The 570501-nt window shown below is 41.1% G+C and overlaps 10 protein-coding genes, 2 long non-coding RNA genes and 2 pseudogenes across 17 annotated transcripts in view; 5 read left to right on the top strand and 9 right to left on the bottom strand.

The window, feature by feature from the left end:
* The window catches only part of LOC306826098 (polypeptide N-acetylgalactosaminyltransferase 18-like), a 135166-nt gene extending 125056 nt beyond the window's left edge, over positions 1 to 10110 (bottom strand). Inside the window, exon 1 of the mRNA XM_079347206.1 lies at positions 9561 to 10110. Coding sequence (XP_079203332.1) covers positions 9561 to 9804 — 244 coding nt within the window. The 5' untranslated portion in view covers positions 9805 to 10110. The remainder of the gene's footprint in view (positions 1 to 9560) is intronic.
* A 69516-nt stretch (positions 10111 to 79626) lies between these two features.
* LOC306825958 lies at positions 79627 to 80652 on the bottom strand. Its single transcript, XR_013779323.1, has 2 exons — positions 79919 to 80652; positions 79627 to 79827 (listed from the first exon to the last, which is right to left on the bottom strand). It is a non-coding gene; the product is annotated as an uncharacterized lncRNA (long non-coding RNA).
* Positions 80653 to 91781: 11129 nt separating this feature from the next.
* LOC306825682 lies at positions 91782 to 92368 on the bottom strand. The gene is made up of 2 exons (XR_013779305.1): positions 92072 to 92368; positions 91782 to 91967 (listed from the first exon to the last, which is right to left on the bottom strand). It is a non-coding gene; the product is annotated as an uncharacterized lncRNA (long non-coding RNA).
* Positions 92369 to 96029: 3661 nt separating this feature from the next.
* Positions 96030 to 301154, top strand: slc12a3 (solute carrier family 12 member 3). Its single transcript, XM_079345595.1, has 26 exons — positions 96030 to 96502; positions 97193 to 97327; positions 100064 to 100139; positions 100274 to 100369; positions 100535 to 100674; positions 100766 to 100876; positions 101438 to 101549; positions 101618 to 101748; positions 101905 to 101989; positions 103080 to 103237; positions 103485 to 103592; positions 103768 to 103891; positions 104637 to 104738; positions 105559 to 105714; positions 105805 to 105904; positions 107571 to 107682; positions 107823 to 107960; positions 296878 to 296984; positions 297087 to 297169; positions 297358 to 297435; positions 297611 to 297709; positions 298073 to 298184; positions 298307 to 298393; positions 299919 to 300057; positions 300202 to 300269; positions 300469 to 301154. The coding sequence occupies exons 1-26, from the start codon at positions 96221 to 96223 to the stop codon at positions 300608 to 300610; spliced, it is 3081 nt and encodes a 1026-aa protein (XP_079201721.1). The 5' UTR covers positions 96030 to 96220; the 3' UTR covers positions 300611 to 301154.
* Positions 301155 to 301365: 211 nt separating this feature from the next.
* On the bottom strand, positions 301366 to 315519 carry cetp (cholesteryl ester transfer protein, plasma). Its single transcript, XM_079345712.1, has 17 exons — positions 315143 to 315519; positions 313845 to 313959; positions 313584 to 313715; positions 312164 to 312234; positions 311717 to 311804; positions 311551 to 311620; positions 311335 to 311395; positions 310931 to 311022; positions 310221 to 310320; positions 304602 to 304681; positions 304405 to 304455; positions 304141 to 304293; positions 303642 to 303709; positions 303123 to 303165; positions 302730 to 302790; positions 301683 to 301768; positions 301366 to 301592 (listed from the first exon to the last, which is right to left on the bottom strand). Exons 1-17 carry the CDS (start codon positions 315288 to 315290, stop codon positions 301515 to 301517), a joined length of 1497 nt encoding a protein of 498 aa, XP_079201838.1. The 5' UTR covers positions 315291 to 315519; the 3' UTR covers positions 301366 to 301514.
* Positions 315520 to 319282: 3763 nt separating this feature from the next.
* Positions 319283 to 330270, bottom strand: herpud1 (homocysteine-inducible, endoplasmic reticulum stress-inducible, ubiquitin-like domain member 1). Its single transcript, XM_079346697.1, has 8 exons — positions 329360 to 330270; positions 327946 to 328023; positions 327100 to 327162; positions 325841 to 326055; positions 324676 to 324786; positions 324192 to 324563; positions 321722 to 321842; positions 319283 to 321449 (listed from the first exon to the last, which is right to left on the bottom strand). Exons 1-8 carry the CDS (start codon positions 329501 to 329503, stop codon positions 321270 to 321272), a joined length of 1284 nt encoding a protein of 427 aa, XP_079202823.1. The 5' UTR covers positions 329504 to 330270; the 3' UTR covers positions 319283 to 321269.
* A 6290-nt stretch (positions 330271 to 336560) lies between these two features.
* hydin (HYDIN axonemal central pair apparatus protein) lies at positions 336561 to 414972 on the bottom strand. Its single transcript, XM_079345818.1, has 92 exons — positions 414863 to 414972; positions 414164 to 414282; positions 412544 to 412669; positions 410947 to 411066; positions 410417 to 410551; positions 408607 to 408806; positions 408103 to 408227; positions 400320 to 400521; positions 399765 to 399972; positions 398921 to 399020; positions 396404 to 396522; positions 395435 to 395658; positions 395200 to 395267; positions 394833 to 395047; positions 393536 to 393636; positions 392157 to 392292; positions 389726 to 389890; positions 389476 to 389628; positions 386217 to 386455; positions 385810 to 386104; positions 385550 to 385693; positions 385081 to 385224; positions 383675 to 383767; positions 382624 to 382844; positions 379326 to 379383; positions 377930 to 378139; positions 376664 to 376906; positions 376315 to 376489; positions 375775 to 375908; positions 374357 to 374484; positions 373436 to 373572; positions 372488 to 372615; positions 372243 to 372356; positions 371678 to 371758; positions 371383 to 371532; positions 371073 to 371312; positions 370658 to 370787; positions 370466 to 370579; positions 370090 to 370260; positions 369725 to 369895; positions 369361 to 369545; positions 369037 to 369111; positions 368048 to 368231; positions 367802 to 367943; positions 367007 to 367163; positions 366780 to 366873; positions 366558 to 366661; positions 365657 to 365788; positions 363281 to 363490; positions 362968 to 363168; positions 362599 to 362819; positions 362317 to 362499; positions 361951 to 362070; positions 361703 to 361862; positions 361382 to 361554; positions 361072 to 361270; positions 360672 to 360765; positions 360386 to 360479; positions 360019 to 360187; positions 359540 to 359622; positions 359117 to 359272; positions 357751 to 357832; positions 357406 to 357610; positions 356595 to 356827; positions 356347 to 356495; positions 356001 to 356196; positions 355718 to 355826; positions 354754 to 354993; positions 354441 to 354583; positions 354037 to 354255; positions 353784 to 353944; positions 353425 to 353516; positions 352998 to 353226; positions 352616 to 352810; positions 352398 to 352524; positions 351921 to 352086; positions 350408 to 350555; positions 348951 to 349152; positions 348628 to 348849; positions 348272 to 348441; positions 347935 to 348133; positions 347189 to 347341; positions 346944 to 347114; positions 346557 to 346666; positions 340119 to 340341; positions 339269 to 339478; positions 338996 to 339159; positions 338272 to 338422; positions 337963 to 338193; positions 337638 to 337862; positions 337158 to 337439; positions 336561 to 336955 (listed from the first exon to the last, which is right to left on the bottom strand). The coding sequence occupies exons 2-92, from the start codon at positions 414263 to 414265 to the stop codon at positions 336746 to 336748; spliced, it is 14772 nt and encodes a 4923-aa protein (XP_079201944.1). The 5' UTR covers positions 414266 to 414282; positions 414863 to 414972; the 3' UTR covers positions 336561 to 336745.
* Positions 414973 to 418432: 3460 nt separating this feature from the next.
* pnp6 (purine nucleoside phosphorylase 6) lies at positions 418433 to 428345 on the top strand. Of its 2 annotated transcripts, none has more exons than XM_079345825.1 (7): positions 418433 to 418812; positions 420887 to 421056; positions 421161 to 421264; positions 424317 to 424492; positions 424595 to 424785; positions 425957 to 426126; positions 427102 to 428345. In XM_079345825.1, the coding sequence occupies exons 1-7, from the start codon at positions 418778 to 418780 to the stop codon at positions 427174 to 427176; spliced, it is 921 nt and encodes a 306-aa protein (XP_079201951.1). In that variant the 5' UTR covers positions 418433 to 418777; the 3' UTR covers positions 427177 to 428345. The 2 variants fall into 2 exon arrangements, with proteins under 2 accessions (XP_079201951.1, XP_079201952.1); XM_079345826.1 differs by having other exon boundaries at positions 418435 to 418812; positions 427105 to 428345.
* A 3457-nt stretch (positions 428346 to 431802) lies between these two features.
* Positions 431803 to 451625, top strand: calb2a (calbindin 2a). Its single transcript, XM_079345707.1, has 11 exons — positions 431803 to 432011; positions 436249 to 436325; positions 436411 to 436500; positions 437774 to 437854; positions 440322 to 440378; positions 443641 to 443718; positions 445055 to 445110; positions 445231 to 445270; positions 445477 to 445530; positions 449261 to 449332; positions 450859 to 451625. Exons 1-11 carry the CDS (start codon positions 431918 to 431920, stop codon positions 450973 to 450975), a joined length of 816 nt encoding a protein of 271 aa, XP_079201833.1. The 5' UTR covers positions 431803 to 431917; the 3' UTR covers positions 450976 to 451625.
* Positions 451626 to 460431: 8806 nt separating this feature from the next.
* Positions 460432 to 467562, top strand: LOC306825224 (C-signal). Its single transcript, XM_079345827.1, has 6 exons — positions 460432 to 460757; positions 460847 to 460898; positions 461371 to 461558; positions 463803 to 463976; positions 464939 to 465049; positions 465234 to 467562. Exons 1-6 carry the CDS (start codon positions 460605 to 460607, stop codon positions 465345 to 465347), a joined length of 792 nt encoding a protein of 263 aa, XP_079201953.1. The 5' UTR covers positions 460432 to 460604; the 3' UTR covers positions 465348 to 467562.
* A 99-nt stretch (positions 467563 to 467661) lies between these two features.
* Positions 467662 to 480039, top strand: syt19 (synaptotagmin XIX). Its single transcript, XM_079345824.1, has 9 exons — positions 467662 to 468381; positions 470504 to 470742; positions 470857 to 470930; positions 475713 to 475829; positions 477485 to 477670; positions 477816 to 477965; positions 478051 to 478170; positions 479430 to 479541; positions 479656 to 480039. The coding sequence occupies exons 2-9, from the start codon at positions 470535 to 470537 to the stop codon at positions 479961 to 479963; spliced, it is 1275 nt and encodes a 424-aa protein (XP_079201950.1). The 5' UTR covers positions 467662 to 468381; positions 470504 to 470534; the 3' UTR covers positions 479964 to 480039.
* A 7096-nt stretch (positions 480040 to 487135) lies between these two features.
* LOC306825219 (myosin heavy chain, fast skeletal muscle) lies at positions 487136 to 512782 on the bottom strand. Of its 3 annotated transcripts, XM_079345819.1 has the most exons (40): positions 512561 to 512782; positions 512345 to 512488; positions 512088 to 512244; positions 511961 to 511988; positions 511781 to 511877; positions 511582 to 511674; positions 511425 to 511488; positions 511247 to 511345; positions 511052 to 511155; positions 510794 to 510932; positions 510544 to 510662; positions 510306 to 510455; positions 510034 to 510204; positions 509628 to 509928; positions 509409 to 509473; positions 509226 to 509313; positions 509015 to 509132; positions 508810 to 508933; positions 508509 to 508645; positions 508170 to 508425; positions 507843 to 508085; positions 507584 to 507760; positions 507361 to 507506; positions 507183 to 507273; positions 506703 to 507092; positions 506485 to 506611; positions 506274 to 506392; positions 505994 to 506190; positions 505615 to 505798; positions 505349 to 505514; positions 505131 to 505255; positions 504717 to 505025; positions 504425 to 504628; positions 504203 to 504328; positions 503952 to 504122; positions 503750 to 503854; positions 503569 to 503664; positions 503063 to 503194; positions 487247 to 487327; positions 487136 to 487168 (listed from the first exon to the last, which is right to left on the bottom strand). In XM_079345819.1, the coding sequence occupies exons 1-40, from the start codon at positions 512765 to 512767 to the stop codon at positions 487151 to 487153; spliced, it is 5868 nt and encodes a 1955-aa protein (XP_079201945.1). In that variant the 5' UTR covers positions 512768 to 512782; the 3' UTR covers positions 487136 to 487150. The 3 variants fall into 3 exon arrangements, with proteins under 3 accessions (XP_079201945.1, XP_079201947.1, XP_079201946.1); XM_079345821.1 differs by lacking the exons at positions 503063 to 503194; positions 503569 to 503664; positions 503750 to 503854; ... (33 more) ...; positions 512345 to 512488; positions 512561 to 512782 and adding exons at positions 487835 to 487930; positions 488007 to 488111; positions 488199 to 488369; ... (32 more) ...; positions 497315 to 497458; positions 497531 to 497755 and having other exon boundaries at positions 487247 to 487378; XM_079345820.1 differs by lacking the exons at positions 487136 to 487168; positions 487247 to 487327; positions 503063 to 503194; positions 503569 to 503664; positions 503750 to 503854 and adding an exon at positions 488330 to 488356 and having other exon boundaries at positions 504072 to 504122.
* A 21753-nt stretch (positions 512783 to 534535) lies between these two features.
* On the bottom strand, positions 534536 to 545655 carry LOC306825225 (myosin heavy chain, fast skeletal muscle-like; annotated as a pseudogene). Its single transcript, XR_013781746.1, has 38 exons — positions 545431 to 545655; positions 545215 to 545358; positions 544958 to 545114; positions 544831 to 544858; positions 544649 to 544748; positions 544450 to 544542; positions 544293 to 544356; positions 543920 to 544213; positions 543662 to 543800; positions 543412 to 543530; positions 541845 to 541994; positions 541573 to 541743; positions 541167 to 541467; positions 540983 to 541047; positions 540792 to 540879; positions 540581 to 540698; positions 540376 to 540499; positions 540112 to 540248; positions 539772 to 540027; positions 539445 to 539687; positions 539186 to 539362; positions 538963 to 539108; positions 538781 to 538871; positions 538301 to 538690; positions 538080 to 538206; positions 537870 to 537988; positions 537591 to 537787; positions 537187 to 537370; positions 536921 to 537086; positions 536703 to 536827; positions 536296 to 536604; positions 535995 to 536198; positions 535777 to 535902; positions 535515 to 535685; positions 535333 to 535437; positions 535157 to 535252; positions 534646 to 534777; positions 534536 to 534568 (listed from the first exon to the last, which is right to left on the bottom strand). The product of XR_013781746.1 is annotated as a myosin heavy chain, fast skeletal muscle-like (transcript).
* A 4622-nt stretch (positions 545656 to 550277) lies between these two features.
* Positions 550278 to 561738, bottom strand: LOC306825226 (myosin heavy chain, fast skeletal muscle-like; annotated as a pseudogene). Its single transcript, XR_013781772.1, has 38 exons — positions 561517 to 561738; positions 561301 to 561444; positions 561044 to 561200; positions 560917 to 560944; positions 560735 to 560834; positions 560536 to 560628; positions 560379 to 560442; positions 560006 to 560299; positions 559748 to 559886; positions 559498 to 559616; positions 557931 to 558080; positions 557659 to 557829; positions 557253 to 557553; positions 557069 to 557133; positions 556886 to 556973; positions 556675 to 556792; positions 556470 to 556593; positions 556206 to 556342; positions 555860 to 556115; positions 555533 to 555775; positions 555274 to 555450; positions 555051 to 555196; positions 554869 to 554959; positions 554389 to 554778; positions 554168 to 554294; positions 553966 to 554084; positions 553687 to 553883; positions 553113 to 553296; positions 552847 to 553012; positions 552629 to 552753; positions 552222 to 552530; positions 551930 to 552133; positions 551707 to 551832; positions 551446 to 551616; positions 551088 to 551192; positions 550907 to 551002; positions 550394 to 550525; positions 550278 to 550315 (listed from the first exon to the last, which is right to left on the bottom strand). The product of XR_013781772.1 is annotated as a myosin heavy chain, fast skeletal muscle-like (transcript).
* Positions 561739 to 570501: the final 8763 nt, after the last annotated feature.

Raw genomic sequence — 570501 nt, 5'->3', positions numbered from 1 at the left:
GTACAAGTACCAATTAGTACTTACTAATGCCACTGAAATGGAGGCAGAACTTAGTTTTTAAGACAGACAGACAGACAGACAGACAGACAGACAGACAGACAGACAGACAGACAGACAGACAGACAGACAGACAGACAGACAGACAGACAGACAGAAATAAACGTAGACTTTACCTCGGCTGGAGTACAGTAAGCAAACAAAGTGTCTGTGATGTGATGACGGATGGAGACTACTTTGGCTCCAAAACACTTACAAGAACACAAGCTTCTGTTATTTTTACCGCACACGGGTTGTCTCCTAACATTCTCTAGCGTTAGCTGCAAAGTTAGCTGTAGCTGTCTCACATTGCCAGCGAGTGCGTTCAGTGGTCGTCCAAACCTTTAGACATTAACTCTTAGCAGCGTGCTGTATCAGGGCTCTGAGTGCGTGCAGCCAAGCACGAGTGTGTCTGTTGTGAAAACGATCCGAAACATTAAGATTCCACGTTTATAGAAGTGTACTAATGATTGCATTCTTGTATCTGATGAACACTTGGAATGGTAATATAACAACTGGATCAAAATTGTTTTTCAGAAAAGGCACCCTGATCGGAACATCCCCACTGTTGGCTGAGAAGGTTTTGACACAGGCTGAACTGAATACAATGAAGCAAATAAGTGAAAGAATAAGTATGTAATAGGAAATAAAAAATGGGACCAATAATATTTTAAAAACACAGTATTAGTATTTGTGCTGTGCCAGCTGCACACATGCTTTTTTGATAAATGATTTGTTTTAAAGATAACACTTTGTGTTGATGTAGAAAATGAGTCTACAGGTTTCACACATGCCAAGATGCTGATACAAGTTTAGAATTACAAGTTTTGTTTGTTTTTTTTTAATCATTTTTAAGCTCCAATGTGTAAGATATCTACTGAATAATAAGGTCAGAAATGACCTTCCTGTATCATCAGACATCAAGGACACACTATGTTGAAGTGCTGGCTGTCTGTCAACAACACAGCAGCAACAGATTTTTCTGGCCAGAGAAGGTAGATTGTTTTAAGTCACCTTCACACATCCATTGGTCGCCGCTCTGATTCTACCCAACTCAAAAAAAAAAACACTTTTCTTAAAGGCTTCACGACCAGAAACTCTCAAACATTGGAGCTCTACCCAATGTTTTACATTTAGACTGCAGTACCCATTTTGGGCACTAAGTGTCAGAGCTACTTATTGCTTCTTTAACATCCAAGAAAAAAATATTAATATTAATGTGTTTAAATACACATTTAAATGCAAATAAAAACAAAAAGACAAATCATACGTGCAGTTTTAAAAAAAATCTAAATTTAAAACAAATCTCAAGAAGAAGGGATTCATTTTAGCAAAATGTAAGGTATTTTTTTTTTATACAATATTAAATTGAAATGAATCCAAATGTCTACAGACTCTTGTGGTTGAATTTTAATTAATTATTTTTTAATTGATACAAATGAATGCTGCTCTTTTGAGAAACTGAATAACAAACAGGATGTTTGTGTTCGTCGTCTTACACTGTCTGAGGCCTCAATCTCACTTCCTGTCCTTGTTTCATACAACAACATTTTATTTTAACAAGATGCGTACAATTCTAAGCCATGTCCTTGAAAACTCAACCTGAACACAGTCAACAGAGTGGCTCTACTCTGTGCAGCACAGACACAAACTCCTGAAACTCTGATTCCATCTCAGCCTCTGGTGTTTCCCTTCTCTGTGAAACTCTCCAGAAAGAACTTCACATACAAAACAGCATTGCATCAGATTCCTGCTCGATGACAAGGGAACACTTGACAGGTTGGCCCAGAACAACAAACTTACAAATGCTACAGAAATGTGACAAAATGTTAGAGGAACGAACGTCTTTCATCTTGATATTGTTATGCTTTACTTTTTTTTATGGCTGTTTTAGTTGTCCAACACTAAATCAAGCAGTGGCAGCTGGTCACTCCCATCAACAAGAGTGACAGACTTTGACTGAATAAGATTTAATCAAGTTTTAAATATATTTATATACATGTTAAATTTTAAAATGTAGTTTTTGAGAAAAAATAAAAACAATAAAAACATTGATTGATCAGTCACTGATTGGTGAATTGTTTCCAGTCTGCGGTTAAAAAAATGTTCCACCACCCAAGTTTGAGACCTGCTTGTTGCATCTTTCTTATTCCTCTTATTCGCACACTATGTTTTGTTTGGCCTGACTGTTGATGTTGTTTTTGTCTCATTGAGTTCATGTCTGTGCTTTATTTGTCAAAACTCTTTGAAAACATCTATTTTTAAAAGTGCTGCATCAATAAATTTATTAATATTTTTAAGTTTGCTCTTCTTCAATACAACACTCAATTGTCCATTGTATGGAGTACAAGTATCACTGAATATGGTGTTGTTTGTCAAGTTGAAAATACTGCAATGGTGATGCTTATTTTGTCAGCCAGGTGACTACATTTTCCATTATGAGTTAGCATCAAGCTAATGAAGTTGTAGATTCTGTTCATCTGTGAGATATAGAATCATGCACCATTCACCACAGGGATCAAGTTTTATTTTATTTTATATGCTTGAATTGACCCTCCTAGAAATCACACCACTTCTTTTATATCATCCTTTGCAGCTCAACTGATAACATCTTTTCAGAATATACATATTCCAGGTGGGAAAAGGCCTGGGAGTCTAATCTGGCTCTGTAAACAAAGGAGACACTGGTTTCAAGCAGCCTAAGGGCAAAAACTAAATACAAATTACAGCAAAATGGCTGCAGCTGTCAGATCTTATTTATTCACAATACAGAGTTTCCAAGGACCACGTGTGCCTGTTCTTACAGACAGCAGGCAGAGCAGAGGGTAAGGTTAAACTTAACATATTGTAACCTAGAAGAGATTGATTAATGGTCAGTATGATTAAAAATATTTTTTTCATTTTCAGGCATACTGTTTTGAATTTTTTTTTTTGTTATTGATTTTCTTACACTTTAGACGATTTTTACGGAAGAACCTCCACTGCAAGTCATTACGTTCTAGAAATGAAATTAAAATCTCCTGGGAAATAATCGACTTGGCCTGCCAGAAAAAAATGGAAGTGATTCTAAAACACAAAAAACATTTGTGTTGTACAGCTTACCAAGTCACTTTGCATCTGATGTATGGTAAGGAATAAAGATTGTTTTTGTTTTATGGATGAAAATTACATCTGCAATAATATTAAAAAATATATTCCAATCTTATTTATGAACCAACCTTATATTTATACTGTTCGTCCCATTCAGGTTGAAGCTGCTTATCAGTTCAGGGCAAGTGTGGCAAAAGTTCATTTTGGATCTTAACTTGCAATCCTCAAACACGTTGTGACAGCTATGTAAAAATCAAGACCCTTCTCTTGTAAGATTTAAAATAGCTGCATAAAATCAATGATTCTTATTGTATGTATGTATGTATATATATATAGTCATTTTACATTCATACATACATACATACATATAGTCGTTTTGAATCTAAATCAAATCGAATTGTGGGACACAATTTCCAGCCCAAGTGATAGTGGTTAACTCCCCTGAAACACAACTTCATCAGCCGCATAATGCTGTGAAAGAAATGAGCAACACATATGGATGAGATGCAACAAAGTCATTTTGGTTCAATCTGATCAAAGTTACACCTCAAGAAAAAAACCTACAGACAAAAACAGGAATATAGCTGTGAACTTTATGGCACCTTTCAATTGCTTCTCAGTGTTTTTGGTTGAGGGCAGATGCAAGCGAGGGAGGAGTTTTTAACATTAACACAAAGCGAAGACACACTTGATCTAATATGTAAGCCGCGTATCTCTAGGGATGATTCTGCAGTTTTCAAATGTCCACCCACATCAGTGTTTTTTCTCTTCACTTTCTATACCTGCATTACTTCGTATCATCCTCAAACATCTTACATTGCAACTGTCAGGGGAAGAAGGATTGATTTCTCGGTGTAAATGTCCCAGTGCACCTGTGTGCTACAGTGTCATGTCAGCAACAAAAGACTGATGCAAGGATAGTTGCTGTGACGGGATATTCTCCACACAGAGGCTCTTAAAGAAAACAGTGACATCCACATCAGATCTCACACCACTGCCATGCATCTTTAATGACACACCATACACGCAACTTACACTCTGCCGCCACACACACACATACGCAGGGTCTCAGAGGTCCAACCTCCTCCAAATACACTCCTCCTCTTCAGCATACTGTCAACATAGATCAACTTACATTGACTCATACAGAGACTACTAAAAATAAGACTATTTCTTGGCAGGAAAGAAGCAAACAATGCATGACACAGAATAAAACACATCATCACATGTGAGGCAACAGATCCTCTCCAGATTTATAAGACTGAGAGACAACGTAAGAAACGGGCCAATAATCTGTTTTGTGCCCTGGAAACAATGTCTTTCATGCTTTTAATCAGTGTGCTTCTCACATCTATGCAGCCACGTTGTTTGGAAATGAGTGGCTATAAACAAATGTGTTAAAACATGCGCTGTTTCATAACCTAAATCTCTTCCTGACTAAGCCACTGCTTCGGCACAGCAGCATTGTAACCTGGCACCGGTCAGAGGAGTCACCTGACGCCTTCAGCAGAGCCAGGACTCCTCATGCTGCTTAGCAAGAAAGCTCATTGGAAAATCCACTCTAAAACACAATTCAGAAATGACGTTCTTTATGGCTCTCCAGCATATTCAGTAATGAACAAATACAACCCGACATTGGCCATTGACTAGGGCTGGAAATCTTTGGGTGTCTTTGGGTGATTCTTGGGCTAACGATTCAATTAAGAATCTTTTTTTTTTCTTCAAAACAATTCTGGATTCATTGATTCATGGATTGAAAGGGTTTTTGAATTAGTGCATGTTCTTGCTCATTTCTTTCACAACAGGAAGCAACTGATGAATTTGTGTTTCAGGGGAGCTCACTGCTGTCACTCCGGCTGGAAATCTTTACGTATCTCACAATTCAATTTGATTTACATCCATGGGATAACTATTCAATTCAGAATCAATTTTGATTCAAAACGATTCTGAATATCTGGATCCATGAATTCAAAGTCTATTTATGAATTAGTACACTGCAGGATCGACTGCAGTCATCTGTGAGAGTGGCTAAATTTCTTGTTGCCCTATTTAGCAGATTCTACTGATTTAAAGAGCAGGGAGTGACAGATGAAAAGACAGTCAAGAATAAGAAAATGTAGGTTTTGGCAAGAAACCTGAATAAATACAAATACTTGGAGAAGAAATATTTTTGTCTTCAAAGAAAATATTTAATAATATTATTTATTTCCCATCCAATAATAGAAGAAGTACGAGTATTGGTATGAATAAAGACTTGGATCATGAAGGAATCTCACAATGGTACCAAAATCATCAAGAAAAAATCTTTGCTCAGCATCACCAATTTATTAAAAAACATTCCAACATTTTGGTCCCTCCGAAACCTTGTGTTTCCTATACACACTTACTCAATGAAAAAGTTGTGCAAACCCTTCCTTAAAAATCTGCATTAATTTAAAAAATGGACGCCTTTCCGTACTTAATAGAGAAGTTTAACACAACATGGATCTCATCATTTTAACATCATTGTATTTTCATATTCTCAGAGAACACTCTTTCAGTCAGTCTCCAATTCAATGCTAGTCCAGAACATTTTTTTTTTTCCTTCAAATAAATGGAACGCTATATTTTCTCTGCTGCCTACCTAATGTTGTATTATCCTGCATGTCAGTTCTGCAGTCTGGTCTTTTTGTATCAGTGACACAGCGTAAACAAACACATAAACACATCACCCTGTAGCTCATAATGAAATCTGGCACCAGCTCCGAGGACCGAGCAGAGTGAAGGGGAGGAGTGTGCCAAACAATCCGGCAGCTAAATTTACTCACCCGCTGTAACCCCGCGGCCTATGCAGATTCTATTAGTACGACTGAACATTTCCGTAAAGCACCAGTCTTACGTCCTCCATTTTAAAAATGTGAGTGCTTTGTCACACAAAAATATTTTTGCACAAAGAAGAGCTGAACTTTGAAAACACAGACAGTATGATAAAAAGCCAGGTGCATCTTGATCCACATCTTATCCTTAACTGCTACAAACAATATACACACACACACACACACACACACACACACACACACACACACACACACACACACACACACACACACACACACACACACACACACACACACACACACACACACACACACACACACACACACACGTTCAACTCAGCGTGTGCCATTTGTATGAAACTAATGCTGAATTACTGAGCATGTTAACATGGAGTTAGAACAAGTTGACTTTAAAATGTGGCGTAACATGCTAAATGAGTTATGCATGTTTCCACAGTTAGACTTGCTAACTTGTTGGTCAGGTGAACCGGAAGATGGTCCAATAGCAATGACAGTCATCTAACTGAATGGCCTACGAGATATAACTGTACATTAGCTCTACTTAACTGGGCATGTGGAACAATGCAACCTAACAATCGGTATCAGGTTCGAATCAGAACACCCTTTAGTTAAAGTATAAAACTGCCATATAAGCTCCCTTTTTCTACAGATTTGATTTCCCCCCTATTACCTGAGAAGCAATGCAAAAGGAACACATGTAAGTAACTGCTGTTTGCCATCAAGCCCGGCTTCACACATATGTAGTAGCATTTATAAAATGCAGAATATTTTCCATTTTAAATGCTCGACACAACCATAGACTGAAATTCATTAAGACTAGGGGTTTAATTAAGTACATGAGAGGCAAATACCCTGCTGTCTATTTGATGAATGAAATGTCCATTCATTTGCATGTATTAAAAATACTTTGTATAAAATGACTGCTTAAGCATTACTTGTTGAGTTTTGAGGAGGATCTTCGGGGCTTTGTTATGATCCTCTTCTAAAGTCAGCTTTAATATATCTTAAAACCAAATTCAACCTTCTTCTTTTTTTTTACAGAGTGCAGAGGTTTGAACACCAAATATTGATGCTATAGCAAACATGACAAAGGGGTAAAAAAACCCATTATTGACAGCCTCATATTGTTTGTGTCTTTGTCCAAAGTTAAAGAGAATGCACAAAAACCTACAGTATGTTCTGTAAGTTTGCTACGTGCATCTCAGGCTGCAAGCATCAGCTTGAATGTATTATTGCATGTGGAACAAGGATTTCTTCCTCAGCAGTATTAATACAGTCTCGGTGATTAAAGTCTATTCTCTCCGAGCTCATCTGAAACAGTTCTTCTCTGCAATGTTTGATAAATTACGGCCTTATCTGTCAAAGGAAAAGCGTTCTCTAACAGTGGATCAGGCATCAGAGAGGAGCTCTTGCCGTAAATCGTTGTGGTGTTAATCATCTCAGCTCGCCGACAAAATGCATATTTTTCCGAATTCTGCAGTTAAGTAGTGAGTCGTGTACTGTCCCATTTAGCACAGGATGGAGACAGAGTTTGTCCCACTTCTTAATGCATGTTGACTCACTTGATGTATAGCTCTGAGGAGGATAATTAAAACATGCAGGTCCTGGGGGGGATACTATTAGTCGGACTCCGATGTGTGTGAATCACTGCAACAATTTATCATTGAACTAAACTAACCTCTCCCAGTAATGGTGAAAAAACTCACACACTGTAAGTGGTGATCTCCTGCCTGGAAGAAAATGTTTGCACAACCAGACTCATGTGAAAAAACTGATCCAGCTCTGACCTGAAAAGTGTTGCTACATAAATGACCTAATCTGATTTCTGAATTTGGGTTGGACTTTAAGGAATTGGCCAGCAAGGACTATAAATGGAGCAATGATGCAAATCTTACATTGAAATAGGACACTTGCTATCAAAGGACGGGACTTTACTCACTGTATTCAAATACAGCCACAACCAGCACAGCTCATACAAGTCTGTGTGGAGACTGTGGTGACTCTTTTACCTCACTTTCTTTTAAGCCCCGTGAGCATGTCGCTGTAGTATCCGTGCTTTCACCCATTAGTGTGGTTTCTCCTTATTTGTCACATCCGCCTCTTTTTTTTCTTTTTACACTAAAAGACCGAGGCCTGACAACGCCAGTGCCATTGCCAATTTTTTATCAGACATTATCTAAAGATTTTTATTTTTGGCTTTTTGCCTTTATTAGAGAGAGACAGTTGATAGGGTGGGAAGTCAGTGTGAGAGAGGGGATCGATGCGGGAAAGAGGCCACAGGCTGGAGTCGAACCCGGGGCGCCGGTGTCGAAGACTTTACCTTCATACATGGCGACGCGTGCGCTATCATTGCGCCCCCTGCAGACACATATATCTGATGCATAACTGTTTGTTCAGCTGGATAATCTTTACAGATGAACAACATTTAAATGAAGTTTGAAGAGTTAACACAGACGATAGAAGTAAAAAAGCTAACGTTATGCTACACACAAACTGCGGTCAGCTGATTTTGATGTCTGAACCGTTACGCTTCATCGATCTAATCAGCTTTTTTTGCAAAGCTAGCAAAAATGTTGTTTATTAAACTAATATTTGCAAGAGCACTGAAAAACATGACGAGAGGCTGTAAGGAGGATTAGTGAGAGATTCCAGCATGATGATGTTTAATGTCCTCGACAACCATTGTAGTCTCATTTAGCCATTTGTTAGCAGTTTTAAGCACGCTTAAAAACTTCAAAATTCACAAGTGGGGGTCTTAGCTAAGGTAGTTTATGTTGTGTAACAAAACGTCAACATCTCTTAAGCTTGTGTTAACCACAGACCTTATTTCAGATGTCTAACCACAAACCCATTCAAAATCCCCATTGACTTTTAGAGTTAGGAACCCGTGAAGCTAAAATGCTAACTCACTTCCAGGTTTTAGGGACTCATTCCTGTGCAAGTCTACAACTGCTCTTCAGCAGTGTAGTTGCACTAATCCTACTAATTGTTAGCAGACTTTGGTGTATAAAACTGGTGGAGATCCACTTAATGCAAAACAGATACCAAAAAAGCTTCTCTGAATTATTTGTTTTCATATTCCTCCATATTTGTTATGTGTTCAGCTGTAGGCTTATTCCCACTCAGATCATTCCAGCATGTTAACCTATTTGTTCCCAAAATATGATAATAAATGTGCCTTTTGTTACTCAAATTATAACCTCCACCACTGAACAGAGAATTTAGTTTTCTCTGTGCCTGAAGGAGGAAAGTTTTTTAACACATTGAATCTAATGCAACTAAAAGTGAGGTTATTGCTGATAAATAAACAAACAAACAAACAAAAGGATTCCAGAAGTCTTGAATATTAAAGATTTTACTTCAACCGATTATTGGAAATTCAGCTTTAGCTGTTTGTTCTTTTTTTTTCTAAGAAAATGAAGTGCAGACTTTTGAGCGCCATAAAAACCGTAGAATATGTTTATGCATACATTTCCAAATGAGTTAAGATGAATGTTTTGGTGAAGTCCAGTGTGTTTATTAAACTTAGATTGACCCTAATCTTCTCTGGAGGTTTAAGCAGAAACTATAATCAGAAAAACACCACGCTGTGCTGACCTTTAATGTGCTCGTTGACGACGCTTTCCAGCCGGTCCAGTCTCTGGATAATCCTCAGTGTTTCCCCTTTACTGTCCTCCTCCAACTTTCTCTCCGCCTCGCCACCGCTCTCCGCAACTTTTGGACCCCCGTTGTTAACGTAGTTGGTGATCCAGCCGACATACAGGAGACACACGATGTTGGTCATACCGCTCAGGATCACACATGTCGACACCAAAGTTTTAGTTCTCCTTGTGCACAGCATCACGACATCCCTCCATGGGCTTCTTGTTCCCGACGCGCGCAGGCAGGTGGATTGAGGAGAAGACGCACTCGAGATATGTGTCCAAATGAAAGTAAGGCGCGATGCTGTGGAGTCAGTCCGCCTCTGTGAGTCTCTCAGGTCCCGGCTGAGGCATTGCTGAATCCTGGGGCTGAGGCTGTAAAAGCTTTTCTGCCGTGATAATAATTCTGATAATAACACCAAGAACGAGAATCCCCGCTGAGTAACCCGGCGAGTCAAGCTGTGCTCAGCCGCTGCAAAGCTGTCAGACGCAGCGCTGCAACCCCCCGCCAGCCTGTAGTCTTCATACAGGCCAATAGGAGAGTAGGGGGCGGGCTCTGCCGCCCCCCTCACAGCGTGAGTACACTGAGAAGGAAGATGGTGAGTAGGGCAACCCAAGGAAGCTGAACTGCATGGACTCAGACAGTGACTGATGCTGTGAGGTAATTGAAAAGAAACAGGTGCTTTTATGCACAGAATGAATTGATTTGAATGTGTGTAGTTTTTGAGAGTGCTTTAACACTCCAGCTTCATTTGTGTTACAGCAGGTGCAGCACCTGATAGGCAAAGTTACAACTTGGGCTGACCTTTTCAGAAAAGCTGTTGACAGTCTTATAGAATCTTTCTTATGAAACTAAAATGAGATACAAACTTTGGGCCTGGTTACCCCCTTGCAGTTTTGACTTTCAACAGGTCTATAGATTATTTTTTAATTAAAGGAGAGGTGTGAAAGGAATTTACAATAAAACTGTGGCTTTTTGCTTTTTGAAAATGACATATCTAATAGGGATTTTAAGAAAAACTCTTGAAATTTCCCCGAGCAGCTGTATGTGACTGCGAACAGCCTAATTTTTCACAGTTTCCCCCAGCTTGAATTTCCCTCGGGATCAATAAAGTATCTATCTATCTATCTATCTATCTAGTTCCTCCTGCAAGTCCTATCGTATTTTTTTCCGCAGCAAGTCATAATGAGCTGATGTTGTTCAGGATTTTTTTATGTGAACAGCCACTCTTGTGTGTCAGTGTTAGAAGCCCAGGAGGCCTTGTCCAGGCAGCAGAGGTCTCAGACGCTTTCAAGTAGACTGAGCTCCCCTAACTTTCAGTGAAGTGATCTGGCACTACTACAATCATACATCCATAACGCCCAGCCACCACCACTGAACTGTGTCGTCCCTACAACCACCGCCATCCTCATTATTGCACGGCATGCTCCGACATCCACCTCAGCGGCAGGAAAGTGTGGACACCAGGAGCGCGAGGAATACAAAGGAAATCATTTCCTGTCTTATCCTATCTCCTCCATCACATTTTACTTAACAATGAGTAAGGTCTTTTACCTGCTCTTTTGTAAGTCGTCTTAGGATGACACTATGAATTGGCGCAATACAAATAATCATTGATTGATTGATGTGAGAATGCAGCGGGAAATTATCCACATAATTCACCACAGTAAGAGATGATGGTGACGTTCATATGCTGTGACTGTAGTGTATTTAAGCGACCGCTACTCTGGACACCCCTCTCTTTCGTTGATAGTGTGATTTTGTTGAACGACACGTAGCAATGATATGAAGTCAAATATTCTCATTATAGCATCATCTATCAGACTCTGTTGCTTTGTCTGCTACCCCCACATCGGTTTACTTACGTCATGTCTAACCTTTGGAGACCCCCCGACCCTGGTCGCTGTGAGGTTCATATGTGAAGGTTAGATCCGGAGCAGTTCTAGATGTGTGTGAATGATAGCGTCTGAGTAAATATCTGTACTTCATGACTTTGCTTTAAGACGCCTCACACCTGCTTTACTTTCACCCCACCTTGATTTTCAATGAACACACATCTTATCGCTGACCACCTCGGGGACCTACCTGTGAGCTAAAGTAACTTCAGAGCTTCACACCACCAACAGATGGATCTCACAGTTTGAGCCTCTGGGCGGCTGCTTTCATCTTTGTCTTTCATCCACTGCTCCACCAATCGCACACACACACTTGCGCAGATACACACGTACACACACTTACGCAGATACACACGTACACACACGTGGCTGTGAATCGAAAACTCTCCATTCACCCAAGAGCACTCTGGCAGATTCAGCCGGCTCGCAGAGAGTATAAATAATGCATTAGATTTGAAATATTAAGGCTCTCTGCTCTCTGCTGCTTTCAATCTTGTCTAACGGACTCTCTGTCTATTTGTCAGTCAGTCTGTCTGTTTCACTTCAGCATTTATCCTCTCTTCTGTTGTCTCAAAGACAATTGAAATGTGCAGAATTAAAAGGTTTTTTTTTTTAATCTGAAATATAATTTTAACACCAGTCTTAATGAACATCTACCTTGGTGTCAGTGAAATAAACCCAGTGAACTTTAAGTAGATACTCAACGTATATCTGATGAAAAACAGGGTGAATTCTGAATGTCCAACAACTTTTTTAACATTGTAATTACAGTGATAGAATCAACGTTTCAGAAAACAAGACTTTTTCTTTCTTTTTTAAATTAATTTTAATAACTCGTTCACTTTATTATTGAAGGAGAGTGAAAATGATGGTTGTTTCGGCATTTCTTTAAATTCCTTTTGCCCCTATGAGTGAGTGAGTATTGTTTTTATTTTTTTCTCCAAGATCACAAACACTGTTTTGATGGGATATGATGCACTAAAATGTCCTGAGACTTCATAAACAGTAAACATTTATGGGCACCAGTGGTCGAGAGTGTCTCCATTTACACAGGCTGAAGTCCTCGAAGGCATCCCAGGTTAAAAACTGGCCTGTGGCTCCTTTGCCCCATGTCATCTGTCACGCTCTCTGTCTCTGATTTGTGACTGTCTTTGTCATTGTCCTGTTTCTCCAATGGAGCTATAATTAAAAAAGGAAGTTACTTAGACTGCAGCTCTGACCTTGGTGCTGATGTAGTTTATCAATATCTTATTGAATAGTCATGTTGGGGAGAACTTGGTGGCTGACAGGTGAGCAGCGGCTTTCTAAGCACACAATTCAATTCAACTGAAGTTAGTTTATACTGTGATGCACTGCTCAGTATTACATCCATAACAGCCACATACAGTATGTGACATGTCTCACTGTTGAAGGCAGGGTAGGTAATTTTTTCCAGATCCACTTTTTAAGATTTTAGTTAAAATTGTCCTAATGTCCTGAAAGAAATGAATAATTCATGTGCTCTGAAAAAGAAACAAAGAAAATCCTTCATCTGTATTTGTTGTAAACTTGTAAAAACTTCAACCAATGTCTGCACTCGGTACACTGTTTTATGAACCAATCATGCCTCCCTGTCTCCCGGCTCGTTCTCTACCTCATGCATGCATAAGCCTACACGAAAAGCATGAGCTGAAATCTGTTTCTGGACCAATGGCTCTACTGCATGTAAGCAAAGGGTGGAGCTTTTGATGGAGCACAGAGGGGAGGGGGTGGGGGAAGACAGCGCACGAAGAGAATGTTACTTTCAAAATCATGCTAGTTATAGAAAATGACCAACCCTGCCTTTAATATATTTATGTGTGATGAATCTTGTTGTGGAAGCAGATTTCCTGGTGAAATTTTTGCTAAAACATGAAATTGTTGTTGAATAATCTGTGATTTTTTTTTTAAAACCCTCTATCACACCTTTGCACTTTTTAGTGTTTTTGACTTTTTGTTTCTTACATATTTTATCCTTTTTTCATGCATATTGTTGATGATTTATTCAAGGTTGTGCATTTTTGGGTGTTCTATAATTTTGTCATGCATTTTCTATTTTTAGCATTTTGTAAACAACATAGCATGAAATACTCACGTTGAGCACCCTTCGCACTAAAACGTGCGCTTTGAAACCCATTCAAATCACTATTTTTGATCCTGCTTGAATATAAAGTATAAAACATGCATCTTCTCATTTCTCCCCTTAATTTGAAGCATGGGGCTTTAAGTGTGTGCTCTTAAGTGTGTGGGAGTCTCTTCCTGATGATGTAATTTTTACCATATATGGTAAGGGTTAAGGTTACATAGTGTGAGTATTTGACACTGAACAAAAAATAAAAATGCATATAAATAAATGTTGCTGCTAATCTTTCACATATATCAGGCTGCAATAATCAAGCCATAAATAATCAAGTTGTCATGAACTATATTGAAAATTTATAATTTATTGTGAAATTTAGACCATAAAACAGGGTTGAGTCATGACAAAAACATGGCAATTTAAGGGTTAAAAAATAAACACATTTATTAACATTTGATATGTATGATTAGGACTGATGCAGGTTCATAACATTATAAAAAAACACCTAAAAAAACCCTATAATTTATAAAAATTTTAGAGCTTGAGTTTTTATTTACACTTTTTAGTGCGAAGGGTACTTAACGTAAGTATTTTAAAGGTGCATCTAAGGGTTGAACTTTTGAACAAGTTTTGATTGTCTAACGGCAGCAATCATTTTTCAACCATCTTTTAAAATATTTATTTTTGGACCTTTATGGGAGAGATGGGACAGTAGAGATGGAATCAGGGAGAGAGAGTAGGGATTGACATGCAGGAAAGGAGCAGTGAGCTGGAATCAAACCCTGGCCGCCCGTGTTGAGGACTATAGCCTCCATATAATGGACATGCACACTAACCACTGCGCCTCCAGCACCCCTTTCAGCCATCTTTTTAATCAAAAATGCTCAAAGCAGCATTACTCAAAATATAGCCACCCAGTGCTTCAGGGTTAAACTGTTAGCAGCAAATGGTGCTGTTCCTGTAATGGGGTTATTCTACAAAGTATGACGTACGCCAGAGTGAGGTAATAGTGTGACTTCATTTTTTTGGCTACTGTCAGAGAGGGCAGCTAGACCCCATGAATGACATTGTGGTACAACAGCTTTTTATCTGCTTGGTGGGAAGTTAGGAACACAGCCTCTGACAGGAAGTCAACTGCTAAAAGTTTTAACTACTGTAAATAAACAATCACAGGAAGACATCAAGTTCTGAATTTATTGTTAAAACTGTATGAAGTTTCCATAAAGACACTGTTGTTTGTTGTTATTCTGTCACCAATGGAAGAGAAATGATCTCACCTGGTTAGAAATGCACATTTGTGTGCTTCACAACAAAGAGTACATCTCTAGCATGCAGCATTCCAGAGGTGTAAAAGACTGAATACACTATACCTTTTGATGTTAACAAAATGTCAGGAGCTGTAAACACTACCACTACAATCAGTGAGCCCAGGAAATAAGACAAGGACGGAAGAGACTTCCTGTTCAAGAAATTAAGTTTTGGTTTATCCAGATAAGTATAAGAAAACCAAAACAACATTTAAAGTTCAGGCATATGAGAGAGTGATTCTGTGTTGAAAATACTTGAGATTGACTTTGCAGCACTTCAGAGATTTTCTATAGGTTTGTCAAGAATATTCATGCAGATCCTCCCACTAACTTAGGGGGTCTCTTTCACGGTGATTCAGTGCCTCCAATCTAACAAGATTGTAGGTTTAAGCCACAATTTGTTAGAGTCAAAATGACAGCTAAAACATCATGAAACTAAGCTCATGCCAAGTGCAGCCTACATTTGTATCTCTGGAGACATGACACACTTCATCATCAGAAAACTTAAAGAAGGCTGCCAGGGGAACACTGCCAAAATATCCTTGTCATTTGGCATAACATCTCAGTCTGATTCCAGCGGACACCATCCGAAAGTTGCTTAGACAACATTGAGCTCATTATGTCGGGGCATGCCTAGCTGCAACAAGGCCTTTATTAAATCAGTTTGCGAGTGGATCAATTGAAAATACTTTTGTGTTGACAAGTTTTTGCTTTGAAGGAAAGATAAGTGCCGCGGCCCCATGTGCTGCAAGCTAATAGCACAATCAGCTCAGATAAACTGTAAGAAAATCCTGGCACGGGTTGGATACTCAGAATACCAAAAGTTAGCAGAAGTACTCATCTTTTTATTTTCCTGGCTTATATTCAAGACTTTTCAGTTTAAAACAGTTGTAATGTTAAATCAAGACAAATTTAAGAATGAGCCTTGCATCATATAACTGCTGGACAAGTCCAGTACATATTTGAGGTAATAAAGCTGATGTTTTATTAAAAGAGTAACTCGTAACTCTAAAACCTAGTATTTAAAATTGGTACTGATGTTCAAATTCAAAACACTAGAGAGGTGTCCTCCTCCCTAGATTCAAGGTGCACGCAGGTTGCTTTGCCATGGACTTGGAAGCTTCAGTGTTTAGCCAGTTCTGCGTCAGTCTTGAAACTTTTCTGCATTCTAACCTCGCTCACTTTTTCTAAAGCATCTCAAACATTTATCCTGGTGAGACCACATTTCTGGTGTACAAGCTTATTAGAAAAATGCAGAGGCTTTTTAGGTGTGGTAGAATTAGTTATATCTGAACCACCAACACCTTTTGGTATGCCATTTGCCTGGAAAATTGAGGGGTGTCCAAAATGGCTGCTACATCACCAGTAAAAAAAAACCCAGACCATTCTGATCCTGCTTCAAAACCTAAGGAGGACATAGTAGCGTCTGCATGCTATGTTGAAGTGCTGGCTTAAACATAGCATGCAGACGCTACTATGTCATTTTATGATTCTTCAGTATATGTCTTATATATTGCCTTTTTACTTTGACAAAAAAGGCTTTTCCTTCAGTGCAGTCTCACTGCACTTAAAAGACTATTTTCTTTGTAACCTGCTGAACCGAACAATTAAGCTCTATCAAAGCTTTTCCTTCTAAATGTGCAGTGCTACTTAAGGAGGAGGACAAGGCGCTCTACAAGAACATTCAAAATGAAAGTGGAAGCCCTGCTGTGACTCAGTTACCTGTCTAGGACCTGAAGAACAAGTGAATTTGATTAGAGTACTTGGTTTTGCACAGGCATTTTTGAGGTTTTTGAAGGTGGAAAAAGTTAGGAAAAATACTTGGCAAAGTCACCCAACAGGTAGTGCACAAGGGCAATGCACAGGCTGTATAGAAGATGTTTTTCTTCCAAAAACCCAACCCTGGTTTTCTTTAAACTTTGGCTTTATTACTCAGGGAAATAGGCTTGTCACTGATGTAACTCAAGTTCAATAAGAACGTGTGAAGCCACTGAGTAAGAGAGACACAAAGACAGTAGTAGGCATGCACTGGCCAATGGAGCCATAAACCACTATATGCCTCAATTGATGTTCTTAGCCTCAAGACAGTTCATTAAACTTTAGTTAAAAATAAAAATAAAAAACTAGCAAGAAAGGGAGAAATAGACTAAATCACAGTATGCAAAGGGTGAAATATATTTGTAATGTATATTAGCAACTTGATCATTGAAAGGCACAACAACTGCACAACCAGAATAAATATATCTTCTTTTAATCAAATGTGTATTTGTAATTTATGTCGGTTCTTCGGATCATTTATGATAGCCTAATTGTTGCAAGAAAGCTATGTAAACATATTTCTCACTGTATGTCTCAATGAAGGGACAGGGAGAACTCTGCAGAACAAATATACTAGCATTTCATCCTGATGAATTCCAATAAACATTATGACCTCTGCTAATGAGTTTCAGTTAGCCACAGAGCGCCAGGTTAAGAAATTTTACAGCACGAGCGCTTGAGGTCCTTTGTGAATATTTTATAAATCTCTTCATCCCAGTATCGTCATCTCCACACAAATACCACAGTTTTATTAATCTCTTACATCGTTACTGTTTAATGTTGAATATTTGTCAAATGCAACATTCTGAATACAGAAAAGTTCAATTCTGTAATCATCTGCTTCTTTTTTTTTAGATTAAGACTTCAAATTGAAGTACCATTTAATCTATCGTAGAGATTTTCATTAATCATGCCATGACAGCTTTTTTTTTCTAAATTTGGTGCCTGAGATTTTGCAGGGAACTTTATTTTATAGACGTGCAGTCCCTGCCAAAAAGAGTAATTTGTGAAACTAAAAGTCAATCAGTCAGATAGACTAATGAAATGGAGAGCTCTTGCTATACAGGCTGGATGGGGTTGCATTACGGCTATACAGTATATTTGACTTACTGGCATTGATACATTCAACAGATGCTTGCAGTGAAAAGTCATTTTTCTCCACTAGGTCTTCTTCAGTTTCCTGTAAGCCTAACTGATTCTTTCTTTACATGAATCGTAACAGCTTTATATGTTAAAAAAGACAATAATGTCATCTTGCGATTGATATTTCAGGTATATGTATAGTCTTCTGACTATAAGCACTTTTTTACACAGCAGGCCACACTTACTCAATTACACACACATTCACACACTGACGGCAGTGGCTGCTATGTAAAGAAACCAACACCATAACAAAATTCATAGACAATTGCACACCCTTGATGGGAGTGATTTGGGGTTCATTGTCTCCTGCCGATGGACAGTTTGACAGTGCAGAAGCTGGGCTCTGATCGTCCGGTTGAAGGGCCTCCAACTCTGCCAGTTTCAATGTTTTTGGCCCTGTAAGTACCAGCATCATCAACTGTTTTTTCCCCTCAGAACAGTAGATGCTCAACTTTTCAGAGAGGGCACTCTGAGATTTCGTGTTCCCCATGCCAGTTACCAGTTCAATTTCTACTGCAACGTTTGCAAGTCCGCGACACATGCTTGTAACATTATGTGGTAAACACAGGGCTCAATATTCCGCCTTCAGAATATACATTCACAAGCCTACCTCACCTCATCATCACCTGTATTAGCAATATTAGGTTCATGACACTCGTTTGCAGGTTTGGATTGAGTCTCCGTCAGTTTGAATTGAGTCTCTGAATCCACACATGGATGTTAGGAAAACATTAGGAATACTCCTTTGCTAACGGAACATACAATTGCACCCTGGAACGGTCTTGTATCCCCACTGGGTCTATTTCTGGAGCAGCTCACCCATGATCAGCTGTCACAGAAGAACTATAAAATCATGCAGGAATAAATTGATAAACATGCAAACATGTTGCTTTGTCTTTCTGATGACGATTTGTTGTTCATTAGGTGCCCGCTTTTACGTAATGTTGATAAAGTGGAAAGTTATAAACGCAAGTCCGTATATTGTGGATTCTGTTTAGCTTTGCGCGAACCTGCTGCTGCCTTGCGGCATTTCAGCAAAAGACTATGTGTATTAGTATTAGTGTATTTCAAAGAGAGCAGAACAGAGAGAGAGCTGGTAGCACGCTCCGGAGACGGACTGTGGCGACCCCTGTGTGAAAGAGAAAGGCAGTGCACTACGGTAGATCAGTGTGTATTGGGGAAAAGTAGAGCGAAGTTAGGATAAAAGTTCAAAGTTTGCTTTGCCCATCGGCCAAATCAGCTGTCATGGTTATAGGTTAATATTCTCAAATATGTCTGTTGTATTTGTTGTAATGTTGTGTTCCAATTATAAATTCTAGAAATCGCATTTTGAAAAAATTAAATAAACCCTACAAATATCTTGGGGGTGGTAGGGAGTTGCTATGGCTATTCTAGGGGTAGCTACAGCAACCCTTAGCCCCTCCTTGGCACGCCCATGAATTTGAATTCAGGTTCATGTCTAGCCAAAGTAATGTTGCTGCATTCCTTAGCTGCTTTTTCAAATTGACACTCAGCTGCCAGTCAGAGGCTTTGTAGAGGACGACTGTCCTTCTGTCTGTTTCTGGACCAAATCTTTAGTCCAGTTTAGATGATGCTGGACATGGTAGGGACAAAGCTTGAAAAAGAAACCAAACACTTTGGGAGTCTGCCTACATTATGTTTAACCAGGTAATCCATCGCTGCTCAACACTATCCAATTTTAGTCATGCTTCCTGCTGTCTTAAGCCTTTAGCTCTGCTCTGTTGCTCTTTCTCCAAACTTGGACTGTCTCGAACTGCATTCACCTCAATCTCTAAGAAACCAGTCAAGAGTCTCAGAGAGCTTTTTGACTCAACTCAGATGTATTAATCCAATCCTTATTATTGGTGAGGGAAGGTTGTTTACAAAATCTGCTTCTCACTGTCTGGAACTGCCATAACCTCCATCTCCAATAAACGTGTCAGTACTGTCAGAAAGCTTTTTGACTCAACTCTTAAAGACTCTGCTGATTAAAGGCTTCACCAAAGGCGAAGAAACCTTGCTCAACGAGGTTGATGACTCAAGCCTTCCTGGAAGACTCAAAGGGATATTTAATTCCATCCTACTGATAGTCCTGTGGCCCCTGCTGATTATTTTTTGTTCCAATGACAACCGTTGAGTCCCTTGAAAGAAATATCATTGCTTTCTGCAAAAGTGTCCTTTCAAGGAGCCTCAGTAGTGCAGCCCTCTAGAGGGCTAGTGTTGCTTCAGGCAGCTGAAGGACTACTCCACTTTGGAAAGGTTTCCCTTCCCTTCTTCCGCATCAATGCATTGGAGTTGGTGTGCTTGGAACCCATTCTTGCCCAGGTGATGAGTTTCTCAGGCATGGTAAGGGCGTCCATTTATAGGGATGTGAAGGGTTAATATACTTACAACATTATCAAGTCTAATTAATGATCAGTTGATCAGTCTATAAATCTATCAATAACACTAATAACAACATGGCTGATGTGACAGAAACCCCTGCAACATAACTAAGAGGTACCTACTACTACAAAAAAAAACAAACAAACCATCAGATCTATAGTTGTTTTTTCCGATGAAAAATTAACATTTCTGCTCATTCAGGCATGATCCAGGAACGCTCCTGGCTGATTGATTCCCACTCTCCAACAGTGGGAAAACAAACTCCTTGAAGAGTTAAAAGAGGCTTGAACACATGAAGCTGTGAAAGAGATCAGCTATGGCATGTGCAGTGTCTTTTTTTGTTCACCATGTTAAGCATGATAATCATTTGGTTAAGGATGTTGAAACTTACAATGCAGAACAAATAGTTTAAGAAGGAGCTTTGGTCTGTTGGGATGGGATGAAATCTCAACATACTGTGTATATCAGAAAATAGGGAAATTCAGCTGTTACATACCTGTACAATAAACGGCAAGATTATTCAGGGGAGAGGGAACAAGAGTACGAGTCAGGTAATAGTTGTTAGAATGGGGTCACATATGACGAAAAAACAGTTGGTTGCATAATTAGAAGATGAGATTATCAGATTTTTGTGATGGTAGCACACAACAGAAAGACAGAAAAATTAGAAATAAGAGTTTTCTATATACATCTTACACTAAAATGGCAACAACAACAAAAAAAGCCAGAATTAGTCGTCTGTAAAGGAGATAATTTCAGCATCAGGGTTTCAATTCCTAGAGCTCAGTCTGGGCTTCTAATCTCTGCTGTTGTATCCTTCAAACTCCTCCTGTCCTTCCTTAATGGGTCTTCTATTTTTGTCCTCTGGCACCATTGCTTAGTAAAGGTTTTTATTCCACTAAACCTCCTTTATTGGCAAACAGCTACCAAACCTGTTTGTGTTAAGATGGTGTGAGGAGCAGGGCATTATAGCCTCCTAAATGAGCACAGCAGTGTGTCATCAGTGATGCTAAAACTCAAGCCTGTTTACCTGTCCCAATCCTCTGCCCATTCATCCTCCCTCTAAATCTGTTCTGATGTTCTGGCTGTAGTGAATGTAATGTGACAAGCGGCACAGTGGTGGCTATCATTGCCTTTCACCTATTATAATTCAGTTCTCCATTGGAACTGCTGTCCTCACCACTTTTTCTCTAATTTTGTAAAGTGCAAGTGAGCAGACAGACTGTAAGCCAAGCCTCTTAGACCTCCATTAACTGGTCGCCACATCATCCGGTCACCCTTTGACAGCTCAGAGCAAAATGGAGTTTTTGATATACGATGCATTAGGGCCAGTGCACCACAGGGGCTTCCAGCCTGTATTCCCTCCATTCCCTCCATATTCCTAACACAGCCTTCACCATCTATTTACCTTTGTTAGCCTATATGTTACCTTCAAACCTTCAGCTTTACAACCATGCGTCAATGAAACATAACATGAAAAATCAAGAGATACCCCATCACAATTATATATATATACAGTATATATATATATATATATATATATATATATATATATATATATATATATATATATATATACACACACACACACACACACACACTATATTTTATATATACACTATATTTTAGTTTGTTTTCCACAAAATTGCATACAGGGAGCAGCTCTTTCCTGGGCTCAGGTTAGACACCTCCATACAGATTTCATCTGCCTGTCATCAGCCTGCATGCTCCTAACTTTGTGTGGATGAAATAAGTCACATCATCTGGTCTCTTGAGGTTTACGGATTCTTTATGTACTTACATCTCCATTCTTTTGTCCAGCAATTACACAAAGAAAATGTCTTCTCCATATAGGGACAGTGTCATGGATTCTGCTGGAGTTTTCTGCTCCTAAATACCCGCCTTCCTGCACTCACTCCTCTGCTCACCTTCCATTCAGCACCTGCCAGCCTTCCCTCCAATTCATAGTCTCCACCCATTTCCTGTACCATCTCAGCCAATCATCTGTCAGCCTCCTAGATCCTGCCACACACCTGTTGCTCATCGGCTCATTACCCTCAATATATAAACTTGGTCAATCTCCCCGTTGGTTGTCAGATCGTCGTATGTGTTTGCTGCCTGCCTTGTCTCCAGCCTGTTGATTATTTGCCCCTTTTGGAATCCTCCCTGATGACTCTGGACTGGTTCTCTTGATTTTTGTTTTTCATACTTTGGAATGGACTTATGGTACTCTGCCTGAAAGATTAATTAAATGTTCAGTTTTTTTGCCTTACTCCTGCCTCTGCCCTTTTACTCTGCATTTGGGTCTTCGCTGAACTGTGACAGACAGTGTGAGCTCTACTATGTGGACACCAAAGTCTTGAATGAATGCTTTTCCCTGCTGCTGATGTGATTGTCCTCTCTCTTGGTTTTGCTGTGTCGTAACCTCTTCGCATTAGGCTCAGGTGTTGTGATACAGGACAAAAAATTGTATTGTTGTGTTTCATGGATTCCTCGAAAGCTAATGTAGAAAAATAGAAAGCTGCTCCCTCTGTCTTTCCCTCTGTTTCTCAGGCAAGTATGATAGTCATCCAACTGTCCTGACAAAAATGACCGTATGAAAATGTATCATGTTTAAATGTTCACACTGCCAATCTTACGTAGGTGGGGGAAAATAATCCATTCAAAGATGCGTCACAATGTTTTGTTGAAAGACTCTGCATCAATGCAGGAAAGTCCAGGATCAATTATTAAAACAGTAGAATGGCCCACTTCTGGTTCCGGGGTTCCTGCTACTTAGGCGTGTGTGCAGTGTTTATTCGAGATTGAAAACGGAAGCTACAGCCGAGAAACTATTTTAAGTATGCTCATGTATAGTCTTATCAGGAGGACTTTGAAAAAGAATATTATATTTTTGCAAAGGGGCAGCTCTTTATGGGATTCTTCTTTTTTCTTTTTTTTTTTTTTTGCAAAGATTTCGATTAAAAGGGTTTAAATTCACCTGTGTTAGGGTTTACAAGAGCGAATACCTGATCAACAATTAGGTTGGGTTTTATAAAATAAAAATTGGTTATCAAATTAACATTAACTTTATGTAATTATTAATATAAATCAAAAATAATAATTTTTTGTTTATTAAACCTTGGGGCACTGCTCTGAAATCAGAGAAAAACCAATCAGTCTCAAATTTGTTAATGAAATACCAATATTAATAATCAACAATCTGTATTTAATTGAAGGTGTGATATCCGAACACAAAGCCCTTTCACCCAGCCTATTTCACAATGTAAATACACAGTAATGACAACAAACTGCTCTTTAAATTATAACACAATTTATTTAACAAAGAAACATCCAGTTAATCAATGAAACAATCAAACAAATAACTATTATAAACTAAACTACAGAAAACAAACGTAAACAAGCACATGCCTGTGTGTGTGTGTGTGTGTGTGTGTGTGTGTGTGTGTGTGTGTGTGTGTGTGTGTGTGTGTGTGTGTGTGTGTGTGTGTGTGTGTGTGTGTGTGTGTGTGTGTGTGTGTGTGTGTGTGTGTGTGTGTGTGTGTGTGTGTGTGTGTGTGTGTGTGTGTGTGTGTGTGTGAGTGAGAGAGAAAGGAGGGGTAACAAGAAGACACAAGACGGCGGCATAACCACGTGTGATCATGTGATGGCGGACACTGACCAAAGGTCTCCCAACCTGGTCTATGGTCTAGAGACCGAGTAAAACTCTCTCTACCTGATCTACTTGATCAGCGTCTGAAACGACAACAGATCTCTGTGTGTGCGTCTGCCGGAAGGTGCGTGTGTGTGCGTAAAGGGAGAGAGAGATCAAGTCACAGCATGTCTGAAAGGCTGGATCAAAGTCTGAAACTCACGCACAACTCAAGCATAGATTGTTTTATCATCAAAAGCCAAATTTAGACATGTTTACACTGGTCTTTCTAATGATGAGTTCTATTACAAAACAAAAGAGGTTTAACTCTCCTAAAACCAAGATGCAATGGTCAAATACAAAGCAAATATTATCACAGTTTCACAATAATAACTTAGTTTTTAAACTAAAGCTAACTTCCCAGACCTATAACTAAGCCTCACCCGTAACCATTTGTCCGCGGTTGATGAGAGGAAGACGGTCTATTGCTGGAGTGGTCTTCACCGGTTCTGGGAGTACCTGCAAGGCATGCTAAGATTAAGAGTCTTTTGTCATGGTTGTCCAAAGGGACACAGCCTGAACTTTGTCTGGCATTCTGGCTGGACCTCAACACCTGATTGTTTGTAATGATGGGTAAAAATTAAGCATGTACTGTATATGATCCAAAATTGAGAAGCACTGCAATGCATCATGATCGAGAATCGTTAGTTGATCAAATCGTGACCCTCTGAATCGTAATCGAATCGTGAGGTGACTAACGATTCGCCACCCCACTTACAAGTGCATAAACAAAACAATTTCATATTATAAAAAAAATTAAAGGGAACACTAAAATACCACATCCTAGATCTGAATGAGTAAAGTATTCTTATTAAATACTTTGTTCTTTACATCTTCTTAACAAAATCACACAAAAATGGGCAATGGAAATCAAGTTTATTAACCAATGGAGGTCTAGATTTGAAGTAAAACTCAAAATTAAAGTGGAAAAACACACTACAAGCAAATCCAACTTTGATGTAATGTCCTTAAAACAAGTCAAAGCCTCTTGCCTGTATGACCTCCCTACATCGCCTGGGAATGCTCCTGATGAGGTGGCGGATGGTCTCCTGAGGGATCTCCTCCCAGACCTGAACTAAACCACCCACCAACTCCTGGACAGTATTTGGTGCATTTTGGCGTTGGTGGATGGAGCGAGACATGATGTCCCAGATGTGTTCAATTGGATTCAGGTCTGGGGAACTGGCGGGCCAGTCCATAGCATCAATGCCTTCATCTTGCAGGAATTGCTGACACACTCCAGCGACATGAGGTCTAGCATTGTCTTGCATTAGGAGGAACCCAAGGCCAATCGCACCAGCATATGGTCTCACAAGGGGTCTAAGGATCTCATCTCGGTATCTAATGGCAGTCAAGCTACCTCTAGCGAGCCCATGGAGGGCTGTGTGGCTCCCCAAAGAAATGCCACCCCACACCATTACTGACCCACAGCCAAACCGATCATGCTGGAGGATGTTGCAGGCAGCAGAACGTTCTCCACAGCGTCTCCAGACTCTGTCATGTCTGTCACATGTGCTCAGTGTGAACCTGCTTTCAAGAGCACAGGGCGCCAGTGGCCAATTTGCCAATCTTGGTGTTCTCTGGCAAATGCCAAACGTCTTGCACGGTGTTGGGCTGTAAGCACAACCCCCACCTGTGGACGTTTGGCCCTCATACCACCCTCATGGAGTCTGTTTCTGACTGTTTTAGCAAACACATGCACATTTGTGGCCTGCTGGAAGTCATTTTGCAGGGCTCCTGTTCCTTCTTGCACAAAGGTGGAGGTAGCAGTCCTGCTGCTGGGTTGTTGCCCTCCTACGGCCTCCTCTACGTCTCCTGATGTACTGGCCTGTCTCCTGTCTCCTGTCTCCATGCTCTGCAGTACCTGAGCCGCTTGGGTCAGTTGTAGACTCCGTCTCATGCTACCACAAGAGTGAAAGCACTGCTAGCATTCAAAAGTAGGGATGTCCGATAATATCGGAGGGCCGATATTATCGGCCGATATTGACTTAAAAATGTAATATTTGGAAATATCGGTATCGGATTTTTACAACCGATATTGGAACCGATATTGGAATCTCCGAGTCTGCATGAACGCAGCACGAGACGTTTATGGGTGCGCGCTTGATGACGTTAACAAAAACAAATACGACACGCTGGACTCGTAGCTAACAAGTTAGCTCACCCGGTGAATGAGGTGTCCGTGGTTTGGAACTATTTCCAAGTGTCAACTACGGACAATAAATTTGCAATTTGCAATGACTGCAAAGCGTCGGTTATGCGAGGAGGAAACTTTAATCTTCCTTTAATACATCAATTCTAGTAACCCATGTCAAGAAGAATCACGCGGAGTTGCTACATTTGCGCAGCAAAGTGATGAAAAGAAGCAACAGCTGAAACCGAAGAAAACCACACAGTTGTCGCTTAAAGAGTCAACTGAAATCCTTGTACCAAGAAATCCTTGCAGAGAATGAAGTTGCAGCTCAAGCACCTACAAGCGAGACAGCGCAGGTGAGTAATTGATTAACTCTAATCATCAAACTAAATTTAATCTGCTGTGCTGAGTGTGTCACATTAAAAATATACATTACATGCAATGAATACAATAACCATTTGGCAGTCAGTGCTTCAAAGAAAAATAAATAATAGAAATTCTATTAAAGAAATGGAGGAATTCTATTATATATTTATTCCCTGTCTTTTTTATTCTTTCTTTAGGTGCATGCATACCTAATAGAAGCCATCCCCTCGAAAGGATGCCCTTTGGAGTACTGGAGGCATCAGGAGAGAGGATTTTGTTACTCTTAAAAGAGATTGAGCCCAGTTTGAGTATATTATTTGACAAGTTATGGCCAGTCATTCATTGACTATGTTTGTTTACAACTAATGGACTGAAGATATGCCTCTTCCTTTTTTTAAATATTGTCTGTGGTGTTGTTTGAGGCTGTTTGTTGTTGAGGTTTCTCTCTAACACTAAATAAATATGGCACTTTTTTCCATAATTTAAGTTGTTCTCTTATTTTTCTCAGTGTGTACATTTGGAAAGCCATGTTTCATTCACATATGCATCCAGTGGGGCATCACAATAAAATTAGGCATAATGTGTTAATTCCACAGGAGATATTTTATGTTGTTGTTACCTAACAGTTTTGATGTAAAAAGCCTGCATATATCGGTATCTGTGATATCGGTATCGGTGATATCGGTATCGGAAATTAAGAGTTGGACAATATCGGAATATCGGATATCGGTAGAAAAGCCAATATCGAGCATCCCTATTCAAAAGTGACCAAAACATCAGCCAGAATGCATCAGAACTGAGAAGTGGTCTGTGGTCACCACCCGGAGCACCACTCCTTTATTGGGGGTGTCTTGCTAATTGCCTATAATTTCCACCTGTTGTCGATTCCATTTGCACAACAGCATGTGAAATTGATTGTCAATCAGTGTTACTTCCTAAGTGGACAGTTTGATATCACAGAAGTGTGACTGACTTGGAATTACATTGTGTTGTTTAAGTGTTCCCTTTATTTTTTTGAGCAGTGTATTATGTATCAGCTTTACATAGAGGCTACTTGTGGGCCAAAGAAACTTTGCAGTGCAGGAATAGTGCAGAAGAACTCAAATCCACATTTCTGAAATTATTTTATGAATGCATTCCTTATTGTGTATAAGAGACAAACAGGAACAAAATACTAGACAACAATAATAAAGTTCGTCAGAAAAGACACAAATTGCGGAATAAAAACTGACTAAGAATGCAGGAAAAGGTTACAGTTGTTTAGTAGAGTCACCTACAAAACAGCATGTCGTTATAATTTTACTTTTAAATGTATTTTATTTGTAGGTATTGTTTGCGCAGGAATTTAGCATGCCCTGAATATGCCTAGAATACAAAAAATTAAGAGAAAATTAAGGCCAGACATTAAGCCCTTGACTTCAAACAACCTTTATTTGGTTTTGCAATGGAATTACTTTCTAGCATTGTGTGATTTATGACTACCCTTTCACAGAGACAGAGGTCAAAGGAGTGCAGCATGGTTACAAAGTCACACAGCATCTTCAGAAAAAGTTCAAGGTGTTTGGTATGTGAATAGATTCCCATAAAGAACCTTATTGGATTCATTCAGCAATGGCAGTTATTTTTTTCCAAGCTGCTCTAAACTGATAGTTTGAATTGTCACAACCAGCTTCAAAAACATTTATATATTACATATTATTTTCTTTAAAATTGTTGGAGGCTATTTCATACTTAAAACAACCTTAGTATTGGTATAGAATTGTGTGTCTGGCCACCAGTATCTCCAATATATGATCTCCTTTTACCTTTCTTTTTAAACTTATCAAATAATTAGTTCTTGAACTGCTTTATTCTCAAACTCTGTTTACCAGTTGTTTAGGGGAGAACTTTTGGATGAAAACAGAACAATCAATTATTTAAGTTACAAGCTATCAAACCAAAACAGTGAGATGCAAGATGATGACATGCTTTATTGGATCAGAATCTGCAGAATCAGAGTTTGTAATCCAACAAAGACAAGGGGTAACCTGCTCTAATGGTGTCCTAGGAACAAAGTTGAAAAAGCAACGGCCAAAGGGCAAACTTGAATACCGAGGAAGGGCAATAGTGTAACCGCTATTTTGATGTTCTGTTGTGGGTATTTGCCATAGATTGGGAATATTAATGAACAAAGGCTGAGTGACGTCATCCATCTGTTTCTGCAGAGGGTTTGGAAGGCCATCATTGACTGTCATGCTGGAAATGCTGTCCCATCCAAACTGTCAATGTAACAGCAGACTAGGAGCTGGAGTTGAGGCGGGTTTTAATCCTCTCGTCTTCAGTCTGAAGAAGAGCTGTGCTCGAAACGTCACTCGCTCACGGGATGTGCTCTTAATAAATGCACTAAAAGGGAGCAAGTGTGCGGTCTCCTTCTTTTATTCATTGAATCCTCTTGACAAACCATTTAAAACTAATAATTTTAACCTTTATTCAGCTGTTAAACAAGCCTGGAAAAACAGCACACACCTTTGTTACAGCACAGCTTCATTCCCAAAGAGAAGAAAACGCATTAATCATCACCTCTTCTTATTGGATATAATTTTAATTAGATACAGTAAAGGATGCTCTTACCCTGCACATCTATCATCAACAGCTTTGTGTTTAATAAGGACTCACAATCGATCTCGTGTATTTAAACCAAGAGGACAGCGATAAAACAAAGTTCTTTAAATAACTATGAGCTTACTTAATATCCTAATGTCTTCAGTTTAAATGTGGTCACTGTGGTCTTTCTCCGATGCCTGCAAGCAGCGTCACTCTGCTCTGCTGAAATAGGCAGTGAGTCTAATATTGACATAGCCAGCTGCAAGTAAACATGAAGCTGAACATGTCAAACAGAATAGTTTGACATGGACAGGAAGTTGGTCAAGGAAATAGCTCTTGGCAGCCTAGGCATAGGCAGCCTCAAGTGGACACTGAATGAACTACAGTTTTTAACACCTTTGTTTTGGCATTAAATTGAGTTTGCCGCTTGGTATTGTGACGACCCTGCCTCTCGTAGTTTTGTTGTGTGTGTCTTTGTCTTGCAGCCTCCTGGAGGTGTGGCTGAGTGGAGATTGGGAACACCTGGGCCCGGTGTTCTCAATCTATTTAAGGTGGCCTCACGTCCTCGTTCGGGGGAAGACTGGAGGAAGAGACTGAGGAGAGAGGCTGCACGTTGCTCTCTTGTCTGACTTTGGTTGTTGCTGGTGTAACGGGTTTAATAAACTGAGAATTGTACACTGTTAACTCCGTCTCCTCCAATACTTTGTTGCGGCTCTGAGCTGGCCGTGACAGTATTTACTAAACATCAATATGATTCTCCATTGATAACATTTACATGATACTGCTGATTAATCAAACAGGCTCAGTGTAACATACTCAGCCTAAGATTGCTGAAGCTATGAAACACTGATGTCGGATATTACATCATTACATGAAATGCTGCAGCATCTCCCATTAAAAGTGTTTTTCTGCTTTCCCCTCCCCTTGTCTGCACCACTGAGCAGATAATTTGCTGTCAAATGGCTTCATGAAGTGGCTGCATGATGCTGGCTGGACGTCTGTCACTCCAGCAGACCTTGAAAAAGTTACCTTGGGAGATTCTACATGACCATAATCTTAGTCTTCCCCAGAGCTGTCAACTTTTCTAGCAGTCCTGCTATGACTAACCACAAGGAGCCTAGGGACTGACAGGAAACACAAACTGTGGCTGGATTCTATTGAACAGCCATTTTGACACGCTGGTCAATACTGTCAAAAGAACTTTGTTTAGGCTCTATATATGTCAATACTGTCTACTTGTTCTCACAGCTGCAGACCTGCCTGTAAACAGCGCACTGCAATATTGCAGGTCTTAGAAAGAGCCATAAAAATCAGATTTGAGTACAAGACCTTCAAAATCCCCTTCATCCATATCAGTTAGAACTAGAAACATACTTTTTTCACCATTGACAGTTTTTATCAGTTTAGAGACACCCAGCTCAAGCCCGACTCAGGCTCCTTGTCTCACAGCCATCGACTGTTGGCAGAAGCTGCTTCGCCACTATATTGCATCTCGTAGAAAGAGCCACAAACATCCAATTCGAGCACAAGACTTTCAAAATTCCACTCATCCATATCAGTATATGTTGTTATCAGCTATTATCATCTCTCTTCAAAAAGCCTCCAAGCAAGATGGTGAACGTTGAGTTTTGAGGTCCTGCCCACAGAGTTTCACCTCTGCTAACCAAAACAGCCTCTGATGATGCAAAATTATGATTTTTGTGTCATCAGAGGCTCCTTTTCAGCTAAGAAATAAGGAGCTCATTCATATCCACAATTTAAACATTTAATGAAAAATTATTAATAATTATGTATCATTTGAATTTTAATTACAAGAGAATAATTATTGAATTAAAGAGAATAAATATAACATCTTAACTGGTAATATGTTTGGCCTTCTCTGACAGTCTAGAAGGTTCCCTTCTGGTATTTTGCTGTGTGTGGTTGTGTGTGTGTGTGTGTGTGTGTGTGTGTGTGTGTGTGTGTGTGTGTGTGTTTAAATTACTATCCTGCAAGAATCTGTTTGAGTTTTCATCATAATTGTCACTTTTTGATATCTTTATTAAGTCTTCCATCCATAAGCTGAAGCTTTTGTTCATGCACAAAATAATAGCGGCAACTGTAGCTAGGTCTACTTCAGACATATGTCACAATAAGAGTTATTGTTAAAGAATTTCACTTGAATCTTTATTCAGCTGTCAGACATAGCTGAATAAAGCAGAATACGCCTTTTTTATAGCATGGCTTCATTCCCACAGAGAAGAAAAAGCATGAATCATTACCTCTTCTTACAGTATATCATTTTAATTAGATACAGTGAAGGATGCTTTTACCCTGCACATCTATCATCAACAGCTTTGTGTTCAATAAAACCCCACAACAGATGTCCTGTGTATTTAAACCGTGAGGCCAAACAGATAAACCAATGTTCTTTCAATAATTGTTTGTTTAAATGTTTAAAGTCATTGTCAACTTTAATACAGTTCAAAATGGTAAAACAAAAAAAAAGGCTGACCTCACGAGACTGTCCCCATTGAGTTTTCTCTCATATTGTAATTAATACAAACCTAGTCCTGCACATTTTTAGTTTTGTGTGATCATATCAAGATGGACATTCCTCTTTCCAGGTATATAAAAAGGTCATTCAGTGGAGCATTGTTTCCTCCAAACAGTAAAAGTCACATTAAGAACATTTTTAATTATTTTGTTTAAATGAGGTCGAAGCAAGGAAACTCTTAAACTGGATGCTCTTAAACTGGATTGCTTACAACCACCTTTTCTGATATGTTGCTAATGGATAGCATTACCTTACTTTATTGAACACTTTTTGTGTCACTGTAAGAAATAAGCCTACATTTCCTATTTTAATACGATATGCTGTTACTTATACTTAAAAACATCTCTTAGAGAAGGATTTTACAACTTCTTCCATCAATTTATTGACTATTGAGTTTAACAATACATTATTTAATTCATAATTTCCTTCATATTCATCGATTTAAACATTTAAATACTCAGTAAGACTGGACTTGGAGAGACATTCACAAGCTAATCAACTTTTCCAGGATTGCTATTGTTGTATTTTTTCCTGTCAGCGTTTTCACTTCTCTATAGTTTGAAGTCTTTAGAATATGAATACCAGGGGACAGCTGGCTGTGTCGTAAAGTCATAAAACCACTGAAAGCCAGATGTTGAACACAGCTGTAGGTTAGGCCAGCCACCCAGAAATTAAGTTTAAAACAAGAAATATCAGTTTAGTTTCAAAGCATTATTTACAATTACAGAGGCTATGGTGGCCTTCTCTGTAACTTGTGTTTTATGTCTTGATTTTGTTTTTTATAAAAGATTCCCTGTTGCTTAAAGTGCTTGTAACTTTGTTTGGTTGTTTTTGGCGCTCCCTGTGGGGAAAAAGCAATTTCATCCTTCAGCAGGAGTTTCAAGTATTAAAAAAAAAAAAAAATGTCAGAAATGTCCTTCTGATATTCGGGTTTCTCAAATAGAGGCAATCAGTACTTCTCAGAAGAGCTTTACATCCATTAACACAAGTCCTTATCCAGCCATCTACACAAGTTCAGATTGCTGTACAGGCCTTATGGAAATGAAAATGATCTTGATGAAAATCTTTCTCATTTGAATCCTGTTTCTTTGGTCCTTCAGATTAAGCACAGATTTTTCCTCAATCAAATGATAGAGAGAATGAATCCAACCTAGATCTATCAATGTAAAATACCTTACTGTAGTAGTAAGCATTTTACTTTAACAACGATTTGTCTGTTGACTGTTCATAAAGTAGTTAGACTGAAAAGCACATCGAAAAATGGTTAAAGTCTCTTGTTAACAAATACTTGGGAGCACACCAATTGGGAATGTTGAGTAACTTGTCTGGAGTGTGTTGTATTTTGGCTGGCCATGTGCTCTGAACAAAGGACTCAGGCCTGTATCCCCTTTTGAAAGCCGAAAAACGAAGCTTGCAACAATCACTAGGAGTGATCCACAGTAAGAGATTTTGGTCTGGGCAGAAATAGCTTTTAGAAATAGGCAATAATTGCTGCTGCATTTGTTTTATTGTGCTGAACCGATTATTGATTTATATTAATAATTAAATAAAGGTCTTGATTAATGTTAATTTGACAACCAACATTTTACTTCATAAAACCCAACCTAATTGTTGATCAGGTATTCGATCCTGAAAACCCCAACAAGTGCAAAGTCTCAAATGTCGGGAGCCCCTGCCAACCTTTTATTTGCATGATAGTATTTAGGATAATGATTTTCATTTGGAATGTGTCTCAACTGGCTGAGCCCAGTGATAGTCCCTCTAGTGTCGCCTTTCCACTGACTCTCTCTTCAGACACACTGTCTCATCCAAATTCATCCTTCCTCCTGCAGTCCTCGAGCTCCGAAAGAAATGCTGCACATGGGACTCCTTTCTCTCTCTCTGCTGTATCGCTCTATCACTGTCACTCTCACATGCACATGAAAACACAAGTCTCGTCATCCTCCATCTTCATTCTCAGACACCAGAGACTCCTCTGTTTCATTCCCTACAGGCTCTGACACTGGCAGTCATTGTGAGTCAGAGGAGAAGCTCTTTAGAGTCTCATAGAAATGGCTGACTGAGTTTATAGTAAAACTCTGTCCCTCTCTTTTCTTCTGTCTCCCTCTCACACACCATCTGTCTCATTTTACCCTTGTCACTCTTAAAACTCTCCTTTCCCCTCTTTTATAGCTGTTCTCTTAGAGCACAAACAGTCAGCTTTCATACACACAGACACACACAGAGTGATGGATCAGATCTAAAAAATCCTGCACAGGTCCCCCAATCTGAAGTGTAGAGGTGAATGCTTACATTAAGACAATGACAATGATTACAACAACTAATATGCAGAACATATGTTGATTGCAAACTAATACATAATAATTACAGTATATCCATAGCAATGACAAATCTTTACTTATTGTGCATATAAACTAGAAGGACTGGACCATCATGTGCTCTATCAATACGTTAGTATAGTAGGGGTACTCAAACACAAATCTTAAAGAGCCACAAATATTATCAGTGACTCAAAGGTCCAGGTCAGGCCACATGCAATGATACTGTAATAGTCAAAACTCTAAAAATCTATTTTTTCATTCAAAATGATAAGAAAAATACAAACTTAAATAAAATGTAGAACTCCATTTAAAATATACAGTTGACCTAAACAAAACATTACCTCTGTCAAGAAGCCACCCCCCCCCCCAAAAAAGGTGGGGGTTTAGAACACTTTTCTTTTTAAACATAAACACAAAGAACCACAAGAAAGAAGGAAAGATTTATTTCTGTCCAAAGGTGAATTAAGTCTCTCAGAAATTACAAAACATACATGCTAAAAGGAAACCATATGTCTCTTTCAGTTTTTAAAGGTTGTTGTTGTGTCATAGATGTGACAAGAATCCAACTTACAGCTTGATATGTTGATTTTTTTTTTTGAAATTTCAAAATTCCTATTCTTCATCTCATAATGTGGTTTTCACAGCTATAGTCTCTGGGCATGCTAAGCGCATGGGTCTTGTGCTGGTTTGAGGGAGAATTAATGCAAATGTTTCAGTCCATTCTTTACTTTTTTTCAAGTGGTGAACTTGGAACACGCCACTTTTGTTCAATCATGGCTCCTATATTGCCGACAAAATGTCAATATGCAAACTGATCCATAAACGAAAGTGAAAGTTAAAAATTGCGCTTGCAACAGTGAGTGACCCAGTGACAGGCTGTTTGTGTATCATTGGCATGGAGACAAGTCCAGGTATAGTCCCCACATAAGACAGTCAGAGTCCATCTCCACCTTCAAATCTCAACTCAAAACCCACCTGTTTAAAATGGCATACTCACTGTAACTGGTCACTGCACACTTCACCTGTCTTTCATTTGTTTTATGTTTGGTTTTAATCTTCTGTATTGCTTTCATCCTCTGTAAGGCAACCTTGGGTGGCTTGAAATATATTATTATTATTATTATTATTATACACTTGCTGACCCAACCAAAACACATTGTTAATGAACAACATAACAACATCATAAACTAAAGTTCCTTATCAGAGCTTTCACTGAATAGAAGATTTATTCTAAAGCCCTATTTGCACTTTACTAGTATTACCTGGGGACCTCTTGTGATTTAGAAATCACCCCACCACATCTGTGTTTCGTGCGGTGTCTTTGACGGGACAAGCAAAGTCTGTGTTTTAACTCAAATTTAGTGAAGCTCAGGAAGTTCAGTCAGGAAGACTTATTCACAATCAGGTATTTCTCATTCACCCTTTCTTTTTTTTTGCTCGCACACTCACTCGCTTTCATTCTCAAGCTGTCAGCTTTGTAAGCAGTTGTTAGTGGTCCTCATCTAACCAATGGCACAGCGTTCCCCCATCATTTTCAGCCTATCATTGTTCTACTCCCCTTTTATATATGATTCTTTCTCTCCCCGAGTTCTTTCATGCTGGTGTTTTGTGCGCCTCTCCACCCTCCATCACTGCCATCTTCATCAGCAGATTTTTCATTCATCACTCTTCACCCATTTCATTCTCCAAACACATAAACCACCCCCTAGAGTCCAAGCGTCAAAGACTTTCTGTCAACTCACATTTTCGTATTACTCATTGTAATAAATAATTTTCTTAATATCGCTTGTCTGTCCTGATTGAAGTGACATTATCCTCTGGATATGATGTCAAGGGTCTGCACCGGAGCCCTTGTTGGAATGGCACAACAGAGAAATATTGATTGGAATGTGTCTGATCGATAACCGACGTTCAAGGCCTGACATTACCACATAATAACTGTTGAGCCTCTTTAAAGATATGATCATTTCCACATGCTGCCATGTATGTAATTCATCTCATAATATTTCAGGATTTTACTATTCTGACTGATTTGAGCTTGCTTTTTCTGGGAGTGGGTCTCCTTGCAATATAGATAGATGAGCCTGCACCCAAAAAACTGTCAAAGCTTTCATTTATAATTGCTAACGCAGCCCCCATAATTCTCGACCAGAAAAAGGCACAAAAAACCTTAAAGAATGAACAAAAAAAAGACAGCAAATGACAGGGATGCCAATTCGCACGGGACGAACCTCTGTTTGGTGAAATATGGTAGGTAATTTGCAGTGGACTTTTTACTCTACAAATTATGGACATGCAAGATTTGTACGAATTTAAGATCAAAGACGACTTCCGCATTTAATAAAAATTACTAGAGGTCCCCAGGTAACACTAGTCCTGTGGAAATAGGGTTTAACACTGATTAAATACAACACGTTGACATGAACATTACTCCAAGTAATGTCGCACTGCTCCCTATCTGATAGATGTACATATCTGTGGTTTTGAATCCCATGTAAATGAGCCATGTCTGTAATTTGTAAAGGAAATATTCCAGGGCAAATTACTTGCCACATTTAATAAACACTAAAGTCCTCTGTTAATAGCAAGCCAATCAGATTCAGCATCTCAGTAATTAAGTATGGTAATATATCTTTAAGAAGATTTGACGTTTTCTCCCCTTTCGTCTGACGAAGTTCAATAGAAACTAAGTCTGATATTAGGAAAACAAATTTTGGGTTAAAAATCTGCTGGCTTGGAGACCATTTTGCAGAAGAACCAGACCAGATGTCAGTAAGATGGATCTCATACTTTGCCATGCAGCACCATAGCGTATTTTAATCAGAAATGCTCGTAAATTCATTAAATTATAGACTTCAGTCATCCAGTGTGAATGGATGACAGGTTGAGGATAATTCCCAAATTAGCAGAAGTCTCGATGTGATGATAATCCTATGTGAGTAGGGCTTCAAGAAGAATCTTGTAGTGTGAGTTTTGAAAAGAAATAGACTGTTCCTTTTGAATCCTTCTGCCATGGAGTACATTACCGTGGTAGATCTTTAAATTTGCAATTAAAAATAGAGTTGGTGGGATTGATGTAATAATGTAATTAAGCTCAGCTAAATTTGCCTAATTTCAACATGTTTCAGCACCATTTAATAGATGCAACACCAAGGATATTATGGAAATCAGACCAACAGGGAAATAAAAATGTCAGTCGAATACTGGAATAGCTAGCGTGCTTTAGAGAAAAACATGTGTGAGTATGAACTAAAGGTGACAACAGTGACCAGAGGTATAGTGAAGGGTGCATGTCATTTATTTAACTCTTGGAGGGTCTATTTAAAATCTTGTGCAATGGTCGAAAGACATAGCTTAAACAAAATAGTCCACAACCACTCAACTATTCAGGATTTGTGGGTAATGGTCTAATGAATGTAAGGTTGCCAGTGCAGCATTTTATTATTTGATTTTTTTTTTTATCATTTTAGTGATTTGAGAGTTTCCCACTATGGTTCACGGGTTGCTCCTGAAATTAAGTTTTTGCAAATGCTGATCAAGGGAACCTTTATATAACAGGGACTTGTTTGAAGAGATTGAAGGCAATCAGCCCTTCTTGCTACCTATTGGCTGTTCCAACCAAGCATTACATTCACACTGTGAGAGGGGAGAAAATGTGCAATTACTTTTACATCATTTCATCGGAGAGGAAAATTGGTCCTGCCAACATGTGAAAGGAAAATCAAGTCCCCCATCTTGTCGGAAACTCAAAGTGAGAGTAGATGTCACAACGATGAGACAGACAATCAATCAAAGAAAGTAAAAATGAAAGAAAGAAGATAAAGAACGCACATTTGATTAAGCTAATGACAGTGGATATGAAGTGGCAAGGAAGCAGAGGCTAAACGAATGTGAGTGGGAAAAAAAGTATAGAGTTGGGTGAGTATTATGTGTGATATAACAGAGCTCTGATAAGCTAAAAGTATCACTATCTTTTATCTTTGCACCTTGTATCAATATCTAATATGTTCCTCGTTTGATTTTGACTGCAATGATATCATTTAAATATTCAAATTCAACTACTACTTTTATTTACAATTTGGGGATTGACCAGGCAGGTAAATATAAAGTATGCTTTAACAACAAATTGATTCCTACCTCAGTTTTGGTCTCAGTGCAAGTTTAATTCAACAGGAAAAGAACAACAAAGAGCAACGAAGACTTATCCACCAGAGGGTAAATTCAGAGCTCAGGGTTAGACTGAGAGATTGTTGAACCATCAAATACAAATGTGAAATCAACAAAATGGAAGGTTATACAATTGCACTTGAAATAGTTTAAGTGAGAGTGTTTATTCTAAATTATTGCTGTGTGATAGCTAATCATTATAGGGTTTTTTTTAAAGAAAAATACAGGTACCCAATGTGTTAGGGAGAGATAGAGGAGAACAATAGATAGATCAACAGCTATAGAGAGTTAATTAACAAGCAAATTATATTAATTACAACAAAAATAAAAGAATAATTCAACTGAGTTGTTGTTTAATGGCAATCAGCACACAGTTAGATTGAGCCTGGATATGACGTGTGACTGTCTCTCGGACATATACTTCATATGACTGCATGCACAAAACTGATACGTCCGAACAGTAATGGTTTTGGGGGAATACAAATACCACTACACCCCTTAATGACTTGCCAAAGGTAAACAATGAACAGCTGCCGACAATTATTCCAAATGATCTTGAATACCCATAATGCAGCTCTATGGATTGCTCACCCCTGCTGAGTCAGAAGAGAGCAGATAGAGGCTGGTACTTCATGGTCTGATAGGAAACATATTGACTGTCCCATTCTGGCACTCCAGACCCTGAAAGCTATCAGATCACACACGCACACACACACACACACACAAATAAAACTTGAAGGTCACTGATTTTATCGACACAGCTTTTAAAATGTGTGATGTTATCCATGGCAGTGGCAAACCCTCTCTCTCTCTCTCTCTGTGTGTGTGTGTGTGTGTGTGTGTGTGTGTGTGTGTGTGTGTGTGTGTGTGTATCTATGTGTGTGTTTTTATGTGCATGAGAGTCTGATTAGGCGGGTGCATCTGTGGGTTGCACTCATGCACTTGGGATCATGAGCTGCTGGTTCTGTAATTAGAAGGCTTCTTTTTAATTATGAGGAGAGGGATACAGTGAAAAGGTTTGAATAATAAACCTGTACGTATATTTATTTGTACGCACAGAAGTTTGTGTGCAGTATTTAGAGGGGTGGTGATAGATGAACTACCTAGAGTTCACACTGTCCGTTTCAGCCTCCCAGGATTTCTGAACCGCACAAGATAAATGGATTATTTAAAATGTGGTTATATAGCCCTTAATGTTACTACATTGTTAAAAAAAGACCTGATTAACATTCTGCCTACAGCATCCTCTTTTCTCCACATTTTGAGACTTTCTTTTAACATTATAATGGATACTTGAAGGCATAACTCTATAATGGATCGTTATACTAAGTTCTGTCGCTCATTTCTTATGACTCATCTTAAAATTGAAAGATTAAAACCTATATACAGTATATTATTACACATTACACAATATATTATGTTGTTGCTGTTTCCTGAATCAGGTGCCCTGTTATACCCAAGCGGCAATCTCCGGTCTTGAAAAATGAAGCCAATGCAGAAGTGCAAAATCTTGCGGCTTCAAGTTTCAGCTTGAGGCTGTCATGTATCTGTATATATAACAGGCAACAAAGTTGTTTTTTACTGCTTAAATTGACATATTTACAGCCTGGTAAAGCAACAAAATAGGTCTGATCAGTTCATTACAGGAACACACAGTATGTTGGTGATTTTTTGATTTTGAGAATAATACATGTCGTAACAAATGACTGACATCGATCAGGCTTCGTCCATAAATATCTAAAGTTTATGTTTATGCCTCACCTTTATTCTGTTTAAGGCAGAGACAGAATGGTGGCGCGAAGTCATTATGCCCCTGATTCGTCTTTAGAAAAAGTAACATACACAAATCAGGGGGAAGACAGGGGCAATGCTTAATGTTGTAGCAGGCTGGCTGTGCGTCCCTGAGTGTGTGCATGTGAAAAACCTGCTGTGTTCACATATCGTGCCTCCCTTAGTATTGAAACACAGTTATTCAGTGGAAATTCACACACTGGAACACCAAGGATATGCTGTTACGGACATCGGGGGTGATTCCATTTCACTGATTCGCTCTCCCTCACCATATGTATGCGGTTGTGATGTCAGGTTTACTGCTACTTAGGGGCTTGATGGCAAGTTAGAAACTCATTAATCGTTACGTTATTTTAGGAATACAGAAATTAGAATGTGACGAATGATTAAAAAACATAAACATCTAGCAATGTTACCGTTTCCCCCAGTGCCAATGCTTCCAATGAGTCAGCTAACACAAGTGAGGAAAACTGCAGCAAAGATGGACTGAAGAAGGGCCTGATGTTTCAAACTAGTTATGGCCTATGGTGCTGCTAAAAACAAGCATGACAAACAAACAACACACACTAACTGTCCCTGTAACGTCTTGGACTTCAGAAAGGTCCATTTCTGGCCTGCGGTGCCTGACAACCTGTCTTTGATGCACAATGGGGCCATTACAACTAAACAGTGTGGCTATACTGAACTGTGACAAGATCTTGGCACACAATAGGTTCCCTGATCAAAAATGAATAGCGTTGGACGAGAGTTACAGTTTACCGACTTTCAGCACCACGGGCAGCGCCACATTCAGCTGCGCTTATAGGCCTCAGTTTTCAGGCTTGAAATAGCCTATACCTCTGTACATTTGGTATTTTGATGTCGGTAATTTTGATGTTGTTGTACAACTGAAACATTTTCTGAATAACAATATATAGGAAAACAACTTCACCTGGACTTTCTTTAATGTACATCAATCTGCCTTAGCATGGAGTTCTGATTACATTTGATTTACAGTTTCTTATTAATCAAGGTCATCCATCAGAATCATACAGCACACTCTAATTTATTTAATTAATTAATATGTTAAAACATGATTTGAAAACCTAAGTGCGGACAATGCATCCCCTATGCCTTATCTATGGGGGATGCTTCATATTTTAGAAAAAAATCACTCTTTCATTAAACTAATCACTCTTTAATTTTTAACCCTGGGGCGTAGCCTGATAAATACATATGAGACCACGAGTTTAAAAAACAATGACAATATGTCGGAAGAATTATTGCTCGGAACGAAACTCCATAAACCAGCGTGAAGGATCTCCAGCTGCTGCAGCAGCTAACCTCTGGCATTGAGCACAGTGTTTATTCTTTGTATGTCACACTTTACGACAGTCTGTTCAGCCTCTGAGTATTTATGTGGCAGTTCTTATTTTGTCAGGATGCTTGGACACACATGCACACAAACATGCAGAGTCAAATGCTTTTTGCTGCAGACTCCCAATCCCTGGATTAATTACAGCGCTGTCCTTGACTTAAGCAGAGATTTATAGTTGGGCTGTGATCCTGACTGGTACTTGATGAGCTGAGAGAAAGAGGAAGAAGAGGTGAGGTCAGACGCTATCTGAATCCATCCCGATCAGAAGCACTTACAGGTGCTACATTTCAAAAATATAAGTTTGGTCGAAAATGTGCAGAGAAGCCTTAATGATGGGGCTGGTGCTGTGTTTAATAATAAATGAGAAAATAACTGTAGCCTGCAATACAACTCCTCTGTGTCTTAGCTGTAGCACTGCATCCACAACATTTTATAAATGTAAGAGTGATAATTAAACTTAATGCCAAGTTTGTTCCCTTGTGCTGTTATTATTTTACATTTACCCCTCGGCTATAATTCAGCCTCAGGTCGATTCAGTCTTGGGTTGAACTGAATATGTCAGATAACAAATCCCCTACAAAAGCTCTACAAAGTCAAACAGAGAAAGAGATACTTGGCAAGACACATGGTCTAAAGATATTTGTTTAGTTAAACTGTATTTTTTGATGGGGTGTTCAAAATGTTTATTCTTAAAAATTAAGTATTGAACTCATTAACAACACCTTGAGGAAAACTCTATTATAGATGTTACAATGGAAGTCCTCAGGTAAAAACTTCCTTAACTGCTTGCAGTGTTTGCAGAAACTTAAGGACAGGAAAACATGGCGTAACAACATATTGATGTCTTTTTACTTGTTGGGACTGTAGGGGCTCCATAGTAATGTGCTTTTTGTAACAATAAATGTCTTTAGATGCCAAAGAAGAAAGGGCCTGATTCACTGAAGCTTTGTGTAAGCTTAACAACACCGGCAAACAAATGTGCTATCTGATCTATAACGGCGTGCAGTGAGGATTGCGTCTTACATATGAACAACACTACATGTATTGTCCATTTACGTTTTCCTTAATCAATGCAATATGGCGGCGTTTCTGCTCTAAAGTGCAAATACTGAGAGGAGAAGATGCAAAGAAGTTGATTTAGTATACATGCATTGTGATTTACCAAGTCTGACAAAAACTGTAGCAATTGTGACAGTGTCTGTATTCCACAAACTCCTCCCTCTACGGCCCACTGCCGTTACGCTGTAGGATGCTTAGATTGGGGGACGTCACCACTGCTTTTATCTCCGTCCTTGATCCCTCTTGTCATTTATGGTTGTCTGACCAGACACTGCGTTGAACAGCTCGCTTGTGTGCACCTCCTGCACAATGTATGACAATTCATTCAAAAGACGGAGGGAAAGGAGAGAGAGGCCCTGTTTAATGCCGAGGTTTTTTTTATAAGCCACATTATCTTTCAGTAATATTCAAATTTGATTGGCGTCTTTCACTAATATCTATTTTGCAATTGAACTCATTCTGATTTCTGTCCAACCTCTCCACAACATAAATCCGTAAAACAAAATCCTATTAAAAAAAATACTACCGCCTCCACAAGGTTTGCACCTGTTATCATTCACACAGTTTTTCTGAAGTGATCACCCATACTGAGCACACATGCAATTTTTTTGGACTGAACTTGTATGAAGTATTACTTGGGATCTTATAAAACCAGGCCTTAAAGGTGCAGTTGATCACTTTAATCCTTTTATGCAAGGTATTTACTACAGTCAAAATATCATAAAATGTTCATAGTTTTGCATGTGTGAACGCAAAAGGAAATATTCAGGATGAATTGATAAACTTCTTTTTCTTGTCCATCTTCTTGTTACGTTGTGTTTACATACATCTTTCCTCTTTAGACCCTCACCACCCGCCCACACAGTTTGATGGGGAAAACCCCCACATATATGAGGCACAGGTGTGGAGAACAAAGTTTTCAGAAGTGCTAGTGCAAACAGTTTAGGTGTTCTGTAATCTCTGTTTCTATTGAAGATATAAGCAGACAAAAGTGACTTCTCTTGAGACTGTAGTTAAAAAAGCACATCATCAAAATGGTTTATAACTGGAATTTCAGCTTTCTACCAATGTCTCCTTAAGCTACTCATTTTTTTTCAAGTTTACACATTTAAAATATATACAGTATTGTATTTAAGAAGAATATTTATTGTTTTAAATGTATGATATTGTTCTTTAAAAAAAGCTGATTATTTTCTATCAGCTTTATACTAACCTGCCACAGAGATAATGGATCTGAATTACCTCATGAATGGCCACTTCAGTCACAACGACCAGCTTAATGGACTGAGACAGACTGAAAACTGGCCATCGTAAAAAATAGTCATTACCCATGAGTCAACAATAAAGGTTTAACCTCACCTACAAAGACTTCTCAATACATCAGTAAATACTCTCCATAAGGCAAAACAATTTAAAACTGAAACTGCGGAAAGAAATAAAGAGTTCTATTTCTTCCCTTTGTGTTCAGGTCTTCAAGCTGCCTGAGTTGTGATAAAATACCCTACACTAGTTTCATAATTCACGCTTATAACACCTTATATTTATAGATTTGTTTCCCTGCACCAGGGGTGGCCAACCTGTCAGAGACTAAAAACATTTTAAAAACATTTTTTACTGTGTTACTTTGAAGAGCCACATCATTGTTGCCTTCTGCCTTTCTCTGTCCCTCCCGCACTCTCATCCTCCTCCACCACCACCTTCCTCTCTTCTCTTTCTATTACACACGCAGATTTCAAATCTAAAAATTAACAATAGCATTGACACACATACACTCACACCCTCACAAAACAGATACCTCTGCTCAGCCACATTTACAGTAAATATCACACACTACGATATTGACCATAAATTTACTTACAGCTAAGACCACAGGCCAGTCATTGTCAACATTGAATATTTTGTGCACTAACAAACAAAAACTCTCAGTTGACTAAATTCCACAAACAAAAATGTACAATTTAAAACAGCGTTCCATATAAACAAAATGCATGAAACTAATTGTGATTCCGTATACTGTATTTTGTTTTCAAAATTGTCTTTGTCTGGCTTCCTGTCCAGGTTGTCATATTCTGTCCAGCTTGATGCGTGCCTGCAGCGCACTCTGTCGAAAGTAGACTTTCAGCGTATTTGAAACGGAGCAGGGTGCAGTGGCATGCTCTGGAGACAGACCTCAGCTCTCGCTGGGTGAATACAATGATTGACAAGAGTGGTAGCTGAGTAGCCTACAGCATAGTGCAGGCACTGACAGACCACGGTGCGCTCGGATTATGTGTGAATTACTGACTTGCAAGGGCAATGTTTAACACAAACACAACAAAAGAACACACAAAATTCAATATGAACTGAGAAGCTGCATGAGATCGGACAAAGAGCTGCATGCAGCTCGAGAGCCGCGGGTTGGACACCCCTGCGCTACACTAACAATGTCAGTTGGTGCTGCCACTATCACATTGGTTATACGTGTGAAAATGTTCACAATGCCATTCAGTAAATGGAGCTCAGTGTAAGTAGGAAGATGGTTATATTCACTTTAAGTTTCATTCAACTTAGCCACTCCCTCTTAAACGTTTTCTCCATCTCTGGTGATCAGCTGATTTTAGAGTGTTTACTCCTTCACAGATTCTCTCAACCAATCATCCTGCCATTTTAACCTGTTTTGCTCTCTTCCACAGTCACCTACATCCAGCTCAGAGTTCAGATCCAGTCCCCGGAAAACCCACTTCTCATCACATCCTGCATACTTCTATCACCACGACCACTAGGGTCTAGACCAGGGTTTCTTAACCTTTTTGACCTTGGGGCCCAACATTTTCAGGGCAAGGTAGTCTGGGGCCCAATCGAGTGAATGGTTCTGATTTAACTTTTGTGGTCATTTTTATTTAATAGCTATTTGTGTCACTATGTTGTAATAATGAATACTGTTCTTCATTTGTATGTTTTTTAATCAATATATCAACCTATACATTGGCTAATTATGCATAAAACCTTGCACAAGTTAAGATCATTTAATTAATTTTGCCCATATAAAATCATGTTTTAGTGCATGTTTGTCAAATAAGTAACACAATATAAACTTAGCAACAAAGCAATAAAATTAGGTGCTCAATGAAGTTAGGTAGATTTGGTGAAATTAAAATGAGCATTCTGTTTTGTGTAGCGCTGCCCCCGTTGCTGTCATTATTTTTTCGTTTTAAGAACCTCTCCATTACGTTTCCATTCAGATTCAGGCCCCGTTTACACGGAGACGCTGTGACAGTAAGACGAAACATTTGGACATGCGCAGTAGTCGAGAACAAACAACAATGGCGGCGGCTATGTGCTTCAGCAGCTATTGGCGTTGTATCGTCTTTTAAAACAGAACCTTGATATGATACATCGTGTGTCACCGCCGAAAGAGCAACGAATACTTGCGGCAAATAGTTCAACCTATACCCAAGCACAGGGCGACCATACGCAGCATTTAGGTAAGACTTGGGAGAACTAGCCGTTGAGGAGGATGTAGTGGAGGAAGTGGTTATACTGCTGAGTGTCACGTTGTAAAGTTCCACTGCCCACTACTGGCCGGGCGTGACAACTACATTGTTTTCACTCAGGCAAGACCTGCCGTGTAGACGGTCTGAACTTCGAATCCGGAGTGCGGTCGTTTCGATGCATTTCTGTCATAGCGTCTCCGTGTAAAGGGGGCCTCAGGGTAGTCACCTAGCAGAGTTGAGACTTCTCCGTAGACGTTAAGCTAAATATTCTGCTCCTTCTCGTGATGTAGGCCTACTTCTAACTGATGATACTGCCTCTGGTGGTCGGAGAGTATATTGCAGGCCAACGATCACGGCCCTTACGGCCCACAGATGCAAACATATTATCCCCTCGCGGCCCTGCAGGTGGCGCTCGCGGCCCTTCGAAGGGCCGCGGCCCCATGGTTAAGAAACCCTGGTCTAGACCCTATTATCCTATGCTGCCGTTGCTGTCATGACCGCTTAGAGTACAGTAAGTCGTTATGATGCAGTCTAATCCCCAAAGGCTTTGCACATTTATTTCCTATACTGTTAAATTAGTAATTGTTCATTCTTAAATAAGTCTCTCCTGATTTAACTGAATTTAATTGATTGACATTGTGCCTGTACATCATGGTCCATATGCTTCAGCCACAAAATCAGCGTGATTGATTACCTTAAGAGTAATTCATCAGAGTATACACAGGGACAACATACTGTTCAATCTCCACGCAGAGGAGTCCCTACTGGCTGAAAGACTTGAACCAGGAACCTTGTTGCTGTGAGGCAACAAGTTAAAAGAATTAAAGGGTAAAAAGCTCCACCCATCACTGCCAGGAAGGAATGTGCAATAGAACCACAGCTCACATTGAAAAGATGGTACACTTTAAGTATCTTAAAGTGTTTCTTTGTGTCCTTCACATGTTTTTTTTGCATTGTACTACCTTACAGCAAGAATACATGGATAGGTTCTATTAAACCATACATATTTATTTTCTTAGAAAGTTTCATAACTGTCTGACTCGGACTGACCTTGTGGTACCCAAGCTTTGACCTTGCTGGGGGGGGGGGGGATTATATGAATACATTCCCAGCCTTGAATCAATGTCCAAGACACCTAACATAAAATGATTACAGACCCATGCTTTAGCCTTGAGGGTCCATACACACATTTTGTGGTTGTCCTGTTGATATAGCCTGATGTATCTGAGCATCATATGAAAGCATTGCCTGATCACAGGGTCAGCTGTCAGTCACCTTTAACAGCTCAAGGGACTTTTGATAAACTTTGCGTCTGCACATGGTAGAAAGTGCTCAGTACTAATACTAATAAGGCACACAGTTATCAGTGCCAGAGCAGGAGTGTTTTCTCTCTGGCCTGGTAATGTTTGAGAAACACCTGCATGTGAAGAACTAAAAACAATGTGCAGCTAAGGCTAATGAGAATGTAATTAGTTTTGTTAGGATTTGTCATAGATTGCTATGTGCTATTTATTGGAGAAAATAAAACAAGGTGATTAAAGTCATAATTTCATTGTTTTTTAAGACTTGTGAATTCCTGAAAGTGGTCAAGATACTTAATTCAAAGGCATAGTCAAAATGCTTTTACACCTCCAGTTTAAAAGACAGGGCTGCATCCTCAATTTCACAGCTGCTGACGCTTACGATATTATTGGAATTCATTTGCAGTCATTGTACTAATTTTTATCTTGACAAATTTGAATTGATTAATGATGATTTTACAATTAATTTCTACATCCCTACACATTGACAGTTAACAATTAGAATTAGTTAGTAATTCAATAGTTAGCCTAGTTTTCCACAGACAGGCTGACGTAAGCTGCCACTGCCACTATTTAGTGAACAATTATTTATTTATTAACTACTTCTTTACTTTTTGTTCTTGTTGTGTTCAAGGTCAAAATAGTTTTGTTAAGAGTAGCTACATTCAACGTGGCTTCAGACTACAAGGCTGGCCAAGCATTTGCGCGGTTGGCCAAAAGTCCGGTGCTCTCCACATGTATGTGTAACGGGTATGGAGTGAACCCAATTGCAGCACAAATGAACCAGTGTTTCGTTCTTAAACTGTCTTTATTTAGCAGGTTAACGTATATAGACAACTGACCAGAAGAAGTCAGCTGGTCTGGCAGACCAGGCAGACAAGGAGCAGAGAACAGGCAGGCAGAAACAGGAGGCTAGTAGGTTTACCGGGGCTGAGACAAGAGACGATGGTCAGAGGTAGGTCGATAACAGGTAGGCAATCCGGGATTAAGTGCTGGAGAGTCGGGCATGGGAGCTAAGACAATCTGGCAAAGAGTGAGTGAAGTGAAGCTGCATATATACTGGCTTGATTGAAGATGACGAGCAGGTGAGAGCAGTTTGACTGATGGGTGTGGCTGAGCAGCAGGTGAGGGCTGTTAGACTGATGAGGTGTGTGACTGAGCAGCAGAGCAGGGGAGGAGCAGAGCAGACTGTGACAGTATGGGTTCCATTGATGGCTGCCATGTCCAAATCAAGACCCAAGACTCACATCTTCCCATCCATACAACTACAGTATGTGATGGGAAGGGCTTCTTCATAAACATCTTTGTGGGGTATCCTAGCTTCGTCCATGACACCTGGGTACCAAAGAACAGTGGCCTCTACCAAGAGGCTCTGTATCCTCCCTCAGGTGGGAGTAAATTAAGTGAATACAGCAGTATCTATGGTATGAATTGCTACCCTCAGGCAGACGCTACAGAGTTCAAGTTAAAAATAAGACAAGATATCTGAACAGGTATACATTTTCATTTATCCCACTATCCATTTCTCTGTTGAACTCAGGCCGTAAGTAGAGGTTTCTGTTCCTGTAAAGGAATGCCATATATGTATGTATGTAGGTATGCACTTTATTGCACTGTCAGCACTTGTGTGCTATGCACTGTTTTACTGTATTTTTCTCTTCTGTCGTGTTATGTGTTATGCAGCAGCCTGTACGTCCAAGGCAAATTTTCTTCGGGACTAAATAAAGAAATCTTGAATCTCTCAATAACTGTCAAGTAATTGATGGTTTCACTATCTTTGCAGGATACATTATTGTGGATGTTGGTGGCCATCATCATCTCATACATAAAGAGCCACTGGAAGGTAAGATGCAGAGCTGCTTCAACAAGCATCATGCCAGGGCCTGGTGCATTATTGAGCGAGTCTTTGGCAGGTTGAAGACCTACTGGAGATTGCTGTTCTTCAAGGCTCTGGAGGTGGGCCACACCTTTGCCCCCTCTGTCATCACTGCCAGCGTGCTATTACGCAACATCTTCCACACAGTAAAAGACATCTGGAAGCCGGTTGAGGATGTTGGGATGAGGGGGGATGATGTGGACATGGCCGTCAAAACTGACTGGCAGGGCTGCTTTCTGCTCAACGTGTCCAGCCTATGGAGTTGTATGATCCTGATTAGACTTTTTTTTTAAGTAAGGATAATCAAAGGATCAGGGTCAGAACTGTTTATGTGTAATTGAAATTTATTTTGATGAGTCAATCAATCAACGAAAAATAAACAACAAATGAAATGCATGAATCCAACTAAAACATAAATTAATAGATCCAAAAAATGTTTTGAGTTCTCCTCTGGAACTGGAACCTAGTCTCTTCCCTTTCGGCCTCCTCTCTCAGGAGGGCCATCAAGGCCCCCCTGGCGGCACAGGATCTTTTTGGTTGCCAGATCATTCAGGCTACTTCTGTGGTATTACATTAAGGCCACTTAATAGCTCTTGTGCAAAAGGAAAGATAATTACCTGGTGTGCGTCAGCCAACTAATCTCTTTCTCTTTCTGCTCAAGAAGAACTCTGTCACCCAACTGTCAGCTTCAGCTCACCAGACTTTGGATCAACAATTCAGCAAATCTTCAGCTTCCAATTCTACCTCTCAAAATGATCACCTGAAACGATTATTCATTAAAATACTTTATTACACAACATCTGTCTTCGGCAATTTGGGTCAAGGAGAAGGAAAACTGCCATCGGCATAACAAGCCTAGAAACACTGCAATAACAAGGACAGACTTATAAGTAAGACAGTCCAGTTGTTGGAATCAACAATGTCTTCCCATTGATCCTGAACATAACAAGAGCCATACATCAAACACTAACTGATTCATTCACCAACAACCACAGTCTCAACTATTAAAATGTTGAGAGTGTTAAATTCATTCTTAACACACCTCACTCCACTGTAGAATCTGACAAGATTATCTTTGGATCCATCTAGTTAAGCCTTAGCTGATTTTGGTTGTAAAGGGGGAAACATCTTTTAGTGTGTACCCCGCTTTAGGGGTTAAATGAAATGTTTTAAAGAAAAATGCATTTCATGAAATTCTCTAATATTTCGATTCTCAAGTAATGTATCTTTTTTACTGATGGGTCAGGATGGTTGAGCTATCATCTTCAGCGTTCTACAGCAAAGAAAACATCTCCAAAATGTTGGCGCTGTCATGATTTAGTTCTGATTTCCTGTCTTGTTGTTTTAGTTGTCAAGTGTTTTCTGATTTATATTGTAGTTCTAGCCTTCAGTGTTTCCTGTGTGTGTGTGTGTGTGTGTGTGTGTGTGTGTGTGTGTGTCCTTCTATGTTGCCTGTAATATTGTTTCCTGTATTACCCGTTAAGGTTCCTAGTTTGGTGTTTGGTGTTTTAAAGTCTAGTCTTTAGTGTTTCCTGTTTTAGTTTGTGATATCTTGTTTAGGTGGTGTCAGGTTTACTTTTACTTGTTCTCATTGTTCTGGTCTTGTGTTTTTTGTACCACACAGATGCTTCCTCGTGTTCCCTGCTCCTGTGTCTTTTCATCTTGGATTATAACTTAGTTTCTGTTTTTGACATTGCCTTTTGTTTAAAGAAATCAGTGACAGACGCTTCTTTTCTTTGCTGACCTGGAGGTTATTTTGATCATCTCACTACTTTCTATCCCTGCCTTAAGAGTACATCTTATGCCTCCAGCTTTTCTCTAAACTCAACAACCCAAGTGGGATTTAAGTGATGCTAATAACAGGAAGCAAATCATATCGTGTTAGCATCTCTAACCTGGTGACCCAATAGCTGAAAATTTCCCCTGAAGATTTTATTGATCGTTTTCAAAGCTTTGCTATTTCGGGTTTTAGAGCTATTCTTATTCTGCTTGAATTCCCCAAGGTCTGTGTTTTAACTTCCATCTTATCGGTTTAAGAAATTGGTGCTTGTCCTTTTTCAACACAATTCACTGCTTGTTGATTTAATAGCAATAGGATTTTTTTATAAAGCACATAAAACACAGACACACACACACACACACACACACACACACACACACACACACACGATACAGAAATTAAATCAATAAAAGTATACACACTGCGAGGCAAACCTCAATAACCACACAACCACTCATGATACACATGCAAATTCAGGCCATTCTGTGAAGATAGGTTCAGAGGTCCGTGCAGGTCTGAGGTAAAATGCTGATTTTGAACTGTGGTCATAGGGTCTCAAATAAGGTAACAGTTAAGGAGATGCATAAAAGACATTTATTTTCAGCTGTGTGTGGCCCAGGGGTGTTTGAGAAAGATACAATTAATAACATTTCCTCACTATCACACTTACTGCCCACTTTAATAAGATGGTGTGCCAGCCTTGGGCCTTTCATGACATTACAGTTCAAACAGTTGGATCTGAAAGTCAATATCAAACCAAAAACTTACTATAGTAGCATTTTCTCCAATGGTCGAATGTAAGCAACTTGGAATCGTTTAATTTAGTGACACCATCAGGATGAATCTAATTCATCTGATGTCTTTACAACTTAGGATACATCCCTTTGTAAATCTTTGTGTTTTCATCCAGTGTAAGTACACTGCAAAAACTGAAAACTGAGCAGGTGTAATAATCACATCTCTCATTAAAAATATACAAATCATGTCGTGAGCCATATTTACCTGAATAGTCAAAGTATTAAAAACAAGCATGAGGCCTGCTTGCAGACTTGCACTCTCCCTGTTTATCGATTGCAAGTAAGGTTATGTACTGCTGAGCTTATAGCTTAATTAGGACAAGAAAAAAGTAAGAAAAGGTAAATAAAATATAGTCATGCAAGCCACGTGTGAAAGAGGTGGACAGCAGAAGAGTAACATCTGGAGACATGTAGCAACTGCAGTGTTTTCACAACACAGGCGTAGTTCGAGTCACTCATGGCGACTCTTGCTTGCTTACCAAAAACAATGAAGGAAAATAAACACACAGCAAGCTTGAATTCTACTTGAAATGGATCTCACTCAGGAAGAAAACATTACAGACACACTCATTGACAGAAACACATACCTGAAGTACAACAGAACAGAAATCAATTTCTCATAAGTGAAAGTACGTTTTTGATGTTTGTTAACAGGAAGGAACATCACATTTTGCTTCTATTTTAGGAAGTTAAGAGCGGCATCTTTGCTAATGTTGGTGTGGTTTATTCTGATTAATATTTATTTATATTCAGATTATGTTTAATTACAATTTAGACATATCTTTAGGTCATAGACAGCAAGTTCTATTTGTTGATACATTCTGCTCTTTCAAGGTCATAATAATGAGTTGACAAGCATTGATTGAAATTTGTTTGACAACTCGAAGACCATATTTGCCTCTGCATGTGGCTCTAGCTCTTATGGTCTGCATCAACACTTTTTTTTAATCATTAACAGAGTTCCACTTCTGCTGACAGCTCTGCTGTCACTTTCCACATTGCCTCATTAATGGAGTGACAAAGTGTCACTGACAGAGCTATGATTGGAAGCAAGCATCACCATGTTGGAGATTAGAGCTGAAATGCAAAATGATGTGATGATTCTGCAATGAGAAAACCTCTTGCTTGCTCTTCTGCACATACAAACAAATTGCATTTATCAGATGATTTTTCACTAAAAAGATGTGACGCAGATTCATTTACATTATATATAATACATATACTGAAACATATTATAGTCTATTTTTATATTTGAATATACACTTAAGATTGACTCAAACACAGCATGCACAGAGGGGGGAAAAATAAGGTCAGCAAAAAAGACATCAGTCAAAGAACATTAATTGCCCTGACTCAGGCAAGAACAAAGCCATTTCCAGCAAACTCTTTCTGCACTTTCATGCTTTATGTATCTATGCACTATAATCATAGTCTACATATATGCATCATATCTATAGCTTTAAAACTTGAGGAATTAAACAGAAAGTGCACACAGGCAATTTAGAGAGAAATCAAGTGATTGCAAGGAACAGTTTCAAAGTAAATTCCAGCACTAGTTTGCACTTTCATGCTTGTGACATGTTTTTTCTTGTTTAATTTAACATTTTGTTAATGTCAGTTTTTATTTCCTTTATTTATATGCATCTCTTTGTAAATCTGTGACATATGTTTATGCTTCCTGTTTTATATTTTCGTTTGCATCTTCTTGTTACTCTTTTCCCTGTTTGTGCATTTCCCTAGTTTAATCTGTCGAGCTCTTTTTATTTTGTAATTTATCTTGTCTCACTTCTTCCCTTTGTGTGTTTCCCTCCATTTTGGTTTCCCTGATTGTTTTCACCTGTGTTGTTAGTCTCATGTTTGAATGTGTTGCTGCTATTAGCTGTATGGTGCATCAAGAAGAGGGTGGTGATGTACTGTATATAAGATAGATTATTGAGAATTTCTAGCATGTAGCTTAGATCAAAGACGTATTAGTTATTTTGACAGATAATCCACATTTTTACTGATTTGAGGTTGTATGAGACAAGACAAAATACAAATTGGGAAGAGTTTGTAATCTAAATAATACAATTTTATTTAAGGAAGACATTGAGTTTTTGTGTTTTTTTTCCTACAGTGAACAATATAAATATGTCACATCAACACAAACATGATGAAGACTGGACGTCCCAGCATTCTTTAACGGACAACGCACAAAAGCTACCTGTGTCGTCCTATGAAAAGTGTATTTTGCATGGCTGCATGGCCACAGCAATGGATAGTTTGGTGTTTAAACCAGAAAGGGTGTTCAATGAGAATGAGATTAAGCTGTTGTTAAGCGTCTCATGGCAGAAACAGCTTGAAGCCTGTGCGTTCAATAAACGAGTCATCGTCTACCACGTTTTGCTCTTCATCGTCTTTCACTTAACAGATATTACATCCCTTTAATTCTTTGAGACACAACAGATGGGTATATCCATTTTTCTTCCAAGGCACATTTAACTACAAGATAAAAGATGCTGAAAATGCACAGCTCCCTTCTCCTGGCCAGTCTCGCCCTAGTCTGTTCATTCTATGTGAGCAATGTGCCACAGATAATGAAGACCATATCAGAGCGCGTCTTTAGGAGTCTACCAACTGCAGCTGAAACTCTTTTCACAACTGATACTTATGTTAACCATCTATATCCACTAAAATCAGCCAAGAGAGATCGCAGAGGAAGTGTTGAGCATGTAATAATGAATGGTTTGAATGTTCATCGACCTGCAGATCGGAAAGCTTTCCTCACAAGTGATGGAAACAAAAATCCCTCAATCATTTACTTCTTGAGCACTGGAGCTCTCCAAATATAAAGCAAAAGATCTTTCAACAACCTGTCATCTTTGTAGAGGCTGGTCAAGCTTTCAAGATAGAATCTAATGCTGGTGGGATGTCAACAAATCTTCTGCCCGAGATCTGTTCAAAAAATGAGGAAACTGATGTGAGGGTGATCATCTACATCAATTATATCCAAACCCAAATGCCTCACATCAAAGTTGTCAATCAGGTCAAATTACGTCAAATCATTCACAGTGGATCTCATCTATGACACAGGAGACAAGCTTAGAAATATCAATCAGCTGGCTAACATTTTTTCACAAAAACACATTTCAGCTCTGCTTGTCTTGCATGCCTGCACTTCAGCGTTCAAAGGCAAAGGAAAGGTGAGACCAACCAAGTTTCTCAATGAGAATCCTCAGTTCATGCAGATGTGTTTTTCTGGAATTGGGAACTCATGGGAGCTTGATGAGCGTGTAATTAGGGATGCTGAATAATTTACCTGTCATCTTTATGGATTTGGGCCGAGAATCAAACAAATGAAGGACAAGAGATTACAATCAGGAAAAAGTGTGGTTCAGGCCTCGAACTCTGACCACATCTCTCAATAGAGCATCCAACCTTTCCACCTTGTAAAAGTGTTCTCCATAGAACATAAAGAGACAATTTCAAAGTATGTATCTGGAAAAGGGCTCATGAAAATAACCCAGAAATCCCATTCCCTCTTGACCATGGCTATGGTTTGAGGGTGATGTGATTCTCATTAATGCCTTGGTTGAAGAAGGGACAGATAAGGAGGACCTATATGAATGATTTTACAACAGTGCATAGATCTAGAGTTAAAGTTTTGTGAGCTGTACTTGATAACGTTTAGGTGTGTAATATGATTTTCCTGTTTTTACCATTGAACAGGGTTAAGGCCTGTAAAGAGTCCTTAGCAAAAGACAAAAAACCCCTAAATCTCTGCAAAAACTAAATGTGTTGTAGCCCCTACCAAACAATTGTTTGCCTTTTACATATAATGTGCTGAACTGAAAGTCCTTGAAATAATTTCTGTTTTCTGCAGCTTATAGGGGGACATGCACTCTAACTTCTTTATAGTTTTGCAGTGTAATGCACTTCATCTTAACAGAGGTAATCTTCACCTGCCAGTTCACTCCCTGTTTTCTGTGCTTCCAAAGGTTGTTGTGAAGTGCAGACTGGAGCTGTGCTGGGACTTGAACCTGCTGGATGTGATAAAAATATGATAATCGAACAAGCATGATTTTCATTCCACCAAGTTTTCTCTCTGGATTTATCTGCAGTGAGGAGCTTAAGAAAAGCCTTGGGTACACACAGCTATACAGCAATGAAGAGATTAACAGAGATGGTCCTCAGAGAAAGAGGATTACCTGGCATGGGGCAATAAGGTGAAAGATAGCATCTTTAACACTGCCTGGAAAAGCTGAGTTTTATAATGAGCTTTTGAGTTCTTGGACTCACATTTTGAAGAAATAATAAAGTGAACCCTCATATTTTTTTAAACCTTTTGTTGTATGGCAACACAACACTTGTAGAACATTTAAATACCGTCACTTGGTAAAACACAGTTTCTCACGCATTCCAACACATTCTAGCAAGGTGTCATTATATCATACTGGTTTGTCATGGACAAAGCACAAAACTCCACTTAAATGTGTGTTTGTATTCTTATTTAAAGACAGAGAATCTCATACAAAATCAAGTGCATACAAAGATTCTGCTTCTCATGTGCTTAAGCACAAAATATTGACATGGATAGTTTAATTGATCAGTCCATGTTTGCAAGACTTCTACAGGTCACAGGCTTCTGATACAAGAGAAAGATCCTGGTGGGGTTGATTGCCATAAAGCTCAGCACAATCAGATTCAAACAGAGTTATGAAAATCTAATCAGGGTGGTCAAATAGTTTAATCAAGCATTTATGTACTTTCATCGGAGACCAAATGAATTACACAGCAGGGGCACTTATTAAAAATAAACTGAAGCTTAGAGGGATCATGTTTTGTTTTAGTAAGTGGGGTTCTATGAGGAACTTGTCAATATTAAGGATTAGCCACAGGAGATGCCGGTCAGCATGGCTTCTTAATGAGAAATCAGCTTGAGGGAATTGACATACTTTTTCAAATTGTACTCTTTTGTTAGGGTTTATTTAATATTAGGTTTGTATTTATATTAAATCTGTTTTATCTCTAAATATTTTTTTTAAATAAACAACTTTGATCTGCTTAACTTATCCACACAGAAAAACAAAAGGAGAAGGCCTACACTTTGCGTTTTGAAAGGTTCCACTCCATATTCTATTTATAGTTCATAGGAGTTTATCAGCAGCAAGCAGCTATTATTTATTATTAAAACAAAGCCATAAACACCAGCAACATGGTAACAATGGCTTCAAATGGCAAAGCAAGTATGAGAGGGAGACATGAGGGCTTTGTGACTTTACAATAAAAATCCCTGGATCCAAAACCACTCAGCTGTCTCTGCATCCTACACCAGGGGGCACTGTGCGTATGTGGCAGTGATTCACCTCACATTCAGATGGTAAATAAAATATAATAGCAAAGGGCTTAAACCACCGTCAGTTCCGTGCACTGCTGGAAGAGGCCTACAGCACATATTCGGACTTCTTGCTGCATGACTAAGTCCGGTGGCTGTCCAGAGGTAAGGTGCTGAAATGTGTTACATGTGTGGAAACGTTTCTATAGAGTAAAAGCCTGGTTTATCATGAACTAGACGGTACTGAATGGTTGTGCTTCAAGTTGGACAGAAGAAAATCACAGAAACAGGCTGATCTTAAGACCGCAGGGAAAGGGGAGCACAGCTCTGCACCTGCTGGAGGAGGTTTTAGCGTTTTTATTTTACATAATGTTTCACATTCTTTTATTTCCCTTCTGTGAGAGAGTTCAAAGATGGACAAAATCACAAATTGTTATAATTTACATCGTACAATAACCGGAATACAGGTTTAATTTGGGGAAAGATAAAGCAAGTTTGGAAAGGAAAAATCCACACTCTTCTTTCCCATCCCACCTGAATACACAACTGTTGAACGTTCGGCATTTATCAAACTGTGGATGTCCAAGTTTAAGAGCCTTGCAGCTGAGCTCACAGATGTTGCCCATCAGAAAGCAACTCTCGCACAAAACCACAAATGGAGCAACATTTAAAATCTACTAAAAACTGACAAACTTGTCTTTGAAACATGGAGTGCCATTCCAGACAGTTGTAAGAACCTGAAAAACTATGCATTTGGAGTCCTTTCCATCTTTGGGTTAATGTACGTGTGAGAGCAGGTTTTCACAAACATGAACTATATTAATTCAAAATACAATTGCTCCCTCCTCACAGATGATAGCCTGCAGTCTTGAGGGAAGATTAAAGTTACGTCCTACAGCCCCGACATGGAGAAATTGTGCAGTGACATTTAAAAGCAGAAATTGCATTAAACGGTTCACGAAGGCAACTATTAATCGGCTATTTTGGACAAAATATCCTTTTAGCAAGATGTGATGTCAAAAGTAACCCAAAGCTGATGTTATCTTTCATGTTTACAACTATTGTTTGATTGTTGTATTTGGCTGATGAAAGATAAGGGGATTAGCCTACCTTGCACTGAACTATTATGTATTCCAAATTAAGTTAATATCGCTCTTTTTTTATACTTAATATCAGCTATTTGCTGCACATTTCAGAGGACTATGTCTGCATTTTGAGTCTACTTTTTTCCCCTCTCAATTAGTATTAAAGCAGGACAGTTAATTTTTAGCACAAAACTGTAAGTAGACTAAATGACATTTAGGCTTCTAAAAGTAAGCTCCATTTAAATTAATTGTTTGCACAAAACATGACTAAGTAAGCTTGCAGCTCTTCATTGCACTATTTCCAAATTGGTTTTGTGTTATTACCAGTCATTTTAATTATCCAACGATAATGAAACCCAAACATCTAATAGCATTAAGTTCAAAACAAAACTTTGATCAATTCTACAGTTTTATCCATGAATGTTTGGACAAAGAAGATTCAGACGTGAAGTGACAACAAAGCACATGAGACTGTTTCCATTTTCATAAAATAAGAAATATGATTTATGCAACCTTAAAATGCTATTAAAATGAAACGTGAACAAGCCTTTTGTTTTAATGATACAGTCATTGTAGGCAAACATGTAATAGGCCTATTCATGGCTCCGGAATGATATTTGGAGAGGGGCCGGCAAAAATGGCTCTTTGCAGGGCGTTTGGTTTACGTCTGATCAGGCAGCACTGGACAGCGGTCTGGTGTGAAACAGTGGTCTGAGTGTCGTACCTGTGCCACAGAAGATGACGCTCACAACTCCTGAGCAATGTATGACAATTCATTCAAATGAACTGAAGAAAAGAGAGGTCCTGTATAACACCAAGGTTTTTCTTATAAGCCACATTTTATTTCTGTTATATTTAAATGCATCTGCTATAACTTAAAATACTGTACTTTTATTTGCCTCTTTCAAACCTGTAAAAACCTAACTTAAACCTGTATAACCTGCAAAAACATGACTTAAATACTACCTCCTCCTAACTGAACAACCAAGTGAAAGAAATTAGCTTTACATGCCACAATTAAGCAAAATATGTATATATTTTGTTATATTAAGTTACAAGACTAGTGTGACAGTTCATTTATGATTAAATTTAAATGTAATTACCTTCTCAGTCGTGTCTGTATCAATCAATCAATCAATCAATCTTTATTTGTATAGCGTCAATTCATAACAGGCGTTATCTCGAGACACTTTACAAAAGCAGGTAAAGGACCTTACTGTTTGTCTGTTAACATTAACGAAAGGGCAGGTAACAAGACCATGCTCATCATTATGTTTACAAAAAGCAGGTAAAGGACCTTACTTATGGCTATATTACAAGAGCCCAGCTTAATCCATCAAAGCGTGGCAAGAAAAAACTTCCTTTTAACAGGCAGAAATCTTCAGCAGACCCGGGCTCATGACGGAACAGCCATCTGCTAAACTGTGCTGGGCTTGAAAATGGGATGGGGGAGATGGGACAAGATGCAGAAAGAAGAATAGGATAGGATAGGTTTGGGGTCAAGGGTTCAGCGCCAAAGCCATGCAGTAAGGGACTGTTTGAGTTGAACCTCTCTCTCTTTCTCTGTCAGCCATACTGCTCTCTATTTTTTCTGCCTCGTCTTAACTTTGACAATCCAATTTACCTGAAAAAAGCTAATTCATTAGAGGAACAAGGTTGCCTTGGACTGCAGTCATAATTACTGCTTCTAAAACTGCCTGAGGCAATTTCCCAACGGATATAGTGACAGGTTGAAGGATTATACAAGAAAAGGAAATCATAGTGTTTGTAGAACTAGTGTAGCTACAACGACATGACAAGGACAAGGCAACAGCTTGACCACAAGTTCATGCATATAGAAACATTTCTCAACTTTTTAGGGGAGGGAGGAGCTCAGTTTCAGTGACTGATTTGTTGTTGTGATGTTAGGTCAATACAGGGTACCCACACAACTTCAATTCATTTTTCTACCTAATAATATTTATTTAGAAATATTAAAATACATATTCATTTGAGTTGGGCTTTAACAAGTACAGTGTTGAAAGTAAAATAGCATATTCGTATGCTGAGTTGATGTCGGCATGTGATCATATTAAAGACAGTTTAATTTAGTTTGTGCAGAAATAATACAGCCTGAACTGACCTAACCCCTCAATTCCACCAGATGCGTGTACATTGCGTGTCCGTTCTGTTGCATCAGGGCTCGGTGCACCCTAATCCGTCAACACCCTCCGGCACCCTCACACACACACACACACAGCTACACCTGACAGAGTGACAATGCCCAGCAATAAGTGGGGAAAATATGGAATAAAATACAATAAAGAGTCGGAGAGAGAGACGAACCAGACTGGCTCAGTTTTGAACCAGAAAGCTCACATTTAGCAAAATGTAAAGTCAATAACTTTGTATACTATAAACAAACAAAACCCCCTTTAACTTGAAATAAAAGTTGCTTTACCTGAAAGAAAATACAATACTAAACTCCCTGACGTAACACAAAACAGGAGAAAACTGATTTAAAAAATGGCAAAGAACCCCTACGCTTCCAACTTTTGCTCTTAAACCTCTGGAAGCACACAACATACAAGTGACGGTATTCACTTGCAACAGAATGAGAGAGGAAACCAGTAGCCCTGTCAGTGTTGCCAGATTGGACGTTTTTCCGCCCAATTGGGCTATTTTTGATTACATCAGGCGGGGAAAAATATACATTAGGCTGGTGATAAAAATTTGGGCTGCTTTTGTCCACATTTGGGGAATTTTTAATATTGTGAAAACAGCTCTCTCTCTTTGATATATAAATAGCCTGAATAAATAAATAAATAATTGATGTGAGTTGTATTCAATTGGCACCTTTTTTTCCCCCCATCTGCATTATTTCATTTGCCAATGTAAGCATGACGTCAGTTCACCTGTGCTAAATTTGAACCGGATGGCCAAAGTGGGGTAAATACAAAAAAGTTTACAGGAAGGATTGGGAGACTGGCCATTCCTTTGAACTGAAAACCTGGATCGCGTCTGTCCCAGGAGACGACTCTAAGGTATTTTGCAAATATTGTAACACAGAAATAAGAGCTCATCTTCATGATCTAAAAGAACATGGAGCCACAAAAACACAAGTTCTGCTGTGTGGAGTTAAAGAAAGATATTGGTGAGTCTCCATATTCCCTCTATCTGGACGAAACCACAGATATTTCAGTTAACAAGCTCCTCTGCACATGTGTGAAGTGCTGATCACAGAAACACAATAAGTTTGTCAGTAGTTACCTGGGGTTTGTTGATCTTCTCAGCGTTGATTCTCAAGGCATATCAGATACCATTCTTTCCTGAGTTATTGTGGCCTGGACATCAAACATATGGTGGGAAGTGTTATGGTCGGAAAGAAACACACTGCTCAAACAGAAGTGGCCTCGTTTGCAGCTTATTCGCTGAATTTGTCACTCACTGGATATTGTGGCTGATAAAGCAATGCAACTTCTTCCAAGCAATCTGAAATACATGATAAGAGAAACCTACAACTGGTTTGCACATTCAGCAAAACGCCAGAGTGACTCTAACAGTGTCTACAAGGCCATCAATGATGGTGGTTGTCCTCTGAAATTAATATCCCACCTGCTCAATCCCTTGGTTGGTGATCTCAGATTGTATTGAAAGAATTTTGGAGCAGGAAGATGCCCTCAAGCTGCACTTCAGTTTGGCTTCAAGTGCCGAACACTGCTATGCAGCCGGGCTTTAAATGAAATGTACAGTGACAAAACAAACCTCCGGCCCGTGTTGATGGAAAAAAATATTTCCAACTGGAAAAGGAGATACACTGGTTGTTTTTATGGATCTTGACAGGCTGTACATGTCGAGATTGAAGAGAGTTGTGAAGCCCAGCGTACACCGCAAAAACAACGACACCCATTTCAGGGAAATTAGACTCAAATCTCCCAGCCTCTACCCTCTCACACCTGGACACAGACCTGGGCTCCTTCCAACAGCAGCTGGAAGCCAGCACATTAGCGCTGGAGCTGAAGGAGAGAATTTCCGCACACTGTTTGGATTTTCTAAGAAGTGCTGGTGCAGTATCGAATGCATCTTCCTGCCTCACTGGAAATGTCCCACAAACTGGAACTATTTTGTCTGAAGATGGTGATATCAACGGTAAATAGACCAGGAGTAAAAGACTTGCCCATTGAGTTTTTCTCTTGTTCTGTGGACACCTTGGAGGGCCAGTGGAGAAGCATTGCATCAACTGGCTTCTCAAGTGATGAGGCCATTGACTCCTTTTGGCTGGAAGTTGAGGCAAGATGATCGGGAAAACCTGTGTTTCAAGGACTTAGCACTGGGTGTCATCAGATTGCTCACTCTGCCAATTTCAAAGGTCAGATAATTTTTATGTTACAGTATCTTACTTGCACTGGGACTGATTTTGGTAACTGTAGCCCACTTATTCTACGGCATTTGTTCGTTGAATTGAAAACTCAATCAGCTGCTTTGCGGCCAGGTTGTTGTGCTTCTTTCAGCACCACAGGTGTGGAAAGTGGCGAGGGAAAAAATAGGAGAGGAGGGAGGGAGGGAGGAAGGGGGGGAGATACGCTGTATGTGGTAATTTAGTAATTTGTGAAAAAAATAACAAAATATATTAGGTCTACATGTCTTAAAAGTGCACATTTTTATGTGCAGTTGGCATTATTACCAATAAGGGCCTAGGATGCCAGGTGTTCATTTTGCAATTTCTGTAGCCTATGGTTGATTTACTTCGCACTTTTTTTTAACAACACTTAAAATTTTTTCACATATAGAAACAAATAACAATGACTACATACCCACAAAATAATGTATGATATATTACAAATTTAAAACAATAAGTAAATTGAAACAAAAGCAGTGGTAGCGATGATTTTCAAGTTAGTGCAACATTCTCATCCTCCAAAAACTCCAAAAAAAGGTTTCACACCTTAACAAGGTCTTTTCCCTCAAACAATATATAATGTATGCCTTACTTGCCTTTCCAATGCAAGTCATTTTGCAATATCTTTCAACCACAACTTTACACCCAAATTGTTCGGGTATGTACCAAGAATACAAAGTTTGGCTTGCAGGGGAACATTCTTACCCACCATCTAGGAAATGGCCCCCATCACACTCAGCATTCCCAAACACAATGGAACAGTATTCCTTTTTCTTCCAAAAACTTACAACAAATATCTGGAATAGTTGGATAGATTTTATTCAGCTTTACTGGAGTAATATAGGTACACAATAGCCATTTATTTTGGAGCAATTATTATTATCAAGTATTTTGTTGTGCCTTTAAGCATGCCACTTCCCAGTCTTCTTCAGGTATATTCTATTCAATATTGACTATGCTTCTAATGTGTCTTTTGATGATTACTTTTCAAAAAACACCACAGTCCCAAACACAAAGATAATAGACACCTTTTAGCCAGATTGGTAATGATTAGGTTTTCAAGATTTGTCAAAGGTGGCTCAGACATTAGCTCTTTATTAATCGATGTCAGATTCGATGAGTCGATGTTCAGTTGTAAACATTTGAAGAAACGTTTTTTTGGTATGCCATACTCCTTACATATTTGCTCAAAGGTGAGAAGTTTGCCATCTCTGTATAGGTACCCTACACATTGCACACCTTTAGTTGTCACGACTGGACACAGGGAACCCAATAGCTACAACTCAGAGTCGTCAGTCAGTTTCAATCCGTTTAATTAGTCCAATAGTCGATACACAAAAATCCAGGGCAAAAGTACAAAGACGGCGGGCAGAAATCGTGGTCAAATACTAACAAGGTTCAGATCAAAATGGCAAGACAGAATAACGTGCTGGACCGCTGATGCTATGAACGAGACGACCTGGCACAGAGTGAATGGGAAGCAGACATTAAATACTGAACAGGGGGTGGAGCTAACAAGACACAGGTGAGACACATCAGGTAATCAGCAGGCAGGGAAACACTGGGGGAAGTAACCAAGTAAAACACAAACACAAGACATGAAACATGAGGGAAACAGAAATAAACAGGACACTTAACCCGGGGATGTGACATTAGTTGCCCATAGTTTAAAACCACCATCCCCTCTACCTGTTATAAAATCATTGTATCCCCATACAGGAGAAAAACAAGATAAAGCAGGGATTTCTCCAACGTGCTGGTGTACACGATACCAAATGTCGATGACATTTTTAAGAAGCTAGCTTTTTTATTGTTCCAAATTAATTTGGCAAGAATGTTAACTTTTTAAACAACCCCCCCCCACAAAAAAAAAAAAAAATAATAATAATAATAATTTAGGAAGCAGGAGTGGGATTGATTGAAAGAGAAACAGACATTTTTGCAGTATGTCCATTTTGATTTATTTCTGTTAGCGAGTCATAATTTGAAGATACAATAGTTTTCAGGTGTAATTTGAAGCCCTAAGTAAGTAAAAACACTTTTTGCATTTGAAAATGGTGTCTTTATAGCTGGTGTCAGATGTTCAATTGTTGAATTAATATGATTAGACTGGGAAAACTGTCCTGAAGCCTGGTCAGAAAAAGGAGGACGTCATCGGCATACAAAGATATATGTTCTTGTTCACCTATCATGATGCCTGTGAGGCCATCATGAGCTCTAACAGCCATAGCGAGAGGTTCAACCATAGACATAATACACGTAGATGCCTCATAGACTGATGCTGTCTATTGTAGCTCTGCATATATATATATATATATATATATATATATATATATATATATATATATGCAGAGCTACAATAGATACACTATATACATATATATACATATATATATGTATATATATGTATATAGTGTATCTATTGTAGCTCTGTATATAGAGCTATATATATATAGCACTGCATTTGTGCAGACACACATTCTTATTTGTTACTCATAATATTAGCTATGACTATGGAAAAAGAGAAAGTGTGCACACGTGTAAGAGAGTGTCAGTGAAGGAGGGTGTTTATGTGTTTATAATATAATACATAAGCACCTTTCAGGATGATACACAAGGACTGTACAGCAATCAAGTATTCACGTGTGTATTTAACTATAATATATAAAACGTTATGTGAGTATGCCTAAAAACAGTTGCAAAAAGAAAGGGAGAGATGTTAATATGACCAGAGCCATGATGTTCACACTGGTTAAGGATGTTAAATCACAGCAAACAGAGGCGTGTGGTCGGTCACAGCCTGGAGTCTCATTTTAACTTTGTGATTTATAAATAACAGTAAAATAAACAGGGGCTCAAGTTTGATCATACATGACTATAAACACTTCAAGTAGGGATGAAAATAAAATAAAACATGTTGTTAAATGCGTTTCTAAGTAACGTTGGTTACAATGACAAAACATTATATATGGTAAAAAAAAAAAAAAAAGTATTGTTCAATCTTACTTGTGAAAGATGATCTGACTCGATCTGTTATCAGATGCACCAGTTATTGCAATTAAAAGCTGCATAAAATACTGGCATAGTGACTCGCTCTCCATTGATTCCTATAGAGTCTGGTGCTAGCGTAGAGCGAAGAGACCCATCCAAAATGGCGGTGACATGTCATACGTTCCAGCACGTAATGAGGCTTCTATGTATATTATGTCTATGGGTTCAACAGCTAAAGTGAATAGCATTGGTGATAAAAACAGCCTTGCCTGTAGCTGAGCGTCTAATGATGCTCAGCTGATAATTGTTTTAATTTTGCAATTTTCCAGAGCCCCCTGACATTCCAGCTCGTTATTTTTATGTTAGATGAGTTCCTGCTATGATACATACTTATCTATACAAATAAAAAAAAGGAACGAAGAAGGCTGCTGCAAAAAAACAGAACAAAAATAAAAAACCGACAAGAAAGAAACATACATATACACATACCTGGGGAGACTTGAACGACATCCTCCCACAACACTGTGGACCCTCCTAATCCCCCTTCCCCCTTTCCCACCCTCCAAAACCTGTAACACTTGCAGGACTTAACACTGATCCACATAACTGAGAAGCAGCTTAACCGATAAACTCATCCCAGGCAAACAACAATGATGTCCACAAACCATGCAGTCAAAAAGATCACAGAAATATCCCTGAACTGAATAACTTAATAGTTATTGCAACTAAATATGTCTAACAAAAAGAGCAGAGTAGCTTGATGATGACAACAATAAAATAAACAAAAAAAAGTTATTTCTTAATTCTGTCATTAAAAGAAATTAACTAAGACTTTTCCCTTTTCCTTAAAATAAGATAAAATGACAGTATTTAAAAGAAAAATAAATCAAAATGTGCTTTTCTTTCAAGAACACATTATAATAAGAAGTCACCTATTTGTTGAAAGATAAGGCTCAAACAAGTAACATTAAGCTAAAAAGTTCTGGGCCTTTTGCCCAATAAATCAGGTAATATTTTAGAAAATACAGTCCAAACTTTTCTAGACCTTTTTTTTCCAATATTTACAGTAATGGCCCATCAAAAGGCATCAGCTGTTTAACCCGATGTGCAAACAAACCCAGCCATCCATCTATGATAGCATCTGTAAGGTTTAAAGTCGAGTCTTGAAAATAATTTTGTTCAAACAAAATATAGTACCCTCGTACACCATACCATAAATGAAAATATTTGAATGACATCTTGTTAAAAGAGTCCGGCCGGATAACCATAAACAAAAGGTTTCCCAGGCTCCTTATGTAATGTCTGTCCTTATGTCTTCTGTATAGAGTAAGGTAACCTGTTCATGGATATGACAGTAACTTTAACATTATTCAATGCAGTACCTCTTCAAAAGGCATCAGCTGATTTCCCGTTTGTAAAGAAACCCATGCCGTCTTTTCAAAGTCTGCAATAACAGAAGAAGAGGTGAATTTTGCCATTATTTAGTACTCTTGTCCTGCATGGATTTTGTTGAAACCTTCGTAAGGAGCCAGCATCAAGAAACTCACGTCTATCTCTCATTGTTTCAGCGGAGATGTCTTGGCAAAGGAGAGTTTGTTTCCATAATGTTTAATGTCACGTCCTTTGGAGCCAAGTTGTCGGTCCTGGAATTTCAGAAAGCGGATAGAGACTTCTTCCTCATTCTCAGTTGTTGGCTTGTTTTTCTGCTTTTGCGGATTTTTTGCATGCTTAAAAACTCTCCTTGTTCGACATGTTTTTTGACATGATTGCTATTGAACTGATAAATATAACTCGGGATAATAATTAATAATTAATTAATTAATTAAATTCTGCAAGGCTGTGTGGAGCAATCCAGTTATGCCGCCATATCTGTCTAAGCCCACCGGAAGTCCTCTATTGCGCTCTTGTTTGTTGCAATTTGCAAAAAACAATTTATCTATCATTTATATGTGGTTATTTGATGCAGATATGACGCTCTGTGTGTGCTTTCTTTTGCATGTGATATGGTTTTGCGGGTTTGCACGGGTGTCTTGCAACTTCGTGGTTTGGGCTGGTTTTTTTATTGGAATGGGCAGGTTCTAATGTGTTTGGGCTGGAAACTGTGAATATGATCTGGCAACACTGAGTCCTGCTTGAGGTTTAATCTCCAATTGATTAGAAGAGTTGCAGAAGGTGAGGAGTTCTCAGGTGGGTGTCATTGTAGAGTAGGAGGGTGTGGCAGACCTGCAACACAGACATGGTGAGGAAAAGACCAACAACACCAAAACAAAAACACCAGTCCAAGCAGGACGTAACGCTCTTTTACATAGCAACCTACATGCCCATTGACTCTATGAAGAAGGGCACGGTGGAGACAGCTTTCTCCATTTGAGTTGAAAATGCAAGAATTCAAAGCCATTTGTAGAGAACTTCTTCGTAAAACTTGTGCTCCTTATTTTCACACAGCTGAGCACTAAAGAAATAAATATCAAGTATCTTAACATCAGCATATGTTGTGATAGGCTGCTGTTAAACTGTTAAGCTGCAAGTGTGAGTGTTAGGTGGAAAGCAACATGTCTGAGTTACATTAAAAACTCATTAAAGGTAAACAGAGTGTGTGCATTCAGTCACACAGAATGAGGCCATCAGCAACTGTTTGCACCCTGCACTCTGTGTCTTGCACTCCAAAGAGGTAAAGAGATGTGCAAAACTGAGGGAGGGAATAAATAAATAATCGTAAACTGAAGGAAGGAGTCATTTTACTCTGTGATGTCACTCTCGCAAAAGTAAAACTAGACTAAAAGTGCTGTCTGTGCATGCGGAACTGTAGAGTTAAAGAAGTAGTGGGAGAAGTGGGGGAGAAGTAAAGACAAAAAACTAACCCTCTTGAAATGTTTCTCTGTGACGCCAGGATTTCCAGCTTGGGTTTATTTTTGCTTCACCTTTTCACTGTCAGGCTTTTCTTTTGTGCTTGTGAGTGTTAGGGGCAAAGATTTAAATCGCTCAGTTTTAAAGTGAAGTTATCTCTTCTTGCCCCCATTCTGTATCTCCTTATTCTTCCTGCTCTGAGAGTTTGCTTTACTTTGTTTTATTTCACTTCGTTTGAGAGCTATGTTCCCCCTCTGCGTGCTCTGGCTTCTCTGTCGCTCACCATCAAATCACTTAAACCTCTGTTTGAGGGTGTAATTCATTATAGAAGCACTATCCTCTGATGAAATAAAAGGCACACTTCAGCCAAGAAAGACAGATGTTTCTCATCTGTGATGTTCTGGTCAAGTGTGAATATCACTGAATGGCAGGGGTCTTTGGATTTTGGTCTTCCAGTTTGACCCCCTGGCGTTTGAATACACACCCAGCTGTTAATGAGGAACAACCAATGTGTTCATTTCTCAGAAAACAACACACTGACTGTGTTTAAATAAAGAATTAAGCTCATCAGAGTCAATTCAGCACATTAGTTTTGACCTTCTGTTCCAGAGCTTTATCAGTCTAACTCAGAACTGCTCTCTAATCAGCAGTCGACAGTTTCTAATAATGAGCACTGAAAAATGAACTCTGGTTAACACACAAACATACTGCTGTGAGTCTGTTTGTTTGTTTGCACTGAGCAAAATGTTGAAACATACAAATAGTTTATCCTGTATTGGATCAAATTCCCCAATCTGACACATTTAATTTCTCTTTTTACTTTGTTTTAAGTAACATAAAATGTATAATTATTAAAGGAGTCATCATGTCAATTTAGGCTGGTAGCAAATTAAGAAAAAATGTTTGAAACGTGTGTAAGGAAGCCCTTCCAAGACAGTAAATAAAATATGGAAACATGTTTAAAAGCCTCAGAATAGAAAGAAAGCCACTCACAGATTGACATGACACCAGGGCTTCCCTTTGTATGAGGTTAAAGAATTGTTAGTTTTGTAAATAATTTACAACAAATTGTTTAAAATATTGGTTGAACTTAGGCAAGCAAATAAACCTCAAGAAAAACAATTAAACAAATATTTGAATTAAAGCCAAAGCACTATACACTCTTCCATGCACTTACAGTGTGAATGAGTGAATGATGTCCTGGCAAGCCCTTTTGATCTGCAGATGATTTGAGCATATAAATTCAACCCACAGGTCACCAACTATGGACCAATGACACAACTGTAGCATAACAGACTATCGCGATACTAAGAAATAATAAATAGATAGTACAGATATAATATAATAAAGGTAACATGATAACATTGTAATAATTTTGTATACTAGGGTGCAATGAGTAGAGAATATATATAAATACAGACTAGCTCCTGCTGTTATACAGCCTGATGGCTCTGGGGACAAATGAGCGTCTGAAGCGTTCTGTTTTGCTCCTGGGGGGGAGGAGGCGTTGGCTGAAGGAGCTGCTCATCTCCCACAGCTCGTCGTGGAGAGGGTGAGAGGAGTTATCCAGGATGGAAATGATTTTGTCCTTCATCCTCCTCTCAGCCACTGTCTCCAAAGAGTCCAGTTCTAGGCCAACGACAGAGCGGGCCTTCTTGAGCAGTTTATTGATCCTGTTTGCCTCACCAGTCTTGCATTTTCTTCTTGTCTTTTAGCACACAGCATAGCACACCCATTTCTTTTCTTATTCTTTTTTTTTATTTTTTTTATTTTTTTTAACCAATTCAGTATTTTATCAATACACACTGTTTCCAAAAGTCACAACCATTCAATTTGGCCTGCACTTTTGTGGCTGCTTAGACTATATGTTTGATATATTTTCTATATTATTAAGAAACATTCATGATGTCTAGCCTTATTTGAAGAGGAATCAGTTATTTTCCCTGTCTATCAGGTCTTGAGATCATGCTATGCTGCATTTCGGCCAAAGAAATTTGTTCCCTTGAATTTTCATCCTATCCAACATATTCCATCGGTGTTTGATCCTTCTCAGTATCCTGCTTTCAAGACATGATGTAAGGCAATCAAACAACTTTGACAAACACCTATGAATTCCTTGAACATTGGGTAGTTTTGGCAGCTCACTGACAGCACTTACCTTTCCTGGGTCGACTCTCAGTGTTTATGCTGTCAGCAGGTGTCCGAATTCTTGGCACCTCCTGCTGACACAACCTGAACTCCTCCGCCTTCAGTTTGATGTTTTTTCAGAAGTGTTACTTATCATCCCTGCTGACTACCCCTAATGATCCACCATCTTTTGGAATCGACCTGTCACCTGAAATTATACACAAGAGCATCAGATAAACCAACTGAAGTCAGCTTTTTTTGACAGATCTCAAAAATGATGTTTCACATAACAGATTGTGAACACTTTGTTTTGACAGATCAGAGAGGAGCTCATCAGTAACGGAGGGGAACATTGGAGGACACGGACACACAAGTTAAATCCTTGTGCAAAGGTCTATGGACCTTTAGTTTGATAGTTTGAGTGCTCTGAAGTAAGGAGATTCAGACGACAAATAAAGTACAAAGAGGCCCTGGCGTGCTAGGAAGAGATGTGCTTCGGCATTGTACAGTTCATGTATGAGAACAAAATGGACAGCCTTCGGTTATTGAGAAATCCCAGAGTTGCCTGGCTCTATCTGACTAAAACGACTCAAAATAAGCCACAAAGTCATGTTCTCTGTGTTACTGCGTTATATTATGACCCTGTACAAGAGGTAACGGTGCTCAGGTCTGGTTAGTCCTGGAGCAGTGTGAGTGCAGGCCAGTGGGGAAAAGGGTAGGGGAGATAATTGTACTTATGGACAACTGGGACCGGTGTGGGTGTGCCCTTCTTGACTTCTGAACTTTTACAGCCAACCTCAAGTGGGCACTCGAGGAACTTCAGATTGTTGCATTGGCCTCCTTATTCAACAACTGAGGTTGAGCCTTGATGCCTATACAGCCTCTATAAAGAATTCATCATGAAACATTACACAGATCATGAAAGAGAAAGAAAATGTTTTGTTTGAAAAAAGTTGTTTGTGGTTCTTTTGTTGTAAGACCTAGAATAAACAAATTTGATATGGGGAATCAGAAGAAAAATAAAATACCAAACCCGGGAGTGATTGAAAAGTTTAAGTTTTTTATTCTTCTTTGAAACTTCAGTGGTATGATGTTTCAGATCAGTGTCATCAGCAGCTTCTAATCAATAAAATACATTGTTCCTTTCATCTTGTTTATCAGAGAGAGAAAAAAAATGTATATACACACACACACACACACACACACACACACACACACACACACACACACACACACACATATATACCTATATACATACATTAGTTAAGAGGAAAAAATGCAAAACAAAAACTTACTGGTGACAAAGTAAGGATCACAAGGAAGACTAATACACCACAGGCGTACGACAGAAACATACACCAATGAAATGACACAGAGGGTAAGACACAGACTAAATAGACATGGGGTAATCAGACACAGGTGAGACCAAGAAATTCCTCAATATTTAAACAAATGTGCTTAATTTCAAAACAGTACTGTAAACTCTGTACAGTGTGCAGAAAAGGGGATTAATCAAAGCTTGAAATGCCTTTTCTTTTTAGACAGACTGAAGAAACTTTATTGTTTTACTTTTTGCAGCAGTTTTACCCATTCATGTGGCCTCAACACATTCACATCTGATTCAAATACACAAGTTGGAGGAAGGTACTAGCTTTGTGGTACATCAATAGGGGGAAAAATCCTATAATAACTGAGAAACAAAGTTTAGCTGTGTTGAGCCTCTGCCTCCTAGTGGCTGCAAGGGAAACAACAGGTTAGGTACAGGATACAAAGCAGCACAGTATGCATCTGTTTTTAAACACATTACTGCACAAATGAGGACTTAAAAGCAAAGCTACCTTCAGGCATGCTTAAATGCGAAATTTTCATCACCTTTAAGATTCATGATTTCAAGATAAAGTGTCAACTGAAATGATTATCATCAAGGACAGTAACTGTAGATATATAAAAAGCACACATAAACAAATCTACACATACAGGGTGAAAAGTGATGATCAAGAAAACTTTGAAAACAATTTCTAAACTTCTTGATGTTCAGGACCTCATGTATCATATTTAACAGAAGTTCATTATTTGTTTACATTAAATTTGGATTAGTTACTTCTCTAAGAACAAGGTCTCTCTACAGAATCATGTAGAGTGGGAATGTGAAGACTACTTCCTTTAGGTCACTCTTGTAAAAATACAGAACTACTCTTGATAGATGTACTTTTTGGAGGAAGAGGCTAATATTGCTGTGATATCTCTTCGTATCATTGTTATGTAATCTAAAAAAAATTCTGGATACACAGGGAAACTTTTGATTAAGAAGTTTGGCATGATCACACATATGTTGGAGCCCTTTGGATGTGAACTTTCCCCTCATGTAGACAACAGAAACTTTCCAAACATAGATCTCAACTCACATACAGTAAGTAATATAATAATAAGAAAATAACAAGTAATGTACAATGGGAACAATCTTACTTACTGGGGCACAAAACATGGTTGAACACAGCTTGTATCGCTTCTGATAGCACATACATTTGAACATTTCTTACATAATTCTGTAGATTCTTTTCTCTTTTTGTGACAACTTGGGCGATATAATACCACTAGACAGTTAGTCAGCATAGCTTTAACAATAAAGATTTGGCAATCCAATGAATTTCTACACATATATTTTGTAAGTTGACAGTTTATGTTACGATTTCTGGATTTCAACCAGGCCCAATAGCAAAAGCAGCAGACATGGAAAAAAGGGAAAAGAGAAATTTATTCTAAAAATACTGATGAATTGCCCTGAAGACTTGATTATACTGAGGTCTGACAGGGATAGGCACATCATGTGAGGCTGGCGGAGAACGGCTAAGGCGCTGAGGGGACGCTGGGACTTGTAGCACTGAGGTGGCAGATAGGGAAAGCCATGTGGCTACAGCGTTGGAAGGGAAGTCTCAGGCTTATTACTGCTCAGGTGAACAGAGGCTGGGTGGTGTGGCTGAGTTTGGAGGTGGAAGTCACTGGAAGAAAATAAAAAAACACAAAAGCAATGTAGTCAAAGGGGACAGAATGTTTTTTAGAGAACTGAACTGTTCAAAGGCCTATAAGTTATGCAACATTAAATACCTAAACTTATTGTTTTGCTGTCTATGTTTCAAGAGGTGCAGGTAGGGTAGTTTTTCACTTTGTTTTTCACTACTATGTGTTTGTCTCCAGCTCTACTCTTCTATGTGTCATGATTTAGTTTGATTTCCTGTCTTGTTTTATAGTTCTAATTTTTTCCGTGTTTCCTTGTGTGTGTGTGTGTGTGTGTGTGTGTGTGTGTGTGTGTGTGTGTGTGGGTGGGTGGGTGTGTGGGTGGGTGTATCTTCTGTAGGCTGTAGTCCGTAGTTTGTCTTCCTCTGATCCCTGGATTTTCTTTATTTTTCTGCTTATGGCTTTTTTGGATGTTTTTGGATTTATTATTCTGAGTGAGTTTTGCTTTTGCCTTTTGTTTAAATAAACATTTTTTTTTATGTTTTTACATGCAATTGGGTCCTCCTTCCCTGTTTTCAACACGTGATCTGTGACACTATGTGCTCTTTGACCCAACAGTCATGAGGCAAATGAGGTAAATACTTTCATCTGTCTTTTGTGAAACAAAAAGAAGTCATTTAACAAGTTTACGAAAATTGCTTATTCCGTTGAGGCATTATACCTTCCAATCAGCCTCATTGGTGGATAAATGTCCAGAACCCTAACCTTAATGACTACATAGTAGTCTAAAGGTGTAGATATCACAAAATGTGAATGGAAGCTGGCGTGCTAACTGTGTGTCGGGTAATGTTGGGTATAAAAGGTGTGCTAGGGACAAATTACTGAGAACAACAGTGGGCCTGTTTATCTCTGTTTATTATTGGAGTGGTCTCTGAGGCGATGAGGCTAATATGTATCAGCTTTTTCCACTGTTTTTCTTACGTTTCCATCTTAACTTCTCCCACACAAGTGTGCTGTAACTGCTTCAGAGACCACACTAAATGGAGGTGAGCTGGTCCATTTTTGTTTTTATCAGTTATTATATTAATTCACCTCCAAAATGGCCTCAAAAAGAGCTTCATCAGTTGCAAGAAAACATGTGCAAACCTCTAGCGTCCTGATTCTTATTCTTCAACGCACACTTTTTTTTTTTTTTTGCAAAAAAATCTTAATCTTAATCTCACTGCCATCTCACCATCATCACACAGGTATCCCACACCATTTTATTTTCTCATCAAGTTTTCTCTCTTTCCCTGCCGCTACATGGGGATACTCAACATGTTAAAAAAAAAAAAGAGTTCCAGAACTTCAAGAGTTCAAGAGCTCTTAATTCTGCCACCTTCCACTCCTCCTCTCTCGCCCACTGACCTGATTACTCATTTAGTGTGAAATGACATTCTGAGAGAGCCTGAGCTCTGACAGGTGGCTCTTTATCATCATTAATCCAGAGTAACACACACAGACCTGCTCATTATGTTGTGCTGCTACTTGCAACAACTACAATACCGGGACTAACAGAAGTCAGCGTGAATATATGATTATTTTAATGAGGATGAGGTTGATATTGTTGGAATAGTTAGCCTTGAAGTAATTTGTGTTTAAGAAGAAATACATAATGAATCCAAACAGAAAGCACACAAAGGCTAACATCCACACACACTGAGGCCACTGAAAATGAAACAAAATGAGGTATTGACTGTTGGTCACAGAGACAAACAACATCATTCATCCACAGCAGAGTGACACAAAGCTCAGAAGAATCAATAAGAAGCAGGAGGAGTTGAGGGGAATACATAAAGGGAGAGTAAAGGCCAAACAAATGACTGTTAAGCGGCAGAAGGTTGATAAAGTGAACATAAAGAACTTTAGTTTTATCTCTTGTGTTTTGAGGTGTAGCTTAGCTTCTTTATATCAATGTATCTTGCTTCAACTCAACAGTTGGTTGGGATTATAGGGATAAACCATTGTGAGAATCAGGGCTAATACTGACACCAATGTTTCAAATATTAATATCAGATTGCTGATTTTTTATTACTTTTTCTCAAGTAAGACACTCCAACATTTCCTCTTTGGTTTGACCATGAAAATAGATAGAGTTTGTCTTATGGTGACTTCATCTCCCCCACCCCCAAATCCCATTTCTTATCTGCATCAGTTGTTCAGTAGGTAGGCTAACTTCACCAGACTTTAAATGTTAATGGACAAAGCCTGAGTGACGTCAGCCATCTGTTAGGTGCAGGGGGCTCCTGAGGCTCATTGGCGGGAACCGCAATGCTGCTTCGGCCTACAACTTTCAGTCAACTGAACGCTCGGCTGAAAGCTGGAGCTGAGGTTAGTTTTAAGCCTCTTAATGCACTGTTATACTGCGCCCACCTGTCAATCACGCATCTTACTGAGGACAACGCATATTGTCCATAGAATGAAAATGGAGCCATTTAAAGAAATGTCCCCTCTAGATGTGTTTTGTTTTTTTCGCACCAGGCTGTGAACATGTTTATGCTGTAAAAAGTGTCTTTTTTGCCTGTTGCTTGTATGACGTTGTTGAACTGCAGGATTTTGCACTTTTTCAACTTTCCCATTATTAAAGTTACGAAACAATTGACCCTGAGTGTCAGTTTAAAAAGTCCAGGTTTAAGTTTTAAACAAACTGTGCTTTTCAAATCCCAAAATTGCTGATACTCTGTTTTAACCCATATCTGTCTCCTTGAAAGCAAGTACAAAGTAATTTGCAAAAATTCATAATCTGATGTATATTTTTTTTACGTAATTAGGAAACATCACCAAACTGTAAAGATTTACAACCAGTGGCTGAAGAGACCTTTGATAAAGACTGACCACAGGTTAAATCAGGTAGAAACGCTCATAAGGCTCTTTGCTGCTCTTAAAAGATGTTAAAAGGGCACTGACTGTGCTGGCCTTTCTCCTTTCTTCTAACTATTTTTGTGGTCATGAGTGTGCCCCTTTTTCTATTGTTCAAAACGTTCAATTTCTTTCAGTACTCATTGTTCAGCCCAAACACATTTATACTTTGAAGTATGAGATTTAAGAAATAACTGGAGGAGGAGGTGACAATATGTATGAAAAACTATCCAAGGTAAAAATATTTCTTTGAGGATTTATATGTTGAGGATTTTATGCATTTATTTAGACAGGATTGCACAATAGGAAACCCATGATTAAATTTTAGTACTGTTTTGACACAGAAACTGTTTTGGTTAAATGGTTTACATTCCTTTGATATTCTTCATCAACCTCTGCAAATACTTTACTTATACAATAACTTCTGGAAAACAAGTACACACAATCTCAGTGTTATGTTTTGAGACGAGTGGAATTATAACACTAAGCAGGTCTTAGTTTAAACTTTGCATGTAGTCATATTGACTGAATGTTTCAATATGAAATACATGTGCAACTTTTTCATACAGTCATGTTTACTGATTCTGTCATCACAACTGTTTCTATCAGAACATTTAATCCGTTCTCCTCCTCCAACACTTCACTCTAACTAGATCTTTTTGAAAGACAGATAGACCGTGTGAGGAGGTGCAAAGAAACTGATGGGCAGGAAGAAAAAAAAATCAATTTTATTTGTTCCGTTATTTTTCTGCTACTACACAGTGGAGGCTAAATGTTAGGCTCCACCTGCAGCTATGAAGCAATGCTGTGTCTCTCAAAATCAATCGCTTTAATCAAGCAAGTTATCATCCCTGCAACACCACTGACTCTGCTGCCTTGCACCCTTGAGAGTAAACACACAAATAAATAAACAAACAAGTAAACACCTTGAGGACATCAATCTTCATTAGGCCAGGGCGGTATAGTGCTTGGCTTATTGGGGTAGAAAGCCTAACCGAGGGTTCAATCTTTAATGCTCCACTAGCCCGTCATGTTGTGACTAGTATACTAAACACAGACTGTTCGACTAGCATGCATGCAAATGTTATTACATCTCGAGGCAAGTCTGGAAGCTGTGAGGGCTGCTCTGTAACTTCGGATGGATGAGACATTATTTTCTTTTAAAACACTGCATACAAACCTGTCACTCTGAAAGTGATGTGAAGGAATTTAATACTGCTCAGCTGAATAATGTTTCCCATTCAAAAAAGGAATTCACTTTTGGAGTCCTGATATATGTGGGTTTTTTCCTCATTAAAATACATTACTGAGATTTATTCAATGTTTCCAGGTTAAAGCCTTTATATACATTAAGCTGATCACAAAGTAAAAAAAAATGAAATTCAGAGCAGTATTTACGTGCCTTAAATTATGTAAGCCTGTTGCCTACGCTTTGTGCGTGCGCCCATGTACACAGTCTACAGTCCTGTAAGCCAAATAAGGCCTGAATTTTAATTTGACCTCTGGATCCTTTTTTATTCATGTAATTTCACTCTATTTTCTCTCTCTCTCTCTCTCTCTCTCTCTCTATCTATCTCTCGTTCATATTTTTGACTATCCACTTTCATCTCAAATTAAAGCAGCAAAATAAGTCTTAAACAAAATATAGCTTAAACCTCTTGAGCTGCAAAACAGAATTAGCATAGGTCAGGACAGATTAACTTGAACTCAGTACAAATAGGAATTGTTTATTATTTAAAGCCAATAATGTTAACCATGTGCATTTTTTTTAAACATTTCTGTGAATTTTTGAAATGTTTATTTAATAAAAAAATGTATGCACAGTATGCAATTAGAAATGAGACCGATCTTGTGGAATGTGAAGATGGTTATAGAAAAAACAAAAACAAGCACCGGAGGAAAATAAATAAAAATAATCTACAAAGCTGAAAATTGAACTTCTATCATCACAGATTCCTCAGCTTCAGATTCAGTTTTTAATTTGTGAAAAAGAAGATGAAAAAAATAAAAAAACAGCAACCTTTTTTATATCTACTGTCCTTTCTTCCACTCAGGGTGATCTCACGACCTTTACTGCCTCGACCAGAAACACAGCAGTTCTTTATTGAAGGACAACAAGCTAGATTCAGTAAAAGTTTTTTCTCTGTCAATTATAATTTATGAGTGAGTTAACGTTAGAAAAAAACCTGACTTTTCCTTATACCAAGAAAATAATCTATCCAATTGTGATAACACAGTTGTGTGAAACCCCCCCAAAAGTTTCAGGGGTGCATCAGTGTCTCTGAATGAGTGCCTCTATCATGATTGTATGTGATGTTTGATAAAAATATCTGATATTGTGGCGACACTATTCTGAGGTATCACACACTAACTGACACTTTATTCTGAAGGGTCAGTTTCCGGGGTGGGGGTGTAAATAAAGAGATGGTTCCGGTGCCACGAGGTTATGATTCTGTATGTGAAGTGAGTTGCAAAATAAAGCAGTGGAGACTCAGAGATATTTTCGGCTTTTTCTCCTCGACCTCCACAATATACAGACTTTTAATTTAATTTAAAAGTCATTTGTGTGTTTCTGCTGACTGAACCGCTTGGGTACACTCTGTAGATTCACTCCGTCTAGCAAGAATCAAACCCAACAAAGACGATTAGTTGTCAGCCTTAATCCATATTCTAACAAAAACATTGTCCATGACACTACTTTGAACTTGTGTTTGAGGAAAAAAAAAAAACACCTCAACTCATCTAAGAGCGGCGTGAAATAACACAACAAGATAATTGCCGTTGCTTTTATAAACACACTTTCGTGTGTCTGGTTTTAGAGTTCTTTTCAGAATCTTTGCAGCCTCTTCCAGCTGATTCACTCTCAGACAATATCAGGAGCTTTGAATTATGAACTTAATCAAAAGCAGGTCGTTTATGTAAAAGTAGCTAAAGATGCCTCTCAGTCCGAGCAGCAGAACGAGAACAGGATCAGAGGAAGTGGAGGGTTCTATATTTGTTGAGAGAATGTGCTAGAAGGATAGAGGGAGATGAGGTGGGAGTGAATAAAACATTGAGAGATGCAGTCCATGGGTACATCTCACTTTTCTTATTTGCAGTCTCCTCGGTCCTCGGCCGAACCGGAAGTAGTTCCAAAGCCGCCATGTTGAGGATCGTCCCAAAGCTCTAATAGCGAACGGAGGAGAGAGGATCGAGGAGAGAGGAGGCTGATCCGAGGAGCGATGACCGAGGAGACACGAGAGCTGACTTCACGGAGGTCTTTTCACTGACAGACACGCCCCCTTCTCGTATATCACTCACTGATTGGACGTTGCACAGGATCAGACTTCAGTGAAACTTCTCACATGAGCAGAGTTTAATACGGGAGAAAAGACGGACATTAAAAAGAGGCTAAACGGAGCGTGGGACATTTAAACAGATGATGAACATCAGTGAGTTTGTAAAGAGTCGCTCTGTGATGAGCTGGGATTAAAAAGAGTCTGATGAAGAGGAGTCCGTGTTACGATCTCCGACTGGATCGGACCCAAAAGCACCACTCGTAAAACAAGTTCAAGCAAGTGTCCAATTTAATAAACAATTAAGTGACAGTGAGGGGGAGGGGGTGATGAATCCAGGAATCCCAATGGTGAGGTGAACACTCGGTCCGAGTGTGATGTGAGTCTCCAATCCCGTGGTGCAGTTCCTCCTGAGAAAATCAGCAGGCAGTGAGCAGGTAGTGAAGAACACACACGAATCCAAACAACGACGATCTAAAGTGGGGAAGCACAGAGGAGTTAGTTCCCAGCTTAACCAAGCCAGATAAACAAGCAAACAAGGCCGTGATCCACAAAACACTACTACCACACTGGTAGACGCAACGATCTGGCGCCGAGGCAGAGGAATCACAGGTTTAAGTGCAGCCAGGGTTGATGAGGAGATTCGGTACACCTGGTGCAGCCAGCACCCAGTTAGCCACGCCTACAGCCACACACACAGACTAACAGGGGAAAGAAACATGAGGATCACAGACAGGGAATACAAACAACACAACGGGGAAGGAGGGACCTGCCATGATGGGATCATGACAGTACCCCCCCCTTAATGAGCGCCTCCAGGCGGTCCACCAGGCTTGTCAGGATGAGCTTGATAGAAATCCCTGATCAATGAGGTGTCGAGAATCAGAGCCCGAGAGATCCAGCTCCTTTCCTCTGGTCCATACCCCTCCCAGTCAACCAGATACTGAAACCCACGACCCCGACGTCGAACGTCCATGACTCTCTTTACAGTATAAGCCGGATGGCCATCAATGAGTCGGGCGGGTGGTGGGGTGACGGCTGGAGGGCATAAACTGCTGGAGGCTACTGATTTTAACTGAGACACATGGAAGGTGGGGTGGATCTTGAGAGCACTGGGAAGCTTAAGGCGAACAGCAGAGGGATTGATGATTCTTTCTATGACATAAGGACCAATAAAACGAGGGGCCAGTTTCTTGGATGGAACAGAGAGTGGAATGTTTTTAGAGTTAAGCCAAACCTGTTGACCTGGTCTAAAGTCCGGAGCAGGAATCCGATGACGATCCGCCATCCTGCAGTTCAGCTCACGGCTACGAAGAAGAGCAGCCCGAGTCTCTCTCCAAATTCTGCGGCCTCTGCGCAGGTTAACCTGGACAGAAGGTACGGCAATCTCTGTTTCCTGAGCAGGGAAGAGAGGAGGTAAGTACCCTAATGAGGCCTCAAAGGGCGACATACCCGTGGCAGCGCAGGGGAGGGAGTTGTGGGCGTATTCCACCCATGATAGTTGAGAATACCATGAGGAGGGATTGCGGGCGCAGACGCATCGTAGCGCTGCTTCAAGGTCCTGGTTGGCTCATTCAGTCTGGCCATTAGTTTGAGGATGATAACCAGAAGACAAACTCACAGTTGCTCCCAGCGCCCGGCAAAACTCCTTCCATACTTGAGAGGTAAACTGTGGACCACGGTCGGAGACTATGTCGGAGGGAATCCCATGGAGGCGGAAAACGTTGTCCACAAGGAGCCTAGCCGTTTCTGTGGCTGTTGGTAGCTTGGGAAGAGCCACAAAATGAACTGCTTTGGAAAAACGATCCACAACCGTTAATATGGTATTGTTACCTCTCGACGGTGGCAGACCAGTCACAAAGTCTAGAGCAATATGGGACCAAGGACGGCCAGGCACAGGGAGTGGACGGAGGAGACCAGCCGGAGGACGATGTGAAGCCTTTCCACGGGCACAGACGGTGCAAGCCTTCACATATTCCCTGGTGTCTGTGGTTATGGTGGGCCACCAGAAATGTCGACGGATGAGACACAGGGTTCGAGCAATGCCCGGGTGACATGCAAATTTAGAAGTGTGTCCCCACTGAAGGACCTGGGAACGAACAGTGTCAGGTACAAACAAACGACCAGGTGGACCTCCACCAGGGTCAGGGTGTGTCTGAAATGCTTCTCTCACCTCTGACTCAATCGCCCAGGTCAATGATGCCACCAGGCAGGATGACGGCAAGATGGTGTCCGGAACGGCTGGTTTGTCTTCCAAGTGGATGAACTGCCTGGAAAGAGCATCCGGCTTCACATTTTTACTACCTGGACGGTAAGTCAGGGAGAAATTAAAACGGCCAAAGAACAAAGCCCATCGAGCCTGTCGGGAGTTTAGTCTCTTAGCTGTTTGAATATAAGCTAGGTTCTTGTGGTCAGTCCATACCAAAAATGGGGTCTCAACTCCCTCCAGCCAGTGCCTCCATTCCTCCAGAGCCAGTTTTACTGCCAATAGTTCACGGTTGCCCACATCGTAGTTTCTCTCAGCAGTTGACAATTTTCTGGAAAAGAAGGCACATGGGTGTAATTTATTATCACCTGCTGAACGTTGGGAGAGCACCGCTCCTACCCCAATATCCGAGGCGTCCACCTCCACAATGAACTGTCGGGAGGGATCAGGCTGCACCAGAATGGGGGCTGACGAAAACCTCCTCTTTAACTCCGAGAAGGCCTTCTCCGTCGCACAAGACCAGAGGAAAGGAACAGATGGAGAGGTGAGTTGAGTGAGTGGTGCTACTATCTGACTGTAGTTACGCACAAACCGTCGGTAGAAATTGGCGAACCCCAGGAATCTTTGTAGCCGTTTCCTGGAGGAAGGGGTTGGCCACTCTGTCACCGCCTTGACCTTATCTGGATCTGTCCTCACCTGCCCACTCTCAACAATGTACCCAAGGAACGAAACTGAAGACGTGTGAAATTCACATTTCTCGGGTTTAACAAACAATTTGTTATCCAGCAGTCTTTGAAGGACTTGGCGGACATGGGTTATATGTTCCTCCAGGTTACGGGAGAAAATAAGAATGTCATCCAGGTAGACGAACACTGACCTGTTCAGGAAGTCTCTGAGATCATCATTGACCATTGCCTGGAAGACAGCAGGGGCGTTGGTTAGACCAAAGGGCATTACTAGATATTCAAAATGCCCAAGAGGTGTGTTGAATGCTGTCTTCCATTCATCTCCCTCCTTGATCCGGACCAAATGATACGCATTGCGTAGGTCCAACTTTGTGAAGACTGTGGCGCCAGACAGGGGTTCAAAAGCAGAGTTGATTAGAGGCAGGGGATACTTGTTCTTGACAGTGATGTTATTTAAACCTCGGAAATCAATGCAGGGTCTCAGGGTCTTGTCTTTCTTAGAAACAAAAAAGAAACCTGCTCCTAGAGGAGATGATGATGGTCGAATGATTCCAGATTTCAGTGAGTCATTGATGTACTGTTCCATTGACTCACATTCCGGGGCAGAGAGATTGTATAACCTGCTGGTAGGTAATTGAACATTGGATAGCAGGTCAATGCCACAATCATAGGGACGGTGTGGAGGCAGAGATGAAGCTCTTCGTTTACTGAATACCTCAGCTAAGTCATGGTAAATGGGAGGCACAGAGGTGACATCAGGGGGTTCTGGTGGTACAGCACAGACTGAGCTAGTATGCAACGGCTGAGCTGACTTAAGGCATGAAGCATGGCAGAAAGTACTCCAACTCACAATCTTACCAGCAGCCCAGTCGATAACTGGGTTATGTCGTTGGAGCCAGGGCAACCCGAGAACAATGGGAGCATTAGATGATGGCATAATGTGGAAGGAGATCTCCTCATGGTGATTACCAGCTAACAACAGGGGTAGGGTACAGGTCTGATGAGTTATGCGAGCTAGAACGTCACCATTAAGTGCATTAACAACCAGGGGAGTCTCTAAACGTTCAGTGTCAATGAGAGTTTGTTTGACTAGCTCAGAGTCAATGAGGTTGGAGTCAGCACCTGAATCCACTAGGGCCTGACGATGTACACTGGTACCGTTAACACAAATACTCGCCTTGAGATTAATACGTTGTCGGGGAAGAGTGGGGACCACTGTATGACTCACCAGAACCCCGACTTTGACTGGTGAGGATTGTAGTTTAACCGCTGGGTGCAGTTAACCAGTTGGTGCCCCTGTTCGCCGCAGTAGAGGCAGAGTCTCTCTCTGAACCTTCGATTTCTCTCCTCCACCGAAAGACGGCTTCGACCCAGTTGCATGGGTTCCTCCAGATGTTGAGTAGACTGCCCTGGTGGTACACTGGACTTGTTAGGACTTACAGGCCAAGGAATGGTTTGGGTGAAAGGTGTGTTAGAAGCTAAGGGTTTAGCTGGACCTGACTGCACTCTCTCTCTGCGACGCTCTCGGAAACGGTTGTCTATTTTAATGGCTAAAGCTATTAGCTCCTGCAGGCTCTTAGTCTCCGTCCTCCCAATAAGACCATCCTTTACTGACTCGTTAAGCCCTTTAAAAAAAATGCTTTGCAATGCCTTGTTGTCCCATCCCAGCTCCGCTGCTAATGTGCGAAAATCTACCGAGTAATCAGCAGTGCTTAAAGAACCCTGTCTAAGACTGAGTAAGCGGTTACTGGAATCACTACTTGTGACTGGGTGATCAAAAACAGAGATAATTTCTGAGGTGAACTCGGCGTAAGAAGAATTAGCTTTACCAGGACTATTCCAAAAAGCAGCTCCCCATGATCTAGCCCGCCCCGTAAGAAGACCTAGCACATAGGCTATCTTAGTAGCATCGCTAGCATAAGTGAGTGGCTGCTGACCAAAAACTAAGGAGCACTGAAACAAAAAAGACTTACACTCCCCTAAATCCCCATTATAGCGCTCTGGTGCTGGGACGTAAGGTTCGCGAGGCTGATAACTACTCCCAGATGCCGCAGAGAGAGGAGCAGAATGAGGCAGTGAAGCTGATGCTAGCCCAGGCTGAGAAGACATGTGGAGTTGGCTTTCCATACGGGAGAGGCTTGCCGATAGAGTGGAGAGGGACTCCATAATACTATGCAGGGTCTGGTCATGATGGCCCAACAGAACTCCTTGTGACGACACAGCTTGTCTCAATGAGTCCACCTCTGGCTCCGAGTGTGCTGGGTCCATGTTGGCCAGATCGTTCTGTTACGATCTCCGACTGGATCGGACCCAAAAGCACCACTCGTAAAACAAGTTCAAGCAAGTGTCCAATTTAATAAACAATTAAGTGGCAGTGAGGGGGAGGGGGTGATGAATCCAGGAATCCCAATGGTGAGGTGAACACTCGGTCCGAGTGTGATGTGAGTCTCCAATCCCGTGGTGCAGTTCCTCCTGAGAAAATCAGCAGGCAGTGAGCAGGTAGTGAAGAACACACACGAATCCAAACAACGACGATCTAAAGTGGGGAAGCACAGAGGAGTTAGTTCCCAGCTTAACCAAGCCAGATAAACAAGCAAACAAGGCCGTGATCCACAAAACACTACTACCACACTGGTAGACGCAACGATCTGGCGCCGAGGCAGAGGAATCACAGGTTTAAGTGCAGCCAGGGTTGATGAGGAGATTCGGTACACCTGGTGCAGCCAGCACCCAGTTAGCCACGCCTACAGCCACACACACAGAGACTAACAGGGGAAAGAAACATGAGGATCACAGACAGGGAATACAAACAACACAACGGGGAAGGAGGGACCTGCCATGATGGGATCATGACAGTCCGTTTTATATTCTCACTTATTTATCTTCTGAACGTTTCATCATTTAGATTCTAATCAATCATTTTCAGTATCCTGACACATAAATATCTGTGTTTATAAAATACAGAGTTGGTTGTCTAAATACAGGCTAGGTTAAGTCCAAACTGTTTAATAATAATCAATAATTATAGACAATTCAAAATGAAATCTTTGAGTCAGTAGAAACTGTCCTTTTGGTTTGAAACAGACTGCAGGTTGTTCTTCAGGTGTTTTTTTTTTATCAGGTAAAGACACTAAACACTGTAACTGTGTGTTTGATGAGAAATAATACAGTGTGTGTGTGTGTTTGATTAGAAATAATACAGTGCGTGTTTGTGTGGACATAAACAGCTGTTCGGCTGATTGACAGCTGAACGCGATCAGCTGATGTGGCGTCATGTGACGCTGTCGAGGAAACGACGTCTCAGGTGTCTTAAAGCTGATTTCCTCGGTCCTCTCTCCTCGGCTTCGTTTCCTCCGTGCATCTCTGGTGGGCGGGACTAAGACGCAAGTGGAGGAGACAACTCGGAGGACACTCGGTGCAAATAAGGGAACTGAGAAAGGCCCCATGTGTCATATAAAAGGTCCAGAACTCCCTGGACCAATGAGAGACGAGGAAGAAAAGGAGGGGGATGTAACACAGATCAAAGAAAAGAGAAGGTCAATAGAGGTCAAAAAAGACAGAAAATTGGAGAAAGACAGATGAAGGAACTGTTTATTAAGTGTGACATCGAGCAGTCAGGAGGTAAAGGTGTAACATGAAGTCAGTGCTCTTACCAGAATGGCTCTGAAAACAGTGGAGCTGATGCCATCGGCCACCTCAAACTCTCCTTTCTCATTGGGTCGAGTGAAGTTGTTGTCCCGCCCAGAGTTCTTACAAACAACCAAGCCAAATAGAAACAGGATACAACATAAGGGTATACTAAACAAATAGGCTGGCTACTAGGCTGGCTAGACTATTTTTTTAATGAAGTATTTCTCTATTCTCAGCTTGCCTCTCTCATCAGGATTAACATTACGCATCTTAACAAACAGCGTCTTCTTCTCTTTTTTTGTTTTTGTGGATCACAAACAGTTTAAAGGTGCATACTGCCACTTAGAGTACAAGAGTATGTAGCATCATGTAATTTACCTCAACTTTAAATTCTGCCTGCCAAACTTTTATAAGAATGTCAAGAGAGCCCATTGAGTGTGTTTACATGGACTTATCACAACCACACAAGAGACTCAGACACACAACTCAGGGGTAAAGGCAGTATCACAATCTGTTTATTTGCAGGTAGGGTTCGGTACACAGTAGTCAATCAGTCCAAGCAGAAGTAGAAAAACGGCAGGCAGAAACTCGAGGTCAAAAAACACACTAGGTCAGATCAGATAGGCTAAACAGAAGAATGCTGGTAACGCTGCTACGAGGGGAAGGCAGACATTAAATACTGAACAGGGGGTGGAGTTAACAAGACACAGGTGAGACACATCAAGTAATCAGCAGACCGGGAAATACTGGGGGAAGGGCATGCAGCCAACAGACCTGATACGAGACACAGGGTAAGTAACAAAGGAAAACACAAGCACAGGACATGAAACAGGGGAGGGAAACAGAAATAAACAGAACACTTAACCCGGGGATGTGACAGGACTTGAGTCTCCCAGTTAGAAATTGGGGTTTTAAATATCCTGTGTTTGTATTTGTGCATGTAAACATTATATCCCGATTTCAGAAACAGTGATACTGCAGTATCCCGTTTTCTGAGGAACCTGGTTTTGCTACCTGGAGAACTCGTATGTATATGCCTTACCCTGTTTTCTGACAGCTGTAACACCTGCACAGGAGCAGACTCAGCCAAGTGGCATACACATAAAACAAACCTGACAGCACCAATGAAAGTGTCTTTTTCTGAAGAGAGGAATAACTTTTATATTTCGCTAATAAAACATAAAATATAATTGAAGGTGGGCTATAATATAGAGCACAGGGGCAAAATAAATATGGCCCAATCTCTCACACATCCTGGTGAGATCGCTTCTTTTTTATTCTGGTATAGCAGTGATCGACCTTTGTTGGATTGCTTTTTTTTAACTTTTTGGATGGACTGAGTTTGTTTTGGATGAGAAAATGGCCACGTTGGTGGATATCTTCCTTCTTTTTCTGTGGACTAGAAAGACAATTTAAACGGAACTTTCATTTTCTTTCAGAGTTTGTTTGGGACTTTTAGTTTATTTTGGATTCATAAAGGGGTAAATTGAAGTTATATTTTTGTTACAAGCCACAGTGTTTTCATGTCTTTTATATTTATAAATGTCTGCGGTGTTGTGTTGTAGAAAATAAACATCATGTGCGCCTGCGGGATATTATTGATCATGTATACAGGAATATAAATAACTGAGTTTCTCTGTGAGCATGTAAACGTAATATCCCGAATACGATCAAAACCGGGATAAGGCTCATAACCGGGATACTGAAGTCCATGTAAACATACTCATTGACAGACATTTTCCCAAATTTAACCAAACAGTTCCTGTTCTTTTTTTACAGTAGTTGTCATGTTGGTGTGTTACTGCCACTGTCTGTTGCAGAGTTTTGGCTCTGATTCTGCACTTAATTACTACTCCACATTATAATTAGAAGAACAATAAAATTATAATAATTAAACCTTACATTTAATCAACATAATTCAACTTTCACTATACTCCCTCTTAACAATTTCTGATAGTGCCCTCCCTACTCCTACTTATCCATTACACTTTGTAAAAACCTGTGTTATACACTGTATTCCTTATGTACTATAACATTACCTTTTTCTGTGCCCGCTCACACATGAAGAGAATTAATCCCTCTCTGCCTTAGCAATCACACCAAGTGATCACAACTGAGTGAAGCAGAGTTTATTGGAACCTCTGTGGTCTTTCCTGCTTCAGCTCTGATCCTCGTTAAGGGGCGTTATTGATAACACCTGAGGGCTAAAAGACAAACTGAAAGCAAACTTCTGTTTCTTTGAAGAGCACAACAGTAGACCACACACTTGAATACTAAAAAGCTTTCATGTGTTTGTCCAGCCAGTAGATGTATTTAATTAAAAAAGCGTCTGCTCAGAAAGAGTATAGTAGCTCTCGACCTGACAGGGTTGTTCTGCATGCACTCTCCAACTAGACCACAGTAACTGGAGGGTTTACAGGACAGACTGAGAGCACCTGGAGCAGTCATGGTTTGTGATTTCCTGGTTAAAAGGAAAATTGCAGGCAAATGGAAAGTAATGCACAGAAATTTGAAGCTGCTCTGTAAAGATTACAATGTAACTAACCTTCTCTGATTTTGTTAAGACATTGTAAGTATAGAGTCTATGATGAAATTAGCAAAAAGAAATCCTGTTTGTCTTTTCATTAATGTTTAAAATGACTAATGGTCAAAGCTGTCCATCTTATGGAAATGATTCTGATCTACTCAAGCCCCCCTGCTTATCTGCAGAAGATATTTATCACGCCCACTGATATGATTGGTTTGTATTTACAATGTGTACATTTCTGTAGAAATAGAGTTACTGTGTGCAACATCAAAGGCGACGAATGAAAGTTTTTTTAGGAATGTGCTTTTTAACATGCACCGAAAACTTCAACTAACTTAGTTCTTAACTAATTTAAATGCACAATTTTATAAGATTGCTGCAGACTTGCATGGGCTTTTGTACATGCTGTCTAACAATGAAAAATACCTCAAGTGAAGGAATGTTTTACCTGGGGCACCAATGGACTAGGTTAATGTGCGCCCCATATATAGTACAGCAGTTTCCGTCTCTACCCATTATTATTTTAAAAATATCATTCCTCGATATATAACTGTGTTTAGGCAAGACAGCTAATATTTAGACATAGGTCTGGTTTCACCTAATTAGAACAGTAGAAAGGAGCACGCTAACAAAAATAACAACTCTTCAGATGCACAACGACCAGAAGAGTTGTAGAAAAGCCGACGCACTGAATGTACTTTAACATCTTTTTAATCTAGGTAGAGCAGCAACGCATCGTACAGACCAGCGTATTTCAGCATAGCACCTTCAAAAGCATTTTTACCTCATTTAACCTGTTGCTGACTTTCATTAAAGAGCGTTCTGGCCGTAAGGATGCAGGCACTAACTTTAGAAGTTGAAATCTCAAACATGAGATATGTTTATATGGCAGAGCTTTTGATTTTACCAAAAAATCCATAATCATAATTTCCAAAGAGAAAATGATTTTTCTGAGAAATTTTATTTCACAGCTATAGTGTACCTTGGAGTAAATATTTCAAAAGATTTTTTAGAGATAACTGTGAAAGAAGCGTCACTTAAGTTAACATTCATGGTCCTTCTTTTTTTTACTGTCTTGTCTCTCTCAGGCGAGGTTCTCCCGATTTTCAAATCAAGACCACAAATTTAAAGTTGTGAACATTTTCTTGCCCCCCTGTAACAATTCTTTTGAGACAAAGGATTTATATTGATGGGGTAGGCAGAAAAGTAGTTGAGCAGGGCTGAGGAAGTAAAAACTGAAGAGCTAAACTGAAAAGTTTGAATGAACACTGAAATTCTGTTTTCTCACAGGCAAACGTCCCGAATCATTGCAGGGTGCAGTGGTGAACCAACAAGCAGGATATGGCTATGGGAATCGACTCCCTCTTCATTACATCCAGGCTCTGAAGCAGATCAACAGAAGACTCCATTTCAATGACCAGGTTCAGGGCAGAACCTTGAGGAAACCTAAGGAAAATTCTTTGGCTCGTCCCATTGCTCAGACCTCAAATATACTAAGTCCCTCACGCCAAACCCAGAGCTTGTATCGTCCATGGTCTCAAGTTCTCGCCAAAAGGACAAAGGAAATGTCACCATCCCTGTCTGCACGACATGGCAATGAGCCTGCTTCCAAGCCCAGAAGCTTTGAATTCAACCATAAAATTCCTTTTGTCAAATTCCCAGGTCTTAAGGGAAACCCTTCAACTACTGAAGTGTCAGATTTGGGCAGTAAAGTAAAAGGTGGTCCCAGGGACTATTTTCAATCACACAGGCCAACCAGTGTTCAGATCCAAAGCAGTGTCAACAGCCCTTCTGGTTTAGATGTTTTTTCAAATAAAAGCCCCACCAAAAACCAAAATAAAGGAACAGACACTCCAGAAGTTGTCAAGCCAACCTTTCATTTGGTCATGTCTGTGCCTATTCCCCCTTCTACTCCATATCCAGCACCATCCAAAAGCAATGTTGATGTTCCTGTAAACTTAAGGATACCAGCTGGTAATGCTTTTGTTCATGCCATTACTGGGAAGCCTGCAAATCAACAGTCAAAATTAAACCAAGTTGAGTCGGAACGGGTTCTCTTACCTGCTGATTCTCTCCAGCAGCAAATAGAACACAAACCTGCTAAACCAGTTCACACAAAATCTGCTGATATCAACAACTATGGCCATCATCAAACCTTGCAGTCAGTCGGTTTTCAACTTAACTTACCTCCTGAACCGTACCATTATGGCCAGTTTGAGCAATCGATTAGTTATGGACAGAAAATTGGGACTGAACATCTGGGTCCACTTAGCCCTTCATCTCAAACTACTGACCAATCCCACTTTATTATAACCAACAGTCTACTAACAGTGATTCTTATGGAAGAGACAATTTGGAGCAAAGCGGGCAAACAGATTTCTCTTCAGTACAGCAGAGATCAAAGTGGACAAAATGTGTTGCCTAATTATCCCACTACTTCAAATTTCCAGAGTCTGTCAAATTATCATACCTAAGTGGAAATCCCAGGTCAGTATCATGGCACAGAATAACTGAATGGAAAACCCAAATACACAAAACTCCTTATTCATATGGATGATACAGAACAAGATGGACAGCGTCACTCCTTTGCAGCTTCAAAAGTTAAGAAATATTCTCCTGATGGCACTTCAACATCCTACATGCCTTTTTATAGCCAGACTGGCATGGACAGAGAAGGTCAACATGCATACCAGCCTCAAGAACAAATGGAAACTGAGCAAATGCAGAATCCTAACTATGCTCAAAATGTTGGGGCAAATGCTGGCCCTGTTCGAACAAACTTTTTTTTACCTATAATGGTCAAAACCAACCTTCCACAGCATGCGAGATGTTTATCCCAATAATGGACAATATTCTATTGACCAATATCAACTTCAGCATCCATCCCAAAAGAGCACAGAGAAAAAATATTGATTTACTGATGGTTTAATACAGCTGCTTGATGCATATTGCCACAATCGTAACACAAACCCTTCAACATCTTCTGTTCATGGTCAGTACTAATTCCAGCTCCTTGAAATCAAATTATCCTTTACAGAACATGACCACACAAAGCAGGCCATTCTTGGCTGTGTTGGTAAAACTCCAAATCCTAAAGCTGCTCCTTTCCCAGTGTGAGCAAGTCTGTCTTAGTAGCCAACCATTAATGTTTCTACCCTTTACGTTTACCAGTGACTCTATTGAGAAGAACAGTGCATAGGCAACGCAAGAACACAAATATAAACCCATATATTGTCAGCTAAATCCTTCTTGTTAACAAGACTTCAATTCCTGTCAATCTCATTATCAAATCCCTGTGACTAAAATATGTTGTCCAGCTTACCAGTGACATGTCTAGTCACATTAACCATGTTTTTTTTTATTTATTTATTTTTTATAGTTTTGTGGTTTAAGTGCAAAGGGTTATACACCAGCTTGTTTTCTCAATTTATCAAAACAAGCTCTTGGCCCAAGATGGGCATTACAGATGGTGACTCCATTCTCATGAGGCTCCACTGTGGTCGATTTGGGTTGGAGATGTACGCACTCAGAGCAGACCAACAGGCAAGGGGGCAAGGTGGGTTTCCTCTGATCTATTTTAATATGTACTCTGAACACATCCACATCTGTTGTTTACTCAAAATATCATTATGGTGCTTTTCTAATGTTTTCTTCCTTACAGTGTTGAACTGAAGCAGTAAATGGAAATGGTTCATTAAGTGCCCAAGCCCCATCCTGTTTGACTCTTTAATGAATGGCTCCTGGACTTCTGTCAGGAAATGTAAATAAATGGTTGAATGTTTTAGTAGATTCATATTCTCTCTCGTTCCATTTCTGAATGGTCTCTGTATTTTACCTACTGAAACTTAACATAGGTTTAAAGACGGGAAACATAACAAATTGCTACACAGCATGGTTTAGCCAAAGACCATACATATCAATGTATAAGGCAAATCCAAACAAGCTCTTTTTTTAGCTGGTGTTTGGTTTACAGAAATTAAAGAGGACATATTATGAAAATCTACATATACAGTGTATTTGAACATATTTTTGGCTAACCTGAGTGTCTACCGAGCCAGAATTTTAAATAAACTCATCCACTCCTTTTGTATGGTCTGTATAAGTGTTACAACACGGAGAAGTGCTCTGTTTCAAGCTTTTCCCTACTTGTTGGATTTGGAAGAAAAAACCCTCCCACTGCTTCTCCATTCATGGGCTCCACTTCCAGCCTAGTGCAAAACTTTTGATCAGGCCTGTAATTTTTATTCTCATTATAGAGGCGCAATGTCTACTGGGCAGCCTCAGGGAGGACTCGTGGCATTTAAAGAGATGCACATCAGTCAGAGCATTCTAAGAGAGCTGGTGCTGGACACTGTATTTTGACCAAAACACAGCAGTATTTCAAAGATGTCCTGGTTCTTATGTAACTCCCAGAAAGAGTAGGAAAATATATAGTGTATAATATTGCAGTCTATAATGGTGTTACTGTAAAAATCTAAATCCTGGCCTTACATGCAAAGTCTCAAAAAGGAAAAGGTTTGTCTTGAAATAAATACACTTTTAAAACATCTTTCGGATTGTGGTTATGCTACAGTGTACAGCCTAAAATGGCATCATCTCACAAATATAATGCTTGTTCAAATCCTTGATCAATAAAGCTCCTTGTGTAAATGTCTCATGAGCGAAGAGTTGTCACTTCAAAAGGCTTCAACACTATTTGCCATTTGAATTTTTGCTTAAAGGTACTGTCAAGGTCATTATGGTGTACAACTCGACACATAACCACACAATTAATTTGCTTTGTTTTTTTACATGTTTTTTTTTTATACAAGAAACAACTTGTTTCATGCCACGGCCACCCCCAGAATCTCATTGGCCACTCCAGTGGCCACCCCAAGAGCAGACCCCACTCTGATTGGTAGTTGGTCAAGTCCATCAACCCATACAGCCATACAGGGACAAACGCTGAACTACTGATTCAGAGTCAGTTTGTCATTTCCAGCTACTGCACTAAAACTAAACTGAGTCCTTAAGAACTGATTTGTGGTCAGCAGAGCTGTGGCTGATAAGAGCGCAAAGTTTTTCACCGCCTTGGCAGTGGTTTCGTCCATTGCTGAAGCTCCGCCCCCCCAAACACCTCAGCGCATGTTAGAGTGTCGGTGGAGAGTGAGTAGGTGACGATCGCCAACTTTCTCCAAATATTCACCGACGAAAGTCAATACTGCTCCTGAACCGTTTGGACTACAAGCACAAAGAAGGTATCTTTAGAAAGCTGAGACTCTGCAGATTCAGAATATATATAATTTCATTATCCTCATAAAGAAGAAAACACGCAAAGTACTGTTGAAATAAGATCGTCCATAGCCGTTTGGAGATAGAGACGCTCCTCTCTGCAGATTACAGTTCTCTGTCTCTGTGATGGATTTCTGTCAGTTTCACATCGATGATATTTACCCTCCGTGTCAATCAGAGAAAAAAAATGTAGAAGAAATGAGTCTCAAAATGTTCCAAAAAGCTTCATTTACACGTTACAACAGCTATTTTTTTTCTCCTGGGGGAGAATCCCCCCAGACCCCCCTCCTGTAATTACTTTAGTCTCTTACATATTTCACATCTCTAAGTTTGATGAAACAGATGACCAACTGACAGTTCATTATTCAGTAGAGTTTATAAATAGGAGACGGCATGTCCTCTTACAGCCTTTTATAAAGCACTTTCTTGATAAAACAGTAGTTTTTATGGCAGCTTTGGTGTCCCCTCCCAGGAAGTATTCCACTATAATGAAATGGCTCAGAGACATTGTGTAACGTAGCCTATCTGAACATAATTACTGATTATTAAAAACAGACATGGTAGACTGTGATGGATGAATTGAACAGAATGGCAGTTTGTTGTTAGTGCTGTTCAGATTGTAATATCATCTTTAGGTTTTGTGGTGGTGGTGAGCATGGCACTGTTCATTAATTGTGAAGGTGTGAAAAGTGTGAAGGTGTGAGGAACATGATGTCCATTGTTGTGTTTGTGTCGGTCATTCCAGATGTGTTTGTTCACCACCTTATTTGCCTCTATGAAGGTTTATCCTCTGATGGGCCCACTGCCCAACAGAAATGTAGTTTTGCTTATGTAAATTATGTAATCTGAATTTTTTTTTGCTGAAGATTACAATGTATGTTTTGAAAATGAATTATGATTCAACTACACATTGGTTAAGGCAATGCGACGCATTACACATTTTGATCACCTGACATTCATTATGGTTCACTGTGCCATGGCCACCCCACACTAGCTGTATGGCCCACCATGGCCACCCCACTAAAAATATCCTGGACACACCACTGGGGACTGTGTCATGACTATGATAATTTTTGAGTTTTTAAAATCAATGATGACTCACTGTTGCCATTGTACCAATTATAATTACCACTTGAAAGACATAGCACAGAGGTATTTAACCCCATATCATGTGAATGATTCAGAGTAATGATGCCCAGCAATTTCCAGGAACATTTCTGCTTAATGTCAACCCACACACTGACAGGACAGACAGGTTGGAAAATAAAATAAGAGGAATAAATGAAAATTCAGAAATTAATCCAAACTGATCTGTTAAAGACAATTGTATTTGGGAAGTTGTGTATGGTTGATTTTAGTACAGTTATAGACCAATTCTTGGAAATGGTGACCAGAAAACAGTGACCTTGGTCTCTCCTTAAGACTGCTGTGAAACTATGTTCAGTTTACCTGGGAAATGTTTCAAGGTCAGCTAGACATTGTCGTTAATGGCTTTGTAAACAAATGTCTCAGACCATTGAACAGCTTGAAGAGTACTATGAGCCCACATAACATCTAAGCTTGAATGAAAGGACACCGCATTGATCATACATTTGCATAAGAAGGGGAAACAACACATACAGAACGTTTTTGAGAAACTGTCCGAGAATGAAAAGAGTTTGCTGTTATTTTATAGTGTTTTAAAAGTTTATTTTTTATTAGTTATTCAAATTATTTATCCCCCATGTTAAAGGCTCACACAGCTGCAGAAATAAAAGACTGGTTCAATCATTTAGCAGTGTCTGAAAACTAGACGCATCTTTGTTTGTTACTTTTGGGTTGAAAGAAGATTTTGATCTTTAAATTTGTTTCACTTTGTTTCAACAAGATCATTTGAACACATTATTATGACTTTTCTGTAATCTCATTTTTATTGTAGTGAAATAACACCTGTCTTATACATTTGTTTTAATCATTTATATTATCTGAATTAATAGATGATGTGATGAATTTGATAGAGAGATTATAATATTATGGCTTTCTTACAGTTCATTCTTCGTGTTTGTAGTAATTTATGTGAACAACATTCCTAAAGTTCCTATTATTATTATATTAGTCATAAATAATTGTCTTTTACTCTGAGCACGTTCGTCCAAACTATGCATAAATGTTTTTTAGTCACTCAGAGAACGAAGCATAGGTCTTTTGAAATCAATACCGGGGCTATTACACCTAACTGCTGTTAACTCTGGATTTGTGTGTCCTTGGGCAGCTCACAGCAAAACGATGCTATAGTTGACCCTGTGTTGTTAAATAGGCATGTCATGCTTACATGCTCCTGTAATGAGTCTTGTTTGTCTGCTCACTGAACCTGCCTTTTTTCATAGCCTCCGGCTTTTCCTGCTTGGTTAAGGTCAATATAAAACCTGCCTCCCTCATTCGTCTCAGAATGCAGAAAGGCTCCATCGCTGTCACAGATTGACTCGTGAGGACAAATTATCTATTTTTACAAAACATTAAACAACATTTTGACTGTTTTAGTTTAGTCAGTACATTCTGCTTTCTTGAATGGAGTCATCAGTATCCAGTGACGGTGTTAACCTTGCCACATATAGAACAAGTCTTCCTCCGTCAGTGACAAATAAGAAGGAAACTCCTGGAGGATTTGCTGAGTCTGGTTGTTACCAGTGTTACAGTGATGGAAGCAGTATTGCTTCCCATGGATCTGTTCAAACTGGCTATGACACTTTGGACGCCCCACCACATTATGACTTCTATGCCAACACTGTGGTTTGGGGCCGACGGAGGCGCTTCAGACCATCTCTGTACGAGCTGCATGCAAACTTTGAGGTGAAGAATTTCCTGTTTTATGAGATTATATTATTTTCATCTTTTCATACAACAATACAAATTTAGCTTTAATTGTCTATCCGCCTTTGACTTGGAGTTGATGTAAATCCTGTGTGTTTTATCTTAAAACCTGCTGTTTTCTAGAAGTTTAATGATTTATTTATAGTGTAGATATTTTAAAAGGGGTAGCACAACTGCAGTCCTCTTTCTGCTGCCACAGGATTGTTTGTGTGTCTATTTTTGGAATTTTGATTTCACACAGCCATTTCCACACAACAATTATGTTGATTTGTATGATTGTCCAAAAACTGCTGAAGGCAACATTTACAAATTGCCATGAGGTTCAAATGTAATGACTCTGAATCTTTTCATACCGTCCAAAAAGTCATATTTCTGCTGAAATGTATGCTCACTTTAATTTACATGTCAACTAAACAACTAGAATTGAACTCAACTGACATAAACTTAGACTTCTATTGGTCCAAAAAGGAATGCCTTCATAAAATGAAAACAAAATCCATAAAATTATCATTCATTGCTCTGTATCTGGTTGAATGACTCTTCCTCTCTTGCGTTTTCCACATCTTCCCTTTTTTCCACTATAAAAGAGTTTTGAGGGTTAAACAGGGTGTTATTGGCTTTGCTGTTAACAAACAGATTGATGATTTGGGGATGTCTTTTCTTTCCTAGAATGACACCAGACCTCCCATGTATGAGGAGACAACAAATGGACAGATGGAAGGAGGAGACAGCTCTGGGGAAGATGAAGAGCAGAAGGAGCCGCCATCTGAACCTACTCGCTTTGGCTGGGTGCAGGGGGTCATGGTAAATTATGTTGGACAAGGTTGGGTGTTAGAAAGAGCTGTAGACTGTCTTTACTGTTCACTAAAAAATCAGGGCCTGATTAATGAAAGGATTACTTGGCTTTGCACCAGCTTAACCTGTGAAAATGAATTACAAAGACACAGTTCACAATTCACAACCCATAAAAAACAGCATCAGTGGTTGCAAGATGTAATACACATGAGGGAAAATTGGCCCTAGTCTAAGCAAAAAAAGCTTCAATGAAAGAAATAATTTTCACAAACACCGATGTTTAGAGCTATGAGCAGTTAGAGTGGGTGCAGTTGAGACCAAGTTGTGACAGTCAGGAGCTCCACACTTCATCCAGATGTGTGGAGTTTTACACAGAAGCTTTGTTTGAAATGTTGAAACTCATTTAACATTTTTGGATGTCTGGCTCCAAAATAACTGTTCCCCTCCCCTCCTAGTTCATTATCTTTAGAGGAAATAAGAGCTCTGTCAGGATTTGTGTGCAGCTCTGCAACAGATTGAAGGTGCACACAGCTTCTCTCCACATTCAGTTGAAAAAAAAAACAAGAGCAAACATCACACAGCAGGACAACTTAGTGGGGCATGTTTGGGCACTTTATGCTTTGTGAATTACACCATAGAGCAGATAGTGGGATCACGTATGGCAGCAATCAATTGCTTTAATCCATTTATATCCTACTTTATAGTAGGGATGGGTACGAGCATTTGAGTACTCAAGTACTCGCCGCTGACTCCGTTGTTCGAGTTGCAATTCGTTAATCGCGCACCTGTGCAAGCGCTGCTTTTGGCTCATACGGCGTTATTCTTGTGACCCAGCTTTTTATTTTCATCTCACTAAATATACTAGCGAGGAAAATAATGAATGGAATACAAACGTATGACCATGGCTTCAGCTTTCGCACACAGGGTGTGTCAGATGTCAACAAAAACAATGGATAAATTAGACAGAAAGCAAAAGCACAACAAAATAAGAACTGTATGCTACACCTGTGATATGTCAGTCAAGAAAAGTGATAACAAAACAATGAAGTGAATGTTCAATGAGAGATTTGTGGCGTTAAAATTGCATACTATAGAAATATTAGATTATGCTTAAAAACCAATTGGAAAACAGCGGAGACTGAAACAGGCAGTCTCACATCACGTCATTAGCTAGCCAGGTTAGCACACGCCGGTAGCCTACTAATAACCAAAACGATAACTGGAGATATACTTTCATTCAGTTTCATAGCAGGAGCTTAAAGACCTCAGGGTGTTTGTGGAGCCGGAGTACAAGCTACCATCACGGAGAACAACCGGTACGAGGCTGTTCTTTGAGAATGTTAAGCAACACAGTACGAAGTGCATATAGCCCACACTGCTGTCGAGACATGACGATCGCTTTCTGTTGCTGGCTATTTATTTATATTGATCTTTAAATATTGTATGTTGACGTCATTTTACATGAATAACAGGCATACAGGCATTTGCTGGAGGTTTATGTTATTTTACAGGCATAAAGATTTTTATATGACAAAAAATAATAATCATGCGACTACCAATAATCTCAGAGTACTCGAGTACTCTTTCTTTAGTTAATTTGAGTACTCGAGTATAGAGACGACAGTAAATTGCCATCCCTACTTTATACAGTCTGCAGGTCTTTATAAAAGCAAACATTAATAAATAGATAAAACTATGTCACTATAATTCTATAATTATGTAAAAAAATATGTTACATACTTTCTTCCTAATATTTTGAAAAAAAGCTTTAAAGTATTATCACCTTTTCATCAGATCACAAACTTTCTCCTGACTCTACGTATATTTAGCTTACGTATCTACGTATCTAATTTAGTAACAATTTCAACTGGACTTGGTTGTGTCTTCAGTTTTAAACGTACTTGAAGATGGAGCTGAAAAAAACCCGATATACCTTCAAGAATGTGGGTGTTTCCAGAAAGGTGGCCAGGGTTGAGATGGGCCACCCTCAAAATCTGATTAGCCACCCCAGGTGCCTACCAAAAAACCTACGCTGTGATTAATTATTTACCCTGTCAGAAGGAGAACTTATGTTAAACCAACTCTGAGGTATTTTTTGTATAAGGCTTCAAGCACTTTTCTCAACATGTCAATGGAGCATATATTATTTAAAATTGTAAATAAATACTTTGCACATGTTTTTTTCATAAAACAGGTGCATGGTAAAGTGATGCACAATGTCTTACTTGAACTACCTGGCTTTTCGACATTATCTTGTTTTATACTATCAATCATATAATATTGATGAGTTTAGAAAGGATAGATAACTAATCAAAATTTGTGTTTGTGCACACATCACACTTCTAACCATCCCTGCATGAGTCAGTGCCTGAGTGGGCCACCCCAATCAAAAAAGTCTGGACATTCCCCCCGTCCAAGAGCCATGAGTATGCTAATACTTATGCTTTTAGATATGAGCACAGCCATTAATCTGTTAGGACCAGGATGACTTAGGTCCTCGACAGATCCCCAAGTTTATTTTTCAGATGCTTTCGTTCAATGATGTTTGCAAAATTCTTACAGATTACAGAACTTTATTTTTTAATCGATAAAATACCACAATTGTGTTGGTGAATTATTATATTCAGGGAAACGTATTACCAGAAATTTTACAAATAAATGAAATGCAAAATTAGTATCAGTAAGTATTATCTGCTAGGCCTTTAATAAATGTAGTAAGCGTGCCTCTTCATGACTTTCTTTTAGATCCGCTGCATGTTAAATATCTGGGGGGTGATCTTGTTCCTAAGGCTGCCTTGGATCACTGCTCAGGCTGGTATAGGTATGCCCAACAACATTTTTATTTTATTTTCCAATTTTCAATCTATCTCCATCAATGCAACATAATGTATATAATTCATTTGGCAGCTTCTGTATAGCTTTCGTTAATCCTTTTTTCTTTTGTCTAAACTTCAGGTCTGACCTGGGTGATTATCCTGCTGTCCTCTTGTATTACTGGGATAACTGGTCTCTCCACCTCAGCAATTGCTACCAATGGGAAGGTCAAAGGAGGTCTGTACTAACAGCAACACATGTTTATGTTTTTTAATTCTATAAACGATTAAAACCTTTATCAAAATATGGAGACAAATACAGTATGTCTTTAATATTGTATTTCCTCCTGATCGATTTCCAAGACATCTTTCTCAGCGGCCCGCCTTCCCCTCTCATCTTTAGGTGGCACTTACTTCCTGATCAGCCGCAGCCTTGGCCCAGAATTGGGTGGATCCATCGGTCTGATTTTTGCTTTTGCTAATGCTGTAGCTGTTGCCATGCACACTGTGGGCTTTGCTGAGACTGTTGTAGACCTTATGGGAGTATGTTGAGTACCTATGAACAACAATATTGCACAGTCATAAATTGTTTGTTCTGTTTATATTCACCTAAACTTTTCACAACTTCCCTTAGGAACATGGAGCTGTCATTGTGGACAGAACCAATGACATCCGTATCATCGGCATCATCACTGTCACATGTCTACTGGGCATCTCTTTGGCTGGCATGTCCTGGGAGTCCAAGGTACAATAGGCATAACAGAACAAATAAGACTATAGTGGTTAAATTGTGAGTGTGGCTGATATAACATGGTTGTGACTACATTATTTTTGTCTTCACAATGCATTAATTGATTAAGAGCTTCGGAAATAAAGTTGTTTTGTCTTGCTCCTTTTCTTTGTTGTAGAGTTACATGAAAAGAATTATAATCAACAACTAAGACACTTGAAGAGTTTTTTTGTGTTTAGATGTCAATTTAAAGATTCGTATAACACTTTAAAAAAACATTCAAGCTAATTGTGTCCCATGGGATTAGGTTTAGAGATTGTGGAGATTCTGTTACATTGCATTGAAATACCATTACATTCCTCTTATCACAATTTGGTAATTAAAACAGAAAAAAGTGATCTTAGATAGTACATTAAGTTTGTTATAAGGGTTCTTAGATAGCCAACATGTTCATCCATATCTACCATAATAAACCTAAGATATTTCAAATGCTAGGTGAGAGGCAGTAGCTAAATGTTTTGTGTAAATATCTGTATGCAATCATACAATATGTTTAATGTATTCTTCCTTCCACAGACTCAGGTTTTGTTCTTCCTGGTCATCCTCGTGTCCTTTGCCAGTTACATAGTGGGAACAATCATCCCTGCCTCGCCAGAGAAACAAGCCAAGGGTTTCTTTAGCTACAAAGGTGATTATAAAGTCCCCATTCTTTAAAGGCAACTTTATATCATTCATTAACTATTTCAACCCCAACAGCTGATATCTTTGCTGCTAATTTTGTTCCAAACTGGCGAGGACCAGAGAGCAGCTTCTTCGGTATGTTCTCGATTTTCTTCCCATCTGCCACAGGCATCTTGGCAGGAGCTAATATCTCTGGAGATCTAAAGGTATGGTAGTTTTTAGTCTCTGTTGTTGATGGTCTCTCAAGTTTTGTGAAATTGATTTGACATCATTATTCTTGGTGGGTTTAAAAATCCTTCCTTATTGCTAAATAGACACATCATAGGGCTTTGTATAAACATCTTTTGTCCTCTCCTTTCCAGAATCCCACAGTCGCCATCCCCAGAGGAACATTAATGGCAATATTCTGGACCACAATCTCTTACCTTGTCATCAGTTCAACCATTGGTATTGTGAATCTGAAAAACGATTTCTGTGGTAGAGGAGATAGAAACTATATGTCAGATATATTTTGGATGAATGACACCTTCATGTTCGTGTTGCATGTTGGCAGGCACAACAGCCTTGAATGAAGGTATTGTGTTTTTGCTTTGCAAATCTGTCCCTATGGTCAGAGCCATATGGGGATTATTTCTAGGATATGAAAAACTCCATTGACTTGAGCTTGTATAGAACATTTCTTGTCTTTAGACTCCTCAAAGAGCGTTTCCCAACATGTCACACCTACACATTCACACACTGATTACACTATGTAAAGTGTCCATCAGTAATAAGTAATCCAATCTAAATACTTAAGTGGCTCCTGCAGCCACATCGAAATAAGGAGAGGATCGAATCCCCGTCCTTCGGGTTTATAGACGACCGACTCTCCACAAAAGAATTTCTTAAACATGCACAACACAGCTAGATTGAATCAAGAATGAACAGATTAGATTTTAATGATCAATTTGATCTCATAACTGTTCTTTTATGTTAAACACAGTATCTCAGGAAAACATTGAGAATATTTTCTTACATCAGGCAAAGACCTCCACATTGAGCCCAGAATGAACTTATTAAAATATGCTGGTCAATGTTACTGTAACCAAAAGCATGTTGTTGTTTTTTGCTCAACACAAGTATTTAAATACTAATTATGAACAGCAATGTTCACAATTCGTAAATTGGCTGCTGGATGCAGCAAAAGCAAAAATGAAGGAAATCAAAAATGCTTCAATAGATTTTTGAAGAGAATATGCTGCTCTAAGAGCTGGGATTGCCTCCAACTGTTCTTGATCCTGAATGGTTGGATGAATGTATGGATAGCTGGATGTATGGATGGATATCCTTCTATAATCGCAACATGCAAACGTAGTAGTCATTATAGGAAAATGTTTCTGCTTGATTAGGGAACGTATTTTATTTGCACCATTTCCAATAGCAAAAATATGAACATACAACATAAATGAAACAATATGTCAACAAACGGTTTCATTTTTCATATTTTAGGTTGTGGTTTATACACATTCAAATTATTTTTTGTGGCTTTGTATTTCAGCATCTTGTGTGGTTCGTGATGCGTCTGGCCTGTTAAATGACACACTGTCTCTGACCTCCAGCAGTAACTGTGTTAGTTTAGCTTGTAAATATGGATGGGACTTCACCGAGTGTATCAACAATAAGACATGCACCTACGGCATCAGTAACTACTATCAGGTAAGCACAAGGTCACCCACTCATCAGACATGAAAGTTGTTCATAGATATTGTTACTCGACATTTTGTTTCCTAATATGAAGTCTTGCTTGATATACAATTGTATAAATTCCATCTTTTTTCCACTTTGGGAGATCAGAAGCAGAAAAAATATGAAAGCATATACTCAGTGGGAGTAGGTTAGCGTGTAGACACAGTTTCTCTTGTGAGCAAGTAAACAGTTAATAACAGTATAATTTTATCCCTAGTCAATGAGCATGGTGTCAGCCTTTGCCCCTCTCATCACTGCTGGTATATTTGGAGCAACACTTTCTTCTGCTTTAGCCTGCCTGGTGTCTGCCCCCAAAGTGTTCCAGGTACGAACACACACACAAACCTGCATCAAAACACATCAGATATCATGCATTGTCTCAAAATCTTTTCAGTGTATATAACATTTTTCATCTTTAAACATGCAAGTATATGTATACCTTTTTGCTAGATGTGAGGATTAAATATTTATTTTGTTTTGTCTCACATTTTTTCTGGTAGTGTCTGTGCAAGGACAAACTCTACCCTCTAATTGGCTTCTTTGGCAAAGGTTATGGGAAGAATAATGAGCCACTCAGAAGCTACCTGCTGACATACATTATTGCTGCCTGCTTCATTCTCATTGGTGAGGCCTTATAGAAATCATTTGACCTCTGAAGATGACCAACAGGAATGGTAGCAGTTATAGTCTGAATAAAAAGGGAAATATTGTTATGGACTAGAAGCAGGTTTGGAAAATTAAGCAAACTCCAAAGCAAGATTGGAGTTTGAAAAATGACAATATAAATTGTGAACTGTCTTGTTCCAAGCACAATTGAAATTATAATTCTTCAGGTAGAAATTATGATTTGTACTTTATTTAAAAGTGTACTTTTAAATGAAGGGTACTTTAATAGGCTTCAGTTAACATAAGTTGAGTTAGGGCGTTCACATTTTCCTCTGACAGTTCCCTGTTTATTCCAATATCATGAAGTAACATCACAAATAAATCCTTAATATTGCAACTACTGTACTACATATTTTGACAGTAGATAGTCTCTGTAACACAACAGTATAGGTTTGTGTTTGCATTAACATGATGCAGCTTTGAAACCAGGAGGAGAGTAAGCTGTAGTGAAGCTTATATTAATAAGATGAACGAATAGTATCCCTGGAGTGTTTGATGCATCAGTTCTTGTCAATCCCTTATGTTCACATTGGCCCCTTGAATACAGCGTGGGATTTGTGGACCCTGCCACTAATATGTTAAAGTCAAGTATATAATGGACATTAAATACATTTGCCTATTATTGCAAAATAAAATATATAGCTGACCATAATTTCTCTTAAAATTAGTAATCTCCCTCCCCATGGTTCTTTTTCTCCACCAGCTGAGTTAAACACCATCGCTCCGATCATCTCCAACTTCTTCCTCTGCTCATACTCTCTGATCAACTTCAGCTGCTTCCACGCCTCAATCACTAACTCACCAGGTGAAAACTCAGCAACAACATATGGTGTATTGACGTATGGACACACTAGATGAATCAATATAATCACTACCGTAAATTCCGGACTATTGAGCGCACCTGGATATAAGCCGCATCGGCTAAAAGTAGTTAAAAAAATGTATTTGTACATATATAAGCTGCACTTGATTATAAGCCGCAGGTGTCCACGTTATAACAAGAGCTATTTACACAGAAAGACGTGACACAAAGACATTTTTTTAACTTTTAATGAAATACGTACTACTGGTAACATCCGCAAATATGAAGCCTACTGTAAATCCTTTGTCAAACAGTGTCTGTAACGCGGCTGATGAAAAAGATTACCGTAATATATTTCACAGGAAAAAGTCCATCCATTCACTGCCTCAGAATGACTTCATTACTCACTTCCTCAGTGTCTTTTTCGTTGTCGCTGTCAGTTGCAACTTTACGTGCAGCAGCTCTATTAGCTTCTTTGACAGCCAGCTCGATCGCCTTTAACTTGAAAGCTGCATCATATGTATTTCTCCGTGTGTTTTCCATGATGAGGGTGCGTGCATAAAGCGCAAAATGACTGATATTAAGATCCGATGTGACGAAGTCAAATGTTTTTGCGGCACAAGCTCATTGTCCCGCAAGAAAAATCCATAAATAAGCCGCAGTGTTAAAAACCGAGACAAAAAGTAGCGGCTTATAGTCCGAAATTTACGGTAATTAAATATAAGGATCAGAAATGAAACAGAACAAATGAACATATATCATTAGGTTCATAGAGTTATGCCTATACATTTTAGTATATTGTTGTGTCTATGTTTGTCCACAGGTTGGCGTCCTTCTTTCAAATTCTACAGTAAGTGGCTGTCGTTGCTGGGGACCATCTGCTGTGTCGTCATCATGTTCCTGCTGAACTGGTGGGCAGCCCTCATTGCCTTTGGTATTGTCTTCCTGCTTTTGGGATACACACTCTACAAGAAGCCAGGTAACCTCTTACACATGCATACAGAAAAAACAAACACCAAACATACCTCCTCTTTTCTTTCCTAACTCTGTTTCTATCCTCTGTTGGTAGCTGTAAACTGGGGCTCCTCAGTGCAGGCGAGCTCCTACAACATCGCTCTGAACCAGTGTGTAAGTCTCAACCATGTCGAGGACCACGTCAAAAATTACAGGTCAGTTAAGAAGCAGTGTTGTTGTAAGTCTTGAAAGTCCTAAAATTGGGATTTGTGCAGCACTGGTAATTCTTGAAAGGAAAGCAAAAAACGTTTTTTCAAGAGTTCCACCTGAACCTTTTGATGTCTTTTGATTTACCGACCGATGGTAACCACTCCTTTAAACCTGATAAGAGATGTGACCTAAAATATATGATGTTACCTACATTGATGTGAACCTGGAAACAACTGATATCAAAATTAATGTATGGTGATTTATATATATATATATGTATATATATACGGTATGTATATATGTACATATGTGTATGTATGTATATATATATATATACCGTAAATTCCGTACTATTGAGCGCACCTGGATATAAGCCGCACCGGCTAAAAATAAGTAAATAAATGTATTTGTACATATATAAGCCGCACTTGATTATAAGCCGCAGGTGTCCACGCTATAACAAGAGCTCTTTACACAGACGTAGGCTACCGGTAACATCCGCAAATACTGTAGCGTCCGTACGGACGTTAAAGGACGACGAGAGCGTTCAAATAATAACTTTTAATAACCCGATCACTGTCGGCCGTGACCACGCCGTTTACAGCAGAGAGCAACACATAACTTGCCATAACAATCCAACTCTCTCCCCCAGCGTTCTCTCATACAGCCACACAACACGTTCTCGCTGGTGCATTCACTGACTCTCCACATAATCGGAATTATGAACACATTATCAACTACTGACTTTACAACATTAACCGTTACAATACGAAGCCTAGCCGACGGTGTCTGTAACACGGCTGATGAAAAAGATGACCGTAATATATTTCACAAGAAAAAGTCCATCCATTCACTGCCTCAGAATGACTTCATTACTCACTTCCTCAGTCTCTGTTGTCGCTGTCAGTGTCATCTTAACGTGCAGCAGCTCTATTAGCTTCTTTGACAGCCAGCTCGATCGCCTTTAACTTGAAAGCTACATCATATGCATTTCTCCGTGTGTTTTCCATGATGAGGGTGCGTGCATGAAGCGCAAAATGACTGATATTAAGATCCGACGTGACGAAGTCAAATGTTTTTGCGGCAGAAGCTCATTGTCCCCCATAAAAAATCCATGCATTAGCCGCACCGGAGTAGAAGCCGCAGTGCTCGAAGTGTGAGAAAAAAGTAGCGGCTTATAGTCCGGAATTTACGGTATATATATATATATATATATATTAGTGTTCGAGGTATAACATCCCATGCTCATTCCATTCCATTATATCTGTTTTATATGTTGTTTTATTTCATTATTATCACTTATTAAACTTAACATAAAATTCAGTAATGTGTTCTGTGTCTCTCTTGATAGAAACGGCTCTAGAATTCACAGTTCTAATTTGAGATTGATTTAATTAATAATTAATAACTGATTAATTATTCATAATTATTATAGTTATTCCTGGAAAGCCAGGTGGTGTCCTATCAACGAGGAACATATTAGACTTATGTTTGATACACTTATTTAATTTCTTTTACATAAGCAAACAGTCAACTCAAGATCATGTCCAGTCCTTCTCAATGTTGTCAATGTCCACAGTCAAATTAAAGGGAATTGTTGTACCTCAATTTAGGAGTGTGTCTGTGTGCAGAAACTCTGGTGGACTAGCTGTAATGTTTCTTACCCATCAGGCCTCAATGTTTGGTGCTGACAGGTCCTCCCAGCAGTCGTCCAGCTCTGGTGGATCTGGTCGGCTGTTTCACAAAGGGTCTCAGTCTCATGATGTGTGGCAATGTGATCACTGTGAGTATTAGTCAACATGCACTTTGTCTAGTTTACATCTTTGTTTTGATTTTTGAATGAGAAAAAACCCAAGACTTTTTAAAAAATATCCTTGTTTCACAATTCACACCGATTTTTGTCTCTCTATTTCTTTATGTTAGACTGATCCCTCATCATCATCAGTTGACAATGCCAGCAGTGACGATCACATAAACTGGTTGAACCAAAGGAAGGTTAACTCATTCTACAGAGCTGTGGAGGCCACAGAGCTACGATCAGGCGTTAACATGATGTTACAGGTAAGAAAGCCACCCCAGCTATTCTTTTCTGTGCTGCTGTAATAACCAGTTTGATTATCAGCCCCTGCAGTCAGAAACAACTAGATCATAGACACTTATGAGCTCCAATTGGTTACCAAAAACATAGCCTTGATCAGAACTGGTGGATAAACCTTGAGGGATCAGAACACTGGGAAAACATTATTCCAAAAAAGTGCAGTTCATTTAGTAATTACTGTAAATATGATTCACGTGTGTGGGCCTGTTTCACAAAGTCTGCTTAATTTAAGGTTCACCCTGAGTTTTTATTCTCTCAAGAATGGCCAATATTTAGCTATCATGTCAATGTACAAGAAGCATGTGTTGGAGAGAATACATAAAATCATCACCTCTGACAAATCCGATTTCACAAAAAAAGTTCTACTTTCTTAAAAGATGTTAAATGCAGGGTATCAGTGACAAGATGGATTAGTGGTTAAGGGAGGTATTGTGCTCTCTACATATTTTTTCTCTTTCAAGTACCACTCAATGTGGTTCAACTCCCATCCTCGTCATTGCAAGACTATCAATTTTCTGTTCGGTTTGCATTGGCACAAAACAAAATCCTTCATCCACTTCTCAGCATTTTCACTTGGAATGACCTCAACCTACTGTACAAAGGAATGTCTTGTGGAGAATGTGGGCATTGATCCCACTACCTATCACATGCGAAGCGAGCGCTCTACCATTTGAGCTAATTCCCCTTCAAAGTCCATGCATCAACACTGTTTACGTTCTCCCACCCTTGTCTTTGTAAGAGTTCATATTCAACTTTGTTTTCAAGCATACAGAACAACATATTTATTCTCTTTCAAGTACCACTCAATGTGGTTCAACTCCCATCCTCGTCATTGCAAGACTATCAATTTTCTGTTCGGATATACATAAACAATGTATATCTTCCAGTAAGTTTAGAGCGCTCGTTTCGCATGTGAAGCGAGCGCTCTACCATTTGAGCTAATTCCCCAGCAAAACCGAACGGTTACAGTCTCCCAGGCGTCTCATTGTGAAATAGGCCATGTTAAACTTTGTTTGCAAGCATACAGAACAACATATTCATTCTCTTTCAAGTACCACTCAGTATGGTTCGACTCCCATCCTTGTCATTGCAAGACTATCCATATTCCGCTCTGATTGCATGGTTACTAAAATCTTCTCTAACGCATTGGTCAACATTTTCACTTGGAACAACCTAAACTTACTGTACAAAGTAACTTCTTTTGGAGAATGTGGGCATTGATCCCACTAACTCTCACATGCTAAGCGAGCGCTATACCATTTGAGCTAATTCCCCTTCAAAGTCCATGCATCAACACCGGTTACAGTCTCCCACCCTTGTCTTTGTAGGAATTCATATTCCGCTTTGTTTGCAAGCATACAGAACAACATATTTTTCCTCTTTCAAGTACCACTCAATGTGGTTCAACTCCCATCCTCGTCATTGCAAGACTATCAATTTTCTGTTCGGTTTGTATTGGTACAAAACTAAATCCTTGGACCACCTTTCTCTACCTAAACATACTCTACTAAGGAATGTCTGGTCGAGAATGTGGGTATATCCCACGACCTGTCACATGCAAAGCGAGCCCTCTACCATTTGATCTAATTCCCCTTTGGTAATGTATACATGTCCATGCAGCAACACGGGTTGGATTCAGCATGCTCATTGTCTGCTGATGAGGCTGGTTGGCTTTCTAGTACTGGTAGCTGCCGTGGACGAGGTGGCCGAGTGGTTAAGGCGATGGACTGCTAATCCATTGTGCTCTGCACGCGTGGGTTGGAATCCCATCCTCGTCGTTCTGAGAGCCTGTTTCTTTGCTTCTACAAGAAAAACATGTTCCGTTACCACAAGTAACACTCAGTGTCACTCAACTCCCATCCTCATCATTGTAAGACTCTCCATATTCCACTCTGTTTGCATGCATACAAACAACAGATTCATTCCATTTCATTAAGGACTACTAAGTGTGGTTGGTCTCCCGTCACTGTAAGACTATCCATCTTCCGCTGTGTTTGCAGGGACACAACAAAACATTGTGGAACCGTTTGTCACCATTTTCACTTGGAATGACCTAAACTTACTGTACAAAGTAACTTCTTTTGGAGAATGTGGGCATTGATCCCACTACCTCTCACATGCTAAGCAAGCGCTATACCATTTGAGTTAATTCCCCTTCAAAGTCCATGCATCAACACCGGTTACAGTCTCCCACCCTTGTCTTTGTAAGAATTCATATTCCGCTTTGTTTGCAAGCATACAGAACAACATATTTTTCCTCTTTCAAGTACCACTCAATGTGGTTCAACTCCCATCCTCGTCATTGCATGACTATCAATTTTCTGTTCGGTTTTCATTGGTGCAAAGCAAAATCCTTCATCCACTTCTCAGCATTTTAACTTGGAATGACCTCAACTTACTGTACAAAGTAACGTCTTTTGGAGAATGTGGGCATTGATCCCACTACCTTTCACATGCTAAGCGAGCGCTCTACCATTTGAGCTAATTCCCCTTCCAAGTCCATGCATCAACACCGGTTACAGTCTCCCACCCTTGTCTTTGTAAGAATTCATATTCCGCTTTGTTTGCAAGCATACAGAACAACATATTTTTCCTCTTTCAAGTACCACTCAATGTGGTTCAACTCCCATCCTCGTCATTGCAAGACTATCAATTTCCTGTTCGGTTTGCATTGGTACAAAACTAAATCCTTGGACCGCCTTTCTCTACCTAAACATACTCTACTAAGGAATGTCTTGGCGAGAATGTGGGTATATCCCACGACCTGTCACATGCAAAGCGAGCTCTCTACCGTTTGATCTAATTCCCCTTTGGAAATGTATACATGTCCATGCAGCAACACGGATTGGATTCAGCATGCTCATTGTCTGCTGATGACGCTGGTTGGCTTTCTAGTACTGGTAGCTGCCGTGGACGAGGTGGCCGAGTGATTAAGGCGATGGACTGCATGCTCTGCACGCGTGGGTCCGAATCCCATCCTCGTCGTTCTGAGAGCCTGTTTCTTTGCTTCTACAAGAAAAACATGTTCCGTTACCACAAGTAACACTCAGTGTCACTCAACTCCCATCCTCATCATTGTAAGACTCTCCATATTCCACTCTGTTTGCATGCATACAAACAACAGATTCAATTCATTGAGGACTACTAAGTCTGGTTGGTCTCCCGTCACTGTAAGACTATCCATCTTCCGCTGTGTTTGCAGGGACACAACAAAACAGTGTGGAACCGTTTGTCACCATTTTCACTTGGAATGACCTAAACTTACTGTACAAAGTAACGTCTTTTGGAGAATGTGGGCGTTGATCCCACTTCCTCTCACATGCTAAGCGAGCGCTCTACCATTTGAGCTAATTCCCCTTCAAAGTCCACCCATCAACACCGGTTACAGTCTCCCAGCCTTGTCTTTGTAAGAATTCATATCCCGCTTTGTTTGCAAGCATTCAGAACAACATATTTTTTCTCTTTCAAGTACCACTCAATGTGGTTCAACTCCCATCCTCGTCATTGCAAGACTATCAATTTTCTATTCAGTTTGCATGGGTACAAATCAAAATCCTTCATCCACTTCTCAGCATTTTCACTTGGAATGACCTAAACTTACTGTACAAAGTAACGTCTTTTGGAGAATGTGGGCATTGATCCCACTACCTCTCACATGCGAAGCGAGCGCTCTACCATTTGAGCTAATTCCCCTTCAAAGTCCATGCATCAACACCGGTTACAGTCTCCCACCCTTGTCTTTGTAAGAATTCATATTCCGCTTTGTTTGCAAGCATACAGAACAACATATTTATTCTCTTTCAAGTACCACTCAATGTGGTTCAACTCCCATCCTCGTCATTGCAAGACTATCAATTTCCTGTTCGGTTTGCATTGGTATAAAACTAAATCCTTGGACCGCCTTTCTCTACCTAAACATACTCTACTAAGGAATGTCTTGTCGAGAATGTGGGTATATCCCACGACCTGTCACATGCAAAGCGAGCCCTCTACCGTTTGATCTAATTCCCCTTTGGAAATGTATACATGTCCATGCAGCAACACGGGTTGGATTCAGCATGCTCATTGTCTGCTGATGAGGCTGGTTGGCTTTCTAGTACTGGTAGCTGCCGTGGACGAGGTGGCCGAGTGGTTAAGGCGATGGACTGCTAATCCATTGTGCTCTGCACGCGTGGGTTCGAATCCCATCCTCGTCGTTCTAAGAGCCTGTTTCTTTGCTTCTACAAGAAAAACATGTTCCGTTACCACAAGTAACACTCAGTGTCACTCAACTCCCATCCTCATCATTGTAAGACTCTCCATATTCCACTCTGTTTGCATGCATACAAACAACAGATTCATTCCATTTCATTAAGGACTACTAAGTGTGGTTGGTCTCCCGTCACTGTAAGACTATCCATCTTCCACTGTGTTTGCAGGGACACAACAAAACAGTGTGGAACTGTTTGTCACCATTTTCACTTGGAATGACCTAAACTTACTGTACAAAGTAACGTCTTATGGAGAATGTGGGCGTTGATCCCACTACCTCTCACATGCTAAGCGAGCGCTCTACCATTTGAGCTAATTCCCCTTCAAAGTCCATGCATCAACACCGGTTACAGTCTCCCACCCCTGTCTTTGTAAGAATTCATATTCCGCTTTGTTTGCAAGCATTCAGAACAACATATTTTTTCTCTTTCAAGTACCACTCAATGTGGTTCAACTCCCATCCTCGTCATTGCAAGACTATCAATTTTCTGTTCGGTTTGCATTGGTACAAAACTAAATCCTTGGACCGCCTTTCTCTACCTAAACATACTCTACTAAGGAATGTCTTGTCGAGCCCTCAACCGTTTGATCTAATTCCCCTTTGGAAATGTATACATGTCCATGCAGCAACACGGGTTGGATTAAGCATGCTCATTGTCTGCTGATGAGGCTGGTTGGCTTTCTAGTACTGGTAGCTGCAGTGGACGAGGTGGCGGAGTGGTTAAGGCGATGGACTGCTAATCCATTGTGCTCTGCACGCGTGGGTTCGAATCCCATCCTCGTCGTTCTGAGAGCCTGTTTCTTTGCTTCTACAAGAAAAACATGTTCCGTTACCACAAGTAACACTCAGTGTCACTCAACTCCCATCCTCATCATTGTAAGACTCTCCATATTCCACTCTGTTTGCATGCATACAAACAACAGATTCATTCCATTTCATTAAGGACTACTAAGTGTGGTTGGTCTCCCGTCACTGTACGACTATCCATCTTCCGCTGTGTTTGCAGGGACACAACAAAACAGTGTGGAACCGTTTGTCACCATTTTCACTTGGAATGACCTAAACTTACTGTACAAAGTAACGTCTTTTGGAGAATGTGGGCGTTGATCCCACTACCTCTCACATGCTAAGCGAGCGCTCTACCATTTGAGCTAATTCCCCTTCAAAGTCCATGCATCAACACCGGTTACAGTCTCCCACCCCTGTCTTTGTAAGAATTCATATTCCGCTTTGTTTGCAAGCATTCAGAACAACATATTTTTTCTCTTTCAAGTACCACTCAATGTGGTTCAACTCCCATCCTCGTCATTGCAAGACTATCAATTTTCTGTTCGGTTTGCATTGGTACAAAACTAAATCCTTGGACCGCCTTTCTCTACCTAAACATACTCTACTAAGGAATGTCTTGTCGAGCCCTCAACCGTTTGATCTAATTCCCCTTTGGAAATGTATACATGTCCATGCAGCAACACGGGTTGGATTAAGCATGCTCATTGTCTGCTGATGAGGCTGGTTGGCTTTCTAGTACTGGTAGCTGCAGTGGACGAGGTGGCCGAGTGGTTAAGGCGATGGACTGCTAATCCATTGTGCTCTGCACGCGTGGGTTCGAATCCCATCCTCGTCGTTCTGAGAGCCTGTTTCTTTGCTTCTACAAGAAAAACATGTTCCGTTACCACAAGTAACACTCAGTGTCACTCAACTCCCATCCTCATCATTGTAAGACTCTCCATATTCCACTCTGTTTGCATGCATACAAACAACAGATTCATTCCATTTCATTAAGGACTACTAAGTGTGGTTGGTCTCCCGTCACTGTACGACTATCCATCTTCCGCTGTGTTTGCAGGGACACAACAAAACAGTGTGGAACCGTTTGTCACCATTTTCACTTGGAATGACCTAAACTTACTGTACAAAGTAACGTCTTTTGGAGAATGTGGGCGTTGATCCCACTACCTCTCACATGCTAAGCGAGCGCTCTACCATTTGAGCTAATTCCCCTTCAAAGTAACACTCAACACCGGTTACAGTCTCCCACCCATGTCTTTGTAAGAATTCATATTCCGCTTTGTTTGCAAGCACTCAGAACAACATATTTTTTCTATTTCAAGTACCACTCAATGTGGTTCGACTCCCATCCTCGTCATTGCAAGACTATCAATTTTCTATTCAGTTTGCATTGATACAAAACAAAATCCTTCATCTACTTCTCAGCATTTTCACTTGGAATGACCTAAACTTACTGTACAAAGTAACGTCTTTTGGAGAATGTGGGCGTTGATCCCACTACCTCTCACATGCTAAGCGAGCGCTCTACCATTTGAGCTAATTCCCCTTCAAAGTCCATGCATCAACACCGGTTACAGTCTCCCACCCTTGTCTTTGTAAGAATTCATATTCCGCTTTGTTTGCAAGCATTCAGAACAACATATTTTTTCTCTTTCAAGTACCACTCAATGTGGTTCGACTCCCATCCTCGTCATTGCAAGACTATCAATTTTCTATTCAGTTTGCATTGGTACAAAACAAAATCCTTCATCCACTTCTCAGCATTTTCACTTGGAATGACCTAAACTTACTGTACAAAGTAACGTCTTTTGGAGAATGTGGGCGTTGATCCCACTACCTCTCACATGCTAAGCGAGCGCTCTACCATTTGAGCTAATTCCCCTTCAAAGTCCACGCATCAACACCGGTTACAGTCTCCCACCCTTGTCTTTGTAAGAATTCATAGTCCGCTTTGTTTGCAAGCATTCAGAACAACATATTTTTTCTCTTTCAAGTACCACTCAATGTGGTTCAACTCCCATCCTCGTCATTGCAAGACTATCAATTTTCTATTCAGTTTGCATTGGTACAAAACAAAATCCTTCATCCACTTCTCAGCATTTTCACTTGGAATGACCTAAACTTACTGTACAAAGTAACATCTTTTGGAGAATGTGGGCATTGATCCCACTACCTCTCACATGCTAAGCGAGCGCTCTACCATTTGAGCTAATTCCCCTTCAAAGTCCACCCATCAACACCGGTTACAGTCTCCCACCCTTGTCTTTGTAAGAATTCATATTCCGCTTTGTTTGCAAGCATACAGAACAACATAATTTTCCTCTTTCAAGTACCACTCAATGTGGTTCAACTCCCATCCTCGACATTGCAAGACTATCAATTTTCTGTTCGGTTTGCATTGGTACAAAACTAAATCCTTGGACCGCCTTTCTCTACCTAAACATACTCTACTAAGGAATGTCTTGTCGAGAATGTGGGTATATCCCACGACCTGTCACATGCAAAGCGAGCCCTCTACCGTTTGATCTAATTCCCCTTTGGAAATGTATACATGTCCATGCAGCAACACGGGTTGGATTCAGCATGCTCATTGTCTGCTGATGAGGCTGGTTGGCTTTCTAGTACTGGTAGCTGCCGTGGACGAGGTGGCCGAGTGGTTAAGGCGATGGACTGCTAATCCATTGTGCTCTGCACGCGTGGGTTCGAATCCCATCCTCGTCGTTCTGAGAGCCTGTTTCTTTGCTTCTACAAGAAAAACATGTTCCGTTACCACAAGTAACACTCAGTGTCACTCAACTCCCATCCTCATCATTGTAAGACTCTCCATATTCCACTCTGTTTGCATGCATACAAACAACAGATTCATTCCATTTCATTAAGGACTACTAAGTGTGGTTGGTCTCCCGTCACTGTAAGACTATCCATCTTCCGCTGTGTTTGCAGGGACACAACAAAACAGTGTGGAACCGTTTGTCACCATTTTCACTTGGAATGACCTAAACTTACTGTACAAAGTAACGTCTTTTGGAGAATGTGGGCGTTGATCCCACTACCTCTCACATGCTAAGCGAGCGCTCTACCATTTGAGCTAATTCCCCTTCAAAGTCCACGCATCAACACCGGTTACAGTCTCCCACCCTTGTCTTTGTAAGAATTCATAGTCCGCTTTGTTTGCAAGCATTCAGAACAACATATTTTTTCTCTTTCAAGTACCACTCAATGTGGTTCAACTCCCATCCTCGTCATTGCAAGACTATCAATTTTCTATTCAGTTTGCATTTGTACAAAACAAAATCCTTCATCCACTTCTCAGCATTTTCACTTGGAATGACCTAAACTTACTGTACAAAGTAACATCTTTTGGAGAATGTGGGCATTGATCCCACTACCTCTCACATGCTAAGCGAGCGCTCTACCATTTGAGCTAATTCCCCTTCAAAGTCCATGCATCAACACCGGTTACAGTCTCCCAGCCTTGTCTTTGTAAGAATTCATATTCCGCTTTGTTTGCAAGCATTCAGAACAACATATTTTTTCTCTTTCAAGTACCACTCAATGTGGTTCAACTCCCATCCTCGTCATTGCAAGACTATCAATTTTCTATTCAGTTTGCATTGGTACAAAACAAAATCCGTCATCCACTTCTCAGCATTTTCACTTGGAATGACCTAAACTTACTGTACAAAGTAACGTCTTTTGGAGAATGTGGGCGTTGATCCCACTACCTCTCACATGCGAAGCGAGCGCTCTACCATTTGAGCTAATTCCCCTTCAAAGTCCATGCATCAACACCGGTTACAGTCTCCCAGCCTTGTCTTTGTAAGAATTCATATTCCGCTTTGTTTGCAAGCATTCAAGAACAACATATTTTTTCTCTTTCAAGTACCACTCAATGTGGTTCAACTCCCATCCTCGTCATTGCAAGACTATCAATTTTCTATTCAGTTTGCATTGGTACAAAACAAAATCCTTCATCCACTTCTCAGCATTTTCACTTGGAATGACCTAAACTTACTGTACAAAGTAACGTCTTTTGGAGAATGTGGGCGTTGATCCCACTACCTCTCACATGCTAAGCGAGCGCTCTACCATTTGAGCTAATTCCCCTTCAAAGTCCACGCATCAACACCGGTTACAGTCTCCCACCCTTGTCTTTGTAAGAATTCATAGTCCGCTTTGTTTGCAAGCATTCAGAACAACATATTTTTTCTCTTTCAAGTACCACTCAATGTGGTTCAACTCCCATCCTCGTCATTGCAAGACTATCAATTTTCTATTCAGTTTGCATTGGTACAAAACAAAATCCTTCATCCACTTCTCAGCATTTTCACTTGGAATGACCTAAACTTACTTTACAAAGTAACATCTTTTGGAGAATGTGGGCATTGATCCCACTACCTCTCACATGCTAAGCGAGCGCTCTACCATTTGAGCTAATTCCCCTTCAAAGTCCATGCATCAACACCGGTTACAGTCTCCCACCCTTGTCTTTGTAAGAATTCATATTCCGCTTTGTTTGCAAGCATTCAGAACAACATATTTTTTCTCTTTCAAGTACCACTCAATGTGGTTCAACTCCCATCCTCGACATTGCAAGACTATCAATTTTCTGTTCGGTTTGCATTGGTACAAAACTAAATCCTTGGACCGCCTTTCTCTACCTAAACATTCTCTACTAAGGAATGTCTTGTCGAGAATGTGGGTATATCCCACGATCTGTCACATGCAAAGCGAGCCCTCTACCTTTTGATCTAATTCCCCTTTGGAAATGTATACATGTCCATGCAGCAACACGGGTTGGATTCAGCATGCTCATTGTCTTCTGATGAGGCTGGTTGGCTTTCTAGTACTGGTAGCTGCCGTGGACGAGGTGGCCGAGTGGTTAAGGCGATGGACTGCTAATCCATTGTGCTCTGCACGCGTGGGTTCGAATCCCATCCTCGTCGTTCTGAGAGCCTGTTTCTTTGCTTCTACAAGAAAAACATGTTCCGTTACCACAAGTAACACTCAGTGTCACTCAACTCCCATCCTCATCATTGTAAGACTCTCCATATTCCACTCTGTTTGCATGCATACAAACAACAGATTCATTCCATTTCATTAAGGACTACTAAGTGTGGTTGGTCTCCCGTCACTGTAAGACTATCCATCTTCCGCTGTGTTTGCAGGGACACAACAAAACAGTGTGGAACCGTTTGTCACCATTTTCACTTGGAATGACCTAAACTTACTGTACAAAGTAACGTCTTTTGGAGAATGTGGGCGTTGATCCCACTACCTCTCACATGCTAAGCGAGCGCTCTACCATTTGAGCTAATTCCCCTTCAAAGTCCACGCATCAACACCGGTTACAGTCTCCCACCCTTGTCTTTGTAAGAATTCATAGTCCGCTTTGTTTGCAAGCATTCAGAACAACATATTTTTTCTCTTTCAAGTACCACTCAATGTGGTTCAACTCCCATCCTCGTCATTGCAAGACTATCAATTTTCTATTCAGTTTGCATTGGTACAAAACAAAATCCTTCATCCACTTCTCAGCATTTTCACTTGGAATGACCTAAACTTACTGTACAAAGTAACATCTTTTGGAGAATGTGGGCATTGATCCCACTACCTCTCACATGCTAAGCGAGCGCTCTACCATTTGAGCTAATTCCCCTTCAAAGTCCATGCATCAACACCGGTTACAGTCTCCCAGCCTTGTCTTTGTAAGAATTCATATTCCGCTTTGTTTGCAAGCATTCAGAACAACATATTTTTTCTCTTTCAAGTACCACTCAATGTGGTTCAACTCCCATCCTCGTCATTGCAAGACTATCAATTTTCTATTCAGTTTGCATTGGTACAAAACAAAATCCGTCATCCACTTCTCAGCATTTTCACTTGGAATGACCTAAACTTACTGTACAAAGTAACGTCTTTTGGAGAATGTGGGCGTTGATCCCACTACCTCTCACATGCGAAGCGAGCGCTCTACCATTTGAGCTAATTCCCCTTCAAAGTCCATGCATCAACACCGGTTACAGTCTCCCACCCTTGTCTTTGTAAGAATTCATATTCCGCTTTGTTTGCAAGCATTCAGAACAACATATTTTTTCTCTTTCAAGTACCACTCAATGTGGTTCAACTCCCATCCTCGACATTGCAAGACTATCAATTTTCTGTTCGGTTTGCATTGGTACAAAACTAAATCCTTGGACCGCCTTTCTCTACCTAAACATACTCTACTAAGGAATGTCTTGTCGAGAATGTGGGTATATCCCACGATCTGTCACATGCAAAGCGAGCCCTCTACCGTTTGATCTAATTCCCCTTTGGAAATGTATACATGTCCATGCAGCAACACGGGTTGGATTCAGCATGCTCATTGTCTGCTGATGAGGCTGGTTGGCTTTCTAGTACTGGTAGCTGCCGTGGACGAGGTGGCCGAGTGGTTAAGGCGATGGACTGCTAATCCATTGTGCTCTGCACGCGTGGGTTCGAATCCCATCCTCGTCGTTCTGAGAGCCTGTTTCTTTGCTTCTACAAGAAAAACATGTTCCGTTACCACAAGTAACACTCAGTGTCACTCAACTCCCATCCTCATCATTGTAAGACTCTCCATATTCCACTCTGTTTGCATGCATACAAACAACAGATTCATTCCATTTCATTAAGGACTACTAAGTGTGGTTGGTCTCCCGTCACTGTAAGACTATCCATCTTCCGCTGTGTTTGCAGGGACACAACAAAACAGTGTGGAACCGTTTGTCACCATTTTCACTTGGAATGACCTAAACTTACTGTACAAAGTAACGTCTTTTGGAGAATGTGGGCGTTGATCCCACTACCTCTCACATGCTAAGCGAGCGCTCTACCATTTGAGCTAATTCCCCTTCAAAGTCCACGCATCAACACCGGTTACAGTCTCCCACCCTTGTCTTTGTAAGAATTCATAGTCCGCTTTGTTTGCAAGCATTCAGAACAACATATTTTTTCTCTTTCAAGTACCACTCAATGTGGTTCAACTCCCATCCTCGTCATTGCAAGACTATCAATTTTCTATTCAGTTTGCATTGGTACAAAGCAAAATCCTTCATCCACTTCTCAGCATTTTCACTTGGAATGACCTAAACTTACTGTACAAAGTAACATCTTTTGGAGAATGTGGGCATTGATCCCACTACCTCTCACATGCTAAGCGAGCGCTCTACCATTTGAGCTAATTCCCCTTCAAAGTCCATGCATCAACACCGGTTACAGTCTCCCAGCCTTGTCTTTGTAAGAATTCATATTCCGCTTTGTTTGCAAGCATTCAGAACAACATATTTTTTCTCTTTCAAGTACCACTCAATGTGGTTCAACTCCCATCCTCGTCATTGCAAGACTATCAATTTTCTATTCAGTTTGCATTGGTACAAAACAAAATCCGTCATCCACTTCTCAGCATTTTCACTTGGAATGACCTAAACTTACTGTACAAAGTAACGTCTTTTGGAGAATGTGGGCGTTGATCCCACTACCTCTCACATGCGAAGCGAGCGCTCTACCATTTGAGCTAATTCCCCTTCAAAGTCCATGCATCAACACCGGTTACAGTCTCCCACCCTTGTCTTTGTAAGAATTCATATTCCGCTTTGTTTGCAAGCATTCAGAACAACATATTTTTTCTCTTTCAAGTACCACTCAATGTGGTTCAACTCCCATCCTCGACATTGCAAGACTATCAATTTTCTGTTCGGTTTGCATTGGTACAAAACTAAATCCTTGGACCGCCTTTCTCTACCTAAACATACTCTACTAAGGAATGTCTTGTCGAGAATGTGGGTATATCCCACGATCTGTCACATGCAAAGCGAGCCCTCTACCGTTTGATCTAATTCCCCTTTGGAAATGTATACATGTCCATGCAGCAACACGGGTTGGATTCAGCATGCTCATTGTCTGCTGATGAGGCTGGTTGGCTTTCTAGTACTGGTAGCTGCCGTGGACGAGGTGGCCGAGTGGTTAAGGCGATGGACTGCTAATCCATTGTGCTCTGCACGCGTGGGTTCGAATCCCATCCTCGTCGTTCTGAGAGCCTGTTTCTTTGCTTCTACAAGAAAAACATGTTCCGTTACCACAAGTAACACTCAGTGTCACTCAACTCCCATCCTCATCATTGTAAGACTCTCCATATTCCACTCTGTTTGCATGCATACAAACAACAGATTCATTCCATTTCATTAAGGACTACTAAGTGTGGTTGGTCTCCCGTCACTGTAAGACTATCCATCTTCCGCTGTGTTTGCAGGGACACGACAAAACAGTGTGGAACCGTTTGTCACCATTTTCACTTGGAATGACCTAAACTTACTGTACAAAGTAACGTCTTTTGGAGAATGTGGGCGTTGATCCCACTACCTCTCACATGCTAAGCGAGCGCTCTACCATTTGAGCTAATTCCCCTTCAAAGTCCACGCATCAACACCGGTTACAGTCTCCCACCCTTGTCTTTGTAAGAATTCATAGTCCGCTTTGTTTGCAAGCATTCAGAACAACATATTTTTTCTCTTTCAAGTACCACTCAATGTGGTTCAACTCCCATCCTCGTCATTGCAAGACTATCAATTTTCTATTCAGTTTGCATTGGTACAAAACAAAATCCTTCATCCACTTCTCAGCATTTTCACTTGGAATGACCTAAACTTACTGTACAAAGTAACATCTTTTGGAGAATGTGGGCATTGATCCCACTACCTCTCACATGCTAAGCGAGCGCTCTACCATTTGAGCTAATTCCCCTTCAAAGTCCATGCATCAACACCGGTTACAGTCTCCCAGCCTTGTCTTTGTAAGAATTCATATTCCGCTTTGTTTGCAAGCATTCAGAACAACATATTTTTTCTCTTTCAAGTACCACTCAATGTGGTTCAACTCCCATCCTCGTCATTGCAAGACTATCAATTTTCTATTCAGTTTGCATTGGTACAAAACAAAATCCGTCATCCACTTCTCAGCATTTTCACTTGGAATGACCTAAACTTACTGTACAAAGTAACGTCTTTTGGAGAATGTGGGCGTTGATCCCACTACCTCTCACATGCGAAGCGAGCGCTCTACCATTTGAGCTAATTCCCCTTCAAAGTCCATGCATCAACACCGGTTACAGTCTCCCACCCTTGTCTTTGTAAGAATTCATATTCCGCTTTGTTTGCAAGCATTCAGAACAACATATTTTTTCTCTTTCAAGTACCACTCAATGTGGTTCAACTCCCATCCTCGACATTGCAAGACTATCAATTTTCTGTTCGGTTTGCATTGGTACAAAACTAAATCCTTGGACCGCCTTTCTCTACCTAAACATACTCTACTAAGGAATGTCTTGTCGAGAATGTGGGTATATCCCACGATCTGTCACATGCAAAGCGAGCCCTCTACCGTTTGATCTAATTCCCCTTTGGAAATGTATACATGTCCATGCAGCAACACGGGTTGGATTCAGCATGCTCATTGTCTGCTGATGAGGCTGGTTGGCTTTCTAGTACTGGTAGCTGCCGTGGACGAGGTGGCCGAGTGGTTAAGGCGATGGACTGCTAATCCATTGTGCTCTGCACGCGTGGGTTCGAATCCCATCCTCGTCGTTCTGAGAGCCTGTTTCTTTGCTTCTACAAGAAAAACATGTTCCGTTACCACAAGTAACACTCAGTGTCACTCAACTCCCATCCTCATCATTGTAAGACTCTCCATATTCCACTCTGTTTGCATGCATACAAACAACAGATTCATTCCATTTCATTAAGGACTACTAAGTGTGGTTGGTCTCCCGTCACTGTAAGACTATCCATCTTCCGCTGTGTTTGCAGGGACACAACAAAACAGTGTGGAACCGTTTGTCACCATTTTCACTTGGAATGACCTAAACTTACTGTACAAAGTAACGTCTTTTGGAGAATGTGGGCGTTGATCCCACTACCTCTCACATGCTAAGCGAGCGCTCTACCATTTGAGCTAATTCCCCTTCAAAGTCCACGCATCAACACCGGTTACAGTCTCCCACCCTTGTCTTTGTAAGAATTCATAGTCCGCTTTGTTTGCAAGCATTCAGAACAACATATTTTTTCTCTTTCAAGTACCACTCAATGTGGTTCAACTCCCATCCTCGTCATTGCAAGACTATCAATTTTCTATTCAGTTTGCATTGGTACAAAACAAAATCCTTCATCCACTTCTCAGCATTTTCACTTGGAATGACCTAAACTTACTGTACAAGGTAACATCTTTTGGAGAATGTGGGCATTGATCCCACTACCTCTCACATGCTAAGCGAGCGCTCTACCATTTGAGCTAATTCCCCTTCAAAGTCCATGCATCAACACCGGTTACAGTCTCCCAGCCTTGTCTTTGTAAGAATTCATATTCCGCTTTGTTTGCAAGCATTCAGAACAACATATTTTTTCTCTTTCAAGTACCACTCAATGTGGTTCAACTCCCATCCTCGTCATTGCAAGACTATCAATTTTCTATTCAGTTTGCATTGGTACAAAACAAAATCCGTCATCCACTTCTCAGCATTTTCACTTGGAATGACCTAAACTTACTGTACAAAGTAACGTCTTTTGGAGAATGTGGGCGTTGATCCCACTACCTCTCACATGCTAAGCGAGTGCTCTACCATTTGAGCTAATTCCCCTTCAAAGTCCATGCATCAACACCGGTTACAGTCTCCCAGCCTTGTCTTTGTAAGAATTCATATTCCGCTTTGTTTGCAAGCATTCAGAACAACATATTTTTTCTCTTTCAAGTACCACTCAATGTGGTTCAACTCCCATCCTCGTCATTGCAAGACTATCAATTTTCTATTCAGTTTGCATTGGTACAAAACAAAATCCGTCATCCACTTCTCAGCATTTTCACTTGGAATGACCTAAACTTACTGTACAAAGTAACGTCTTTTGGAGAATGTGGGCGTTGATCCCACTACCTCTCACATGCTAAGCGAGCGCTCTACCATTTGAGCTAATTCCCCTTCAAAGTCCACGCATCAACACCGGTTACAGTCTCCCACCCTTGTCTTTGTAAGAATTCATAGTCCGCTTTGTTTGCAAGCATTCAGAACAACATATTTTTTCTCTTTCACGTACCACTCAATGTGGTTCAACTCCCATCCTCGTCATTGCAAGACTATCAATTTTCTATTCAGTTTGCATTGGTACAAAACAAAATCCTTCATCCACTTCTCAGCATTTTCACTTGGAATGACCTAAACTTACTGTACAAAGTAACATCTTTTGGAGAATGTGGGCATTGATCCCACTATCTCTCACATGCTAAGCGAGCGCTCTACCATTTGAGCTAATTCCCCTTCAAAGTCCATGCATCAACACCGGTTACAGTCTCCCAGCCTTGTCTTTGTAAGAATTCATATTCCGCTTTGTTTGCAAGCATTCAGAACAACATATTTTTTCTATTTCAAGTACCACTCAATATGGTTCAACTCCCATCCTCGTCATTGCAAGACTATCAATTTTCTATTCAGTTTGCATTGGTACAAAACAAAATCCGTCATCCACTTCTCAGCATTTTCACTTGGAATGACCTAAACTTACTGTACAAAGTAACGTCTTTTGGAGAATGTGGGCGTTGATCCCACTACCTCTCACATGCGAAGCGAGCGCTCTACCATTTGAGCTAATTCCCCTTCAAAGTCCATGCATCAACACCGGTTACAGTCTCCCACCCTTGTCTTTGTAAGAATTCATATTCCGCTTTGTTTGCAAGCATTCAGAACAACATATTTTTTCTCTTTCAAGTACCACTCAATGTGGTTCAACTCCCATCCTCGACATTGCAAGACTATCAATTTTCTGTTCGGTTTGCATTGGTACAAAACTAAATCCTTGGACCGCCTTTCTCTACCTAAACATACTCTACTAAGGAATGTCTTGTCGAGAATGTGGGTATATCCCACGATCTGTCACATGCAAAGCGAGCCCTCTACCGTTTGATCTAATTCCCCTTTGGAAATGTATACATGTCCATGCAGCAACACAGGTTGGATTCAGCATGCTCATTGTCTGCTGATGAGGCTGGTTGGCTTTCTAGTACTGGTAGCTGCCGTGGACGAGGTGGCCGAGTGGTTAAGGCGATGGACTGCTAATCCATTGTGCTCTGCACGCGTGGGTTCGAATCCCATCCTCGTCGTTCTGAGAGCCTGTTTCTTTGCTTCTACAAGAAAAACCTGTTCCGTTACCACAAGTAACACTCAGTGTCACTCAACTCCCATCCTCATCATTGTAAGACTCTCCATATTCCACTCTGTTTGCATGCATACAAATAACAGATTCATTCCATTTCATTAAGGACTACTAAGTGTGGTTGGTCTCCCGTCACTGTAAGACTATCCATCTTCCGCTGTGTTTTCAGGGACACAACAAAACAGTGTGGAACCGTTTGTCACCATTTTCACTTGGAATGACCTAAACTTACTGTACAAAGTAACGTCTTTTGGAGAATGTGGGCGTTGATCCCACTTCCTCTCACATGCTAAGCGAGCGCTCTACCATTTGAGCTAATTCCCCTTCAAAGTCCATGCATCAACACCGGTTGCAGTCTCCCAGCCTTGTCTTTGTAAGAATTCATATTCCGCTTTGTTTGCAAGCATTCAGAACAACATATTTTTTCTATTTCAAGTACCACTCAATGTGGTTCAACTCCCATCCTCGACATTGCAAGACTATCAATTTTCTGTTCGGTTTGCATTGGTACAAAACTAAATCCTTGGACCGCCTTTCTCTACCTAAACATACTCTACTAAGGAATGTCTTGTCGAGAATGTGGGTATATCCCACGATCTGTCACATGCAAAGCGAGCCCTCTACCGTTTGATCTAATTCCCCTTTGGAAATGTATACATGTCCATGCAGCAACACAGGTTGGATTCAGCATGCTCATTGTCTGCTGATGAGGCTGGTTGGCTTTCTAGTACTGGTAGCTGCCGTGGACGAGGTGGCCGAGTGGTTAAGGCGATGGACTGCTAATCCATTGTGCTCTGCACGCGTGGGTTCGAATCCCATCCTCGTCGTTCTGAGAGCCTGTTTCTTTGCTTCTACATGAAAAACCTGTTCCGTTACCACAAGTAACACTCAGTGTCACTCAACTCCCATCCTCATCATTGTAAGACTCTCCATATTCCACTCTGTTTGCATGCATACAAATAACAGATTCATTCCATTTCATTAAGGACTACTAAGTGTGGTTGGTCTCCCGTCACTGTAAGACTATCCATCTTCCGCTGTGTTTTCAGGGACACAACAAAACAGTGTGGAACCGTTTGTCACCATTTTCACTTGGAATGACCTAAACTTACTGTACAAAGTAACGTCTTTTGGAGAATGTGGGCGTTGATCCCACTTCCTCTCACATGCTAAGCGAGCGCTCTACCATTTGAGCTAATTCCCCTTCAAAGTCCATGCATCAACACCGGTTGCAGTCTCCCAGCCTTGTCTTTGTAAGAATTCATATTCCGCTTTGTTTGCAAGCATTCAGAACAACATATTTTTTCTCTTTCAAGTACCATTCAATGTGGTTCAACTCTCATCCTCGTCATTGCAAGACTATCAATTTTCTATTCAGTTTGCATTGGTACAAAACAAAATCCTTCATCCACTTCTCAGCATTTTCACTTGGAATGACCTCAACTTACTGTACAAAGTAACATCTTTTGGAGAATGTGGGCATTGATCCCACTACCTCTCACATGCTAAGCGAGCGCTCTACCATTTGAGCTAATTCCCCTTCAAAGTCCACCCATCAACACCGGTTACAGTCTCCCACCCTTGTCTTTGTAAGAATTCATATTCCGCTTTGTTTGAAAGCATACAGAACAACATATTTTTCCTCTTTCAAGTACCACTCAATGTGGTTCAACTCCCATCCTCGACATTGCAAGACTATCAATTTTCTGTTCGGTTTGCATTGGTACAAAACTAAATCCTTGGACCGCCTTTCTCTACCTAAACATACTCTACTAAGGAATGTCTTGTCGAGAATGTGGGTATATCCCACGACCTGTCACATGCAAAGCGAGCCCTCTACCGTTTGATCTAATTCCCCTTTGGAAATGTATACATGTCCATGCAGCAACACGGGTTGGATTCAGCATGCTCATTGTCTGCTGATGAGGCTGGTTGGCTTTCTAGTACTGGTAGCTGCCGTGGACGAGGTGGCCGAGTGGTTAAGGCGATGGACTGCTAATCCATTGTGCTCTGCACGCGTGGGTTTGAATCCCATCCTCGTCGTTCTGAGAGCCTGTTTCTTTGCTTCTACAAGAAAAACATGTTCCGTTACCACAAGTAACACTCAGTGTCACTCAACTCCCATCCTCATCATTGTAAGACTCTCCATATTCCACTCTGTTTGCATGCATACAAACAACAGATTCATTCCATTTCATTAAGGACTACTAAGTGTGGTTGGTCTCCCGTCACTGTAAGACTATCCATCTTCCGCTGTGTTTGCAGGGACACAACAAAACAGTGTGGAACCGTTTGTCACCATTTTCACTTGGAATGACCTAAACTTACTGTACAAAGTAACGTCTTTTGGAGAATGTGGGCGTTGATCCCACTACCTCTCACATGCTAAGCGAGCGCTCTACCATTTGAGCTAATTCCCCTTCAAAGTCCACGCATCAACACCGGTTACAGTCTCCCACCCTTGTCTTTGTAAGAATTCATAGTCCGCTTTGTTTGCAAGCATTCAGAACAACATATTTTTTCTCTTTCAAGTACCACTCAATGTGGTTCAACTCCCATCCTCGTCATTGCAAGACTATCAATTTTCTATTCAGTTTGCATTGGTACAAAACAAAATCCTTCATCCACTTCTCAGCATTTTCACTTGGAATGACCTAAACTTACTGTACAAAGTAACATCTTTTGGAGAATGTGGGCATTGATCCCACTACCTCTCACATGCTAAGCGAGCGCTCTACCATTTGAGCTAATTCCCCTTCAAAGTCCATGCATCAACACCGGTTACAGTCTCCCAGCCTTGTCTTTGTAAGAATTCATATTCCGCTTTGTTTGCAAGCATTCAGAACAACATATTTTTTCTCTTTCAAGTACCACTCAATGTGGTTCAACTCCCATCCTCGTCATTGCAAGACTATCAATTTTCTATTCAGTTTGCATTGGTACAAAACAAAATCCGTCATCCACTTCTCAGCATTTTCACTTGGAATGACCTAAACTTACTGTACAAAGTAACGTCTTTTGGAGAATGTGGGCGTTGATCCCACTACCTCTCACATGCTAAGCGAGCGCTCTACCATTTGAGCTAATTCCCCTTCAAAGTCCACGCATCAACACCGGTTACAGTCTCCCACCCTTGTCTTTGTAAGAATTCATAGTCCGCTTTGTTTGCAAGCATTCAGAACAACATATTTTTTCTCTTTCACGTACCACTCAATGTGGTTCAACTCCCATCCTCGTCATTGCAAGACTATCAATTTTCTATTCAGTTTGCATTGGTACAAAACAAAATCCTTCATCCACTTCTCAGCATTTTCACTTGGAATGACCTAAACTTACTGTACAAAGTAACATCTTTTGGAGAATGTGGGCATTGATCCCACTACCTCTCACATGCTAAGCGAGCGCTCTACCATTTGAGCTAATTCCCCTTCAAAGTCCATGCATCAACACCGGTTACAGTCTCCCAGCCTTGTCTTTGTAAGAATTCATATTCCGCTTTGTTTGCAAGCATTCAGAACAACATATTTTTTCTATTTCAAGTACCACTCAATGTGGTTCAACTCCCATCCTCGTCATTGCAAGACTATCAATTTTCTATTCAGTTTGCATTGGTACAAAACAAAATCCGTCATCCACTTCTCAGCATTTTCACTTGGAATGACCTAAACTTACTGTACAAAGTAACGTCTTTTGGAGAATGTGGGCGTTGATCCCACTACCTCTCACATGCGAAGCGAGCGCTCTACCATTTGAGCTAATTCCCCTTCAAAGTCCATGCATCAACACCGGTTACAGTCTCCCACCCTTGTCTTTGTAAGAATTCATATTCCGCTTTGTTTGCAAGCATTCAGAACAACATATTTTTTCTCTTTCAAGTACCACTCAATGTGGTTCAACTCCCATCCTCGACATTGCAAGACTATCAATTTTCTGTTCGGTTTGCATTGGTACAAAACTAAATCCTTGGACCGCCTTTCTCTACCTAAACATACTCTACTAAGGAATGTCTTGTCGAGAATGTGGGTATATCCCACGATCTGTCACATGCAAAGCGAGCCCTCTACCGTTTGATCTAATTCCCCTTTGGAAATGTATACATGTCCATGCAGCAACACAGGTTGGATTCAGCATGCTCATTGTCTGCTGATGAGGCTGGTTGGCTTTCTAGTACTGGTAGCTGCCGTGGACGAGGTGGCCGAGTGGTTAAGGCGATGGACTGCTAATCCATTGTGCTCTGCACGCGTGGGTTCGAATCCCATCCTCGTCGTTCTGAGAGCCTGTTTCTTTGCTTCTACAAGAAAAACATGTTCCGTTACCACAAGTAACACTCAGTGTCACTCAACTCCCATCCTCATCATTGTAAGACTCTCCATATTCCACTCTGTTTGCATGCATACAAACAACAGATTCATTCCATTTCATTAAGGACTACTAAGTGTGGTTGGTCTCCCGTCACTGTAAGACTATCCATCTTCCGCTGTGTTTGCAGGGACACAACAAAACAGTGTGGAACCGTTTGTCACCATTTTCACTTGGAATGACCTAAACTTACTGTACAAAGTAACGTCTTTTGGAGAATGTGGGCGTTGATCCCACTACCTCTCACATGCTAAGCGAGCGCTCTACCATTTGAGCTAATTCCCCTTCAAAGTCCACGCATCAACACCGGTTACAGTCTCCCACCCTTGTCTTTGTAAGAATTCATAGTCCGCTTTGTTTGCAAGCATTCAGAACAACATATTTTTTCTCTTTCAAGTACCACTCAATGTGGTTCAACTCCCATCCTCGTCATTGCAAGACTATCAATTTTCTATTCAGTTTGCATTGGTACAAAACAAAATCCTTCATCCACTTCTCAGCATTTTCACTTGGAATGACCTAAACTTACTGTACAAAGTAACACCTTTTGGAGAATGTGGGCATTGATCCCACTACCTCTCACATGCTAAGCGAGCGCTCTACCATTTGAGCTAATTCCCCTTCAAAGTCCATGCATCAACACCGGTTACAGTCTCCCAGCCTTGTCTTTGTAAGAATTCATATTCCGCTTTGTTTGCAAGCATTCAGAACAACATATTTTTTCTCTTTCAAGTACCACTCAATGTGGTTCAACTCCCATCCTCGTCATTGCAAGACTATCAATTTTCTATTCAGTTTGCATTGGTACAAAACAAAATCCGTCATCCACTTCTCAGCATTTTCACTTGGAATGACCTAAACTTACTGTACAAAGTAACGTCTTTTGGAGAATGTGGGCGTTGATCCCACTACCTCTCACATGCGAAGCGAGCGCTCTACCATTTGAGCTAATTCCCCTTCAAAGTCCATGCATCAACACCGGTTACAGTCTCCCAGCCTTGTCTTTGTAAGAATTCATATTCCGCTTTGTTTGCAAGCATTCAGAACAACATATTTTTTCTCTTTCAAGTACCACTCAATGTGGTTCAACTCCCATCCTCGACATTGCAAGACTATCAATTTTCTGTTCGGTTTGCATTGGTACAAAACTAAATCCTTGGACCGCCTTTCTCTACCTAAACATACTCTACTAAGGGATGTCTTGTCGAACCCTCAACCGTTTGATCTAATTCCCCTTTGGAAATGTATACATGTCCATGCAGCAACACGGGTTGGATTCAGCATGCTCATTGTCTGCTGATGAGGCTGGTTGGCTTTCTAGTACTGGTAGCTGCCGTGGACGAGGTGGCCGAGTGGTTAAGGCGATGGACTGCTAATCCATTGTGCTCTGCACGCGTGGGTTCGAATCCCATCCTCGTCGTTCTGAGAGCCTGTTTCTTTGCTTCTACAAGAAAAACATGTTCCGTTACCACAAGTAACACTCAGTGTCACTCAACTCCCATCCTCATCATTGTAAGACTCTCCATATTCCACTCTGTTTGCATGCATACAAATAACAGATTCATTCCATTTCATTAAGGACTACTAAGTGTGGTTGGTCTCCCGTCACTGTAAGACTATCCATCTTCCGCTGTGTTTTCAGGGACACAACAAAACAGTGTGGAACCGTTTGTCACCATTTTCACTTGGAATGACCTAAACTTACTGCACAAAGTAACGTCTTTTGGAGAATGTGGGAGTTGATCCCACTTCCTCTCACATGCTAAGCGAGCGCTCTACCATTTGAGCTAATTCCCCTTCAAAGTCCATGCATCAACACCGGTTACAGTCTCCCACCCTTGTCTTTGTAAGAATTCATATTCCGCTTTGTTTGCAAGCACTCAGAACAACATATTTTTTCTATTTCAAGTACCACTCAATGTGGTTCGACTCCCATCCTCGACATTGCAAGACTATCAATTTTCTATTCAGTTTGCATTGGTACAAAACAAAATCCTTGGACCGACTTTCTCTACCTAAACATACTCTACTAAGGAATGTCTTGTCGAGAATGTGGGTATATCCCACGACCTGTCACATGCAAAGCGAGCCTGCAAAGCGAGCCCATTGCAAGACTATCAATTTTCTATTCAGTTTGCATTGGTACAAAACAAAATCCTTCATCCACTTCTCAGCATTTTCACTTGGAATGACCTAAAGTTACTGTACAAAGTAACATCTTTTGGAGAATGTGGGCATTGATCCCACTACCTCTCACATGCTAAGCGAGCGCTCTACCATTTGAGCTAATTCCCCTTCAAAGTCCATGCATCAACACCGGTTACAGTCTCCCAGCCTTGTCTTTGTAAGAATTCATATTCCGCTTTGTTTGCAAGCATTCAGAACAACATATTTTTTCTCTTTCAAGTACCACTCAATGTGGTTCAACTCCCATCCTCGTCATTGCAAGACTATCAATTTTCTATTCAGTTTGCATTGGTACAAAACAAAATCCGTCATCCACTTCTCAGCATTTTCACTTGGAATGACCTAAACTTACTGTACAAAGTAACGTCTTTTGGAGAATGTGGGCATTGATCCCACTACCTCTCACATGCTAAGCGAGCGCTCTACCATTTGAGCTAATTCCCCTTCAAAGTCCATGCATCAACACCGGTTACAGTCTCCCAGCCTTGTCTTTGTAAGAATTCATATTCCGCTTTGTTTGCAAGCATTCAGAACAACATATTTTTTCTCTTTCAAGTACCACTCAATGTGGTTCAACTCCCATCCTCGACATTGCAAGACTATCAATTTTCTGTTCGGTTTGCATTGGTACAAAACTAAATCCTTGGACCGCCTTTCTCTACCTAAACATACTCTACTAAGGAATGTCTTGTCGAGAATGTGGGTATATCCCACGATCTGTCACATGCAAAGCGAGCCCTCTACCGTTTGATCTAATTCCCCTTTGGAAATGTATACATGTCCATGCAGCAACACAGGTTGGATTCAGCATGCTCATTGTCTGCTGATGAGGCTGGTTGGCTTTCTAGTACTGGTAGCTGCCGTGGACGAGGTGGCCGAGTGGTTAAGGCGATGGACTGCTAATCCATTGTGCTCTGCACGCGTGGGTTCGAATCCCATCCTCGTCGTTCTGAGAGCCTGTTTCTTTGCTTCTACAAGAAAAACCTGTTCCGTTACCACAAGTAACACTCAGTGTCACTCAACTCCCATCCTCATCATTGTAAGACTCTCCATATTCCACTCTGTTTGCATGCATACAAATAACAGATTCATTCCATTTCATTAAGGACTACTAAGTGTGGTTGGTCTCCCGTCACTGTAAGACTATCCATCTTCCGCTGTGTTTGCAGGGACACAACAAAACAGTGTGGAACCGTTTGTCACCATTTTCACTTGGAATGACCTAAACTTACTGTACAAAGTAACGTCTTTTGGAGAATGTGGGCGTTGATCCCACTACCTCTCACATGCTAAGCGAGCGCTCTACCATTTGAGCTAATTCCCCTTCAAAGTCCATGCATCAACACCGGTTACAGTCTCCCAGCCTTGTCTTTGTAAGAATTCATATTCCGCTTTGTTTGCAAGCATTCAGAACAACATATTTTTTCTATTTCAAGTACCACTCAATGTGGTTCAACTCCCATCCTCGTCATTGCAAGACTATCAATTTTCTATTCAGTTTGCATTGGTACAAAACAAAATCCTTCATCCACTTCTCAGCATTTTCACTTGGAATGACCTAAACTTACTGTACAAAGTAACGTCTTTTGGAGAATGTGGGCATTGATCCCACTACCTCTCACATGCTAAGCGAGCGCTCTACCATTTGAGCTAATTCCCCTTCAAAGTCCACGCATCAACACCGGTTACAGTCTCCCACCCTTGTCTTTGTAAGAATTCATAGTCCGCTTTGTTTGCAAGCATTCAGAACAACATATTTTTTCTCTTTCAAGTACCACTCAATGTGGTTCAACTCCCATCCTCGTCATTGCAAGACTATCAATTTTCTATTCAGTTTGCATTGGTACAAAACAAAATCCTTCATCCACTTCTCAGCATTTTCACTTGGAATGACCTAAAGTTACTGTACAAAGTAACATCTTTTGGAGAATGTGGGCATTGATCCCACTACCTCTCACATGCTAAGCGAGCGCTCTACCATTTGAGCTAATTCCCCTTCAAAGTCCATGCATCAACACCGGTTACAGTCTCCCAGCCTTGTCTTTGTAAGAATTCATATTCCGCTTTGTTTGCAAGCATTCAGAACAACATATTTTTTCTCTTTCAAGTACCACTCAATGTGGTTCAACTCCCATCCTCGTCATTGCAAGACTATCAATTTTCTATTCAGTTTGCATTGGTACAAAACAAAATCCGTCATCCACTTCTCAGCATTTTCACTTGGAATGACCTAAACTTACTGTACAAAGTAACGTCTTTTGGAGAATGTGGGCGTTGATCCCACTACCTCTCACATGCGAAGCGAGCGCTCTACCATTTGAGCTAATTCCCCTTCAAAGTCCATGCATCAACACCGGTTACAGTCTCCCAGCCTTGTCTTTGTAAGAATTCATATTCCGCTTTGTTTGCAAGCATTCAGAACAACATATTTTTTCTCTTTCAAGTACCACTCAATGTGGTTCAACTCCCATCCTCGACATTGCAAGACTATCAATTTTCTGTTCGGTTTGCATTGGTACAAAACTAAATCCTTGGACCGCCTTTCTCTACCTAAACATACTCTACTAAGGGATGTCTTGTCGAACCCTCAACCGTTTGATCTAATTCCCCTTTGGAAATGTATACATGTCCATGCAGCAACACGGGTTGGATTCAGCATGCTCATTGTCTGCTGATGAGGCTGGTTGGCTTTCTAGTACTGGTAGCTGCCGTGGACGAGGTGGCCGAGTGGTTAAGGCGATGGACTGCTAATCCATTGTGCTCTGCACGCGTGGGTTCGAATCCCATCCTCGTCGTTCTGAGAGCCTGTTTCTTTGCTTCTACAAGAAAAACATGTTCCGTTACCACAAGTAACACTCAGTGTCACTCAACTCCCATCCTCATCATTGTAAGACTCTCCATATTCCACTCTGTTTGCATGCATACAAATAACAGATTCATTCCATTTCATTAAGGACTACTAAGTGTGGTTGGTCTCCCGTCACTGTAAGACTATCCATCTTCCGCTGTGTTTTCAGGGACACAACAAAACAGTGTGGAACCGTTTGTCACCATTTTCACTTGGAATGACCTAAACTTACTGCACAAAGTAACGTCTTTTGGAGAATGTGGGAGTTGATCCCACTTCCTCTCACATGCTAAGCGAGCGCTCTACCATTTGAGCTAATTCCCCTTCAAAGTCCATGCATCAACACCGGTTACAGTCTCCCACCCTTGTCTTTGTAAGAATTCATATTCCGCTTTGTTTGCAAGCACTCAGAACAACATATTTTTTCTATTTCAAGTACCACTCAATGTGGTTCGACTCCCATCCTCGACATTGCAAGACTATCAATTTTCTATTCAGTTTGCATTGGTACAAAACAAAATCCTTGGACCGACTTTCTCTACCTAAACATACTCTACTAAGGAATGTCTTGTCGAGAATGTGGGTATATCCCACGACCTGTCACATGCAAAGCGAGCCTGCAAAGCGAGCCCATTGCAAGACTATCAATTTTCTATTCAGTTTGCATTGGTACAAAACAAAATCCTTCATCCACTTCTCAGCATTTTCACTTGGAATGACCTAAAGTTACTGTACAAAGTAACATCTTTTGGAGAATGTGGGCATTGATCCCACTACCTCTCACATGCTAAGCGAGCGCTCTACCATTTGAGCTAATTCCCCTTCAAAGTCCATGCATCAACACCGGTTACAGTCTCCCAGCCTTGTCTTTGTAAGAATTCATATTCCGCTTTGTTTGCAAGCATTCAGAACAACATATTTTTTCTCTTTCAAGTACCACTCAATGTGGTTCAACTCCCATCCTCGTCATTGCAAGACTATCAATTTTCTATTCAGTTTGCATTGGTACAAAACAAAATCCGTCATCCACTTCTCAGCATTTTCACTTGGAATGACCTAAACTTACTGTACAAAGTAACGTCTTTTGGAGAATGTGGGCATTGATCCCACTACCTCTCACATGCTAAGCGAGCGCTCTACCATTTGAGCTAATTCCCCTTCAAAGTCCATGCATCAACACCGGTTACAGTCTCCCAGCCTTGTCTTTGTAAGAATTCATATTCCGCTTTGTTTGCAAGCATTCAGAACAACATATTTTTTCTCTTTCAAGTACCACTCAATGTGGTTCAACTCCCATCCTCGACATTGCAAGACTATCAATTTTCTGTTCGGTTTGCATTGGTACAAAACTAAATCCTTGGACCGCCTTTCTCTACCTAAACATACTCTACTAAGGAATGTCTTGTCGAGAATGTGGGTATATCCCACGATCTGTCACATGCAAAGCGAGCCCTCTACCGTTTGATCTAATTCCCCTTTGGAAATGTATACATGTCCATGCAGCAACACAGGTTGGATTCAGCATGCTCATTGTCTGCTGATGAGGCTGGTTGGCTTTCTAGTACTGGTAGCTGCCGTGGACGAGGTGGCCGAGTGGTTAAGGCGATGGACTGCTAATCCATTGTGCTCTGCACGCGTGGGTTCGAATCCCATCCTCGTCGTTCTGAGAGCCTGTTTCTTTGCTTCTACAAGAAAAACCTGTTCCGTTACCACAAGTAACACTCAGTGTCACTCAACTCCCATCCTCATCATTGTAAGACTCTCCATATTCCACTCTGTTTGCATGCATACAAATAACAGATTCATTCCATTTCATTAAGGACTACTAAGTGTGGTTGGTCTCCCGTCACTGTAAGACTATCCATCTTCCGCTGTGTTTGCAGGGACACAACAAAACAGTGTGGAACCGTTTGTCACCATTTTCACTTGGAATGACCTAAACTTACTGTACAAAGTAACGTCTTTTGGAGAATGTGGGCGTTGATCCCACTACCTCTCACATGCTAAGCGAGCGCTCTACCATTTGAGCTAATTCCCCTTCAAAGTCCATGCATCAACACCGGTTACAGTCTCCCAGCCTTGTCTTTGTAAGAATTCATATTCCGCTTTGTTTGCAAGCATTCAGAACAACATATTTTTTCTATTTCAAGTACCACTCAATGTGGTTCAACTCCCATCCTCGTCATTGCAAGACTATCAATTTTCTATTCAGTTTGCATTGGTACAAAACAAAATCCTTCATCCACTTCTCAGCATTTTCACTTGGAATGACCTAAACTTACTGTACAAAGTAACGTCTTTTGGAGAATGTGGGCATTGATCCCACTACCTCTCACATGCTAAGCGAGCGCTCTACCATTTGAGCTAATTCCCCTTCAAAGTCCACGCATCAACACCGGTTACAGTCTCCCACCCTTGTCTTTGTAAGAATTCATAGTCCGCTTTGTTTGCAAGCATTCAGAACAACATATTTTTTCTCTTTCAAGTACCACTCAATGTGGTTCAACTCCCATCCTCGTCATTGCAAGACTATCAATTTTCTATTCAGTTTGCATTGGTACAAAACAAAATCCTTCATCCACTTCTCAGCATTTTCACTTGGAATGACCTAAAGTTACTGTACAAAGTAACATCTTTTGGAGAATGTGGGCATTGATCCCACTACCTCTCACATGCTAAGCGAGCGCTCTACCATTTGAGCTAATTCCCCTTCAAAGTCCATGCATCAACACCGGTTACAGTCTCCCAGCCTTGTCTTTGTAAGAATTCATATTCCGCTTTGTTTGCAAGCATTCAGAACAACATATTTTTTCTCTTTCAAGTACCACTCAATGTGGTTCAACTCCCATCCTCGTCATTGCAAGACTATCAATTTTCTATTCAGTTTGCATTGGTACAAAACAAAATCCGTCATCCACTTCTCAGCATTTTCACTTGGAATGACCTAAACTTACTGTACAAAGTAACGTCTTTTGGAGAATGTGGGCGTTGATCCCACTACCTCTCACATGCGAAGCGAGCGCTCTACCATTTGAGCTAATTCCCCTTCAAAGTCCATGCATCAACACCGGTTACAGTCTCCCAGCCTTGTCTTTGTAAGAATTCATATTCCGCTTTGTTTGCAAGCATTCAGAACAACATATTTTTTCTCTTTCAAGTACCACTCAATGTGGTTCAACTCCCATCCTCGACATTGCAAGACTATCAATTTTCTGTTCGGTTTGCATTGGTACAAAACTAAATCCTTGGACCGCCTTTCTCTACCTAAACATACTCTACTAAGGGATGTCTTGTCGAACCCTCAACCGTTTGATCTAATTCCCCTTTGGAAATGTATACATGTCCATGCAGCAACACGGGTTGGATTCAGCATGCTCATTGTCTGCTGATGAGGCTGGTTGGCTTTCTAGTACTGGTAGCTGCCGTGGACGAGGTGGCCGAGTGGTTAAGGCGATGGACTGCTAATCCATTGTGCTCTGCACGCGTGGGTTCGAATCCCATCCTCGTCGTTCTGAGAGCCTGTTTCTTTGCTTCTACAAGAAAAACATGTTCCGTTACCACAAGTAACACTCAGTGTCACTCAACTCCCATCCTCATCATTGTAAGACTCTCCATATTCCACTCTGTTTGCATGCATACAAATAACAGATTCATTCCATTTCATTAAGGACTACTAAGTGTGGTTGGTCTCCCGTCACTGTAAGACTATCCATCTTCCGCTGTGTTTTCAGGGACACAACAAAACAGTGTGGAACCGTTTGTCACCATTTTCACTTGGAATGACCTAAACTTACTGCACAAAGTAACGTCTTTTGGAGAATGTGGGAGTTGATCCCACTTCCTCTCACATGCTAAGCGAGCGCTCTACCATTTGAGCTAATTCCCCTTCAAAGTCCATGCATCAACACCGGTTACAGTCTCCCACCCTTGTCTTTGTAAGAATTCATATTCCGCTTTGTTTGCAAGCACTCAGAACAACATATTTTTTCTATTTCAAGTACCACTCAATGTGGTTCGACTCCCATCCTCGACATTGCAAGACTATCAATTTTCTATTCAGTTTGCATTGGTACAAAACAAAATCCTTGGACCGACTTTCTCTACCTAAACATACTCTACTAAGGAATGTCTTGTCGAGAATGTGGGTATATCCCACGACCTGTCACATGCAAAGCGAGCCTGCAAAGCGAGCCCATTGCAAGACTATCAATTTTCTATTCAGTTTGCATTGGTACAAAACAAAATCCTTCATCCACTTCTCAGCATTTTCACTTGGAATGACCTAAAGTTACTGTACAAAGTAACATCTTTTGGAGAATGTGGGCATTGATCCCACTACCTCTCACATGCTAAGCGAGCGCTCTACCATTTGAGCTAATTCCCCTTCAAAGTCCATGCATCAACACCGGTTACAGTCTCCCAGCCTTGTCTTTGTAAGAATTCATATTCCGCTTTGTTTGCAAGCATTCAGAACAACATATTTTTTCTCTTTCAAGTACCACTCAATGTGGTTCAACTCCCATCCTCGTCATTGCAAGACTATCAATTTTCTATTCAGTTTGCATTGGTACAAAACAAAATCCATCATCCACTTCTCAGCATTTTCACTTGGAATGACCTAAACTTACTGTACAAAGTAACGTCTTTTGGAGAATGTGGGCATTGATCCCACTACCTCTCACATGCTAAGCGAGCGCTCTACCATTTGAGCTAATTCCCCTTCAAAGTCCATGCATCAACACCGGTTACAGTCTCCCAGCCTTGTCTTTGTAAGAATTCATATTCCGCTTTGTTTGCAAGCATTCAGAACAACATATTTTTTCTCTTTCAAGTACCACTCAATGTGGTTCAACTCCCATCCTCGACATTGCAAGACTATCAATTTTCTGTTCGGTTTGCATTGGTACAAAACTAAATCCTTGGACCGCCTTTCTCTACCTAAACATACTCTACTAAGGAATGTCTTGTCGAGAATGTGGGTATATCCCACGATCTGTCACATGCAAAGCGAGCCCTCTACCGTTTGATCTAATTCCCCTTTGGAAATGTATACATGTCCATGCAGCAACACAGGTTGGATTCAGCATGCTCATTGTCTGCTGATGAGGCTGGTTGGCTTTCTAGTACTGGTAGCTGCCGTGGACGAGGTGGCCGAGTGGTTAAGGCGATGGACTGCTAATCCATTGTGCTCTGCACGCGTGGGTTCGAATCCCATCCTCGTCGTTCTGAGAGCCTGTTTCTTTGCTTCTACAAGAAAAACCTGTTCCGTTACCACAAGTAACACTCAGTGTCACTCAACTCCCATCCTCATCATTGTAAGACTCTCCATATTCCACTCTGTTTGCATGCATACAAATAACAGATTCATTCCATTTCATTAAGGACTACTAAGTGTGGTTGGTCTCCCGTCACTGTAAGACTATCCATCTTCCGCTGTGTTTGCAGGGACACAACAAAACAGTGTGGAACCGTTTGTCACCATTTTCACTTGGAATGACCTAAACTTACTGTACAAAGTAACGTCTTTTGGAGAATGTGGGCGTTGATCCCACTACCTCTCACATGCTAAGCGAGCGCTCTACCATTTGAGCTAATTCCCCTTCAAAGTCCATGCATCAACACCGGTTACAGTCTCCCAGCCTTGTCTTTGTAAGAATTCATATTCCGCTTTGTTTGCAAGCATTCAGAACAACATATTTTTTCTATTTCAAGTACCACTCAATGTGGTTCAACTCCCATCCTCGTCATTGCAAGACTATCAATTTTCTATTCAGTTTGCATTGGTACAAAACAAAATCCTTCATCCACTTCTCAGCATTTTCACTTGGAATGACCTAAACTTACTGTACAAAGTAACGTCTTTTGGAGAATGTGGGCATTGATCCCACTACCTCTCACATGCTAAGCGAGCGCTCTACCATTTGAGCTAATTCCCCTTCAAAGTCCACGCATCAACACCGGTTACAGTCTCCCACCCTTGTCTTTGTAAGAATTCATAGTCCGCTTTGTTTGCAAGCATTCAGAACAACATATTTTTTCTCTTTCAAGTACCACTCAATGTGGTTCAACTCCCATCCTCGTCATTGCAAGACTATCAATTTTCTATTCAGTTTGCATTGGTACAAAACAAAATCCTTCATCCACTTCTCAGCATTTTCACTTGGAATGACCTAAAGTTACTGTACAAAGTAACATCTTTTGGAGAATGTGGGCATTGATCCCACTACCTCTCACATGCTAAGCGAGCGCTCTACCATTTGAGCTAATTCCCCTTCAAAGTCCATGCATCAACACCGGTTACAGTCTCCCAGCCTTGTCTTTGTAAGAATTCATATTCCGCTTTGTTTGCAAGCATTCAGAACAACATATTTTTTCTCTTTCAAGTACCACTCAATGTGGTTCAACTCCCATCCTCGTCATTGCAAGACTATCAATTTTCTATTCAGTTTGCATTGGTACAAAACAAAATCCGTCATCCACTTCTCAGCATTTTCACTTGGAATGACCTAAACTTACTGTACAAAGTAACGTCTTTTGGAGAATGTGGGCGTTGATCCCACTACCTCTCACATGCGAAGCGAGCGCTCTACCATTTGAGCTAATTCCCCTTCAAAGTCCATGCATCAACACCGGTTACAGTCTCCCAGCCTTGTCTTTGTAAGAATTCATATTCCGCTTTGTTTGCAAGCATTCAGAACAACATATTTTTTCTCTTTCAAGTACCACTCAATGTGGTTCAACTCCCATCCTCGACATTGCAAGACTATCAATTTTCTGTTCGGTTTGCATTGGTACAAAACTAAATCCTTGGACCGCCTTTCTCTACCTAAACATACTCTACTAAGGAATGTCTTGTCGAGAATGTGGGTATATCCCACGATCTGTCACATGCAAAGCGAGCCCTCTACCGTTTGATCTAATTCCCCTTTGGAAATGTATACATGTCCATGCAGCAACACAGGTTGGATTCAGCATGCTCATTGTCTGCTGATGAGGCTGGTTGGCTTTCTAGTACTGGTAGCTGCCGTGGACGAGGTGGCCGAGTGGTTAAGGCGATGGACTGCTAATCCATTGTGCTCTGCACGCGTGGGTTCGAATCCCATCCTCGTCGTTCTGAGAGCCTGTTTCTTTGCTTCTACAAGAAAAACCTGTTCCGTTACCACAAGTAACACTCAGTGTCACTCAACTCCCATCCTCATCATTGTAAGACTCTCCATATTCCACTCTGTTTGCATGCATACAAACAACAGATTCATTCCATTTCATTAAGGACTACTAAGTGTGGTTGGTCTCCCGTCACTGTAAGACTATCCATCTTCCGCTGTGTTTGCAGGGACACAACAAAACAGTGTGGAACCGTTTGTCACCATTTTCACTTGGAATGACCTAAACTTACTGTACAAAGTAACGTCTTTTGGAGAATGTGGGCGTTGATCCCACTACCTCTCACATGCTAAGCGAGCGCTCTACCATTTGAGCTAATTCCCCTTCAAAGTCCACGCATCAACACCGGTTACAGTCTCCCACCCTTGTCTTTGTAAGAATTCATAGTCCGCTTTGTTTGCAAGCATTCAGAACAACATATTTTTTCTCTTTCAAGTACCACTCAATGTGGTTCAACTCCCATCCTCGTCATTGCAAGACTATCAATTTTCTATTCAGTTTGCATTGGCACAAAACAAAATCCTTCATCCACTTCTCAGCATTTTCACTTGGAATGACCTAAACTTACTGTACAAAGTAACATCTTTTGGAGAATGTGGGCATTGATCCCACTACCTCTCACATGCTAAGCGAGCGCTCTACCATTTGAGCTAATTCCCCTTCAAAGTCCATGCATCAACACCGGTTACAGTCTCCCAGCCTTGTCTTTGTAAGAATTCATATTCCGCTTTGTTTGCAAGCATTCAGAACAACATATTTTTTCTATTTCAAGTACCACTCAATGTGGTTCAACTCCCATCCTCGTCATTGCAAGACTATCAATTTTCTATTCAGTTTGCATTGGTACAAAACAAAATCCGTCATCCACTTCTCAGCATTTTCACTTGGAATGACCTAAACTTACTGTACAAAGTAACGTCTTTTGGAGAATGTGGGCGTTGATCCCACTACCTCTCACATGCGAAGCGAGCGCTCTACCATTTGAGCTAATTCCCCTTCAAAGTCCATGCATCAACACCGGTTACAGTCTCCCAGCCTTGTCTTTGTAAGAATTCATATTCCGCTTTGTTTGCAAGCATTCAGAACAACATATTTTTTCTCTTTCAAGTACCACTCAATGTGGTTCAACTCCCATCCTCGTCATTGCAAGACTATCAATTTTCTGTTCGGTTTGCATTGGTACAAAACTAAATCCTTGGACCGCCTTTCTCTACCTAAACATACTCTACTAAGGGATGTCTTGTCGAACCCTCAACCGTTTGATCTAATTCCCCTTTGGAAATGTATACATGTCCATGCAGCAACACGGGTTGGATTCAGCATGCTCATTGTCTGCTGATGAGGCTGGTTGGCTTTCTAGTACTGGTAGCTGCCGTGGACGAGGTGGCCGAGTGGTTAAGGCGATGGACTGCTAATCCATTGTGCTCTGCACGCGTGGGTTCGAATCCCATCCTCGTCGTTCTGAGAGCCTGTTTCTTTGCTTCTACAAGAAAAACATGTTCCGTTACCACAAGTAACACTCAGTGTCACTCAACTCCCATCCTCATCATTGTAAGACTCTCCATATTCCACTCTGTTTGCATGCATACAAATAACAGATTCATTCCATTTCATTAAGGACTACTAAGTGTGGTTGGTCTCCCGTCACTGTAAGACTATCCATCTTCCGCTGTGTTTTCAGGGACACAACAAAACAGTGTGGAACCGTTTGTCACCATTTTCACTTGGAATGACCTAAACTTACTGCACAAAGTAACGTCTTTTGGAGAATGTGGGAGTTGATCCCACTTCCTCTCACATGCTAAGCGAGCGCTCTACCATTTGAGCTAATTCCCCTTCAAAGTCCATGCATCAACACCGGTTACAGTCTCCCACCCTTGTCTTTGTAAGAATTCATATTCCGCTTTGTTTGCAAGCACTCAGAACAACATATTTTTTCTATTTCAAGTACCACTCAATGTGGTTCGACTCCCATCCTCGACATTGCAAGACTATCAATTTTCTATTCAGTTTGCATTGGTACAAAACAAAATCCTTGGACCGACTTTCTCTACCTAAACATACTCTACTAAGGAATGTCTTGTCGAGAATGTGGGTATATCCCACGACCTGTCACATGCAAAGCGAGCCTGCAAAGCGAGCCCATTGCAAGACTATCAATTTTCTATTCAGTTTGCATTGGTACAAAACAAAATCCGTCATCCACTTCTCAGCATTTTCACTTGGAATGACCTAAACTTACTGTACAAAGTAACGTCTTTTGGAGAATGTGGGCATTGATCCCACTACCTCTCACATGCTAAGCGAGCGCTCTACCATTTGAGCTAATTCCCCTTCAAAGTCCATGCATCAACACCGGTTACAGTCTCCCAGCCTTGTCTTTGTAAGAATTCATATTCCGCTTTGTTTGCAAGCATTCAGAACAACATATTTTTTCTCTTTCAAGTACCACTCAATGTGGTTCAACTCCCATCCTCGACATTGCAAGACTATCAATTTTCTGTTCGGTTTGCATTGGTACAAAACTAAATCCTTGGACCGCCTTTCTCTACCTAAACATACTCTACTAAGGAATGTCTTGTCGAGAATGTGGGTATATCCCACGATCTGTCACATGCAAAGCGAGCCCTCTACCGTTTGATCTAATTCCCCTTTGGAAATGTATACATGTCCATGCAGCAACACAGGTTGGATTCAGCATGCTCATTGTCTGCTGATGAGGCTGGTTGGCTTTCTAGTACTGGTAGCTGCCGTGGACGAGGTGGCCGAGTGGTTAAGGCGATGGACTGCTAATCCATTGTGCTCTGCACGCGTGGGTTCGAATCCCATCCTCGTCGTTCTGAGAGCCTGTTTCTTTGCTTCTACAAGAAAAACCTGTTCCGTTACCACAAGTAACACTCAGTGTCACTCAACTCCCATCCTCATCATTGTAAGACTCTCCATATTCCACTCTGTTTGCATGCATACAAATAACAGATTCATTCCATTTCATTAAGGACTACTAAGTGTGGTTGGTCTCCCGTCACTGTAAGACTATCCATCTTCCGCTGTGTTTGCAGGGACACAACAAAACAGTGTGGAACCGTTTGTCACCATTTTCACTTGGAATGACCTAAACTTACTGTACAAAGTAACGTCTTTTGGAGAATGTGGGCGTTGATCCCACTACCTCTCACATGCTAAGCGAGCGCTCTACCATTTGAGCTAATTCCCCTTCAAAGTCCATGCATCAACACCGGTTACAGTCTCCCAGCCTTGTCTTTGTAAGAATTCATATTCCGCTTTGTTTGCAAGCATTCAGAACAACATATTTTTTCTATTTCAAGTACCACTCAATGTGGTTCAACTCCCATCCTCGTCATTGCAAGACTATCAATTTTCTATTCAGTTTGCATTGGTACAAAACAAAATCCTTCATCCACTTCTCAGCATTTTCACTTGGAATGACCTAAACTTACTGTACAAAGTAACGTCTTTTGGAGAATGTGGGCGTTGATCCCACTACCTCTCACATGCTAAGCGAGCGCTCTACCATTTGAGCTAATTCCCCTTCAAAGTCCACGCATCAACACCGGTTACAGTCTCCCACCCTTGTCTTTGTAAGAATTCATAGTCCGCTTTGTTTGCAAGCATTCAGAACAACATATTTTTTCTCTTTCAAGTACCACTCAATGTGGTTCAACTCCCATCCTCGTCATTGCAAGACTATCAATTTTCTATTCAGTTTGCATTGGCACAAAACAAAATCCTTCATCCACTTCTCAGCATTTTCACTTGGAATGACCTAAACTTACTGTACAAAGTAACATCTTTTGGAGAATGTGGGCATTGATCCCACTACCTCTCACATGCTAAGCGAGCGCTCTACCATTTGAGCTAATTCCCCTTCAAAGTCCATGCATCAACACCGGTTACAGTCTCCCAGCCTTGTCTTTGTAAGAATTCATATTCCGCTTTGTTTGCAAGCATTCAGAACAACATATTTTTTCTATTTCAAGTACCACTCAATGTGGTTCAACTCCCATCCTCGTCATTGCAAGACTATCAATTTTCTATTCAGTTTGCATTGGTACAAAACAAAATCCGTCATCCACTTCTCAGCATTTTCACTTGGAATGACCTAAACTTACTGTACAAAGTAACGTCTTTTGGAGAATGTGGGCGTTGATCCCACTACCTCTCACATGCGAAGCGAGCGCTCTACCATTTGAGCTAATTCCCCTTCAAAGTCCATGCATCAACACCGGTTACAGTCTCCCAGCCTTGTCTTTGTAAGAATTCATATTCCGCTTTGTTTGCAAGCATTCAGAACAACATATTTTTTCTCTTTCAAGTACCACTCAATGTGGTTCAACTCCCATCCTCGTCATTGCAAGACTATCAATTTTCTGTTCGGTTTGCATTGGTACAAAACTAAATCCTTGGACCGCCTTTCTCTACCTAAACATACTCTACTAAGGGATGTCTTGTCGAACCCTCAACCGTTTGATCTAATTCCCCTTTGGAAATGTATACATGTCCATGCAGCAACACGGGTTGGATTCAGCATGCTCATTGTCTGCTGATGAGGCTGGTTGGCTTTCTAGTACTGGTAGCTGCCGTGGACGAGGTGGCCGAGTGGTTAAGGCGATGGACTGCTAATCCATTGTGCTCTGCACGCGTGGGTTCGAATCCCATCCTCGTCGTTCTGAGAGCCTGTTTCTTTGCTTCTACAAGAAAAACATGTTCCGTTACCACAAGTAACACTCAGTGTCACTCAACTCCCATCCTCATCATTGTAAGACTCTCCATATTCCACTCTGTTTGCATGCATACAAATAACAGATTCATTCCATTTCATTAAGGACTACTAAGTGTGGTTGGTCTCCCGTCACTGTAAGACTATCCATCTTCCGCTGTGTTTTCAGGGACACAACAAAACAGTGTGGAACCGTTTGTCACCATTTTCACTTGGAATGACCTAAACTTACTGCACAAAGTAACGTCTTTTGGAGAATGTGGGAGTTGATCCCACTTCCTCTCACATGCTAAGCGAGCGCTCTACCATTTGAGCTAATTCCCCTTCAAAGTCCATGCATCAACACCGGTTACAGTCTCCCACCCTTGTCTTTGTAAGAATTCATATTCCGCTTTGTTTGCAAGCACTCAGAACAACATATTTTTTCTATTTCAAGTACCACTCAATGTGGTTCGACTCCCATCCTCGACATTGCAAGACTATCAATTTTCTATTCAGTTTGCATTGGTACAAAACAAAATCCTTGGACCGACTTTCTCTACCTAAACATACTCTACTAAGGAATGTCTTGTCGAGAATGTGGGTATATCCCACGACCTGTCACATGCAAAGCGAGCCTGCAAAGCGAGCCCATTGCAAGACTATCAATTTTCTATTCAGTTTGCATTGGTACAAAACAAAATCCGTCATCCACTTCTCAGCATTTTCACTTGGAATGACCTAAACTTACTGTACAAAGTAACGTCTTTTGGAGAATGTGGGCATTGATCCCACTACCTCTCACATGCTAAGCGAGCGCTCTACCATTTGAGCTAATTCCCCTTCAAAGTCCATGCATCAACACCGGTTACAGTCTCCCAGCCTTGTCTTTGTAAGAATTCATATTCCGCTTTGTTTGCAAGCATTCAGAACAACATATTTTTTCTCTTTCAAGTACCACTCAATGTGGTTCAACTCCCATCCTCGACATTGCAAGACTATCAATTTTCTGTTCGGTTTGCATTGGTACAAAACTAAATCCTTGGACCGCCTTTCTCTACCTAAACATACTCTACTAAGGAATGTCTTGTCGAGAATGTGGGTATATCCCACGATCTGTCACATGCAAAGCGAGCCCTCTACCGTTTGATCTAATTCCCCTTTGGAAATGTATACATGTCCATGCAGCAACACAGGTTGGATTCAGCATGCTCATTGTCTGCTGATGAGGCTGGTTGGCTTTCTAGTACTGGTAGCTGCCGTGGACGAGGTGGCCGAGTGGTTAAGGCGATGGACTGCTAATCCATTGTGCTCTGCACGCGTGGGTTCGAATCCCATCCTCGTCGTTCTGAGAGCCTGTTTCTTTGCTTCTACAAGAAAAACCTGTTCCGTTACCACAAGTAACACTCAGTGTCACTCAACTCCCATCCTCATCATTGTAAGACTCTCCATATTCCACTCTGTTTGCATGCATACAAATAACAGATTCATTCCATTTCATTAAGGACTACTAAGTGTGGTTGGTCTCCCGTCACTGTAAGACTATCCATCTTCCGCTGTGTTTGCAGGGACACAACAAAACAGTGTGGAACCGTTTGTCACCATTTTCACTTGGAATGACCTAAACTTACTGTACAAAGTAACGTCTTTTGGAGAATGTGGGCGTTGATCCCACTACCTCTCACATGCTAAGCGAGCGCTCTACCATTTGAGCTAATTCCCCTTCAAAGTCCATGCATCAACACCGGTTACAGTCTCCCAGCCTTGTCTTTGTAAGAATTCATATTCCGCTTTGTTTGCAAGCATTCAGAACAACATATTTTTTCTATTTCAAGTACCACTCAATGTGGTTCAACTCCCATCCTCGTCATTGCAAGACTATCAATTTTCTATTCAGTTTGCATTGGTACAAAACAAAATCCTTCATCCACTTCTCAGCATTTTCACTTGGAATGACCTAAACTTACTGTACAAAGTAACGTCTTTTGGAGAATGTGGGCATTGATCCCACTACCTCTCACATGCTAAGCGAGCGCTCTACCATTTGAGCTAATTCCCCTTCAAAGTCCACGCATCAACACCGGTTACAGTCTCCCACCCTTGTCTTTGTAAGAATTCATAGTCCGCTTTGTTTGCAAGCATTCAGAACAACATATTTTTTCTCTTTCAAGTACCACTCAATGTGGTTCAACTCCCATCCTCGTCATTGCAAGACTATCAATTTTCTATTCAGTTTGCATTGGTACAAAACAAAATCCTTCATCCACTTCTCAGCATTTTCACTTGGAATGACCTAAAGTTACTGTACAAAGTAACATCTTTTGGAGAATGTGGGCATTGATCCCACTACCTCTCACATGCTAAGCGAGCGCTCTACCATTTGAGCTAATTCCCCTTCAAAGTCCATGCATCAACACCGGTTACAGTCTCCCAGCCTTGTCTTTGTAAGAATTCATATTCCGCTTTGTTTGCAAGCATTCAGAACAACATATTTTTTCTCTTTCAAGTACCACTCAATGTGGTTCAACTCCCATCCTCGTCATTGCAAGACTATCAATTTTCTATTCAGTTTGCATTGGTACAAAACAAAATCCGTCATCCACTTCTCAGCATTTTCACTTGGAATGACCTAAACTTACTGTACAAAGTAACGTCTTTTGGAGAATGTGGGCGTTGATCCCACTACCTCTCACATGCGAAGCGAGCGCTCTACCATTTGAGCTAATTCCCCTTCAAAGTCCATGCATCAACACCGGTTACAGTCTCCCAGCCTTGTCTTTGTAAGAATTCATATTCCGCTTTGTTTGCAAGCATTCAGAACAACATATTTTTTCTCTTTCAAGTACCACTCAATGTGGTTCAACTCCCATCCTCGACATTGCAAGACTATCAATTTTCTGTTCGGTTTGCATTGGTACAAAACTAAATCCTTGGACCGCCTTTCTCTACCTAAACATACTCTACTAAGGAATGTCTTGTCGAGAATGTGGGTATATCCCACGATCTGTCACATGCAAAGCGAGCCCTCTACCGTTTGATCTAATTCCCCTTTGGAAATGTATACATGTCCATGCAGCAACACAGGTTGGATTCAGCATGCTCATTGTCTCCTGATGAGGCTGGTTGGCTTTCTAGTACTGGTAGCTGCCGTGGACGAGGTGGCCGAGTGGTTAAGGCGATGGACTGCTAATCCATTGTGCTCTGCACGCGTGGGTTCGAATCCCATCCTCGTCGTTCTGAGAGCCTGTTTCTTTGCTTCTACAAGAAAAACCTGTTCCGTTACCACAAGTAACACTCAGTGTCACTCAACTCCCATCCTCATCATTGTAAGACTCTCCATATTCCACTCTGTTTGCATGCATACAAATAACAGATTCATTCCATTTCATTAAGGACTACTAAGTGTGGTTGGTCTCCCGTCACTGTAAGACTATCCATCTTCCGCTGTGTTTGCAGGGACACAACAAAACAGTGTGGAACCGTTTGTCACAATTTTCACTTGGAATGACCTAAACTTACTGTACAAAGTAACGTCTTTTGGAGAATGTGGGCGTTGATCCCACTACCTCTCACATGCTAAGCGAGCGCTCTACCATTTGAGCTAATTCCCCTTCAAAGTCCATGCATCAACACCGGTTACAGTCTCCCAGCCTTGTCTTTGTAAGAATTCATATTCCGCTTTGTTTGCAAGCATTCAGAACAACATATTTTTTCTATTTCAAGTACCACTCAATGTGGTTCAACTCCCATCCTCGTCATTGCAAGACTATCAATTTTCTATTCAGTTTGCATTGGTACAAAACAAAATCCTTCATCCACTTCTCAGCATTTTCACTTGGAATGACCTAAACTTACTGTACAAAGTAACGTCTTTTGGAGAATGTGGGCATTGATCCCACTACCTCTCACATGCTAAGCGAGCGCTCTACCATTTGAGCTAATTCCCCTTCAAAGTCCACGCATCAACACCGGTTACAGTCTCCCACCCTTGTCTTTGTAAGAATTCATAGTCCGCTTTGTTTGCAAGCATTCAGAACAACATATTTTTTCTCTTTCAAGTACCACTCAATGTGGTTCAACTCCCATCCTCGTCATTGCAAGACTATCAATTTTCTATTCAGTTTGCATTGGTACAAAACAAAATCCTTCATCCACTTCTCAGCATTTTCACTTGGAATGACCTAAACTTACTGTACAAAGTAACATCTTTTGGAGAATGTGGGCATTGATCCCACTACCTCTCACATGCTAAGCGAGCGCTCTACCATTTGAGCTAATTCCCCTTCAAAGTCCATGCATCAACACCGGTTACAGTCTCCCAGCCTTGTCTTTGTAAGAATTCATATTCCGCTTTGTTTGCAAGCATTCAGAACAACATATTTTTTCTCTTTCAAGTACCACTCAATGTGGTTCAACTCCCATCCTCGTCATTGCAAGACTATCAATTTTCTATTCAGTTTGCATTGGTACAAAACAAAATCCGTCATCCACTTCTCAGCATTTTCACTTGGAATGACCTAAACTTACTGTACAAAGTAACGTCTTTTGGAGAATGTGGGCATTGATCCCACTACCTCTCACATGCTAAGCGAGCGCTCTACCATTTGAGCTAATTCCCCTTCAAAGTCCATGCATCAACACCGGTTACAGTCTCCCAGCCTTGTCTTTGTAAGAATTCATATTCCGCTTTGTTTGCAAGCATTCAGAACAACATATTTTTTCTCTTTCAAGTACCACTCAATGTGGTTCAACTCCCATCCTCGACATTGCAAGACTATCAATTTTCTGTTCGGTTTGCATTGGTACAAAACTAAATCCTTGGACCGCCTTTCTCTACCTAAACATACTCTACTAAGGAATGTCTTGTCGAGAATGTGGGTATATCCCACGATCTGTCACATGCAAAGCGAGCCCTCTACCGTTTGATCTAATTCCCCTTTGGAAATGTATACATGTCCATGCAGCAACACAGGTTGGATTCAGCATGCTCATTGTCTGCTGATGAGGCTGGTTGGCTTTCTAGTACTGGTAGCTGCCGTGGACGAGGTGGCCGAGTGGTTAAGGCGATGGACTGCTAATCCATTGTGCTCTGCACGCGTGGGTTCGAATCCCATCCTCGTCGTTCTGAGAGCCTGTTTCTTTGCTTCTACAAGAAAAACCTGTTCCGTTACCACAAGTAACACTCAGTGTCACTCAACTCCCATCCTCATCATTGTAAGACTCTCCATATTCCACTCTGTTTGCATGCATACAAATAACAGATTCATTCCATTTCATTAAGGACTACTAAGTGTGGTTGGTCTCCCGTCACTGTAAGACTATCCATCTTCCGCTGTGTTTGCAGGGACACAACAAAACAGTGTGGAACCGTTTGTCACCATTTTCACTTGGAATGACCTAAACTTACTGTACAAAGTAACGTCTTTTGGAGAATGTGGGCGTTGATCCCACTACCTCTCACATGCTAAGCGAGCGCTCTACCATTTGAGCTAATTCCCCTTCAAAGTCCATGCATCAACACCGGTTACAGTCTCCCAGCCTTGTCTTTGTAAGAATTCATATTCCGCTTTGTTTGCAAGCATTCAGAACAACATATTTTTTCTATTTCAAGTACCACTCAATGTGGTTCAACTCCCATCCTCGTCATTGCAAGACTATCAATTTTCTATTCAGTTTGCATTGGTACAAAACAAAATCCTTCATCCACTTCTCAGCATTTTCACTTGGAATGACCTAAACTTACTGTACAAAGTAACGTCTTTTGGAGAATGTGGGCATTGATCCCACTACCTCTCACATGCTAAGCGAGCGCTCTACCATTTGAGCTAATTCCCCTTCAAAGTCCACGCATCAACACCGGTTACAGTCTCCCACCCTTGTCTTTGTAAGAATTCATAGTCCGCTTTGTTTGCAAGCATTCAGAACAACATATTTTTTCTCTTTCAAGTACCACTCAATGTGGTTCAACTCCCATCCTCGTCATTGCAAGACTATCAATTTTCTATTCAGTTTGCATTGGTACAAAACAAAATCCTTCATCCACTTCTCAGCATTTTCACTTGGAATGACCTAAAGTTACTGTACAAAGTAACATCTTTTGGAGAATGTGGGCATTGATCCCACTACCTCTCACATGCTAAGCGAGCGCTCTACCATTTGAGCTAATTCCCCTTCAAAGTCCATGCATCAACACCGGTTACAGTCTCCCAGCCTTGTCTTTGTAAGAATTCATATTCCGCTTTGTTTGCAAGCATTCAGAACAACATATTTTTTCTCTTTCAAGTACCACTCAATGTGGTTCAACTCCCATCCTCGTCATTGCAAGACTATCAATTTTCTATTCAGTTTGCATTGGTACAAAACAAAATCCGTCATCCACTTCTCAGCATTTTCACTTGGAATGACCTAAACTTACTGTACAAAGTAACGTCTTTTGGAGAATGTGGGCGTTGATCCCACTACCTCTCACATGCGAAGCGAGCGCTCTACCATTTGAGCTAATTCCCCTTCAAAGTCCATGCATCAACACCGGTTACAGTCTCCCAGCCTTGTCTTTGTAAGAATTCATATTCCGCTTTGTTTGCAAGCATTCAGAACAACATATTTTTTCTCTTTCAAGTACCACTCAATGTGGTTCAACTCCCATCCTCGACATTGCAAGACTATCAATTTTCTGTTCGGTTTGCATTGGTACAAAACTAAATCCTTGGACCGCCTTTCTCTACCTAAACATACTCTACTAAGGAATGTCTTGTCGAGAATGTGGGTATATCCCACGATCTGTCACATGCAAAGCGAGCCCTCTACCGTTTGATCTAATTCCCCTTTGGAAATGTATACATGTCCATGCAGCAACACAGGTTGGATTCAGCATGCTCATTGTCTCCTGATGAGGCTGGTTGGCTTTCTAGTACTGGTAGCTGCCGTGGACGAGGTGGCCGAGTGGTTAAGGCGATGGACTGCTAATCCATTGTGCTCTGCACGCGTGGGTTCGAATCCCATCCTCGTCGTTCTGAGAGCCTGTTTCTTTGCTTCTACAAGAAAAACCTGTTCCGTTACCACAAGTAACACTCAGTGTCACTCAACTCCCATCCTCATCATTGTAAGACTCTCCATATTCCACTCTGTTTGCATGCATACAAATAACAGATTCATTCCATTTCATTAAGGACTACTAAGTGTGGTTGGTCTCCCGTCACTGTAAGACTATCCATCTTCCGCTGTGTTTGCAGGGACACAACAAAACAGTGTGGAACCGTTTGTCACAATTTTCACTTGGAATGACCTAAACTTACTGTACAAAGTAACGTCTTTTGGAGAATGTGGGCGTTGATCCCACTACCTCTCACATGCTAAGCGAGCGCTCTACCATTTGAGCTAATTCCCCTTCAAAGTCCATGCATCAACACCGGTTACAGTCTCCCAGCCTTGTCTTTGTAAGAATTCATATTCCGCTTTGTTTGCAAGCATTCAGAACAACATATTTTTTCTATTTCAAGTACCACTCAATGTGGTTCAACTCCCATCCTCGTCATTGCAAGACTATCAATTTTCTATTCAGTTTGCATTGGTACAAAACAAAATCCTTCATCCACTTCTCAGCATTTTCACTTGGAATGACCTAAACTTACTGTACAAAGTAACGTCTTTTGGAGAATGTGGGCATTGATCCCACTACCTCTCACATGCTAAGCGAGCGCTCTACCATTTGAGCTAATTCCCCTTCAAAGTCCACGCATCAACACCGGTTACAGTCTCCCACCCTTGTCTTTGTAAGAATTCATAGTCCGCTTTGTTTGCAAGCATTCAGAACAACATATTTTTTCTCTTTCAAGTACCACTCAATGTGGTTCAACTCCCATCCTCGTCATTGCAAGACTATCAATTTTCTATTCAGTTTGCATTGGTACAAAACAAAATCCTTCATCCACTTCTCAGCATTTTCACTTGGAATGACCTAAACTTACTGTACAAAGTAACATCTTTTGGAGAATGTGGGCATTGATCCCACTACCTCTCACATGCTAAGCGAGCGCTCTACCATTTGAGCTAATTCCCCTTCAAAGTCCATGCATCAACACCGGTTACAGTCTCCCAGCCTTGTCTTTGTAAGAATTCATATTCCGCTTTGTTTGCAAGCATTCAGAACAACATATTTTTTCTCTTTCAAGTACCACTCAATGTGGTTCAACTCCCATCCTCGTCATTGCAAGACTATCAATTTTCTATTCAGTTTGCATTGGTACAAAACAAAATCCGTCATCCACTTCTCAGCATTTTCACTTGGAATGACCTAAACTTACTGTACAAAGTAACGTCTTTTGGAGAATGTGGGCATTGATCCCACTACCTCTCACATGCTAAGCGAGCGCTCTACCATTTGAGCTAATTCCCCTTCAAAGTCCATGCATCAACACCGGTTACAGTCTCCCAGCCTTGTCTTTGTAAGAATTCATATTCCGCTTTGTTTGCAAGCATTCAGAACAACATATTTTTTCTCTTTCAAGTACCACTCAATGTGGTTCAACTCCCATCCTCGACATTGCAAGACTATCAATTTTCTGTTCGGTTTGCATTGGTACAAAACTAAATCCTTGGACCGCCTTTCTCTACCTAAACATACTCTACTAAGGAATGTCTTGTCGAGAATGTGGGTATATCCCACGATCTGTCACATGCAAAGCGAGCCCTCTACCGTTTGATCTAATTCCCCTTTGGAAATGTATACATGTCCATGCAGCAACACAGGTTGGATTCAGCATGCTCATTGTCTGCTGATGAGGCTGGTTGGCTTTCTAGTACTGGTAGCTGCCGTGGACGAGGTGGCCGAGTGGTTAAGGCGATGGACTGCTAATCCATTGTGCTCTGCACGCGTGGGTTCGAATCCCATCCTCGTCGTTCTGAGAGCCTGTTTCTTTGCTTCTACAAGAAAAACCTGTTCCGTTACCACAAGTAACACTCAGTGTCACTCAACTCCCATCCTCATCATTGTAAGACTCTCCATATTCCACTCTGTTTGCATGCATACAAATAACAGATTCATTCCATTTCATTAAGGACTACTAAGTGTGGTTGGTCTCCCGTCACTGTAAGACTATCCATCTTCCGCTGTGTTTGCAGGGACACAACAAAACAGTGTGGAACCGTTTGTCACCATTTTCACTTGGAATGACCTAAACTTACTGTACAAAGTAACGTCTTTTGGAGAATGTGGGCGTTGATCCCACTACCTCTCACATGCTAAGCGAGCGCTCTACCATTTGAGCTAATTCCCCTTCAAAGTCCATGCATCAACACCGGTTACAGTCTCCCAGCCTTGTCTTTGTAAGAATTCATATTCCGCTTTGTTTGCAAGCATTCAGAACAACATATTTTTTCTATTTCAAGTACCACTCAATGTGGTTCAACTCCCATCCTCGTCATTGCAAGACTATCAATTTTCTATTCAGTTTGCATTGGTACAAAACAAAATCCTTCATCCACTTCTCAGCATTTTCACTTGGAATGACCTAAACTTACTGTACAAAGTAACGTCTTTTGGAGAATGTGGGCATTGATCCCACTACCTCTCACATGCTAAGCGAGCGCTCTACCATTTGAGCTAATTCCCCTTCAAAGTCCACGCATCAACACCGGTTACAGTCTCCCACCCTTGTCTTTGTAAGAATTCATAGTCCGCTTTGTTTGCAAGCATTCAGAACAACATATTTTTTCTCTTTCAAGTACCACTCAATGTGGTTCAACTCCCATCCTCGTCATTGCAAGACTATCAATTTTCTATTCAGTTTGCATTGGTACAAAACAAAATCCTTCATCCACTTCTCAGCATTTTCACTTGGAATGACCTAAAGTTACTGTACAAAGTAACATCTTTTGGAGAATGTGGGCATTGATCCCACTACCTCTCACATGCTAAGCGAGCGCTCTACCATTTGAGCTAATTCCCCTTCAAAGTCCATGCATCAACACCGGTTACAGTCTCCCAGCCTTGTCTTTGTAAGAATTCATATTCCGCTTTGTTTGCAAGCATTCAGAACAACATATTTTTTCTCTTTCAAGTACCACTCAATGTGGTTCAACTCCCATCCTCGTCATTGCAAGACTATCAATTTTCTATTCAGTTTGCATTGGTACAAAACAAAATCCGTCATCCACTTCTCAGCATTTTCACTTGGAATGACCTAAACTTACTGTACAAAGTAACGTCTTTTGGAGAATGTGGGCGTTGATCCCACTACCTCTCACATGCGAAGCGAGCGCTCTACCATTTGAGCTAATTCCCCTTCAAAGTCCATGCATCAACACCGGTTACAGTCTCCCAGCCTTGTCTTTGTAAGAATTCATATTCCGCTTTGTTTGCAAGCATTCAGAACAACATATTTTTTCTCTTTCAAGTACCACTCAATGTGGTTCAACTCCCATCCTCGACATTGCAAGACTATCAATTTTCTGTTCGGTTTGCATTGGTACAAAACTAAATCCTTGGACCGCCTTTCTCTACCTAAACATACTCTACTAAGGAATGTCTTGTCGAGAATGTGGGTATATCCCACGATCTGTCACATGCAAAGCGAGCCCTCTACCGTTTGATCTAATTCCCCTTTGGAAATGTATACATGTCCATGCAGCAACACAGGTTGGATTCAGCATGCTCATTGTCTCCTGATGAGGCTGGTTGGCTTTCTAGTACTGGTAGCTGCCGTGGACGAGGTGGCCGAGTGGTTAAGGCGATGGACTGCTAATCCATTGTGCTCTGCACGCGTGGGTTCGAATCCCATCCTCGTCGTTCTGAGAGCCTGTTTCTTTGCTTCTACAAGAAAAACCTGTTCCGTTACCACAAGTAACACTCAGTGTCACTCAACTCCCATCCTCATCATTGTAAGACTCTCCATATTCCACTCTGTTTGCATGCATACAAATAACAGATTCATTCCATTTCATTAAGGACTACTAAGTGTGGTTGGTCTCCCGTCACTGTAAGACTATCCATCTTCCGCTGTGTTTGCAGGGACACAACAAAACAGTGTGGAACCGTTTGTCACAATTTTCACTTGGAATGACCTAAACTTACTGTACAAAGTAACGTCTTTTGGAGAATGTGGGCGTTGATCCCACTACCTCTCACATGCTAAGCGAGCGCTCTACCATTTGAGCTAATTCCCCTTCAAAGTCCATGCATCAACACCGGTTACAGTCTCCCAGCCTTGTCTTTGTAAGAATTCATATTCCGCTTTGTTTGCAAGCATTCAGAACAACATATTTTTTCTATTTCAAGTACCACTCAATGTGGTTCAACTCCCATCCTCGTCATTGCAAGACTATCAATTTTCTATTCAGTTTGCATTGGTACAAAACAAAATCCTTCATCCACTTCTCAGCATTTTCACTTGGAATGACCTAAACTTACTGTACAAAGTAACGTCTTTTGGAGAATGTGGGCATTGATCCCACTACCTCTCACATGCTAAGCGAGCGCTCTACCGTTTGAGCTAATTCCCCTTCAAAGTCCACGCATCAACACCGGTTACAGTCTCCCACCCTTGTCTTTGTAAGAATTCATAGTCCGCTTTGTTTGCAAGCATTCAGAACAACATATTTTTTCTCTTTCAAGTACCACTCAATGTGGTTCAACTCCCATCCTCGTCATTGCAAGACTATCAATTTTCTATTCAGTTTGCATTGGTACAAAACAAAATCCTTCATCCACTTCTCAGCATTTTCACTTGGAATGACCTAAACTTACTGTACAAAGTAACATCTTTTGGAGAATGTGGGCATTGATCCCACTACCTCTCACATGCTAAGCGAGCGCTCTACCATTTGAGCTAATTCCCCTTCAAAGTCCATGCATCAACACCGGTTACAGTCTCCCAGCCTTGTCTTTGTAAGAATTCATATTCCGCTTTGTTTGCAAGCATTCAGAACAACATATTTTTTCTCTTTCAAGTACCACTCAATGTGGTTCAACTCCCATCCTCGTCATTGCAAGACTATCAATTTTCTATTCAGTTTGCATTGGTACAAAACAAAATCCGTCATCCACTTCTCAGCATTTTCACTTGGAATGACCTAAACTTACTGTACAAAGTAACATCTTTTGGAGAATGTGGGCGTTGATCCCACTACCTCTCACATGCGAAGCGAGCGCTCTACCATTTGAGCTAATTCCCCTTCAAAGTCCATGCATCAACACCGGTTACAGTCTCCCAGCCTTGTCTTTGTAAGAATTCATATTCCGCTTTGTTTGCAAGCATTCAGAACAACATATTTTTTCTCTTTCAAGTACCACTCAATGTGGTTCAACTCCCATCCTCGACATTGCAAGACTATCAATTTTCTGTTCGGTTTGCATTGGTACAAAACTAAATCCTTGGACCGCCTTTCTCTACCTAAACATACTCTACTAAGGAATGTCTTGTCGAGAATGTGGGTATATCCCACGATCTGTCACATGCAAAGCGAGCCCTCTACCGTTTGATCTAATTCCCCTTTGGAAATGTATACATGTCCATGCAGCAACACAGGTTGGATTCAGCATGCTCATTGTCTGCTGATGAGGCTGGTTGGCTTTCTAGTACTGGTAGCTGCCGTGGACGAGGTGGCCGAGTGGTTAAGGCGATGGACTGCTAATCCATTGTGCTCTGCACGCGTGGGTTCGAATCCCATCCTCGTCGTTCTGAGAGCCTGTTTCTTTGCTTCTACAAGAAAAACCTGTTCCGTTACCACAAGTAACACTCAGTGTCACTCAACTCCCATCCTCATCATTGTAAGACTCTCCATATTCCACTCTGTTTGCATGCATACAAACAACAGATTCATTCCATTTCATTAAGGACTACTAAGTGTGGTTGGTCTCCCGTCACTGTAAGACTATCCATCTTCCGCTGTGTTTGCAGGGACACAACAAAACAGTGTGGAACCGTTTGTCACCATTTTCACTTGGAATGACCTAAACTTACTGTACAAAGTAACGTCTTTTGGAGAATGTGGGCGTTGATCCCACTACCTCTCACATGCTAAGCGAGCGCTCTACCATTTGAGCTAATTCCCCTTCAAAGTCCACGCATCAACACCGGTTACAGTCTCCCACCCTTGTCTTTGTAAGAATTCATAGTCCGCTTTGTTTGCAAGCATTCAGAACAACATATTTTTTCTCTTTCAAGTACCACTCAATGTGGTTCAACTCCCATCCTCGTCATTGCAAGACAATCAATTTTCTATTCAGTTTGCATTGGCACAAAACAAAATCCTTCATCCACTTCTCAGCATTTTCACTTGGAATGACCTAAACTTACTGTACAAAGTAACATCTTTTGGAGAATGTGGGCATTGATCCCACTACCTCTCACATGCTAAGCGAGCGCTCTACCATTTGAGCTAATTCCCCTTCAAAGTCCATGCATCAACACCGGTTACAGTCTCCCAGCCTTGTCTTTTTAAGAATTCATATTCCGCTTTGTTTGCAAGCATTCAGAACAACATATTTTTTCTATTTCAAGTACCACTCAATGTGGTTCAACTCCCATCCTCGTCATTGCAAGACTATCAATTTTCTATTCAGTTTGCATTGGTACAAAACAAAATCCGTCATCCACTTCTCAGCATTTTCACTTGGAATGACCTAAACTTACTGTACAAAGTAACGTCTTTTGGAGAATGTGGGCGTTGATCCCACTACCTCTCACATGCGAAGCGAGCGCTCTACCATTTGAGCTAATTCCCCTTCAAAGTCCATGCATCAACACCGGTTACAGTCTCCCAGCCTTGTCTTTGTAAGAATTCATATTCCGCTTTGTTTGCAAGCATTCAGAACAACATATTTTTTCTCTTTCAAGTACCACTCAATGTGGTTCAACTCCCATCCTCGTCATTGCAAGACTATCAATTTTCTGTTCGGTTTGCATTGGTACAAAACTAAATCCTTGGACCGCCTTTCTCTACCTAAACATACTCTACTAAGGGATGTCTTGTCGAACCCTCAACCGTTTGATCTAATTCCCCTTTGGAAATGTATACATGTCCATGCAGCAACACGGGTTGGATTCAGCATGCTCATTGTCTGCTGATGAGGCTGGTTGGCTTTCTAGTACTGGTAGCTGCCGTGGACGAGGTGGCCGAGTGGTTAAGGCGATGGACTGCTAATCCATTGTGCTCTGCACGCGTGGGTTCGAATCCCATCCTCGTCGTTCTGAGAGCCTGTTTCTTTGCTTCTACAAGAAAAACATGTTCCGTTACCACAAGTAACACTCAGTGTCACTCAACTCCCATCCTCATCATTGTAAGACTCTCCATATTCCACTCTGTTTGCATGCATACAAATAACAGATTCATTCCATTTCATTAAGGACTACTAAGTGTGGTTGGTCTCCCGTCACTGTAAGACTATCCATCTTCCGCTGTGTTTTCAGGGACACAACAAAACAGTGTGGAACCGTTTGTCACCATTTTCACTTGGAATGACCTAAACTTACTGCACAAAGTAACGTCTTTTGGAGAATGTGGGAGTTGATCCCACTTCCTCTCACATGCTAAGCGAGCGCTCTACCATTTGAGCTAATTCCCCTTCAAAGTCCATGCATCAACACCGGTTACAGTCTCCCACCCTTGTCTTTGTAAGAATTCATATTCCGCTTTGTTTGCAAGCACTCAGAACAACATATTTTTTCTATTTCAAGTACCACTCAATGTGGTTCGACTCCCATCCTCGACATTGCAAGACTATCAATTTTCTATTCAGTTTGCATTGGTACAAAACAAAATCCTTGGACCGACTTTCTCTACCTAAACATACTCTACTAAGGAATGTCTTGTCGAGAATGTGGGTATATCCCACGACCTGTCACATGCAAAGCGAGCCTGCAAAGCGAGCCCATTGCAAGACTATCAATTTTCTATTCAGTTTGCATTGGTACAAAACAAAATCCTTCATCCACTTCTCAGCATTTTCACTTGGAATGACCTAAAGTTACTGTACAAAGTAACATCTTTTGGAGAATGTGGGCATTGATCCCACTACCTCTCACATGCTAAGCGAGCGCTCTACCATTTGAGCTAATTCCCCTTCAAAGTCCATGCATCAACACCGGTTACAGTCTCCCAGCCTTGTCTTTGTAAGAATTCATATTCCGCTTTGTTTGCAAGCATTCAGAACAACATATTTTTTCTCTTTCAAGTACCACTCAATGTGGTTCAACTCCCATCCTCGTCATTGCAAGACTATCAATTTTCTATTCAGTTTGCATTGGTACAAAACAAAATCCGTCATCCACTTCTCAGCATTTTCACTTGGAATGACCTAAACTTACTGTACAAAGTAACGTCTTTTGGAGAATGTGGGCATTGATCCCACTACCTCTCACATGCTAAGCGAGCGCTCTACCATTTGAGCTAATTCCCCTTCAAAGTCCATGCATCAACACCGGTTACAGTCTCCCAGCCTTGTCTTTGTAAGAATTCATATTCCGCTTTGTTTGCAAGCATTCAGAACAACATATTTTTTCTCTTTCAAGTACCACTCAATGTGGTTCAACTCCCATCCTCGACATTGCAAGACTATCAATTTTCTGTTCGGTTTGCATTGGTACAAAACTAAATCCTTGGACCGCCTTTCTCTACCTAAACATACTCTACTAAGGAATGTCTTGTCGAGAATGTGGGTATATCCCACGATCTGTCACATGCAAAGCGAGCCCTCTACCGTTTGATCTAATTCCCCTTTGGAAATGTATACATGTCCATGCAGCAACACAGGTTGGATTCAGCATGCTCATTGTCTGCTGATGAGGCTGGTTGGCTTTCTAGTACTGGTAGCTGCCGTGGACGAGGTGGCCGAGTGGTTAAGGCGATGGACTGCTAATCCATTGTGCTCTGCACGCGTGGGTTCGAATCCCATCCTCGTCGTTCTGAGAGCCTGTTTCTTTGCTTCTACAAGAAAAACCTGTTCCGTTACCACAAGTAACACTCAGTGTCACTCAACTCCCATCCTCATCATTGTAAGACTCTCCATATTCCACTCTGTTTGCATGCATACAAACAACAGATTCATTCCATTTCATTAAGGACTACTAAGTGTGGTTGGTCTCCCGTCACTGTAAGACTATCCATCTTCCGCTGTGTTTGCAGGGACACAACAAAACAGTGTGGAACCGTTTGTCACCATTTTCACTTGGAATGACCTAAACTTACTGTACAAAGTAACGTCTTTTGGAGAATGTGGGCGTTGATCCCACTACCTCTCACATGCTAAGCGAGCGCTCTACCATTTGAGCTAATTCCCCTTCAAAGTCCACGCATCAACACCGGTTACAGTCTCCCACCCTTGTCTTTGTAAGAATTCATAGTCCGCTTTGTTTGCAAGCATTCAGAACAACATATTTTTTCTCTTTCAAGTACCACTCAATGTGGTTCAACTCCCATCCTCGTCATTGCAAGACTATCAATTTTCTATTCAGTTTGCATTGGCACAAAACAAAATCCTTCATCCACTTCTCAGCATTTTCACTTGGAATGACCTAAACTTACTGTACAAAGTAACATCTTTTGGAGAATGTGGGCATTGATCCCACTACCTCTCACATGCTAAGCGAGCGCTCTACCATTTGAGCTAATTCCCCTTCAAAGTCCATGCATCAACACCGGTTACAGTCTCCCAGCCTTGTCTTTGTAAGAATTCATATTCCGCTTTGTTTGCAAGCATTCAGAACAACATATTTTTTCTATTTCAAGTACCACTCAATGTGGTTCAACTCCCATCCTCGTCATTGCAAGACTATCAATTTTCTATTCAGTTTGCATTGGTACAAAACAAAATCCGTCATCCACTTCTCAGCATTTTCACTTGGAATGACCTAAACTTACTGTACAAAGTAACGTCTTTTGGAGAATGTGGGCGTTGATCCCACTACCTCTCACATGCGAAGCGAGCGCTCTACCATTTGAGCTAATTCCCCTTCAAAGTCCATGCATCAACACCGGTTACAGTCTCCCAGCCTTGTCTTTGTAAGAATTCATATTCCGCTTTGTTTGCAAGCATTCAGAACAACATATTTTTTCTCTTTCAAGTACCACTCAATGTGGTTCAACTCCCATCCTCGTCATTGCAAGACTATCAATTTTCTGTTCGGTTTGCATTGGTACAAAACTAAATCCTTGGACCGCCTTTCTCTACCTAAACATACTCTACTAAGGGATGTCTTGTCGAACCCTCAACCGTTTGATCTAATTCCCCTTTGGAAATGTATACATGTCCATGCAGCAACACGGGTTGGATTCAGCATGCTCATTGTCTGCTGATGAGGCTGGTTGGCTTTCTAGTACTGGTAGCTGCCGTGGACGAGGTGGCCGAGTGGTTAAGGCGATGGACTGCTAATCCATTGTGCTCTGCACGCGTGGGTTCGAATCCCATCCTCGTCGTTCTGAGAGCCTGTTTCTTTGCTTCTACAAGAAAAACATGTTCCGTTACCACAAGTAACACTCAGTGTCACTCAACTCCCATCCTCATCATTGTAAGACTCTCCATATTCCACTCTGTTTGCATGCATACAAATAACAGATTCATTCCATTTCATTAAGGACTACTAAGTGTGGTTGGTCTCCCGTCACTGTAAGACTATCCATCTTCCGCTGTGTTTTCAGGGACACAACAAAACAGTGTGGAACCGTTTGTCACCATTTTCACTTGGAATGACCTAAACTTACTGCACAAAGTAACGTCTTTTGGAGAATGTGGGAGTTGATCCCACTTCCTCTCACATGCTAAGCGAGCGCTCTACCATTTGAGCTAATTCCCCTTCAAAGTCCATGCATCAACACCGGTTACAGTCTCCCACCCTTGTCTTTGTAAGAATTCATATTCCGCTTTGTTTGCAAGCACTCAGAACAACATATTTTTTCTATTTCAAGTACCACTCAATGTGGTTCGACTCCCATCCTCGACATTGCAAGACTATCAATTTTCTATTCAGTTTGCATTGGTACAAAACAAAATCCTTGGACCGACTTTCTCTACCTAAACATACTCTACTAAGGAATGTCTTGTCGAGAATGTGGGTATATCCCACGACCTGTCACATGCAAAGCGAGCCTGCAAAGCGAGCCCATTGCAAGACTATCAATTTTCTATTCAGTTTGCATTGGTACAAAACAAAATCCTTCATCCACTTCTCAGCATTTTCACTTGGAATGACCTAAAGTTACTGTACAAAGTAACATCTTTTGGAGAATGTGGGCATTGATCCCACTACCTCTCACATGCTAAGCGAGCGCTCTACCATTTGAGCTAATTCCCCTTCAAAGTCCATGCATCAACACCGGTTACAGTCTCCCAGCCTTGTCTTTGTAAGAATTCATATTCCGCTTTGTTTGCAAGCATTCAGAACAACATATTTTTTCTCTTTCAAGTACCACTCAATGTGGTTCAACTCCCATCCTCGTCATTGCAAGACTATCAATTTTCTATTCAGTTTGCATTGGTACAAAACAAAATCCGTCATCCACTTCTCAGCATTTTCACTTGGAATGACCTAAACTTACTGTACAAAGTAACGTCTTTTGGAGAATGTGGGCATTGATCCCACTACCTCTCACATGCTAAGCGAGCGCTCTACCATTTGAGCTAATTCCCCTTCAAAGTCCATGCATCAACACCGGTTACAGTCTCCCAGCCTTGTCTTTGTAAGAATTCATATTCCGCTTTGTTTGCAAGCATTCAGAACAACATATTTTTTCTCTTTCAAGTACCACTCAATGTGGTTCAACTCCCATCCTCGACATTGCAAGACTATCAATTTTCTGTTCGGTTTGCATTGGTACAAAACTAAATCCTTGGACCGCCTTTCTCTACCTAAACATACTCTACTAAGGAATGTCTTGTCGAGAATGTGGGTATATCCCACGATCTGTCACATGCAAAGCGAGCCCTCTACCGTTTGATCTAATTCCCCTTTGGAAATGTATACATGTCCATGCAGCAACACAGGTTGGATTCAGCATGCTCATTGTCTGCTGATGAGGCTGGTTGGCTTTCTAGTACTGGTAGCTGCCGTGGACGAGGTGGCCGAGTGGTTAAGGCGATGGACTGCTAATCCATTGTGCTCTGCACGCGTGGGTTCGAATCCCATCCTCGTCGTTCTGAGAGCCTGTTTCTTTGCTTCTACAAGAAAAACCTGTTCCGTTACCACAAGTAACACTCAGTGTCACTCAACTCCCATCCTCATCATTGTAAGACTCTCCATATTCCACTCTGTTTGCATGCATACAAATAACAGATTCATTCCATTTCATTAAGGACTACTAAGTGTGGTTGGTCTCCCGTCACTGTAAGACTATCCATCTTCCGCTGTGTTTGCAGGGACACAACAAAACAGTGTGGAACCGTTTGTCACCATTTTCACTTGGAATGACCTAAACTTACTGTACAAAGTAACGTCTTTTGGAGAATGTGGGCGTTGATCCCACTACCTCTCACATGCTAAGCGAGCGCTCTACCATTTGAGCTAATTCCCCTTCAAAGTCCATGCATCAACACCGGTTACAGTCTCCCAGCCTTGTCTTTGTAAGAATTCATATTCCGCTTTGTTTGCAAGCATTCAGAACAACATATTTTTTCTATTTCAAGTACCACTCAATGTGGTTCAACTCCCATCCTCGTCATTGCAAGACTATCAATTTTCTATTCAGTTTGCATTGGTACAAAACAAAATCCTTCATCCACTTCTCAGCATTTTCACTTGGAATGACCTAAACTTACTGTACAAAGTAACGTCTTTTGGAGAATGTGGGCATTGATCCCACTACCTCTCACATGCTAAGCGAGCGCTCTACCATTTGAGCTAATTCCCCTTCAAAGTCCACGCATCAACACCGGTTACAGTCTCCCACCCTTGTCTTTGTAAGAATTCATAGTCCGCTTTGTTTGCAAGCATTCAGAACAACATATTTTTTCTCTTTCAAGTACCACTCAATGTGGTTCAACTCCCATCCTCGTCATTGCAAGACTATCAATTTTCTGTTCGGTTTGCATTGGTACAAAACTAAATCCTTGGACCGCCTTTCTCTACCTAAACATACTCTACTAAGGGATGTCTTGTCGAACCCTCAACCGTTTGATCTAATTCCCCTTTGGAAATGTATACATGTCCATGCAGCAACACGGGTTGGATTCAGCATGCTCATTGTCTGCTGATGAGGCTGGTTGGCTTTCTAGTACTGGTAGCTGCCGTGGACGAGGTGGCCGAGTGGTTAAGGCGATGGACTGCTAATCCATTGTGCTCTGCACGCGTGGGTTCGAATCCCATCCTTGTCGTTCTGAGAGCCTGTTTCTTTGCTTCTACAAGAAAAACATGTTCCGTTACCACAAGTAACACTCAGTGTCACTCAACTCCCATCCTCATCATTGTAAGACTCTCCATATTCCACTCTGTTTGCATGCATACAAATAACAGATTCATTCCATTTCATTAAGGACTACTAAGTGTGGTTGGTCTCCCGTCACTGTAAGACTATCCATCTTCCGCTGTGTTTTCAGGGACACAACAAAACAGTGTGGAACCGTTTGTCACCATTTTCACTTGGAATGACCTAAACTTACTGCACAAAGTAACGTCTTTTGGAGAATGTGGGAGTTGATCCCACTTCCTCTCACATGCTAAGCGAGCGCTCTACCATTTGAGCTAATTCCCCTTCAAAGTCCATGCATCAACACCGGTTACAGTCTCCCACCCTTGTCTTTGTAAGAATTCATATTCCGCTTTGTTTGCAAGCACTCAGAACAACATATTTTTTCTATTTCAAGTACCACTCAATGTGGTTCGACTCCCATCCTCGACATTGCAAGACTATCAATTTTCTATTCAGTTTGCATTGGTACAAAAAAAAATCCTTGGACCGACTTTCTCTACCTAAACATACTCTACTAAGGAATGTCTTGTCGAGAATGTGGGTATATCCCACGACCTGTCACATGCAAAGCGAGCCCATTGCAAGACTATCAATTTTCTATTCAGTTTGCATTGGTACAAAACAAAATCCTTCATCCACTTCTCAGCATTTTCACTTGGAATGACCTAAAGTTACTGTACAAAGTAACATCTTTTGGAGAATGTGGGCATTGATCCCACTACCTCTCACATGCTAAGCGAGCGCTCTACCATTTGAGCTAATTCCCCTTCAAAGTCCATGCATCAACACCGGTTACAGTCTCCCAGCCTTGTCTTTGTAAGAATTCATATTCCGCTTTGTTTGCAAGCATTCAGAACAACATATTTTTTCTCTTTCAAGTACCACTCAATGTGGTTCAACTCCCATCCTCGTCATTGCAAGACTATCAATTTTCTATTCAGTTTGCATTGGTACAAAACAAAATCCGTCATCCACTTCTCAGCATTTTCACTTGGAATGACCTAAACTTACTGTACAAAGTAACGTCTTTTGGAGAATGTGGGCATTGATCCCACTACCTCTCACATGCTAAGCGAGCGCTCTACCATTTGAGCTAATTCCCCTTCAAAGTCCATGCATCAACACCGGTTACAGTCTCCCAGCCTTGTCTTTGTAAGAATTCATATTCCGCTTTGTTTGCAAGCATTCAGAACAACATATTTTTTCTCTTTCAAGTACCACTCAATGTGGTTCAACTCCCATCCTCGACATTGCAAGACTATCAATTTTCTGTTCGGTTTGCATTGGTACAAAACTAAATCCTTGGACCGCCTTTCTCTACCTAAACATACTCTACTAAGGAATGTCTTGTCGAGAATGTGGGTATATCCCACGATCTGTCACATGCAAAGCGAGCCCTCTACCGTTTGATCTAATTCCCCTTTGGAAATGTATACATGTCCATGCAGCAACACAGGTTGGATTCAGCATGCTCATTGTCTGCTGATGAGGCTGGTTGGCTTTCTAGTACTGGTAGCTGCCGTGGACGAGGTGGCCGAGTGGTTAAGGCGATGGACTGCTAATCCATTGTGCTCTGCACGCGTGGGTTCGAATCCCATCCTCGTCGTTCTGAGAGCCTGTTTCTTTGCTTCTACAAGAAAAACCTGTTCCGTTACCACAAGTAACACTCAGTGTCACTCAACTCCCATCCTCATCATTGTAAGACTCTCCATATTCCACTCTGTTTGCATGCATACAAATAACAGATTCATTCCATTTCATTAAGGACTACTAAGTGTGGTTGGTCTCCCGTCACTGTAAGACTATCCATCTTCCGCTGTGTTTGCAGGGACACAACAAAACAGTGTGGAACCGTTTGTCACCATTTTCACTTGGAATGACCTAAACTTACTGTACAAAGTAACGTCTTTTGGAGAATGTGGGCGTTGATCCCACTACCTCTCACATGCTAAGCGAGCGCTCTACCATTTGAGCTAATTCCCCTTCAAAGTCCATGCATCAACACCGGTTACAGTCTCCCAGCCTTGTCTTTGTAAGAATTCATATTCCGCTTTGTTTGCAAGCATTCAGAACAACATATTTTTTCTATTTCAAGTACCACTCAATGTGGTTCAACTCCCATCCTCGTCATTGCAAGACTATCAATTTTCTATTCAGTTTGCATTGGTACAAAACAAAATCCTTCATCCACTTCTCAGCATTTTCACTTGGAATGACCTAAACTTACTGTACAAAGTAACGTCTTTTGGAGAATGTGGGCATTGATCCCACTACCTCTCACATGCTAAGCGAGCGCTCTACCATTTGAGCTAATTCCCCTTCAAAGTCCACGCATCAACACCGGTTACAGTCTCCCACCCTTGTCTTTGTAAGAATTCATAGTCCGCTTTGTTTGCAAGCATTCAGAACAACATATTTTTTCTCTTTCAAGTACCACTCAATGTGGTTCAACTCCCATCCTCGTCATTGCAAGACTATCAATTTTCTATTCAGTTTGCATTGGTACAAAACAAAATCCTTCATCCACTTCTCAGCATTTTCACTTGGAATGACCTAAAGTTACTGTACAAAGTAACATCTTTTGGAGAATGTGGGCATTGATCCCACTACCTCTCACATGCTAAGCGAGCGCTCTACCATTTGAGCTAATTCCCCTTCAAAGTCCATGCATCAACACCGGTTACAGTCTCCCAGCCTTGTCTTTGTAAGAATTCATATTCCGCTTTGTTTGCAAGCATTCAGAACAACATATTTTTTCTCTTTCAAGTACCACTCAATGTGGTTCAACTCCCATCCTCGTCATTGCAAGACTATCAATTTTCTATTCAGTTTGCATTGGTACAAAACAAAATCCGTCATCCACTTCTCAGCATTTTCACTTGGAATGACCTAAACTTACTGTACAAAGTAACGTCTTTTGGAGAATGTGGGCGTTGATCCCACTACCTCTCACATGCGAAGCGAGCGCTCTACCATTTGAGCTAATTCCCCTTCAAAGTCCATGCATCAACACCGGTTACAGTCTCCCAGCCTTGTCTTTGTAAGAATTCATATTCCGCTTTGTTTGCAAGCATTCAGAACAACATATTTTTTCTCTTTCAAGTACCACTCAATGTGGTTCAACTCCCATCCTCGACATTGCAAGACTATCAATTTTCTGTTCGGTTTGCATTGGTACAAAACTAAATCCTTGGACCGCCTTTCTCTACCTAAACATACTCTACTAAGGAATGTCTTGTCGAGAATGTGGGTATATCCCACGATCTGTCACATGCAAAGCGAGCCCTCTACCGTTTGATCTAATTCCCCTTTGGAAATGTATACATGTCCATGCAGCAACACAGGTTGGATTCAGCATGCTCATTGTCTCCTGATGAGGCTGGTTGGCTTTCTAGTACTGGTAGCTGCCGTGGACGAGGTGGCCGAGTGGTTAAGGCGATGGACTGCTAATCCATTGTGCTCTGCACGCGTGGGTTCGAATCCCATCCTCGTCGTTCTGAGAGCCTGTTTCTTTGCTTCTACAAGAAAAACCTGTTCCGTTACCACAAGTAACACTCAGTGTCACTCAACTCCCATCCTCATCATTGTAAGACTCTCCATATTCCACTCTGTTTGCATGCATACAAATAACAGATTCATTCCATTTCATTAAGGACTACTAAGTGTGGTTGGTCTCCCGTCACTGTAAGACTATCCATCTTCCGCTGTGTTTGCAGGGACACAACAAAACAGTGTGGAACCGTTTGTCACAATTTTCACTTGGAATGACCTAAACTTACTGTACAAAGTAACGTCTTTTGGAGAATGTGGGCGTTGATCCCACTACCTCTCACATGCTAAGCGAGCGCTCTACCATTTGAGCTAATTCCCCTTCAAAGTCCATGCATCAACACCGGTTACAGTCTCCCAGCCTTGTCTTTGTAAGAATTCATATTCCGCTTTGTTTGCAAGCATTCAGAACAACATATTTTTTCTATTTCAAGTACCACTCAATGTGGTTCAACTCCCATCCTCGTCATTGCAAGACTATCAATTTTCTATTCAGTTTGCATTGGTACAAAACAAAATCCTTCATCCACTTCTCAGCATTTTCACTTGGAATGACCTAAACTTACTGTACAAAGTAACGTCTTTTGGAGAATGTGGGCATTGATCCCACTACCTCTCACATGCTAAGCGAGCGCTCTACCATTTGAGCTAATTCCCCTTCAAAGTCCACGCATCAACACCGGTTACAGTCTCCCACCCTTGTCTTTGTAAGAATTCATAGTCCGCTTTGTTTGCAAGCATTCAGAACAACATATTTTTTCTCTTTCAAGTACCACTCAATGTGGTTCAACTCCCATCCTCGTCATTGCAAGACTATCAATTTTCTATTCAGTTTGCATTGGCACAAAACAAAATCCTTCATCCACTTCTCAGCATTTTCACTTGGAATGACCTAAACTTACTGTACAAAGTAACATCTTTTGGAGAATGTGGGCATTGATCCCACTACCTCTCACATGCTAAGCGAGCGCTCTACCATTTGAGCTAATTCCCCTTCAAAGTCCATGCATCAACACCGGTTACAGTCTCCCAGCCTTGTCTTTGTAAGAATTCATATTCCGCTTTGTTTGCAAGCATTCAGAACAACATATTTTTTCTATTTCAAGTACCACTCAATGTGGTTCAACTCCCATCCTCGTCATTGCAAGACTATCAATTTTCTATTCAGTTTGCATTGGTACAAAACAAAATCCGTCATCCACTTCTCAGCATTTTCACTTGGAATGACCTAAACTTACTGTACAAAGTAACGTCTTTTGGAGAATGTGGGCGTTGATCCCACTACCTCTCACATGCGAAGCGAGCGCTCTACCATTTGAGCTAATTCCCCTTCAAAGTCCATGCATCAACACCGGTTACAGTCTCCCAGCCTTGTCTTTGTAAGAATTCATATTCCGCTTTGTTTGCAAGCATTCAGAACAACATATTTTTTCTCTTTCAAGTACCACTCAATGTGGTTCAACTCCCATCCTCGACATTGCAAGACTATCAATTTTCTGTTCGGTTTGCATTGGTACAAAACTAAATCCTTGGACCGCCTTTCTCTACCTAAACATACTCTACTAAGGAATGTCTTGTCGAGAATGTGGGTATATCCCACGATCTGTCACATGCAAAGCGAGCCCTCTACCGTTTGATCTAATTCCCCTTTGGAAATGTATACATGTCCATGCAGCAACACAGGTTGGATTCAGCATGCTCATTGTCTGCTGATGAGGCTGGTTGGCTTTCTAGTACTGGTAGCTGCCGTGGACGAGGTGGCCGAGTGGTTAAGGCGATGGACTGCTAATCCATTGTGCTCTGCACGCGTGGGTTCGAATCCCATCCTCGTCGTTCTGAGAGCCTGTTTCTTTGCTTCTACAAGAAAAACCTGTTCCGTTACCACAAGTAACACTCAGTGTCACTCAACTCCCATCCTCATCATTGTAAGACTCTCCATATTCCACTCTGTTTGCATGCATACAAATAACAGATTCATTCCATTTCATTAAGGACTACTAAGTGTGGTTGGTCTCCCGTCACTGTAAGACTATCCATCTTCCGCTGTGTTTGCAGGGACACAACAAAACAGTGTGGAACCGTTTGTCACCATTTTCACTTGGAATGACCTAAACTTACTGTACAAAGTAACGTCTTTTGGAGAATGTGGGCGTTGATCCCACTACCTCTCACATGCTAAGCGAGCGCTCTACCATTTGAGCTAATTCCCCTTCAAAGTCCATGCATCAACACCGGTTACAGTCTCCCAGCCTTGTCTTTGTAAGAATTCATATTCCGCTTTGTTTGCAAGCATTCAGAACAACATATTTTTTCTATTTCAAGTACCACTCAATGTGGTTCAACTCCCATCCTCGTCATTGCAAGACTATCAATTTTCTATTCAGTTTGCATTGGTACAAAACAAAATCCTTCATCCACTTCTCAGCATTTTCACTTGGAATGACCTAAACTTACTGTACAAAGTAACGTCTTTTGGAGAATGTGGGCATTGATCCCACTACCTCTCACATGCTAAGCGAGCGCTCTACCATTTGAGCTAATTCCCCTTCAAAGTCCACGCATCAACACCGGTTACAGTCTCCCACCCTTGTCTTTGTAAGAATTCATAGTCCGCTTTGTTTGCAAGCATTCAGAACAACATATTTTTTCTCTTTCAAGTACCACTCAATGTGGTTCAACTCCCATCCTCGTCATTGCAAGACTATCAATTTTCTATTCAGTTTGCATTGGCACAAAACAAAATCCTTCATCCACTTCTCAGCATTTTCACTTGGAATGACCTAAACTTACTGTACAAAGTAACATCTTTTGGAGAATGTGGGCATTGATCCCACTACCTCTCACATGCTAAGCGAGCGCTCTACCATTTGAGCTAATTCCCCTTCAAAGTCCATGCATCAACACCGGTTACAGTCTCCCAGCCTTGTCTTTGTAAGAATTCATATTCCGCTTTGTTTGCAAGCATTCAGAACAACATATTTTTTCTCTTTCAAGTACCACTCAATGTGGTTCAACTCCCATCCTCGACATTGCAAGACTATCAATTTTCTGTTCGGTTTGCATTGGTACAAAACTAAATCCTTGGACCGCCTTTCTCTACCTAAACATACTCTACTAAGGAATGTCTTGTCGAGAATGTGGGTATATCCCACGATCTGTCACATGCAAAGCGAGCCCTCTACCGTTTGATCTAATTCCCCTTTGGAAATGTATACATGTCCATGCAGCAACACAGGTTGGATTCAGCATGCTCATTGTCTGCTGATGAGGCTGGTTGGCTTTCTAGTACTGGTAGCTGCCGTGGACGAGGTGGCCGAGTGGTTAAGGCGATGGACTGCTAATCCATTGTGCTCTGCACGCGTGGGTTCGAATCCCATCCTCGTCGTTCTGAGAGCCTGTTTCTTTGCTTCTACAAGAAAAACCTGTTCCGTTACCACAAGTAACACTCAGTGTCACTCAACTCCCATCCTCATCATTGTAAGACTCTCCATATTCCACTCTGTTTGCATGCATACAAATAACAGATTCATTCCATTTCATTAAGGACTACTAAGTGTGGTTGGTCTCCCGTCACTGTAAGACTATCCATCTTCCGCTGTGTTTGCAGGGACACAACAAAACAGTGTGGAACCGTTTGTCACCATTTTCACTTGGAATGACCTAAACTTACTGTACAAAGTAACGTCTTTTGGAGAATGTGGGCGTTGATCCCACTACCTCTCACATGCTAAGCGAGCGCTCTACCATTTGAGCTAATTCCCCTTCAAAGTCCATGCATCAACACCGGTTACAGTCTCCCAGCCTTGTCTTTGTAAGAATTCATATTCCGCTTTGTTTGCAAGCATTCAGAACAACATATTTTTTCTATTTCAAGTACCACTCAATGTGGTTCAACTCCCATCCTCGTCATTGCAAGACTATCAATTTTCTATTCAGTTTGCATTGGTACAAAACAAAATCCTTCATCCACTTCTCAGCATTTTCACTTGGAATGACCTAAACTTACTGTACAAAGTAACGTCTTTTGGAGAATGTGGGCATTGATCCCACTACCTCTCACATGCTAAGCGAGCGCTCTACCATTTGAGCTAATTCCCCTTCAAAGTCCACGCATCAACACCGGTTACAGTCTCCCACCCTTGTCTTTGTAAGAATTCATAGTCCGCTTTGTTTGCAAGCATTCAGAACAACATATTTTTTCTCTTTCAAGTACCACTCAATGTGGTTCAACTCCCATCCTCGTCATTGCAAGACTATCAATTTTCTATTCAGTTTGCATTGGCACAAAACAAAATCCTTCATCCACTTCTCAGCATTTTCACTTGGAATGACCTAAACTTACTGTACAAAGTAACATCTTTTGGAGAATGTGGGCATTGATCCCACTACCTCTCACATGCTAAGCGAGCGCTCTACCATTTGAGCTAATTCCCCTTCAAAGTCCATGCATCAACACCGGTTACAGTCTCCCAGCCTTGTCTTTGTAAGAATTCATATTCCGCTTTGTTTGCAAGCATTCAGAACAACATATTTTTTCTATTTCAAGTACCACTCAATGTGGTTCAACTCCCATCCTCGTCATTGCAAGACTATCAATTTTCTATTCAGTTTGCATTGGTACAAAACAAAATCCGTCATCCACTTCTCAGCATTTTCACTTGGAATGACCTAAACTTACTGTACAAAGTAACGTCTTTTGGAGAATGTGGGCGTTGATCCCACTACCTCTCACATGCGAAGCGAGCGCTCTACCATTTGAGCTAATTCCCCTTCAAAGTCCATGCATCAACACCGGTTACAGTCTCCCAGCCTTGTCTTTGTAAGAATTCATATTCCGCTTTGTTTGCAAGCATTCAGAACAACATATTTTTTCTCTTTCAAGTACCACTCAATGTGGTTCAACTCCCATCCTCGACATTGCAAGACTATCAATTTTCTGTTCGGTTTGCATTGGTACAAAACTAAATCCTTGGACCGCCTTTCTCTACCTAAACATACTCTACTAAGGAATGTCTTGTCGAGAATGTGGGTATATCCCACGATCTGTCACATGCAAAGCGAGCCCTCTACCGTTTGATCTAATTCCCCTTTGGAAATGTATACATGTCCATGCAGCAACACAGGTTGGATTCAGCATGCTCATTGTCTGCTGATGAGGCTGGTTGGCTTTCTAGTACTGGTAGCTGCCGTGGACGAGGTGGCCGAGTGGTTAAGGCGATGGACTGCTAATCCATTGTGCTCTGCACGCGTGGGTTCGAATCCCATCCTCGTCGTTCTGAGAGCCTGTTTCTTTGCTTCTACAAGAAAAACCTGTTCCGTTACCACAAGTAACACTCAGTGTCACTCAACTCCCATCCTCATCATTGTAAGACTCTCCATATTCCACTCTGTTTGCATGCATACAAATAACAGATTCATTCCATTTCATTAAGGACTACTAAGTGTGGTTGGTCTCCCGTCACTGTAAGACTATCCATCTTCCGCTGTGTTTGCAGGGACACAACAAAACAGTGTGGAACCGTTTGTCACCATTTTCACTTGGAATGACCTAAACTTACTGTACAAAGTAACGTCTTTTGGAGAATGTGGGCGTTGATCCCACTACCTCTCACATGCTAAGCGAGCGCTCTACCATTTGAGCTAATTCCCCTTCAAAGTCCATGCATCAACACCGGTTACAGTCTCCCAGCCTTGTCTTTGTAAGAATTCATATTCCGCTTTGTTTGCAAGCATTCAGAACAACATATTTTTTCTATTTCAAGTACCACTCAATGTGGTTCAACTCCCATCCTCGTCATTGCAAGACTATCAATTTTCTATTCAGTTTGCATTGGTACAAAACAAAATCCTTCATCCACTTCTCAGCATTTTCACTTGGAATGACCTAAACTTACTGTACAAAGTAACGTCTTTTGGAGAATGTGGGCATTGATCCCACTACCTCTCACATGCTAAGCGAGCGCTCTACCATTTGAGCTAATTCCCCTTCAAAGTCCACGCATCAACACCGGTTACAGTCTCCCACCCTTGTCTTTGTAAGAATTCATAGTCCGCTTTGTTTGCAAGCATTCAGAACAACATATTTTTTCTCTTTCAAGTACCACTCAATGTGGTTCAACTCCCATCCTCGTCATTGCAAGACTATCAATTTTCTATTCAGTTTGCATTGGTACAAAACAAAATCCTTCATCCACTTCTCAGCATTTTCACTTGGAATGACCTAAAGTTACTGTACAAAGTAACATCTTTTGGAGAATGTGGGCATTGATCCCACTACCTCTCACATGCTAAGCGAGCGCTCTACCATTTGAGCTAATTCCCCTTCAAAGTCCATGCATCAACACCGGTTACAGTCTCCCAGCCTTGTCTTTGTAAGAATTCATATTCCGCTTTGTTTGCAAGCATTCAGAACAACATATTTTTTCTCTTTCAAGTACCACTCAATGTGGTTCAACTCCCATCCTCGTCATTGCAAGACTATCAATTTTCTATTCAGTTTGCATTGGTACAAAACAAAATCCGTCATCCACTTCTCAGCATTTTCACTTGGAATGACCTAAACTTACTGTACAAAGTAACGTCTTTTGGAGAATGTGGGCGTTGATCCCACTACCTCTCACATGCGAAGCGAGCGCTCTACCATTTGAGCTAATTCCCCTTCAAAGTCCATGCATCAACACCGGTTACAGTCTCCCAGCCTTGTCTTTGTAAGAATTCATATTCCGCTTTGTTTGCAAGCATTCAGAACAACATATTTTTTCTCTTTCAAGTACCACTCAATGTGGTTCAACTCCCATCCTCGACATTGCAAGACTATCAATTTTCTGTTCGGTTTGCATTGGTACAAAACTAAATCCTTGGACCGCCTTTCTCTACCTAAACATACTCTACTAAGGAATGTCTTGTCGAGAATGTGGGTATATCCCACGATCTGTCACATGCAAAGCGAGCCCTCTACCGTTTGATCTAATTCCCCTTTGGAAATGTATACATGTCCATGCAGCAACACAGGTTGGATTCAGCATGCTCATTGTCTGCTGATGAGGCTGGTTGGCTTTCTAGTACTGGTAGCTGCCGTGGACGAGGTGGCCGAGTGGTTAAGGCGATGGACTGCTAATCCATTGTGCTCTGCACGCGTGGGTTCGAATCCCATCCTCGTCGTTCTGAGAGCCTGTTTCTTTGCTTCTACAAGAAAAACCTGTTCCGTTACCACAAGTAACACTCAGTGTCACTCAACTCCCATCCTCATCATTGTAAGACTCTCCATATTCCACTCTGTTTGCATGCATACAAATAACAGATTCATTCCATTTCATTAAGGACTACTAAGTGTGGTTGGTCTCCCGTCACTGTAAGACTATCCATCTTCCGCTGTGTTTGCAGGGACACAACAAAACAGTGTGGAACCGTTTGTCACAATTTTCACTTGGAATGACCTAAACTTACTGTACAAAGTAACGTCTTTTGGAGAATGTGGGCGTTGATCCCACTACCTCTGACATGCTAAGCGAGCGCTCTACCATTTGAGCTAATTCCCCTTCAAAGTCCATGCATCAACACCGGTTACAGTCTCCCAGCCTTGTCTTTGTAAGAATTCATATTCCGCTTTGTTTGCAAGCATTCAGAACAACATATTTTTTCTATTTCAAGTACCACTCAATGTGGTTCAACTCCCATCCTCGTCATTGCAAGACTATCAATTTTCTATTCAGTTTGCATTGGTACAAAACAAAATCCTTCATCCACTTCTCAGCATTTTCACTTGGAATGACCTAAACTTACTGTACAAAGTAACGTCTTTTGGAGAATGTGGGCATTGATCCCACTACCTCTCACATGCTAAGCGAGCGCTCTACCATTTGAGCTAATTCCCCTTCAAAGTCCACGCATCAACACCGGTTACAGTCTCCCACCCTTGTCTTTGTAAGAATTCATAGTCCGCTTTGTTTGCAAGCATTCAGAACAACATATTTTTTCTCTTTCAAGTACCACTCAATGTGGTTCAACTCCCATCCTCGTCATTGCAAGACTATCAATTTTCTATTCAGTTTGCATTGGCACAAAACAAAATCCTTCATCCACTTCTCAGCATTTTCACTTGGAATGACCTAAACTTACTGTACAAAGTAACATCTTTTGGAGAATGTGGGCATTGATCCCACTACCTCTCACATGCTAAGCGAGCGCTCTACCATTTGAGCTAATTCCCCTTCAAAGTCCATGCATCAACACCGGTTACAGTCTCCCAGCCTTGTCTTTGTAAGAATTCATATTCCGCTTTGTTTGCAAGCATTCAGAACAACATATTTTTTCTATTTCAAGTACCACTCAATGTGGTTCAACTCCCATCCTCGTCATTGCAAGACTATCAATTTTCTATTCAGTTTGCATTGGTACAAAACAAAATCCGTCATCCACTTCTCAGCATTTTCACTTGGAATGACCTAAACTTACTGTACAAAGTAACGTCTTTTGGAGAATGTGGGCGTTGATCCCACTACCTCTCACATGCGAAGCGAGCGCTCTACCATTTGAGCTAATTCCCCTTCAAAGTCCATGCATCAACACCGGTTACAGTCTCCCAGCCTTGTCTTTGTAAGAATTCATATTCCGCTTTGTTTGCAAGCATTCAGAACAACATATTTTTTCTCTTTCAAGTACCACTCAATGTGGTTCAACTCCCATCCTCGTCATTGCAAGACTATCAATTTTCTATTCAGTTTGCATTGGTACAAAACAAAATCCGTCATCCACTTCTCAGCATTTTCACTTGGAATGACCTAAACTTACTGTACAAAGTAACGTCTTTTGGAGAATGTGGGCGTTGATCCCACTACCTCTCACATGCGAAGCGAGCGCTCTACCATTTGAGCTAATTCCCCTTCAAAGTCCATGCATCAACACCGGTTACAGTCTCCCAGCCTTGTCTTTGTAAGAATTCATATTCCGCTTTGTTTGCAAGCATTCAGAACAACATATTTTTTCTCTTTCAAGTTCCACTCAATGTGGTTCAACTCCCATCCTCGACATTGCAAGACTATCAATTTTCTGTTCGGTTTGCATTGGTACAAAACTAAATCCTTGGACCGCCTTTCTCTACCTAAACATACTCTACTAAGGAATGTCTTGTCGAGAATGTGGGTATATCCCACGATCTGTCACATGCAAAGCGAGCCCTCTACCGTTTGATCTAATTCCCCTTTGGAAATGTATACATGTCCATGCAGCAACACAGGTTGGATTCAGCATGCTCATTGTCTGCTGATGAGGCTGGTTGGCTTTCTAGTACTGGTAGCTGCCGTGGACGAGGTGGCCGAGTGGTTAAGGCGATGGACTGCTAATCCATTGTGCTCTGCACGCGTGGGTTCGAATCCCATCCTCGTCGTTCTGAGAGCCTGTTTCTTTGCTTCTACAAGAAAAACATGTTCCGTTACCACAAGTAACACTCAGTGTCACTCAACTCCCATCCTCATCATTGTAAGACTCTCCATATTCCACTCTGTTTGCATGCATACAAATAACAGATTCATTCCATTTCATTAAGGACTACTAAGTGTGGTTGGTCTCCCGTCACTGTAAGACTATCCATCTTCCGCTGTGTTTGCAGGGACACAACAAAACAGTGTGGAACCGTTTGTCACCATTTTCACTTGGAATGACCTAAACTTACTGTACAAAGTAACGTCTTTTGGAGAATGTGGGCGTTGATCCCACTACCTCTCACATGCTAAGCGAGCGCTCTACCATTTGAGCTAATTCCCCTTCAAAGTCCATGCATCAACACCGGTTACAGTCTCCCAGCCTTGTCTTTGTAAGAATTCATATTCCGCTTTGTTTGCAAGCATTCAGAACAACATATTTTTTCTATTTCAAGTACCACTCAATGTGGTTCAACTCCCATCCTCGTCATTGCAAGACTATCAATTTTCTATTCAGTTTGCATTGGTACAAAACAAAATCCTTCATCCACTTCTCAGCATTTTCACTTGGAATGACCTAAACTTACTGTACAAAGTAACGTCTTTTGGAGAATGTGGGCATTGATCCCACTACCTCTCACATGCTAAGCGAGCGCTCTACCATTTGAGCTAATTCCCCTTCAAAGTCCACGCATCAACACCGGTTACAGTCTCCCACCCTTGTCTTTGTAAGAATTCATAGTCCGCTTTGTTTGCAAGCATTCAGAACAACATATTTTTTCTCTTTCAAGTACCACTCAATGTGGTTCAACTCCCATCCTCGTCATTGCAAGACTATCAATTTTCTATTCAGTTTGCATTGGCACAAAACAAAATCCTTCATCCACTTCTCAGCATTTTCACTTGGAATGACCTAAAGTTACTGTACAAAGTAACATCTTTTGGAGAATGTGGGCATTGATCCCACTACCTCTCACATGCTAAGCGAGCGCTCTACCATTTGAGCTAATTCCCCTTCAAAGTCCATGCATCAACACCGGTTACAGTCTCCCAGCCTTGTCTTTGTAAGAATTCATATTCCGCTTTGTTTGCAAGCATTCAGAACAACATATTTTTTCTCTTTCAAGTACCACTCAATGTGGTTCAACTCCCATCCTCGTCATTGCAAGACTATCAATTTTCTATTCAGTTTGCATTGGTACAAAACAAAATCCGTCATCCACTTCTCAGCATTTTCACTTGGAATGACCTAAACTTACTGTACAAAGTAACGTCTTTTGGAGAATGTGGGCGTTGATCCCACTACCTCTCACATGCGAAGCGAGCGCTCTACCATTTGAGCTAATTCCCCTTCAAAGTCCATGCATCAACACCGGTTACAGTCTCCCACCCTTGTCTTTGTAAGAATTCATATTCCGCTTTGTTTGCAAGCATTCAGAACAACATATTTTTTCTCTTTCAAGTACCACTCAATGTGGTTCAACTCCCATCCTCGACATTGCAAGACTATCAATTTTCTGTTCGGTTTGCATTGGTACAAAACTAAATCCTTGGACCGCCTTTCTCTACCTAAACATACTCTACTAAGGAATGTCTTGTCGAGAATGTGGGTATATCCCACGATCTGTCACATGCAAAGCGAGCCCTCTACCGTTTGATCTAATTCCCCTTTGGAAATGTATACATGTCCATGCAGCAACACAGGTTGGATTCAGCATGCTCATTGTCTGCTGATGAGGCTGGTTGGCTTTCTAGTACTGGTAGCTGCCGTGGACGAGGTGGCCGAGTGGTTAAGGCGATGGACTGCTAATCCATTGTGCTCTGCACGCGTGGGTTCGAATCCCATCCTCGTCGTTCTGAGAGCCTGTTTCTTTGCTTCTACAAGAAAAACCTGTTCCGTTACCACAAGTAACACTCAGTGTCACTCAACTCCCATCCTCATCATTGTAAGACTCTCCATATTCCACTCTGTTTGCATGCATACAAATAACAGATTCATTCCATTTCATTAAGGACTACTAAGTGTGGTTGGTCTCCCGTCACTGTAAGACTATCCATCTTCCGCTGTGTTTGCAGGGACACAACGAAACAGTGTGGAACCGTTTGTCACCATTTTCACTTGGAATGACCTAAACTTACTGTACAAAGTAACGTCTTTTGGAGAATGTGGGCGTTGATCCCACTACCTCTCACATGCTAAGCGAGCGCTCTACCATTTGAGCTAATTCCCCTTCAAAGTCCATGCATCAACACCGGTTACAGTCTCCCAGCCTTGTCTTTGTAAGAATTCATATTCCGCTTTGTTTGCAAGCATTCAGAACAACATATTTTTTCTATTTCAAGTACCACTCAATGTGGTTCAACTCCCATCCTCGTCATTGCAAGACTATCAATTTTCTATTCAGTTTGCATTGGTACAAAACAAAATCCTTCATCCACTTCTCAGCATTTTCACTTGGAATGACCTAAACTTACTGTACAAAGTAACGTCTTTTGGAGAATGTGGGCATTGATCCCACTACCTCTCACATGCTAAGCGAGCGCTCTACCATTTGAGCTAATTCCCCTTCAAAGTCCACGCATCAACACCGGTTACAGTCTCCCACCCTTGTCTTTGTAAGAATTCATAGTCCGCTTTGTTTGCAAGCATTCAGAACAACATATTTTTTCTCTTTCAAGTACCACTCAATGTGGTTCAACTCCCATCCTCGTCATTGCAAGACTATCAATTTTCTATTCAGTTTGCATTGGTACAAAACAAAATCCTTCATCCACTTCTCAGCATTTTCACTTGGAATGACCTAAAGTTACTGTACAAAGTAACATCTTTTGGAGAATGTGGGCATTGATCCCACTACCTCTCACATGCTAAGCGAGCGCTCTACCATTTGAGCTAATTCCCCTTCAAAGTCCATGCATCAACACCGGTTACAGTCTCCCAGCCTTGTCTTTGTAAGAATTCATATTCCGCTTTGTTTGCAAGCATTCAGAACAACATATTTTTTCTCTTTCAAGTACCACTCAATGTGGTTCAACTCCCATCCTCGTCATTGCAAGACTATCAATTTTCTATTCAGTTTGCATTGGTACAAAACAAAATCCGTCATCCACTTCTCAGCATTTTCACTTGGAATGACCTAAACTTACTGTACAAAGTAACGTCTTTTGGAGAATGTGGGCGTTGATCCCACTACCTCTCACATGCTAAGCGAGCGCTCTACCATTTGAGCTAATTCCCCTTCAAAGTCCATGCATCAACACCGGTTACAGTCTCCCAGCCTTGTCTTTGTAAGAATTCATATTCCGCTTTGTTTGCAAGCATTCAGAACAACATATTTTTTCTATTTCAAGTACCACTCAATGTGGTTCAACTCCCATCCTCGTCATTGCAAGACTATCAATTTTCTATTCAGTTTGCATTGGTACAAAACAAAATCCTTCATCCACTTCTCAGCATTTTCACTTGGAATGACCTAAACTTACTGTACAAAGTAACGTCTTTTGGAGAATGTGGGCATTGATCCCACTACCTCTCACATGCTAAGCGAGCGCTCTACCATTTGAGCTAATTCCCCTTCAAAGTCCACGCATCAACACCGGTTACAGTCTCCCACCCTTGTCTTTGTAAGAATTCATAGTCCGCTTTGTTTGCAAGCATTCAGAACAACATATTTTTTCTCTTTCAAGTACCACTCAATGTGGTTCAACTCCCATCCTCGTCATTGCAAGACTATCAATTTTCTATTCAGTTTGCATTGGTACAAAACAAAATCCTTCATCCACTTCTCAGCATTTTCACTTGGAATGACCTAAAGTTACTGTACAAAGTAACATCTTTTGGAGAATGTGGGCATTGATCCCACTACCTCTCACATGCTAAGCGAGCGCTCTACCATTTGAGCTAATTCCCCTTCAAAGTCCATGCATCAACACCGGTTACAGTCTCCCAGCCTTGTCTTTGTAAGAATTCATATTCCGCTTTGTTTGCAAGCATTCAGAACAACATATTTTTTTTCTTTCAAGTACCACTCAATGTGGTTCAACTCCCATCCTCGTCATTGCAAGACTATCAATTTTCTATTCAGTTTGCATTGGTACAAAACAAAATCCGTCATCCACTTCTCAGCATTTTCACTTGGAATGACCTAAACTTACTGTACAAAGTAACGTCTTTTGGAGAATGTGGGCGTTGATCCCACTACCTCTCACATGCGAAGCGAGCGCTCTACCATTTGAGCTAATTCCCCTTCAAAGTCCATGCATCAACACCGGTTACAGTCTCGCAGCCTTGTCTTTGTAAGAATTCATATTCCGCTTTGTTTGCAAGCATTCAGAACAACATATTTTTTCTCTTTCAAGTACCACTCAATGTGGTTCAACTCCCATCCTCGACATTGCAAGACTATCAATTTTCTGTTCGGTTTGCATTGGTACAAAACTAAATCCTTGGACCGCCTTTCTCTACCTAAACATACTCTACTAAGGAATGTCTTGTCGAGAATGTGGGTATATCCCACGATCTGTCACATGCAAAGCGAGCCCTCTACCGTTTGATCTAATTCCCCTTTGGAAATGTATACATGTCCATGCAGCAACACAGGTTGGATTCAGCATGCTCATTGTCTGCTGATGAGGCTGGTTGGCTTTCTAGTACTGGTAGCTGCCGTGGACGAGGTGGCCGAGTGGTTAAGGCGATGGACTGCTAATCCATTGTGCTCTGCACGCGTGGGTTCGAATCCCATCCTCGTCGTTCTGAGAGCCTGTTTCTTTGCTTCTACAAGAAAAACCTGTTCCGTTACCACAAGTAACACTCAGTGTCACTCAACTCCCATCCTCATCATTGTAAGACTCTCCATATTCCACTCTGTTTGCATGCATACAAATAACAGATTCATTCCATTTCATTAAGGACTACTAAGTGTGGTTGGTCTCCCGTCACTGTAAGACTATCCATCTTCCGCTGTGTTTGCAGGGACACAACAAAACAGTGTGGAACCGTTTGTCACCATTTTCACTTGGAATGACCTAAACTTACTGTACAAAGTAACGTCTTTTGGAGAATGTGGGCGTTGATCCCACTACCTCTCACATGCTAAGCGAGCGCTCTACCATTTGAGCTAATTCCCCTTCAAAGTCCATGCATCAACACCGGTTACAGTCTCCCAGCCTTGTCTTTGTAAGAATTCATATTCCGCTTTGTTTGCAAGCATTCAGAACAACATATTTTTTCTATTTCAAGTACCACTCAATGTGGTTCAACTCCCATCCTCGTCATTGCAAGACTATCAATTTTCTATTCAGTTTGCATTGGTACAAAACAAAATCCTTCATCCACTTCTCAGCATTTTCACTTGGAATGACCTAAACTTACTGTACAAAGTAACGTCTTTTGGAGAATGTGGGCATTGATCCCACTACCTCTCACATGCTAAGCGAGCGCTCTACCATTTGAGCTAATTCCCCTTCAAAGTCCACGCATCAACACCGGTTACAGTCTCCCACCCTTGTCTTTGTAAGAATTCATAGTCCGCTTTGTTTGCAAGCATTCAGAACAACATATTTTTTCTCTTTCAAGTACCACTCAATGTGGTTCAACTCCCATCCTCGTCATTGCAAGACTATCAATTTTCTATTCAGTTTGCATTGGCACAAAACAAAATCCTTCATCCACTTCTCAGCATTTTCACTTGGAATGACCTAAAGTTACTGTACAAAGTAACATCTTTTGGAGAATGTGGGCATTGATCCCACTACCTCTCACATGCTAAGCGAGCGCTCTACCATTTGAGCTAATTCCCCTTCAAAGTCCATGCATCAACACCGGTTACAGTCTCCCAGCCTTGTCTTTGTAAGAATTCATATTCCGCTTTGTTTGCAAGCATTCAGAACAACATATTTTTTCTATTTCAAGTACCACTCAATGTGGTTCAACTCCCATCCTCGTCATTGCAAGACTATCAATTTTCTATTCAGTTTGCATTGGTACAAAACAAAATCCGTCATCCACTTCTCAGCATTTTCACTTGGAATGACCTAAACTTACTGTACAAAGTAACGTCTTTTGGAGAATGTGGGCGTTGATCCCACTACCTCTTACATGCGAAGCGAGCGCTCTACCATTTGAGCTAATTCCCCTTCAAAGTCCATGCATCAACACCGGTTACAGTCTCCCAGCCTTGTCTTTGTAAGAATTCATATTCCGCTTTGTTTGCAAGCATTCAGAACAACATATTTTTTCTCTTTCAAGTACCACTCAATGTGGTTCAACTCCCATCCTCGTCATTGCAAGACTATCAATTTTCTGTTCGGTTTGCATTGGTACAAAACTAAATCCTTGGACCGCCTTTCTCTACCTAAACATACTCTACTAAGGGATGTCTTGTCGAACCCTCAACCGTTTGATCTAATTCCCCTTTGGAAATGTATACATGTCCATGCAGCAACACGGGTTGGATTCAGCATGCTCATTGTCTGCTGATGAGGCTGGTTGGCTTTCTAGTACTGGTAGCTGCCGTGGACGAGGTGGCCGAGTGGTTAAGGCGATGGACTGCTAATCCATTGTGCTCTGCACGCGTGGGTTCGAATCCCATCCTCGTCGTTCTGAGAGCCTGTTTCTTTGCTTCTACAAGAAAAACATGTTCCGTTACCACAAGTAACACTCAGTGTCACTCAACTCCCATCCTCATCATTGTAAGACTCTCCATATTCCACTCTGTTTGCATGCATACAAATAACAGATTCATTCCATTTCATTAAGGACTACTAAGTGTGGTTGGTCTCCCGTCACTGTAAGACTATCCATCTTCCGCTGTGTTTTCAGGGACACAACAAAACAGTGTGGAACCGTTTGTCACCATTTTCACTTGGAATGACCTAAACTTACTGTACAAAGTAACGTCTTTTGGAGAATGTGGGCGTTGATCCCACTTCCTCTCACATGCTAAGCGAGCGCTCTACCATTTGAGCTAATTCCCCTTCAACCTCTTTAAACAGTATGTAAACTGCGCTACAAGAGGGAATAAAACCATAGACCTGCTGTATGCCAACGTGAAGGGAGCATACAGCTCTTCTTCCCTCCCACCCCTCGGGGAATCAGACCACAACCTCATCCACCTTGATACCACCTACAGGCCCCTGGTGAAACAACAGGTGGCCAGAAAGATGACTGTGAAGGTTTGGTCTAAAGACTCTGAGGAGGCCCTGCAGGAGTGTTTTAATGTCACAGACTGGGAATTGTTTCAGGAGGAACACGGTGATGACATTGAAGGACTCACTCACTGCATTACAGATTACATCCGGTTTTGTGAGGATACCATAGTCCCTACTAAGAAGGTTCGCTGCTTCTCCAACAACAAACCATGGATCAACAAAGACATCAAAGGCCTTCTTAACAGCAAGAAGAGGGCATTCATGGCTAAAGACCGGGAGGAGCTCAGGGCTGTCCAAAAGATTCTAAAGAAGAAGCTGAGGGAGGCCAAGAACAGCTACAAGGAGAAGATTGAGGCCAAGATGGGCCAGAACAACTCAAAGGAGGTGTGGAATGGCATGAAGCAGATGACTGGTTACAGCAAGCCTGTGACCAAAGCTGAAGGAGACCCAGTTTTTGCTGCTGAGCTGAACCTATTTTTCAATAGGTTTGACTCAACCCCCACCCCGGTGAGCTCAGACAGTGGGTCTGGGTCTTCAACCATCACTCCAACTGCCATTCGCACCTCTGTTGGTGACTCGGCTTGCCCCCCCATCAACGACCGTACTACCTTCCCCTCTCTCAGCTTCTCACCAGCTGCTTCAAAGGACAGCCCTGCCCCAGCAGCAGCTTCAAAGGACAGTCCCACTCCACCCCCCCCACCCCCCAGCTCCCTACTTCCGGAAACAAAGAACAGTCCCCCACACCCTCCCCCCACTCTCACTCTCACTACGAGCCAGGTACAACGACAGTTCTCCAAGCTCTGCATAACAAAAGCCAGTGGACCAGACAACATCAGCCCCAGGATCCTCAAGGTGTGTGCTAGGCAGCTCGCAGGAATCTTTCGGCACCTCTTCAACCTCTCCCTCAGGCTGATGTTGGTGCCTGACCTGTGGAAGACCTCCTGCATTGTACCAGTTCCTAAGACTGGTCGTCCCAGCTCTCTTAATGACTACAGGCCTGTGGCACTCACGTCACATGTCATGAAGACATTTGAGAGGCTGGTTCTCCAGCAGCTAAAGACCCTGCTCACTGCTTTCATAGATCCACTGCAGTTTGCTTACCAGCGGCTCATCGGCGTGGAGGATGCCATCATCTTCCTGACCCATAAAGCCCTGTCACACCTGGAGAAGCAGGGAAGCACTGTGAGAGTCATGTTCTTTGACTTCTCCAGTGCTTTTAATACCATCCAGCCCGGCCTCCTGAGGGAAAAACTGCTGGATATTCATCTGCACCCTGACACCACAGCCTGGATCTACAACTACCTCACTGGCCGACCACAGTACGTCCGAGTGGACGGCTGTGTCTCTGATGTGGTGATGAGCAACACTGGAGTACCCCAAGGAACTGTTCTGGCACCCTTTCTGTTCACTCTCTTCACCTCAGACTTCAGGTTTAACTCTGGTTCCTGCCACCTCCAAAAGTTTTCTGACGACTCCTCCATCGTGGGCCGCATCACTGATGGCAACGAGGACGAGTACAGAGGTCTGATCGAGAGCTTCGTCACATGGTGCAACAACAACCATCTGAAGCTCAACATCGCCAAAACAAAGGAGGTGGTAGTGGACTACAGGAGGAAGAGGTGCCCCCCTGCCCCAGTCATCATTCAGGGGGAGGAAGTGGAGAGGGTGGACTCCTACAAGTACCTTGGGGTTCACATTAACAACAAGCTGGACTGGTCCCATAACACTGAAGTCATCTTCAGGAAAGGACAGAGCAGGCTGTTCTTCCTGAGGAGACTCAGGTCTTTCAGTGTCTGCGACAGACTCCTCAAGGCCTTCTACCAGTCTGTGGTGGCCAGCACACTCTTCTTTGCTGTGGTGTGCTGGTGGGGGGGCATCAAGGCTGGTGAGGCAAACAGGATTAATAAACTGGTTAAGAAGGCCCGCTCTGTCGTTGGTCTGGAACTGGAGACTCTGGAGACAGTGGCTGAGAGGAGGATGAAGGACAAAATCATATCCATCCTGGATAACTCCTCTCACCCTCTCCATGACGAGCTGTGGGAGATGAGCAGCTCCTTCAGCCAACGCCTCCTCCCCCCCAGGAGCAAAACAGAACGCTTCAGACGCTCATTCGTCCCCACAGCAATCAGGCTGTACAACAGCAGGAGCTAGCCTGTATTTATTTATATATATTCTCTTTATATATAGTATACAATATTATTAGAATGTTTTTATGTTACCTTTATTATTATATTATATCTATACTATACTATCTATATTATATATTACATTATTACAATACACTCTTATATTATTATAACTATATATCTATACTCCAGTCAAACTGCACTATATTTATTATGCTTATAACAGTCAATACTGTTTACATAACCCTCTGATCACAATGCCACTTTAAATTCTTTCACTGGTCACTTTAACATGCCATTCACTGCACAGTATTATTAATATCTTTTCCATTGCCCTGCTGAGTCCACCGTGCTATAGTCCTCTGTATATATCCCCCCATTACTACCTGGATTGTATTTATGCTTATGTTGTTACTTTTTTATTCGATTTTGACTTTTGTTTTTGATTCTGCACTGCTGCTGCTGCTGTAACGCCCGAATTTCCCCATTGGGGATCAATAAAGTTATATCCTATCCTATCCTATCCTATCCTTCAAAGTCCATGCATCAACACCGGTTACAGTCTCCCACCCTTGTCTTTGTAAGAATTCATATTCCGCTTTGTTTTCAAGCACTCAGAACAACATATTTTTTCTATTTCAAGTACCACTCAATGTGGTTCGACTCCCATCCTCGACATTGCAAGACTATCAATTTTCTATTCAGTTTGCATTGGTACAAAACTAAATCCTTGGACCGACTTTCTCTACCTAAACATACTCTACTAAGGAATGTCTTGTCGAGAATGTGGGTATATCCCACGACCTGTCACATGCAAAGCGAGCCTGCAAAGCGAGCCCATTGCAAGACTATCAATTTTCTATTCAGTTTGCATTGGTACAAAACAAAATCCTTCATCCACTTCTCAGCATTTTCACTTGGAATGACCTAAAGTTACTGTACAAAGTAACATCTTTTGGAGAATGTGGGCATTGATCCCACTACCTCTCACATGCTAAGCGAGCGCTCTACCATTTGAGCTAATTCCCCTTCAAAGTCCATGCATCAACACCGGTTACAGTCTCCCAGCCTTGTCTTTGTAAGAATTCATATTCCGCTTTGTTTGCAAGCATTCAGAACAACATATTTTTTTTCTTTCAAGTACCACTCAATGTGGTTCAACTCCCATCCTCGTCATTGCAAGACTATCAATTTTCTATTCAGTTTGCATTGGTACAAAACAAAATCCGTCATCCACTTCTCAGCATTTTCACTTGGAATGACCTAAACTTACTGTACAAAGTAACGTCTTTTGGAGAATGTGGGCGTTGATCCCACTACCTCTCACATGCGAAGCGAGCGCTCTACCATTTGAGCTAATTCCCCTTCAAAGTCCATGCATCAACACCGGTTACAGTCTCGCAGCCTTGTCTTTGTAAGAATTCATATTCCGCTTTGTTTGCAAGCATTCAGAACAACATATTTTTTCTCTTTCAAGTACCACTCAATGTGGTTCAACTCCCATCCTCGACATTGCAAGACTATCAATTTTCTGTTCGGTTTGCATTGGTACAAAACTAAATCCTTGGACCGCCTTTCTCTACCTAAACATACTCTACTAAGGAATGTCTTGTCGAGAATGTGGGTATATCCCACGATCTGTCACATGCAAAGCGAGCCCTCTACCGTTTGATCTAATTCCCCTTTGGAAATGTATACATGTCCATGCAGCAACACAGGTTGGATTCAGCATGCTCATTGTCTGCTGATGAGGCTGGTTGGCTTTCTAGTACTGGTAGCTGCCGTGGACGAGGTGGCCGAGTGGTTAAGGCGATGGACTGCTAATCCATTGTGCTCTGCACGCGTGGGTTCGAATCCCATCCTCGTCGTTCTGAGAGCCTGTTTCTTTGCTTCTACAAGAAAAACCTGTTCCGTTACCACAAGTAACACTCAGTGTCACTCAACTCCCATCCTCATCATTGTAAGACTCTCCATATTCCACTCTGTTTGCATGCATACAAATAACAGATTCATTCCATTTCATTAAGGACTACTAAGTGTGGTTGGTCTCCCGTCACTGTAAGACTATCCATCTTCCGCTGTGTTTGCAGGGACACAACAAAACAGTGTGGAACCGTTTGTCACCATTTTCACTTGGAATGACCTAAACTTACTGTACAAAGTAACGTCTTTTGGAGAATGTGGGCGTTGATCCCACTACCTCTCACATGCTAAGCGAGCGCTCTACCATTTGAGCTAATTCCCCTTCAAAGTCCATGCATCAACACCGGTTACAGTCTCCCAGCCTTGTCTTTGTAAGAATTCATATTCCGCTTTGTTTGCAAGCATTCAGAACAACATATTTTTTCTCTTTCAAGTACCACTCAATGTGGTTCAACTACCATCCTCGTCATTGCAAGACTATCAATTTTCTATTCAGTTTGCATTGGTACAAAACAAAATCCTTCATCCACTTCTCAGCATTTTCACTTGGAATGACCTAAACTTACTGTACAAAGTAACGTCTTTTGGAGAATGTGGGCATTGATCCCACTACCTCTCACATGCTAAGCGAGCGCTCTACCATTTGAGCTAATTCCCCTTTAAAGTCCACGCATCAACACCGGTTACAGTCTCCCACCCTTGTCTTTGTAAGAATTCATAGTCCGCTTTGTTTGCAAGCATTCAGAACAACATATTTTTTCTCTTTCAAGTACCACTCAATGTGGTTCAACTCCCATCCTCGTCATTGCAAGACTATCAATTTTCTATTCAGTTTGCATTGGCACAAAACAAAATCCTTCATCCACTTCTCAGCATTTTCACTTGGAATGACCTAAACTTACTGTACAAAGTAACATCTTTTGGAGAATGTGGGCATTGATCCCACTACCTCTCACATGCTAAGCGAGCGCTCTACCATTTGAGCTAATTCCCCTTCAAAGTCCATGCATCAACACCGGTTACAGTCTCCCAGCCTTGTCTTTGTAAGAATTCATATTCCGCTTTGTTTGCAAGCATTCAGAACAACATATTTTTTTCTATTTCAAGTACCACTCAATGTGGTTCAACTCCCATCCTCGTCATTGCAAGACTATCAATTTTCTATTCAGTTTGCATTGGTACAAAACAAAATCCGTCATCCACTTCTCAGCATTTTCACTTGGAATGACCTAAACTTACTGTACAAAGTAACGTCTTTTGGAGAATGTGGGCGTTGATCCCACTACCTCTCACATGCGAAGCGAGCGCTCTACCATTTGAGCTAATTCCCCTTCAAAGTCCATGCATCAACACCGGTTACAGTCTCCCAGCCTTGTCTTTGTAAGAATTCATATTCCGCTTTGTTTGCAAGCATTCAGAACAACATATTTTTTCTCTTTCAAGTACCACTCAATGTGGTTCAACTCCCATCCTCGTCATTGCAAGACTATCAATTTTCTGTTCGGTTTGCATTGGTACAAAACTAAATCCTTGGACCGCCTTTCTCTACCTAAACATACTCTACTAAGGAATGTCTTGTCGAACCCTCAACCGTTTGATCTAATTCCCCTTTGGAAATGTATACATGTCCATGCAGCAACACGGGTTGGATTCAGCATGCTCATTGTCTGCTGATGAGGCTGGTTGGCTTTCTAGTACTGGTAGCTGCCGTGGACGAGGTGGCCGAGTGGTTAAGGCGATGGACTGCTAATCCATTGTGCTCTGCACGCGTGGGTTCGAATCCCATCCTCGTCGTTCTGAGAGCCTGTTTCTTTGCTTCTACAAGAAAAACATGTTCCGTTACCACAAGTAACACTCAGTGTCACTCAACTCCCATCCTCATCATTGTAAGACTCTCCATATTCCACTCTGTTTGCATGCATACAAATAACAGATTCATTCCATTTCATTAAGGACTACTAAGTGTGGTTGGTCTCCCGTCACTGTAAGACTATCCATCTTCCGCTGTGTTTTCAGGGACACAACAAAACAGTGTGGAACCGTTTGTCACCATTTTCACTTGGAATGACCTAAACTTACTGTACAAAGTAACGTCTTTTGGAGAATGTGGGCGTTGATCCCACTTCCTCTCACATGCTAAGCGAGCGCTCTACCATTTGAGCTAATTCCCCTTCAAAGTCCATGCATCAACACCGGTTACAGTCTCCCACCCTTGTCTTTGTAAGAATTCATATTCCGCTTTGTTTGCAAGCACTCAGAACAACATATTTTTTCTATTTCAAGTACCACTCAATGTGGTTCGACTCCCATCCTCGACATTGCAAGACTATCAATTTTCTATTCAGTTTGCATTGGTACAAAACTAAATCCTTGGACCGACTTTCTCTACCTAAACATACTCTACTAAGGAATGTCTTGTCGAGAATGTGGGTATATCCCACGACCTGTCACATGCAAAGCGAGCCTGCAAAGCGAGCCCATTGCAAGACTATCAATTTTCTATTCAGTTTGCATTGGTACAAAACAAAATCCTTCATCGACTTCTCAGCATTTTCACTTGGAATGACCTAAACTTACTGTACAAAGTAACATCTTTTGGAGAATGTGGGCATTGATCCCACTACCTCTCACATGCTAAGCGAGCGCTCTACCATTTGAGCTAATTCCCCTTCAAAGTCCATGCATCAACACCGGTTACAGTCTCCCAGCCTTGTCTTTGTAAGAATTCATATTCCGCTTTGTTTGCAAGCATTCAGAACAACATATTTTTTTCTATTTCAAGTACCACTCAATGTGGTTCAACTCCCATCCTCGTCATTGCAAGACTATCAATTTTCTATTCAGTTTGCATTGGTACAAAACAAAATCCGTCATCCACTTCTCAGCATTTTCACTTGGAATGACCTAAACTTACTGTACAAAGTAACGTCTTTTGGAGAATGTGGGCGTTGATCCCACTACCTCTCACATGCGAAGCGAGCGCTCTACCATTTGAGCTAATTCCCCTTCAAAGTCCATGCATCAACACCGGTTACAGTCTCCCAGCCTTGTCTTTGTAAGAATTCATATTCCGCTTTGTTTGCAAGCATTCAGAACAACATATTTTTTCTCTTTCAAGTACCACTCAATGTGGTTCAACTCCCATCCTCGTCATTGCAAGACTATCAATTTTCTGTTCGGTTTGCATTGGTACAAAACTAAATCCTTGGACCGCCTTTCTCTACCTAAACATACTCTACTAAGGAATGTCTTGTCGAACCCTCAACCGTTTGATCTAATTCCCCTTTGGAAATGTATACATGTCCATGCAGCAACACGGGTTGGATTCAGCATGCTCATTGTCTGCTGATGAGGCTGGTTGGCTTTCTAGTACTGGTAGCTGCCGTGGACGAGGTGGCCGAGTGGTTAAGGCGATGGACTGCTAATCCATTGTGCTCTGCACGCGTGGGTTCGAATCCCATCCTCGTCGTTCTGAGAGCCTGTTTCTTTGCTTCTACAAGAAAAACATGTTCCGTTACCACAAGTAACACTCAGTGTCACTCAACTCCCATCCTCATCATTGTAAGACTCTCCATATTCCACTCTGTTTGCATGCATACAAATAACAGATTCATTCCATTTCATTAAGGACTACTAAGTGTGGTTGGTCTCCCGTCACTGTAAGACTATCCATCTTCCGCTGTGTTTTCAGGGACACAACAAAACAGTGTGGAACCGTTTGTCACCATTTTCACTTGGAATGACCTAAACTTACTGTACAAAGTAACGTCTTTTGGAGAATGTGGGCGTTGATCCCACTTCCTCTCACATGCTAAGCGAGCGCTCTACCATTTGAGCTAATTCCCCTTCAAAGTCCATGCATCAACACCGGTTACAGTCTCCCACCCTTGTCTTTGTAAGAATTCATATTCCGCTTTGTTTGCAAGCACTCAGAACAACATATTTTTTCTATTTCAAGTACCACTCAATGTGGTTCGACTCCCATCCTCGACATTGCAAGACTATCAATTTTCTATTCAGTTTGCATTGGTACAAAACTAAATCCTTGGACCGACTTTCTCTACCTAAACATACTCTACTAAGGAATGTCTTGTCGAGAATGTGGGTATATCCCACGACCTGTCACATGCAAAGCGAGCCTGCAAAGCGAGCCCATTGCAAGACTATCAATTTTCTATTCAGTTTGCATTGGTACAAAACAAAATCCTTCATCGACTTCTCAGCATTTTCACTTGGAATGACCTAAACTTACTGTACAAAGTAACATCTTTTGGAGAATGTGGGCGTTGATCCCACTACCTCTCACATGCTAAGCGAGCGCTCTACCATTTGAGCTAATTCCCCTTCAAAGTCCATGCATCAACACCGGTTACAGTCTCCCACCCTTGTCTTTGTAAGAATTCATAGTCCGCTTTGTTTGCAAGCATACAGAACAACATATTTTTTCTCTTTCAAGTACCACTCAATGTGGTTCAACTCCCATCCTCGTCATTGCAAGACTATCAATTTTCTATTCAATTTGCATTGGTACAAAACAAAATCCTTCATCCACTTCTCAGCATTTTCACTTGGAATGACCTAAACTTACTGTACAAAGTAACATCTTTTGGAGAATGTGGGCATTGACCCCACTACCTCTCACATGCTAAGCGAGCGCTCTACCATTTGAGCTAATTCCCCTTCAAAGTAACACTCAACACCGGTTACAGTCTCCCACCCATGTCTTTGTAAGAATTCATATTCCGCTTTGTTTGCAAGCACTCAGAACAACATATTTTTTCTATTTCAAGTACCACTCAATGTGGTTCGACTCCCATCCTCGTCATTGCAAGACTATCAATTTTCTATTCAGTTTGCATTGGTACAAAACTAAATCCTTGGACCGCCTTTCTCTACCTAAACATACTCTACTAAGGAATGTCTTGTCGAACCCTCAACCGTTTGATCTAATTCCCCTTTGGAAATGTATACATGTCCATGCAGCAACACGGGTTGGATTCAGCATGCTCATTGTCTGCTGATGAGGCTGGTTGGCTTTCTAGTACTGGTAGCTGCCGTGGACGAGGTGGCCGAGTGGTTAAGGCGATGGACTGCTAATCCATTGTGCTCTGCACGCGTGGGTTCGAATCCCATCCTCGTCGTTCTGAGAGCCTGTTTCTTTGCTTCTACAAGAAAAACATGTTCCGTTACCACAAGTAACACTCAGTGTCACTCAACTCCCATCCTCATCATTGTAAGACTCTCCATATTCCACTCTGTTTGCATGCATACAAACAACAGATTCATTCCATTTCATTAAGGAACTAAGTGTGGTTGGTCTCCCGTCACTGTAAGACTATCCATCTTCCGCTGTGTTTGCAGGGACACAACAAAACAGTGTGGAACCGTTTGTCACCATTTTCACTTGGAATGACCTAAACTTACTGTACAAAGTAACGTCTTTTGGAGAATGTGGGCGTTGATCCCACTACCTCTCACATGCTAAGCGAGCGCTCTACCATTTGAGCTAATTCCCCTTCAAAGTCCACGCATCAACACCGGTTACAGTCTCCCACCCTTGTCTTTGTAAGAATTCATAGTCCGCTTTGTTTGCAAGCATTCAGAACAACATATTTTTTCTCTTTCAAGTACCACTCAATGTGGTTCAACTCCCATCCTCGTCATTGCAAGACTATCAATTTTCTATTCAGTTTGCATTGGTACAAAACAAAATCCTTCATCCACTTCTCAGCATTTTCACTTGGAATGACCTAAACTTACTGTACAAAGTAACATCTTTTGGAGAATGTGGGCATTGATCCCACTACCTCTCACATGCTAAGCGAGCGCTCTACCATTTGAGCTAATTCCCCTTCAAAGTCCATGCATCAACACCGGTTACAGTCTCCCAGCCTTGTCTTTGTAAGAATTCATATTCCGCTTTGTTTGCAAGCATTCAGAACAACATATTTTTTCTCTTTCAAGTACCACTCAATGTGGTTCAACTCCCATCCTCGACATTGCAAGACTATCAATTTTCTGTTCGGTTTACATTGGTACAAAACTAAATCCTTGGACCGCCTTTCTCTACCTAAACATACTCTACTAAGGAATGTCTTGTCGAGAATGTGGGTATATCCCACGATCTGTCACATGCAAAGCGAGCCCTCTACCGTTTGATCTAATTCCCCTTTGGAAATGTATACATGTCCATGCAGCAACACGGGTTGGATTCAGCATGCTCATTGTCTGCTGACGAGGCTGGTTGGCTTTCTAGTACTGGTAGCTGCCGTGGACGAGGTGGCCGAGTGGTTAAGGCGATGGACTGCTAATCCATTGTGCTCTGCACGCGTGTGTTCGAATCCCATCCTCGTCGTTCTGAGAGCCTGTTTCTTTGCTTCTACAAGAAAAACATGTTCCGTTACCACAAGTAACACTCAGTGTCACTCAACTCCCATCCTCATCATTGTAAGACTCTCCATATTCCACTCTGTTTGCATGCATACAAACAACAGATTCATTCCATTTCATTAAGGACTACTAAGTGTGGTTGGTCTCCCGTCACTGTGAGACTATCCATCTTCCGCTGTGTTTGCAGGGACACAACAAAACAGTGTGGAACCATTTGTCACCATTTTCACCTGGAATGACCTAAACTTACTGTACAAAATAACGTCTTTTGGAGAATGTGGGCGTTGCTCCCACTACCTCTCACATGCTAAGCGAGCGCTCTACCATTTGAGCTAATTCCCCTTCAAAGTCCATGCATCAACACCGGTTACAGTCTCCCACCCTTGTCTTTGTAAGAATTCATATTCCGCTTTGTTTGCAAGCACTCAGAACAACATATTTTTTCTATTTCAAGTACCACTCAATGTGGTTCGACTCCCATCCTCGTCATTGCAAGACTATCAATTTTCTATTCAGTTTGCATTGATACAAAACAAAATCCTTCATCCACTTCTCAGCATTTTCACTTGGAATGACCTAAACTTACTGTACAAAGTAACGTCTTTTGGAGAATGTGGGCGTTGATCCCACTACCTCCCACATGCGAAGCGAGCGCTCTACCATTTGAGCTAATTCCCCTTCAAAGTCCATGCATCAACACCGGTTACAGTCTCCCACCCTTGTCTTTGTAAGAATTCATATTCCGCTTTGTTTGCAAGCATTCAGAACAACATATTTTTTCTCTTTCAAGTACCACTCAATGTGGTTCAACTCCCATCCTCGTCATTGCAAGACTATCAATTTTCTATTCAGTTTGCATTGGTACAAAACAAAATCCTTCATCCAATTCTCAGCATTTTCACTTGGAATGACCTAAACTTACTGTACAAAGTAACATCTTTTGGAGAATGTGGGCGTTGATCCCACTTCCTCTCACATGCTAAGCGAGCGCTCTACCATTTGAGCTAATTCCCCTTCAAAGTCCATGCATCAACACCGGTTACAGTCTCCCACCCTTGTCTTTGTAATAATTCATAGTCCGCTTTGTTTGCAAGCATACAGAACAACATATTTTTTCTCTTTCAAGTACCACTCAATGTGGTTCAACTCCCATCCTCGTCATTGCAAGACTATCAATTTTCTATTCAGTTTACATTGGTACAAAACAAAATCCTTCATCCACTTCTCAGCATTTTTACTTGGAATGACCTAAACTTACTGTACAAAGTAACATCTTTTGGAGAATGTGGGCATTGATCCCACTACCTCTCACATGCTAAGCGAGCGCTCTACCATTTGAGCTAATTCCCCTTCAAAGTCTATGCATCAACACCGGTTACAGTCTCCCACCCTTGTCTTTGTAAGAATTCATATTCCGCTTTGTTTGCAAGCATTCAGAACAACATATTTTTTCTCTTTCAAGTACCACTCAATGTGGTTCAACTCCCATCCTCGTCATTGCAAGACTATCAATTTTCTATTCAGTTTGCATTGGTACAAAACAAAATCCTTCATCCACTTCTCAGCATTTTCACTTGGAATGACCTAAACTTACTGTACAAAGTAACGTCTTTTGGAGAATGTGGGCGTTGATCCCACTACCTCTCACATGCTAAGCGAGCGCTCTACCATTTGAGCTAATTCCCCTTCAAAGTCCATGCATCAACACCGGTTACAGTCTCCCACCCTTGTCTTTGTAAGAATTCATATTCCGCTTTGTTTGCAAGCATTCAGAACAACATATTTTTTCTCTTTCAAGTACCACTCAATGTGGTTCAACTCCCATCCTCGTCATTGCAAGACTATCAATTCTCTATTCAGTTTGCATTGGTACAAAACAAAATCCTTCATCCACTTCTCAGCATTTTCACTTGGAATGACCTAAACTTACTGTACAAAGTAACGTCTTTTGGAGAATGTGGGCGTTGATCCCACTACCTCTCACATGCTAAGCGAGCGCTCTACCATTTGAGCTAATTCCCCTTCAAAGTCCATGCATCAACACCGGTTACAGTCTCCCACCCTTGTCTTTGTAAGAATTCATATTCCGCTTTGTTTGCAAGCATTCAGAACAACATATTTTTTCTCTTTCAAGTACCACTCAATGTGGTTCAACTCCCATCCTCGTCATTGCAAGACTATCAATTTTCTGTTCGGTTTGCATTGGTACAAAACTAAATCCTTGGACCGCCTTTCTCTACCTAAACATACTCTACTAAGGAATGTCTTGTCGAACCCTCAACCGTTTGATCTAATTCCCCTTTGGAAATGTATACATGTCCATGCAGCAACACGGGTTGGATTCAGCATGCTCATTGTCTGCTGATGAGGCTGGTTGGCTTTCTAGTACTGGTAGCTGCCGTGGACGAGGTGGCCGAGTGGTTAAGGCGATGGACTGCTAATCCATTGTGCTCTGCACGCATGGGTTCGAATCCCATCCTCGTCGTTCTGAGAGCCTGTTTCTTTGCTTCTACAAGAAAAACATGTTCCGTTACCACAAGTAACACTCAGTGTCACTCAACTCCCATCCTCATCATTGTAAGACTCTCCATATTCCACTCTGTTTGCATGCATACAAACAACAGATTCATTCCATTTCATTAAGGAACTAAGTGTGGTTGGTCTCCCGTCACTGTAAGACTATCCATCTTCCGCTGTGTTTGCAGGGACACAACAAAACAGTGTGGAACCGTTTGTCACCATTTTCACTTGGAATGACCTAAACTCACTGTACAAAGTAACATCTTTTGGAGAATGTGGGCATTGATCCCACTACCTCTCACATGCTAAGCGAGCGCTCTACCATTTGAGCTAATTCCCCTTCAAAGTCCATGCATCAACACCGGTTACAGTCTCCCAGCCTTGTCTTTGTAAGAATTCATATTCCGCTTTGTTTGCAAGCATTCAGAACAACATATTTTTTCTCTTTCAAGTACCACTCAATGTGGTTCAACTCCCATCCTCGTCATTGCAAGACTATCAATTTTCTATTCAGTTTGCATTGGTACAAAACAAAATCCCTCATCCACTTCTCAGCATTTTCACTTGGAATGACCTAAACTTACTGTACAAAGTAACGTCTTTTGGAGAATGTGGGCGTTGATCCCACTACCTCTCACATGCGAAGCGAGCGCTCTACCATTTGAGCTAATTCCCCTTCAAAGTCCATGCATCAACACCGGTTACAGTCTCCCAGCCTTGTCTTTGTAAGAATTCATATTCCGCTTTGTTTGCAAGCATTCAGAACAACATATTTTTTCTCTTTCAAGTACCACTCAATGTGGTTCAACTCCCATCCTCGTCATTGCAAGACTATCAATTTTCTATTCAGTTTGCATTGATACAAAACAAAATCCTTCATCCACTTCTCAGCATTTTCACTTGGAATGACCTAAACTTACTGTACAAAGTAACGTCTTTTGGAGAATGTGGGCGTTGATCCCACTACCTCTCACATGCTAAGCGAGCGCTCTACCATTTGAGCTAATTCCCCTTCAAAGTCCATGCATCAACACCGGTTACAGTCTCCCAGCCTTGTCTTTGTAAGAATTCATATTCCGCTTTGTTTGCAAGCATTCAGAACAACATATTTTTTCTCTTTCAAGTACCACTCAATGTGGTTCAACTCTCATCCTCGTCATTGAAAGACTATCAATTTTCTATTAAGTTTGCATTGGTACAAAACAAAATCCTTCATCCACTTCTCAGCATTTTCACTTGGAATGACCTAAACTTACTGTACAAAGTAACGTCTTTTGGAGAATGTGGGCGTTGATCCCACTACCTCTCACATGCGAAGCGAGCGCTCTACCATTTGAGCTAATACCCCTTTAGAGTCCATGCATCAACACCGGTTACAGTCTCCCAGCCTTGTCTTTGTAAGAATTCATATTCCGCTTTGTTTGCAAGCATTCAGAACAACATATTTTTTCTCTTTCAAGTACCACTCAATGTGGTTCAACTCCCATCCTCGTCATTGCAAGACTATCAATTTTCTATTCAGTTTGCATTGGTACAAAACAAAATCCTTCATCCAATTCTCAGCATTTTCACTTGGAATGACCTAAACTTACTGTACAAAGTAACATCTTTTGGAGAATGTGGGCGTTGATCCCACTTCCTCTCACATGCTAAGCGAGCGCTCTACCATTTGAGCTAATTCCCCTTCAAAGTCCATGCATCAACACCGGTTACAGTCTCCCACCCTTGTCTTTGTAATAATTCATAGTCCGCTTTGTTTGCAAGCATACAGAACAACATATTTTTTCTCTTTCAAGTACCACTCAATGTGGTTCAACTCCCATCCTCGTCATTGCAAGACTATCAATTTTCTATTCAGTTTACATTGGTACAAAACAAAATCCTTCATCCACTTCTCAGCATTTTTACTTGGAATGACCTAAACTTACTGTACAAAGTAACATCTTTTGGAGAATGTGGGCATTGATCCCACTACCTCTCACATGCTAAGCGAGCGCTCTACCATTTGAGCTAATTCCCCTTCAAAGTCTATGCATCAACACCGGTTACAGTCTCCCACCCTTGTCTTTGTAAGAATTCATATTCCGCTTTGTTTGCAAGCATTCAGAACAACATATTTTTTCTCTTTCAAGTACCACTCAATGTGGTTCAACTCCCATCCTCGTCATTGCAAGACTATCAATTTTCTATTCAGTTTGCATTGGTACAAAACAAAATCCTTCATCCACTTCTCAGCATTTTCACTTGGAATGACCTAAACTTACTGTACAAAGTAACGTCTTTTGGAGAATGTGGGCGTTGATCCCACTACCTCTCACATGCTAAGCGAGCGCTCTACCATTTGAGCTAATTCCCCTTCAAAGTCCATGCATCAACACCGGTTACAGTCTCCCACCCTTGTCTTTGTAAGAATTCATATTCCGCTTTGTTTGCAAGCATTCAGAACAACATATTTTTTCTCTTTCAAGTACCACTCAATGTGGTTCAACTCCCATCCTCGTCATTGCAAGACTATCAATTCTCTATTCAGTTTGCATTGGTACAAAACAAAATCCTTCATCCACTTCTCAGCATTTTCACTTGGAATGACCTAAACTTACTGTACAAAGTAACGTCTTTTGGAGAATGTGGGCGTTGATCCCACTACCTCTCACATGCTAAGCGAGCGCTCTACCATTTGAGCTAATTCCCCTTCAAAGTCCATGCATCAACACCGGTTACAGTCTCCCACCCTTGTCTTTGTAAGAATTCATATTCCGCTTTGTTTGCAAGCATTCAGAACAACATATTTTTTCTCTTTCAAGTACCACTCAATGTGGTTCAACTCCCATCCTCGTCATTGCAAGACTATCAATTTTCTGTTCGGTTTGCATTGGTACAAAACTAAATCCTTGGACCGCCTTTCTCTACCTAAACATACTCTACTAAGGAATGTCTTGTCGAACCCTCAACCGTTTGATCTAATTCCCCTTTGGAAATGTATACATGTCCATGCAGCAACACGGGTTGGATTCAGCATGCTCATTGTCTGCTGATGAGGCTGGTTGGCTTTCTAGTACTGGTAGCTGCCGTGGACGAGGTGGCCGAGTGGTTAAGGCGATGGACTGCTAATCCATTGTGCTCTGCACGCATGGGTTCGAATCCCATCCTCGTCGTTCTGAGAGCCTGTTTCTTTGCTTCTACAAGAAAAACATGTTCCGTTACCACAAGTAACACTCAGTGTCACTCAACTCCCATCCTCATCATTGTAAGACTCTCCATATTCCACTCTGTTTGCATGCATACAAACAACAGATTCATTCCATTTCATTAAGGAACTAAGTGTGGTTGGTCTCCCGTCACTGTAAGACTATCCATCTTCCGCTGTGTTTGCAGGGACACAACAAAACAGTGTGGAACCGTTTGTCACCATTTTCACTTGGAATGACCTAAACTCACTGTACAAAGTAACATCTTATGGAGAATGTGGGCATTGATCCCACTACCTCTCACATGCTAAGCGAGCGCTCTACCATTTGAGCTAATTCCCCTTCAAAGTCCATGCATCAACACCGGTTACAGTCTCCCAGCCTTGTCTTTGTAAGAATTCATATTCCGCTTTGTTTGCAAGCATTCAGAACAACATATTTTTTCTCTTTCAAGTACCACTCAATGTGGTTCAACTCCCATCCTCGTCATTGCAAGACTATCAATTTTCTATTCAGTTTGCATTGGTACAAAACAAAATCCCTCATCCACTTCTCAGCATTTTCACTTGGAATGACCTAAACTTACTGTACAAAGTAACGTCTTTTGGAGAATGTGGGCGTTGATCCCACTACCTCTCACATGCGAAGCGAGCGCTCTACCATTTGAGCTAATTCCCCTTCAAAGTCCATGCATCAACACCGGTTACAGTCTCCCAGCCTTGTCTTTGTAAGAATTCATATTCCGCTTTGTTTGCAAGCATTCAGAACAACATATTTTTTCTCTTTCAAGTACCACTCAATGTGGTTCAACTCCCATCCTCGTCATTGCAAGACTATCAATTTTCTATTCAGTTTGCATTGATACAAAACAAAATCCTTCATCCACTTCTCAGCATTTTCACTTGGAATGACCTAAACTTACTGTACAAAGTAACGTCTTTTGGAGAATGTGGGCGTTGATCCCACTACCTCTCACATGCTAAGCGAGCGCTCTACCATTTGAGCTAATTCCCCTTCAAAGTCCATGCATCAACACCGGTTACAGTCTCCCAGCCTTGTCTTTGTAAGAATTCATATTCCGCTTTGTTTGCAAGCATTCAGAACAACATATTTTTTCTCTTTCAAGTACCACTCAATGTGGTTCAACTCTCATCCTCGTCATTGAAAGACTATCAATTTTCTATTAAGTTTGCATTGGTACAAAACAAAATCCTTCATCCACTTCTCAGCATTTTCACTTGGAATGACCTAAACTTACTGTACAAAGTAACGTCTTTTGGAGAATGTGGGCGTTGATCCCACTACCTCTCACATGCGAAGCGAGCGCTCTACCATTTGAGCTAATTCCCCTTCAAAGTCCATGCATCAACACCGGTTACAGTCTCCCACCCTTGTCTTTGTAAGAATTCATATTCCGCTTTGTTTGCAAGCATTCAGAACAACATATTTTTTCTCTTTCAAGTACCACTCAATGTGGTTCAACTCCCATCCTCGTCATTGCAAGACTATCAATTTTCTATTCAGTTTGCATTGGTACAAAACAAAATCCTTCATCAACTTCTCAGCATTTTCACTTGGAATGACCTAAACTTACTGTACAAAGTAACGTCTTTTGGAGAATGTGGGCGTTGATCCCACTACCTCTCACATGCTAAGCGAGCGCTCTACCATTTGAGCTAATTCCCCTTCAAAGTCCATGCATCAACACCGGTTACAGTCTCCCACCCTTGTCTTTGTAAGAATTCATATTCCGCTTTGTTTGCAAGCATTCAGAACAACATATTTTTTCTCTTTCAAGTACCACTCAATGTGGTTCAACTCCCATCCTCGTCATTGCAAGACTATCAATTTTCTGTTCGGTTTGCATTGGTACAAAACTAAATCCTTGGACCGCCTTTCTCTACCTAAACATACTCTACTAAGGAATGTCTTGTCGAACCCTCAACCGTTTGATCTAATTCCCCTTTGGAAATGTATACATGTCCATGCAGCAACACGGGTTGGATTCAGCATGCTCATTGTCTGCTGATGAGGCTGGTTGGCTTTCTAGTACTGGTAGCTGCCGTGGACGAGGTGGCCGAGTGGTTAAGGCGATGGACTGCTAATCCATTGTGCTCTGCACGCATGGGTTCGAATCCCATCCTCGTCGTTCTGAGAGCCTGTTTCTTTGCTTCTACAAGAAAAACATGTTCCGTTACCACAAGTAACACTCAGTGTCACTCAACTCCCATCCTCATCATTGTAAGACTCTCCATATTCCACTCTGTTTGCATGCATACAAACAACAGATTCATTCCATTTCATTAAGGAACTAAGTGTGGTTGGTCTCCCGTCACTGTAAGACTATCCATCTTCCGCTGTGTTTGCAGGGACACAACAAAACAGTGTGGAACCGTTTGTCACCATTTTCACTTGGAATGACCTAAACTCACTGTACAAAGTAACATCTTTTGGAGAATGTGGGCATTGATCCCACTACCTCTCACATGCTAAGCGAGCGCTCTACCATTTGAGCTAATTCCCCTTCAAAGTCCATGCATCAACACCGGTTACAGTCTCCCAGCCTTGTCTTTGTAAGAATTCATATTCCGCTTTGTTTGCAAGCATTCAGAACAACATATTTTTTCTCTTTCAAGTACCACTCAATGTGGTTCAACTCCCATCCTCGTCATTGCAAGACTATCAATTTTCTATTCAGTTTGCATTGGTACAAAACAAAATCCCTCATCCACTTCTCAGCATTTTCACTTGGAATGACCTAAACTTACTGTACAAAGTAACGTCTTTTGGAGAATGTGGGCGTTGATCCCACTACCTCTCACATGCGAAGCGAGCGCTCTACCATTTGAGCTAATTCCCCTTCAAAGTCCATGCATCAACACCGGTTACAGTCTCCCAGCCTTGTCTTTGTAAGAATTCATATTCCGCTTTGTTTGCAAGCATTCAGAACAACATATTTTTTCTCTTTCAAGTACCACTCAATGTGGTTCAACTCCCATCCTCGTCATTGCAAGACTATCAATTTTCTATTCAGTTTGCATTGATACAAAACAAAATCCTTCATCCACTTCTCAGCATTTTCACTTGGAATGACCTAAACTTACTGTACAAAGTAACGTCTTTTGGAGAATGTGGGCGTTGATCCCACTACCTCTCACATGCTAAGCGAGCGCTCTACCATTTGAGCTAATTCCCCTTCAAAGTCCATGCATCAACACCGGTTACAGTCTCCCAGCCTTGTCTTTGTAAGAATTCATATTCCGCTTTGTTTGCAAGCATTCAGAACAACATATTTTTTCTCTTTCAAGTACCACTCAATGTGGTTCAACTCTCATCCTCGTCATTGAAAGACTATCAATTTTCTATTAAGTTTGCATTGGTACAAAACAAAATCCTTCATCCACTTCTCAGCATTTTCACTTGGAATGACCTAAACTTACTGTACAAAGTAACATCTTTTGGAGAATGTGGGCGTTGATCCCACTACCTCTCACATGCGAAGCGAGCGCTCTACCATTTGAGCTAATTCCCCTTTAGAGTCCATGCATCAACACCGGTTACAGTCTCCCAGCCTTGTCTTTGTAAGAATTCATATTCCGCTTTGTTTGCAAGCATTCAGAACAACATATTTTTTCTCTTTCAAGTACCACTCAATGTGGTTCAACTCCCATCCTCGTCATTGCAAGACTATCAATTTTCTATTCAGTTTGCATTGGTACAAAACAAAATCCTTCATCCAATTCTCAGCATTTTCACTTGGAATGACCTAAACTTACTGTACAAAGTAACATCTTTTGGAGAATGTGGGCGTTGATCCCACTTCCTCTCACATGCTAAGCGAGCGCTCTACCATTTGAGCTAATTCCCCTTCAAAGTCCATGCATCAACACCGGTTACAGTCTCCCACCCTTGTCTTTGTAATAATTCATAGTCCGCTTTGTTTGCAAGCATACAGAACAACATATTTTTTCTCTTTCAAGTACCACTCAATGTGGTTCAACTCCCATCCTCGTCATTGCAAGACTATCAATTTTCTATTCAGTTTACATTGGTACAAAACAAAATCCTTCATCCACTTCTCAGCATTTTTACTTGGAATGACCTAAACTTACTGTACAAAGTAACATCTTTTGGAGAATGTGGGCATTGATCCCACTACCTCTCACATGCTAAGCGAGCGCTCTACCATTTGAGCTAATTCCCCTTCAAAGTCTATGCATCAACACCGGTTACAGTCTCCCACCCTTGTCTTTGTAAGAATTCATATTCCGCTTTGTTTGCAAGCATTCAGAACAACATATTTTTTCTCTTTCAAGTACCACTCAATGTGGTTCAACTCCCATCCTCGTCATTGCAAGACTATCAATTTTCTATTCAGTTTGCATTGGTACAAAACAAAATCCTTCATCCACTTCTCAGCATTTTCACTTGGAATGACCTAAACTTACTGTACAAAGTAACGTCTTTTGGAGAATGTGGGCGTTGATCCCACTACCTCTCACATGCTAAGCGAGCGCTCTACCATTTGAGCTAATTCCCCTTCAAAGTCCATGCATCAACACCGGTTACAGTCTCCCACCCTTGTCTTTGTAAGAATTCATATTCCGCTTTGTTTGCAAGCATTCAGAACAACATATTTTTTCTCTTTCAAGTACCACTCAATGTGGTTCAACTCCCATCCTCGTCATTGCAAGACTATCAATTCTCTATTCAGTTTGCATTGGTACAAAACAAAATCCTTCATCCACTTCTCAGCATTTTCACTTGGAATGACCTAAACTTACTGTACAAAGTAACGTCTTTTGGAGAATGTGGGCGTTGATCCCACTACCTCTCACATGCTAAGCGAGCGCTCTACCATTTGAGCTAATTCCCCTTCAAAGTCCATGCATCAACACCGGTTACAGTCTCCCACCCTTGTCTTTGTAAGAATTCATATTCCGCTTTGTTTGCAAGCATTCAGAACAACATATTTTTTCTCTTTCAAGTACCACTCAATGTGGTTCAACTCCCATCCTCGTCATTGCAAGACTATCAATTTTCTGTTCGGTTTGCATTGGTACAAAACTAAATCCTTGGACCGCCTTTCTCTACCTAAACATACTCTACTAAGGAATGTCTTGTCGAACCCTCAACCGTTTGATCTAATTCCCCTTTGGAAATGTATACATGTCCATGCAGCAACACGGGTTGGATTCAGCATGCTCATTGTCTGCTGATGAGGCTGGTTGGCTTTCTAGTACTGGTAGCTGCCGTGGACGAGGTGGCCGAGTGGTTAAGGCGATGGACTGCTAATCCATTGTGCTCTGCACGCATGGGTTCGAATCCCATCCTCGTCGTTCTGAGAGCCTGTTTCTTTGCTTCTACAAGAAAAACATGTTCCGTTACCACAAGTAACACTCAGTGTCACTCAACTCCCATCCTCATCATTGTAAGACTCTCCATATTCCACTCTGTTTGCATGCATACAAACAACAGATTCATTCCATTTCATTAAGGAACTAAGTGTGGTTGGTCTCCCGTCACTGTAAGACTATCCATCTTCCGCTGTGTTTGCAGGGACACAACAAAACAGTGTGGAACCGTTTGTCACCATTTTCACTTGGAATGACCTAAACTCACTGTACAAAGTAACATCTTTTGGAGAATGTGGGCATTGATCCCACTACCTCTCACATGCTAAGCGAGCGCTCTACCATTTGAGCTAATTCCCCTTCAAAGTCCATGCATCAACACCGGTTACAGTCTCCCAGCCTTGTCTTTGTAAGAATTCATATTCCGCTTTGTTTGCAAGCATTCAGAACAACATATTTTTTCTCTTTCAAGTACCACTCAATGTGGTTCAACTCCCATCCTCGTCATTGCAAGACTATCAATTTTCTATTCAGTTTGCATTGGTACAAAACAAAATCCCTCATCCACTTCTCAGCATTTTCACTTGGAATGACCTAAACTTACTGTACAAAGTAACGTCTTTTGGAGAATGTGGGCGTTGATCCCACTACCTCTCACATGCGAAGCGAGCGCTCTACCATTTGAGCTAATTCCCCTTCAAAGTCCATGCATCAACACCGGTTACAGTCTCCCAGCCTTGTCTTTGTAAGAATTCATATTCCGCTTTGTTTGCAAGCATTCAGAACAACATATTTTTTCTCTTTCAAGTACCACTCAATGTGGTTCAACTCCCATCCTCGTCATTGCAAGACTATCAATTTTCTATTCAGTTTGCATTGATACAAAACAAAATCCTTCATCCACTTCTCAGCATTTTCACTTGGAATGACCTAAACTTACTGTACAAAGTAACGTCTTTTGGAGAATGTGGGCGTTGATCCCACTACCTCTCACATGCTAAGCGAGCGCTCTACCATTTGAGCTAATTCCCCTTCAAAGTCCATGCATCAACACCGGTTACAGTCTCCCAGCCTTGTCTTTGTAAGAATTCATATTCCGCTTTGTTTGCAAGCATTCAGAACAACATATTTTTTCTCTTTCAAGTACCACTCAATGTGGTTCAACTCTCATCCTCGTCATTGAAAGACTATCAATTTTCTATTAAGTTTGCATTGGTACAAAACAAAATCCTTCATCCACTTCTCAGCATTTTCACTTGGAATGACCTAAACTTACTGTACAAAGTAACGTCTTTTGGAGAATGTGGGCGTTGATCCCACTACCTCTCACATGCGAAGCGAGCGCTCTACCATTTGAGCTAATTCCCCTTTAGAGTCCATGCATCAACACCGGTTACAGTCTCCCAGCCTTGTCTTTGTAAGAATTCATATTCCGCTTTGTTTGCAAGCATTCAGAACAACATATTTTTTCTCTTTCAAGTACCACTCAATGTGGTTCAACTCCCATCCTCGTCATTGCAAGACTATCAATTTTTTATTCAGTTTGCATTGGTACAAAACAAAATCCTTCATCCACTTCTCAGCATTTTCACTTGGAATGACCTAAACTTACTGTACAAAGTAACGTCTTTTGGAGAATGTGGGCGTTGATCCCACTACCTCTCACATGCGAAGCGAGCGCTCTACCATTTGAGCTAATTCCCCTTCAAAGTCCATGCATCAACACCGGTTACAGTCTCCCACCCTTGTCTTTGTAAGAATTCATATTCCGCTTTGTTTGCAAGCATTCAGAACAACATATTTTTTCTCTTTCAAGTACCACTCAATGTGGTTCAACTCCCATCCTCGTCATTGCAAGACTATCAATTTTCTATTCAGTTTGCATTGGTACAAAACAAAATCCTTCATCAACTTCTCAGCATTTTCACTTGGAATGACCTAAACTTACTCTACAAAGTAACATCTTTTGGAGAATGTGGGCGTTGATCCCACTACCTCTCACATGCTAAGCGAGCGCTCTACCATTTGAGCTAATTCCCCTTCAAAGTCCATGCATCAACACCGGTTACAGTCTCCCACCCTTGTCTTTGTAAGAATTCATATTCCGCTTTGTTTGCAAGCATTCAGAACAACATATTTTTTCTCTTTCAAGTACCACTCAATGTGGTTCAACTCCCAACCTCGTCATTGCAAGACTATCAATTTTCTGTTCGGTTTGCATTGGTACAAAACTAAATCCTTGGACCGCCTTTCTCTACCTAAACATACTCTACTAAGGAATGTCTTGTCGAACCCTCAACCGTTTGATCTAATTCCCCTTTGGAAATGTATACATGTCCATGCAGCAACACGGGTTGGATTAAGCATGCTCATTGTCTGCTGATGAGGCTGGTTGGCTTTCTAGTACTGGTAGCTGCAGTGGACGAGGTGGCCGAGTGGTTAAGGCGATGGACTGCTAATCCATTGTGCTCTGCACGCGTGGGTTCGAATCCCATCCTTGTCGTTCTGAGAGCCTGTTTCTATGCTTCTACAAGAAAAACATGTTCCGTTACCACAAGTAACACTCAGTGTCACTCAACTCCCATCCTCATCATTGTAAGACTCTCCATATTCCACTCTGTTTGCATGCATACAAACAACAGATTCATTCCATTTCATTAAGGACTACTAAGTGTGGTTGGTCTCCCGTCACTGTAAGACTATCCATCTTCCGCTGTGTTTGCAGGGACACAACAAAACAGTGTGGAACCGTTTGTCACCATTTTCACTTGGAATGACCTAAACTTACTGTACAAAGTAACTTCTTTTGGAGAATGTGGGCGTTGATCCCACTACCTCTCACATGCTAAGCGAGCGCTCTACCATTTGAGCTAATTCCCCTTCAAAGTCCATGCATCAACACCGGTTACAGTCTCCCACCCTTGTCTTTGTAAGAATTCATATTCCGCTTTGTTTGCAAGCACTCAGAACAACATATTTTTTCTATTTCAAGTACCACTCAATGTGGTTCGACTCCCATCCTCGTCATTGCAAGACTATCAATTTTCTATTCAGTTTGCATTGATACAAAACAAAATCCTTCATCCACTTCTCAGCATTTTCACTTGGAATGACCTAAACTTACTGTACAAAGTAACGTCTTTTGGAGAATGTGGGCGTTGATCCCACTACCTCTCACATGCTAAGCGAGCGCTCTACCATTTGAGCTAATTCCCCTTCAAAGTCCATGCATCAACACCGGTTACAGTCTCCCACCCTTGTCTTTGTAAGAATTCATATTCCGCTTTGTTTGCAAGCATTCAGAACAACATATTTTTTCTCTTTCAAGTACCACTCAATGTGGTTCAACTCCCATCCTCGTCATTGCAAGACTATCAATTTTCTATTCAGTTTGCATTGGTACAAAACAAAATCCTTCATCCACTTCTCAGCATTTTCACTTGGAATGACCTAAACTTACTATACAAAGTAACGTCTTTTGGAGAATGTGGGCGTTGATCCCACTACCTCTCACATGCTAAGGGAGCGCTCTACCATTTGAGCTAATTCCCCTTCAAAGTCTATGCATCAACACCGGTTACAGTCTCCCACCCTTGTCTTTGTAAGAATTCATATTCCGCTTTGTTTGCAAGCATTCAGAACAACATATTTTTTCTCTTTCAAGTACCACTCAATGTGGTTCAACTCCCATCCTCGTCATTGCAAGACTATCAATTTTCTATTCAGTTTGCATTGGTACAAAACAAAATCCTTCATCCACTTCTCAGCATTTTCACTTGGAATGACCTAAACTTACTGTACAAAGTAACGTCTTTTGGAGAATGTGGGCGTTGATCCCACTACCTCTCACATGCTAAGCTAGCGCTCTACCATTTGAGCTAATTCCCCTTCAAAGTCTATGCATCAACACCGGTTACAGTCTCCCACCCTTGTCTTTGTAAGAATTCATATTCCGCTTTGTTTGCAAGCATTCAGAACAACATATTTTTTCTCTTTCAAGTACCACTCAATGTGGTTCAACTCCCATCCTCGTCATTGCAAGACTATCAATTTTCTATTCAGTTTGCATTGGTACAAAACAAAATCCTTCATCCACTTCTCAGCATTTTCACTTGGAATGACATAAACTTACTGTACAAAGTAACGTCTTTTGGAGAATGTGGGCGTTGATCCCACTACCTCTCACATGCTAAGCGAGCGCTCTACCATTTGAGCTAATTCCCCTTCAAAGTCCATGCATCAACACCGGTTACAGTCTCCCACCCTTGTCTTTGTAAGAATTCATATTCCGCTTTGTTTGCAAGCATTCAGAACAACATATTTTTTCTCTTTCAAGTACCACTCAATGTGGTTCAACTCCCATCCTCGTCATTGCAAGACTATCAATTCTCTATTCAGTTTGCATTGGTACAAAACAAAATCCTTCATCCACTTCTCAGCATTTTCACTTGGAATGACCTAAACTTACTGTACAAAGTAACGTCTTTTGGAGAATGTGGGCGTTGATCCCACTACCTCTCACATGCTAAGCGAGCGCTCTACCATTTGAGCTAATTCCCCTTCAAAGTCCATGCATCAACACCGGTTACAGTCTCCCACCCTTGTCTTTGTAAGAATTCATATTCCGCTTTGTTTGCAAGCATTCAGAACAACATATTTTTTCTCTTTCAAGTACCACTCAATGTGGTTCAACTCCCATCCTCGTCATTGCAAGACTATCAATTTTCTGTTCGGTTTGCATTGGTACAAAACTAAATCCTTGGACCGCCTTTCTCTACCTAAACATACTCTACTAAGGAATGTCTTGTCGAACCCTCAACCGTTTGATCTAATTCCCCTTTGGAAATGTATACATGTCCATGCAGCAACACGGGTTGGATTCAGCATGCTCATTGTCTGCTGATGAGGCTGGTTGGCTTTCTAGTACTGGTAGCTGCCGTGGACGAGGTGGCCGAGTGGTTAAGGCGATGGACTGCTAATCCATTGTGCTCTGCACGCGTGGGTTCGAATCCCATCCTCGTCGTTCTGAGAGCCTGTTTCTTTGCTTCTACAAGAAAAACATGTTCCGTTACCACAAGTAACACTCAGTGTCACTCAACTCCCATCCTCATCATTGTAAGACTCTCCATATTCCACTCTGTTTGCAAGCATACAAACAACAGATTCATTCCATTTCATTAAGGAACTAAGTGTGGTTGGTCTCCCGTCACTGTAAGACTATCCATCTTCCGCTGTGTTTGCAGGGACACAACAAAACAGTGTGGAACCGTTTGTCACCATTTTCACTTGGAATGACCTAAACTCACTGTACAAAGTAACATCTTTTGGAGAATGTGGGCATTGATCCCACTACCTCTCACATGCTAAGCGAGCGCTCTACCATTTGAGCTAATTCCCCTTCAAAGTCCATGCATCAACACCGGTTACAGTCTCCCAGCCTTGTCTTTGTAAGAATTCATATTCCGCTTTGTTTGCAAGCATTCAGAACAACATATTTTTTCTCTTTCAAGTACCACTCAATGTGGTTCAACTCCCATCCTCGTCATTGCAAGACTATCAATTTTCTATTCAGTTTGCATTGGTACAAAACAAAATCCTTCATCCACTTCTCAGCATTTTCACTTGGAATGACCTAAACTTACTGTACAAAGTAACGTCTTTTGGAGAATGTGGGCGTTGATCCCACTACCTCTCACATGCTAAGCGAGCACTGTACCATTTGAGCTAATTCCCCTTCAAAGTCCATGCATCAACACCGGTTACAGTCTCCCACCCTTGTCTTTGTAAGAATTCATATTCCGCTTTGTTTGCAAGCATTCAGAACAACATATTTTTTCTCTTTCAAGTACCACTCAATGTGGTTCAACTCCCATCCTCGTCATTGCAAGACTATCAATTTTCTGTTCGGTTTGCATTGGTACAAAACTAAATCCTTGGACCGCCTTTCTCTACCTAAACATACTCTACTAAGGAATGTCTTGTCGAACCCTCAACCGTTTGATCTAATTCCCCTTTGGAAATGTATACATGTCCATGCAGCAACACGGGTTGGATTCAGCATGCTCATTGTCTGCTGATGAGGCTGGTTGGCTTTCTAGTACTGGTAGCTGCCGTGGACGAGGTGGCCGAGTGGTTAAGGCGATGGACTGCTAATCCATTGTAAGTAAGTAAGTAAGTAAAATTTATTTATATAGCACTTTTCGCAGGCAGGGGCCACAAAGTGCTTCACAAACAGGGTTTAAAACATCACAAGCAACAAACAGACAGTACAGAGACCATAGCAGCCCTAAAAGAGACCAACCAAAAGCCTGGACAAATAAAAACGTCCCCAGTTGACTCTTGAAAGTGTCGGAGTCACATTGAACGAGTATCCAATAGGCCGACGTGGATTGACGTCTCGGAGGTAGTGTCCGTGTTGCGGAGCGGGACTGGACGAAGGCACATCCAGCGGTCACGTGAGCTCCAGCTGGTCCACGCTGGAAAAGCCGGCATAAACACGGAAGTAGGCGATGGCGATGAAAACCCCTGACCATGGCTCCAGCACTGTGAAGGGTCCAGGACAGTTGTTGAAGCACGGGCAGGCGGCAGCGAGGACACGCTGGCGCACACGTCGAGGAGAGGAATCCGGCGCAGGAACCGAGTGTGGTCCCGGCAGCCGAAGACGACGGAGCCCCCGGCAGCCGCAGCACGCCCTCGCTTCACTTGGATACCGGACCGAGAGCCCCTTTTTCTGGATCTCCTGCGGGTCCTACCCGGCACCCGATACAGCACCAAGTAGTCAGGTGAGACGGGATCGAATTCAAACGGAGGCGGAAATGCCTGTCTGTAACGGTCCCAGGTATGAAACATGTCCTCCAATGACTCTTTGATATGAAATAAAGAGTCCCGATCATAGGTTAGTAAAGCCAGGACACTTCCATTTGTCATCTGGGCTGCTAAGATCACATATAGTGAAACAATAATCATCAATAATCTACAAAACAGAGAGCGAACCGTGGCAATGCCAGTCACAGGCGCCAGTGAGTTTTAGTCTTGTGCTCTGCACGCGTGGGTTCGAATCCCATCCTCGTCGTTCTGAGAGCCTGTTTCTTTGCTTCTACAAGAAAAACATGTTCCGTTACCACAAGTAACACTCAGTGTCACTCAACTCCCATCCTCATCATTGTAAGACTCTCCATATTCCACTCTGTTTGCATGCATACAAACAACAGATTCATTCCATTTCATTAAGGACTACTAAGTGTGGTTGGTCTCCCGTCACTGTAAGACTATCCATATTCCGCTGTGTTTGCAGGGACACAACAAAACAGTGTGGAACCGTTTGTCACCATTTTCACTTGGAATGACCTAAACTTACTGTACAAAGTAACGTCTTTTGGAGAATGTGGGCGTTGATCCCACTACCTCTCACATGCTAAGCGAGCGCTCTACCATTTGAGCTAATTCCCCTTCAAAGTCCATGCATCAACACCGGTTACAGTCTCCCACCCTTGTCTTTGTAAGAATTCATATTCCGCTTTGTTTGCAAGCACTCAGAACAACATATTTTTTCTATTTCAAGTACCACTCAATGTGGTTCGACTCCCATCCTCGTCATTGCAAGACTATCAATTTTCTATTCAGTTTGCATTGATACAAAACAAAATCCTTCATCCACTTCTCAGCATTTTCACTTGGAATGACCTAACCTTACTGTACAAAGTAACGTCTTTTGGAGAATGTGGGCGTTGATCCCACTACCTCTCACATGCGAAGCGAGCGCTCTACCATTTGAGCTAATTCCCCTTCAAAGTCCATGCATCAACACCGGTTACAGTCTCGCAGCCTTGTCTTTGTAAGAATTCATATTCCGCTTTGTTTGCAAGCATTCAGAACAACATATTTTTTCTATTTCAAGTACCACTCAATGTGGTTCAACTCCCATCCTCGTCATTGCAAGACTATCAATTTTCTATTCAGTTTGCATTGGTACAAAACAAAATCCTTCATCCACTTCTCAGCATTTTCACTTGGAATGACCTAAACTTACTGTACAAAGTAACGTCTTTTGGAGAATGTGGGCGTTGATCCCACTACCTCTCACATGCTAAGCGAGCGCTCTACCATTTGAGCTAATTCCCCTTCAAAGTCCATGCATCAACACCGGTTACAGTCTCCCACCCTTGTCTTTGTAAGAATTCATATTCCGCTTTGTTTGCAAGCATTCAGAACAACATATTTTTTCTCTTTCAAGTACCACTCAATGTGGTTCAACTCCCATCCTCGTCATTGCAAGACTATCAATTTTCTGTTCGGTTTGCATTGGTACAAAACTAAATCCTTGGACCGCCTTTCTCTACCTAAACATACTCTACTAAGGAATGTCTTGTCGAACCCTCAACCGTTTGATCTAATTCCCCTTTGGAAATGTATACATGTCCATGCAGCAACACGGGTTGGATTCAGCATGCTCATTGTCTGCTGATGAGGCTGGTTGGCTTTCTAGTACTGGTAGCTGCCGTGGACGAGGTGGCCGAGTGGTTAAGGCGATGGACTGCTAATCCATTGTGCTCTGCACGCGTGGGTTCGAATCCCATCCTCGTCGTTCTGAGAGCCTGTTTCTTTGCTTCTACAAGAAAAACATGTTCCGTTACCACAAGTAACACTCAGTGTCACTCAACTCCCATCCTCATCATTGTAAGACTCTCCATATTCCACTCTGTTTGCATGCATACAAACAACAGATTCATTCCATTTCATTAAGGACTACTAAGTGTGGTTGGTCTCCCGTCACTGTAAGACTATCCATCTTCCGCTGTGTTTGCAGGGACACAACAAAACAGTGTGGAACCGTTTGTCACCATTTTCACTTGGAATGACCTAAACTTACTGTACAAAGTAACGTCTTTTGGAGAATGTGGGCGTTGATCCCACTACCTCTCACATGCTAAGCGAGCGCTCTACCATTTGAGCTAATTCCCCTTCAAAGTCCATGCATCAACACCGGTTACAGTCTCCCACCCTTGTCTTTGTAAGAATTCATATTCCGCTTTGTTTGCAAGCACTCAGAACAACATATTTTTTCTATTTCAAGTACCACTCAATGTGGTTCGACTCCCATCCTCGTCATTGCAAGACTATCAATTTTCTATTCAGTTTGCATTGATAAAAAACAAAATCCTTCATCCACTTCTCAGCATTTTCACTTGGAATGACCTAACCTTACTGTACAAAGTAACGTCTTTTGGAGAATGTGGGCGTTGATCCCACTACCTCTCACATGCGAAGCGAGCGCTCTACCATTTGAGCTAATTCCCCTTCAAAGTCCATGCATCAACACCGGTTACAGTCTCGCAGCCTTGTCTTTGTAAGAATTCATATTCCGCTTTGTTTGCAAGCATTCAGAACAACATATTTTTTCTATTTCAAGTACCACTCAATGTGGTTCAACTCCCATCCTCGTCATTGCAAGACTATCAATTTTCTGTTCGGTTTGCATTGGTACAAAACTAAATCCTTGGACCGCCTTTCTCTACCTAAACATACTCTACTAAGGAATGTCTTGTCGAACCCTCAACCGTTTGATCTAATTCCCCTTTGGAAATGTATACATGTCCATGCAGCAACACGGGTTGGATTCAGCATGCTCATTGTCTGCTGATGAGGCTGGTTGGCTTTCTAGTACTGGTAGCTGCCGTGGAGGAGGTGGCCGAGTGGTTAAGGTGATGGACTGCTAATCCATTGTGCTCTGCACGCGTGGGTTCGAATCCCATCCTCGTCGTTCTGAGAGCCTGTTTCTTTGCTTCTACAAGAAAAACATGTTCCGTTACCACAAGTAACAATCAGTGTCACTCAACTCCCATCCTCATCATTGTAAGACTCTCCATATTCCACTCTGTTTGCATGCATACAAACAACAGATTCATTCCATTTCATTAAGGACTACTGAGTGTGGTTGGTCTCCCGTCACTGTAAGACTATCCATCTTCCGCTGTGTTTGCAGGGACACAACAAAACAGTGTGGAACCGTTTGTCACCATTTTCACTTGGAATGACCTAAACTTACTGTACAAAGTAACGTCTTTTGGAGAATGTGGGCGTTGATCCCACTACCTCTCACATGCTAAGCGAGCGCTCTACCATTTGAGCTAATTCCCCTTCAAAGTCCATGCATCAACACCGGTTACAGTCTCCCACCCTTGTCTTTGTAAGAATTCATATTCCGCTTTGTTTGCAAGCACTCAGAACAACATATTTTTTCTATTTCAAGTACCACTCAATGTGGTTCAACTCTCATCCTCGTCATTAAAAGACTATCAATTTTCTATTAAGTTTGCATTGGTACAAAACAAAATCCTTCATCCACTTCTCAGCATTTTCACTTGGAATGACCTAAACTTACTGTACAAAGTAACGTCTTTTGGAGAATGTGGGCGTTGATCCCACTACCTCTCACATGCGAAGCGAGCGCTCTACCATTTGAGCTAAATCCCCTTCAAAGTGCATGCATCAACACCGGTTACAGTCTCTCAGCCTTGTCTTTGTAAGAATTCCTATTCCGCTTTGTTTGCAAGCATTCAGAACAACATATTTTTTCTCTTTCAAGTACCACTCAATGTGGTTCAACTCCCATCCTCGTCATTGCAAGACTATCAATTTTCTATTCAGTTTGCATTGGTACAAAACAAAATCCTTCATCCACTTCTCAGCATTTTCACTTGGAATGACCTAAACTTACTGTACAAAGTAACGTCTTTTGGAGAATGTGGGCGTTGATCCCACTACCTCTCACATGCTAAGCGAGCGCTCTACCATTTGAGCTAATTCCCCTTCAAAGTCTATGCATCAACACCGGTTACAGTCTCCCACCCTTGTCTTTGTAAGAATTCATATTCCGCTTTGTTTGCAAGCATTCAGAACAACATATTTTTTCTCTTTCAAGTACCACTCAATGTGGTTCAACTCTCATCCTCGTCATTGAAAGACTATCAATTTTCTATTAAGTTTGCATTGGTACAAAACAAAATCCTTCATCCACTTCTCAGCATTTTCACTTGGAATGACCTAAACTTACTGTACAAAGTAATGTCTTTTGGAGAATGTGGGCGTTGATCCCACTACCTCTCACATGCTAAGCGAGCGCTCTACCATTTGAGCTAATTCCCCTTCAAAGTCCATGCATCAACACCGGTTACAGTCTCCCACCCTTGTCTTTGTAAGAATTCATATTCCGCTTTGTTTGCAAGCATTCAGAACAACATATTTTTTCTCTTTCAAGTACCACTCAATGTGGTTCAACTCCCATCCTCGTCATTGCAAGACTATCAATTTTCTATTCAGTTTGCATTGGTACAAAACAAAATCCTTCATCGACTTCTCAGCATTTTCACTTGGAATGACCTAAACTTACTGTACAAAGTAACATCTTTTGGAGAATGTGGGCATTGATCCCACTACCTCTCACATGCTAAGCGAGCGCTCTACCATTTGAGCTAATTCCCCTTCAAAGTCTATGCATCAACACCGGTTACAGTCTCCCACCCTTGTCTTTGTAAGAATTCATATTCCGCTTTGTTTGCAAGCATTCAGAACAACATATTTTTTCTCTTTCAAGTACCACTCAATGTGGTTCAACTCTCATCCTCGTCATTGAAAGACTATCAATTTTCTATTAAGTTTGCATTGGTACAAAACAAAATCCTTCATCCACTTCTCAGCATTTTCACTTGGAATGACCTAAACTTACTGTACAAAGTAACGTCTTTTGGAGAATGTGGGCGTTGATCCCACTACCTCTCACATGCGAAGCGAGCGCTCTACCATTTGAGCTAATTCCCCTTCAAAGTCCATGCATCAACACCGGTTACAGTCTCGCAGCCTTGTCTTTGTAAGAATTCATATTCCGCTTTGTTTGCAAGCATTCAGAACAACATATTTTTTCTCTTTCAAGTACCACTCAATGTGGTTCAACTCCCATCCTCGTCATTGCAAGACTATCAATTTTCTATTCAGTTTGCATTGGTACAAAACAAAATCCTTCATCCACTTCTCAGCATTTTCACTTGGAATGACCTAAACTTACTGTACAAAGTAACGTCTTTTGGAGAATGTGGGCGTTGATCCCACTACCTCTCACATGCTAAGCGAGGGCTCTACCATTTGAGCTAATTCCCCTTCAAAGTCTATGCATCAACACCGGTTACAGTCTCCCACCCTTGTCTTTGTAAGAATTCATATTCCGCTTTGTTTGCAAGCATTCAGAACAACATATTTTTTCTCTTTCAAGTACCACTCAATGTGGTTCAACTCTCATCCTCGTCATTAAAAGACTATCAATTTTCTATTAAGTTTGCATTGGTACAAAACAAAATCCTTCATCCACTTCTCAGCATTTTCACTTGGAATGACCTAAACTTACTGTACAAAGTAACGTCTTTTGGAGAATGTGGGCGTTGATCCCACTACCTCTCACATGCGAAGCGAGCGCTCTACCATTTGAGCTAATTCCCATTCAAAGTCCATGCATCAACACCGGTTACAGTCTCGCAGCCTTGTCTTTGTAAGAATTCATATTCCGCTTTGTTTGCAAGCATTCAGAACAACATATTTTTTCTCTTTCAAGTACCACTCAATGTGGTTCAACTCCCATCCTCGTCATTGCAAGACTATCAATTTTCTATTCAGTTTGCATTGGTACAAAAAAAAATCCTTCATCCACTTCTCAGCATTTTCACTTGGAATGACCTAAACTTACTGTACAAAGTAACGTCTTTTGGAGAATGTGGGCGTTGATCCCACTACCTCTCAGATGCGAAGCGAGCGCTCTACCATTTGAGCTAATTCCCCTTCAAAGTCCATACATCAACACCGGTTACAGTCTCCCACCCTTGTCTTTGTAAGAATTCATATTCCGCTTTGTTTGCAAGCATTCAGAACAACATATTTTTTCTCTTTCAAGTACCACTCAATGTGGTTCAACTCCCATCCTCGTCATTGCAAGACTATCAATTTTCTGTTCGGTTTGCATTGGTACAAAACTAAATCCTTGGACCGCCTTTCTCTACCTAAACATACTCTACTAAGGAATGTCTTGTCGAACCCTCAACCGTTTGATCTAATTCCCCTTTGGAAATGTATACATGTCCATGCAGCAACACGGGTTGGATTCAGCATGCTCATTGTCTGCTGATGAGGCTGGTTGGCTTTCTAGTACTGGTAGCTGCCGTGGAGGAGGTGGCCGAGTGGTTAAGGCGATGGACTGCTAATCCATTGTGCTCTGCACGCGTGGGTTCGAATCCCATCCTCGTCGTTCTGGGAGCCTGTTTCTTTGCTTCTACAAGAAAAACATGTTCCGTTACCACAAGTAACACTCAGTGTCACTCAACTCCCATCCTCATCATTGTAAGACTCTCCATATTCCACTCTGTTTGCATGCATACAAACAACAGATTCATTCCATTTCATTAAGGACTACTAAGTGTGGTTGGTCTCCCGTCACTGTAAGACTATCCATCTTCCGCTGTGTTTGCAGGGACACAACAAAACAGTGTGGAACCATTTGTCACCATTTTCACCTGGAATGACCTAAACTTACTGTACAAAGTAACTTCTTTTGGAGAATGTGGGCGTTGATCCCATTACCTCTCACATGCTAAGCGAGCGCTCTACCATTTGAGCTAAATCCCCTTCAAAGTGCATGCATCAACACCGGTTACAGTCTCTCAGCCTTGTCTTTGTAAGAATTCATATTCCGCTTTGTTTGCAAGCATTCAGAACAACATATTTTTTCTCTTTCAAGTACCACTCAATGTGGTTCAACTCCCATCCTCGTCATTGCAAGACTATCAATTTTCTATTCAGTTTGCATTGGTACAAAACAAAATCCTTCATCCACTTCTCAGCATTTTCACTTGGAATGACCTAAACTTACTGTACAAAGTAACGTCTTTTGGAGAATGTGGGCGTTGATCCCACTACCTCTCACATGCGAAGCGAGCGCTCTACCATTTGAGCTAATTCCCCTTCAAAGTCTATGCATCAACACCGGTTACAGTCTCCCACCCTTGTCTTTGTAAGAATTCATATTCCGCTTTGTTTGCAAGCATTCAGAACAACATATTTTTTCTCTTTCAAGTACCACTCAATGTGGTTCAACTCTCATCCTCGTCATTGAAAGACTATCAATTTTCTATTAAGTTTGCATTGGTACAAAACAAAATCCTTCATCCACTTCTCAGCATTTTCACTTGGAATGACCTAAACTTACTGTACAAAGTAATGTCTTTTGGAGAATGTGGGCGTTGATCCCACTACCTCTCACATGCTAAGCGAGCGCTCTACCATTTGAGCTAATTCCCCTTCAAAGTCCATGCATCAACACCGGTTACAGTCTCCCACCCTTGTCTTTGTAAGAATTCATATTCCGCTTTGTTTGCAAGCATTCAGAACAACATATTTTTTCTCTTTCAAGTACCACTCAATGTGGTTCAACTCCCATCCTCGTCATTGCAAGACTATCAATTTTCTATTCAGTTTGCATTGGTACAAAACAAAATCCTTCATCGACTTCTCAGCATTTTCACTTGGAATGACCTAAACTTACTGTACAAAGTAACATCTTTTGGAGAATGTGGGCATTGATCCCACTACCTCTCACATGCTAAGCGAGCGCTCTACCATTTGAGCTAATTCCCCTTCAAAGTCTATGCATCAACACCGGTTACAGTCTCCCACCCTTGTCTTTGTAAGAATTCATATTCCGCTTTGTTTGCAAGCATTCAGAACAACATATTTTTTCTCTTTCAAGTACCACTCAATGTGGTTCAACTCTCATCCTCGTCATTGAAAGACTATCAATTTTCTATTAAGTTTGCATTGGTACAAAACAAAATCCTTCATCCACTTCTCAGCATTTTCACTTGGAATGACCTAAACTTACTGTACAAAGTAACGTCTTTTGGAGAATGTGGGCGTTGATCCCACTACCTCTCACATGCGAAGCGAGCGCTCTACCATTTGAGCTAATTCCCCTTCAAAGTCCATGCATCAACACCGGTTACAGTCTCGCAGCCTTGTCTTTGTAAGAATTCATATTCCGCTTTGTTTGCAAGCATTCAGAACAACATATTTTTTCTCTTTCAAGTACCACTCAATGTGGTTCAACTCCCATCCTCGTCATTGCAAGACTATCAATTTTCTATTCAGTTTGCATTGGTACAAAACAAAATCCTTCATCCACTTCTCAGCATTTTCACTTGGAATGACCTAAACTTACTGTACAAAGTAACGTCTTTTGGAGAATGTGGGCGTTGATCCCACTACCTCTCACATGCTAAGCGAGGGCTCTACCATTTGAGCTAATTCCCCTTCAAAGTCTATGCATCAACACCGGTTACAGTCTCCCACCCTTGTCTTTGTAAGAATTCATATTCCGCTTTGTTTGCAAGCATTCAGAACAACATATTTTTTCTCTTTCAAGTACCACTCAATGTGGTTCAACTCTCATCCTCGTCATTAAAAGACTATCAATTTTCTATTAAGTTTGCATTGGTACAAAACAAAATCCTTCATCCACTTCTCAGCATTTTCACTTGGAATGACCTAAACTTACTGTACAAAGTAACGTCTTTTGGAGAATGTGGGCGTTGATCCCACTACCTCTCACATGCGAAGCGAGCGCTCTACCATTTGAGCTAATTCCCATTCAAAGTCCATGCATCAACACCGGTTACAGTCTCGCAGCCTTGTCTTTGTAAGAATTCATATTCCGCTTTGTTTGCAAGCATTCAGAACAACATATTTTTTCTCTTTCAAGTACCACTCAATGTGGTTCAACTCCCATCCTCGTCATTGCAAGACTATCAATTTTCTATTCAGTTTGCATTGGTACAAAAAAAAATCCTTCATCCACTTCTCAGCATTTTCACTTGGAATGACCTAAACTTACTGTACAAAGTAACGTCTTTTGGAGAATGTGGGCGTTGATCCCACTACCTCTCAGATGCGAAGCGAGCGCTCTACCATTTGAGCTAATTCCCCTTCAAAGTCCATACATCAACACCGGTTACAGTCTCCCACCCTTGTCTTTGTAAGAATTCATATTCCGCTTTGTTTGCAAGCATTCAGAACAACATATTTTTTCTCTTTCAAGTACCACTCAATGTGGTTCAACTCCCATCCTCGTCATTGCAAGACTATCAATTTTCTGTTCGGTTTGCATTGGTACAAAACTAAATCCTTGGACCGCCTTTCTCTACCTAAACATACTCTACTAAGGAATGTCTTGTCGAACCCTCAACCGTTTGATCTAATTCCCCTTTGGAAATGTATACATGTCCATGCAGCAACACGGGTTGGATTCAGCATGCTCATTGTCTGCTGATGAGGCTGGTTGGCTTTCTAGTACTGGTAGCTGCCGTGGAGGAGGTGGCCGAGTGGTTAAGGCGATGGACTGCTAATCCATTGTGCTCTGCACGCGTGGGTTCGAATCCCATCCTCGTCGTTCTGGGAGCCTGTTTCTTTGCTTCTACAAGAAAAACATGTTCCGTTACCACAAGTAACACTCAGTGTCACTCAACTCCCATCCTCATCATTGTAAGACTCTCCATATTCCACTCTGTTTGCATGCATACAAACAACAGATTCATTCCATTTCATTAAGGACTACTAAGTGTGGTTGGTCTCCCGTCACTGTAAGACTATCCATCTTCCGCTGTGTTTGCAGGGACACAACAAAACAGTGTGGAACCATTTGTCACCATTTTCACCTGGAATGACCTAAACTTACTGTACAAAGTAACTTCTTTTGGAGAATGTGGGCGTTGATCCCATTACCTCTCACATGCTAAGCGAGCGCTCTACCATTTGAGCTAAATCCCCTTCAAAGTGCATGCATCAACACCGGTTACAGTCTCTCAGCCTTGTCTTTGTAAGAATTCATATTCCGCTTTGTTTGCAAGCATTCAGAACAACATATTTTTTCTCTTTCAAGTACCACTCAATGTGGTTCAACTCCCATCCTCGTCATTGCAAGACTATCAATTTTCTATTCAGTTTGCATTGGTACAAAACAAAATCCTTCATCCACTTCTCAGCATTTTCACTTGGAATGACCTAAACTTACTGTACAAAGTAACGTCTTTTGGAGAATGTGGGCGTTGATCCCACTACCTCTCACATGCGAAGCGAGCGCTCTACCATTTGAGCTAATTCCCCTTCAAAGTCTATGCATCAACACCGGTTACAGTCTCCCACCCTTGTCTTTGTAAGAATTCATATTCCGCTTTGTTTGCAAGCATTCAGAACAACATATTTTTTCTCTTTCAAGTACCACTCAATGTGGTTCAACTCCCATCCTCGTCATTGCAAGACTATCAATTTTCTATTCAGTTTGCATTGGTACAAAACAAAATCCTTCATCCACTTCTCAGCATTTTCACTTGGAATGACCTAAACTTACTGTACAACGTAACGTCTTTTGGAGAATGTGGGCGTTGATCCCACTACCTCTCACATGCTAAGCGAGCGCTCTACCATTTGAGCTAATTCCCCTTCAAAGTCCATGCATCAACACCGGTTACAGTCTCCCACCCTTGTCTTTGTAAGAATTCATATTCCGCTTTGTTTGCAAGCACTCAGAACAACATATTTTTTCTCTTTCAAGTACCACTCAATGTGGTTCAACTCTTATCCTCGTCATTAAAAGACTATCAATTTTCTATTAAGTTTGCATTGGTACAAAACAAAACCCTTCATCCACTTCTCAGCATTTTCACTTGGAATGACCTAAACTTACTGTACAAAGTAATGTCTTTTGGAGAATGTGGGCGTTGATCCCACTACCTCTCACATGCGAAGCGAGCGCTCTACCATTTGAGCTAATTCCCCTTCAAAGTCCATGCATCAACACCGGTTACAGTCTCCCACCCTTGTCTTTGTAAGAATTCATATTCCGCTTTGTTTGCAAGCACTCAGAACAACATATTTTTTCTCTTTCAAGTACCACTCAATGTGGTTCAACTCCCATCCTCGTCATTGCAAGACTATCAATTTTCTGTTCGGTTTGCATTGGTACAAAACTAAATCCTTGGACCGCCTTTCTCTACCTAAACATACTCTACTAAGGAATGTCTTGTCGAACCCTCAACCGTTTGATCTAATTCCCCTTTGGAAATGTATACATGTCCATGCAGCAACACGGGTTGGATTCAGCATGCTCATTGTCTGCTGATGAGGCTGGTTGGCTTTCTAGTACTGGTAGCTGCCGTGGAGGAGGTGGCCGAGTGGTTAAGGCGATGGACTGCTAATCCATTGTGCTCTGCATGCGTGGGTTCGAATCCCATCCTCGTCGTTCTGGGAGCCTGTTTCTTTGCTTCTACAAGAAAAACATGTTCCGTTACCACAAGTAACACTCAGTGTCACTCAACTCCCATCCTCATCATTGTAAGACTCTCCATATTCCACTCTGTTTGCATGCATACAAACAACAGATTCATTCCATTTCATTAAGGACTACTAAGTGTGGTTGGTCTCCCGTCACTGTAAGACTATCCATCTTCCGCTGTGTTTGCAGGGACACAACAAAACAGTGTGGAACCATTTGTCACCATTTTCACCTGGAATGACCTAAACTTACTGTACAAAGTAACTTCTTTTGGAGAATGTGGGCTTTGATCCCATTACCTCTCACATGCTAAGCGAGCGCTCTACCATTTGAGCTAAATCCCCTTCAAAGTGCATGCATCAACACCGGTTACAGTCTCTCAGCCTTGTCTTTGTAAGAATTCATATTCCGCTTTGTTTGCAAGCATTCAGAACAACATATTTTTTCTCTTTCAAGTACCACTCAATGTGGTTCAACTCCCATCCTCGTCATTGCAAGACTATCAATTTTCTATTCAGTTTGCATTGGTACAAAACAAAATCCTTCATCCACTTCTCAGCATTTTCACTTGGAATGACCTAAACTTACTGTACAAAGTAACGTCTTTTGGAGAATGTGGGCGTTGATCCCACTACCTCTCACATGCTAAGCGAGCGCTCTACCATTTGAGCTAATTCCCCTTCAAAGTCTATGCATCAACACCGGTTACAGTCTCCCACCCTTGTCTTTGTAAGAATTCATATTCCGCTTTGTTTGCAAGCATTCAGAACAACATATTTTTTCTCTTTCAAGTACCACTCAATGTGGTTCAACTCTCATCCTCGTCATTGAAAGACTATCAATTTTCTATTAAGTTTGCATTGGTACAAAACAAAATCCTTCATCCACTTCTCAGCATTTTCACTTGGAATGACCTAAACTTACTGTACAAAGTAATGTCTTTTGGAGAATGTGGGCGTTGATCCCACTACCTCTCACATGCGAAGCGAGCGCTCTACCATTTGAGCTAATTCCCCTTCAAAGTCCATGCATCAACACCGGTTACAGTCTCGCAGCCTTGTCTTTGTAAGAATTCATATTCCGCTTTGTTTGCAAGCATTCAGAACAACATATTTTTTCTCTTTCAAGTACCACTCAATGTGGTTCAACTCCCATCCTCGTCATTGCAAGACTATCAATTTTCTATTCAGTTTGCATTGGTACAAAACAAAATCCTTCATCCACTTCTCAGCATTTTCACTTGGAATGACCTAAACTTACTGTACAACGTAACGTCTTTTGGAGAATGTGGGCGTTGATCCCACTACCTCTCACATGCTAAGCGAGCGCTCTACCATTTGAGCTAATTCCCCTTCAAAGTCCATGCATCAACACCGGTTACAGTCTCCCACCCTTGTCTTTGTAAGAATTCATATTCCGCTTTGTTTGCAAGCACTCAGAACAACATATTTTTTCTCTTTCAAGTACCACTCAATGTGGTTCAACTCCCATCCTCGTCATTGCAAGACTATCAATTTTCTGTTCGGTTTGCATTGGTACAAAACTAAATCCTTGGACCGCCTTTCTCTACCTAAACATACTCTACTAAGGAATGTCTTGTCGAACCGTCAACCGTTTGATCTAATTCCCCTTTGGAAATGTATACATGTCCATGCAGCAACACGGGTTGGATTCAGCATGCTCATTGTCTGCTGATGAGGCTGGTTGGCTTTCTAGTACTGGTAGCTGCCGTGGAGGAGGTGGCCGAGTGGTTAAGGCGATGGACTGCTAATCCATTGTGCTCTGCACGCGTGGGTTCGAATCCCATCCTCGTCGTTCTGGGAGCCTGTTTCTTTGCTTCTACAAGAAAAACATGTTCCGTTACCACAAGTAACACTCAGTGTCACTCAACTCCCATCCTCATCATTGTAAGACTCTCCATATTCCACTCTGTTTGCATGCATACAAACAACAGATTCATTCCATTTCATTAAGGACTACTGAGTGTGGTTGGTCTCCCGTCACTGTAAGACTATCCTTCTTCCGCTGTGTTTGCAGGGACACAACAAAACAGTGTGGAACCGTTTGTCACTATTTTCACTTGGAATGACCTAAACTTACTGTACAAAGTAACATCTTTTGGAGAATGTGGGCTTTGATCCCACTACCTCTCACATGCTAAGCGAGCGCTCTACCATTTGAGCTAATTCCCCTTCAAAGTCCATGCATCAACACCGGTTACAGTCTCCCACCCTTGTCTTTGTAAGAATTCATATTCCGCTTTGTTTGCAAGCACTCAGAACAACATATTTTTTCTATTTCAAGTACCACTCAATGTGGTTCGACTCCCATCCTCGTCATTGCAAGACTATCAATTTTCTATTCAGTTTGCATTGATACAAAACAAAATCCTTCATCCACTTCTCAGCATTTTCACTTGGAATGACCTAAACTTACTGTACAAAGTAACGTCTTTTGGAGAATGTGGGCGTTGATCCCACTACCTCTCAGATGCGAAGCGAGCGCTCTACCATTTGAGCTAATTCCCCTTCAAAGTCCATGCATCAACACCGGTTACAGTCTCCCACCCTTGTCTTTGTAAGAATTCATATTCCGCTTTGTTTGCAAGCATTCAGAACAACATATTTTTTCTCTTTCAAGTACCACTCAATGTGGTTCAACTCCCATCCTCGTCATTGCAAGACTATCAATTTTCTATTAAGTTTGCATTGGTACAAAACAAAATCCTTCATCGACTTCTCAGCATTTTCACTTGGAATGCCCTAAACTTACTGTACAAAGTAACATCTTTTGGAGAATGTGGGCGTTGATCCCACTACCTCTCACATGCTAAGCGAGCGCTCTACCATTTGAGCTAATTCCCCTTCAAAGTCCATGCATCAACACCGGTTACAGTCTCGCAGCCTTGTCTTTGTAAGAATTCATATTCCGCTTTGTTTGCAAGCATTCAGAACAACATATTTTTTCTCTTTCAAGTACCACTCAATGTGGTTCAACTCCCATCCTCGTCATTGCAAGACTATCAATTTTCTATTCAGTTTGCATTGGTACAAAACAAAATCCTTCATCCACTTCTCAGCATTTTCACTTGGAATGACCTAAACTTACTGTACAAAGTAACGTCTTTTGGAGAATGTGGGCGTTGATCCCACTACCTCTCACATGCTAAGCGAGCGCTCTACCATTTGAGCTAATTGCCCTTCAAAGTCCATGCATCAACACCGGTTACAGTCTCCCACCCTTGTCTTTGTAAGAATTCATATTCCGCTTTGTTTGCAAGCACTCAGAACAACATATTTTTTCTCTTTCAAGTACACACTCAATGTGGTTCAACTCCCATCCTCGTCATTGCAAGACTATCAATTTTCTGTTCGGTTTGCATTGGTACAAAACTAAATCCTTGGACCGCCTTTCTCTACCTAAACATACTCTACTAAGGAATGTCTTGTCGAACCGTCAACCGTTTGATCTAATTCCCCTTTGGAAATGTATACATGTCCATGCAGCAACACGGGTTGGATTCAGCATGCTCATTGTCTGCTGATGAGGCTGGTTGGCTTTCTAGTACTGGTAGCTGCCGTGGACGAGGTGGCCGAGTGGTTAAGGCGATGGACTGCTAATCCATTGTGCTCTGCACGCGTGGGTTCGAATCACATCCTCGTCGTTCTGAGAGCCTGTTTCTTTGCTTCTACAAGAAAAACATGTTCCGTTACCACAAGTAACACTCAGTGTCACTCAACTCCCATCCTCATCATTGTAAGACTCTCCATATTCCACTCTGTTTGCATGCATACAAACAACAGATTCATTCCATTTCATTAAGGACTACTGAGTGTGGTTGGTCTCCCGTCACTGTAAGACTATCCTTCTTCCGCTGTGTTTGCAGGGACACAACAAAACAGTGTGGAACCGTTTGTCACTATTTTCACTTGGAATGACCTAAACTTACTGTACAAAGTAACATCTTTTGGAGAATGTGGGCTTTGATCCCACTACCTCTCACATGCTAAGCGAGCGCTCTACCATTTGAGCTAATTCCCCTTCAAAGTCCATGCATCAACACCGGTTACAGTCTCCCACCCTTGTCTTTGTAAGAATTCATATTCCGCTTTGTTTGCAAGCACTCAGAACAACATATTTTTTCTATTTCAAGTACCACTCAATGTGGTTCGACTCCCATCCTCGTCATTGCAAGACTATCAATTTTCTATTCAGTTTGCATTGATACAAAACAAAATCCTTCATCCACTTCTCAGCATTTTCACTTGGAATGACCTAAACTTACTGTACAAAGTAACGTCTTTTGGAGAATGTGGGCGTTGATCCCACTACCTCTCAGATGCGAAGCGAGCGCTCTACCATTTGAGCTAATTCCCCTTCAAAGTCCATGCATCAACACCGGTTACAGTCTCCCACCCTTGTCTTTGTAAGAATTCATATTCCGCTTTGTTTGCAAGCATTCAGAACAACATATTTTTTCTCTTTCAAGTACCACTCAATGTGGTTCAACTCCCATCCTCGTCATTGCAAGACTATCAATTTTCTATTAAGTTTGCATTGGTACAAAACAAAATCCTTCATCGACTTCTCAGCATTTTCACTTGGAATGCCCTAAACTTACTGTACAAAGTAACATCTTTTGGAGAATGTGGGCGTTGATCCCACTACCTCTCACATGCTAAGCGAGCGCTCTACCATTTGAGCTAATTCCCCTTCAAAGTCCATGCATCAACACCGGTTACAGTCTCGCAGCCTTGTCTTTGTAAGAATTCATATTCCGCTTTGTTTGCAAGCATTCAGAACAACATATTTTTTCTCTTTCAAGTACCACTCAATGTGGTTCAACTCCCATCCTCGTCATTGCAAGACTATCAATTTTCTATTCAGTTTGCATTGGTACAAAACAAAATCCTTCATCCACTTCTCAGCATTTTCACTTGGAATGACCTAAACTTACTGTACAAAGTAACGTCTTTTGGAGAATGTGGGCGTTGATCCCACTACCTCTCACATGCTAAGCGAGCGCTCTACCATTTGAGCTAATTGCCCTTCAAAGTCCATGCATCAACACCGGTTACAGTCTCCCACCCTTGTCTTTGTAAGAATTCATATTCCGCTTTGTTTGCAAGCACTCAGAACAACATATTTTTTCTCTTTCAAGTACACACTCAATGTGGTTCAACTCCCATCCTCGTCATTGCAAGACTATCAATTTTCTGTTCGGTTTGCATTGGTACAAAACTAAATCCTTGGACCGCCTTTCTCTACCTAAACATACTCTACTAAGGAATGTCTTGTCGAACCGTCAACCGTTTGATCTAATTCCCCTTTGGAAATGTATACATGTCCATGCAGCAACACGGGTTGAATTCAGCATGCTCATTGTCTGCTGATGAGGCTGGTTGGCTTTCTAGTACTGGTAGCTGCCGTGGACGAGGTGGCCGAGTGGTTAAGGCGATGGACTGCTAATCCATTGTGCTCTGCACGCGTGGGTTCGAATCCCATCCTCGTCGTTCTGAGAGCCTGTTTCTTTGCTTCTACAAGAAAAACATGTTCCGTTACCACAAGTAACACTCAGTGTCACTCATCTCCCATCCTCATCATTGTAAGACTCTCCATATTCCACTGTTTGCATGCATACAAACAACAGATTCATTCCATTTCATTAAGGACTACTGAGTGTGGTTGGTCTCCCGTCACTGTAAGACTATCCATCTTCCGCTGTGTTTGCAGGGACACAACAAAACAGTGTGGAACCGTTTGTCACCATTTTCACTTGGAATGACCTAAACTTACTGTACAAAGTAACGTCTTTTGGAGAATGTGGGCGTTGATCCCACTACCTCTCACATGCGAAGCGAGCGCTCTACCATTTGAGCTAATTCCCCTTCAAAGTCCATGCATCAACACCGGTTACAGTCTCGCAGCCTTGTCTTTGTAAGAATTCATATTCCGCTTTGTTTGCAAGCATTCAGAACAACATATTTTTTCTCTTTCAAGTACCACTCAATGTGGTTCAACTCCCATCCTCGTCATTGCAAGACTATCAATTTTCTATTCAGTTTGCATTGGTACAAAACAAAATCCTTCATCCACTTCTCAGCATTTTCACTTGGAATGACCTAAACTTACTGTACAAAGTAACGTCTTTTGGAGAATGTGGGCGTTGATCCCACTACCTCTCACATGCTAAGCGAGCGCTCTACCATTTGAGCTAATTCCCCTTCAAAGTCCATGCATCAACACCGGTTACAGTCTCCCACCCTTGTCTTTGTAAGAATTCATATTCCGCTTTGTTTGCAAGCACTCAGAACAACATATTTTTTCTCTTTCAAGTACCACTCAATGTGGTTCAACTCCCATCCTCGTCATTGCAAGACTATCAATTTTCTGTTCGGTTTGCATTGGTACAAAACTAAATCCTTGGACCGCCTTTCTCTACCTAAACATACTCTACTAAGGAATGTCTTGTCGAACCGTCAACCGTTTGATCTAATTCCCCTTTGGAAATGTATACATGTCCATGCAGCAACACGGGTTGGATTCAGCATGCTCATTGTCTGCTGATGAGGCTGGTTGGCTTTCTAGTACTGGTAGCTGCCGTGGACGAGGTGGCCGAGTGGTTAAGGCGATGGACTGCTAATCCATTGTGCTCTGCACGCGTGGGTTCGAATCCCATCCTCGTCGTTCTGAGAGCCTGTTTCTTTGCTTCTACAAGAAAAACATGTTCCGTTACCACAAGTAACACTCAGTGTCACTCAACTCCCATCCTCATCATTGTAAGACTCTCCATATTCCACTCTGTTTGCATGCATACAAACAACAGATTCATTCCATTTCATTAAGGACTACTGAGTGTGGTTGGTCTCCCGTCACTGTAAGACTATCCATCTTCCGCTGTGTTTGCAGGGACACAACAAAACAGTGTGGAACCGTTTGTCACCATTTTCACTTGGAATGACCTAAACTTACTGTACAAAGTAACGTCTTTTGGAGAATGTGGGCGTTGATCCCACTACCTCTCACATGCTAAGCGAGCGCTCTACCATTTGAGCTAATTCCCCTTCAAAGTCCATGCATCAACACCGGTTACAGTCTCCCACCCTTGTCTTTGTAAGAATTCATATTCCGCTTTGTTTGCAAGCACTCAGAACAACATATTTTTTCTATTTCAAGTACCACTCAATGTGGTTCGACTCCCATCCTCGTCATTGCAAGACTATCAATTTTCTATTCAGTTTGCATTGATACAAAACAAAATCCTTCATCCACTTCTCAGCATTTTCACTTGGAATGACCTAAACTTACTGTACAAAGTAACGTCTTTTGGAGAATGTGGGCGTTGATCCCACTACCTCTCACATGCTAAGCGAGCGCTCTACCATTTGAGCTAATTCCCCTTCAAAGTCCATGCATCAACACCGGTTACAGTCTCCCACCCTTGTCTTTGTAAGAATTCATATTCCGCTTTGTTTGCAAGCACTCAGAACAACATATTTTTTCTCTTTCAAGTACCACTCAATGTGGTTCAACTCCCATCCTCGTCATTGCAAGACTGTCAATTTTCTGTTCGGTTTGCATTGGTACAAAACTAAATCCTTGGACCGCCTTTCTCTACCTAAACATACTCTACTAAGGAATGTCTTGTCGAACCGTCAACCGTTTGATCTAATTCCCCTTTGGAAATGTATACATGTCCATGCAGCAACACGGGTTGGATTCAGCATGCTCATTGTCTGCTGATGAGGCTGGTTGGCTTTCTAGTACTGGTAGCTGCCGTGGACGAGGTGGCCGAGTGGTTAAGGCGATGGACTGCTAATCCATTGTGCTCTGCACGCGTGGGTTCGAATCCCATCCTCGTCGTTCTTAGAGCCTGTTTCTTTGCTTCTACAAGAAAAACATGTTCCGTTACCACAAGTAACACTCAGTGTCACTCAACTCCCATCCTCATCATTGTAAGACTCTCCATATTCCACTCTGTTTGCATGCATACAAACAACAGATTCATTCCATTTCATTAAGGACTACTGAGTGTGGTTGGTCTCCCGTCACTGTAAGACTATCCTTCTTCCGCTGTGTTTGCAGGGACACAACAAAACAGTGTGGAACCGTTTGTCACTATTTTCACTTGGAATGACCTAAACTTACTGTACAAAGTAACATCTTTTGGAGAATGTGGGCTTTGATCCCACTACCTCTCACATGCTAAGCGAGCGCTCTACCATTTGAGCTAATTCCCCTTCAAAGTCCATGCATCAACACCGGTTACAGTCTCCCACCCTTGTCTTTGTAAGAATTCATATTCCGCTTTGTTTGCAAGCACTCAGAACAACATATTTTTTCTATTTCAAGTACCACTCAATGTGGTTCGACTCCCATCCTCGTCATTGCAAGACTATCAATTTTCTATTCAGTTTGCATTGATACAAAACAAAATCCTTCATCCACTTCTCAGCATTTTCACTTGGAATGACCTAAACTTACTGTACAAAGTAACGTCTTTTGGAGAATGTGGGCGTTGATCCCACTACCTCTCACATGCTAAGCGAGCGCTCTACCATTTGAGCTAATTCCCCTTCAAAGTCCATGCATCAACACCGGTTACAGTCTCCCACCCTTGTCTTTGTAAGAATTCATATTCCGCTTTGTTTGCAAGCACTCAGAACAACATATTTTTTCTCTTTCAAGTACCACTCAATGTGGTTCAACTCCCATCCTCGTCATTGCAAGACTGTCAATTTTCTGTTCGGTTTGCATTGGTACAAAACTAAATCCTTGGACCGCCTTTCTCTACCTAAACATACTCTACTAAGGAATGTCTTGTCGAACCGTCAACCGTTTGATCTAATTCCCCTTTGGAAATGTATACATGTCCATGCAGCAACACGGGTTGGATTCAGCATGCTCATTGTCTGCTGATGAGGCTGGTTGGCTTTCTAGTACTGGTAGCTGCCGTGGACGAGGTGGCCGAGTGGTTAAGGCGATGGACTGCTAATCCATTGTGCTCTGCACGCGTGGGTTCGAATCCCATCCTCGTCGTTCTTAGAGCCTGTTTCTTTGCTTCTACAAGAAAAACATGTTCCGTTACCACAAGTAACACTCAGTGTCACTCAACTCCCATCCTCATCATTGTAAGACTCTCCATATTCCACTCTGTTTGCATGCATACAAACAACAGATTCATTCCATTTCATTAAGGACTACTGAGTGTGGTTGGTCTCCCGTCACTGTAAGACTATCCTTCTTCCGCTGTGTTTGCAGGGACACAACAAAACAGTGTGGAACCGTTTGTCACTATTTTCACTTGGAATGACCTAAACTTACTGTACAAAGTAACATCTTTTGGAGAATGTGGGCTTTGATCCCACTACCTCTCACATGCTAAGCGAGCGCTCTACCATTTGAGCTAATTCCCCTTCAAAGTCCATGCATCAACACCGGTTACAGTCTCCCACCCTTGTCTTTGTAAGAATTCATATTCCGCTTTGTTTGCAAGCACTCAGAACAACATATTTTTTCTATTTCAAGTACCACTCAATGTGGTTCGACTCCCATCCTCGTCATTGCAAGACTATCAATTTTCTATTCAGTTTGCATTGATACAAAACAAAATCCTTCATCCACTTCTCAGCATTTTCACTTGGAATGACCTAAACTTACTGTACAAAGTAACGTCTTTTGGAGAATGTGGGCGTTGATCCCACTACCTCTCAGATGCGAAGCGAGCGCTCTACCATTTGAGCTAATTCCCCTTCAAAGTCCATGCATCAACACCGGTTACAGTCTCCCACCCTTGTCTTTGTAAGAATTCATATTCCGCTTTGTTTGCAAGCATTCAGAACAACATATTTTTTCTCTTTCAAGTACCACTCAATGTGGTTCAACTCCCATCCTCGTCATTGCAAGACTATCAATTTTCTATTAAGTTTGCATTGGTACAAAACAAAATCCTTCATCGACTTCTCAGCATTTTCACTTGGAATGCCCTAAACTTACTGTACAAAGTAACATCTTTTGGAGAATGTGGGCGTTGATCCCACTACCTCTCACATGCTAAGCGAGCGCTCTACCATTTGAGCTAATTCCCCTTCAAAGTCCATGCATCAACACCGGTTACAGTCTCGCAGCCTTGTCTTTGTAAGAATTCATATTCCGCTTTGTTTGCAAGCATTCAGAACAACATATTTTTTCTCTTTCAAGTACCACTCAATGTGGTTCAACTCCCATCCTCGTCATTGCAAGACTATCAATTTTCTATTCAGTTTGCATTGGTACAAAACAAAATCCTTCATCCACTTCTCAGCATTTTCACTTGGAATGACCTAAACTTACTGTACAAAGTAACGTCTTTTGGAGAATGTGGGCGTTGATCCCACTACCTCTCACATGCTAAGCGAGCGCTCTACCATTTGAGCTAATTGCCCTTCAAAGTCCATGCATCAACACCGGTTACAGTCTCCCACCCTTGTCTTTGTAAGAATTCATATTCCGCTTTGTTTGCAAGCACTCAGAACAACATATTTTTTCTCTTTCAAGTACACACTCAATGTGGTTCAACTCCCATCCTCGTCATTGCAAGACTATCAATTTTCTGTTCGGTTTGCATTGGTACAAAACTAAATCCTTGGACCGCCTTTCTCTACCTAAACATACTCTACTAAGGAATGTCTTGTCGAACCGTCAACCGTTTGATCTAATTCCCCTTTGGAAATGTATACATGTCCATGCAGCAACACGGGTTGAATTCAGCATGCTCATTGTCTGCTGATGAGGCTGGTTGGCTTTCTAGTACTGGTAGCTGCCGTGGACGAGGTGGCCGAGTGGTTAAGGCGATGGACTGCTAATCCATTGTGCTCTGCACGCGTGGGTTCGAATCCCATCCTCGTCGTTCTGAGAGCCTGTTTCTTTGCTTCTACAAGAAAAACATGTTCCGTTACCACAAGTAACACTCAGTGTCACTCATCTCCCATCCTCATCATTGTAAGACTCTCCATATTCCACTGTTTACATGCATACAAACAACAGATTCATTCCATTTCATTAAGGACTACTGAGTGTGGTTGGTCTCCCGTCACTGTAAGACTATCCATCTTCCGCTGTGTTTGCAGGGACACAACAAAACAGTGTGGAACCGTTTGTCACCATTTTCACTTGGAATGACCTAAACTTACTGTACAAAGTAACGTCTTTTGGAGAATGTGGGCGTTGATCCCACTACCTCTCACATGCGAAGCGAGCGCTCTACCATTTGAGCTAATTCCCCTTCAAAGTCCATGCATCAACACCGGTTACAGTCTCGCAGCCTTGTCTTTGTAAGAATTCATATTCCGCTTTGTTTGCAAGCATTCAGAACAACATATTTTTTCTCTTTCAAGTACCACTCAATGTGGTTCAACTCCCATCCTCGTCATTGCAAGACTATCAATTTTCTATTCAGTTTGCATTGGTACAAAACAAAATCCTTCATCCACTTCTCAGCATTTTCACTTGGAATGACCTAAACTTACTGTACAAAGTAACGTCTTTTGGAGAATGTGGGCGTTGATCCCACTACCTCTCACATGCTAAGCGAGCGCTCTACCATTTGAGCTAATTCCCCTTCAAAGTCCATGCATCAACACCGGTTACAGTCTCCCACCCTTGTCTTTGTAAGAATTCATATTCCGCTTTGTTTGCAAGCACTCAGAACAACATATTTTTTCTCTTTCAAGTACCACTCAATGTGGTTCAACTCCCATCCTCGTCATTGCAAGACTATCAATTTTCTGTTCGGTTTGCATTGGTACAAAACTAAATCCTTGGACCGCCTTTCTCTACCTAAACATACTCTACTAAGGAATGTCTTGTCGAACCGTCAACCGTTTGATCTAATTCCCCTTTGGAAATGTATACATGTCCATGCAGCAACACGGGTTGGATTCAGCATGCTCATTGTCTGCTGATGAGGCTGGTTGGCTTTCTAGTACTGGTAGCTGCCGTGGACGAGGTGGCCGAGTGGTTAAGGCGATGGACTGCTAATCCATTGTGCTCTGCACGCGTGGGTTCGAATCCCATCCTCGTCGTTCTGAGAGCCTGTTTCTTTGCTTCTACAAGAAAAACATGTTCCGTTACCACAAGTAACACTCAGTGTCACTCAACTCCCATCCTCATCATTGTAAGACTCTCCATATTCCACTCTGTTTGCATGCATACAAACAACAGATTCATTCCATTTCATTAAGGACTACTGAGTGTGGTTGGTCTCCCGTCACTGTAAGACTATCCATCTTCCGCTGTGTTTGCAGGGACACAACAAAACAGTGTGGAACCGTTTGTCACCATTTTCACTTGGAATGACCTAAACTTACTGTACAAAGTAACGTCTTTTGGAGAATGTGGGCGTTGATCCCACTACCTCTCACATGCTAAGCGAGCGCTCTACCATTTGAGCTAATTCCCCTTCAAAGTCCATGCATCAACACCGGTTACAGTCTCCCACCCTTGTCTTTGTAAGAATTCATATTCCGCTTTGTTTGCAAGCACTCAGAACAACATATTTTTTCTATTTCAAGTACCACTCAATGTGGTTCGACTCCCATCCTCGTCATTGCAAGACTATCAATTTTCTATTCAGTTTGCATTGATACAAAACAAAATCCTTCATCCACTTCTCAGCATTTTCACTTGGAATGACCTAAACTTACTGTACAAAGTAACGTCTTTTGGAGAATGTGGGCGTTGATCCCACTACCTCTCACATGCTAAGCGAGCGCTCTACCATTTGAGCTAATTCCCCTTCAAAGTCCATGCATCAACACCGGTTACAGTCTCCCACCCTTGTCTTTGTAAGAATTCATATTCCGCTTTGTTTGCAAGCACTCAGAACAACATATTTTTTCTCTTTCAAGTACCACTCAATGTGGTTCAACTCCCATCCTCGTCATTGCAAGACTGTCAATTTTCTGTTCGGTTTGCATTGGTACAAAACTAAATCCTTGGACCGCCTTTCTCTACCTAAACATACTCTACTAAGGAATGTCTTGTCGAACCGTCAACCGTTTGATCTAATTCCCCTTTGGAAATGTATACATGTCCATGCAGCAACACGGGTTGGATTCAGCATGCTCATTGTCTGCTGATGAGGCTGGTTGGCTTTCTAGTACTGGTAGCTGCCGTGGACGAGGTGGCCGAGTGGTTAAGGCGATGGACTGCTAATCCATTGTGCTCTGCACGCGTGGGTTCGAATCCCATCCTCGTCGTTCTTAGAGCCTGTTTCTTTGCTTCTACAAGAAAAACATGTTCCGTTACCACAAGTAACACTCAGTGTCACTCAACTCCCATCCTCATCATTGTAAGACTCTCCATATTCCACTCTGTTTGCATGCATACAAACAACAGTTTCATTCCATTTCATTAAGGACTACTGAGTGTGGTTGGTCTCCCGTCACTGTAAGACTATCCATCTTCCGCTGTGTTTGCAGGGACACAACAAAACAGTGTGGAACCGTTTGTCACCATTTTCACTTGGAATGACCTAAACTTACTGTACAAAGTAACGTCTTTTGGAGAATGTGGGCGTTGATCCCACTACCTCTCACATGCTAAGCGAGCGCTCTACCATTTGAGCTAATTCCCCTTCAAAGTCCATGCATCAACACCGGTTACAGTCTCCCACCCTTGTCTTTGTAAGAATTCATCTTCCGCTTTGTTTGCAAGCACTCAGAACAACATATTTTTTCTATTTCAAGTACCACTCAATGTGGTTCGACTCCCATCCTCGTCATTGCAAGACTATCAATTTTCTATTCAGTTTGCATTGATACAAAACAAAATCCTTCATCCACTTCTCAGCATTTTCACTTGGAATGACCTAAACTTACTGTACAAAGTAACGTCTTTTGGAGAATGTGGGCGTTGATCCCACTACCTCTCACATGCTAAGCGAGCGCTCTACCATTTGAGCTAATTCCCCTTCAAAGTCCATGCATCAACACCGGTTACAGTCTCCCACCCTTGTCTTTGTAAGAATTCATATTCCGCTTTGTTTGCAAGCACTCAGAACAACATATTTTTTCTATTTCAAGTACCACTCAATGTGGTTCGACTCCCATCCTCGTCATTGCAAGACTATCAATTTTCTATTCAGTTTGCATTGATACAAAACAAAATCCTTCATCCACTTCTCAGCATTTTCACTTGGAATGACCTAAACTTACTGTACAAAGTAACGTCTTTTGGAGAATGTGGGCGTTGATCCCACTACCTCTCAGATGCGAAGCGAGCGCTCTACCATTTGAGCTAATTCCCCTTCAAAGCCCATGCATCAACACCGGTTACAGTCTCCCACCCTTGTCTTTGTAAGAATTCATATTCCGCTTTGTTTGCAAGCATTCAGAACAACATATTTTTTCTCTTTCAAGTACCACTCAATGTGGTTCAACTCCCATCCTCGTCATTGCAAGACTATCAATTTTCTGTTCGGTTTGCATTGGTACAAAACTAAATCTTTGGACCGCCTTTCTCTACCTAAACATACTCTACTAAGGAATGTCTTGTCGAACCCTCAACCGTTTGATCTAATTCCCCTTTGGAAATGTATACATGTCCATGCAGCAACACGGGTTGGATTAAGCATGCTCATTGTCTGCTGATGAGGCTGGTTGGCTTTCTAGTACTGGTAGCTGCAGTGGACGAGGTGGCCGAGTGGTTAAGGCGATGGACTGCTAATCCATTGTGCTCTGCACGCGTGGGTTCGAATCCCATCCTCGTCGTTCTGAGAGCCTGTTTCTTTGTTTCTACAAGAAAAACATGTTCCGTTACCACAAGTAACACTGAGTGTCACTCAACTCCCATCCTCATCATTGTAAGACTCTCCATATTCCACTCTGTTTGCATGCATACAAACAACAGATTCATTCCATTTCATTAAGGACTACTAAGTGTGGTTGGTCTCCCGTCACTGTAAGACTATCCATCTTCCGCTGTGTTTGCAGGGACACAACAAAACAGTGTGGAACCGTTTGTCACCATTTTCACTTGGAATGACCTAAACTTACTGTACAAAGTAACGTCTTTTGGAGAATGTGGGCGTTGATCCCACTACCTCTCACATGCTAAGCGAGCGCTCTACCATTTGAGCTAATTCCCCTTCAAAGTCCATGCATCAACACCGGTTACAGTCTCCCACCCTTGTCTTTGTAAGAATTCATATTCCGCTTTGTTTGCAAGCACTCAGAACAACATATTTTTTCTATTTCAAGTACCACTCAATGTGGTTCGACTCCCATCCTCGTCATTGCAAGACTATCAATTTTCTATTCAGTTTGCATTGATACAAAACAAAATCCTTCATCCACTTCTCAGCATTTTCACTTGGAATGACCTAAACTTACTGTACAAAGTAACGTCTTTTGGAGAATGTGGGCGTTGATCCCACAACCTCTCAGATGCGAAGCGAGCGCTCTACCATTTGAGCAAATTCCCCTTCAAAGTCCATGCATCAACACCGGTTACAGTCTCCCACCCTTGTCTTTGTAAGAATTCATATTCCGCTTTGTTTGCAAGCATTCAGAACAACATATTTTTTCTCTTTCAAGTACCACTCAATGTGGTTCAACTCCCATCCTCGTCATTGCAAGACTATCAATTTTCTGTTCGGTTTGCATTGGTACAAAACTAAATCCTTGGACCGCCTTTCTCTACCTAAACATACTCTACTAAGGAATGTCTTGTCGAACCCTCAACCGTTTGATCTAATTCCCCTTTGGAAATGTATACATGTCCATGCAGCAACACGGGTTGGATTAAGCATGCTCATTGTCTGCTGATGAGGCTGGTTGGCTTTCTAGTACTGGTAGCTGCAGTGGACGAGGTGTCCGAGTGGTTAAGGCGATGGACTGCTAATCCATTGTGCTCTGCACGCGTGGGTTCGAATCCCATCCTCGTCGTTCTGAGAGCCTGTTTCTTTGCTTCTACAAGAAAAACATGTTCCGTTACCACAAGTAACACTCAGTGTCACTCAACTCCCATCCTCATCATTGTAAGACTCTCCATATTCCACTCTGTTTGCATGCATACAAACAACAGATTCATTCCATTTCATTAGGGACTACTAAGTGTGGTTGGTCTCCCGTCACTGTAAGACTATCCATCTTCCGCTGTGTTTGCAGGGACACAACAAAACAGTGTGGAACCGTTTGTCACCATTTTCACTTGGAATGACCTAAACTTACTGTACAAAGTAACGTCTTTTGGAGAATGTGGGCGTTGATCCCACTACCTCTCACATGCTAAGCGAGCGCTCTACCATTTGAGCTAATTCCCCTTCAAAGTCCATGCATCAACACCGGTTACAGTCTCCCACCCTTGTCTTTGTAAGAATTCATATTCCGCTTTGTTTGCAAGCACTCAGAACAACATATTTTTTCTATTTCAAGTACCACTCAATGTGGTTCGACTCCCATCCTCGTCATTGCAAGACTATCAATTTTCTATTCAGTTTGCATTGATACAAAACAAAATCCTTCATCCACTTCTCAGCATTTTCACTTGGAATGACCTAAACTTACTGTACAAAGTAACGTCTTTTGGAGAATGTGGGCGTTGATCCCACTACCTCTCAGATGCGAAGCGAGCGCTCTACCATTTGAGCTAATTCCCCTTCAAAGTCCATGCATCAACACCGGTTACAGTCTCCCACCCTTGTCTTTGTAAGAATTCATATTCCGCTTTGTTTGCAAGCATTCAGAACAACATATTTTTTCTCTTTCAAGTACCACTCAATGTGGTTCAACTCCCATCCTCGTCATTGCAAGACTATCAATTTTCTCTTCGGTTTGCATTGGTACAAAACTAAATCCTTGGACCGCCTTTCTCTACCTAAACATACTCTACTAAGGAATGTCTTGTCGAACCCTCAACCGTTTGATCTAATTCCCCTTTGGAAATGTATACATGTCCATGCAGCAACACGGGTTGGATTAAGCATGCTCATTGTCTGCTGATGAGGCTGGTTGGCTTTCTAGTACTGGTAGCTGCAGTGGACGAGGTGGCCGAGTGGTTAAGGCGATGGACTGCTAATCCATTGTGCTCTGCACGCGTGGGTTCGAATCCCATCCTCGTCGTTCTGAGAGCCTGTTTCTTTGTTTCTACAAGAAAAACATGTTCCGTTACCACAAGTAACACTCAGTGTCACTCAACTCCCATCCTCATCATTGTAAGACTCTCCATATTCCACTCTGTTTGCATGCATACAAACAACAGATTCATTCCATTTCATTAAGGACTACTAAGTGTGGTTGGTCTCCCGTCACTGTAAGACTATCCATCTTCCGCTGTGTTTGCAGGGACACAACAAAACAGTGTGGAACCGTTTGTCACCATTTTCACTTGGAATGACCTAAACTTACTGTACAAAGTAACGTCTTTTGGAGAATGTGGGCGTTGATCCCACTACCTCTCACATGCTAAGCGAGCGCTCTACCATTTGAGCTAATTCCCCTTCAAAGTCCATGCATCAACACCGGTTACAGTCTCCCACCCTTGTCTTTGTAAGAATTCATATTCCGCTTTGTTTGCAAGCACTCAGAACAACATATTTTTTCTATTTCAAGTACCACTCAATGTGGTTCGACTCCCATCCTCGTCATTGCAAGACTATCAATTTTCTATTCAGTTTGCATTGATACAAAACAAAATCCTTCATCCACTTCTCAGCATTTTCACTTGGAATGACCTAAACTTACTGTACAAAGTAACGTCTTTTGGAGAATGTGGGCGTTGATCCCACTACCTCTCAGATGCGAAGCGAGCGCTCTACCATTTGAGCAAATTCCCCTTCAAAGTCCATGCATCAACACCGGTTACAGTCTCCCACCCTTGTCTTTGTAAGAATTCATATTCCGCTTTGTTTGCAAGCATTCAGAACAACATATTTTTTCTCTTTCAAGTACCACTCAATGTGGTTCAACTCCCATCCTCGTCATTGCAAGACTATCAATTTTCTGTTCGGTTTGCATTGGTACAAAACTAAATCCTTGGACCGCCTTTCTCTACCTAAACATACTCTACTAAGGAATGTCTTGTCGAACCCTCAACCGTTTGATCTAATTCCCCTTTGGAAATGTATACATGTCCATGCAGCAACACGGGTTGGATTAAGCATGCTCATTGTCTGCTGATGAGGCTGGTTGGCTTTCTAGTACTGGTAGCTGCAGTGGACGAGGTGGCCGAGTGGTTAAGGCGATGGACTGCTAATCCATTGTGCTCTGCACGCGTGGGTTCGAATCCCATCCTCGTCGTTCTGAGAGCCTGTTTCTTTGCTTCTACAAGAAAAACATGTTCCGTTACCACAAGTAACACTCAGTGTCACTCAACTCCCATCCTCATCATTGTAAGACTCTCCATATTCCACTCTGTTTGCATGCATACAAACAACAGATTCATTCCATTTCATTAGGGACTACTAAGTGTGGTTGGTCTCCCGTCACTGTAAGACTATCCATCTTCCGCTGTGTTTGCAGGGACACAACAAAACAGTGTGGAACCGTTTGTCACCATTTTCACTTGGAATGACCTAAACTTACTGTACAAAGTAACGTCTTTTGGAGAATGTGGGCGTTGATCCCACTACCTCTCACATGCTAAGCGAGCGCTCTACCATTTGAGCTAATTCCCCTTCAAAGTCCATGCATCAACACCGGTTACAGTCTCCCACCCTTGTCTTTGTAAGAATTCATATTCCGCTTTGTTTGCAAGCACTCAGAACAACATATTTTTTCTATTTCAAGTACCACTCAATGTGGTTCGACTCCCATCCTCGTCATTGCAAGACTATCAATTTTCTATTCAGTTTGCATTGATACAAAACAAAATCCTTCATCCACTTCTCAGCATTTTCACTTGGAATGACCTAAACTTACTGTACAAAGTAACGTCTTTTGGAGAATGTGGGCGTTGATCCCACTACCTCTCAGATGCGAAGCGAGCGCTCTACCATTTGAGCTAATTCCCCTTCAAAGTCCATGCATCAACACCGGTTACAGTCTCCCACCCTTGTCTTTGTAAGAATTCATATTCCGCTTTGTTTGCAAGCATTCAGAACAACATATTTTTTCTCTTTCAAGTACCACTCAATGTGGTTCAACTCCCATCCTCGTCATTGCAAGACTATCAATTTTCTGTTCGGTTTGCATTGGTACAAAACTAAATCCTTGGACCGCCTTTCTCTACCTAAACATACTCTACTAAGGAATGTCTTGTCGAACCCTCAACCGTTTGATCTAATTCCCCTTTGGAAATGTATACATGTCCATGCAGCAACACGGGTTGGATTAAGCATGCTCATTGTCTGCTGATGAGGCTGGTTGGCTTTCTAGTACTGGTAGCTGCAGTGGACGAGGTGGCCGAGTGGTTAAGGCGATGGACTGCTAATCCATTGTGCTCTGCACGCGTGGGTTCGAATCCCATCCTCGTCGTTCTGAGAGCCTGTTTCTTTGTTTCTACAAGAAAAACATGTTCCGTTACCACAAGTAACACTCAGTGTCACTCAACTCCCATCCTCATCATTGTAAGACTCTCCATATTCCACTCTGTTTGCATGCATACAAACAACAGATTCATTCCATTTCATTAGGGACTACTAAGTGTGGTTGGTCTCCCGTCACTGTAAGACTATCCATCTTCCGCTGTGTTTGCAGGGACACAACAAAACAGTGTGGAACCGTTTGTCACCATTTTCACTTGGAATGACCTAAACTTACTGTACAAAGTAACGTCTTTTGGAGAATGTGGGCGTTGATCCCACTACCTCTCACATGCTAAGCGAGCGCTCTACCATTTGAGCTAATTCCCCTTCAAAGTCCATGCATCAACACCGGTTACAGTCTCCCACCCTTGTCTTTGTAAGAATTCATATTCCGCTTTGTTTGCAAGCACTCAGAACAACATATTTTTTCTATTTCAAGTACCACTCAATGTGGTTCGACTCCCATCCTCGTCATTGCAAGACTATCAATTTTCTATTCAGTTTGCATTGATACAAAACAAAATCCTTCATCCACTTCTCAGCATTTTCACTTGGAATGACCTAAACTTACTGTACAAAGTAACGTCTTTTGGAGAATGTGGGCGTTGATCCCACTACCTCTCAGATGCGAAGCGAGCGCTCTACCATTTGAGCTAATTCCCCTTCAAAGTCCATGCATCAACACCGGTTACAGTCTCCCACCCTTGTCTTTGTAAGAATTCATATTCCGCTTTGTTTGCAAGCATTCAGAACAACATATTTTTTCTCTTTCAAGTACCACTCAATGTGGTTCAACTCCCATCCTCGTCATTGCAAGACTATCAATTTTCTGTTCGGTTTGCATTGGTACAAAACTAAATCCTTGGACCGCCTTTCTCTACCTAAACATACTCTACTAAGGAATGTCTTGTCGAACCCTCAACCGTTTGATCTAATTCCCCTTTGGAAATGTATACATGTCCATGCAGCAACACGGGTTGGATTAAGCATGCTCATTGTCTGCTGATGAGGCTGGTTGGCTTTCTAGTACTGGTAGCTGCAGTGGACGAGGTGGCCGAGTGGTTAAGGCGATGGACTGCTAATCCATTGTGCTCTGCACGCGTGGGTTCGAATCCCATCCTCGTCGTTCTGAGAGCCTGTTTCTTTGTTTCTACAAGAAAAACATGTTCCGTTACCACAAGTAACACTCAGTGTCACTCAACTCCCATCCTCATCATTGTAAGACTCTCCATATTCCACTCTGTTTGCATGCATACAAACAACAGATTCATTCCATTTCATTAAGGACTACTAAGTGTGGTTGGTCTCCCGTCACTGTAAGACTATCCATCTTCCGCTGTGTTTGCAGGGACACAACAAAACAGTGTGGAACCGTTTGTCACCATTTTCACTTGGAATGACCTAAACTTACTGTACAAAGTAACGTCTTTTGGAGAATGTGGGCGTTGATCCCACTACCTCTCACATGCTAAGCGAGCGCTCTACCATTTGAGCTAATTCCCCTTCAAAGTCCATGCATCAACACCGGTTACAGTCTCCCACCCTTGTCTTTGTAAGAATTCATATTCCGCTTTGTTTGCAAGCACTCAGAACAACATATTTTTTCTATTTCAAGTACCACTCAATGTGGTTCGACTCCCATCCTCGTCATTGCAAGACTATCAATTTTCTATTCAGTTTGCATTGATACAAAACAAAATCCTTCATCCACTTCTCAGCATTTTCACTTGGAATGACCTAAACTTACTGTACAAAGTAACGTCTTTTGGAGAATGTGGGCGTTGATCCCACTACCTCTCAGATGCGAAGCGAGCGCTCTACCATTTGAGCTAATTCCCCTTCAAAGTCCATGCATCAACACCGGTTACAGTCTCCCACCCTTGTCTTTGTAAGAATTCATATTCCGCTTTGTTTGCAAGCATTCAGAACAACATATTTTTTCTCTTTCAAGTACCACTCAATGTGGTTCAACTCCCATCCTCGTCATTGCAAGACTATCAATTTTCTGTTCGGTTTGCATTGGTACAAAACTAAATCCTTGGACCGCCTTTCTCTACCTAAACATACTCTACTAAGGAATGTCTTGTCGAACCCTCAACCGTTTGATCTAATTCCCCTTTGGAAATGTATACATGTCCATGCAGCAACACGGGTTGGATTAAGCATGCTCATTGTCTGCTGATGAGGCTGGTTGGCTTTCTAGTACTGGTAGCTGCAGTGGACGAGGTGGCCGAGTGGTTAAGGCGATGGACTGCTAATCCATTGTGCTCTGCACGCGTGGGTTCGAATCCCATCCTCGTCGTTCTGAGAGCCTGTTCCTTTGTTTCTACAAGAAAAACATGTTCCGTTACCACAAGTAACACTCAGTGTCACTCAACTCCCATCCTCATCATTGTAAGACTCTCCATATTCCACTCTGTTTGCATGCATACAAACAACAGATTCATTCCATTTCATTAAGGACTACTAAGTGTGGTTGGTCTCCCGTCACTGTAAGACTATCCATCTTCCGCTGTGTTTGCAGGGACACAACAAAACAGTGTGGAACCGTTTGTCACCATTTTCACTTGGAATGACCTAAACTTACTGTACAAAGTAACTTCTTTTGGAGAATGTGGGCGTTGATCCCACTACCTCTCACATGCTAAGCGAGCGCTCTACCATTTGAGCTAATTCCCCTTCAAAGTCCATGCATCAACACCGGTTACAGTCTCCCACCCTTGTCTTTGTAAGAATTCATATTCCGCTTTGTTTGCAAGCACTCAGAACAACATATTTTTTCTATTTCAAGTACCACTCAATGTGGTTCGACTCCCATCCTCGTCATTGCAAGACTATCAATTTTCTATTCAGTTTGCATTGATACAAAACAAAATCCTTCATCCACTTCTCAGCATTTTCACTTGGAATGACCTAAACTTACTGTACAAAGTAACGTCTTTTGGAGAATGTGGGCGTTGATCCCACTACCTCTCACATGCTAAGCGAGCGCTCTACCATTTGAGCTAATTCCCCTTCAAAGTCCATGCATCAACACCGGTTACAGTCTCCCAGCCTTGTCTTTGTAAGAATTCATATTCCGCTTTGTTTGCAAGCATTCAGAACAACATATTTTTTCTCTTTCAAGTACCACTCAATGTGGTTCAACTCTCATCCTCGTCATTGAAAGACTATCAATTTTCTATTAAGTTTGCATTGGTACAAAACAAAATCCTTCATCCACTTCTCAGCATTTTCACTTGGAATGACCTAAACTTACTGTACAAAGTAACGTCTTTTGGAGAATGTGGGCGTTGATCCCACTACCTCTCACATGCGAAGCGAGCGCTCTACCATTTGAGCTAATTCCCCTTTAGAGTCCATGCATCAACACCGGTTACAGTCTCCCAGCCTTGTCTTTGTAAGAATTCATATTCCGCTTTGTTTGCAAGCATTCAGAACAACATATTTTTTCTCTTTCAAGTACCACTCAATGTGGTTCAACTCCCATCCTCGTCATTGCAAGACTATCAATTTTTTATTCAGTTTGCATTGGTACAAAACAAAATCCTTCATCCACTTCTCAGCATTTTCACTTGGAATGACCTAAACTTACTGTACAAAGTAACGTCTTTTGGAGAATGTGGGCGTTGATCCCACTACCTCTCACATGCGAAGCGAGCGCTCTACCATTTGAGCTAATTCCCCTTCAAAGTCCATGCATCAACACCGGTTACAGTCTCCCACCCTTGTCTTTGTAAGAATTCATATTCCGCTTTGTTTGCAAGCATTCAGAACAACATATTTTTTCTCTTTCAAGTACCACTCAATGTGGTTCAACTCCCATCCTCGTCATTGCAAGACTATCAATTTTCTATTCAGTTTGCATTGGTACAAAACAAAATCCTTCATCAACTTCTCAGCATTTTCACTTGGAATGACCTAAACTTACTCTACAAAGTAACATCTTTTGGAGAATGTGGGCGTTGATCCCACTACCTCTCACATGCTAAGCGAGCGCTCTACCATTTGAGCTAATTCCCCTTCAAAGTCCATGCATCAACACCGGTTACAGTCTCCCACCCTTGTCTTTGTAAGAATTCATATTCCGCTTTGTTTGCAAGCATTCAGAACAACATATTTTTTCTCTTTCAAGTACCACTCAATGTGGTTCAACTCCCAACCTCGTCATTGCAAGACTATCAATTTTCTGTTCGGTTTGCATTGGTACAAAACTAAATCCTTGGACCGCCTTTCTCTACCTAAACATACTCTACTAAGGAATGTCTTGTCGAACCCTCAACCGTTTGATCTAATTCCCCTTTGGAAATGTATACATGTCCATGCAGCAACACGGGTTGGATTAAGCATGCTCATTGTCTGCTGATGAGGCTGGTTGGCTTTCTAGTACTGGTAGCTGCAGTGGACGAGGTGGCCGAGTGGTTAAGGCGATGGACTGCTAATCCATTGTGCTCTGCACGCGTGGGTTCGAATCCCATCCTTGTCGTTCTGAGAGCCTGTTTCTATGCTTCTACAAGAAAAACATGTTCCGTTACCACAAGTAACACTCAGTGTCACTCAACTCCCATCCTCATCATTGTAAGACTCTCCATATTCCACTCTGTTTGCATGCATACAAACAACAGATTCATTCCATTTCATTAAGGACTACTAAGTGTGGTTGGTCTCCCGTCACTGTAAGACTATCCATCTTCCGCTGTGTTTGCAGGGACACAACAAAACAGTGTGGAACCGTTTGTCACCATTTTCACTTGGAATGACCTAAACTTACTGTACAAAGTAACTTCTTTTGGAGAATGTGGGCGTTGATCCCACTACCTCTCACATGCTAAGCGAGCGCTCTACCATTTGAGCTAATTCCCCTTCAAAGTCCATGCATCAACACCGGTTACAGTCTCCCACCCTTGTCTTTGTAAGAATTCATATTCCGCTTTGTTTGCAAGCACTCAGAACAACATATTTTTTCTATTTCAAGTACCACTCAATGTGGTTCGACTCCCATCCTCGTCATTGCAAGACTATCAATTTTCTATTCAGTTTGCATTGATACAAAACAAAATCCTTCATCCACTTCTCAGCATTTTCACTTGGAATGACCTAAACTTACTGTACAAAGTAACGTCTTTTGGAGAATGTGGGCGTTGATCCCACTACCTCTCACATGCTAAGCGAGCGCTCTACCATTTGAGCTAATTCCCCTTCAAAGTCCATGCATCAACACCGGTTACAGTCTCCCAGCCTTGTCTTTGTAAGAATTCATATTCCGCTTTGTTTGCAAGCATTCAGAACAACATATTTTTTCTCTTTCAAGTACCACTCAATGTGGTTCAACTCTCATCCTCGTCATTGAAAGACTATCAATTTTCTATTAAGTTTGCATTGGTACAAAACAAAATCCTTCATCCACTTCTCAGCATTTTCACTTGGAATGACCTAAACTTACTGTACAAAGTAACGTCTTTTGGAGAATGTGGGCGTTGATCCCACTACCTCTCACATGCGAAGCGAGCGCTCTACCATTTGAGCTAATTCCCCTTCAGAGTACATGCATCAACACCGGTTACAGTCTCCCAGCCTTGTCTTTGTAAGAATTCATATTCCGCTTTGTTTGCAAGCATTCAGAACAACATATTTTTTCTCTTTCAAGTACCACTCAATGTGGTTCAACTCCCATCCTCGTCATTGCAAGACTATCAATTTTCTATTCAGTTTGCATTGGTACAAAACAAAATCCTTCATCAACTTCTCAGCATTTTCACTTGGAATGACCTAAACTTACTCTACAAAGTAACATCTTTTGGAGAATGTGGGCGTTGATCCCACTACCTCTCACATGCTAAGCGAGCACTCTACCATTTGAGCTAATTCCCCTTCAGAGTACATGCATCAACACCGGTTACAGTCTCCCACCCTTGTCTTTGTAAGAATTCATATTCCGCTTTGTTTGCAAGCACTCAGAACAACATATTTTTTCTATTTCAAGTACCACTCAATGTGGTTCGACTCCCATCCTCGTCATTGCAAGACTATCAATTTTCTATTCAGTTTGCATTGATACAAAACAAAATCCTTCATCCACTTCTCAGCATTTTCACTTGGAATGACCTAAACTTACTGTACAAAGTAACGTCTTTTGGAGAATGTGGGCGTTGATCCCACTACCTCTCACATGCTAAGCGAGCGCTCTACCATTTGAGCTAATTCCCCTTCAAAGTCCATGCATCAACACCGGTTACAGTCTCCCAGCCTTGTCTTTGTAAGAATTCATATTCCGCTTTGTTTGCAAGCATTCAGAACAACATATTTTTTCTCTTTCAAGTACCACTCAATGTGGTTCAACTCTCATCCTCGTCATTGAAAGACTATCAATTTTCTATTAAGTTTGCATTGGTACAAAACAAAATCCTTCATCCACTTCTCAGCATTTTCACTTGGAATGACCTAAACTTACTGTACAAAGTAACGTCTTTTGGAGAATGTGGGCGTTGATCCCACTACCTCTCACATGCGAAGCGAGCGCTCTACCATTTGAGCTAATTCCCCTTCAAAGTCCATGCATCAACACCGGTTACAGTCTCCCAGCCTTGTCTTTGTAAGAATTCATATTCCGCTTTGTTTGCAAGCATTCAGAACAACATATTTTTTCTCTTTCAAGTACCACTCAATGTGGTTCAACTCCCATCCTCGTCATTGCAAGACTATCAATTTTCTATTCAGTTTGCATTGGTACAAAACAAAATCCTTCATCAACTTCTCAGCATTTTCACTTGGAATGACCTAAACTTACTCTACAAAGTAACATCTTTTGGAGAATGTGGGCGTTGATCCCACTACCTCTCACATGCTAAGCGAGCGCTCTACCATTTGAGCTAATTCCCCTTCAAAGTCCATGCATCAACACCGGTTACAGTCTCCCACCCTTGTCTTTGTAAGAATTCATATTCCGCTTTGTTTGCAAGCATTCAGAACAACATATTTTTTCTCTTTCAAGTACCACTCAATGTGGTTCAACTCCCAACCTCGTCATTGCAAGACTATCAATTTTCTATTAAGTTTGCATTGGTACAAAACAAAATCCTTCATCAACTTCTCAGCATTTTCACTTGGAATGACCTAAACTTACTCTACAAAGTAACATCTTTTGGAGAATGTGGGCGTTGATCCCACTACCTCTCACATGCTAAGCGAGCGCTCTACCATTTGAGCTAATTCCCCTTCAAAGTCCATGCATCAACACCGGTTACAGTCTCCCACCCTTGTCTTTGTAAGAATTCATATTCCGCTTTGTTTGCAAGCATTCAGAACAACATATTTTTTTCTCTTTCAAGTACCACTCAATGTGGTTCAACTCCCATCCTCGTCATTGCAAGACTATCAATTTTCTGTTCGGTTTGCATTGGTACAAAACTAAATCCTTGGACCGCCTTTCTCTACCTAAACATACTCTACTAAGGAATGTCTTGTCGAACCCTCAACCGTTTGATCTAATTCCCCTTTGGAAATGTATACATGTCCATGCAGCAACACGGGTTGGATTAAGCATGCTCATTGTCTGCTGATGAGGCTGGTTGGCTTTCTAGTACTGGTAGCTGCAGTGGACGAGGTGGCCGAGTGGTTAAGGCGATGGACTGCTAATCCATTGTGCTCTTCACGCGTGGGTTCGAATCCCATCCTCGTCGTTCTGAGAGCCTGTTTCTTTGTTTCTACAAGAAAAACATGTTCCGTTACCACAAGTAACACTCAGTGTCACTCAACTCCCATCCTCATCATTGTAAGACTCTCCATATTCCACTCTGTTTGCATGCATACAAACAACAGATTCATTCCATTTCATTAAGGACTACTAAGTGTGTTTGGTCTCCCGTCACTGTAAGACTATCCATCTTCCGCTGTGTTTGCAGGGACACAACAAAACAGTGTGGAACCGTTTGTCACCATTTTCACTTGGAATGACCTAAACTTACTGTACAAAGTAACGTCTTTTGGAGAATGTGGGCGTTGATCCCACTACCTCTCACATGCTAAGCGAGCGCTCTACCATTTGAGCTAATTCCCCTTCAAAGTCCATGCATCAACACCGGTTACAGTCTCCCAGCCTTGTCTTTGTAAGAATTCATATTCCGCTTTGTTTGCAAGCACTCAGAACAACATATTTTTTCTATTTCAAGTACCACTCAATGTGGTTCGACTCCCATCCTCGTCATTGCAAGACTATCAATTTTCTATTCAGTTTGCATTGGTACAAAACAAAATCCTTCATCAACTTCTCAGCATTTTCACTTGGAATGACCTAAACTTACTCTACAAAGTAACATCTTTTGGAGAATGTGGGCGTTGATCCCACTACCTCTCACATATAAAGCGAGCCCTCTACCGTTTGATCTACTTCCCCTTTGGAAATGTATACATGTCCATGCAGCAACACGGGTTGGATTCAGCATGCTCATTGTCTGCTGATGAGGCTGGTTGGCTTTCTAGTACTGGTAGCTGCAGTGGACGTGGTGGCCGAGTGGTTAAGGCGATGGACTGCTAATCCATTGTGCTCTGCACGCGTGGGTTCGAATCCCATCCTCGTCGTTCTGAGAGCCTGTTTTTTTGCTTCTACAAGAAAAACATGTTCCGTTACCACAAGTAACACTCAGTGTCACTCAACTCCCATCCTCATCATTGTAAGACTCTCCATATTCCACTCTGTTTGCATGCATACAAACAACAGATTCATTCCATTTCATTAAGGACTACTAAGTGTGGTTGGTCTCCCGTCACTGTAAGACTATCCATCTTCCGCTGTGTTTGCAGGGACACAACAAAACAGTGTGGAACCGTTTGTCACCATTTTCACTTGGAATGACCTAAACTTACTGTACAAAGTAACTTCTTTTGGAGAATGTGGGCGTTGATCCCACTACCTCTCACATGCTAAGCGAGCGCTCTACCATTTGAGCTAATTCCCCTTCAAAGTCCATGCATCAACACCGGTTACAGTCTCCCACCCTTGTCTTTGTAAGAATTCATATTCCGCTTTGTTTGCAAGCACTCAGAACAACATATTTTTTCTATTTCAAGTACCACTCAATGTGGTTCGACTCCCATCCTCGTCATTGCAAGACTATCAATTTTCTATTCAGTTTGCATTGATACAAAACAAAATCCTTCATCGACTTCTCAGCATTTTCACTTGGAATGACCTGAACTTACTGTACAAAGTAACGTCTTTTGGAGAATGTGGGCGTTGATCCCACTACCTCTCACATGCGAAGCGAGCGCTCTACCATTTGAGCTAATTCCCCTTCAAAGTCCATGCATCAACACCGGTTACAGTCTCCCACCCTTGTCTTTGTAAGAATTCATATTCCGCTTTGTTTGCAAGCATTCAGAACAACATATTTATTCTCTTTCAAGTAGCACTCAATGTGGTTCAACTCCCATCCTCGTCATTGCAAGACTATCAATTTTCTATTCAGTTTGCATTGGTACAAAACAAAATCCTTCATCCACTTCTCAGCATTTTCACTTGGAATGACCTAAACTTACTGTACAAAGTAACATCTTTTGGAAAATGTGGGCATTGATCCAACTACCTCTCACATGCTAAGCGAGTGCTCTACCATTTGAGCTAATTCCCCTTCAAAGTCCATGCATCAACACCGGTTACAGTCTCCCAGCCTTGTCTTTGTAAGAATTCATATTCCGCTTTGTTTGCAAGCATACAGAACAACATATTTATTCTCTTTCAAGTACCACTCAATGTGGTTCAACTTCCATCCTCGTCATTGCAAGACTATCAATTTCCTGTTCGGTTTGCATTGGTACAAAACTAAATCCTTGGACCGCCTTTCTCTACCTAAACATACTCTACTAAGGAATGTCTTGTCGAACCCTCAACCGTTTGATCTAATTCCCCTTTGGAAATGTATACATGTCCATGCAGCAACACGGGTTGGATTCAGCATGCTCATTGTCTGCTGATGAGGCTGGTTGGCTTTCTAGTACTGGTAGCTGCCGTGGACGAGGTGGCCGAGTGGTTAAGGCGATGGACTGCTAAGCCATTGTGCTCTGCACGCGTGGGTTTGAATCCCATCCTCGTCGTTCTGAGAGCCTGTTTCTTTGCTTCTACAAGAAAAACATGTTCCGTTACCACAAGTAACACTCAGTGTCACTCAACTCCCATCCTCATCATTGTAAGACTCTCCATATTCCACTCTGTTTGCATGCATACAAACAACAGATTCATTCCATTTCATTAAGGACTACTAAGTGTGGTTGGTCTCCCGTCACTGTAAGACTATCCATCTTCCGCTGTGTTTGCAGGGACACAACAAAACAGTGTGGAACCGTTTGTCACCATTTTCACTTGGAATGACCTAAACTTACTGTACAAAGTAACGTCTTTTGGAGAATGTGGGCGTTGATCCCACTACCTCTCACATGCTAAGCGAGCGCTCTACCATTTGAGCTAATTCCCCTTCAAAGTCCATGCATCAACACCGGTTACAGTCTCCCACCCTTGTCTTTGTAAGAATTCATATTCCGCTTTGTTTGCAAGCACTCAGAACAACATATTTTTTCTATTTCAAATACCACTCAATGTGGTTCGACTCCCATCCTCGTCATTGCAAGACTATCAATTTTCTATTCAGTTTGCATTGATACAAAACAAAATCCTTCATCCACTTCTCAGCATTTTCACTTGGAATGACCTAAACTTACTGTACAAAGTAACGTCTTTTGGAGAATGTGGGCGTTGATCCCACTCCCTCTCACATGCGAAGCGAGCGCTCTACCATTTGAGCTAATTCCCCTTCAAAGTCCATGCATCAACACCGGTTACAGTCTCCCACCCTTGTCTTTGTAAGAATTCATATTCCGCTTTGTTTGCAAGCATTCAGAACAACATATTTTTTCTCTTTCAAGTACCACTCAATGTGGTTCAACTCCCATCCTCGTCATTGCAAGACTATCAATTTTCTATTCAGTTTGCATTGGTACAAAACAAAATCCTTCATCAACTTCTCAGCATTTTCACTTGGAATGACCTAAACTTACTGTACAAAGTAACGTCTTTTGGAGAATGTGGGCGTTGATCCCACTACCTCTCACATGCTAAGCGAGCGCTCTACCATTTGAGCTAATTCCCCTTCAAAGTCCATGCATCAACACCGGTTACAGTCTCCCACCCTTGTCTTTGTAAGAATTCATATTCCGCTTTGTTTGCAAGCATTCAGAACAACATATTTTTTCTCTTTCAAGTACCACTCAATGTGGTTCAACTCCCATCCTCGTCATTGCAAGACTATCAATTTTCTATTCAGTTTGCATTGGTACAAAACAAAATCCTTCATCAACTTCTCAGCATTTTCACTTGGAATGACCTAAACTTACTGTACAAAGTAACGTCTTTTGGAGAATGTGGGCGTTGATCCCACTACCTCTCACATGCTAAGCGAGCGCTCTACCATTTGAGCTAATTCCCCTTCAAAGTCCATGCATCAACACCGGTTACAGTCTCCCACCCTTGTCTTTGTAAGAATTCATAGTCCGCTTTGTTTGCAAGCATTCAGAACAACATATTTTTTCTATTTCAAGTACCACTCAATGTGGTTCGACTCCCATCCTCGTCATTGCAAGACTATCAATTTTCTATTCAGTTTGCATTGATACAAAACAAAATCCTTCATCAACTTCTCACTTGGAATGACCTAAACTTACTGTACAAAGTAACGTCTTTTGGAGAATGTGGGAGTTGATCCCACTACCTCTCACATGCTAAGCGAGCGCTCTACCATTTGAGCTAATTCCCCTTCAAAGTCCATGCATCAACACCGGTTACAGTCTCCCACCCTTGTCTTTGTAAGAATTCATAGTCCGCTTTGTTTGCAAGCATTCAGAACAACATATTTTTTCTCTTTCAAGTACCACTCAATGTGGTTCAACTCCCATCCTCGTCATTGCAAGACTATCAATTTTCTATTCAGTTTGCATTGGTACAAAACAAAATCCTTCATCCACTTCTCAGCATTTTCACTTGGAATGACCTAAACTTACTGTACAAAGTAACATCTTTTGTAGAATGTGGGCGTTGATCCCACGACCTGTCACATATAAAGCGAGCCCTCTACCGTTTGATCTACTTCCCCTTTGGAAATGTATACATGTCCATGCAGCAACACGGGTTGGATTCAGCATGCTCATTGTCTGCTGATGAGGCTGGTTGGCTTTCTAGTACTGGTAGCTGCAGTGGACGTGGTGGCCGAGTGGTTAAGGCGATGGACTGCTAATCCATTGTGCTCTGCACGCGTGGGTTCGAATCCCATCCTCGTCGTTCTGAGAGCCTGTTTTTTTGCTTCTACAAGAAAAACATGTTCCGTTACCACAAGTAACACTCAGTGTCACTCAACTCCCATCCTCATCATTGTAAGACTCTCCATATTCCACTCTGTTTGCATGCATACAAACAACAGATTCATTCCATTTCATTAAGGACTACTAAGTGTGGTTGGTCTCCCGTCACTGTAAGACTATCCATCTTCCGCTGTGTTTGCAGGGACACAACAAAACAGTGTGGAACCGTTTGTCACCATTTTCACTTGGAATGACCTAAACTTACTGTACAAAGTAACGTCTTTTGGAGAATGTGGGCGTTGATCCCACTACCTCTCACATGCTAAGCGAGCGCTCTACCATTTGAGCTAATTCCCCTGCAAAGTCCACGCATCAACACCGGTTACAGTCTCGCACCCTTGTCTTTGTAAGAATTCATATTCCGCTTTGTTTGCAAGCACTCAGAACAACATATTTTTTCTATTTCAAGTACCACTCAATGTGGTTCAACTCCCATCCTCGTCATTGCAAGACTATCAATTTTCTATTCAGTTTGCATTGGTACAAAACAAAATCCTTCATCCACTTCTCAGCATTTTCACTTGGAATGACCTAAACTTACTGTACAAAGTAACGTCTTTTGGAGAATGTGGGTGTTGATCCCACTACCTCTCACATGCGAAGCAAGCGCTCTACCATTTGAGCTAATTCCCCTTCAAAGTCCATGCATCAACACCGGTTACAGTCTCCCAGCCTTGTCTTTGTAAGAATTCATAGTCCGCTTTGTTTGCAAGCATTCAGAACAACATATTTTTTCTCTTTCAAGTACCACTCAATGTGGTTCAACTCCCATCCTCGTCATTGCAAGACTATCAATTTTCTATTCAGTTTGCATTGGTACAAAACAAAATCCTTCATCCACTTCTCAGCATTTTCACTTGGAATGACCTAAACTTACTGTACAAAGTAACGTCTTTTGGAGAATGTGGGTGTTGATCCCACTACCTCTCACATGCGAAGCAAGCGCTCTACCATTTGAGCTAATTCCCCTTCAAAGTCCATGCATCAACACCGGTTACAGTCTCCCAGCCTTGTCTTTGTAAGAATTCATATTCCGCTTTGTTTGCAAGCATTCAGAACAATATATTTTTTCTCTTTCAAGTACCACTCAATGTGGTTCAACTCCCATCCTCGTCATTGCAAGACTATCAATTTTCTGTTCGGTTTGCATTGGTACAAAACTAAATCCTTGGACCGCCTTTCTCGACCTAAACATACTCTACTAAGGAATGTCTTGTCGAACCCTCAACCGTTTGATCTAATTCCCCTTTGGAAATGTATACATGTCCATGCAGCAACACGGGTTGGATTCAGCATGCTCATTGTCTGCTGATGAGGCTGGTTGGCTTTCTAGTACTGGTAGCTGCCGTGGACGAGGTGGCCGAGTGGTTAAGGCGATGGACTGCTAATCCATTGTGCTCTGCACGCGTGGGTTTGAATCCCATCCTCGTCGTTCTGAGAGCCTGTTTCTTTGCTTCTACAAGAAAAACATGTTCCGTTACCACAAGTAACACTCAGTGTCACTCAACTCCCATCCTCATCATTGTAAGACTCTCCATATTCCACTCTGTTTGCATGCATACAAACAACAGATTCATTCCATTTCATTAAGGACTACTAAGTGTGGTTGGTCTCCTGTCACTGTAAGACTATCCATCTTCCGCTGTGTTTGCAGGGACACAACAAAACAGTATGGAACCGTTTGTCACCATTTTCACTTGGAATGACCTAAACTTACTGTACAAAGTAACGTCTTTTGGAGAATGTGGGCGTTGATCCCACTACCTCTCACATGCTAAGCGAGCGCTCTACCATTTGAGCTAATTCCCCTTCAAAGTCCATGCATCAACACCGGTTACAGTCTCCCAGCCTTGTCTTTGTAAGAATTCATATTCCGCTTTGTTTGCAAGCATTCAGAACAACATATTTTTTCTCTTTCAAGTACCACTCAATGTGGTTCAACTCCCATCCTCGTCATTGCAAGACTATCAATTTTCTATTCAGTTTGCATTGGTACAAAACAAAATCCTTCATCCACTTCTCAGCATTTTCACTTGGAATGACCTAAACTTACTTTACAAAGTAACGTCTTTTGGAGAATGTGGGTGTTGATCCCACTACCTCTCACATGCGAAGCGAGCGCTCTACCATTTGAGCTAATTCCCCTTCAAAGTCCATGCATCAACACCGGTTACAGTCTCCCACCCTTGTCTTTGTAAGAATTCATATTCCGCTTTGTTTGCAAGCATTCAGAACAACATATTTTTTCTCTTTCAAGTACCACTCAATGTGGTTCAACTCCCATCCTCGTCATTGCAAGACTATCAATTTTCTGTTCGGTTTGCATTGGTACAAAACTAAATCCTTGGACCGCCTTTCTCGACCTAAACATACTCTACTAAGGAATGTCTTGTCGAACCCTCAACCGTTTGATCTAATTCCCCTTTGGAAATGTATACATGTCCATGCAGCAACACGGGTTGGATTCAGCATGCTCATTGTCTGCTGATGAGGCTGGTTGGCTTTCTAGTACTGGTAGCTGCTGTGGACGAGGTGGCCGAGTGGTTAAGGCGATGGACTGCTAATCCATTGTGCTCTGCACGCGTGGGTTTGAATCCCATCCTCGTCGTTCTGAGAGCCTGTTTCTTTGCTTCTACAAGAAAAACATGTTCCGTTACCAGAAGTAACACTCAGTGTCACTCAACTCCCATCCTCATCATTGTAAGACTCTCCATATTCCACTCTGTTTGCATGCATACAAACAACAGATTCATTCCATTTCATTAAGGACTACTAAGTGTGGTTGGTCTCCTGTCACTGTAAGACTATCCATCTTCCGCTGTGTTTGCAGGGACACAACAAAACAGTATGGAACCGTTTGTCACCATTTTCACTTGGAATGACCTAAACTTACTGTACAAAGTAACGTCTTTTGGAGAATGTGGGCGTTGATCCCACTACCTCTCACATGCTAAGCGAGCGCTCTACCATTTGAGCTAATTCGCCTTCAAAGTCCATGCATCAACACCGGTTACAGTCTCCCACCCTTGTCTTTGTAAGAATTCATATTCCGCTTTGTTTGCAAGCACTCAGAACAACATATTTTTTCTATTTCAAGTACCACTCAATGTGGTTCAACTCCCATCCTCGTCATTGCAAGACTATCAATTTTCTGTTCGATTTGCATTGGTACAAAACTAAATCCTTGGACCGCCTTTCTCTACCTAAACATACTCTACTAAGGAATGTCTTGTCGAACCCTCAACCGTTTGATCTAATTCCCCTTTGGAAATGTATACATGTCCATGCAGCAACACGGGTTGGATTCAGCATGCTCATTGTCTGCTGATGAGGCTGGTTGGCTTTCTAGTACTGGTAGCTGCCGTGGACGAGGTGGCCGAGTGGTTAAGGCGATGGACTGCTAATCCATTGTGCTCTGCACGCGTGGGTTCGAATCCCATCCTCGTCGTTCTGAGAGCCTGTTTCTTTGCTTCTACAAGAAAAACATGTTCCGTTACCACAAGTAACACTCAGTGTCACTCAACTCCCATCCTCATCATTGTAAGACTCTCCATATTCCACTCTGTTTGCATGCATACAAACAACAGATTCATTCCATTTCATTAAGGACTACTAAGTGTGGTTGGTCTCCCGTCACTGTAAGACTATCCATCTTCCGCTGTGTTTGCAGGGACACGACAAAACAGTGTGGAACCGTTTGTCACCATTTTCACTTGGAATGACCTAAACTTACTGTACAAAGTAACGTCTTTTGGAGAATGTGGGCGTTGATCCCACTACCTCTCACATGCTAAGCGAGCGCTCTACCATTTGAGCTAATTCCCCTGCAAAGTCCACGCATCAACACCGGTTACAGTCTCCCACCCTTGTCTTTGTAAGAATTCATATTCCGCTTTGTTTGCAAGCACTCAGAACAACATATTTTTTCTATTTCAAGTACCACTCAATGTGGTTCAACTCCCATCCTCGTCATTGCAAGACTATCAATTTTCTATTCAGTTTGCATTGGTACAAAACAAAATCCTTCATCCACTTCTCAGCATTTTCACTTGGAATGACCTAAACTTACTGTACAAAGTAACATCTTTTGGAGAATGTGGGCATTGATCCCACTACCTCTCACATGCTAAGCGAGCGCTCTACCATTTGAGCTAATTCCCCTTCAAAGTCCATGCATCAACACCGGTTACAGTCTCCCAGCCTTGTCTTTGTAAGAATTCATAGTCCGCTTTGTTTGCAAGCATTCAGAACAACATATTTTTTCTATTTCAAGTACCACTCAATGTGGTTCAACTCCCATCCTCGTCATTGCAAGACTATCAATTTTCTATTCAGTTTGCATTGGTACAAAACAAAATCCTTCATCCACTTCTCAGCATTTTCACTTGGAATGACCTAAACTTACTGTACAAAGTAACGTCTTTTGGAGAATGTGGGTGTTGATCCCACTACCTCTCACATGCGAAGCAAGCGCTCTACCATTTGAGCTAATTCCCCTTCAAAGTCCATGCATCAACACCGGTTACAGTCTCCCACCCTTGTCTTTCTAAGAATTCATATTCCGCTTTGTTTGCAAGCATTCAGAACAACATATTTTTTCTCTTTCAAGTACCACTCAATGTGGTTCAACTCCCATCCTCGTCATTGCAAGACTATCAATTTTCTATTCAGTTTGCATTGGTACAAAACAAAATCCTTCATCCACTTCTCAGCATTTTCACTTGGAATGACCTAAACTTACTGTACAAAGTAACATCTTTTGGAGAATTTGGGCATTGATCCCACTACCTCTCACATGCGAAGCGAGCGCTCTACCATTTGAGCTAATTCCCCTTCAAAGTCCATGCATCAACACCGGTTACAGTCTCCCACCCTTGTCTTTGTAAGAATTCATATTCCGCTTTGTTTGCAAGCATTCAGAACAATATATTTTTTCTCTTTCAAGTACCACTCAATGTGGTTCAACTCCCATCCTCGTCATTGCAAGACTATCAATTTTCTGTTCGGTTTGCATTGGTACAAAACTAAATCCTTGGACCGCCTTTCTCGACCTAAACATACTCTACTAAGGAATGTCTTGTCGAACCCTCAACCGTTTGATCTAATTCCCCTTTGGAAATGTATACATGTCCATGCAGCAACACGGGTTGGATTCAGCATGCTCATTGTCTGCTGATGAGGCTGGTTGGCTTTCTAGTACTGGTAGCTGCCGTGGACGAGGTGGCCGAGTGGTTAAGGCGATGGACTGCTAATCCATTGTGCTCTGCACGCGTGGGTTTGAATCCCATCCTCGTCGTTCTGAGAGCCTGTTTCTTTGCTTCTACAAGAAAAACATGTTCCGTTACCACAAGTAACACTCAGTGTCACTCAACTCCCATCCTCATCATTGTAAGACTCTCCATATTCCACTCTGTTTGCATGCATACAAACAACAGATTCATTCCATTTCATTAAGGACTACTAAGTGTGGTTGGTCTCCCGTCACTGTAAGACTATCCATCTTCCGCTGTGTTTGCAGGGACACGACAAAACAGTGTGGAACCGTTTGTCACCATTTTCACTTGGAATGACCTAAACTTACTGTACAAAGTAACGTCTTTTGGAGAATGTGGGCGTTGATCCCACTACCTCTCACATGCTAAGCGAGCGCTCTACCATTTGAGCTAATTCCCCTGCAAAGTCCACGCATCAACACCGGTTACAGTCTCCCACCCTTGTCTTTGTAAGAATTCATATTCCGCTTTGTTTGCAAGCACTCAGAACAACATATTTTTTCTATTTCAAGTACCACTCAATGTGGTTCAACTCCCATCCTCGTCATTGCAAGACTATCAATTTTCTATTCAGTTTGCATTGGTACAAAACAAAATCCTTCATCCACTTCTCAGCATTTTCACTTGGAATGACCTAAACTTACTGTACAAAGTAACATCTTTTGGAGAATGTGGGCATTGATCCCACTACCTCTCACATGCTAAGCGAGCGCTCTACCATTTGAGCTAATTCCCCTTCAAAGTCCATGCATCAACACCGGTTACAGTCTCCCAGCCTTGTCTTTGTAAGAATTCATATTCCGCTTTGTTTGCAAGCATTCAGAACAACATATTTTTTCTCTTTCAAGTACCACTCAATGTGGTTCAACTCCCATCCTCGTCATTGCAAGACTATCAATTTTCTATTCAGTTTGCATTGGTACAAAACAAAATCCTTCATCCACTTCTCAGCATTTTCACTTGGAATGACCTAAACTTACTTTACAAAGTAACGTCTTTTGGAGAATGTGGGTGTTGATCCCACTACCTCTCACATGCGAAGCGAGCGCTCTACCATTTGAGCTAATTCCCCTTCAAAGTCCATGCATCAACACCGGTTACAGTCTCCCAGCCTTGTCTTTGTAAGAATTCATATTCCGCTTTGTTTGCAAGCATTCAGAACAACATATTTTTTCTCTTTCAAGTACCACTCAATGTGGTTCAACTCCCATCCTCGTCATTGCAAGACTATCAATTTTCTGTTCGATTTGCATTGGTACAAAACTAAATCCTTGGACCGCCTTTCTCTACCTAAACATACTCTACTAAGGAATGTCTTGTCGAACCCTCAACCGTTTGATCTAATTCCCCTTTGGAAATGTATACATGTCCATGCAGCAACACGGGTTGGATTCAGCATGCTCATTGTCTGCTGATGAGGCTGGTTGGCTTTCTAGTACTGGTAGCTGCCGTGGACGAGGTGGCCGAGTGGTTAAGGCGATGGACTGCTAATCCATTGTGCTCTGCACGCGTGGGTTCGAATCCCATCCTCGTCGTTCTGAGAGCCTGTTTCTTTGCTTCTACAAGAAAAACATGTTCCGTTACCACAAGTAACACTCAGTGTCACTCAACTCCCATCCTCATCATTGTAAGACTCTCCATATTCCACTCTGTTTGCATGCATACAAACAACAGATTCATTCCATTTCATTAAGGACTACTAAGTGTGGTTGGTCTCCCGTCACTGTAAGACTATCCATCTTCCGCTGTGTTTGCAGGGACACGACAAAACAGTGTGGAACCGTTTGTCACCATTTTCACTTGGAATGACCTAAACTTACTGTACAAAGTAACGTCTTTTGGAGAATGTGGGCGTTGATCCCACTACCTCTCACATGCTAAGCTAGCGCTCTACTATTTGAGCTAATTCCCCTTCAAAGTCCATGCATCAACACCGGTTACAGTCTCCCACCCTTGTCTTTGTAAGAATTCATATTCCGCTTTGTTTGCAAGCATTCAGAACAACATATTTTTTCTCTTTCAAGTACCACTCAATGTGGTTCAACTCCCATCCTCGTCATTGCAAGACTATCAATTTTCTGTTCGGTTTGCATTGGTACAAAACAAAATCCTTCGTCCACTTCTCAGCATTTTCACTTGGAATGACCTAAACTTACTGTACAAAGTAACGTCTTTTGGAGAATGTGGGCGTTGATCCCACTACCTCTCACATGCTAAGCGAGCGCTCTACCATTTGAGCTAATTCCCCTTCAAAGTCCATGCATCAACACCGGTTACAGTCTCCCACCCTTGTCTTTGTAAGAATTCATATTCCGCTTTGTTTGCAAGCATTCAGAACAACATATTTTTTCTCTTTCAAGTACCACTCAATGTGGTTCAACTCCCATCCTCGTCATTGCAAGACTATCAATTTTCTGTTCGGTTTGCATTGGTACAAAACTAAATCCTTGGACCGCCTTTCTCGACCTAAACATACTCTACTAAGGAATGTCTTGTCGAACCCTCAACCGTTTGATCTAATTCCCCTTTGGAAATGTATACATGTCCATGCAGCAACACGGGTTGGATTCAGCATGCTCATTGTCTGCTGATGAGGCTGGTTGGCTTTCTAGTACTGGTAGCTGCTGTGGACGAGGTGGCCGAGTGGTTAAGGCGATGGACTGCTAATCCATTGTGCTCTGCACGCGTGGGTTCGAATCCCATCCTCGTCGTTCTGAGAGCCTGTTTCTTTGCTTCTACAAGAAAAACATGTTCCGTTACCACAAGTAACACTCAGTGTCACTCAACTCCCATCCTCATCATTGTAAGACTCTCCATATTCCACTCTGTTTGCATGCATACAAACAACAGATTCATTCCATTTCATTAAGGACTACTAAGTGTGGTTGGTCTCCCGTCACTGTAAGACTATCCATCTTCCGCTGTGTTTGCAGGGACACAACAAAATGGTGTGGAACCGTTTGTCACCATTTTCACTTGGAATGACCTAAACTTACTGTACAAAGTAATGTCTTTTGGAGAATGTGGGCGTTGATCCCACTACCTCTCACATGCTAAGCTAGCGCTCTACTATTTGAGCTAATTCCCCTTCAAAGTCCATGCATCAACACCGGTTACAGTCTCCCACCCTTGTCTTTGTAAGAATTCATATTCCGCTTTGTTTGCAAGCATTCAGAACAACATATTTTTTCTCTTTCAAGTACCACTCAATGTGGTTCAACTCCCATCCTCGTCATTGCAAGACTATCAATTTTCTATTCAGCTTGCATTGGTACAAAACAAAATCCTTCATCCACTTCTCAGCATTTTCACTTGGAATGACCTAAACTTACTGTACAAAGTAACATCTTTTGGAGAAAGTGGGCGTTGATCCCACTACCTCTCACATGCTAAGCGAGCGCTCTACCATTTGAGCTAATTCCCCTTCAAAGTCCATGCATCAACACTGGTTACAGTCTCCCAGCCTTGTCTTTGTAAGAATTCATATTCCGCTTTGTTTGCAAGCATTCAGAACAACATATTTTTTCTCTTTCAAGTACCACTCAATGTGGTTCAACTCCCATCCTCGTCATTGCAAGACTATCAATTTTCTATTCAGTTTGCATTGGTACAAAACAAAATCCTTCATCCACTTCTCAGCATTTTCACTTGGAATGACCTAAACTTACTGTACAAAGTAACGTCTTTTGGAGAATGTGGGCGTTGATCCCACTACCTCTCACATGCTAAGCGAGCACTCTACCATTTGAGCTAATTCCCCTTCAAAGTCCATGCATCAACACCGGTTACAGTCTCCCACCCTTGTCTTTGTAAGAATTCATATTCCGCTTTGTTTGCAAGCATTCAGAACAACATATTTTTTCTCTTTCAAGTACCACTCAATGTGGTTCAACTCCCATCCTCGTCATTGCAAGACTATCAATTTTCTGTTCGGTTTGCATTGGTACAAAACTAAATCCTTGGACCGCCTTTCTCGACCTAAACATACTCTACTAAGGAATGTCTTGTCGAACCCTCAACCGTTTGATCTAATTCCCCTTTGGAAATGTATACATGTCCATGCAGCAACACGGGTTGGATTCAGCATGCTCATTGTCTGCTGATGAGGCTGGTTGGCTTTCTAGTACTGGTAGCTGCTGTGGACGAGGTGGCCGAGTGGTTAAGGCGATGGACTGCTAATCCATTGTGCTCTGCACGCGTGGGTTCGAATCCCATCCTCGTCGTTCTGAGAGCCTTTTTCTTTGCTTCTACAAGAAAAACATGTTCCGTTACCACAAGTAACACTCAGTGTCACTCAACTCCCATCCTCATCATTGTAAGACTCTCCATATTCCACTCTGTTTGCATGCATACAAACAACAGATTCATTCCATTTCATTAAGGACTACTAAGTGTGGTTGGTCTCCTGTCACTGTAAGACTATCCATCTTCCGCTGTGTTTGCAGGGACACAACAAAACAGTATGGAACCGTTTGTCACCATTTTCACTTGGAATGACCTAAACTTACTGTACAAAGTAACGTCTTTTGGAGAATGTGGGCGTTGATCCCACTACCTCTCACATGCTAAGCGAGCGCTCTACCATTTGAGCTAATTCCCCTTCAAAGTCCATGCATCAACACCGGTTACAGTCTCCCAGCCTTGTCTTTGTAAGAATTCATATTCCGCTTTGTTTGCAAGCATTCAGAACAACATATTTTTTCTCTTTCAAGTACCACTCAATGTGGTTCAACTCCCATCCTCGTCATTGCAAGACTATCAATTTTCTATTCAGTTTGCATTGGTACAAAACAAAGTCCTTCATCCACTTCTCAGCATTTTCACTTGGAATGACCTAAACTTACTTTACAAAGTAACGTCTTTTGGAGAATGTGGGTGTTGATCCCACTACCTCTCACATGCGAAGCGAGCGCTCTACCATTTGAGCTAATTCCCCTTCAAAGTCCATGCATCAACACCGGTTACAGTCTCCCACCCTTGTCTTTGTAAGAATTCATATTCCGCTTTGTTTGCAAGCATTCAGAACAACATATTTTTTCTCTTTCAAGTACCACTCAATGTGGTTCAACTCCCATCCTCGTCATTGCAAGACTATCAATTTTCTGTTCGGTTTGCATTGGTACAAAACAAAATCCTTCATCCACTTCTCAGCATTTTCACTTGGAATGACCTAAACTTACTGTACAAAGTAACGTCTTTTGGAGAATGTGGGCGTTGATCCCACTACCTCTCACATGCGAAGCGAGCGCTCTACCATTTGAGCTAATTCCCCTTCAAAGTCCATGCATCAACACCGGTTACAGTCTCCCACCCTTGTCTTTGTAAGAATTCATATTCCGCTTTGTTTGCAAGCATTCAGAACAACATATTTTTTCTCTTTCAAGTACCACTCAATGTGGTTCAACTCCCATCCTCGACATAGCAAGACTATCAATTTTCTGTTCGGTTTGCATTGGTACAAAACTAAATCCTTGGACCGCCTTTCTCTACCTAAACATACTCTACTAAGGAATGTCTTGTCGAGAATGTGGGTATATCCCACGACCTGTCACATGCAAAGCGAGCCCTCTACTGTTTGATCTAATTCCCCTTTGGAAATGTATACATGTCCATGCAGCAACACGGGTTGGATTCAGCATGCTCATTGTCTGCTGATGAGACTGGTTGGCTTTCTAGTACTGGTAGCTGCCGTGGACGAGGTGGCCGAGTGGTTAAGGCGATGGACTGCTAATCCATTGTGCTCTGCACGCGTGGGTTCGAATCCCATCCTCGTCGTTCTGAGAGCCTGTTTCTTTGCTTCTACAAGAATAACATGTTCCGTTACCACAAGTAACACTCAGTGTCACTCAACTCCCATCCTCATCATTGTAAGACTCTCCATATTCCACTCTGTTTGCATGCATACAAACAACAGATTCATTCCATTTCATTAAGGACTACTAAGTGTGGTTGGTCTCCCGTCACTGTAAGACTATCCATCTTCCGCTGTGTTTGCAGGGACACAACAAAATGGTGTGGAACCGTTTGTCACCATTTTCACTTGGAATGACCTAAACTTACTGTACAAAGTAACGTCTTTTGGAGAATGTGGGCGTTGATCCCACTACCTCTCACATGCTAAGCTAGCGCTCTACTATTTGAGCTAATTCCCCTTCAAAGTCCATGCATCAACACCGGTTACAGTCTCCCACCCTTGTCTTTGTAAGAATTCATATTCCGCTTTGTTTGCAAGCATTCAGAACAACATATTTTTTCTCTTTCAAGTACCACTCAATGTGGTTCAACTCCCATCCTCGTCATTGCAAGACTATCAATTTTCTGTTCGGTTTGCATTGGTACAAAACAAAATCCTTCGTCCACTTCTCAGCATTTTCACTTGGAATGACCTAAACTTACTGTACAAAGTAACGTCTTTTGGAGAATGTGGGCGTTGATCCCACTACCTCTCACATGCTAAGCGAGCGCTCTACCATTTGAGCTAATTCCCCTTCAAAGTCCATGCATCAACACCGGTTACAGTCTCCCACCCTTGTCTTTGTAAGAATTCATATTCCGCTTTGTTTGCAAGCATTCAGAACAACATATTTTTTCTCTTTCAAGTACCACTCAATGTGGTTCAACTCCCATCCTCGTCATTGCAAGACTATCAATTTTCTGTTCGGTTTGCATTGGTACAAAACAAAATCCTTCGTCCACTTCTCAGCATTTTCACTTGGAATGACCTAAACTTACTGTACAAAGTAACGTCTTTTGGAGAATGTGGGCGTTGATCCCACTACCTCTCACATGCTAAGCGAGCGCTCTACCATTTGAGCTAATTCCCCTTCAAAGTCCATGCATCAACACCGGTTACAGTCTCCCACCCTTGTCTTTGTAAGAATTCATATTCCGCTTTGTTTGCAAGCATTCAGAACAACATATTTTTTCTCTTTCAAGTACCACTCAATGTGGTTCAACTCCCATCCTCGTCATTGCAAGACTATCAATTTTCTGTTCGGTTTGCATTGGTACAAAACTAAATCCTTGGACCGCCTTTCTCTACCTAAACATACTCTACTAAGGAATGTCTTGTCGAGAATGTGGGTATATCCCACGACCTGTCACATGCAAAGCGAGCCCTCTACTGTTTGATCTAATTCCCCTTTGGAAATGTATACATGTCCATGCAGCAACACGGGTTGGATTCAGCATGCTCATTGTCTGCTGATGAGACTGGTTGGCTTTCTAGTACTGGTAGCTGCCGTGGACGAGGTGGCCGAGTGGTTAAGGCGATGGACTGCTAATCCATTGTGCTCTGCACGCGTGGGTTCGAATCCCATCCTCGTCGTTCTGAGAGCCTGTTTCTTTGCTTCTACAAGAATAACATGTTCCGTTACCACAAGTAACACTCAGTGTCACTCAACTCCCATCCTCATCATTGTAAGACTCTCCATATTCCACTCTGTTTGCATGCATACAAACAACAGATTCATTCCATTTCATTAAGGACTACTAAGTGTGGTTGGTCTCCCGTCACTGTAAGACTATCCATCTTCCGCTGTGTTTGCAGGGACACAACAAAATGGTGTGGAACCGTTTGTCACCATTTTCACTTGGAATGACCTAAACTTACTGTACAAAGTAATGTCTTTTGGAGAATGTGGGCGTTGATCCCACTACCTCTCACATGCTAAGCTAGCGCTCTACTATTTGAGCTAATTCCCCTTCAAAGTCCATGCATCAACACCGGTTACAGTCTCCCACCCTTGTCTTTGTAAGAATTCATATTCCGCTTTGTTTGCAAGCATTCAGAACAACATATTTTTTCTCTTTCAAGTACCACTCAATGTGGTTCAACTCCCATCCTCGTCATTGCAAGACTATCAATTTTCTATTCAGCTTGCATTGGTACAAAACAAAATCCTTCATCCACTTCTCAGCATTTTCACTTGGAATGACCTAAACTTACTGTACAAAGTAACATCTTTTGGAGAAAGCGGGCGTTGATCCCACTACCTCTCACATGCTAAGCGAGCGCTCTACCATTTGAGCTAATTCCCCTTCAAAGTCCATGCATCAACACCGGTTACAGTCTCCCAGCCTTGTCTTTGTAAGAATTCATATTCCGCTTTGTTTGCAAGCATTCAGAACAACATATTTTTTCTCTTTCAAGTACCACTCAATGTGGTTCAACTCCCATCCTCGTCATTGCAAGACTATCAATTTTCTATTCAGTTTGCATTGGTACAAAACAAAATCCTTCATCCACTTCTCAGCATTTTCACTTGGAATGACCTAAACTTACTGTACAAAGTAACGTCTTTTGGAGAATGTGGGCGTTGATCCCACTACCTCTCACATGCTAAGCGAGCACTCTACCATTTGAGCTAATTCCCCTTCAAAGTCCATGCATCAACACCGGTTACAGTCTCCCACCCTTGTCTTTGTAAGAATTCATATTCCGCTTTGTTTGCAAGCATTCAGAACAACATATTTTTTCTCTTTCAAGTACCACTCAATGTGGTTCAACTCCCATCCTCGTCATTGCAAGACTATCAATTTTCTGTTCGGTTTGCATTGGTACAAAACTAAATCCTTGGACCGCCTTTCTCGACCTAAACATACTCTACTAAGGAATGTCTTGTCGAACCCTCAACCGTTTGATCTAATTCCCCTTTGGAAATGTATACATGTCCATGCAGCAACACGGGTTGGATTCAGCATGCTCATTGTCTGCTGATGAGGCTGGTTGGCTTTCTAGTACTGGTAGCTGCTGTGGACGAGGTGGCCGAGTGGTTAAGGCGATGGACTGCTAATCCATTGTGCTCTGCACGCGTGGGTTCGAATCCCATCCTCGTCGTTCTGAGAGCCTGTTTCTTTGCTTCTACAAGAAAAACATGTTCCGTTACCACAAGTAACACTCAGTGTCACTCAACTCCCATCCTCATCATTGTAAGACTCTCCATATTCCACTCTGTTTGCATGCATACAAACAACAGATTCATTCCATTTCATTAAGGACTACTAAGTGTGGTTGGTCTCCCGTCACTGTAAGACTATCCATCTTCCGCTGTGTTTGCAGGGACACAACAAAATGGTGTGGAACCGTTTGTCACCATTTTCACTTGGAATGACCTAAACTTACTGTACAAAGTAATGTCTTTTGGAGAATGTGGGCGTTGATCCCACTACCTCTCACATGCTAAGCTAGCGCTCTACTATTTGAGCTAATTCCCCTTCAAAGTCCATGCATCAACACCGGTTACAGTCTCCCAGCCTTGTCTTTGTAAGAATTCATATTCCGCTTTGTTTGCAAGCATTCAGAACAACATATTTTTTCTCTTTCAAGTACCACTCAATGTGGTTCAACTCCCATCCTCGTCATTGCAAGACTATCAATTTTCTATTCAGCTTGCATTGGTACAAAACAAAATCCTTCATCCACTTCTCAGCATTTTCACTTGGAATGACCTAAACTTACTGTACAAAGTAACATCTTTTGGAGAAAGTGGGCGTTGATCCCACTACCTCTCACATGCTAAGCGAGCGCTCTACCATTTGAGCTAATTCCCCTTCAAAGTCCATGCATCAACACTGGTTACAGTCTCCCAGCCTTGTCTTTGTAAGAATTCATATTCCGCTTTGTTTGCAAGCATTCAGAACAACATATTTTTTCTCTTTCAAGTACCACTCAATGTGGTTCAACTCCCATCCTCGTCATTGCAAGACTATCAATTTTCTATTCAGTTTGCATTGGTACAAAACAAAATCCTTCATCCACTTCTCAGCATTTTCACTTGGAATGACCTAAACTTACTGTACAAAGTAACGTCTTTTGGAGAATGTGGGCGTTGATCCCACTACCTCTCACATGCTAAGCGAGCACTCTACCATTTGAGCTAATTCCCCTTCAAAGTCCATGCATCAACACCGGTTACAGTCTCCCACCCTTGTCTTTGTAAGAATTCATATTCCGCTTTGTTTGCAAGCATTCAGAACAACATATTTTTTCTCTTTCAAGTACCACTCAATGTGGTTCAACTCCCATCCTCGTCATTGCAAGACTATCAATTTTCTGTTCGGTTTGCATTGGTACAAAACTAAATCCTTGGACCGCCTTTCTCGACCTAAACATACTCTACTAAGGAATGTCTTGTCGAACCCTCAACCGTTTGATCTAATTCCCCTTTGGAAATGTATACATGTCCATGCAGCAACACGGGTTGGATTCAGCATGCTCATTGTCTGCTGATGAGGCTGGTTGGCTTTCTAGTACTGGTAGCTGCTGTGGACGAGGTGGCCGAGTGGTTAAGGCGATGGACTGCTAATCCATTGTGCTCTGCACGCGTGGGTTCGAATCCCATCCTCGTCGTTCTGAGAGCCTTTTTCTTTGCTTCTACAAGAAAAACATGTTCCGTTACCACAAGTAACACTCAGTGTCACTCAACTCCCATCCTCATCATTGTAAGACTCTCCATATTCCACTCTGTTTGCATGCATACAAACAACAGATTCATTCCATTTCATTAAGGACTACTAAGTGTGGTTGGTCTCCTGTCACTGTAAGACTATCCATCTTCCGCTGTGTTTGCAGGGACACAACAAAACAGTATGGAACCGTTTGTCACCATTTTCACTTGGAATGACCTAAACTTACTGTACAAAGTAACGTCTTTTGGAGAATGTGGGCGTTGATCCCACTACCTCTCACATGCTAAGCGAGCGCTCTACCATTTGAGCTAATTCCCCTTCAAAGTCCATGCATCAACACCGGTTACAGTCTCCCAGCCTTGTCTTTGTAAGAATTCATATTCCGCTTTGTTTGCAAGCATTCAGAACAACATATTTTTTCTCTTTCAAGTACCACTCAATGTGGTTCAACTCCCATCCTCGTCATTGCAAGACTATCAATTTTCTATTCAGTTTGCATTGGTACAAAACAAAGTCCTTCATCCACTTCTCAGCATTTTCACTTGGAATGACCTAAACTTACTTTACAAAGTAACGTCTTTTGGAGAATGTGGGTGTTGATCCCACTACCTCTCACATGCGAAGCGAGCGCTCTACCATTTGAGCTAATTCCCCTTCAAAGTCCATGCATCAACACCGGTTACAGTCTCCCACCCTTGTCTTTGTAAGAATTCATATTCCGCTTTGTTTGCAAGCATTCAGAACAACATATTTTTTCTCTTTCAAGTACCACTCAATGTGGTTCAACTCCCATCCTCGTCATTGCAAGACTATCAATTTTCTGTTCGGTTTGCATTGGTACAAAACAAAATCCTTCATCCACTTCTCAGCATTTTCACTTGGAATGACCTAAACTTACTGTACAAAGTAACGTCTTTTGGAGAATGTGGGCGTTGATCCCACTACCTCTCACATGCGAAGCGAGCGCTCTACCATTTGAGCTAATTCCCCTTCAAAGTCCATGCATCAACACCGGTTACAGTCTCCCACCCTTGTCTTTGTAAGAATTCATATTCCGCTTTGTTTGCAAGCATTCAGAACAACATATTTTTTCTCTTTCAAGTACCACTCAATGTGGTTCAACTCCCATCCTCGACATTGCAAGACTATCAATTTTCTGTTCGGTTTGCATTGGTACAAAACTAAATCCTTGGACCGCCTTTCTCTACCTAAACATACTCTACTAAGGAATGTCTTGTCGAGAATGTGGGTATATCCCACGACCTGTCACATGCAAAGCGAGCCCTCTACTGTTTGATCTAATTCCCCTTTGGAAATGTATACATGTCCATGCAGCAACACGGGTTGGATTCAGCATGCTCATTGTCTGCTGATGAGACTGGTTGGCTTTCTAGTACTGGTAGCTGCCGTGGACGAGGTGGCCGAGTGGTTAAGGCGATGGACTGCTAATCCATTGTGCTCTGCACGCGTGGGTTCGAATCCCATCCTCGTCGTTCTGAGAGCCTGTTTCTTTGCTTCTACAAGAATAACATGTTCCGTTACCACAAGTAACACTCAGTGTCACTCAACTCCCATCCTCATCATTGTAAGACTCTCCATATTCCACTCTGTTTGCATGCATACAAACAACAGATTCATTCCATTTCATTAAGGACTACTATGTGTGGTTGGTCTCCCGTCACTGTAAGACTATCCATCTTCCGCTGTGTTTGCAGGGACACAACAAAATGGTGTGGAACCGTTTGTCACCATTTTCACTTGGAATGACCTAAACTTACTGTACAAAGTAACGTCTTTTGGAGAATGTGGGCGTTGATCCCACTACCTCTCACATGCTAAGCTAGCGCTCTACTATTTGAGCTAATTCCCCTTCAAAGTCCATGCATCAACACCGGTTACAGTCTCCCACCCTTGTCTTTGTAAGAATTCATATTCCGCTTTGTTTGCAAGCATTCAGAACAACATATTTTTTCTCTTTCAAGTACCACTCAATGTGGTTCAACTCCCATCCTCGTCATTGCAAGACTATCAATTTTCTGTTCGGTTTGCATTGGTACAAAACAAAATCCTTCGTCCACTTCTCAGCATTTTCACTTGGAATGACCTAAACTTACTGTACAAAGTAACGTCTTTTGGAGAATGTGGGCGTTGATCCCACTACCTCTCACATGCTAAGCGAGCGCTCTACCATTTGAGCTAATTCCCCTTCAAAGTCCATGCATCAACACCGGTTACAGTCTCCCACCCTTGTCTTTGTAAGAATTCATATTCCGCTTTGTTTGCAAGCATTCAGAACAACATATTTTTTCTCTTTCAAGTACCACTCAATGTGGTTCAACTCCCATCCTCGACATTGCAAGACTATCAATTTTCTGTTCGGTTTGCATTGGTACAAAACTAAATCCTTGGACCGCCTTTCTCTACCTAAACATACTCTACTAAGGAATGTCTTGTCGAGAATGTGGGTATATCCCACGACCTGTCACATGCAAAGCGAGCCCTCTACTGTTTGATCTAATTCCCCTTTGGAAATGTATACATGTCCATGCAGCAACACGGGTTGGATTCAGCATGCTCATTGTCTGCTGATGAGACTGGTTGGCTTTCTAGTACTGGTAGCTGCCGTGGACGAGGTGGCCGAGTGGTTAAGGCGATGGACTGCTAATCCATTGTGCTCTGCACGCGTGGGTTCGAATCCCATCCTCGTCGTTCTGAGAGCCTGTTTCTTTGCTTCTATAAGAATAACATGTTCCGTTAAGACAAGTAACACTCAGTGTCACTCAACTCCCATCCTCATCATTGTAAGACTCTCCATATTCCACTCTGTTTGCATGCATACAAACAACAGATTCATTCCATTTCATTAAGGACTACTAAGTGTGGTTGGTCTCCCGTCACTGTAAGACTATCCATCTTCCGCTGTGTTTGCAGGGACACAACAAAATGGTGTGGAACCGTTTGTCACCATTTTCACTTGGAATGACCTAAACTTACTGTACAAAGTAATGTCTTTTGGAGAATGTGGGCGTTGATCCCACTACCTCTCACATGCTAAGCTAGCGCTCTACTATTTGAGCTAATTCCCCTTCAAAGTCCATGCATCAACACCGGTTACAGTCTCCCACCCTTGTCTTTGTAAGAATTCATATTCCGCTTTGTTTGCAAGCATTCAGAACAACATATTTTTTCTCTTTCAAGTACCACTCAATGTGGTTCAACTCCCATCCTCGTCATTGCAAGACTATCAATTTTCTATTCAGCTTGCATTGGTACAAAACAAAATCCTTCATCCACTTCTCAGCATTTTCACTTGGAATGACCTAAACTTACTGTACAAAGTAACATCTTTTGGAGAAAGTGGGCGTTGATCCCACTACCTCTCACATGCTAAGCGAGCGCTCTACCATTTGAGCTAATTCCCCTTCAAAGTCCATGCATCAACACCGGTTACAGTCTCCCACCCTTGTCTTTGTAAGAATTCATATTCCGCTTTGTTTGCAAGCATTCAGAACAACATATTTTTTCTCTTTCAAGTACCACTCAATGTGGTTCAACTCCCATCCTCGTCATTGCAAGACTATCAATTTTCTATTCAGCTTGCATTGGTACAAAACAAAATCCTTCATCCACTTCTCAGCATTTTCACTTGGAATGACCTAAACTTACTGTACAAAGTAACATCTTTTGGAGAAAGTGGGCGTTGATCCCACTACCTCTCACATGCTAAGCGAGCGCTCTACCATTTGAGCTAATTCCCCTTCAAAGTCCATGCATCAACACCGGTTACAGTCTCCCAGCCTTGTCTTTGTAAGAATTCATATTCCGCTTTGTTTGCAAGCATTCAGAACAACATATTTTTTCTCTTTCAAGTACCACTCAATGTGGTTCAACTCCCATCCTCGTCATTGCAAGACTATCAATTTTCTATTCAGTTTGCATTGGTACAAAACAAAATCCTTCATCCACTTCTCAGCATTTTCACTTGGAATGACCTAAACTTACTGTACAAAGTAACGTCTTTTGGAGAATGTGGGCGTTGATCCCACTACCTCTCACATGCTAAGCGAGCACTCTACCATTTGAGCTAATTCCCCTTCAAAGTCCATGCATCAACACCGGTTACAGTCTCCCACCCTTGTCTTTGTAAGAATTCATATTCCGCTTTGTTTGCAAGCATTCAGAACAACATATTTTTTCTCTTTCAAGTACCACTCAATGTGGTTCAACTCCCATCCTCGTCATTGCAAGACTATCAATTTTCTGTTCGGTTTGCATTGGTACAAAACTAAATCCTTGGACCGCCTTTCTCGACCTAAACATACTCTACTAAGGAATGTCTTGTCGAACCCTCAACCGTTTGATCTAATTCCCCTTTGGAAATGTATACATGTCCATGCAGCAACACGGGTTGGATTCAGCATGCTCATTGTCTGCTGATGAGGCTGGTTGGCTTTCTAGTACTGGTAGCTGCTGTGGACGAGGTGGCCGAGTGGTTAAGGCGATGGACTGCTAATCCATTGTGCTCTGCACGCGTGGGTTCGAATCCCATCCTCGTCGTTCTGAGAGCCTTTTTCTTTGCTTCTACAAGAAAAACATGTTCCGTTACCACAAGTAACACTCAGTGTCACTCAACTCCCATCCTCATCATTGTAAGACTCTCCATATTCCACTCTGTTTGCATGCATACAAACAACAGATTCATTCCATTTCATTAAGGACTACTAAGTGTGGTTGGTCTCCTGTCACTGTAAGACTATCCATCTTCCGCTGTGTTTGCAGGGACACAACAAAACAGTATGGAACCGTTTGTCACCATTTTCACTTGGAATGACCTAAACTTACTGTACAAAGTAACGTCTTTTGGAGAATGTGGGCGTTGATCCCACTACCTCTCACATGCTAAGCGAGCGCTCTACCATTTGAGCTAATTCCCCTTCAAAGTCCATGCATCAACACCGGTTACAGTCTCCCAGCCTTGTCTTTGTAAGAATTCATATTCCGCTTTGTTTGCAAGCATTCAGAACAACATATTTTTTCTCTTTCAAGTACCACTCAATGTGGTTCAACTCCCATCCTCGTCATTGCAAGACTATCAATTTTCTGTTCGGTTTGCATTGGTACAAAACAAAATCCTTCATCCACTTCTCAGCATTTTCACTTGGAATGACCTAAACTTACTGTACAAAGTAACGTCTTTTGGAGAATGTGGGCGTTGATCCCACTACCTCTCACATGCGAAGCGAGCGCTCTACCATTTGAGCTAATTCCCCTTCAAAGTCCATGCATCAACACCGGTTACAGTCTCCCACCCTTGTCTTTGTAAGAATTCATATTCCGCTTTGTTTGCAAGCATTCAGAACAACATATTTTTTCTCTTTCAAGTACCACTCAATGTGGTTCAACTCCCATCCTCGACATTGCAAGACTATCAATTTTCTGTTCGGTTTGCATTGGTACAAAACTAAATCCTTGGACCGCCTTTCTCTACCTAAACATACTCTACTAAGGAATGTCTTGTCGAGAATGTGGGTATATCCCACGACCTGTCACATGCAAAGCGAGCCCTCTACTGTTTGATCTAATTCCCCTTTGGAAATGTATACATGTCCATGCAGCAACACGGGTTGGATTCAGCATGCTCATTGTCTGCTGATGAGACTGGTTGGCTTTCTAGTACTGGTAGCTGCCGTGGACGAGGTGGCCGAGTGGTTAAGGCGATGGACTGCTAATCCATTGTGCTCTGCACGCGTGGGTTCGAATCCCATCCTCGTCGTTCTGAGAGCCTGTTTCTTTGCTTCTACAAGAATAACATGTTCCGTTACCACAAGTAACACTCAGTGTCACTCAACTCCCATCCTCATCATTGTAAGACTCCCCATATTCCACTCTGTTTGCATGCATACAAACAACAGATTCATTCCATTTCATTAAGGACTACTAAGTGTGGTTGGTCTCCCGTCACTGTAAGACTATCCATCTTCCGCTGTGTTTGCAGGGACACAACAAAATGGTGTGGAACCGTTTGTCACCATTTTCACTTGGAATGACCTAAACTTACTGTACAAAGTAACGTCTTTTGGAGAATGTGGGCGTTGATCCCACTACCTCTCACATGCTAAGCTAGCGCTCTACTATTTGAGCTAATTCCCCTTCAAAGTCCATGCATCAACACCGGTTACAGTCTCCCACCCTTGTCTTTGTAAGAATTCATATTCCGCTTTGTTTGCAAGCATTCAGAACAACATATTTTTTCTCTTTCAAGTACCACTCAATGTGGTTCAACTCCCATCCTCGTCATTGCAAGACTATCAATTTTCTATTCAGTTTGCATTGGTACAAAACAAAATCCTTCATCCACTTCTCAGCATTTTCACTTGGAATGACCTAAACTTACTGTACAAAGTAACGTCTTTTGGAGAAAGTGGGCGTTGATCCCACTACCTCTCACATGCTAAGCGAGCGCTCTACCATTTGAGCTAATTCCCCTTCAAAGTGCATGCATCAACACCGGTTACAGTCTCCCACCCTTGTCTTTGTAAGAATTCATATTCCGCTTTGTTTGCAAGCATTCAGAACAACATATTTTTTCTCTTTCAAGTACCACTCAATGTGGTTCAACTCCCATCCTCGACATTGCAAGACTATCAATTTTCTATTCAGTTTGCATTGGTACAAAACAAAATCCTTCATCCACTTCTCAGCATTTTCACTTGGAATGACCTAAACTTACTGTACAAAGTAACGTCTTTTGGAGAATGTGGGCGTTGATCCCACTACCTCTCACATGCTAAGCAAGCACTCTACCATTTGAGCTAATTCCCCTTGGAAGTCCATGCATCAACACCGGTTACAGTCTCCCACCCTTGTCTTTGTAAGAATTCATATTCCGCTTTGTTTGCAAGCATACAGAACAACATATTTTTCCTCTTTCAAGTACCACTCAATGTGGTTCAACTCCCATCCTCGACATTGCAAGACTATCAATTTTCTGTTCGGTTTGCATTGGTACAAAACTAAATCCTTGGACCGTCTTTCTCTACCTAAACATACTCTACTAAGGAATGTCTTGTCGAGAATGTGGGTATATCCCACGACCTGTCACATGCAAAGCGAGCCCTCTACCGTTTGATCTAATTCCCCTTTGGAAATGTATACATGTCCATGCAGCAACACGGGTTAGATTCAGCATGCTCATTGTCTGCTGATGAGGCTGGTTGGCTTTCTAGTACTGGTATCTGCCGTGGACGAGGTGGCCGAGTGGTTAAGGCGATGGACTGCTAATCCATTGTGCTCTGCACGCGTGGGTTCGAATCCCATCCTCGTCGTTCTGAGAGCCTGTTTCTTTGCTTCTACAAGAAAAACATGTTCCGTTACCACAAGTAACACTCAGTGTCACTCAACTCCCATCCTCATCATTGTAAGACTCTCCATATTCCACTCTGTTTGCATGCATACAAACAACAGATTCATTCCATTTCATTAAGGACTACTAAGTGTGGTTGGTCTCCCGTCACTGTAAGACTATCCAACTTCCGCTGTGTTTGCAGGGACACAACAAAACAGTGTGGAACCGTTTGTCACCATTTTCACTTGGAATGACCTAAACTTACTGTACAAAGTAACGTCTTTTGGAGAATGTGGGCATTGATCCCACTACCTCTCACATGCTAAGCGAGCGCTCTACCATTTGAGCTAATTCCCCTTCAAAGTCCATGCATCAACACCGGTTACAGTCTCCCACCCTTGTCTTTGTAAGAATTCATATTCCGCTTTGTTTGCAAGCATACAGAACAACATATTTTTTCTCTTTCAAGTACCACTCAATGTGGTTCAACTCCCATCCTCGTCATTGCAAGACTATCAATTTTCTATTCAGTTTGCATTGGTACAAAACAAAATCCTTCATCCACTTCTCAGCATTTTCACTTGGAATGACCTAAACTTACTGTACAAAGTAACGTCTTTTGGAGAATGTGGGCGTTGATCCCACTACCTCTCACATGCTAAGCGAGCGCTTTTCCATTTGAGCTAATTCCCCTTCAAAGTCCATGCATCAACACCGGTTACAGTCTCCCACCCTTGTCTTTGTAAGAATTCATATTCCGCTTTGTTTGCAAGCATACAGAACAACATATTTATTCTCTTTCAAGTACCACTCAATGTGGTTCAACTTCCATCCTCGTCATTGCAAGACTATCAATTTCCTGTTCGGTTTGCATTGGTACAAAACTAAATCCTTGGACCGCCTTTCTCTACCTAAACATACTCTACTAAGGAATGTCTTGTCGAGAATGTGGGTATATCCCACGACCTGTCACATATAAAGCGAACCCTCTACCGTTTGATCTAATTCCCCTTTGGAAATGTATACATGTCCATGCAGCAACACGGGTTGGATTCAGCATGCTCATTGTCTGCTGATGAGACTGGTTGGCTTTCTAGTACTGGTAGCTGCCGTGGACGAGGTGGCCGAGTGGTTAAGGCGATGGACTGCTAATCCATTGTGCTCTGCACGCGTGGGTTCGAATTCCATCCTCGTCGTTCTGAGAGCCTGTTTCTTTGCTTCTACAAGAATAACATGTTCCGTTACCACAAGTAACACTCAGTGTCACTCAACTCCCATCCTCATCATTGTAAGACTCTCCATATTCCACTCTGTTTGCATGCATACAAACAACAGATTCATTCCATTTCATTAAGGACTACTAAGTGTGGTTGGTCTCCCGTCACTGTAAGACTATCCATCTTCCGCTGTGTTTGCAGGGACACAACAAAATGGTGTGGAACCGCTTGTCACCATTTTCACTTGGAATGACCTAAACTTACTGTACAAAGTAATGTCTTTTGGAGAATGTGGGCGTTGATCCCACTACCTCTCACATGCTAAGCTAGCGCTCTACTATTTGAGCTAATTCCCCTTCAAAGTCCATGCATCAACACCGGTTACAGTCTCCCACCCTTGTCTTTGTAAGAATTCATATTCCGCTTTGTTTGCAAGCATACAGAACAACATATTTATTCTCTTTCAAGTACCACTCAATGTGGTTCAACTTCCATCCTCGTCATTGCAAGACTATCAATTTCCTGTTCGGTTTGCATTGGTACAAAACTAAATCCTTGGACCGCCTTTCTCTACCTAAACATACTCTACTAAGGAATGTCTTGTCGAGAATGTGGGTATATCCCACGACCTGTCACATATAAAGCGAGCCCTCTACCGTTTGATCTAATTCCCCTTTGGAAATGTATACATGTCCATGCAGCAACACGGGTTGGATTCAGCATGCTCATTGTCTGCTGATGAGGCTGGTTGGCTTTCTAGTACTGGTAGCTGCAGTGGACGAGGTGGCCGAGTGGTTAAGGCGATGAACTGCTAATCCATTGTGCTCTGCACGCGTGGGTTCGAATCCCATCCTCGTCGTTCTGAGAGCCTGTTTCTTTGCTTGTACAAGAAAAACATGTTCCGTTACCACAAGTAACACTCAGTGTCACTCAACTCCGATCCTCATCATTGTAAGACTCTCCATATTCCACTCTGTTTGCATGCATACAAACAACAGATTCATTCCATTTCATTAAGGACTACTAAGTGTGGTTGGTCTCCCGTCACTGTAAGACTATCCATCTTCCGCTGTGTTTGCAGGGACACAACAAAACGGTATGGAACCGTTTGTCACCATTTTCACTTGGAATGACCTAAACTTACTGTACAAAGTAACGTCTTTTGGAGAATGTGGGCGCTGATCCCACTTCCTCTCACATGCTAAGCGAGCGCTCTACCATTTGAGCTAATTCCCCTTCAAAGTCCATGCATCAACACCGGTTACAGTCTCCCACCCTTGTCTTTGTAAGAATTCATATTCCGCTTTGTTTGCAAGCATTCAGAACAACATATTTTTTCCCTTTCAAGTACCACTCAATGTGGTTCAACTCCCATCCTCGTCATTGCAAGACTATCAATTTTCTATTCAGTTTGCATTGGTACAAAACAAAATCCTTCATCCACTTCTCAGCATTTTCACTTGGAATGACCTAAACTTACTGTACAAAGTAACGTCTTTTGGAGAATGTGGGCGTTGATCCCTCTACCTCTCACATGCTAAGCGAGCGCTCTACCATTTGAGCTAATTCCCCTTGGAAGTCCATGCATCAACACCGGTTACAGTCTCCCACCCTTGTCTTTGTAAGAATTCATATTCCGCTTTGTTTGCAAGCATACAGAACAACATATTTATTCTCTTTCAAGTACCACTCAATGTGGTTCAACTTCCATCCTCGTCATTGCAAGACTATCAATTTCCTGTTCGGTTTGCATTGGTACAAAACTAAATCCTTGGACCGCCTTTCTCTACCTAAACATACTCTACTAAGGAATGTCTTGTCGAGAATGTGGGTATATCCCACGACCTGTCACATATAAAGCGAACCCTCTACCGTTTGATCTAATTCCCCTTTGGAAATGTATACATGTCCATGCAGCAACACGGGTTGGATTCAGCATGCTCATTGTCTGCTGATGAGACTGGTTGGCTTTCTAGTACTGGTAGCTGCCGTGGACGAGGTGGCCGAGTGGTTAAGGCGATGGACTGCTAATCCATTGTGCTCTGCACGCGTGGGTTCGAATTCCATCCTCGTCGTTCTGAGAGCCTGTTTCTTTGCTTCTACAAGAATAACATGTTCCGTTACCACAAGTAACACTCAGTGTCACTCAACTCCCATCCTCATCATTGTAAGACTCTCCATATTCCACTCTGTTTGCATGCATACAAACAACAGATTCATTCCATTTCATTAAGGACTACTAAGTGTGGTTGGTCTCCCGTCACTGTAAGACTATCCATCTTCCGCTGTGTTTGCAGGGACACAACAAAATGGTGTGGAACCGCTTGTCACCATTTTCACTTGGAATGACCTAAACTTACTGTACAAAGTAATGTCTTTTGGAGAATGTGGGCGTTGATCCCACTACCTCTCACATGCTAAGCTAGCGCTCTACTATTTGAGCTAATTCCCCTTCAAAGTCCATGCATCAACACCGGTTACAGTCTCCCACCCTTGTCTTTGTAAGAATTCATATTCCGCTTTGTTTGCAAGCATACAGAACAACATATTTATTCTCTTTCAAGTACCACTCAATGTGGTTCAACTTCCATCCTCGTCATTGCAAGACTATCAATTTCCTGTTCGGTTTGCATTGGTACAAAACTAAATCCTTGGACCGCCTTTCTCTACCTAAACATACTCTACTAAGGAATGTCTTGTCGAGAATGTGGGTATATCCCACGACCTGTCACATATAAAGCGAGCCCTCTACCGTTTGATCTAATTCCCCTTTGGAAATGTATACATGTCCATGCAGCAACACGGGTTGGATTCAGCATGCTCATTGTCTGCTGATGAGGCTGGTTGGCTTTCTAGTACTGGTAGCTGCAGTGGACGAGGTGGCCGAGTGGTTAAGGCGATGAACTGCTAATCCATTGTGCTCTGCACGCGTGGGTTCGAATCCCATCCTCGTCGTTCTGAGAGCCTGTTTCTTTGCTTGTACAAGAAAAACATGTTCCGTTACCACAAGTAACACTCAGTGTCACTCAACTCCGATCCTCATCATTGTAAGACTCTCCATATTCCACTCTGTTTGCATGCATACAAACAACAGATTCATTCCATTTCATTAAGGACTACTAAGTGTGGTTGGTCTCCCGTCACTGTAAGACTATCCATCTTCCGCTGTGTTTGCAGGGACACAACAAAACGGTGTGGAACCGTTTGTCACCATTTTCACTTGGAATGACCTAAACTTACTGTACAAAGTAACGTCTTTTGGAGAATGTGGGCGCTGATCCCACTTCCTCTCACATGCTAAGCGAGCGCTCTACCATTTGAGCTAATTCCCCTTCAAAGTCCATGCATCAACACCGGTTACAGTCTCCCACCCTTGTCTTTGTAAGAATTCATATTCCGCTTTGTTTGCAAGCATTCAGAACAACATATTTTTTCCCTTTCAAGTACCACTCAATGTGGTTCAACTCCCATCCTCGTCATTGCAAGACTATCAATTTTCTATTCAGTTTGCATTGGTACAAAACAAAATCCTTCATCCACTTCTCAGCATTTTCACTTGGAATGACCTAAACTTACTGTACAAAGTAACGTCTTTTGGAGAATGTGGGCGTTGATCCCTCTACCTCTCACATGCTAAGCGAGCGCTCTACCATTTGAGCTAATTCCCCTTGGAAGTCCATGCATCAACACCGGTTACAGTCTCCCACCCTTGTCTTTGTAAGAATTCATATTCCGCTTTGTTTGCAAGCATACAGAACAACATATTTTTCCTCTTTCAAGTACCACTCAATGTGGTTCAACTCCCATCCTCGACATTGCAAGACTATCAATTTTCTGTTCGGTTTGCATTGGTACAAAACTAAATCCTTGGACCGTCTTTCTCTACCTAAACATACTCTACTAAGGAATGTCTTGTCGAGAATGTGGGTATATCCCACGACCTGTCACATGCAAAGCGAGCCCTCTACCGTTTGATCTAATTCCCCTTTGGAAATGTATACATGTCCATGCAGCAACACGGGTTGGATTCAGCATGCTCATTGTCTGCTGATGAGGCTGGTTGGCTTTCTAGTACTGGTAGCTGCAGTGGACGAGGTGGCCGAGTGGTTAAGGCGATGAACTGCTAATCCATTGTGCTCTGCACGCGTGGGTTCGAATCCCATCCTTGTCGTTCTGAGAGCCTGTTTCTTTGCTTGTACAAGAAAAACATGTTCCGTTACCACAAGTAACACTCAGTGTCACTCAACTCCGATCCTCATCATTGTAAGACTCTCCATATTCCACTCTGTTTGCATGCATACAAACAACAGATTCATTCCATTTCATTAAGGACTACTAAGTGTGGTTGGTCTCCCGTCACTGTAAGACTATCCATCTTCCGCTGTGTTTGCAGGGACACAACAAAACGGTGTGGAACCGTTTGTCACCATTTTCACTTGGAATGACCTAAACTTACTGTACAAAGTAACGTCTTTTGGAGAATGTGGGCGTTGATCCCTCTACCTCTCACATGCTAAGCGAGCGCTCTACCATTTGAGCTAATTCCCCTTCGAAGTCCATGCATCAACTCCGGTTACAGTCTCCCACCCTTGTCTTTGTAAGAATTCATATTCCGCTTTGTTTGCAAGCATACAGAACAACATATTTTTTCTCTTTCAAGTACCACTCAATGTGGTTCAACTCCCATCCTCGTCATTGCAAGACTATCGATTTTCTAATCAGTTTGCATTGGTACAAAACAAAATCCTTCATCCACTTCTCAGCATTTTCACTTGGAATGACCTAAACTTACTGTACAAAGTAACGTCTTTTGGAGAATGTGGGCGTTGATCCCACTACCTCTCACATGCTAAGCGAGCGCTCTACCATTTGAGCTAATTCCCCTTCAAAGTCCATGCATCAACACCGGTTACAGTCTCCCACCCTTGTCTTTGTAAGAATTCATAGTCCGCTTTGTTTGCAAGCATTCAGAACAACATCTTTTTTCTCTTTCAAGTACCACTCAATGTGGTTCAACTCCAATCCTCGTCATTGCAAGACTATCAATTTTCTATTCAGTTTGCATTGGTACAAAACAAAATCCTTCATCCACTTCTCAGCATTTTCACTTGGAACGACCTAAACTTACTGTACAAAGTAACGTCTTTTGGAGAATGTGGGCATTGATCCCACTACCTCTCACATGCTAAGCGAGCGCTCTACCATTTGAGCTAATTCCCCTTCAAAGTCCATGCATCAACACCGGTTACAGTCTCCCAGCCTTGTCTTTGTAAGAATTCATATTCCGCTTTGTTTGCAAGCATTCAGAACAACATATTTTTTCTCTTTCAAGTACCACTCAATGTGGTTCAACTCCCATCCTCGTCATTGCAAGACTATCAATTTTCTATTCAGTTTGCATTGGTACAAAACAAAATCCTTCATCCACTTCTCAGCATTTTCACTTGGAATGACCTAAACTTACTGTACAAAGTAACGTCTTTTGGAGAATGTGGGCGTTGATCCCACTACCTCTCACATGCTAAGCGAGCGCTCTACCATTTGAGCTAATTCCCCTTCAAAGTCCATGCATCAACACCGGTTACAGTCTCCCAGCCTTGTCTTTGTAAGAATTCATATTCCGCTTTGTTTGCAAGCATTCAGAACAACATCTTTTTTCTCTTTCAAGTACCACTCAATGTGGTTCAACTCCAATCCTCGTCATTGCAAGACTATCAATTTTCTATTCAGTTTGCATTGGTACAAAACAAAATCCTTCATCCACTTCTCAGCATTTTCACTTGGAACGACCTAAACTTACTGTACAAAGTAACGTCTTTTGGAGAATGTGGGCGTTGATCCCACTACCTCTCACATGCTAAGCGAGCGCTCTACCATTTGAGCTAATTCCCCTTCAAAGTCCATGCATCAACACCGGTTACAGTCTCCCAGCCTTGTCTTTGTAAGAATTCATATTCCGCTTTGTTTGCAAGCATTCAGAACAACATATTTTTTCTCTTTCAAGTACCACTCAATGTGGTTGAACTCCCATCCTCGTCATTGCAAGACTATCAATTTTCTATTCAGTTTGCATTGGTACAAAACAAAATCCTTCATCCACTTCTCAGCATTTTCACTTGGAATGACCTAAACTTACTGTACAAAGTAACGTCTTTTGGAGAATGTGGGCGTTGATCCCACTACCTCTCCCATGCGAAGCGAGTGCTCTACCATTTGAGCTAATTCCCCTTCAAAGTCCATGCATCAACACCGGTTACAGTCTCCCAGCCTTGTCTTTGTAAGAATTCATATTCCGCTTTGTTTGCAAGCATTCAGAACAACATATTTTTTCTCTTTCAAGTACCACTCAATGTGGTTCAACTCCCATCCTCGTCATTGCAAGACTATCAATTTTCTATTCAGTTTGCATTGGTACAAAACAAAATCCTTCATCCACTTCTCAGCATTTTCACTTGGAATGACCTAAACTTACTGTACAAAGTAACGTCTTTTGGAGAATGTGGGCGTTGATCCCACTACCTCTCACATGCTAAGCGAGCGCTCTACCATTTGAGCTAATTCCCCTTCAAAGTCCATGCATCAACACCGGTTACAGTCTCCCAGCCTTGTCTTTGTAAGAATTCATATTCCGCTTTGTTTGCAAGCATTCAGAACAACATCTTTTTTCTCTTTCAAGTACCACTCAATGTGGTTCAACTCCAATCCTCGTCATTGCAAGACTATCAATTTTCTATTCAGTTTGCATTGGTACAAAACAAAATCCTTCATCCACTTCTCAGCATTTTCACTTGGAACGACCTAAACTTACTGTACAAAGTAACGTCTTTTGGAGAATGTGGGCGTTGATCCCACTACCTCTCACATGCTAAGCGAGCGCTCTACCATTTGAGCTAATTCCCCTTCAAAGTCCATGCATCAACACCGGTTACAGTCTCCCAGCCTTGTCTTTGTAAGAATTCATATTCCGCTTTGTTTGCAAGCATTCAGAACAACATATTTTTTCTCTTTCAAGTACCACTCAATGTGGTTGAACTCCCATCCTCGTCATTGCAAGACTATCAATTTTCTATTCAGTTTGCATTGGTACAAAACAAAATCCTTCATCCACTTCTCAGCATTTTCACTTGGAATGACCTAAACTTACTGTACAAAGTAACGTCTTTTGGAGAATGTGGGCGTTGATCCCACTACCTCTCACATGCGAAGCGAGTGCTCTACCATTTGAGCTAATTCCCCTTCAAAGTCCATGCATCAACACCGGTTACAGTCTCCCAGCCTTGTCTTTGTAAGAATTCATATTCCGCTTTGTTTGCAAGCATTCAGAACAACATATTTTTTCTCTTTCAAGTACCACTCAATGTGGTTCAACTCCCATCCTCGTCATTGCAAGACTATCAATTTTCTATTCAGTTTGCATTGGTACAAAACAAAATCCTTCATCCACTTCTCAGCATTTTCACTTGGAATGACCTAAACTTACTGTACAAAGTAACGTCTTTTGGAGAAAGTGGGCGTTGATCCCACTACCTCTCACATGCTAAGCGAGCGCTCTACCATTTGAGCTAATTCCCCTTCAAAGTCCATGCATCAACACCGGTTACAGTCTCCCAGCCTTGTCTTTGTAAGAATTCATATTCCGCTTTGTTTGCAAGCATACAGAACAACATATTTTTCCTCTTTCAAGTACCACTCAATGTGGTTCAACTCCCATCCTCGACATTGCAAGACTATCAATTTTCTGTTCGGTTTGCATTGGTACAAAACTAAATCCTTGGACCGCCTTTCTCTACCTAAACATACTCTACTAAGGAATGTCTTGTCGAGAATGTGGGTATATCCCACGACCTGTCACATGCAAAGCGAGCCCTCTACTGTTTGATCTAATTCCCCTTTGGAAATGTATACATGTCCATGCAGCAACACGGGTTGGATTCAGCATGCTCATTGTCTGCTGATGAGACTGGTTGGCTTTCTAGTACTGGTACCTGCCGTGGACGAGGTGGCCGAGTGGTTAAGGCGATGGACTGCTAATCCATTGTGCTCTGCACGCGTGGGTTCGAATCCCATCCTCGTCGTTCTGAGAGCCTGTTTCTTTGCTTCTACAAGAATAACATGTTCCGTTACCACAAGTAACACTCAGTGTCACTCAACTCCCATCCTCATCATTGTAAGACTCTCCATATTCCACTCTGTTTGCATGCATACAAACAACAGATTCATTCCATTTCATTAAGGACTACTAAGTGTGGTTGGTCTCCCGTCACTGTAAGACTATCCATCTTCCGCTGTGTTTGCAGGGACACAACAAAATGGTGTGGAACCGTTTGTCACCATTTTCACTTGGAATGACCTAAACTTACTGTACAAAGTAATGTCTTTTGGAGAATGTGGGCGTTGATCCCACTACCTCTCACATGCTAAGCTAGCGCTCTACTATTTGAGCTAATTCCCCTTCAAAGTCCATGCATCAACACCGGTTACAGTCTCCCAGCCTTGTCTTTGTAAGAATTCATATTCCGCTTTGTTTGCAAGCATTCAGAACAACATATTTTTTCTCTTTCAAGTACCACTCAATGTGGTTCAACTCCCATCCTCGTCATTGCAAGACTATCAATTTTCTATTCAGTTTGCATTGGTACAAAACAAAATCCTTCATCCACTTCTCAGCATTTTCACTTGGAATGACCTAAACTTACTGTACAAAGTAACGTCTTTTGGAGAAAGTGGGCGTTGATCCCACTACCTCTCACATGCTAAGCGAGCGCTCTACCATTTGAGCTAATTCCCCTTCAAAGTCCATGCATCAACACCGGTTACAGTCTCCCACCCTTGTCTTTGTAAGAATTCATATTCCGCTTTGTTTGCAAGCATTCAGAACAACATATTTTTTCTCTTTCAAGTACCACTCAATGTGGTTCAACTCCCATCCTCGTCATTGCAAGACTATCAATTTTCTATTCAGTTTGCATTGGTACAAAACAAAATCCTTCATCCACTTCTCAGCATTTTCACTTGGAATGACCTAAACTTACTGTACAAAGTAACGTCTTTTGGAGAAAGTGGGCGTTGATCCCACTACCTCTCACATGCTAAGCGAGCGCTCTACCATTTGAGCTAATTCCCCTTCAAAGTCCATGCATCAACACCGGTTACAGTCTCCCAGCCTTGTCTTTGTAAGAATTCATATTCCGCTTTGTTTGCAAGCATACAGAACAACATATTTTTCCTCTTTCAAGTACCACTCAATGTGGTTCAACTCCCATCCTCGACATTGCAAGACTATCAATTTTCTGTTCGGTTTGCATTGGTACAAAACTAAATCCTTCATCCACTTCTCAGCATTTTCACTTGGAATGACCTAAACTTACTGTACAAAGTAACGTCTTTTGGAGAAAGTGGGCGTTGATCCCACTACCTCTCACATGCTAAGCGAGCGCTCTACCATTTGAGCTAATTCCCCTTCAAAGTCCATGCATCAACACCGGTTACAGTCTCCCACCCTTGTCTTTGTAAGAATTCATATTCCGCTTTGTTTGCAAGCATTCAGAACAACATATTTTTTCTCTTTCAAGTACCACTCAATGTGGTTCAACTCCCATCCTCGTCATTGCAAGACTATCAATTTTCTATTCAGTTTGCATTGGTACAAAACAAAATCCTTCATCCACTTCTCAGCATTTTCACTTGGAATGACCTAAACTTACTGTACAAAGTAACGTCTTTTGGAGAATGTGGGCGTTGATCCCACTACCTCTCACATGCTAAGCAAGCACTCTACCATTTGAGCTAATTCCCCTTGGAAGTCCATGCATCAACACCGGTTACAGTCTCCCACCCTTGTCTTTGTAAGAATTCATATTCCGCTTTGTTTGCAAGCATACAGAACAACATATTTTTCCTCTTTCAAGTACCACTCAATGTGGTTCAACTCCCATCCTCGACATTGCAAGACTATCAATTTTCTGTTCGGTTTGCATTGGTACAAAACTAAATCCTTGGACCGTCTTTCTCTACCTAAACATACTCTACTAAGGAATGTCTTGTCGAGAATGTGGGTATATCCCACGACCTGTCACATGCAAAGCGAGCCCTCTACCGTTTGATCTAATTCCCCTTTGGAAATGTATACATGTCCATGCAGCAACACGGGTTGGATTCAGCATGCTCATTGTCTGCTGATGAGGCTGGTTGGCTTTCTAGTACTGGTAGCTGCTGTGGACGAGGTGGCCGAGTGGTTAAGGCGATGGACTGCTAATCCATTGTGCTCTGCACGCGTGGGTTCGAATCCCATCCTCGTCGTTCTGAGAGCCTGTTTCTTTGCTTCTACAAGAATAACATGTTCCGTTACCACAAGTAACACTCAGTGTCACTCAACTCCCATCCTCATCATTGTAAGACTCTCCATATTCCACTCTGTTTGCATGCATACAAACAACAGATTCATTCCATTTCATTAAGGACTACTAAGTGTGGTTGGTCTCCCGTCACTGTAAGACTATCCATCTTCCGCTGTGTTTGCAGGGACACAACAAAATGGTGTGGAACCGTTTGTCACCATTTTCACTTGGAATGACCTAAACTTACTGTACAAAGTAATGTCTTTTGGAGAATGTGGGCGTTGATCCCACTACCTCTCACATGCTAAGCTAGCGCTCTACTATTTGAGCTAATTCCCCTTCAAAGTCCATGCATCAACACCGGTTACAGTCTCCCACCCTTGTCTTTGTAAGAATTCATATTCCGCTTTGTTTGCAAGCATTCAGAACAACATATTTTTTCTCTTTCAAGTACCACTCAATGTGGTTCAACTCCCATCCTCGTCATTGCAAGACTATCAATTTTCTATTCAGTTTGCATTGGTACAAAACAAAATCCTTCATCCACTTCTCAGCATTTTCACTTGGAATGACCTAAACTTACTGTACAAAGTAACGTCTTTTGGAGAATGTGGACGTTGATCCCACTACCTCTCACATGCTAAGCAAGCACTCTACCATTTGAGCTAATTCCCCTTGGAAGTCCATGCATCAACACCGGTTACAGTCTCCCACCCTTGTCTTTGTAAGAATTCATATTCCGCTTTGTTTGCAAGCATACAGAACAACATATTTTTCCTCTTTCAAGTACCACTCAATGTGGTTCAACTCCCATCCTCGACATTGCAAGACTATCAATTTTCTGTTCGGTTTGCATTGGTACAAAACTAAATCCTTTGACAGTCTTTCTCTACCTAAACATACTCTACTAAGGAATGTCTTGTCGAGAATGTGGGTATATCCCACGACCTGTCACATGCAAAGCGAGCCCTCTACCGTTTGATCTAATTCCCCTTTGGAAATGTATACATGTCCATGCAGCAACACGGGTTGGATTCAGCATGCTCATTGTCTGCTGATGAGGCTGGTTGGCTTTCTAGTACTGGTACCTGCCGTGGACGAGGTGGCCGAGTGGTTAAGGCGATGGACTGCTAATCCATTGTGCTCTGCACGCGTGGGTTCGAATCCCATCCTCGTCGTTCTGAGAGCCTGTTTCTTTGCTTCTACAAGAAAAACATGTTCCGTTACCACAAGTAACACTCAGTGTCACTCAACTCCCATCCTCATCATTGTAAGACTCTCCATATTCCACTCTGTTTGCATGCATACAAACAACAGATTCATTCCATTTCATTAAGGACTACTAAGTGTGGTTGGTCTCCCGTCACTGTAAGACTATTCATCTTCCGCTGTGTTTGCAGGGACACAACAAAACATTGTGGAACCGTTTGTCACCATTTTCACTTGGAATGACCTAAATTTACTGTACAAAGTAACTTCTTTTGGAGAATGTGGGCGTTGATCCCACTACCTCTCACATGCTAAGCGAGCGCTCTACCATTTGAGCTAATTCCCCTTCAAAGTCCATGCATCAACACCGGTTACAGTCTCCCACCCTTGTCTTTGTAAGAATTCATATTCCGCTTTGTTTGCAAGCATACAGAACAACATATTTTTCCTCTTTCAAGTACCACTCAATGTGGTTCAACTCCCGTCCTCGTCATTGCAAGACTATCAATTTTCTATTCAGTTTGCATTGGTACAAAACAAAATCCTTCATCCACTTCTCAGCATTTTCACTTGGAATGACCTAAACTTACTGTACAAAGTAACGTCTTTTGGAGAATGTGGGCATTGATCCCACTACCTCTCACATGCTAAGCGAGCGCTCTACCATTTGAGCTAATTCCCCCTGGAAGTCCATGCATCAACACCGGTTACAGTCTCCCACCCTTGTCTTTGTAAGAATTCATATTCCGCTTTGTTTGCAAGCATACAGAACAACATATTTTTCCTCTTTCAAGTACCACTCAATGTGGTTCAACTCCCATCCTCGACATTGCAAGACTATCAATTTTCTGTTCGGTTTGCATTGGTACAAAACTAAATCCTTGGACCGCCTTTCTCTACCTAAACATATTCTACTAAGGAATGTCTTGTCGAGAATGTGGGTATATCCCACGACCTGTCACATGCAAAGCGAGCCCTCTACCGTTTGATCTAATTCCCCTTTGGAAATGTATACATGTCCATGCAGCAACACGGGTTGGATTCAGCATGCTCATTGTCTGCTGATGAGGCTGGTTGGCTTTCTAGTACTGGTAGCTGCCGTGGACGAGGTGGCCGAGTGGTTAAGGCGATGGACTGCTAAATCCATTGTGCTCTGCACGCGTGGGTTCGAATCCCATCCTCGTCGTTCTGAGAGCCTGTTTCTTTGCTTCTCCAAGAATAACATGTTCCGTTACCACAAGTAACACTCAGTGTCACTCAACTCCCATCCTCATCATTGTAAGACTCTCCATATTCCACTCTGTTTGCATGCATACAAACAACAGATTCATTCATTTCATTAAGGACTACTAAGTGTGGTTGGTCTCCCGTCACTGTAAGACTATCCATCTTCCGCTGTGTTTGCAGGGACACAACAAAATGGTGTGGAACCGTTTGTCACCATTTTCACTTGGAATGACCTAAACTTACTGTACAAAGTAACGTCTTTTGGAGAATGTGGGCGTTGATCCCACTTCCTCTCACATGCTAAGCGAGCGCTCTACTATTTGAGCTAATTCCCCTTCAAAGTCCATGCATCAACACCGGTTACAGTCTCCCACCCTTGTCTTTGTAAGAATTCATATTCCGCTTTGTTTGCAAGCATTCAGAACAACATATTTTTTCTCTTTCAAGTACCACTCAATGTGGTTCAACTCCCATCCTCGTCATTGCAAGACTATCAATTTTCTATTCAGTTTGCATTGGTACAAAACAAAATCCTTCATCCACTTCTCAGCATTTTCACTTGGAATGACCTCAACTTACTGTCCAAAGGAATGTCTTGTGGAGAATGTGGGCATTGATCCCACTACCTCTCACATGCTAAGCGAGCGCTCTACAATTTGAGCTAATTCCCCCTGGAAGTCCATGCATCAACACCGGTCACTCTTATAATTTCATCAATAACATGAATTCCAAAAAATGTACATTGTACCCTCATGACAAGGGTGTGTTCAGCCTTTTTATTATTTATATACTGTACAGGTATTTGCCAACTGTAGTTTCTTGTTCTTTTTCTCTTGTGTTTTGTGTTTTCAATAGAACTTGTTACTGAGCTTTGTACTTTCTATTGCAGAATTAACACTGTTAAAACATTGCTTTCAACAGTTGCTTTTTTATTTGTTCTCTAAATGGAACTAAAACTGTGTTTAGTCTCGGTTTGCAGAGACAGTTTACTGACTAGTCAGGTCAGTTATCTGTGATTTTCAATATAATGTTCATTTTCTGATCACCAGGGGGCAGGTTTGGGTCGTATAAGACCAAATGTTCTCCTGATGGGTTTCAAAAAAGACTGGACCAGTGACACAGCTCAGGCTGCACACAACTATGTAGAAATACTGCAGTGAGTACAGACGCCTGTAAACGTGTGTTTATTTATTATTTTACACTGACAACCAAAAGCTTTCTATGTCAACATTCATTATTGCAACCATGTTTGTTTTAGTGATGCATTTGACCTTCAGTACGGCGTATGTGTGCTGAGAGTGAGGGAAGGACTGGATATCTCGAAAACATCTCATTCACATGGTGAGAGCTGCATTTCAAATTAGAGTACACTGAAAATCATTTCAATCAATGAACCCTGACTGCTGCTACACTATCTCTATCAGTTTGTTAATCCTTAAACAAGGGCCATGGTGGGAAGAGGTGACCATTGTTGTTTGAATGATTTACTACTGAATGCATGTTAGTAGACTATGTCTCGTTTTATTTAGTAAATCCAGCCTTTGATGCAAGAACAGAGAACATAAACACCACTTCTTCCCCTTCCTGTCTTCAAACAAGCACCACATGTACGTATACATGTATAAAATTGCTACATTTCAGAGCAGTTTAGTTTTAATACAAGCTGCAAACTGCATTTTATTCAAACTGTTTGACTAGTTTGTGCTCTGATACCAAAAGTGCTATTAACTTTAGATTAAGTCTAAAAGGTTTCCTTCACTGTGTATACAAAATCCCTTGCAGCTACAGTTTCCATTGAAGGGAAGTCACAGCCCACTACTACGTTCCAGAAAAAACAACCAAAGAAGACCATTGATGTGTACTGGCTGTCTGACGATGGAGGTCTGATTATTTCTATTTTTAGCAAAGAGCATTAGAACAGGTTTCCTCGGAAATTAAATGTCACTATCACCTTTCTAAACCATCCCTTTTCTTTAAATATTTAAAACCCCAGTGATAACTTTTGGTTTGTGTTGCTTTTGGTTCCCCCATGTGGACAGAGTAAGAACTGTTATCTCTTTTCCAGTCTTGTCCTGAAGATGTTTAAGAAGCATCATCCAGCATTAATAAAAAAGACTCATTGTGAATATTTGCTGTGGAAATTCTTTAAAAAAAAAACAGGCTGCAGCATGCTGCCAATCACCTTGTCTGACACCTATCACATAGCAGGAGTTTCAGTTTGTATTTGTGTGTGTGGTTTACTAGGACTGACCTTGCTTCTGCCCTATCTCTTGACTCGGAGGAAGCGTTGGGCCGCATGTAAGGTCAGAGTGTTTGTGGGAGGAGAGTCTGACAAGAAGGACGAGCAAAGAGAAGAGTAAACGCTTTGATTTCTTTCTCTAACTTTTAAATTATTTAAGTACATTTGGCATTAAGGTGACAGATGAATGAAGCCTAAAGCTTTTACAAGAAAGCTACTAATTTATATTCTTTTTGTAGGGTGTTGGCGCTGATCAAGAACTTTCGTCTTAGTTTCCATGATGTTGAAGTGCTTCCTGATATCTACCAGAATCCACAGCCTGGAAAGTATGGCTGTCCATGACTTGTTTTACAACAATGAATTAAATGAAACATTAATATTGGAGAAGAAGAGGTTTTCCTAGAATCCTAGAATTCTGGGGCCCAGGCTTTAGAATACATTTCTTAGTTATCACTATTTAATGCAATCTCGCAACTCCTTAGCCCTCAACTGACAGAGATCCTCCAGGAACAATAAGCAACGTTTGGGCCTTCTTTTGTAATCAGCTGTTACTGATGAAGGACCTCTGACCTCTGGATAAATGGACTTGGACTTGTATTGTACTTTTCAAATTTTCTGCACAGAGTGGATCTATTTCAGGTCACGCCCACAGCTAAATGAACCTCTACATTTGTTTAGATAGAGGCTGTGTTGTAGTCAAATCACACTAACCAAGACCAAGACATATCCAAGACCAGCATGCTCTGAGACCGAGAAAGACATTTAGTGATCAAGACCAAGACCATGAATATCAATGAAAAATCATCATCTTCTAACAGCGGGCATGTCATTCACTTAGTAACACTGGTAAGGTTGACACAGTGACTGGGAGATAAAAGTGGAATTATGAAGTAATTGAATTTATTAGTAATTTAAGAAAGACGTGCTTTCCTTCTAATCGCTGTAATGACATGAAAAAAATGCCTGTCAGTGGTGGTCTTGACCAGTCTTGATTCAAAATCCAAAGTTCTCCCATTCTGAGACAGAGACAAAATCGAGAAAAAATGCTTTTCTTATTTTTTGTCCCAAGACCAAAATCAAAAGTGGTGTCGAGACCACTCCTGAGACCACCACCTATTTCAAATACTGTGGCAAATTGTGGGCCGAATTCCTCTCAATCCCATAAAAACAAGGACTTTATGTTTTAGTTTCATTCCAAAAAAAGAAATCTACAAAAATTACCTGGGCAGGCTCATTAAAATCAGTCCAAATAATTATGGAAAAAAATTGCACAAACCATTGTAAAATTTGAAATGTCATAGATTTTTTTTAGCTCCCTATAAACATAAACACATTGAAATCAAATAAATGTACATTTGTGCAGGTGATACACAGAACATTTTTGTATTGAGTGTTCACTTTTGACTCGATGTTAGAGGGTTTAACAAACCCACTCCAACTCTTCACTGACCCTCCGTTTAAGGTGAAGTAGTAAAGAGAAGGGAGAGTGTGTAAACAAAGATTGTAGGGAGTGGTAAAAGGTGTCCCATTCACACTTTTTACACACTGATGGCTGCCACTTGTGAGACAATCAACTGAGTCATGTGCAGCTGCCATACTTCCATCCTTTGCTTTTTTCTAGAATTATGCCAATTTTGCACATTATATTAAAACAAAGCCTTTATGCCTGTATTATAATTGATGCTAACAGGTTTAATGTTGGCTCAGATCTTAAATTAGATCCTTGTTAAACATAACTTTTGCTGATTATCAATTTAGCCATGTTCAATCTACATTTATGACAGCGTCCAACATCACCTGCAAACTGCAATTAGCTGTGATCGCTGTGTTTCTTGTTTCTGTGTGTTCCAGTGTTCATAAGTTTGAAAATATGTTAGCTGGATTCAGGCTGGATAAGAACCTCAAACAAGACTCTGTCTCTGGGACTCCCAGGCTGCAGGAGGAGCCGTGGATGATCACTGATCAGGATGCAGAAAAAAACAAGGCCAAGGTCTGACACAAACATAGACACATATGCACTGCACACACTCCAATAGAGCCCATGTAGTATTTAATATATTGTATTTATAGGCAGAAAATATGAAATTTCCCTTTTTTTGGTTTCTCTGACTAAAATTAAAAACTTGGGATTCAGTCTCTCCGCCAGATCCGTCTAAATGAGGTTCTGCAGGATTATTCCAGAGAAGCTGCTCTTATTGTTATGTAAGTCGAGTAATTCTTCTATCATCAAATGCTATTTTATTACAGGCTGAACAATGTGAGCAAAAGCTATTAAGGTGGACCTATCGCACCACTCCACTGTATTTCTTCACACAGCATTTCACTTTGATTTGAAAAGAGATAAGCTGAAACTAATCACCTTATCAAACTTTTTTGTCTGTGACTGTGTGTGTCTTGACAGCACCATGCCTGTGGGGAGGAGAGGGGTGTGTCCCAGTACGCTCTACCTCGCATGGCTCGACTTCTTGTCTCGTGACCTTAGACCTCCAGTCCTAATGGTCAGAGGAAATCAGGACAATGTCCTCACCTTCTACTGCCAATGAAATGTCTCCATTAGACCATTGGACAGATGTTAATACACAATAACATCTGTACATTTTTATTTGATTGACATGTCAATGTTCTAGTGATAATCGATCGTAATGTGTCCTGTGATGAAGGTATGATTCTTGAAATTAACTTGTTCTTTTTTAGAAGAGTTGCAAAAGTAAAACAATGTTGAGTAAATACTGAGGATCAAAACCATTTTAAGTTAAAGAAATTAATCAATCCTAGTGATTCTTAATGTTTGCGAGAGGAGTGGGGATTGGAGGCATGCCACTGGAGGAGAGCAGAGGCGTCACCAAACAGTTTTGTTTTAGTTTAATACTGCTGCTCAAGGGCGACACCTACCACTTCTTCCTTTAAGTAAAAAAGAGCAATTTAAAAAAGATATGACAGACCTATACAAATCTGCACTTTTCTTCTTCCCTAAAGATACTTTATCATTTGTGCTTATATTATAAAGTATGCTTGAAATGTTAAGACTAATATTCTCCCTAAGTCTATCTATAAAATACTGCATTTTTAAATTATGCTCCTCACTAATCAGGAAATATAAATACAGAAAAAGAAATTTGTCTTTTAATGTGATTATTAAACAAATGTATTAATAAATTACAATTTAGTGGACTATTGTTGTTGGTTTTTGTTTGGGGTTTTTTTTTTCAAAATAAAGTGCGGAGAGTATACTTCATCCTTATGTGGTGCATGCATCACATTCATTCACCAGTGGAAATGTGAACAACAATGACAACCCTTTCCTTGCGATTTTTATTGAAATGTTTCAAACGAAAAGAAATGGATTGCCTAAATACAACAAACAAATAGTATGTCAGTATGTATATATATTCTTTTTGAGCTGGTAACTATATTTATATCTGGCCCAAAAGCTTCCCAGTTTTCTCATTACTGCAGTGTCTTCTTTAGAAACTCGACCAGGAGATGATGAGGGAAACCAAAGTCCATCTGAACCACCACAAAACCCTTCAGCAAAAAGAGAGTAAGGCAGAAGCAACATTACTCACAGGTACACCACAAACTGGGAAAATAAATTATAAAAGGAGTCACACGTACATCCTGAGGGAGCACCTCTGGGTTAAATATGTCAAATAAGTTAGTTCCCTGTTTGTCCAACACCCTGGTAAGTTCAACCTCAAGAACTGAAACACAACACAAAACATCAATAATAGTAATTAAAAAAAACCTCACGTGGATTGATCTCTATTCCAGAACATTAACACTTTGATGAATCACATAACAATGGTCTTTTAAAGTCTTAACTTTAATTTCCAAATGCTTCATTTTATACATTACTCATTACTCAACAATATCCATAGACTTTTTTATACAGTCTATGGATGCAGTCCCAGTAATGTCACCAATTGGTTTCTGAAGGGGAATTTTGAAGCCCATTGATGGCGGGTTCCAAATGTCAAATTGTCTCAAACCAGCTTTTGGTCCGACTAGCAGCAGCCAGGTGCTGAGGCGGGCCTTTCAGCTTCCTGGCAACCATCATCCTTATTCTGCATAACTGTTATTTATATATATAAAAAAGATGTGTTTTTCTTAACAGGCTTTCTTATTTGTTTACATATGCTGTCAAAATAGCTTTCATTAAGTTTTATTTAAGGCATTCGGTCGTGGGTAATGGCATGTGGGAAAAGGGCCAAAGGTTGAATTTGAACCCGGGCTGAAGGACTACAGGCTCCATATGTGATGCACATGCACTATCCACGACACTACCAGCAACTTAAAAAAAAAGAATTGTTTAACATGCGTGTTGACGGGGCTGTTAATTGGAAACCATTTCAAATGTACCCAAAGGATTGAAAGTAGATGCTTTTGACAACAAGTTTTCATTGATTGTTAAATCAATTGCCAGAATCATTAGTTTAAAATAAATGTGCTTACCTAAAAAGTATTGCAATAATTATATGAAATAAATATGACTGTCCTGTTAAAGCTGCAAATCATCTTAATATTTTTCCGGCTTGTTTAAGTACATCCATATTCAAGCAAAAGGACTGATGATAAATAAAATACTACTTTGACTATAATTTCAGTGTTATACATTTGGAGTAAAAAAAAAATCTTATTATAAAGGTGTTATTGGTTTCTTACCTGATAGAACTTTGGGAATGCCTATCTTCTCCACTGCTTCTCTTACAAATTCCAGATGTGCCTTATTCAGCAGGTGATTAAAAAAGTAATATTAAAAATTAAGAAATATAAGCAACACTTTAATGAACATGAACAATAATGATTCAAATTGCAGTAAACTAAGATGTTTGATTTTCTGCTGATAAGTTATTATCATATTAATCAATAAAACAAACTCTAGAGTTGAACTTTTGGGGTCTTTCCCAAAGACACATGGGATATGTGGCTGCAGGAACTGGGGTTCGAACCTCCAACCTTAAAGTTGAGAGATGACCGACTCTACCAACTGAGTCACAGCTGCCCCAATACCTGGATTTATTGTTTTATTTCTTTCATCAGCTCACAGCACTTTACCTGCTCTTTTTGTAACAGAAGCTCAGCTTGGACTATAAAGACTCTGAAAGAAAGAACATGGATGGAAAACTAGACTTAATAAAGATGTTGAAACACAAAACTGTACAATCAGAGATGATACTGATAACTAAGGTGTAAACAATGACTAAAACAAACATTATCAAGGTGGGCTTTGGCTGATTTGTGAAACCTTCCAAAATTGAAAATCAACCAATTAGACACCCCCTGTAAAGATTGTTCAGATGCGATTCCTCTCCTTTTCCTACCTTCTCCTTGTCTGCTTTTGTCCTTATAGTGTGCAGATTTAATTACAACACCATGCAGAACCAACGACTTCATACAGAGGTTTGGGATACTGAACCCACAAAACAAACATTTGGTGTCTGTTGGGTATGTGTATTTAAAGGACAGGTGGTCTTCAAAAAAATAATGATAGACATATTGGGGCCTGAAGTCCAGCAGCAGTTTGTTGAATGCTTTATAGCGTATGTTTGTGGTAAATCATCAAAAATGTCTTACTCTGACACGTTTCCTTTCAGGAAGAGTCTCTTGTTAGCATAGGAAGCTGTGACATCCATGACCACATTCTTGTAAAGAAAAAACAAAACTTTACCAAAACACACGTGAATTACCTGCCCTAACAGCACATCAAGACATGTAAGACATGTACAGTATCTAAAACAACAGATTTCTTCATTATATTGAAGTTTGTCAGCTGCTCCTTTTTCGTTTCTCTTACAACAGACTTGTTGCCTGGTTTTTGTTATAATGTTGAACTGGCTAAAGTGTACTAATCTACAAATTCAATTAAAAAAACATTATTTGTCTGCTGGGGCAATTCAAAGGCACACAAAACAGTAAAGGAATGACAGTGCAGCTATACTAAAATTAGACAAGGAAAATAAAGTGTTGACAAGAAAGAAGCTGAACTGCTGTAAAGGCTGAAAATCTTTTGAAAGCTGTCAGCACTCTGCCAATCATATTTTCCATCTCCCGTCATTCAATAAATGCCAAATACTGTTTGAAAGAAGAGCGTTGGTGTGCCTTGCATCCCACAGCTGAGCTGCCCAGAGGCCTCTGCCCATACGGTTGTCCCCAAGGTGGAGGTATTTAGAAATGGAACAGATGAACTCCAGACTCGTAGCTCAGAAGAACCTGAATCCAACAGACACTGAACACACACACATGCCAAATAATATGTCTCATCTGAACAGGGTGTTTTTGTATAAGTATTTGAGAGTGTGCAGAAATGTATGAATGTGCAAGGATGTTTCACAGTTACCGTTCTGATAAATTCAGGAATAGCACTTATGGGGTTTGACTTGAAAAGTTCCTGAAATAAAGTGAGACACAACGAGAAACTAAAGTGCAAAAATTGGTAATTTGCTAATTATCAATATGTAGAGGTTCAGTTTGTTTTTGATGATTATAGCATTTATTCTACACCACATTGTCTTTATTTGAATGTGATTTACTTACAGTGAGCTCTGCTCCAGAGATGTTGAGTATGAAACGACCGTCTTGGTGAGCAGCACTAAGCAGTGGGTTTAAGACCTGGTCTGCAATAAAATACAAGTGAAAGTTGTATCCAACACGTTTTAAGTAAAATAAAAATCAAACACTTTGAAGTCAAAAAGAAGGTCGGAGAACTGTTGTATATGCCGGCTTACATGTTTAGGAAATCTAGTATCTATGTCACTTTATGTAAATAATGAATTGGAACAGAGTGAAACATCGTTTTGTTATCATTGTAGCAGATATAATGTAATTAATTAAGTGTGTCGTGCCATGGATGAAACAACGAAAAAAGGCAAGACAAAGTCATGTGCAATAATGAAAAGGCAGTAAGGATGTTATTAGGAGCATTTAAGAGCTATTTGGTTGTGAGCATCCGTTATGGCTTATTCCCTCTCAACAGTCTGTGTGTGTGTGCGTGTGTGTGTGTGTGTGTGTGTGTGTGTAGGTGTGTGTGTGTGTGTGTGTGTGTGTGTGTGTGTGTGTGTAGGTGTGTGTGTGTGTGTGTGCGTGTGGCACACACACACACACACACACACACACACACACAACTAAATAACTAAATTACTTTCCACTTTGCAACATTAATGCTCTCTTGAATGACACTAAATAATCTTTGTTTGAAATTCAATCTTTAACATGACTCCAAATAAACTTTATGGATTCTAAGAAGGACGAGATTATTTTAAAGCATTTCCAGTCAAGAGAATTTAAATGACTAGCAGTTTAAAAGTAAATGCAATGCCAAATGGGGGCGGCAGTAGCAGTCTGTAGGGACTCGGGTTAGGAACCAGAGGGTCGCCAGCTTGAGTCCAGGATGTTGAAATTTGTCTGGTAGCTGGAGATCTGTCAGACCACTTCCAGAGCACTGCTGGGGTGCCCTTGAACAAGGCACCAAATCCCCCCCGCCCACCAGCTCCGGAGTGCCTGCCGGGGCAGCTCCGTCACTCTGACTTCTGTCACTGCATGTCCATAGGATCCTGTTCATGAATATGCCTATGTGTGTTCTATTTCGTATAGGCTTCGCCCTCTAAGGCTATCGCTATTGGGTTTATCCCTCGCGCGCATGCGCAGCACTGAAAGAGTTGTAGTCCACGCCCACCCACGAGGTGGGCCCCTCCCACAGTCAACCTGCCGGTATATAACCGGAAGGGACCGTGTGTTCTGTTCCCTCTTTTCTTCAGCGAGTAAGTATGTACAAGCACCGGTAAGAGAAACATAAATTAACCATGTCTACCTCTTCCATCCGTGTGTGTCCAGAGTGTCAGACCGGGTACATCATGCCGGCTGATTCCCACCGTCTCTGTGAGGCCTGCCTTGGGCCGGAGCATGCCAGCCTGGCTTTAACTTCACGGGCAATGTGTAGCAGCTGCCTACGCCTTCCCCGTGATGACCTGCAGCGGAGAGCGGAAGCCTTCGCTGTAGCTGCAGAGCCGGTGTGGCAGGTGGGGGAATGCACAATGGAACGGGAGTTAGACATGCTGGACCATGGAGAGGAGTCTGCGGATTCACCGTACTCCATCCGTGGGTCAGTGTCAGGGTTTCCCATCCCTCCCCTCTCCCTGTCGGGAGGGCTGGAGGATGCACCTGACACCGTCGCCGAGTCATATTGCCCAGGCTTCCCTGGGAATCGGGCTGCGGGCGGCTCTCATCCCCCACCGTCGGTGGGAGCTGGGAGCCGCTCGGATAGCTCAGAGAGCCAAGTCAGATTGCCCAGGCTTCCCTGGGAGTCGGGCCGCGAGACACCTGCTATCTCCTCAGTCCTCTCTTCACCGGAGTGTTCCTCACTCAGTGAGCTCTCCGGCGGACAGGTGGGGGGCCATCATGCGGGCCTCTGCGGGCTCCCCAACAGCCCTGTCGAGTCGGGCCCCCCCTTGGGCTGCACGGGAGCTCGCTCCTCATGCAGTGGCGGTCGGGGCTCTGACGTGGCTGACTGACAGGATGGCGGAGCCTCCTCTACATGTACGCCCGCTCTCGGAGCATTACTCCATGTGGCGGCACGTATGTTCCCTGGACAGCTGGCTGGACAGACTGCTTCAACGGAGTTACGCCCTGCAGTTTGTCTCTCCCCCTCCACGATTCAATGGGGTAGTGGAGACGATCATGCCATCCGGGGAGGGGCGCCTGGCTCTTCGGTCAGAGCTGCAGGAGCTCTTGACGAAGGGTGCCATCTCCAGAGTGGAGCGAGAAGAGGAGAGCCGGGGTTATTACTCCCGCTACTTCTCTCGTGCGGAAGAAGACAGGCGGGATGAGGCCCATCCTCGACCTGTCTCCTTTCAATAAATCGATTGTGGTCAGATCATTTCATATGTTGACAATCAAACCGGTGCTGGAGTGTGTTCACCAGGACGACTGGTTCACGTCCATCGACCTAAAGGACGCCTACTTCCATGTCCCCATCGTCCCGAAACACAGGCAGTACCTGCGCTTCGCGTTCGGTTATTTCCTGGCCCCACGCACTTTCTCCAAGTGCATAGAAGCAGCTCTGGCTCCGCTTCACCGGGCAGGGATGAGAGTGTTATCTTATCTGGACGACCTGTTGTTACTGGCTCGCTCCAGAGAGGAAACAGCCCTCCAGATGAGGGCGCTAGTGTCTCATCTGTCGAGCTTGGGGTTCATAGTGAACTGGGCGAAAAGCTCCCCCATCCCACCCCGGTCCATAATGTACCTGGGGTGATGTGGGACTCGGCCGACATGTCAGTGCAGCTCTCCCGGCAGAGGGTGGAGGCACTGAGAGAATTATTAAGCCGAGTGAAGCCACACAGCACTGTGACAGTTCTCACAGTCATGCGACTGCTGGGCATGATGGCGGCGGCCCATGTCGTTATTCCTCTGGGCCTGCCCCACATGAGACGTCTGCAGCGGTGGTTCATCCGTTAACGCATCGATCCCCGGCTGCAGCGAAGACGTCTGCTCCGCGTTCCTTTATCCGCTGGATTGGACTTGGCCCACTGGGGGAGTCCCTGCGTGACGTCAGCGGGGATTCCCCTGGGAAGGGCTACGACATAGAAATCGACCTAAAGGACGCCTACTTCCATGTCTTCATCCTCCCGAAACACAGGCAGTACCTGCGCTTCGCGTTCGAGGGGACATCGTACCAATACAACCGTCTGCCGTCCGGTTATTCCCTGGCCCCACGCACTTTCTCCAAGTGCGTAGAAGCAGCTCTGGCTCCGCTTCACTGGGCAGGGATGAGAGTGTTATTTTATCTGGACGACCTGTTGTTACTGGCTCGCTCCAGAGAGGAAGTAGCTCTCCAGACGAGGGCGCTCGTGTCTCATCTGTCGAGATTGGGGTTCATCGTGAACTGGGCGGAAAGCTCCCCCATCCCATCCCGGTCCATAATGTACCTGGGGTGATGTTGGACTCGGCCGACGTGTCAGCGCGGCTCCCCCAGCAGAGGGTGGAGGCGCTGAGAGGATTATTAAGCCGAGTGAAGCCACGCAGCACGGTGACCGTTCTCACTGTCATGCGGCTGCTTGGCATGATGGCGGCGACTCATGTCGTTATTCCTCTGGGCCTGCCCCACATGAGACGTCTGCAGGTGGTTAACGCATCGATCCCCGGCTGCAGCGGAGACGTCTGTTCCGCGTTCCTTTATCCATTGTATTGGACTTGGCCCACTGGGGGAATCCCCGCATGACGTCAGCAGGGATTCCCCTGCGAGGGGCTACATCACGCATCTCGTTTTTTTTTTTTTCAGACGCATCCCTCTGCTAAAAAAATAAATAAAAAAATCATCATGTGCTGATCAGCACAGACAACAGGGCGTCAGCCCAGCTTCTCGGCATAGCCAGGAAGCTGCTGGCCTGGGCGAGCACACGCTTGCTTTCTCTCCATGCTCTGTATGTCCCCGGCGAACTGAACCGGGGAGCGGACATCATGTCAGGGGGGGGGTCCTCTTCCGGGATCATGGACCCTTCATGCAGACCTGTTTTCCCAGTTATGGGAAAGGTTTGGCAGAGCGGAGGTGGATATGGTCGTGGCACGCGAAAATGCACGGTGCCCCCTTTGGTTCTCCCTGAGCGTAAAGGACGACCCTCCTCTCGGGGTGGGCGCCTTTTCGCACCGGCTATTGCCGAGGACGCTCATTTATGCGTTTCCCCCTGTCCCGTTGATTTCGAGCTTCCTGGACAGAGTGAGGAAGGAGAAGCTGTGCGCTATCCTGGTCGCCTCGCTGCGCGAGCATGCCGTGTGGTTCCCGTGTCTACACCAGATGACGTCAGGCGAGCCCTGGGAAATCCCTTGGAGAGGGGATGCCCTCTCGCAGGCAGGGGGCGTGCTCACGAGCTGCCCGGTCATCGGCCAGCGTCTCTGGGCTTGGCCGCTGGGCAGGCACACCTTGTAGGTATGGGGCTGGCTCAGGATGTGGTGCGCACTATTCAAGGCGCCCGGGCTGCCTCCACAACGGCATCTTACGCCGCAAAGTGGGCTGCGTTTCAACGCTGGTGCGAAGAGAGAACTCGCCGCTACTGCGTGTCCTCTGCCTCAAGTGCTTCTTTCCTCCAGCTGTTAGTGGATCGGGATCTGGCATTTAGCACTATCAAAACACACACGGCTGCGGTTTCATTGTGCCACGAAGGGCCCTGACGTCAGCAAAACGGGCCAGTGAGTGGTCAGCTCTCTCCGTGGCTCCGTCCTGCCTCAGGATCCGGGAGGACGGCAGTTCGGCTGTGTTACGGCCAAACCCAGCGTTCATGCAAAAAGTCATCACTAGCGGGTTCAAGTCGCGAGTGATCACGCTGGAGGGGTTTTTTCCTCCTCCCCATACATCTGGGGAGCAGGCGACCTGCCACCTGCTGTGCCCAGTGCGCGCTCTGGCATGCTATGTTGCGCGCACGGCTGCCATACGCTGTCCCCAGCAGCTGTTGTACACTACAGGGCACATTCTGTGGGACAGCCCCTGTCGACACAGCGGCTGTCACACTAGCTGTGTGACGCCATCACACAGGCTTATATCGCCTCAGGAGCTGAGCCTCCGGCGGGCATTCGGGTGCACTCCACCAGGGGAGTTGCTTCCTCGGCTGCCCTGCACGGGTGCGTGACGGTGGACGACATCTGCACGGCAGCTTCGTGGTCCTCTCCGTGCTCCTTTGTGCGTTTTTTATCTATGGGATGCCTCCCGTTTCTCAAATGTCTCACTCAGTACTCAGCACTCTGTCTGCGTAAGAGTGGGATGTTCCGTTTTTTCCCCTGATGCTGTCTGGCGAAAAATGGTTATTCGGGGTGTATGTTGTGCTTGTGGTACTTCCGGACCCAGTGTGGCATTGACTACATCCTGCTTCGCCTCTAGCCCAATAGCGATAGCCTTAGAGGGCGAAGCCTATACGAAATAGAATGTTAGTTACGTACTGTAACTCCAGATTCTATGAGTATAGGCGCAGCCCTCTAAGCGGTGGGCCCCACTGACTCCGTGAACGGCTGAAGAAAAGCGCGAGGGATAAACCTCAATACTTCATAGAATCTGGAGTTACAGTACGTAACTAACGTTGCATGTCCAACAGAGTGAAAACAACTAATCTCCCTGTGGGGGATCAATAGAGTAAAATAAAAACAATAAATACATTTTAAAAACCTGCTCACCTGACAGCCAAAAGTAGAGCATCTTGTTTTCAGTCAGATGACTGGGGTGGAAAACTGAATCATTGATGACAGCTGAGATGTTCTTATAGTTGGTCAGTGCCTGGAAGAAATTGTAAAACAAAAAAATATATATATATCAAAAGAAAGTTATGGGATGAACAGAAAATATGTAATAAGTTGTAAACTCTTATACAAAACACATGTTCTGCACATGAATATGCCAGATCTGAAAATCTACTATCCTTGTGGGATAAAGAATGGACTGGTGAAATTGTTATAGCAATTGCAGGGGCTCTTCTAAAAGGATACCGTATATTAGCATTAAATCACCCAGGCTCACCCGAACAACTTTGTTTTATCAATTTCTCTCTCACAGTACACAAAATGTAATCTAATCATGGCTTAAAGGTCACATTCTATGTAAAACACACCTAACCATGTTTTTCTACCGTAATATATGTCCCCAGCCCTGTCCACAAACCCCAAAATGATGAGAAAAGTCCCTCCTCTCCCCCAGTTAAGTGTTTTTTCTGCCCTCTGAGTCTGCCTCCTCATTGTAATGGTGCAGTATAAAAGCCCATGCCATCCAAGCCCTCATTTGCATTTAAAGATATAGACATAGAAACAGTCTGTTCTGAGCTGGGATGATGTTTGACAATTAGAATAAACCCAATAAAATCTGCTTAAAGATCGTAAGGACGTTTATTAACCTTGTGGTATGATTCAATGTAGTTTGCAGTGATGACAGGTGCAGCAGTTACACCAATATCCATACTGATGGCTCCATCACTGAGAAATTGCCCTGTGAAACACACACACACACACACACACACACACACACACACACACACACACACACACACACACACACACACACACACACACACACACACACAATGATCTACCATTCAGACTAGCTCCTCATTATGCTGCTATAAGCTTAGACTGTTTTCTCAACAATGAGTTTTGTCTTTTACCTGCTCTTTTGTCATAACACTTTTTATGAATTGGCGTTGTACAAATAAATATTGATTGAAATGGGCTCTCAAAAGTGTTAAAGAGCAGACAACACCATGTTTCTTTTTCTTTGTCACCGACACACACGTACACACACCTGCTGTATCCTGAATGAAGTCAGCCAGTATATTTGCCACCTTGTTGATCTCCTTACAGATCTGCATTTTAGAAAAGACTCATATTAACAGCTTTAACTTGAATCTGTCTTTTAAACAACACAAACATGCTATCAGGTTGACAATTAAGTCAAGTTTATTTTCACTTCAAGAAAAGACAAGAGTGAAAGTTTTTCTTCTGTTTTTCTTGTCCTTACCTGTCCTTTTATGACCATCTTGACAGTAAAGGTGATAAAGTCAGTGAAGAGCTTCTTTAGCCAGTTTGGTCTAACAAACAACATAAAGAAGGTCAGACACTGTCTCTATGATGCATTTTCATATTCTGCTGTTGACCCTCCATCAGGGTTCTCTTCTGAAACATACTCTTTGTCCCCCTGCAGGTGCAGCAGGAGTTTGTGAAAGTTCAAATAACAGTCTGATGTGTCCGCTGCTACCTTTCCTTCTCCACAGTCTGACAGACAGGACAGACAGAGATAACAGAGAGGGACATGAGGACATATGTGCATGTTCAGATAACAGATTGTAGGAAGGTTCCAGCACATTGAAGCAGCAGCTACAATATATGCTGCGCAACTGCCCCTGAAGTATTGATTACATGACAACAAATCAGAAATTACCCGATAGTTTCTCAGTCAGTGAGGCAGCAGAATAAGAGAAATTAACTAAACTTAAAGTGACCATATATAAGGATTAGGTTTTTCAATTTTAAATATAGCTACTTTATTTTAATAAACAAGCTCATCTTTCTCTATTGCAATTAGTATAAAACCTAACCTGCTTTTGTAAACTAATATGTATAGAAGTACTCACAAAGTTTTGGGTTGATTCCAAGATCAATCTGAGACTCAATTTCGAAGTCAACTGATTGTTCAACTTCGACACTACAGGAGAAACAAAACATGTCAGATAGCAAATGACAAAAGTGCTCCTGGGACAATCTCTTTTCAGAATAGTGATGCCACCATGGCAGAAAATGCAACTTCTAAACCAGCTTAATCAACAGGAAACCATCTCTAAGGGGTCAGACTACTGCTTCTCTTTTTGAATTACAAGTCATCTTTACTAAGTGCAATGCCAGAAGTCAGCCATGAGCTTCTATTGCTTAAATCATTCAGAGCATTATAAAACACTGCTTATAATATTATATTTCTGTAAAATTTCTTTGGGCAGCAAGCTCAGCCTGTAGGGACTTGAGTTGGGAACCAGAGAGTCGCAGGGTTCAAGTCCCTGTGTGGACCAAATCTGGAAATTTGTCTGGTAGCTGGAGAGGTGCGACACCACTTCCTGAGCACGACCAAGGTAGGCCTGCTACGTCACTCTGATGTCTTTCTGCGAGTGCATGTCCAGAGGATCCTGTTTGTGTATAAGTATATTTCAGCCTATGTGTGTGTTGCATGTTAACCCCTCGGGGATCAATACAGTAAAATGAAAAAATATTAAATAGAAAAAAAATCAAAAAACTATGTAACCTTTCCTGGAGAGCCAAAACAAGGTGAGAAATACAGACTAATCTTGAATAATGAGTTTCACTGTAGCTCATAAAGAACATCAGAAAGTTTGCAAACTAACAGCATAAGTATCTGCATTTTTTTCCTCTTAGTGATGTGTGAATTGAAGTCAGCAAACCAACTCAAGATTATACCATTTGAATTGATTGGTTAGGGCCTGGCCAGAGCACCACCATCTAATGACTATATCTTGCATGCTAGTTTTATTACGTATTTCTCACATTATGTTGCATGTCATGCATGGTAATTCATACAGTATTTTCCCATACTCATCAGCTGTTGTTATCACCACCTAGTCACATACTGTACATCCACTCTCTGCTCTTCCTTATTGTAAACCTATCATATTGCAGCTTCCTCCAGTTTATTCATGCCATTGTTATGTGTGAACTTCCACCACCCAATCACTGTCCAGTCTTTGTAGTGTCATCAGTTCATCATCTCATCAGCATTAGCCAACACCTCCACCACCAGAGTCTGGACTCCATGGGAGACAGATTTCCAACTTTAAACTATCCTAACTCCTTGTAGAATTCCAGCACCAATGAATGTCTAGCCATCTTACATTGTCACACATCTCTGTAAAATAATCTTGACAACCTCAATGGGAGGAAGTTTCTGAATGATTCACTCCATTAATTGAGTGTTTTCTGTTGTGTATTCTGTTTCTGCTTATGAGGTCATTATGTCAGATATTGCTTATCAAATCTTTTCAGACTTACAGCCAGCTGCCGTATCCATACTGGATGGTTCCTCTGAAGACTGCAGAAACATTCCTTATTTCCATGCTGATACCTTCACCTGGATGCAGTTCAAACTCACTCTGACCAATCGACAGGTTGTGAATCTCCAAACTGGTCAACAGAGAAACAAGTTTTTTTCTCATTTAAATCTTACGATGTTTGCAATTGTGTGTAGTTTTTGTGTGTGTGTGTGTGTGTGTGTGTGTGTGTGTGTGTGATTTTGTTTGTGGGTTTACTTACTTTTCAAGGCCATATTTGACTCTTCCTATAAACAGCAGGGATTTCTCTCTCTTTACACTTGGGTACTTTGTATGCTGAAATGCTGCCTCAATCACTTTAGTGGTTTTTTCATTCACTACCAGAAACACACAGAAGGGCTTGAGGTCAACGATACTTGGATGGAGATAAATTGCAGATAAGTGAGAAAACAAAAAAGTACAACAAAGCAGATCAAAAAAATCAAAACCCAAATTGGATTTATATTTCCTTTAGCATATCCAAGGATCATCTCCATCCGGTGGCGCTCCCCTGCTTGCACCCCTGACTCATGTGCTAAATGTTTGGCAGGACTATAATAATAATAAAACAAACCCGAAGAAGTAGTGTATGCTGCAAAAAAGGGACATCAACTATTACAGACCAGAAGTCTCTGCACTGCATTTTACTGCTAGCTCTTTTAAAACATGCCTTCAAACAATTGTTTGTACTGCTGCCTTCCCTCAGTTATATTGCTTTTTAATACTTCTACTTCATTTATTCAGTTACATTTCTATCTATTTATCTACAAGAAAACTGATACTGGGATACTTTTTAATTTCATATTTAGGTACATTTTCATTTTAATACAATCAATGGCCTACTTAATATATTTGTCTTACTTTTAAATGCTAAAACACATACGTACAGACAGGAACCTCAACAGAGCCTAGCTACAAACATGTGGGAATGATACAACATGTAAACACAGTAGGGGAATACACAGTAGACATGCTGGTCCTTTGATAGTTATGTTTTTAAGTCTTTGTCATCTGCATTTATTAAATCAATTTCCAAAACATTTTCGTATGTTTGCAGAATAAGCACAAGTCTCAAAGCATTCGAGTAGGGAACAAGTTCCACAAGTTTAAATCAATGTAAGGGCTGTTTACTATTGGTTGGCTTGAATTCCTAACATGCAATGCTATGCTTCTGGGGGGCAGTTGCTCAGTCCACAGGCACTTGGGGTTGGGAACTGGAGGGTTGCCAGTTGGGGTCCCCGTGCAGACTGCTTAAAGCTCTCTGATTTGCTCTGTGTAGAAATTCTCCCTATAAACAAACTGTCTTTGATCTAACTCTAATATTGTACCTTTCCCTAAAGTTTACTTAGAAGAGACCTGACACCGTTTGCATCAGTAACCAGGGTGTGTGGTGAAGGTTGTCATCAAAGTGTAAAAGTGTGACATGCATCAGGAATTCTGATTATTGGTCAAATTGGATAAATGGGTCAGTGAGGCAAGCAGCCAACATAAAAATCAAAACAAGGTCAAAGTTGCACTTACACACAACAGCAGCAGGATAGGTGAGCCGACATACTGCACCGGTGAATCTGTAGGCTGAAGCAGTGTCCTGCAGGCAGGCTTGAGATACTCCAAACACGGAGACGAACAGCAGCAGGAGCAGCAGTGGTGAGAAAACTTCACACGGCATTGTGCAGGTAGATAGTTCACTTCTCTCTGAAAATCAGTTGAGGTCTTTAACCCTTGGCACTGTGTGCACTTTGCTGTATACTCGTAGGAGGGAGCTTCCGTCGGGACCAGCCTAGTCACTACACTGTAGGATGTTATTCCTCTGGACTCAGTTCACCTCGAAATTGTTCTGATCATGAACTTGTCCAATCTCTTTTCAAATCTCCTGTCAATCCTTTGAAGTACATCTTTTTGTTCCCTTTTACCATGAGCTAAAATGCTTTTTTTGCTCATAAAATGCCCGGATCCTTCACTGCTGGCTCTCTCCACTGCAGGAGAGAACTCTGTGTGCTACAACGATCCAGTTTACATCAATGATCCAATCAGACATGGACAACGTGGGTGATTCACACTTGATCGATGAACAAACACTGACTCGTGCTTCTCTGTTACACAAAGTCCCTTCAATAAACTGGTCAAAGTACAAACTTTCTGACACAAAATCTCAGAAAGATACTATATTTTTTAGTTTGAAGCTCTTCTAACCAAATGAGTAAAAGCATGTAATGTGTAAAAACTTGCTGTCTAATGTTTGAGCAATTCATATTTTGCACAAAGAAAACAATTTTAAGAACATACTAACTGACACTTGACTGTGCAACCTTACGAGCAAATACATCTGCATACTTAAAACATAAACATTTGGATAACACTTATTATAAATCAATATACATACCAAACAAAGATGCCTTTTGAATAAACACAATGATCAGAACCACCACATCTTTAAAGAATAAATTGTATGCTTTGATCCAGATCAGTTTGCTCCATTACACTCCTGAACCTTCTTTACTGCTCTGAGCAGGTGTGGAGCTCAGCTTTTCTCAGGTCCTACTTTCTCTGAACAAAGACTCTTTTAATCACTGGGAAAACTAGACACCAACGTTGGCTGAAATGTGAACCCTGCATTCCCTACTGTTGATTCCTTCAGAATGGTAATGTGTGTGTTGTTCCCCACCAGACCTTGCTGCTGAATATGTTTGGTTAGGGTGGAATTCAGAAGGGCAGAGTAAAGGTTTGAAAACAAATCTAGGCGAATGACCAAGCAAGAGTCTCTGTGGTGCATGGGCACCATCTAGTGTGAAAAGAGTTGGAGTTATAACATGGTTACAACCTGCTGGTAGGTTACTGCAGATCAACAAGTACATGTATATGTAGATACACAGACTATAACACCCAACACCAGCAAACACATTCCCTAACATCAGTTCATACAAAATGTAAAGGAAATTGTGAAACTGGTAATCCAACATTTATTCTTTATTAGATCGGTTTTTGTTTTTGGTTAAAATATCTATCCAATCAAAACAGTACTTGGAACAGCACTGTTGGACAGTTGGGCCCTTTAGCAGACACTGCCATCAATGTGTGTGAATGTGGTCTGAATGAGTGAATATGTCCAAGTCAGTCTACCATTTACCAATAAGTGGTGAGATGGGGACTGAGGCTCGGCTAGGAATGCAGGTAGTTTGACAACAGGGATCAACCAAAACTCAATTGTCCCAAGGAGATTTACAGTTCCATTTTCACTGAATTTACAGCTTTTTGTGCCTTTTTGTGTACTGGACAGGGCTTTGTAAGGACTGAATGTGTCTTGACCACTGTACTCATCTCCTTATCAGAATAATTTAAGAAAGACATTGATGCTTACAAAGAGGGAAGAAACTGTAGTGCATCCAATTGAGATTAAGGAGGCTTGAGCTGTTTGAAATGAAGTCACAGTCACAACTTTCAATACCTCAGTTCTCATGGCCACCCTTTTGCATCTGGAGCATCTGGACTATCTTGACTAAACCTTTAACACAGTGGTTCCTTTGTTTTTACTACCTTCTCTGCTTGTCATCCAGAGTAAACAGAACCATATTCCCACGATCAACTAAATATTCTTCTTCCATCACTAAATTACCTTGCCTAAATATCTGAAAGTGGTTTGTTTGCCACGGATTTGAGCCCGAGTTGCTTTACCAATTGATTCTTTATGATAGATAGATAGATAGATAGATAGATAGATAGATAGATAGATAGATAGATAGATAGATAGATAGATAGATAGATAGATAGATAGATAGATAGATAGATAGATAGATAGATAGATAGATAGATAGATAGATAGATAGATAGATAGATAGATAGATAGATAGATAGATAGATAGATACTTTATTGATCCCGAGGGAAATTCAGGACATCCAGTAGCAGTATACAGACAGGCAGGACACAAGACACAAGACATTGGTTACAGTACAAAACATCGGTTACAATACAATACACACCCTATCAACCACAATTAAAAACAGATACTACACCTTAAAAAGATTGTGTTCAAAGTTCTGGTTGAATTTAACTTACAACTGTGCTTTCTCCTCCTACACTAGTCTGTTTGTAAGTCCTTCCTGGTCCCTCTCTGTCTGGACAATGACCATGACAGGTGTCCTTGGTGTCTTGGAACTGATCACCTACAGTTAGTGCTGACAGATGATGCTTACAATAATTAAGGCTGCATGCATCAGCAGAAAAAATCAAAAGGCAGAAAAAAAGTTGGAGTTATCTGGCAGCCGCATTATTCAGGCTGGCTTTCTTCAGGATTGCCTGCATTCAGTATCTCATCAGGTTCCAGCCAATCCAAAATCTAAAATCTAAATCCTGCCTGATAAAAGACTAGAAAAGCACAATACAATTCCAAGTCAATTGAACAATTACCTCTGGTTCCACTCATGCTGGCACTTCATCCAATGGACAAATGCAACCACACAGGCAGCCTTGAACTTCCCGGGGATGACCTTTCTCCTGCCTTGGCCTCTTCCATGCATACAGGATCTTGTGTCAGAGTAGGTGGGCTCATTTCCAAACTGGCTCATTTGCAATCCCAAATTTGTAGCACAGCAGATCACCTTCAGCTGTAGACAGGCTGACCTCAACTAGCTGTCTTGTAAGATCATATTTCATATTTTTAGGTCCTGATAACGAGGAGAAACCTCCTACAGTGTTTGTAAGGGTTTGAAAATGTGGAGAATTTGAAAGAAAACTGTCTTTTAATCTCCCAAAATGCCAACCTATTCCTTTAAACATCAAATGTATCGGTACAATGTTTTTAAAACAGTTTAGCTATTGGCTAAAACTTTTACCAAAGACGTTTTTCTTTTTGTTATGACGAAATGACATTTGAATCGACTTTGTTCTTCGATATGCTTTACACCTGAGATGTAACCAAATGGAGAAATGCTAAATTTAGTTCCAATGAAATGGATCAGGAGAGACTTCAATAAGAACAACAATTACTTATTCAACAATATAGGAAAGAAATGTGCAAAGTCTTTGGGGAATAGACTGCATCATGTACTCTGAGGGGTAGTGAAGCTGACAGCAGGATAGAAAACCCCCCTATGGCGTCTAGACCCTGGTGGTGTTGATGAAAGACTGCTAGATGTGATGAGCAGTGGGTTTCTGAGGCTGGATCTGAACTCTGCTGAGCTGGAATCGAGGTGACTAGGGCGAAGGAGGATCACAGCAATCGCACTAAAAGGACAACTGACTGTGGAAGAATTGGAGATTCAAAGATCTAAAATCAGCCGATCCCCAGAGCAGGGAGATGGAGGAAGTGGTTGAGAAGGAGCGGTGAAGTTGAATGAAGAAACTGAATAAATGTGTGAGAAAATATAACCAGTCTTCCTGCTTGAATTATACATTTTCAGTGAAAGCCTCATCCACGTGCATAAACGTTTATCTGGAGCAGTTTCCACTTGTGTTTGTGTTGGCGCTTGTGCAACTTGAGAGTGTACTCAAGGTCATCATATTATCACGCTACAGGACTCTATGTATGTGCACCTCTTGTTGACTGACCCTCAGCCAGTTCAGGCATTTAAACACAGGGTAAACAAACTTGTGTGGCACTTTGTACTGACATCTATTACAGAAAAAAGGTCAATACCAGAGCACAAAACAACAAACCAAGGAACTGTAAAAGTAAAGAACATTTATTGCATCTGTTATTGCATGTCTCCTTCAACACACTTTATTAAAATAACATCCCATCATCTCCCTTACGACAGCGAGATGAGCCTACTGGTACAATTTTCAATACACAAGACCATTTTCACAGACTTCTGTTGTTTCTCGAGGGGAGTCCAAGAGCCAAATAAAACCAGGACTGATGCAGAGTGCAAGGGCAGAGACCCCTCTCTAGTGAAAAGGTGTAACTCACCTGCTTTAACTCTTAATCTATCAATAAAACAGGATCTGATCGGAACCATCAACCCAAGCAGCAGCAGAACGTCCTTACGTTTAGGAATCAAGTTAACAACATGAATGCCAAAAGTGACAGTTATAATGCATCAGCTTGAAATGCTTTAAATGATAGCCACATTTGCGATGATGTGAGGTAGCTTCACTATGCATAATTCATTTGATGTATTTGGAATGTTAAATGAATTAATTGAAGCCCTGTTATGTAATAAGAATGCGATCCCTTGGTGCAAAGAGAAGAATACAAGCCAGCTGATGCGTGAACTTGTGCCGATTCTTTTTGTCATTTTAAATATACTGTCTGACATTGGAAATAAACCAAACAGGTTTCATTCTCTAGTGTTACTTCAGCACTCATTTTAGACTGAAACTAACATTTAAACCTAAATACTCGTCTATCAGACAAACCTCCTAAAACACCCGTCATGTCTCTGAGCCCTCATAGCATCACTTTTTACATTAACAAACCAATCACTTGGGAGAATAATACAACCCTAACATTATATACAAGCTTGCATAAGACACACATTGTAAAGTGCTTTGTGATGCAAAACATTTTTTTTTATGTATGGCAGTATAAGTATTCAAAAGAAAATGTAACCAACACGTTGGCACCACGAGGCCCGACTGAAGGAAAATCCCTTCCAAACAGTAAAGAGGGGAAGCGTAACAATCAAGCCATCTAAGTTTTTTCGAAGTTTGACTTTTCCAGATTCATTTGTAAACTGGAGTCAACCTGTGCTCACTTCGTCAAAACTAACTCAATGTAGAGACTGATCAGAAAGCCACGATAAAAGCCACACTAAACTAACTGAGAAAGAAAAAAATAAATGGAATATAATTTTGACCAAACGACTTTTGTAATGTGATGGTTGTTTTTTTTGTTTTGGAAATAAACTGAAATAATATCAAGCCTTTGAAAAAACCTCTATTCGATTTTTCAGAACATTCAAAATCATTTTGTGATAAAATTAGTTAAATCAATCATTTTTGGGCTTTCTAGGCTTCCTTAGACCAAAGAAAGGCCTGTACAACCAAAACAAAATAAAAGCTATTTGTAATGGAAAAAAAGGATTACTTCCCGTTAATTGTTTTGATTCAGAACAGAAGTTTCTACTTTAACTGAACATGATAAATATAATCCTTAGACGTGTGAGAGACCTGAGCTGGATCAGAGACTCTTAAAAACATTTTGATGGGCTGATCCTGAACCCCCGGGGACCAGAAGGCAGAAAGATCTTCAGGCACAGCAGTCGTACAGTGGCAGCAAGGAGGCTTCTTTTTTGCCCTCTACTGACATCTGCTGTTATTTCGTGATGAAGGAAACCAGCTAGTGGTTTCTTAAAACGTATGATCAGATGGAGAGCAGGAAACTAACTCAACAGTTCCTTAATGTAAAAAGTGCCGTTTGATATTTGGATGGGTTTTTTCCCACTTTGTTTTCAGTCCACATTTTTTTTTAAGTTGATGTTGTGGCACAGCTTTTTTTTTGTGCTGGTGCTTTCACTGTGTTTGCTCACACTCAATGCCACAGAGGAGGAGTCTGCTCTAACTTGAAGTTCAATGTTGAGGGGTATCAATCCATTGTCCTTATTATTCTTTATTCTTCAGTTCATGGCCTCAGCTTCTCAAGCATCTAATACAGAGAGTGTTTCCCCGGAATTTCTACTTAACATTATTTTTTAACGCGTGCTCCGATGCTCAGTTGGCCACACGCTGGGGAACCTCAGGTAAGAGAGAGGAGAAGAAAGTTTTGAAGAAAACCCATGTGGTCCACATGACTGACACCCTGTGAGGAGGCACTAAGACTGCCGTCCTTGGTTCTTGTCCGTCTACTGCAGGGACTGGTTCCTCATGCGGTCTGTCAGCAAGCTCGTCATCCTATTCAGAGAGGAAGTTAAAGAAAGAAGAATCGTTGTTTAACAGATTATTTATGACCAGGGGTGTGGAGCATCTTCATCTTAAGGATACTTATGTACATATATGTGTAGCATAGTAAAAGTCCTGTTTTAGAAACAAGGACCTTTCATGTCTACGAGCAGGCTTACCCAAACCCAGACTGTAAATTCAGTACAGAACAGCCCTAAAGCCTTACAGAGGACTCAAAAACTTCAATCAAATCAAGGTTAAAATATGAGGAGTATCTTTCTTACTGGATTTAGGTTCTGGTTCCTGTTCTCATTCTGCTGATTGTGCTGGACCTCAGGGGCCTGCAGGGGGTTTGGCTGCTGGACCTGTGCTTGCCTTCTGAAGGGAAACCAGCCAGCGGTGTGTCTTGGGAAGAAGAATCAAACAAAACCATTTATCAAAAAATAAAAAAAATAAAAATTGACAAATTCAATGACTTAAAAATAAATAAATGGAACGATTCTTTAAAAGGTCCTAACAAACATTTTCATATTGAGCAAAATAAACTAAAATGCTTTGGTTTGTTTTCTTGTGATGAGGAACGCTATTGAGAAAAAGACCAACTGTCCAGATCAGTTGGACAGATCAGATCAGGTGGTCTTAAGGTGATGGTCGATCAGTGAATATAACTCGTTATCCTTCATGTCAACTCAAACACATCCCTCATTAGGCCTCGCCTGTAAGCACGTTAATATAAAAGTGAACGGACTCGTCTCACGTATGGGTGTATGAGGGTGAAGGGTTATGAGGCAGCAAACAGAGGGTGAGAGTGTGACATGTTAAGTAAATGAACGACGTGGCCTGAGCCGATGATAAGAGTGTTGTTGTGCTAGCATGTGGAGGCCGTCCGATGGAACAAACAGAATCACATGTGAAACTCGACTGTGACTTCTCAAGAGAGCCCGAGTTAGATTAGTATGGGCTCTCGTCGGACAATGTACATGATGATTACTCACACACCACGGAGAAACAAAGATAAGTTATCAGCATACACAAAACGAGTCAATACAAACAACAGCTGAAAAAGGGAACGTTTATACTCGTTCTTTTTTGCTTTATGAGTAAATTAAAGACAGTGACGTTTTTAAAATTATATATATATATATACACACACATGTATAACATGTGTAAGGAAGTGAGTAACCACTGCCTGCCTCAGCGGGAAGTCGAACACACAAGCAGAGACAAAACAAACTGCTATTTAGTACCACCATTTCTCAGCTATTCTACACAGATGACATAAGTGATCCCCTTCCAGACAGTAATAGTGCTGACCTGTTTAAAGTCACTTAACAAATTAGAAAAGAACAAAAGATGTCAAAGTGGCACCTTGGCTTACTTCTCTGATAGAGGTAGTATGAGCTGTTCCCTCTGCCGTAGTAATGATTCACAGGAGAATCACTTCAGCCTGCCTTTTGTTTACCACACTTTCACAGTATGAGGAACCAAAAACCTTTAAAAAGTCTCTGTTTTCTCTTGTTGTTTCTACACGTCATGGGTTCAACCTCAAAGGGGAAACTGGGACATGTGTAGGTGTCCATGCGTTTTATTCATGGACATCTAACCCTAACGTGCCCTACTCCTGACAGGAAACACTCAAAGGATGAGCCCACACATGTTTTTACCACAGCCAGTCGTGTTAGAATAAAAAATAAGACTGGGTAATGAGCTATGAAATATACTGTATGCAATAATTATATATCGATAAGATAAAATCTGCAAACTGTCACACTATCTAAACTATCACGAGGGGTGCGGGTAGCCTCGTGGCATGCCTCATATATGAAGGTTAGTCTGCTATGTAGGGTTAGACACCGATCTCTGCCTGGTTGTTATTCCTTATCAATTCTAAACCTACCCCCTGTCCTATCTCTACAATAAAAGGCACACAAAGTTGTAAGCCATCATACAAGTATCTGCAGGATATTATATATATATATATATTTATTTTTTTTAGGGGCTTTTTATGACTTTATTTTAGAGATAGCACAGCATCAAAAACTAGGGAGAGAGACTTTTAACTAAGTACTAAGTACTAAGACGATTAACTAAGTGATAGTATCCATCATGATCCCAAATTCAAAAAGTCACAGTCTGACCCCGTGTTTACTGAGGCCTTCGGTTTCCTCTATTAGTCGGCATGTCGCAGTCTGCTAGTTATATTGTTTTGATCTTTTCTTATGTCTCATCTCACCCTTATTCATCGGCTGAACAATCAAAGAAAAATCCTGTCTGATATTTTTACCAGTGATATTTTCATTAGTTTAATTCCTTAAGGGAACAACCAGTACACTGGTTCAGCTGTTTTCACTTGTTTGTTAATAAATACATCTTTGTAGAACAGGTTTTTAAAAGGTCCTGAAGGCTGGGCTGTAAGCAAACACTGTCATCAGCTCCTTTGTTTACCCAGTGACACAAGAATGCATGATGCACATCCAAGAGGCTCTTGTTCTTGACACTTTGATAATCCTCATTCACGTACACATGACATGTTAATATTAAAATTACTGTATCAAACATCTCAGTGCAGCCTCTCGCTTGGCCCTTAAAGTCATTTTAAATCATTCATGTGGTGCATTGAGTGTCAACTATCAAGGCTCTGGTTGCACAAACCACAACTGATTAGGAAACTGAGGAGCAAAATGTGTAGGCTACATTTAGAAACATAAAGGTTCATTCAGTGGTCCAAGTAGAGAGCGACAGAGTTTGACTTACAGGTACATGAGGACGAGGGTGCTCATCACCAGCAGAAAGCGACTCAGGTTGGAGTTGAAGTACACGATCATGAGCAGAACACCTAATCTCGCACTGGTGTACAACCAGTCCAGCCAATCACGCTCCATTTCCTCTTCGTCTTCCATCACAGGCCCACCCTGGGCATTCATCCGCATGTTCTGGTTGGCCTCTCCAGGGTTGATGAAAGCTGCATCTTGCGCTGGGTTCTGATTGGCTTGCAGGTTGTCAATAGGGTTTTGATTGGTTAAGGGGGCTGCTACTGGCACATGTTGGGCATGAACAGGAGGGTACTGGCCGATTGTTGCAGCTGGCGCAGAAGGGACGGTCCCTGCAGCGACCAACGCTGCCTGACTGTCACACGAAACACAATTATTAGAAACCAGCTGGGTTAAGCTCTCAGAACCCAATGAAGTTCCAATGGCTTAAGAAAAGCATTCATATTTTATAAAGTTAGATAACTCACTATTGCATGTAATACTGTCTAGCATAGACATGCTGCAGCCACAGAAGTTGTTGAGGGCTGTACAGGGAGTAGGTGGGAAAGGCTGGTTGGGTGACCTGAGTTGATCCAGCCCTGCAGGAAAAGATGACAGACTGTTAGCATGAGTTAAAAAAAAAAAGAAGGGTAAGTGCGTCTCATCTTATGTGCAAAAAGTGTTTCAATAGGTATCATACGCCCTCTTTCACTTCCCTGAGGCGACAGTAATGCAGCGACATACAGAGCAAGGGTTTGAATAAAGCAGCCCTGATAACAGATCATAACATATGAAGTTTAAATTCTAATTACCAACACAGTCTATGTAATCTAGGCCCCGTCAAAGTCTGATATCACTGAAGACTACTTTGGAGTTTTCATACTGATGTCATTAAGTGTCAGTAAGAAGCCGTTTCCTTTCAGTGTCTGCTGAATCAGGTAGAGTAATAGTAGACTATATAGACTATAGTAGTAGACTAATAAACTTTCAGCTCAGATCTGATACCGTTTTAATCAGAATTATAAGTTCTATTCTTGTTGGTATTATGTCTGTTACATAAAGCTGTAATAAACTCAAATATTGGATTGTTATTGAAAAAGCAAAAATGCATAAAAACGAAAATATTTAAAAGAAATGGATTTCAACTTTGTGCAGGCTGCACAAACAGAGAGAGAGCAGCATCAACTATAAAGGTTTGTAAATGATTTTTTTTTAACTCAAGTGTAAGAATTTTAATTTTATCTGATAAAAAGGAGCTGCTCGGTCTCGTCTAAATGTCTTGATGTAGACGAGTCGTGTGTACCTTCTCTAGAATCAGGAACTATGTTTGTCCACTCACAATGGAAAAACTCTGGACGTGACCTGCTCTGTTTACACATCAGTATATACAGTGCAAATACAGTTTAATTCTTTAACAGATCATGAAGGTTAAGTCTCTCTACAAAATCAGGGCTGCTGTGCATACATGAGAGGGGCTTCAAATGGTCATATGAGGAGAGGGGAGGTCGGGAATACTGCACGCCAGTATTTTATTTCAATTTGACTCAGTTTGACTGTCAAGTAAAAAAAATAAAAAATACAGATTTTGAGAAAGTAACATCGGATGTCTTCCAATGTCAATAAACAAGAGTACAGCAATCTCTTATTGCTTACATTGCAGCAGCAGGCCATGTAGGCGTTTCTTGTGGAGACACTGGAGCATGCGTGTGGGCTGGAGCAGCAGGTGAACATGGAGCTGTCGGCCTCCTCTGTCTCAGTTCTGGTGTGCCGGGAGTCTGGCCTGTGGAGGAGGGGCTGCTAGGACTGGGTGAAGCAGAGGCCGTCATGGGCCTTGGACTGGAGGGATGTGGCAGTTGTGTGGCTTTAGTCTGGAGAACAAAAGGTTTAAACATGTTTTTAATCCAAGTAATGTCTGTCACTCAGAAGTACAGCACGTCGATAAAAACACACAACTGTAATTGTTATGGAGAATCAGTAGATATGGCTCTTATTGTCTCAGATGTACAACCACAGTCTGTGCTGTATCTGCTGATGCAGAAAAGAGCACTTAAAGTGGTTGTGAGACTTCAGTAAGTTATCTTTAGCTGTACTTTAGATCTCACAACTGTAGCTGAGCTTCGAAGCGTGACTGCTAAAGTGAAACCGTTTCACTCGATGGTGATATGAAAATGAGGGAGGAGATGAAGAGATGCACCTGTCAGTCTCTAAACCTCCTGCCTCTCAGACTGATGAGTCACAGGAGGCTGGAGCACTATTAAAAGCCCCTTAAGATGATGTATGCTGAGAGGGGCACCAATCGCTTTCTGTTCCATTTGCCTGAAAAGAACTGGGAAAAAGTGTGTTCGTCCGCTGCGCTACGTCAGAATAATCAGTTAAGGAACATTCTGCAGAAAGACTGGAAAATAACTGATCTCTTTAAATTCAGGCTGAGAACACATGAGACGACCTCCTCTACTTGTACTTGTTTTTCACAACTTTAATTGCTTTTAACTGTATGTTGTGAGTGGAACTTCTGCAGGACTCCCTTGACAAAGAGGTTTTAAACCTCAATGGGACTTTTCCTGGATAAATAAAACACTAAATGCCACTAAAACACTTAATCACCACCAGCCGACAGAGACAGTCTGTCATCCTCACAACCAATTACGCACAGCCTGCTCGGACTGTCACCTCAGCAGCAAGGAAGTGTGGACATCATGAACGGGAGAAAAACAAAAGAGAAATCCTTCCTGCATATTATCCCATAGGCTCTTTTGTAATGAATTGGCACTGTCCAAATAATGGATTGATTGATATCACAAGCATGGTCCTTAAACATTACACAAGATTTCCATTTGAATAACAACAATGCTGCATGTAAAAACATGAGCTCTGAGGAAAGTCTCACATATGTCCACATCATCACTCGTTACCTTTGGTCTTGCTCCTAGATTCTGGATAGGACACACCAGATGGATTGTGGGACTCGTATCAGTCTGAGAAAGTGGAGATAAATGCTTGATTACAAAACACAGATAAACTCACACTTACTCAAATGCCGCAAAAAGTTTAACAAGGAGTCTGTAAATGTCAAAAACAGTCAAACTGGGACTTCTTGTAGTTTTTTTCACGTCACATGAACAACAGGCTGACATCGACAAGAGAGCAGGGCAATGAGGAAAAGAGAGATCTTGTTCCTGACATTTTCCTCACTAAAACCATGTCAGGCTGACATTCAAATGTTTACACACTACACAGATGATCCAGTTGTTATTTCCCACAGCCCTGAACAAAATCAGATTAAACAGTTTGGTCCTGGATATTAAAGTTTATACAGTCTAAAGATAGAAGGGACGTTAAAAAAAAAAAAAAAGTTTAACGGTTTGCACACACTATCAAAAGAACTAAATGTATTGGGTTGTAAGGTTGACTCCCTTTTTCAGATTGTTTTAAAGTATGTTGGATATTTTCTAAGGTAATATGACCCTTTGATGTAATCACACAAAAAGAAACCCGATAAGATACAAGTAAAATAATATACTGTATGTGAGAAAGCATTATTACCAAGTCAAAGGCCCTGGAAAGCCTTTCAGACATTAGACAATGGTTGTTTTGAAAAAAGCAGGGTAGATAAAATCTCTCCAGCTAGTTTGTGGTCGGCAGCATACAAGTCTGTAATCCACCTGTTAACTCAGGTTTTTGTGATCGTCAATGGCACACAGTTCTACTGTAATTACTGTAGACAGATTGCTTTCGTGGTGTTTGTTAGCGACACATACCTGTCTGAAGAGATCTTTTATGTGTAGATAGTCGGGCAGCAGTTTACCTCCATAGATCAGTCTCTGGTCAATCACAGCCTGCAGGAATCAAACGAGTATGTTAACATATCTCTCGTGAACTGAACAACAATTTGAAACGTGTATTTTTGTTTCTATTGGTGCACGTCAAAAGACATATTGATCAAATTTGGATGGATGGATGAAGCAAACACTTTTATAGGCCACAGTTTTCAAGTTTTGAGTCTTTAATATTAAAAGTGTTTCTCCTGTAACATTTGAACTTTGGTTCAAATGTTTTCTGCCATTGTCTAAGTTATGTAATAAAGAAATATGCTTCTTCATACTGCACTTCAGAGGTACACGTGGAAAAACCTGTGACTGAGCCTTGTCAGAAGCACACAGCTAATTGTTCCAAGAATAGATAGTCGTGAAAAGTAATTATTAACTTTGGCACCGAGCTTGTCACTTGTTTCAGGATATTGTAAAGTCTACTGTCTGATGTCACCTCATCCTGAGTTGTGTGAATTAAAAAAAGGACCCAACCTATTGTCAATAAAGATTCTCCTCTGCTTATCTTTTCTAAAGCAAGCAACCTGATCCAAAGGAAACTGAAGTCTAACATATATACCAAACTTGGCTTAATGTTAAGGATTATCAAAGCTTCACCAAATAAAGACTGCGTTATATAGTTTATTTCAAGCGCGAACACTTAACAAATGTGCGACTTGTTGAATGTTGTCAGCACTTCATAAACCTGGGACTATAATCCCAAATGCACGTGATACTTACTTACTTTACTATATTGTCCCCTGTATTGGGGAAATTCATTTTCACAGCTGTACAGGCAGGGAGACACCTTAGCACAATATGACACACTACAGTCATTTGTGGCAAAGTACAGATATCTATTTCAGACCATGATCACATATTGTTCAGAGTATTGATGGCTGTGGGGATTAAACTGTTTATAGATAACTATATGCAGCTTTAGAAACAACTCTACGGAGTCATGAATGCATATTGCTATTACAGTAAAAACTGCTGGTGGTTTTTGAATCAATTATTCGACGTGTTTTTTTTTTGTTACAACTTCTCAATACAGCCTGAAATGCGAAGACTTTACTGATAACACATATTTGACTTGCACCCTTCCATCGTGGTCATTTGAGAAATATTCTAAATGTATTATCATATGCCACTTGCCATTTCCTGATATCTATGTGTGCATGTTTGGAGGGAGCACTTTCATAACAATAACAATAACAGGACATTAATGGCGGACAGCTGTTAACTTGACGGCAGCTTCCTCCCATCAGTCAGCTGGCTGACGTCATCACATTCCAGAACACACCGTCTCGACCTCACTGCTCCACTAGCATTAGCCAGCTAACTTTTCCACCTCACAACAACTCACCGGTTTAGTTGGGTAAACTGTTGACAAATGCGTTTTCAGGTCCCTTACAGTCCAGTTTAGATAAACGCCTTCAATGGTTTGGTCCTCCTGCGCCTGGTTGGGCGTTTTGATGAAAATAGTCATCGTCGCCTCCTTCACATCCATGTTTCCTTCTCGTCGTTGAAGTCTCGCGCTCCACTGATGAAACGGTCTCTCCAGATTTAGAAAGACAGGTGTTGTGATTCGGTTTTCAAGAAAGCAAAAGTGAAACAAATAATTCTAATCAAAGAATAACTCGTGAGACTCAGTCTTGCAGGATGTGGCTTTCTTCAGGCTGTCATACGGGACTTTAAGGGGGAACGTTGTTTCCAAACACACTGTGGCCGCCGTTGATTGGTTATCGTCCGCTCGTGCTCAGACGTGGAGGCTTGTTAATTCTGGTGCATTCAGGTGTTGTCAGAAACATCTGGAAAACGAGATTCCGAGTCGTAAAATGCACATGAACACCCTGTTCAAGTCGAAACAACAACTCGGAAAAGAATTACGTTCTCGACTTGACGTCAGAATAATCAGTTGAGAGACACATTTGGTTAATGTTAAAATACTTTTTAATTAAATACTTATTGCACACCAACTTTTCACTCAAATATAACCTTAAATGGTTACATTTCATATATCTTCTTCTTTGCATCCACGCTGTTTTGTGCTGTTGTTACAACATTGCGATTTTCCGAATTGAAATCACGTGAACACATTAAAGTTGGAAGTACGACTCCCAAACTCGGAACCTTGGATCCTCAGAACAGCACTTGAATGCAGCATTCGTCACCCTCTGAGCTTGCGCGAGTTTGCGTGTCGGTGACGAAGATCGTTTATTTCAGACAGTACAAGGACAGTATAGAAATTTACTTCAATCTCGTTCCAATATTACGGAAGATGATTAAATTATTGAGAGGGTCGGTGAAGTGGGGGATCTGCCTATTTTGTTTTAAATTCCTTATCTTTCTTTGCATCGCACCAATTCCCAACCCGTTATCACAAAACACTTAACAAGAGAGCAGGTATAAAATAACTTTCTCATTGTGACATAGCCCACAGACCCAACGTGAATCCACCATGAGCACAGCAACTTTAATGATTTAAACGTCCTTATTTAGAAAGCCCCATCTGACAGCACTCACCCTTTTTGCTTTGCTTGTAGGGGTCCCCAAATATGTCTTGCCTGGGGCCCCAAGACTCTAGTATTGCCACTGTATACCACCACATTAAGATATGATAAAAGAAAATAATAAAAACCAGCTTGGCGAGTTCACTCATCAATGCCTTAGAACTGAAATGTCTACATGTAGGCTATTACATGACCATATTAATTTAATGCTGTGACCAACATTATCATCGCCAACAACCTCCGAGGGTGTGGTTTACTGGCCACGCCTTAGACACCCTGCTGTCCTCCCCCTTTGTCCCCCTCCGCCCTATTCTGTTTGTTAATGAGCCTATTGTAATGTCACTGAATCATAGTCTGTCCAAACCTATCAGTGCATTAACTTCATGGCTGTTATGAGAGTGATTGCTGCAGACTAAGCGTTTTTGCACAATTGTGTACAGGAGCTGAGACTGGCAGTAATTCAATTCAAGTCCTGTTTATAAATCGTAGGCTGTACACAAGCTGGACGTTGGTGTTTCACTGAATCAATCAATCAATCAAGCAAGCAATCAAAGTTTATTTCTAGAGCACATTTAAAACAACTTTGGTTGACCAAAGTGCTGTACAGACAGAAGTCACACTATAAAAAGGACAATAAAAGCAGGCTTCAGCAGCACTGAAGACTTCTATTGGAATTTAATGGACCACATAAAAGAGAGCTAATAAATAAGGGTGTATTCACACCTAACTTGTTTGGTTCGCTTGAAACGAACTAAAACCCTGGTGCGGACCACCATCGAACTCAGGTGCGCACCAAACAGCCGGACCGAGACCCAGCCAAAGAGGTGGTCTCGGTTCGCTTCCAAACGAACCCTGGTACGGTTCGTTTGAGGTGTGAAAGCAACCAGACCTCAGTCCGACCCAGCTCTAAAAATCGTACGGCTTTTTGGACATAACAGGCTCCCGTTGCCTTGCGCATTAAGGGAAATAATTGTTTGGTTAGCAGCACAGTGTTCTTGTTTGTTTCTATTGCCTGCTTCTTTGATATAAGACGCAGAGGTAATCTTTAGTCTATCTTTCAGACACTTTCACTAGTGTTTCATCGCTCTGTTCTTTTATTATCCAATACATTTAAATCACACAGACTATGAACAGAACAGTAGCTGCAGCAGAGTTTTCCTGGCGCTTTCCCCCCGCGGCAGTCTGATCCTCCTCCTTTCCCCTGCGCCACATACTTCATTTATAACCTCGGCCACATTCATCATAACACCGGTTGATTGCCCACACATAGATCTACATTCTTTACACAAAATATTTTCGTACCTGTACTAAAATGGATGAAATTGTTGCTAAAATGTTTAATACCAGGACAGCGAGTGCAGCATGCCAGTTCTTAATGATTGTTTACTTTCATCTTGCGATTACCGCTTTACCCCGCCCTAAACCTTTTTATCCAATGATTGAACGATCTTCGCACACGTGGTTTTGTTTATGAATTCTGGGCCTCTTGCGAAAAGTGCAATGTGAAAACAAACCGCACCAAACCAAAAAAGAAACATTGTATTTGGTCCGAACCAAAGAAAGCGGACTAAAGGACTTTTCTGGTGTGAATACACCCTAAGACTCACCAGAACACACATGATTAATGGGGTTGTTGCCATCACCCTTAAAATACATGTGTGCATAGCTTTACATATTTCCATGCATTGTATAAATATATCTAAGCAACAAAAACTAAACTAAAAACTGCAGCCTTCTTTATTCATACTATCTATACAATCAGGGGTTATCTCGAGTCACTTTACAAAAAGCAGGTAATAGATAAATAGATAGATAGACAGACAGACAGACAGACAGACAGACAGACAGACAGACAGACAGACAGACAGATAGATAGATAGATAGATAGATACTTTATTGTTCCCGAGGGAAATTCAAAGCATCCAGTAGAAGTATACAAGGCAAGCAGGACACAAGACATTAGTTACAATACACACCCGCTGTCCCCCTCCCCTCTGTATACAATAATCCCCAAACAAGATTTAGAAGCCCTCCTATGTGACTAAAGAGTAAACATGATTACAGAATAAGAACTTACACGTTGTAATTTCATATTATAAAAGATAAAGTAAAAAGACCATACTCATTATCCTATGGCTGAGAGTGGCAGTCAAATGTGTTTATAGAAGTTAACTTGTGTTATAAGTTTTCAGTCACCCAAACCCTAACCCAGAATTCTTTTTTTTAACATTTGTCGATGATAAGGAAATAAATCATTTACCATTGTATTTATCAACTAATGGGTTCCAAGAGGATAACCAATTAATCTTTATTTCTATAACACCAATTCAGATATTGTTATCTTGAAACACTTTACAAAAAGTAATAATAATTGTGAAAAGACTCAATATTTACAAAAACATCACATTTAAATAATATATTTATATCTGAAAAGGCTGGCAATAAGTATTTTAGACTTAGCTATAACACAAATGGAAAACAACAGTTAAGTTAGAAAATAAATTCACAAGTTATCTTTTTGCCAGATTTACTTATTTTTATAAAGATTTCTTGACAGTATACAATAGGATTTGTTGTTGCTGAAATGCGCCCTTGGCTTTTACATAAACAAACAAAACCGCCCTACGTTTGAACGAATATGCAAATGACTTTATTTACATGCCCTCCCAGAACCAAGTTTTGAGCCCTGTTATTTTTTTATTCTCATCCAGCATGTCATGTTTGCATGGAAAATCAGGTCCGCATCCCAAGTGACGTTTCGCATGCTCCTTGGTGTACCGATCGTTTTTGCTTCTTAATACATACTCGTTTTTAGATCCAGACCCCACTAAGGTAAAAGTGTCTTTTTTTTAAAAATGTTTACATCATAAAAAACTAGTTATATGCATTTTAAAGTTATGATCACGACAGTTTCAACAATAAAGCTTTCACTTTACACATAATTGTGGTATTACACATTTGTGTTTTTTTATTTATGTTTTTGCTCAGTTTTGATGAATGTTATTGAAGTAAACATGCATTTAGGAGTTTGAACTCATAAGCTGCAGCATGGTTTTGCTTTGTGTTCAGGTTTTCTGTCAGAATACTTATTTAAAGTTTTTGATAATCCAACATGAGTATAATGTTATATTGGGTATATTGTAAAGATGAGACACAAAAGTAATGCATGTGATTTTACATTTTTCACAGCAGAGGGCGCTGTTCAACAACATAAAGACGTCTTAGCGCTGCCACATCACCAGTGAAAGGACTAAACTTCAGCGCTACAATTTAAAAGCCAGCAGAAACTAAACAGCTGTTTCAGAACGAAGAGACATGGCTCGTTGGTCTAGGGGTATGATTCTCGCTTAGGGTGCGAGAGGTCCCGGGTTCAAATCCCGGACGAGCCCTGTTTTAATCTGGGTAGCAATGCATTATAAAACTAATACAAAGGTGATTGTAGAAGATGCAACGATTACAAGGAGAAATCCAAATTCTTCAGCTTCTCTACAAAGGCATTCAAAAAACATTAACAAAAAACAAAAATGTTGTATGGACTTGCTGATGTGTGGTAGTTGGATGTATACTTTAGTTATATGTACTAACATTTTCTGATCTTACATTTACACATTTAGATTGTAGGCTGTATTAAAAAAAGGAATAGGCAAATACAATGTTTTTTGTTCAAGTGTGTTGATCAGATTTTACTTTACCAGTTCTCCTCATCAGTAAGGTCACTGCACGGCTGCTCAGAAAGATACAGTATGTTCTGTTTACAAAGATTATTGTAGGTTTTAGAAGCAATTTGTTGGACATCCAGCTATAGCTGCCAGGAAACTGTAATCTGACCAAGCTGCTGAGACAAAAGAACATTCACATTACAAGGATAGTCCACAGAGGCCTTAATGACAGATAATCAAAGCTTTAAAATGCTCCTCTGTGTGAGCCATCTCATCAGCAAGTCTGCTGGCTCTTTGGAATTAGTAGTCATCAACGTCTGAAGAAAGTGCTGCAGGAATGAAACACTAAACCACAGCAGCTGAACTACTGAGAACGTACACATTCTCTTTATCAACAGAGAAGGACAGAGGATGGTGTACATGAACCATTTAGGTATATATTTGGCATTTAAAGAGCCGAACAAAGAGGAATGTAGGATTTGAACAAAAATAAATGTGCAGTACTCTCTTCGTGGAAACAAGAAGCAACACATACAGCAGAAATGTTGTTTTTAGGAAACTAAGAGGAAGACTCCTGAAAAAAAGAATATAAGAAAGCTCAGCAAATCTAGTGTTGTGTTTTTAACACAGTAAGTGACAAATATAGTTCATTTATTTAAAGGTATAGATATTTTTTATGAATAGGGGCTGTATGAGTGAGTGTACTATGTTAGTGGTACTTTGGGGGGGGGGGGGGGGGAGACGATCTTTACGCCTTCTTTTATTCTGCCTATGTCTCCTCCTAAAAGCAGCCTTTTGTGCGTAACACTGGGCTCTTGGATTAGCACGCTCCATTCAAAGGTTTTAAATTTAGACACACACACTCACAATCACTGCAATCACAATCATGGTAATTTTTGCCTGGCTGGGTAAATCACAGTGGGCGCACTAACTTTGCATTTTCTCCTCCCAGTATTTTGCACGCTCAGTCCAGAAACGCCCCATATTGCATATTCATTTGAGCAAACGTACTAAGGGCCTGATTTACTAAACGTTTGTGTGTATTAAAACGTGTACAAACTTGATACCACCAGCAAAAAATTTGCTATCTGATCTACTAACAGCATGCAGTGAGGATTGCGTCTTTCATATGAGCAAAACAACTTGTATTGTCCAAATAGTACATTTGCCTTAATGAATATGCAACACGAGGCGTTTCTGCCTCAGCGTGCAAAATACTGGGAGGAGAAAATGCAAAGTCTCGTCTCTTCACTATACAGCCCTCTCCCCTGCTGCTGCGCTGTGGGACGCTTGAATGGGGGGGGAGAGATCACCATGCTTGTACCCCCAACTTCAGTACCTGTTGCCATGGCATTTATGTCCAATCAGACACAGCGCTGACCAGCTTCTGGTGCGCAACGATGGCACGAGTGACACACACACTGAGCACCAGTGCCACAGAGGACTTGCTGTTCTTGCGCAATGTATTACAATTCATTCAAAAGAGGGAGGGAAGAAAAGAGAGGCCGTGTTTAACACCGAGGTTTTCTTATAAGCCACTTTTTCCTTTTGTTATATTCAGATTTATCTGCTATTACTTGAAAATCCTGGAGGTTCATTTGCCTTTCACTAATACCTATTTTGCGCTTGCAGTCGTCCAGCTTTCCGTCCAAACTCTCTGTGACGTAAACCAGTAGAACAAAGCCTGACAGAAATACTACTGCCTCCACAAGGTTTGCACCTGACATCATTCACGCAAATGTTCTTAGTAAATCACCCGCAAAACGCCCACAAGCCAAACGTGCAAACTTTTACAATGAACACGCAATTTAGTACTCTTTAATTGAGATCTTAGTAAATCTGGCCCTTAATGAACAATACGAGTTGTTTTGCTCATATGAAAGACGCAATCCTCAATGCACGCTATTAGTAGATCATTTTTTGCTGGTGGTATTAAGTCTGCACACGTTTTAATACACACAAACGTTTAGTAAATCAGGCCCAATGAGACAACAGGTTTTTTTTTTGTCAGACTTATCTGCAGACAGGGCCTTATGATTATGGGTATATTTTTATGCTTTTCAATTTTGGAGATGCAAACACCCAAAAGTAATCCAATGAGCAAAACAACTCGTATTGTTCATTTAGTACGTTTGCTCTAATGAATATGCAATATGGGGCGTTTCTGGACTGAGCGTGCAAAATACTGGGAGGAGAAAATGCAAAGAATTAAGTTAGTGCGCGCATTGTGATTTTCCAAGCATGAACATGAACTGATGTTTGCAAGTCCACCCTACTTTTTACCACATACTGCCAATATCATTTATCGAACTACAAACAACAAAATAAAAGTGTTGAAATCATTTGACACAATTGCCCCAATTGTACCACTTTAGTGCAATGATAGGCAAGAGCGTTTTTTTTTTTCAGATAGTTTAAAGTTTTATTCACACTTGTAAAACGTATTATTAATGTTTTTTTATTATGGCTTACAAAGTTAGGGTTCAAACATCAATAAATAAGCCGTCTACATATTCAATTCTCTTTTGGCATGAGCTTTTTTCTGTGTGCACAGAGGACCACATGTGTAAAATCATCTCTCTAGGATGACTCTGGGCAGCAGCCCTTCAGGTAATAGACCCAAGAAAAGGGCTTTCTGTGGCCCTCAGAACGCCGGCTGGAGATGGTCATCTTGCCAAACCAAGGCCCTGCAGAGTCTCCTGAAGTGGAATCAAAAGAGATCAGGATGTTGCGGGTCTTTTTGGAGAGAATGGGGTCCACCTCTTTGACAGTGAAGCAGGGGTTATCAACCTGGGAATGTGATCCATAAGGATAAGGTTAGATAACTTTCTTGATATTATCTATTCAAGTTTGAGCATTTTAGGAGGTGGATATGTAAAGAGTTTGAGTCAAAAATAAATAAAAAGCCAAACTGCAGTACTTTCAGTGTTTTGACATTTCATAGTGTTTTAGTTCTACTTATTTTTCAGGTCTTCATTTTAGTGTTCGTTACCTGGAAAGAGAAAGCAGTAGTCTGCAGGAACACATTCTTGAAGGGTATGGTGATGTTACGGCCCGCCCTGATGCTAAATGGGCCCTGGGGTTTGGGAGGCTGGCAGATCCCATGTAAAGGGAAGACGTATTCTCCCCCAATTCCTGAGGACAGGTTGAGCTGGCCTCTTACTTCTCCCAGCTGATGCGGTTCAAAACAAACCTCAACACTGGCCTCTGACCCTGCATGGGAACCTGGAGATGCACAAACTTTCTCTTCCACAATGAAGTCCGGGCAATTAGTCTGCAGGTGGGAGATATCACAATGATTAAAAGGGTTATCGTCTCTGACTCCTCCAGAGCCTTACACCTTATCATATATATATACAATTCTGTGCTTTTATAAGCTGAGTTGTGTTCCTAGTTAAACTGATGTGTAAAAGTGTCTGTTGGAAGAAAAAAAAGTAACAATAAGACCAACAAAGAAAAGGTACCTTCTTACCTTGCATGAGTACTCAGTTCTGAAGTGAGAGTAGTTGATGAATTTAATGGGAACAGAGTGGCTGCTGCCTAGAGAAGTGTTGAAATGGACAGTTTTCTCTGTAGGAGGGGGAAGAGCCCTGAGGACCAGATCGTAGTGAAAGTAGCCCAGATCATTACTACCGAGAGTCAGCCGGGCTGTAGACCTGCCTGCACGCAGGGGCTTGTACTCAAAGCTCAGAGAACTCTAAAGAGAGGGATACACACATAGAAAGTATCAACCAAAGGCTGTTTTGGGGTAGCAGCTATTTTTTTTATGTGCAGGAAAAGATAAACTCAATATCCACCTTGGACTGTCCTGGCACTGTGTGCTGAGCTGGAGCACTGATGTCAGGACAATTACACTCAGTGCTGAGGCAGGTAGCTGTGGTGAGGGGGTTCTCCACCTCCACTGTGGCCAAGGCTGTCCGACGGACGGTTGTCTCCAGCTCTATTTTAGACAAAACTGCTGGAGATGTAACCTTGTATGTAACAAGGTAAAATAAATACTCACCGGACGTCACGTTACAAAACGTCACCTGCGGAGAAGAGTGAAAGGTTTGAAGACAAGGCTCAGACATACGTGTATGATCTGATAAATGTGTTCGTGATCACACCTTGGTGTTGAACTGCCCCTCTTTGTAAGTAAAGAAAGACATCTTGTAGTCCCTTTTGGTCAAGGCAGGGACATCAATGTATTCAAGACCCTTCAGGGACATTGTGTCATCGGTCTTGTCAGGTTTCAGAATCTCCATCAGCACACGAAACCTGAGGACACAGAAACACTACTGACTATTAGTTATCTGAACTTTGTGTTTCCACTCTTGACATTTACTCATTATTTGTTTCAGACAGATAAAGGTATTTCTAAGGCAGAAGTTTTAAATAGAGTAAGTTTTTGTGCCACCCTTTCTTTGAAAATCTCTTGACTATATCTTTTTAGAGAATTGAGTGTATACAAGAACTGCTGCAAGTGCAGTGAGCCACGAGAATACAGTCATAATTATGACCTACACCTGCTGCAGCTTTTTAGACCTCCACAACTTTATTGTACATTTAAGCACTCAAAATAATTTACTGTTCTGGTTCACTCTCCCTGTTCTTAAAGCATAATTTCAAGAGCAACATAACATTTATTAGACAGATTGAAATATGAACGTCAACTTCTATCTGTAACTACTGGATGTCAAAAAGGGAACACTTCTGTGCAAGTTACCCATATCAACCTAAAAGATGAGCTCCGAGTTTATCTGTCGTACCCAATTGACCAAAGAAATACACAAGTATTTCTTTTTTGAAAAATGGTTAGAAAAACTGGAGACAGTATGGGTGTGATTTTACCGCTGTTGCTTGGAGAGCCAGTTGTGTACTGGGAGCATCAGTGTGTGCTTAGTCTTGGCAGGCAGTTCATGCAGAAAGGTGTCCTCTGCCTTGGGAGGCTCAGCAGTTCCCTGGAGGCTGTACAGCATACCGCTCCCATCAGGGAAGGGGAAAAAGACTGATCCCTGGAGGAAAAAAGGGCAAAACAAGTTCATGTTATATGACAAATGATTGCACTGAATATGCACAACAGAGGCTACACAGAGAGTACTGATTGTGTAAGTGCTGAAGTACCAAGTGTTTTGTTTTATCTGCAGTCATGGTCAGTGGTTTGTAGGTGATCTTGCAGGTCTTGTTTTGAAAAGGTTCCATGGTCACAAAGGGCTCAGCAGTCCACTGCTCACCCTCAATGATGGGCCTGATGCTGCAGTGATGGCTTGTGGGGTTGAACACTGGAACAGTCTGTGTGTGAGAGCCACGTGCTGGGCAAACAAAAGTCACCACCTGGAGAACGTGGTAACATAAGAGTTAAGCCATCTGTAGTACAAAAGCATTTACAAAGGGGAACGCCTGTCACTGGAAATGTGAAACAACAAAACAACTTCAATTTAAAATGAAATCAAATGAAAATCACTTGGTCAGATGTAAGTGGCAAACAGTAAGTATTTTGAAGTAACTGAATGTTTTTTTTTTCAACTAATCAACTAATTTTTTCTTTGTCAAGACTGTCAACTTTTTTCTGAAAGAAACATAAATCCATCTCTTAAATAAACAGATACTGGCCTTCAACCATCAGCAAACTCAGGCTTTTAGTTTGAAGAAAGTAATATACCACATTATTGGCATCAAATGTAAATTAAAGAGTAGACTCAGTAGTATCCGAAATTAAATATCATACAAAAAACTGCATATATTGTATTGGTAAACTTCATGATGGATATCCCAAAAAGTGCACAGCCATGAAAAAATAGTTTGTACTAGCTAAAAGTATGTGACCTTGGTTGACTTGAATCTGCAGGATTTCCCTTAAAACTAATTTATTTTTAAGTGCAGTATTTCAATTTCTTTACAATTGGATGCAAAAGCCTATATATGATTGAATTTGCACTCGTAAACATAATTTATAAAAGGGAATCAATCAAACCTCTTTATTGGTGGAAGCTACGATGCACGATCCTGTCACAGTGAGGGTGACAGGAGAGGAGTAGCCCTCCACACAGCAGGACACGTTCTCATATCTGGTGTCATTACTCAGTTCGATGGGGCTAAAGGTCACTTCAAAAAGAACCTCCTTGTCTGGAGAGATGTAGCCTTTAGCTGGTGCAATGGACAGAACTGGAGGAAAACTGTCTGTCTTCCACTGGAATCTTGTAGACAGATAAATTTTAAAAAAAATTACACAAAGTAGATCTGGGCAGAATGTGTCATAATGTGAATATAATAATTTTCAGAAATGCATTTTCTCATGGAAAGCCTGATTAATCCTGATGCTTCGTTCTTGTTCTTGACACTTGGAGAAGAGATCGTTAGTTATGTACTGTAACTCCAGATTCTATGAGTATAGGCTTCGCCCTCTAAGGCTATCGCTATTGGGTTTATCCCTCGCGCGTATGCGCAGCACTGAAGAGTTGTAGTCCACGCCCACCCACGAGGTGGGCCCCTCCCACAGTCAACCTGCCGGTATATAACCGGAAGGGACCGTGTGTTCTGTTCCCCAATAAAGGGCTTTTCTTCAGCCGTTCACGGAGTCAGTGGGGCCCACCGCTTAGAGGGCTGCGCCTATACTCATAGAATCTGGAGTTACAGTACGTAACTAACGTTCTATTTCGTATAGGCTTCGCCCTCTAAGGCTATCGCTATTGGGTTAGAGGCGAAGCAGGATGTAGTCAATGCCACACTGGGTCCGGAAGGTACCACAAGCACAACAACACCCCGAATAACCATTTTTCGCCTGACAGTATCAGGGGAAAAACGGAACATCCCACTCTTATGCAGACAGAGTGCTGAGAACTGAGTGAGACATTGAGAAACGGGAGGCATCCCGTAGATAAAAACGCACAAAAGAGCACGGAGAGGACCACGAAGCTGCCGTGCAGATGTCGTCCACCGTCACGCCCCCGTGCAGGGCAGCCGAGGAAGCAACTCCCCTGGTGGAGTGCGCCCGAATACTCGCCGGAGGCTCAGCTCCTGAGGCGATATAAGCCTGTGTGATGGCGTCACACAGCCAGTGTGACAGCCGCTGTGTTGACAGGGGCAGAATGTGCCCTGTAGTGTACAAACAGCTGCTGGGAACAGCGTATGGCAGCTGTGTGCGCAACATAGCATGCCAGAGCGCGCACTGGGCACAGCAGGTGGGAGGTCGCCTGCTCCCCAGATGTATGGGGAGGAGGAAAAAACCCCTCCAGCGTGATCACTCGCGACTTGAACCCGCTAGTGATGACTTTTGGCATGAACGCCGGGTTTGGCCGTAATACAGCCGAACTACTGTCCTCCCGGATCCTGAGGCAGGACGGAGCCACAGAGAGAGCTGACAACTCACTGACACGTTTTGCTGACGTCAGGGCTAAGAGCAAAACCGTTTTAGCCGACAGAAAACGTAGGGGAATCTGATCCAAAGGCTCAAACGGCGCCACAATCAGTGCGCGCAGCACCAGTGCCAAATCCCATTGCGGGGCCAGGTTGCGCACCACCGGCCGAAGCCTCTGTACCCCTTTCAAAAACCGCTTCACCAGCGGGTGGCAAAACAACGAACGGTCACCAAAACCTTCGTGGCATGATGAAACTGCAGCCGTGTATGTTTTGATAGTGCTAAATGCCAGATTTCGGTCCACTAAAAACTGGAGGAAAGAAAGCACTTGAGGCAGAGGACACGCAGTAGCGGAGAGTTCTCTCTCTCCGCACCAGCGTTGAAACGCAGCCCACTTTGCGGCGTAAGATGCCGTTGTGGAGGCAGCCCGGGCGCCTTGAATAGTGCGCACCACATCCTGAGCCAGCCCCATACCTACCAGATGTGTCCGTTCAGCGGCCAAGCCCAGAGACGCTGGCCGATGATCGGGTAGCTCGTGAGCACGCCCCCTGCCTGCGAGAGGGCATCCCCCCTCCAAGGGATTTCCCAGGGCTCGCCTGACGTCATCTGATGTAGAACCACATCGCATGCTCGCGCAGCGGGGCGATCAGGATGGCGCACAGCTTCTCCTTCCTCACTCTGTCCAGGAAGCTCGAAATCAACGGGACAGGGGGAAATGCATAAATGAGCGTCCTCGGCCATATCCGGTGCGAAAAGGCGTCCACCACGAGAGGAGGGTCGTCCTTTGCGCTCAGGGAGAACCAAAGGGGGCACCGTGCATTTTCGCGTGCTGCGAACATGTCCACCTCTGCTCTGCCGAACCTTTCCCATAACTGGGAAAACAGGTCTGCATGAAGGGTCCAAGATCCCGGACGAGGACCCCCCCTTGACATGATGTCCGCTCCCCGGTTCAGTTTGCCGGGGACATACAGAGCACGGAGAGAAAGTAAGTGTGCTCGCCCAGACCAGCAGCTTCCTGGCTATGCCGAGAAGCTGGGCTGAACGCACCCCGCCCTGGCGATTGATATAGGCGGCTGTCGCCCTGTTGTCTGTGCGGATCAGCACATGATGATCTTTTAGCAAGGGGAAGAAGTGATGAACCACTTCCCACACCGCAAGCAGCTCCAAACCGTTTATGTGGAGGGACATGCGCGCCGGCCACACTCCTCCTACTGCTCGGGACAGACACGTCCCTCCCCACCCGGAGAGAGATGCGTCTGTGAACACCGAGATGCGTGACGTAGCCCTTCCCAGGGGCACCCCCGCCGACGTCACGCGGGGATTCCCCCAGTGGGCCAAGTCCAACGCAACGGATAAAGGAACGCGGAGCAGACGTCTCCGCTGCAGCCGGGGATCGATGCGTTGACGGATGAACCACCGCTGCAGTGGAGCAGGCCCAGAGGAATAACGATATGAGCCGCCGCCATCATGCCCAACAGCCGCATGACAGTGAGAGCTGTCACCGTGTTCTGCTCTGCTGGGAGAGCCGCGCTGACATGTTGGCCGAGTTCAACATCACCCCAGGTACATTATGGACCGGGATGGGATGGGGGAGCTTTTCGCCCAGTTCACAATGAACCCCAATCTCGACAGATGAGACACGAGCGCCCTCGTCTGGAGAGCTGCTTCCTCTCTGGAGCGCGCCAGTAACAACAGGTCGTCCAGATAGAATAACACTCTCATCCTTGCCCGGTGAAGCGGAGCTAGAGCTGCTTCTATGCACTTGGGGAAAGTGCGCAGAGCCAGGGAATAACCGAACGGCAGATGGTTGTATTGATACGATGTCCCCTCGAACGCGAAGCGCAGGTACTGCCTGTGTTTCGGGAGGATGGGGACATGGAAGTAGGCGTCCTTTAGGTCGATGGACGTGAACCAGTCGTCCTGGTGAACACACTCCAGCACCCGTTTGATTGTCAGCATATGAAATGATCTGACAATCGATTTGTTGAAAAGAGACAGGTCGAGGATGGGCCTCATCCCGCCTGTCTTCTTCCGCACGAGGAAATAGCGAGAGTGAAAACCCCGGCTCTCCTCCTCTCGCTCCACTCTGGAGATGGCACCCTTCGTCAGGAGCTCCTGCAGCTCTGACCGAAGAGCCAGGCGCCCCTCCCTGGATGGCATGATCGTCTCCACTACCCCATTGAATCGTGGAGGGGGAGACGCAAACTGCAGGGCGTAACCCCGTTGAAGCAGTCTGTCTAGCCAGCTGTCCAGGGAACATACGTCCCGCCATACGGAGTAATGCTCCGAGAGCGGGCGTACCTGTAGAGGAGGCTCCGCCCCCCTGTCCATCAGCCACGTCAGAGCCCCGACCGCCGCTGCACATGGAGCGAGCTCCCGTGCAGCCCAAGGGGGGCCCGACTCGAAAGGGCTGTTGGGGAGCCCGAAGAGGCTCACACACAGAGGATGGAGACGGAAGAGACAAGTCCACACGACGCACCGAACCAGCACTCGTGGGCTCATGGTGGCCCCCCACCTGTCCGCCGAAGAGCTCACCTCGTGAGGAAACACTCCGATGAAGAGAGGACTGAAGAGATGGCATGTGTCTCGCGACAGACGTCGCAGTTGACTCATACAGCCCAGCTGGTTTTTTAGCAAAAAAAACGAGCTGGCTGTACGCTCATTGTGGGAGGTGCGGAGGTGACAGGGCAACATGACTGAACAAACTCAGAACGGGAGCCCATGGAACCAGTATTAACTGCTTTATTATTAATACCGCTCATACACTCAACACCCCCCACCTCATGTCAGCGCCGCCACTGCTGCCTCGCAGGCTGGTCGGCAGAGGAAGTGGCAGGGCGTTTTGCACCCCTGCGTGTCTGCGCTGGTGGGGGCTGCCGCCGAGGAAACTCCTCTGGACGGGAAGCTGCCGCCGCAGCTGGACGTCCTCCTGATCTATCGGCCCGTCTGGCCTGCTGCCGGCCGCGCTGTATGCCACCGCGCTGACGTGGCCCCGGCCTGCTCCAACCAGCATGCCGGCGGAGCCCCTCCGCCTCCTCTGCTGCCACTCGCAGACTATCCGCCAAGGCCCCGAATTGTGGCCCGAACAGCCCCTCACGGCTGACCGGAGCCTCAACAAGCTGCCTCCTGGCAGCTTCGGGGATGGGTGACCGCTGGAGCCAGAGGTGCCGATGCACCTGGGTCTGCCACGTTGCAATCCTCGCCGACGAAACCGCAATGGTGGCACACAGAGAAAGGGCAGCGCTGGATGCCTTTCTGATCTCCAAAGCCTCCTCTGGTGCCATTGTTGTGGACTGGACCGCCAGTCTCGACATGGAATGGGCTAATAAGGACAAATTATTAGCTGCAGCAGAGGCCTGGTAGGCACATTGGTACGACCTGTCCGTCAGGCGCGCTGTTAGCAGATCCTAGCTCGATGGAGGGACAGGACGTCTCCCCAAGCCCCCGGCACGGACCCCGAAAAAAGCCGTCAGGTTAGCCTCCAAAGGCGGCACTGGAGGGAACCCACGGTCTGTAAACCCCTCCACTTTTGTGATGGATGTATGGGTCGAGACCGGAGCCCTCAGGAGCCTCGGATCCGCCGCTGCCCCCTCCTAATAGGGGATCAGAGCCGGGAACCGCGGCCACACCGGGGAAAATCCCCCGCCATCTCATCAATCGGCTCCTCCTCAGGTGCCATCGGCACAGTGAGGCCCCGTCGAGCTGCAGCCGTTCTAATGATACCCGGCAGCTCCTGAAGCAGACCCCCCACCATCGGCGGGGGCTGAGATCCGCTCGCAGTCCGATTCCCAGGAGAGCCTGGGCAATCTGACTCGGTGACGGTGTCAGGTGCATCCTCCAGCCCTCCCGGCAGGGAGAGGGGAGGAATAGGAGACCCTGACACCGACCCACGGATGGAGTACGGTGAATCCCCAGACTCCTCTCCATGGTCCAGCATGTCTATCTCCCGTCCCCCTGTGTATTCCCCCACCTGCCACACCGGCTCTGCAGCTACAGCGAAGGCTTCCGCTCTCCGCTGCAGGTCATCACGGGGAAGGCGTAGGCAGCTGCTACACGTCGCCCATGCTCCGACCCAAGGCAGGCCTCACAGAGACGGTGAGAATCAGCCGGCAAGATGTACCCGGTCTGACATTTTGGACACACACGGATGGAGGCAGACATGCTTAATTTCTGTTTCTCTTGCAGGTGCTTGTGCATACTTACACGCTGAAGAAAAGAGGGAACAGAACACACGGTCCCTTCCGGTTATATACCGGCAGGTTGACTGTGGGAGGGGCCCACCTCGTGGGTGGGCGTGGACTACAACTCTTCAGTGCTGCGCATACGCGCGAGGGATAAACCCAATAGCGATAGCCTTAGAGGGCGAAGCCTATACGAAATAGAATCCTCTAGATTATTGTGTGAGCATGTGTTTAAATAATTGTGTGGAGCTGGTTTCACATATCCACTCCGGATATGACTAGATAATTGCGGAAGGACTGCTCCGATGATTCTGCCGACCAAGCCGTTCACATATGCTACTCACCTTAGAGGGATTTGATGTAAAAAAAAACAATGTTGAAGTAGCGGATGACAATATTTGCATTTATAGCAATGCTATGTGTAGTCCAACATAAAACATCAACAAAAGAGTGGGGAACAATGATGAACCGAAAACATAATGCAGCTGTTCAATTACGTGCACAGAGATTACAATGGTCACTTTATGCATCGTGCAGCAGTCACAGAAAAGAAACGTCACCCCCCACTCTCCTACTGGCTCGAGGTGAATTCACCAGGGAATATGCTGCAGCATTTGCAAATGGCATCAGCCCAATCAATCTTAGAAAAAAAACAAGGGTTCTGGCGGGAGAAACTTTGGGTGAAATCAGAGCGTTAAGTGTGGCTGATACAGCTCCTTAGCGTAATCTCCAGAGTTTTTCAGGAGACTTCCGTATGTGTGAAAAGGGTTCATGTTCATGTGCTTCTGTTGCACTTTGTCTGTTTATGGTTTACTCTTTGATAACTACTTGAGAAGAAAACATAGGAACATAAACTGTATAACTGAAACCTTACCTTGCTCCAATGTCCCCAGAGTTTATCATAACTATCCTTTTCTTGGCCTTGCAACCCTGGACAACAGCTCCAAAGGCTAAGTGGTCCTGGTCCAGGTGGACCTCCACAACCTGTCAGTTATAATGTAATGGTTAACATTGCTTCATCAACCATTAAAATATATTATTGTTTTAAAAAGTTCCAGTATCATACCATGAATGTTTTGTCATTAAACTCATTGTAGTTCTTGTCCTTACAAACACAGCTGGATGTTTTTAATGTATATATCTCTAATTGTAATGTTTAAATTATTTTAAAAATGTTACAATGATAAAGTAAACCTACATTGGATGAGATTTTTTAATAGTGTAAAGGAAACACATCTAGCTGGTTTACTGCACACCCTACCTTGCAGCAACCCTGGATGGTCAGCAGGGGGTGTAACAGCCCTTGAAATTGGGCCTGCAGCTCAGCGCTGAAGGGGGATATATGCTGGTTTGGTGAGAACTGGATCTCAACATTACATGATCCACCTCTGGCTTTCAGACTCAGCTCACCCGCAGGACTGAACGTCAGATCCTGGAAGATAATGTGAAGGTTAAAAAGTGATCAGAAGACAATATCTGTCAGTACTGTTTACATGTGTGTCCTACCTTTTGGTCCAATGGTGTGTTTGTGTTGAGCAGCAGAATAAAGGAAATATCTAAAGCACTGCGGTTCACCAGAACCACTTGTTTTTTCACCTTCTGACCAATCATCAAAGATCCGAGTTTCACTTTCCTTTGCTTGGCATCTTCCACCTCCAACTAGGGCAGATTGAAAATGAATTATAACATAAAAACATCTTTTCATTTCCAGGAATTTAACACTTCATGTAACATTCACCAATTCGCTCTACAATCTAGAGTCTAGATTCACACACTGATGGTAAAGAAGATTGGTGGGCCTATTAGTATAAACTAATCCTATTCATAGACATTCTTAAAATGCAATTTTTTATGCCTCTCCACAGCCCCCCAAGAGGATACTTGGGCGAGGGCAGTTTGTGCATTAGTTTAGTTTTTCATTACCTGAGGTTGCTGCTTGATTTCCACGAGCTTCTTCTCATTATAAAGAACATGCTTTTTTTTTTCTTCTTTTTTGCATGTTACAAACCAAGCTAATTCACACACTAGCCACCAAGGTTTTGCACCATATTGAAAAGGAAATATTTTCACATGATGTTTGCTCTCTGTCAATCTTATGTTTAAGAATATTCCTTTTAAAAAGTCTTTATTTTACATTCAAAATATGTTATGTTTCTCTCCAGATACTCAGACAGATATGTCTGCTTGTGTCCTGTTGTAGCAGGAATAATAAGAGTCCTGCCTTTAATCTGTTTTTTTGCAAACAGACTCACCCTCCTCTCAACGCCTTGCCCCAATATGTCCACTTGTTTTGTGACACTGCTGTTGAAGATGAAGCTGAGCTTTTCATGGTAACGGCAAGCCTCACGGGGATAGAACCTGACTGGTGCATCCATCACAGCACCAGGGGACAAAATAACTTGTTTGAAGTCAATCTCCAGGTAAGAGGTATTCTTGTACTTGCACTGGATACTGATGGAGTAAGAGCACATACAGTTATTTTCTTTTTAAGCTCTTTTTAACTCTTTCTTCCAGAATATAATTACACTAAATAATATTTAAATGAAACAGAAAGAAAATCACACAAAAAGTCAAAAAGAACTACTGTACCTGACGTCCCTTTCGCCTTTGTTGCTGATCACTAGAGTCTGTGAGGCAGGCACTGTGTCAGGACAGTAAAGAAAGCACTTTCCAAAGTTGTACTTGTTGAAGGAAAACTGAAGGCTGGGTGCTACAGCCCTGCCTTTTATGTCAAAGGTAAATGCTGGTCCATGCTTTACCTGACAAGAAGAAACAACAAAGTGACAAAAAGGAGATAAAGAGTGCAGAAGTGCCTGAATGAACACATAAAGATTAAATATAAAGAGTATTTGTTCAGGGGCATGTCTTATTAACTTTACTACACCATTACAATACTGTACTTTTTCGAAAAACACATGAAACCTTATAGGACATCAGCCTCTGACCTTTAAACTCAATCTGACGTCCTCGAGGTTACAAATCCTCTGTGGGCTAAAAAAGAGTGATGACTCTAGTCTTTTTTCAAACTCAAGAGTAGCAGCTTGTGGTTTTGCTTCCAAGTGCTGAAGCAGCTCGTCTGGACCGGTAAGGTCAAAGTTCATCTCCAGACTGAATTTTGCTGGATGGGACACCATCAGATTAATAGATGATTGCTCCAAAATCTCCACCTAGACATTGTGTTCAGACAAACACAAACAGAACACTGATTTTCATGATAAAACCTTGCTTGTGTAACGGTGCATGTGAGTATTTGGGTCTGTCTGCTGACCTCTCCAAAATCCAGAGATTCTTGTTGGTTAGGTTTGATCTCTCTGAGACCCCCGTCCGGCTTTTCAACTTGAACAGAAATGTTGAAACAACTGGCTTTCACTATCAACGTGAGTGGTTCTGACTTCCTCTTTGCCCTCAGAACCAATCTGAAGCTCACACAGCCATCACAGCAAGGTGTAAAGGATATTGACAAAGGCAACCTGCAGCAAAGGGTAAATGTGAATTGACAGACCCCATTCTCCTTATCCAGAGCAGAAACACAAATACCGTAAATTCCGTACTATTGAGCGCACCTGGATATAAGCCGCACCGGCTAAAAATAAGTAAATAAATGTATTTGTACATATATAAGCCGCACTTGATTATAAGCCGCAGGTGTCCACGCTATAACAAGAGCTATTTACACAGACGTAGGCTACCGGTAACATCCGCAAAAATTCTGTAGCGTCCGTACGGACGTTAAAGGACGACGAGAGCGTTCAAATAATAACTTTTAATAACGCGATCACTGTCGGCCGTGACCACGCCGTTTACAGCAGAGAGCAACACCATAACTTGCCGTAACAATCCAACTCTCTCCCCCAGCGTTCTCTCATACAGCCACTCAACACGTTCTCGCTGGTGCATTCACTGACTCTCCACATAATCGGAATTATGAACACATTATCAACTACTGACTTTACAACATGAACCGTTACAATACGAAGCCTAGCCGACGGTGTCTGTAACACGGCTGATGAAAAAGATGACCGTAATATATTTCACAAGAAAAAGTCCATCCATTCACTGCCTCAGAATGACTTCATTACTCACTTCCTCAGTCTCTGTTGTCGCTGTCAGTGTCATCTTAACGTGCAGCAGCTCTGTTAGCTTCTTTGACAGCCAGCTCGATCGCCTTTAACTTGAAAGCTGCATCATATGTATTTCTCCGTGTGTTTTCCATCATGAGGGTGCGTGCATGAAGCGCAAAATGACTGATATTAAGATCCGACGTGACGAAGTCAAATGTTTTTGCGGCAGAAGCTCATTGTCCCCCATAAAAAATCCATGCATTAGCCGCACCGGAGTAAAAGCCGCAGTGCTCGAAGTGTGAGAAAAAAGTAGCGGCTTATAGTCCGGAATTTACGGTACCCTTACAGAGCTTTAAAATGTGTCATTTTATTCACATTGTTTCAGATTATTAATACAGACTCACTGATTATTATTCTTTTTTTTAAGATTTGTTTTTGGCCTTTTTGCCTTTAATGATAGTGAAGGAAGGTGGATAGAGTCGGAGACGGGGAGAGAGAGCAGGGAGAGACATGCGGGAGATGGGCCACAGGCCGGATGCGAACCTGGGCCGCCCGCGCGAGGAGCAAGGCCTCGCTACATGGGGCACGCACGCTGCCGCTGCGCCACCGGCGCCCCACTGATTATTATTCTTAAGACATTTTACTTTGAGCATGTGTCATTAACCTGTCTTTGGGTGCCAATGTGCCAGTCATGGGCTTCAAAATGAGGATGGACTCTTGATTGTCACTGATGAGAGATGACTGCAAGACAGAGAAGCAGAATGGCTCCTCCTCTCCATTCACCAGATCAACTGTATGTTCTATTTTGCGACCTGTAAAGGCAGACAAACAAACACAGGCACACACAGAAACAAAGACACATACAGGCACACAACCTTTAATATACATTTTTTAAATTTAGGATATGTCATTATTAAGATTTTCTTTTTCGATCATGCTAATACAGTTCATTAGATAAACAAAATATTTACTTCTTTTATTTATTTAAATGATTGGTTGTGGTTATCACCGATAGAGTTTCAGCAACTAGTACTGAAAGCTTCAAACATATAGACTGGATTACTGCAAGAATTCTCCTATGGGATTTTTGCATTGGATTTCAGATCATTGCAGAAAATAAGCTCTGTGTCAAACACGTATCTGATGCTTAGACGTTTTGTTCAGCTGGATAATCTTTACAGATGAACACAATGTATATGAAGTTTGAAGTGTTTATGCAGTCACGAGAAGTAAAAAACCAACGTTATGCTACAAGTGAACTACACCGCGGTCGGTATATATTTTGACGTCACAACCGTTATGCTTCATCGATCTGATCAGCGATTTTGACAAACTGTAGAAACTGTAGCTTACTAAATTGTTTATTAACCTAATGTTTATAAGAGCATTGAAAAGATGACTAGAGGCTGTGAGGAGGATTAGTGAGAGAGTTCCCGGAGTGATGACAATTAATGTCCAAAACTACCACTGTAGTTTCAGTTTGCTACTCGTTAACCGTTTTAAGTATGCGTAAAACTTCAAAATTCACAAGTGGGGTTCTTAGCTAAAGCAGTTTATGTCATCTAACAAAATGTCAACATCTCTTAAGCTTGTGTTAACCACAGACCTTATTTCAGGCGTCTAACTGACTTTTAGAGTTAGGAACACGTGAAGCTAAAATGCTAACTCACTTCCCGGTTTTAGGACTCATTCCTGTGCCAGTCTATACCTTGGGCCTGATTTACTAAACGTTTGCGTGTATTAAAACGTGTGCAAACTTGATACCACCAGCAAAAAATGTGCTATCTGATTTACTGACAGCGTGCAGTGAGGATTGCGACTTTCACATGAGCAAACGTTCATTTGAGCGGACGTTCATTTGCCTCTAACTAATACCTATTTTGCGCTTGCAGTCGTCCAGCTTTCCGTCCAAACTCTCTGTGACGTAAACCAGTAGAACACGCAAAAGCCTGACACAAATACTACCGCCTCCACAAGGTTTGCACCTGACGTCATTCACGCAAATGTTCTTAGTAAATCACCCGCAAAACGCCCACAAGCCAAACGTGCAAACTTTTGCAATGAGCACGCAATTTAGTACTCTTTAATTGAGATCGTAGTAAATCAGGCCCCTTGTGTACTATGTCTTCATTTTAAGTACCTGTAAAAATATGTGTGTATTTAAGTGTTTAACATACCAACAAGGACTTCCCCAAAGTCAATGTGAGGTCTGGTGAGATAGACAACTGGTTCTCTGGAGGTGCCAACACACAGGAAGGGGACAGACAACGACAGAGTCTCAATCAGAAAGCTCCAGAATGACTCCACCACATCCAGTTGCTCAGCTACATATTGAAAACGCATCTGCAACACACATAAACAAAGCAAAGGGTGACAATCCAGGAGGGGATGTGAACAAAAGTCCAGAAAAAAAGGGAGAGAAAGAGAATGATGAAAATAAGAAAAGTGGATTGAAGGTAACTTAAGCCTGAGATTAAGGAAATAGAATGAAATAAGTCATGGGAAAAAGGGGACACTTAAAAAATAGAGAAGAAATACTGAGAGATATTGACATCATAAAGAAAAGGGAAGTGGTGAGCAGGATGCCTTGAGGACAGGATGGCACATTGTATAAAGATAGTAAAGGTGTAAAGACTGTCTGATTTGACTCTTACTTCCACTTTCTTCCCAGGCTGGATGGTTCCACATGGGGTGAGGCAGCAGAATGGGCTGTCAACTGAGTCTTCACACCTCCACTTGAAAGAGTAAGGCTTAGTGGTTGGGTTTACCATGTTAAAACATCTGTGTAGTGACCACATCAACACAAATAGGTTCCAATGTTAAGGTTTACACTGATAGGGATAAAAAATAAAATCTCATCTCTCTTTGTTACCTTGTCGATGGGGCAGAGAAGCCAACCGCATTTATCTCTATGACCTTGGTGTTAGGTGAAAGATTTGGCCTTAATTCAGCATTGCGGTGGTTGATGTAGTTAGAATCGTCCAATTCAAAGTGGTAGTGGGGAAACAGGCTGCGGCCGCTCACCAAGATACAGGGAGCCTGATCACTTTCCTGCAGGTTGGGAATACTGAGAGAAAGTAGACATACACAGAAAAACAATAAAAAGTGTGTCATATGATCATATGACATCTTTTCACTTCCTTTCAGACATGTCCTCCAGCACAACACCTCCACATATGCTGCTCTTCACAATTTAGCTTGAGGCTTTATTATTTGCTTGTTTAAATATACATTTAAAGTGCAATTTATAGTACCTGCAAATGAGCCTGCCCTGAAATTGAGCCACCTCCAGAGGTGAAAAGCGAATGCTGAAATTTTCCGTAGCACCAGGCGGTATAGTCCCGATTCTGGGTTCAATTCTGATGGGGGAAAGCTCAGGATTCCCCATCATTAGAGACATCACACTGGCCAGAGCGCTGGAGGGACGGCCTCCACTTACCACTCCCACTGACCGACTCACTTGTCGAGAAGTGAGGTTCCCGTCTGTTAAATACACAACATGTTCACTCGTACACAGTTTAATACATTAAAAAAGCATCAAAACACACATAAAAGGTACAAGTATGTTCAGATTAAAATCACAACATTATCGCTTGGCAAGAAACACTGATGTTGCTTTGTATGGTCAAAATAAATGCTAACAAGCTAACTACATAATGAACAGTAGTATTACTGTAGTACCTCCCTGGTCATGGTCCCCACTGTTTCTTGGATCCATGAGGACTTTCCAGGTGAAGTCCAGCTTCACAGCACCTCGATTCACTATTGGCAGTCTTCAAATATAAAAACAAACACAAACATAGCCAATAAATATAAACACCATTTTAATATCAATACCTTGCTTTAAGTGTTTACTCAACATTACTGTGACCACTGTATTGATTCAAATATAAAAACGTGTGTAATGTCATTTATTGTAGCTCTTCGATCCCATGGCTGGATTTTGATAAGAGTCTGTTGATCAAAGCTGAAGTGCTACATTCTTCAGGGTTAATTGAATGTGATGATTTTATTTGTCATATTATCAGATCAGGACTTACTGGTGAAGTCTGGTTTGGTACAGCATTGTATCTTTGAAGTCAATCTTGTCACTATTGCAAGTGAATTTCACATAGTCACAAACTGCAGTGATACGCAATTCCATCTCCCACTGAGAGCCGTCAACCACGGTGCAGCAGGGCTCAGGATCTGTCTTGATCACCTGCATGCAAACGTGAATGTTTTACAACTTTATTTATGAACTGGTTATTCTGTCTGTACAGCACAATCATGTGTCACGGTCAACATGTTTACCTTGTTTTTACCAGGCTGCTGTGGTGTGTCTTGACTGGTTGAACTCAACCACTTCACTGTTCTTTGTCGGTCGTCCCAGTCAGCCACCTGTTCTAAAGGCTGCTGGAAGTCAATCTGACAAAGCTTGCATTTCATTGGTTGGCTGGTCAAAGTCACTGGCTGATTGGAGCTAAATGTGACAGTCACTTCCTTAGAGCAACCAGCATGAAGATGACCCACCTGGAAGAAGATGAAGATTATGATCTAAAGTAACAGTTCAGATGTTATACTGTACTTTGAGGCTGAAATTAAATTATTTTAAGATTTCTTTACAAACTCTGCCTCAACCCCCTTCTTTGACTCTCTGTTCACGTCACATTCTTTAATAAATTAAAGCTGCCAATTTTCTTTTTTTAATTCTTTACCTGTGGTGAAAAGATGACATGGGGTCCAGCAGGTGGCCACTCAAACCTCACAACCTGGTTGCTGCTATGGTTGGTCATGGTAAAACTCTCTGGGTGGGGACTGCAAACATGACAGTCACCAAAATCCAGCTCCTCATAATAACCTGTTAAAGAGAAAAAAGGCCTTAGAAAAAAAAAAAAACTCAGGACAAGACAAACGTTTCTATTTTGATTAAAGACAAAACTTCGAGTTTGGCAACATTTCTTCTACATTTTACGCTTATAGCTTTTTCTTATCCCCAGCTTTTTCTTCCATCCTCCATTCAAGTCTCACCTTCCGTCTCATCTTCCTCATCTGTCTCCTGGCTTTGCCTGCTGATGTTGTCAAGTGAGATAATTTCCTGGTAAGCTTCTCCTGTCACTGTTATTATGATGTTGCTGTACTGGTTGTCCTCCACCAGCAGTGACATTTTGGCCTTGACACTCAGGGTCTTGTCAGAGCAAAAACCAACATCAAACTCTGCACGCTCGTTCGCGTTCAGCCCCAGGGTGGCTCTGTGCACCAACTGATTCTCTGTGAAAAGCAGACAGATGATGATAGCAGTAAAATGTACTTTGAGCAACAGACAAGTTGAGCTCATTGATTAAGCCTTTAATGCAAACCACTGTACCACTGAACATACTTCTAAGGGAAAGCACAACCACATTTTCAAGTTTATGAATGTGCGCACCTTATTATTAATGGCTTTATTTTAAAATGATATGTTTCACCTGCTGTTTCTTGTGCAGGAGCACAAAGAAACATTCACCACCAGGGTCAATTAGTTGTAATAAAAAACAATAAAAGTTGGATAAATGTGGCAATAAATAACGGTCAGTACAGTTGCTGTCTTACATTGCACAATCCTACAATGTGAGGCCTGTATGTAAGGCATTAACACAGTCTCTCTGAGTGATGCCATTGTTTGTGAAGGGAAATTATCGCAGTTCTAAAAAACAATATCTGGTCACAAGTCTGGGGGACTTTTAAATGATCACTCATCATGAAAAAATCCTTGGAGCTATTAGAGGTGAGTAATCAAGTAAAGCCACTTGAGTTCATATCGATTGTTGAGTTTGAATAAACTCCACATTTTAAAGTACAAAGAAAGCAATGAAAAAGCAGTGAAATAAATAATGTATCCCCTGGTTTTGTTATATAGCTGGGGGCGCGTTCACGTTTTCACTGGCGAAGAACTGTTTTTCTAAGTGGAGAAGAGAATCATCCCAGCGCAGAGTCTGACAGATTGATGATTTACCTGAATCTGTGGGGCCCTCGAGCAGTGTGGATTGAACAGAGTTTAGAGTGTTGCCGTTTGCCGGTCTGAGGCTGAACACTTGATGTTTGTCCAGCATGTCGATCAGGATCTACACAACAATGATCCAAAAATCAAATGTATTTAGTATGTATTTAGGTGTACAGTCACTCGCATTTTGTCTCTGAGAGGATGTTCATAGAGATGGTTGGAAGGTTTATTAAATTATGTCAAAAAATTTGTTTTGATTGAAGAAGAAACGTTAAAAGAAAATGTCTGTTCTCACCTTAGCTGGAACATTTCCATCATTTAGCAACACCAGAGGAAGGGTGCGTCTGTGTCCTGCTAGTACTCTCCTGAAATGTAGCATTGGGCTTCCTTGGTTGGTCCTCAGAGCTGGACGTACTACACAGATACTGGGGAGATTTCCCTCTCCCATTAGGTCGAACTCCAGCACTTTGCTCTTGAATGTGGGTGTCATTCTGGATAAAGCACAAATAAAAAAAGAATAGATGTGTCTTGCTCTGAATGGTGAAGCAAAAGTGGATACTTTCCTTTGATATTCTCGATACAAATAATGGAGCAAACAACAAAAAGAACACCAAGTTCACATTCAGAGTTGACTTACATACCTGCTGTTTCCCTCTATAGTAGCTTCAAACACAGCACTGTAGAGCTGCATCGACTGTGGTGTAAAGGTGACTTCGGCAAAGGAGTGTGACTGGCTGGGAATGCTCAGCGTTGTAACAGACAAATCAAAAACCTTCATGGTACGGGGAGTCTGCAAGGAAGTTAAAGATCAACTTCAGCGACTTCAGCTGGAACCAGTGTTCCTTATATGTTCATATATCCTTAGATTAATGTAGTTTATGTGATTTACCTTTGCATTAACATATCTGATGGCCAAGTTGAGCATACAGGGCACCTTGCTGTTGTTGGTGAGTTTGAAGCAGGCCTTAGCAGTTTGCCCAACCAGGACTTTGTTGAAAAAGAATTTGTTCTCATCTCGGACATAAATACCTTCAGCATTAGAGAACTGCTCAGACGAGAGCTGACTGCTGTTGGAACACAGATGGTGTTCTTCAAAAATAGATGTTGTATCTAAAGAAATGCCTGGGAGTCACAACAAAAACAACAGAGCCAGATAAGTCAAAGAAAGAGCACGTGATGGAGATGGTTAACCACTTTTTCAGCTTTCTGACTGTTCAGATAAAGTGATTTTACATCTCTTTAATTATTTCACTGATAAATCACATTGCATTGAAGCATCAGTGATTGTTTTGTTGTAGAAAACAATACATGTCTGAGCAAATCCTGCTGATTAAAGTAAAATCCATTCTGATGACATGTAAGGAAACATCTTCGGTCTGGATTTTGGCTCCTCCAGTGGCGAAAGTGGACTTTCTATCTCTTTGCTACGGTCATGGGTAAGTTTAATTATTCCTTCTGTCTTTTCACAATCACATGTATCATTAATTGTGAAAACAGGTATTTGCTGAAAAAAATGCTTTCTTAAGTTCGCTATTAACCTACCCTGTGGCATTTGTTTAAGTACCAAAAAAAAGAGATGTAGAAATAATTATTCTAGTCAGTGATGTACTTTTTTGCCATTTGTCAGTCTTTTTCATAACCATTTCAAAACCGCTCTCAGGAGCTTCAATCATACAAGACAGAATATCATTCAGCCTCACCTGGCTTGCAGACCTCTGCCATCAGTCTGTACTGTATGCCCTCAGGCTGGTCTGAGGGGTCACGGTCACTGATGTCAATGTATAGAACCTGGCTCCAGTTACCCAGCTGCTCAGCTGGACAGTCCACAACTACCACCTGCTGAGACCCAGGCAGAAGAGTTCCTGTGCATGGAGACACTGAGAACGCCCCTGTAGTGAAGCGATTCTGGGAAGAAACATAGGATGATCAGAGAGGATAACTAGAACCAAAAGTAGACTCATTTAAATTGAATAAAACATATATTAAAATGATTATATGTTGCTATGGCATTTTGAGGGCCATTATCTCTGCTTGCTGTCTCTCACCTGTGTAGGACTCATTTCTCTGCAACTGCCACCAGCAGGCCTCCCTGAAAGGCTCTCTTGAAGCATCTTTTTACCTAGAACCCTGAACCTCGCACATAAAGACACAAATTGCAATGTTAGTTCAACATCTTTAAGAAAACACTAAGTAACTCTGGAATAGGCCTATGGAATTTTGAAGACTATGGGCCCGATTTGGTAGTATAAATTGGTCATTTAAAGTGCATGATGCACTGCGGTTTGAGGGCGTGACGTCAAGATTTAGCGGTGCACATTCTGGGCACAGAGGCAGATACAGAGCTTGAAGAGAAAGGATTAAGTGGCGTTATTATCAAAGACGTGTTTTAGGTGTTACATGAATCAAACCAATCAGAGTGTCAGATCCTATTTCCTTTAGGAGACAGATGTGCCTGCAGGCCGGCATCTTGCTAATAATGGCAGGTTTCAGTTCTTATTCCAAAATACAGTCAACTCCTGCCAGACCGGTGGCAACCCTCAAAGGTGCACTGGACAATGTAATGCATGTGACAGTTTCAATTTCACCTCCAGCTCTTGCTGAAGAATAGACAATACATGTTGTCTGCATCTCCCCAGACATTTCTTCACCCTCTCTTGTCCTCCCTGCACAGAGCATTATAGTCACAAATTCAACTGTCGGCTCCATTGTTTATGTGAATTCATGTGAGGTGGGAGTTTCTTCCTTCTGCCGGGGACGATAAGCTTACTAAAATCCTCCAGTACGTGATGTGTCAAAATGTTCATATCGTGTGTGCATAATTGACATTATGGAGAAGAATATCTTTTAAGATACTCCATAAGTGTGTGATACTTTTACAACTTCCGTAGAGTGAGCCGGGCTTAAGAGGAGGTCACTTTGAGATTAGTTTTTTTTTGCAGACTGCAATCTGAACTTTTCATCAATCTAAATTTTGAACTGAGGACTTTTCCATTAGAGAGAACGAAATCTGTATGACTGTAATACTTTAACTCAGGTAAAGAAAGTACATGCTTCATCCATAACTGCTGAATGTCATTCACAACAGACATTAGTACTGAGGTATCTTATAAGAAAGGGAAAATTCCCAATCAGATTTACATTCTCAGATATGTATTTACAAAGCGGAGTCTGGAACTGCCCTCTGCTGGCAGTCAGACAGTATATTATGTCAACACTGCAAAATATTCATTCCAAGTGTGTTTAATTTGACGGTGGTTTTTTTTGTTCTTTTTGACACACCATGGTTAAGAAGTCTTTCTGTTAACACATGGTTTAAGAACACAGTGATGTAGCCTGTCCCAAAAAAATATTAGTGTTTTCTTTTTTTTGGAGAATTGTATCTTTTAAATGCTTGAATCTGGGTTCTCCTACCCTGGTTTTCCTGGTCGAGCAGGTTCCATAGTCATGCGAGAGATGGTGAAACGGGTCTCAAAGACTCCACTGTTCTCAATAGTAAAACTCTGCGTTTTTTTGCAGCCTTGGACCAGAGCGCCGAAGTTCATGTCACGTGCAGGTGTGATCTTGTACCTGTGAAAAAAAACCACAAAAATTCCTAAAAAGCACTGAGGCAGAATTATAAGACCGCTTCCTAAAAACAACATGAGGAAGTTTGCAGAAGTTGATGATATAATGAGAAGATGAGATACTTTTTGGCAAGTCAGAGCTGAATGAAACATATGCTTGACTGTAATTAAAAGTGTATTTAGGTTTTAACACAATAACAGAATAGAGTTTCTTGTATCTCAGTGACTAACGAGAAATATATAAAGGAAATAGAGTTATTCAAGTGTTCACCTGCAGAAGAGAGCCTGGACAGAAACCTTGATGGCTAAGATGGTTATGGTTACCCCTACCTTACCAATGTTGGGTTCGATCACCTGCAGAGAAGAAGAAACTCAATATAAATGCGCTTTTTCATCAGGACAGTAAATAGAATTTTTGAAAGCCCTTTTTTCTTTCTTTTTTCCATTTGCCTTGTTTGGACAACTGAAATTCAGATAGACATTAAGGGAGGGAGAGACATGCAACACTGCATACGTTAAGAATTAACATTCTTTTGTGATTATGTAGGATTCAATTAATTACTAAGTAGTCATAAACTACAATTGATGAAAAACTTTTATATTGTTTCATCTTATTATCTCTCTGGTATTAACATCTACTGTGCATGTAGAGTCTATTGTAAAGTCCCATTGTTCTAATACTGCCATTTTTAGCTGTTATTTTATCTCATAGAAAAATCTATTTTTTTGAGACCAGTGTATGGATCAGACCTCACAAGGCAGGACAGGGTCCTCTTTCAGTAAGAGTTCTGTTGAAGGTCTGCAGGTGATCTGTACTGCTGTTGGCTTCTCATGGGGCATTAGTGATCCACTCTGAGGGGATACCGTAAACATGGAGTCTAGGTTCGGCTGGGCCGGGTCAGTTCGCTGACATGTAAACCTAAAGAAAATAATAAGTCATTTGGGATTATGGATTGTACTGATGAAAGACTGTTGTGCTTTGCATGATCAATTATCATAACACTGTGAGCTTCACAAGTGCCGTGGTAAGATAAATGAACTGAAAGCAACATGGCATATTTATCATTTCAGTTTTGGTAATTTAATAAATAAAAATTAAAAAAAGTGTCAAACTTACTTGTAGGCTATTTCATATTTTCCTTTGTTTTTTAACCTTAGAGTCAGTTTGGCCTCTTCAAAGACTTTGATGGTTCCAAAGTTTAAGCAGCCATCTGGGGAAAAGACTTTCTAATGAGTTTATATTTAGTAATTCTGCAGGTTAGACTTTTTTAAAAATACATTTTACATCAACAACATTCTCTTTTAAAAAGTGAGTTAATTGCGCAGCTCAATCACAGCAGTATTTATGTCCGTTATGATGAGCCATACAAGTGAGAGAAAATGCTATAACTATCAGTTTCTACCTGGTGAGATGTCCAGAGTTATATTATAGGCTTCAGCAGAGACCTGTATGTTTTCAGTTTGTAGGATTCCTACAATCTTCTCCACATCAGACACCTGAAAGAAACACACAGAACATTCTGTACATTCATTCAAACTGTACAATGAAGTGCATCGAGTCTAAGCAAACCTCTACAAAGTGTGCTAAAGCCAAAGAAGTGTACCGTGCCTGAGCACGGAACAGACTGGCCAAACGAACTGGACTTTAGGGTTGAAGCATGCTTGTGCACGATATGGATTGCCAGTGTGACTGTACCCTTAAAGAAGTCTCTTTGTTAAGGCTCTATGTATATCCATTTGACTTGATTTAGATGTACGTTTTTCATTCAACCATGATATGCGTATTTCATTGTTTTACTCTACCTCTAGACGTAAGATCTTCTTAATCAAGACAGGCTTCCGAGCCCTGAAGTGTATGCTCAGGGAGAAGGAGGAGTTAGGTAAGATGACACCCTGATCCTGTGGCACAGCAAACTCATCCCCCAACTCCTCCACTCCCTGCAGTTTCCAGGACACAGGCAGAGCAGACTTATTATGCATTGTTAAACTACGGCTGTCCCGCCTAAAGGGAGAAGGGTGGAAGAGGGTAAAATCAGCAGAGAAAAGGGCCTAAGGGAGAGACACTTCAGTTTATGTATTTACTGATATAATTCAGATGGTTCCATTTTTTTACCTGTGGGGCAAAATCCTGTCAAAGTGAAATTGCTTGCGCTCCAGCTCCAGCTCTGGCCGAACGCCCAAGCAGGAGAGGTTTATGATGACAGGCTCTGGATTGTCTTTGATACTGCACACTAGGCTGTCCTTTATTTGTCCAACTTTAGTTGGGTAGGCCCACACAGTCAACTCCTAGCATGAGACAAGAACAGAAGCACTGACTTTGAGTTACTTCAAGTGACACCAAAACATTCATCTGATATTTCATTCAGCGATTGCAGTTACATTAAATTATCTCAATTATAGGTTAAGACAATGCCAGAAGACTGTGCTTTGGTACCTGTTTCTGATCAGGTTTGAGAGTCATGGTTGGGGGGTCGAGCAAATACGTAGTGGCTTGGGTATCATGCTGGAAACTGAACACAACATCAGCCTCCATACCTGAGTTGTTGTAAATCACAAGGCTCTCTTTGTTTTCTGGATATCGATTTTCTTTGTATCTGTAAAAACACAGACACAAGTGAATCTGTGATAACAAGAAATACCTAAATAGTGGGCCACTCACTGCCCACATGTTCCACTTCTCACCTGTCTCTGGTTTTGCCACAGAGCAACGGTCCAAACTCAAAGTATCCAGGTTTTATGACATATGACTTCTGAAGCCCTTCTTCCATTTGTTGCACCTTCTTAGTGAGAGCAAAAAGAGTCCTGGAGAAACCACATATGATTACTGTTAAATCAAAGGACGACATGTTTTGTCTTTTCTTTTTGATGTCAAAGAAACATCAAACAAAAACTCTTATTACACATGAAGTCTCTCCTGGTTTAAAGGAGAGTGAGGACCTGTAAAGTTATATCTCATCTTATCTTATTCAAAGGGACTAGTATGTTTGTGTAGTTACACCCCTTCCTCTTCCTTATGTGTTACTGAAGAGCAACATTGATCTGACTGACTTGTAATCTTTGCAGATGGAGGGATAGGTGCACAGTCCTCTGCAGAGCAGCTGGTAGTTTTTTCGGGTCCCGAGAAGCTCAAAGTTGAAGATCTGCTCATATTTTCCTTGGGACTCTGGGTAGAACCAGATCTTCAGAACCACTGTACCATTGGCAGGTACGACCCAGCGAAATGTTGTCAGGCTGCATACAAATATGTATACCAAAAAAAACAAACATCAATCTGTAAAACAAAACAACAAGGCAAAAAAGCCCAATGTGCCTGTGCGTATGTTCAGTGACCTCTGACTGCGTTTAAGCTCCAAGTTCCCTTGTAGTTTATCCTGATTGGTGCTGCTCGCTCTAGAGGAGACTTGCAGCTGAGGGGAGCGTACAGGTTTCCCCTTTGTCTTTGCTGAAGATTGTCTCTTGCTCTTCTGACTCTCTCTTCCCTTTTTATCCTTGTCCTTCGTTGATGCGCTCTCCTTATTGCTGCCCTTTCCCCGGCCTTTAACAGGTTTCTCCTGTAACGTAAACAAACCAAAATCATTTGGATTTTAAAACATGTCATGTTCATCTTTCAACATACCAAGAATTTAATCCAGAATCCCCTCAAAACTTTATGTGCTATCTTGTCAACAAAATGTGAGAGAGGGTTAAATGAACCATTACCTTTACAGACTGTGTATCATCCTCTGAATCCTTCTTATCCTCATCCTGTTCATCCAATCCCGAGGTAGCCAGGAAGGTGAAACAGTCACAGGTGAGTTGACTGTTTGACTGCTTCCTGGTTTTAGGGAATGGAACTATCGACAAGGTGGTGGAAGGAGGAATGGGTGGCCCGCTTGGCCCCAACCCTAAATCATCTAACACCTAACAAGACCGGAAAAGAGAAAACGTGGAGATGATAAACACATGGAAAACCAAGGCATAGGACATATCTTAGGGAGAAACATTAATGTCATTAATATCAGTAAAGCCGTACCTCAACAAGTGGAGGCAGGATTCTGCCTTGGAGCAGCTCTGTGGCACCTGGATAGTGTTTCTCCGTCACATTTAGAACAATGTGAGGGATGATGTCCTGTGCTGACACATCGTCTGCAGTCTTGTCTGCTTCAGTTGTTACTGGTATATGACTGAGCATTGGAGACACAGCCTTACTATTGGCTTTCTTGCTCTTCTTATAAACAGGGGTCTATGAACACAGGGCAAAGATAGATACAATCATTACATTCTGTTTTAAAGGTTTCATATTTTTGAATGCCTTTATTAGAGACAGTACACTAGATTGAGTCAGACAGAGAGAGAGAGAGAGAGAGAGAGAGAGAGAGAGAGAGAGGTGTCAAAGGTAAAAAAATATATCTTAAATGCTCAATATTTCACCCAGCCCTACTTGACACATGATTTCGCCTTCAAAATGTGCGTGTGTGTGTGTGTAAATATATATGTATATATGTACCGTAAATTCCGGACTATAAGCCGCTACTTTTTTCTCACACTTCGAGCACTGCGGCTTCTACTCCGGTGCGGCTAATGCATGGATTTTTTATGGGGGACAATGAGCTTCTGCCGCAAAAACATTTGACTTCGTCACGTCGGATCTTAATATCAGTCATTTTGCGCTTCATGCACGCACCCTCATGATGGAAAACACACGGAGAAATACATATGATGCAGCTTTCAAGTTAAAGGCGATCGACCTGGCTGTCAAAGAAGCTAACAGAGCTGCTGCACGTTAAGATGACACTGACAGCGACAACAGAGACTGAGGAAGTGAGTAATGAAGTCATTCTGAGGCAGTGAATGGATGGACTTTTTCTTGTGAAATATATTACGGTCATCTTTTTCATCAGCCGTGTTACAGACACCGTCGGCTAGGCTTCGTATTGTAACGGTTCATGTTGTAAAGTCAGTAGTTGATAATGTGTTCATAATTCCGATTATGTGGAGAGTCAGTGAATGCACCAGCGAGAACGTGTTGAGTGGCTGTATGAGAGAACGCTGGGGGAGAGAGTTGGATTGTTACGGCAAGTTATGTGTTGTTCTCCGCTGTAAACGGCGTGGTCACGGCCGACAGTGATCGGGTTAAGTAAAAGTTATTATTTGAACGCTCTCGTCGTCCTTTAACGTCCGTACGGACGCTACAGTATTTGCGGATGTTACCGGTAGCCTACGTCTGTGTAAATAGCTCTTGTTATAGCGTGGACACCTGCGGCTTATAATCAAGTGCGGCTTATATATGTACAAATACATTTATTTACTTATTTTTAGCCGGTGCGGCTTATATCCAGGTGCGCTCAATAGTACGGAATTTACGGTATATATATATGACATTAATGTGTGTATATATATATATATATATGTGTGTGTGTGTGTGCATGTGTATATATATACATACATATACATACATATGTGTATGTATGTATACACATACATACATACATACATACATACTTACATACATATATGATGTTGTCCATCAGTCGACACAGCGTCATGCTCATGCTAAAGACAGTGTTGAGAAGGCACGGAAACGACTGAGTTAACGCTGAGCAGAGTGGGATTAAATGGAGCTCAGCGTAAATTCAGAGAGGAAGACTGGTGTAATTCTTTCATTCATTCACCTCTTCATTCATTCTTAAACCACACCCCCTACTACTACCTGTATCTCTCTCTCAGGTGAGCAGCTGATCATGGGCGTGTATCATCTCTGAATTAACCACAAACTTTCTCAACCAATCAACCTACTGCTGTAAACACACTTAAAATCTCTCTCTTCCACAGTCAGTCTGTTGCTTCAGATATACGCTGCAACCCTCCTCCACCTCCATCCAGCTAAGCAGAGTCCAGGCCAGACTGAAACCCACCCCTCATCACAGCCTCACATGCATCTCGTAAGGCAAAACCTATAATAATGATTCTACCTTTGTCTTTCTCACTTTATTTTTGGGGGCATCCTATCCTGCGTCGGCCTCATTACCCCTCAGAGCGTCTAGACCCCAAAAGACTTTGCAATTGATAGAGAACATGAAAGCTTCTTTTGTATGATGTAATTTATTGTTTGTACATAATTTCTTTCTCAGTTTTTTAAGTTTTCTTTTTTCTCTTTGTTTTTACATTTTTTTATTTCACATCCAAAATGAACTTCAACCTCAAATGTTTTCTGCAAAGCGATCTACAAACAACATCAAATGTTCAATCAATATTATTGAAAGGAACCATTATGCCATATTTGGAAGACAGGGAGTCACGGTTCACTGAAAGCTTAAAAAATTCAGATGTTTGTAGGCAGTTTCGAAGAGTTGATGTACCCGCATTAGTGTTTAACTTAGAAAACACAGCTGTTAGTTTGGAAACTCACATGTTTCTCTGGAACAGTCTCATCTGACACTGGGACCAACAATGTGCCTTGAACTCGATCCCAGTGCTGCAGGGTGTACTCCACCTGTTCCTGGCTCTGCTCATACAGACTAAACAGAATCTGTAGCTCATCCTTACAGGACTGCAGAGGTGGATGATACAGTCGACCCAAAAAGAAGATAACATCAATAATCAGCAATAGTCAATAGGAATAGGCTTGTTCCAGATGTACGGTATAATATGACTAAAAGTACTTTGAATCACAAGTTTAGCTGAGCGAAGAGACACTTTGATGATGATGTACTGGTAATTGAATAGTTCAGTACAAGTGTTTAGAAAATGCAATTGTTGTATAAACTCCAGATTTGGTATAGTAAAATAAAGGGGTTTTTCAAATGCTTACAACTAGTTCTAACCATCTCTGTTAAGTAATCATTCCCTAAAATAGAACAGAGAGCAGATGTTAGTCTGTCTTTTATAGTTATTATCTCTACTCTCCCCTACCAATAACACAAAATTAATTTTTTTGTGTTATTGGTAATTAATTTAATATAATTCATCTCAGTCTGTTTGCTTTGTTGTCATAATGTACATAATGTCATTATATATATATATATATATATATATATATATATATATATATATATATACGCTATATAAGACTGAACCTTGAACCTTGAACCATTACATACAACTCATTACACAACACATCTTGTTTCTCTTGTCCCTAAATGTTTTTATCACAAACTGTTGTGATGTTACACAGCTTCACTTTGTATTAGGAGCACAATCCTTTCTATCATAAAGGCTGTAATCTAAAGTCGAATGTTTTAAAATGGCTTACAGTGACTTGTAGGTTGGTGTTGGGGGAAGTTGCTAATTTTGTTTTTCAGTAAAACTACCTTTTCTTCTTCCAGCTTGTTTGTGGGTTGAGGGGACTCTGCACGTTGTTCTTTGGCCTCCGCTGTCTGCTTTTGTGAGTCATCTTCTTCTTTGCTTAGATGCACTGTAGAACCAAAAAGGTAAATATGTCAGCGATTAAACACCAAATCCTGTAAACGATAAATGATCCTCTTACTGAGATGTTAAACAGGAAAATTGTGACTCTTTACAGCTGCTTGCACCTTCATTTGGAATACGCAGTTCCCTCTGGTCCACAAGAGACTCTTTTGAGTTTTGACAAGAAGACATTCTCCATCCATTTGGTGCATCAGTTGACTGGAAAGAAAGCGATGAAAAGTCCATATTCGCAGGAATAAAAAGCGAGTGTGTGAGTATTTGTGCTTAAGGGAGCTTTCATGCCATTTCTGTTGATTTTGTATTTGTGTTGAAATGGGATCAATTTACAGACCTTCCTTCCCTCCAGCAAGCTCTTCTTCCGGGACACTTCTTTTATATCCTTTTTTCCACACTTTTTGTTTTTCTTCTTCTGCTCTTCTTCTTTCAACCTCTGCATCTCCTCTTGTAGCCTCTTTTCTTCCTTCTCTTTCTCTATTCGCTTTAGCAACCTTATACACAAGTAGATGCATAATTACAGAAAAAATGCCATTGTTCAAGGGACATATACAGTAAATTGTAGCAACATTAAGATTAAATTAGTAACTTAAACAAATATACAGAAACAGTACAATTAAATGTATCCTAATATCATGATTTTCATTTTCCTGTATTGACACCTCTGTATATGGCTTTCTTTTTTGTAACTTTTATAGGCTTATTTAAAGACACTTAAAGATGCTTTTCAAGAATTTTTGCAGCCATTCTTAGGCTACAATAGTGCATGATGGGCTTTTGTTCAGATCTCTGTCCATTATCATCTTGAGAGACAGTGTTGCCTAGTCTATCCTGTCATTCAATGTTCTCTTGTCTAATATGTATGTGTATGCATCAGTTTTATTACATTTATCAATTTCTCAGCATAAAACTTAATGTTCCATCCACCGTTTATTCAATAGATGTGCAACAGGTTGCTTAATTGTCAAAGTTAGGGGTTATGATAAAGTTTAGATTGAAAATGGTAACGATATAATCTGTAGTATTTGCACCACTTAAATGACAGGCGTAGTTATCAGGTTTATTTATCAAACATTTCACCCCCAAAACAGTGTGGAGAAAAACAAAAATCCCCCATTTGTCAAGGGACTACCTTAGCTTGGGCTGTTTTAACTTCTCTATTTGTTGAAGATCAATGAGCTCTTTTTCCTTCTCAGACAGAGCGTCATATTCATCTTCATCAAGCTCCTTCAGCCACTGCTCCTCTCTGACACTTTTCTCTCTCTGCAGAGCCGCTGAGGGACAAACAAAACAAAAAATATTATACTTGTTGAGGTCTGTTCTTTGCAACATCATGAATGTTGCATATGTGAATATGTGTGGGGTGGTTCATTTTTACCCTCGGTTTCTTTCTGTGCCCTCCTTCGTGCTTTCAGAGCAGCATAGGAGTCACACAAGTTGACTGCATAGATGTGTTTACGGTTATTCAGGGCCTTGAGAACAACTTGTAATGTGGTTGCTGCTGACTGAGTGTACACAGAGCGTAGGTCGTCAATCACTATGCCCCGATAACAATCACTTAGCTATTTCCATGACGGCAGCATCAAAAGAAATAACAGTGACAAGACAAAGACACAAAAGACGAAACGTTAGTGAAACTCTTCAAATCTCTTCCTCAGTCATACTAACAATCATCTGTTAGTGGTTATTACAATAACGATATATGAGTGTGTTGAGGATGTATGCATAAACTTTTTAAAATCTGTCATAAGAAACTTTTTTTTGTCTGCATTTGTGAATATGTGACCCTGCAGTTAGCAGTTTTATCTTGTGTCACCAAGTATATAGATAATATAAAATGCTTTCATTTAAAAGGAAACTATTTTCTCAAGATTTATCGTTGGGCGTTTTATGTCGGGGCGGCTGTGGCTCTTCTCTCAACTGGAAGGTCGAGGGTTCAATCCCCAGCTCCTGTGATCAACATGTCCGACGTGTCCTTGGTCAAAACACTTAACCCCAAATTACTCCCCCTGCTGCGTCAGGGGTATGTGAATGAATGGGATTAGTTAATTCTGATGGTCAATTTACATAGCAACCTCTGCCATCAGTGTGTGAATGTGTAGGTGTGACATGCGGTGTAAAAGCGCTTTGAGTGGTCAGAGGACTAGAAAAGCGCAATACAAGCTCAAGACCAATTTCTTTGGAGACAGGACAGTGAATATAGTCAGAGATCAGGGAGCGAGAGAGAGGGGAATGACATGAAGTAAAGGAGCTACATGTTGGATTTAAATGCTGCCTGCCTGCGTAGAGGACTACAGCATGTATACTGTACATGGGGCAAACTCACCACTCAGCAACAAATGCCCTGAAAGGAAACACTTTGATTACCTGAAATCTCTCCGCTAGGATATCTGCCAGTAGCTGTTCAGGTATAAGATTACTAAGTGTTGCCATATCTCCTCCCTGAAGAAAAACAAAAACACAACGGAGGATAAGATTTATTCCACACGTTTATTTAACCATTGCTAGAATTTAAAATAATCATTTTATATCCAGACTTAAAAGATATTTTGCTGGCGTTTAAAGCTACTTTGCTATCAATTTATTGAGCACAAATTGTACAGACCGATACTGGAATTTACTTCAATGAACGAACAGCTCAACCTTACACAAAAACACTCCAGATGACCAAAACTATGAATACAATCTTACCAAGCCATGGGCAAAGCTTGAGACTGCAGCCTCCTGAAGAGCCTTAGAGTCACTGCAGCTGTCTTCACCAGGTTTTTTAAGGTCTTTCACAGCACCATGTGAAACTGGAGCTGATTTGGCAGATGGATCTGAGGCTTCAAAATGGGCTGCAGGGCCTAATTCTGTGGTTCCTTTTGTAGCCTGTGCTAGAAGCAGATCGATACATTTGAATTATTTCTTCATCGTTGTTCCTGTATGTTTTCGGTTATCAATGTAAATACAATTTGGATAGTGTCTGTCAAAGTCAAATAGCAAGTGTAATTCCAGGACCCACACATAATCCATATGTGTTTTTAAAGAGAAATGGAGAGTACATAATACTAACCAGCCTCCTCAATCTTTTCAGCATACTCCGCAGCAGCACAGTCATAAAGCTGTCTTGCAGTCAGGCTAATAGGAGATGTTCCATTCATCAGAGCTTGTCTCACCACAGCATCAACACTCAGACACGTCCCTCCGTAGTGTCGTGCCAGAGCAGCAGCTGTCCGGCTTTTACCTGGAAAAATGAAAAAGAACGAGATGCGTGCAAACTTTAACAAATATATTCCCATTGTAATTATGGGGGTCTAGATATATGTTTTCTGATACTCTATGTCTTAAGTATTTCATTTAAATATCAAGAGTGTGCAAAATATGTGATGATCTTCTTCTTTATTTATGCCACAGAGTCAAGACCTTTTAATTGTTCACCTGTCAGCGGGGCTCCATATACAATAATAGCAATGCCTCTGCGGTTGCGTGCTGCCTGACCCTCTGCTGAAAGGTCAATGCACATGTGGCGAGCAATTGCTCTGAAAACAGGTGTCCTCTCAAGCTGTCCCAGTCTCCCACTGCTTCCCTCTCTTGTAATCTCTGAAATGACTGAATGCACACAACACAGGGATTAAAAAAAGATATAAGTGAATGCAGTTTAACTGATAGACTAATGCTTGTTTTAAAAGCTAACACGCTTCTCCTTTCTGGTCTTCTTGAAAAAGTCATTAAGGCAATGACAAATATTGTAAAATTCTGATGAAAAATTGCTGACTGATGTTAACATCTGCTTCTGAAATAGATTAGTACTCACATAATTCTGCTGGTTTCGCCTTGAAAGTAGGCGCGTGTTGTAATGTCATCCTTTCTTCATCATGTATTTCATCAGTTCTAGACATTTTTTCATCCAGACCTGCCTGCGGAACGGCTGCACACCAATTCAGATATTAACAGAAGAAACAATGATTTAGTGCTTGCATTTGAACAAGGGGGTGAATAAAGCTACCGTCATCTTTCAGCTGGGAACAGAACTCCTTGTAGTAGTTAAGCAACTCATCAGGGAGACTTTCACCAGCGGCCCTGGGGGGAAGCAGTAATGTGTTGTTCTCATCATAACCCTGCATCAGACGCAGGATCTGAAAGGGATCGAGATATAAGGAGGGAAAAGAGGGGGAAAGAAACCGAAAAAGTTAAAGGCAGAATTAAAAAAAAAGACAAAATATTTGTAAAGCATGGGAAAGTGGTAAGACTTTCTACCCCCTTACTTATCCCTTTGCAATCATACAGTTGTCCCATTATAACCCTGACACACAAAAGCATTTCATCCTCTGATTTTTTTTGTAAAGCTTTTTTGTTGTCTTTAGAAATGTTTATAACAAACCTAATCAGTGTTTTGTTTTGTTAAAAAAAAGAGGAGGTACCTTTTCTTCCTCAATATATTGACTGTCAAGTTCCAGGGAATAGAACTCAATGGGAAAAGAGCAGGAGTTTTTGACCATAACCTCAGCTTCAGATTCAGTGCTGAGAGGCAGACAAGACTCCAGCTCCAGCACTGACGGGCAGAACTCAAGTCGTGGTTCCTCAGCCTGCCCATAGACTTTGATGAGCAATTGCTTGTTGCTGTTAGCCACATGGACAACAAGCTGTCTGTTGTAGGAATGCTGCAAAGACATACAACTGTTTTACAAGTGTTTCAAATATGTACTTTGATAAATAGCTTAGGCTCCTCACCTCCTCAACAGGGCTAAACTTTATCTGGACGTTGACACGTTCACCAGGAGACAATATGCCAGAGCTTGGAAACATCTCAAACACCACTGGCGGTGGTCGCTGCTCCTGCAAAGCTTTTTTGCGCTGGTAGAGTGGAAGAAACTTATCTACCTAATTGGGAACAAGGCTGGTGTCACCATCATCATTTCTTTTCAGTATTATTCAGAAAAATCTGTTTCTCAACGGTTGAAGATAAAAGATTCTTAAAAAACGTATTTCTTATCAAGTACTAAATTAATTGGAAAAGAGTTCATACCTTTTTGAAAGGTTTCACCTCCTCAGTGATGCTCCAGTGGCAGGACACAGCCTCATTATTGGACAGCTGTATGGTCTTTATCTGATGAGGGATATTATGTCACACATGATTCAGAAGGCATTGCCATGTCAGTTTGATTGATCGGGAGATTTTCAATGAATGTAAAGTCTTTATGATGTTTCTGAAATCACCTCTCATAGTTGTGAGCTAGTGTTTTTTTTGTAAGGATGTAAAATCAAGTTTATTCACTTTAACTGTGTTAGTATTAGAGGGAATACACCTTCACATACTTTGGCCACAAGATGGCACCAAAACAAAGAAGCATAATGATACTTATTCCTGCCCTCAGTTGTTTTCTCATCTGCTTTCCTTTTCTACTAAGTGTTCATGTTATTCACATAAAAAGTGGACAGTTAAACAAATGCCCTTTTTCTTTGACCCTGTATCCACTCGTTTTTAATATCTCTGTGACTTCACAGACTTACAGGTAACTTGTACATTGTAGGAGTGCTTTGTAATGCTACCTAACTGTATCTTGCCGTTTCATATTATCGAACTGCATTACCTGACACATGCCACACTGCAAAGTGTCGAACTGCAGAGTGTCTGTTGAAGCAGTGATTGCGGGCAAAGTCACCACTGCACACAGCCGCACCTGAACCATTGGACCACCTGTAACCTGCATAACAAAACACAATTATAACTCAAGAACTGTGTCAAAAGTTGCTTATAAAAACTCTATGTGGAAAACTATGTAGAAAATGTACACTGATTTGGAAATATTGATAATAATTGTCCGTCCATCTGTACCTGTATTGGTATGACAACAAGTGTGTTTCCCATCTTCAGGCTGGCTCCATTGGGGTCACATTTAATTGTGAAAGAGTGTGTTTCAATGCAGGGCAGGTTTTTCACTCTTTCAAAGTCTGCACTGAAACCTTTCATGAAACAACAACAAAGACATTTTTATTTTGAAAAGGCAAAGTGTTGACTATTATTAGAAATAGTTTGACATTTAGACAAGAGACAGAAGGTCAAAACAACTGCCATAACTTTGGATGAATATTGCAGGTGTATGGAGGAGGCTGTAAGCTTAGGTTATCTAAAACAAATTATAAGCTGATGCTTCAATTTATTTTGCATGTTAGATTTTTTAATGCAAAAATTCCAGCCACCTTGAGGCGGCTTGGTCACAAGTATCTGTAGATACTTCAGGAAGTTCTTGCTGATCCAAACATACTTTGAAGCTCTCCATGGATTTTCTTTTCTCTTTTCTTTTACATTGAAACAAGTGTAGAGATTGCTATGACCATCGGACCATCTGAAGTAACTAATCCTATTCCCACACGCATACGCCGCTGACGAGGCAGCTGGAGCAGTGTCTTACCCAAGGACACATCAGACATGTGGCTGCAGGAGCTGGGGTTTGAACCCCCAACCTTAAGGTTGAGAGATGACAGACTCAACCTACGGAGTCACAGCCGCTCCGTTATCACTGTTGTTGAATATTTTATGGACAGATAAAACAGATTTTTTTCTATCTATAACTGACTGACAATATTTCCGAAATGGTGGTCACCTTTGTAATGTAAGAAACGTTGTTAATTTTTAATTCTTATGATATTACACTGTTCAGTGACAACAGGAGCATCATCACAAAGTTTGCACAGTCGTCATTGTGTTTTCATGAGGTATTGCATAAGACCCATGATAAAGAAATGAAAATGTTTAGGTATCTTGTGTAAAATATTTTTTTACCTGTCCCAGCTAGACATTTGAGGTTGGCGTGGAAGGACACTGGGACAGACCCAGTATTTGTGATATGAACAGGGTGACTGAGAACTTTGCCTGGAATTACCAAACCGAAATCCAAGACGTACTCTGGGAGCACAAACCTGTAGGAGTGGAAAGAGATAGAGACAGAGACATTAATAGACATCAGTGAAAAGCAACCTTCACGTCAGCATGACTAAGCAGTTTTGAAGTTTGATCAGTTACCAAGATTCAGTGCAATTCAGCAGAAACTATTCTACTCTGTTATCATTTTAAATAATTCTTTTATTAAAAGTAAAATATACATTTATATTTAAAATTGAAACATTTTTTAGCTTAACAATATTTCAGGTCTACAATTGGTAAAAGGACTTATGCTTGTATGACCCTTTTCTAGACTTGTGATGTCTCAAAGCGCTTTTACACCACATGTCACACCTACATATTCACACACTGATTTCAGGTTTCTATGTAAGGTGACCATCAGTATTAAATAATCCCATTCATACACATTCATACACCGCTGACAAAGCAACAACAGCAACTTGATGTTAAGTGTCCTCCCTAAGGACAAGTGGCTGCAGGAGCTGAGGATCAATACCTTGACCTTCCGGTTGAGAGACGACCAAGCAACTGTGAAGTGTTTTCTGACTACTGGAAAAAAGTCTGTACCCTGACTGTACACTGTCAGGCATAATGACAGTGTACATCTCATTGGATCACCATGATACGAGTTAAAACAGCCATCTATATAATGATCCCCATGGTTTCAAATAAGCTGTCAGAACAAAACCATACCCAGCCAGATATGAGTTATTAACACAAACTCTTTGACTTCCACAACACAGTTCTCTTTTCCTTCCTTCTGTTCAAGCAAAATGTGGACAAGTTTGTGTTTGAACATACTTGCTGAGTTTTTGCCACTTTCTGGGAGAGCCTTGTGAGTCAGCGAGCTTCAGCAGGCTATCAGTCACAGTGAGAGCATTCTGTCTGACCAATGCTTTCTCGACCTCCATGTGAAGCAGCTCTTCATACTAGAGGCAGCGAGAAAAAGATAGAAAAGAAAAAGGGCCTAGTGTGCACATAAACACTGGGCTTACTGGGAAGACAAAATAACTTAATAACAATAAACATCTGAAGAAAATGTTGATGTATTTCTTGCACATAAAGTACAAAATGATGCAGATTGTAAAAGTATATTTTTAGATATGACAAGAACACGAGTCAAGCCGTAGCTACACATAATGGAGTTAAAAAGCATGGTGTGTCATAAACCGTTTTAAAATAATATTAATTAATATTTCTTAAGTTATTCAAATGATTTTTATTTGAACAAGTTCAAAAAAATCTTTACTTTAAAGTCTCTGGTGACTCGTAACTGTCATAGCAGCGAAGCATCTCATTCCTAAGAGCCTTAACCCTTTATCTTTGTTAACATATTCAGTTTGACCAGGAGTGAAAAACATTGATTGTGAGGCTGACTGTTCTGTTCTGTTTCTTGCTCTGTTCCCTTGATTAAGGATTCTTTAGGAGAATATTTCACTGAATTCAGCACCGACACTGAATTTTAAGATTTCTAAATATAATACTATAGTAGTAGTGGTAGTAGGGTACAAAGTCTTCTAAATCATTTGGCCGTCCTTTAATCTTTTTCTACGAAATAACAACCATAAGGAAGTCACTTTAGTCATAAGGCATTTGTTGACAAGGAGGTAATGATGCTTTTATCTATTTTGGAGATTTTCTTGGGCAACACAGTCTTTCTCCTTATCAGCTGTAATAAATGTTTGCATTGTTCACGCCATTGCTAAGGGAAAATGTCAGGTATATTGCTTGGATAACACACTAAACTGTGTTCAGATGAGCAGAAAATAGCTTTTCTTATCCCTGGAATTTGATCGTTCTTGTGTACCCCCTGGAAAATCAATACACAGATAAGAAGCAGGGAAACCCCTGCAGAACTGCCTGTTTACTCAAAGCAGAGACGTATCTCCTAATCGCTCTTACTTATAGAGTATTTGGAATGAGTCCACTAGAAATGTTTGCCAAACAGATTTTTATATTTTCTAACACATGAACAAATATGGAAAAGAATACTCCTTTTGAATTTAAAAAAACCCCATAAATGTAGACTACTAATCTCATGTCCCTCTCTTATTCTTTCTTTAAAAAAAAGTAGTTTCACTACATGATCTGCAGCATTCCTGTTTGTAACAATAATTAATACATTTAATATTTCTTCATGTTGCAAACAACATTTTGGTAAAAAACAACAAAAATAGAAGATATTCGTTGCATAACATCAACAGAGTTAAGTCACTGACGGTGAGTGTGCCACGAGCCTCTGTGGTTGCTTCGCCTCCCTCAGTGATTTGTCCGTTCATACTCTCCTCTCTGAGTCTATGTGCCTCCACAGCTGTTCTGGCCTGCTGCACCACATCACCGTAGCACTCCTCTGCTGCAAGAGAACAAAGTGACACCAGTGCAGAAACAACAATTTGTACTTGTGTCTCAATATTTATAAGCATGTAGAGAAAAAGTGAGACCTGTCAAAACAACCAAAGGTTAGGGCTTTGCTCTGTAACTGACTCTGCTCTCCAACACTGTGCTTGATCAGTAAATACTTCGATTTTAGAAACCTTCTGCTGTACTGACATAGACTATGTATGAAAGTTCAAAAAGCTTGGGAGGTTTTTTTTCCAATGCATATTGTACAACAATTATATGAATAGGTATTTCCTGTATCGTAGCAAAAAAGAATGACAGTATGGGATAAAAAAAAAAAAGATGGTATAGTAAATGTATTCGTTGTCTTGCTGAGTAAGGACTTTATCCTGTCAGTGTTTACTCATGTCTATACATACAAAGATTTTGTGGCAAGTTGAGGCGGATCCTCGGGAACACTCCCTCTCCAGTCACAGTGATCTCCTGTGGTGGCAGGAAAGCCACCTGCAGATGAAGCCGCTTCTCAAACACCTCAGGAACTCCCGGGAGGTAGAGAACACGCAAGCATTGCTCTGCATCAGCATCAATGTAACCCTGACACACACACACACACACACACACACACACACACACACACACACACACACACACAAACACACACACACACACACAAACACACACACACACACAAACACACACACTGAACTGAATAACTCATAAAATACTAATGAACCTACCAGAGCTGAAATAGCACAAAGATGATCTCACCATGTTGGGGATGACCATGGGCTGACCGGGCCTGACCTCCTGTCCTGTCTCATTTTCCTCATTGTATTTTTGTTTCTGTGCATCTGGCTGCTGCTCAGCCTCTTCCAGGGCCTTCATCCATCCCTCTGCCTCTGTATCAGTCTCCTCCTCATCCTCCCTTTGAAGGTCAATGATGCTGAATTTGAAGCCAATCTTGCCAGTATTTCTGAGGGTTACCTCAGCCTCCCCTATGTGATCGAAAAGCTTGAAATTGGAAGCAGGGAGCACTTTTAACACTTTTACACTTATACATGCCACATTTACCAACACAAAAACACACACTCATAGACTAATGGCTAGAGGATGCAATGTAAGGTGCCCATCAGCATTCATTAATCCCAACTATCAAAATTAATTCGCCACTTTGCATGCCAATAGGGTCCATTTCAATTTGGGATTCAGCATCTTGCCCAAGGACACAAAGACGTTAGGACTACAGATAGAATCAAACCCCACTTCCAATTGAGAGATGACCGACTCTCTCAATGAACTCCACTGCCACAGTTTAGGGGCAGGGTCTTGAAAGGCTGATGCAATAGGTTAAACTATTTTCCACAAAACCTATAGAATTCCTGTTTCCATTTGCATCTTCTTGGTTTTGATGATACATTTAATTGAAATAAAGTAGAAATGAAAAGTTAAAGTATAAGATATATCTGTCAAAATCTGTCAAAGTGCATGCAGAAGGCGTATTTTTTTTTCAGGGTAAATGATAAATTTGATCATTGTTATAAGAAAAAAAAACATAAAAGCTTAGAGATAAGAGGAGCATTAGACAGAGAGAAATCAGGCAAGAGAAAGTATTGTGCTGAACCGACAAGAAGGTCAGAGAAATGTTCTGCTGAATTGCTCATTCCAACTAAATCAAAAATCAATATGTCCTTGTTTTGAATATCAATGATAAGTCGGGATGGCCTGCATACTGAAAGAAGGATAGGAAGTACAAAAGACAAAAGTGGGAAAAACATTCAAAGTTAATGAGATTCCTCATGTCCATTTTTTGTGTTGATTAAAGGTAGAAAAAGAAGTGACTCCGCTCCCAGCTTGACTTTTAAAAAATGTATCAGAATATACAAGTGGCTGTCCAATGAAATATCCCTCAAGATGATATAGTGTGATAAGTGGATTTTTATAAAATATCTTTATTGTTACACACAGATAAAGCAAACAGATGGCAAGACACAAAGTATAACAAGGAGCCAACAAAAAAAGACCCTACGTACATACCAGCAGACCAAAGTCAACGTGTGTAGTGTCAAAACTGTAGTTGAGTGCTGATGCTTCTCCTCTCAGTGTGATTTCATACGTAGGCCCCTCTTCTACGTGGCACTGCGCTATCAACTCTCTGTTGACATTTTTGTGGCCATAGAAAGAGACGGTAACGAGCTGCTCGTCCCCAGGTTGCAGATGACCATATATGGGTGAGATGTCAAACACCTTTATGAACACAAAGAGAACCAGCAGAACCTTAAAGGTCAATATACTTTTTGAAAGTGATTCACAGAACTTCAATTGAATTTAAAGTTATTATTTCTAACATGTCAAAAAAGAAAACAGCAGACAGATGTGCATAAAATGTGCAAAAAAAATAATAAATATCATACAAAATAAGCTGTCAAAGACTTGTGACTGCAATTAACACATCAGAAAGTGTAAGGAGGATGTTGCTGCTCTCAACAAGAGGAACGTTTTGGACATTGGGACATGTGCTGTTATGTTTCCTTGTCAAAAGTTTTTACACAAAGACTATGTGTAAAAATGAGCAGCTGAGGTTTTACTAAGTGAAAATATGATATTTAATATTTCAGGGCCAGGTGAAGTCACGGCCTCGAAAAAGTCACTTCTACAGGCACAAAAAAAGAATCAATCCAGCATCTAAAACCCCTCATATGACCAAGAATAAGATATTACAGGTTGACTAATGACATACAATGCTTCTGAAAGGTGGGCTATTTTTTCCACTTTAATGAGATCCTTTCTCTGTTAGATGCTGCTTCAAGTATTAATGCTTATTGAGCTCACTATCTCCAGGATCCACCTCCATTTATAATCCTCTCACCTTCCTATCTAACTTTTGCCAAGTAGGATTTTGGCAAAAGTGTGATTTTCCTAAAATGTTTGACTTCTCCTTCATGCTCTGGTTCTTAACAACATCTCAACAGCATCAACTTGTGTTTTGTACTTAAGGACAAAGAAAATAAGTAATAATTCATCAGCAAATACCATTTCTTTTAATTTTGGGAATGTTGTTCAAACTATGATGAATGTGTTTTTTAGGTTATAGATTAGTATAAAGTAGTTGCAGGGGTTAATGAGTTCCACATTAACATATCGTGTGTATGTTTGTTGGAAACATCACTACTAGCAGTCAGGCTTTGGAAGATGAATCTGTGTTGTATAAGAACATCAGAATTATTTAAGATCAATGCATGACGAAGAAGACATTCTTCTGCACACTGAAAGGAAAGGGCAAAGCTGCACAGAGGGGTATTATTTTGCACACTGTGTATGTGCATGTGGTCTACCTCCAGCACTGTAGCATTGACACAAAGGGTTAAATGAACCCTGAAAGGCTGGTAATGTCAGGAAAGCCCTGAATGTTCACACGAGAACATCTGCCTACCTCTTCCACACGTGGTGTTCTCTCTGTGCTGCTCGGTTCATTTGCACCAGGACCGGGGCTGAGGGGGAGGGAAAAAGAAGGGAAGAAATGAAAACAGTTTTTAACAATGTTTTAGAGGAACTGAACCCCCCTGCAGTATCCTGCTCCATCTCTTCAAGAGGGAAAATTTTGGAAAAAGGTCGGTATTCCTCATGACAACAAATATATGAACATTAAAAAAATAAATATAGAAGATAATTATTTCTATCAAAGATAATAGAAGATAAATAGAACAAGGCTATAAAAAAATACAAGCAGCAAGTCAAATCGCCAAGAAAATGCATAATTGAAAGTCTCACCATGTCCATGAGGTGGACAATTAAGAAATAAGAAAGAGATGCAACCAGAAAATATAAGCATCTATAGTATATCTCATACATCATTAACACATGACTGAAAAAAGAAAATAATCTTCAAGATCCACACCCCGAACCACTCTGAATCTTATTTTCTCTTTCTCTTCTTCTCTCTCCTTCCCTGTGGGATCAGACTGTGTGCATCCATCAAGTTAATTAAACAGAGTGTTCTATAATTAAGAGGAATTTTAATAGGCAAGCAGCAGGAAACAGGTCAGGATAGATTGCAGTGAAGTGCTGAATAAACATGGAAGAGAATGAAAGAGATTTAGTGAGTGAAGCCATCTCAAAGCTGGCTGGACAAGTTCTATATTAAATCACCAAACACTAGCTATGTTGTCGGATTGGTGTGTGTGTGTGTGTGTGTGTGTGTGTGTGTGTGTGTGTGTGTGTGTGTGTGTGTGTGTGTGTGTGTGTGTGTGATGATGGGTGAGCTTCAGGGTGTGAATACATGTAAGGCAGGATTGACATATTTTACACTGTGCTGTTGTATCACTTTCGACAGGGTGTATAATATTTAACAGGCCAGCAGGGGGCACTGTTGTATGGTCAGTGTGAGCTAAACGCTGTATTAGAGGACAGGCTGGCCTGATGTTGGGCCATAAGAACATCACTAATTAATACCTCCAGCAATGTAAGGTGGATGGAAGTACTGAAGTACTGTAAGTCATTGTCCTTGACTCAACTGCTCACTGCAGTGTTGGTGGATAGGAGTTTGTACGGTAATTGTCAACAAACGTATTTGTCCCAATATGGAATGAGAGCTTTTGAAACAGGGGTCCTATAAGAAAGAGCTTTAAACCCACTGGTGCGGAGAGAGGAACAGATGGTGAGACAGCAGTTGATGACTCTGCAAGAGCTCAGCTCAAAACAGAAATAGCCTTTCTCTGACAATCTCACATCTGTCTCTCTCTCCTGTCCATCTTTCCTTTCCTTCATGCAAACCACGGGTGTGACTGCATATCACTGTTAGCTTGTATTCACCAGCACTGCATCTCTACACATCAAAAACTACTGAACCATATGAAGCTCACTTCCTGCCAGCTGACAGAAAGAAAGGCATGCGAGGAGTGCTTGAGAGAAATTGATGCTGTAAAATTACACTAAAGACAAATCGTTTCGAGTCAACGTGAGTGTGAGGAAGAGATAGAGGGGCTCTCACGGGTTCGACACTCAATTACAGTAGAACAGCTATGATAACGTGACATTTTTATTACTTATTTTTCCATTTCAAGGTACTGTAAGTCATTTTTTTCACGACTGAACACCACAAACGAGAAAAGCCAGCTTCACTTGCCTCCCTGCAAATGAGCTTTTGCCATGATTACTTTGTTTATGCACAAGAAGTCACCTTCTTTTACTTCCAATAATGGTGCTTGTTATTGAAGAAAAAGTACTGATGGACATAATGTGACTTTTTCCATTTCATGCTACCTTGACACACTACTTTTTAATGGGAAAATAACACAGAGGTATGAGCACTAAAGCTAATGTCCTCATTCTCATGAGTAGTAAAATGAGCTTTTGAAGCTTGTGTGTGTTCACAAGAACTCAGTCGAGAGAATGAAATTCTTCTTGTAGCATTAAACAGTTTACTGTTTATACTTATACTTTTGTAAGTCACAACACAAAGACAACAGCTTCCTGTACATTTCAATGAAAAACAAAGAGCTTAAGGCTGTTTCTGACCAACACACACAACAGTGTCAGTGACCGGTTTAAGACTGCATGATTATGTTAAGAAATAAGAATCCTTTTCTTGCCATTGTAATACTCCCTCTGCACCTTGGCTAAAGGTCAACATCCTCTCAATCACCCAGAGCTGAAGTGATGAGACAGTTATTCAGATGCCCTGCAGTCGGTTTTCCAGTTTACTGCTTGCTGGTTCAAAGACAGAAAAGTTACAGTATTTTAATGTTTTTGTTCTGCCTCCATCTATCAGTGGGTTAGATGGATTGAAAAAAGTAAGCTCTATTGAAATTTTCCTCTCCGAGGGCTGCGGTATAATTACTGATAGCAGCGTAATTAGCTGAACATGGGCAGATAGTGCAGGTTATGTGAGAGAGAACGAGAGACTTTAAAGTGAGCGAGTGAGCGCAAAGTGAGGTCTCCATTTAATTAGCAGGACGGCCTATAAGACAGATTGTTAAGAGAGGTCACAATCTAAGATGGAAGAAGTGAAGAAAGGGAAAAGAAGGTTGTTGTGGATTTTATAGCAAGCAGAGGCACAGCCGGAAGAAGCAAGGGAGCAGGAGGAGCTGAAGAAAGACAAATAGGCAATGTTAATCCTAATATGAGGACAAGGAGGGCAGCAACCAGGAAGAATACCAATGGATTAAAGCGGGGGAAGGGGAAAAAAGGCAGTAGAGGGTGATAAATCAGGTGGGGCAGTAAGTTGGTTCATGGCCACGGATAGAAACACTACTCTGGTATTTACAGTCCATTTTAAGGGAGGGGAGTAGAAGCAAAGGCTTGGGAGAGGCACACGATGACATAAAGTACCAAATCAGAAGATTTGTCCTCCCAAGGGACTTCCAAATGGAGTTGGCTTTCAATCCAAAGGGTTAAATGTATAGTCACAGTACTAACTCATCCCAAAGGACAGCTTTAATAAAGGCCTGAAATCCATTCTCCTCCAGTCCCCTCACTTTCTCCATCCCCTCTTTGTATTCTACACCATAGGGCATCTTTTCTGGGGAAATGCAGGGAACTGAACTTCAAAGGATCCACTGCAATGTAGATATATGCAGGGGATTTGTAATGTATCACTGCTATGATGAAAATGTGTGTAATTAAACTCTTTCAGTTGATTACTACCATTTACTATTTGTCAGATACCTGTTGTTCTGAACGTTTTATACAGTATGTGATTTGTGTATGGACATTTTTTGCTGTAAATCTACCTGATGGCGCCGTGCTTCTGGTCCTCCAGGAAAGCCCACTGGTAGGACACAGGCAGTGGGGAGCAGTTGGTGATTGAGATAACTCTCTGAGTCTCTGTGCAGTTAAGCACGCAGCCAAAATCCACTGTGGTAGAGGAGAAGTGAAGGTTGGAAAAGTGGACCTCAGCATGCAGCTCCACCATGTCTTGCTGAGGGTGTCCCTGGTAGTGTACCTCTAGGAACTGGATAAAGATGCAAAGTAAGGAAATGTATAATGAAGAACCTCATCTGCAAAAGATGCAATGATGTGTGAAATATAACTTTCAACAATTAATGATTTCACAAACATTTAACCCCGTATTTAAAATGTCAAATGTTTTAGAAAAATGATACAACAATCTTGATTTAGATACCAGCAACACGTTCCATAAAGATGAGACTGGATCATGTTCACCTTTCTGTGGAATTACCTCTTTTTTTATAAGACGATACTACTGCCCCTGTTACGCTTCACCTGCAATATTTAATGCACTCAGAGTGAAATGGTGGAGGGAAGTCTTTATGATGCTGATCCTGAACATGGGAAATATCTGTGAAGGTTCTCAGACATCCAGGTCATGATTAGGCCATTACAGATGCAATGTGTCAGTACGGAGGCATAAAGAAAGTGGTACTTGATACAGAGCTGTTTTGGAACTGTAATCCGTACATGGCCATTGTTTGCATGTCTGTTCAGCATTTGTGAACAGAGAACATTTTTCCCAGCAAGAATGTGAAAAACGTTCCTCTAATGACTCAAATTTGTCCTCTCAGTTCCCAAACACTTCCACTCCAAGTGTTTTGGAAATATGGTTGTCTAAATAGCGGATATGGAATGCAAGTGAAGGAAGCAAGTTAACCAAGACTTTTTTAATCAATGCTTGTGGTTAGCATTACTTTGTAGATTTGACACCCCTGATCTAGAGGACTGATATTGTGTTAAAGAGCTAAAGGGATCTATCTATCAATAGCTCGAAAAATATAAATATAATATAAAAATATATACATAAAAAAACCCCATATATATTATTACCTGATCCACGACTTGTGACACCCGATCCTGACAGTAAACTGGATTAAAGCATATCCACAGCTCAGCCTTCCCTCCTTCACCTAAGGCCAAGGACTAGAAAGAGAGACATCCAAAACAAAGATAATTAACTTTGTTTTTCTTCTTTTTTTTTCAAAATATACTCCTGAATGCTAACTGTATTTTATCTGATAACTCCCAAAGTTATCAGATAAAAGTATCCTATAAACCTTTTCAATACCTCCCACCAGATAAATGAAATGTTTGGTGTAATCCTGCCTTGGGCCACAGGCTTATCAAAACCTTGTTACTCTTTCGCTTTAACCAGAAACCACACTTTAAAACGTTCTTATTGTGGATTTAAATTCTGCATATAATCAAGTTTCGCAATCGGAGCCAGAGCTGTTAAAATGAAAATGTATTTTATGGGTACACACAAAATGAAATGTTTTCACAGGAAAATTCTTTTTTTCACAACAATGTGAAGAAATCAAAATGATAAATTTGAAAAGGGAAGATCGTCTCATCTCGAGAATCTGATTCAAATCATCAACTCTGGCCAATAATGTGTAAACAGCAAGTAAACACAGAATTCCACCAAAGCTGTTATGTCCTTTGTATTGATTATTTATCAAGTTACTTATTTAGTCTGTACATGTTGTTTGTAGTTACAAAGTTGTATGTGCTTTGTCTGTGTGTACTTTTGTGTCCTAAAGAAAAAGAAATAAAAAAATACAAGTTTCAATGTTTGGTGTAATGTTGTTTAATGTTACCGACAAACTCTACTCCTGTTTAGACTATTTAGCAACAGTAGTTGTTAACAACCACAAGATTAATTTTATGTTGTAAATATATTTTTTTCCTACATCTCTTAAAGGCAGGGTTGGTCATTTTTGAAAACGAGCATGATTTGAAAGTAGCATCCTCTTCGTTCTCCGTATTCACCCACCCCCTCCCCTCTGTGCCCCCTCAAAAGCCACGCCCCTCACTTACATGCACTAGCGCCATTGGTCTAAAAGCAGATTTAAGCTCATGCATTGAGTGTTGACTCCTGTATGCACGTTGTAGAGAGTCTTGATCGGTTTATAAAACGTGTAACGAGTGAAGACTTTGGTCGAAGTTTTGCAAGTTTTTTTGAAAGCCACACTGATAGGTCTCGAAAGCTTACAATACTCACAAAACTGATTGAATGAATATAAACTGTGATCAAAAATTAACTTAATCTCAGTATTTAATACAGATGTCCAGCTAACTTAAACATTCTCATGTATTGATTTAAAAACAAAACAAATCTTTTTTGGTAGACGACAGAAGTTCAAAGGATTTTTCAATTCATCGTGGTACAAAGAAAAAAGTATCTGTGGCTTTGAAATCAATAAAAAGTAGGCAAATAAAAGTTAAACGTGTACCTTAGTAATCACTGAGCTGTGTGTTCCTTGGACCTGACATAGGGAGAACGGCTCTACAGTTGAGAGCTCGATGGAGAGAGACAGAGAGGACACATTCTTCAAGATCAGCTTCTCATACAGGGGCATCAGATCCTCTCCAGGGACCTGTAAATAATACACAGCTTATTTCAAGATGTTTAATGAAAAGTATACGTAAAAGTCTTCCTGTTTTTAATTCAACTCAACCAACAACCAAAAACCCTTATAAATGTGCAAAACTAAATATCTGTATCTGTCATTGATTTAACTTAATTTCCTGCAGAATCAGCCCATAAGGCATATCAAACACGATTACATTCTGCTGTGTGTTGTATGTACTTTTTTTCAAAAATATTTATAAGATACAGTACAGAGCTAAACACTATTAAAAAATGTCAGTTTCAAATTAAAATATTCCAGAAAAAATACTACTCATGATTTACTGGCCCACCTTCTCTATGTAGAAGTTCAGCTGCTTGGAAGAAATGCTGAGCATAGGAGCCACAAAGCGACAGGTAACATCTACAGACATGATGTGCTCATTACAGCCCCGGAGACCCACAATGCCACGGCACACCAAACGCTCCCTGACATCCTGGAAAAGCCAGTGATACACAATGCACCTAATCAGAGGGATACACACTGGGTATGTGTATACATTTCTGAAAATGGGTTTTATTCACCTTTGCACACTAAAGCAGACTGTCTCACCTTGGGGGAGTCTGAAGATCCTGTCAGCACCATGTCCACAGAGCATCCTGGGAGAAGCTCCACTCGGGTAGGACTGAGGCTGAACACAGAGTGCTTTCTGCTAGAAAGGAAAGACGCCCGATTCAAAGTGTCCTTTTTTCTGGGAGCAGAGATAGGGGGAAGCATGGTTTGACCAGACAAGTTAGCCCCCTTGCGAGTTTTTGCGGAGTGCAGGAGGCCTTCAGTAGCCCAATAAAGCCGGTGTCCTCGCTGCCCATGGTTGGTCAGTTTGAAGTGGTATTGACATGTCTCATGGCTTAAAGGACATAAACAAACAGCAATAGTGAGGTTTATGTAAGTAGTTTTAAATAAGCAAATAATCATAAATTCAAAATCTGCTTCATTACTCTGAGCTTTTTATATTCTACCTTAAGTATGTGCCTAGCTCAAGGCTGGGAGCAAAAGGCCTGTCACTAACAATTGTAGTGCCAGTGCCTGTGGCAGACAGAGGGATAGCGTGTGTTTGGCTGTCCTGGATGGATACTTCCAGCCTGGCCTGGAATAAAAGAGTGTCCTTCAGGTGAGCCACTACCTTGAGCTCCAGCTGGCTTTCTGGTGGCACTGTCCCCTCGCTGGGCTCAACCCGCCAAAAGGGCTTTTTATGGCACTAAGGAAACAGAAGCACAACAGAAGTTACTTTTTATTGCTTACCTAATAGGCATTTGTGGCTACTGCTATCTTTGCATCTGCAAAATAGGACAGTAACAATAGGTACATGACTGAAATGTGATGCATGGAAAAAACTCCCTTGTGGGGGTACTTTCCCCTAACTGTGTTGCCCGTGCCATTGAGGCTACAGCCATTGATGGACCTGGAAAGAGTGAGGTGTATATCAAATAGCAGCATAATCACATTAACATCCCTGAGCAGAGCTATAGGCAGAGCATTAGTAAAAGAGAATATCCCTCAAACATGATTATGATAATGGGTAGAGCACAAAGTAGGGATGAACACTGGAATTAAAGCCATGAAGAGTTGATCCTAAAACATGTTTTACAAATATTTGCAAGGTTTACAAATGTTTTGTCTCTTATCTTTTCCAATTGAAAATTGATGACCGAAAAACTGACTCGATATTTGTTCCATTTCATAGCTCTGTGGATTGTTTGATTGCATTTGTTTGAATGGGATCCAATGTAATGAGAAACCAGATGTAAATCTAATGTTCATTTCCAGTCGTAAGACAAAGCCCTTCACTGTGCTCACTGTACTGTATATATATCTGACCAAGCAGTGGTAAGGATCACAATCAATGTTCTATAAAGCATCTCTGTTGACGGATGACTGGGACGTAAACTTTAATTGGGAGTTCAACAAAGAGCATCCTCAAGATGCTGTGAAGCCTGAACGCTTCCTCTGCTTACAGAACAGCAAAGCAGATTGCTGATCAATGGAAAAAAAACATTTTCTTATAAAGTGCAATTGACATTTGTGTTTCTGTTCAAAAGAAGATGCTCTAAAGAATATTGCACAATTGAAAAACAATAATTAAGTTTGATGTCTCTGTGCTTAAAAAAAAGTTATGAGGACAAGAGAAAACGCTAAACCCCACAGGAAAAACACCTGACTAGTTTGTGTCTTTTGGAGTCATAGATCTCTTTCTTAATGTTTGTTAAGGGGGGTTTGAAGCTGGTGAATGTGAACTTGGTTAGGGTCGATACTAGAGTGATCATGGTAAAGAGGTGGGTGGAGCCAAAAGAGGAGAAAGATCAGTAAGGTTGACTCCCTGGAGAGAGATGCACGACTGGAATCTTAATAATCACATCAAACCTACTGCTTCCCACATCATGATTCGCATTGATTGTGTTTGGATGCAGCACAGATCAGGAAGGCTTGGAGTCCAAATCAGTGCTGTAGGTTGTTTAGTTAGCAACAGTATATCAAACTGCCTGTATTCTGCATTGATGCTGCAGTCCCCACTGCAGGCAGTTCTCCTGTCAGACATTATAAAGCAAAACAAAATCAATACATTCTAACCTGAATCTTATATAGGTGAATCGTCTCTGGTTGCTCAATTATATGCAGAGTGTTTTAATGGTTTACAAGATATTTTTCACTGACTGAGCATGCAAGTATGCATAGCTTCTGCAATATCCTCACAAGCTTCAATAATAAGGTCTATTTGTGTGGCTCTCTGCCAGCCTATTGAGCGAAATGTAATGTAATTCTAGGAGAATCTGCATCGATTGGTGCTTGAGAGTGCAGGAGGGAAACTCCTTCACTCAACACTGCCTCAGAGGAGAGGACAGGGTCATCCAACTGCAATTACACCAGGGTTGCCTGTGTATGAGCTTCGGTGTGTGCATGGTCGTGTCAATGGCAGATAAGAAATTATAAAGGGATAGTTCAAGTCACAAGTGTGTTCCTGGTAGATATCAGGCAGCGCTGATAAGGTGATGCACATGGACAAAAGGTTTAATTTTACACCAAGTAAGCAGTACTGAAGAAAATTCAATATGAAGAGGGGGGTTTTTTTTCATCAAGAACAGCGAAAAAATTCAGTCTTCAAATGTTACTTACAGTATGGTAAGCAGCTTAAGTATCATTGAAGTGTAAGACATGGGTAAAATTGATACTTCAGATGCTTACAAGAACCATCTGTCACTGACAAAAAAAACAGTTTACAAGTACTGGCTGGATGAAGTTGAGGTGGTCAATGCCATAAGAATGAATGAAATAGCTGGACAGGCACTGTATGTAATAAATCCCATTTAATCTTGGGACAGAAAGCATTCATTAGTATGCGCCTCGGCCAGGGGTCTTCAACACATGACTTGTGAGCTACTGGTTGCTTGTGGATGGGTTTTCATTAGCTTTCAAGGGATTCACAGAGCTTGATAATATAAAGGCACCTTAAAAACCTCTCCATTCAGCTGGCCAAACGCAGTAATGGAGCAGTGTCCTTCATTTATATAATGGGCAGTTGTGTAAAAAAATAGAAAACAAAACACATTGTGTTGCATCGTGCAAGTTGTTGTTTTCTTTTACTCATCTGCAATACCGAAATTTCAGCACCATCACACTGAAGTACACAGGAACGTTGTGCCTTCAGGCCAAAAAACTGAAAATATGAATAAACTAAAACCAACACAATGATCTCTAGTCACCCAACAAACAAAGAAAGCCAGTGCAGTGACAGAGGCATTATTTAAGTGCAAATAAAGCTTTAAAAGCGTTCTTCAATGGTGGGATGGCAGAGAACACAATGGCCACACTGGTTTCAGGGATCATTAGGATAAGAGTGAAATAATCTCAGCTATTGTCGATGCTAACGCAGGGGCTCGGATAGACTCTGCGCTTCATAAGCTTTGAGTTGAAATTTGAGCTATGTATATGGAAGTAGATCAATTCAGCTGATTCATTCATCTTTAATATTTTGCGTTGCTGTTGTGTGACCAAACACAGGCAAAATAATGTAAGAAGCTGTCGCCTAATTTTATTTTTTGAAATAGTTCACTGCTGAAGAAAGGTTGGAGACAACTGTCTGAATATAACAGATTACCACAAGAACTAAAGGTGAAATTGCCTTGTACATCATAGAGTGTGTGTCATGTTGTTTATTTTATAAAGACTTTATTATCTATGTTTGTTCTTGGAGGTGTGTCTGTGTTTGCTTGTGTTTCTTACCACTCGTGCTGTAAAGTGGGCTGGAACAGGTGACTGGTTTGACAGGTGCAGAGCTCTGGTAATGTCTGTCAGAACAGGGATCGATCCAAAATTCAACTGCGGGTTCTGAACATGAACTATTGGTCCCTGCCCAACACATGACAAGGGGACAAGCTGGAAGAAAAAAAAGAGGTACACATTTTGAAATACTTCAGACGAAAGGCTGACATTTAATCCTATTAACACCAAATTCACACAGACTTCAACTGACCAGTGGAGGATGGATGCTGCCAAACACTGCAATGCGTAGAGTGTGATGCAGTCTTCCAACAGCCTTAGCCAGCAGGAACACAGGAACCTCCTCTGAGCGATAAGGAAGAATCACACCTCTGGGTGTGGAACTACCAAAAACCAGCGATGGACTCTCTTCATGTTCCTGTAAAATAAAAAATAACAAGGGAAAATATGTTTTAAATGCAGCAATATAATCCCTGTTCTAATGACAAGATCAACAGCAAAACTGTCAACTACACACATTAATCCATAAATTGACAAGCTGCCATTACCGCAGTGTTGTCTCCCTTTAACATCTGCAGTTTTGAATGCAAGCTGAGCTAAAAAGTGAACAATCATTTTAACATTACATTCTATGTAACTTTACTTTTGACGTGACGTAGAGGACATCAGGAAGAAGCTGTGGAGTTCAAGATAAGATAAGATAAGATAAGATAATCCTTTATTCATCTCGCAAGCTGAGAAATTTACAGTGTTACAGCAGCAAAGCAGGGTAGCAGAATCTCTCTTTGACTTTGGTGACAAAAAGCTCAGTGCACAAACCTTGATCTTAAGAAGAGTCTGCTATTTGAGAGCAGACATTTTACACATTACACATTTACTTCCTCCTAAGATATTCGTCAAATGATATTTTTATGGTTATTAGTAATAATTATTAGTTGTTCATCACCAATAATGAAACAATCTTGTATATAACGTTCCTCTACTCGTCGGCATACGAGTAATCGGGAATCATTTCAGACAGTTACATTAGTGAAAACAAACAAAGAAAATGTGTGCTCAATGAATGTCTGTAAAATGTGTTTCACAATGCAACAAGTCTCTGATGATTAAATGAAGCTGTTGCTAAAGGTGCTATATAAAGTTATGGTAATCATTATTGTCCATTATTGTTATCAATCAAGCTAACCAGCAAGTGGCTAGTAGAATAACATTACATAACATAACATGTCTACATGTGCCTACATTTTTAGCACCTTCCAAATTTACCAGCTGGCACACAGGTATTTAACTCTTTGTGCTTTGTTCCAATGATTTTATTTCTTATGCAGCTATTAAGCTGGAACCTTTGTTTTATCGTACTATGTATCTTTTTCCTCAGAAATTGTTAAAAAAATATTCAAATCTTCAGTATTACTTATTTCTAACTGCATTTCATAAAGCAAAGGACCCATTTTCAAGACTTTCTCTCAAAACCACTACACTGTGTTTAGTTATATTAATGCAAAATTGCTGTTATACCATGTTATATTTCATTTTTAAAAGATGAATTGATCGTGATTTTTAATTCTGTCTAGAAGTAAAGAATGGTGCCTATAGACACTTTCCTGTTATGATTCTGTTCTGTATAGTGCCCTCCCACTTGTGTGTTGTCTGTTTTCCCTGTCTGTCTTGCTCGTCCTGTTTCTCACCCCATGTGTGTCTGTTTGCAATCAGCGGGGGTTTGGCAGCCAGCTGATCGTCATCTTCTCATCAACCTCCTGTGTATATATACCTGGTCTCGTCAACCACTCCCTGCCGGATTATTGTCTACTCAAGCGGTAACTAGTATCTTGGCTAACATCTGTTGTTAGACTAAGCTTATTTGTTGATGGTTCCTGTTCGTAACCCCTGGTGTTTTTTCTTCCCCTGCGTCATCAGTGTGACAACTGGAACCACCTGCTGCCTGCCTGCCTGCCCTTCAAGAAACCCACACTCCCTTCACGTGTGTGTTTTCTTATTTGGACCACAAGACATTCACCTCCACTGTTACTCACTGTTCTGTACTGAACATTAAAGAACACTGTTTGTTTCTGTAAACCTGTCTCTGAGTCGTGTGCCTGGGTCCAAATATTACTCGCCTCTGTACAAACGTAACACTTTCCAAGTGTACTAAAAGCCTAAAAATGACTTAAGCATCTTTTCTTATAGTATTCAAATCAATATTTCCGAATGATTTGTCTGTCAAATACGATACAAAACAGACAGCAATTAATTAAACATGCTACTTAATTATCTTTAGAGATGCTGGTAGTAAATGATAGGCAGTTTTGGCCAATTCTATACTACACATTTATCATTTCTCTGTTTAGGCCTTGTGTGTGTGTGTGTGTGTGTGTGTGTGTGTTTGTGTTCAAGGCTGTCCAAGAGTCAGTTTTTCAAGTGCTTGATGAAGACTTTTGCGAAACCAAAATGTTTAGCTTTTCCTTCTATTAATTATATCACAGTCATTTCCCTCACCTCTACCACAAACATGTTAAAGCACTGATCTGGAAATTAGCCATTTGTTTAAATTATGTATGTCAGTAATGCATGCCCGTTAGCCTTGACAGCTTTTCTGCTTGTTTATATCACCTTTCTATGAGCGACCTGCCACTTACAGTATCTGCAGAACAGAAGAAATCATTCATTGCAATAATCGACTCAACCTGGTCAAGCACGCCATAGCCCGCAGGCAGAGAGCTGGTGTTGGTCAGTCGCACTTGCAGTTCATAGAGTTGATCAAGAAAACACCTTTGGAAGTCCAACATGGGAGTCTCCACGAGGATATCAGGTACAACACATCTGAAAACACCGAGAAATAGAGGGAGTGACAGACAGACAGGGAAGAGAGGATCTGAGGCTCATTTATGAATCACAACAGTAATTGCATTGCTTCATGACAAACCTGCAGCCTATTAATTAAAACCGATTCATAAATTTACAATGACTGTGATTGCCGTGAGGAAGTCAGATACCATTGCCCCAGTCTGAGTGATGGTGCAGGTGACGTTCCAACGTATTATTATGCAAATTGGGTCCTGAATATTTAACACATACTCTACTGATTTGTCGACACCTGTATAGAAGTTCTATGGACCACTTTCACAGCTTGTCAAGCATCAGCGACAGCAGTTTGAACAGCAGCCGTTACTGCCAAAGAAGAGACACCTCAAAGGGAGAAAGCTAATTTTGTAAAAAAAAAAAAGGCACCTTATGTCACAGCTGTAACAGACCCTCCATCAAAGCATACTTTTAAATGGATCACTTATTTCTAACTGGTGTCCCCTTAGTTAAACAAAAGGAAAGTTATTTATTTATGGCCCCTATCTTATTCCAAGTTTTTACAGACATAAACAAGACTTGAATTGCTGGTAAAGAGTTAAACTGGCTGCAAGTTAAGTACACAAAATGTAGTTGTAAAGTTTCTTGAAAGAAACAAATGAACTTTTGTTTAACAAATGTTATATTATGGTTTTCATTTCTTGTTTTGTTGCCCAATTGTCTTTTCCTGTCTCATTTGGTTATTTTACTGTATATCCTGGTCTGGCTTGTATTCCAAGTAAATATTTTTTCCGAGTTTAGTTTTTACTTGCTTCCTGTTTTATTTTGTAGTTCTCGTCTCCAATGTTTCCTGGCTTGTATTACTTCCTCCCTTTGTTTGGTTTCCCTCTATTTTGATTGGCCTGATTGTCTTTACCTACGTCATTAGTCGAACCTGTGTGAGTGTGTGAGAGTTCCTTCCCTCTTGTCACGTCATTCGTCTACTGTACCTACCTGTGGTTCTGTGTTAGCTGCTTTTCTCTTTGTGTCTCCCTGAGGTTTTTTTTCTTTTTGTGAATTTTTGTTGCTAGTGGAAAGTAAGTTTTTGTTTTTATGGACTTTTTGTGAAATAAATAAATGTTCTTATCTGCATGTGGGTCCTCCTATTTGTTTTCGATTAACTGTAACATTCACATTCTTTAAAAAGTACTTTTGTAAAAAAGTGTTTTAGTACATTTTCACATTAAAAAGTGAGCGTATGTTGACATAAGTAAATGTTTCTCACCTGGCATTAATAGGCAGAGTCATTATCTCCTCACCGACACCCTCAACATCAACCACGAGTGCCAGCTTGTATATCTTGATTGTGTTGGAGCACAGGGTCAACTGTCACAAAAAACACATGTAAACAATGTGATGTAATGACTTTTAAACCACTTTCTTTAAGCACTATTTTGGCAAAAGACTTGTGCAGTACACTCATCAGCTGTTTGTCTGGAACAAATACAACAAATACATCTAAACCAACAAATAACCAAATTTTACAATCTGAGAGAATAATACACACATTGTTGTGGCTAGAATTACACAGCGTTAATGCTAAATGGATTTCAGCATATATATAGTGCTTTTCTAGTCTTTCTAGACTTTTACAGCGCAGATCAAAACCACTCATTCACACACTGATGGCAAAGGTCGCTTTGTAAAGTGCCTATCAGTATTAACTACGGTAATCTCCTTAGTAAATATTGATACGATGCCAACAAACCACCCGGAGCAACTTGGGGTTAAGTTTCTTGCTCAAGGCCATATCAGACATGTTTTGTTGCAGGAGCTGGGGCTCGAACTCTCCGACCTTCGGTAGAGTTGACCGACTACCAACTCAAGGGATCCCAAGTTAGCTGCTGGTATGGTTGTATGAAGTGTGAGCTCATATCCACAAAACTATGTTAAGAACTTGATTAAAATTATTTTAGGGCCTTTCTGTATCAGAGGATACCAGCGGCACACTCACAGTATGCCTGCAGTCTGCATCACTTGTCATTCAGAGTTCCCTGGCACACTGAAAGCTGATATCTTTGGGCCTTCTTCCATTTTCAAACAATGATCAAAAATTAAATTAGAAAACCAAAAAGATGAACAAAAGTTTGTCAACAAAGTAAATTGTTTTTTATGCTTTTTTTGCATAATGGCACAATCCTAGGACAGTGTCAGCCAATAATCTTTAAACCTTTGTTGCTTAAAATAACCTTAATGCGGGATGTACTGTAGTCGTATTGATCAATTCACAACATAGCTTTCAGTCTACTCGGATAATTAATTTTGAGTTGTTACACTACAGACTCAAACAGTGCGCTGCAGATAGAGCAACGCGTGGTGTTTAAAAGAAGTGCTAAAACAAAGTGTCTTGCCTTTAGAGAAGTATTGCGCTGAGATTTGTTTCAATATAGCAAAATATTAACACACATGGCCAATAAAACTGATTCTGATTCTATTTACCCTAATGTTTTCTTTTAGCTCGTTTTTTCTTAAAGCTAAATTAAGAAAGCTAAACTATGTGTCCATGTGTTCTTTAACTGTACCTTAATGGTGGCATCTGACATAGCACGCACAGACCCTGCTGCAGGGCTGATGGTAAACTCCACAGGATTTGCACGCAGGTCTCTAGTGTTGCTGCCCTGCCAATTGGAACAAGTCACGCTGTGAAACCCTGATCCATCTTCGGGGACACGCAGGGCAAAGGTCATGGGCACAAAGGAAGTATTGAGGAGGGTACAACTCAATGTTTGTGGGAAACCTGAATAGAATGAACAGGTGGAGGAAAAGAGGATCAAGATGAATAACAGGTTAAAAAATAAGAACAAAGGAACATTTTAAGAGAAGGCTTCAAAGGCAGTAGGAGTATTCAGATTCTCTAAGGTGCATAACAACAAGTCAGTTTTTACTCACCAAAGGCTACATCTCCAAAACTGAACTCTGAAATGTTGAAATGGAATGTTGGACCGATGACACAACCCCTGAAAGTGAAGACAAAGACAGAAACAATGAGAAAAAGAAACAGCAATTTCAAGGATTATTTCGAAAGTATTGTGAGCAAAGTGGAAGGTGAGAAATCCTGACTATTCGGTTTGTAAAAGCTGAAAGCTCCATTACAATTTGAGTCAGATGTATGCCCTAACTTCACCTGAAGGTCAAGGTAAGTGGCTGAGGCTGTCCTGTGACAGCTAGCAGCAAGTCTTCAGAAAAAGTTCCCAAGACTCGACTGTGGAAGGTCACCATCACAATCTGGCTGGCCCCAGAGGGAACAACACCTTCCTCGGGGCTGAAGGAGAAACAGCATCCAAAAGTGGTGTCGGAACTCAAGAAATGGAAAGGTGCATCAGTCAGTCCTGTGTTAGACACCAGCACCTATAAAAAGAGATACATCCACTGATTAAACACTCTTTTTATTGTATAAGACCACTATCAGTGATTAAATATTGTGACTTGAATTCAAAACAATGGACACATTAATGACAACCCAAAAAAACACTGTTTAAGCTGTTTAATGGTTTTATTTTGGAAATTAAAATGGTGAACTTGTTTTTTTCTTAGAATATTTAAATAGTCTCACGCCTAACAATTATAAGGCAGTAATACACCATCAGTATCAGGAGGTTTAGAAAAGAGAGGAAATGTTTATGTATCCCACCGACTACATTATCTTTTAAAAGCACTGGGAACAAGTGGCTTCTTTTCATTCAGTTTTTTCAAACTTCGACGTGTATTCTTTGGGTGGCAGTCGCTCAGTCTGTAATGATTTGGCTTGGGAACCATAGGTTCACTGGTTTAAGACCAGGTCACATGCAAGGCACCAAGCTCCCAAGTGGGAGCCCTGGCTCGTTCCCCACTTGCAGCCCCACTCTGAAATCTCTCCATGGGTTGTGTGTATTTTGGTCCTATATGTGTGAGTAGCATGTTGCTTAATCATACTCAACTATGTGTAAACCCAAGTTGTCCCTGTGGGCATTTGTCTGCTTGTTAAAAAAAAATTAAAAAACTAACTATAAAAGTGAAGGAGTATCCAGTTCAATCCATTCAGAAACTTTAACCAGCATGTCCAGGCTGGTCGTTTTCAGAACATAACAGTTAACTTTGGCTGAACCAATCTTACCTCATAATTGTCTTTGTCACCAATGAATACGTTTTTCATGTCCATGAGGTCATAGTTGAGTTGAAGTTTAGGTCCCAAGCCCTCACCCTTTATATTGAAAGGTAGACGAGACTCACGGCCTGTGTGCAGACAGACGGATTGACAGACAAAGGAAACACTTCTTAATAAAGTTACTGAAGCAAAACTGAGCAGTCAGTAAAATAAAAACTACGGCATGAAGTAATACAAAACTGATGTACAAGCAGTAACACGTAACACATGCTGATAACACATGATTCCAAAAACAAACCCTAAATTTGATTTTTTAAGTTATTGAAAATTGTTCTTTCATTTATTTGAATTAGAAAAGTTGTTTTTATGTGTCTAGTTAAAATGACAGTATCAAAAAACAAATACAACACTTTCTTAAGATTTGTTTTGTTGCAGCCCCGATAGATGTCTCGGTACGTGAAACCATGAAAGGGCATGCAAGGTCTTCCCTTCAGTTTTGCTTAGTAAGTTGCTTGTGAGTCTTTTTGCAAAGTGTGAATTTGGAGTACAGCCGTCTGCAGTGCTGCTGTCATTGACCTAAAATGGTCAAGTCATTACCTGCCTTAGAAAACATGAAAATTAATGTAAATCTGGCCTCCGGCTCACAAAACACACATGGAGGCCACATGCAAATTTCCAAACAACATTTCACCAACAGGATGTGAGGAATACATTAGAGCTTCATGATGGCATTGTCTAATATGAAAATGAGATCAAGTAGCAATAAGTTGTCAGTGGTTAAAACATTAAGGCATGTTTAAGGGTTCTTCAACAGTTTGAGCTTTTAATGTGGATATTATAGGCTGAAGGAGACAGGAAACAAAAAAGAGGGATTGTTTATGAACAGATTTTCATGGTTTTCTACCCAGTCTTGCTGACTCCCCTTTGTCTTGATTAACCTACAGATAGAAGGACAATATTTAATGAGATGCTAAGGCTATCCATTTTTACAGCAGCAGTATACTGGTTTTTGGTTTGACAACCAAATCTAAGATGTTTAAAGATAAACAAGATAAAGAGTTTTGTTTTGAGGCAAGAAACCAGTTTTATCTTGTGCTGTTTGTCACATTAAACTAGCTTTAACAGAAGGACTCTTCACATTTATTCATAGCTGATTCAAAATCCCACACTCATTACCAAATATATTCTGAAACTGAAAGATAACTTTGAATATATGTGTACTGTAGATTTACGAACTGTTTAAAATATCCTGCCCAATTTGACTCTTTCTTATTTACTGTCTTGATTCAGTTGAAATGGGTTCACAGCTACAGTATAAAGTGTTTGTTTGACCGAGACACGAAATTCTACTTCAAACTTGTTAAATATGTTTCGTTCTTTAAAACATTGCTTTATCATAATTTCAAAAAGAAAAAGTAGGTTTCTTTGACCTCTATTTGGCCTTTATTCGCAATGACATTTATACAGAGATGGTATAAGTTGGGGAGAGAGTTGTGGATGACATACTGCAAACAGCATCAGGATCTGTTGTAGCTGCTGTACATCAACACCTGCTATACCAACCAGTTAAACCAGGAAGTTATAATTAAACTTCAGCTCAAGCTAAAAGCTAATATTATCATGCAAAAATGATTAAAACACATAGCTGTTGAACATATGTAATGTTTACCAACATTAAAGTACTAAGCTATGCTGAGCAGGGAGTAACTGATTAGCCCCGCAAAAAAAAAAAAAAAAAACATTTTAGGAAGTTAAGAATCTATTTAAACTCTCAGGAAATCAGAATCTTGATTTTTACATTAATCTATTTTTTTCCACATTTAATCAAAATCTCAGAATCAGATCTAAGTTTACAACCAAGTTTTCACATACTTATGCTTATATGTAATTTATATCTTTATGGTTGTTCATAAAGTTCAGAACGGTTTGGCCCCAAGTTATATTTCTAACCTTTTAATTCCTCATGTACCGTCACAGGCTTTGAGGTCCTCAAATGCTGCGCTCTGGGTGGTTCCAAGATCGAGGTTAAAAAACAAAGGTGACAGAGTGTTTGCCACACGGGCCCCCAGACTCTGGAACAACCTCCCAGTGCAGATTAGGATGGCAAAGACTGTTTTCTCATTTACCGGTAAGTCACTTCTTAAAATGCACCTTTAGAGGCTAGCCTTCCTATGATCCTCTGTTTTTATCCTCCCACTCCATCTATTTTTATTGTTTTATTATTATGTTTTATGACTGTGTTACGATTAGTGTTGTTTTTACTGATATCGTCTCTTTCCTATGATTATTGCTTATGACTCTGTCTTATGACGCTTGTTTTGAGCATTGCGATTAACATGGTGAGTGGTCGCAAGTTCTGTTGCTATAGCCTGTTGCAAAGATCTTCGTTGCTATTGAGCTGTTTGCTGGCTGTGCTTAAAACACAATAGTTACGTGACACTTGCGATTCAGTTTGCCGCCCCCTCCCCCCATACTCAAAACATCTCCCCGCGCGAATGGCAAGAGTTGTATTTCCTAGACACTGACCTGCAACATCACAATATATGGTTTGTTGGTACACTTTGGCCTCCTCTGGCTTGAAGATAATGTTGAACTGTGCTGTCATGTTGGGCCAAATTTCCCCCTCCTGAGCCATGTGAAGACAAGAAGACAAACATAATTATTTTACTAACGAGACAAAAAGCAGTAAACTAGCTCACACAGTTGTAAAAGACACATTTGAGGACTTTATTTTGTGAATGAACTACATTCATAGTTTGTAGAAAACAATGTAGGAGCTAACCAGTAAATTTCTCATACAACCACCAAGAACTCTTTGTGACTTTAGATGGGTTCGTGTTTGTTGGTGGCTGTAAGGGAGAATATGAGCTCAGAAGGCCATTTCTCTCTCAAACTTTCCTAAAGTTTGTGTTGTGACTGGCCTACAGACTGTTTACTCTCTCTCTCTCCAGCACTTTCCCTCTTTTGCCCTCCTATTCTTTTTTTTTTTATGTCTGCCTCCTTTCTCCCTCTAGCAAGAGAACATGGGTGAACTAAACAGAGGAGACACTAAAGAGAAAAAAGAAAAGGGGATGTCAGGACAGGTCAGGCTACCTGAGTGTCCCTGGGCAGAAAAGTGCCTAGTCTCTGAACCCTTGTGTCATTTAGAGCCTGTATTGAACACCTAATTTTCTCAAGTGCCCTTAGTGAGCTACTGAATTGGCATTTTGCATTACTGTGGTATTCAATTAATCAGACACATCCTACAGACGATCAACTCCTAACAAGGAGACAAACTAGATACACCTAGGAATAGGATGTCCAACAAGAATTGGCACATGAGATTGGGTCAGAAGTAGAGGATGTTACGCAGCCACAGAAAAAGACAAACCGCTGGTTCCACAGTTATGCAGCTGTGTGAGAGGGCAAGGAGATGGTCCTTAACAGCCTGGCTCCTCAGTTCCTGCAAAGCTCTGGACAGCAGCGGGAGGCGATGGATTGCTGTCGGATCGGACTCACACTGATAAAGTAATCGCTCTGTCTCCTCCTCCTCCTCCTCCTCCTCCTCCTCCTCCTTCTGCTTCAGCATTGAGCTGTCCCTAGAGAAAATAATGAAGGGAGGGAAGGTGAATAGTGAAAAAAAGAAATAGAGAAAATGAGAAAGGACAGAGAGAGAAAAGGAACAGGGAAGAACAAAGAGTTGCTGAGTGAATAGAAAGTGATTGGCACCTGAGCTATTTCTGGCAAACATGATGGAGTAAAGGAAAAAAAAGAGCAGGTTATTTTACATGCAACACACCTTGAAGAGCAGGCACTCAAAACCTCATTCGAGCAATGTTTGTGTTCCCTAATGTTATAGGTATCATACACATTCACAGTCAGGATAGAGTTGACCTAATGTACATTAAACCAATTCATGTCTGTGTAAAATAATATTTTCACAAACCTCAATAAGCTCAGAGCCTCCTCTTGCAGGCTGGCCCATGTTGTCCAACAGTATTTGAGAGGTATATCACTGTTGTTGATGAGGGACACTGTGTGTACGCTTGCCAGGGAAACGTACGTCTTTCGCAACAGGACAAAGTCAGAGTCAAACTGGATGTTCACCTCCTCACAAGCCCCATACAAGCCAATGTAAACATCTTCACCTGGGCAGAAGACACACACATAAAATAAAACAAAATAAAAAGGAAGAGCAATATCATACATGAGCACAAGACTCTTAAGGAAACATTTTCGTTTGAGTTTAAAATTAGTCCAGAATGGTTGCAGTTTGAGCTCTGAAAACCACAAGCTCACAGAGCACCTGAGGAGCCCAATGGTTGAAACATCCAAGGAGGATTTTAAGCAAATCTAAAAAACCATATCAAAACTTGACAGAGAACTTTTATTGAAAACATGTCAATGACGTGACATTATCGGCTTCCTGTCTAAGATTTCAATTGCTCTGTTGGGAATCCTCTTCAGAGGCTTGGTGGTTGAGGGTGCAGCTTGTGACCAGGAGGTTGCACAATAACTGATGAGTGAAAAAAGCTTTTACAGCCTCTGTTTTCTGATCCTCTCCAAAACAGCTCCACATATGGGCAGTCCATATATGGACTGTCTATATATGGACTGTCTTCATGATAGTGTTCCCTTTCTCTGTGCATCATGTTTGTATAAGTACACATGCAATAAAGACTCTTATAGATTCCTTTCTACAGCTCTTTAGCGTGCTTACATGAAGCTGATTCTTAATCACATCATTGCCCTGAAGATACAGTTGCATAGGGGAGAGACACTTGCACACTGATATACTGTCTGCCCAGCACAACAAAATTCTACCCGCTGATTGGCCACTGCTGCTCCTCTGGGAGTCTAAGAGCTTAATGTGGGCAGAGGAGAAACTCACAGAGGAGTCAAGGACACACTGCAAAGTTTAGCTTTGAAAGGCTGGATCGAGATCAAAAGGAGCCTCGCAGAGAGATTAAAATGGTGCTCAAAATATCCTCGAAATCTGGCATTGACAACAACTAACTTTACTATGCTGCCAAAGTCTCTCTAAATTAAAGGAACATGGAATATGTCAGGGCAAATTCAATATGAAAGGTTTAAACTATTAGGCAGTAGTTTAGAAATGATTTCCCAAAAATGATCGTATGGCTCAACTTCTCCAAGTAAAGTTTTAAATCAAACACCAGAAGAACTTAATACTTATTAGAACATCTCATGAGTGTCTGTGTGTGGCAGCGTCACAGAGTGAACCACTCCAGCATTGAGAGAAAGAGCAACAATAGCAAGCAGCAGGATAACGATGCAAACATGTTTTTGAATAAAACCACCATGAACAAGGGCTCATGTAAATACTAATTTTGTTTAAATTCAAATCAGATGGACTGATGCTCGAGCCTGGAGAAACACACTGCTCATACTCAGATTGTAGATTGCATTGGATACATTTGGAAAGACAAGTGCCCGTCTCAGCTCTTCTCGACAGAGTATAGGAGGTCTAAAGAGTTTGATCCTAACTCGACAGGGTTCTCGTCTCCCTGTGATTCAGTACTTTATCATCTGTTTGATCAAATTCCCCAACCTACCGTGAAGGAAAACACTAACACCTGGGTCACTAATAATCACCCAAATGAAAACGATCAAAGTGAAGTGGATGGGGGAGAGAGATTGTCTTTTGAAAGAAGTGCATCTCAATTCCTGCAATGGGTTTTTTACTCTGCTGTGATTGTAGTGCTTTTCAAAGCTTGTCTCTTGCCAAAACAATCATTGAGAGGAGCCATTATTTTTAACTGACAATTTTGTTTCCCCATGCTGTTTCTGTATCAAGTACCACTCTTTTTTCATCTGCTGTTTTCAGTTTAAGTCACTGAGATAAATTACATTTCCATTCAATTTATATTTTATGTTTAAAACACAACAGCCTTCGCTATAGTCATCTTTTAACGTCAAATAGCATGGTGGCAAAATGCTGTCTCATTTGTGATGTGAAAAATTATCTTTTTATTTCAGCTTCCAGCTGATGCACCTAACAAAGGGATCAAGATGACAACAAACGACAACTTACTTTGTTTGTTTTTAGGAATAACATGTTTTATGTCTGATCTTTTGTAAATGTGAAATCACACACACGACTTGAAAAATAATTTGATAGTTTTTGTGTTTATTTGAGTTATTCCACATTCGCTTTTGAATTGAGCGTTTGACAGAACAGCATTTTTAGAATGAACCTTTTTTAAAAGGATTTCTAATAAATGTGTTTATTCATTATTGTGACAAGACAAACAGAGCGCAAATTTAACATTTAAAAAATAAACTTGTCATCGCTCTGTTGTGGGCTAACTATATTAAGATTCAAGCGTTCCAACCCAACTGTAACCATATCACTGGCATTACTAGGAAGCAATAACGAGTTACAATTTGGCTGACACATAAGCTGATAGCAAAGTTCCTATCAATGCTGATCCTAATATCATAATGCCAATTTGCTGACACAAATGGAATATTGTTCCTGTCATTTTATTATTTGTCTTTTGTAATTACTTTAAGAAAAGTCTATCTGTAGCCTGCATGCAGGTTAAGTAGTTATTAAAAATTAAAGTCTTGAACATGATCCACATAAACAAATGCATGAACACAAAAAAAAAAAAGTGACCAGGAGTCAGGGGCTAATACTCGACATTCTCTGATTATGACGCAGTCTCTAGAATGACTCTTAAGAACCCAAATGATAAATCCCTTTTAGAATGACAGGGCAGTTTTATTAAAATATAAAAGTTTTATCACTTTATCACAGTACTTTCTATTTGCCACCAAAATGTTATTTGTAAATATGAGCAGTAGCTACTGTATGTCTGTAGGGAACCAGAAATTTCATATTCAAGTCCTGCTAATGTCCAAGAATTGAATTTGGCACTGGTCTCTGGAGAGGTGACAATTCCTGAGCATTGCAGACGTGACACTGAGCAATCACTCAGCGACTTATAAAGAAAGTCTGCCTTTACAAAGCACCTTTGAGATACTCATTGTGTCTGACTAGTTTTTGGGGTTTCTTGAAGCGAGCTCAGAATAAAGACAGTCTGGCTGTGTAGGACTTTGTCGTACATCTCTGACCAAAACCACAGGACAAGAACACCTTCTCAACACAACCATGAGAACACGACAAATATCTATTCCAAATAATAACTGAGTGACAATAATACAAATCATTTGTAATAAAGCCACCACATGAAGTACATGTTTTGACTTTCCTTAAGGTCTCTCATTAGGTTTAAGCCTTGTTTAATGCAAACTGTTTAAGAGAACTCTTCATCCATCTCTGCCTTGACTGGAACACAAGTGAACAGAAGTGATTAATTGGGACATGAGACACCTCATTCTTGAAAAGCTTGAAAGCCTCAGTGGCAGTTAAACTCTCACAGTATGACTTACTGTATGTAGCTTCAAGAGGCATCAACAACAACAATAAAGCCCAGTTCCAGTTGATGGAAACAACCAATAAGACAGAGAAGTATGATAACTCGTTAAATCTTTACCAAAGCCGTTCATAAAACCACTACAGGCTACACACAGGCAACTATCGATGGCCATCATGGGCCCAAAGGCAGAAAGAAGACATACATGAAGAGCCAGGCACAGTTCCACAGGAAAGCCAGATCTTCGCTTTCACTGCTTGAAAGAGAAGGAAGCTGTGAGATTCAGACAGATAAAGAAGAAAAGAAAATATGGAGGATGAGTGATAGAAGGAAATGAAGGAGAGAGAAAGAAGAATAGTGGTATACAGAAAGAAAAGCAATTATCTCCCAGCATCCGGATGCTATGACAGCAGTTGACAGGCAGGGAGAGCTGCAGCTTATTGCTAAGCTTTCATCATCGCTGGCCACCAACCCATCTTTCCTGGCTGGCTTTCTTTTCCCATAATTCCTCTATGTACACATCGAGGGAACTTCTCAACCCCCTCAGCTAACTTTGATTACAGCACAAACAGCGCTCTGCAGTGTTTGTGTGAGAGAGGGTGTGCTTGTACTCTGATTTTGATTGTGTGTGTGTGTATGTCTGTTTGTGTGCAGCAGCTTGATGTTTGTGTGCATGGTGCGCTGCTTTTCTAAAAGGCTGCTCTGCTGAAGTCCCCTCGGTGCTCTTGCCCTGTCAAAGCAGATGCCTCAGCGCTGCCTAAGAGCTGTCCGTCTTTTCATTTAAACCAGCAGCAGCAGTGACAGAGGAGGGGGTTGGATGAAGGGGGATTACTGGAGGAGCAAGAAGTCTCTTTAAAGACAGAACAAGCAAACTATGTTTTTCAAAGCTACACTGGCAGTGACAATGCAAAATAAAGATAAAATATGTGTCTATCTTTGGACCTACATGACATGCAGTACACATGCACAGACAGCATTTGCAGAAATCTCAAATGACCCCTCAGTAAGGAGTTAAGCCTTTTCAGAATACTGATCTGAAACATACATGAGCACGAGGGAGTCAGGGAACGGTGCTAAATTAAAAATGATAGTCTCTTGATGGGCTGTAAGTGGTGTTCTGGACCTTTGCTGTTCCTCCCATTATAAAAGCTTAATGCTGCTGAATACCTCTCTTTGCAATTCCTTCAGCAGACCTGCCTGTTTATGTAGCCACACAGTACCTGTTGTTAAAGGTCATAAACCATTTTCAAGTGCACAAAAACTGGAAAACAAAACCCATACTCAAATAGATGTTTCCTGCAGATCCTTTTTAATCAAAGCAATCATCATTAAAAACCTACAAATAAGTATTTTATCTGTCACTCTCTGCCGGGAAATAGCATCACAATAATTAAATGATAACGCCAAAATTGATGAATATGAATCTAAAAACAAAACAGCTCAGCTCTTATCTACAAATCATACACGGGCACTTTTTCACAAGGTGACTTTCCTGTGGGAGAGTTTCAGGACCACTACTGATAACAGAATAAATGTCGTGTCAGCATGCCACTGAATTTCCCATCACGTACACACCCAAACGTACGCAGTGCTTCAAAGTAAAAAAAAAAAAAAAAGGGTGTAGTGAGCTGTGGAAAATCCACCCATACGTGATACATATCTAACAAGAGTGAACTCAAGTCCCTTCTCTGTATTCTACACAGCTGTTCTACTATAATTGTTTAGCATCATGGGATTTTTCTACTGAGATAACTTTTAGGGAGCTGTGTAGCTGAAATTAGCTCTAAAGGCGACTTTGATGTGCCAAGCTTAGGTAAAGACTAAAGCTGATTTGTTTTTGATTGAAGCCTCCTCATGGTTAATCAACTCTAGCCTGCCACGTTTGCTGTTGCTATTTTCAGCGACCAATGTTTAGCTGGGAGTACTCATAGAACATGAACATAAAGCTCACATTAAATGTTTGACAAGCTTTAGTTGATAATACACAGCTAAAGAAAGTTACAAATGTATCCTATATTCCAATAGGTTGTTTAGAAAAGAGATGTGCTAAATTAAGAAAGAAAGAATCACAACCTAATCTTCCCTTACGGTAAATCATCTCTTCCAGTGCAGTACTGTTTTCTTCTTTCCCCTAATTGTTCCCCTTGTGAGTAGTCAGGAAAAGTCAAAAGCTTTGTCCTCACGCCTTTCATGTTAAGGAGTCTGGCTAATTGAGCATGCAACCAAGGCGAACCTTAAAACATGTGACCCTTGTGTGTTCAGCCTCAGTGTGGGGAGAGCCCTCCACTCCCTCTTTACTAGATGATCACTAATGAGGAGACAAAAAACATTTTGGAAGGCTGGCACAATCAATGTAAATAAAGGTTTTAATGTTGCAGATTGTTAAATCGAATGTTAATGATTATAAAAACATGATTAGTTGACTGCATTAAGTGGTGAAAAGTCCCAACTAATGAACCAACATAGAAAGAAAGCAGTTAGTCACGTAATTCATCTGTTGTCTTACAACATAATTCAATCTTTCACAGCATAAAGGGCGCATTTGTTTTCTTCATAGAAAAGTCCTGCTTGTCAATTTTTAATCACTACAGTGACCGAGCCTAACCTCAATATGTGTCAGTTCAAGTTTGATTTCAGGCATTATTTATACTCAATTAAAGGAAATGTATGACAAAATATGCATATAGTAGGCTGAATCAAAGATTGTATGAGTTGTCCCAATCACCCAGGGTTAGCAGAAAAATATTTAGACCAGTTTACACAAATGTGTTGTGTCATTCTTATTTGTAATATGATATAACCTTATTCTCTTCTGAAATGATTAAGCAACATCTTCAGTTTTACAAAGATTAATCATGAAATCAAGACAAGAGGAGAGGAGAGGAGAGGAGAGGAAAGGAGAGGAGAGGAGAGGAGAGGAGAGGAAAGGAGAGGAGAGGAGAGGAAAGGAAATGAGAGGAGAGATAACAGGTCCTCAGAGAGAGCTTCACTAAGCAGTAAATTCTATACCCCACAGCCCTCATCACCTTCCTCCCCACCATATTCACTTTGCAGGTCCCTGAGGATGTTATAGATTCTTCTCTTATTACTATTACTTATGTCACCTTTTACTTCATGGCCAGAAGCCGACACAAACAGACAGATACCCACACAAGCCCCAAAGTACCTCATTAGTAACTTCTCATTTGCTACATCCAAGGTTAAAGGAAAGGATCATTCTGAATTCAAAACCAGCATTATTCATACGATAGAAGACAATCACTCACACACACACACAAACACACACACACACACACCCACACACACACACACACACACACAATGTTTCAAGTTTACAAAAAAAGGACAACCAGAAAAGAGACAATGCACGACTAATTGGACCAGCTTGGGGGAATATTTCTGTGATGGGCTGCAACAGATAGGTCTCTGGATGGAAAACAATGATAAGGGCTGCTTATGTGACGGAAACAAAGTTATGCACACGTGATAAAATCACAAGTGTGCAACAAAACAAACTTCTAAACTGACTAAAAGGAAGTCCTGTATATCAATGATTTTCATGAATCCCTGATCTAGGACTGAGGAAATTACAGCAACCAATGTTGTATGTGTGTGTGTGTGTGTGTGTGTGTGTGTGTGTGTGTGTGTGTGTGTGTGTGTGTGTGTGTGTGTGTGTGTGTGCGCGTGCGTGCGTGTGTGTGTGTGTCTGTGTGTGTGTGCGTGCGTGCGTTCGTGTGTGTGTGTGTGTGTCGTAGTGTGCTGATGTTTAGCAGTCCAGTTCTGGGTCAGCATTGATGCTGAAAGAGAATCTCATTAAAGTGTTTACCTCAGTGATTGTAGTAAACACAATCATCCTTTTTGTTCCACTCCATTTGACCCTGCTGATCATGCAAACTATTTTTGTATACATTTCTGCTTCCATCTTCCATCTTCTTCCTTTGACTGCTTTTAGAGCTCGCTGTGTGGGTTATTGTACGTATGTTACCAAGAGAAAAAAACATGGATGCATCCACTTGTTCTTGTATCTCATGAGAGTACTGCTTGCACATATTTGCATGGAAACATCTAATATATTTTTTCACAAAAATGTTATCAAAAAAACAGATCAACATCATCTGAAAACTCACAACCTCTCTTTTATAAAGGAATGTAAGCAAAGCAATAAAACAATTAACATGTAGAGGAGGGCTTCTATAAATATTATGACACTACACTACTCCAGCTCTGAGAGGCAGAGAAATCAAGTGAGAGTGCAGATGAAACGTTCTATTGTTTTTAAAAGATGTTGTCAAAACGGACATTGGCTTGCTTTCTTTGTGTTCTTACCAGTGTGATAGTGAAGGAGCAGCTCCTGGCTGTGCTCTCCTACAGTCATGGGGTTAAAATCCACAGTCACCTGCATGCCTTCTCCTACTTCAAGGGTTCCAGCAGATGGCGTCACTGAGAAAGGCCTAAAAAATAGAACAGAGAAGAATTTTACAAGTTTAGGCTTGGTGTCTCTAGTTCAAGAAAAAATAAACAAGTGGTTACATAAAAGATAAGAAACAATTAATAGTCATTAATGTTGAGATTTGGGAAATGCATACCTATTTGAACTTAGATAAAGTATTAGTAAAAATCAATTGACTTAGATACCTGTTTTGATTCCAAGGCAATACAAATAGAAGTCCTGTGCATCTAGTACACATTCTTTAGTGCATTAAATAACTTATTTCATGTGTATATCATATGTGTGGTTTATCTGTTGGATATTCACTATAAACCCTTTAGGTTACATCTTTCTGTTGATACAATGGAATCCCTCAAACCTCTCATCATACAGACTCTCACCTCTGTGTGTAAAGTGTGAACTTGGCCTCGCTGTTTCCTATATTGCGGACTAAGTGAGTCCTCTGTGTGGAAGTTTTTACTGGACAGACGGGTAAATGGAACTCGTCACGGAAGTCTAGAATGGCACGTGGCCCAATGGCGCAGATTGGAACCTCAAACCTCTCTCGCTCTGTCACACAAACTAGACTGTGGTAGTAGTCCTGGGTGGACAAAATGACAACAACAAAAAAGTCAAACACTCAGGCTGCATATATACCAAATGTTATTCATGTATTTGTTAGATGGTACTCAGCCATCTGTCTGTCCTAAAAGACAAGCAGAATCACACAAACATTTATAAACTGAAATTAGAAAAAAAAGCTTTGGACCATAGTGGTCGTGTGGTGCTGAACTCAGGCACAACGATGATTTCTGCTAAATGCTAACATCAACAGGCTCAAAATGACATTTCCAGCGTGGTGATATTAAGCATTAAGAATGTAACAAATACGTCACAACCAATTTTCAGAGGACAAAATTGAAAACAGTTTTAAATCAGTGCCCATATTCACAAATATTCTAAGGACACAGTCAAAATTCATAATAAGTTCATCCAAAAAGGGAAAGTAAAAATGATATAGATACACTTAGTGACGCAATTAAAATCTACTAGACTGTTCATAGAATATAGTCTAACAATGTGTAAATATGAACACTATTGAAATGTGCTGCTCATTATAAACTCTGTAATGAACTCTGTTGAATCCAAATGAAGGCATATACTTTTAAAGTGAGCACTTGCACAATGGCCTCTTCACATGCTGATAGTCTTATTTATTTGCCCACATGTATCTAGCATGCAAGTATTATTAGTACTTCAAATGTTTGCTATCAGCTAGGGGAAATAGCTCATCTTGAATTAACTCACAGTCATCCATTGTTTGGAAATATTCCTCCGCTCTCTTAATCTTTCCAAAGTTTTCTCTTCTGCTCGAGAAACTCTTAAGCCTCTTAAAGGTCCTCCTCACTGCTCCTAACAGTTTTTCATCTTATCTTTAACAGGATATAATCTTGACTTGAAGAGGAAATTCTTATAAACTTCATTTTATTGAGAAAATTCTTAGGATGTCATTACTCAGATCTACTCTTCATACCAATGTGTTGAGAACATCTGCAAAAGAATCTTCAAAACCCTTGTATTTAATTTTCTTTCTATTATCTTTTAGTCGGTGCAAAAGTTAAATTCTCCCTGACACTGACAAGGTTAAAGCAAATCAAAGGCAAGGTTAACAGTGAAGTGTGCAGAAAACACACAAGACATATTGGAGGTTGTGTTACCTTTAATATAATGTTGCTAAATTTCATGTTGACCTTTGCTACTCAGGTTTCACTTTTACTCACAATATCAGTAGAAGTGACGATTAAAGGATTTGCTGGTGTAACACAATTCCTGACCCTTAACCCTTAACCATTTGACTCTGACTTGGACATTACCATCAATGTGTGCACAAAATATGAATGCAAAGTGCATCCATTTTAGTGCAGCATCTGTTATTATTCAAATAATCTATTTTATCTATTTATTTGTGCAGCAGTGCAATTGTCTTCAGGGCTTATCAAAATCATTATACCTCTAATTTGACATTCCTACCCACATCCTTTGGACCACTTTCCTACAGGTCTCATTATATTGTTATCTAATCGTCTAATCTAAATTCTTTATCAGCCTCTTAAGTGCAGGTTATCTTGATACTTCACTGTGCATTCTCAAACTAGCTTTCATTCTGTGATTATTCCAAGAAGCAGTCTGACTCCCCTCTGTCCTATGTACCTTGTTCTCCTGTGGAGTGAAGAAGACAGTGAAAGTAGCAGACAATCCTGGTGCGACCTTGCTCCCTGCATCCTCTGGACCAACCACATGGAAATACTCTGAGTCCTGCTGCTCCACCTTCACTTGTCGTGAAACCTTGGCAAAAAAAAATATTACACAAGCTTAAGAAAATTGCAAACCCCACACAGCAAGAAGCACAAAGCCAGGTACACACACAAGTGATGACTTATTCATTATTTCTTGATAGTGTCTGTACAGCTCGCAGTGATAAATCTCCTCCAATCCTCCCTGACCTTTTCCAATCATCCCATACATACACACACACACACACACACACACACGCACACACATACGCACACGCACACACATGCGCACACATACGCACACACAAACATGCTGTAAACTTAAGCTTTTTGTGATCAAAATTTGACTGTTTCTATTCCTTTATACCAAAGATATTCTTAATCACAGCATAAATTGAGCGGTTATTAGTGTAACTACTTTCTTTCTTTTTTTTGCCATGCACATACCTTGTCATTGTTGAGGAGAAGTAGAGGTAACTTGTAGGTTTGTGGGGGAGTGAAGTTCTGGAAGACCAGCTCAGATGGGAAGGGTTGGAAAAGAGGCTGATCCATATCCACCAATGACAACTGTCACACAAAAACAGCATTAAAAGGTTTACATTATTAGTGTTTCCCTCTGGAAACATTCCTGGGTATGGAGGATCCTGCCTGCTGTTTCTTACTAAATGTAGATATTTAAAACTGAAAAAACTATAAATTAATCACACTGGTTTGGAAGCATTTAAAACTAATATTTCACCTCCTATTATCTTTTGGGTCGATTTCACCCCATTCAAAATTTAACGTCTCCAAATAAATGACTGACATCATTGATTTTGCTCATTTATAAAATCTGTAATGACATATATTACAGCCAAGGCGGACCAAAGGGCTGTACATCAAGTTTACTAAAATACATTTCATCCAAACATCATAAATACAATAAGTTAATAAGTTAAAACGCTAAACAATAGTAAAAGTTCTCGTCAAAGTCAAATAAGATAAATGGGTTTTTCAAAATGTCTCGAGTTGTAATTTCTTTTCCTCTCGGTCATGATCAGTTATGGGATGCAATCATAGTGTACTAAATATCACATAACAAGGACAGAGACTTTCAGGATGACCGAAACAGATCCAGGTAACCACTATAATCTGCAATTGCTATCATGTTCTTTTATACAATAACAATAAAGTGCCCATCTATCTATCTTTATATCTATAATCCCTTATCACCTGCAGTGAAGGCTCACCTTTGCAGACATGACAAGTCAACAAAAAATGTGAACAGGATGAGTTGCAAAAGTAGTTCCTCCTGATAATGATGACACTGCATTTATTCATTTAAAACTTCTGATGACATTATTGCTCCGAGCACCCTGCTAAATTCTGACTTAAAAAGTACAGAGCATTCATTCACATTGGTTGCCCTCTGCCCATAAATTAGTGTTTTGCTGAGTAAGAGGAAGAAGCTTTGGTACAATGTATATGACCTTAGCAGACAGCACAAGCCCTGTATGCAGGTTCAATTATCCTTCCGGTAGGACCATAATATTCATTCTTTTGTTTTTAGGCACTGATTTAATTAAACATATTAATGTTAAGTCCATAGTGGCTCAAATCGCACTTGGTCTAAATCCTGCTTTAAGAGAGGAAATGTTCAGAAGGTATGGTGTTAGTATCCCTGAGAGAAAAATGACTGGAAGTGTTTATATACCTTATTATAAGTATATGTAATATATTTAATCTGACAATATTAAACAAGCAGATAGCTTGTCAAAATCAAATGTAGGAGTTATCATCTTTTTTTAAACCAAGCGTAATTCCCCAGGGTTTGCTCCTCATAAATATAAAAGTCAGCAGCTGAAGCGTGTCTGCAAATTACACAATAAAATGCTTTTACAAGTTTCATCATCCTAGTTACCACTTATTACTGTACACTTTCATTATCACTGTACCATCTGCAAACATCTGTTTCTTTCTCTAAGATTTAGTTTTGTTTTTATGAGATAGTAAAGGAAGGAAAGCTGTGAAGCTCTGAGGTATCAACACATTTCCTTGCATTTACTTTGTGATGTGTCGTCATGCTCATGTCAAGCAGTTCCAGGATACGAGGTGGTTGCACCTCATTGCTGTTAGCCAGACGCTCCTCTGTAGACTGTAACATCTCCTGGGTGTAAACAGATGGAGTTACCTGCAAACATACAGGGACATGAGCAATGATGTTAACTGCACTGATAGCCTGTTTCCTGTCTCTTAATTCAGACACGATGAGGCACCATCAAACAAAAGTGTTAGCACTGATGGAGAAATGGGGAAAAGATAATGAGCACCAAGAGCTGTCAGCCAGACCGCAGAGTAAAACCTGTCAGCTACAACACAGATGCTCATCTGCCAGCAAGAACGTTTCCATGAGCTGATTTCATGTGCTCAAGGATTATTAACACTCTCCCTTTCAGAGAAGCCTATCTGCAGCATTTTGTGGTTTATTTCCTATCCTTTAAATCCTCTGCCACCTCTTTTTCAGTGTACCAGAAACATCAAACTGCACTTAGCCTATTTTAAGTTTAGGTCAGAGAAGGATTTTGGCTTAAGATCTAAATGAATAATGTATCAGAGGGAGTTACTGTATATGCAATATTTAATAGCTGCCAGTTATGTGTGTTTTCAAAATAGACTCAGTTCTATTATTCAGAGACAACAAAGTTGCTTGAGTAAACATTGTTCTTTACAAAGAGACTGGGATTGTACTGGGATACTGGGATTTTTCCTGAGATTGTGAATTCTGCTAAAATGTTTTGCTATAAGGAAAAATACAGAAGACCACAGAACTCTATTTAGTTTTGAAATATATTCCATGACATTTTGTATCTATTTCTTATTCAGCCAGCAGGTTCCTTATGTTATAAAAATGAGATTTAATGAAATACACACAGACTTGAAACCATAACTATCAGTTATTAGAAGAGGTTGGTTCTATGTGGATCTCATTGTGGCCTGAGGATAATCTGAGTAAAAAAAAGTACCTCCCTCCTGCTCTTGTCACCTACCTTAGGTAACCTACAAACACAAGCTGCCAAGAAGAAAGGGGAGGCCTTAAATTGCTGAGCTGAGGTCATTGCCACAACACACTGCAGTCACATATTGATTTTTGCTCCCTTTAAGAAGCCAAGGTAATTATTAGTACAATCTGTCATTTGGAGCAGCCTCTTTAAAAGCATGGGACAATGTCCAAATTCCAAAACTTGGTGCAAGAATTCTGGCCTCTGTTATCATATGAGAAAGACTGGTTATTTTCATGTGAATACTGTGAATTTTGGGTTGTACGGAGCCCCTGAAGCCCCACAAGTCCCAAAGGGTAAAAGTCAATATATTGCACACACAAGTTAGATTATAGCTTGTTCCCACAATAAAATTACCTTCTTTCCACAAGTTATTATGTTCTGATGCATTATTATCTAACCTGTGTGAACAATATATTATGTTTTGCCACAACTATGCAAAAGTCAATATCTTGTGCACACAATATAAATATATTTTGCACACAAGATACATGACTGTTTTTTACTTTTTAGGACTTCCGGGACTTCGAAACAGTCTTACGACATTATCAAAGATAAATAAATCTATGTGTATCTGCTGGGGAATAGCAGTGCAAGTTAAAATCCACATCATTTTGTATCCTTACCCTGCGCGGCTTGTCCTCCTTTAGATTCAGTTTAAGATTGTAAGGCAGAGAATCATTGATCTTTAACTTTTTTTTTCTTGTGGGAAACTGAATGGCTGTCATTTTGGATGAAAATTAACCTGCAAAGAAAGGACACGTAAGGGACACGTAAGAGATAATAAGAGAGGAGATTGTACACTTTTTGTGTGTTGTGTTTATTGATAGCCTATATGAAAATATAAACAGACAAGTTTACTAAAGGAAACTATTGACAGAGTTGTTGGTAATAGCCTACAAGAGACTTAAAATATCCTTCCATATAAAAAGCTTGAAAGAGGGAGGTGAGCTAAGAACTCTGGCTATGAGAATACCAAAGATGACGTAGGTAGACTACTTAAACGTTTGCACTAACGTGTCGGCTAGTTAGCTTGGTAGATGAAAAATAACGAAAAGTTAGCATTATAGACGCACTTAAAGGGGAAAATAACTTCTACGTCGACGGGAGGTTTACAGAAGGTTAAAAACAGGCCAAATAAGGGGTTATTACTCACATTACATCTTAACATAGGGTCTAGATAAGATAGGCTGACATATAAACTTGATGTGGCGTTACCAAATAGGCTGCTTCAATGACAATAAAGTTAAACAGCTTTAAAAAGATAAGTAAAGGTTAAACTGGTGTGTCGTTATTCAAGCATTAACCTAAAAAAACATATTTACCACTTCCTGGGTGATAAAACGGCAATTGTACCAGAAGCTGAAGGAAATTAATTGAGGAGGCAAGTCGACTTCGTTTGTTGCTCGTTGCTAAGGTAACACACACAACGACCTCTCAATGAACTGTTTTCTGATTGGCTAGTGGCAAGTCTACTCCGTTGGCTCCTCGTTACTAAGGTAATGCACACAACGACTTCTCAATGAACTGAGTGTTTGTTTCTTTTTTCAATGAAAAGATTGTGCTGCTCTCCGATCGGCTTACTATTCCTCCGCCAAAACTGCGGAATAAATATCCTTAACAGAAGTTGCAAATTACAGTAACTTGTGTCAGATGTCACAACTAAAAAAATAGCCGAAGCATGGCCAGAAAGATCATTGTCGGTTCACTATTCTCAGCCCCTACCTCCACAATAGCCTACAATCACGCTTAGGTCTGAAAAGGGGCCAGGGGTTCCTAAACTTTTCAGCCCGCGACCCCCAATATGATCGTGAGGACATGACACATAATAATAATACCTTTCATTTGAGGACGCCTTTTAAAAAACCCAAAGACACCTTACATGCAGGGTTCAAAAAACAATAAAAAAGTTAAAAGGAGATAATTGACAGTTTTACAAAACAGGATTAAAAACAGGAGTGAAATGGATTGATCAGAGTGATTAAGCTTGTTTGAACAGATGGGTTTTGAGATGTGAGTTGAAAATAAACAGAGAGTCAATGTTACGGATGTCAGGGGGGAGGGAGTTCCAGAGGTGGGGGGAGAGCGGCTGAAGGCTCTGGACCCCATGGTGGTCATGCGGGCAGGAGGGATGAGGAGGCTGAGGGAGGAAGATGATCTGAGGGTCCGATTGGGTTTGTTTATGTTCAGTGAGGTAAGGAGGGGCGAGGTTATGGAGGGCCTTAAAGGTAAGGAGGAGAGTTTTGTATGTAATGTGTGATTGGGAGCCAGTGGAGATAGTCGAGAACAGGGCTGATGTGGTGGGTGAAAGGTGTTCTGGTGATGATAAGGGCTGCAGCATTCTGAACCAGTTGGAGTTTATGAAGGGACTTTTGGGGGACATCAGAGAGAAGGGAGTTGCAGTAATCCAGACGGGAGGTGACCATAGAGTGGACCTGGATGGCGGTGCTGGGAGGGGTGAGGGAGGGACGGAGGCGGTTGATGTTTCAAAGATGGAAGTATGCAAAACGAGTGATGTTATTGATATAGGTTTGGAATGACAGAGTGCCATCGATGACGACACCCAGACTCTTGACCTCAGGGGAGGAGGAAACGGAAGAGTTGTCAAGGGTAATGGTGAAGCTGTTTGTTTTTGTGAGAGTGGATTTTGAGCCAATGAAGAGAATCTCAGTTTTGTCACTTTTAAGTTTGAGAAAGTTGGAAGAGAACCAGGATTTGATTTCATGTAGACAATCTTTAATTTACATTTTTCCACATCCTTTACTTTTAAATCTGTGTCACTCTCAAGACAGCAACCTCTCAATGTGGGTGACAACTCCCAAAGCAAGGTTTTTGTCCTATCCTATGAGTTTGCTTCCTGCAGAATAAAAGACCAGATTTTCAGTTAATGTCCAGCCTCTTAGGAATGCACTTAAGTTGGCACTGTGCATGTGATCATTAAAGCAGGAAACACTTTTGTGCTTATAAAAACAATAGAGAAAACTACCTTCTTCTTGGGGGCCACTTTGTATCATCTGTTACCTTGTGTGCTTGCTTTATTATTAAACAGATGACTGACAAACACAGGTTAAAATCTTCTTAAATGTCTGATATTTGGCAAAACAATTCTTGAGTGCATTTACATTGTAGCTTTCCTACTGCAAAAACACAACCAAAATGAAAGCACCACAACTTGTTGAGGTGACTTGTATCAAACAGAAACAGTTCATTCTTATTCTACTACTGGCAGGTCAGTCGATAAAAGCCATAGAATGTTTCTCCACCACTTCTTGACTTCCAATCCAACTAAAAATAACTTTTAAATCACTGGGATAGTACTTCAACTAAGAGCAGAAACTCTATTGTTTACATTAACTTCATTAAGTCTCTTATTTCAAATACTTCAGACAGCCTTCTGTTGTGCAGTTAAGCTCACTGTTTGCCTGATGAAGGTCTAGTGCCTACACATTTCCAATAAATCATTGTTTGCAAGTTAGACATTGTGCAAGAATTTACCTTTAAGATGGACACATTGCTCTTCTAAACCCACCTGTCTTATGAAGTGGATGTGCTAAGTTTTTTTTTATTGAAGTTTAATAAAAAGAAAATCAATTGTTTTTTTCTCCCATTTGTATAGCCTACGGTGTCAATAAAAACAGATTATATTTTGCATGCTGAACATGTTGTGTTAGTACGTTTGAATTTGCCAAGTATAGCATTCACCTGTCAGCTATCAATTAGTCAACTTGTACAATTTTTACTTCAAATGTTATGAGAGACTATGTCCAGTATTATATTTAGTGCCCTATAAGCTGTGTTTTGCATGTATCCCAGTGATTAAAAGTAAATTGTGAGTGGGAACAAGTGCATTTGTGTGTGTTAAGGTCAACATGAGGACAATTGGGATGACTAAATGGATTTGAAAACTGAATAATGAGAGGGAAAGAATTTGTCATTTTCATTTAAATCTTTACAAATCCACTTATTTATCCCTCTTCACTGGGTGTGATTATGAACCATGTTGGACTGATATCTGACTGAGGTTGCTGATCTTTTTTATGCAAGAGTCCCCCAACTGGAATCTTCTTTTCTTTTTGCATCAATTTTCAGGAAGAAGAACTTCTACTAGTCATTATAATGTATAATGCAAATTACGATTGTGAGTAATTGAAATAGCAATGACATTAAAATGTTCTGGATATTACTGCTCACATCAGGTTTAAATTGTTACTTTAGATCCTTTCATCGTTGAAAGTATTGAGATTATTTGTTCGAATAAGAGCCATTTAATTTGAATCTAAAAATACTTCCTTCAGTTTTTACATTTGATTCCATTGTTTATTCTTTCTTCAGAATGGATTGCCTCTACCGCTGAAAACCTGAAATTCAAAGATGAAGTCTTAATAGCATGACCTCAGTGTGCTCTGGCCTTAAATATCGGCGAGATATAGACTATATAGACAGATCATAAAATCTGTAAATGAGTTAGTTAATGTGAAATTAAAGTTTTACTGCAACAATGTAGCCTGTCATAAACTTTTTAATTCTCATGTGATAATGTCTGGTTATACATTATCTGTTTATTGTTCACTTTTGTCAGCAACAGCTGATGGTACTTTCTATTCTCTCCAACATGCAGCCTCTCCTTCTAACCCATTAGTCATCACATTCAATTGTTCTGCAGTCTTTGTGTGTGTGTGTGTGTGTGTGTGTGTGTGTGTGTGTGTGCGCGTGTGTTTCTGTCAGGTTTTTCTTTTTGGAGGGGGGGAGGGAGAAGGGGGATTTGTACAACTTTGTGTGTTCAACCCAACTTTAAATTCAATTAGCTTTATTGATATTAATGTAGCGAATATTGATTAATATTACTATAACATTGACTAACTTCATAACTTTTAGTCTAAGGTTGCGTTTTATATTTATCACTCTTTGGAAAGTTGTTCCCTTCTATTTTGCTGAAATGTCTTTTCCTTTATTTCTTTTTTCCTCTTCTTCATATTTTCCCAGCCTTGTCTCTGTCAGTGAACGGATCGGTGAGCTGCTTAGCCTGGTAGAAAATTGGATTTAGGACTCTTCAAAGGGACCGGCATTGCCTTTAGACCCCGCCCCTTTGGGCTGAACGCCGTGACGTAGGCGCGTAGCATGACCTGCGCTCTTCTGTCTCTCTATAATCTCCATCTCCCGTAAACGCAGCACAGAAAGCACCTTTTAAAAACCTAACTAACGTCGTCTTATCAGTTGATTTGTCCTGCTCATCGTCAGATATGGCAGCGGTATCTTCCTCCACCAGTCAGTGCAGGTAAGACCGATAATACAGGATGTTGGCAGAGCACAACAGTAAGAAATGATCCTTATGGTTGTCAAGGCTAAGCCGTAGTATAATTAGGCCTAGATAATAAGAGATATCTGCTGGCGTTCAATGCATGACGACTGGGGTAGTCAATTAAGTTGTTAGTCTTTCAGAGAGGCCGAGGCAGAAGTGTCCTGATGCTTCATTCCGAGGATTAGTAGTAATACGGGGTTTCCTCATGAATGAAACCTCTGACGTCATAGTGAAGACGTAGGCTATGTCACAGGTGCTTTTTTTCGTTACTATCTAACGTCGTCTGATTGCTGAACAGACCAGTGTATTGTTTTAAGTCCAATGAGAGTCTACTAGACCGGTCAGATTAGCTTGTGTTTTAGTTACAAAAAATATGCTGAGTCCCTGTAGGCCTATCTGTTCCCATTCAAGCAGCAGCAGCAGCACCTCGGACAGCTCCACGAGCAGTTGGCTGGTCCGCGAGAGCCACGAAGGTGGGGATGCCCACGCGCTCATTTCCGCTCTGAGTGAAATCTGCTAGCCTTCTGTGGTTATATATAATATAAGCATAGCTATTTGGCCAGCATGATCAGTGAGCAATATGTGATTATTGAAAGTTGATGTTTTTAGGAATAACTTCGTTATAATTAAGGATTTGAAAAAAATATGTACACCGTAAATACCTTACACGGGCCTGTGTAAGCCACTTGTAAAAAAAACACTGTGGTATTCTTCTTAAATACTAATAGGCATAGAATTGACAAATAATCTGGCATCCATAAGAAAAAATGACAACATATTAATTATGTTCATTGTTTTTACCCACAGAAGTAAAGTGAAACCAAAAGTAGTCCATCCAAAAATAAAAAGAGATATGTTATATGCACTTTTGATTGGTTTAGGTGTCAGCGTTTTATGTTAATAATTACAACAAGTGAAGAAACTGTTATTCATTCACACAACAATGGTGCAGCAGACGTTACAGCTATCTGTACATCTGCCTAAGTTTGTGTGTTGGTGGGTGAGTAAAGCTGTCAATACCACCTGAAGTATTACCTGAAGTGCAATTTCTGCAACTGACAGGTGGGTAATGTCAGCCAGTCAACATTTGTGTCTCAACAGTTGTTTGAGCTATAGAATAGATACATTACTTGTTGTTTTAATTACTCTTTAACACCAAACTCAGAGAGTTGATTCAAGCTTTATTGACTTATAAAACTTAATTACATTGACTTTCCTCTTTTGGAGGTCAAATACACCTAGTGTAGTGAAAGATGTATGTGGAAACAATGCTTAATGATTAAACAATCAACACTAAAAACTTTTACGGTTGCTTTAACATGGGGCTCAAAATCATCTGGTTTGTCCTGTGCAGATTGTTCTGGCAAAGGCTGCAGCCTGGAGTCTTATTGTGTTTTGATAACAAAGCTTGAGGTAGAGGCAGCAGTCACAAGGTTAACGCTTCACAACCAAATTTATTATCAAAATAATCTAGGTCCTATAAGCACTTCCAATCAAATCAACAGACAGTAATAATACATTTAATGGCATGTAAAATGGCAAAGTATACTTTCACAATATATTATTCATCAGCCTTTCAATGCACATTTACAGTACCAATTTCGGAGTAATCACATTCTGCTGATCTTTGAACTTATATATTAAATGATTGATATTCATTATTTTGTATTATGACGATGAGCAAGTGAATTTATAAGTAAGACAAATCACTGTTTATTTACCAACAACTCAAAACAATGCTGTTATTTTAGCATTATTAATATGACTTATCTTATGTCTTGTGTAAAAAAATTGCATGTACAGTAGGTCTTTCCGTGTTTTCTCAGTGCATTCTTTTCATTATAATAAATATGCTGCACGTATTAGTTTCTTCTGCGGTTTCACCTGCCTATAAAGTTTCACAAACCCATCAACAGTCCTATTTTACTCTTGTTGTTGTAAAGGAAACACACCACTGAGTACGTGTGGTTTGTAATGCTTTTCCCAGACAGCGATGTTTCTTATTTCTAGATATAAGCCTGATGATAACTTGACCTACAATGACTTACAGATACATATATGAAGACTATAAGGAGACAGCAGACTGGCTGTTAGCTCACACAGAGAAGCGTCCTAAAGTTGCCATCATCTGTGGTTCAGGCCTTGGTGGTCTGGCTGACCTGCTGGTTGACAAAAAGGTGTTTCCATACAAGGATATTCCTAATTTTCCTGTCAGCACGGGTAGGTCATCCCTGATTAAGTGTTTTATATTGAAAACTCTTTGTAATTTTTGGAAAATTGTGAAGCATGCTATCATCTGCTAATAACAAGCGTGTGCTGTGCAGTGCAGGGCCATGCTGGCCAGCTGGTGTTTGGAAAGCTGCAGGATTGTGAGTGTCTCTGTATGCAGGGAAGATTCCACTTCTACGAGGGATACGACATACACACGGTAAGCTACAAAAAGACAACAGTGGTTGCAATAACAATATGCACAGCTGATATACTGAGGTTAAAGCTTCACCGTCTTAAATAAGATAAGATTACATTGTTGTCATTAGGGTTTGCAGGTATTTGTGCTGCTATTTTGCCACCTGGTGACGGAGACTTAAAAAAAAGCCATTGTTAAATTATTGCATCTATCAGATTTCAATATAGTCTTCAATAGTTCTTTGGACAAATTCAGTAGAGTTCATTGTCTAGTAATCCAGTGCAGTGCAGATCGTTCCATTTAATACATGTTTGGATATTTCACAGGCCAAGTTGAAGAGGCCATTTTGAAAATTGTAAAAAGATATATCCATTGAATTGTAGTTGAGCTGTTTACCTTCATACTAAAGTGACTACTGTAAGTAACTTTCTTTGCCTCCAGTAAAACATTACAATATGTTGCTATAGAATATAAGAATATATGTAATAAGAATAAGACATACTGTTTGACTTGTGGACTTTGCTTTCATATATTTTTAATTACATTAGGCTTAATGATTTACCAGACTGAAGTTTGACAGATATATTTGTTGTCAGATGATGGTACAAAGAAGACTCGTCACCTTGTTACCCCTCTGATGTTTCTGTTTGCTTCTGCATTTTGAAACTTTGCTGATGTGAATGATAAACTCAGAACAGAACTCAAGCCGACAGTTTCATCTCTAACTTTGTCCATTGAGAAAGTCATTCTCTGCACCTTTTTTTCTGTTGGCCTATTTTCTAAATCATAAATATGTACAAACACTGTTCTTCTTGTCATGAACGAAGGCTTTGATATAACTTCAGAGAAAACTTACCTCAAAGTCGCTTCTGATTTAGTTATTTGATATTATCATTTGGGTCATTTAAACATGTCCTGTTTAGCCTTTAACCAGAGTGAGGCACACCATAGAATAGCACACAACTTTGGCTAAACATTTACCTTGTGTGCTGAATGATCAGCTGGAAAAATGTGATGAAACACAGTTGCTCATCGTATGATGTCAGACTTTGGCCTGTGGAGAGTTAGCATGAGTGTCGTATTACCAGCTTTGACGTGCCATCTTCTTGTGAAATGATCCCTATAATCCTGAAGAATCATAAAATCCAGTTTCATATTTATGTTGTATAAAGTCAAATGCATTATGACACTCCAGTTTCAACTTTGGATTTAAACACTGATAAACTGTGAGAAACGCCTCTGACTGAATTATCCTAGTTTCTAAATCTAGGTTATGTAAATTTATACCATACCAATCATATCATAAACATAGTTTTTGAGGAGGTTATGATGAACTTTGTTCCGTGTTATGATCCTGAAACGCTTCTTGGCAAACACAACAGAAATCTGGATTGAGTTGATTAAGTTATCAGATGAGATGGGAATCACTTTTATTATCTTCACTGAGAGATGTCAGTCTGTCTCTAAAGCCAACATTTTGTTTCGTTTTATAAAACCAAGTGCATGCTAAAGAAATCATCAGAAATCTTTGTTGAGTGCCAATACGTCATGCTAGGATTCTTACATATTTAAAGGTATAATGATAGACTTTGGATTCAGTAGATGTTGCGTTTTAGCACCACCCATACTTCCCCTTTCCCTCAGCGCACTGACTGGCTCCCCCACCCCTCCCTTAGTGTGCCGACTGAGCGTAGCTGCGTATATAACTGATCTCCATTCTGATATGAAGCTCAAAGTTAATTTGGTTCTGATTTCTTTCGAGTATTTCAAAGTTATGATTGTTTTGCCTTCACTGGACAGGGAAGCGAGACAGGAAACGTCAGGAGAGAGTGGGGTTTTGTCGTGCAGAAAGTAACTGTGGTCGCATTCTAACCCACGGCTGCTGCAAGGACGGATATACAGCCTCTTTTCACGGGGCACATGACAACACGGTCATCCAACTTTTCAGTTTATTGGAAGTATTTCAGACCACACACGTTCTTTTCTTCGGTTCGGAAGGTCTGATGTTTCTTCTGTTTTTGTCCTCTTGTGATGATACTCTGTCATAATGCCACCACAAACAGCATCCTTTAGTGGGCGGTACTGTGTCCCTACCCCCAGCCCTGTTAGATGATTAGCCCTGCTACCACAGGGCTAATCATCTAACAGAGAGGTGTTGACATGGGGAAAAAAGTATGTTTGAGCTCCTGAGTGACACATAAACAAACTGAAGGAAGCGCTAATCTGCAGTGTGACACACTGAGAACAACAAGCCCAGAGGAACTTTGACTTTACCTAATAATATATTTAATCAGGGTATTAGTTGATATATGCTATATTAATGTGTTAATGTCCATGTAATATCTTAATTTGAGATGCAGAATGTGAAAAAAGTTACAACTAAATGTGTTTGCTAAACACAGCAAACACAAGTTCTTGACATTATAGTGGTAGCAATGATATTGCATGTCAGCATTATGAAATTAGCATCTAAGTACCTGAGCACCGCCTCATTGGGACTCTTTTTCATTTCTGCCATCGTCTTTGTCAGGTCACATCGATAAAAAATAATGACAGAAAATGCTTAATGGGCAATATTGCCCCCCCAAAAATCCATGTTTCTGCTGAACAAGTCAACGTACTACACAACAACTGTTCAATACAAATCAAACAGGAAAATATTGCATATTGACAGCAATGGCCTCAAAGAAACTCTTTTATTCTGAGCAGTTCTTCAATTAGCGAAACACTTTCACAGCTGTAGAGAAACGTGAGGTAGAAAAGGTGAATGTGACTGCACTGCAGTGCTGTGTGCAGCGCTTCTTTACAAACGTTTGTACATGAGCAGAATTGTTTGAAACATGCACACTCTAAAAAGGAAGGAACATGAGTAACAATAGGGTATTTATAAACATGCATGCATGGAAAAGTTATTGTCTTTAGAGTATCTGACTGTCATTTGAGGTGTTTTCTTGTTTGTTATTTCCAACTGTCCTCCACCTTGTGTCTCCTATTTGTATGTATCTGATTTATATCAGAGGAATAAACAAGTGACAGTATCTGTCCCTGACACACAGCATGTTTGTGACTCCAGGTGACATACCCAGTGCGAGTGTTCTTCCTGCTGGGGGTGGAAACGCTGATTGTGACTAACGCAGCGGGGGGACTCAACGGCAGCTACAATGTGGGAGACATCATGCTCATTAAGGATCAAATCAACATGCCGGGCTTTGCAGGGCAGAACCCGCTGTGTGGCCACAATGATGAGAGGTACAAACACCAAGACAGTACTAAGACAAGGCAATGTGAATGCATACATGTTTATCTAAAACATCATCACTATGTCATAATTATTAAATACTGCCTGTTCAGGTTTGGTGTGCGTTTCCCGTGCATGTCAGATGCATATGATTGTCACCTGAGAACTCTGGCCAAGCAAACAGCAGAGGAACAGAACTGTGACAGCTTCCTACAGGAAGGAGTTTACTGCATGCTTGCTGGACCAACATATGAAACCATCGCAGAGTGCAAAGTCCTGCAGACGCTGGGAGCAGACGCTGTGGGTTAGTACAGCTCCCTCATGCTTTCTTAAAGGGATACTGATGTGTCCTAGAAAAACCTTTTATGATGCTTGCTGGGGACCTAAGTGTGAATATGAGCATGTCATTTATTTTAAAAACAGATGATGCAATCGGAACTTACTATACTATAAAAACAGCTTTTGATACAGCCGCATAGTATTTTCATTGTAACCGATACTATCAGCACACACAGTAATGCCTTTTTCTTACCCTTTTTGACACAACCCCACAAAATCCAACTGTGTTGCAAAGTGTAGTTCTCACTACTTTCCATTGTCTAAAATTCAACTCCAATTACTCATTTTCAGCTGGACCGTTAAGAGTCACACTTCTGTAATCTTAACTCACTTTTAACCTCTTTTTGTAAAGTAAAAATAATTTTTACTACAACGAACTCTTGGCTTGGCATGCCTGAAAATATATCTGAATTGTTATATTATCTGAGACACAAACATGTAAAATTAAAGACAGATAGTGGCTAACCATTACACCCCCCTAGCGTACTGTCCTTGAAGCCTATGTCTTTAATGGAAGTTTTGTTTTGCTGTGAGGTGGTGAGTGTCAAAAAATGAACCAAAGATTAAATTAATCCCGACAAGCAAATTAGAGAGAAAAAGAACGTGCACCTGAAATCCCTTCAGAAAACATGAAATGATGCAGCTGCACATGATCAGTCTTTATTATGTAGTTGTTATCAACATGGCTGACAGTGTATAGACAAAATCGGCTTAGTTAAGCACAGCCAAGTTGCACACATTCAAGTATTACAGGGATGTTCCACATTTACTCATTAGTAATGAACTCCAGTGTCTACGAAGTAGCTCAGTCAAGTTTGAGAAAGTAACTCCTGATGATCTCATCAGGGAATGGAGATCACAAATTTAAAATAGTCGCCTGTGTTACAGTAGAGTTTGAGTTTATAATTTTAAAGACATAGTACTGTGTCGAGCAGAGCCTTACTGACAAAGTCACTGTTAAATGTAAATGTTAAAATTGTCGGATTCAAACAGACTGACTGACTGACTGACTGACTGACTGAATGTAAATTAGGCTCCTGTCATATCAGTGCACCTGAAACAGTCTTCCTGTCTCTCTCTCCCCCCTTCACTCTCTCTCTCTCTCTCTCTCTCTCTCTCTCTCTCTCTCTGTCTAGGTATGAGCACTGTGCCTGAGGTAGTCGTGGCTCGTCACTGTGGCCTGCGTGTTTTGGGTCTGTCCCTCATCACCAACAAGGTTGTGACAGATTATGATAGCAAAGAGAAGGCAAACCATGAGGAGGTGCTGAAGACCACAAAGCACCGTACACAGGACCTGCAGAGGCTTGTCAGTCACCTCCTCTCTAAGATCTAATACCTTCAGCAGATATATGTGCACAAAATATGGCTTCATAATAATCTGTAGTAATCTGTGATTGGTAAATTTGATCAACTATGTAATGAGTATGTGCACATAGTGTGATGATTGGGTCGGTAAAGATCTATGTGGTCAGTTTTTACATTTTGGTTATTGTGTTGCTGGGCTGTTATCCGCTTGTGGGATTGAGGCTCTGCAGAAGGAAGTTAAGTAAAAATGTGGGAAAAGTGAAGATGACGGGATGGTGGCAGGTATGAAGTAATGGCATGGTATTAGATACATCTTGAAAAAGTATGTAAGCAACACCTAGGATTTTTAGCATAGGCAACATTTCAGGCTGACTCAACAACTTTAAGGATAGCAAGTTGTATACAGTCGAAGGCAAGGGTGGACTATGCTTTCATTTGACAGCATTTTGGTTTTGCTCTAAATATGTGGCTTGTAATGATAAAGGGGAATAATAGAACCCCTGAGTATGTTAATACCAGGCCGGCTGTTACACAGAGCTTCACTTCCGTCTCAGGCAAAAGTAGTAGCACAAAAAAGTGATATATAAGAAATGTAAGAGTATTTTATTGGTGAATACAACTACAGCTACATGTAACTTCATATGACCACAAACAACTTCTAGATATGTTATACTGGTAGGATTGTGTAATGGATAATGGTAGCATCATGTTCTTGTTGATAGACTTGGTGTGCAAGTTTGTTTTTACCTCAGCTTCAAGATATTGTATATCAGTAATATTTACTTGTTGCCACTGGCAACCTTTCAATGCAGCTCACTGCTAAGTGGTACACTTGTATTGTTTATGAAAACATTATTTACATCTTATCCGCCTTCAGTAAGAGAATAGCACAACTATCATCATTGAATGCATAATTTTCTATCTTAATATGTATTCAGAGGACACGGTGCACTTATGCGTTGGCCTTATGTTTCAGCAGGACGAGAGGAGACAACCCATTACGGTTCCTGTTGCTGGAGTTTATCAAGATAATGATCAATGTTGCTATTAGAAGGGAAATAAAGTATATTTTATAATGTTAAAGGATCACTGGGACCAAATGGCACCTATTTTACCTGAATTTTGTGATTCCTTGTTTTAATAAATATCATAAATACCTATTTCAGATAGAAATAAAGTGAATGTATTTGCCTTATGCTGTGATCAAATCAGAGTTGCTTATTTTTATAATAGAAAAGCTGTCGAACTTAAATTATCTAATGTATTTGTTGATGAAAAAATATAATGCATAAAGTTATAAAATCAAAATTCTTCAAACATCTTAACTGAATAAAAAAATTAACCTGAATCAGTTATACAAACGCCTGTCCAAAAATGACCAATTCTTGGTTTGAGTAATCTAGTAGATCAGTGTAGTAATGTATAAAAAAAAATCACTATTAAAAAAAGATATAATCTGTAAGAAACAGTCAGTCACAGGCTAATTTGGAGAAGAAGTCATGACGTATGAAGGCCTTTCTGCAGCGGATTGCACATAGATCACTTTTATTCGTACAACAAGAGACCACAACACTGTAATATCAGGGAGAGCTGTATTACCTAGGCCTGCAGTTTTCAATCTTCTCTGCGCTGAACAGGAACCTCCTGCCAGGTCCCTTTGACCGACTCATTCATTAGAGCTGGAAAGGCCAGAGAAATCCTAGATCAGCAGGTCCACCTCTTAGACCATTTATATCAGGCTTATCATCAAGATGCTAATGGAAGTCTTAAAGGGGAATTACTCTTGGAATGAAACAGGTTATCATCATAATGTACGAACTTGAATGCGGATGCACACATTAAATGTACTTGGCAATAAAAAACGATTCTGATTCTAACATTTAACTGGAAAACTTGATATATAAATACAGATTATACATGTAAGGATACACTGATGATGTCTGTGTTGGCATAATGTCAAATATTTTGCTTTTTTTTTTTCTTTCAGGTTTGTTTTCTCAATGTTCTCATTTCTTTAAAATAACTCTGTTATTTGGTCAGTTAAATCAATAACTGCATGAGGGTCTTGTGTTGGTATCTAATTGGGTTTCAGGATTACTTTTATGTTTTAGAATTTTCCCTCTGGGGATCAATAAAGGATTATCTTATCCAAAAGATAAGTGTTGATGATTTTTGCTATCAAATAAAAACTGGCTGATCCCATTTGTGTTTTCCATGTTTGCCATTGTTTGAGTGTGCGTTTGTAAGTGATGGAGAGTGTGAAATCTGCTTTATTTCCTTTGTTAAATTGTTTTACGCCAATACACCAAGACATATTCCTTGTGTGTGTGTAAATGTACTTGGCCATTAAATCTGCTTCTGCTTCTGATGTTGGGGTTTTTTCCAGAATCCATGGATTTACAATAAGTCCTATCCAGGCCCCCTACCTTATTATGTCAAAGTCATTTAATTATAGAAAACAGTGATTTATAATCTAGGGAATAAATCCTGTTTGAAACTGTTCTTATTAAAAAGACTTCTCAATTCAAGTCAACCTAGTGAGCAGAGGAATAAGGCTGTGCATCTCTGGGCGACTTGTTAATGTCTAATAGGGCCACAATGCAAAAAGTAAAGCTAATACAATGACAGCTGGCAGATATAACTTGATTTTTCAACCACCTACTTGGTTTCTATTAGTTTATTCATTAAAGAAATCAGGGAGCATAGGTTTCAGAAGTGAGCCGAAATGCACTGTTTGAGGAAAAGGATTTAGGCTGGAAAGAAATCTGTGCAAGCAACAATATATCAGAGAGCCGGCATACATTTGGAGTAGTAAAGAGCAATGTCTATTTGAATACGAAAGCAGGTTTTAAGGAGTAAGTATTTAAAAAAATATGAATGCAAAATCAACAAGTCATGCTCTCAAACTTTTAAAATTCCTTCTTGAACGAATGTGTGACTCCCCCTGCTCCTTTCCTCTTCTCAAAGCAAACAATAACCTTATAAACACAACCTCTCTCAGTCTTTTTTCTCACTTAATCTTTCTCTTAACACATGGCTCAGAAGAAGACGCTGTGAGATTGAGAGGAAGTGAAAATGGCTGTTCCATACTCTGCTCCTTTCTGTTACATAATTAATCTCTATGTAGCATGTGGAGGTGCAGCCCACTGCGGAGATGAAATATTAATACAAATGAACCAGGCAGCATGGAAACACAAACACAACACCGCCACTCAGCTGGATTGTATTTATACAGAAGCCTCCCGGTTTAGCTTCACAAGAAAAAGTGAGATGTCGGCAAAGATATGCACATGGAATGCAAATTGCAGTCTCTCTGCTTGGATTGTGAGGAAGTGGTGGACAGAACATGCAGATAAAGACAGACGATACGAGTGAGTGAAGAGAATAAGAGAGGAGAATGAAGTGTGTTTGAGTAGGTAGTCCCCGCAGGCTGGCGACAGGCCTCATCTGTAATGTAATGTTGATCTATCTATTGTCACTGGGCCAACTTAGCCCAGTGCTGGCTATTGATTATAACAGCGTGAAAAGAGAGGATGAGGAAATAGAGTGAGACAGCTCTGCTGAGTTTACACTCTTCAACACTGTCACACACACACAAACTCACTCACTCAGTCTCTCTGTCACACACACCAGCTTCTCTCATGCACTGTCATGTATGGGAGCCCACAAAGTCGATGATGAGACAGTGCTCCTCTAAGGGAATGTGACTTTTACAAGCGTCGGAAATAGCGTTAGTGAGGGAATGTCTCTGCTGACTTTCACACAACGCCTCCCAACAGGAGCTGGCTGCCAGCAGTGTGTCAGCACTGTACCAGCTTGCAGGCTGGATCTGGAAAATTACTGCTCCACCTCTGAGGACACTCGACAGGTCAAGTTTCAACAATGCATTTATGGTCTTGATGGTTGCCAATATGATTTACCAGATAATCGATTTCTAGTAAGGTAATCTTGATTCATAACACTGAAAATACAAAAGCTTTGAGCAGAGACCAGAATTTATACCTATGATATTACAGAACATTTTTCTTTTGGTACTTTTGATACCTGGCAATCCGATCAAATTTACTTTAAGCAGCAACCTACAGTGTTGATATTGCAGGCAATACAAAAGTAAAAAAAAAAAAAAAAAAAGTTCTTTGAGTTTCCACCTGAGAATGACTCAGAAGACCCAGAAGTCCCATCCACACCCAATGTAAAAATGGGTGCATGTTACTTGGACTGAAAGTAAGATTGATACAGCATTTCAAATATGGTGATCTCCATTGATGGGCTTTAAAAGTACACTTCAGAAAGCAACGGGTGATGTCACGGAAACTACGACCATGTTTCATAAAGTCTGTTTCAATTCAATCCAGCTCAATGAACTCTAAAAGGTATATTTCAGCATTTTATAGATATTCACCTAGAGAGAGACAATTAAATTATACTAAAGTTTGGTGACAGAAAGTTATTAGCGCCTGAGCTCTCCATAAAGACTAGGAGCAGAAGGCAATAGCTGGCCTTACTCTTAAAAGGATAAGGTGTTATGTGACTTTTATTCAATTCAAATTCATAAATATAATAGTCAAAAAGACAGGAGCAATCAAAATACTAATCCATAGCAATTTCATTCTAGGTGTGTCTCAGTTTCTTGTCGGATTTTATGAAACTTAAAGGAAAAAGAGCTGCCATCAATACAATTGTGCTCCAGTGAAAGGGTAAACTATAACCACCAGGAAGGGATCGTAAAAAACACTCCTCCACCCTGCCAATAAGTTCTGTCGAAGAACATGTGATAATTGAAAAAAAATATTAAAGTCATTGTGTGTTAAAAGCTGTGTCAATGCAGACTCCATCCAACAGCAGGAACAAGCTTCTAGGGATACTTTCACTCATGCTCATTACAGTCTTATTACTTCATCCTGAATATTATCACCTCTGCAGTAAATGAGTTCAAGAAATATATAGAAGAGCTTTTTTTTTCATCCTCATTCTCCTAATAGGATCTGTGGCTTTGCCTGCCTCTCTTCACAGTAGACTGGCTATTAATGAAAAAAAACCCAAGACCCTCCTCACCTCAACCCTACTTTCTGTTCTTTTTTTTTCTTCCAGAATTTACATTTATTATGTGGGCTAATCACTGCTGGCTTGAGGCAGTGTGGGAAATGTGATTAGTGTGTGAGTTCTAATTAAGTCTGTGAAGCCTCACACACTGGCAGACAGGCTGGGGGAGCTGCACGCTTAGATACACACACAGATGTAAGAAATAAGAAAGAACACACACACACTCACACAAACAAAGAGTGAGTGAGAGAAAGAGAGAGAGAGAGAGAGAGAGAGAGAGAGAGAGAGAGAGTCTACTGTAAAGAACGATAATACAACATCAGGACAATCTGCTCACTATCTGCATCTATTCATTATTTCCCTCTCTGTCAAAGCGTAGCCTACTGTACAAACTTACACACACACACACACACACACACACACGCACACACGCACGCGTGCACACACACTCACACATCAGTCCGATCACTGCAGTCCTCAAGACACCCTATCACACAACAAGCTCAAAGCACACCGATGCGCGCACACTCCCGGAGAGACAGGGACGCTGACTCAGATGGAAGATGTTTGAGACAGCGCGCCCCCAGCGGCGATGCAGCGCTACTGTCGCTCCTGCGCCGGTGTTAAAAAGCGGCGGGCGGCGCACAGGGGCCACAGTGTGGGGTGTATTTGAAGAAGAGACACAGAAAAGTCAGAAGCGGATTTTTTTTTTCTGACGTCCATCTGCTGCAGCATCCGTCGAGAGCATCATGGCAAACAAACCTCAACAGCCTCCTCACCTGCATCTGGCCGAGGTCACCGCGTCGCAGTTCCTCGACATTTGGAAACATTTCGACGCAGATGGTAAGACAATTTTTAACCCTTTTAAAAGTAGTTTTGAACTCAAACTTATTAAAAGACAACTAAATAATTACTTTTTTTTGTAAAATGCAGCCGGCTGATGAAAGGATATAAAATAAGCAAATGTAGAGCAATACATCAACAACAACAAAAACAACGTTTTGAAGCTTAAAGATCAGACAACTTATTAAGAGACCAATAAAAGGGGCAATGGTTACCTATAAATCCAAATAAGGCTTAATGTAGGGCTGTTCCGTCTTTATTTTGTCTTAATTAGTCTTTCCTAAATTTACAGTTAAATAAGTAGCCATAATAGATGACGTATCTTTACTGCGCTTTAAAAGCCAATGTACAGGAACAAACTTTATTGGATAAACCAAATTTCATCTACTTTATGTTAAAATTGGATAATCCGCCAATTTAAGTTTAGATGCGGACCACTCCCGACGTCAGCATGTGCCCTGACCTTAGCTTATTAAATATTAAGGTTGTTTTTATTTTACTTTTATTTTCGATGTGCAGGAGGATCAGGTTTTATATAAATCAACCACATCCTGATGATTCGGAGGAAGAGAAAATGTTATGCATTAAATTGATTAAATGTTAACTTGCAGGCGAAATGTAATGAGCTGGGTGCGAGAAGATCTACTTTTTCTGTAGGGGAAAGCAGCCTTTTTTCTCTCCACTATTAAGCTCTCTATGAGCACACAATCCGCGCCAAGAGATATCATCCCATGGTACGTAGCCTACATGAAGGAAACCCTGACGTTTTAATTGTACACCCATGAAGGGAATTGGATTCATACGCAATTAATGTGTAATCTGTAATCAATTCGTTACTTAATCAGTGGTTTAATAAAGCAGCCTTTGATCATTGTCTGTTTGGATGTAAAGTAATTGGCTGTAACTGATGCAACTTGCATTGATTTTTTTCCCCACCAGGCTGTTTTTTGAGCTCTATCAATGAGTGCCTATGAATAAGTATTCCTCGTGTTTAGTGGAAGCCACCTGGTTAAAAAAAAAAGAAAGATATATGTTGAATAATGTGATGTCTGTCAACATTTTAAAAAACTATACAGTATGTACACATTTATTCAAAAAGAACCTTCCTCCCTCCACACACACACACACACACACACACACACACACACACCTACACACACGCAGTGTTTCTTCTCCCTCTTGATTTGTGTCCTTTCTTGCCAGTCTTGTCACGATGCAAATATCCTTTGTGTGTGTATGAGTGTGTGAGCGTCTGAGTTGCGCTGTATGACGAGTTAACAAATCCATGAGTCCTGTCAGTGCCGTCACAAAGGCCTCATAAGCCTAATTATGGAAATGTTCATACTTGCATTCCACGTAAAGGTCTGCAGACTCCACTGTGGTTAAATGACATTCTATGACCTGATAAAAATGCTGATGGAAGCATTTTCAAGTGCTCTAGAGGGGCTCAAAAGTCCACAGTGGTCAATCCCTCAAAAGTACAGCCATTTTCATTTCAGTTTTGTTTCCATTCTGCTGGTGGTACAGTTTAAACAGAAAGGTTTCAGTCTTGCTTGTTTAATACGCTCACCTGAGATGTCCAAAATACACTCTGCTGTTTCACCTATTTGTTGTGTACACTCCTGGGAGTTCATCATTAAGGCGATTTGTTTTTTGACAAAGGCCTTTACACATGCTGAAAGGTGCTCTATAGGGAAATCAAGGTGGCATGATGAGTGGGGTGGGGTGGGGTGGAGGGCCTCTGCATGTGAGCTCTCCCATATGAGTGCAGATGAAGTTGTCATTTCTGTTATTGAATTCACTCTTTCAGCCTGGTTAAAGCACATTAATGCTACTCATATCGTCCAGGTGGTGTCCTGCAGCAGAGGTATTTTACATACTGTGATTTGCAATGAGCTACTTTGCAAATCAAATACAACCAATGTGCATCAACTGATTTAACTCCAGCGCTTGATTCCTGCTCTCATTATCAGGAGTGTCTTCTAGCTCAGCAGAAAGAAAGGAGAGCTAATTTGTTTGCTCAGATTGAGTAAACATCTCTGAGTTGCAGATAAAAATACACAAGAGGCGATGCACCCAGAGCTGAAGAAATCACTTATTCCCCTGTTGGCCCAGGATTAGGTCTCATCTGGATTGCATCTACTCGCAGCTCCACCTCTATGTGTCCCTCTCATCTTTCTCTACCGTGTCATTTGGGAGTTTTCAATGCTATCACTTCAAAGCTGCAGGAGGAAACAACTGCAGGAGCTTTTTTTGCTAACTATAGAGCTGTCAATTATTTTTATTAACCTGGATATGGAAATTCATAGTATGATGAATTGAACCAGCTGTGCTCTCAACACAAAATATTTGAATAGACAGGGCTGCACTCTCGTTTGAAAGGCAAATGCACTATAGGATTTAAATATGCACTTAGGTGGTTAAGCAGTCTGCTTTGAGAGTTTTCTTGGGGCTGAATTTTAGAGTCAAAACTAGTAGAAGAGAAAAACATATTACTCACAACTCCTGGGACTGTGATGACGCAGGATCCCAAAGAGTGTGCACCTTTTATCTTGCTGGTTGGGGCATGCTTTAAGCCAATGTACAGAAGCACTAGAGAATATGAAAGTTTGTATGTTGGCAAGCTCTCATTATGTCTTATAAAACGGGTGTTTTGACATTCAAATTCAATGATCTTGACGTCATCTGAAGTCATCTACAAATTATCTTCTTGCAGTGACTTCTTCAACTGAAGGGTGTATGCTTAAGGCTGGGCAGTTTACATTATGATGACACTTTTTTATTTGTCTGCAGAACACATAGCCTTTCAAAGAAAATAGAAAGTCTAAATAAATAAATAAGCATTCAGTTGTTGCCTTTAGGCTGTTTGGAACAGAGAGTATAAGCACTGGACAAACAGATGTTCACTTATACAAGTATAATGGGATATATGGATTTATTGAAGCATTTATTAACTCTATACCATTTCGCATGCATATTCTATTCTTACATCTATTTTTGTTGTCATTGTATGCCATCCTGCTTGCACTTAATCACATCTTACTCTATTCAATTATCAAGCTGGTCATTTCTTTGCAGCATGCCAATAAAACCCACAGGAGGGAGACTCCATATCAGTGAGCCATTTAACCATCCCACTTATTGAAACAGCAGAGCTGGTATTCATGAGTTTTGATAACATCAGTAAGGAACGCATGCATGCCCACACACATGCTGAAGAATTTCCCATGGGTAGAACAAAGACGCTGAGATGTTGGCTGGGTGGGGAGAGAGATTTCGAAAGAAGATGACAGTGAGAAGAAGCAAGTTTGAGGTGGAGGAGAGGAAGCGGAAGCCATGATTATCTTTGTTAGTGTTTAATGAGGCAGCTCTGCCTTCTAGGGTTTTATTGAAGTAGCTTGCTACATCGTTTGGAGCCATCTGTCTGGCCATTCAGCATGCTTGTTGATAGAATACTGGCACAGGTTCACACGGTACCTGGGTGAAGCGAGCATACATTTGTCCTCGGAATAGATACTGTCAGGGCCTTTTAACACCAGGCATACAGATAAAATAAGATAAGAAATTCAACCTTAGTGTCCTGTGCTAAATTTGTCAACAAGGAATAAAAAATGTGATCAAAATCAACCCAGGATAGGCACTTTTTTTGTGACAAAAGTGACGCCCAGGCTGTCAAAGAGATTGGAAACATGCAGTAAAACAAAGTTAAGACATTTCCTGAAGAGATTACAAAGCTTCAGTATCTCCTTACTAAATATATTAGTCCTTTAAGTCCAAATTATCTTCCTAAAATAAAGAAATTCAGGTAGAAACTGTGTCATTGCACTGTTACCCATATTGATTCACCTTATCTGCCACACTGCAGATAAGGTAGTATTGATCTCTGTTGAATAAAGGAGCTGCTTGTGGATCATAACCTTTCATATCCTAGAAAAGCAAATTTCCATTAATAGCTTCTCCTTGGATACAACCCTCCGAACGGAGAGTCTTCTTTGGAGTGATCAGTTTGCATGATGTCAGTCAATAGCCTAATCTATTGAGCTGGAGGGGAAGGAAGAGGGTTACTGGCAAAAGCCTCATGTTCGAATCAATATCAGGGCAAAACTGAGCCATGACTGGATTTATTTTACACTGTGACACTATGACTACATCCTGGGGCTTTTGCTTGTCAGCGATTGGAAATAGCCCTTTTGTAGTGTGTTACAATAACTTGCTGTTATGATCTGTTGTCACGCAGGTAATGGCTACATTGAGGGGAAGGAGCTGGAGAACTTCTTCAGGGAGTTGGAGGTGGCCCGGAGAGGAGCAGGAGTGGTGAGTTCAGGAACAAGAGCGATTTAAACATAAAATTTTATTTTCACTTTGGTTTGACGCTTTATTGTGTATACATGTTTTCTAGGACCCTTCAAACCCTACATTCAGAGAAAACATGAAGGAGTTCATGCAGAAGTTTGACAAGAACAAAGATGGACGAATTGAGATGTCAGAGGTAAGACACTGCAGTTACGTCTTGTTACAAACAGTAAAAAAAAAAAGATTAAGACTTTAAGTATGCAGCTTTAATTTCTGTAAGAGTTACACAAGATAATTAATATTCTCCAGCGTCATGCTTAGCTTAGCATCAAGAACGAAGAGAGTGTCTTCAAAATTATTTACGTTTGCATTGCATTATGGAAATAACTTTAGTTTATCAACTCTCTTGAGAATTACATCAAGAGAGGAACTACTTTTTATATTTTTCTATCAACGATGAATTCACAGCAAGCAGCTAGTTCTATTTAGCTTAGCATGAAGACTAGAAACAGTGGGAAAATATTATGTTAAAGTTAAGTGCAAATAAACAATGTATTTGTGCCATGGCAACCAGTAACCTTGGACAAAACGTGGTGGTTTAGTGACTCTTTGTTTCAAGGTAAGAGATGTAATAAGTTATGTTGCGAGGCAATAACATTTTTTAACCTGTGAACGTTACTAATTTAGCCTTTCGCTTCAAATAAGCTACAGTAACCTTCTGCTGATTGTAACTCTTAAGGTAACACAGAAATAAATCAATCTTCTGTAGCTCTCACAGAAGGGAATGAATATGCCAAAATATCTCTTTATAATTTTGGAAGGAAATACACTAGATATTTTCAAATGTTGATACGATGAAGTTATTCAATGGAGCTCTTTCCACTTATATCAATCGAGACATGAAAAAGTTGCTTTTTTTTTTTTCATTTTACGTACAAATGGTTTTCAGTCAAATATGCCTCAGGTCCAAAAATAACCTCAGAAAGTCTTTGAGTTGTCTGCTGGGAGAAAAAGAAAAGAGAAAAAAGGGCTTGGATTATATAAAAGCAGCATAGAAATACAGCACATGAATCCAGGCTTCAAAGACCTGGTCAATACTGGGATCGATGCATAAATACAGTCTTTATCATACCCTCTTTAGACTGGCAGTTTGGATGCCTTCCCTCGATTTTACCATTTTCAGAGAGTAATTTGAAAAAGAAACAAGAAGGAAAGCCTCTGCGATAACAATAATCCCCTGCCAGGATGGGAAAGAAGCAAAGAAAGCCTAGTGCCAATTTAAAAAAAAAAATTCTAACTTGAGCACGGCCCGGCCTCAGAGGTTATAGCTCTCTATTATTTATGTCTGAGTTGCCCATTTGAGGCTTTGTAGGCAAAAAGCTCCCTGGTCTCCTCGTCTTCTCTCCCACCATATCAACCACCATCTTATGTACTCACCACTCCCATTTTACTGTCATTTCTCTCTTTAGCTGGCCCAGATTCTCCCCACCGAAGAGAACTTCTTGCTCTGCTTCAGACAGTTTGTCAGCTCCAGTGCTGAGTTTATGGCGGTAAGAGTGTGTTTATTAATGTGTGCATGGATGGGGCTGCTCTTTATCTCTCTCTCTCTCTCTCTCTCTCTCTATGTATATATATGTATATATATTGTAGAACGTCTTATTCTTCTCTTGACAGACTCCAGTTTGATCAGTTTCTAGCTTTCAGTACGAAACATTCTTGTTCCCCATTAGATGCAATTAGTGTTACAAATGTAACTCAAGAACATAGTCAGTCGGCCATAGAAGTGAGACAGCCTTCATGTTGTCATTCGTACCAAGCAGCTGATTTCACAGTTCATTTCATGGCTATAGATTTTCTCATAAGTGAAATAAACTAGCATAGACTGGAAAGAAAACCACAGACTCACTGCCTCCACATTAGTCTCTTTCTGCCCAAATCAAAGACCTCTAAGGACCTCACATGGTCCTTCATGAATATCAACCTCTGAGTTGCAATGCAGAGCAATACAGCACTTATGAGAAAAGAGCAGACAGATCATCTACTTGAAATAGGCAGCTGACACACATGTCTCAAAGAACACTCAAGAATCCAGTAAATGATTACGATGAGAGCATTCCTTAAATATTATTAAGTATAATACAAACATATGTGCTTGTGCTTTGTGACCGAACATTGTGGTCCCTGGTAAACAGACAGGTCACATGCACCTGTCATTACCATCAAATTATTAATATGATAAACATATTATGAGTCATTCGAAAGTCTTGATTACTTTTTGAACCAAGAAAAAGCGATCGTTATTTTTGCATCCATTCAATTAAGGGTGCAGTTTACTGTTTCCTTACAGTTGCCACAAGTTGAGGTTGGACTTATATGTCAAGTTCAACCTCAGCAATGCAATAAGAAACCAGATAAAAGCCCATTGTTTGGAAGTGCATCAGATATGTCAAACTGTCATATCATGGGGAGCAATAAATTGTGCTAATTGTGAACTTTTTTCTTAATTGTTTTCTTTCGCCTATAGGTTAGTCTGAATCTACATTTCTGTTAAACCGAAGGAGCAATTTGAAACCTGAACATCTAGTTTTGGGACTATAAAATTACAGAATAGTAAGAATAATTCAATATGCAACCAATTTCAAATTACAGTAATATTGACCAGTCTCAGTCAGTCTATGGCTAGTAGCAGGCAGGTAAACTGTAGTTTGAGCAAAATATGTGACAGGCATAAAATACTGTTTTAAGTCATTTAATTACTAGTAAACCTCTGTAACTTAACCCTGTATATGCTAACTGTTCAAAATATCATGTTTTTAAGCATACATCATCTCAAAAACATGCTGTTTTTATGCTGTTTGTCAAATTATGAATCGATCAGATGAAATTAGAAGTGATGACTGTTTTATCACTACAAATATGTAGGCCATCACTGAGGACTCACAAATCCTCACAAAAAGAATGCTGACCTGTTATACCATATAACGGCCAAGCTGCGTGATAGAGACACCAGGATACATATTCACGGTAAACAAGTTTAGTACTGCTGTGAATAATGAATAATAAATGCTTGTAGAAGTAACAAAAAGCCTTCAGCAGAGCAATATGTGTGCTGAGACGAACTTGAAATGGGAAATAATTTATTCCACTAAATATCTCCAGAAGATGAGAAAATGGCAGATTTTATGTTAGATCTGTCCCAATGAAAGAATGGAGCCAATTAGAAACCAATTACAATGTGGGGAAGAGTCTGTCCTTGTCTCCTGTGTCATATTGCGAAAGAATAATGAAATGAGAGAAGGAGGGTGACAGAGCGAGAAGGTGTTGAGGGAGAAGGATACAAAGGGCAAACGACAGAAAGCGGGAACTGAGAGGACATAAATGAAATGTCGATGGGAAGTTAAGAGCCAGAGTTTGAGAACATAAAGTAAGAGAGGAGGATTAATCAGTCTTTGTTGAAGGGTGCAGGGAGGAGGAAGTGGGTGCAGAGGTTCTTAAAGGGTTAGAATGAGGAAGCAGAACCTTCTATTTTCAGAGTCATATATAATGGATAACACTACTGTAGCTCCTCTGCAGAGCCCAGAGGAGGGGAGGAGGAAAAGAGGAAAGGAGAAGGAGAAGGGGGAAGACCATCCATCTTTGATAAGGAGCCCTTCTTTGGACAGGGACAGCTGCTAGATTAAAACATTCATTAAAATGACTTTCTCTCCCTTTCTCATTTCTCTCTCTGTCTCTTGTTGCCCTCCATTCTGAATGTGGGTGAACAGAATTGTATCGAAAACTGTGTGATTACACACTGATGGTCGAGGCTTTTGTGGTTGTTCCCCTCTGGAACGATTTCTGCTCAGCACCAGAGAAAAATCAAACTCCTGGCGCAGTTAAAGAGCAGGCTGGGGTTCGATCAGAGAGGATTTATGTAGGGAGAGAAATGTAAATCACTCTGAAGAACAGTGTGTTTGTGCTTTGTGCATCAGGGTTTAAAAACTGCTTTTAATCTAATCTTTCTTTTTCTTTTCTCAGGCATGGAGGCGATATGACACAGATCGCAGTGGATTCATTGATACAAATGAACTGAAGGTATGTTGTTAGTTAACGAGTTCCAATGATATTACATATATAAAGCATATCAATCAAGTACAGGGCTTTTATGGAATATTTCTTACCAACATTTGCATCAAAAAGTCCAGTATGATTTAGAGACACAAATATTATGATCATTGATCCATCTGTATACTTTGTCAAACTCACTTTTATTTTTTTGTCTTTTGTTCTTTCCTTTTTCCTTCATTGTGCACATCAAAACTTTGTCACTTACAGAGCACCCATCCTAAACCCTAATTATAAGAAAAAGGGTCACATAGCATCTAAGCTACATAAACTCTGTCTGTCCTTGTCATAATTTACATTCTAACATCTACTCGAACTGTAATAGTCAGGCTTTGCTTTTATTTGTTCATCTCTAAGTATTTCCACTACCCCCTGCATTCATTTAAAATGTAAAAAAGGCAGGCGAAATGTCCTCACTTGCATGTTTTTGTTAACACCAATAAAAAGAAAACAAAAGAAAGAGACAAACACAGTCCTCTTATAATTCAGTTTGTGCCCTATCTACAGTATGTGCAGAAAATAGTTAAACAATACTTTTGAACATTTTGGGGGAACGTTTTTTTGTGGCTGTGTGTTATATCAAAAGAAAGGGCCCGTTATTGTAAAGAAAGATTGAGAACATATGTCTACGTCCTCCAATTGTACACAAATTAAGCCAAAGTACCCCCTTGTACTGGTGACGTCATTTGTGGAAAGATTTGTGCAGTAGACTCTGCTGCCGAGTTGACGTCCCTCTTCTTTCCCTGACCCCCTAGAAAACTGAGGTCAGTACAATATATAGCCCAGCAGAAACTTGTGTCAGTTTGAAACAGACACTCACAGTTATGGCAAGTTCAGTGACTCTTGTCATCAAAGTAATTACGTGTCCTCTCACTGTCCCTGCTCTACTCTGCTAATGCAGGTACACACAACACTGCAGAAGCTGCATTTGTCAACAGAGCAGTCAATCATGGTTTTATTATTCTATAGCATTAAATGTCTGAGAAAAAAGTTATCTAATGTGAAATTTGACTTAAAAGTTTGACTCAGGTTCCATCTGTTAACGTAGAGGAGGCGGAGCTTATGTCCAGTATTCCAGCCAGACAGTAGGGGAAGCTCTAAATTCAATTTACAGGGGAGCTGTTCAAAATTTTTATACAGTCTGTGGGTCAAGGTAGCAGATAGCTGGCATAGCTTAGCATAAAGACAAGAAACCTGCCGAGGGAATGCAAAACAACAACTCGGCTTTGTTCCTGCCTACATTTTAAAATGAACTCAAGACACGTGAAATCCCTCCTCCTTACGACAGTATGCCCCTAAGCTCTACTGATATGTTACATAACCTACCTTATGGTGCTTAGTAGCCACTATTACCAAGGAGCCACGCAATGCGAGCTCCAGGTAGAAACAACAACAATAGAACCTATCCTACCTCATGGTCCCTGTTGGCCCCCGTAACTCTGCCATGTAGTCAGTGGACAGCCAGACCCAAATCATCGAAGGGGTTGTCAAATGGGAACCACCAATCAGTGATGTTTAAATACAGTACAAGATGACAACAAGGTTCGAAGATATATATGAGCCTTACCACTTGTCATCACAAAGGACCCAGATAGTACCTTTCTGTCAAACAGCTACTTGTTATATTTTAATGTGTTTGTCTGTAAATGAACAATCTCAATTAATATGTAACATATATAGGTTTTCTATGAACTTTAGTGAAAACAAGGCAAGCCGTTTGCGCTCCTGTTTTGCTTAGTCAAGCTCATTTATCAGAGCTTCAAATTTGGAATACAGACCCAAAAAAGTGATATCAACTTTTAGCAAGACAGTGAACTAGCATATTTTTGCAGAAATGTAAAACTACCCTAAAAGGAACTTGAAACATCTGTCAAAAATAATGCATTAACTGCCTTCCAAAAAATGAAAGGGTGAATGATAAATTGATGCGCTGAACATGTTCCAGGCTTCAGTTTTTCCAGGGTTAGGGACATCAAGAGAATAAAAAAAACACATTTCCTAACAAAGAAGATTTCTCAGGCATTATTTAACATACGTGACAAAAATGAGCAAGAATATTTGGGGCAACTCTTTGGCAGATGAATGTTTAGTGGATGCTTCAAAGAAAATGCCCCAGTGATGTCAAGTGTTTTGTTCAGGTGAGAATGCTGCAAAAGTGTTGTCATGTATCACTTCAGCACTGTGTGAAATCATATGTGCTTCACGTCGGTGATTTGAATATTAGAGGGGTCAGGGATGCAGGACATATAAATAAGACTGACTGCTTGGGTTATTGTGGGCTCACACATTGTCCAGCTGCATGAGCAGGATCAGATGGGTAACTCAGGTGTGAACGAAGATGAGACGGCAGGCAGCTGATGTATTTATCTAATAATGACTATATGAAAAAAGTAAACTTAATTCTCTGGAGTACTCTTCAGTTGATACAAGAAGACTTTTGAGATGTCAGACGAGGCTAGATTTGAGTTTTCCAAACCAAACGCAAGAAGCATTCATAAACTTCACTTAAGTCATAGTTTTCACTTTTTTTTTGTATGATCTTATTTTTTACTGTATAATTAAGTTTTATTGGCTCCAATTGTCACTCTGCCGTCATTGTCAAACTATTACCACTAACTAACCTAATTTATAGTTATATTTATTTGCGCTTCTTTTTTAATTTAAAGTCATTAATGCATAAATTAAAGGGAATGACAGATTAACCGTTCACTGTTTTCTTTTTAATGATGTGACAGAGAAATAAAACCCTATCACTATGACAGCCCGATAAAAAAATTTATTTGCCAAGTAAGTACATGTATTTAAGGACAAGTAACTGAGACACTCTTAATGCCAGATTAATGTTTGGTTTTTGATGCAATAACTGAGATGAGTTTTAAAAAAAGGATAAGAGTGAATGACATGCAGTACATGGCCCGGGATTGCCACAGCCCCTCTAAATGTAACACGTTATTTTACGCACCAGCTATATAAACACCCCTGAGACATCACCTTTGCTTTGATGTAGAATGTGACATTATGTTTCAACTTTGCATTAAAGTGGATTTCTGTTTTGTGTAATTCTATAATAAATAGTACAACTGTCCTCTAATTGTGGCTTTGAACCTTTATACCTTAGTTTGTCGCTTAAAGCTCTTGCATAAATGTGATTATCTGTTGTTTTTTTTACCTAGATGCCAAACTGTATATTCTTTGTCATTTCACTTTGTTCTATCTGTGTCTCTGTCCTTAGGACTTTCTGACAGACCTGCTTAAGAAGGCTAACAGACGCTACGATGAACAGAAGCTCCATGATTACGCAAAGACCATAGTAAGACTCCACTTTATGCTCTGTTTCAGTCATGCAAGTCATAACTCCTCATACAGACACCCAGATTGTTTAAAGAAAGCTAGTCGGCTTAAAGTTTCTTGGACCAAGATATGTCCCAGTTGAAAAAACTCAAATGAGGTAACAGATGTCATCAAGTATTTATGTCCAAAATATTAATGGTTACATAAAGATAATAAATATAATCTTGTGAACACCAATGGTTTCTTCAGGAACAAACTCAGAGTTTTGCCTGCAGCCATTTGGTACAGCTCAGTGGTTGTGACCTTTTGTTTTTCTGCAGGTTGTCACTTTACAGCTCAGATGTGCTAACATGCTTCTACCTGAAAGCACTGACCTGCCCTCGTTTTCTGAAGCATTTCACAAATACACACTGTCATAAATGTTTCTTTTTCGTGTATTTATCACATTGGACAAATTGGTCAATATGATCACATTAAGGTAATCCACTAACCCAGCAGCCAGAGCAATTAGAGGTGTATTGTCTTGCCCAAAGACACTTTGACATGTGACTGCCAGAGCTTGGGATTGAACCCACTGTCCCAACCTTCTGGTAGAGAGACGACTGACTCTACCAGTGAGCCACAGCGGCCCCAATAGGATTATGGGAGCAAGGGGCCAGTAGCTTGGCACGGCTGTTAAATAAGCTGGGTCAGTGGTTTCTTGGCCAGCAAGTGTCAGTTGGACTGACAGGATTTTCTCCCCCCTTCCTGGGCTGGACACCAGGCCCTGGCATAGCTCCTTGAGCTCCTCAGGAGGCAGCTGATCCAGACTCTGCAGTTTGCCCAGGCTTTGTCTGTGACTTTGGTGGTAGCAGAAGAAATCTGCAGCACTGCTCTTGAGCAGGTACAGGACCAGACCCAGGCTGTGTGTCTTCCACCCTGCTGCCTGAAACACTGAGGAGCCAGATGCTGAACTGGTCCTGGGCTGAGCTCCACAGCAGCAGAGTCTTTCAGGAAGGAAGAAGTCTGTGGCTCTCTCCGTGAAAGAAAACTTTTTTCATACTTTTTTCTTGATGTAATTCTGAGAAAAGGAGAGCTTTTGTGTTTTTATCCTGTAAGAAGTCCCCAGAAACAGCATTGGCTGAAATGGTTAAAGCATTTTATATGAATAGCTGGTTCTCTGCTAAACATTCACTGCTACTGTATGAAAAAAGTTTGTAATAAAGGTGCAGTCAATGGCAGTCAATTCCATTTCTTAATGGTGAAATGGAGGTACCTCATTCAATTCATCTTGATGGCGTATATCTATAAAAAAACCTTTACTTTCAGTCCCTCTCCTCCGTCCTTCATATCTCTGTTCTGCTTCCTCTCTGTAGCTCAAGATGTTTGATCTGAATGGAGATGGGAAGTTGGGCCTGTCAGAGATGGCAAGGTAATGTGCAATTTTACTGTTGGATAAATGTTGGAGAACATTGCCTGCTGATGTTCTTTCAATGGATTTGAATAATTTAACACCTATTGTGTCCGCTAATGAAGTCCTTCTCTCCCACAGGCTTCTTCCTCCAGAGGAGAATTTTTTACTCATATTCCAGGTAGGGAACAAACATGGTGCTGAAATGAATAACACAAAATAAAAAAGCAATGCAAATATAATCCCTGAAATACTTTGTGGCGTGTAGCCCCTAATATCAGATACCTGTGACGAGCTTTACTTTTCTGTTTGAGTTTTCTTATTGTAACTTCTTATGTTTGGCAACTTAAAGCCTGCTAATCAAAGTCCTTCCTCTGTTTTTTACAGGGTGTGAAGTTGGATACTGAGGAGTTCAGTGCCATCTTCACATTCTATGACAAGGTAGGAAACTGTTCCTCAAAGGAGGGAATAAATTATGTTGTTTACTACTTTACAAAAATGAAGCTTAAGTCTGTCCTCACTCTCGGGGTAGTTTTTTTTTTTATCCCTTTAAAACGTAATTCTGTGAATATAAACTACATATCCCATGAGCCACTGGTCATGTCTCAAAAGATATCCTTGTGATTGCCAATAGCACTATTGTTTCTATCTTGGGTAAAATATTAATGTTTTTTAGTTGATAAAGTTGGTGGTAACCAAATTAAATTTGACTGAGACAAGTTACATAGAGTCATATTTCAAAAGTAGTGAAAGTTGGGTGTGTCTCTGCTCAATCTTTTCCTGCATCTGGAAGACAATAGTTATGTTCTCACCAGGTGATTTGAGTAAGAAAGTGTAGGCTACTCTAGACACTGTAAAATAAAAAGGAATTACAATACAGTTGGAAAAAAAACAAAAAACGCCTAGACTCTTGGGAATGGTTGGATGACTAAGCGTTGTTTGTTTTGGTGTTTCCCCTTCCTTTATATAATGAATATACAAATTTCTTGTTTTGTATCTAGGACGCTCCTGTACTTCCTATGAAAATGAGTAAGGCTTGGCACACCTGTCCCTCTGTAAACAGCTCAGGATAGATGAGCAGTGGTTCAGTTAATAGCCACATTTTCCACATTACAAACAGATTGGCAGGGGACTATAGGAAGCGCAATGACATAAGAAGAAAGGGGAACAGAGCAAGGTTACAGAGGAGAAAGATGCCTAGTGGACATCTGCTGAATTTTTTTCTTAATGCTGAATGAAATGTTTTGAGCTTTGGTCAGATAGAAAAGGGCCATGTCAATATTTTGGGGACTATATAACAAGCTTGATATCTCATACAGTAGCAGTGGCTGTTGCTTTTTATCTTTTAAGGTTGGGTGTATCACATAAGCTGTAAATACAAATGGACAATGCACCTCAACCTCCTCCTGTTGAACGATGAAGCAAAGATACCCATTTGACAGGAACTGACATATTGTGCATTTGAAGCCAGAGACTGTACATTACTGGAAGTGTTTTAATATCGATGCTGCTTTCCCTAAACCAAACACATATTTAACTTGTGATAAAACACCACCTGCAGCAGAACATATTTCTATGTCAGTTTGAAGCACACATTCAAGGTCATAGAAAGTTCAATTACCTTTGTGTTAGTGTTGTTATGTTCCTCTCGCTGTTCCTTTGTTACTCTGCTAAGTCTGTGCATATAGCGCCTGAGGCAGACCTGTCGCCAGACCTTAGTCTTAGGGGGGGGCATATAAAATGCATAGGGGGGCACAATTATTATCAGCCTACAGTATGCATATTTTAATAATTCTATACTGTATTCGCACAGCACGCAATCATCATGTGAAACATAACCAACAGCAATATGACCCGGTAACCTATAGCCTACACCACATAAGCCTACATAGAAGCAATGTTATGATGAATATCCATAACACACTTGACTATAAACCATATTAGATGTAACACCAGAAGCATCTCTCAAACATTGCATTTTAAAGCAGTCAACAGGCGGATATGCATCAACATGTGACACACACGTAAACATACACACACACACACACACACACACACACAGACTTTGAAACTACCGATACTTTGAGTGGCAGCAGCGCAGCGCTGTCCTCTCGCCAGTCCTCCTGTCAGTACAGCTGGATGCAACATTAGAGAACCTTCTCGTCCTTCCATCCGGAGTTAAACTTGTTTAAGGTTCTTTTTAAAAGCAAGCTGAATCAGCTGGGCCTTGCTTCCGAGAAGCATAATGCGTCGATGCTCTGAGAAGACACGTTGGAGCATGAAAAATGAGTTTTCACACATGACTGTAGAAACTCCTAAAGTTAGGGCAAAGGTGTGGGCTGTGAGAACAGTCGGCATAGCCTGGATTTATACGGATATTCATGGTGAAATTAAGTGAGTAAACCGGCGGAAACTCATCCATCTTTCAAAAATCGGCGGTAACGTTGAGTGGCTACAGTGACGTAGGCTACATCACATACGCAGCTTAATTTTCTTTTTAGTCAGGCCGTGATAGGCTGTTGCAGTGTAGATTCCCATCACTCAAACACAATCACACCATTGTTTCTTTGTATTTTAATGGTTTAATGGTAAAGAATGAAACATCAATGCAACATAATTTGTATCTTTTATAATATATAATTAAAGTAATTTTTTTTAAAGATCTGTGCCTCAAGCTCTTGTGCCCAGCCCCCTATGGCCCGCCCATAGCGACGGGTGTGGCCTGAGGGGCCACATTGATTTACAAAGCATCTAATAATAATCTAATTAAAAAAATTCTGAGAACAGGTGATAATAACAAGATATCATGATGCATTTTTGAGAAAAATGTATGTAATGTTTGAATCGTGTCCCATATGTTAACACGAAGGGAGCATGGTTTACAACCTATACTGCAGACAGTCAGTAGGGGTCGCTCCAAATCGTTTGGCTTCACTTGAAGCATGGTATTGCACAGTCCATTCTTTATACAGTGCTTGGTATATAAACACAAAAAGAATATCAAATCTAGAAAAATTAAGCGTGTTTTCAAGGATTGTTTGATGTTTAAATAAAGAAAACTTCCCTTTTTATTTGAAATTAAAAATTGATGACAATGATTTTCCATATAAAAGCAAACTCTATAGCTAATTTAGCACCATGTCGTGCATGTTTATTAGGGTTGGACTCAACCTCAGTTGCAGAGAACAAGATGTAATGTTCAATCATAGATGAGCAAGTGTGGTCACTTTCTTGTGGACAACTTGCCACAACCATTTTTGTATTACAAACATTTCTTACTTTTGTTGTGAGCTCAGCCCCAGTTTTCATATACGCAGCTGCTATCACTGCTACTAAGAGATATTGAGCAGGCCAAAGTGTAGCCAGTCAGCTAAACACTAAAATGACTCACAGTGCTACAGCCCTAAACTCTAAAAGGCCTCGAAAAGGTCTAAAATATAGGAAGGCATGCAGCTTAGAGAAACTGACTGATTTCTGATCTTGCTTATCTTTCTTTTCATTCAACAGAGTTGCTTCTTAAATTAATTCTCATGACCTATGATACTACAGTCTAATAAACCTTGAACATCTCCAAAAGTAAAAAAAGAAAAGAAAAAGAAAAGAAAAGAAAGACAGCCTCTGAAGTGAACTTGAGACAGCGCTTTGATGACCACTCTTTACTACTTGCCAAAGAGAAAACTTCTAACTCATTGGTCTTCTTTTTTGGCCCCTTAACCTGTAACACAACTGAGAAACAACTCATTAATTAGTAAAGTGGCTCCATATTGACTTTACACTGACTCTGTTCACAAAGTTTTAAGTGCAGAGTGTTTTTTAAACCATCAGTCATGAATGGCCATTTGGCTGGTACATTCATGACGACTGTTATAAATAATCGAAAAGAGTTGAGCTGCAGAGCAGAACACAAAATTCTAAAGCTAAGAATCTAAACATAGTTAGGGCACAGTGTCTTTGTTTTGTTTAGATTGCAGGACTTTTGGATCTGGAAAACAAAAATCTGGTGCAATATGCAAGGAAATAGTGTTCAGCTACATTTGAGTGACTGCAGTTTAATTGCTTTGGAAAGTATTGTCGCCAGATGACTATGTCTTTTCCTTATTTTTCCCTAATTCTTGTCCTCATAACAGAGATGAAAATAACACCATGTTGTGCTTCTGTATGCTTCTTTCAGGATGGTAACGGCTACATTGATGAGCATGAGTTGGATGCGCTGCTACGAGACCTTTACCAGAAAAACAAGATGGTGAGATGGGAGCTCTTTTATTGGTTTACAGGCTGTCCTAATGTCCTAGTTGTGTAATAATAATAATAATAATAATAATAATAATAATAATGATAATAATAGCACCATTGATTTGCACAGCACCATTGATATGCACAGATGAACTTAAATCATGATTTTACACTTACTGGCAAACTATAAATAGGTTTTTTGGTAGTAAAATGTATCACATTTCAATCTGTCATTTTGTCCACATTGGTGTTCTTAATGCTTCAATATCTTTATCAACAACATCCAATAACATCCAAGGACCAAAGTTTACAGTGAGCAAAAGTGCACAGTCTTTGTGATGTGCCACTGAAGTCCTCTTTCCTGATTTCAGATTTTAATATTGGAAGCAATATAGGACTAAAAGCAGTCGTGTAGTACAGGGTACATACAGGTATACGCACTTATTTTTCAGACTCCATAGGCTATACATCACTCTCAATCTCCTCTGATACATACCATGGATTTATGCAAATATGTATCCTCTGCTGGATGGGCAGAAAAAAAACATTTGGAGAAAATGAAAGAGTCTACCCACTTCTTTAGGCACTAATACACCACTGACGACAGCCTGTCTTGGTTTCCAATTGGCAAAATCCTTTGTCTGTAATATCAGTTTCAAATGTCTAGCTCTATGTAATGTTTACCGTTTTTAGTTTTAAATCATCAACTACAACTCAAAACAAAAAGAATAAAAAATAAAAATAAACGTATTGAAACAAAATGTTTTAACTTAGTTAATTTCACATTCATGATATAGTAGGTGCTCTACAATATCTTTAGTAATCAGTAATTTGAGGCTTGCTCCAAAGACAACTTGAAAACTGATCTAAGTTTTTGGCTTACTACTAATACTCACTTGATCATTACTGATGGAACACTTTTCAAGATCTCTCTAACTGCAGAGTATTACATTACTTTAGTTGTATTACATTACAACTGTGGCAAACATATCCTGCTTTTTCTGGCTAGATATATAAACTTTGCTGGCTATAAGCTCTTTCACTAACTGTCAGGAGACCCCCCTTTCTCCTCCTGTCTTATACTTTTCCGCTGTGAGTTGCATGTGGGAACAGGATTTCAGGGGACATGGTGAAATTCTCTATTTTCAGAAGTGCATCTGTGAAAATTGTTTAAAGTTGTCATTAGTATTCTGTTGATCAAGGTCGTCCAATAGGAGTCGTTACCAAAGCTGTTGACCTTGTTTCATCTGGAGTCATGATGAAAAGTCAGGTGTTGCATAAGTTATAATAAAGGACCAAAAGGCCCTCAAAGTGTGACTATTAACATGACATGTAGAACAAATACTATACATTTCAGCAGGAAAACCAAGGTCTGTTTTTCACATTCCCCAGGCTTTCTACAAAATGCTCTCTAAGCATGCAAAATGTTACAATAAAGAGAGAGGCAGAAAAAGTGTGACCTTCAAGGAAAATACTTTTTGAATTTTGCATCAGCAACTTCACTGACCTTCTCACACCTCCCCCTCTGTCTATCAGGAGGTGGACTTGAAGAGCCTGACAGGCTACAAGCAGAGCATCATGAACCTGTCTGACGGGGGGAAGCTGTACCGTGGCGAGCTTGAAATTGTCCTCTGCAGGGAGCCAATTGTGTGACGCTTCTTCCTCTCTTGTTGTATATCATAATTTCCTCTGCCTGCCCTGCTTTGCCCTCCTGAGACCACACCCACTTCCAGCTGCCTGGCGACAATATACCAGGTGCATGAGCCAGACACCCCGTCTCCCCTATCATTTCCCCGACCCTTGTTAAAGTTACAACTCCAAGAATGAATGATAAGTGCACCGTCAACACTGCAACAGCTCTTCGTCCTTGAACCCTTGTTTTCTGCAACCCTTTACCTGACCTGTTTGAATCCATAACCTTTTTCTATTACTTTAAGCATTTCAGACCTCATCCCTCTCCATGCCACCCATGCCGTGCCTGACTTGACTTGTCAAACCCATGATTTCACTCAAAATACCTTCTGAGCTGTTTGTAAACCCTGAACCTTAACCTAGCTTCATTAACCCCTCCATTCCTTTACTCTATCAACTTTGCATTACCTACCATATGTAGTAAAAAAAAAAAAAAACTGCAAACTGTGTTTGAATTTATCAAATTTATATTCTGTGATGGAACTGTTTCAGATTTTTTTCACCTCTGTTTGATCTGGCCCTCTCCATTTCCATTATAAGATTTTAATTTCTAATATTTGTTTTTGGCTGATACTGTCAACTGAAAATATAAATAAAATGTCTTAAGATAACATCTGTTTTGACTGTGTATGAATATGATTTTGAGAAGAGAGAAGTTCCAATGCCTCGACGACTTTCTTTTGCCTTAAAGTTAAAACATTTCTAGTTCAGAGCCTTGCCGAGCTGTGGCATTTTTTCCAAGTACCATTCCTTGATTACTTCTGCTGTGCTGACTTCCTGCATACAAACTTGTATATTTTATCAATGCTTCCCAGCTTTAAATTGTTCCCCTGCTTGCAATATGCCCGGAAAAGCATAACAAGGATTAACGATGGATGCAATCACAACAAGAGCAGGATGGTGTACAGTTTAAAGCTACAGTAAACATAGCTGAGAAAAACACTTAAACAGGAGCCTGTTGTTGATGTTGGTCATCTGTATTAAACAACGTTAAGAGCAGCAGCTATAACTTCTAATGCTTTGCTTCGACATGGATTGCTTAGTGTGCATTTGAATCCAAAAGCTGTTAGAAATAATGGCTATTTCTCCGTTGCAAGGACCCAGACAGCTTTACTTGCAGCATGATGTCTTTCTCCCAGTTGTATAATGAAAATGACTGAAGGAACAAGTGGAGTGTTATTGCTGAGTCTGCACTGCCAGGCATTGCCTGTGTTTTCCCCTCGTGTGAATGAAATGCACATCAACCTCGTCTCTGGGAGTCACAAAAGCAATCCTGAACAGCAACATTAAAATAGGAAGATGCTGACTAAAGTTCCAGTTAGCATAAATTTAAACTCAATTTCTAATGGATGCACTCTTTATCGCCTGTCATTCTGGAGTTCCTTTAGAGGTGGATTTAATATAAGAGCACCAGTCTAATGTGTCCATAATATTTTATCTATGTAGGCCCAGAGATGTAAAATGCTTCAAATAGTACATAAATTAAAAATTAAAAACATGTTAAGACTTCAGCCTTTTTTCTTTTAAATGTCCAAATGAATCTAAAAGTTGAACAGTCTGATCTGACATCACCCTAAAGGAAAACCAGGATGTGTCTCAGAAGCTTTAAATGTCAAGAAATTGAATGTTAGAAATGTTACATAAATCCTGCCCTTAAAATGCAAAATGTAACCTTAACAATTATTTAAACAAAAGAAAAAGAGAAAAAATGGCTGAAATTCCAATGGTGCCAATGGAGGCGTCATTTTTTTCAGTTGAATCCAGGGTGCAAGGTTTTCTCTTCTCCAGCACTCAGATGTTACTCCTGAAGTAGTGGGACAGTACATGATATTTCTAGAGAAACCTCCGTAATTGAGTTGACATGCTTTTAAAGTTACCTGAATAATACAGCGAGCACACAAGCTCCCAGCTCACCGTGGAGCTGGTGCAAACCTGCATCAATTAATTAGATGTATTTAAATCTTTATATGCCATTCAACTGCATATCACCAGTGTTGCAATTAAATATATGAACAAAATATAAATATATTTTCACAATAAATCTGTGACTCAGATCAGATGAGGGGACTTACAGGATGCTGCCGCAAAGGTCCCTTTATATATATATATATATATATATATATGAGAGATATATAGCGGGGGCAACAGTCTAAGCAGAGACGGCCAGACTTCCCTAGCCCCAGACACTACCTCCAGCTCTTCTGAGAGACAACAGATTCTTTCCCCACAGGGACAAATAACTTTTCTTGAATTGAATCTACCAAATGCGTAGTTGTGGCTCAGTTGGAAAGGTCGGCTGTCTCTCCTAAATGGGATTACTTACTTCAGATGGTCACTTTACAGAGCAACCTCTGCCATGGGTGCAGGGGTGCTGCTTGTCAACAGGCAATGAAGCAATGAAACTTTGATCCAAAGCAGCAACCCAAAATGTGCAAATTTTGCAATGGAAAATAGAAAAGGGCTATAAAAGCTCAACTCCATTTACCATTAGCTCTCCCCCTTGATTGATGACACTTTCCACTTCACTGTCTTTCTAAAGGCATAAAAAGATCTAAAATAAATATTAAAAAAGAAATGAGTTATTGATACAATATACCTTTTTTGAACAAGGCTGTAAACGGTAATTTATTCTGTCAAAATGCATTTGAACACTTAGGGACTTCCAGAGCTTTTGAAGCTAACATCATGTTGACAGTGGAGGAACAGCAGAATTGATCACTTCTTCATTGGCTTCACTTATATGATGGAAATGTTTCAGTGAGAATACAAACAAAATGCTTTTTGAGCTCTTTTGAGCTTTTATTTTTGCAAGTCGTTGCAAGAAGGAGTAATGCACAGACCAGTATGCAGAGAAACTCAAATGAGAAGAAAACTCCTTTTATACATGTCAAGGTGGAAAGAAAGATATTGTTGCTCTGTTGTAGGAGATAAGCAATTCAATGTAGTCAATCCAGACATTTCCCTGTTCCTTAAAACAATGTGAAAGAAAAGCAGTTAAGCAAATGATCATAACATACTGTAGAGATCAAAGGTTATGCAAAGACATCGATACAAATAGGTTGGTTCAAATGTCATAGACAGTTCACAACAAAATTATTATCACATCTGCTAAATAATTTTTTCTCCATCAAACTTATCAACAACACCCCCGCCCCTTACCATTACCTTATCGTGGTGGGGGAATTTGAGTACCCAAATGATCCTCGGAGCTACTGTTGTTGGGGGCTTTATGCCACCAGCAGGGTCACCCAAGGCAAACAGGTCCTAGGTGACGGGTCAGACCAAAAGTAGTTAAAAGAAATAGAAAAACAGAGACAGCAACGCCGCCCCGCATTGCGCAGCCGGGGCCCCACCCTGGAGCCAGGCCCGGGGTTGGGGTCCGAAGCAGAGGTCCTGGTAGCCGGACATTTGCCCTTGGGGCTCGCCTGGGCCCACCCTGAACTGATGACACAGGCCTGTCCCCCTGTGGACCCACTACCCAAAGAGAAAACCGTAAGGATCTGGTGCAGTGTGGTTCAGATGGCAGTCGATGGCCGGGGCCTCTGTGACCCGATCCCAGACACAGCTTCTTTCTGACCTAACTGAGCTTGTATGGGGGGGTCGAGAAGTACCGGCTAGATATAGTTTGGCTCACCTACAAACCAAACATCTTGAGAGGGGCTGGACTCTTCCCTTCTCTGGAGTTGCCCGCAGTGAAAGGCAGCGGGCTGGTGTGGACTTGCTTATGGCCCCACAACTTAGCCGGCGTGTGGTGGAGTTCACCCTGTTAAACAAGAGGGGTCACGTCCCTATGACTTCGGGTAGGTGACAGTTCTCTGACTGTTGTTCGGCCTACAGACCAAACAGCAGTCCAAATGTGTCATGATGGTCTGTTGGGAATGTCTGGCAGAAGCACCTGTTAGTGAGGTCTTCAACTTCTACCTCCGGTAGAGCTTCTCACAGATCCCGGGAGAGGCTGGAGACATTGAGTCCAAGTGGACCCCTGTTCCTAAGGCAGCTGACCGGTACTGGCAGGCCAGGCATGCTGCGGCCCAGGCTGTTGTGGAGGCAAAAAATCGGGCCTGTGAGGAGTTCGGGGAAGCCATGGAGGAGGACTTTCGAACAGCCTGGAAGAAACTAGGACTGTACCAGATCAGAACAAAGTCAGACTCTCGTGGACCCACATCTCATCCTACATGTCGGATTGATGTGTGCTTTCTATTTCTAATTAGACTTGATTTGGGTTAATGTAACTGTGTGTCATCAGATAAAGTACAGTTTATGCTAATATATAAGTACAGTTTATGCTAATATATAATTTTACTGGGGAAGGGGGAAGCAGTGGTGGGGAGCTGATGACCTCCACTGGGGATGTAATCAGGCAGTGGAAAGATGGACGAGTCCTAAGAGGTAGACTTGTCCATCACCCAAGCGGTTGGCCAGCTCCTCTGTGGCAAGGGACCGTGGCTGTATGAGATTCGCTATGAGTATTTTAAGTCTCTGGCTGTGCAGGGCTGTCATTGTTGACATGTCTGTAACATTGCATGGAGGTTGAGTACAGTGCCTCTGAACTGGCAGACAGGGTGGCGGTCCCTCTTTTTAAGAAGAGGGATCGGAGGGTAGGGAGTCCTTGCCCCAGGTGGAGGAGTCTAAGTATCTCTGAGTCACGAGTGGGGGGAGGATGGAGAATGAGATCGAGAGACGGATTGGTGCAGCATCCATGTGTCATGCGGTTGCTGTATCAGTCCATTGTGGAGAAGAAGGAGCTAAGCAGAAAGGTGAGGCTCTCGATATACCAGTCTATCTTCATTCCTAACCTAACCTAACCGTCATGATGTTTGGGCCATGAACGAAAGAACAAGATCCCAGATACAAGTAGCTAAAATGGGCTTCCTCTGTAGGGTGGCTGGGCGCACCCTGAGAGATAGGGTGAAGAGTTCGGCCACAAGAGAGGAGCTCGAAGTTGAGCCGCTACTCCTCCACATCGAGAGGAGTCAGTTGAGGTGGCTCGGGCATCTGTTCCAGATGCCTCCCTCGGGTGGCGTTCCGGGCATGTCCCTCCGGGAGGAGGCCTCGTGGTAGACCCAGGACACACTGGAGAGACTATGTCTCTCGACTGGCCTGGGAACGCCTTGGGGTTCCACCAGAAGAGCTGGAGGTAGTGTCTGGGGCTAGGGAAGTCTGGCCGTCTCTGCTTAGACTGTTGCCCCCGCTACCCAGCCCCGGATAAGTAGTGGAAAATGGATGGATGGACACTTATCAACACTGGAGGTTGCTTCTTGGGTCATACCTGACCTTGGAAATAGAATTGAAGAGGTTTTGTTCTCAGATGTTTTTCAAAGCTCAGTAGAAGAAAACCATAGTTTCAATGAAAGACACAGCAGTCAGTGGAATATAATGTGAGAAGCATCAGGTGAAGCACCTTGTTGACCCCCTGCATTTTCTGTTGCACTTATAAGAGGAATGATGAATTTGAAAGTAAATTCCCAACTGACTTCGTTTGACAAAGAGTTCTGAAACACAATCTTCTCAACACATGCAATGTCAGAATTCTTGCAAATGGTTGTCAGCAGTGTTTAAGTATGATTTAATTTTTTATTTGCTGTTGTTTTCTGAACCATTCTGATGAACTGAATTTTGTATTTAATCTAAAAAGGGTTAAAGCTTTTAGGGTGAAAAGTTATGTGGCATTGAGTGTTTTATTGTAAACCGGATTTAGACAGTCAATCTAAGCAAGTGAAAGCTTAAAAAAAGTAATTATCGAAGGATACTGTTTTGTATGTCAACACACATAGTAAAATACATCTGTCCTCCTGTGATAAACAACATAATAAGGACTAGAGACAGCCATCTTCACAGGATGCAGGAGGGAACGAGAGAAGATAATATGAATACAAGAGGGTGACAGCCATGATTTATTCATTGATGAAAGAAACCCTGTTATTTTATTTATGATGTCTTTAAATATAGCTCATGTGAATTAAATAAGTGATTGAAAAAGGATGTTCCAACCTACATTGTTGTGTATCCCACACATATCCAAGTACATGCACACTGCTGTGCACACACATAGACACACAGTTAAGCAAAAAGACTTGTAATACATCCCAAAACAAAGACAATCTACTACAACAACTTTATACAGTGAACAATCACCAGGGGCAATACGAATATTAAGCTTAGGGGGAGCTGTCATGTCATCCATCTTTTAAAGTATCTGTCACTACTCTGGTGCTGAGCAGGTAGAGTGTAGGAATTACTTACTTAAAATAGCTGCAAGCTGCCAAGAGAGAAAAAAAGGTCATTCAAAATAGTAAAGCTGGGTCTAAAGTTACAAAAAAACCCTAAGTACTTTAAATAGGCTATAGAAAGGGAAAAAACAGTCAGTCTGACAGCTATAAGTGTTGCATCTCAAGCAAGAAGTTAAAAAAAATATTCCCATAATGTGGGACAAAAAATCAATAAAATCCTTCAGACTCATGGAATCATAGCCACTGTTATGTATAAGCCTTATGCACAAGCTGAACAACTGATTAAAGCAAATGGGGAATGTACAAACATTCAGCGACTCAAATCCTGGCCACCTTACGAAATGATCACAATATTGGTAATGCAACACTGTAGTCTATAAATTGTAGTTGTAGAAATAAGTGCCTCGTTCCTTGATTTGCATGAAGATCATGAGTACTCCTTGTCTTTCTCTGACCTTTCATAGGGCTCCTGACAGAGTCCCAGTGGCCCGTTTGGTTTATTCCTTTTCACCAAGCTGATAAAGGACATTTCAGGAAGGGAGAATGAAACAGGATCCATGTGGGAATCAGGATACAGGGAAAGGAAGTACTATAAAATGATCAATATTGCCATTCAAAATTACAGAAAATCCTTCTGTATTGACTCGAGCTGCCTTTCATTTTGGCTGAACATTATAAAATGTCTAATATTATTATATATGCAATATTTTTACTCTGCAAAAACATGTGCGGTATGGCCACCAGCAAAATGTACACTAAAAGTGCATTGAATACATTTTAACGAATTATAAGTAGTTTTAATGCTCAAGATGCTACCAAACTGGATGACAATATAGATGGTGTTAAATAGTATACTAAATATAAATACTATCATGCAAGTTGTCAAGATGCATATTGCAACCAGTCAGTCTTTCCTGTAATGTTTAATAACAATAGCAATTCTATTAGAAGATACATTTCATTACACATAAGCTCTGTGTGCTTTTGATGATGTCAAAAACATATCAATACAATAATACTTCCAACGTATTGAAAAGGATGTAGAAGTCGAACAATAACACATGCACCCAGCATGAATGATACAGCACAAAACAACCAAATAGACAAAGAACATCACCTGATTATCATAAAAGCCAGAATGAGTTGAGAGAGAAAGCCAGAAATAAACTTAGTGTTGGCTAAAAAAATATATATATTTGGAGGATTTGGTATTGTATGACTTGTTTATGGAGGACTGGAGTGATGTGTTAAATTTTCTTGTTTGTGTAAGAACTCTGGCTACTGCATTTTGGATTAGTTGCAGCCGTTCTACTGATTGTTTGAAAATCCCTGCATACAAAGCAGAGCCTTATGTGTAAATGGACTTGAGCTTGTAAAGTACTTTTCTTATCTTCTGACTGTTCAAAGCCTTTTCACACCATAGATCAAACCTACAAATTTGCACCCATTCACACACTGATGAAAAGTGACAATCAGAAGTAACTAATCCCAATTGTTCAAATTCATATGCCTGGAGTAGTTTAGGCGTAAGTGTCTTGCCTTGGGACACATTGGACATGTGGCAACAGGAGCTGGAGCTGGGGATCTAACCCCTGACCATCCGGTTGAGAGACAACTGACTCTAACAAATTATACACAGCCACATTGAAATGATCTAATAAAGTAGAGGGAAAAGTGTTAAAAAAAACACTAATATGATGCAGATTAATATCACTCATTTATCAATTTTAGGATCCACCTCAGATTCAATAATTAAGTACCATCTTTATTAAGAGCGCTGTTAGGTTAGTCAGACAGACAGTATAGCATCAGGGTAGCTTAGTGATACTAGAGTAAAACTGTGGCTTTTGACTACTTATCAGGGGATTTTGTAAGGTAGGCAAATGTTTAAAGTAGCAGAACTGGCAAAATTAGAAAAATATGATGGTTTGAATATCTTGTGTTAGCCTGGAAAGCTTCCCGGATTGACCAATAACAACCTAAACTACAACTGAACTGTATTTTCTGTGTTGACAATAAACCACCACATTATTGTGTGTGCTTAGCAGAACCCATTGCAGCACCACACATTGTACAACTACAAACACATCATTTGCTCTGTGTGCTCTGTGCCAAAGAAGCTTGCCTGTAAATGAAGGCATGGTAGCCAAATTCCAAATTAACTGACCTGAAGCAGACCTTGTATATCTGCTGCTCCCAAGCACCGGAAGATTTAAGAAAATCTGGACTAAGGTGGCTGCCAGACAAACCATCTGTGTTTGGACTGCAGAAGCTGTGCTGTCACCGTCGTGTCTGCATGTCCATCTTAGCTTCAATATTTGAACACCATGTAAATAGAAAAGTAAACAGTGCATCCCTCCAACGTAAAATTAGCATTCATGGAGCCAGACTATATATTATTATAAATATTTAAAGACTTGGAAGAACCACATAAATATATTAATACAGTTAAAGTATGGTTCTTGGAAAGTGTGCTAATACTTCAGACATTTAATCTTATGAAGAGGGAAAAAGGAAACACATAGTGTTAAAAAAAATCATTGTCATAAAACCAATATGTATTTAAGATTTTTTGAGTTGATGTAATTTTTTCTTTGTTTGCTTTGGCTGATTTTTTAAGTGTGTGTGTTTAAATTGGTGTTTTATTTGTTCTGAAATCGGTGTCGTAGTTTTCTCTTCAAATGGACAATTACTGACACAATTTGGGAAACGTTTTTCCTCTGCTTGCCCTTAATTATCACAGTAACGTGTGTTTTACCTTTTTTTTCTATGTTAAAATGATGTGAAACATCTCAAAATAACTCAAGGGATTGAGAACCTATTTGCACATGATTTAAATTTCTCATTAAACTGTCTGAAAAAGGAATAACCAAAGAGTGTTAATATTAAGGGAATAACCAATATGTAAATATGGGAATAGTTGACGAACGAAGAGACAGCTAAATGTGCAATGATTTTTGAAGTGAACCTAAATTGACCTGGCCAACACATCAATGTACAAGCTCGGATAGGCTATTTCTGGTCGAGTGGAGCAATCGCTCTCTCTCTCTCTCTCTCTCTCTCTCTCTCTCTCTCTGTCGCTCTCTCTCTCTCTCTCTCTCTCTCTCTCTCTCTCTCACTCTCTCTCTCTCTCTCTCTCTCTCTCTCTCTCCATCCATCACCCTGTGGAAATGTATTATAAGGCTTTGCCCCCATCTACCGGCGAAATCGCGCGATAACTCTCGAGAAAGGACACCTAAGCTGTTTAACACATGGTCTAAGGAAAGGTCTGGAAGGAAAGAGAACTCAGTCACCCGTGACAGTCTGCTGAAGAGCCCGGTGAAGTTGCCCGCGCCTTCGTGTTTCAGGTGTTACCTGGCGATGGGTGGTGTCGTGAATTTTAAAAACTGCGGCTCTGTGCTGATAACGGGAGCCAGCCGTGGGCTCGGGCTGCAGATAGTCGACAGCCTGGCTAATGGAGGTTTTTCTCCCGGCAAGATAATAGCCACGACGAGACACCCAGCGAGCGCACAGGTAAACATTTCAGTACTGATTAGCTCCCCGTTGTTATAAAGGACAAACAATGTATGCACCTTTGAGGCTCAACTTTGTTTGACTTGCAGAAACTTCACGAACTGGCAGCGAATCATCCCAACGTCCATATAATCTCTTTAGGTAAGCCTGCGAAGTGTGTTTGTGAAGAAACTACAGGTGTAGTGAGGCCTAAGTAGGTAAATTGTCTCGTTTATGTGGGCCGTCCAGCAGAAGATCATCTGACTCTGTTACAAACAGTGAGACTACTTTTAAATATTTAGTTATTTCCTATGAGCTAATTGCAGACGGAGTAGGGAGAGTCATCCCTTTACCATCCGAGGGAAAAATGCAGCATACCACCGATATTGACATTAATTAATTGATTGGTTTAAATCAAAGGCTATGTAGAAATGAGTTAACCAATGGAAAAATAAGTGGGTATAGGCTGTACCTAGTCTGCACTACACAACTGGAAGAAGCAATATTACAACATATCATAAACATATATATATATATATATATATATATATATATATATATATATATAGTGTGTGTGTGTGTTTCACATTGACATTTAGAGGCTGTACAGTGCTGATTTGGCTCTCTCTTCTAGATGTATTGAACCAGGAGAGTATAGAGAAGTCTGTGGAAGAGGTTGGCCAACTCGTTCAAGAAGAGGGTCTGAACTGCCTGATCAACAATGCTGGGATTAATGTGGTGGCCGACTTTCATACCGTCACTGCAGAGAAGATGATAGAAAACTTTCATACCAATGCTGTGGCTCCTCTAATGATCACCAAGGTAATGTTCATGGTTAGATTGTATGCTTAACGCCGTGCATTAGTTACTTTGTGTCACAGGACCCCTTCATTTGCTGAATGCTTCAAACGTATAAAGGGATGACCTTGATGGAAAGAATTTTTAGCAGCATCAAAACAGAAGGCAGCTAGGATTATTTAAATAGTCTGGCTTGAGTTGGCCTTAGAGTACAGATCAAACTACAGAGATGCACCCTGTTGTGGCAGAACAATGGCAGCAGGGCGGCTGATAGCTGAGTCAGTTTGTATCAATTGAAGAACAATCCCTCGAACTACAAGGCCACTCAGCAGCCACATCATGTAGATTTGGGAAGAAGTAATGAAAGAATAACTCAGAGCAGAATACTGATGACCTTGTTCCCTACAAGACACGGGTTTGACACATACTGTTAATTCCTGCCTGTGTAAGAGGCTAGCCTGTGTTGAATTAAGTGGTGAGACTCGGCTGAATGTTCAGCAGCTGCTGCTTTTGAAGAACCTACTTTTTTTCTGTTAAAATGAGGGCAAATATCCTATTATATAGCTTGTTTCACGATTAAAAGAACGTATCGGTGCCTTCAGATATGTTAACATTACTAGAGAGGAGCTTGCTGTCGGTCACTTTCAAACTGTGTTTGGACTCATCCCTCAGACTGAATGTGTCTGTTGTGCAAGATCAAGCATGTCAGAATCGATCAGAAGTTTCTTAACCAGTCACGACCACTTGTTTTGAACAGGCTTCTGTCATATAGTTTTTTAATATTCATCTCTGTTGATTGACTTTATTATTGCAAATACTCTTTTCTTCTCAGCCTAATATGTCTGCAGCCTTTTATAGATTTTTATAATTAGGAAGTGAGTGGTCTAGTAGGATATTAAATATTATTTGGTTAGAAAACAAAGGCCCTCAAAAGCTGTGGTGGCAGAACATCTGCCGTCGTAGGTACCAGATGTGCTTGTGGTCAGATCTGCTCGGGGTCATGTGCCTGTCGGCCATCCGCAAACTGAACGGACTCTATGTTGTCCTCTATCTCCTCCTTTCTACTATATCAGAGTGTGCTGCTCCACTTGCTTCTTTAACATGTTATCTGTAAAAAAACAAGGCCAAACTCACACGCGTCACAAACACCAGCTGCCAGAATAATAGGTCTCCCTCCACCAAACCTCACAGAACTCAGTAGAACAAGACACCACACACACCCACTAAACCCTCACCTCACTTCCCTCAGGACAGAGGTATCGAGCAATGAGGTACAGAAAGGCTCACCTGGGGCGGAGCCTGATCCCTGCTGTTAATGCGGCCCCAAACAAAAGGCCTCGCTGAACAGGCCAAAGAGAGAACTTGTGATTGTTGTCTAACTCTGTTTGTGATGTACTGGTTTTGTCTGTGTTGACATTAACGGTGCTGTGAGAAAAAAAATTCCCCATGGGGACCATAAAGTCTAAAGCCTACCTGCTAGTCACATTACACACTATGATTGGCTGTACATTTGTATGACTATGTAGCACATTGTGATTGACTGAGTTTATGGCTCTGTAGGCTTCTTTGGATTATTGCTGAAAATAAGCTCTGTGCCCATAAAACCCCCAGAATGTCTACATTTTATTCGTCAAGATGAGCATCACAAATGAACACTACTTTCATTTTTTTTTAAGCCTGAACACAATTGGTGAAAGTAAGAAGCTAATGTTAGACTAAAAAGGAACTACATCACTGTCGACTGACCTTAACGTTAGCCACTTGTTAGCAACCTCCATAGTTTATCTTACGTAATGGTGCTTGTTCGCGAAAAACCTGCATCTGTTAACTCTCTGACGAGCAGCCAATCACACAAAGGTAACGCCAATCATATTGTGTAATGTCACTAGCAGACGAAGGACCCGAGCACATCTGCCCACCTGAGCATATCTGGTACCTACACATTTAATTTACACCAGTCAAACTGTGACAGCAGCAACAGTTCTGGCTCAGAACATAATGTGTTTGGCTTTTCTTCCTTCCCTCTCTTATAAACGTGATACGGACAGAACTGAAGGTGTATGTTCAGATTTTGCTACATACCTTTACTTTGAAATATAACCTCCCACCCTGAATATGTGTCTCTTGCAGACTGGCAAAACATAATTATAAATCTCTTGTGCTCCTCAACTGCAGAAGAAAAACAAAAAAGCAAGTTAACAGTTTGTAAGCAAACTCCAGCACAGAGATGAAAGATGGAACTGATCTGTGCCGTTTCTACCCCTGCAGGCCTTCCTGCCTCTATTGAAGAGAGCAGCATCAAGAGGAGGAGCAGGCAGTGCAGGGAGCATGAGCATCCAGAGGGCAGCAGTCATTAATGTGACTTCTCTGCTTGGCTCTGTGGAGCTGAACTGGGGAGAACGTGCAAACAACTTCAAATGGTATCCTTACAGGACGTCCAAGGTACTGTTTCCATGGGACATGTTCACATTCTTGATACCATTTAGGACTTTCAAAGCTGTTTATATGGTTGGGTATTGCATTTGTGCGTTACTAAATATGAAGGACAGTTTCTATATACACTGCTCAAAAAAATAAAGGGAACACCAAAATAACAAAATACCAAATCCTAGATCTGAATAAGTGAAGTGTTCTTATTAAATACCTACATAGCTGAATGTGCAGACAACAAAATCACACAAAAATAATCAATGGAAATCAAATTTTTTCACCAATGGAGGTCTAGATTTGGAGTAACACTCAAAATTAAAGTGTAAAAACACACAACAGGCAGATCCAACTTTTTTTTGTGGTCAGTTTTTTTTTTTTATCAGTTTTTTTTTTATCCCCCCCCCCACACACACACACACAGATGTACAAAAATGTACAGATCAATGCAAACATCAGTCAAAAAACATCCTGGATGAGCTGCAGTACCTGAACCACTTGGGTCGGTTGTAGACTCCGTCTCATGCTACCACGAGAGTGAAAGCACTGCTAGCATTCAAAAGTGACCAAAACATCAGCCAGAATGCATCAGAACTGAGAAGTGGTCTGTGATCACCACCCGGAGCACCACTCCTTTATTGGGGGTGTCTTGCTAATTGCCTATAATTTCCACCTGTTGTCGATTCCATTTGCACAACAGCATGTGAAATTGATTGTTAATCAGTGTTGCTTCCTAAGTGGACAGTTTGATTTCACAAAAGTGTGACTGACTTGGAATTACATTGTTATTTCAGTGTTCCCTTAATTTTTTTGAGCTGTGTGTGTGTGTGTGTGTGTGTGTGTGTGTGTGTGTGTGTGTGTGTGTGTGTGTGTGTGTGTGTGTGTGTGTGTGTGTGTGTGTGTGTGTGTGTGTGTGTGTGTGTATATATATATTAAAAGATTTTCAACTTGAGTTTTTTTCTTCTCCTCGCTCTCAGAGTGCACTGAACATGGTGAGTCGCTGCATGGCAGTGGACTTGGAGCCTGATGGGATCCTCTGTATGGCCATACATCCTGGCTGGGTCCGCACTGATATGGGGGGCTCTGAGGTAAATCTGAACTATGTCACACTGTTTTTGGAATGCTTTGAAAGATATATAAATCAAGTGTGATTTAATGTCCTGAAATAGCAGTTGTTCTGACATGTTAGAATTAAGACTTGGCACATTTAGGTCCTGTAAGTTATATGGGTTTTTCATATTATTAGAAATGTGTTTATCCTTCTCTTTTAAGGCTCCACTGAGTCCAGAGGAAAGCGTCTCATCTATCCTGTCTGTGATTGGTGGACTGACTGAAAAGGACCATGGGTCATTTCTGAATTTTACAGGAGAGGTGTTGCCGTGGTAACCCTGATTATGACAGTAGGGTAAATAAGAGCACTTCTAACTGATGGTATGATCAGCTTTAGCTTTTCAAAGATCAATGCATTACTGACAGATTGCACAGTGTTTACTTTGAATCTTCCTCCACATTTAAATAATGAGTGCATCGTCCACGTAGGCTCTGTTTCCACCTAGCAGTTCGGTTCGTCTCGGTACGGCACGCATTTTGTGCCGTTTCCCTCGACTCAAGCTGGGTAAGATTCCCAAATTACCAACCGTCCTTCTTTTTGGGGACCCTTCTGTTGGGATGTCAAGTATATCACAGCCTTCTCTGAAAAAACAACTTGATTGTGTTTTGTTAAAGGAGTCACATGCCAGTTACAAATACATGAACTGCTGGATGTCTTCCATCCACAGTTTTGTTTGTATCGCGTATTTCTCCTTTGTTGCATTTATTAGCTGGTTAGCGATTAGCTGCTATCATGTCACGCTATTACGTAGTTGACGCGGCTATTGGCATCCGATTTACACGCGGCCTACCAAATAGGCACAATTGACTGTGAAAACGCAAAGAGGACCAGGCTTTACTGAACCAAAACTGTACTGATCCATACCGGACCGCTTGGTGGAAACAGGGCTATATATACAACTTTAGTATAGAAGGCCAGGAGCATTTTTTTTCTTTAGTGGGGATGACCTTAAATTATGCATCATCACTGCCAAGGGGCATGATATTCTGTGTAGTGGGGTTTGACTTTCTGCTACATATTGTACACAGAGTACACTGGGAGACCAGTGTGGCCCTCAATACTTCCAACAAGTTACAATAACTAAGCTAAGCTGTGTCCAAGCTTTATTCAGACTGATCAGAGTCGTGATATAACTCATTTATTTATTTATTATTTATCTTTTTATTTAAAGAGAGAATTGATGACAAAAGTGATTTTGTTGAAAATGTTTTCATCTGAGAAGTTGTCTGAGCTATTCATCTTTAAAATATTTTTAAATGCCCTTAAAGCTGCATACAACTGCAGCTTTAACAATTGTTTCTAAAAATGCTCCCTAAAGTATTGTTCAGTACTGCTCTCATAAGATAGTCCTTAATTGTTTAAAGGTTTCTTGAGTCTAAACTTTAGCCTAACTATTTTAGTGTTAACCCTAACACTAAAATTAAGATTTCATATCATTTTATTGATTACAGTTTATTTGTGGTCTTTTGGAAAGGACATGCCGTATGTTTTGAAAAGGTGGACAGAATAAAATGTGTGCATTAGGTAGAGACGATGAAAGATGAATCGTTAAGTTCAGGAAGATGATCAAAGTTCCTGGTAGAAAATATTATCCCGTTGGGTAACACTTTAAACAAATTAAAGTCATGATATTCACCATTAACTAGTTTCTTATTAGTAGCATAGTGGCAGCTTATTAGTCCTTTTATAAAGAGTGTATTAGTACCTTACTATACATGATCATTGTCTATAACTAATGGACATTTAATTAAAGGCAGGGTTGTTAAGTTTATTTATTTTATTTTTTAAAGATTTTGGTAAAAGAAAATTCCTTTTGTTCTGACAGTTATCAATAATTCATGTGCTCTGAACAAGAAACAAGAAAATCTGTATGTTTGTTGTACACTCGTAAAAAAACTTCGACCAGTGTCTGCACTTGGTAAACGTTTTATGAACCAACCTTGTCTCTCTGTTCTTTCCACAACCTTCTCGACCCCATGAATGATCGAGCTTAGACTCAAAACATGAAATCCACTTCTGGGCCAATGACGCTTGTGCATTAAAGTGAGGGACGTGGCTTTTAAGGGAGCACAGAGGGGAAGGGGAGGGGGAGGGGGAAGATGGAGCACTGACAGAATGCTACTTTTAAAATCATGCTAGTTTTCAAAAATGACCAGCCCTGCCTTTTAAAGCGTTCCCACAATCCCCTCTTAGCTACTGCTTATTGATAGTAACTCAGGAAGTTACTGGTTGCTCTCTCTATACCGGTTAGTCAGTAGATCTTGTGGTTTAGATTTCTATGCACACATGAGGACGTAAAGTGAATTATCTGCAGATGTACTACTACCACACAGAGTATTATCATCTGTACACCATGTTCATATTGCAGTAGTATTTGTTCCTCAGGTCCAGCGTCTGTTAAAACAATTTAAAGATGTGTAGCTTTTTTTGTGAGATTGCTGATGTTTGAAGAATTAAATGCTGTGTAATAAAAGTACAATTATAGACTAAAAGGCTTTTGCTCTGATCCTACTTTTGTCTTGAAACTTAAAACTAACACGAGAATAATAAGAGAATCTTCTTGTAGCCGTAGTAGCTATTTAAGCTCCTACCACCTAAAGACAAAAACATAAGGTAAGGAAATTGCAAGAATGAGGAAGAAATGTTTTTCTTCCTCATTCTTGCATTGACAAGTTTTGGTTACATAACAACTTAAGTCTTCCAGCAGGTAACCCGTTGCTGAAGACCCATTTTACCTTCAAGCCGTTAGACCTGCAAATACTTCATGACTTATGACTGTTAAACTTGTGCAATGAAATGATCCTGTTTCGTTTGTAAGAGAGCTGCATGTGTGTTATCATGGTCAGTTTACACTAGCTGTAGCTACAGCTGGTTTGCATACAGTTAGATAAGAAAGTAGATCTGCCATTGAACAGAGTAGAGCTTAGAGAATTAACATACAACATGCAAAGACATCGACAGCGTTTCAAACACCGACTTAGTAAAAGTTCCCTGACTAAAACATTTGGTTGGCAGGCCTATGCGAGACATCTTGAGGAGGAACACAGCTGTTTATCATGCCAGGTAAAGCTCCCTGAAGTGTCATCTCAACTTCATAAAACCAGTTTGCCAACAATGGTCATATGCTGGGTGTGTGTAGAGAGAGGGAGTGTGTGAAGAGTGCTAAAAAGGAGGGGGAGGTTGTGAATGATAAGATGCTGCTTTTGAATTTTTCTTGCTCACCAACTTTTTTTTCTGCGACTTCACAGGAGGTCAATGTGGATTTGTAGCACAAGGACATTCATGAAGAAAAGGTGGATCTTTAAAAAGGTAAATGTTACTGTCTGTCCTCTATGTTTTTATGAATTTCTTAAACTGGAAGCAGCAACAGATTCTGCACTGTCGTGAAAAGGGCATTTGCCATCACCAATAATCTGTAGTTTCGGTTTTTGAGCCAATGTGTGAAACATTAAATGCTGTTGCTGAAAAGATGCAATGTGTTGCGTTCAATCTGTCATTTTGATACTATTTAAAGAAAACTTGTAGGGGTTTTCTTTCTTCTAAAAACTGGCTCGTTGTTTTGCATGGGGTGTTTGCCATTTCACTATGCAGCCTCTTATAGTCCATAATGATGTCTTTCTGACCATGCACAACTCTGCTAGTTTTCTTCCCTAAAATAAATAACCTGCCCAGTGAATTGTTCTGCCTAAAGAACGTATTGACTTAAACATCTGTGCATATTGTGTGCTGTTCAGTGCAGGTCTGTTACCTTTTAAAGGATGTCAGCATGTTTGAGCTTTTTGACCAGCCTTTTTTCTTCTTTAATTTAGGAATTTAGCAGAATAAACAAATATTCTAAAGAAGTTCAGTTCAAGTGGACTGGCTTTTTAAACACATTATCTCAAAACTGAAGCAGTGCTTGTCCTTTATTTTGGCACACCCTGTGGACAAAGCTCTAGGCTATCTTTTTGCTGTTTTTCCCCTTTGTACATATACGGTATGAATAGATATTTTTCCGACGTGTAGTGTTTTACGTTTGCTTGTTTTAACTGCAGAGCCAATTTTGGAGCAAATATTAAAATTGTAAAAATAATTAGTTTTTCCACAAATGTCCAAAACCACAGATGCTTTCTCTTGAATGTTCATGATCGGCACATTTTTTTATCATTTTATCGTGACACTCAACAGTTTTCTCCTTAAAATGAGGATTTTGGACCATTTAATCAGTGTCACTAAGTTTACGGTGAACAATGTAGGGACCAGAAAAACTTAGCATGGAACTGGTAACAGAACCAGCACAAGGTCACGCCACTGGAATATCTACAACGGAGGTCCTGGATTCAAATAACTGACGAGCCCCCAAATCATGTTAGGATGACTCCAGTCCAGGGGACCAAAGTCACAACATAATAAGTGAGCCCCACCCTTCTCGCTCCCAAGAAAGCCTGCAGCCCAGCAAAGCAAAGCCCTTAAAAACAAACAAAAGGTGACTACCAAAACCCCTCGTCTTTTTTAACACAGAAATACACTGAACCAAAACATCTTTCCTTGTCTTCTACAGTAAAATCGTAAAAAATGAAGTAGTGAGCAAATAAAGCACTTCTCCTTCCTAATTATAGCTGTACAAATGTTGATAGTTTAAATTTACAAATGTAACAACTATATTTTTCTATTTTTACACAAGTAAGCAGTCTTCCAAAATCACCATCGACAACAAGATCTGGCCTACAAAATGTTCCAATGTCAGGCTGACTCGGTCGGCAGTTGTCGGAGAAGGAGAGAGCTGGCTGCAGCAGCGGAGTTTTTGAAAGCTGTGATGCTGTCGTTTGACCAATCCGGTCCCAGCAATTCTCTTTACTCCCTCCCTCCATACAGCAACAGCATCTCCATTACCTCAGGGCTGCACATTTCATGCTAGACAGTTATATATGATCCAGGGTCATGACAAAGAATTTGTGGAGCTTTTTTTTAAATGTCAGTATTGTCCAGATTGCTGATTGTCTCAACCAGTTTTTGTATCATTAAAGCAATAGCTCCTTAATGCTCCCTTCCTTTTTAACTTTAATCTGTTGTCCTAATAGAATCTCAGGTCAGTAAGCTGGAGAGTGTGATGATTCTGAGTCTACATAGATCTCTCACTATTGCTTTTCCTCTGTTGTGCTTTGAGTGAGAAATCAACAGAGCAGCTTGTCGTCAAGAATAAACAAAATTTGTATATTTGCTGATGTCACACCTGATGATTATTTGGGTTTACGGTTTTAGCAAAACGAATGCTGCGTGATGATCACAGTACTGTATGGCTGTCAGAGATCACCCTTCACTGTTGCTGCTGACACACATTTCTATTCTACTGTATTTATTGGTAATGTCCTATAACTGAAGGGTCCATTAATGCGGCCTAAAGGTCAATAATCAATAATCTACCATGAAGTGTTCTCACTGTGTTGTTCAGGAATGTAGAGGCTACATGTAGGTTAAACATCATGGTGATGCAAATAGACTATCCAGCACCAGCACCTGTTAGACTGCCATCCACGGCTGGAGACCTGACGATGCCCTTCTCAGACATGTTCAAGTACTGCATCTTGGGCATCTCAGTTACTCTTCTTCTGCTGGCACTAATGATCTTGGCATGGCAGACCTTCAGATGCTGCACACAGAGTCACTCCACACACGCGCAGCAAGATACCTGTGAGTAAAGACTAGATTACAATCCCAAACAGTGCAGCCAATATTGATACTGCTGTGTGTCTAAGACAATCATTATCCCCAAATACGTTAATGTGTGATTTTTTTTTTCTGAAGTGAACAATGATCTGCAGTCCTTGGAGGAAAAGCCAGGAACATCAGGAAACTACTCTGGAGCTCCAAGTACTAGGGTAAGAGGGGTGTTCTCCCGAGGCAAGACATGACAACAGATGACTAGAAATTGTAATATTTGTATCAAAGCTACATACATTTCGGCAGTCGTGTAAGCACGTGCAAAGAGATCATAGCAGTCTCATGTATAAACGCTACACACTGTGCAGCAGTCACAGGATATAAATATCACATATCATACTGGCGCAAGGTGAATTCTCCAGATAATATCTTTTAATAGGGGGCTGGCAGAAGAAAAAGTAGTGGAGGGGGGAAATCAGCTGTTCACATATATACATGCCTCTGCACCTTCAAAAGGTAGGCGTTTTCTGCAAGTGTGAAAGCTCTAATATTGAGCATTTGTAGGCAGTCGGCACAGAGCCGCCGTAGTGACATCATACGGCTTCCGCTAAGAACTTTTCTATCAATTAATTTATTTCAAAGATTAATTTCTAGGATTTTTAATGCCTTTAGTAGATGGGCAAGAATGATGTGGTTAAAGAGCAACAGGTTTGATATGATCCCAGGCTGTGTTTTTTAACTGCCTCTGTACATGGGGTGTTCAAACAAGCATGCCCAAAAACGCCCCAAGAAGACGCATTTAGCTGACCAATAAAATGCCAAAGATCCCTGAGGTTGGCATAGTCCACACCATAACATATTTCTGCACTGGTTTAAAGCAGACATTCATGGCTGTGGAACTTCAGTGACTCTTGTGTCAGTGTTTATTATGCGGAGTTCTTCCTGTACTTGTTACACACAGCAATGCAGCAGCTGCATTTATCAACAGAGCTGCCATACTAGACATTTTAAACCTTTTTGTGCTGTCAAATGATTAAGAGGAAACTTGAGACTTAAATACAAATCACCAGAAAAACATCACAAATAAACCGGGTTTGATAAATTGGTATGATGTGTATTTTTATTTAATAGTTTCACCCATGTTCCATATTTTTACATCTAGGAAGAGGGGATTATGATCTATACTGCAGCCAAAAAAAACAAAACTATCAAGCATGGATACCAGGATCACTTTTTAATTAGTCTATTATTTGAAGTACTGTAAATAAAAAGGGCTTCCAAAAGTTACCATGTAAAAACACAATAAAAGTTATGAGTTGATATAGCCAAAGAAAGGCACAAACAGAAAACAATCCAAAGTGCTTGTTCTAAAGTTATACCCAAGCATGGATATGTGAGTCTCTAAAATAAAATAAATAAAATATGTGTGAGGACTCGTTTTGTGCACACAGTAAATAAAAGGTGAGGTGTTGATCTAAAGGTGTTTTGTTTTGTAAAACATGTAAGCTGTGTTTGGATAGTTCAGTGTGTGCTTCCTATCATGTGACCAGTTTCAGTCATGTTAATGTTTGCAACACTATAAAAAATTTAAAATAAATCATGGCTATCTCTGCATAATGATCATCAATCATAGTGAAGTCAGAAACCTGGTCATAGTTTCGTTCAGGGCACCACTTTTTCACATGGTTCCAAAACAGATACAACCCATAGACAGTATGAAACATGGATCTGCTGTTTACACCTTCTGATCTGATTTAGGTGACTTTGAAAATAATGATCTAACTTTTAGTCTAGTAACAGCCAGAGAGGTGGAGCTGAGACGGACCCAAACCTCCTGGCAAACAATCCAGGACACGCCCACTTGCAGTCATATCAGTCATACCTCTATATTGCATATTTAGTGATGCAGCAGTAAAATACAAGAAGAACATAAATATGAGTACTCATAAAATGTGAATATATATATATATATATATATATATATATATATATATATATATATATATAGGAATAAAGATAAAGGTACTATGTATTTACAACTATTATAAGCAAGAATTAAGTAAACACCAATTAAAATCTCATTTGAACACTAAAAACTGTACTGGACATTGAGATATATTAAGTGGCAAGTTGAATTTAAAGTGACCGAAGATAAAGTGACAGTCCAGGGTATGTCAGTGTTCACGATGAAGACTGATGGCATATGTAAATTGAGTGAGTAAGGGTATGAGCTCATCAGTACAACCAGTGTATCTACACTACCAATAGTCAAAGTTTCAAAAGTATTTACAATCACAATGACTTTACAGTTGGCATCAGAATTCTAACAGTTTGTTGCATTTGATTCCATGTGATTTCAGACGCCGTTAAAGCCAGGTAGTTTCACAAATTTTGCACATTTTTGAACAACTTTGTTAGTGTGTGTTGAATACAACGCTTAACACGCCGTCAGGAGCTCTCTGTACTTCTGACCTCTCTAATCACGCCTTTTAGGCAGATGATCTGTGATGACGTATATGTGCAGGTGGAGCCTACATAAATACAACTGTCATCACAGTCATCCCTCAGTTCTTACGCTCTTCACCTCGCTAAGAGCACCTCTACCGAGTAGAGCTGACAAGCTGCTGCTAGTTAGCTCTGTCTCTGCTTTGGCTACCGCCAGCCTGAAATTAGCTCAACTGCCCCTCTTGGTGTTTGTGGCTGCTGCTGCTGCTGCTGCTACCCACGGAGCGCTAAGTGGCCCTCTCCTCTGTCGGCTCAAAAACCGTTGCGGTTCATGGGGTTTTTCCTCCCGCCTGAACCGACAACGGTCAGAAACAGCCTGCCCATGTTACCGGAGTTTGTCTCGGAGTTAACATCGACATGGCACAAACCATTGTCTACCCGCGTCACAGTACCCGGCTATGGACAGTATCTGGATTTAGATGGAGTTGAAAAGGCAGGTTTAGTTAACCCTCCGCCTATGGAGCCTTCTCTGGCGGCTTATCTGGCCCCCTCTCACAACCACAACGGCCCCACAACTCTCCCGTCCATCCCCCTGCCAAGGCTCTCCCTCGGCAGGGGGATGGCGTCTACCGTGGTGGCGCAGAGACACCTGTGGCTGACTCTATCTGATGTTCCAGAGAGAGACCGGGCTGTTTATTTAGACGAGCGGTTATCTACTGATGAATTGTTTGGACAATCGCTCAACGCCATCCACGCACGGTTTGAGTTGAGGAAGAAGCAGACAGAAGCCCTGCGTAATATTATTCCGAGGCGCGACTCAAAGCTGAAGCCACCTGCAGGTGCCCGCACCTCTGGGGATGGATCCGCTGGCTCACCCATGGCCCAGCACACTTCTGTATGCGTTTCCCCCAGTGGAAATGATACTGCCTGTGTTGGAGAGGGTGCGTCATCAGGGTTTGTCTCTGATTCTGGTGGCCCCTCGGTGGCCAGCGAAATCATGGTACGCCGAGATAATCAATCTGCTGGCAGCGGAACCGAGGCAGCTTCCTTTACGCAGAGACCTCCTCTCGCAAGCAGGCGGGGAAGTGATTCATCCACGTCCGGAATTATGGCGGCTGCATGCCTACCTGTTGATAGGTCGAACTTAATAGCTCAGGGTCTGCCCTCAAGTGAGGTGGCAACAATCCAGAGTGCGAGGGCATCTTCCACTCGAGGCCTTTATGCTTATAAATGGCTGGCATTCGAGCAATGGTGTCAGGACCGAAAAGTACTCCCATTTCAGTGTTCAGTTGTGGAAGAATTGCTTGATAAAAGTTTATCTTTTGCAAAATCGACAGAATAAGTAACAAAAACTATTATCAAGGTTTCAAGGTTTATGCAAAGTCACTTGTAAAATGCCGTTTTCTGTGCAAAATTGTGGATTTAGCACATACTAATTTTTCCCCCGAGGTGCTAATGTTGGTTAGTCACTGAAAATTTGTAGGGTTAACGTCAAGTGCTGGCACATGCACTTTGCCTGTTTTTTGAAGGTTTTTCTGTTATTTAAAATTTAAGAAACGTTTATTTTTATGCACTTAAAGCCTGCAAGTGTAATTTTGGAGTCTAGGTGTACCTGTTATACACTTTAGAGAAACACAAATGTTGTTACTGAATGTAAACTATTGTAAACATGGTTTATTTTTCATTTAGTGATTCTTGAAAAATTATTATGTCTTTCTAGTAGCTATATAGAGCACAGTTTAAGCTATTGTCTGACCTGCTTCTAGGTCAGGTTTTTTATGGAGTTCTGGATTGGATTCCCGAATATACTTCAGGTCTGGATGGCGAGCCGTAGCCCGAACCACACTAACTGGTATTGGTAACCCGATTGGTTACAGTTTCGAACAAACAATGAGAGACAAACCGAACATTGAAAGACAAAACAAACTTTGAAGGAGTTAAACGAACATTGAAAAGCTTAAAAAAACATTGAAAGGACTTTACCATTTTTGAGGGTATTTTTATTTTATTTTTCAAAATGCGCCTGTGTTCCCTTTGTACATAATTCTACTAAACAAATTTGCAGAGTAAATTTATTTATTTTTCCTGCAACCTCTTGTGTGTCTCCTTTGATCTTGCACCCCCGAGGCTCGTCTGAATCTTGAATCTATCTGATCAGGCCCTGTTATCCCTTCAGTCTATCCTCCACTACATATGGTTACAGACAGCACCACAAGTGCTACACTTTGTTTTTCCAATAATGGAGGTTACTGCTTGGTACAGGCTTGTTAATCACCATGAACACATCTTGTACTTAATACTGGATTTATGTATTGTTGCTTGTAAAACATGAAGTTCCATTGCTAGGTGTTCCTTTTACGCTGTTGAGATTAATCATCTGTAAAAAAGCTCCAAATTGGCTACATTGTCCATAAACCTAAATATTAATGTGCATACTTCTTTAATGAAATACGTGTTGACAACATTTTTGAAAGTCAAGCAATAGCTGTAGGTGCTGCAGCTTTTAATGAAGAACCCACTGATCAAAATGCTGTGTATGTCTTCATGCTCTCCAGGTGGGGGAAGTAAACAAAGAGGTCTATAGGCTAAGTCGCTGTCTGTCTCAGACATCGTCTGCCTCAGAATCCATCCAGAGAGAGGAAGATGTGGGAGAGCAAGTTAACATTAAAAAGGTAGGAGACATTGGTGTGCATTCTGGGGGCTCTTTTACTGAACCCATACAAATATGTGAGACTTATTTTGTTCTCTTGGTGTAGTAGCTAGGTGTTGTTCTTTGTATATAAATTGTAAACTTTCATGTCTTAGTACACAATTTAATAATAATAATAGTACATTTTATTTAAAAAAAAAACAAGGACACCTTACATGCAGGGTTTTAAAAAACCCAATAAAACAACCCAATAACATTTTCACAGGGTGCCGTATAGCATAGCTGTGACATTGTGCATCACATGTACTGTATGTAGGCTATCGTTCTCAGCGTTTGAGTCGCACCACAGCCCTTTACTGCATGTCTTTCCCCAACTCTCTACTCCTAATGTTCCCTGTCTTACTTTTTGCTTTCCTATTTAGTGAAGGCAAAATGTGACCCCTCTGAAAATGCACAGAATAAACAATTTCTATGAACCACATGTGCTATAATCTGGTGCCTTTGGCAGCAACTGACAATGTTTCAATGCTTCTGATGTCACCAGTTATTTATGCAATTATCTTGTGATTATGAGAAAAGATCTCATAATTACTAGATCTTATCTCATTTTTTGTAATTGTGATGTCTTTTTTTTCTTCTTTTTTTTGCTGAATGTGATGCACATTCTACCTTCACAGTAACTTTTTTTACAGATTGATTGATTGATATTTTTTACTTTATTACTTTATTGGTCCCGAGGGAAATTCAAGGCATCCAGTAGCAGGACACAAGACATTAGTTACAATAAACAGTAAACTATAAACAACCACTGTCCCCCCTCCCTCAGTATATAATAAACCTGAAACAAGATTTAGGAGGCCCTCTACATGACTAAGAGTAAACAAAATACAAATTAAACCTGTGCAAAAAAAGCACCAGTCCATGATAGGAGCTATTTATATGAGGTTGTCCTAAGGCATTTTTGTGATGTTAGCTATTAGTATGCTAACATGCAAGCAAAGTAAAAGGTTATTAACCCTATACATAAAGGTGAACACTGGATCATTAATCAGGGCTACAATAATTTGGAATTTGTCTAGATTTTCTGACCAGAAATTGGTTCACATTGAGGAGATTTTTCGTGGTGTTTTTTCCTTTGCCAATCAGATCTTTTTAAAACAAGCTGAGGTTTATGGATTTGTCTTTAGTTTTGCCATAAACAAAATATGTATTCAAATGACAGTTTTGAATAGATTATGATGTTAGAGAAAAGGGGATCACCTTTTTCAAGATAATCGTTGCATAGACACAGATTATTTAAAAACAGAATCACACTAACTACCTATTAATGGTGAAGCGACATGACTGAAAATAAGAGAAATTGATAAAATGATTGTGCAAATGTAAGTTTCAGATTGCGGTTACAGACATCTTTATTTCCCAAGAGGGAGATCTGTTTTACGACCCACATAAGAGTTTGTTTTACAAAGAGACTAACAGATAAACCGTCCAAAACCCCACCGTTGCTGTATTGAGTTCAGTATTCATCAATGTGAGGCATTCCTAAACTGACTTTTGTTTGTTTCTGCTTGCACCTGTTCTTTGTTGAGATCGTACAGTACATTTTGCATAAAGCTATAACAGGAGCATTAATTGGTCCTTGTTTGTTTTTCTTTCCTAAATACCCTCTTATGCTAGGTCGATGGAACGCTTCATTTCTCCATCTTTTATGACCAGCTGCAGTCCTGTCTGGTGGTCACTATCTTGCAGGTGGATGGGCTTATAGAGCACAGTCAGAAGGGCAGCCTCCATCCATTTGTTAAGATAAGTCTGATGTGGTCAGGTTCACATGGAGTGGCATTGGAAAGCTGTATGAATGAGGAGGTAAAAATGTCCTTATTGGTAATCTTTATCTCATTATGCAATTGCTATGATTAAATTAATTGTAATGTACAACATTTTACAAGAGAAAATATTCAGCTTTTTCATTATTTCCTTTCTTGCCTATTTCCTTCATTGACCATCCTAGGGCCAAGGGCTGACACCTGTGATGTGGACAGTGCTGCAGGAGTGGCATACTCGCATTGTGAAAGGCAGCTGTAATCCTATATTTGGAGACCAGTTCAGCTGTGTTTTACAAGAAGAGAAGGAGCTTAACAACATCAACCTCAGGATGGAGGTCCTTCAGTACTCTCAATCACTCTCAGTATATTTAAAACTGTATGATCTAACATCAATGAATGACATGTCTGTTTATCACTCAGGTGAGGGACTTTGACAGATTCTCCAGACACGCAGTCTTAGGAGAGGTGAGGGTTCCTCTTGGGCAGCTCAACATCTCCTACCCTCTGGAGTTACAAGAGGATCTACAGGTACCCCAGAAGGTACATAAGAGTCTCACACATAGTCAACTCACAGAATAGTAATCGAGAGTATGTTAACAACACCGTAGAACTGAAAAGATCACTTAATAAAATGATCATAATGTAGTTTTTTCCTGTGAAGCGATGTTCTTTTTGTAGCCAGTATTCTTTTATATTGTACGAAAACAATAAGCTACATGAAAGCGGTGGCCTAGCCTTGCTGCTTTCAAACCTGGATCCAATACTAATCATCGAATATAAACATGGATGTAGTCTCTGACATCACCCATTGTTTTTCTGAAAAGGAAATTTTTTAGTCCAACTGTATGTACATCAAAATCGCATTAGTCATGAACATAGTCTTGTTGAAATACGGGATTTAAACTTCACCAACCCCTTTTGCTCCCTCGAACAGAAATTGCACAAGTAATACCTGCCATGTTCTCACCCCGAAATCAGAACAGAAATGTTTACCCCTCATACAGTGTGTACCAATATAAACATGAGCTTGTGATACAAAATTATTTTTTATCGAGGCATAACTATAGGCATAATATACATTGTAACATGATCACTTAAATGGAACTTCTTAAGCCTTAAAGATGCGCTATGTAGATTCTGTCTCCAGGTGGCTCTCAATCAATGATACAATAACAAAAGATGATGTAGAGGCTAGCGAGGAATCATGGGAGTTCTCGCTGCTACTTAATGCTGAATTGCCTTATACTTGACTTAAAACTGTATTCTTTATAAGGGCCAGAAGGGGACAGCTTCAGTGGTTGCAATAGAAGTCTGACTACAGAAACAGATGAGAAAATAACCCATCAGTACTTACAGGTTAATTTGTTAAGTCATGCATATTCATCCTCTCATATAGTCACTTCTCATTTAAAAGACAACTACAATTATATAAAATATAAATATATTCTCGAATGTAAAGTGCTCTGCGAATAAAACGTTTATTATTATTGTAAGACGGCAGAACTTAGAAAAAACGTACTTAAATAAATACCACTGGTTGCCATCATGGTTAATACACCCCACTCCTTATTTACAGTTTATTTTTTCATTTTTTTATTTAACCAGGTGATTAACCCATTGAGATCAAGATCTCTTTCACACTCTTGACGTGTGCAGCAGCACACGTCATGATAAATAGTACATGATTAAAACAGTTTACAGACAATAAGTTAAGAAAAAAATAAAATTGCGATGAACAGATCAGTTTACAGTTTGTGATGTAAATTAATATTGACCTGATAATGACTTCTCAATTTCAGGATCTTGTAGGAGAGGTGCTTCTGTCTTTAAAGTTCCTTCCAACTTCTCTGAGACTGGAGGTTGGACTCCTAAAAGTCAGAACAGTCCTGCAAGAAAAATGCTCAGATACAGGTACTGAATAAAAAATACACTTTCATCATATTGCAATACATTTACAAAAGCTATGCACACATCTTTTATGTGCATTACATGTAATAAAGAGTTATTTCTCTTCTGTATTTTCAGCTTTGTATGCAAGGATCAGTGTACAGTGCAACCACTGCAAGTTAAGATACCAAAAAACCTCCGCCATGGCCTACTGCCTGGTGACCATTTTTAACGAGGTCCTCATGTTCTCTCTGCCAGAGTTTCCTCTTGAGCAATGCAAAATTTTAGTTTCTGTGTATGAAACTCGCCTGACAAGGAAATCCCCCAAACATCTAATTGGACAGTTGATAGTGGAAAAAGATACAAGATCAGAAGATGAGCACTGGAGCTTAATGATGGCCTCTGTTCGCCAGCCAATAGCAAAGTGGCATGGCCTGCTGATTTGAATTCCTGGTTGCTTGTATATCAGGCGGCAGAGGATCAGCGCTTGCTTACCGGACTACAGACCACCTGGCTCTTTCCTTCCTGATGTTACTGATTTCTTAACTGAATTTCTTTCAGTAGCCTACCTAATGCTTTTAATTTCATTCAGCATGTCTCCAGGTGCTGGGCGTACCTTGGACTTCGTTTTTTCACATGGCCTAATTATTGAAAATATCCTTCTTGAGGAATGTCCTGCCAGTGACCACAAATGTGTCTTAGTTTAAGTTTTCTGCATTTTGGACCAGCAACCCCACAAACGTCACAGGCTCATTATTAATCAGAACATAGCTAAAAAAAAGATTCTCTGCTTCAGTTGACCCTGATGTTCTAGTCTGATGGAGACTTTGGTCTGGTCATTTGATGAGCAGTGCTCCTACTTATTGGTCAGTGTGGCTTCTTTTAAAACTAGTCTTACTTCATTTTACAAATTAGCACCCTGGATTGATGAATTCAAGGTTCAAGGTTGTTTATTTGACAATAAACAACCTTGAACCTTGAACCTTGAATGATTTAATTTGTAGTTTTAGGCGGAAATGTGGACAATCTGAACACTTTTGGAAAACTATCAAATTAGAGGTCCATTGAATGCATCTTATAGAGCTTTAATTTACATGATATGATTCTAGGACTACCTTTTTTTTTAATCTCATTTCATCTAACAGAAGAAATCCAAAGATTTCCTTTTGAAACCAACTCTAACATCTCTCCTACTGCTTCAAAACAGCCTGTTTCTTCAAACTCTGGCTGTGATAACTCGCTGAAATCTTTCATAGACAAGCTTACATTGCAAACATTGCTTTATCAGCCAACCATGAGTTCTTTCCTGTTTCATGCGCCATTATCCTACAATTTTCTGCACAAAACGAAACCCTCATCTGGTCCCCTTGATATCCTTCCCTCATCTTTGTTTTTAAACGTTTTTGATTCTATTAGCCCTATTTTTAGCATAATAAATCAAAAACAATAACCTAGACCCCACCATCCCCATGAACTCAAGGCCCATATCTAAGCTGCCTTATGTATCCAAACTTTTGAAAAAAGTGGTAGCCAAGTAACTTAATGATGTCTTGGAGAAATACAACCTGCACAATCCTTATCAATCTGATTTCCATAGAATGTACTCGACTGAAACAGATCTACTCAAAGTCATGACAACATGATGGCTGCAGATGATGGGAACTCACTGCTGATGTTACCTGACCTGAGCTCGGCTTTGACCACAGTATTCTTTTAAGTAAGCTCAATTATGTTGTGGGAATCTCTGGTAGTGCTCTGGCTCACGTCCTATCACACAAACAGGAGTTTCTCTGTCTCTGTGGGCCAATTCATGACACAGTGCCCCTATCATGTGGTGTACCACAAGGTTCTCTCCTAAGTCACATGCTGTTTCTGTTGTATATGCTGCCCCTTAGCCAGATCATTGGCTGTTTTAGTGGGTTTCCATATATTTTTTTATGCAGATGATGTACAATTGCACTGCTTATTTTATCTAACCAACTGATACATACCAACTGTACATTTTAAACAAGTGCCTGGATGTCATCAAGACCTGGATGTCTGAAAACTGCCTTCAATCAAATGCAAATAAGACTGAAACTCTTATTGCACCTGATTATGCCATCAAAAACATTATCAGCTTGTGGTCACGCCAGCTTGTGTGCTAGGCACAACCTCCTTAATTTGGGTGTAATTTCTGATCAGTTTTTTATAAAAGACAATAAATGGTTCCCTTAAAGTGATTGGTTGTTAAAGTGCATAGGGCAAGAGAAAACATCAATGATAAGAATCATAGTAGAAATTTTTTTATGGAGAGGTTATAAATGTATGCTAAATCTCTTATACTTTATTGACTCAGAGTCTTGGGATTTGTTTTCTTGAACTGGAATAGAAACAAACGCACCTCCAATGTGGAGTTTTAAGTTTTGAGATGAAGGAAGTTTTGCAAATACAGTGGCTTACAAAAGTATTCATACTCCTTGAACATTTCTAAACTTTTTGGGGTATGTCTCTACCAGCTTTGTATATCTAGAGAAAAAAAACAGCTCAAGCGCAGTCAGATTTAATGGAGATGCAGTTTTCAGATCTTGCCACAGATTCTAAATTGGATTTAGATCTGGACTTTGACTGGGCCAACACATGAATGTTTTGTTTTAAACCATTCCATTTTATCTCTGGCTGTATGTTTAGGGTCATTGTCCCACTTGAAGATGAAACTCCGCCCCAGTCTCAAGTCTTATGCAGACAAGCAGCTGGAGTAGCTGGTTGGCTCTGTCCATCTTCCCATCAACTTTGACCAGCTTCCTGGTCGGCTGCATAAAAACACCACTTCCATGCTATGCCTGCAGAGGGAGGCACAGATTGAATGCAGGGAAAAACATTTCCCTTAACACAAACGTACACAATAGCAGTGAGAGTGGGAGAGAAGACGGTGTGTGCAGGGTGTGTATGAGTTCGCATCATGTGTTCATGTGTGTGTGTGCCTGGCTTCCCCGGTCTCACCCAGGTCCGAATCATCTCAGTCACGATATTCGGCGAAAACAATGCATGTTGCTGCGGAGACTATCTCGGGGGTCTCTCAGAGTTAGCTGATAACATTGCGAAAACACAGTCCCATTCAGTGGAGATGTCCTTGGCCTGGGTCTGTGTGTGTCGGTAGCGTTAGGAGCATGTCTGCGTCCTTTTCCATCTGTGGAGTAGAAATTTCGTCTGGGGGGTGAATTTTAAATCCAAACAAACTTATTTTTAGGGAGAGGGGACACAGTAATGACAGTCCCCCCTAAAGTTTTTAAAGTCTGTCTCTCAACAAATTCAACTCGTCTTGCATTGTAGTGAGCTTTCCCCTGATACATTCCATCCTTCGGCCCAGCTCGTCCAGCGCCACAGTCTGTGCTCCAACAGCTTTGCCCATCTCAATCTTCATGACCGGCACCCTCGGTGCTCCCGCCAGAGCTGCCGTCTTCCCAATGTTTTGGTACACCAGGGCTATACCAAGGCCAATCAGCAGAAGACCAGTGAACGTGAGGCCAAATATGTACACATCCTCAACATCTTTCAACGATAGCACACCCAGGCACATGACTTTCTATGTATTCCATGGATCCATCACGTACCCGGTCGTTCCATCCGGGCAGGTGGACTCCCCTGGTCCAGGGATCTTGTAGAAAATGCAACACTTAATCGACTCAATGTAATTCCAAGTCAATCACACTTCTGTGAAATCAAACTGTCTACTTAGGAAGCAACACTGATTGACAATCAATTACACATGCTGTTGTGCAAATTGAATAGACAACAGGGGAAATTATAGGCAATTAGCAAGACACCCCCAATAAAGGAGTGGTTCTGCAGGTGGTGACCCCAGACCACTTCTGAGTTCCGATGCTTTCTGGCTGATGTTGTGGTCACTTTTGAATGGTAGCGGGAGACGTGGAGGAGGCCGTAGGAGGGCAACAACTCAGCAGCAGGACCGCTACCTCCGCCTTTGTGCAAGGAGGAACAGGAGGAGCACTGCCATAGCCCTGCAAAATGACCTCCAACAGGCCACAAAAGTGCATGTCTGCTCAAACGATCAGAAACGGTTCCCTGAGGGTGTTATGAGGGCCCGACGTCCACAGGTGGGGGTTGTGCTTACAGCCCAAAACCGTGCAAGACATTTGGCATTTGCCAGAGAACAGAGATTTGCAAATTCGCCACTGGCGCCCTGTGCTCTTCACAGCAGGTTCACTGTGACAGAGTCTGGAGACGCTGTGGACAACGTTCTCCTGCCTGCAACATCCTCCAGAATGACCGGTTTGGCTGTGGGTCAGTAATGGTGTGAGATGGCATTTCTTTGGGGGGCCGCACAGCCCTCAATGGGCTCGCTAGAGGTAGCCTGACTGCCATTAGTTACTGAGATGAGATCCTTAGACCCCTTGTGAGACCATATGCTGGTGCGATTGGCCCTGGGTTCCTCCTAATGCAAGACAATGCTAGACCTCATGTTGTTGGAGTGTGTCAGCAATTCCTGCAAGATGAAGGCATTGATACTATGGACTGGCCTGTCCGTTCCTTAAACCTGAATCCAATTGAACACATCTGGGACATCATGTCTCGCTCCATCTACCAATGCCAAAATGCACCATATACTGTCCAGGAGTTGGTGGGTGGTTTAGTTCAGGTCTGGGAGGAGATCCCTCAGGAAACCATCAGCCACCTCATCAGGAGCATTCCCAGGCGTTGTAGGGAGGTCATACAGGCACGTGGAGGCCACTCACACTACTGAGCCTCATTTTGACTTTTTTTTAAGGACATTACATCAAAGTTGGATCTGCTTGTAGTGTTTTTCCACTTTAATTTTGAGTGTTACCCCAAATCTAGACCTCCATTGTTTAATAACAATTTCCATTGATCATTTTTTGATTTTGTTGTCAGCACATTTAGCTATGTAAAGAACAAAGTATTTAATAAGAAAACTTCACTCGTTAAGGTCTGTCTATCAATCTATATATATATATATATATATATATATATATATATTTTATTTTATTTTTTTTTTATTTTTTTTTACCAATTTCTGGCAGGAAAAGCCCTGCAGCCATGCTGAGGCGATCGTCTTGGAGGTATTGTAATATGTTTTCTTTGGAGTTAGATTTTAAACTGCCATCACCTTTGTTAACACGGTCTGGTTTGGTGTCAGGGACACCAGACCAGATGATATCATTGAAGTCTATGGCTAGAACCCTCAAATGAAAAGAGCGCCACTGAGATAAACCCAACCTGACTAAGGTGATCATCCTTCAACCCTTATAACACAGTAATTGAATTTGATATACACAGAACATACTGCAATCAATGAAAAGTACAATCATGGGACATCGTGGCTGTATGCATGTGCATCAAGACTACACTTTAAGTATGTTGAAACCACATCAGAACCGACACTAGAGGGAGGCAGAGGGCTGTCTTAGCCAGGATTCAGACTCAATATAGACCACAGTCTATGCCCCAGAAAAAGAATACATAAAAATAAGACATTGAAATTGTTGACTTATAGTACCTGGTATAGTAAGACACTAAATATGGTATAGTTTACGTGATTTGGTGTTTTTAAATAAGAAAAACTACTATCATGGTGGAGCAGTAGCAGTGCTACATGTACTGAGGCTATAGTCCTTGTGCGGGCGGCTCCTTTCCCGCATGTCTATCCCCACTCTCTCTCCCTAGTTTCTGACCCTATCCACTGTCCTCCCTCTATCATAATGGCTAAAAATGCCCAAAGATAAAACATAAATAAATCTTTATCATAAAGAAAACTATCATGCATATGTTTAAAAAGAGAGCCTGCTTGCTGCGGTCAGACAACTTTGGTAACAAGGCTCACAACCGGCTTGCCGGGCGCACACCTTTCCAATCCCATGGAAGACGCAAAGCATACAGTTTGTGCAGCTGCTTAAAAGAAAAGCAAAGGCCATCAAGACCACGAACGAGAAAACAGTAACACTTGAAGTGCTCGACGCATGCCCCTGTGATATTTTTCCCAACATGAACAATCTCCTGCGGGCCCTCCTCACATTGCCCTTGAGGACATGTACGGTGGAGAGACTCTTTTCAGCTGTGGATTGGATATAAACATCTTAACAGACTAAACTCTTTGCCCCTGTTTTCAATTGAGAGGGAATTGACTGATTCACTGGAATTTCAAGACATTCTTGCTGTTTTCAGCAGAAACCCCCACTATTTCCTGCTGTAACAGATCAGATTTCATGTTGTGTTAGTTAAGATAAACAGGGTAAAGGTGTGTTTTAGACAGCAGTACGCTAATGTGTGTCATGCTCGTAAAGCACTTATTTTAGCACAGCAGGTCCTGGACTATGGGGTGTCGATCCATTCTGAATTCATGCGCACAAATGTCAAAAATAAAACCACCCACATTGGCATTTAACTTAACTCACAGGCACATAAACTAAATCTGTCTCAGGTTTTAAGACTAACACCTGTTTCAACACCAGCACCATTTTGCAAGCCATGTAAATATTTTTACATATAGGCCTATTACCATGTGCGGTGATAAGGAGGGATAGTCTACTTTTAATTTTTGACAACTGGACACAGGCGACTGTGTTTGAGAGTAGTCTCAATCATGAGAAATTAAAAATACTGCTCATAAGAGTAAACATTTTCTTGCTAAGGTATTCTTTCATACGTCTACATCTTTCATACAGAAATTGGAAAAAGTGCTCCCGGACTGTGTCAGATACTTGATCTACAGAAGACCATATGCAATCTAATTTAATGACAGACTGAGAATCATCAGATAGAGAACGTCTAAATAAAATGGCTTCAATGTACAGTATTGATCTGCAGGACTTCAGTCAGTTTATGTAAGAGCAAGGGTTCTCAAACTTTATTAGACCATAGACCTCTTTCAGGTGAAATTTTTTTTCAAGGAACCCCTCATTATTGTAATGTTGATAAACATTAATGTACTATGTTGTACTTTGAAACAATAGAATTAGGCTTTTCTTACATTCCAAGTAATTCATTTTATAAACTTTTAGAAAATGTTGTCCCCTGTTGACAGACATGGCATGATTATATCGTTATATAGTTGATCTAAAGTGGGTGGGAATATTTGACAAAATAGCCTATTTTATTGGTGTAAGAGGTCCCAGTTTGGAGATTTGCTTTTTCAATGATGCAGAAACATTTGCAATTTTTACAATTTTTTAATAGATTATTCTGCGGACCCCCAAGCTTTGGTTCACAGACCCTACTTTGAGAATCAGTGTTAAAGTACCAGACAATGAGAAAATGAATGAGGGAATTTACCATCAAACTGGAGTTACAAGGTCCGACATTTCAATAAACTCAGACTGAAACATTCTTTTGTTCAAATCGTAGCATCTTGTCTTTAATTTTTATGTTGCAAATGGAGCTGCTGTAATGCAAGAAAAATCTCAGACAATGTCTAACAATAAAATATATCAAATATAATCACTCTTGATTTCTCAATAAAGCTGTGTACTTATTTTTTTCTCATTTGTATTTGATTTCTGGATAGAACATAATAAATGATGACAAAAAGCAGTTTTCCAGTGCTTATGTATTTTATTTTCATGTTTCACATCATATTATATGGTGAAATGTACAGTAGATGATCAGTCAGGCTACTTTACTCGGCCTCTTTTCCCTAAAGACAAAAAAAGAGTGTTGAGGCATGTTCATTTCATGTCACTAAACTCAAACCAATAGTAGCTCCAAATGTTACCTTGCCAGTGTCACGGCTCTTAGCTCTCAGCTTGTTAACTTGGGACTCTGCAATGTCTGCACGTTCCTCAGCCTCCTCCAGCTCATGCTGGACCTTCCTGCACTTGGACAGATGAACATTGGCCTGCTCCTCCTGGAAAACCATTTACAAGGTTTAAAGGTACTGAAAATTGTATAATTTTATATTTTATAAATGTTGAAATAATTATTTGGAGAACAGGAGTAAATACTCATTTTCTCATTGACAATTCTTTTGTATTTCACACAGAGGATCAGTGATTTTATTAAGATACACCTCTAGGACATGATAGTGACCATTCTTGTTGATATATATTTGTGTGTGCAATATTTGTGCCATGATTGTTTAGTGTGGCAGATGTTGCATTCATGTGTATTTCCTGTACTTTACTCATGTTGAAAAATAATATATATATATATATATATATGTATGTATATATATATATATATATATATATATATATATATATATAAAAAATATGATCTGTACAAAAAAGCAACATTAGTTTGAAAAATGTATGTCATTTTATCTCTATATTACGGTATTTATGAATATTGATAAGTCTCTTACCGCTTCCTCAGCCTGCCTCTTGTAGGCCTTCACCTTGAGCTGCAACTTGTCAACCAGATCCTGCAGCCTTGAAACATTTTTCTTGTCCTCCTCAGTCTATGATAAAAGATTGGCATTAAATCAATATCATCTAGGCATCATGTAAAAATCCAATGTCTAAGTGACTGTATACCTGGTAGGTCAGCTCCTTCACTCTCCTCTCATATTTGCGAACGCCCTTAACAGCATCAGCTCCACGTCTCTGCTCAGCCTCAACCTCTGTCTCCAGCTCACGAACCTTCAGAAAAAATCAAACCTTACATGTACATATACATTTTTCAAAGTCTTGCACCAGTTCTACAAATTCTGAACAGGATTTTCTCACCCTAGACTCAAGTTTCTGGAGCTGCTTCTTGCCACCCTTCATGGCCAGATTCTCGGCCTCGTCCAGACGGTGCTGCAGATCTTTGACAGCAACCTCAAGGTTCTTCTTCATCCTCTCCAGGTGAGCACTGGTATCCTGCTCCTTCTTCAGCTCCTCAGCCATCATAGCAGCCTAGATGAAATTGCGTTAAATATTAATGAGACATGTTTGTGAAAGAAAAATCTGAAGATTTCGAGTAAAATGAAAATTACATCAGTGATGGCTTTCTTGGCCTTGTCTTCTGCATTTCTTGCTTCCTGAACAGTGTCATCGACTTCACTTTGAATCTGGACCAGGTCAGTCTCAAGCTTCTTCTTGGTGTTCAGAAGGCTTGTGTTCTGAAAGAATAGGTAAAAGTTAAAACATAATTACCATGCCGCAGGGGGAACCAAAAGGTTCCCAAGAAATGATTTGTAAAGCTGTGTAAAAAATAAATTAGAACAGATATTAAAAATTCACCTGAGAGTGCAGGAGACCAACACGCTCACTTGCGTCCACCAGCTCCTGCTCAGCAATTTTGCGGCTTCTCTCAGTCTGTTCCAGAGCAGCTCTAAGTTCCTCAATTTCAGCCATCATGAGACCGTTCCTGCGATCTACCATAGCAGCCTGTTCCTTCAGGTCATCCTGAGCTCTGACAGCATCATCAAGATGCAGTTGTGCATCCTAGTGAAAAATGGCAGGAAAATATTTCCTTGAATACCAAATAGTGCACTGACAACAATCTACCATCAAATTCTGTGTGATTCAATACCTTCAACTGTGCCTGAACATTCCTCAGCTGCTTCTGGGACTCAGCAGCCTGGCGATTGGCGTGGCTCAGCTGAATCTCCATTTCATTCAGGTCTCCCTCCATCTTCTTCTTGATTCTCAGGGCATCATTCCTGCTCCTGACCTCAGAGTCCAGATTGCTCTGCATGGAGTCAATCACCCTCTGGCTGTTCCTCTTGATCTGCTCCATCTCCTCGTCCTTCTCAGCCAGCTTCCTGTCTACCTCACCCTTGATCTGGTTGAGCTCAAGCTGGACACGCAGGATTTTGGACTCTTCATGTTCCAAAGTTCCCTAATGAATTTAAAGAATTAAAATATAAATCTTTAAATTATGTGTGTCCATAATGATTTCGAAATGGTTTTCAGAGGATTTTCCCTGAACAATTGTACCTCAGCCTCTTCAAGAGCTGTCTGGATCTCAGACTTCTCAGACTCCACCTGCTTCTTGGACTTCTCCAGCTCATGGATGCTCTTACCAGTTTCACCAATCTGTTCAGTGAGATCTGAGATCTCCTCTGCAGAGAGAATCATGTGTTTTGTATCATTAAGTGTTAAAAGTTTATTAAGTATTAAATACTTTGCTTCTGTAGTATGTAATATGAACTCACGTTGCAGGTTCTTGTTTTCACGCTTCATGGTCTCCAGCTGATCCAGAGCTTCCTCATATGAGTTCTTCATCTTGAACAGCTCAGTGCTGAGAGAACGAGCCTCCTTCTGAGCTCCCTCAAGCTCTGCCTGACCCTCCTCATACTTCTGTTTCCACTCTGCCAACACCTAAAAAGCCATTTATTTGCTTAGTTGTTTATTAATGCAATGGCGAATAACGGTAGTGTGTCTTTGAATACAGAGTACAGTTGATAGAGGGAAATGTTACCTTGTCAAAGTTTCTCTGCTTCTTGTCCAAGTTGGCAGCCAGGCCATTCGCTCTCTCCACATCAATCATGAGGTCCTCCACCTCACTCTGGAGCCTCTGTTTGGTCTTCTCCAGAGAAGCACACTTGGAATTGACAGCCTCAATCTGTTCCTCAGCCTCCTGGAGGCGCTGGGCAAGCTTTTTCCTGTTTGACAAGTGTGATTGGTCTCAGTGAAAACTTTAATAATCCATTTAGCACTGATGATGTTTTCTCCACATACTAATGCAAATTAATGAAATCCTCCAACATGTTGACATTTTAAACTAGATCCACCCATGAAAGGAGTACTAACAGTTCAGGCAGTACATTTGTCATTTTCAGTTAAGCTGTAATGCTTTACTTAGACTTTTTTTTTTTTTTTTCTTTCTTGAAAACTAAAAGTTTAAACTGTACGTACTTGGATTCTTCAAGCTCCTCAGTGCGCTGTATGGCATCAGTTTCATACTTGGTTCTCCACTGAGCCACTTCACTATTGGCCTTGGACATTCCACGCTGCAGCTCAGCCTTTGCCTCCTGCTCCTCCTCAAACTGCTCCCTCAGCAGGTCACAGTCATGACGGGCTGATTGCAGTCCATGGGCAAGGGCATTCTTGGCCTAAAGTAAGAAATGCCATCAGTATGAAAATGTATTAAATCACACATACAGAGGTTTCAGTAAGAATTGAAAGTTTTCTTACCTTAACCTCCTCTTCAATCTGTCTCTTCAGCTCTTCAATCTGCTGAGTGAAGGCCTGTTTGCCTCTGGTCAGCTGGGAGACAAGAGCTTCTTTCTCTTCAATTTGACGACCAAACTCGCCTTAACAGACCAATATCAGGAAATATTAGTTTGTGTTACATTTGAAAATAACCAACTACTGTACAGGTATTTCACAGATAACTTTAACATACCATTTTCTGTCAGGAGACGTGCTTTCTGTGCACCCATGTCATTCATTTGACGGACATTTTCATCATTCTTGGTCTTCAATTCGCTGAGTTGGTCCTCAAGGGTACGGCACATCTTTTCAAGATTTCCCTGATGATGAGAAACAGAGATCATATCAGTAACCATTTGTTTTCTAATATGTAAATGACCTTGTTTACTATACTAACTTGGTTATTAAAGTAGCACAAAATGCTTTGTCTACCTTTGCTTTGGCAACAGCCTCCATGTTGCTGGAGAGGTCATCAATCTCCATCTTGTATTCACTCTTCTCCTTCTCAAGCTTCTGCTTGACACGCTGAAGGTTGTCGATCTGCTCTCCCAGCTCAGCAACGCTGTCAGCCTGCTTCTTGCGAAGAGCAGCGGCAGTGGCTTCATGCTGCAGAGTGGACTCCTCAAGATCACGGCGGAGCTTCTGGAACTCTGCTTCGCGTTTCTTGTTCATTTCAATCTGGGCAGCAGTGGCTCCACCGGCCTCCTCCAGCCTCTCACTGATCTCCTCAAGTTCCCTGGAGAGGTCAGCTCTCTGCTTCTCAACCTTGGCACGAGCTGCACGCTCAGCCTCAATCTCTTCCTCCAGTTCCTCAATGCGGGCCTGTTAAATGTAGGTGTGTTGTCTTTCAGTAAACATTAACTTTACAAAAAAAACAATATGTATTCTGTTTACTGTAACACAATATGTTACCTGAAGCTCCTTGATCTTCTTCTGAAGCTGAGCACCCATTGACTGCTCATCCTCAATCTTGCTAAGGAGCTGGCTGACTTCAAAGTCCTTCCTGAAAGAATCATAGATACATTTCTTAGTGAGAGTTCATGCTGTTATAATAACATCTGTGTATGCTTTTGTTAAAATAAACAAAAGTTACTTTTTAAGTTTCTCGTCATTCTGCTGCTTGTCATTCTCAAGATCCATTATGGATTCCTGGGCCAGTTTCAGATCACCCTCAAGCTTTCTCTTGGCTCTCTCAAGGTCCATACGCAGCTTCTTCTCTTGCTCCAGAGACCCCTCGAGCTAAACAATAGTATACTACTTAATCATCAGGATTCAATACCATGTTATTTTCCAATCTGAAGGACTTGTGAACTTACATCATCCACTTGCTGCTCAAGCTTGGTCTTGGCCTTGGTCAGAGTGTTGACCTTGTCCTCCTCAGCCTGCAGATCATCAAGAGTCTGCTGATGAGCTTCCTGAAGGGCTTTCTTCTCCTTGGTCAGCTTGGCAATGCTCTCATCCTGAGAGGCCATCTCCTCAGTCAGGTTCTTCACCTAAATGTGCAAGCAAGACATTGTCATTGAGGGAAGTGTTTAGATGGAACTTGATGGATGAGATAGATTTCTAAACCCAGACCTTGTTCTCAGTGGCATGTTTCTCCTTCTCCACTTTGGCCAAGGTAAGCTCCAGATCATCAATATCCTTCTTGAGCTCAGAGCATTCATCCTCCAGTTTTCTCTTCTTGGCAGTGAGCTCAGCATTGATTTCCTCTTCATCCTCCAGCCTCTCAGTGGTCTCTTTGAGTTTGGCCTCCAGCTGAATCTTGCTCTTAATAAGACCCTCACATCTCTCCTCAGCATCAGACAGATTCTCTCCTTCCTAGTTTATCATGAGGAAATAGATGTCAGCAAATCAATATTTGATTACATTAGTCATTATTTCAGTTCATCAATGTATACTTACAGATGCGACTTGCAGCTGCAGGTCATTCTTCTCCTGCAGAAGGGACACCATCTTCTCCTCCAGCTCCTTCTTCTTGGACAGGGCAGCAGCCAAATCGGTCTTCATCTTGTCATAGTTCTCCTTCATCTGCTGAAGCTCCTTCTCAGTTTCAGCGCTCTTGAGCAGAGGCTTGATCTTGTAGTAGACTTTCATCCATGGCCAGTGTTTGACATTCATGAATGAGCGGACGTTGTACTGGATGGTATAGATGGCATCCCTTTGGATAAACAGTTGCTGTTATAGACTCTCATTTAATTTATTAACATAACATGGTGTAAAAAATGTTTAGTTTGAAACCTACCTTCTTTCTGTCATCTTCACAAACTCCGTTCTCATGAGGTAACCACGGCAGAGAGCCTGAGTCATGGTGACCAGATGTGCCAGCTTGTCATCTCTCATCTCCTCAAGGGTACCCAGAAGACCAGCCTTGAAGAACACCTAAACAAATTTACAGATAACAGAAATCTTCATTATAAACTGCTCATTGTGAGGACATTTCTATGAAATGGCTGAAGGTAGCTATACTTGAGAGAACACACATTTTTTGTTCGAGACATTAGCAGTTTAGATGCAGTATACATTTAACCTGTGACAGACGTTGCTATTCAAACTCCTTTCACTTTCTGAGGTACGAAACCTGATAGAATGCATTCATGTTTTTCAACAGCAATTTGGTTACAGGTTAATTTCTGCCAATGTTGAAGGAGTAAAAGTTTGTTGCACATTCCGTAAAATTAAGAATAGGCTTGAAATGAAAGGAGTGTATTATCAAAACTGCAAAATCTGGGCAAGATGAATATGGGTTATAGTCTGCATTGAATCAGGTACTCTGCAAAGTGTACAGAGTATTTATGGCCACATGGGTGCACTATTTCTCCTCATTTGTCTTTCTAAACTTCACTCATTCCCTGATACATGGCCTGATTTTCCCATGATGATTAATTCAAACTTATGGTAAGATGCTTTTGAGTTAAGTTTTTGCAATTATACAGCAAAGATAATGACTTAATCACAAACATTGAACTACAACTAAGTCCATGATGGCAATCAAGGTGTTTACCTTGGTGTGTCCAAATTTGTACTCATCATGAGGAACATCAATTGATCCAAGCAGCTTCTCTGAAGCCTTCTTGTTGTCAATGAACTGGCCCTCAGGGATGACACTGGCATTCAGCACCTTGTATCTTTTATAAGAAAGTTCATTGTTAGTGTGATTGTTGCCTTTGAACCTTCTGTATCAAAACATATACAATATGTATAGACACCTCTGCTTGAAGTCAGCATAGAGGATTCTGCTGGGGAAACCTTTCCTGCAGATTCTGATACCCTCCAGTACACCGTTACACCTGAGCTGGTGGATGACCAGGAAGTTCTCCATCAGACCTGTAAAAAGACGTTCATTACAGTCATTAAACATTTAACAACAACATACAAGCATCCCTCAAAGACTCTATTCCATTGATATTTTCTATGTACCTGGAGTCTTTGACTCATTGGGAATCAAGCAACGCACAAAGTGAGGATGAGTGCTCCTCAAGTTAGTCATCAGCTTGCCCAAGTTCTCCTGTAGATCCACAATTTAAAGTGATGTTATTTAATACACATCAGTTTGTAGTATGAGTGAGAGGTGATTTCATAACAATGTCTTCAAAACCTTACCCTAAACTGTGAAGACACAGTCTGCATAGAACCACCCTTCTTCTTGCCTCCCTTCTTGCCAGCCTCTGTTGATATGTTTAACATTCACATAAAGTTATGCTAGTGTTTTGAATAATGTACATTTTGTTGAAAATGAAGTGAAACGACATTACATTTATTTTATTTTAATGTTTGATTTTCCTACCTTCAACAACAGGAGGGTAGAGAGCAGCCAGCAGCTTAACTGAGGACTTCTGGTACAGCTGAACAACAGAGTCATTCAGTGGATCCTTGTTCTTGTCCAGCCAGCCAGCAATGTTGTAGTCCACAGTACCAGCATAGTGCACCAGGGAGAAGTGGGCCTCAGCCTTGCCCTTTGCGGGCTTGGGCTTCTCAAATGCTTTGTTTTTGCCGAGATGCTGGTCATACAGCTTGTTCTTGAAAGATGTGTCTGTTGCCTTGGGGAACATGCACTCCTCTTCAAGGATGGAGAAGATACCCATGGGCTTTAGAAGAGGGAAAGACATATATTATATTTATTTGCATACATTTACATTGAGTATTAGAAAGAACAATTATGTTAAAACACCAAATGTAATTGTTACCTTCTCAATCAGCTCAATACAGGCAGCCAAGTCCATACCAAAGTCAATGAACTCCCAGATAATACCCTCCTTCTTGTACTCCTCTTGCTCCAGGACAAACATGTGGTGGTTGAAAAACTGTTGCAGTTTCTCATTGGTGAAGTTGATGCAGAGCTGCTCCAAAGTGTTGAACTGTAAGGGGACATAACACCAGAATTAGTTTTTGCAGACAAAACGAGTGTTCATATCATGAAAAGTCAGTCAGGTACTGAACTGTTGGAGATTAAGCTTACATCAAAGATTTCAAATCCAGCAATATCCAGCACTCCAATGTAGAACTGCCTTGGCTGTTTAGTGTCCAACATCTGGTTGATACGAACGACCATCCACAAGAACATCCTCTCATAGATAGACTTGGCCAGGGCAGTCACTGAGTTCATCACCTGAATGAAAACACAAATACATTTTGATTAAAGTCAGGAAGGAAAACACTAAACTTCCTTTTATGATTTGAAGTGACACCATATATCGAATATAAAGATGTTTTTTACATAGTAATTAATAAAGTCCACATTTTTCGTTAACTGGTAATTTATCAAACTCACGAGGAGTAACTATAAATAAATGCTAACATTTGATTGTGATATTAGACTCAAACTACCTTAGTGAAGTGCTATTTTTATATACTTTTTTAATATTTACCTGAGGTACAGTCTGTCCCTTGGTCACATACTCATTTCCGACCTTCACTCTGGGATAGCACAGAGCCTTCAGCATGTCAGCAGAGTTCAGACCCAGCAGGTAAGCAATCTTGTCAGCATCTGACAAAAGTGAAAAGATTCATTGTTAAATATTCATCATCTAATTGTGAACTGAAATTCTGTCAAGAAACAAAGCCAAAAAGAAATCTTATTTCTGTTGCTCCGAAACTATTTTTAACAATAAATAAATTAGCTAACATTTAGATCTCACCTTCTGTGCCATCAGGCTCAGCCTGCTCCTCACGCTGCTTCTGCTTGAACTTCATACTACCATGGTGGAGTACAGCACCAGTCATCTTATAGATGCTCATTTTCTCTTCATTGGAGAAGCCCAGGATGTCAATAGCGTTCTGTGTTTGAAAGAGGTGTCCAAACAAACAATTGTCACATAAGAACTTGTGTTCATGATGTTGCATTCAAAAGCATAATTTATACAGTATCTATCTTAATATCATGCAGTGAAGCGCACTCACATCAGTGGCTTCCAGCTCAAGTTTGTCATCAATGCTGGCAACAGTGATCTGACCCATACTACACATGGGGAAGTCATAGGGGTTGCTTGTGATGAGTGCCATTTCTGGAGATCAAAAGGTTATAAAATTCAATGCATTGTCATGTATTAAATGTATAGAGTGGTTTAACATTGAGGAACATGTCGATGTGTTTACCAATAATCTCAGGTTTGTGGTTGGTCATCATCTGGTAGAAGATATGGTAGCCTCTCTCCTGCTCAAGCTGGAATGTCACTCTAGACTTCTCCAGCAGATCTATGAATAATGTTCATGAGTCACACTGGCCAATTCTTCATTCTAGTTATTTGTATGTCATAGTCGTATTGTTACTTACATGTCTCAATATCAGCACTAGACAGTTTGCCACTTGTGCCGAAATGGATTCTGATGAATTTACCCTATTTGGAAAAAAGGCATTTTTTTATTTAACACCAGGTAACATGGACAATGTGTCACAAGACATCTGATTTACAGAAATCCCTCCATACTTACGAAACGAGATGAGTTGTCATTCCTCACAGTTTTGGCATTACCATAGGCCTCCAGCAGAGGATTAGCTGCAATAATCTGATCCTCAAGGGAACCCTGTAATGGTGGTTTAGTGTTGGTATAAAAATGGTCAATTTTCTATCCAATAGAAAAATATCACATACAGACAAATTGGAAAAAAAAAAAAAAATTGTTAACAGTAATTTATCCCACCTTTGATGTGTCCCTCTTCCCACCACCAACTGAGATGGTTGCAAAGTACTGGATGACACGCTTGGTGTTCACAGTCTTTCCAGCACCAGATTCTCCACTAGGTATAGAAATGACTTTAAGAACTTGTTTGATGTATTTCTTGAGGTATTTAAGTCATAATTAAACACATTTTAAACTTACGTGATCAAGACAGACTGGTTCTCCCTATCTGTTGACATAGACATTCAAAAATAAAAAAAATTAACTCTGTTTTCTTGAAGTAGAAACATCATTTACTGATAAATGATATGTATCTTTATGTCTTACCAGTAAGCATGAACTGAAAAGCGTTGTCAGAGACGGAGAAGATGTGGGGTGGAGCCTCCATACGCTTCTTGCCTCTGTAAGCATTTACAACCTCTTGGTCGTACACTGGGAGCCATTTGTAGGGGTTCACAGTGGCACAGAACAACCCAGAGTAGGTCTGAAAGCAGTCACAGAGATTCAACAGTTACTTCAATGTTTCAAACAAGTAAATCAATGTTAAAATACGTCTTGTTTCTTGTTAGGGCCCATTTTCTTACGTAGATCATCCATGCTGCATAACGCTCTTTGAGGTTATAAAGCACAGAGGCTTCATTGAGATGGGTCATCATGGCCATGTCCTCAATTTTGTCGTACTTGGGAGGGTTCATTGGAGTGACGTCATCTTCTTTAACTGTCTTCTCCTGGAACAGGACACTTGTTACAATGAGGATAGTTCATGTTGATTAATGTGAGTCTGACTTTATAATACCAACCTCCTGAGTGTCAAGGGTTTTGACGGTGACTTTGCCACCTTCCTTCTTGATGATTGTTCCCTTCACATACAGCTCCTTGGTATCAACCACATAGCAGGCACTCTTGGCATCAAAAGGTTTGCTTTGAGCCTCGATTCTCTCCTTCTCAGGCTTACGGAGGTAAATGGCAGCCTTGCCGTAAACGGCCATCTCTGCGTCCGTACTCATGGTGGCTGCTTTTATCTGATAGATAATAATGATTGAAATGACAGCTCAGACTGAGTTTTAAGTTCATGTTAGTAGACAATAATTAAACTTAAAATAGTCTTGATGGTAAAACATATCTGTATCGAAACTCTGTTGTGCATAATAAATTGATTTATAGAATTAATTCTGGGATACAGCTTAAATTTACAACACCATCCTTGTTTAACTAACTGATTTCATTATATACATCACAAATATGTGTCACACATAAATTACATTTTCAAAGATCTCTTACCTGACTCTCTTCTCTGTCAGTAGGTAGTATTCGCCAATCCTGTTCAAAACAGTTTAACAATTGTCAGAGGAGGTGAAAAAACAGAGCATCACAGACTCAGTATCTGAAGCATTGCAGAACAAAGATTTACCACAAGCAGGAACTCCCAGGTCTTCTGTGTCCTACCCGTTCTTGGACTGCTACTTATATTGAATGGGGCGTTGTTGACACCTCCAGAGTTAAATGTGGAATGGATTCCAAATTTGGTATGGCATTGTAGTCCATCATGTGTGGGAGATCATTTAAAGAATGTGTTTGAAGTTTGAGTAGGCCTATAGTGTTTCAGGTTTCATTAGTATAGCCAGCATTGAATTATTGCTTTACTATTTTTTTGTTTAGATTAATTGAAGGCTCTCTTGCCTCTTATGCTCTATAGAAGTCACAATTTATTTAGAAATAGTCCTGTTTCTTTCTTGTGGTTAAATTCCAACTAAAAAGAGGAAATTGATCACTGCATTTGTTCTCTAAAGAAGCACTATAATTTAATTACTATTAATCAGTCTTTTCTTTTTATTGTTAAAGTTGTACAGTATTTTGTTATTTAAATAATCGTATATTGATTATGTAATAAGGCTTCGGTATTGTTTTTTTTGTTTTTTTACATACCATTGTTTAAACAATAGCCTACTTTTAAAAATGTACTGTTTCCCAAATAGTGTCTGAAGAATAAACTCGCCAAATTCCCCGTTGCTCTTCCTGCATCTCCCCATACTGTGTGTCATAGTCTTGGTGGTGAGGGCTGTTTCGTCTTGAGCCTTTCTGCCCCTTTAAAGACGTTTTTTCTTGCCAATGTAATTATGCTACTTTGCGAAAAATCGTGCTTCTCACGCCGGGTCTTTGTAATACAGTCAGGTATTTTACCTGCTTTTTGTGAGATGACAATGAGTATGGTCTTTCTAACCTAGAATACTCTTTGTAATATTAAATCACAAAGATTAGCCTAATGTTTTACCTGTTTTTTTGTAAAGCAACTTGAGATAACACAAATATATTAGGCTATTGATTGATTGATAAAGATTGATGTCAATGAGATTAGGTTTAATTTGTGTCTCCACCAGTGTCGGAACTCCAAACTGAGTCTTTGCGCTTCATTGATGTTTTTCTCCCGTGTCAGGTGTGTCAAGTTGCTACTCCTAAAAACACGTCATTGTCTGATATGGGATCATCAAAATAAAAGCATGCCATAGACTTAATATAGTAAGACTCTTATTGTGACGCTTCTTCCAGAAATACATTGTGAAATCCTGGATTTGACTGCGCTTTAGAGACACAACACCTCGGGGTGATTCTCAGTAATACTGCATGGAGAACTTTTAAATCGAGTCACTGTCACAGCCCGCATGTTTGAATCATCTTGGAATTTTAAACACACGAAACATCGTCGAGTTTCACTAACTTTAAGCTAACCCGCTGATGTTTTATCATATCACGGTCCATGAGATAATGCTTCTGTTGCCCCTAAAGCCCAGTAATGTCGAGTTCTCTGAACAGTGAAGGCGAAGAAGCTGCAGCATGTCTCTGGCTCTGATAGTGAGTACGACCAAAACGGTGTCATCTGGCTCCATCTACCAGACGTGTTGGTACCGGATTTTAGTAGTTTAATAAAAAATAATGCCTGTATTTAAAATATTAATAATAGGCATACACCATAATTCTTGATACTCTCGAGAGCTCTTTAACATCCGTAAGCCAAAACTGTCATTATTCACAGCTTAATCTAGATGTAAAGTCGGTGCCTGGGTTGCATTGCTGAAGAGAGTAGGCTGTAGTTTATCACAGCGAGTCGTTACCAACCCGAATATTGCCTCAAACATATAATGAAATGAAGCATTTAATAGTAAAGCTAATGTATTTATTCAGGTAAAAGTTGACTCAATGATATGCCTTAGTTTAAAGATTGTATGTACAGTCTTATATTATAGACCTAGTTTATGTGTGCAAAATATGAGGAAACACTTTGTTTCTTTTGAAAGTAGGCTACACGTTATAGAATGCCTTTTAAACTAAAGTGGCATATTAGTGTGTCATTTGGAAAAGACAACCAGTTACATCTGTGAATAAAAAAATTGAAATCAAACACAATCATGTGCAGCCTATCAGCTCTAGGATATGCTACACTTTATTGGTGACCAAAAACACACTATGAACCACTACCTCAACAGGTAAACCTTGTAATAACGTTTTAGTATAGGTTAGTCTCCTTGTTTGAGAGAAAAACTGATCTCAGAATGTTGAGGTAAATTATACTCTGAAAGGTTGTGCTCTCTGTTAAACTACAACAAAAAGTCTAATCTCCAAAAGTGAGCACAAATGGTGTGGTTTAGTGAACTGAATAGATTTTTAATTGTATCCTGTGGGCACCACAGATGGCTTGAAAGATGTAACCTTGTATTCAGTCAGTGGGGGTGCACTTGGTTTTCCAAACTTCATTCTTGAAATGTTTGACATTTACAACCTAGTGTTTGGCATTTCTGGACCTAAAAACAGTTTAAACCTTTAGCTCCATGACTTTGCAGTCACCTATTCCAACAGAGAATTATACTGTGTAATGTTTCACTATAAATGCAAAAGGATGAAAACGCATGACACAAAGGAATGTAAGATCAGAACATGTTTTATTATGGTGCATTTCAAATCACATTGTAGGATTAGAATTAGCCCATCAACTAGAGTGCTTTACTCAGTCTATTTTAACTGTGAAAAAAAATAAGGCTTATGAAGGTTTTTACTATTCTTTCCTCCTCTGAAGGTTTGTTTCATTCTAAACCAGCATCAGATACTTGATCTACACAAGACCATAATACAATTTATAGCAATGACAAACTGAGGCTCATCAGATAGAGAACATCTAAAATGCCTTCAGAGTAAAGTATTAATCTGCAGGACTTCAGTGTTTGTTAGAGTACCAGACGAAGAAATAAAAGAGGAATTTACCATCAAAAACAGGGTCGCACATTTTAATAAGGTCAGACTGAACTTTTTTTTTGTGCACCAGTCAATACTATAATTCAATGTAGAGCTGAATCCCAGATCAAAGCTCTTATGAAGCATCTGAATAGCTGTCTGGTGTTTGAATGATGTGTCAAATGTTTATATTTTGTCTTTAATTTTCATGTTGCAAATAGAGCCACTGTGATGCAACAAACATTTCAGACAATGTCTAACAATCACAATTAGAATTGGTTTTCATTGCCAAGTACATTTGCACATACAAGGAATTTGTCTTGGTGTATTGGTGCAAAAACAGTTAACAAGTACTTAAATGAAATAAAATACAATATAAAAAGCATTTACCAATATACAGTATAAAATAGAATTTAAACAATTTCATATATTACAAACAAAACAAAATGTACGAAGGGTGCATGAAAAAAAAAGTAAATTCCAGTGAGTGTTTATGTGGGCAAGGCAAGTTAATTTTTATAGCACATTTCAACAAGGCAATTCAAAGTGCTTTGAATGTAACGTATAAAGAAACAGTTTTGACCTTCACATTGCTGTTACGTTTTCTGCCTGTGGGGCTGATGAGTCTGTGTTATGTTGGGGGAGGTTGGAGGGCAGGGACATTGTTCATACGGCTTAGGCAGAAATCACAGGGGGGGTCTGGACCCCCCCAAATCCTAGAAAAATACAGAATTGTCCCCTCCAGTCTTCATATCAATAAAACATTTAATGTTTTGTTATATATTAATAGGCTTTGAAAACACTTGTTCAAAATAAAGTCGCGAAACAATTACTTTTTTACTTTTTTAACGATCAGGCCCCCCCCCCCCCCCCCCCATTGCCTTTACAGTATTTTCATCCACTGCTGTAACCCCCCACTATTGCTGAACTGTATGGACTACAAGCACACATGAGGTCTCTTTAGAAAGCTAATTATCTGCAGATTCAGAATGTGTTGACATTATCTTCATTAACAGTAAGACAGGCAAACTTCTCTTAAATTAAGACCACAGTCTAGTTGGAGATAGAAACACTCTTTGATCTGCAGGGATTACGGTTCTCCATTGGTACAACAAATTTCTGTCAGTTTCACAATCGCAATAATATTTATTCTCAGTGTCAATCAGACAGAAAAAAGTGGAGGAGAAATGAGTTTCAAAAACCTCCAAAAAGCTTAATTTGCATGTGACAATTGTTATTTCTTTCAAAAAGGACAACAAGCTTACAGTTGATGTCGGCATGCAAAGTGTTCATTGTTCAGTGTGGCTTAAAAGTATTAATCAACATGTCCTCTTTGTAGCCTACATTTAATGATCTTGATAAAACAGTGCTTTTTGGCAGCCTTGGTGTCCCCCCCAGGAATTGCTCTTTAAAAAAATTCCTGTTAGTTGTCCCCCCCAAAACTGAAGTGAGATATTCACCCTTCGCTGACAGCTGAGGGAAAGAAAATAGTGAGCCAATATTAGTGTAACCCCATTGAGCTTAAAAAAAAGACGGTATATGGCCTAAAAGCTCAGCTGCCACATCACCTTTGTAAGGTACGAATTAAAATGTATAAAGAAACATTTAACAAAAATGTTTAAATGTATTTAATTGATTACAAAATAATAAAGTAATGTTTAAAGGATGTACCTACATTGTGTTTCTGTTTAAAGATTTTTGCATGAGGGGTTGAGACTGATGCTGGTTTATAGGCCATGGAGGAACATTTCAACTGTATCTGGTACAGTAACTTAATATGAAATCCAATCATTCCTGATTTGTCAATAAGGCTGTGTATGAGAATTTCTTATTTTATTTCAGATATGCACATATGAACTTTCTTTATACTTTTCTGTACTTTTCTATCTAAGGGAAGCAAAAGGAAGAAAACGACCAGACAAAGCAGTTTACAAGTGCTTGTATATTTTATTTTCATGTTTCACATCATATTATATGATGAAATGTACAGTAGACGATCAGCCAGGCTACTTTACTCGGCCTCCTTTCCCTAAAGACAAACAAAAGAGTGTTGAGGCATGTTCATTTCATGTCACTAAACTCAAACCAATAGTAACTTGAAATGTTACCTTGCCAGAGTCACGGCTTTTAGCTCTCAGCTTGTTAACTTGGGACTCTGCAATGTCAGCACGCTCCTCAGCCTCCTCCAGCTCATGCTGGACCTTCCTGCACTTGGACAGATGAACATTGGCCTGCTCCTCCTGGAAAACCATTTACAAGATTTAAAGGTACTGAACATTTTACAATTGTATCAAAAGATTTTTTAAATAATTATTACGTTAATAGGTGTAAGTCATAATTTTGTATTGACTTTTTAAAAAATATATATTTTACACAGAGGATCATTGATTTTATTATGATGCACCTTTAGGGCATGACAGTGACCATTCTTGTCAATATACAGTAAATAGTTTTTATGCTGGGTGTACAATATTTGTGTCATGAATGTTTGGTGTGGCAGATATCTTGTACTTTTACTCATATGTTGCATAAATAATATGAACTGTAAAAAAAGCAGTTTGAAAAATGTACGTCATTTTATCTCCATGTTTATGACTATTGATAAGTCTCTTACCGCTTCCTCAGCCTGCCTCTTGTAGGCCTTCACCTTGAGCTGCAACTTGTCAACCAGATCCTGAAGCCTGGTAACATTTTTCTTGTCCTCCTCAGTCTATGATAAAAGGTTGGATACATTTTATTTTTACATAATATATAGGTAATAATGATTTGATACCAATGTCTAAGTGACTGTATACCTGGTAGGTCAGCTCCTTCACTCTCCTCTCATATTTGCGAACACCCTTAACAGCATCAGCTCCACGTCTCTGCTCACCCTCAACCTCTGTCTCCAGCTCACGAACCTTCAGAAAACAATTAATATGGAATTAACAACTATAATTTTTTAAAGTATTACTCTTGTTGTTAATATTTCTTGCTGTTTTGTATCAAGACTTTTACCCTAGACTCAAGTTTCTGGAGCTGCTTCTTGCCACCCTTCATGGCCAGATTCTCGGCCTCGTCCAGACGGTGCTGCAGATCTTTGACAGCAACCTCAAGGTTCTTCTTCATCCTCTCCAGGTGAGCACTGGTATCCTGCTCCTTCTTCAGCTCCTCAGCCATCATAGCAGCCTAGATGAAATTGCGTTAAATATTAATGAGACATGTTTGTGAAAGAAAAATCTGAAGATTTCGAGTAAAATGAAAATTACATCAGTGATGGCTTTCTTGGCCTTGTCTTCTGCATTTCTTGCTTCCTGAACAGTGTCATCGACTTCACTTTGAATCTGGACCAGGTCAGTCTCAAGCTTCTTCTTGGTGTTCAGAAGGCTTGTGTTCTGAAAGAATAGGTAAAAGTTAAAACATAATTCCCAAGATGAAATGATTTGTAAAGCTGTGTAAAAAATAAATTAGAACAGATATTAAAAATTCACCTGAGAGTGCAGGAGACCAACACGCTCACTTGCGTCCACCAGCTCCTGCTCAGCAATTTTGCGGCTTCTCTCAGTCTGTTCCAGAGCAGCTCTAAGTTCCTCAATTTCAGCAACCATGAGACCGTTCCTGCGATCTACCATAGCAGCCTGTTCCTTCAGGTCATCCTGAGCTCTGACAGCGTCATCAAGGTGCAGTTGTGCATCCTAGTGAAAAATGGCAGGAAAATATTCCCTTGAATACCAAGTAGTGCACTGACAACAATCTACCATCAAAATCTGTGTGATTCAATACCTTCAACTGTGCCTGAACATTCCTCAGCTGCTTCTGGGACTCAGCAGCCTGGCGATTGGCGTGGCTCAGCTGAATCTCCATTTCATTCAGGTCTCCCTCCATCTTCTTCTTGATTCTCAGGGCATCATTCCTGCTCCTGACCTCAGAGTCCAGATTGCTCTGCATGGAGTCAATCACCCTCTGGCTGTTCCTCTTGATCTGCTCCATCTCCTCGTCCTTCTCAGCCAGCTTCCTGTCTACCTCACCCTTGATCTGGTTGAGCTCAAGCTGCACACGCAGGATTTTGGACTCTTCATGTTCCAAAGTTCCCTAATGAAAGTAGAGATTTAATATATACATATTTATTCTTTAAAATACATGTGTCCATAATGATTTTCAAATGGTTTTCAGAGGATTTTCCCTGAACAATTGTACCTCAGCCTCTTCAAGAGCAGTCTGGATCTCAGACTTCTCAGTCTCCACCTGCTTCTTGGACTTCTCCAGCTCATGGATGCTCTTGCCAGTTTCACCAATCTGTTCAGTGAGATCTGAGATCTCCTCTGCAGAGAGAATCATGTGTATTGTATTATTAAGTGTTAAAAGTTTAGTAAGTATTAAATACTTTGCTTCTGTAGTATGTAATATGAACTCACGTTGCAGGTTCTTGTTTTCACGCTTCATGGTCTCCAGCTGATCCAGAGCTTCCTCATATGAGTTCTTCATCTTGAATAGCTCAGTGCTGAGAGAACGAGCCTCCTTCTGAGTTCCCTCAAGCTCTGCCTGACCCTCCTCATACTTCTGTTTCCACTCTGCCAACACCTAAAAAGCCATTCATTTGCTTAGTTGTTTATTAATACAATGGCGAATAACGGTAGTGTGTCTTTGAATACAGAGTACAGTTGATAGAGGGAAATGTTACCTTGTCGAAGTTTCTCTGCTTCTTGTCCAAGTTGGCAGCCAGGCCATTCGCTCTCTCCACATCAATCATGAGGTCCTCCACCTCACTCTGGAGCCTCTGTTTGGTCTTCTCCAGAGAAGCACACTTGGAATTGACAGCCTCAATCTGTTCCTCAGCCTCCTGGAGGCGCTGGGCAAGCTTTTTCCTGTTTGACAAGTGTGATTGGTCTCAGTGAAAACTTTAATAATCCATTTTAGCACTGATGATGTTTTCTCCACATACTAATGCAAATTAATGAAATCCTCAAACATGTTAAAATTTTCAGCTAAGCTGTAATGCTTTACTTAGACATTTGATATTTTTGTTTTTCTTGAAATGTAACAATTTAAACTGTACGTACTTGGATTCTTCAAGCTCCTCAGTGCGCTGGATGGCATCAGTTTCATACTTGGTTCTCCACTGAGCCACTTCACTATTGGCCTTGGACATTCCACGCTGCAGCTCAGCCTTTGCCTCCTGCTCCTCCTCAAACTGCTCCCTCAGCAGGTCACAGTCATGACGGGCTGATTGCATTCCATGGGCAAGGGCATTCTTGGCCTGAAAAAAGAAAATGTCTTCAGTATGAAAATGTATTAAATCACACATACAGAGGTTTCAGTAAGAATTGAAAGTTTTCTTACCTTAACCTCCTCTTCAATCTGTCTCTTCAGCTCTTCAATCTGCTGAGTGAAGGCCTGTTTGCCTCTGGTCAGCTGGGAGACAAGAGCTTCTTTCTCTTCAATTTGACGACCAAACTCGCCTTAACAGACCAATATCAGGAAATATTAGTTTGTGTTACATTTGAAAATAACCAACTACTGTACAGGTATTTCACAGATAACTTTAACATACCATTTTCTGTCAGGAGACGTGCTTTCTGTGCACCCATGTCATTCATTTGACGGACATTTTCATCATTCTTGGTCTTCAGTTCGCTGAATTGGTCCTCAAGGGTACGGCACATCTTTTCAAGATTTCCCTGATGATGAGAAACAGAGATCATATCAGTAACCATTTCTTTTATAAATGCACATGACCTAAAGTAAAGTAGCACACAATGCATTGTCTACCTTTGCTTTGGCAACAGCCTCCATGTTGCTGGAGAGGTCATCAATCTCCATCTTGTATTCACTCTTCTCCTTCTCAAGCTTCTGCTTGACACGCTGAAGGTTGTCGATCTGCTCTCCCAGCTCAGCAACGCTGTCAGCCTGCTTCTTGCGAAGAGCAGCAGCAGTGGCTTCATGCTGCAGAGTGGACTCCTCAAGATCACGGCGGAGCTTCTGGAACTCTGCTTCACGTTTCTTGTTCATCTCAATCTGGGCAGCAGTGGCTCCACCGGCCTCCTCCAGCCTCTCACTGATCTCCTCAAGTTCCCTGGAGAGGTCAGCTCTCTGCTTCTCAACCTTGGCACGAGCTGCACGCTCAGCCTCAATCTCTTCCTCCAGTTCCTCAATGCGGGCCTGTTAAATGTAGGTGTGTTGTCTTTCAGTAAACATTCACTTTACAAACAAAACAATATGTATTCTGTTTACTGTAACACAATATGTTACCTGAAGCTCCTTGATTTTCTTCTGAAGCTGAGCACCCATTGACTGCTCATCCTCAATCTTGCTAAGGAGCTGGCTGACTTCAAAGTCTTTCCTGAAAGAATCATAGATACATTTCTTAGTGAGAGTTCATGCTGTTATAATAACATTTGTGTATGCTTTTGTTGAAATAAACAGTTACTTTTTAATTTTCTCGTCAGACTGCTGCTTGTCATTCTCAAGATCCATTATGGATTCCTGGGCCAGTTTCAGATCACCCTCAAGCTTCCTCTTGGCTCTCTCAAGGTCCATACGCAGCTTCTTCTCTTGCTCCAGAGACCCCTCGAGCTAAACAATAGTATACTACTTAATCATCAGGATTCAATACCATGTTATTTTCCATTCTGAAGGACTTGTGAACTTACATCATCCACTTGCTGCTCAAGCTTGGTCTTGGCCTTGGTCAGAGTGTTGACCTTGTCCTCCTCAGCCTGCAGATCATCAAGAGTCTGCTGATGAGCTTCCTGAAGGGCTTTCTTCTCCTTGGTCAGCTTGGCAATGCTCTCATCCTGAGAGGCCATCTCCTCAGTCAGGTTCTTCACCTTAATTTGCAAGCAAGACATTGTCATTGAGGGAAGTGTTTAGATGGAACTTGATGGATGAGATAGATTTCTAAACCCAGACCTTGTTCTCAGTGGCATGTTTCTCCTTCTCCACTTTGGCCAAGGTAAGCTCCAGATCATCAATATCCTTCTTGAGCTCAGAGCATTCATCCTCCAGTTTTCTCTTCTTGGCAGTGAGCTCAGCATTGATTTCCTCTTCATCCTCCAGCCTCTCAGTGGTCTCTTTGAGTTTGGCCTCCAGCTGAATCTTGCTCTTAATAAGACCCTCACATCTCTCCTCAGCATCAGACAGATTCTCTCCTTCCTAGTTTATCATGAGGAAATAGATGTCAGCAAATCAATATTTGATTACATTAGTCATTATTTCAGTTCATCAATGTATACTTACAGATGCGACTTGCAGCTGCAGGTCATTCTTCTCCTGCAGAAGGGACACCATCTTCTCCTCCAGCTCCTTCTTCTTGGCCAGGGCAGTAGCCAAATCTGTCTTCATCTTGTCATAGTTCTCCTTCATCTGCTGAAGCTCCTTCTCAGTTTCAGCGCTCTTGAGCAGAGGCTTGATCTTGTAGTAGACTTTCATCCATGGCCAGTGTTTGACATTCATGAATGAGCGGACGTTGTACTGAATGGTATAAATGGCTTCCCTGCAGAAAAGAGGAAGATGGTGTAACTGACCATTTTGTTGTGTGACATTTTTTTAATTAAAAACTAGCTTTGTCCAACATGCCTCCTCTCTGTCATCTTCACAAACTCCTTTCTCATGACGTAACCACGGCAGAGAGCCTGAGTCATGGTGACCAGAGATGCCAGCTTTTCATCTCTCATCTCCTCAAGGGTACCCAGAAGACCAGCCTTAAAGAACACCTAAACAAACGAACAAAGATGAAAATAAATGTTGTAAAAACTCATGTACAGTAAAGACATCTATAAGTTATAAACATACTCACTCAATAAAAGAAACATCATACTCATGGTGTTCTACTAGAAAGTAGAACACCATAGAAAAAAACTCACTGAAAGTATCTTACCTTGGTGTGTCCAAATTTGTACTCATCATGAGGAACATCAATTGATCCAAGCAGCTTCTCTGAAGCCTTCTTGTTATCAATGAACTGGCCCTCAGGGATGACACTGGCATTCAGCACCTTGTATCTTTTATAAAAGACTCCATTGTTAGTGTGATTGTTGCCTTTGAACCTTCTTTGTCATAAAATAAACAATATTTATAGATACCTCTGCTTGAAGTCAGCATAGAGGATTCTGCTGGGGAAACCTTTCCTGCAGATTCTGATACCCTCCAGTACACCGTTACACCTGAGCTGGTGGATGACCAAGAAGTTCTCCATCAGACCTGGAAAAAGACATTCATTACAGTCATGAAACATGTAACAACAACATACAACCATTCCTCAAAGACTCTATTCAATTGATATTTTCTATGTACCTGGAGTCTTTGACTCATTGGGAATCAAGCAACGCACAAAGTGAGGATGAGTGCTCCTCAAGTTAGTCATCAGCTTGCCCAAGTTCTCCTGTAGGTCCACAATTTAAAGTAATATAATTTAATACACATCAGTTTTGTGTATGAGTGAGAGGTGATTTCATAACAAAGTCTTCAAAACCTTACCCTAAACTGTGAAGACACAGTCTGCATAGAACCACCCTTCTTCTTGCCTCCCTTCTTGCCAGCCTCTGTTGATATGTTTAAGTAGACATTATTTAGAACACAACATACAACATTCAAATAAACCAATGCTTGTGTTTGAATTACTGTACATTTTGTTGAACATAAAAAAAATCATTATATATATATTTATAAATCTACTTTATTGTTTGGCTTTCCTACCTTCAACAACAGGAGGGTAGAGAGCAGCCAGCAGTTTAACTGCGGACTTCTGGTACAGCTGAATAACAGACTCATTCAGTGGATCCTTGTTCTTGTCCAACCAGCCACCAATGTTGTAGTCCACAGTACCAGCATAGTGCACCAGGGAGAAGTGGGCCTCAGCCTTGCCCTTTGCGGGCTTGGGCTTCTCAAATGCTTTGTTTTTGCCGAGATGCTGGTCATACAGCTTGTTCTTAAAAGATGTGTCTGTTGCCTTGGGGAACATGCACTCCTCTTCAAGGATGGAGAAGATACCCATGGGCTTTAGAAGAGGGAAAGACATAATGTTATTAGATTTATATTTACATACATTTACATTGAGTATTAGAAAGAACAATTATGTTAAAACACCAAATGTAATTGTTACCTTCTCAATCAGCTCAATACAGGCAGCCAAGTCCATGCCAAAGTCAATGAACTCCCAGATAATACCCTCCTTCTTGTATTCCTCCTGCTCCAGGACAAACATGTGGTGGTTGAAAAACTGTTGCAGTTTCTCATTGGTGAAGTTGATGCAGAGCTGCTCCAAAGTGTTGAACTGTAAGGGGACATAACACCAGCGTTAATTTTTGCAGACAAAACGAGTGTTCATATCATGAAAAGTCAGTCAGGTACTGAACTGTTGGAGATTAAGCTTACATCAAAGATTTCAAATCCAGCAATATCCAGCACTCCAATGTAGAACTGCCTTGGCTGTTTAGTGTCCAACATCTGGTTGATACGAATGACCATCCACAAGAACATCCTCTCATAGATAGACTTGGCCAGGGCAGTCACTGAGTTACTGACCTGAGTAATAAAACATATAAAGTTTGATTTAATTCAGTGAGGTATTTAGAAAACACTAAACTTACTCTCATGATAAAAAATGAGGTACCTGAGGTACGGTCTGTCCCTTGGTCACAAACTCATTTCCGACCTTCACTCTGGGATAGCACAGAGCCTTCAGCATGTCAGCAGAGTTCAGACCCAGCAAGTAAGCAACCTTGTCAGCATCTGACAAAGGTGAAGTGATTCAAAGTTAAAACAATCAGCAACTGATTGTGAACTAAAATCCAGACAGAAAACACAAAAAACTGATTTTTGTTGTTCCAAAACTATGGTTTTAGCTAACATTTAGATCTCACCTTCTGTGCCATCAGGCTCAGCCTGCTCCTCACGCTGCTTCTGCTTGAACTTCATGTTACCATGGTGGAGTACAGCACCAGTCATCTTGTAGATGCTAATTTTCTCTTCACCAGAGAATCCCAGGATGTCAATAGCGTTCTGTTTGAAAGAGGCGTCCAAACGAAAGATTGTCACATAAAAACATGTGTTAATGATGTTGCATTCAAAAGCATAATTTACAGTATCTATGTTCATATCTTGCACTGAAGCGCACTCACATCAGTGGCTTCCAGCTCAACTTTGTCATCAATGCTGGCAACAGTGATCTGACCCATACTACACATGGGGAAGTCATAGGGGTTGGTTGTGATGAGTGCCATTTCTGGAGATCAAAAGGTTATAAAGTTCAATGCATTGTCATGTATTAAATGTATAGAGTGGTTTAACATTGAGGAACAAGTCGATGTGTTTACCAATAATCTCAGGTTTGTGGTTGGTCATCATCTGGTAGAAGATATGGTAGCCTCTCTCCAGCTCAAGCTGGAATGTAACTCTGGACTTCTCCAGCAGATCTATGAATAATGTTCATGAGTCACACTGGCCAATTCTTCACTCTAGTTATTTGTATATTGTATTAGTATTGTTACTTACATGTCTCAATATCAGCACTAGACAGTTTGCCAGTTGTGCCGAAATGGATTCTGATGAATTTACCCTATTTGGAAAAAAGGCAGTTTTTATTTAACACCAAGTAACATGGACAATGTGTCACAAGACATCTGATTTGCAGAAATCTCTCCATACTTACGAAACGAGATGAGTTGTCATTCCTCACAGTTTTGGCATTACCATAGGCCTCCAGCAGAGGATTAGCTGCAATAATCTGATCCTCAAGGGAACCCTGTAATGGTGGTTTAGTGTTGGTATAAAAATGGTCAATTTTCTATCGAATGGAAAAATATCGCATCCATGAAAAATAATATTTTGCTAACAGTAATTTATCCCACCTTTGATGTGTCCCTCTTCCCACCACCAACTGAGATGGTTGCAAAGTACTGGATGACACGCTTGGTGTTCACAGTCTTTCCAGCACCAGATTCTCCACTAGGTATAGAAAAGACTTTAAGAACTTGTTTGATGTATTTCTTGAGGTATTTAAGTCATAATTAAACACATTTTAAACTTACGTGATCAAGACAGACTGGTTCTCCCTATCTGTTGACATAGACAGTCAAAAATAAAAAATAATTAACTCTGTTTTCTTGAAGTAGAAACATCATTTACTGATAAATGATATGTATCTTTATGTCTTACCAGTAAGCATGAACTGAAAAGCGTTGTCAGAGACGGAGAAGATGTGGGGTGGAGCCTCCATACGCTTCTTGCCTCTGTAAGCATTTACAACCTCTTGGTCGTACACTGGGAGCCATTTGTAGGGGTTCACAGTGGCACAGAACAACCCAGAGTAGGTCTGAAAGCAGTCACAGAGATTCAACAGTTACTTCAATGTGTTTAACATGTAAAGCAATGTTAACAAACATCTTGTTTCTTTTTAGGGCCCATTTTCTTACGTAGATCATCCATGCTGCATAACGCTCTTTGAGGTTATAAAGCACAGAGGCTTCATTGAGATGGGTCATCATGGCCATGTCCTCAATTTTGTCGTACTTGGGAGGGTTCATTGGAGTGACGTCATCTTCTTTAACTGTCTTCTCCTGGAACAGGACACTTGTTACAATGAGGATAGTTCATGTTGATTAATGTGAGTCTGACTTTATAATACCAACCTCCTGAGTGTCAAGGGTTTTGACGGTGACTTTGCCACCTTCCTTCTTGATGATTGTTCCCTTCACATACAGCTCCTTGGTATCAACCACATAGCAGGCACTCTTGGCATCAAAAGGTTTGTTTTGAGCCTCGATTCTCTCCTTCTCAGGCTTACGGAGGTAAATGGCAGCCTTGCCATAAACGGCCATCTCTGCGTCCGTACTCATGGTGGCTGCTTTTATCTGATAGATAATAATGATTGAAATGACATCTCAGACTGAGTTTTAAATTTATGTTTGTAGACAATAATTGAACTTAAAATATTATTGATGATTAAACATATCCACGTTGAAACAGTGTTGCTATACAATTAGTTGATTTTTCAATTCATTCTTGGATGCAGCTTAAATTTACAACACAGTCTTGTGTTATTCGCTTTCATTATGTGCATCACTAATATGTCTCACACATAAATTACATTTTAAAAGATTTCTTACCTGACTCTCTTCTCTGTCAGTAGGTAGTATTCACCAATCCTGTTCAAAACAGTTTAACAATTGTCATAGGAGGTTAAAAAACAGAGCATCACGAAATCAGTGTCTGAAGCATTGCAGAACAAAGATTTACCACAAGCAGGAACTCCCAGGTCTTCTGTGTCCTACCCGTTCCTGAACTGCTGCTTATATTGAATGGGGTTTTGCTGACACATCCAAAGTTAAATGTGGAATGCATTCCAAATGTGGTATGGTAATATAGTCAGAGATGTGTAGGAGATCATTAAAAGCATGTGCTGGAAGTTTAAGTATAGTGTTTCAGGTTTCTTTAGTGTGGCCAGCATAGGATTATGGCTTGAGCATTTCTTTAGTTTAGATTAGCAGTCGACTGTCCTGTCTCTTATCCTCTCCAGAAGTTAATTAATTTATTTAGAATAAGTCCTGTGTTTTCTTTCCTGTGGTTAAATTCTAATTAAAAAGAGGAAATTGATTACATTACTACATTTGTTCTCTAAAAAAATAGTCTATAATTGAATTATTTTTTATTAAACTTTTTATGTTAAAGTTGAGCAGTACTATATTATTTATATCATTTTATATTAATTATGCAAAAAGGTTTGGGTATTGTTTTTTGTTTTTTTACATACCATTGCTTGAGTGATACTTTTAAAAATGTACTGGTTCTTAAGAATAAACTATTCCCCGTTCTTCTTCCTGCATCTCCCCATATCTCTATTTTATAGTCCTGGTGGTGAGGGCTGTTCCTGGATCCTGCGAATGATTTCTGCCTCTTAAAATAAGTTTTTTCTTACCAATGTAATTTTCCTACTTTGCAAAAAATTATACTCATGTTGGATCAAGGTCTTTGTAATATAGTAAGGTCTTTTACCTGCTTTTTGTGAGATAACAAGTATGGTCCTTTTTACCTCTCGGTAATATTTAATCATGAAGAGTAAGGTTTTTTTTACCTGATTTTTGTAAAGCCTCTTGAGATAATGCTTGTTATGAATTGGCGCTGTACAAATAATGATTGATTGATAGATAGGTATCAGTTAAATTAGATTTAACTTTTCTCTTTAAAATATGTGAGGCTCATTATTATAAAACAATTCTTGTAGCTTATACAAAATGTTATTTTAGATTTCGTTTATTAGACCAGAGAAGATATTTTTACAAGTCATTATAATACTTCGGAGCTCCAAACTGAATCTTTGTGCTTCATTTGTTGTTTCTCTCCCTTGTCAGTTGTTAAATTGCTACCCCTAAAAACACACAATTGTCTGATATGGTATCATCAAAATAAAACCATACTAAAAACTCATCATGGGAAGATTTTTATTGTGACAAATCTTCTGGAAATACAATGTCTTTATCATGGATTTGACTCTGCTATAGTCTTAAACTTTGTGATTTTCAATAACACTGCAGGGAGTTAGATCACTTTCAGCCATCACTTTTAAGGTAGGTAGGTAGGTAGGTAGGCTTTGTCAAATATGCTCCATGTTAAACATAATTCACAAATGAAATTGCAATCCCTTCAACCGCAGTGCAAACCTGCAGTGCATAAAAAAGAGCACTAAAGAATAACAATAAATATGACAAATAAAAAAATTGCAATAAAAAAAATAGCAATACTATAAAACAAATTCTTAGCAGCAAAACTTAACTAAAGACATTTGGGACAACATATAAACAGAATACCGATTAAGTTAAAAGTGAGGTAGTGCGTTGTAGTGCAAATAGCAGAGACAATAAACAGCTGTGCAGTACCGGAGTTTTTTAGAGTGCGTGAATTAGTGGAGCACACGGGGGGTCGAGGTGGAGGGGGGGTGATGACAGATGCTGTAGGGGCAGACTGTGGCAGGAGGCAGAGGGGAGGAGTGGGGGGAGAGTAGGGAGAGAGTTGAGTCTCCTGACTGCCTGGTGGAATAAACTGTTCTTGAGCCTGCTGGTTCTAACACGGAGACTCTGCAGTCTCCTCCCGGATGGCAGCAGGCTGAAGAGGCTGTGAGACGGGTGGGTGGGGTCACCTGCAATCCTGGTGGCTTTGCGGGTGAGACATGAGTTGCAAATGTCCAGAAGGGGGGGAAGAGAGACACCAACACAAGTCATTGTCACAGCCTGCATGTTTTAATCATCTCGGACAAGCGAAACATCATCAAGGTCAACTAACTTTAAGCTAAAATCACTGCAGCCACTACCCGATCTCCAGTAGCCAATAATGGAGAGTTCAGTGAGCAGTGAAGGTGCAGCATGTCTGTCTGTCTGTGTGAATAAGTGAAACAAAGCACTGAAATCTTTGTTGCGATTTGGCTCGATATTTACCACACGTAATAGACATTTTTCTTAATACTAGTAAGAACTCTTTTATACAGAAGTGAATTGCATTCACCAAAGAACGTTTAAAAAAAAAAACCATTATCACATAAATAGGGCATTCTGCCAATTCAGTTCAAAGTCCAGTCCCATTACAAAAAAAAGTTTAACAAAACAATTGAGTATTCAGAAATGGTTATTTACAAAAATTATATTATGATCTAAGTCTATGGCTCTTAGTCTAAATTTATGATTTAACTCTGGGCATTAACTGAGATAGTGATAAGCTAAATAAATACAACATCATCATATATTGGGTACTTTCTGTAGAGAAGTAGCTGTCCCCAATCCTGACCCTTACATTTCAATTTATGCAAATACCACTTAAAACATTGATTAGATTTTGTTCAGTGGTGTAATTTAAAAGATCTTTATGATTCTGTAAATGATTATGATTAACGAGTTTAAAAATACCTTATTGAGATTTTATTGTGGGTTTAATATTTCAGTTAAAAAAACTATACAAAAAAAAAATCATGTCCTGTGGCAGTCCACTAGGGGTGCTCATCACCAAATGGGATTGGCAGGAGGCTGGAGGAGAGCGGATTTAAGGGGTAGCACTTCCGGGTGAATGTTGTTATTGTTTTGATGGAAGTCTGAGAATAAACTCACCGGCTCCGGAATCTCGTTCTCTCGCCTCCTTCTTTCGACTTCCACATTGGTGACCCTAGACGCTTGTTTGAACATGTTGACCGCCGCCGATCATGCCGCCGCCGCCGCCGCCTCCGCTTCTGCTGCCCTGGCTCCCGGCTCCATTGCCACAGCCGGTTCCTGCCGTGTATGACGGCAACATGACCCCGAACCCTGGTTCCAGCATGTGGAAGCACATCCCTCCCTTACTGCTCCTTTGGCTCTCACCATGGAATCCTCGGACATAGCCGTGGGTGCGGTTTGCGAGCAGTGGGTAGAAGGGGCATGGCAGCCTCTCGCCTTTTTCAGCAGGCAACTACGGGCAGCGGAGAGGATCTACAGTGCCTTTGACAGGGAGCTCCTGGCCTTGTTCCTGGCCACTCGCAGGCCGTCTGACCTGACCTCAGGTTTCTGTTGGAAGGTCGCTGTTTCACTGCCTTTGTGGACCACAAGCCCCTGACCTTCGCTATGGGTAAGACCTCAGAGCCATGGTCCGCCCGCCAGCAACGCCAGCTTGCCTCCATCTTGGAATTCACCACAGACATTAGGCATGTGGCGGACTGTCTGTCATGGGTGCTTATCTCTGCAGTGCACCTGGGCCTGGACTTCGCAGAGATGGCAGCAGATCAGGGCAGGGATGAGGACCTTCAGGCCTGGCGCACAGCGGTGACAGGTTTGCGGTTCGTGGAGGTTCCCTGCCATGAAAATGGGTCCAAATTACTATGTGACGTTTCCACTGGTCCATCCCACCCTATGGTTCCTGCAGGCTGGCGCCGACGGGTGTTTGACGCCGTTCATGCTCTCTCTAACCCTGGCGTGAAGGCATCTGTCAGGCTGGTGAGCACAAAGTTTGTCTGGCCTGGCATGCGGAAGGACGTCAGGGGATGGGTAGCCGCATGTGTACCCTGCCAGCGGGCTAAGGTCCATCAGCACATCAGGACGCCACTGGAACCCTTCATGGTGCCGGAGCGGAGGTTTGATCATGTGCATGTGGACTTGGTTGGTCCTCTGCCTTCCTCCCGGGGCTGCACTCACCTCCTCACGATGGTGGATAGGACTACGAGGTGGCCAGAGGTGGTTCCCCTCTCGTCCACAACTACCGACGAGGTTGCCCGGGCCTTTATCAGCAACTGGGTCTCGCGGTTTGGTATGCCGTCTGACCTGACCTCTGACAGGGGAGCCCAGTTTACGTCGGAGCTGTGGAATGCAATGGCTGCGGGGCTGGGAGTGCAGCTACATTGCACGATGGCGTATCACCCGCAGGCAAATGGACTCTGCAAACGTTTCCATCGCTCGCTGAAGGCTGCTCTGCGGGCCAGTCTCACAGACAGTGGTTGGGTTGACCGGCTGCCATGGGTCATGTTGGGCCTGCGCTCTGCCCCGAAGGAGGACCTCCGGGCTTCGGCTGCGGAGCTAGTTTACGGTCAGCCGCTGAGGGTCCCAGGTAAATTTGTGTTTACGGCGCGGCGGGCATCGCTCCCCACTCCAGCCTCCTTACGATGGCCCCTTTCGGGTTGTGAAAGCGGGGCTTAAAAACTTCATCATTGACTTTGGTGGTCGACATGAGCGGGTGGCGGTTGATCGCGTGAATCCTGCCCATCAGGACCCGGACGGCGTGACGGTGCCTGCTCTTCCTCCTCGTCGTGGCCGGCCGCGGGCAGCAGTTGCGGACTCTGTTCCTTCATTGGACAGACAGGCTGAATTGCCCGCTATTCCGGCCCAGGCTCACCGCCGGTGGGGTCGTCCCCGATGGGAGGCGTGGTGTTTACCCGAGGGTACTGGGCAAGTTAGCCGCTATGGGCGTCCAGTTAACTCTCCCAGAAGGATTTGATTATGTGTTTTTGTGGTTTGTTTTTGTTTCCTCCTGTTGCTTTGCAGTTTGGTTTCTTTATGCCAAATCTGGGCATAAAGGGCGTTTCGGGGGGGGGGCCTGTGTGGCGGTCCACTAGGGGTGCTCATCACCAGATGGGATTGGCAGATAGGCCGGAGGAGAGCGGATATAAGGGGTCGCACTTCTGAGAATAAGTCTGAGAATAAACTCACCGGCTCCGGAATCTCGTTCTCTCGTTCTCTCGCCTCCTTCTTTCGACATAGAGCTGAGGCTTCTTCATGTGCACCCAGGTGAAATTTATTTACAAAATAACAAAAAAAACAAGTGATTTTAAAAAACACATGCCTGGCAGCCTGCCCCGCAGCACCTCTCCATAGCCTTCCCCTGGCAGAGTGAGTGGGCTGCTTTTATACCAGCTGGTCCTCATTGGGCTCTAACTTTCATGAACCCTGGAGAGAGAGTCAGCCACTGTATTGGACTTGCCCGCCTTGTAGAAGACAGTGAAGCTGTAAGGTTGTAGAGCCAGGTATCAACCAGCGATTCTAGTGTTGGAGTCTTTCATTTTGTGGAGCCACTGCAGCGCACGATGGTTAGTTTCCAAGCAAACATGTAGTACCTCAGTGACTCGATTGCCCACTTCATGGCCAAGCACTCTTTCTCCACGGTTGAATATCTGGTCTCTCTGTCAAGAAGTTTTCGGCTCAAAAAGCCAACAGGCCTCCTCTCTCCATCCACCTCCTGCAACAGACCTCCACCAAGGCCCACACCTGATGCATTTTTGGGAGAGATGTGCCCGGCCATCCTGTCAGCAATGACTTCGGGGTTTCGGGGTCAGGATCGGAAATGTCTAACAATGTGTAGTCCAAGGGCTTTGAGTTCAGGATCCCTTCAACTTTAATGAGGAGTATCCTCAGCACCTCCTCTGTCACCAGCTGGGCTCCGAGCGTGACCTGCAGGGCTTGCTTTAATGATCGTATTTCACGCTCCTAACAGCTACCAAAATGATGACCATTAGGCGGGTTGAATCCCCATTGGATCTGCTGTGTGTGAGCTGATCTTGAACGTCCGGTTGAATGGCGGCAAATGCTTCTCGCAGTTCCTGGTCACCCCCTCTAAAGTTGGTACCCTGATCTGAGAGTAATTCGAATTGTTTGCCTCTCCTAGCTTTGAATTGCATTTATCCCCCATCGTTTTTCACTTCTTCACCCTATTTTGATGCAGGAGGGACTGAAGTAGTCCACACCTGTGGAGAAGAAGGACGGCTTATAAAGGCGCAACCTTGGAGGACACAGATCAGCCATCTTGGGGATTTTGGGTTTGCTGTGCCATCTCTGACACTCAGTACAGCTTCACTGATGACGACGAACTGCCTCTCGGCCATGCAGAATTCTGTATTTTCGTCAAATCTCAGTGAAGATCCTCTCAGGGCCTGGGTGGTGTAGCTGCTCATCAAAGTCTAACAATCAACTGTGTAACTGGGTGGTTGGCATCAAGCACTACTGGATGAACTGGATCTGGTTTGTGGATCAAGTTGGCTGCTATGGCGTAGATGGCCACCTATTCATATGTGCTTATCTTGTCAGTCAAATTCTGTAGCCAGAGTGAGGAGGGGGCTGCTCCTAAGCACGGGCTTGCTTGACTTTAACTGTGCAAAGTCTGTTGGGAAGCAGTCGAATTGCACTCATTTAAGGAGGGCAGTTTGGGCTCTACGATAATCTTCAGCTGTGAGTGTGTCTTAGGCTGCCCTATGTAGAGAGTATCGGGGGTGCAGATGAGGTAGAGGTGAGTCCACAGAAGGCTGGCTTCTTCACATCCTCAGCACGAACTGAAGTGGTCTGACGCTGTGGGGTCTCTGGCCACTGATCACTGATCACATGCACCTGTTGTTTCTGTGTTTTTCAATGTTTTTTCCCTGCATTCAATCTGTGCCTCCCTCTACAGGCACAGCATGGAAGCCCCCCCCCCCCCGCATCCTATCTGTAACATGCCCTCCCCCTCCCCTTTCCAAAGGTCCGAGATGAAGCCAAATCAGCGCGAAATCTATCTATCTATCTATCTATCTACCTATCTATCTATCTATCTATCTATCTATCTATCTATCTATCTATCTATCTGATCTGGGCTGTAGAGCAGGAACGGTGTTGCATGGCTCCAACGGGTGTCGGTTGCAAGCTCAGAGAGTGGCTCAGAAAGTGGCCACAGGCCGGACACGAACCCGCGCCGCCCGCGCAAGGAGCAAAGCCTCGCAACATGGTGCGCGCGCGCTGCCGCTGCGCTATCGGCGCCACCAGAGAGTGGCTTCCTTCTTGTGATGTCATCTGCAGGGTTAGTGGCAGAATCAACATAACGCCAGGTGTCACCAGCAGTCAGGTCCTGTATCTCTGACAATCGGGTGCCCACAAAAACATATCGGCATGAGTCCGATGTTAGCCACGTGAGTACAGTGGTAAAGTCACTCCACAACACAACCCGCTGGATAGGGAGTGTTATCTCAGTCCTGAGCAGCTTCGCTACTTGAGCTCCTGCTAAAGCAGCACATAGCTCCAAACATGGAATGGATTGCTTCTTTTTAGTAGCCACTCTTGACCGTGCAGTGAGGAATGCTCAATCTCACCCTTTAGACTCTCAGTTCTCAGGTGGTGGTGGAGTCAAGCTCAGGGGTAGTATAGCATCTCGGCAAGGTTATACATGGTAGTTAAGACAGCTCGTCCTACCACTCCTTCCAGGCACACAGCAAGGGACCCGGCAAATCTGGGTCATCATGTCTTTTTGTTTCCCACAGGTGCTGGACCAGGACTTTGGTTCTTGTTGTGTACTGTATGTGAAACCCAAGTGGGTCGTACTGACTGGCTAGCATTTTATAGATTGAACACATCGTCTTTTCTGTTCCAATAGTTCGGGACTTGTAGGACAGGATGTCAGTTTGGCAATGCCACTGGAGTCCTGGGGCAGATTCCTGCTGGTCAGGTTGGCCCTGAGATATCCATTTGTCAGCACTTTCTGATCGTATTTCTGCCAGGAGGTGGCGGATTGTGTCTGTTCGGTTGCTGGCCCACTGCCTCAGCTCAAAGCCGCCTTGGGCTAAGAGTGACTGTAACTGGTCGACCAAGGCAGTGGTTCCCTCTTCGGAAGATACACTCTTTAGACAGTTATCTACGTAGAAGTACTTAAAGACCGACTCTCTGACGGCATCACCAGGCTGGCTGTGGTCCAAAACATGCTTCTGGACTGCATATGGTGTGCAGCAGGGGCTGCAAGTGGTGCCGAAGGGCAGCACTCTCCACTCATAGACTGTGGGCTGTTCATCACACTTGAGGTCTCGCCAGAGGAAGCGGAGGAAAGGAGAGAGAACCATATGTTCTCTAAAGCTCAGGAGGACAGTGAGCGGAGAAGGTCCCACCGTTGGTCCAGGGAGCAAGAGCTTATTCAGATCAACACCTTGGAACTGAAAGGAGCAATTAAAGACCACACAGTGCTTACCGTTGTGTACCACCATCTGATGGAGAATGTACCAACTAGTAGGTGAGTCTTCTGCTGCAGGCTCGATCTTGACGATGTAGCCAGCTTGTTCCAGCCTGTTCATCTCTTTGACATACAGTTCCAGCCACCAGGATTCTATCCTCCAGGGCAGTAGCCAGTCAGCTGTCAGCTGGTTTTCAGGCACTTCCCGTGCAAAGAGAGAGCCCCCCTCCTTGCATACCACATATTACACTGTAAACACGCACATGTATCTACTTGTAGGGTGTCTCCAGTAGATGGCGCTTACCTCAGGTAAACTTAGAGAGGTAAACTTAGTACATTGTAACTCAGACATTTATTAGTGAATCTTGAATCACATCAGCTGCTGCACAAAGCAATAAATTTGTAAACCTGGAATAATTTTTTTTATAAATAAGTAGATTAAATGTAGGTAAAAGATGCTTTAAGAATGACAAATAAACGACCTTCTGTAGTGGGGATACCGCGAAAATCACACTTTTATATAGGGTAAATTTACCGCAGAGTTTCTAGTTTAACAGTTGGGGATATATAATTATTGTTAAATTGATCTCAAACCAATAACATACATAAAAAATGCACATGCACTTTGAAAGGCAGAAAACACAGGGCGCATGGGGGAGCACTGGGACAAAAGGAGAATGAGGAAAAAAATGAGGAGAAAAAAACGATTCTGGATTACAGATTAAACCATGGATTAAATCCATGTCTAAATGCAGAGGCAAAATATAAATTTAGGATTACTTTTATGAGGGTTTAAATACAGTAGACTTTTTCTCAGAGAGAGAAAGAGTGAGAGATCGAGGCACACTATAGACTGACACATACAGTATTACGCGCAGCTCTTTGCAGATTCAGTAACCACTTTAGCTTCCATAATCATTGCTTCTTCTGGTGGTTAGGTCAGTGGATGCAGCTTGTTTTTGCAAGTGACATGTAGGAACGCTGCAAGTCCGCCTATATCATCGACTACGTCACCATGGGGGATCTCGCCCCCTGTACGGGAACGTGCACAGACCGTGGCAGGAAAAGGTGGGAACTTTTTTTGGCTTCATCTGTAGGCTGTGGCTGCCTCTGGGTTTTTTGCAAGCCTCCGCTCTGCCCTTTTGAGCACAGGCTCCTTGGGTGCTTGTAGTTGAGATAAGTTCTTTACCCAGAGAAGAAGAGTGGCGTAACTACCTCCACAGTCTTTTCATCCAAGCAGCTAATGGCCTGTTGATCTTGATGTGACCTTGTGCTAGGCTTTTTACTCAGCCAGGGAAGCACGTCCATCTGCCACAACCTTTCCACTTGTTGATACAGGTCTGCCTATAGGATGTGATTAGATATTGTTGCCTTGTAAGGTACTCTTTGAGCCCAGGGGTTGGTTCCTGAAGTGTCCATCCAAGGCAGGTTCTGACTGCCACTGGTACCCCAGGTGGCCCGCTGCGCACCGCTCCACAGGTGTTAGTAGGTGGGGATTATCTGGAACCCACGAGCAAGAGAGGATGAATGCTGTTGAACTGTTGAATTGGCAGGTCCCTCAGAGGCCTAAATTTCCGTTGAAGGGATTTAACCGGGTAGGTGTGCTCTTCGAACCAAGTTTTTGTGAAGTAAAGGCTCCTGTTATGTTGGAAACAAGTTTAGGGGACCCTGCAGGTGAGATGGTGAAGGATGGTAAAGAGTCTGAAGCTCCCGTCTCTCTGTCCGAAGGGGCAGGTTCTCAGGTCAAAAAATTGACCTTGAAGACCCAGCTGCTTAGCTGCTGAATGTAGCAGCAGGGGGCACCATCATCCAGTATGGCTTATGTTTCAAGAGCTCGGTCTCCATTCCTGAGCACCACTCTACTAACCTTAAGCAGGACGCGCCTAGAGGTTTTCCCACTGATCTTGTGCATTGCAAGAAGGTGTCGATTATTATGTGACGACGCTCCGGTGAGTACCTATACCTTTCACTCGAGAGGTACTCGGTACTCGAGATGATGTGAAACGTGTCTGCTCTTATGTTTCAATGGTTTTGCGCTAGATTCGCATCAGATGGCAACTGGGATGGACTAACATCAAAGAGATATTCAAGACGTGCTGAGACAGGTATTGTCTGTCCAGAGTCCAAGGAAAAACTGAAAGTGAAACTTAAAAAAAACTGGCAAAAACGTCCACCAGAGGGCACCTTTTTCTCCGTACTATTTGTACATAAATGGTCATGGATGAACATTTGTATTAAAGGAAAAATATTTTATTGACCATAAAACGTGTTTGTAATATTTCCATCATCAAGCATTTATGAGTTAATATAATAAAAGTTATGTATTGTTGGGGTTTTCCCACAGCGGCAACATTATGTTGGGGTTTTATGATGTAACATTTAGTTGTCGAATTAAATTTAATAATTAAGTTTACTTAATTATTAAAATAAATCACTAATTATTATTAAACTGAGTTTAATAAACCTTGGGGCACCACCCTGTAAACAGGGAACAACCAAAATATTACAAATATCAGTCTCAAATTAGTTAATTAAATACCAATATCATTAATAATTAATAATCTGTATTTAATTGAAGGTGTGAAATCCGAACACAAGGCCCTTTCACCCAGCCTAAGTCACAATGCAAATACACAGTAATCACAAACAACTGCTCTTTAAATTATAACAGAATTTATTTAACAAGCAACATCAAGTTAATCAATGAAACTCAATCAAACAAACTATTATAAGCCAAACTACAGGTAACAAACAAACACAAACAAGCGTGGCACGTGTGTGTGTGTGTGTGTCCGTCCGTGTTTCTGTGAGAGAGAGAGAGAGAGAGAGAGAGAGAGAGAGAGAGAGAGAGAGAGAAATGGCAGCGCGTGGTCACGTGATGACGGACACAGAACACAGGTCTCCTAACCTGGTCTATTGTCTAGAGACGGAGTCAAACTCTGTCTCTACCTGATCTACATTTCTGCAGCGTCTGGAAAGCCACCGATGTCTATGTGTGTGCGTCTGCCGAAAGGTGCGTGTGTGCGTAAAGGGAGAGAGCGAGAGAGAAAAGAGCACACCTCAAAAGCTCAATCTCAGCCTGGAACTCATGCACAACTCAGAGCATAGTTTACTTCACTTACCAGAAGCCAGTGGCTGGATTTGTATCAGACGGCGTTCACACTAGTCTTTCTGATAATGAGTCTATTACCCGGTTATGACGCGAGAGTTCACAGAGAAACACACGGGATGCAGCGGCCCAAATAAAGAAAACAAAAGACGTTTTACTCTCATAAAACCTAAGACAGTGATCAAATACCAAGCAAATATTATCACAGTTTCACAATAATAACTCAGTTATTAAACACACTCTCTATATCTAACTGCCCAGACCTAGCTAAGCCTCACTTGTAACCGTTTTGTCCACGGTTGATGAAAGGAAAAAAAGGTCCTCGGAACGGTCTTTCGCCGTCTCCCTGCAGTTGTATGGTGATGGCGGCGCGTCCAAGGGGTTTAGCAGAGCCGTCGTGTCCTCCGTCGAGCGAGGTGATCTCCGTGGATGTCCTTTCTTTAAAGGACGGAACGAGACGTAATCCTTACAGTCTCTCTCAATACCGTTTTAATACGGGAGAAATAAGACGCTCTTCTTAGAGATGCATTCAAATGGATGATCTAAGCTCAGAATTCAGGACGTCGGTATGCTTCAAGGCCTGGATTAGCTGCACGCCAAAACTTTTGAACAAAGAGAAGCGTGCTGTGAAAAAGTGAGCAGAGTTGATGTCCTCGGACGTCGCCAGACGACGTATGAGAGAGGCAGAACACTAGTTGTCCTGGGATTTTATCCCTCCCAAACTTCACACCTATGTGTTAGGTGTGGCAAAGCATTCTGGGAGTACCTGCAAGGCATGCTGGGATAAAGACTCTTTTGTCCTGCTCTCCAAAGGACACAGCCTGAACTTTGTCATCCTGGCTGGACCCAACAGTATGTATGTATGTATGTATGTATGTATGTATGTATGTATGTATTCATATTGATTGGTGACCTGTATTTTCCATCTCATAAATAACTAGAAAATTTGCATTTCCCTGCGGAAAATGCGTGTGAATGCTTCCTGCTGAAATGTTGCAGAAACACTGCTGAATGAAGAAGAATTAGCAGAAGTAGAGGAAAACACACAGAAGTAAAAGTAGAACAAGAAGTAGAAGAAAGTACAAGTATCTGTAAGAGAACAAGAAATAGTGCTAGATTAAGAAAATGTAGTAAAAGAAGAAGTGGAAGCAGAAAAAGGAAGTACAAGCAGAATAATAAGACGTAGAAGAAGAGGAAATAGCAGAAAAAGCAGTATTAAAATTAGTACAAGAAGTAAAAGTATCTCTACAAGAACAAGAAATACTGACAAACAAAATGTATTAAAAGACGTGGAAGCAGAAAATGTAGAAAAAGCAGAAGAATCAAGAAGTAAATGAGAAGGCAAAGCATTTACAGTCTAAAGTTCAATGCATGTGTAACAGGATTTAAAGTTACAATATATAGATTTGATTTTGCTTCGGCTTTGGAGGAAATGAAACAGTACTCAATAAATGGACAACAATTGTATGTAGTGACAATAAACCCCTTATATTGTTGTTGACAGAACTATTTTACATATATACAATATTTACAACAGTGCACTTTTTAGAATAGGGAAAAAAGAAAAAGAACAGTCCATTTAATTCTGTAAGTAATTGTTCAGAACACTCAATCAATCAGTCCTTTTTTTGAAGTCGGCAGCAGAAGTCCCTACCACACCCGAAGTAGATGGTAGGTAAAGTAAAGTAAAGTAAAGTAAAATGTATTTATATAGCACTTTTCGCAGGCAGGGGCCACAAAGTGCTTCACAAACAGGGTTTAAAAACATCACAAGCAATACACAGACAGTACAAAAATCATAGCAGCCCTAAAAGAGACTAATTAAAAGCCTGGACAAATAAAAACGTTTTCAGTTGACTCTTGAAAGTGACAACTGAATCAATTGAGCGCAAGGATGATGGAAGTTCATTCCAGAGGCTCGGAGCAACGACCTGGAAAGACCGGTCACCTCTAGTGTGATAATGAGCTCGAGGGACCTTCATCAGGTTCTGATCCATAGACCTCAGCGCTCGCACAGGAGCGTAAAGCTGGATCAGCTCACTAAGGTAAGAGGGAGCCTGACCATGTAGGGCTCTGAAGGCCAGAACCAGGATTTTAAACCTGAACCTAAAAGACACTGGCAGCCAGTGAAGGTCTTTCAGAACAGGGGATATGTGGGACCTCCTATTTGTGCGGGTCAGAATTCTTGCTGCAGAATTTTGAATTAATTGCAGTCTAGAGAGCTCTTTCTTGTTAAGACAAGAAAACAAACTATTGCAATAGTCTAAACGTGAAGACACAAAGGCATGGATAATGAGCTCCAAATCATTCTGCGAAACCATGTTTCTAAGTTTGGAGATCTTCCTCAGTTGAAAGAAGCAGTTCCTTGACAGCTGTTTACAGTGCTGGACTAAAGACATGTCTTTGTCGAAAATAACTCCCAGGTTTCTAAGACTAGGCTTCACGGACTGGCCTAGGTCCCCCAAGAACTGCTTAATCCCTGGAATTGAGTCATCAGGGGCGAGAATCAATGTTTCTGTTTTCTCAGCATTGAGCCGCAGAGAATTTTCGCTGAGCCATTGTTTGATTTCCATCAGACAAAGACGTAGGGAGCTCAGCTTCTGGATCTCGGACGGCTTAAAAGAGCAGTACAGCTGGATATCGTCAGCAAATAGGTGGAAAGAAACATCATCGAACCTTCGTATGATCTCTCCTAGAGGGATCAAATACAGCAAAAACAAGACAGGACCCAAGACGGAACCTTGAGGCACACCACACAGCAGGTCCGCAGACTCCGACCTTATTTGGTTGGCTGTTACATTGAAGCTTCGTCCAGTTAGATAAGAAGAGAACCATTTTATAACTGAACCCGACAGTCCAACTTGATCCCTCAGTCTTCTCAGCAGTATCTGATGGTCTACAGTGTCGAAAGCTGCGGACAGGTCCAAGAGAACCAGGACCGTGAACTTTCCAGAGTCAGCAGCCATCATAATGTCGCTGGACACTTTCAGTAAGGCCGTTTCCGTGGAGTGTTGCTTACGGAAACCGGACTGAAGCGGTTCATGGATGCTGCTTTGATCCAGGAAAAGGGTCAACTGATTACAGACCACCTTCTCAAGGATCTTTGACATGAAAGGGAGCTTAGAAATAGGCCTAAAGCTATTAAGATCTGTTTGGTCTAGGCCTGCTTTTTTTAGTAATGGCTCCACTATGGCATGTTTGAATGCAGTAGGAAACACACCAGTGGACAAAGACAGGTTAACCATTTTGGTCACACACGGGCCGATTTCCCCAAACACTTTTTTAAAAAGCCTACAGGGAAGGACGTCAGATGAGCAAGAGGAGGGCTTCATCTTAGACACCACTGCTGAAATATCAGCAACCGTCACAGTCCTAAACAAGGACCACAAGCTGGAGACAGGCTCAGAAACAGCAGGGGTAACACGAAGAGGGGGCGGGATGTTGTCCTTGATTATCTTTATCTTGTTTGTGAAGAATCTCAAAAAGGCATTGCTGTCAGCTTCACAAAACACGGGGGTAACTGGGGCAGCAGGACATACAAGTGAGTTTATCGTTTCAAATAACACTTTGGGGTTTTTCTTATTTAGTGCTACCAGTTGGTGGATATACTCGGATCTGGCATTTTCGACCATCACATTGTATGAAGACACAAGGTCCTTGAGGTAGAGCCTGTGCACCTCAAGGTTAGTGGATTTCCACAGGCGTTCAGTCTTTCGACATAGTCTCTTTAGATTTAGGATGTCTTCATTAGTCCACGGGCGAGCTTTTTCCCTGGTAGAGGAGTTTGTTTTAACAGGAGCCACCTGGTTCAGAATTTCTACACAGTGATTGTTAAAACAGTGAGTGAGATCATCCACATCGAGACAGTTCATGACCAAGACAGGATCAAATAAATGAGAGAAACTATCTGCAGTATTAGCAGTGATAACACGCCTCTGAGACCTGACTGTTGAAGGCTTGGGCTCAGGACAAAAGTGCAGATCAAACAGAACAAGACTATGATCACTCAAATGAACATCATTTACAGACAGGTTTAAAATGTCTAGGCCAAGCGTAAAAACTAAGTCTAAAATATGGCCTTTTTGGTGAGTGGGCTCAGAAACATGCTGCTCAAAATTAAAAGTTTCAGTCAATGTTAGAAGTTCCATTGCAGGGGAAGATGAGCTGTCATCAACATGAAGGTTAAAATCCCCAAGGATTAAAACAGAGTCCAGCTTTATAATAGAGGACAAGAAGTCACTAAAATCCTTTAAGAAGACAGCGGCAGGGCCAGGAGGACGGTAGATCAACACACAGTAAAAAGGGGATGAGGAACCCATCTTAACCATCTGTGATTCAAACGAAGAGAAATCTTGGGACTGGATCAGTTTGCATTTTTGGACCTCCCTGTGAACAATGGCCAGGCCACCACCACGGCGACAGGGGCGGGGCTTCCCGACAGCAGAGCAGCCAGGTGGACAGAGATCATTTAAATGAATGAACTCTTCATCTCTCTGCCATGTCTCTGAAAGACACATAATATCCAGGTTTTCTCTTGTAAAAAGATCGTTTAGTGAATGAGACTTGTTCGCAATTGAACGAGCATTCAATAGGCCGACATGGATTGACGTCTCGGAGGTAGTGTCCGTGTTGAGGAGCGGGATTGGACGAAGGCACATCCAGCGGTCACGTGAGCTCCAGCTGGTCCATGCTGGAAAAGCCGGCATAAACACGGAAGTAGGCGATGGCGATGAAAACCCCTGACCATGGCTCCAGCACTGCGAAGGGTCCAGGACAGTTGTTGAAGTGCGGGCAGGCGGCAGCGAGGACACGCTGACGCACACATTGAGGAGAGGAATCTGGCGCAGGAACCGAGCGTGGTCCCGGCAGCCGAAGACGACGGAGCCCCCGTGCGCCGCAGCACGTCTTCGCTTTACTTGGATACCGGACCGAGAGCCTCTTTTTCTGGATCTCCTGGATCTCCTGCGGGTCTTTCCCGGCACCCGATACAGCATCAAGTAGTCCTGTGAGTCGGGATGGATTTCAAATGGAGGCGGAAATGCCTGTTTGTAACGGTCCCAGGTATGAAACATGTCCTCCAATGACACTTTGATACGAAATAAAGAGTCCCGATCATAGGTTAGTAAAGCCAGGACACTTCCATTTGTCATCTGGGCTGCTAAGATCACATATAGTGAAACAATAATCATCAATAATCTATAAAATAGAGAGCGAGCCGTGGCACTGCCAGTCACAGGCGCCAGTACGGTTTGAACGTAAACAACTCCAACTTCTGGTCCAGCACAGAGAGGTGTCGTCTGGTGTTGGTTCACAGGTCCCAGGTTTGAATAGGATATGATATGATACCTGGCCTGTGCAAAACAATGCTTTAGTATACTTTCCCAAAAAAACTCCTATTGCAATAAATAACCATGGTTATTGTCATATAATGACAAGCTAGCGCAGGTGCAGCCAGCTATTAGCAGCTAATCACAAACAATTATAACAAATAATGTGACTACATTGTCACAATCACTGTTTAAATTATTTAAACTCCACATGCAGAACATTGATTAATACAACAAGCATGTCTGCGGCTCATGCCGCTTAGCATTAGCAACATTAGCATATTGCGGCTAACGCCGTTTAGCATAAGCAACATCACACTCACCAATTCCTTTAAGTTAGAGGATCCGAGGATCCGCACTCAGCATGGCTCAGTCACTCACTTTACATCTGCAGGTTGAGGTGCACAATGACTAAAAAAACCAGGCTTTTAAAACCGCATGTATTTTGAGATGTATGTTGATGTTTACAGCGTTTGACCTGCATCCGCTCTCCGTCTTATGTGGAACTCTCACGGTGACGCAAGTATCGCGAGATGTGACTAACGGGAGTTCACAGCGAGATAAAACAAAATAAAATAAATACATTTTATTAGCTGGGTTACACGTGTGTGCGTGAGTGGGGGTGGGTGTTTGTGTTTGTGTGTGTAAGTGCAATCAAGAGTACCGTAAATTCCAGACTATTGAGTGGACTTGATTATAAGCCGCAGGTGTCCACGTTATAACAGAGCTATTTGCACAGAAAGACGTGACATAAAAACATTTGTTTAACTTGTAATTAAATACGTACTACCGGTAACATCCGCAAATACGAAGTCTAGTGGAAATCCTTGATCGAACAGTGTCTGTAACACGGCTGATGAAAAAGATTACCGTAATACATTTCACAAGAAAAAGTCCATCCATTCACTGACTCGGAATGACTTCATTACTCACTTCCTCAGTGTCTTTTTCGTTGTCGCTGTCAGTTGCAACTTTACGTGCAGCAGCTCTATTAGCTTCTTTGACAGCCAGCTCGATCGCCTTTAACTTGAAAGCTGCATCATATGTATTTCTCCGTGTGTTTTCCATGATGAGGGTGCGTGCATGAAGCGCAAAATGACTGATATTAAGATCCGATGTGACGAGGACAAATGTTTTTGCGGCACAAGCTCATTGTCCCCCAAGGAAAATCCATAAATAAGCCGCACCATAGTAGAAGCCGCAGTGCTCTAAGTGTGAGAAAACAAGTAGGTGCTTATAGTCCGGAATTTACGGTAACTGCAGTCAGCTGGCAGCTGGGGGGAGAAAAGTCTCCCTATTCAGTGCTTATTTTAAGGGGTAAAATGAAGAGCTGGAGTGCTTATTTTAATGGGTAAAATGAAGAGTTGGTGGCTGAATGATGATTTTATGAGCAAGAGGAGAAGTAGCTGAACGCGTTGATTTTTATGTCTGGGATCCAAGAAATGTCGGAACTACAGCGATGTAAAAACTGAGACAATTTTGTTGTCTTGAGACATGTATCGTTTCGTTTTAACATTATCACGAATGGAAAGATTTTTGGACCACCTGCCGCTTTGAAGCTCACAGTGTCCAAACCGTTGCTCCGTTTGTCCTGAACTTTTAATGTGAGCGAGAGGACAAGTTTTACTACGTTTTGAGGGTAAATGTAGTCATGTGGTGTGAAAATTGTGGTTGCTAGAGCAATTTGTTTGGGAGATTTTGAAACAATCTGACAACTCAGCCACACTCTAACGATGATGTCACTCACTCTAGCTGGGAACCTCCCACCACATAGACACCCATTCAAAAACGGGGAAGAGAGCAAAAAACATCACAAAACATTTGGAGGTATAGTTTAAAAAGTATAAAAGATAGCAAAACAATGTAAATGTAGTAAAAGTAGTGGAGAAACGTGTGAAGGTTTTAAAGTAAAAATGAATGATGTCTCTACGTGGAACACAGCAAAAGTTATAAGGCTGAGAAAAAGGTGGAAAAGTTGAAACGTTTCCCATTCATTTCAATGGGGCAGAATTTTCTGGAAAAAGTGAAATAACTTAGTAACTAAGTAAAAGTAGTAAAAACGTGAAAAGTCATAGCCATAATGAGCAAAAAAAGCTGAACAGTATGATAGTGGAACGGTGAAAGTAGCACAAACGGTGCAAAAGTAGAAGCGAAGCAAAAAACGTACGGAAGTGGGAGAATAAGTATAAAGAAATGGATAACAATAGTGTGAATGCTTGAGCACTAATTAACTCTGAAATCAATCTTATCAGTGTTATACATTTTACAAAGAAAGATTCTACATTGATTTTGAAGAATTGTATATTTTAAAATTGTTTAAAAAATCATTTTTATTGATTTTATTGTGAAAACCTTTAATAAAAATTTGTAAAAATAATCCTAACACGAGGAAGTAAAACACATTATTAACAGGTTAACGTAATATTTGTTTATCATATTTTAATACTTGATTTTTGTGGTGACAAATTTGGGGAGAGGAAAAACATTCCAAAAAAGTCTAAACATAGAATATAAAAGTTGACTGTTCTTTTAGTAGATATGTGTACTTCAGATATGATACAATATGTATAGGAACGTTTTCGGTTTAAAATTTTTTTAATTCCAACCGTACTTTGAGCCAATTCAGTAGAATGGGCCAATTATGTAATCATGAGTAGATCATGCCTTTTAAACTAATCCCTGAGGAAGTGGCATAGTGATGTCATTTGGAACAAAGACAACCAGTTCCATCTGTAAAGGAAATGTTTGAAATCAAACACAAATCATGTGCAGTCTATCAGCTGTAGGATATGCCACACTTTATTGGTGACCAAAAATAAACTATGAACCACCACCTCAACAGGAAAACCTGGTATTAACTTTTTACTATAGCTTAGTCTCCTTTTTTGAGAGAAGGCAAGGCAAGTTTATTTGTACAGCACATTTCAACAACAGGAGCATGTAGACGTTAAAAAAAAGAGGCCCCAGGATTGAACCTTGGGGAACTCCACAAGTAATTTTGTTTGCTCAGATTGAAAGTTACCTATCGACATGAAAAAATATCTGTTCTTTAGATAGGACTCAAACCAGTTTAGTGCTGTCCCAGACACTCCAACCAAGTTTTCCAATAGGTTGAGTAATATATTGTGGTCAACTGTGTCAAACGCAGCACTGAGATCAAGTAAAACTAAGACTGAGGTTCTGCCACTGTCTGTGTTCAAATGGATGTCGTTAAACACCTTGACCAGAGCTGTCTCAGTGCTGTGATTTTGTCTAAAACCTGACTGGAAGACATCAAAACAGTCGCTCAAGGTCAAGAAGTTATTTAACTGTTGAAAAACTGCTTTTTCGATTATTTTACCTAAAAAAGGAAGATTTGATATAGGCCTGTAATTGTTCATTATTGACTTGTCTAGGTTGTTCTTTTTTAATAGTGGCTTGATGACTGCTGTTTTCAGCGCCTCTGGGAAGACACCTGAGAAAAGAGGCATGTATACATGACATGAGAAAAACTAATCTCAGATGGTTGAGTTACATTATACTCTGAAAGGTTGTGCTCTCCCTCATCTTCAAAAGTGAGCACGATTGCTGCATTTTGTTGAACTAAACAGATTTTTAATTGTATCTGGTGGGCAACTCGGATGGCTTGGAAGAAGTAATCTTGCATTTAGTCACTCATTCACATATTTTCAGTAGGAAAATTTGGATTTACTTTTCCCTTCTTTTAAATATATTTCTTTTAAGTGGGGGCACACTTTGTAGTTTTCCAAACTTCATTCTTGAAACATTGGAGATTTACACCCCAGTGTTTGACTTTTTTTCTTTTTTTTTTAAAAACAGTTTCCAACTTATAATTATACTGTGTTTCACTAATGATTGAAATGTTGACATTTGCTCAATTTGAGCAATAGGATGAAAACACATTTCACAAAGCACAAAGACGTGTAAGATCAGAGAATATTTTATGATGGTACATTTCACATCATATTATATGATTAGAAACAGCCCATGCGCTGTATTGCTTTACTCAGCCTCTGTTAACTGTCAAAACAAAAATAAATCAATATATACAGTACAATCCTGAAATCATTTACATCATATTCCATGCTTTCAAAGGTTTTTATTATTGCTCCATTTTCTGAAGGTTTATTTAATTCTAAACCTGAATGGTATTGCTTGATCTACACAAGACCATATGCAATGTAATTCATTGACAGAGTCTCATCATATAGAGAACATCGAAAATGCCTTCAATGATCTGCAGGACTTTAGTGTTTGTTAAAGTACAAGACATTGAAGAAATAAAAGAGGGAATTTACCAAACCAAACTGAAGTTACAGAGTCACACATTTAAAATAAGGTCAGACTGAAACATTTTGTACACCAGTCAATGATAAAATTGAATGTAGAGCTGAATCCCAGATCAAAGCTCATAAAGCTTCGAAATATCTGTCTGGTGTTTGAATGTTGTCAAATCTTTGTATCTTGTCTTTAATTGTTATGTTGCAAATGGAGCCGGTGTGATGCAAGAAACATTTCAGACAATGTTTAGCAATAAACTACGGTAATATCAAATCCAATCACTCTTGATTTTTCAATGAGGCTGTGCACATGATAATTTCTTATTTGTATTTGATTTTTGGATAGCACATAATACCAGTCTTTATACTTTTCTATCAGGGAAATCAATAAGAAAAAAATAATCAGACTGAAAGCAGTTTTCCAGTGCTTGAGTATTTTATTTTCATGTTTCACATCATATTATATGGTGAAATGTACAGTAGATGATCAGTCAGGCTACTTTACTCGGCCTCTTTTCCCTAAAGACAAAAAAGAGTGTTGAGGCATGTTCATTTCATGTCACTAAACTCAAACCAATAGTAGCTCCAAATGTTACCTTGCCAGAGTCACGGCTCTTAGCTCTCAGCTTGTTAACTTGGGACTCTGCAATGTCGGCACGCTCCTCAGCCTCCTCCAGCTCATGCTGGACCTTCCTGCACTTGGACAGATGAACATTGGCCTGCTCCTCCTGGAAAACCATTTACAAGGTTTAAAGGTACTGAACTGTATATTTGAAATGTTTTGAAAAAATTATTTGGCTAACAGGAGTAAGTCATCATTTTTTCATTGAAAATTCTTTTATATTTTACACAGAGGATCAGTGATTTTATTATGATACACCTTTCAGACATCATAGTGACCATTATTGTCAATATAAATAATTTGTATGTACAATATTTGTGCCATGATGGTTTAGTTTGACAGGTGTTGCATTCATCTACTTTACTTGTACTTTTACTCATATTTTGCATAAATAACATAATCTGTACAAAAAGCAGTTTGAAAAATGTATGTCTTTTTTATCTCTATATTATTTATGAATATTGATTAAAAAAAAACTGTCTTACCGCTTCCTCAGCCTGCCTCTTGTAGGCCTTCACCTTGAGCTGCAACTTGTCAACCAGATCCTGAAGCCTGGTAACATTTTTCTTGTCCTCCTCAGTCTATGATAAAAGATTGGATTTTTACATGATACGAGGCGATATGATATTGATTTGATGCCAATGTCTAAGTGACTGTATACCTGGTAGGTCAGCTCCTTCACTCTCCTCTCATATTTGCGAACGCCCTTAACAGCATCAGCTCCACGTCTCTGCTCAGCCTCAACCTCTGTCTCCAGCTCACGAACCTTCAGAAAACAATCAAACATTAAATGTAAATATACATTTTTCAAAGTCTTGCCCCGGTTCTACAGGATTTTCTTACCCTAGACTCAAGTTTCTGGAGCTGCTTCTTGCCACCCTTCATGGCCAGATTCTCGGCCTCGTCCAGACGGTGCTGCAGATCTTTGACAGCAACTTCAAGGTTCTTCTTCATCCTCTCCAGGTGAGAACTGGTATCCTGCTCCTTCTTCAGCTCCTCAGCCATCATAGCAGCCTAGAGGAAACAGCATTTAATGTTGATTAGAAACATCTTATTGAGACCCATTAAGCAGGAGTAAAAATTTAAGAATCTTTTAAAAACCTACATCAGTGATGGCCTTTTTGGCCTTCTCCTCTGCATTTCTTGCTTCCTGAACTGTGTCATCGACTTCACTCTGGACCTGAACCAGTTCACCCTCAAGCTTTTTCTTGGTGCTCATCAGGCTTGTGTTCTAAAAGTATAGAAATGAGAAAATTATTTATTGTATTCCCTTAATACTGATACAGATGAGTTGAATTGTGGAGAATATCAATGAAAATTCACCTGAGAGTGCAGGAGACCAACACGCTCACTTGCATCCACTAGCTCCTGCTCAGCAGTTTTGCGGCTTCTCTCAGTCTGTTCCAGAGCAGCTCTAAGTTCCTCAATTTCAGACATCATGAGACCGTTCCTGCGATCTACCATAGCAGCCTGTTCCTTCAGGTCATCCTGAGCTCTGACAGCGTCATCAAGGTGCAGTTGTGCATCCTGAAAAATGGTGAAAATGGCAAGAAAATGTTCCCTTGAATAACAAATAGTGCACTGACAAACATCTACCAACATCAAATTCTGTGTGATTCAATACCTTCAACTGTGCCTGAACATTCCTCAGCTGCTTCTGGGACTCAGCAGCCTGGCGATTGGCGTGGCTCAGCTGAATCTCCATTTCATTCAGGTCTCCCTCCATCTTCTTCTTGATTCTCAGGGCATCATTCCTGCTCCTGACCTCAGACTCCAGAGTGGTCTGCATGGAGTCAATCACCCTCTGGCTGTTCCTCTTGATCTGCTCCATCTCCTCGTCCTTCTCAGCCAGCTTCCTGTCTACCTCACCCTTGATCTGGTTGAGCTCAAGCTGGACACGCAGGATTTTGGACTCTTCATGTTCCAAAGTTCCCTAATGAATTTAAAGAATTAAAATATAAATCTTTGAAATACGTGTGTCCATAATGATTTCGAAATGGTTTTCAGAGGATTTTCCCTGAACAATTGTACCTCAGCCTCTTCAAGAGCTGTCTGGATCTCAGACTTCTCAGACTCCACCTGCTTCTTGGACTTCTCCAGCTCATGGATGCTCTTACCAGTTTCACCAATCTGTTCAGTGAGATCTGAGATCTCCTCTGCAGAGAGAATCATGTGTTTTGCATTGTTAAGCCTGAAAAGTTTAGTGAGCATTAAATACAATATTTTTATAGTATGCAGTATGAACTGACGTTGCAGGTTCTTGTTTTCACGCTTCATGGTCTCCAGCTGATCCAGAGCTTCCTCATATGAGTTCTTCATCTTGAACAGCTCAGTGCTGAGCGAACGAGCCTCCTTCTGAGCTCCCTCAAGCTCTGCCTGACCCTCCTCATACTTCTGTTTCCACTCTGCCAACACCTAAAAAGCCATTCATTTGCTTAGTTGTTTATTAATACAATGGCGAATAACGATAGTGTGTCTTTGAGTACAGAGTACAGTTGATAGAGGGAAATGTTACCTTGTCGAAGTTTCTCTGCTTCTTGTCCAAGTTGGCAGCCAGGCCATTCGCTCTCTCCACATCAATCATGAGGTCCTCCACCTCACTCTGGAGCCTCTGTTTGGTCTTCTCCAGAGAAGCACACTTGGAATTGACAGCCTCAATCTGTTCCTCAGCCTCCTGGAGGCGCTGGGCAAGCTTTTTCCTGTTTGACAAGTGTGATTGGTCTCAGTGAAAAACAATTTTGTGTAACAATTCAGTGTGGTTTATGTTTTCTCCCCATACTATTGCACATTTTTGAAATTCTTTATCATGTTGACTTTTTAAACTAGGTTCACATATGACAGCAGTGTGAACTAGACGTTTAATTCTTCTCATTTTGTATTTCTTGATGTACAAAATGTAAAACTTTAAACTGTACATACTTGGATTCTTCAAGCTCTTCAGTGCGCTGGATGGCATCAGTTTCATACTTGGTTCTCCACTGAGCCACTTCACTATTGGCCTTGGACATTCCACGCTGCAGCTCAGCCTTTGCCTCCTGCTCCTCCTCAAACTGCTCCCTCAGCAGGTCACAGTCATGGCGGGCTGATTGCATTCCATGGGCAAGGGCATTCTTGGCCTAAAGTAAGAAATGCCATCAGTATGAAAATGTATTAAATCACACATACAGAGGTTTCAGTAAGAATTGAAAGTTTTCTTACCTTAACCTCCTCTTCAATCTGTCTCTTCAGCTCTTCAATCTGCTGAGTGAAGGCCTGTTTGCCTCTGGTCAGCTGGGAGACAAGAGCTTCTTTCTCCTCAATTTGACGGCCAAACTCACCTTGACAGAAAGATATCATGAAACACAAGTTTAGTTGCATTTTAAAATGATAAACTACTGTGAAGACCTTTCACTGACAACTTAAACATACCATTTTCTGTCAGGAGACGTGCTTTCTGTGCACCCATGTCATTCATTTGACGGACATTTTCATCATTCTTGGTCTTCAGTTCGCTGTATTGGTCCTCAACAGTACGGCACATCTTTTCAAGATTTCCCTGATGATGAGAAACAGAGATCATATAAGTAACCATTTGTTTTCTAGTATGTAATTGACCTTTTTTACTATACTAAATGAAATGCTTTGTCTACCTTTGCTTTAGCAACAGCCTCCATGTTGCTGGAGAGGTCATCAATCTCCATCTTGTATTCACTCTTCTCCTTCTCAAGCTTCTGCTTGACACGCTGAAGGTTGTCGATCTGCTCTCCCAGCTCAGCAACGCTGTCAGCCTGCTTCTTGCGAAGAGCAGCGGCAGTGGCTTCATGCTGCAGAGTGGACTCCTCAAGATCACGGCGGAGCTTCTGGAACTCTGCTTCACGTTTCTTGTTCATCTCAATCTGGGCAGCAGTGGCTCCACCGGCCTCCTCCAGCCTCTCACTGATCTCCTCAAGTTCCCTGGAGAGGTCAGCTCTCTGCTTCTCAACCTTGGCACGAGCTGCACGCTCAGCCTCAATCTCTTCCTCCAGTTCCTCAATGCGGGCCTGTTAAATGTAGGTGTGTTGTCTTTCAGTAAACATTCACTTTACAAAAAAAACAATATGTATTCTGTTTACTGTAACACAATATGTTACCTGAAGCTCCTTGATTTTCTTCTGAAGCTGAGCACCCATTGACTGCTCATCCTCAATCTTACTAAGGAGCTGGCTGACTTCAAAGTCCTTCCTGAAAGAATCATGGATACATTTCTTAGTGAGAGTTCATGCTGTTATAATAACATTTGTGTATGCTTTTGTTAAAATAAAAAAAAAGTTACTTTTTAATTTTCTCGTCAGACTGCTGCTTGTCATTCTCAAGATCCATTATGGATTCCTGGGCCAGTTTCAGATCACCCTCAAGCTTTCTCTTGGCTCTCTCAAGGTCCATACGCAGCTTCTTCTCTTGCTCCAGAGACCCCTCGAGCTAAACAATAGTATACTACTTAATCATCAGGATTCAATACCATGTTATTTTCCAATCTGAAGGACTTGTGAACTTACATCATCCACTTGCTGCTCAAGCTTGGTCTTGGCCTTGGTCAGAGTGTTGACCTTGTCCTCCTCAGCCTGCAGATCATCAAGAGTCTGCTGATGAGATTCCTGAAGGGCTTTCTTCTCCTTGGTCAGCTTGGCAATGCTCTCATCCTGAGAGGCCATCTCCTCAGTCAGGTTCTTCACCTAAATGTGCAAGCAAGACATTGTTACTGAGGGTAGTGTTTAGATGGAACTTGATGGATGAGATTGATTGCTAAACCCAGACCTTGTTCTCAGTGGCATGTTTCTCCTTCTCCACTTTGGCCAAGGTAAGCTCCAGATCATCAATATCCTTCTTGAGCTCAGAGCATTCATCCTCCAGTTTTCTCTTCTTGGCAGTGAGCTCAGCATTGATTTCCTCTTCATCCTCCAGCCTCTCAGTGGTCTCTTTGAGTTTGGCCTCCAGCTGAATCTTGCTCTTAATAAGACCCTCACATCTCTCCTCAGCATCTGACAGATTCTCTCCTTCCTAATTTATCGTAAGGAAACAGATCTCAGCAAATCAATATTGGATAATATTAGACAGCATTTCAGTTCATCAATGTATACTTACAGATGCGACTTGCAGCTGCAGGTCATTCTTCTCCTGCAGAAGGGACACCATCTTCTCCTCCAGCTCCTTCTTCTTGGCAAGGGCAGTAGCCAAATCTGTCTTCATCTTGTCATAGTTCTCCTTCATCTGCTGAAGTTCCTTCTCAGTTTCAGCGCTCTTGAGCAGAGGCTTGATCTTGTAATACACTTTCATCCATGGCCAGTGTTTGACATTCATGAATGAGCGGATGTTGTACTGGATGGAATAAATGGCTTCCCTACAGAAAAGAGGAAGATGGTGTAACTGACCATTTTGTTGTGTGACTTTTTGTTATATTAAAAACTAGCTTTGTCCAACATGCCTCCTCTCTGTCATCTTCACAAACTCCTTTCTCATGACGTAACCACGGCAGAGAGCCTGAGTCATGGTGACCAGAGATGCCAGCTTTTCATCTCTCATCTCCTCAAGGGTACCAAGAAGACCAGCCTTAAAGAACACCTAAACAAACACAAATGCACAAATGAAAATGAATGTTTTAAAAACTCATATAAAGTGGAAGTGGAAGACATATCCTATCACTTCCAGAAGAACACTAAAGAGAACAAATGTACTAAAAGTATCTTACCTTGGTGTGTCCAAATTTGTACTCATCATGAGGAACATCAATTGATCCAAGCAGCTTCTCTGAAGCCTTCTTGTTATCAATGAACTGGCCCTCAGGGATGACACTGGCATTCAGCACCTTGTATCTTTTATAAGAGAGTTCATTGTTAGTGTGAGTGGTGCCTTTAAACCTTCTTTATCAAAAAATGCACAATATGTCTAGATACCTCTGCTTGAAGTCAGCATAGAGGATTCTGCTGGGGAAACCTTTCCTGCAGATTCTGATACCCTCCAGTACACCGTTACACCTGAGCTGGTGGATGACCAGGAAGTTCTCCATCAGACCTGTAAAAAGACATTCATTACAGTCATTAAACATTTAACAACAACATATAGCCATTCCTCAAAGACTCTATTCAATTGATCTTTTCTATGTACCTGGAGTCTTTGACTCATTGGGAATCAAGCAACGCACAAAGTGAGGATGAGTGCTCCTCAAGTTAGTCATCAGCTTGCCCAAGTTCTCCTGTGGATCCACAATTTAAAGTAATTTAAATTTATCATTTAATACACATCAGTTTGTAGTATGAGTGAGAGGTAATTTTACAGCAAACTCTTCAAAACCTTACCCTAAACTGTGAAGACACAGTCTGCATAGAACCACCCTTCTTCTTGCCTCCCTTCTTGCCAGCCTCTGTTGATATGTTTAACATTCACATAAAGTAATGCTAGTGTTTTGAATAATGTACATTTTGTTGAAAATGAAGTGAAACGACATTACATTTATTTTATTTTAATGTTTGGCTTTCCTACCTTCAACAACAGGAGGGTAGAGAGCAGCCAGCAGTTTAACTGCGGACTTCTGATACAGCTGAATAACAGACTCATTCAGTGGGTCCTTGTTCTTGTCCAGCCAGCCAGCAATGTTGTAGTCCACAGTACCAGCATAGTGCACCAGGGAGAAGTGGGCCTCAACCTTGCCCTTTGCGGGCTTGGGCTTCTCAAATGCTTTGTTTTTGCCGAGATGCTGGTCATACAGCTTGTTCTTGAAAGATGTGTCTGTTGCCTTGGGGAACATGCACTCCTCTTCAAGGATGGAGAAGATACCCATGGGCTTTAGAAGAGGGAAAGACATAATGTTATTAGATTTATATTTACATACATTTACATTGTGACTTTGAAAGAACCATTACGTAAAAACACCAAATGTAATTGTTACCTTCTCAATCAGCTCGATACAGGCAGCCAAGTCCATACCAAAGTCAATGAACTCCCAGATAATACCCTCCTTCTTGTACTCCTCCTGCTCCAGGACAAACATGTGGTGGTTGAAAAACTGTTGCAGTTTCTCATTGGTGAAGTTGATGCAGAGCTGCTCCAAAGTGTTGAACTGTAAGGGGACATAACACCAGCGTTAGTTTTTGCATACATAAAGAGAGTTCCTATCAAGAAAAGTCAGTCAGGTACTGAACTGTTGGAGATTAAGCTTACATCAAAGATTTCAAATCCAGCAATATCCAGCACTCCAATGTAGAACTGCCTTGGCTGTTTAGTGTCCAACATCTGGTTGATACGAACGACCATCCACAAGAACATCCTCTCATAGATAGACTTGGCCAGGGCACTTACTGAGTTCATCACCTGAATAAAAACACAAATACAGATTGATTAAAGTTATTTAGATATTTCAAAAACAATAATCTTCCTCTCATGTTTTCAAATGACAGCATGTATCCAATTGAAAGATGTTTTTCACGTAAAGCTAAATCCATTCCACATTTTTCATTTATTAGGTAATTTATCAAACACATTAGAAATGAGACCGGTGGCCGACGGTCCGGATGTGACTCGTCGGATGCCTATCGAGGACCCCTGCAATAGACCATCCTACTGATCCAAATTACAACGTGTAAATTGAAGCTCATCTGTGCTTGAATAAAACCAGCATAGAGATTTCTTCAGTGTTTTTTTTAAAGTTTGGATAAAGGGATTTTCCTGTGGCCGTGCAGGAAGAACGCCTTAGTTTAAGGTTCTGGGGTTATAATTTTCTATGACCAGGTTTGTTATAAAACTGCAGTTATTCATGTTCCTTGACATGCAGAGTAGATTCAGTTGCATTTAATATGACAGATATGCCTTGAATGCAAACAGAATACAATTTTCAACAAATGCATGTAGCGAAAAGGCACACTTCCACAGTGGAAGGAATCAAATCATTTGCATTACGGTGCGTCTTTTTTTGCAATGTAATGGACCATCACTCCTGATAGCTTTCCCAGCCCGCACTTTGTCACACATGATCAGAATTAAATGTTTCAGTCTTTCAGTCTTAACACGAGACATACAAGTGAAACAAGCAGAAAAAACACTGCTTTATTTTTTCGTTTGCTAAAAATGTAAATTCATTTTTGGATTTGAAAATAATTGTTTTTTTGAATGTATTTCTTCATTTTGACTTTGTAATACCAGAACCGCTGAGATGATCTGGCAGACTGTTTATGTTGGGGTGTGGTGCGACCGCGGGACTGCAACAGTGAGACGTGGCCAAGCATCAGGCCTTACAGTTTGGTTTGTGTAAAATTGAAAGTTTGACAGTACACCAAGAACCACGCCCTTTTGTGTAGCCAAAGATCATTATTTTAAAAATGACATGAAGAAAATTCTCACTAAAATAAAGAAGAAAATGTGTAACCAAAGCTGTATTCAGAAAAGACTGAAAATATATTTATATATTAATACAGTATATGATTAAACTTAAGTAACCGAGCCAAACTAAACAGTAATAAGGTGTACTGTAGGTGGAAGTTTGCTGTGTGAGAAGCGCCATCTCCTTGCAATATCCTGAAATTAAATACATTGGCATGTTTACGCACACACCCAAGAAAGAGGGGGGGCTCTCTCTTTGCCATGGAACTGCCTGGAAACTGGCTGAAGGCCAGCTGTCTGCTAACTGGCTACCAGTTTGACAGTACAATTCCTTGTGGGTCCTTTTTTACCATTTCATTGTCATATCAGACTTGGAGCTACCTTACTGAATTTTTTTATGTTCTATGTTTACCTGAGGTACGGTCTGTCCCTTGGTCACAAACTCATTTCCGACCTTCACTCGGGGATAGCACAGAGCCTTCAGCATGTCAGCAGAGTTCAGACCCAGCAAATAAGCAACCTTGTCAGCATCTGACAAAGGTGAAGTGATTCAAAGTTAAAACAATCAGCAACTGATTGTGAACTAAAATCCAGACAGAAAACACAAAAAACTTATTTTTGTTGTTCCAAAACTATGGTTTTAGCTAACATTTAGATCTCACCTTCTGTGCCATCAGGCTCAGCCTGCTCCTCACGCTGCTTCTGCTTGAACTTCATGTTACCATGGTGGAGTACAGCACCAGTCATCTTGTAGATGCTAACTTTCTCTTCACCAGAGAATCCCAGGATGTCAATAGCGTTCTGTTTGAAAGAGGCGTCCAAACGAAAGATTGTCACATAAAAACATGTGTTAATGATGTTGCATTCAAAAGCATAATTTACAGTATCTATGTTCATATCTTGCACTGAAGCGCACTCACATCAGTGGCTTCCAGCTCAACTTTGTCATCAATGCTGGCAACAGTAATCTGACCCATACTACACGTGGGGAAGTCATAGGGGTTGGTTGTGATGAGTGCCATTTCTGGAGATCAAAAGGTTATAAAGTTCAATGCATTGTTATGTATTAAATGTATAGAGTGGTTTAACATTGAGGAACATGTCGATGTGTTTACCAATAATCTCAGGTTTGTGGTTGGTCATCATCTGGTAGAAGATATGGTAGCCTCTCTCCAGCTCAAGCTGGAATGTAACTCTAGACTTCTCCAGCAGATCTATGAATAATGTTCATGAGTCACACTGGCCAATTCTTCATTCTAGTTATTTGTATGTTGTATTAGTATTGTTACTTACATGTCTCAATATCAGCACTAGACAGTTTGCCAGTTGTGCCGAAATGGATTCTGATGAATTTACCCTATTTGGAAAAAAAGCCGTTTTTATTTAACACCAAGTAACATGGACAATGTGTCACAAGACATCTGATTTACAGAAATCCCTCCATACTTACGAAACGAGATGAGTTGTCATTCCTCACAGTTTTGGCATTACCATAGGCCTCCAGCAGAGGATTAGCTGCAATAATCTGATCCTCAAGGGAACCCTGTAATGGTGGTTTAGTGTTGGTATAAAAATAGTCAATTTTCCATCGAATGGAAAAATATCACATACATTAAAAATAATATTTTGCTAACAGTAATGTATCGCACCTTTGATGTGTCCCTCTTCTTATCACCACCAACTGAGATGGTTGCAAAGTACTGGATGACACGCTTGGTGTTCACAGTCTTTCCAGCACCAGATTCTCCACTAGGTATAGAAATGACTTTAAGAACTTGTTTGATGTATTTCTTAAGGTATAAGTAATATGTTAAACACATTTTAAACTTACGTGATCAAGACAGACTGGTTCTCTCTATCTGTTGATATAGACATTCAAAAATTAAACAATTAACTCTGTGTTTCCCCAGAGCAGAAATCTCATTTATTGATCAAATCTCTGTTTGGTCATGTCTTACCAGTAAGCATGAACTGAAAAGCGTTGTCAGAGACAGAGAAGATGTGGGGTGGAGCCTCCATACGCTTCTTGCCTCTGTAAGCATTTACAACCTCTTGGTCGTACACTGGGAGCCATTTGTAGGGGTTCACAGTGGCACAGAACAACCCAGAGTAGGTCTGAAAGCAGTCACAGAGATTCAACAGTGACGTCCATGTTTTTAACATGTAAATCAATGTTAAAATACGTCTTGTTTCTTGTTAGGGCCCATTTTCTTACATAGATCATCCATGCTGCATAACGCTCTTTGAGGTTATAAAGCACAGAGGCTTCATTGAGATGGGTCATCATGGCCATGTCCTCAATTTTGTCGTACTTGGGAGGGTTCATTGGAGTGACGTCATCTTCTTTAACTGTCCTCTCCTGGAACAGGACACTTGATACAATGAGGATAGTTCATGTTGATTAATGTGAGTCTGACTTTATAATACCAACCTCCTGAGTGTCCAGGGTTTTGACGGTGACTTTGCCACCATCCTTCTTGACGATTGTTCCCTTCACATACAGCTCCTTGGTATCAACCACATAGCAGGCACTCTTGGCATCAAAAGGTTTGTTTTGAGCCTCGATTCTCTCCTTCTCAGGCTTACGGAGGTAAATGGCAGCCTTGCCGTAAACGGCCATCTCTGCGTCCGTACTCATGGTGGCTGCTTTTATCTAATAGATAATGAGAAATCGGATAACATCTCAGACTGAGTTTAAAGTTCACACATAAATTACATTTTCAAAGATTTCTTACCTGACTCTCTTCTCTGTCAGTAGGTAGTATTCACCAATCCTGTTCAAAACAGTTTAACAATTGTCAGAGGAGTTAAAAAAAAACCCACAGCATCACACAATCAGTGTCTGAAACATTGCAGAACTGATTTACCACAAGCAGGAACTCCCAGGTCTTCTGTGTCTGACCTGTTCCTTAACTGCTCCTTATATTGAATTGGGCCTTGCTGACTACTCTGAAGTTAAATGTGGAATGGATTCCTAATGTGGTATGGCAATGTAGTCAGTGATGTGTAGGAGATCATTTAAAGCATGTGTTGGAAGTATAAGTCTAATGTTTCAGGTTTCGTTAGTATGGCCAGAATTGAATTACTGCTTGATCATTACTTTACTTTACATTAACTGTAGGCTCTCCTGCTTCTTAATCTTTAATCACTATTAATCAGAAATTGCTTTTTTACTTTTAAAGTTGTACAGTATTTTGCTATAGAGATTATCTCATTTTAATTCTTTAATTAGCATTGGGTAAATCAAAATTATGGTTGAGGACTTTAAAAAGAACACTTGTTTGATTAAAAGGGCAACTTCAAATTTAGCAACACATTTCCTCCTAAATTAAAAACACTTGAAAGTCATAAGATATCACATTATGTGATTTTTAAATAAGCACAGAAATAAACCTAACCCAAATACAACAGATAACACTTTCTACTAACTACTTTACCCTCTACTCTTAAGAAATTAACTTGAAGATTTAAATAATTGAATGACCGAAGAAAACAATAATTAATTATTCTTCTTTTTGATAATGTCAGTGAGATTAGATTTAGATTTATCTTTAAAATATGTCACATCAGCTCACATTGTTGAGACTTTCAACTCAATCAGGAGAAAAAAAGAAAAGCAAATGGGTCTGGTGTGTTCAATTCAAATGGGATTGAGTTTAAGTTTCTTAAATGCTCAGGCATGTTATGTTATGTGCGCATGCTCAGCTTCATTTGAAACTTTAATTTTGGCACCTGATAATTATTTCGCCCAGACCATCCTCAGGGGCACACAGCCCATTGGTTTGTAACTGCTATTCCTACTCACACAGCCTTGTAACCCTGTTTAAGTCACTTATATGCTTGAGCACTGATCGTTAACATCACTGTGTTGGTGTTAGTTGGCTGAGAGAAAATGTAAACATTGACCTGCAATAAGTTGTGGAAATATATATATATATATAATTCCGCTCTGAGCTCATTCATCTTTTCAGAACGGCGCTGTTGACTTGACGGGTTGCTCTTTTCAAAATGTCAGATATTCCCTTTATTTTATATCTTCCTAGAGAACGGATCTTGTACCCACATCGTCTATGCTCCATGTCTGCTGAGTTAAAAATGATCTCAAATATTAAACGTGAAGTAAAAAGTGACGAAGCAGTGTCAGCTACACAGCGGCACTTTGTCAACAAACTGTTGTCATGGAGACAGGACAGACCTGCAGCGCTTTTCTTTTCAGCCACAAATGCTTCATGCACACTGTCCTGAGTGTAGATAAGCAAGGAAGTGAGTTTAGTCAGTGGTCACTAAACTTTGGTGACGTATAGCTCCTTGTATTCGCGAGGGACTGCTATGATTGGTGAAACTTGTGGGGCAAACTACTTTGATTGTTCAAATTTGCAGAAATGTTGCGGTGATTGGACAAAATTGCAAGGTCGCCCAGAATTTGCATGAATTGTTGCCATCACGACATCCTAAATGCACTGACTCAGGTCGGAGCCTAGGCCTCAACTCAAGCCTCTGCTCAAGCCTACGTCTCATCTCAAGCTTCAGTCCAGGCTTCGGCCTCCCTGTGCCTCAGAGTCTCAGCCATCTGTTCCTGTTCTGGCTGAGGGCCGTTTATCCATTGTACCTAGGTCTGCTGAGCTGCATCTGTGTGTCTGCTGAGCTCCATCAGCCCCTGCTGAGCGGCTTCAACCTCCTCTTTTTGATTGGGGGGCACATCCTATCATAAGTGTAGTTTCTCAAGTTCTCCTTTGAGGATGATGTGTAGATGATGAAGAAATATCCGCTGACACTGACTTGCATGTAATATAAGACATTTATTTACAAAAACAGCATCAGTCCAGGTTAGCCATGTTACCTGGGAGAGTCACCAGCCAATTGTGATCCCCCAAATAAAGAAAAGACCCTAGTATTTATGCAGCATTGGTCAACAACATCAGGACATTTACGACTTCATTTAGGCTTTGATCATTCAGGTGTGCCTCTCCTACAGTCCTGCACCCCCTGTGGTTCCTCAGGACATATTGCTTCAATGGTTAGAAAACACCATGGGGTGTCTTATCTCCCCTAATGTATCCTAAGGGTCTGTTCTCATTTCAATACCAAATTGTTTATCTTTCACAGTCTTAAGGAATGACCCCAAATAGACCCCTTCATTGTCTTTGATGTTAAACCAATCTCTAACCTTAAGAACACCATTTGTCCCACCAACAGCTCACATGTTTCAGCAGCATACTTACACTTCACATACTTATTTACATTACGTTGTGTTGCATGTAAAATACACTTCATAAGTAAGCGACAGATTACTTAAGACTCCTCGGCAGTCCTAGCCGACACCTAACGACATCCACTTGGCAGTCCGGCCGACTCCTGATAACATCTCCTTGGCGGTCCGGCCGACCAGATGTTCACCACTTTATTTGTCTCTATGAAGGTTTATTCTCTGATGGGCCCACTGCCCAACATAACTGTAGTATTGCTTAATATGTAAATTATGTAATCTGAAACCTGGAAGTTCAGCCCACTCCTGATTCTCCATGTGAGGATCTGCCCACTCTGGTATCTCCGTGGGAGGCTTGGCCCACTCCTGTTTCTCCTTGGAAGGATCTGCCCATTCTGGTGTTACCGTGGGAGGATCTACCCGCTGCCATCTCTCCGAGTGAGGATCTGCCCTTATTTCGTTACAAGTGAGACCAGGAGATGAATCTGTGTTAGGCCGGATGTAAGACTTAAATAGTCACTAGACTTTAAAGCAATACGATTTGTGCACACTGAGCTGACTATTTACAGTATCAGTATCTCTTGTGTGAATGCATCAGGTAAATCACGGAGGCACCAGTTGATCTCTCAGCGGTAATCATCTATGTTGAAGTTTGGGTTGCCTGGATCAAACCATTCTACATCCTTCACCAGAGATTCAATGAGCCATCTGCGCACTCCCCAACAGCCTCTGGGGAGACAGGAGCCATCCAAGTTATCTGATGTTTCGGAAGTTCTCAGCTGTAAACCATGCAGTCAGGGGTTATAGGTAGCAGGAGGGAGTAATGTTGTCCCTGCCTGCATGGGCTGTGAAATTCACCCCCCTTCACATGCAATGATTCAAATCTGCGAAGGTGTCATGGCTGTGAGCAGATGTTGGAATTTTCCTATTGGGAGGGGCTCCAGAGTCAAAATCTTTGTTTTCATGGAATGTTGGAATTCCTAGACTTATTACTTTAGTCCTTGGATTATCCTGAGGGGTTGGTTGTTTACTGAGCTTTTTTTTTAGCATGGTTGTTTGATCATCCAGCACTTTGTAGTGTTGACAAATAAAGTTCAGTTCTTCAGAGCTAATACGCAGTCAACATTTATGTTGGGTTTTATATCATAAAATTTGGTGTTGTGGAGCATGCTGGGAGTAAGAGTCATGTTCCTTTGTAAATTACAACAAGTCAGGCTTCTCTGAAGAGACACAGGAGTGAGTTTTGTCTGGCATTCTGGCTGACTCCAAAAATATTGTATTAGAAACAGCCCATCTGCTGGAGTGCTTTACTCAACCTCTTTTACCAGTCAAAATAAACAGCAAGCAATCAATATGCAGTAGCTTATATTCCTGAATTCATTCATATCATATTGTATGCCTGTTTTTTATTATTGCTTCCTTCTCTGAAGGTTTACCTAATTTTAAACCCGTATCAGATGCTTGATCTGCACACAACCATATGCATCTAATACAATGAAAGACTAAGGCTCATTAGATAGAGAACATCTACATAAAATGCTGTCAAAGTAAATTATAAATCTGCAGCACTTCAGTGTTTGTTAAAGTACCAGACATTGACAAAATAAGAGGAAAATGACAATCAAACTGCAGTTATCGGGTCCCACATTTTAATTAAGGTCAGACTGAAACATTTTTTTTGTGCACCAGTCAATTATAAAATTGAGTGTAGAACTGGATTCCAGGATTCTTATAGAGCCTCTGAGTACATGTCTGGTGTTTGAATGGTGTAAATGTTTGCATCTTTGTATCTTGTCTTAATTTTTATATTGCAAATGGAGTGATGCAAGAAACATTTCAGACAAGGTCGAGCAATGAACTAATATCAAATCCACTCTTCATTTCTCAATAAGGCTGTGTACATGATCATTTCTCATTTGTATTTGATTTCTGGATAGCACATAATACCAGTCTTTATACTATTCTATCAGGGGAAGCAAAAAGAAGAAAATGATCAGACTGAAAGCAGTTTTCAAGTGCTTGAGTATTTTATTTTCATGTTTCACATCATATTATATGATGAAATGTAGAGAAGATGATCAGCCAGGCTATTTTACTCGGCCTCTTTTCCCTAAAGACAAAAACAGAGTGTTGAGGCATGTTCATTTCATGTCACTAAACTCAAACCAATAGTAGCTCCAAATGTTACCTTGCCAGAGTCACGGCTCTTAGCTCTCAGCTTGTTAACTTGGGACTCTGCAATGTCGGCACGCTCCTCAGCCTCCTCCAGCTCATGCTGGACCTTCCTGCACTTGGACAGATGAACATTGGCCTGCTCCTCCTGGAAAACCATTTACAAGGTTTAAAGGTACTGAACATTTTACAATTGTATGTCAAAAGTTGTTTTTAAATTATTTATTGCGTTACTAGGTGTAAGTCATCATTTTTTATTGACTTTTTTTCGTCATTGTATTGACTTTACAGAAAGGATCAGTGATTTTATTATGATACACCTTTTAGGCATCATAGTGACCATTGTCAATAACAATTATTTGTGTACAATATTTGTGCCATGATGGTTTAGTGTTTCATGCATTCATCTACATTTCTTGTACTTTTACTCATATGTTGCATAAATGATAAGAACTGTAAAAAAAAGCAGTTTGAAAAATGTATGTCATTTTATCTCTATATTATTTATGAATATTGATAAGTCTCTTACCGCTTCCTCAGACTGCCTCTTGTAGGCCTTCACCTTGAGCTGCAACTTGTCAACCAGATCCTGAAGCCTGGTAACATTTTTCTTGTCCTCCTCAGTCTATGATAATAGGTTCGATACATTTTATTTTTACATAATATATAGGTAATAATGATTTGATACCAATGTCTCAGTGACTGTATACCTGGTATGTCAGCTCCTTCACTCTCCTCTCATATTTGCGAACGCCCTTAACAGCATCAGCTCCACGTCTCTGCTCAGCCTCAACCTCTGTCTCCAGCTCACGAACCTTCAGAAAGAGCAAACATTAGATGTAAATATATTTATATATAGAACATAATGTTCTTTTCCTGCACAGGTTATTTACATTTCTTTATACAACTATGAGTCTATTTTTAACTCCTTGACGCCTATTGTCGCGAAATTGCATCAAACCGCTTCCACTCCTAATGCAGCCAAAATAGTGTCCGTATTCCTCCACTGCCGGTTGATGCACTTTTAATACATACCGTATTTTCATATTCTGAACAGGATTTTCTTACCCTAGACTCAAGTTTCTGGAGCTGCTTCTTGCCACCCTTCATGGCCAGATTCTCAGCCTCGTCCAGACGGTGCTGCAGATCTTTGACAGCAACCTCAAGGTTCTTCTTCATCCTCTCCAGGTGAGAACTGGTATCCTGCTCCTTCTTCAGCTCCTCAGCCATCATAGCAGCCTAGAGGAAACAGCATTTAATGTTGATTAGAAACATTTCATTAAGACGCATTAAGCCAGCGTAAAAATTAAGGATCTTTTAAAAACCTACATCAGTGATGGCCTTTTTGGCCTTCTCCTCTGCATTTCTTGCTTCCTGAACTGTGTCATCGACTTCACTCTGGACCTGAACCAGTTCACCCTCAAGCTTTTTCTTGGTGCTCATCAGGCTTGTGTTCTAAAGGAAAATTCAATAGTTTAATTAATTTAGAAAAAAGATGGATTTACAAAGTTGTTCAGAAAATTAAAAAGTACATGTATTAAAGTAAAATCACCTGAGAGTGCAGGAGACCAACACGCTCACTTGCATCCACCAGCTCCTGCTCAGCAGTTTTGCGGCTTCTCTCAGTCTGTTCCAGAGCAGCTCTAAGTTCCTCAATTTCAGACATCATGAGACCGTTCCTGCGATCTACCATAGCAGCCTGTTCCTTCAGGTCATCCTGAGCTCTGACAGCATCATCAAGATGCAGTTGTGCATCCTAGTGAAAAATGGCAGGAAAATATTCCCTTGAATACCAAATAGTGCACTGACAACAATCTTCGATCAAATTCTGTGTGATTCAATACCTTCAACTGTGCCTGAACATTCCTCAGCTGCTTCTGGGACTCAGCAGCCTGGCGATTGGCGTGGCTCAGCTGAATCTCCATTTCATTCAGGTCTCCCTCCATCTTCTTCTTGATTCTCAGGGCATCATTCCTGCTCCTGACCTCAGAGTCCAGAGTGGTCTGCATGGAGTCAATCACCCTCTGGCTGTTCCTCTTGATCTGCTCCATCTCCTCGTCCTTCTCAGCCAGCTTCCTGTCTACCTCACCCTTGATCTGGTTGAGCTCAAGCTGGACACGCAGGATTTTGGACTCTTCATGTTCCAAAGTTCCCTAATGAATTTAAAGAATTAAAATATAAATCTTTAAATTATGTGTGTCCATAATGATTTCGAAATGGTTTTCAGAGGATTTTCCCTGAACAATTGTACCTCAGCCTCTTCAAGAGCTGTCTGGATCTCAGACTTCTCAGACTCCACCTGCTTCTTGGACTTCTCCAGCTCATGGATGCTCTTACCAGTTTCACCAATCTGTTCAGTGAGATCTGAGATCTCCTCTGCAGAGAGAATCATGTGTTTTGTATCATTAAGTGTTAAAAGTTTATTAAGTATTAAATACTTTGCTTCTGAAGTATGTAATATGAACTCACGTTGCAGGTTCTTGTTTTCACGCTTCATGGTCTCCAGCTGATCCAGAGCTTCCTCATATGAGTTCTTCATCTTGAACAGCTCAGTGCTGAGAGAACGAGCCTCCTTCTGAGCTCCCTCAAGCTCTGCCTGACCCTCCTCATACTTCTGTTTCCACTCTGCCAACACCTAAAAAGCCATTTATTTGCTTAGTTGTTTATTAATACAATGGCGAATAACGATAGTGTGTCTTTGAATACAGAGTACAGTTGATAGAGGGAAATGTTACCTTGTCAAAGTTTCTCTGCTTCTTGTCCAAGTTGGCAGCCAGGCCATTCGCTCTCTCCACATCAATCATGAGGTCCTCCACCTCACTCTGGAGCCTCTGTTTGGTCTTCTCCAGAGAAGCACACTTGGAATTGACAGCTTCAATCTGTTCCTCAGCCTCCTGGAGGCGCTGGGCAAGCTTTTTCCTGTTTGACAAGTGTGATTGGTCTCAGTGAAAAACAGTTTTATGTAACAATTCAATGTGGCACTGTTTCAATGTTTTCTCCCCATACTATTGCACATTTTTGAAATTCTTTATCATGTTGACATTTTAAACTAGATCCACACATGAAAGGAGTACAACCAGTTCAGGCAGTACATTTGTCATTTTCAGTTAAGCTGTAATCTGTGACCAGAAAATGTTGTGGAAAAAAATGCTTGTTTATTGTTCAATTGAATTTGTTTAAAGATAAGTGTTTGTACAGGCAATACAATTGTCAATTTAGCTAAGCTGTATTGCGATACTTGTAGATGTTTAATTCTTCTCATTTTGTATTTCTTGATGTACAAAATGTAAAACTTTAAACTGTACGTACTTGGATTCTTCAAGCTCCTCAGTGCGCTGGATGGCATCAGTTTCATACTTGGTTCTCCACTGAGCCACTTCACTATTGGCCTTGGACATTCCACGCTGCAGCTCAGCCTTTGCCTCCTGCTCCTCCTCAAACTGCTCCCTCAGCAGGTCACAGTCATGGCGGGCTGATTGCATTCCATGGGCAAGGGCATTCTTGGCCTAAAGTAAGAAATGCCATCAGTATGAAAATGTATTAAATCACACATACAGAGGTTTCAGTAAGAATTGAAAGTTTTCTTACCTTAACCTCCTCTTCAATCTGTCTCTTCAGCTCTTCAATCTGCTGAGTGAAGGCCTGTTTGCCTCTGGTCAGCTGGGAGACAAGAGCTTCTTTCTCCTCAATTTGACGGCCAAACTCACCTTGACAGAAAGATATCATGAAACACAAGTTTAGTTGCATGATAAACTACTGTGAAGACCTTTCACTGACAACTTAAACATACCATTTTCTGTCAGGAGACGTGCTTTCTGTGCACCCATGTCATTCATTTGACGGACATTTTCATCATTCTTGGTCTTCAGTTCACTGTATTGGTCCTCAACAGTACGGCACATCTTTTCAAGATTTCCCTGATGATGAGAAACAGAGATCATATAAGTAACCATTTGTTTTCTAGTATGTAATTGACCTTTTTTACTATACTAAATGAAATGCTTTGTCTACCTTTGCTTTAGCAACAGCCTCCATGTTGCTGGAGAGGTCATCAATCTCCATCTTGTATTCACTCTTCTCCTTCTCAAGCTTCTGCTTGACACGCTGAAGGTTGTCGATCTGCTCTCCCAGCTCAGCAACGCTGTCAGCCTGCTTCTTGCGAAGAGCAGCGGCAGTGGCTTCATGCTGCAGAGTGGACTCCTCAAGATCACGGCGGAGCTTCTGGAACTCTGCTTCACGTTTCTTGTTCATCTCAATCTGGGCAGCAGTGGCTCCACCGGCCTCCTCCAGCCTCTCACTGATCTCCTCAAGTTCCCTGGAGAGGTCAGCTCTCTGCTTCTCAACCTTGGCACGAGCTGCACGCTCAGCCTCAATCTCTTCCTCCAGTTCCTCAATGCGGGCCTGTTAAATGTAGGTGTGTTGTCTTTCAGTAAACATTCACTTTACAAACAAAACAATATGTATTCTGTTTACTGTAACACAATATGTTACCTGAAGCTCCTTGATCTTCTTCTGAAGCTGAGCACCCATTGACTGCTCATCCTCAATCTTGCTAAGGAGCTGGCTGACTTCAAAGTCCTTCCTGAAAGAATCATGGATACATTTCTTAGTGAGAGTTCATGCTGTTATAATAACATTTGTGTATGCTTTTGTTAAAATAAAAAAAAAGTTACTTTTTAATTTTCTCGTCAGACTGCTGCTTGTCATTCTCAAGATCCATTATGGATTCCTGGGCCAGTTTCAGATCACCCTCAAGCTTTCTCTTGGCTCTCTCAAGGTCCATACGCAGCTTCTTCTCTTGCTCCAGAGACCCCTCGAGCTAAACAATAGTATACTACTTAATCATCAGGATTCAATACCATGTTATTTTCCAATCTGAAGGACTTGTGAACTTACATCATCCACTTGCTGCTCAAGCTTGGTCTTGGCCTTGGTCAGAGTGTTGACCTTGTCCTCCTCAGCCTGCAGATCATCAAGAGTCTGCTGATGAGATTCCTGAAGGGCTTTCTTCTCCTTGGTCAGCTTGGCAATGCTCTCATCCTGAGAGGCCATCTCCTCAGTCAGGTTCTTCACCTTAATTTGCAAGCAAGACATTGTTATTGAGGGTAGTGTTTAGATGGAATTTGATGGATGAGATTGATTGCTAAACCCAGACCTTGTTCTCAGTGGCATGTTTCTCCTTCTCCACTTTGGCCAAGGTAAGCTCCAGATCATCAATATCCTTCTTGAGCTCAGAGCATTCATCCTCCAGTTTTCTCTTCTTGGCAGTGAGCTCAGCATTGATTTCCTCTTCATCCTCCAGCCTCTCAGTGGTCTCTTTGAGTTTGGCCTCCAGCTGAATCTTGCTCTTAATAAGACCCTCACATCTCTCCTCAGCATCTGACAGATTCTCTCCTTCCTAATTTATCGTAAGGAAACAGATCTCAGCAAATCAATATTGGATAATATTAGACAGCATTTCAGTTCATCAATGTATACTTACAGATGCGACTTGCAGCTGCAGGTCATTCTTCTCCTGCAGAAGGGACACCATCTTCTCCTCCAGCTCCTTCTTCTTGGCCAGGGCAGTAGCCAAATCTGTCTTCATCTTGTCATAGTTCTCCTTCATCTGCTGAAGTTCCTTCTCAGTTTCAGCGCTCTTGAGCAGAGGCTTGATCTTGTAATACACTTTCATCCATGGCCAGTGTTTGACATTCATGAATGAGCGGATGTTGTACTGGATGGAATAAATGGCTTCCCTACAGAAAAGAGGAAGATGGTGTAACTGACCATTTTGTTGTGTGATTTAAGAACATTTTCTAATTCAAAACTAGCTTTGTCCAACATGCCTCCTCTCTGTCATCTTCACAAACTCCTTTCTCATGACGTAACCACGGCAGAGAGCCTGAGTCATGGTGACCAGAGATGCCAGCTTTTCATCTCTCATCTCCTCAAGGGTACCCAGAAGACCAGCCTTAAAGAACACCTAAACAAACACAAATGCACAAATGAAAATGAATGTTTTAAAAACTCATATAAAGTGGAAGTGGAAGACATATCCTATCACTTCCAGAAGAACACTAAAGAGAACAAATGTACTAAAAGTATCTTACCTTGGTGTGTCCAAATTTGTACTCATCATGAGGAACATCAATTGATCCAAGCAGCTTCTCTGAAGCCTTCTTGTTATCAATGAACTGGCCCTCAGGGATGACACTGGCATTCAGCACCTTGTATCTTTCATAAGAAAGTTCATTGTTAGTGTGATTGTTGCCTTTGAACCTTCTGTATCAAAACATATACAATATGTATAGACACCTCTGCTTGAAGTCAGCATAGAGGATTCTGCTGGGGAAACCTTTCCTGCAGATTCTGATACCCTCCAGTACACCGTTACACCTGAGCTGGTGGATGACCAGGAAGTTCTCCATCAGACCTGTAAAAAGACATTCATTACAGTCATGAAACATGTAACAACAACATATAGCCATTCCTCAAAGACTCTATTCAATTGATCTTTTCTATGTACCTGGAGTCTTTGACTCATTGGGAATCAAGCAACGCACAAAGTGAGGATGAGTGCTCCTCAAGTTAGTCATCAGCTTGCCCAAGTTCTCCTGTGGATCCACAATTCAAAGTGATGTTATTTAATACACATCAGTTTGTAGTATGAGTGAGAGGTAATTTTACAGCAAAGTCTTCAAAACCTTACCCTAAACTGTGAAGACACAGTCTGCATAGAACCACCCTTCTTCTTGCCTCCCTTCTTGCCAGCCTCTGTTGATATGTTTAACATTCACATAAAGTAATGCTAGTGTTTTGAATAATGTACATTTTGTTGAAAATGAAGTGAAACGACATTACATTTATTTTATTTTAATGTTTGGCTTTCCTACCTTCAACAACAGGAGGGTAGAGAGCAGCCAGCAGTTTAACTGCGGACTTCTGATACAGCTGAATAACAGACTCATTCAGTGGGTCCTTGTTCTTGTCCAGCCAGCCAGCAATGTTGTAGTCCACAGTACCAGCATAGTGCACCAGGGAGAAGTGGGCCTCAACCTTGCCCTTTGCGGGCTTGGGCTTCTCAAATGCTTTGTTTTTGCCGAGATGCTGGTCATACAGCTTGTTCTTGAAAGATGTGTCTGTTGCCTTGGGGAACATGCACTCCTCTTCAAGGATGGAGAAGATACCCATGGGCTTTAGAAGAGGGAAAGACATAATGTTATTAGATTTATATTTACATACATTTACATTGTGACTTTGAAAGAACCATTACGTAAAAACACCAAATGTAATTGTTACCTTCTCAATCAGCTCGATACAGGCAGCCAAGTCCATACCAAAGTCAATGAACTCCCAGATAATACCCTCCTTCTTGTACTCCTCCTGCTCCAGGACAAACATGTGGTGGTTGAAAAACTGTTGCAGTTTCTCATTGGTGAAGTTGATGCAGAGCTGCTCCAAAGTGTTGAACTGTAAGGGGACATAACACCAGTGTTAGTTTTTGCATACATAAAGAGAGTTCCTATCAAGAAAAGTCAGTCAGTTACTGAACTGTTGGAGATTAAGCTTACATCAAAGATTTCAAATCCAGCAATATCCAGCACTCCAATGTAGAACTGCCTTGGCTGTTTAGTGTCCAACATCTGGTTGATACGAACGACCATCCACAAGAACATCCTCTCATAGATAGACTTGGCCAGGGCACTTACTGAGTTCATCACCTGAATAAGAACACAAATACAGATTGATTAAAGTTATTTAGATATTTCAAAAACAATAATCTTCCTCTCATGTTTTCAAATGACAGCATGCATCCAATTGAAAGATGTTTTTCACGTAAAGCTAAATCCATTCCACATTTTTCATTTATTAGGTAATTTATCAAACACATTAGAAATGAGACCGGTGGCCGACGGTCCGGATGTGACTCGTCGGATGCCTATCGAGGACCCCTGCAATAGACCATCCTACTGATCCAAATTACAACGTGTAAATTGAAGCTCATCTGTGCTTGAATAAAACCAGCATAGAGATTTCTTCAGTGTTTTTTTTAAAGTTTGGATAAAGGGATTTTCCTGTGGCCGTGCAGGAAGAACGCCTTAGTTTAAGGTTCTGGGGTTATAATTTTCTATGACCAGGTTTGTTATAAAACTGCAGTTATTCATGTTCCTTGACATGCAGAGTAGATTCAGTTGCATTTAATATGACAGATATGCCTTGAATGCAAACAGAATACAATTTTCAACAAATGCATGTAGCGAAAAGGCACACTTCCACAGTGGAAGGAATCAAATCATTTGCATTACGGTGCGTCTTTTTTTGCAATGTAATGGACCATCACTCCTGATAGCTTTCCCAGCCCGCACTTTGTCACACATGATCAGAATTAAATGTTTCAGTCTTTCAGTCTTAACACGAGACATACAAGTGAAACAAGCAGAAAAAACACTGCTTTATTTTTTCGTTTGCTAAAAATGTAAATTCATTTTTGGATTTGAAAATAATTGTTTTTTTGAATGTATTTCTTCATTTTGACTTTGTAATACCAGAACCGCTGAGATGATCTGGCAGACTGTTTATGTTGGGGTGTGGTGCGACCGCGGGACTGCAACAGTGAGACGTGGCCAAGCATCAGGCCTTACAGTTTGGTTTGTGTAAAATTGAAAGTTTGACAGTACACCAAGAACCACGCCCTTTTGTGTAGCCAAAGATCATTATTTTAAAAATGACATGAAGAAAATTCTCACTAAAATAAAGAAGAAAATGTGTAACCAAAGCTGTATTCAGAAAAGACTGAAAATATATTTATATATTAATACAGTATATGATTAAACTTAAGTAACCGAGCCAAACTAAACAGTAATAAGGTGTACTGTAGGTGGAAGTTTGCTGTGTGAGAAGCGCCATCTCCTTGCAATATCCTGAAATTAAATACATTGGCATGTTTACGCACACACCCAAGAAAGAGGGGGGGCTCTCTCTTTGCCATGGAACTGCCTGGAAACTGGCTGAAGGCCAGCTGTCTGCTAACTGGCTACCAGTTTGACAGTACAATTCCTTGTGGGTCCTTTTTTACCATTTCATTGTCATATCAGACTTGGAGCTACCTTACTGAATTTTTTTATGTTCTATGTTTACCTGAGGTACGGTCTGTCCCTTGGTCACAAACTCATTTCCGACCTTCACTCGGGGATAGCACAGAGCCTTCAGCATGTCAGCAGAGTTCAGACCCAGCAAATAAGCAACCTTGTCAGCATCTGACAAAGGTGAAGTGATTCAAAGTTAAAACAATCAGCAACTGATTGTGAACTAAAATCCAGACAGAAAACACAAAAAACTTATTTTTGTTGTTCCAAAACTATGGTTTTAGCTAACATTTAGATCTCACCTTCTGTGCCATCAGGCTCAGCCTGCTCCTCACGCTGCTTCTGCTTGAACTTCATGTTACCATGGTGGAGTACAGCACCAGTCATCTTGTAGATGCTAACTTTCTCTTCACCAGAGAATCCCAGGATGTCAATAGCGTTCTGTTTGAAAGAGGCGTCCAAACGAAAGATTGTCACATAAAAACATGTGTTAATGATGTTGCATTCAAAAGCATAATTTACAGTATCTATGTTCATATCTTGCACTGAAGCGCACTCACATCAGTGGCTTCCAGCTCAACTTTGTCATCAATGCTGGCAACAGTAATCTGACCCATACTACACGTGGGGAAGTCATAGGGGTTGGTTGTGATGAGTGCCATTTCTGGAGATCAAAAGGTTATAAAGTTCAATGCATTGTTATGTATTAAATGTATAGAGTGGTTTAACATTGAGGAACATGTCGATGTGTTTACCAATAATCTCAGGTTTGTGGTTGGTCATCATCTGGTAGAAGATATGGTAGCCTCTCTCCAGCTCAAGCTGGAATGTAACTCTAGACTTCTCCAGCAGATCTATGAATAATGTTCATGAGTCACACTGGCCAATTCTTCATTCTAGTTATTTGTATGTTGTATTAGTATTGTTACTTACATGTCTCAATATCAGCACTAGACAGTTTGCCAGTTGTGCCGAAATGGATTCTGATGAATTTACCCTATTTGGAAAAAAAGCCGTTTTTATTTAACACCAAGTAACATGGACAATGTGTCACAAGACATCTGATTTACAGAAATCCCTCCATACTTACGAAACGAGATGAGTTGTCATTCCTCACAGTTTTGGCATTACCATAGGCCTCCAGCAGAGGATTAGCTGCAATAATCTGATCCTCAAGGGAACCCTGTAATGGTGGTTTAGTGTTGGTATAAAAATAGTCAATTTTCCATCGAATGGAAAAATATCACATACATTAAAAATAATATTTTGCTAACAGTAATGTATCGCACCTTTGATGTGTCCCTCTTCTTATCACCACCAACTGAGATGGTTGCAAAGTACTGGATGACACGCTTGGTGTTCACAGTCTTTCCAGCACCAGATTCTCCACTAGGTATAGAAATGACTTTAAGAACTTGTTTGATGTATTTCTTAAGGTATAAGTAATATGTTAAACACATTTTAAACTTACGTGATCAAGACAGACTGGTTCTCTCTATCTGTTGATATAGACATTCAAAAATTAAACAATTAACTCTGTGTTTCCCCAGAGCAGAAATCTCATTTATTGATCAAATCTCTGTTTGGTCATGTCTTACCAGTAAGCATGAACTGAAAAGCGTTGTCAGAGACAGAGAAGATGTGGGGTGGAGCCTCCATACGCTTCTTGCCTCTGTAAGCATTTACAACCTCTTGGTCGTACACTGGGAGCCATTTGTAGGGGTTCACAGTGGCACAGAACAACCCAGAGTAGGTCTGAAAGCAGTCACAGAGATTCAACAGTGACGTCCATGTTTTTAACATGTAAATCAATGTTAAAATACGTCTTGTTTCTTGTTAGGGCCCATTTTCTTACATAGATCATCCATGCTGCATAACGCTCTTTGAGGTTATAAAGCACAGAGGCTTCATTGAGATGGGTCATCATGGCCATGTCCTCAATTTTGTCGTACTTGGGAGGGTTCATTGGAGTGACGTCATCTTCTTTAACTGTCCTCTCCTGGAACAGGACACTTGATACAATGAGGATAGTTCATGTTGATTAATGTGAGTCTGACTTTATAATACCAACCTCCTGAGTGTCCAGGGTTTTGACGGTGACTTTGCCACCATCCTTCTTGACGATTGTTCCCTTCACATACAGCTCCTTGGTATCAACCACATAGCAGGCACTCTTGGCATCAAAAGGTTTGTTTTGAGCCTCGATTCTCTCCTTCTCAGGCTTACGGAGGTAAATGGCAGCCTTGCCGTAAACGGCCATCTCTGCGTCCGTACTCATGGTGGCTGCTTTTATCTAATAGATAATGAGAAATCGGATAACATCTCAGACTGAGTTTAAAGTTCACACATAAATTACATTTTCAAAGATTTCTTACCTGACTCTCTTCTCTGTCAGTAGGTAGTATTCACCAATCCTGTTCAAAACAGTTTAACAATTGTCAGAGGAGTTAAAAAAAACCCCACAGCATCACACAATCAGTGTCTGAAACATTGCAGAACTGATTTACCACAAGCAGGAACTCCCAGGTCTTCTGTGTCTGACCTGTTCCTTAACTGCTCCTTATATTGAATTGGGCCTTGCTGACTACTCTGAAGTTAAATGTGGAATGGATTCCTAATGTGGTATGGCAATGTAGTCAGTGATGTGTAGGAGATCATTTAAAGCATGTCTTGGAAGTATAAGTCTAATGTTTCAGGTTTCGTTAGTATGGCCAGAATTGAATTACTGCTTGATCATTACTTTACTTTACATTAACTGTAGGCTCTCCTGCTTCTTAATCTTTAATCACTATTAATCAGAAATTGCTTTTTTACTTTTAAAGTTGTACAGTATTTTGCTATAGAGATTATCTCATTTTAATTCTTTAATTAGCATTGGGTAAATCAAAATTATGGTTGAGGACTTTAAAAAGAACACTTGTTTGATTAAAAGGGCAACTTCAAATTTAGCAACACATTTCCTCCTAAATTAAAAACACTTGAAAGTCATAAGATATCACATTATGTGATTTTTAAATAAGCACAGAAATAAACCTAACCCAAATACAACAGATAACACTTTCTACTAACTACTTTACCCTCTACTCTTAAGAAATTAACTTGAAGATTTAAATAATTGAATGACCGAAGAAAACAATAATTAATTATTCTTCTTTTTGATAATGTCAGTGAGATTAGATTTAGATTTATCTTTAAAATATGTCACATCAGCTCACATTGTTGAGACTTTCAACTCAATCAGGAGAAAAAAAGAAAAGCAAATGGGTCTGGTGTGTTCAATTCAAATGGGATTGAGTTTAAGTTTCTTAAATGCTCAGACATGTTATGTTATGTGCGCATGCTCAGCTTCATTTGAAACTTTAATTTTGGCACCTGATAATTATTTCGCCCAGACCATCCTCAGGGGCACACAGCCCATTGGTTTGTAACTGCTATTCCTACTCACACAGCCTTGTAACCCTGTTTAAGTCACTTATATGCTTGAGCACTGATCGTTAACATCACTGTGTTGGTGTTAGTTGGCCAAGAGAAAATGTAAACATTGACCTGCAATAAGTTGTGGAAATATATATATATATATATATAATTCCGCTCTGAGCTCATTCATCTTTTCAGAAAGGCGCTGTTGACTTGACGGGTTGCTCTTTTCAAAATGTCAGATATTCCCTTTATTTTATATCTTCCTAGAGAACGGATCTTGTACCCACATCGTCTATGCTCCATGTCTGCTGAGTTAAAAATGATCTCAAATATTAAACGTGAAGTAAAAAGTGACGAAGCAGTGTCAGCTACACAGCGGCACTTTGTCAACAAACTGTTGTCATGGAGACAGGACAGACCTGCAGCGCTTTTCTTTTCAGCCACAAATGCTTCATGCACACTGTCCTGAGTGTAGATAAGCAAGGAAGTGAGTTTAGTCAGTGGTCACTAAACTTTGGTGACGTATAGCTCTGTTGGGTCCAGCCAGGATGACAAAGCTCAGGCTGTGTACGTTTGGAGAACTAGGACAAAAGACTCTTTATCCCAGCATGCCTTGCAGGTACTCCCAGAATGCTTTGCCACACCTAACACATAGGTGTGAAGTTTGGGAGGGTTAAAACCGGTTGTGCCCCTTCTCTCTTTCTCTTTCTTACGTCGTCTGGCGACGTTCGAGGATACCAACTCTGCTTCCTGTTTCAACACGCTTCTCTTTGTTTAAAAGTTTTGGCGCGCAGCTAATCCAAAGGCCTTGAAGCATGCCGACGTCCTGATTTCCGAGCTTAGATCATCCACTTGAACGCATCTCTAAGAAAAGCGTCTTAATTCTCCCGTAGTAAAACGGTATTGAGAGAGACTGTAAGGATTACGTCTCGTTCCGTCCTTTAAAGAAAGGACACCCACGGAGATCACCTCGCTCGACGGAGGACACTACGGCCCTTTGCTCAACACCTTGGACGCGCCGCCATCACCAAACAACTGCAGGAAGACGCTCCAGGACCCCTTTTCTTCCTTTCATCAACCGTGGACAAAACGGTTACAAGTGAGGCTTAGCTAGGTCTGGGCAGTTAGATATAGAGAGTGTGTTTAATAACTGAGTTATTATTGTGAAACGGTGATAATATTTGCTTGGTGTTTGACCACTGTCTTAGGTTTTATGAGAGTAAAACCTCTTTTGTTTTCTTTATTTGTGCCGCTGCGTCCCGTGTGTTTCTCTGTGAACTCTCGCGTCATAAACGGGTAATAGACTCATTCTCAGAAAGACTAGTGTGAACGCCGTCTGATACAAATCCGGCCACTGGCTTCTGGTAGTGCAGTAAACTATGCTCTGAGTTGTGCGTGAGCTCCAGGCTGAGATTGAGCTTTCGAGGTCTTGTTTTCTCTCTTGCTCTCTCGCTTTACACACACGCACCTTTCGGCAGACGCACACACATAGAGATCTGTGGCTTTCCAGACACTGAATAGACCTGTGTTCAGTGTCCGCCATCACGTGACCACGCGTGGTCGCCGCCATTTTGATCTGTCTCTGTCCGTCTCTCTCTGTCTGTCTCTCCCTCTCTCTCTCTCGCTCACTCACTCACCCAGAAACACACACACACACACATGTGCCACGCTTGTTTGTTTATGTTTGTCTCTGTAGTTTAGTTTATAACAGTTGTTTGTTTGATTAAGTTTCATTGATTAACTTGATGTTGCTTTGTTAAATAAATTCTGTTATAATTTAAAAAGCAGTTGTTTGTGATCACTGTGCATTTGCATTGTGACTTAGGCTGGGTGAAAGGGCTTTGTGTTCGGATTTCAATTAAATACAGATTATTAATTATTAATGATATTGGTATTTAATTAACTAATTTTGAGACTGATATTTGTAATTAGGGACTGAAGCACTGACCAGTGCGAAGGACCCTATTGTAACCCAAATGATTATTTATTTATTAGGGACCGAAGCACTGACCAGTGCGAAGGACCCTATTGTTTTTCGAATGATTAGGGACCGAAGCACTGACCAGTGCGAAGGACCCTATTGTAACCCTAATGATTTTTATTATTAGGGACCGAAGCACTGACCAGTGCGAAGGACCCTATTGTTTTCCTTACGATTATTTTTTTTTTTTTCCTTCCGCCACTTCGGAGCCATTTTTGACGGCTTGAACGTGAATGAAAACTCACCAAAATCTCCAATGTCATCGGGTCTGGTGAAAAATTTGATATTCTCGTCATTTTGTAAAAATAATTCGCAAAATGACTCAGTGGCGCCCCCTTCAAATTTTCAAAAGGGCCTCCCCATTGAGGTTTTTTCATCGTACGTGCACGACAATTTTTAGGCACATTAAGCATGCGAGATCTCACATCAAATCCTCTTGCACCCATAGTCAAAACCAAACAGGAAGTCCGCCATATTTCTTTTCAATGGCGAAAATTCGCGTTTCACAGGTTAGCTATTTGAACGAACTCCTCCAAAAGCGTTTATTCCATTAACATAATGAGAATGTCAGTGTGTTCTCGACATGTTGAAGATCTCTCGTTGTGCTCTGCACGTTATTTCCTCAAAGGGCGTGGTCATACGGACGCGTTGTTCGTCACAAACAGGAAGTAGTTTGTTACGGGCCTTAATACAGTCATACACTCACCAACCATCAGACACATGATCCCAGTGGAAAAATAAAACTAGACATGTTGGCATAAAAAGTGGGCGTGGCTACATGACTCAGTGGCGCCCCCTTGAAATTTTCAAAAAGGCCTGCCCATTTAGGTTTTTTTGTCCTACATACACACATTTTGTTATGCTCATTGGGCTTGTCAGGAGCTACATAAAATCCTCTTACACCCATTGTCATAACAAAACAGGAAGTCCGCCATATTTTTTTGAATGCAACAAAAATGGCCGAAATTCACGTTTCACAGGTTAGCTATTTGAACGAACTCCTACAACAGCGTTTATCCGATCATCGTAAACTCAGTGTCAGTGTATTCTAAACATGTTGAAGATCTCTCGTTGTGCTCCGCACGTTATTTCGTTTAAGGGCGTGGCCATGGCGTACCATCAAACATTGATGTCTCGGCTCACCCCTATTTTACCTTTCTGAAAGACTTCCCCATAGAGGTTTTTTCTTTTAAATGCATGACAATTTTTTTGGACGTTCATAATGTCAGGCCCTACAAAAAATCCTCTTATACCCATAGTCAATACTAAACAGGAAGTCCGCCATATTTTTTTTCAATGGCGAAAATTCGCGTTTCACAGGTTAGCTATTTGAACGAACTCCTCCAAAAGCGTTTATTCCATTAACATAATGAGAATGTCAGTGTGTTCTCGACATGTTGAAGATCTCTCGTTGTGCTCTGCACGTTATTTCCTCAAAGGGCGTGGTCATACGGACGCGTTGTTCGTCACAAACAGGAAGTAGTTTGTTACGGGCCTTAATACAGTCATACACTCACCAACCATCAGACACATGATCCCAGTGGAAAAATAAAACTAGACATGTTGGCATAAAAAGTGGGCGTGGCTACATGACTCAGTGGCGCCCCCTTGAAATTTTCAAAAAGGCCTGCCCATTTAGGTTTTTTTGTCCTACATACACACATTTTGTTATGCTCATTGGGCTTGTCAGGAGCTACATAAAATCCTCTTACACCCATTGTCATAACAAAACAGGAAGTCCGCCATATTTTTTTGAATGCAACAAAAATGGCCGAAATTCACGTTTCACAGGTTAGCTATTTGAACGAACTCCTACAACAGCGTTTATCCGATCATCGTAAACTCAGTGTCAGTGTATTCTAAACATGTTGAAGATCTCTCGTTGTGCTCCGCACGTTATTTCGTTTAAGGGCGTGGCCATGGCGTACCATCAAACATTGATGTCTCGGCTCACCCCTATTTTACCTTTCTGAAAGACTTCCCCATAGAGGTTTTTTCTTTTAAATGCATGACAATTTTTTTGGACGTTCATAATGTCAGGCCCTACAAAAAATCCTCTTACACCCATAGTCAATACTAAACAGGAAGTCCGCCATATTTTTTTTTAATGGCGAAAATTCGCGTTTCACAGGTTAGCTATTTGAACGAACTCCTCCAAAAGCAATTATCCGATTGACACAATGAGAATGTCAGTGTGTTCTCGACATGTTGAAGATCTCTCGTTGTGCTCCGCACGTTATTTCGTCAAAGGGCGTGGTCATACGGACGCGTTGTTCGTCACAAACAGGAAGTAGTTTGTTATGGGGCTTAATATAGTCATACATTTATCAAACATCACACACATGATCCCAGTAGAAAAATTAAACTTGTCATGTTGTTATAATAAGTGGGCGTGGCTAAATGACTCAGTGGCGCCCCCATGAAATGTTAAAAAAGGCCTCCCCATGGGAGTTTCTTTGTCCTACATGCATGACATTTTTTATGCTCATTGGGCATGTCAGGAGCTACATAAAATCCTCTTACACCCGTGGTCAAAACCAAACAGGAAGTCCGCCATATTTTTTTTTATTTTATTTTTTTTATTTTTTTTTTTTTTCAAGATTTTGTTTTTGGCCTTTTTGCCTTTATTGATAGAGGATAGTGGATAGAGTCGGAAAGGGGGAGAGAGTGGGGAGAGACATGCGGGAAAGTGGCCACAGGCCGGACGCGAACCCGGGCCGCCCGCGCGAGGAGCGAGGCCTCGCAACATGGTACGCGCGCTGTCGCTGCCGCTGAGCTATCGGCGCCCCCCGCCATATTTTTTTTGAATGGCTGAAATTCGCGGTTCACAGGTTAGCTATCTGAACGAACTCCTCCAAAAGCGTTTATCCGATCATCGTAAACTCAATCTTAGTGTGTTCTAGACATGTTGAAGATCTCTCGTTGTGCTCCGCACGTTATTTCGTCAAAGGGCGTGGCCACGGCATACCATCAAACTTTGATGTCTCGGCACACCCCATTTTTTTAACCTTCGATGACTGTAAGTCCTGCTGCTTGGCCTCGTGTCGCAGCTGCACTCCCGCGGTTGCACTCTCGCGGTCTCAACACACGCCGACATGCACGGGGTGCTTCGGTCCCTTCATCACCGCTTGCGGTTTTAATATTTTGGTTGTTCCCTGTTTACAGGGTGGTGCCCCAAGGTTTATTAAACTCAGTTTAATAATAATTATTGATTTATATTAATAATTAAATAAACTTAATTATTAAATTTATTTTGACAATCAAATTTTACGTCATAAAACCCAATCTAACCGTTGGTCAGGTATTCGCTCCTGAAAACCCTAACAGCTCCTTGTTTTCGCGAGGGACTGCTATGATTGGTGAAACTTGTGGGGCAAACTACTTTGATTGTTCAAATTTGCAGAAATGTTGCAGTGATTGGACAAAATTGCAAGGTCGCCCAGAATTTGCATGAATTGTTGCCATCGCGACATCCTAAATGCACTGACTCAGGTCGGAGCCTCGGCCTCAACTCAAGCCTCTGCTCAAGCCTACGTCTCATCTCAAGCTTCAGTCCAGGCTTCGGCCTCCCGGTGCCTCAGAGTCTCAGCCATCTGTTCCTGTTCCGGTTCCTGTTCTGGCTGAGGGCCGTTTATCCATTGTACCTGGGTCTGCTGAGCTGCATCTGTGTGTCTGCTGAGCTCCATCAGCCCCTGCTGAGCGGCTTCAACCTCCTCTTTTTGATTGGGGGGCACATCCTATCATAAGTAAGCTACAGATTACTTAAGACTCCTCTGCGGTCCTAGCCGACACCTAACGACATCCACTTGGCAGTCCGGCCGACTCCTGATAACATCTCCTTGGCGGTCCGGCCGACCAGATGTTCACCACTTTATTTGTCTCTATGAAGGTTTATTCTCTGATGGGCCCACTGCCCAACATAACTGTAGTATTGCTTAATATGTAAATTATGTAATCTGAAACCTGGAAGTTCAGCCCACTCCTGATTCTCCATGTGAGGATCTGCCCACTCTGGTATCTCCGTGGGAGGCTTGGCCCACTCCTGTTTCTCCTTGGAAGGATCTGCCCATTCTGGTGTTACCGTGGGAGGATCTACCCGCTGCCATCTCTCCGAGTGAGGATCTGCCCTGATTTCGTTACAAGTGAGACCAGGAGGTGAATCTGTGTTAGGCCGGATGTAAGACTTAAATAGTCACTGGACTTTAAAGCAATACGATTTGTGCACACTGAGCTGACTATTTACAGTATCAGTATCTCTTGTGTGAATGCATCAGGTAAATCACGGAGGCACCAGTTGATCTCTCAGCGGTAATCATCTATGTTGAAGTTTGGGTTGCCTGGATCAAACCATTCTACATCCTTCACCAGAGATTCAATGAGCCATCTGCGCACTCCCCAACAGCCTCTGGGGAGACAGGAGCCATCCAAGTTATCTGATGTTTCGGAAGTTCTCAGCTGTAAACCATGCAGTCAGGGGTTATAGGTAGCAGGAGGGAGTAATGTTGTCCCTGCCTGCATGGGCTGTGAAATTCACCCCCCTTCACATGCAATGATTCAAATCTGCGAAGGTGTCATGGCTGTGAGCAGATGTTGGAATTTTCCTATTGGGAGGGGCTCCAGAGTCAAAATCTTTGTTTTCATGGAATGTTGGAATTCCTAGACTTATTACTTTAGTCCTTGGATTATCCTGAGGGGTTGGTTGTTTACTGAGCTTTTTTTTTAGCAGGGTTGTTTGATCATCCAGCACTTTGTAGTGTTGACAAATAAAGTTGTCTTCTACCTGCAGGGTTGAAATGTGGTTCTGCACGCTTGGGTAATTTTCCTTCAGAACACACATTTTACGTAATAAACAGAACCCTAGTGGGTTGCTGTTAGCAAAGCTGCTAACCTAAGCCAAGCTAAATCAACAACATGGAAGTCTGATCTAAATATCCAAACTGATCAGTGCAGTCCATCCTAGAAATTTTTACACTCTGAGCTTGACAAATGGCTAAATTATTGTCTCAAACGACAAAGAGCACACATTTTGTTCAGAAAATCCCTTTTATTGATTAAAATGTAGATGACCGTATGCAAAAAAATGCAACAAATGAAACAAAGCCAATTATGTTGGGGTTTTTCAGAGCTAATACGCAGTCAACATTTATGTTGGGTTTTATATCATAAAATTGGTGTTGCGTTGTGGAGCATGCTGGGAGTAAGAGTCATGTTCCTTTGTAAATGACAACAAGTCAGGCTTCTCCGAAGAGACACAGGAGTGAGTTTTGTCTGGCATTCTGGCTGACTCCAAAAATATTGTATTATTAGAAACAGCCCATCTGCTGGAGTGCTTTACTCAACCTCTTGTACCTGTCAAAATAAACAGTAAGCAATCAATATGCAGTAGCTTATATTCCTGAATTCATTCATATCATATTGTATGCTTGTTTTTTATTATTGCTTCCTTCTCTGAAGGTTTACCTAATTTTAAACCCGTATCAGATGCTTGATCTACACACAACCATATGCATCTAATACAATGAAAGACTAAGGCTCATTAGATAGAGAACATCTACATAAAATGCTGTCAAAGTAAATTATAAATCTGCAGGACTTCAGTGTTTGTTAAAGTACCAGACATTGACAAAATAAGAGGAAAATTACCATCAAACTGCA

Source organism: Symphodus melops (assembly GCF_947650265.1).
Source record: "Symphodus melops genome assembly, chromosome: 6".
Taxonomy (NCBI): Eukaryota; Metazoa; Chordata; class Actinopteri; order Labriformes; family Labridae; genus Symphodus; species Symphodus melops.
Note: the sequence above shows the minus strand (reverse complement) of the source record. Positions and strands in the feature narration are given on the sequence as shown.

Excerpts from the sequence above, each read along its gene's own strand:
- slc12a3 (XM_079345595.1), top strand. The coding sequence starts at position 96,221 with ATGGAGTCATCAGTATCCAGTGACGGTGTTAACCTTGCCACATATAGA. Across the intron at positions 97,328-100,063 it reads GCTGGGTGCAGGGGGTCATG|ATCCGCTGCATGTTAAATAT; the intron begins GTAAATTATGTT and ends ACTTTCTTTTAG. Across the intron at positions 298,394-299,918 it reads CAGAATCCACAGCCTGGAAA|TGTTCATAAGTTTGAAAATA; the intron begins GTATGGCTGTCC and ends TGTGTGTTCCAG.
- cetp (XM_079345712.1), bottom strand. The coding sequence starts at position 315,290 with ATGCCGTGTGAAGTTTTCTCACCACTGCTGCTCCTGCTGCTGTTCGTC. Across the intron at positions 302,791-303,122 it reads TTCTGTTACAAAAAGAGCAG|GCACATCTGGAATTTGTAAG; the intron begins GTAAAGTGCTGT and ends CTGCTGAATAAG. Across the intron at positions 301,593-301,682 it reads CAGAGGTGCTCCCTCAGGAT|GGTTTTGTGGTGGTTCAGAT; the intron begins GTACGTGTGACT and ends TTTTTGCTGAAG.
- herpud1 (XM_079346697.1), bottom strand. The coding sequence starts at position 329,503 with ATGGATGTGAAGGAGGCGACGATGACTATTTTCATCAAAACGCCCAAC. Across the intron at positions 326,056-327,099 it reads ATCTAGGAGCAAGACCAAAG|ACTAAAGCCACACAACTGCC; the intron begins GTAACGAGTGAT and ends TTTGTTCTCCAG. Across the intron at positions 321,450-321,721 it reads GGAACCAGAACCTAAATCCA|GATGACGAGCTTGCTGACAG; the intron begins GTAAGAAAGATA and ends CTCTCTGAATAG.
- hydin (XM_079345818.1), bottom strand. The coding sequence starts at position 414,265 with ATGACAGCCATTCAGTTTCCCACAAGAAAAAAAAAGTTAAAGATCAAT. Across the intron at positions 367,164-367,801 it reads TTAAAACAGCCCAAGCTAAG|GTTGCTAAAGCGAATAGAGA; the intron begins GTAGTCCCTTGA and ends CTTGTGTATAAG. Across the intron at positions 354,584-354,753 it reads TGAGGAAGATGAGACGGAAG|GTTATTATGAGGAGCTGGAT; the intron begins GTGAGACTTGAA and ends TCTCTTTAACAG.
- pnp6 (XM_079345825.1), top strand. The coding sequence starts at position 418,778 with ATGGCAGCGGTATCTTCCTCCACCAGTCAGTGCAG. Across the intron at positions 418,813-420,886 it reads TCCTCCACCAGTCAGTGCAG|ATACATATATGAAGACTATA; the intron begins GTAAGACCGATA and ends AATGACTTACAG. Across the intron at positions 424,786-425,956 it reads GCTGGGAGCAGACGCTGTGG|GTATGAGCACTGTGCCTGAG; the intron begins GTTAGTACAGCT and ends CTCTCTGTCTAG.
- calb2a (XM_079345707.1), top strand. The coding sequence starts at position 431,918 with ATGGCAAACAAACCTCAACAGCCTCCTCACCTGCATCTGGCCGAGGTC. Across the intron at positions 436,326-436,410 it reads CCCGGAGAGGAGCAGGAGTG|GACCCTTCAAACCCTACATT; the intron begins GTGAGTTCAGGA and ends CATGTTTTCTAG. Across the intron at positions 445,271-445,476 it reads ATTTTTTACTCATATTCCAG|GGTGTGAAGTTGGATACTGA; the intron begins GTAGGGAACAAA and ends TGTTTTTTACAG.
- LOC306825224 (XM_079345827.1), top strand. The coding sequence starts at position 460,605 with ATGGGTGGTGTCGTGAATTTTAAAAACTGCGGCTCTGTGCTGATAACG. Across the intron at positions 460,758-460,846 it reads GACACCCAGCGAGCGCACAG|AAACTTCACGAACTGGCAGC; the intron begins GTAAACATTTCA and ends TTTGACTTGCAG. Across the intron at positions 465,050-465,233 it reads CTGATATGGGGGGCTCTGAG|GCTCCACTGAGTCCAGAGGA; the intron begins GTAAATCTGAAC and ends TTCTCTTTTAAG.
- syt19 (XM_079345824.1), top strand. The coding sequence starts at position 470,535 with ATGGTGATGCAAATAGACTATCCAGCACCAGCACCTGTTAGACTGCCA. Across the intron at positions 477,966-478,050 it reads ACATCAACCTCAGGATGGAG|GTGAGGGACTTTGACAGATT; the intron begins GTCCTTCAGTAC and ends TTTATCACTCAG. Across the intron at positions 479,542-479,655 it reads AGAAAAATGCTCAGATACAG|CTTTGTATGCAAGGATCAGT; the intron begins GTACTGAATAAA and ends CTGTATTTTCAG.
- LOC306825219 (XM_079345819.1), bottom strand. The coding sequence starts at position 512,767 with ATGAGTACGGACGCAGAGATGGCCGTTTATGGCAAGGCTGCCATTTAC. Across the intron at positions 511,489-511,581 it reads ATGACAACTCATCTCGTTTC|GGTAAATTCATCAGAATCCA; the intron begins GTAAGTATGGAG and ends TTTTCCAAATAG. Across the intron at positions 504,629-504,716 it reads ATGTTCAGGCACAGTTGAAG|GATGCACAACTGCACCTTGA; the intron begins GTATTGAATCAC and ends ATTTTTCACTAG.